We start from the raw sequence: 576,716 nt of genomic DNA on the forward strand, positions 1-576,716 counted from the left end.
AGAGAGTGGGTCTTGCTCTGTCACCCAGGCTGGAGTGCAGTGGCTCGATCTTGGCTCACTGTAGCCTCCGCCTCCCGAGTTCAAGTGATTCTCCTGCCTCACCCTCCCCAGTAGCTGGGATTACGGGCACCCGCCACCATGCCTGGCTTTTTTTTTTTTTTTTTTTTTTTTGTATTTTTAGTAGAGATGGAGTTTCGCTCTATATTGGCCAGGCTGGTCTCAAACTCCTTATCCCAAGTGATCCGCCTGCCTCAGCCTCCCAAAGTGCTGGGATTACAGGCGTTAGCCACTGCACCCAGCCATGGCGTTTGTCTTCTGTTCCCACTTGATCACCCATGCACATCTCTCTTCTGTCCACCACCTTCCTTTGAGCGAGCTTCCTCAGAGCTGATGCTCTATGCAGGCCTGCCTTGAGAACCCAGAACCCTGGGTCATGCTAAGTTCAGATTTTCCTCTATAGCATGAGCTTCCATTACTCCAGGGGTGAGAACACAATTAGTTAAGCAGTTGGATTTGCATTTGCAGACTGCTTTTGGTTATTGCTAGATTGCACTTTCAAAAGAAAAAGACGTGTAGTCAGAGCAACAGAGCCACTCTATTTAGGCTTTGTACTCCAGCTTTTTTAAATTTAATCATATCACAGGAGGTAAAGTGATTAGGATTTGCAGGAAGCCTCGTCCAGCCACACAGCTGGGGGGACAGGAAAAGAATGACCACCACTTCTTCCCTGGATTTGTTCAGTATGGCCCGGTGTTTTTACTCAAAATTAGATTCTGCTTATGTTTTTAAGAGCTCAGAACCCAACTAAATGCTTGGTCAACTAATGGGAAACTAATGTGGGAAAGTGCAGCTCCGGAAACTAATGTGGAATGGAGTGAAAATGTGTGATGGTCACCTCATCTAAGGCTTGGAGGGTGAGAAGAATGTGTAATAATATAGTCAGCCTGGGTCTGGCACAAGGGGATACCTCTTCCTCTGACTTTAGGGTGTGAGTTCAATGAGGTTAAAGAAAACCTCAGAGGGTGACCTTGAAAATAAAGAGTGGAAAGGAGTGCAGCTGTGCCATTCCAATCCTAATAAATGTATGACGTCCTCACATTGGACCGGACGCTGTTAAAGGTGAGGGAGATAAAAGTCCCTGCTCTCTTAGAACTTAACAATCTGTAGAGGGTGGGGGAAGACAATAAACTACAAATAAATGTCTAATGTGCCAGGTGCTTTTATAAGTGCTCTGAAGAAACTTTATGGGGATAAAGAGAAGCAGGAGAGGTTTTTTTTCATGTTTCCCCGTGGTATTAGACTAGCCGAGTGTATGTATGAAAGTGTATGGTTTTAAAATTATGTTTGTTTTAGTTGGTTAGCTGATTCGTTGGTTTTAATTTTTGTTCCGTTTTGACTAGGTCACATTTCTCTTTCCATCGTCTGGGAGACACAGAGCCATACACAGTAACGGGACATAATGTCCAGAGCTAGAAATTGAGCAGAAATCTGACTGCTAGGACCTGAGCAGTCCAGAAAGGGACAGTTGGCATGGGCAGAGAGAGACTGGAGGCTGGGGAAGCTGCATAGATGGCAGAGGTGGCAGCAGTAGGCAGCGTTAGACTGGAACAGGAACCGTTTGCTCAAGGTTCTGTACTAGACTGTTTGCTGAGTTTGGGTAGTTCTGACTTCCGTAAGGACTGAGCTGTGAGGTGAGGGCAGCAATAGAAGATTGGCTCACCACTTGGCTTCCCAAATGAAGTCCCAGCTTGTAGGATCCCTGCTGTCTCCTGAAACTTTGCTGTAGGATATTGTTTTAATTCTTTGACCAGTGATGGACAGGCTGGCATGAGTCCTCGGAGACATACTTGCATTCAGTGATTGGGCAAAGAAGTAACACTGGATACAGGACATTTTGCTAGTTCACGTGTCATTGCTCAAGTTACAAACTGTGATGGTTAAAACTGAGTGTCAGCTTGACTGGATTGAAAGATGCAAAGTATTGATCCTGGGTGTGCCTGTGAGGGTGTTGCCAAAGGAGATTAACATTTGAGTCAGTGGGCTGGGGAAGACAGACCCACCCTTAGTCTGGGTGGGCACCATCTAACCAGCTGCCAGCACAGCTAGAATATAAAGCAGGCAGAAAAACGTGAAAAGACTGGACTGGCCTAGCCTCCCAGCCTATGTCTTTCTCCTGTGCTGGATGCTTCCTGCCCTTAAACATCAGACTCCAAGTTCTTCAGTTTTGGGACTCAGACTGGCTCTGCTTGCAGACGGCCTATTGTGGGACTTTGTGATAATGTGAGTTAATAAACTCATATGTGTGTGTGTGTGTGTGTGTGTGTGTATATCCACATATATATGTGTATATATATATATCCTGTTAGTTCTGTCCCCTCTAGAGAACCCTGACTAATACACAAACTATAGAGAGTTCTTTTTTTTTTTTTTTTTTTGAGACAGGGTCTCACTTTGTTGCCCAGGCTGTAAAGCAATGATACAATCATGGCTCACTACAACCTTGACCTCCAGGGCTCAAGTGCTACTTTATTTATTTATTTATTTATTTTGAGTTGGAGTCTCCCTCTGTCACCCAGGCTGGAGTGCAGTAGTGCGATCTTGACTCACTGCAACCTCCACCTCCCGGGTTCAAGCAATTCTCCTGCCTCAGCCACCCGAGTAACTGGGATTACAGCACCCGCCACCATGCCCGGCTAATTTTTGTATTTTTAGTAGAGATGGGGTTTCACCATATTGGCCAGGCTGGTCTCTTTGGCCAGGCTGGTCTCAAACTCCTGACCTTGTAATCCACTGGCCTCGACCTCCAAACATGCTGGGATTACAGGCGTGAGCCACTGCGCCCAGCTCAAGTGCTACTTTTAAAGCTAAAAGCCCCACATAACATGCTAGCACACTCTGACACACTCTCATATCCTTGCTTTATGGAAGGCAACTCTAATGACAGTGCTTACTAAATACAAGTACAGGACATTTGCTGTGACTGCCATGATTTAGAGCCAGACACTGCAAATTACATCCTCCATCTCTCGTGAGTCCTGTTCTTCCTTCCCAGGACTTTGATCAGAAAACGCACCCACTGCTGAGTACTGAGTGCTGAAGAGATGGCCTTGGCCCTGGCATTAGGCATCCTTGGCTTGAAACTCACTTCTGCTGCTTGTCACCTGTGTGAACTTGAGCAGGTACTTTCATCTTGATCCTCAGTACCAATGTCTGTCTTTGTCTGATCAGGCTGCTATAACAGAATAGCATAGGCTGGGTGGCTTATTAATGACCAATGTTTGTTTTTCACAGTTCTGGAGGCTGAAAAGTCCAACATCAAGGCGCCAGCAGATTCAGCATCTGGTGAGTGCCCCCTAGTTCATGGATAGCCGTCTTCTCGCTGTGTCCTCACATGGTGGAAGGGTGAGCAAGCGCTGTGGGATCTCTTTTATGAGGCGTAATTCCAATCATGAGAGCTCTGTCCTCATGACCTGATCACCTACCAAAGGCCTCACTTCCAAATACCATTACATTAGGGGTTAGGATTTCAACATCTGAATTTGAGGAGGACACAAACATTCAGTCAATAGCATAGCAATATTGCCCTGGCTTTGTTTTGAAGATTCTGTGAAACTCACTTTAACTGGAGTAGCAGAAAGTTCTAACAGATCTTAATAGTTATTATAACGATGTACTGGGCTTCTGCTGGTGGTGGCCAATATCTTCTTGCAGCTCTCAGTTCTATAACAAATCTCCCAAGATGTTGTTTTCCAATGACTACAGAGTATTGATCACACCCAGTATCTGTATTTGCTCACTCCTGTGGCATTCCTTTCTTTCTTTCTTTTTTTTTTTCGTAGACAGAGTCTCGCTCTGTCGCCCAGGCTGGAGTGCAGTGGCCAGATCTCAGTTCACTACAATCTCCGCCTCCTGGGTTCACGCCATTCTCCTGCCTCAGCCTCCCGAGCAGCTGGGACTACAGGTGCCTGCCACCTCGCCCGGCTAGTTTTTTGTATTTTTAGTAGAGACGAGGTTTCACCGTGTTAGCCAGGATGGTCTCGATCTCCTGACCTCGTGATCCACCCGTCTCGGCTCCCAAAGTGCTGGGATTACAGGCTTGAGCCACCGCGCCCAGCCTGTGGCATTCCTTTCTTCTTTTTCTTTTCAGTCATTCATTTTATTCCTCAATATTCTCTTTCTTTTACCCTTTTACCCCACTGTATTTCATTTCAGTCCCTTGGTGTATTTCATCTCTTCTTTTACATGTCTAGAGAATGTTCCTAACTCTAGTTTCTCAGGATTTTTCCACGCACATCAGTAACTTTTCTGCTTTTTAAAATCATTAAAGCTTTGATGAAGTAAGAAAACGTCAAAATGCAAAATATCCTTTTAAGTAAACAAGTGCATAAAGCTCACAATTTCAGTAAATGTTTCAAAACAGGTAACAAGTTTAATGTTATACTCTTTAGAAATTCTGGCTTAATTTAAAAAATATTAAGTAAATGACTGTTTAGAAACACAGATGGTTCTTATAAATAGTTATGATCTACCTGCTACCTCCCGTGTCCATATTGCACAGTAAGAGGGTAGTTTTCAGGGGGCAATTGTGTGTTCATTGACTGGAGGGATGCACACAAGAGCCCTGGCCTGGTGCTTGGCACTCAAGGAGTTTAGGAAACAGGGGTTCCTCTCATGGCTAGTGTGGTCTATTTGCTGCTTATTATTATTATTATACTTTAAGTTCTGGGATACATGTGCAGAATGTGCAGGTTTGTTACATAGGTATACACGTGCCGTGGTGGTTTGCTGCATCCATCATCCCGTCATCTACATTAGGTATTTGTCCTAATGCTATCCCTCCCCTAGCCCCCCAGCCTCTGACAGGCCCTGGTGTGTGATGTTCCCCTCCCTGTGTCCATGTGTTTTCATTGTTCAACTCCCACTTATGTGTGAAAACATGCGGTGTTTGGTTTTCTCTTCCTGTGCTAGTTTGCTGAGAATGATGGTTTCCAGCTTCATCCATGTCCCTGCAAAGGACATGAACTCATCCGTTTTTATGGTGTATTAGCTGCTTCTTATTTCATGCCTAAGCTATCTACTGAGAGCCTACAATGTGCAAAGTGCTATAGTAGATAAGCTCAAAGTCATGAAAAACGCATTTTGTGCTCCTAGAACTTAAAATCTCATGAGAAAAAGAAAACCTTCCTCTTAACACCCTAAGAGAGCCCTGGGCCAGGTGTGGTAGCTCATGCCCATTATCCCGACACTTTTGAGTATTGCTTGAGTCCCGGAGTTCAACACCAGCCCGAACAACACAGTAAGACCCAGTCTCTACAAAAAATAAAAATTAGCTAGGCGTGGTGGCCAATGTGCCTCTAGTCCCAGCCACTTGGGAGGCTGAGTTGGGAGGTAGGAGGATTTCTTGAGCTCAGGAAACTGAGGCTGCAGTGAGCCAAGATCAGGCCAGTGCACTCCAGTCTGGGCAACAGAGTAAGATATTGTCTCAAAAACAAAAAAACAAAACAAAAACAAAAAAAACCAGACAGCCCTGGCTGGCTATTCACTCTTACTTAGTGTCCTCTGCTCCTTCCTGAAAACAAAACTCTCCTATTGTGGCGACGAGAACCACTGGGAGAAAAGAGAAACACCTGTGTTTTAGAGAACCTGTGGTTACAGAAATAAAGAAGGAGAAAAAGCAGTGAAGAGCAGAACAATTTAGGGAAATCAGTCAAACCACACTGCTCTTGCCTCAAACTCCAGCACACCAACCCCAGCGCCAGCCTTGCAATCAGCCACAGCCTCCAAGCCTTCACTGAAACTTGGCAATTACAGACTAAGTTAGCATGTTCTTTTGAAAATATAATTGTATTGGGGAGAAAGGGGGGATTAAGGACCTATTGATCTCTTGCATAAAACTGGCCGGATAGTCAATTGATTGACTAGACAGAAATGGAGGGGAAGTGAGTATTTTTGTACTGTGGTTACTAACTCTGTAAGGAATTGGATATCTGTGATCTAGCAGCCCAAATCACTTAAGGTAGGGATACAAGTTATTTCCTCAGTGGACATAGTTATCAGGACTGGCTGCATAATTTGTGGGCCACAGCGTAATGAAAATGCAGGGCCCCTTGTCAAAAAAGTATTGAGAATTTCAAAACAGCAGAAGAGAATTAAACCAAGCATGGGGCCTTTTATTCTTGAGGCCCTGTGAACTGTATAGGCCCATGACCCTGGCCCTGACAATTGTTTTTTTCACAGATAGTTGTCGCTTACCGTTGGAATAATCAGGAAACTTCAAAAGAAGGTGTGATCTGAGCTTTCTTGAAAGACAGGTAAATTTTCCATTTTTCAAGGAGGAAGGATGGCATGAATCAAGACACAACAAGGAAGCAGTTCAGGCTGTATTTCCCTGACATCGATTAGACCATGTTTACTGGCGCAGAAGTTGTCATGTGGGGATAAGTCTAGAAGGATGGGTAGAGGACAGATTATGACATTGGAAGGCCATGGGAAACCATTACAAGTTATCTTAATAATGTTTTTGGAAGATTTAGCAGTGGCATGTGGGATGCTTTGGGGCAAGCCCACTCTAGAGTAAGACCAGTTAAAAGGCTCTTACGTAGTTAAAGGCATTCATTTTTCCAGTGGTTATAGTCATACTATTCTGAAATGTTTCCTCCCTTCCCTTCTCCAAGAACTTGGAACTGTTAAATAACATTTACTGGAAGCCATTGGTTTGGACGGGGCTCCTGCACTAGGCCTGAGAGACCAAACCAAAATGGAATGACTCATGCTGAAGTCTGAGTGCCACCAAGCCAAAACTACGTTGTTTATCTGACCTTCCAAAAAATCAGGAGAGAGAGAGATAATAGCAAATTCCCAAACAAGCCAGCTTTAGCTGGCACAGTAAGGAAGTTCCTTCTACTCTAATCTTTACAAGGAAAGTAACTTTGAAAGGACCAGTGTGTGTTTTGTTCTCTGATACTGCTTTCCACACCCCTTTTCTGTCTAGAAAGCCAAAGTCCTCTGCTCTAAAGCATATTCTATAGCGTACCATGAAGTGTTGCCTGATTCTAGAATTGCAAATAAAAACCAGTTAGGATCTTGAAACTAAATTTGTTGTAATTGCATCTTTTGACAGTATCTGGCAACCACAAAGGACCCAAAGCACACTGCCGACAACTCTTGAGACCCTCTGAGGAGTGAGGAGAGGTGCTGCTGACCCCTTTGAGGTCTCCTGTCTTCCTCATGGAACCCTGAGGGTTGTAAATTCCTCTCCTCTTGGGGATAACTCTGCACTGAGCCGCGGTCCCCACACCCTCTACCTCCTGATCTTTTTGGCTTTCAAACCCAAGGCTAGTGTGTGCTGTGAGAACACATGACCCTGGGCTTGCTACCAAGGATTAGTTTATGCTGTGAGTGCTAGGGAAGAGAATATGACCTTTTGGGGTTTGCAGTGGCTGACAAGTCACTGGCAAGAGTGGATGTCATGACAGAAACAGGATGGGGTCCTGTAGGGAGGCCTCGGGTGTCTCACTGGGTCTGACAGAAATTGGCAGTAAATGGCGATTCTGCCATTTACTGTATGAATTTTGACTTTCAGAAATTCTTTGTAGGAATTTTGTGCTCTATCCTTTTCCTTTTTTTTTTTTTCTTGCACACAGATCACTGTGATCACTAACAGTAGCTATGTTACTATGTTGACAGTTAAGTCATTGTGGGATTGTTTTTGTGTATGGTGATAGAAGTTTATCTTCAATTTCTTAAACATGGCTAATCAGTCAATTAATCATCATTAACTGACAAAACCACTATATCCTCTCTGATCTGCAATGCCAACTGCATCATACTACATGTTTCTGGCTTCCAGATTCCATTCTATTGCTGTATTTCCTATCTCTGTTAATGCCACTTTGTCTTAATTACTCTATTTTTATAATATCTTATAGTATCTTGTCTATTACAACAAATAATCCCCAACTTTCTGTGGCTTAACTCAAAATTTCCCCCACTTCCAAAGATATTGGTTGGTTGGGAGGCTGGGGAGAGTCCTGCTCTGCACAGTCATTCAGGCACCCAGCCTTTTCCATTTAGTGGCTGTACCATCCCCAAAGTCTTCAGGGGCCTTCACTGGATCATCACATCAGCATCTGGCTGGAGGAGGGAAACCATTTACACCCACTTTACACTGGCCAGGTCCAAGCACTTCACGTCATCTAAGTTTCAAGCAAGGCTGGAAGTGCAGTCTAGTTGTACGTCCAGAGGAAGAAGGAAATGGGTTTGGTAAATACACCGTCTGCCGTAATCTCACACAAGGACACAAAATTAAACATGTAACTAAATTAATCTCACAAAATTTTCTCCCAGTCTTACTACTGTTTCTGTATTTCCTAGCTCTGTCATTAATTGGACATATATTTGTTGAGAGCCCACTAGACTTTTGTGGTATGCAGCCTCTAAGACAGCCCCCAATGATACCCATTTCCCCCATTCATTCCCTGTAAAATCCCTTCCCCTGGAAAGTGAGCTGAACTTATTGAAATATTTTTAATGAATGGAATAGGGTTGAAGGGATGGGTGTCACTTCCTAGATCAGGTTATAAAAAGACTGTGGTTTCCATCTTGGTTGCTCTATGATTCCCTGTCTTTCTCTTTCTGATCACCAGCTACCATGTCGTGAGGATATCTGGGCAGCCATTGGAGAGAATTCCATGGCCAAGGAACTGAGGTCAGCCTGCAAAAATCTGACTAAGTTTGGATCTTACTGTGATTTCCAATTTACTGTGACTGCCAACAGTCACATGATGGAGCTTGCATATAAATTCTCCAGCCCTAGTTGAGCCTTGAGATAAGCCCTGGGTGACATCTAACTGCAATCTCAAGAGTGACTTTCAGAGGTACCCAACTAAGTCATGCCCCAAATAAATGTCTGTTGTTTTAAGCTGCTGAATAGTGAGGTAATTTGTTTTGTGGCCCTAGATCATCAATATAACTTTGTATTAATTACTGGGGACAAAAGACTTAACAAGGCACATTTTGCTTAAGGAATGACCATGTTCTCCCCTGAAGCATGAAATCTTAGGATCACCTTTGACTCTGACTTTTTAAAAAATGAGTTCCCTGTGGAGTCCCAAAGTCTGTAGTCCAATGACCTCCATTCTCTCTAACTTCCACATTTGAAGGTAGCCCACACTTATTCCCTATCTTATCTTTGTACATTTTCTTTTACCTTCCTAATCATCTTACACTGCATTTATAGCAACTAGCCTCTACTCCAATAATGCCTTTTTATTTTTTAAGCAACTATAGTATATTGAATAATTTGTACAGCAATACACTATCATATCTTCTGGATGGCAGAGTGGGGTGATCCCTAATTGTGGCTCTAGCATAGACTGCACTAATGACCTTAAGTCTGAAGACCTCTTAAGGAGCCCAGGAGAACCATCTCTGGAGGTGACACAAATGCAAACTGATTTTCATCAAGCCACTCTTTAGGCTCAAGCATTTTGTCTCCTCATGACTCCAAGAAAACTGTACTTTTCTTTTTTTGTGAGTTGGTGTTAGTTGCATCTTTACTCACTTTAAGGAAGGTAAGTCTTTTGTTTCATAAATAAGGAGTGAGGAAACACAGGCATCAATAAAAGGTGATTCAAGAAAAAAAATAGTATCAAACTATAGTTTTTGTTTTTTTTGGTTTTTTTTTTTCGTTGACAGGGTCCTGCTGGAGTGCAGTGATGCTATCATAGTTAACTGTAGCCTGCAATTCCTGGGCTCGAGTGATTCTCCCACCTTAGCTTCCTGAGTAGTTGGGACTACAGGTGCGTACCACCACACCTAGATAATTTTTTTAATTTTTTATTTAGAAATGGAAGCTCACTATGTTGCCTAGGCTGGTCTTTAACTCCTGGACTCAAGTGATGCTCCAGTCTTGGCCTCCCAAAGTGTTGGGATTCCAGGCATGAGCCACTGCGCCCAGCCAAACCATAGTTTTAAATGAGCTTTGCCGGAGAGAGATCACATCAATTACTATTCAGCAGGAATTTACAAAATTCCTTCTGTACGTCAGACAGAAAAAAAACCAAAAACCAACATCAAGGGTTCCGTTCCTGAAGATTTCATAAGTCAGTAGAGAAAGGAACAATAAGCAAATGGTTACGATGCAATAACCGAAGAGTTAAGGGAATGGTTGTCAGTTAGATTGATTAGAATGACTTCACTTGCAAGTAGCCTGCGCAGATTTTATAGTTAATTGATTCCACAGCTCAACAGTATCACGAAAGACCTTGGAATTTTTTCCCAACAGCTTTATTAGGGAGTAATTTATATATAATACAATTCAGTGATTTTAAGTGTTTAATTCATCGAGTTTTGAAATATATACAGACAAATTACCACCCCCACAGGGAAATATAAAACCTCCAAGCAAGTTTCCTCATATCCACTTGTAATCAATTTTCTATCTCCAACCCTTGTCCCACACAGCCCACTTTCTGTCATTATATTTTTGTCTTTTATAATATAATGCTATATAAGTTAAACCATACTGTATGTAGTATTTTGTGGCAGGCTTCTTTTACTTAGCATGATATTTTAAAAAATTCATTCACACAGTTGTGTATATCAGCTGTCATTCTTATTTTATTGCCAAGTAGTATTTTGTTCAATGGATATGCCACAATTTATTTATTTATTTATTTACTCCTTGATAGACATTTGGGCTGTTTCCAGTTAAGGGCTGTAGTGAATAATGCTACTATAAACATTGCATACCAGTGTTTTGTAGACATGTGTTTTTATTTCTCGTGAGTATGGACCTATAAATGAAATTGAGTGATCATATGATAAGAGGATGTTCAACTATATAGTAAGATGACATAGTGTTCCAAAATGACTATACCATTTTCCATTCCAATTCCCAATAGAAACGTGTGAGAGTTCTAGTTGCTCCACATCTTCACCAGCACATGGTACTGTCAAGTCTTTTTAGTTTTTGTCATTCTACTGTGCATGCAGTTACATCTCATTGTTTTCATTTGCATTTCCCTGGTAACTAACGATGTTGAGCATCATATAATATAGCATCTTTTGTGAAGTATGTGTTCAAGTCTTTTGCCCATTTTAAAATTGGGTTGTCTTGTTATTTAGAAGCAAAATTCTTAATCTGTTTTAGATATGTTCTTTATCAGATACTTGTTTTATAAATCTTTTCCCCAAGTTCCTTTTCATATATTTCTTGCCTTTTTATTTTTAATGGTATCTTTCAAAAACCAAAATAAGTCCAACTTATCATTTTTTTCTTTTATAGTTTATGCTCTAAGAAATCTTTGCCTACCATGAGATCATGAAGATTTTCTCATTTGTTTTATGGCTTTAGCTCTTACATTTAGATCCATGAACCATTTTGAGCTAATTTCTGTGTATGATGTGAGCTAAAGGTTGGGGTTTGTTTTTTTGAATATACAAACATCCAGTTGTTAAGACACCATTTGTTGAAAGGACTGTCTTTTCCCCCATTGAAATGCCTGGACAACTTTGTTAAGCATCAATATGAGGTCTGTTTCAGGGCTCTCTATCCTGTTCTGTCAGTCTGTACGTCTAATCTTCTGCCAACACAATATTATTATCTTGAACATTTTTGGTTAATGTTAAGTGACCTGATAGAGTCAAAGGCCTAAGCTTTTCTTTTTAATAGGAAGATTTTTTATTACCAATTCAATTTCTTTGGTTGATAGAGATTTATTTGCATCCTTTTTTTTTTTTTTACTTTGATTCAGTTTTGGTAATATGTGTCTTTCAAGGAATTTTTCATTTCATCTAAATTACCAAATTAATTAGCATTATGCTGTTAATAATATTCCCCTATTATCGTTTTAATGTCTATAAAATCATTAGCAATGTCCTTTCTTTTATTCCAATTACTGTTGACATATGTATTCTCTGATGTTTTCTGGGCATTAGGTGCTGCTGGTGGCTGCACCCTGCAGGAGCTGTGCTCTGGAGAAGATGAGAGACCTGTAGAAGCCTCGTTGCTGGGCACACTGCCCACACATGAGGAGCTCACTTCTGAGGAAGCCATGCACATCATGAGCATACCAGAAGAGAAGGAAAAACTCCTCGCTCTTCCAGTTGCCCTCTACTGATGTAGCTTAATATCAAGCTATATGGCAAAAAAAAACATGTTTAAAGGGCTCAGATCCATTTTCACAGAGCTGGCAAAAAGGGTGAATTTGGAGTTGAAAGGCAAAAACATCATAAATAGACATACAGTGGTTTGTTAGGCAACAAAAGCTAACTGATGGAGATGTATATTAGACTTTTGAGTTTATCTTCTAAGTCTTTTAACCTGTTTACATTTTTCTCATCTCTTTATCTTTCTATGTTGTACTCCGGGATATTTCTTAAAGATCCAAGTCTTTCCTTAGTAAGTCCAATCTGTTGTTAACCTAGCAATTGAATTTTAAATTTCAAAAAATATATATTTTTATTTCTAGAGGAGCTATATGGGTCTTGTTACATAGTCCTATTTTTAAATGATGATATCTTTTAAAAATATAATTTTAAAGACTTACTTTACCAGCCATTTCCAGTTCTACTGTAATATCAAGTTCTTGCTAATCTTTCTGTTTATTGTGTCTGTGGTGAATTGTTTCTTCCTGTGGTTTATAGTTTTTGTTTCTGAGCTCATTTCTTTAGGATTTTTTTTTTTTCCTGAGAAAGTCACTTGTATTTTCAACTAAGAAAATACCTTTGGGAAGTATTTTATATTTTATTCTGCCAGGTAACCAGAGATTTCACCAGTGTGAGACTAATTTTCGTATTAAAATTTTAGCTTGTAAATTTTCACACAATGAAGGCACTGTAAATTTTGACTCCACACCTCTGCATAATGCAGGTTTGGAACTTCAGTATTTCACTGGGAATCTTTTTCCTTTTAGGACCCTGGCTAGGGTACACTTTATTGTTGTTTTCTTGGGAAAATATAGAGGTTTTTAATCCTCTTTCATTGAAAGGATAGCTTCTCCAGAGTCTTAGTTTATTTGTGGGTCTTACTTCCAGCTCTTTACCTCATGTGGGCCCAGGATGACACATCCTGCCTTTACTTGAGTATTAAAATCCCTCCCCTAGCCTTTGGGGCCTAAATGCAAATCCAATTCCTGACCTCATCCCAATATCTGAGACCTCAAGTTATAAATTTACTTCTCATTCTGACATTAAGTTCCTGCTTTATTTCTGGTACTTGAGCTTTTGAGCTCAGCTATGCATTTTAAATAATTTGCTATATTTTATGTAGTGTTTCTATGTGGTTGTGGGGAGATGTGATAAAGAGAGAGTAGGGTCTACATTAGCTAAATATGCCATGTTTCTGGAACCTGAGTTTTAGATCTTTCATCATTTTAGGATTTACAACTGAATATTTTAAGTGACAGAGAAACATGACCAAATTTATTTTATAATAATTCTGGTAGATCTAATAACGTATTGTAGAAGAAAGTGACTCATGACTTGGGGATCAGTTAGGATGCAAATGCAACAGCCACATTTTTTAAACGTTGAGGAAGTGAAGGGTCTCCCTTCTCCCTACCCCACTCAAATAGAGTCCTTGTCCTATCACTGTGCAGTAAAGAGTGTGAACTGTCATGGTCAAGGGAGGCTTAAGGAGGAGATGACGGCTGCTCCTATCTTTGAAGATGGAAGGAAATTACTTAGATGGTGTGAAGAGGAAAGAGCCTTCCTTTAGGTTGGAAAGGCACAGGGTGAAGCCAAGAAAAGGCAATGGTAGGAATGCAGGTAACTCATTAAAGGACTACTGGGGAGGAAGGCAGCTGGGCCAGAGTGGAGGGGCCAAGCAGGGCCAGTGGAAGGCATTTGGAATAATCAGTTGGAACCATCTTAGGAAGGGTGTTTAATTTTCCTACAGGTATTCTCACTGTTGGTGATTAGTAATCACATTTTTGCAAGAACTGTACTGGGCTTTTCCAGGGCTGAAGTCAAAATATATATTTATATATTGTTTAGATTGACATAGAAAGGAAGTTGGGTCCAAAAATGTAGTTGTCCCAGTTTTCAGATCATCCAAATGTTGTGTTGCCATGACAACTGCATTTAAATTTCAGAAACAAAGTAAATATTTGGCAGGTGATTTAAATCATCTGCTTCTGACTACATCAAAACAAACAAACGGTTGGTTTGCATGCTACCAGCTGCCAGTTTTTACTTGATTTTAAGATTATTTGGTAGAGGGTAGGATACAGATGGATGTTTGATTTGCTTTATATTTTTTTAAATAAGATTCATTTTAGAGTTGTAGACCATGTGAGTATTTAGAGGAAAACATTAGGATGCTTCCTTTATTTTTTCTACTAAATGTTGCAAAGCCAAAATTATATCCATGGAATAATGTTTCACAAATGTGCTTCTCCCCACAATGATCAAATATTTTGGAGGGTTTGAGTAACTGTCACATCTGTTGAAGATGGGCAACTCAGTAACCTACGGCACATGCAGAAATGGAGGAACAGAAATAAGGAGATGATGGCTTTACCAACCAGAGCAGAACAAGAAGCCAAGGAAAAGAAATGCCTTCTATTTTTTCTTTTTAAAATGATGAGAATTTATAGAGTAGCTCAATTTTAGGCTAACACTGTTTCGGCTGTTTATCCTTTCTTGTTAAGAGTCTGATGAAAGAGATAACCATAATTTTTATTAATTTTTGTGTATGGAATTCCAATAAAATATTCAAATAATAACTTTCAACTCACAGATTACAGTGGGTTGAGTGCCTGTTACTGCGACAGGCACTTGCTTCATACCCAGCCTGTGGCCAGGATAAATTGATGCATGTGTGAAGCTACAATAGATAGCCCTGATCTTACACATCTGGGTATGCTCAGCACCTGACCTAGTGCCTGACAGAGGATGGGCACTCAACAAAACTTTGTTGAATGGTTGAATATACATGTAAATGAATACGGAAGAAGGTAGGATAGACTAACATAAACTTATGTTTAGATAATAGAGTGTACAACAGGGGCTGTAGACAGGCAAATTGAGTGAAAATATTATCCAGAAAAACATTTTGAGCAAAATGGAGTGAATCTGTTTTATTTCACCTCCTGAGGTGGGAAAGGTCTATTTATTTAAACTTCTATAGTTTCCAACTTTTTATTTGTGTCCTGTGTTCTGTCCTCATTTGTGGTGGAACGTGATGGACCTGGCAGCTCCACTGATCACAGCACATTCAACAGTTGGGTCCAGAGTCCCCTACGTCTGGAAGTTGGAGCAGACCCTCTCACACTCTAGGAGCCCACATGGAGGCAAGGTGAGGGGCGGCAGTATGTGGGTGGTTTATTAGAAAGTGAAGCCTGGAGGCATGTGAAGGATGGTCAGCGATAGTAAAGAAGGACTGGGAAGAAAGAGCAACCAGGAGGTTCAGGTAAGAGTGCAGTTGAGAGATGATGAGAACCTGGGTCAGGATGGCGGCCCCAGGGATGGAGGGGAGAGACACGGGAGATGGCGGGATTGGTGACTGCTGGGACACCAGTGAGCCAGAAGGAGGGTCAGGATGAAGGCCAGCTCCTGGCTTGGGTGATGAGTGGCTTGGGATGCAGTCACCCAATCTAGCCAAGGCTAGAAGTGGAAAGTACTGGGTGTGTGTACGGGGGGAGCTACCACTTCATCCAGTCACAAAACCATGCTTACACGACTCAAGCCTCCAAATCTCACCGAGGCCTTTCTGCTGAACTTACAAGTCCTTCGTAAAGATAACAAAAATATTTTTTGGTTATCTGTAACTGTAATTGTGCCAAATGTTTATCTTTTTAAAAAGCTGTGCAGCACCTGTCTCCCTCCCTGCTTCTGGGACACCCCCCGCATGAGTGGTACTGATGGAACCCTGAGCACTGCTCCTCTCTACAGCAGTAAAGGTGGGTTCCTCCCTCCCTCCACTCTCCAGCTCATATCCTGGATTCAACCATCTGGATGCTGGGATGGTTATGTTATATGTCAACTTGGCTAGGCCATGGTACTTAGATGTTTGGTTAAGTGCTAGTCTAGAAATTACTGTGAAGGTATTTTTTTAGATGAGATTAACATTTAAATTGGTAAACTTTAGGCAGAGCAGATTACCCTCCATAGTGTGGGTGGGCCTCATCCTATCAGCTGAAAACCTCCAGGGAAAGACTGATGTTCCCTTAGAATTCCCTAAGAGGGAATTCTGCCAATAGACAACTTTTAGACTCCAACAGCATCTCCTCTTCCCTGGGTCTCCATCCTGTTGGCCTACTTCCTCTCTCTCTTTCTACTACTGATTGCCTGTGTTTATAGGGAAAACCCTAATACAGATATACTCACCAAGTCCTTAAAACCAGCCAGAGGAATACATAGGAGGAGAGAGGACGCATTCCCAGTAGTTTCAGCAGAGTAAAGGGCCAGCACTGAATACTTTCGTGAGAACACTTTGGGTGGGAGTACTAAGAATCAATTTGCCCCCTTCTTAAGTAAAACCAGGACATAATTATAAACCATAAACAAGCTGCTGTCATTACTGTCATCCCAGGCAAGTTCCTTAGGCCTCTCCTTGATTTAGTAAACTCGCAACAGCCTTCTAATGAATTCTTTCATTTTTAAAAAAACTTAAAATAGTCAGAGTTTGGCTGGGCGTGGTGGTTCATGCCTGTAATACCAGCACTTTGGGAGGCCAAGGGGTAGATCACTTGATGTCGGGAGTTTAAGACCAGCCTGGCCAACGTGGTGAAACCCAATCTCTACTAAAAATACAAAAATTAGCTGGGCATTTTTTTGGTTATCTGTAAATGTAATTGTGCCAAATGTTTATCTTTTTAAAAAAGCTGTGCAGCACCTGGCTCCCTCCCTGCTTCACCTCCTGCATGGGTGATATTGATGAACCCCGAGCACTGCTCCTCCCTACAGCAGTAAAGGTGGGCTCCTCCCTCCCTCCACACTCCAGCTCACAGCCTGGATTCAACCAGGTGGTGTGCACCTGTAGTCACAGCTACTCTGAGTAGCTGAGGCAGGACAATCGCTTGAACTAGGAGGCAGAGGTTGCAGTGAGCCAAGATCATGCCACTGCACTCCAGCCTGGGTGACACAGTGAGGCTCTGTCTCAAAAAAAAAAAAAAAAGTCAGAGTTAGTTTCTATTGCTTGCAGTAATGAGCCCTGTACAGTAATACATGTTCATTGTTGACAAATTGCAAACCCCAGAAAAGGACAAAGAAACAGAAGAAATTCACATGCAAGCAGATGCAACCAATTTAAACGCTTTTCCTTACAGACTCTTCAATACATGTTTTAAATAATTGCATCCATATGTGTATGGTATTTTCTCCTACTTGTCATTAACCCCTGATAATCCGGTTGATACTCTGGACAATTGGTCCTGTTTCAGTCGCCTTGATTACACTTCCTGCTCGTTACACGTCTTTGTTATTTTCTTGGTTTGCATCTCTTGTCGTGTGGGATTTATGGTATCTTTTATTTGCTTTCATCTCCTATAGTAATTTTGATGTAGACATTCTGTTTTAAGACTATGTGAGGTTACCTTTTTTTTTTTTTTTTCCCTGAGACGGAGTCTCGCTCTCTCACCCAGGCTGGAGTGCAGAGGCGAGATCTCAGCTCACTGCAAGCTCTGCCTCCCGGGTTTATGCCGTTCTCCTGCCTCAGCCTCCTGAGTAGCTGGGACTACAGGCGCCCGCCACCTCGCCCAGCTAGTTTTTTTTTTTTGTATTTTTTAGTAGAGACGGGGTTTCACCGTGTTAGCCAAGATGGTCTCCATCTCCTGACCTCGTGATCCGCCCATCTCAGCCTCCCAAAGTACTGGGATTACAGGCATGAGCCACCGTGAGCTACATGTTTAAATCAATTTCTCTCATTATTAAAGTTAAGAACAAATTTTGCCCTTAGGTACAGAACCCCCTTCCTTTCACATGCTCTCTTTTTTAGTTTATTTCTAAAATATGTGAAGTATTTGCTCATACAGATCTTTTTCAAGAGTTTTATTTCTGTATCAGTTTTGAAACCATATTGGAAAGAATTATGTGTATGTTCAATTGGCTTCAATACTTAACAGCATGACATTCCTATTTGAGTGATGTTTTCAAGAAGGTATAGGATGGCATATTTTTTGAGCCCTTGCCTATTTAAGACCATCCTTGCTACATTCACACACAAAAGACAAGTTGGTCGGCTCAGAGAAGGGTTGTCAAGCTATCAGTGGGGACTTCTAATTGAGGTGTGTCAGAAACTACCTTCTCTCTAGCCGTCCATTACTGTGCTGGTCCAGGGACCAGGGAGGTATAGTTCACAAGGGTAATTTTCAACTCAACCTCATCCACCCCAAAGCAGTGGAAATTCTCCCATATTCTGGAACGTGGCTTTCTCCCCTCTCTAATGTCCAGGGGTGTGGCAAGTTCATCGAGTTTTGTGTACACTCAAAGGTATTCTAGTGGAAAGTTCTGGTAGAGGGGCCCACCAAGCAAGATCTGGAGTCTGCTGCCATATTGACCCCTAAATGCTGGCACTATTTTGTCAGCTCTTCTTATTTTCTTAGCCCTATTTTCAGTAGGTATTTTAGATCCTCTTCATCTGTATTAGTCAAACTACTTTGGTTGCAGGTAACTGAAAGTACCTTGAATTAGCACAAACACAAAAAGGAACCATCCTATAATAATACAGGAAAGTTTCTTGGAACCCAAGGTTAAAAATGTTATTACTGGGTCTTCATGGGGAAGTGAAAAGTTCTTAGGACTCTGTTTCTTACTTCTGTTTCTCCCTGCAGTGCTTTGTAAAGATTAACAGAAATAGCTGACATCTACTGAGTACTTAGTCTATGCCATAAGAGCCCTCAGAGAAGGGGATTTTAAAGCATCACCACCATTCTATACAGGAGGAAAGTCAGACACAGAGAAATCAAGTTGCCCCATAGTCATCTCATTAGGAAGCTGCTGGCATAAAATTTGGACCCCAGCAGCCTGGTTCCAGAGGTGACACCCTGAAGCTCTTCCATACACAGGTGGGTCCAGATTGGACACCTCTCAGAGTTGCCCCTCTACAGCCTCCAGAATCCGTTTGAACACCTTCAATAGCAACTGCGGAGGGCAGAGGGGAAGATGAGGATCCCACTGTTGGCAGCCTTAACTAAGGAAATCATTCCCTATCTTAGTCTAGGAACCCTCAGACATCTGAACGAACATCTTGAATGAACATCCGCCTCTCTGAGAATATTCCCATTGGCCAAGTTTCTGTCCCCTGGGGCCACCCTGAGCCCATCCAAACCTCAGTGTGCTCAATTGCCTTTGAGGTATTTGAGGACCGAATGTTATGGATGCTTTGGGCTTGGCCATCTCAATTCCTTGAACTCTTCCCCAAGGGATTTTTTTTTTTTTTTTTTTTTTTTTGAGACGGAGTCTCGCTCCGTCGCCCAGGCTGGAGTGCAGTGGCCGGATCTCAGCTCACTGCAAGCTCCGCCTCCCGGGTTTACGCCATTCTCCCGCCTCAGCCTCCCGAGTAGCTGGGACTACAGGCGCCCGCCACCTCGCCCGGCTAGTTTTTTGTATTTTTAGTAGAGACGGGGTTTCACCATGTTAGCCAGGATGGTCTCGATCTCCTGACCTCGTGATCCGCCCGTCTCGGCCTCCCAAAGTGCTGGGATTACAGGCTTGAGCCACCGCGCCCGGCCCCAAGGGATTTTTTTAAAAAGTGCCCCATCATGTTGCTTCCCCTCTTCACAACATGCCTCAGATAGTGCAAGCCACCTTTGATATGACAAGCAGTTGTTTCTGTCAGAGCACACGTTCTCATCTTATCAGACATAACAGCCATCTTCTTTTCACAATGGATATTTTGTGGGTGGGTTGTTTGTTTAAGTTTTTTGAGACAGGATCTCACTCTGTTTCCCAGGCTGGAGTACAGTGGAGAGATCACGGCTCACTGCAGCCTTTACCTCCCTGGCCAGGGGATCCTCCCACTTCAGCCCCCTGAGTAGCTGGGACTACAGGCACACGCCACCATGCCTAGCTAATTTTTGTATTTGTTTTAGAGACAGGATTTCACCATGTTGCCCAGGCTGGTCTCAAACTCCTGGGCTCAAGAGAGCCTCCTGCCTCAGCCTCCCAAAGTGCTGGGATTACAGGCACAAACTACCATGCCTGGCCCACAGTGGATATTTTGTAATGTCCCCTCTGTGTATAGAAATAAAAGCTACCCACACACATAATTTTAAAACACACATAATGTCCCAATTACAACATTAAGGAGGGATAAAAGAGAATTATGAAAAAATATGTAATCTATAAATGCTCAGGCACAGCTACTTTGGAAAACATATGAAACAATGTTTGCACCTGCTTATAATGTTTGGTTTCACAAGAAGTGAAGAAGATCGGAAGCCCATCTGTAGAAACAGTATAGAAAATGAAAGAGTAAAGGGAGGAGTATACAGTAGGGTAAATAACAGGCCAAAATTATGTCTATATGATACAAGAAAGAGAAGGTAACCTTACCTGAAGTCATAATATATGCCCAAAGAAAGGTAGACTGTCAGAAATGGGCAAGTGTGAGATCCTCACAGGTGAACTCAGAGCTTACCTCCAAGTGTAGTGTCAAAATAGTTTTCTACCTTTTGACATGGGACAGTGTTGTGACTGAGAATGGCCAAGATCATAGCTCCTGGGTGGAGCTCCTTAATTTACACTACAGAAAGCTTTGGAGACGTCGGCTTCCATGGTCAATGGGGCAGACAGAATGGACTGGAAAGAGACAGAGTGAAATAAGGGCTGGGAGGCTGTGGTAGACCTCTGGAGACAGCATCTGAGTAAGACTGAGAAGCTGTAGGCAACTAAGGAATGAGTCATCACAGTATGCAATTTCGCAATGTATTCCTTACCATTAGGTAACAAAAGTAATAAACATTTGATAGCTATCATTAAATAGTTTATTTATTTTGAGACAGGGTCTCATTCTGCCATCCAGGCTGGAGTGCAGTGATGCAGTCACAGCTCCCTGCATTCTTGACCTCCTGGGCTCAATCAATCCTCTCTCCTCAGCCTCCCAAGTAGCTGGGACTACAGGCACATGCCACCATGCTCAGCTGATTATTTTATTTTATCTTATTTGTTTTTTTTGCAGAGACAGTTTTGCCATGTTGCCCAGATTGGCCTCAAACTCCTGGGCTCAAGCAATCCACCTGCCTCAGCCTCCCAGTGTTGGGATTACAGGTGTAAGCCACTGCACCCAGCCTAGAAAACATTTTAAAATAATTCTTTTGAAGTATGTCATGTGTCTCTGCTAATTTCATAATTTTTTGGTTGTCAGTTAAGATGAGACTCAAAGCAGCTCTGTTACATGGTTGCTTATGAAAGTTGCAAAGGCAGAGTGATAGAGGTATGTGTCTGGCTACTCAAATACCATGGACAACATTGTTACAGGTGATCTTATTTTTCCCAAATAGTGAGCAGCTTCTTAGTAGAGTTTTAAACAAGATGAAGTACAAACTGCTCTCAATTTACACGATAGTTGCATTCCTGGAAAATTCAGCAAATGTGAGAACTGTGAAAAAGTATTCTGTATTTCTATGTAAAATGGGGTTCTTAGCTGGAGATATTTAGGAAAAGTTTCCCCCCCATGAATGCCTGTGGGATGCTTGAAAACCATGGAGACTTGGGACAATTCTTTCTCATGGACTGTCCACATTATAGCAGTGATATGGTTCGACTATGTCCCCACCCAAATCTCAACTTGAATTGTATCTCCCAGAATTCCCCAGTGTTATGGGAGGGACCCAGGGGGAGGTAATTGAATCACAGGGGCTAGGTCTTTCCTGTACTATTCTTGTGATAGTGAATACGTCTCATAAGATCTGCTGGGTTTATCAGGGGTTTCTGCTTTTGCTTCTTCCTCATTTTCTCTTGCCACCACCATGTAAGAAGTATCTTTCACCTCCTGCCATGATTCTGAGACCTCCCCAGACATGTGGAACTATAAGTCCAAATAAACCTCTTTTTCTTCCCAGTCTCAGGTATGTCTTTATCAGCAGTGTGAAAATGGACTAATACAAGCAGTCTAGCATCTCTTCCAGCATCTCTAGCCCCCACCTACTAAATTCCAGTAGTGCCCTCCTTCTCCAGTAATAGTGACTGACAATAGAAAAGTGTCCCCACAAAGTTGCAAATAACCCTCAAGACTGATCTTGCCCCAAGGAGACCCACTGGGTGAGAGTAATTGATTTAATCCTCTTTGCTAGGATTCAGGTAACATATCTCTCCACACACACATGCAATTCGAGTTTAGAGAATTACATGGTTTGGCTCTGTGTCCCCACCCAAATTTCATCTCAAATTGTAATCCCCACGTGTCAGGGGAGGGACCCGGTGGGAGGTGATTGGATCATTGGGGGTCATTTCCCACATACTGTTCTCATGATAGTAGTGTTGTCAAGAGAGCTGATGGTTTTAAAGTGTGCCACTTCCTCGTTCTTGCACACACTCCCTCCTGCTGTCTTGTGAAGAAGGCGCCTGCTTCCCCTTCACCTTCCACCTTGACTATAAGTTTCCTGAGGCCTCCTAGCCATGGTTCCTGTTAAGCCTGTGGAACTGAGAGTCAATTAAATGTCTTTTGTTCATAATTACCCAGTCTCAGGTATTATCCTTTATAGCAGCGTGAGAACTGACTAATACAGAGTACAAACTAGTTCTGAATGTACTTCCCGAGCAACCATTTTATTGTCTATTTTTCATATACAATTTTCCTAGCTTTAAAAACATTATTGTAAAATACATACGACATACATTTGTCATTTTAAGTGTACAATTTAGTGGCATTAAGTGCACTCATGTTGTTGTGCAACCATCACTACCATCCATCCCTGGCTTTTTAATATTTGAAATGCATTCAAGCTTAGAGAAAGGTTGTAGAAATAAGCCACTTAAGAGTAAATTGCTGCTATGATATCCTATCACCCCTAAATACTTTGGTGTGAAATTACCTAAGAACAAAGACATTCTCCTAAATAACCACAGGACAGCCATGGCAATCAGGAAATTGACATTAGTGAAGTACAATCAGCTAGTCATCAGACCGTGTTCAAATGTCACCAATTATCCCAATAATGTCCTTTATTAAAAAAGATCCAGCCTAGGATTTAGCATTACATTTCTTCTCATTTCTCTTTGGTCTTCATCAATCTACAATAGTTCCTCAGTTTATCCTTGCCTTTCAGGACCTTGACACTTTCAAAGATTACAAACCAGTTATTTTCTAGAATGTTCCTCAGTTTGGATTTGACTGGTGTGTCCTCATGATTAGATTTAGGTTATGCTTTTTTGCAGGAATATCACAGAAATCATGGTGAGTTCGTCTCATTGTGCCCTCACAGGTGGTATAAAACTTCCATTTATTTCATTACAGATGACATTAACTTTGATCACTTGATTAGAGTGTTGTCTTCTGGGTTTTCTCCCCTTTTTTCTTCTTTTTTTTTTAATTTTTATTTATTTTTTTTGAGACGGAGTCTCGCTCTGTGGCCTGGGCTGGAGTGCAGTGGCGCGATCTGGGTTCACTGCAAGCTCCACCTCCCAGGTTCACACCATTCTCCTGCCTCAGTCTCCCGAGTAGCTGGGACTACAGGCACCTGCCACCGCGTCCAGCTAATTTTTTTGTATTTTTAGTAGAGACGAGGTTTCCCCGCGTTAGCCGGGATGGTCTCAATCACCTGACCTTGTGATCCACCCGCCTCGGCCTCCCAAAGTGCTGGGATTACAGGCCTGAGCCACTGCGCCCGGCCTCCTTTTTTCTTTTGATGCTAGTAAGACTCTGGTAAGGAGGTACTTTGAAACCATGAAAATATTCCATCCCTCATTAAATGTTCACCCACTAGTTTTATTATCCACTGGTGTTTGCTGGTTGCGTTAATAATTACTAGGTTGGCAAATAACAATTTTCTAATTCCATCATCCCTTGTACATTTATTAGTTAGCATTTCACTGTAAGGAAAAGCTTTCCTTTCCCCACACTTATTTATTGTGGCATCTCATTGCATCAGTATAAACTTCTGGATTCCTATTTTATTTAGTCAGCTATCATCCCTTACTATAGTTACTTACTTTGATGCCAAATTGTCCTGGATTTGTCCAGTGTGAGGCCCATCAAACTGGTTTCTATGAGCTTTTAACATGTTTCTGTCCTTCATTGAGACATTCTCTATTTTCTGGCACAAAAAGATATTCTAGGTCCATCTTGTATTTTCCCTGTCCCAACCCTGGAATCAGTCATTTCCCCAAGAATCTTGGAATCCTTTTAGTAAAGAGTGATATTTAGAAACCAAGGTCTAGACTCTAGGTGTGCACATTGTTAGTGGGTATCACTGCTCTCAGGAAGAGTTAGAGATATCTATCTATTATTTAAATAAAAATAGAGCTATAGACGTATCTATCTACACACATACACAAAACCACATATGTATCAGACATTTACATTTATTTTCATTTTTTATCTCTATATGTCAAAGCATATACTTTATATTATTACTATTGTGTATATTAAAAACTGAATTCATACCAATACTTCCAATTCCAAATCTAACACCACACGGTTAATTCTAGTTTTTTTCTTTCCAGTGCTCTACACTATGCTCCCAGACATGGATGGCAGGGGGGCAGGAAGGAAGGATGCTTCCTAACAATTTAAACTCAATTTTTGTGTTATTTTAAATTATTTAACTTCAATTAGAAATTACTTGTGTGTTTTACATTTACAGAGCACTTGCTGTGTGCCAGGTACTGTGGGCCTTTACATGCATCATCTCTTTTAATTCTTGCAACCATTCTCTAAGCTACATATTATTATCCCTTTATCCATTTTATAAAGGAGGCAACTGAGGCTTACAGAGATTACACAGTAGGAGCACAGCTAGGACACTCCAATAATCATCTTTGATAGTAATTTTAAAAATTTAAAAGTATTTATAATATATGATACCTTCTAGATATGTATTATGTGTATATCAGCAAACAGATTTTTATCTCTGTCCTTTGAGTTTATATTTTATTCTGGCGAGCAACAAAAGAGCTGAGCTCGGCCGGGCGCGGTGGCTCAAGCCTGTAATCCCAGCACTTTGGGAGGCCGAGACGGGCGGATCACGAGGTCAGGAGATCGAGACCATCCTGGCTAACATGGTGAAACCCCTTCTCTACTAAAAAATACAAAAAAAACTAGCCGGGTGAGGTGGCGGGCGCCTGTAGTCCCAGCTACTCGGGAGGCTGAGGCAGGAGAATGGCGTAAACCCAGGAGGCGGAGCTTGCAGTGAGCTGAGATCTGGCCACTGCACTCCAGCCTGGGCGACAGAGCGAGACTCCGTCTCAAAAAAAAAAAAAAAAAAAAAGAGCTGAGCTTACTATGTATTTACTCACCTACTCACCTTTATGGAGTGCAGCCATTTAATTAAATCCCTGAATTATCAGTACCCAGAATAGTGCCTGTGTGTAATAGGTACTCAACAAATAGTTTTTGCATAGATGGATGATCAATACATCTACGCAGCATGTAATGACAATGAGGTAAACAGGGTGCCCAGCAAAACATGGTTCTCTTTTCCTTCATTGACATATAGGAGGCCACACTTCTTTGCCTCCTTGCAGTTAGGTGGGATCCTGTGACCAGTTCTGGCCAAAGGAAAGTGAGCAAAAGTGACTATCTAGAAGCCCCAGTCTCTCTTGTCCTGCTGTGGCAAGTTCCAGATGGCACAGCCACTAGATGGGTTCTCTGGCAGCCTGGCTCCCCACCCAATCTATCTCCCTATCTTCCCCCGTTGCCTTGCTGACCAACAGTAGAGTTTTTGTGAAAGATGACTTTAAAGCTACTGAGATTTTCAAGGTTAACTTGTACTTCGTAACCTGGCCTATCCTGACTCATACCTCTCTTCTCTGGTTTTACAGATCGAATTTAAACTTTAAAAAGCTATACTCCTTACTAATAGTCCAAACACCATTCCACTGGCAGTTTAAGCAAATGCCATGTGTGAGATTTATCGAAGAAACAGCATTGCAAGCATATTTATATTGAAGGAAGCACTGAAGAAGACAGGAACAATAATTAAGAAAAAGAAAAAAAAGAGTACTGGGTTCAAGGCATACTGACAGAGCTCCTTCCCCTGTAATTTCATGTGGATCCTTCCTGGGAGTGACTTCAGATTCTGACTTCCTTTATTCCTAAAATGCCAATTTGTCAAGTCACACTTCCTCTTTAAATAAATACTGATTTCGTTCATAGTTTTAAATTTTAAATTTTTTACCCACAGGAAGATGAGAAGTATAACTTTTGTCCAGTAACTGACTAGCTTTGCACTTCTACGTCAAAGGTATTTTTAGTGTTATACCACCCCAGACGCTGTTCCAACATTAAAATGGTACTTAGGTTAAATTGGGAAGACTGTTCCCTTTGCCCAAATGTGCTTTTGGCATTATTCCTATGAAAATTTATAACAATTTTATGTGTAAAAGCAGAGGAAATAATACAATGAATTACTATAAAATTATCACTTTAATTTTACAATTGTTAATATTTCATCATGTTTCATCTATGTTCCCCTTTGCTGAAGTATTTTAAAACTAGTCCCAGACATCATGACACTTAACCTTTAAGTACATCACTGTACATCTCAAAAACATAAGGATATTTTCTTATATAATCATAATACTATCATCATACCTAACAAAATTAACAACATAATTCTTTTACAATATCTGATACCCTATCCACATTCAAATTTTCTAAAATATCCCTAAGAAGTGTTTTAATTTTTTATTTTTGAGATGCAGTCTCTCTTTGTCACCCAGGCTAGAGTGCAGTGGTGCAATTTTGGCTCACTGCAACCTCTGCCTCCCGGGTTCAAGCCATTCTCCTGCCTAAGCTTCTCCAGTAGCTGGGACTACAGGCACACTACACCATGCCTAGCTAATTTTTGTATTTTTAGTGGAGATGGGGTTTCACCATGTTGAGCAGGTTGGTCTCGAACTCCTGACGTCAGGGGATCCACCCGCCTTGGTCTCCCAAAGTGCTGGGATTACAGGCGTGATGTGTTTTTATATTTCATTTTTATATTTGGTTTGATGGGATCTAAACTAGGTCTACATACTGCATATGATTGTTCAGTTTCTAGTCTCTGATCAATTTACTTTATTTTAAAATTCATCTGGATCTATTTCCTTGCACTTTTCTACTTTTTTTGTTTGTTTGTTTTTCAATTCTGCTCTTCCAAATCTTTTCCTTTTTTGGTGGAGGAAGTTTGAGCAAGACAATATTCTCACCTTGCATCTGGGGAAATCTAGTCTCTTTTTTTTAAGCATCTCATATTCCTGGTCTTTTTATAAAGGACAATGTAAATGTAAGCTAAATACTAATTTTTAAAAGTAAGTAATTTAAAACATCTAGCTGATAGGATACTCAAGAATGAGTAGAGTTTTATGTTTTATGTATTTCATATTTGCTAAGCTAATCTGGGTCAGAAAACAAAGCCCTCTTTTATTATAAGTCTTTAGATGTAACGGCCTATCAGAGATAAGACTTCTCTAATTCTTCAAGAAAATTTCCTAGTCAAAATAAATAAATAAAAGATAAAGATGTTGTGTGTTTGTTTTTAGCAGTCTCTATAGACAAGACAATATAGTAGTTTTAAAAAATACTATTAATATCAAGTGATTTAGGGAATAAGAAGACTTGGTTCTAGTCTTGCCTTTACTGTGAACTAATGACTTGAATAAGTTCTGTAAGTTGTCTGAGCCTAGCTTCCGTATTAATCTGTTTTCATGCTGCTAATAAAGACATACCTGAGACTGGGTAATTTACAAAGAAAAAGAGGTTTAATGGACTCACAGTTCCACGTGGCTGGGGAGGCCTCACAATCATGGCAGAAGGCAAAGAAGGAGCAAAGTCATGTCTTACATGGTGGCAGGCAAGAGAGCATGTGCAGGGAAACTGCCCTTTATAAAACCATCAGATCTTGTGAGACTTATTCACTATCATGAGAACAGCATGGGAGAAATCCACCCCCATGACTCAATTACCTCCTACCGGGTCCCTCCCATGACACATGGGGATTATGGGAGCTACAATTCAAGATGAAATTTGGGTGGGGACCCAGCCAAACCATATCACCTTCTTCATGTGAAAACTGGGCCTAGTTGACCAACAAGATGTACTTTTAATATTCTATAATTTCATAAAGCCAAATGCCTGCAAAACAAGAAAACCATTTTTGTCCCCCAACAAATATACCAGGTCTTAGGTTTTCACATGAGGCTGTTTTCAAAGCAGACCCCTTGGAGCCATGTGGTCATATCCCTGATGGGGCCACCCCTCAAAGTATTTTTGTAAATACTTTCAAATCAGGTTATAAGCCACACAAGAAAATAAGTACTACTGCTTGATGGTCCTTCTCCTCTTTTATCTAATAGGTATTTGTTGCAGACTTGCTAGGTGCATGAAGAATTGTGCAAGGTGCTGGGGTTGCTGAGGCAGGATGGGTGCAAACATGAGCAAGACCAAGCCCTGCTTGCTAAGGAACTTAGCTTTTTGTAAAAGACCAGCATTCTCTAGCATCCTATTAGCTAGATATTTTGAATGACTTGCTTTAGAAAATTAGTATTTAGCTTATATATATATTGTCTTTTTTTTTTTTTTTTAAAAAGACCAGGAATATCAGTTGCTTAAAAGAAGATACTAGTTGGAGGGAACAAAAAAGATCTGGTTGGAGGGAGGAGGTTGGTACATACACAAAACAATGAAAGGGAATGAATAAAAATTTGGGGGGGATGGGGAATATCTTTGGCATAGCATGAATGTCTCCAAAGCCAAGGTCCTTGGGTTTCAGAAATGGAGCTCCTCAGCTATGAAGACATTAACTTCTATTTTGAAGCCAATAAAATGCCTCCTACTTGGTATTTATCGAAAATAATTCTAAGGCTGGGTGCATTGGCTCACACCTGTAATCCAAGCACTTTGGGAGGCCAAGGTGGGTGGATCACGGGAGGTCAGGAGTTTGAGACCAGCCTGGCCAACATGGTGAAACCCTGTCTCTACTCAAAAAACAAAAATTAGCCAGGCGTGCTGGCACATACCTGTAATCCCAGCTACTAGAGAGGCTGAAGCAGGAGAATTGCTTGAACCCGGGAGGCGGAAGTTACAGTGAGCTGAGATTGCGCCATTGCATTCCAGTCTGAGCAACAGTGCGAGACTGTCTCAAAACAAAAACAAAAACAAAAAACAACAAAAAATGCTGTGATTCTGGTATCATCAGGCTGGCACGAGGTGGATATATGAATAATAGCTGGAAGTTGCAAAGTTCTGAGCATCCACTGGGTAAGGTTGAAGCCAAAACAAACACACTACACACTAAATACTTTAAATAATTAACACTCAGTCTTTTAAAACATTGAGCATTGAAGGGTTCATAATAATATGAAGGACCAGGGGTTGGGAGAGAGTTGGGAGGTCAGTTGGGGAGAATGTTGGACAAAGGATACAAAATTCCAGCCAGACAGGAGGATTACATTTAAGAGATGTATTGTACAAAATGGTGACTTTAGTTAATGAAAATGTATTGTACTCCCAAAAATTGCTAAGACAGCGGATTTTGTGTTTTCGCCCAAAAATGGGAAGTATGTGAAGTAATGCACATGTTAGTTTCATTTAGCTAGTCTACATTGTATATATGTATTAAAACAACATCGTGTGCATGATAAATATATATATTTTTGTCAAAAAATGAAAAAAACAGGCCAGGCATAGTGGCTTACGCCTGTAATCCCAGCACTTTGGGAGGCCAAGGTGGGCGGATCTCGAGGTCAAGAGATGGAGATCATCCTGGCCAACATGGTGAAACCCATCTCTACTAAAAATACAAAAATTAGCTGGGTGTGGCGGCGTGCGCCATAGTGACAGCTACTAGGAGGCGGAGGCAGGAGAATCGCTTGAACCTGGGAGGCAGAGATTGCAGTGAGCTGAGATCGTGCCATTGCACTCCAGCATGGTGACGGAGCGAGACTCTGTCTCAAAAAGAAGGAAGGGCCGGGCGCGGTGGCTGAAGCCTGTAATCCCAGCACTTTGGGAGGCCGAGACGGGCGGATCACAAGGTCAGGAGATCGAGACCATCCTGGCTAACCTGGTGAAACCCCGTCTCTACTAAAAAATACAAAAATCTAGCCGGGCGTGGTGGCGGGCACCTGTAGTCCCAGCTACTCGGGAGGCTGAGGCAGGAGAATGGCGTAAACCCGGGAGGCGGAGCTTGCAGTGAGCTGAGATCCGGCCACTGCACTCTAGCCTGGGTGACAGAGCGAGACTCCGTCTCAAAAAAAAAAAAAGGAAGGAAGGAAGGGAGGGAAGGAAGGAAGGAATAAGAAAAAGAAATTAATAAGTAAAATAACTGAATTCGAAAGCACTGGATCCCACAGAACTCCAAAACAAAGAGACAAGCAATAATATGAAGGAGTTTTGCTGTTCTTGTGTTTCCAGATCACCTCAATTAAATGTTCCAGGGTTCAAGTGTTTTCAATAGGGTTAGCTTTCTGCTGGATTATTTTTTTCTAAACCTCTTGTTAAATGATTCCTTCACAATCATACCATAGGTATCCCTCATGTTGACTGGAAATTTTAATATAATTAGTAACTTGTTGATGAGGTAATGAATCCCAGCTGAGAAAGGGGTAAGAGACAAACAATCATTACCCCCGTGCAATGCAAGAACTTGTCCTGCTGGAAATATCAAATGTTGCCCTGATGTGGGCTAATTACCAATTGTTCTGGACTGACTTAACAGCCTGCCACATTTTTGTTGTAACACCTGCAGTTTGTGCCAAGGAGAAGGTGTCACATTGCCAAGTGCTAGAGAAATATTTGTTGAGGAGGATGGGCACAGCTTTTCAAAACTACTCATAAGAAAAATCATGATTCTCATTTATTTATTCAAGATATATTTATTGAAAACCTACCAAGGACTACGCATTGTCCTAGGTGCTATGGTTTATGGTGATTTCGGGCATTTTCAGCCAATTCAAACAGGAGGCTGATTGCATAGTTGCAGAGGGGCCTAGTTGGCTTAAAGAAAGAGACAGTTTATTCTTTGCTATTAGGAAAAATAACTTCCACTGTATGTACTAAGACTACAAAACTGTCTTCTGAATAGAACAGACAATAGCAATAGAAGACTATTATCAGTAATTTAGAGTCACTGAATTAATTTAACCTGCACATGCAGTTTGGGAGGCGAAAAATTATACATGATGTCAAAGTATTCAATGGCATAAGCTAGAACTGCAAGAATCTGACAGATGCTCACTCAAAAACTTTCCGATAGTCTGTTTATAAACAAAACTGAAACAGCAAAAACAATCTTACTAAAAAACCCACAATCACAGCCCTAAAATGCATCAGAGTGACTGCAACGAAATTTGTTCTCATCCTGTGGGTTCCCAAACCGCTCCAACAATGATGATCGAAACAGGAACCAGACCACAGGATTTTAATGGATTCAGCTGTTCCAGCCTTTGAAGCACTTACTTCTGAAAGCTGCTGCTGCTACTTCTGTTTCCTGCTACTTAGGGAGAGAACAGAGAACCAGAAAGACAAATGAGTTTCCTCCCAGAACCCTACACCCCACTTCTGGAGGACAAACACAAGAACAGAATGAGAGGGAGGGCAAGGCTGTCTGGGATGCAAGGACAACTGGCTGAGGTGGGCTGTGGTTGCAGAGATAAGGCCCGGTCATAGAGTCAAAGCTGAGCCTCACCAGCAGTGCCAGGTCTCCTCTCTTATCCCAGAGCTTCCCAGGTGAATGCTCCCAAGGGCCGAGTCCACCCCCTACCTTATCTATTACTGCCCTGGTTTAGGTTGAGAATACAGAAAACAGGGCTGGTGGTCGGGGGGAGTGGGGTTGTGTGCCAATCTCTCAATCCTTTGTAAATGGAGGCAGAAAATAAGGACTGTCGGACATGATTCCTGTACCCCAGATCTTCCCTGTCAATCTCCTATACCCCAGACCCTCCCTATCAATCTCACAACAAACAGGCCACAAATGAACATAATAGGAAATCACCTGTGCTGCCCTATCTTCTCTTCTTTGTGGTGCTCTTCCTATTTCAAAGTCCCTCCATCAGCTACCTTTCTTTACTCTTGTTATTAAATTAAAGGTTTTGATTTTAATATGCTAGGTATTGGAAAACAAAGCTGTGTTAGAGACTGCAGGTTTTACCTTGATACCTGTCTTTTTCTTACAGGAAATGTAATCCCCCAGGGAAAACTCAGACCAAGACTGCATCTCCCAGCCCCGATTGCACTCCCTGTGGCCATGTGACTAGGTTCTGGCCAATGGGAAGTAAGCGGCAGGGGCGTGGGAAGTGCAGCGTCTCTAAAGGGAGTAGATGCACCCTTCCTCCCTGCTTTCTTCCTTCCTGGCGATGATGTGGAAAATTGGCCTGATGGCTGGAACGCGAATACCAGCGTGCACCCAGAAGTGGAAACCGTGTGTCGAAGTTGGTGAAGCAACGAGACAGAAGGAACCTGGGTCCCTGCGGATGGTGGAGCAGCTCTGGTCACTCAGACGTAACTGATGAGAGGGCCAAATAAACGTTTCTCTTTTTCAAGCTTTTGTTATTTTGGGTTTCTGTCATTCAGACTTAATCCTAACTGATGTAAAAGCTGCCACTCGCTTTCAGGTAAAATAATAACTGAGACTGAAAGCTTATTCTGTGATTATTGAGGACTTTGAGGTTTCTTAACTCATTTAATACAACAACTCTATGAAGAAGTACTATTATTTATCCCTATTTTATGGATGAGGAAACTGAAGCACAGTGATGTTACGTAACTTGTTTAAGGTCACACAGCTGATAAATGGCAGTCAGAACTTGAATTCAGGCAGTGTAACTCAAAGTGCGTACAGTCTTCTACAATACAGTTGGCAGTCTACAGCAGGATGGCTAAATCCAGCCTGCTGCTGCTTTTTGTAGATAAGGTTTTATTGGAACACAGCACACTCATTCATGGACTGTCTATGGCTGCTTTCACCCTATAATGGCAGAGTTGGGGTGTTTTAATAGAGACCCTATGGCTCCTGAATCTATAATATTGACTAGCCATCCCTTTACAGAAGAAGTTTGCTGACCCCTGTTCCACAATGTACTGCTTCTAAATGTGTTGTGGCAATATATAAATTTATATAAAAGGTGAACTAGGGGTGATTACTTTGGAAAATAGTTGACAAATCTTAAGTAAAAACACATTTTTTGAGAGCCTCTTTTGTACCAGGTGCATCATTAGGCCCTTTTCATAATTATTTTGTTTATTCTTTACAGTTGTCCCATAAAGTAAATGTTCTCATCCTCATTTTGAGGATGAGGAAATTGAGACTCAGAGATTTAAGTAAATTGCCCACAATGATACAGCTATTAAGTGCCCAAGTGAGAATTTGAACCCAGGATTTCTGATTCCAATCCTATAGCCTCCATCCACTATACCATGCCACCTTATTTAAAGCATTTAACATACAACTTAATTTACAGAAAAATGGGCTTTTCTAGGAAAACAAAGCACATTTGTATGTTGTGAACCTTTCAACAAAACTTTATGTAGCAATATTTAGTGAAGGATTATTTAAATCTGTATTATAAGGGATGACTCCATCATCCTATAATGTTTAGTGGGTTTTGGTCTAACATTCCCCTACCTAGAAGGGCTGGGAAAACCAGTTCTAGAAGAGCTTTTTAGAATTTTGATTTTTCTGAGTTGTAAAAGAAATTAACCGTCCTCAGAACGGTGCTTCAAGAATAAGAGCTTTTGAATGAGAATAATGAAATATGAGAATCTTTCTAGACAAGCCAATGCAGACATAGTTCACGGTTGATGCCTTAGCTCAATGATTTATGATCCTGTAACTGGACAATGACTTTCATCTTCTAAGGTTCATAAACCTCTAAAAGAACCTCCAGACTTTAGTATCTATATTTAAATAGTTTTTCAGACCCTCGAAAGCTTATTGACGACATCTTGGTGTCCCTAGACCCCCAAATTAAGAGCTTCTGATTTATCTCTAGTATAGTCTCTCTATTGTTACTAACAGTATAACTTGGGACAAGTTACTTAACCTTGCTAATCATCAATTGCTTCATCTGTATAGTAGGAATAATAATATTCATAGATTGTTGTAAAGACTGAGATAGCCACACAAGGTGCTGAGTATGTGCTTGTTAGATAATAAGCATTCAATAATATTACTTCTGATTATTCTAGTTGGTTTATGTTTCCTAACTTTGTAATGTTACAAGGGAAGGCTCAATTCCAGTTGATGAAGATTCATTGAACACTGCTTATATCCAGCACTGTGCTGGGATTTGCAGGAGATATTAAAGTCTCATGAAAACATGGGTCATTCAATTATGCTACAGAATTTATAGCTTAAGAATATGTAAGGAGTTGATAAGTTATAAAAATGATAATTAGCCTTCTATTCGTGAAATCTAATTTATTTTTGAATTCAAATATTTGTATGAATTTAATTTATATCATATATTTATAATATTCTAGAAGATCTCCCATATTCTCAGAATTCATAATGATGATATTAATGACTAATGTTGATGTAACCTATACCGTCTTGTGTAGGAAATTATGACATAATGATGCCCTGAGCTTTTCGGAGCTGCTGCTGCTTGGGAGTGTGTATTGGTCAGAGTTCTCCAGGAGACAGAAAAAATACATATGTACTATATATATGTATGTGTATACACACAAATACACACACACACACACACAAACCCACATACACAGGGGTGGGGAGAGAGAAAGAGAGAGAGAGAGAAAGAGAGAGAGATTGAATTATTATCAGGAATTGGCTTGTGTGATTACAGAGGCTAAGTCTCAAGATCCTCAGGCTGAGTTGGCAAGCTGGAGTCCCAGGAGAGCTGATGGTGTGACTCCAGTTTGAGTCCAAAGGCCAGAGAACCAGGAGTCAATGGTGTAGTTGCAGTTTGAAGACTGGTAGACTTGAGACCCAGGAAAAGCCTGTGGTTTCAGTTTGAATCTGAAGGCAGGAAAAAAATTGATGTTCCATTTCCAAGGCAGTCAGGCCAAAGGAATTCTCTCTTACTCAGGGGAGGGTCAGCCTTTTTTTTTCTAGTAAGACCTTCAACTGAATGAGGCCAAACGCATCAGGGTGGGCAATCTGCTTTCCTAGTGTACTGGTTCAGATGTTATTCTCACCCAAAAACACCATCACAGACACACCCAGAATAATATTTGACCAAACATCTGGGCACCCTATGGCCCAAATTGATACACAGAGGGGGGATACACATGATGTTTCATGGGAAGCATCAGAATGTTTATGGTTTTATGGAATGGGGATCATTTATTAGACTAAAGCAAGTGGAGATAGTTCTAACACCTCTCTGTTATAGGATGCAGAGCTCAGGTTAGAGACACAGAGAGCTGTAAACTCAGCAGGCACAGTCTCATATCAATGTTTTGTAGTTTTCAGGGTCAAAGTCTTTGTACATCTTTTGTTAAATTTATCCCAAAGTATTTTATGTTTTTTTATTGTGATTTAAATGAAATTTAAAAATTTATTGTCCTATAGTTTGCTGCTAGTATATAAAAATGCAATTGATTGTTACATATTGACCTTGTATCCTGAGACTTTGCTGAAATCTTTAATGAGTTCTAATAATTTTTGTTGTGTTGATTGTTTAGGATTTTCTATATAAACAAACTGTTATCTACAAATAGGAATCATTCTACTTACCTTTTCCCAATCTGTTTGTCTTTTATTTCCTTTTCTTGCCTTATTACACTTGACTTAACCATTTTACTGCACCTTGGGTTAGTCAGATGCTCCAAGAAGTAGATGCAAAGACAGAATTAAACATGAAAGGATTGGCCAGGCATGGTGGCTCATGCCTATAATCCTAGCATTTTGAAAGGCTGAGGTGGGAGGATCATTTGAGGCCAAGAGTTCAAGACCAGACTGGGCAACATAGCAAAGCCCGGTCTCTATCAAACAATTTTTTAAAAAATGTAGCCAGGTGTAGTGGCATGTGCCTGTAATCCCAGCTACTCAGGAGGCTGAGGGAGGAGGATCACCTGAGCCCAGGAGATCAAGGCTGCAGTGAGCTATGATTGTGCCACTGCACTCCAGCCTGGCTGACAGACCGGGACGCTGTCTGTCTCCTAAAAAAACAAGGATTTTATTGGGGAAATCCCTGTGGGATACAAAATGCAGAGGGAGCCCCACAAGCTGGAAGAGCCATCAGACATTGACGTGAGAAAGTAGAGGAGAAAGGGAAGGACAAGTAACTGGAATCACTCTAGACTGCTATGTTGCATGAGGAATATCTGCAAGGAATATCACTGAGCCAGAGTCCTGTGACTCCAATCAACTTCAGAGTTCAGTGGCTGGGGCCCTTGGTCAATTACATTCTCTTTAGTAGCAGGTGTACAAAGTGTATTCTCATGACCACCACAGATCTCCAGTACAATGTTTAACAGAAACAGTGAGAATGGCCATCTCTACATTTTTCCTGATCTTATGGGGCAAGTGTTCAGTATATCACCATTAAGTATGATGTAGGCTATAGGTTTTCAATAGATCTTTTTATCAGACCACAGGATTTTAATGGATCAGCTGTTCAGCCTTTGAAGCACTTAGTGGCGTGAGGCACCACGTCTGGCCTATGCTTTTCTTTTCTATTTCCTAAGAGTTGGGTATGATGGGTATCATTTCTTCCTTAAATGTTTAATATGTTCCTTAAATGTTCACTATGGTATATTTCTTTCTTAAGTGTTTAATTTGCCAGAGAAACTACGTAGGAAAAGTTTTTGAGTGTGAATTTGATTTCTTTGGTAGATATAGAGATATTCAGATTTTAAAAATTTCATCTGTATTAGTTTTTGTAAGTTGTATTTTTCAAGGAATCAATTAATTTCATTTAAATTGTTAAATTTATTGACATAAAGCTGTTGATAATGTTTCCAGCTGGGCATGGTGGCTCATACATGTAATCCCAGCACTTTGGGAGGCCGAGGCAGGAGGATCACCTGAGGTCAGGAGTTTGAGACCAGCCTGGCCAACATGGTGAAACCCCATCTCTACTAAAAATACAAAAATTAGCTGGGTGTGGTGGTACATACCTGTAATCCCAGCTACTCGGGAGGCTGAGGCAGGAGAATCGCTTGAACTTGGGAGGCAAAGGTTGCAGTGAGCCAAGATTGTGTCACTGCACACCAGCCTGGGTGACCGAGTGAGAATCCATCTAAAAAAAAAAAAAAATTCCTTTTGATAGCTGTAAAGTCTGAAGTGATATCCCATACTCTCATTTATGATATTGAGAAATTATTTTTTCCCTTTTATTTTATTTGACCAGTCTTGTTAGGGTTTATTAATTTGATTAACCTTTTCAAAGAATCAAATTTGTCTTTAAATATTTCTCTGTTTTTATTTTCTGTTTCATTGAATTCTGACTTATTTCTTTTCTTCTGTTTGCTTTGGGTTTATATTACTCATTTTTTAAAAAAAAGATGAATACTTGGATAGTTGACATTAAGCCTTTCTAATGTAAACATTTAAAGTTATAATTTTTTTCTCTACTCATTTATGGTCTATAAATTTTGATATGTCATATTTTTATTATTGTTCGGTTTGAAGTACTTTCTAATTTATCTTGTGATTTCTTATTTTAAAAGGAGTTATTGGCTGGGCACGGTGGCTCACAACTGTAATTCCAGCACTCTGGGAGGCCGAGGCGGGTGGATCCTGAGGTCAGGAGTTCAACACCTGCCTGGCCAAGATGGTGAAACCCCTTCTCTACTAAAAATATAAAAATTAGCCAGGCGTGGTGGCAGGCACCTGTAATCCTAGCTACTCAGGAGGCTGAGGCAGGAGAATTGCTCGAACCCAGGAGGCAGAGGTTGCAGTGAGCCAAGATTGAGCCACTGTACTCCAGCCTGGGCGACAGAGTGAGACTCTGTCTCAAAAAAAGAAAAAAAAAAAAGGAGGTATTTAGAAAAATGTTTAATTTTAAATACTTGATGCTTTTTTAGATATCTTATTGGTTTCTAATTTAATTCACTTGTGGACAGAGAACATACTTTAAAATTTTAGTCTTCCAAAATTTACTGAGATGTGTATGATATGCTCTACTGTGGTTAATGTTTTATGTGCACTTGCTAAGAATGATTATTCTGCATTTGTTAGATGTGGTGTCTTATAAATACCTATTAAGTCAAGATGGTTGATAGTGTCATTCATATCTTCCATTTTCTTGATAATAATGTTTCTTGTTCTAGTTGTTCTGTCAGTTCCTAAGAGGAGGGTGTTAAAATCTCCAGTATGATTGGGGAGCTTCTTCTTCTTCTTCCTTTATCTCTCATTTTTTGCTGCAGGTAGTTTGAAGTACTGTATATTATTATTTCTTCCTGATGTATTGGACCTTTTGGAATTATAAAATCTTTCTCTTTCTTTTTTTTTTTTTTTTTTGAGATGGAATCTCGCTCTGTTGCCCAGGCTGGAGTGCAGTGGACAGATCTCAGCTCACTGCAAGCTCCGCCTCCTGGGTTTATGCCATTCTCCTGCCTCAGCCTCCCGAGTAGCTGGGACTACAGGCGCCCGCCACCTCGCCCAGCTAGTTTTTTTGTATTTTTTAGTAGAGACGGGGTTTCACCGTGTTAGCCAGGATGGTCTCGATCTCCTGACCTCGTGATCCGCCCATCTCGGCCTCCCAAAGTGCTGGGATTACAGGCTTGAGCCACCGCGCCCGGCCCTCTTTCTCTTTAGTAATACTCCTTAGCTTGCTATCTATTTTCTCCAAAAGTAATATAGCCACACCAGTTTTCTTATGCTTATCATTTCCATAATAACATTTTTCATCTTTTTGCTTTTATCCTTTTTGTGTGTCTATGTTTAAAATGCTTTTCTTGAAGACAGCATATAATTAGATCTTGCTTGTCTGATATGGTTTAAGTCTACTGGCTTCATATTTATTTCTTATTTTCTCATCTATTTTTATTTTCCCTATTTTCCCTTCCCTACCTTTTTTTGTTTGTTTATTTGAGATGGAGTCTCGCTCTGTTGCCAGGCTTGAGTGCAGTGGCGCGATCTCGGCTCACTGCAACCTCCGCCTCTGGGGTTGAGGCAGTTCTCTGCCTCAGCCTCCCAAGTAGCTGGGATTGCAGGCATATGCCACCATGCCCAGTTAATGTTTGTCTTTTTAGTAGAGACAGGGTTTCACCATCTTGGCCAGGTTGATCTTGAACTCCTGAGCTCGTGATCCACTCGCCTTGGCCTCCCAAAGTGCTGGGATTACAGGCGTAAGCCACCGCACCCAGCCCCTACTTTCTTCTATATAAAATCTTCTTAACATTTATAAAAATAACAACGTTTAGTATTTTTGCCTCTTTGCATTTTTTAGTAGTTACTGTAGTGATTACAATACACAACTTTATCACAATCCTTTTAGAGGTAATATACTTCATAAGAACAGCTTGATATACTTCATAAGAACCTTATAGCAGTAGAGTTCCATATGCTTCTATGGGGGAGGATAAAACCTTTATCTTCTCCCTCCCCTCCTAGGTTCCCTCTCTGGGGCTCTGCAAATTAAATTGACAAGAGACATTAACAAGAGAAAAACGGTTTATTAACAGGTCAGTGTGCGTACACACAGGAGAACTCAGTCATGAGTAATTCAAAAGAGCGGTCAGAACTTGGCCATATTTCTCACCTTAACAAAGAACGATAAAATTTTAGAAAAGTGACAAGACAAAGAAAAGGAGTTTCAGTTTTTCTGGGTGTCAAACTGTGAGAAGGTAGAAATATGGGGGAAACTAACAGTAGATAGGGCTTTTTAGTAAGGTCTACATGCGGACCCATCTTGGTGCTGACTCTGCCTTCATGGCCACAAAACTCCCCTGGGAGAGGGGATTTATTGCAGTCCTATTTTTCAGAATATTCTGTTCGTAGTCAGATAAGGAAAGCTCCAAGGAGGCTTCTTTCTGCATCTGTTGATTCTCATTTGCCTTTAGCTCAAAATATCTTTACACCAAAGTGGCATAGTTTGGGGTGGCATACTCTGATGCCCTACACTGCACATGTGCACATATGGACACACACACACACACACTTTGTGATACTGTTGTTGTACATATTACATCTACCTCAAGCCAGTAAGGCTGATGTTTTCTGCCTATAGGGGGATGATGGTAAGGGAAGTTCTCTCAAGAAAAATAAAAAATAAAAGAAGCTGTAAACTCCCAAATCCCATCTTTCAAGAGTAAACTCCACTCCAGTTTCTACCTGCTTCTACTCACTCTCTAGGTTTTTAAAATATTTTTCAAAAAATTGCCCTTATTATGTCAGGCTTTAGTCTTACTAAGCTACTTAGTTATTACCAGAACTTAATCTCCACAATCATCCTTTTCCAGAGAATTTTGTAAGAACCAAGGCCTTCCATTGAAGTCAGTTTGTAAACATTCACTACCTTGGGAAAATACATAAGCGTAGACTGAGACCTCATCTTAAGTGCATAATGCTGGAAGCAAGCACTCTAGCAGAGTACATGCCCCAACAGAGCAAATGTCCTAACAGAGCAGGTGGTCACGTCACCCAGAAGCAGATCCAGCTGGGTGACGGAGGAGGTGCAGGCACCAGACAGCAGAGCCTGCTCTGTGTCTGCAATGGTTTCTTGAATGGGAGCTTGCAGGGATAGGTTGAACATGTGAAATTGCTGCTGTTGATCATTTTTTTTTTTTGGACCTTGAAAAACATGAATGGTATAAGTTCAACCAAATATTCTGCTACTGAGTGTGAGGTTCAATCCTTCTCAAACATTTTCTCATCTTCACAAAGTCCTAGAGTTAAAGAAACATTCTCTATATTGTTACATAAAGGCACATGGGATGGACACTACCTGACTATTAGAGTCACAACTGTAGAAGGCAGGACTAGGGGAGCAGTCCTATTCAAAGACTTCTGCCTTAATGAGGAGTGTTACATAATTTGGGTGCAGAATTGCATGTCATGCATTAACACCAAGAACAAGTTTGTGCTTCCTTGAAGGTACATATTATGTTTCTTCTAAATGTCATGGTCCTGAAAGGTTGCTACACAACATCGTGGACCCCTAGGTTTGCCAGATTTTGCAAAAAATTGAAAGAAAGAGGAGGGAAGGAAGGAAAGAAAGAGAGCAAGAGAGAGAGAAAAAGAAAGAAGAAAGAAAGGAAGGAAGGAAGGAAGGAAGGAAGGGAGGCAGGCGGCCCAGCGAGCCAGAAGAGGGTGGAGAAGAGAGCCAGGCGGGACCTTGGGGTCCTGTCACCAGAGGTCTGCAGGCTTGCTGGCCTCAGAGCCCAAATAAACATCATAGCCCAAATAAAACTCAGAGAAGAGGAATAAAGAAGATTCTCTGAAACTCATGAAAACCACACATTCTGAACAGCCCCATTGTTAGTAAACGAAATAGTCTAGAACAAATATTTGCACAAAGGAAACTACTGAAGACAGACTTTATTTTGCCCAAAGGAGAGAATAGCTTACTCACCCTTTGTTTTTCCTCCAAGCAAAGTATATTTTTCTTGTTAGTGCCTGGAAAAAGAGGGTGATAAGACAAGGAAACTCATTCCATTCTATAATAATAACAGTGGATATTAATCAAATATCTGTTACATCAGGTACTTCACATATTGGATTGAATTTAGTCTTCATGGGAAGTCTGTGTGTACTGACTGCACCCATTTTACCCATAGGAAAGATTAAACTCAGAGCACAAGAGACTGACAGAGACCTTCACACTGCTATCAAGTGGTGGAGGTGAGATTCCAACCCAGGCCCCATGACTCGAACACCTACCATTGTCTGCGTAGACTCTTCCCCACCACCCAGGAAAAAACCAGAACACCCAAATCTAATGACATTATTTGTCTTTTAAAATGACGTTTACATTAACTTTTTGTCTTTTTCATTAATTCTAAAGCAATTGCAGGGAAGGGCCGTGCTTCAAGACAGCCACCAACAGCGTCTTGCCAAGGCTTTTAGGTCCGCAGTAATACTTCCAAACACATTATCCTGGTGGCTTTCCCAATGATACCTCGAGGAGGCTCAGGCAGGCATCATTATCATCCTTTGGGAGAAGAGAAAACTGAGTCACAGAAAGACTAAGGGATTTGCCTAAGGCCATGCAGTACCAGAAATGGGACCAGAATACATCTGCTGGCTCTTTCCATTGTCCTTGCTGAAAGCTTGAGGAATTACAGCAATCATCTCCAGTGTGCAATCTGAGTAATACACATTTTTTTTCTCACACATATTTTCCACCCCCTGTCCCATGACTGGCAGCTGGAAACAGGACTGTCCTGCTATTTCACTTCCAGGACTCCCTTATTCTAGCAACTCCTAGATAGGGATTGTGACAGGGAAGCCTTCACCACATGGTTCTGACCTACCTGTCTAGCTCATCGGCTGCCCTCCCAGCAGGAGGCTGTCATTCAGGCCAGACAGGTGATGTCGATCCTCTACAACATACTCATAGCACTCACATCACATTTTCACTCCCTGTTGCCACCTAGGAGCCTGTGCAGTGCAGTGGACTAGGTTTTAAGCTAGAATGCTTTTGCATCAGCTGGACCTGGGTAAAAATTCTTACCACCATCCAACTGTGTGACTTCGAAAAAGTCATGTTACAGCTTCAGAATCAATTTTCTAATAGATTGTAGACAATGGGGGATTAGAGATCATATATTCAAAGCATCCAGCACAGTGTCAAATACAGAGTAGATGACCAAGAAGTGGTTCTTATGATGACAACACATCCTTATCCTCATATCTATCTAACTCCTAACCATTATTCAAGGTTTACTACTCCCTTGCCTCACTCAAGGTAACTCTCTCTTCCCTGGATTTAACATGAATTTCACCTGTGTGGCATCTAGTTCTTGCTCTCGTACAGTCTTTTCATGAATATAAGAAATATTCATTAGGAAGTGCTATGGGTTGAATTTTGTCTTCCCAAAAGATATTTGGAAATAGGGTATGTGCAGATGTAATCAAATTAGGATGAAGTCATACTAAATTGGAGTAGGTCCTAACCCAGTAACTGGTGTCCTTATACCGAAAGGCAGCAATTTGGACACAAATAGATTCACAGTGATGAGGGAGGTAGAGATTGAAGTAATGCAGCTTAAGGACCAGGACGGCTCAGGATTGCTGGCAACCACCTACAGCTGGGATGAGGCAAGAAGGGACCCTCCCCTAACACCTCCTGAGAGAGCGTGGCCATGCTGACACCTTGGTTTTGAGGTTTTGAGTTTCTAGCTCTAAAACTGGGAAACAATACATTTCTATTGTTTTAAGCCTCTGGTTTGTTGTTATTTGTTATGGCAGTAACAGGAAACTAATGCAGGAAAATATCTGATCTAACTCCCAACTGGATAACAGGCTCATTGACAGTGGTGAGGACTGGCCTCTTTACCTGTGATCCGTGCTCAGCATAGCTCTGAACCTTGGGGAAGCCTGTGAATAAACCTGACTGCTGACAGCAGCTGCATACGGAGCACCACTCAGCTGTTCCTACCACCCTGGAGGCTGCCCTGACAGCTAATCACACTGCAGGTGCAGCAGCAGTGCCTCTAAAGTCCTTTGGGCTCAACCTGCTGGCAACAGCACCAGGAGGAGAAATTCACTGGATAGTTAGCCATTCCCCATTTGAACAGCAAAGTATTTCCTAAAATGGGGAGAGAAAGCATGATGATAGGTACTGCAACTTGACCCTTCAGAAATTGATAATTTCATCAGACAAGGACGCCACTGTATAGTTATTCCAGTGTTAAAGACGGGCATCACCAAAACAACAGAAAACACAGTTAAAAGAGCAATATGTCTTCTGTTAATGATGGGATGACTGTTTAAAAGAGGCCTCATTTTATATACATTCATTCATTCATTAATCATTCACTTCAATATTTGTTGAGAATTTACTAGGTGCACAGCACTGCTTTTGCCTCCTTTAGCAGGTCATTATGTAACAGAACTTGAAGGAAATTCATGGGCGTGGCAATTTGAATTTTCAAGTGGGGAGGGACACTAATATTTGTGCGTTGCTTGCACTGAGACACTTTATAGGAATTTTAATATCTGATTTTGGTTAATGCCCTTGATCATCCCACAATGTAATTGTTTTAATTTCCTTTCTGCAGATAAAGAATGGATGCCTCAGAGAAGTGAAGGATTTGTCTCAGGCACATAGCCTGTAAATATCATACCTGAGATTCTAATCTGGCTCCATTGCATCCCAATGTCTTTGCTTTTGCAGCAACTCTACCATTCTTCATCCACCAGAGACCAGACCTCCCACAGCAACTCAAACCCATGGGAGCCAAGCCACATCCTAAGAGGCCCATGGGACTTTTGGCCACCCCACCCCACCAGGAACCATTACCAGGCTCTTTGCTTTCTACTTTCTTTCCATCTCTCAGCCTCCTTCTGTCCTCATTTGCTTCTCTTGAAGTGGGTGGATGTTGTTTCTTTCTGGTACCTGCTTCTAGTAGCAACATTCTCTTTCTTCAAGATGTGATGGGAGCACTTACTCCCTACTGGAAACTTAAGGACCTGTGGGCTGCACCCCTGAGTGCCCACCTTCCGAGCCTGGAGTAATCACGTGAGCCAGGCCAGGCCGATCAGAGTCTTCCCCCAGGACTTTTTTCATCCACAATGGGAGACAGAACACGTCATTTCTCTGTGGCTGTTGTCCTGGGGTGAGACAAGTGGGAGTTCTTGTGACCATGGCCTCCCCTCATTCTGCCCATGGATAAACACCAGGCTGGATGGCGGAATGAGAATTGAGAGGCCCAATGATGCCATCTGAGCCCCTAGCTCCTGTCACCCCTGTGCTTCCCAGTTACTAGCAGTTAAATTCCCTTTTTGTTTGTACTAATATGGGTTGGCTTCTATTATTCAAAATCAAGGGTTCCAGTTCACACATCCAGCTATATTCCATGGGCCGACTTTTCAACTTCCCTCTTGCCAAAACTTAAATTCCAGTTTCCCATTTTCCTTCTGTTCATCCGTTTAGAAGAACCTTAACTCTGGCTAAATTTACCTTCGCAGTCTGTACACCTGGGTGCTGAGTTCATCTGGGGCAGACAATGTCACTACCAAACCGTGGTCCCCAACCTTCCTCATTTCATCCTCTCTTCCATTCCCAGTAGCAGCTACTTAGGACTGTCTCCACACTCCTCAAACATGACTCTCCATCTTTCTCCTCCTTTTCAGCAAATGATCTCGTCTCCTACTCAGTATAGAAAATAGAAGGCATGGGAGGACAAGTCTTCCCCATCTCTCCCCACCCTGCCCTTTTATAATTGTGCTGGTGGCAAATTTGTGAAAACGGAAGGTGGCTACTGTTGGAATCCATTGTTCTAAGAAGGAGTGCAGAATTTCTCTTAGAGAGAGACTGCTCTTTACTTTCAGAAAACGTCTTGACTTTTCAAGTGTAAAAGGCAACTGGGGAAGAAATGGAGGTAACTGCTGCAGCACTGTAAAGTCAGCCAATGGTAGGAAAATGAGGGGTTGTTGGCCACTGGAGTGGAGGTACCAAGGGGAAATGGGCCAAGCCTCCTGGCATACGACTGACCTGGAGGAGAAAGATCCGGTTTCTTTCTCTGAAAGAAAACTGGATTGGGTCCTGATTTTTAAAAAACTTTCAAGTCTCCCAGCAAGAGCCAGCCTGCTGCTAATGTTTTTTTGTTTTGTTTGTTTGTTTGTTTGTTTTGTGAGACAGAGTCTCACGCTGTCACCCAGGCTGGAGTGTGGTGGTGCGATATCGGCTCACTGTAACCTCCGCCTCCCGGGTTCAAGCAATTCTCCTGTTTCAGCTTCCCAAGTGGCTGGGACTATAGGTGTGTGCCACCACACTCAGCTAATTTTGTATTTTTAGTGGAGATGGGGTTTCACTATATGTTGGCCAGGCTGGTCTTGAACTCTTGACCTCAAGTGATCCACCCATCTCGGCCTCCCAAAGTGCTGGGATTACCACTGCACCTGGCCCCCACTGAAGTCTCTGAAAGGTGTTTGTGTTGATCAGCAACACAGTCGGCCCTGGGAAACTGAACTGTCTTTCCACAGCCATAGGAAAGAGCCAGTGAGAACTTCCCTGAAACTGGGATAGTGCGAGACAGGGGTGCTGTGCCTCATCACTGCACTGTGACCCGTGGCCTTGGGTTCACGGGACTAGGGGGAAATAAAAGACAGGCTTCACACCTGCTTTGGACGGGACAGTAGAAAGAAGTGTGTTCCCTCCCTCCCTCTCCCCAGGCCATCAGGGAGGGAAGAGCGCATTTCAGAAGATGAGATTTGTCCTGCGTCTCAAGGGAGATGAGCAGCGAAGAGAGCAGAGAGCACAGCAGATATGAAGGCCTCAGAGATGGGGGGTTGCAGCATGGACCAACGCAAGAGGAAATGCGATCCGGCACTCCTCCCAGCTTTCTCCAAGTATGCCAGAGGAAGGAGACTCCGGCAGGTGTGCAGAGACTGCTCTGTTGCAGACGGGGCCATTCGTAAGGCAGACAAATGGGTTGATGATGGCAGGGCCTTCCTCGCCCATCTGAGGCAGATCGCCCCATCTGAGCTCTGCCCCTCATCCTCCGCTTTGCCTTGGAAGCCCCCCTCCTTATCTTCAACCTCCTCCTCTCTACGGCTCCCTCCCACCAGCATGGAGCCCATTCATGCTCACATCTGTCCCACTTACAAAGATGCTTTCTCTCCTGGGTATCCCCTCCAGCTGTAGCCTCTCATTTCTAGCCCAACTTCCACCTTCCCTCCTGCATCCCTCCTAACATGCCTCCACCTCCTCCACTCCCCTGGAAAGGCTCTTTCCCAATCTCTTCCTCGCTGCCAAGCCCAGTGCAGCTTGACTGGCCTCTCCCTCGGGTCCTCTCGCTTTGGGCTGCGTCTGCCTCTTTCTCTCTGACACTATCCTTTCGCAGTCCCCTGGGCAGGCTCCTCTGCTCTTGTGCACGTTCATCTCAAGTCGGCTCTCCTCTGTTCTCAGTCCAGATGCTTTCCTTAGGGGACCTCAGGAGCCTTGCAGACTGCCAGTTCTCCAAACTCCAGAAAGGGTGTCCACTATCAAATTGTTCACTCGGCAGCTTCTCCAATTAATCGTGCCACAAGCACTTCACCTGTAACACATGCACGGGTGACCTCATCGCCTCTCTTGGAGCCTGCTCTCCACTCCTGCTCAAAAACAACACCTTGGCTCCCCAGACTTTGGCATCCTTCACCTCTTAATGTCTTCCCTCCTCCAATCCAACTCAGCACCTTATCCTGCCATCAAGTGCATGTCCTGGAAATCTAGACGCTGCCCAGACTGTCCCATCCCAGTTGCCTCGTCCGTAATCTCGAGGATTGATCATCTCTTCCCTGGATGGCAGCCAAAACTCCCTAAAGGATGTCCTTGCAATGCATTTTGCCCCTTTCAGTTTTGCTTTTCACATGTTAAGTCTTCTGATATGCAAATATCTCCTTGTATTGCTCCTGCCCTTTAATCCATTCCATGGTTTCTCACTGCCCTCAGGAAAACTTACTCTGAACCTCTGACTTGTGCACAAGGGCCCTACTTGTTCTGGCTCCTGCCGAGGTCGCCCGACTCACCTGCTACCTATCTCCACTCCCACTGCAGGCTTCTTCCACCTGCCTCTGGACATGCGACCTCTGCCCCTCGGCTGCCCAGTGCAGCACCTGTCCACTTGTCCATAGTGTAGCTGGGGCCTGTCACCCTGGCTGCAGTCAAGGAGGGACTCAATCAGTATTTGAGGTGAATGAATATTCTTTCCTGATGAATTTGTGTTGTTTTCCTCTTGCCTTTTACTTAATATATAAAAAAAGAAATACTATTAAGGAAAGCATGACATGAGAAAGGATTGTAGGTGTTTCCTCTTAGGAGAGAAACGTGAAACAATGGAGGCTGAATGTGTTTAGAGGATAAATATACTCACCAGTATCTCAGCTGGAATTACCTTATTGACGACATCATCACTTTCTCTCAGATGTGGATGTCAAGTTTGTAACGCCAAGCACTGTTCGGAGAAGTTCCCGTCATCTGTCTTCTCGTCTCTCCCCCTGTTCTCCCTGGATGGCCTTACCCGAGTCCAGCTCCATGATCCAGTCCTTATTCCTCCATGATCTCCATTTCCAGCCAAGATTATTTCCTAAGCTCCAGGCTCTAGTGGCTTAGAGCTTTCCACCCAAAGATTTCCCATATTGAGGCTCCTTACTTGGGCTCAATGTGCTTTAACCTAGTTTTCTGTCTTAACTTCACACTTCTGTGTTTTCCTATCTCAGTGAAGGTCCCTGGACTAGTTCCATGGGCTGTCATAACAAACGACCACAAAGTAGGTGACTTTAAAACAACAAAAATGTATTTTCCACCAGTTCTGAAGGCTAGAAGTCCAAAACCAAGGTGGTGTTATGGCCACGCTCTCCCTGAAGGCTCTGGGGAAGGATCCGTCCTCACCTCATCTGTTTCAGGTGCTGCCGGTGGGCTGTGCTGGTCCTTAGCCTGTGGATACATCACTCCAGTCTCTGCCTCCCTTGTCACATGGCCTTTATCCCTGTGTTTGGGCCCACATTTTCTTTTCTTCTAAGGATGCCAATCATTGGACCTAGGGCCCACTTAGGGCCTATTCCAGCAAGACTTCATCTTAATTTGATGATATCTGCAAAGGCCGGCCCTATTTTCAAATAAGGTCACAGGTACTGGGCATTAGGACTTGAACATATCTTTTGGGGGACACAGTCCTACCTGCTGGGAGTCTCACTGACTCCTTCACCCCAGAAATCCTTGACCCTTTCCTGTTCTCTCCTTCACACTCCACATCTAGGCTGTTTATCCTATTTTAAATAGCTCTCATGTTTTCTCTGTCCTCCACTCCACTGTCTTACTTCCAGCCCTAACCAAGCTAGATGACTATGACAGCACCCCCACTCTTCCTTTTTGCCCTTTTGAGTGCCCCCAGCCCATCCTTCAGCCAGCATCCTGGTTCTTAAAATTTGCCTGCTGGGCCAGGCGCAGTGCCTCATGCCAGTAATCCCAGAACTTTGGGAGGCTAAAGCAGGCAGATCACTTGAGATCAGGAGTTCAAGATCAGCCTGGCCAACATGGTGAAACCCCTCTCTACTAAAAATACAAAAATTAGCTGGGCATGGTGGTGGGTGCCTGTAGTATCAGCTACTCCAGTGGCTGAGGCAGGAGAATGGCTTGAGCCTGGGAGGCGGAGTTTGCAGTGAGCCAAGATGATGCCACTGCACTCCAGTCTGGGTGACAGAGTGAGACTCTGTCTTTAAAAAAAAAAAAAAAAAATTGCCTACCAGTCATCCCACTCTGGATATGTCCCTGGCAGCTCCTCCTGTGTGCACCGTGGGTGACACTGTCTCACTGACTCATTCTCCCCTATCCTTTCCACCTCAATTCCTCTTCTCTTCTGAGAGTCAAAACCAGTTCCTACCATCTCTGAACATTTAATTGCCTGTTAGCAGCTATACCATTTTTAAAAATACAAGTTATTGAATGACTACAACATATATATTATAAATATAAAGTAGATATTACATCCATTTGTGTATGGGGAAACTGAGGTTCCCGTGGCTTAAGCAATATGCTGAAGAGGGAGCTGAGGTTTGAACCTAAAACTCTATGGCTTCAAAGCTCTTCCTATGAACTGTATGACTATGCTTCAGAAGATGTAGCCTTGTAAATATCTGGAAGGGCTTGCCACGTTTCCTGTTCTTCTTATAAATTTTGGTATTTTATAGAAACTGTCTGCTGTAAATGAATATAAAACACCTAAAGAAATTTATGATGATGATCCATACCTCAGTTATTCTTAGTCATTTATTTTCTCATTTCATAGTAAACTAATAGCTATTTGGTTCAGAGCCTACAGGCCTATCATATTTTGCATAGCAATCCTGGTGAATTTATAGACAGTTCCCTGAATAATGAGCTTATCATGTTACATCTTAAGTTTTGGTAAAACCTTCTCTCTTTTTTTCTCCTTGAAATAAATGTAAGCATATGTATATTCACACATTTTCTTTTAAGTCTTTACAATAATATTTTTATTTTCAGTGCAAATTTTGTTTAGCATGAGACTCAGGCATCCTATGAAATTCTTAGCCAAATAAAATAATAAACCTTTTTTTTTTCTTTTTTTTTTGAGATGGAGTCTTGCTCTGTCGCCCAGGCTGGAGTGCAGTGGTGCAATCTTGGCTCACTGCAAGCTCCGCCTCCCAGGTTCATGCCATTCTCCTGCCTCAGCCTCCCAAGTAGCTGGGACCCACCACCACACCCGGCTAAATTTTTGTAATTTCTTTTTAGTAGAGACGGGGTTTCACTGTGTTAGCCAGGGTGGTCTCGATCTCCTGACCTTGTGATCTACCCACCTCGGCCTCCCAAAGTGCTGGGATTACAGGCATGAGCCACCATGTCTGGCCAATAAATCATTTTTAAAAAGTATTTTCTGGCAAATAGCCTACCCATTTGGTGTTGGCTTGAACTTTTGGAATTTCTTTAGTTTGACTTATTAAAGTAAATGAAACTTGGGTGAAGGAAATTCCTGTTTTACTCAGGCAGCTGACTCAAAGTTCATGTTATTGAAATGCCCTCAGTCTCCTGTCTCCATGGCTGGTGAGCCGGAAGTCCTTCCATACGTGCACTGCTCTGATGGACTTTATCAACAAGCCATCCCTGACACACTCACAGACACCAGCGGCCCTGAGCTGGGCACTGCGAGCCTCCCTCACACTCTGTCCTGCCTGACGGGATCTATGAACAATCGGGAGGCCTTGGATGGAGTCCACGTACCATTAGCTGTGCGAAATTCTGCATAGATCTGTGGAAAACATTCAGCCCTGGGCAGGATCAGCTATATAATTTGCAGACCTGGTGCAAAATGAGACTGCACGGCCTCTTGTTCAAATATTACTAAGCATTTCAAGATGGTGAGAACATTTACTTAAGCACTGAGCCCAACCACAGGCTGGCTCAGCTCACCTGCCCATGAAGCCAGCCATGCCCTGGGGGCTGCTGCTCTGCTTTCAGACCCCTGGTACTCTCCTTCTTCAACCTATTATCTGGGCCCTCATTTTCACCTGCATGTGTCATCCATCTCCAAGCACTGCTGGGCCTGTGGCCTAGATCCCTCCCCACAACACACCCAGTGCTTCCCCTTCTGCTGCCTCTCACCCCCGCCACCAAAAATCCTCCGCACGGGCCTCCAGATCTGGCCCTTTCTGTCCCTTCCTTCCTTCCCTGACATCCTCAGCTCCAGTCAGGCCTTCTCCGGCCTCGGTGTGTCTCCTGTGGCTTTCTCTCACGCTGCCCTCGGGAGGGATGCTCCCAGTCCCTGAACCTCCTCACAGGCGGCCCCCTCTGCCTGAATCACCCTTCCTCTCTGTCTTCCCCTGGCTAACACTTACTCAGCCTTCAGGTCTTGGCTTCAGCACAACGTCCCCTGTCCTCCAGGAGCTTTCCCTTCCTCCGCAGATCAGGAGACATCCCCTGGCTGCCCATGCCCCAGGGCGCTCTTCCTGCTGGTACAGCTAAGTGTATTTCCTGTCCACGAAGACAGGGGTGCCTACGCTTGCAGAGTAGAACTCTGCAAACATTTGTTGATTGTTAGTGGGATCGATGCCAGGCTCTCCGGTGAATTCGGTGTCACACACAGAGAGAACTGCTGTCACTTGGCAATGAGGGAAATGCAGTGCCTGATGTTGCTGCTGCTGTTGCTTCATTGGAGGCCTGAGGAGCATCCTTGGAGCTGGTGGCTCTGCTGAAAGACAGTGTGGCTCATCTGAGCAAGTACTGCTCACCAAAGTGTCCACTACTTGTGTTGCTATTAAGCGTGTTTTTATTTATTTATTTATTTTGAAATGGAGTCTTGCTCTGTCGCCCAGGCTGGAGTGCAGGGGCACAGTCTCAGCTCACTGCAACCTCTGCCTCCCGGGTTCAAGTGATTCTCCTGCTCCAGCCTCCCGAGTAGCTGGGATTACAGGCTCCTGACACCACACCAGGCTAATTTTTGTATTTTTGGTAGAGACGGGGTTTCACCATGTTGGCCAGGCTGGTCTCAAACTCTTGACCTCAGGTGATCCGCCCGCTTCAGCCTCCCAAAGTGCTAGGGTTACAGACGTGAGCCACCGCGCCTGGCCAAGTGTGTTCTCAAAATGTGGCTTCTGAGATATGTGCATTTCAAAATGTTCTCTGTTTTTCTGGTTTGTGACAATGTGCGTATGGTACTTTGATAGTCATGAGGAACAACCCGTCCCCAGGAAATTTTACATTAGAAAAAAGTACCAGGCAAGAGCAATTTGCTGTTAGGGTTCATTTTAATTGCAAATGTATTTCCTCTGGCTGGAAAGGGGAAACATCTTTCCTGACCTGCTCTACACCCCACAAAAGAAAGGGTATGAAGAGGAAGTGAAGTACGGTGTCATGTAAAAGTAAGAAGACAAAACAGCCATGGCGCTAAACCGAGGCTGCTGCTGAGCCCCAGGGTGGCGTTGACTGCTGCTGAAGTCCTGAGCTGGGAGGAGTGAGGGACCTGGCCTTCAACTCCAAGGCCATAGCCCTAAGAAACAATGACTTCCAACCCCACTTAATTATCTCTCCTCAGTCACTTTTTTCCCTTCTGTTATATTTGTCTTCTGCCATGTAAGTAAAGGAAGGAAAAGCAAAATTTAAGAAAAGTCTATGGAGTAGGTTAGGCGGGGGTTAGTGTGGATAGTGAGACCGAAGGGTCAGAGGAACATGAGACAGGTCAGACTGGGGTGGCCAACTGTGTCAGTTCACCTGCGACTGAGGAAGTACCTGGGCCTGAGACTCTTGTTTTAAAACCGGGATGGTCCTGGACAAACCAGGAAGAGTAGATCCCTCTACTCCCTAATGGCCTGGGAGGCAGCAGATATGACCCAGCCGTCCCCCCAGGAACCCCCACTGTGAGGTCACATGCCCTGCACCTCCTCATGGCACCCCCTGAGGGCCTCACAGGATTACCCTTTTCCAGGGCAGTTTTGGGAATCAATTCTGGCCTGACCTTGGGAATCCAAGCCGTATTTTCATCTTTAGCATGCCACTTTTTAAACAATTTTCCAGAATGAAACTCCTTTAACTTTTGTTTTAAAACGATTTGTGATGAAAGAGAAAACAGGATCCTTGTATGAACTGAGATTGTGGCACATTTGAACAGTCAAAATCTTGCCTTTAACTTGCACTGAATGCAAATTTCAGTTCCTAAAAAACCCAAATAAGGTAATAAATGTTCAGGGAAGGAGGTTTGATTTATCTCTTTTCCCAAAATGATGACCTTGTAGGAAAATTGCTGATTGAGGAAAAACACATGGAGGGTTCACACTAACGCAGGGACAGACTTCATGGCTGCTAGAGGGTCGCCATGAAAATAATTAGTATCACGCCCCACTTTCCACATACCACTCCCAGTCTTTCTAATGATTCCATGAAGTAGGTGCCCTCATCATCCTCGTTCTACAGACGAGAAACTTGGAGCAGTTAAGTGGCCTGAGGACAGGCATCCACACCTCACTGTCACCAGCATTGACAGCATTTCCACCATGGCTTTGCTTCATCTCTTCTTATTCAAAGAGAGAGAGAAAAAAGTCTATTTCTACTTCTGTATAGCCCTTGTGCTAGCTCAACCGCTCAGAGCCAGGGAGTTAAAAGTGCCAGCATGCGAAATACCTCCAGCTGAGTACGAAAGATGAGACAGTCAGAGGCAGTTTCATATTGAAGGCAGATCCATAGATGATAAAGATCTTTCACATTCATTAGGAGGAGGAGGAGAAGCAGCACTAGTAACAATTGAAGGAGTAATTACTAATAGTAACAATAAAAGCACCTTTCATTTAGTACTTGTCACACACTGGGTGCACTTGGGTAAATGAATTTAGGTAAATTATATAGTTAGGTAAATTATATATTTCTAATTTTCAAAACAACCCAATGAGGAAACTGAGACCCTGAACGTGGCTTTATCCCAAGGCTGACCCCAATGTTCAAGCGTTTTGCATTTTATCATATTCACATTTTCAAACGAGTTTCTCTCATTTTACAGTTGAGGCAACACAGATTTATTGGGGGTACAGTTTTCAGCGATTATACATCCTTAGAACCAACAGGGCCAGATTCCACACCCACCTGTCCAGAAGTCCCTCATACGGAACTCAGAGTCAGTGCCTGGGAGAAGCCACAAGGCTTGTCCAATCAGCTGGCATCCCAAGGCCCATAGAAGGATGGGATTCCAAGATACTAGTTAGGAATCTTTTGATTCTATGGGATACAATCACCCAGAGTTGAGCACACAAGGAAAATGTAATGCCTGAGAAGTATCCAGCAGAAGCAGGACCAGGCCTCCCGCAGAGCTTGTGGAAGGGCAAGACTGAAGTCTGAGAAGCCTTCAGGGCTCTGTCTCTTGCTGCTGTAGGACAACTTCTACGCGCGTCAGTGCAAGGTGGGGAGCACGGAACATGGTCTGGGGAGCACCAAGCTACACATTGTGAGTCCAGCAACGGGAAAAATTTCTTTGTTCCATTTCATATTCCAGGAGAAGCACCAGTGAGTGGCTAAACCTGGGTAAGGTCGCCATCCTGGTCCACACTATTATAGACAGGAGGCAGGTGACCAATGACAAGTTCATCCCCTTGGAATGGGGGACTGGAGTTACCAGAGAGCTGGGAATCATTGTGAGTGGACGGAGGACTCAGTAGGTGTCCACTGTGTGTCCAGGTGTCTGAATTCAAGACAAATTAAAATGAAACATCATACTCACACCCAGACAAAGTTAAGCAGGGACAAGTTAGTGACAAGATAGTTCACCAACTATTTATTAAAATCTTCTGGAAAATATGTGTGTGCTGTAAATATTGTCTTGATGATGACAATGAGCTGTTTTTAATATATATATATATTTTTTGAAATGGCGTCTTGCTCTGTTGTCCAGACTGGAGTGCAATGGAGTGATCTCAGCTCACTGCAACCTCTGCCTCCCGGGTTCAAGAGATTCTCTTGCCTCAGCCTCCCGAATAGCTGGGACTACAGGTGCCCGCCACCATACCCAGCTAATTTTTATATTTTTAATAGAGACAGGGTTTCACCATGTTGGCCAGGATGATCTCAATCTCTTGACCTCATGATCCGCCCACCTCGGCCTCCCAAAGTACTGGGATTACAGGCGTGAGCCACCGCGCCTGGCCAGAAGATTTTTTAAAAGGATAATTTAGTGGGGAAACGTGCTCCCAGACAACAATGCTCATGGAACCAAGACCTTTTAGGAGACTTTTGCTGCAAAGGAGTCTGCACGGATAGGCTTTCCTGACTCATACCCTACTTGTTTCCAAAGCTTCCCTGTGAATAAATATTAAGCAAGAGGGTCAGGATGGAACATTAGCAGATGTGAACATTTTGGCTCTTGAGGGTAACAGTGCTGAATCTACGCCAGGTCTTTTCTCTCTGGAAAATTACTAAACTACACTCAAATGATAAAACAAATACATTTCGAAATGAACACCCGAAGTCCCCACAGCTGTAGCTGTGTGCCTCCATGCACTTCTGCAATGTGGTGGGACTGGGAATATCCATGCACAAATACTTGCCCATAAAGATCTCCCATCTAACTCTTCATGGGGGAGATGAGATCAGAGTGGAAGGGCTAGGTGCCCCTGAGGGTAACGCCCACTGTAGAATCAAGAGGAGTCTCTTTCTAACCCTAATAGGCTTGTTAACTCTTGGCTTTCTTCCTGTTCCTTTTTGGATAGTCTATTAGATTGGCACAATTGGCCAGGCGCGGTGGCTCAAGCCTGTAATCCCAGCACTTTGGGAGGCCGAGACGGGCGGATCACGAGGTCAGGAGATCGAGACCATCCTGGCTAACACGGTGAAACCCTGTCTCTACTAAAAAAAATACAAAAACTAGCCGGGCGAGGTGGCGGGCACCTGTAGTCCCAGCTACTCGGGAGGCTGAGGCAGGAGAATGGCGTGAACCCGGGAGGCGGAGCTTGCAGTGAGCTGAGATCCGGCCACTGCACTCCAGTCCGGGCGACAGAGCGAGACTCCACCTCAAAAAAAAAAAAAAATAGATTGGCACAAAAGTAATTGCAATCTTTGCCGTTAAAAGTAATGGTAAAAACCGCAATTACTTTTGCACCAAAATAATACATCATAGGTTTACACTCAGCCTTTGTTACTATTTAAGGTTGAATTATTTCCATGCAAACCCTCAGAGCACAGGTATCCATAATTATACTTTGCAAGAGATGTTACGTGCTACCAGCAAATTTTCCAGCTCAGTGTTGCAAGGCAGTAGCTGTACGTCTTCTGACATGTGGTTATTCATTCCATACAGTACTGAGAAAGAGCCTTAGTCACATTTGGCCTCCCTGAGGAACTGTCAGGCCACATCACTGCAGCCACATTCCTGCACAGAGCTTGCCTTAGCCTCGCTCCTCCAGGCGAGTTCCATGCCCCACGCCGGTCTCGTGATGGCCCCGCAAATGTTGAGAAGTGATTCATCGTCAGCTCCAGGGGAAAAACAGACTGTGTAGGAAGGTTCCATACCACAAAAACATCCGGATTTTTTTTCTTTCTGCCTTCTACTGGGCAATTCAGACCTTGTTAGCATACATTTGAGGTGGAAGTGTGACGTAATTAAACTGATTTACGAAAGTCACATACAGAAACCAGAGTCATTTTTTAAAGCCCCAGTGTGGTTAAAGTTAACTTCCTCTGTACATTTATAGCAAAGGCTTTTGAACATGGTTGAGGGCAGAGAGCCAGCTTTGGGTAGATTGGAGAAGGTCTATTTGCTGGTTACTGCTTCTTCAATTTGTATTTCCCCCTCAGTTTTACCAAGGAAAAGGCCTTAGTGGACTCAATTCAATGTGAAGCTTGTGTTATTCTCTATCTGTGGCCACTTCGATGTGAACACCAAAGACCATGAGCCGGGAAATGACTTGGAAATATACTAGACAGAGCACAGCCATGGGAAATACCACAGAAGACTATTTTAGCTCCAGAATCACACCATTAAGACTAGCTTAACTTAGTACAGCATCTGGATCAGAAATAGTCCTAAACATGCATACACAAAGCAATTACACATTTGCATGATATGGACACAGAGCTTTAAAAAGCAACCTGGATATAGTGTGTCAGCTTTCAGAAAGGGACCAAGATGAGATGAATGAACCTTGACACCTGCTTTGCTCTCTTCCACTGCCGTAGAAATCCTCTCTGCAGAGAGCCTGGCATACTTCATAGATAAAGCATTTGGAGAAGCAGCAAGGCTAGATGGTTTGTGTAACACACTGTAAACGTCATGAGGCTGATTCTAGACTTGCCAGTCATCAACTGGGAGCACTTGGCCATGTTTTCTAACTCACAAAGTTTTCCAGGATAACATTGCACACTACTTCCCCTTGGTGTTTTGAGGTATTGCCAATGGGACAGACAGGCGAGCACATGAGAAACGTAAGCTGCTAGTTGGCACAGGTGGGTTGGGCTGCTGGAATCAGGCAGGTGTATGGAGCGGGGTGACTCACGGAGGAGGAGGGGTTCCACCTGGGAGGGAGGCTCCCCGGTCTCTCTCCACATAGGGAACATGAGTCACCAGATTCCTGGCTCCCTGCCTGACCAGCTTCCTGGTCAACCACGGAACTCCAGGGCCACCTGAGGTTGGGCCTGCTCCAGCTGTTCCCTTCGGAGCCTCGCCCTGCTTGCTTTGCACTTGTTAGAAGAGGGAGCAGGTACTCCCCGCAGGGACCTGTCTCTGCCTTCAGCTGTCTAAATTCCATGGAGAAGGCCTGGAGATCCATGGGGAAAACTCCTTTCATCCTGGGATGGTCTGGCCTGGAACCCCAGGGCAGCTTCCTCAACCCTGCCACCCTCCCATTCTCCCTGCCTCGTACCCAAGGAGCCCCAGCCCCTACTCCACATCACAGAGGGCAGAGGTGGAGCCCACCTGGAACAGTAGCCACCTATACCCTCATATCCAGGCCTACATCAGCACCCTCTGGGCATAACTTCCCTCACTTTCTAGGTAATGAAGAAAAAGCTTGTGTTTTACTTTGAGGTGTATAATCTGTGTAGCTTGGAAGACGAGACTAAGCAACCCCCAAATATGCGTAAGGATTGTTGAGCTGAAGGCAATTAAGAAGCAGATGCAGGAGAACTCTCTGCCCTCCCTCTATTTGCCTAAAGCGGGGCACAAAGACAAAAGGTGCCCTGTCCCCCTTCCACCAGGGAGAGTAAAGGTTAACCACAGAAGACAACTTCAAACCCTGTCGGTCTGGACATGGTACTGGAGGAACCTACATGGGCAAGCCTCACCGAGCGCCTTCCTCTGCCAGTTATTTGCTTCTCCCCAAATTGCTGCCCCCTAGAGACTTGAAATCCTTTTCTGTTTTTATTTTTTAAATATTTTAAAAAATACTTCCCCCCACCCCCACCGCATCCTCCCTAGCCACAGCAGGCTCCGGGACAGTATTCAGAGTCCTTTTCCTTTTCCTTTTCCTTTTCCTTTTCCTTGTCACTTCTCTAAAAATTAGCTGTTCTTTGTTGAAGATACTACCTAAGCTGGAATTCAAAGACATCTCTTTGGAAGTTACTCACTTCCTGGGTATCTTCCATGTACATATTAAACACACAATACTCAATTTCTGTTTGTTTTTCTCCTGTTAACCTGTCTTTTGTTACAGGGGGACATTCCAACTAAGAATTTATGAAAGCTGAAGAAAAAATTATTCCCCCCCGCCCCACACAGCAATGAACCAGAAAGAGGCCACAGGGCCATCTGCTTTGGAAGCTGTCGTGGGATTCATAGGCTTTCTACCTCCTTCCTTCGTAGAAGAAACTGCACTCTTCAAAACTGCAACAAACCCAATGAAAAGAGAAGAGGCTTCTGGCTTCAATCAAATCTGCCAGTTGGCGGTTGATGGTGGGGGCACTGCCCCCAGAGCGGCTTCTAGACCTCCTCTGCCCCTTCCAGCCCCTCATGGGGCGCCCTAAGCTTGTGAGAGGCACAGCCCTACCTGGGACCTCTCCCATCTTCTGGCCATGCTCCCCGCAGTGCTCCCCACTCCAGTGAGCTCCAGCCTGGCTCCCTTCCTTGCTGCGACATTTACCCAGTTTCTCAAGTTCCAGTTTTCATTCTGATGCCCTCGAACTTTTCTCAGCACACTGTATCTGCAGTGAAAATGGAAATTCCAGACCTAAATCTATATTGAACCTCCCCACATATGCTGACCCTGGGCTCTCCTTCCCCCTTCCTCGATCTTGAGGAACTGAAGCTGTCCTAAGAGCTCACGTGTGTGTCATTCCTTCCTGCACCTGCTTCCGCTGGCCCTTAGCAGTAACCTGGGAACAGCCCGTCATGTACTGTTAGCCCCATTCTACCAGTGGAGAAACTGAGGCTCAGAATAGCTCAGCGGGATGTGCCTTCTAAGGTCACACAGTTCACGTGCACCGGAACTTGCTTCTAGGCCGCCTTACCATATCCTGTGCTTTTTCAAAAGCCCCCTTTTAATGCTTACAGCCCCTTTCTGCTGTGCAGGGTACAATGCTAGAATAGCAGGAAAGTGGTGACTCATAACCAACTTCTGACTTATTTCACCACACACACAAAACAAGGCTCTCTACCAATTTTTCCAAAGCGCAAATTGTGTCTTTAAGAATGCTCTTGAACTCCAAGTGTAACTGGCAGACAGCACACCATAGACCGCTTGATACATGTTGTTGTCGGAATGGAAAAATAAGACATGCCTCCAATTCCCCCCAAAATAAGTGTTTCTGTGAAACTAACATCACAAAAAGGAACTAAAGAAGCATGTGTCAGCTGTTCTAATACAATCAACGGATTACCTAGAACACAGGCAAAAATGCACATCTGGGGTGTAACCAGTGGTGTGGGGGTGGGTCTGCCATTGTTTACAATTGCCACACATGGTGATAATAGAAAGCAAACCACTGTAGTGTTTTTCTTCCTATTTTTAAATTCTCTGCAGACAATGCACCCCGACTCCCACAGCTCTCTCTTTCCCCTTGGTACACCACCAAGTGTAACTAGTGATTCATACGAGGGTGATTCACGTTATCCATCAGATTTTTTCAAAATTATTTTTATTAGTCTTCTTGTTGTTGTAAAACAAATCTCATTTCCCCCGGCTGGGTTGCCAGACACTGCCTTCCCCAGGCTGCTCCCCTGCTGCCTGCCTGCTTGCATCAGCCAGGCCTGGGGCAATGAGAAGGACCTGCAAAGGTGTTGAAGACCCCTCCCCATGAGGGAGTAGGATGGGAGTCAGCCTGTGCAGCTCCCTGTCCCCTACCCAGGCCAGTGTAGGTGAATAGGCCACCAGTTGGCGTCTGCCCTGATCCTAGATTTCTTCTGGGCCTCAAATCCAGCCCTGAAAGTCAGGCCAGGCAACCAGAAGCTACTTCCTCCCAGTCCCCACATCCTCTGTACCCTCACTGGCTGGTCCTGCACCTGGGCAGAGAGCTATCTGAAGCTGTGACACTGGCATCTCCTGAGGCTAAGAACTGTCCTTGCCTAAACACCTGGCTGTCACCCCGGCTCTGCTATGCCAGCCTCACCAGATTGAGACAGAGGCCACTCCGGTTCAGACTTGAGTTCCTTACTTTGTGATTTGAACCTTTGGACACTCTCTCGGGGAGAAATGTGGATGGTGACACCCTCTGGCCTGGTGCTGGTAAATGTGCACAACAGGCTCTCTGGAACAAGAGCCCTGAAATGTACATTTGCCAATTTCTGTGGTGTTAATACTGCCCCCATGGGCAATTTCCAGCTGTCAGTAAGATGTCACTGAATGTGGAGGTGGAAAGAGATGTAGAGCAGAACAGGGTTATATAATGCTTCCTCCACTCAGACACATAGATCTAAATAACCTTGATGGCTTGGGCGAGGTGGCTTATGCCTGTAATCCCAGCATTTTGGGAGGCCCAGGAAGGCAGATCATGAGGTCAGGAGATCGAGACCATCCTGACCAACATAGTGAAACCCTATCTCTACTAAAAAAAAATACAAAAAATTAGCCAGCGTGGTCCTGTGCTGTGGTGTGCGCCTGCAGTCCCAGCTACTCAGGAGGCTGAAGCAGGAGAATTGCTTGAACCTGGGATGTGGAGGTTGCAGTGAGCCAAGTTCATGCCACTGTACTCCAGCGTGGCAACAGAGCAAGACTCTGTCAAAAAAAAAAAAACAAAAACATTGATGGCATAGGTAATAGTAAAGTGTAAATCACTAGGAAGTGATGAGCTTTAAGTGTTTATTAATTTTGTTTTTAGTATAATCTATTCAATTTGTAAGTTTATATCATTTAATTTTTATTTATTTTTCTCATTTATTTATTTATTTATCTTGAGACAGGGTCTCCTTCTGTTGCCCAGGCTAGAGTGTGGTGGCAGGATCATGGCTCGCTTCAGCCTCAACCACCTGAGTTCAAACAAAGCTCACACCTCAGCCTCTTGAGTAGCTGGGACTACAGGTGCCCACCACCACGCCCAGCTAATTTTTGTATTTTTACTAGAGACAGGGTTTCACCATATTGGCCATGCTGACCTCAAACTCTTGACCTCAAGTGATCCACCAGCCTCGGCCTCCCAAAGTGTTGGGATTACAGGTGTAAACCACTGGGCCTGACCCATTTAATTTTTAATAACGGCTGTGTTTAACAACCAGCTTGCAAATTCCCTGAAAATTTAACCATGAGTGCTCCTGGGCCCATGAGGGCCAGTTCTAGCACGTCACAGCCTGGTTTGGCTCTCAGGCCCCATCTTTGCATGGCTTCAACTAGACGTCATGGTCCCCTGCCCGCAGCCTTCATGACTCATTCCTATCAGTCAGGGCCATGTGACTTCTGACGTCCTGGTTGCTAAATTCGACAGGTAAATTTCAGTCCTTATTCTACTTGGACTCCCAGAGGCTCCTCTCTTTTGAAACTCTCAACACCATCATTGTTCCTTGCCATGATTTCAAACCTTCTCTGAGGGTGCAGGTTCCTCTGCCAGCCCTTCAGTCATTGGTGTTTTTCAGGACCTGGCCATGAGGTCTTCTTCCACTGTCCTCACTGGGAATGCGAATGTCCCTGCTTCCCAGATCCCTGCCTTCAGTTCAGGTCTCCCTGTTGAACTCAGGTCTCATCTGTGCAACTTCCTGCTGCACAGCTTCCTGTGACCATCTCTCAGGCATCTCCTACTCAACAGGTTACATTGTCCCCACCTGTCCTGCTCACACAGGCATCTATGCTAGCGTTCACCCCATAAATACTTCTCAGACACCCATTACTTGCTAGTCACTACACCATGTGTTGGCAATACAGCTGTGACTCCGCCACAGTCCCACCCCTCATGGGGCTTATCCAGGGGACATGGTGTCACCATGTGCCCAATGACCCCAGCCAGAGCCTTCAGTCATCCTTACCCCAAACCTGTCCCACTTAACATTGTTTAGTCAGTAGATCTGATCTGTTCTTCTTCCTGCCTGACTCCAGAAGCCTCCCCTTCCTCTGCCCCCACCGGGACTGTCTTTTCCCCAGGCCCTTGTCATTTCACTCTGGGATCATCGGGAAGCTCCTCACTGCTCTCCTATCCCCAGACTTGCCGCACTCTAATACATTCTCCATGCTGGTAGAGTAATGATATGTCTGAAATCACATTTATGATATTGCCATTCCCTTGTGTAATATTCTCCCAAACACCCTCCTAGCGTTCCATATAACATCTATGCTCCCTGGCATGGTAGAAAAGGCCTTTTAGGTGACCTAGCCCCATCTGCTTCTTTTTTCTTTCTTTTCTTTTTCCTTCCTCCCTTCCTTCCCTCCTTCCTTCCTCTCTCTCTTTCTTCTTTCTTCCTCTCTTTTCTTTTCTTTCTTTCTTTCTTTCTTTCTTTCTTTCTTTCTTTCTTTCTGTCTCTCTCTCTCTCTCTCTCTCCTTCCTTCCCTCCCTCCTTCCTTCCTTTCTTCCTTCCTTCCTTCTTTCTTTTCTTTTCTTTTTTGACAGGGTCTTGCTCTGAAGACCCTGGAGGCTGGAGTGCAGCAGTGAGATCATAAATCACTGTAACTTTGAACTCCTGGGCTCAAGTGATCCTCCTGCCTCAGCCTCCTGAGTAACTGGGACTACAGGCATGCACCACCACAGCCGACTAATGAGCCAGCACCACCTCAGTCCTGCTATGCTGCCCAAGCTGCTTGAACTCCTGGCCTCCCCATCTGCTTCTTAGTCTTCTTGTTACCATTCCTCCTGAGACCTACGCTCCAGCTGTGGGGATGTTTCTCAGGCCAACCCCCTTTGCTGGTGCCATCCCCTTTGCCTGGAATCCCTCCACCCGATAGCAGCCCTAGCCCCCATTCCTTTATTTGATTGCCTGCTCCTTCTAATCATCCTTCAGAGCTTGGTTCAACTGCAAGCTTCCCAATATGGCTGTGCAAGGAGGCATTGCAAAGAGGTGGAGTGTGTCCCATGCACATCTGTGGTCATTGTAGATTATGACAATTTTCTGGTACATAGTGACAAAATGAATGATGCCACTGAGGTCATCAGCAGGGCGACTCCTGTCACCTCCTCCTGGAAATGTTCACTGGCCCTGCCAGTTTGCGTTGGGTGACTCTGCTCTGTCATGGCCATGTCATACCAAACTGTGATTGTTTATTAGTGTCCATGCTTCTTTGGGGCATGAGCCTTTGAAGGAGAGGACCGTGTCCTTCCCTTCTGTGTATCCAGCATGAGAACCGATGGGCAGTCAGTGAAGGTTTGTTGAGTGAATGAGCACGTCCATGGTAACAGAGTGCCGTGGAAAAGGCCCCAGTATCCTGAGTTAGAATCCTGGTGCTGCCCCTCCCATGCAGGGTGACTTAGACACGGCACTCCACAAGTAGCCACCTCATACAAAGAGTAGGGGGCCCAGTGAGAAAGTGGCTGCCAAGCACTGAGGGAATGCATGGTGACTCTTCCAACAACTGAATATTTTCCAGTGCTGAAGCTGCTTCTGTGTTATGCTTCCTAGTCCACGTTTCTGGACTCCCTCCCTCAGTTTGTTTATTATTATTTTAATCCTCCTGAGTTTTACTAGAGAGGCAGCATCATCTTGGTAAATATCTTAACTGCCAGCTCCTGGTGCGGGGAGGGGGTGGAAGTTGTAGTGGAATTCAGTGCAGTGATGTGTGAGATAATGGAACACACACACATTACAGCTAAAGTCCAAGGATTCTCCGAGCATCCTCTCCGCACCAGGGCTTGCGATCTGGCCCTCGGCCACAGGTTGGCACAGCCTGCTTTGTTTCTGAGATGCCCCGCTTCCTCTCGCTCCTGCCCTCTGCTGGCCGGAATCAGATCCTTCCCTGCGTATTTGACTCTCTTGCCCCCGGGGATCTGCCTGCCTCTCGGGGGGGCCTGTTTTTCAGTGCGTATTCACTTGCTTTCTGGAGTGTCTATTCCCTGCATGCTGCATTAGAAGCTATGGGGTACACAAGTGATGCTGGTCCTCAAAGTCAACCTTCAAGGAGGAAGAAATTTGGATAATCTTGGAGAAGCAGAAGCCGGGACCTCAATCCAGAACTCTGTGCCTGGAGCGATGAAGGAGTTATTGTCCCCAGACATGGCACACTAGATTGCAAATTTATAAAGATGGGGAATTGTACTTATGTAGAGCTTTGCAATTTACAGAGCACTGAGACATACATTTTCCAATTTAATCCTTTTTTTTTTTTTGAAACAGAGTCTCACTCTGTTGCCCAGACTAGAGTGCAGATGCATAATCTCAGCTCACTCCAACCTCTTCCTCCTGGGTTCAAACAATCCTCCTGCCTCAGTTCTGCAAGTACCTGGGTCTACAGGCACTTGCCACCACGCCCAGCCAATTTTTGTATTTTTTTGTAGTGAAAGGGTTTCACCATGTTGCCCAGGCTGGTTTTGAACTCCTGACCTCAAGTGATCCGCCCACCTCAGCCTCCCAAAGTGTAGGGATTACAGGTGTGAGCCACCATGCTTGGCTAGTTTAACCCTTTCAAGCAGACCAGTGAGGATGGTAGTAATGAAATAAAATAGAAATTGTGTTGGAAGACTGACATTTACTGTCATCAGATGTCATTACTGGCCAACATCTCGTTAGTCAGCTGATGTTATGTCTCACCTCAAAGGACACACCTGGAAAGGAGTCTGGTTTCAAAGGAAAACCATGTGGTCTGGGCCATCACACTATCTTTCCGTAGCACCTGAGCTTTCTGTCCCTGCCTCTCCAGCAATGTCTGAGAAGATCAAAGTCTGAGGAGACAGATGTGGTTCCTGGAGAGGCATCCAATGGGTAGTTCTCCACTTCTGCCTTGCAACCCTGATCCCAGAAATTCTGAAAGGGCATTTTTAGGATTAAAAGCATTTAGCTTCATTTCCTCCTTTGTAGGAATGGAAAAATCAAAATCATTCTGAAGTCGTGGTTTCTTTTAAGATGCAAAACAACTCCTTTCAAGCCATTGCTTTTAAATCTTTCACATTCAAGCTTAAATCAGTGAGTGACATTGTCACAGTATAATCTGAGTGAGTTAAATCGAATAGTGGGAAAGTGGCCTTTTCTTTCTTTAATCTTTGAGGAAATAAGGCAAATTCTAAAATTACACCCAACAGTCTATCAGCAGTCTTTGTTGTTCCACATGTTCAAAGAGAAATGTCTACAAACTCTCAGCTGGTGTTTTTCTAACCCGGACGCATTCTCTTCCCTACCAGGAAGAGAGGAGTGACTAATACTCAGGCATATGATGCCGAGAGAGGCCACTAGGAAAGAGACAGCTGAGAGGGAGAATTTCTCCCTGTGTCAGAGGTGTGTGAACTAGAGCAACTCCATCTTGAATAGGAGCTGGGTAAAATGTACTGGCCTGCATTTCCAGACTGTTAAGGCATTCTAAGTCACAAGATGAGATAACAGGTCAGCACAAGATACAAGTCATAAAGACCTTGCTGATAAAACAGCTTGCAGTAAAGAAGGCGGCCCTATCTCACCAAAATCAAGATGGCCACGAGAGTGACCTCTGGTCGTCCTCACTGCTACACTCCCACCTGCACCATGACAGTTTACAATTGCCATGGCAACATCAGGAAGTTACCCTACATGGTCTAAAAAGGGGAGACATGAAATTCACCCCTTGTTTAGCATATCATCAAGAAATAACCATAAAAATGGGCAATCAGCAGCCCTCGGGGCTGCTCTATGGATTAGCCATTCTTTTATTCCTTTACTTTTTTAATACACTTGCTTTCACTTTATTCTATGGACTCACCCTGAATTCTTTCTTGCACAAGATCCAGGAACCCTCTCTTGGGGTCTGGATCAGGACCCCTTTGCTGTAACACCTGCACTCTTATTCCGATCACAGTCTTGGATGCTTTGAGGTTGCGATAACTGCACAGGTAAGAGGGAGAGCCCTCACTCAGAAATTTTGCTCCCAAAACTCAGAGGCACAGAGCAGACTTAGGATGTGCTCATGTCCATCCTCACAACATGCATGTGTGCTCATTTCATACAATGTGTGATGCACATGAGACCACTTTCAAGAAAGCACTTTTATGTCTCAAAACAGAAAGCAGCCAATAAATGCAGACACTGCTTGTCGAGGACCCAACAGCCACCTGACTTCTTCCTTCCAATAGAATCTTGCTCTTGTCCAGGTTTCTACCCTATCTGTGCTTCCCATTTTCTGTCCTAGAAGTGAAACCGCCTTTGCAAAATTATGACTGAGACAGTGAAAGAGATCTAACTTCACTGACTCCGCCTTGCTTCTCACCTCCAAGCTATCTGTGTTCATTCCTGGGCGTAAGCTGAACTGACTTTGGGAGAAACTTAGCTTATAGTTTAAACAAAGACACTGATAGCTCTTTGCCAAAGCAGACCTCCTTCTTGCCTGGGGAATAGATTGCCTTTGTAGGACTAACATTAGCCACAAGATTAGAAATTATGATTTAGGACTCATGCAGCTGGAGGCTACAAGATTCTGACCCTCCCTAAACTGCTCCTAGAAATCAGTGCTTGAGATATTTCGCAGATCCTGCACTTGATGAATCAGTTGGCACCACTCAGATCAATAATCTAGGTCATCTGATCTTGTGGCTCTCAGTTAGGAGCTGACTCAGCACAAGAAGATACATTCGCCTCCTCGTGATTTCATCTCTGACCAATCAGCTCTCTTGGCTCACTGGCTTCCGCCACCCACCAAGTTATTCTTAAAAACTCTGCTCCTCCAATGATTGGGGAGACTGATTTGAGTAATAATAAAACTCCCGTCTCCCACACAGCCGGCTCTGCGTTCATTACTCTTTCTCTATTGTACTTCCCCTGTCTTGACAAATCGGCTCTGTCTAGGCAGCGGGCAAGGTGAACCCCTTGGGCAGTTACAGAAGCAGAATCTTGATGACCCCGGGCAATTATGGTGATCCCAGTGACTGGCTTCGGAGGGAGTATGTGACCTGTTCTGGCCAATGAGACATTGGGGGAAAACTGGAGGCTTCTGGAAAGATTTTTTCACTTCCTTTGAAAATAGAGGGAAAAGAAAGACACAGATCCTTGTTCTCCTCTGGAATTAACCATGGCTGTTTTTAATCTCAGGATGTGGCAATCATCTTGTGATGATGAAAGGAACCAGCCCGAGGCAGAATAAGTCTATTGAGTCTGGTAGACTGAAGAAATGTAAACAACTTGGATCCCTGAAGAAATGGAAGCACCTTTTTGAGTTACTGAATTAGCCCTGAAACTGCTCTACCTGTGAACTTCTTTTTATTTTATTTATTTTTATTTTTTATTTTTTGAGACGGAGTCTCGCTCTGTCTCCCGGGCTGGAGTGCAATGGCCGGATCTCAGCTCACTGCAAGCTCTGCCTCCTGGGTTTACGCCATTCTCCTGCCTCAGCCTCCAGAGTAGCTGGGACTACAGGCGCCCGCCACCTCGCCCGGCTAGTTTTTTGTATTCTTTAGTAGAGACGGGATTTCACCATGTTAGCCAGGATGGTCTCGATCTCCTGACCTTGTGATTCGTCCGTCTCGGCCTCCCAAAGTGCTGGGATTACAGGCTTGAGCCACCGCGCCCGGCCTGAACTTCTTTTTATATGAGACTAAATCCCATTGGTTAGACCATAATTAGTTAAATCTGAAAGATGCTAAACAAGAATCCATAATTATCTATAATCTCTATTCAAAGCTGCTGTACCCCCTCTTTTTTTTTGCCACTAAAAACTATGGCAAGAACACTTAACATAAGATCTATCCTGTTTTTTGTTTTTTTTTTTTTTTGAGACAAAGTCTTGCTCTGTCACCCAGACTAGAGTGCAATGGTGCAATCTCAGCTCACTGCAACCTCTGCCTCCTGGGTTCGAGCGATTCTCCTGCCTCAACCTCTGGAGCAGCTGGGATTACAGGCATGTGCCACCATGCCCAGCTAATTTTTGCATTTTCAGTAGAGACAAGGTTTCACCATGTTGGCCAGGCTGGTCTCGAACTCCTGACCTCAAGTGATCCACCCGCCTCAGCCTCCCAAAGTGCTGCGATTACAGGCGTGAGCCACTGCGCCCAGCCCTGTTAATTTTTTAAGTGCACAGTAGAGTGTTAACTACAGGCACTGTGTTGTACAGCAGACCTCTAGAACTTATTCATCTAGTATAACTGAAACTATATTTGTTGAATAACAATTTCCCATTTCCCCTCCCTCCCTCCAGACCCTGGCAGCCACTGTTTTGCTCTTTGTTTCTATGAATTTGACTATTTTAGATACCTCCTTTAAGTAGGATCATGCAGCATTTGTCTATGTCTGGCTTATTTCACTTGGCATCACGTTTCCAAGGCTCATCCATGTTGTCTCACATTGCAGGATTTCCTTCTTTTCTAAGGCAGAATAGTATTCCACTTATGTACACACCACATTTTCTTTACCCATTCATTTGTTGTACATTTAGGTTGTTTCCACATCTTGGCTATTGGGAATGGTGCTGCAATGAACATGGGAATGCCAATATTTGAGATTCAGGTTTTAATTTTTTTGGATAAAGACCAAATTGCCAGATTATATAGTAGTTGTAGTTTTAATTTTTTGCAAACCTCCTGATATGGTTTGGCTCTGTGTCCCCACCCAAATCTCATCTTGAATTGTACTCCCATCATTCCCATGTGTTGTGGGAGGGACCCAGTGGGAGATAATTTGAATAATGGGGGTGGCGTTCCCCATACTGTTCTCATGGTAGTGAATACGTCTCGTAAGATCTGATGGGTTTATCAGGGGTTTCTACTTTAGCATCTTCCTCATTTTCCCTTGCCACCGCCATGTAAGAAGTGCCTTTCATCTCCCACCGTGATTCTGAGCCTTCCCCCAGCCATGTGGAACTGTAAGTCCAATGAAACCTCTTTTGCTTCCCAGCCTCGGGTATGTCTTTATCAGCAGTGTGAAAATGGACTAATACACCTCCATACCGTGTTCCATAGTGACTGCACCATTTTGTATTCCTGCCAACAGCATACAAAGCTTCCAATTTCTTCACATCCTCTCCAACACTTATTATCTTTTTAAAAAAAAATAGTCATTCTAACAGGTGTGAAGTGCTATCTCATTGTGGTTTTGATTTGCATTTCCCTGATGATTAGTGGCATTGAACATCTTTCCTTATGCCTGTTGGCCATTTGCATGTCTTCCTAGGAGAAATGTCTATTCAAGTCCTTTGCCTATTTTTAAATTGCATTATTAAGGCTTTCTTTTTTCTATTGAGTTGTAGAAGTCTCTTATATGTTTTGGATATTAATCCTTTATCAGATATATGGTTTGCAAACATTTTCTCCTATTCAACAAGTTGTCTCTTCACTCTGTTGATTATTTTCTTTGCTGTGCAGAAGCTTTCTAGTCGGATGTTTTCTCACTTGTCTATGTTTGTGTTTGTTGCCATATCCATGAAATCATTGCCAAGATCATCTCATAAAGCTTTTCCTCTCTCTTTCTTCTAGGAGTTTTACAGTTTTGGGTTTTACATTTAAGTTTTTAATCCATTTGAGTTGATTTTTGTGTATGGTGTAAGATAAGGATACAATTTGCATGTAGATATCCAGTTTTACAAAACACCATTTGTTGTAGAGACTATTCTTTCTCCATTGTGGATTCTTGGCACCCTCATTGAATATCAGTTGACTGCATATGGATGGGTTTATTTCTGGTCTTTTGGTCAACATGTCTGTGTTTATGCCAATACCATACTGTTTTAATTATCAGAACTTTGTAATACATGTTGAAATTAGGAAGTGCGATGTCTCCAGCTAACACAGCTGGAGTTCTTTTTCAAGATTGATTGGGGTATTCAGGGTCTTTTATATTTCCACATGTATTTTAAATTTTTTTCTATTTTTGTAGAAAATGCATTGGAATTTTGATAGGGATTACATTAAATTTATAGATCATTGTGGGTAGTTACGGACATTTTGAAAATGGTAACCCTTTCAATCCATGGACATGGGTTGTCTTTCCATTTATGTGTGCCTACTATAATTTCTTTCATCAATGTTTTGTAGTGTTCAGTGTACAAGTCTTCCACCTTCTTAGTTAAGCTTATTCCTAAGTATTTTATTCTTTTTGATGTTATAGTAAGGGGAATTTTTTTCCCCTAATTTCCTTTTTTGGATATCAGTTCTTCTACCCTTCATCTTAGTAGGAGTTAGTGCCTTGGTATGGTGGCTCATGTCTGTAATCCCAGTACTTTGGGAAGCTGAGGCAGGTGGATCACCTGAGGTCAGGAGTTTGAGACCAGCCTGGCCAACATGGTGAAACCCCATCTTTACTAAAAATACAAAAATTAGCTAGGCCTGGTGGCTGTAGTCCCAGCTACTCTGGAGGCGGAGGCGGGAGAATCGCTTGAACCCAGGTGGCAGAGGTTGCAGTAGCCAAGATCATGCCACTGCACTTCAGCCTGGGTGACAGAGAAAGACTCTGTTTCAAAAAAAAAAAAAAAAAGCACAATTGCCACTACTGACTGTAATACAGTAATTACTCCCATTACTTCAGCATATACTCTATGTGAGGTCAGTGCCAAGCCCTTTACATGTAATATATTACTTAATTATCAAAATGATTCCATGAGGTAGGTTTCCTCATCCCATTTTATAGATAAGGAAACTGAGGCCCACAAAAGGTAAATAATTTTCCCAAGGTCTCAGACTAGTAAGTTTCAAACCTAAGAGCCAAACCAGACCCTGACTGCACCCCATCACCCATCTCCCTGAACTCTCTCCCCGTCTAACCGTGGGAACAGCAGGTATGCATGGGATAGAGACCTCTCTATCTGATGGTTTCACCGAATCAATATGCAAGCTCCCTCGGGGTTGTGAAATCTAATTTAGAACCCAAAGGTAATGGACTGTATAAAATTCACTGCTTGACATGAATTCTCTTGTGAGTTTTATTTAACCTCTTTGTACTTTAGATGCTTTGTGAGGTTGTGACAGAGATTTTCCGCTACCTACTTCCTCAGGATGTAAGAAGATAATTGAGATAATGTCTCTGAAAGCATTTTTCAATATTGAGAGGAAAGATACTGTGGAGAGCCATGCTATTGTTACTGTGATTTTAGTAACTCTTTTCAATTCTTAGGATATTGATATTATAATGAAATGTATTAATTTATTGAAAATATTCCACACAGCTCCTTAAACTCTCAGGAGAAAAGACTCTTTGAAAATGAAAATGAGAAATCAGATAAATTATCAGCTCTAGATAAAATATATATAATATATATTTTTTTTTGATACAGAGTCTCGCTCTGTTGCCCAGGCTGGAGTGCAGTGGTGTGATCTCAGCTCACTGCAACCTCCACCTCCCAAGTTCAAGTGATTCTCTTGCCTCAACCCCTTGAGTAGCTGGGACTACAAGTGCGTGCCACCACGCCTTGCTAATTTTTTTTTTTTTTTTTTGAGACAGAGTCTCGCTCTGTCGCTCAGGCTGGAGTGCAGTGGCACGATCTCCACTCACTGCAAGCTCCGCCGCCTCCTGAGTTCATGCCATTCTCCTGCATCAGGCAGGAGAAGCTGGGACTACAGGCGCCCGCCACCATGCCTGGCTAATTTTTTTGTATTTTTAGTAGAGACGGGGTTTCACCGTGCTCGCCAGGATGGTCTTGATCTCCTGACCTCGCGATCCGCCTGCATTCGCCTCCCAAAGTGCTGGGATTACAGGTGTGAGCCACCACGCCCAGCCTGGGTAAAATATTCTTTAGTACTTAGAAAGTTATCTTGGACAGAAGATAAATTTGTTTTAAGTAAGGGGAAGTTCTCTTATTTTACATTGGCATTTGTAAAACAAGTAAAGTATAGACCCCTTTTAAAGGAAATATTTCTCATAGCTATCCAATGTTGACCTAAATTCTTTTTTATTATATTACTTAAATATGATCAAAACTAAAACAAGATACGGAGTCCTTATATGGGTAGATCTAATACAATGATAAAACCAAGAAAAATCTACAAATTTGATAAAAACACAATGAAAAAACGAATGAAATTCAGATTAATAACATGAATTTAATATGATGGATGATGATGTTTTGTATTTAATAGAAGAGCAAAATTCTTATATGGTTCTATGTTTAAGAGTTCTGATTCAATTCTCAGACTGCTTAGGTTCGAATCTCAACTCTGTCTCTAAATGGGCAAGTTATTTAACCTCTCTTAGACTCAGTTTCCTAATTGGAAAATGAGATAATAATACAACTCATCTCAAAAAGCCCTAGTAAAGATTAACATTGGTAACATCTATCAGTTACTTAGCACAGTGCTTAGTACATAATAGGGACTCAAAAAACATTTGGCATTATTAATAATATTGTTTTATTTATTTAAAACTAATAAAAATAATTCATATTTTCCATAAGTATACTTTATATGGGATTAGTAATTTTGTTGCTTTGTTTCTTAGTTCATGATGATTAAACGTTACATTTAACCAAATTCTGTTATGAGCAATTCTTTTTTTTTTTTTTTTTAAGGCAGAGTCTTGCTCTTGTCACCCAGGCTGGAGTGCAATGGCACAATCTCAGCTCACTGCAACCTCCGCTTCCCAGGTTCAAGCGATTCTCCTGCCTCAGCCTCCAGAGTAGCTGGGATTACAGGCGCCCGCCACCACGCCCAGCTAATGTTTTGTATTTTTTAGTAGAGACGGGGTTTCACTATGTTGGCCAGGCTGGTCTCGAACTCCTGACTTCAGGTGATCCACACGCCTCAGACTCCCAAAGTGCTGGGATTATAGGCATGAGCCACCACGCCTGGCCTATGTTATGAGCAATTCTTGATAGCAAGTGTTGATGAGGTATCACTTAGTAACAGCACAAGGCGGCCTTATCATTTGAAGATAAGCTTATGTTGAGTCAGTATTGCACTGTGCCTTAAATGAGTAGTTAACACAATGATTGCCAGAATTAATAGGAGAATAACTTTTCACAACATCTTTACTCCTGTACTTATGGCAAGCTGATATGAATGAAGATGGAACAGAAAACTCGACTGCTCACAAGGTTTCACGATCACTGAATTCTCCTCTGTGCTTGCAATATCTCAGTTCTTCAAAGTGCTTTTAAAAAAATGTGAACTATTCCTGCAAGAGACGATTTGGTTAAGCATGGCTAAGAGAGTAGACTGTTTTCATTCAGTGAAAATGTCTTGTGTGTTTGTGTGTGTATGTACACAGCCACATGCTTTGTCCAGGTTCCTCTGGCCCCTTCTGTTCTGTTCTGGTTTGTGTGGGGGCATTATTTTCCTCTATATGGGTTTTTATTCTTTGTCTTTGAGCAGGAGTCCCCAGTCTCAGGGCCACAGACCGGTACCAGTCCATGGCCTGTTAGGAACCAGACTGCACAGCAGGAGGTGAGTGGCAGGCAAGCGAGCATTACCGCCTGACCTCTGCCTTCTGTCAGATCAGTGGCCCCATTAGATTCTCATGGGAGCATGAACCCTATTGGGAACTGCGCATGTGAAGGATCTAGGTTGTGGGCTCCTTATGAGAATCTAATGCCTGATGATCTGAGGTGGAACAGTTTCATACCGTCTGACCCCACAACCTACCGTGTGGAAAAACAGCCTTCCATAAAACTGGTCACTGGTGCCAAAAACGTTGGGGACCACTGTCTTAGAGAATATACTTGTGGCCGGGCGCGGTGGCTCAAGCCTGTAATCCCAGCACTTTGGGAGGCCGAGAGGGGCAGATCACGAGGTCAGGAGATCGAGACCATCCTGGCTAACCTGGTGAAACCCCGTCTCTACTAAAAAATACAAAAAACTAGCCGGGCGAGGTGGTGAGCTGAGATCCGGCCACTGTACTCCAGCCTGGGCGACAGAGCGAGACTCTGTCTCAAAAAAAAAAAAAGTAAATACCTAAAATGTACACAATATTTAAGGCCGGGCACGGTGGCTCAAGCCTGTAATCCCAGCACTTTGGGAGGCCGAGACGGGCGGATCATGAGGTCAGGAGATCGAGACCATCCTGGTTAACACGGTGAAACCCCGTCTCTATTAAAAAATACAAAAACTAGCCAGGCGAGGTGGCGGGCACCTGTAGTCCCAGCTACTCGGGAGGCTGAGGCAGGAGAATGGCGTGAACCCGGGAGGCAGAGCTTGCAGTGAGCTGAGATCCGGCCACTGCACTCCAGCCCGGGTGACAGAGCGAGACTGCATCTCAAAAAAAAAAAAAAAAAAAACATTAGAGAATATACTTGCTCAGGCTTCAAGCTTCAAATCACAGCTTTCCTAATTTTTTGTTGTTTTGAGAAAAAGTCTTTCCTGATTTTAATTGTAAGAATCTGGCTCCCTCCAAAAAGCTCTGCAGAAATGTCTGCCACTCATTCTGTAGCCCCTGCAAAGACTCCTTCCTCTCTTTCTGGCCAGCCTCCCGCTCCATCTGTGTCTTGCCCCAGGATAAGGATGGGAGGGTGTCCGGTTGCTCTCCATTTGGCTGGAAGAGTAACTTCCTGAAAACAGAGTACTCCATTGGGCAGAAATATGGCAGCTTGATACTTAATATTTAATGACAGAAAGAAGTCTTCTGCCTGGCGATGGAAGCACAGGATCATTACCTGTTAATCCCTTTATGCCCAGTATCCTGTAGAGTACAGACTGCCCAACTTAACTGTTTTATACATTTACTTTTTAATTTTTTTTTTAAGGGGAAACAAAGTTGTGTCATAAATACATGCAAGCTCAATCTTTGAATACCTCAACTTTTAGGAAAAATGCTCTTCACATATTGCAAGGCTTCACAAAAGAATTATGCAGAAATGGATAACTAATTGTAAATTTTAAGTAACTTCCCGTTCCTTTTCTATTCCCATTGGTCCACTTGACTAGTCCTAACAACAACAAAAAAGTCACTTTCAGGACATTTGATTCCTGGAGTTCTATCTGCAGGATGCCATTGATTAATTCCAACATTCTAAAAGTTTTTTACTGATTCCTGTTTTGGATTCTACATTTGTCTTTTTGTGTTAATGTGTATATGAGAACCAAAATTCCAGGGATAGCGGATTTTAATGAAGAATAAGAGAGCATTTGTGTAATGTGTTTACACAACAGGATTGAAAATTTTTCTCTAAATGTATTTCTTTCCACGCTTTCACATACACAAATGGAGAAGAGAAGAAGGGCAATTTTGGATCCAGGTAGTACTTCCAGGAGCTCTTTGGGTGCAGCAGTTCGCAGTTTGAGAAGCCAGGATGGGCAATTGACCACGGACACACTGTGCCTGCGTTTTTCACCTGCTTTTCCCTTTTATAGGTAAATCTTTCATATTCTTGTCCTTGGGCTCATTAAAAGAAGAAAAACATGAAGTCTTTCAGTGGTTTGCTCTTTCTTGGCCCAGGAAAGTGAAATTGAAGGCGAAAAATCACCCTGGACAGAACTGAAATGCCAAACTTTCCAAGTCAACTTTTCCTGGGTTAAAATCAAACAGGGCCATGAAGGATCAAGTCTTCTTTTTTTGGCTCCACAAATTATAGAGGGAGCAACAACAATGTCATTTAATACACGGGAAAGGGTTCTGTGCCTGCAGGGGAGTTTATTAGGTTTGGATTTGAGAGAAGAGAATGAAGTAAAATACAAAAACCCAGGCCTGGACTTCCAGTGTAGCTATGAGTGACTTCTTTCCCCACTAGTGCCATAGCCTTTATCAACACGTGGCTGTGACAATGACCATTGCTGCTACTAACTGGGCACCTCTTGAATACCAGGTTCTTGATATGTAGAATTTCTACGTCTCACCTAGCAAAAAAAGGTGATTTTATTCCTCTTTTGTAGATGAGTGTGACAGAGGCTCAGGGAGGTTCGTAGCTTATCCAAATCACATAGCCAGTAAATAGGAAAATTGGGCTTTGAACTTAAATCTGCCTGACTCCAAAACGTACTCTTTTCCTATCCACCCTTCTTCCTTTGCTTATTGCAGAGTCCCCATCCTCCTTAAAGTTAGAAAGAAAGACTAAGTCCAGAGGTAACTGGGAAAATGCCATCATCATCCCTGTTGATTCTAGTGAAGGCTGAAATGCTGGGGGGACCGTCGCAAGCCTTTCCAATTCCAAGGGTGGGGAGATGCATCTTCCATGGGGTGAGAGGGCTGGGTGAGGAATCAGGGTGTCAGAAAGAGTGGTTCCAGGGGGAAGTTGATTGCATTTCAGTGAATACTGGGAGCAGGAGAAAATGAATGTGCTTTCTTCTCATGGCTTTCTTCACTCATCTGCATGTGATCGCTGGAATTAAATTGTCTTACACATTTTATTATACAGTCCATGAGTCATATCTTAAAATTATATTGAAGATTATACCTGGAGATTGCATGATATATTTAAGAAGCAAGAAGAGCCTCTTAAACTGCGGCTCATTTGCAGTGAGATCATGGGGCATGATGGTGCATTCACAGAGGCGCATAGGCTGAAAGTCAGAAGATGGGTGGTCTTGTCCCTGCTCTACAACTCAGCTACTCAGCCACTAAGCTGCTTAGGGCCAGCCGGGAACACTCATGATCATATAAAAAGAATAGCTGCTGTCTTCAATATCAAGCATTTACCATATTATAGGCATTAGATTAGTTGTTTTACATACAATGCCATCATTTAATTTTCATGACCACTTTTCCAACTCACTCTTGAAAGGACAAGATTTATGTATTTTTTTTTTTTTTGTAAGACAGAGTCTCTCTCTATCACCCAGGCTGGAGTGTAGTGGTGCCATCTCAGCTCACTGCAACCTCTATCTCCCGGGTTCAAACGATTCTCCTGCCTCAGCCTCCCGAATAGCTGGGACTATAGGCATGCGCCACCACACCTGGCAATTTTTTTTTATTTTTAGTAGTGATGGGGTTTCACCATGTTGGCCAGGCAACTTGAACTCCCGACTGCAAGTGATCCACCAGCCTCGACTTCCCAAAGTGCTGGGATTATAGGTGAGAGCCACCATGCCTGGCCTTATTTATGATTAAAATAGATAATGCTAAGAAACCCTTTGGAATGGTAGTGCAAGGACCTCTGAAAATCTTGTCTCCATAAAAGCAACAAGAATACTGTAAAAAAATGGTCAAAACCAACTTTTTCAAAACTCTGGAAATTAACCAAAGGCTTACAATAATACCAGGAGCATTTATTCAAGTAAAATTGTTAAATCTTGGTAAGGACAATGAGCCTTGTGGAGTTTTCTGTTTATCTGTTACTGCTTTGATTACACACTGGGTCTTTGATGTCTCCACTCTTAAGCCTAGCTTTTTTTTTTTTTTTTTTTTTGCATAGGCCTCAGGCCTTTGAAATCAACTCCAATGGACCTCTTACCTCTAAAATGATATTATCTCACAACGTCTTTGTTGGCAGGGATGTCTGGCCTATTAGATGGTACTGTCACCATGCCTTGGACTTGTCCACAGGCTCACAGAAATGACTGAGATTTAAAACAGAGAACTAAACCTGAAAATACAAATAAAGCTTCAAAGTCAACATTAATGAGGATTTAACTAAATATCTGAAAAATATAACATCATAGTTCCACTCATTCAGTCACTAAATTTAGGGCTTTTGGAACTTCATTACATTAGCAAATTATCTGTGGATTAATTTTTTTTCACTTTGAAAAAATTCCTGAGTATCTAGATGATCTCCAAGCAATGACTGTTAATCTTAAATTAAATGAGTTACCAACAAAAAATTTTCAAAGTATGATTATAAAATTTTACTTAAGGTGGGCCATGGATATGTTCTTGGCTTTGATATAATGTAGGCCCCAGAAGTCAGAGTTGTAGGACTCAGGGAGAGCTTACAATGGCCTTGGCTGTGAGGAACAATTACATAGGTAATAATCACATTACAAATTACATTACACATGTGTAATGTAATGTGTACATTACATATGTAATAATCACATTATAAATGTGATTATTGCATTGTGGAAAAATCCATTAACTACTCTGAAGAATCTACAGAAGAAATGCCATCGCCTCAAAAGACCATCAGCCAGGAACCCCTGAGCCACACTACACCTGTGGTTCCCAAATCCACCCGATCATCCAAGTCGCTGGGAAGAGTGTCAGAGTGGTACCCAGGAATCGGTGTCTTAACCAGCACTCCAAGTGATTCTGACAACAGGCCAGGTTTGGGGACCACTGGACTTGACCCAAAGGTCTTCCCATCCCATCTCATCTCATTTCATTTCATTTTGCTCTTGGTTTGCCCTTTTGGACAAGAACAGCTGATCACTCTCATCTTGACCATGAGTCCTCATGACCCTGACTGCTGCCAAGTCTTTCTTATCCAAGCAGGAGAAGCCCAAAGGCGTTCAGAACACAATCAAACACAGCTGCTTCTGCCTTTTCCTTCCCAAACCTCTCCCAACCCATAATAGCTTCCTTCCCAAACACTCTTCCCCTGTCCTCTCCTCTGTCCATCACCCTTACATGCCTTCTCACTCTCAGATGCTGGCTGGGGGGGTTTCTTCTCTTCCCTGCTCTTTTGTTCCAAGTCACACTGTGTGCAAAATGTTTTGTATTCTGGTTTTGCAGTAACAGGCAGCAGCAGAGATTTCAGAGTTAGCAGTGCTATTACTGCTGGAGGCCAAGAGGCTGGAGAGAGGAAATAAATAGTGTTATATCCTCCTGAGGCCACCAGCAGAGCCAGTTGTTGTGGTGAGGGGAGGAAGGGAGGGAAGTGAGAGATTCACCTTTGCTTTTCTGGGCACTTTACCTTCCCTTGGGCAGGAAGTCCATTGAGCCAACAGAATGATGGGGCCAGGTGGGACCTGACTCTACACTAATCCGGGCCGGAGGCTGCAAGGAAGTTCTCTGCCGGAAATGTGATGCTTTAGTAATTTTAGCAAGAGTCTTATTTTGGCTGCAGAGGTTGAGGAGGCTGCTTTTCTTCCTTGGTGAGGGGAGGCCTCCCCCCGTGAGGTTCATGTGCCTGGCGGATTTGTGCACAGAGAATGCTGATGGAATTCAGCTTTTACCAGTGAGCCATTGGGTACCTCAAGCACTGCAGACTTAATCATTTTTAATGGAACAGGCTAATTATAGAGAGATAATTAAAATGAAGATGAATTTTCTTGTTGCATGAGATATCCGCCATGCTCAGGTTTTGCCTGAGAGCAGCAGCAGTGGTTTACTGCAGCGTGGCTCAGTGTGCGGCCAGTGATCATTTACATCAGAGTCACCTGGGGCCCGTTGTTAAAAATGCAGATTCCTGGACCCAGATGCAGGTAAGCAGAATGTCTGGGGTGGGAGGCCCAGGCATCTGCATGTTTAACTAGATTCACAGGTGATTCTTTTTTTTTTTTTTGAGACAGAGTCTCGCTGTGTTACCCAGCCTGGAGTGCAGTGGCACAATCTTGGCTCATTGCAACTCCACCTCCTGGGTTCCAGTGATTCTTGTGTTTCAGCCTCCCAAGTAGCTGGGATTACAGGTGTGCACCACCACACCTGGCTAATTTTTGTATTTTTTAGTAGAGACGGGGTTTCACCATGTTGGCCAGGTTGATCTCGAACTCCTGGCCTCAAGTGATCCCCCTGCCTCAGCCTCCCAAAGTGCTAGGATTACAGGCATGAGCCACAGCACCCAGCCAAGACTCTCAGGTGATTCTTAGAACACCAATGTTTAAGAATCATTGAGTGAGAAAAGATGTGCCTGAGGTCATATGGCATTATCAGAACCAACCTCTGGCCCTCTTGACCTGTCTAGCATTCTTTCCTTCTGACTTATAGGATGACTAATTCAGTCTAAATCAGCTGCCCTCAGATTCTTGAGAACTTAAAATTGAGCAGAAATTCCCAAGGCCAACCTGGCTCTCAGAGACCAACCTGCAGAACTCAAGATTGAGTGAAATATTTAGGCCAGTTGAGTTTTGCAAAACGAGTGGTAGGGAAAAACAGATCTAGCTTATAATTTAAAACTAGGGTTCAAAAGCCCTAGTGGGAGATGTAGTATTGTCCTAGCATTTAAATTCTCATGAAATGGGCTTGGTCTATGATCTCTTGGTCAGACTTCTGCCTTCCAGGTGATCCTTTGAGGTTGTATAATTCAGCTGGTCCTGGTTCCTGGTCCCTGTTACTGAGCTGGGAAGTCGAACTGAAGGGCAGACAAGCTCAAGATCATGCCTTGGGAAGCATGGTGCTTTAGGGGTGCCTTTTTATTCCTTTCATTGTATTATAGACTGTTTCCAAGTTTATGGTTAGAAATGGTAAAGTGGGTCTGGTGTTTTGAGGTAGAATCCAGCCTGAGGCAAGATATGAACTGTTCTTGAGGTAGAAATGTTTACAGTCAGTTGTTTCATCTAGCTTGCAACTTAAAACACAAATCCTTCAGTTGCTTTCACTTAATGAACATATTTGCCAATGACAGAGGGTTGTACAGGATCCCTCTTTCACATTTCTATTGTCTGCTACACTCATCAGAGTATATTTTGGGGTATGAGGTTTTGGGTTTTTTTTTCCCCATTTTGTAACTGCCTTATTGAAAAGTAAGTGCCCTTCCATTCCAGGCCTCCTCACATTGTACTTGTTTCCTGCCAAATCTGGGGGATCATTTGTATTTTAACTTTGTAATCTATGGCTCTGTACTGCTGAAAGGCTCTCAATTCTATGGGGTCTCCTTAGTACGTATGTGACTGTTCATGTTGCAATATCACACAGATGGGATGGCCTGACTTTTGCTCTTAATAAATAATCTGAATGAGTAAGAAAAAAAAGATCATTGAGTGAGAACCTATTTTGTGCTGGAGATTTCATCTGACTAGGAAAAAAATCTTCACAGCAATTTATAAAGTAGATGTTATTCCCTCCATTTTGAAACTGAAGCCTAGAGAAGTTGAATGACATTACTAAGGTCACATAGCTAGTCGACGGCAAAGCTAGGATTCCAGGCCCATCTAATTGGAAGGCCTGCACTCTTTCCATGTTACTTCCACAGATGCTTCCTGTCTGCCAGGTCACTGCCAGCCCTGAGCCGGTCGGGAAAGGCTCCTGGTATAGGCCCTAACTGTGGGAAACCAATGGCAGTTGTGAGCTCTTTTCTCCAACAATTATGGATTCATTCTCCTCTTGACTGTGGAGGGCTCACAGCTCCCCAGAGTCCATGCTCCCGACTCTACAGAGCTCTCCAGCCAATGCTGGACACCTATCTTTTTGGAAACTGATGATCAGAAGCAAAGTGTGGCAGATGCTGTTGGGGACTCAGTCATTTGCTCCCTCTGCATTGGGGTGCTGTGTGCTTCAGGGAGGGGCTGGGCCCTCACTATCCCCAAGTATATCAATCCTGATTTACTCAATTATTCTGGGATTCTAGTCCACCCGCCAATGAGGCAGCAGTGGGTAACTGAGCCACTTCATGTCAATGAGATGTGAAAGTCTATTGGGAGGTTTCTGAGAGGCATTCCTTACTTGTCAAGAGTGGTCCAAGTTGTTCTACTGCAAGACCTGGGCTGATGTATCACACAGCTCTAGGGGAAACCAGTATATTGGATTCTATGGGAACAGAGACCCTTGGAGTTGGGCAATGTGGCCTTGCACAAAAGGGGGTTTGACCTGCACATACTGAAACATGTACCACTTGGAATTTCCAGTCTCACATTTACTTGTGAACATTGGTTAAATAAAGATTATTATTATTATTATACTTTAAGTTCTGGGATACACATGCAGAATGTGCAAATTTATTACATAGGTATACATGTGCCATGGTGGTTTGCTGCACCCATCAACCCGTAACCTACATTAGGTATTTCTCCTAATGCTATCCCTCCCCTAAGCTCCCACCGCCCAGCAGGGCCCTGGTGTGTGATATTCCCCTCCCTGTGTCCACGTGTTCTCATTGTTCAGCTCCCACTTATAAGTGAGAACACGTGGTGTTTGGTTTTCTGTTCTTGTGTTAGTTTGCTGAGAATGATGGTTTCCAGCTTCATCCATGTACCTGCAAAGGACATGAACTCATCCTTTTTTATGGCTGCATGGTATTCTATGGTGTATATGTGCCATGTTTTCTTTATCCAGTCTATCACTGATGGGCATTTGGGTTGGTTTCAAGTCTTTGCTATTGTGAATAGTGCTGCAATAAACATACATGTGCATGTCTCTTTATAGTAGCATGATTTATAATCCTTTGGGTATATACCCAGTAATGGGATTGCTGGGTCAAATGGTATTTCCAGTTCTAGATCCTTGAGGAATTGCCACACTGTATTCCACAATGGTTGAACTAATTTACACTCCCACCAACAGTGTAAAAGTGTTTCTATTTCTCCACATCCTCTCCAGCATTTTTTGTTTCCTGACTTTTTAATGACTGCCATTCTAACTGGCGTGAGATGGTATCTCATTGTGGTTTTGATTTGCATTTCTCTAATGACCACTGATGATGAACTTTTTTCATATGTTTGTTGGCCACAAAATGTCTTCTTTTGAGAAGTGTCTGTTCAGATCATTTGCCCACTTTTTGATGGGGTTTTTGTTTTTTTTCCTTGTAAATTTGTTTAAATTCCTTGTAGATTCTGGATATTAGCCCTTTGTTAGATACATAGATTGCAAAAATTTTCTCCATTCTGTAGGTTGCCTGTTCATTGTGATGATAGTTTCTTTTGCTGTGTAGAAGCTCTTTAGTTTAGTTAGATCCCATTTGTCAATTTTGGCTTTTGTTGCCATTGCTTTTGGTGTTTCAGTCATGAAGTCCTTGCCCATGCCTGTCCTGAATGGTATTACCTAGGTTTTCTTCTAGGGTTTTTATGGTTTTAGGTCTTACATTTAAGTCTTTAATCCATCTTGAATTAATTTTTGTGTAAGGTGTAAGGAAGGGGTCCAGTTTCAGTTTTCTGCATATGGCTAGCCAGTTTTCCCAACACCATTTATTAAATAGGAAATCCTTTCCCCATTGCTTGTTTTTGCCAGGTTTTTCAAAGATCAGATGGTTATAGATGTGTGACATTATTTCTAAGGCCTCTGTTATGTTCCATTGGTCTATAGATCTGTTTTGGTACAAGTACCATGCTGTTTTGGTTACTGTAGCCTTGTAGTATAGTTTGAAGTCAGGTAGTATGATGCCTCTAGCTTTGTTCTTTTTGCTTACGATTATCTTGGCCATATGGGCTAATTGCCCCAATTAAAAGACACAGACTGGCAAATGGGATAAAGAGTCAAGAACCATCAGTGTGCTGTATTCAGGAGACCCATCTCATGTGCGAAGACACACATAGGCTCAAAATAAAGGGATGGAGGAATATTTACCAAGCAACTGGAAAGCAAAAAAAAAAAAAAGAAAAAAGAGTGGGGGCTGTTGCCAGGCGCGGTGGCTCACGCCTGTAATCCCAGCACTTTGGGAGGCCAAGGCGGGCGGATCACGAGGTCAGGAGATCGAGACCATTCTGGCTAACACGGTGAAACCCCGTCTCTACTAAAAAATACAAAAAACTAGCCGGGCGAGGTGGCGAGCGCCTGTAATCCCAGCTACTCGGGAGCCTGAGGCAGGAGAATGGCGTGAACCCGGAAGGCGGAGCTTGCAGTGAGCTGAGATCTGGCCACTGCACTCCAGCCTGGGCAACAGAGCGAGACTCCGTCTCAAAAAAAAAAAAAAAGAGTGGGGGTTGCAATCCTAGTCTCTGATAAAACAGACTTTAAACCAGCAAAGATTAAAAAAAAAAAAAAAGACAAAGAAGGGCATTACACAGGTAAAGTGATCAATACAACAAGAAGAGATAACTATCCTAAATATATATGCACTGAATACAGGAGCACCCAGATTCATAAAGCAAGTTCTTAGAGACCTAAGAAGAGACTTAGACTTCCACACAATAATAGTGGGAGACTTTAACACCCCACTGTCAATATTAGACAGATCAATGAGACAGAAAATTAACAAGGATATTCAGAACTTGAACTCAGCTCTGGACCAAGTGGACCTAATAGACATCTACAGAACTCTCCACCCCAAATCATCAGAATATACATTCTTCTCAGCACCACATCACACTTATTCTAAAATTGACCACATAATTGTAAGTAAAACACTCCTCAGCAAATGCAAAAGAAGAGAAGTAATAACAGTCTCTCAAACCACAGTGCAATCAAATTAGAACTCAGGATTAAGAAACTCACTCAAAACCATACAACTACATGGAAACTGAACAACCTACTCCTGAATGACTACTGGGTAAATAAAGAAATTAGGGCAGAAATAAATAAGTTATTTGAAACCAGTGAGAACAAAGACACAACGTATCAGAATCTCTGGGACACAGCTAAAGCAGTGTTTAGGGGGAATTTTATAGCACTAAATGCCCACAGGAAAAAGCAGGAAAGATCTAAACTTTAGACAGTGACACCCTAATGTCACAACTAAAAGAACTAGAGAAGCAAGAGCAAACAAATTCAAAAGCTAGCAGAAGACAAGAAATAACTAAGGTAAGAACAGAATTGAAGGAGATAGAGACACAAAAAACCCTTCAAAAAAATCAATGAACTCAGGAGCTGGTTTTTTGAAACGATTAACAAAATACATAGACTACTAGCCAGACTAATAAAGAAGAAAAGAGAAGAATCAAATAGACACAATAAAAAATGATAAAGGGGATATCACCACTGATCCCACAGAAATACAAACTACCATCAGAGAGTACTATAAACACCTCTACACAAATAAACTAGAAAATCTAGAAGAAATGGATAAATTCCTGGACACATATACTCTTCCAAGACTAATCCAGGAAGAAGTCGAATCCCTGAATAGACCAATATCAAGTTCTGAAATTGAGGCAGTAATTAATAGCCTACCAACCAAAAAAAAACTGAGGACCAGACGGATTCACAGCCACATTATACCAGAGGTACAAAGAGGAGCTGGTATCATTCCTTCTGAAACTATTCCAAACAATAGAAAAAGAGGGACTCCTCCCTAACTCATTTTATGAGGTCATAAACCTGGCAGAGACACAGCAAAAAAAGAGAATTTCAGGCCAATATCCCTGATGAACATTGATGAGAAAATCCCCAATAAAATACTGGCAAACCGAACCCAGCAGCATATCAAAAAGCTTATCCACCACCATCAAGTTGGCTTCATCCCTGGGATGCAAGGCTGGTTCAACATATGCAAATCAATAAACATAATCATCACATAAACAGAACCAATGACAAAAACCACATGATTATCTCAATAGATGCAGAAAAGGCCTTTGATAAAATTCAACACCCCTTCATGCTAAAAACTCTCAATAAACTAGGTATTGATGGAACGTGTCTCAAAACAATAAGAGCTATTTATGACAAACCCATAGCCAATATCATACTGAATGGGCAAAAACTGGAAGCATTCCCTCTGAAAACCGGCACAGAACAAGGATGCCCTCTCTCACCACTCCTATTTAACATAGTATTGGAACTTCTGGACAGGCCAATCAGGCAAGAGAAAGAAATAAAGGGTACTAATATAAGAAGAGAGGAAGTCAGATTGTCCCTGTTTGCAGATGACATGATTGTATATTTAGAAAACCCCATCGTCTCAACCCAAAATCTCCTTAAGCTGATAAGCAACTTCAGCAAAGTCTAATGATACAAAATCAATGTGCAAAAATCACAGGCATTCCTATACACCAATAACAGACAAACAGAGAACCAAATCATGAGTGAACTACCATTCACAATTGCTTCAAAGAGAATAAAATACCTAGGAATACCATTTAAAAGGGATGTGAAGGACCTCTTCAAGGAGAACTACACACTACTGTTCAAGGAAATAAAAGGGGACACAAACAAATGGAAAAACATTCCATGCTCATGGATAGGAAGAATCAATATCGTGAAAATGACCTTACTGCCCAAAGTAATTTATAGATTCAATGCTATCTCAATCGAGCTACCATTGACTTTCTTCACAGAATTAGAAAAAACTACTTTGAATTTCATATGGAACTAAATAAAGATTTTTAAAGAAAAAACTGTCTAGGCACAGTAGGCGTTCTGGTTGTATTCTTCCCTACCTAACAAAATCCAAATACAAGAGTCTCCGGAAATTAGAGTTTACGCTGAAGCTCTCAGAAGATAAACATCTTCGGTCTGGAATCATTAAGAGGCTCAGGTAAGATTTTTTTTTTTTTTTTTGAGACATAGTCTCGCTTTGCCCAGGTTAGAGTGCAGTGGCTATATCTTAGCTTACTGCAACCTTCCCCTCCCAGGTTCAAGTGATTCTTGTGCCTCAACCTCCCGAATAGCTGGGATTACAGGCGCATGCCACCACACCTGGCTAATTTTTGTATTTTCAGTAGAGACATGGTTTCACTGTGTTGCCCAGGCTGGTCTTGAACTCCTGACTGCAAGTGATCTGCCCTCCTCAGCCTCCCAAAGTGCTGGGATTACAGGTGTGAACCACCATGCCAGGCCCTCAGGTGGGATTTTGGTGGCCTTGATGGAGCAGTTACAGGCTGAGGGGACCTGAAGGCAGTGGCCCAGGCCCTGGGCTGATAGTAGCCCCTCTGCGGGAGCTGATCTCAGCTTCTGCCTCAGACTTGCAAAGGTCTGGGCTTTTATTTTATTTTTATTTTTTAGTAGAGATGGGGTTTCACCACTTTGGCCATGGCTGGCCTTGAACTCCTGACCTCAAGTGATCCACCCACTTCAGCCTCTCAAAGTGCTGGGATTACAGGCATGAGCCACCATGCCCAGCCAGGTCTGGGCTTTTAATTTTCAACTTCCACAAGATGTTCATTTTGAAGAGCCAGCTTCCTGCCTGGTCCAGCCCTGTTCGTTTGTCAGAATGGAGACAACCCTAGAATCAATCTCTGTCCCTCTTGGTTCCACTTGAATGAAGTCCTTCTTTTTTTTTTTTTTGAGACAGAGTCTTGCTCTGTCACCTGGGCTGGAATGAAGAGGTGCGATCTCTGCTCATTGCAACTTGCACCTTCTGGGTTCCAGCAATTCTTGTGTCTCAGCCTTCCCAGTAGCTGGGATTAGGGGTGTGCACCACCATGCCTTGCTCACTTTTTGTGCTTTTAGTAGAGACAGGGTTTTGTCATATTTCCCAGGCTGGTCTCGAACTCCTGAGCTCAGGTGATCTCCCTGCCTCGGCCTCCCAAAGTACTAGGATTACAGGCGTGAGCCACCCCGCCCAGCCAGGAGGCCCTTCTTGACCTTGTGACAGAAGGAAAACCCTCAGCCTCCAGCAGTCCTCAGCCAAACTGTTGGTAGCGTCTTAGCCTGAATCCAGTTGGTAAATTCGTCTTAAAGGTGCTGGCTGTTTTCTTTGAACATAAAACTGTATGGGAGAAAATATAATTTCTTTTCTTTCCCTCATGGTTCTTTGTTGAAACACCCCCCTGAAAACAAAAGACAGATTAAAAAGGGAAAAACCAGCAGAAGTTTACTGACATGTGCTGTACCCGTCGCACTGGGGAGGCCTTTGTTCAAGAGCATTTCTCTTTAAGGCAGTGGCCTTGGGACCTTGTTCAAATAGTATTTTAACAAAGAGTCATAAATCCTGTAACAGTAAGACAAAGAAGAGAGCATCTTCAGGCTTCCAAAAAAAGGAATATGCAGGAGGATACATTTATGGAAAGAGTAAAGTCTGCTCCTAGGTCCTCGGGGGCTGCTGTCTCCCAGCTGAGAAGCAAGCGCTGTGAAGACCCTTGCCTTTAGGTGGAAAAGGCAGGGAGGAGGATAAGGATAACTTTGTCTTCATAAATTGCTGTCCTGCCATCTAATCCCCGGGATTTTAGGGAGGGATATTTTGGTTTCCTTCACTAGAATACAGCAAACAATTTAAAATAGCTTTGGAAAATATGCCTTTCCTCTCCAATTAGTGCAATCATATACACTCAATGCAGAGAATGAGGAAATCATGAAAAAGCGCGCACGCGCACACACACACGCACACACACACGCGCACACACACACACAGATAAATCCTAAGCTGAGTGTAACCCCAACACTTGGAGGTGACCCCTACCGACATTGATTTATGTATTTGTTCTTCCGTCTTCATTTACGTATTTCCATTTATGTATTTCCATCATTCATTTATGTATTTATTTTTCATCTCCCCAGTTCAATATTATTATCTTAAAATATTATATTATCTTAAAATATTATCTTTTACATTACAATGATCATCACCATTTCTATTGTTAGTCATCACCATTTTTACTTTTGTTCTTTCCAAGGGTGACGATTGTCATGTTGTTATATAACACTGAAGAGAGTTTCTCTACTCACAAAGGCTGTCCCATCTCAGGACGATGACCAGAGGGTTGTCCTTAAGTCATAAATGCACACCACTGGTCTTGGGCTGTGTCTGTATCACCTGGGGTCCCTTCAGAGATGAATCTTCTGAAATACTGCAAGCCCCCTTTGGAGGCAGGGACCATCTCAAGCTTGCTGCGGAGATCTGCGGAGGGCGACCCCTCTCTTTCTGAGCTTATGGAAAGATTTGGAAGTGTCCCTTACCATGGTTCTAGCTGCCGTGTAGAGGCTTGCAAGCTGAAGCTAGGGCCTCCTAGGACAAACCTGTCCAACACGAAGTTTTCTAAGCCAACTTGGAGGCCTTTCTAGCTGGAATAGCAGTGAAAGGCTTCACTTTCCACCAGGCAAATTTTTCTTTCTTTTTTTTTGAGACGGAGTCTTGCTCTGTTGTCCAGGCTGGAGTGCAGTGGCGCCATCTCAGCTCACTGCAAGCTCTACCTCCCGGGTTCATGCCATTCTCCTGCCTCAGCCTCCTGAGTAGCTGGGACTACAGGCACCTGCCACCATGCCTGGCTACTTTTTTTTTTGTATTTTTAGTAGAGACGGAGTTTCACCATGTTCACCAGATAGTCTCAATCTCCTGACCTCATAATCTGCCCGCCTCAGGCTCCCAAAGTGCTGGGATTACAGGCATGAGCCACCATGTCTGGCCCCACCAGGCAAATTTTTCTAAGCCAGTGTTGGAGCCTGGGCTCTGCCATTGCTCAAAACAATGTACTTGAAGAGTATCCTAGGACAGTTGGAGCCTTGGGAAACGTTAGAAGTCCCCTCAGGAGGCCACAGAAAGCTGGAGCTGTACCTGCCATTTTCGGCAACATAAATGAACCTAGAGGGTGTCAGGCCAAATAAAATAAGCCAGGCACAGAAAGACAAATACTGTATGATCTCACTTAAATGTAGAATCTGAAAAAGTCAAACAGCAGCAGAGAGTAGAATTGTGGTTACCAAGGGCTGGGGCAAGGGTGGCAGAAATGGAGAGATGTTGGGCTAAGGGTAAAAACAAGATGGGCATGGTGGTTCATGCATGTAAGCCCCGCTATTTGGAAGGCTGAGACAGGAAAATCACTTGAGTCCAAGAGTTCAAGGCCAGCCTGGACAGCATAGTGAGACCTCCTCTCTAAAAACAAACAAACAAAACAAAACAAAACACCCACAAAGGGTAGGAAGGTTCAGTTAAACAGGATGAATAAGTTCTGGAGATCTTAGGTACAGCAATATGACTATAGTTAACAATACACTACTGTATACTTGAAATTTGCTAAGAGAGTTGATCTAAAGTGTTATTACCACACACACAAAATGGTAACTGTGTGAAGTAAGGGATGTGTTAATTAACTTGACTGTAGCCATCATTTCACAATGTAAATGTATAGAGTCATCACACTCTGTACCTGAAATATATACTATGTCCATTTGTCAAGTATACCTTAATAAAGATGAGGAAATAAATTAGGGGTCAAAAAAAGAAACAAGAACCTCTTCAGATAGGGATTTGTCCACAACCTGCTGGGACTGAGCAGGTGACCCAGGCCTAAGCCAGCTGGGATGTAGTAGTAAATGCAGCCTGGGGTAGAATGTTAGAAGGTGTGGAGTGCTGCGAGAATGGCTCTGTGACATCCTGCATTTTGGTGGGAGGAACTAGGGACTTACAGCCAATGACCATGTAGTGTTTGCAATCTGACCTCAAGGCTGGAACTACTAAGGGGCCTCCCTCACGGCCTCTAGGCTTTCCCACACCAATTCCTTCCTACCTGGCAGCCAAGGTGGTCTTTCAACTATCAATAGGCCTTTTGTGCCTCAAACCCCTCAACAGGGCCCTTCCCTGCCCTCTTGCCAAAGGAGGGAGTTCAAACTGTTGACCTTGGGACTTGGCCTTTGGTGATTGGGCTCCTGCTTCCCTGACTAGCATTCTCAGCAGTCCCATGATTTTCCCCAACACTGTGCACTCCATGAGGACAGAGATCATTCCGATTAGACTGCCATCCATCAGACTGAGATCTCCAATAGGAAACCTAGCTGGGCTTTAAGCTGGAAGTGCCCAGTTTAATGCAGGACACAGTAAGAGGGTCGTTGAGAAGGGAATGATGTCCTTTACAGACTTTGATAATAGATCGGCAGATTATTCTTACACATAGAAGAGGGATTAAATATATTTAGTAGTCGAAGGAATCTGAACTGACAGGGGATCATCCCAAAGTTTCACTACTTGATCTGAGCAATTCCAGATGAACTCCAGGAGGTCAGACGAAGACTTCACAAGTGGTAACTCATTCAGAGAGCAAGCATCTTCTTAATTAACATGGAAACCAATCCAATCTCATGTAAGAACCAACAAAAAGAAACATGTTCTTCAACACAATGAGCAGGAGGTCATGGAGCCATGAGCAGACATAGACTATGGTTTCCACCTGTTGCATCTTAGGAAAAGAAACCAAATATTTCCTTCCTGCCTGCCTTCCTTTCTTTCTTCCCTCTTGCCTTCCTTTTTTCCTTCCTTCTTGCCTCCTGTCCCTCCTGTTTATTAGAGGCTGGGCCTGGTGGTTCACATCTGTAATCCCAGCACTTTGGGAGTGAGGCAGGTGGATCACGAGGTCAGGAGTTTGAGAGCAGCCTGGCCAACACGGTGAAACTCCGTCTCTCCTAAAAATACACAAATTAGCTGGGTGTGGTGGCAGGCGCCTATAATCCCAGCTATTCGGGAGGCTGAGGCAGAAGAATTGCTTGAACCTGGGAGGTGGAGGTTGAAGTGAGCCGAGATCACACCACTGCACTTCAGTCTGGGCAACAGAGCAAGACTCATTCTCAGAAATAATAATAATAATAATAATAATAGAGTAACATTTGTTTATTAGAGAAAAAGTTTGAAAATGTAGGTAAGGCCAGGTGCATTGGCTAATGCCTGTAATCCCAGCACTTTGGGAGGCCGAGGCCAGCAGATCACATGAGGCTGGGAGTTCAAGACCAGCCTGGCCAACATGACAAAACCTATCTCTACTAAAAATACAAAAATTAGCCAGGTGTGGTGGCAGACACCTGTAATCCCACCTGTTCGGGAGGCTGAGGCAGGAGAATTGCTTGAACCTGGAGAGGTTGCAGTGAGCTGAGACTGTACCACTGCACTCCAGCCCAGGTGACAGAGCAAGACTCTGTCTCAAAAAAAAAAAAAAAAAAAAAGAACGAAGGGACATAAGTCAAATTTTTAATAGTGGCTACCTCTAGGTAGAGGGCTAATGGATGGTTTTCATTTTCATTTCACTTACCTACTTTTTTTTTTTGAGACAGAGTCTTGCTCTATCACCCAGGCTGGAGTGCACTGGCGTGATATCAGTTCACTGCAACCTCTGCCTCCTGGGTTCAAGCAATTCTCCTGCCTCAGCCTCCCAGAGTGGCTGGGACTACAGGTGCATACCACCACACCCGGCTAATTTTTGTATTTTTAGTAGAGACAGGATTTCGCCATGTTGGCCAGGCTGGTCTTCGAACTCCTGACCTCAGGTGATCCACCCACCTCGGCCTCCCAAAGTGTTGGGATTATAGGTGTGAGCCACCGTGCCTGGCTCCTTCATTATTTTTTTTTTTAAAAGTTATACTAAGATATAATTCACACTGCATAGAGTTCACTCATTTAAAATGTATAATCCAATTGCTTTTAGTACAGTAACAGAGTTATGCATTTACCATCACAATACATTTTAGAATAGTTTCATTACTCCAGAAACAAACCCTGCATGCACCCCTTAGCTCTCAGCCCCAACTCCCCGCCCCCACACCCATTCTAGCCCTGAGCAACAACTCATCTACTGTCTATCTCTACAGATTTACCTGTTCTAGGTATTTCATGTCAGTGGTCCATACTTTACGTCTCTGGCTACTTTCACTTAGCTAAACGTGTGTGAGGCTTATCCACATTATAGCATAGGTCAGTAGGAGCAAGGGGAGTTAAGTTCCTCATGTTACGTTTATTGAAAGAATCTATTACATTTTCTTCTCATCCTTTTATGGTTTAATTTTTAACGCTTTGTTTTGGCTGGTCTTGAACTCCTGAACTCAGGTGATCCACCCACTTTGACCTCCCGAAGTGCTGGGATTACAGACATGAACCACCTCACATGGCCCTGGATTTTATTTTGATATAAGCAAGAAGTGACTTAGGAATGCAACTTTGTTTTATTCTAACTCACCATCCATTTTTTCCCTCACCTTTTATTCTGCACTTTCAGAAATTCTATCGTTTTTATATTCTACTTTCCGTTATATATGTCAGCGCGCTCTCTGCTGCCTACTCAAGAGAGTCCCCAACTTAAAACTATAAAGGCAAAGCAGGGAAGGATTCTGCAGTGCCTTCTAGGACGGGGGTGCAGGGTTGCTGGGACTTGGACCCACATCCTAGTTCCGCATGGTGGGGGCAGTGGGAGGCGCAGCTACCCTCAACTGTGAATGCAGATTGCTCAAGGCTCAGTAAAAATTGGGAGTAACTAAAAGTTTTAACTTTAGGTTTCTAATAAAACATTTTAAAGAAACTACCTTTGAAGGAGGTACGAAGGCAAGCTGGCAAGAAGAAATAGCGTCAGTAGCCTTCATCTGCAACAGGGAAAATACTCAAGGGCAAAGTTTAAAATGCATTCCTAGGTTCACTGATGAATAGGCAGAAAGGTCTTTCTTTTTTTCAATTTTTAATTTTTTTTTGAGATGGAGTCTTGCTATCTCACCCAGGCTGGAGTGCAGTGGTGTGATCTCGGCTCACTGCAACCTCTGCCTCCTGGGTTCAAGTGATTCTCCTGCCTCAGCCTCCTGAGTAGCTGGGATTACAGGCACATGCCACCATGCCCGGCTAACTTTTTGTATTTTTAGTAGACATGGGGTTTCGCCATGTTGGCCAGGCTGATCTTGAACTCCTGACCTCAAGTGATCCACCCACCTTGGCCTATCAAAGTACAGAGATTACAGGCATGATGAGCTACTGTGCCCTGCCTAGAAAGGTATTTAAAGGCTGCTTAAAGCCCAGTGTCAACTGCGCTTCCCTAGGACACCAATGGACCTGGGGGAGATAACAGAGGTCCCTTTTAGAAGGAACTGTCTCACCTGCTGTAAATAGCAATATGACACTCAAAGCAAACCTCAGCCAATCCCTCTGCAGCTCTGCCACTGGAGCAAGGAATCATAGGGACAATCTAACCTTGAGGGGGAAAAAGATAACATTGCTTCTGGGCTGTACCATGATGTCACATTTGTTGTAGAGAACAGATAACATCATGAATTTATACACTGGAGTGCAAAAGCCCATTATCCCAAGGGGAGATGCGAAGGCAAAGATCGAAGTCGATTTCTGACACATGTTTAAGGCAACTGAACCAGGTCCTCTTGACAGACTCCCTTCTGAATGCTTACCACCCATTGTTGATGTCACTAGTTTGAGAATTAATCATACTTAATTGACATGCCAACTGAAGTTGACCCTGTCCTTTGGGTTTTGAGTGAAATTGACTCAAACCTCCATCCCAGGTGTCCTTGGAGACCTAGAGTTCCTTTCAAGCTCTTTGCGGGATTCACAGGGTGAAGGGCACATGTATTACATTTTTCCAGGTCACCCCCAGCTCTGAAATCCTGATTCTGCAAAATCAATTCAGCTAATGGAACATCTCTTCATCCCCGCTTGCACCTCGCTGCCCTAACTGGCCGTGACTTTGATAATTTCATTTTTCGACATGCCATCGACCAAGGCTGCACAAATAGCTGAATTTTACCAACACTTTGAGGCCATGGAGAGATTTACACCACTGTGTCTGAATCTCAGTCTAAAGTTAAATATGAATCAAATCTAAAATTGAATATTAGACACCCCTGCTTTTCTCATTAAGAGTTTCTATTTCACTGCCTATATCTCTCCCCGCTTCTGGGCCAGCTTGTGGCAGGTCAGTTCTCCCTGACAATCACACAAACAGGCCTGCGTAGCACCCCAGCTACACAGACAAATTTCCACAGCACCGCCTCAACATTCAGCTAATAATTAAACCCAGGGAAATTGATGCCCAGACATCAAAGCCAGAAATGAAACATACATCCTACACAGGCTTCTCCCAAACCTGGAGCAAGCCAAGATAATGGAGACAGCCTTACATTCCTCGTGCCAGGACCCATCTCGGGTCAACAAAATCTGAGACGAGTCAAGGTAACTGAGGCAGCTGTTTGAAGAGATTTATGGGAGAGTTTAAGGCAGCTCTCTGGACCAAACTGCAAATGAGATAAGATAGGAATAATCACTCTGGTACTACAGTCCTCATTACATAGAATTTAGGGGACAGGCCTTAAGGTACTGGAGCCCTCACAGCTTGATCAGACTTAGAAAGCATTTTTTGGCCTCTGACCTTCTAGATGAAACAAAATTAGTTACGTAGACTTAGGTGAATGCGATACCGCACATAGGCACATGACCCCAATCTATATAAGCACTAAGAAAACTGCAACACTTTGAGTTGATCTAGTGGGATTATCTCTGACCTTCTCCCTGTACCCCGTTACTACAAGAAAATTCCCTTCTTCTCTAGTTTGTCTGCTTCTCGTTATTGGGCCACGAGAAAATACAGCCGGACCCGGCTCAATTCCAGGAACAATCTGGCCTCCTATCTCCCTTCCCTCGACCTTTTCCCCTTGATTAATTCACTTCCCTCCACCATACCCAGATTTCTCCTAACCTCTTATGCAGACCATTTTGGCTCTCTTTTTTCACTGCTGCCTTCCAGACAAACTGTTGAAGCCTCACCTCCCAGCTACAGTGACCTGTCAAGGTATTTTCAAAACGAAAGTCCATCCTCTTCCTGAGTGAAACGCCAGTGTTAGCTGATGGAACACATCAGATCCATGTGCAATTTCTAATTATGGCAACCAGGAGTTTTATTAAACTCTTGCGTTGTTTTTAAATATTTTAGTTCAACAGTGAGATAGGGCCAGGAGTAGCACCTGTTCCCATAAGCCAGACTAGAAAACTTCATGATTCATTTTGTTGGGCACTGGGTAGAGCACTCAGAAAGGTTTTACCTCAGTAATGAGGAGTCATGAGTCCTAGATTAATCATGGCTCAGTCCCACCTAAGAAATGTTCAAAGCAAGCAAGCAAAAATCAGACTGTTTCCAAGTTACTTAACTTGTCCAAGAATATTTATAGGAATATAAAATATCCAGTATTCAACAAGGCAAAACTCCCTATTGTCTGGCATCTAATAAAAATTACCAGGCATTCAAAGAAGCATAAAAATTCGATCTGTAATAAGGAGAAAACTTAATCAATCAAAACCAAGTCAGAACTAGTACAGATGTTAGAATGAGCAGACAAGGATATTGAAATAACCACAATACCTGTATTGTGTATGTTCAAATAGTTAAGGAGAGATATGGAAGATATAGAAAGGACCCAAAATAAACTTTCAGAGATGAAAGCTACACTGACTGAGATGAAAAATACATTGGATGGGACTAATGATCATAGCGGAGATTTCAGAGGAAAGATTCGTAAACTTCAAGACAATAGTGGAGAAGACCCAAAAGAAAACACACAGAGAAGGAAGAATTTAAAAAATGGACTATCACTGAGTGGTAGTGAGACGGGACAGTTCCTTTGACCTTGACCCCCTTTCGTGGGTTGGAACTGGAGTGGCTTGTTTCCCTCAGCCTGCTCCTGGCCACTCCTCGTGAGAGGGAGTGTGTGAGCAAGTGAGCATGGGGAGCAGAGGGAATGAACATTGGAACCAGCTGGTCACTCCTCTCTGGTGGGAGCAGGCTATGTGCAGGCCTGTGGCATCATCCAAGCCCTTGTCCTCTCAGCACCCAGGTTCTTGTTTGGCGTCCAGGAAGAATCAGGTCACTCAAACGGATTGAAGAGTAGTGTATGTGGAGGATTTTCTTGGGTGATGGATGTGGCTTTCAGCAGAATGGGGAGTTGGAAAGGGGATGGTATGGGAAGAAGGTCGCAGGAAGAAGGCGACCTTTCCCTGAAGCCACACTGTCTGAAGTTATCTGCGTCTATCCGTAATCTCCGACACTCACTTGCTGCCTTTCTGCTTGCCACTCAGCCATTTGTATCCCCGACGCTCAGTGGCTTGCATCCCTGACTGCTTGCATCAGCCACTTGTGTTGCTCTTCCAGCTGAAGTCTTTTTACGGGCACAGAATAGGGGTGTGGCAGGCCAAAAAGCAACACTTGGATGGAAAAACAGGGTCAGCTGTTTTCACTTAGGGCCACAGTTCCAAGCTTGAGAGTGGGGTTTAGCCAGGAGCCCAGATGTTCTGTATCAGTGGGAAACTTTAATCAGCTTAATCCATAATTAAGGTCCCTGAAGTGGAGGAGAGAGAGGAAGGACAGAATAAATATTTGAAAAAATAAGATTTGAAAAAGTAAGAGTTGAAAAATGTGCAACTTTGTTGAAAACTACCAACCCACAGATTGAATTAACTCCACACAGGGAAACCTCAAGCACAAGAAACATGAAGAAAACCATGAGACACATCACAACCAACTGTTCAGAACCCATGATAGAAAAGAAATCCTAAAAGCAACCAGAGAAAAAAGACACATCATGTACAGAGAAACAAAGATGAGACTCATGGCAGATTTCTTGTCAGAAACAAGGCAAGGGAGAAGTTAGTGGAGCAACATCTAAAGTATCGGAGAAAAAAGTCAACCAGGAATCTTATGATATCGACTGAAAACATCTTTCAGAAATGAATGCTAAACTTTGTTGAAGATATAAAAGATGAAAGAATTTATTACCAGCATACCTGAATTACCATGTCTCTCCATGTCCTCAGCGTTATTGGTTTCAGGACCCCTGAGGATACTAAAATCTTTGGATACTCACGCCCCTTACATAAAATGATATTGTCAACCTAAAATAATCAAAAGGGTCAGAATCTAGTTTAAAGAAAGTGTATTCAAGCTGCAAGTTTCAAGATGGCTGCCCAGGAAGCACAGATTCCAAAGAATGAAAGGCAATGTTCCAAAATGTAGAAGTTTGGAATCATTTATATAGACAAATTTGGGGCGGGGGGCACTTAGCAGAATGTCAACATCCTTCTATATAAGGCTTAATGCATAGTCACAAATGATCTGATTAGTCAAGATGGTTTTTAACTTTCAGGGAAGGTATATTTAACATCCCATATGGAAGATGTGTAATGGGGTCTTTTGCACCACCTGGTCTAAGTTAGGTACCAGACAGTAAAGGAGGCAGTTAATCTACAAAAAAGGTCAGTGGTTGGAAGAGGGGAGGTCTGGCCTCTGATCTCCCCTAGTCATTTATAGAACGAGAACAAGGAGGAAGAGAGTTGATCTACAATCTAAGAAGCTGAAGATATAGCTACATGCTGTGGGACTCAGGTCTCCCTGGGTCTGGTACATTTTGCATATCTTGCATAGCTCAAACTGTTCCGAGCTATTTTGCTTCACTTACTCCTAAACAACAGCCTCAGGAGCATCTGGGGTTGTGAACACACTGAAGTGCTGGGTGGCTGTTCAGAGAGGGCATGGAAGCTCCAGGCCCCCTCCCTTTCCCTATGTGTCCTTCGCATTTATTTGTTCCTGAGTTAGATCCTTTATAATAAACTGATAATAGTAAGTAAAGTACTTTCCTGAGTGCTGTGAGCTGTTCCAGCAAATTATTGAACCTGCAGAGGGGATGTGGGAACCTCTCCCCACTTCATAGCCAGTTGGTGAGATGTACTGGTGGTTTGGAGTTGAGCCTGGTGCGCTCAATCCAGTTGGTCTTACGGGGCCAAGCCCCGAAACAGTGGGGTCTGTGCTTACTCCAGAAGTTATCAGCAGAATGGAATTGAATTGCAGGACACCCAGTTGGTGTCTGAGAGATTGGGAACTGGTTTACAAGGAAAAAACCCACATATTTGGTCTCAGAAGTGTTGTGAGTCAAAATAGTTCAAAGGGAGGGACTGCTCAGCCTGGGCCCTTGTCCCTGATGCGGTCTGAGGCTTCCCAAGACTAAAACGTGCTTGCGATTAGATTGTATTGGGAGCTAAATCTCTTTCTCCCTTGATCTTGAGTCCTTGGGCTCAACTTTAGAAGGATATCCAGAGGTTTTTGTATAAAATATTCATCCAAACCCGAACAAGACAAGCCTGCCACGCTTCAGCCGTTTCTGTGAGGTTGGTTTTCTTGGAGCCTGAAGAAAATCTCCAAGGGCTGAGCCTGAATGATAGATTTGGCATCGGAGGGAAAAACCCAGAGCTTGAGACATTTAAATGACAAGAAACTGAGTTTGCTGTGGAACAGACCTGAAGTTATTAGTTCACGATGACAGTTCAGCTCTCTCAGGCTCAGGCATTTTTAAAAAAGTGATTCTGCATTACTCTGTTAAGAGAATGTTATTTCCTAAGATTAAGGAAACTCTGACTATTAAAAAAAGATTTTTTTAAATCACTTGTGCCCTGTCTACTTTTAAAAGAGTTTAGAGGTGGCTTAAAATACTAAAGTGTGTAGAAAGTAGGACAGCTAAAATAGAGGTTAGAAGGAGTGCAGAGGGGCCGAGGGTGAGATGGATAAATTTAATGCTCATTCTAGAAGTTGCTAATTCAAGACATAAGGGTGGTTGGACAGATTGTGCAGTTCACGTTGCTTGATTAAAGAAAACTGGCGAAAGAGATGGATATTTTCAGGTGCTGAATTTTATGAGGATTTGTCAGTGTGTGTGTGTGTGTGTCCTCATAGGAGGGGCTTGAAAAATGTCTCTGTAGTAATTTTGTAAAAGATATAAAAACTTTTTTTTTTTTTTTTTTGAGACAAGAGTCTCGCTCTGTCACCCAGGCTGGAGTGCAGTGGCACAATCTCGGCTCACTGCAAACTGCGCCTCCCAGGTTCAAGCAATTCTCCTGCCTCAGCCTCCGGAGCAGCTGAGATTACAGGTGCCTGCCACCACACCCGGCTAATTTTTGTATTTTTAGTAGAGACGGAATTTCACCATATTGGTCAGGCTGGTCTCGAACTCCTGGCCTCAGGTGATCCACCCGCCTCGGTCTCCCAAAGTGCTGGGATTACAGGCATGAGCTACTGTGCCTGGCCCTAGATATAAAAACTTTTTAAAAGACAGGATAAAAACACTGAGTGAGGATCACTTGCAGGATACCTTGTCTTTTGCTTTCCCCGAGCTCTGATTCATCCGCCTCCTGCTATCCTTAAGGCGAGGAGAGACAAAGAGAAGGGCTTTGCTAAAAATGCTGTAGGCTGGAGCAAAATGGCTGCAGAGGCACAGACAGTCATCGTTGGAGTCAAGAGAACATGGAGAGAAAAGTGAATATGCAACGAAAATAATTCTAGAGGGTGTAGCATCCTATGGCCACTGGAATAGAGGCTTGAGATCATCTGTCACCACAGGCTCAGGCAAGACTTAAGGGTTTTCCTCACTTCCCGTGTCTAGAGTACTTATACCAATATTACAAAAGAAATGGTGGTTAGAGGGCTTATTATCAGATAAGGATAACAAAAAAGTGCTTTTTACCCTACCGACCAAAAAGAGAAGGTAATTACTGGAGAAGCAGATTTGACCTTTGGATAACAGAGAATAGAAGAAAAAATCACCCCGTTTTCAGCTTAGGGTTTAGGAAGAAAACATGAAAACACTTCACCTCTATAGCCTGGAGCATCTAAATCAGACTCGAGGGTTTTACCGAATTCCGCTGGTGCCCAGTTCTCCTTGCAGGGGAACCTTGGAAATCTGGGGCCCAGCAGGAACGGGCTTCATGGGAAAGTGCTATGGATTCAGCCCCTGGACCCAAAGGAGCACGTAGGAGAGCTGGTTTCCCCTCGACGACCCAGAAAGGCTCCCCTTTTGAGCCCAGACACTTTGAACTTGGAAGATGGGTCTTGGAGGATTTCTGTTGCATTCCTGGGACTCCATCAATGGTATGGTTTGAATATCTCCATGTGGCCAGGCACCGTGGAACGTGCTAGCACCACAAAGAACAACAGACACATCCCTGGTCGCTTGCATCGCACTGAAGAGCAGGACGGGCGGGAAGGATGGGAAGAACCTCGGTCCATGAAGTTCTCTAGCAAAGCAGCCTGACTCCGAAGAAGGGCAGGCATCCCTGAGGAGGTGCACCGACCGGGAGGAGTGGACGGGAGGTCGGAGGAGAGAGCCGCGGCGGGGAAGAGCCTTCCCTGCGGAATGTGCGCACAGGCCGGGCCACACAAAGGCAGCGAGAGAAATGCAGTGCCACTGTAGCGTTGTAAGCAGGGCAGGTGACAATCAGATCTGGGTTTTGAGATCACTCCGGCCGCAGTGTGGAGGAGCAATTAGATAAGGGCCTGAATCCAGTTATTTTATTCCTTTGAATAACTCTGATTTTATTTCTTCCAGTTTAAAGTGATTCACTTGGAGAATGCTGATGGCACCTATCAGTTAAGATTAGCATGACACTGCATTCCGGTGTGCTTGGGACAATCCTGGTTTATGTCTGTGGTCCTGCTATAATTTTTTTTTTTTTTTGAGAAGGGGTCTCCCTCTGTCACCCAGGCTGCAGTGCAGTGGCACAATCTCGGCTCACTGCAGCCTCCGCCTCCCAGGTTCAAGCAATTCTCCCACCTAAGCCTCCCGAGTAGCTGGAATTACAGGGGTGTGCCACCATGCCTGGCTAACTGTTGCATTTTTAGTAGAGACGGGGTTTCACCATGTTGGCCAAGCTGGTTTCAAACTCCTGACCTCAAGTAATCCACTGGCCTCGGCCTCCTAAAGTGCTGGGACTATAGGCCTGAGCCACTGTGCCTGCTATAATTATTAATAATGCCTCTTTCACTCAAAGGCGTCTGGGTTTGGGCAAGGAATTATGTGATCACCGTAGTTAGAATGCTTTTGTTTTTGTAGAAACAAGGTCTTGCTATGTCAGCCAGGCTGGTCTTGAACTCCTGGCCTCAGCTGTCCTCACGCCTCAGTGTACTGTTAACCCCAAACAGACTGGCTTGGCAGTAAGGTGGTCTCTGGCTCGCCTTCCTAAATAGGCCACAGGCAGGGCAGCTTCACAGTCAGCTGGGTAATGGGCTGTGTGGTGTCTTCACAACCCTGGATTCTCCTTATTTCTCTGCTCTGCCTCTCAGAGGGTCAGCATCCCCCTTGGGCTGCCTTCTCTCATGGTGACAATGTTGTCCCACAGTCCCAGAGCTTGTATCCACACTTCAGAGCGAGAGAGACTCCTCTAGCAAATCTTCACTTGTGTCTCATAAGCCCAGCTGGGTCCCAGGCCATTGCTGAACCAATGTTGTGATTGTCTGAATGCCATACTCAACGCCTAAACCCATCACTGTGAGGTACAATCGCTCCCTTCTCTGTTTTAGATTAACCAGGGCCTTCCTGAGGGAGGGGCCTGCCTCTACCAAAGCCATGGGCTGCATGACGCAGGAAAGGCTACTTGAACGAAAATCTGAAACCCCTTAGGAAAGGGAAAGGGGAGGATGGATTCTAGTTGCAATCAACAAAGTATACAGCAGCAGACATGAGGATATTAGGACTCTTCTATTTGCGACTCTTAGGGATGTAGTGTTTTGGAAGGGGGCAGCTCTTTATTTTTAAAGGAGAACAATATCTTTCATTATTCACATAGTATTTCATATAGCAAATCTTTGTGACCAGACATGCTAATGAATATTCAAGAACATCCAAGAATGAGGAGGCTCAAGTCTTGACTCTTTTTTTTTCCTTTGAGACAGAGTCTGGCTCTGTTGTCCAGGCTGGAGTGTAGTGGCTCAATCTTGGCTCACTGCAACCTCCACCTGACAGGTTCAAGTGATTCTCCTACCTCAGCCTCCCAAGTAGCTGGGGTTACGGACATGTGCCACCACGCCTAGCTAATTTTGTATTTTTTGGTAGAGACGGGGTTTCAGCATGTTCACCAGGCTGGTCTTGAACCCCTGACCTCGTGATTCACCCACCTCAGCCTCCCAAAGTGCTGGGATTACAGGCATGAGCCTCCATGCCCAGCCATCTTGACTATTTTATATTCATTTTGGAAGCTCAAATTCACCTTCACACTGTCCTTCCTTTGAGCATCACTGAGCTCCAGTGTGTGTGTGTCTCTCCTCTAATCACGACTCTGCTGTTACAGCACTGTCTTCAGTGAATTCTTTTCTAAGCACATTTCGCATCTAACTGAGTTATCGTCACTCAGTGCCAGGAAAGACTGAGACTGAAGCAGGAAAAGACACGCCTGAGTCAGATTTGTCTGCCAGAGTTTAAATGGGTTTGCTTCTGTCTTTAAATCCTTGGCTTAATTCCAAGATAATGTGTAAGTGCTTTAGGACTTACTGTTATTTTGTATTTTCTGGCTTTTGGCTCTTCTCCATTAACATAATGGCTAACCCTGTAATTGTTATGAAAGAATGAGACCATTTTACCCTGAGCTTGCAAAAGGGTAGAGACAATGTCTATTTTCTTGCTTCTGGAGCCACTCTGGAAAAACCTTATTTTATTATCATTCCAGGGGTGCCCACTTGACATGGCAGAGGATGGGTCCATGGTGAAGCCACTGCGCTCTCACCTAGAAGTGAGCACAATGGTTGGCTGGGGACATTCTGGGAGGATCGGGAGCTTCTCTGCCATTGTCCTGGGAGCAAGAGGCAATCTGTGGTGGGATGCACCCTGGGGGCAGGACCCGGGCATGGGGTCAGAGTGGGCCGGGCCAGAGCACACTGCCTCATCAGGGTGTTGTGGGTGGGGAGGCCCCTGAGCAACTTCCACAGAAAGGGCCTGCTACCCAGCAGGCAACAATGGCCAAGGGAAGACCCCAGTGGCTCTGCTTGAATAAAGACTTTGATCTCCTCTGCCTCCCTTCTTCCCTTCACAGCACATTGGGAGAAAAGGGAGGAGGAAGAAGGAGTTGGGCAGAGACCCTCACCCCTCCACAAACCAAGGCTCTGAGGCTGGGACCTGCTACTCCTTCTGCTAGGAGGTGAGGATGTGCAATGGAAGTGGATTAAAATGGAGTGGACAAGACTTTGAAAAAAACCCCTGTGTCATCCAAGAGATGGAATCGGAATAGAATCACTAAGGGACTAGATGTTTATGAGAAAATAAAGCAATTTCATGTTTGTTTCACTTGTTCCATAAAGTAGTTGGCCACACATGTCTAAGAAGAATTATACCAAACCAATCTAGCTTTTATTTTTTAATTCAAGACTTCTAAATCCACCACATGAATTACACCAAACCAATCTAGCTTTAATTTTTTAATTCAAGACTTCTGCACTCACCATAGATGGGTAATTTCTCTATGCTGATAAAGCCTGTTATATCTTTCTTGCCAGGTGTCTTTTTAGAATACATAGAGAAAGAGGGATATAGGATCTGAGCTCAAAGAGGATCCCAAAGGATGTGGGAAAAATGAAACGCTCATACAGTGTTGGTGAGAATGGAAGTTAGTACGACCTCTGTGGAAAATAGTCTGGAGATTTCTCAAAGAAGGAAAAATAGGACTACCCTTGGATCCAGCAATCCCACTACTGGTTGTTATATACCCAAAGGAAAATAAATCATTATATAAAAAAGACACCTGCACTGTCAGCTGTAGCACTACTCACAACAGCAAAGTCCTGGAATCAACCCAAGCGCCCATCACCAGACGATTGGATTAAAAAGTGGTGCATACATACATCATGGAATACGACTCAGCCATAAAAAAGAATGCTGTCTTTTTCAGCAACATGGATAGAACTGGAGGCCATTATCCTTAGTGAAATGGCCTAGAAACAGAAGATCCAAAACTCCACATTCTTACTTATATGTGCGTACCCCCAGACATACAGAGGAAAATAATAGACACTGGAGACTCCAAATGGTGGGCAGGTGGGAGGGGTGAGGGACCACCTCTTGGGTTCATTGTACACTATTTGGGTTATGAACACACTAAAAGCCCCGATTTCACCACTGTACAATATATTCATGTAAAACAACTGCATTTGTATCCCTAAATCCATAAAAATAAAACATTTAATAAAACTAAAAAAGATTTTGAAAAAAAATAAGAGGTTCATGCCAAACCTGCATGGCATTTCTATAGCTATACCGTGAAGGCCCATCCTTAAACACGCCCTGCTCAGCCTCAGTTCCTTGCACGTGACCTACTTTTTCAAGAAAACATTTATGGAGCACTTCCTGTGCGTAAGACCTTGATGTTAGGAGCTGCAGAGGCGAGACTGTCCCTTACAACCTGGCTTCCTTCTGGATGCTTCCTACCTAGCAAGCACCAGGCAGTAAATAAAATAACATAAGGATGGAGCCATGGCTCTGAGCAGGGGGTGGGCGCTGTGGTGTGGGAAAAGGGGGTGTTTCTCCTTCCCCAGGCAGGAAGAGAGGTAGAGCAGGCATATACTCTGACCCTAGCAGGGCAGGCCGGCAGAGCACAAGCTTCTTTTGCTAAAGGAGCAGGAATAATAAAGAGTAACTTCACGAGGCTGTGTGGGGTGGCTCACACTTGTAATAGCAGTGCTTTGGGAGTCTGAGGCCCAAGAGTTCTAAACCAGGCTGGGGAATATAGCCAGACCCTCATCTCTACAAAAAATAAAAAAATTAGCTGGTGTGGTGGTGCATGCTTGTAGTCCTAGCTACTTGGGGGACTGAGGTGGGAGGATTGTTGAGCCAGGGAGTTTCAGGCTTCAGTGAGCTATGATCGCACCACTGCACTCCAGCCTCGGTGACAGGGCAAGACCCTGTCTCAAAACAAACAAAGCCCAAAAAACCAAGTAACTTAGCTAACTCCTGTTTAAACCTCTTGGACAAACGCTGGCTAGAGCCTTCTGTTGACCATGGATCAGGTGTCACAGCCATTGCTGTCTGGTCAGTAAAATGCGGCCCAGCAAGTGCGGAGATGACAGAGACGGGCATGGGATTGTTGAGCAGGGCTTCACAAAGGACAAAGGTACTGGACACTGAATTTGCTTTGTGTTGATATTATTTCCCCTTTTCCCAAAAAGAGGCATGGGAAGCATGGCACGAATCACTTATGGGCAAGGTGAGACAAATTCTAAAATGGTCCACTGCATGCCAACAATTTCCATTGAAAGCCGCTCCTGCTAAATGCTGAAAAGCCATAAATCATCCAGCCTAATGGATTTTGTCCCATCTATTCAATATCTTCCAGGGCATTGAATTTAGAATGTAATGCATTAAGAAAAAAAAACTCCCTAGAAAATCATATAAGCTTGAACATTTTCGAAGTAAAATCCCTCGTGCTAAAAGCATCCCTACATCCTTGTGACAAGACCTTCACCACTTCTGTCTTGCTGGTCTCCCCATCGCAGACAACGGCTCGCCTCCCAGTGCTGCAGGAAGAACATGGCTGCCTCAACATGAGCCCAGCCCTGCCACTCTAGGTATGGGACCTGGGCAAGCAACATCAGTCTTGCAGCCACAGTTTTCTTGTCCATCCAGTGGACCTAGGGCTATTGTGACTATAAATGAAAAAAGGTTTCATAGAACTGAAGACAGCCCTGACCTTACAGTAGTTGCTTAAAACATGGCAGCCAGCATGATGGTGGTTTAAACGTTCGGGTCCCCTGCTCTCTTTTCCCACGTTTCCTAGTGTCTGGGTTGGAGGCAGCCTTAGCCACCTTCTTACCTTGCCTTCCCTCCTTCCTATCTGTGTTCAGGACAAAATGCATGAGGAATGTCTCTGCTTCATTAAGCAGCAAAACACACAATGATCCTTGTTATTACAGCTGCTATTTCTGGTGGGCGAGGGTCCACCCAGCTCTGGCTCCAGTTAAGCTTCTGACTGGGGAGAGGACCCAGCAGCCTGGCATCCTTTTTTGGGGAAATGGCTGACTAGTTCTTTGACTGGGTGGGGCTATTTTCCAGGCTGCATGAGAAGAGCCTCACCCCTGCTGCTCTGAGGCCAGGCTTCTCCCTGCAGAGCCTGGGTCAGGTCAGCTGGGATTCCAGGGCCGACCAATTTGGTCATGAGGGTTGCTCTAACTCACTGTTCGGGAAACTCAGCCCTGGAAAACAAAACTGTGTTGCGAGATTTCTTCATTCCTTGGTTTGCACACCATCAAATCACTCATGAGTTTAATGTAATTTGAGCTTTTCTCTCAGATGACACCCAATGCAAATACACAGAGGAGCCAAAATGCCTACTTTTTAGGCTTTGTCTTGATTTTTTTTTCTTTTTATAGGCCATGTATCCCAAATCCTTATAAAAGAGAATAACAAAAACACATACAGATAAAACTGATATCCTTTTTCTTTCTTTTTTTTCTTTTCTTCACTTTTTTTTTTTTTTTTTTTTGAGGCAGAGTCTCACTCTGCCACCCCGGCTAGAGTGCAATGGTGTGATCATTACAGTCTCAATTACAGCAGCGATATATCACTATAGCCTCGATCTCCTGGGCTCAAGCAATCCTCCCATCTCAGCCTCCCAAGGAGCTGCGACTACAGGTATGTGCCACACCTGGCTCATTCTTTTGATTTTTGGTAGAGATGAGGTCTCACTGTTTCCCAGGCTGATCTTGAACTCCTGAGCTCATGTAATCCACCCACCTTGGCCTCCCAAAGTGCTGGGATTACAGGCATGCATCACTGTGCCCAGCCAAAACTGACATTCTTTTTTTTTTTTTTTTTTTTTTTTTTTTTTTTGAGACGGAGTCTTGCTCTGTCGCCCAGGCTGGAGTACAGTGGCCGGATCTCAGCTCACTGCAAGCTCCGCCTCCCGGGTTTACGCCATTCTCCTGCCTCAGCCTCCCGAGTAGCTGGGACTACAGGCGCCCGCCACCTCGCCCGGCTAGTTTTTTGTACTTTTTAGTAGAGACGGGGTTTCACCGTGTTAGCCAGGATGGTCTCGATCTCCTGACCTCGTGATCCGCCCGTCTCGGCCTCCCAAAGTGCTGGGATTACAGGCTTGAGCCACCGCGCCCGGCCAAAACTGACATTCTTTTTGCCATTAGTATCCAATTAGAAAGAAAGCTTAATTCAGAAAAATGTTCTTGACTGTGTCCCTGAGCATGAGGAAGGCATAGGGAGGGGGAATGTTTATTCACCGCCGTAGTTAGTTCTTTCAGCCTGGGCAGTGGCGTGGTTCTGTGAGACTCTGTGTCCTTCCAGCAGATAGGTACCTGCTGCTGCTGCTTTTTTTTTTTTCAGAGACGGAGTCTCGTTCTGTTGCCCAGGCCGGAGTGCAGTGGCACGATCTTGGCTCACTGCAACCTCTGCCTCCCAGGTTCTAGCAATTCTCCTGCCTCAGCCTCCTGAATGGGTGGAACTATAGGTGCATGCTGCCACGCCCGGCTAATATTTTGTGTTTTGGTAGAGATGGGGTTTCACCGTGTTGCCCAGGCTGGTATTAAGCTCCTGAAACCAGGAAATCCACCTGTCTCAGCTTCCCAAAGTGCTAGGATTACAGGTGTGAGCCACTGTGCCTGGCCAGTACCTGCTTCTTGGCTTTGGGATATATATGGTATATACTGAAGGCCTCCCTTGACCACTTCGCCTTGGGATATCTAGTGTGTGGCATCCGTGCCGTTTCTCTCCTCTGCACATGGCAGACATTGTGAATGACACACAGGGCTTTTTCCGGTGTGGCCTCAGAATGCCTCTTGGCCCAATACTCCAGAAAATTACCAACATCCATCCGTGTAGACAGAAGGAATAAATTCCAGTGGTCATCCCAGGGCTCAGGCTATCATGTGAGCCTGGATTTATGAGATGTTGGCAGCTACCTTGGGGCAGAGAATGAAGAGGACCTGTTCTCTCCTGAAACTCAAACCATTAACTGCTTCTCATATACTGGTTGACCTGGAAAACAGTTTTAGAAAGAGCAGTTGGTGAAACTGTTTATTGAAGTCATGCATTCCCAATTAGTTAGGCCATTGTCATTCCAAAGATAATACAAGTCAATGAGATATTGCATTTCTGAGAAAGGAAAATTCACTCAGGCAGGAAGCAGACATCTGTGGTCATTTGGGATGCTGGCTGCTTAGGGCTCCCTCTGGGGACACCTCTGTCTTCTGGCACCTTTGCCAGATCATAGATGAGCTGGTGGAGCTCCTGGCAGATAGAACATCTCTTCCAGGGCTGAGATTCCATAAGCAATAGGGGTAAATGGCTGGGCTAGAGAATGAGAGACAGGGAGAGACCAGGGACACAGTGGATTCCCCTGCCCCTCCTGGCAGAGCAGATATCCTGTGTGCCATTACAGCTATGGGTGATGGCCCTTGTCCATGAGCCGCTCCCCTCAGCCTGCCAGGCCACTCCCCAGCTCTGACAATGCATTCACCGCTGTGGGTGCAAAGAACCTGGACTGACATCCTTTTCTGAGGCACAGGCCGGGCTCGTACAAGGGTCTTTTCTGGCCACACATGCTTCTGCTCAGCCATCAGGTGAAATCAATTCGCTTTAGATGTAAGATTTCCATGATGACACTGTGGACACCATCAGCCGCCTGCCCACCTTCTGTCTGCTTCCTCCTTCCTAACAGAACCCTATCTCAGGGAGGACTCGGATAAGCCTCGCGATCCTGTGGACCAGAGACTGGCTCATCCATCCAGGCCAAGCGTCAGGGCGCCCCCGTCCAGGCAGCTGCCCTGTAATGGGAATATTCGGGGCGAGAGAGTTTTGACCAGGGATTCCCCACCATGCCTCATCCTTGCTTCACTTTTCCCCCTCCAGGGATGAGTAAGAAGCGGCCACCAGTTAGCCTGTTTCTGGCTTCCATGTTGTGGGCGGCTCCCTGTCCTAGCTGACAACTCAGGCTCAAGGTCTCAGGGGTGCCATTAGAGCCTTGTCAATCTGGAGGAGTTACAGGGACACTTGTGAAGTCCAGCAGAGGTTAGGAAGGAATGCATACGAGAAATGCTCTTTCTCGTAGTCCCTTCCTCCCCCAGTGACTTTAATCATATCTGCTTGCTCTCCAGTGAAGGGACAAACAGAGGGACATCAGGGTGCAGAAAAGTCCCCTCTTCCTGAGGCAGATATGCTGACTGCAAAAGGAAAAACACTGCCTGGCCAACATGCCTGCCTTGCTGGCCTATTCTGTGGCTGTGACCAGGAATTTCAAGGAGGGGATTCTGTGTCGGGGAGGACCCTGTCATCACGTGCTGGGAGATGACAGCTCATAAGAGCCACATTCCCAGGTGTGCTCAGCCCTCTTCCTCTGCAGCCTGCAATTCTGCAGCATTCCAAGGACTGGGCTCTAGTTCTCTTCACACCTGAAGCCATCTCCAGGAGAGCTATAAGTGACATCACAATGGCAGAGATAATGATAACTACTACTTATTAAAAGCTATATATTAATATTAACCATGTGCTCTGCATGGATCATCTACTCCTTCTGCGATACTGCAGAAAACGTGGTATTGTGCTCAATTTACAGACAAGGAAAACTGAAGCCTATAGATACCCAGACACTCACCCAGGTACGCAGAGCAGGAAGGAGAGCTCAATAGCTTCTGGGCCTTTTGGCTAAGATCAAGTGTAGTATCTGCTATCAGTTTAACATTTGATACTGAAGCAGTGTTATCTCACACTGAGGAAATCAAGGATGCGGACACACAAGAAGCGAGTTTAAGAGTGGAGATTTAATAGGTGAGAGAAAGAGAAAAGTGTTCTCTCCCGCAGCAAGAGAGGCTCCCGAGTGGGTCTTCCGGTTTTGTGGTGAAATGCATAGGGTTTTACAGACCAGCCTGAGGAGATGGTGTCTGATTTACATAGGTCCCAAAGATTGGTTGGAGCAGGCAGGCCATTGACACAGCACAAAGCTGGCTGCCCCATCCTAATATTTTTTTATGCAGATGGGTTCTCTATCTGGTTGGTGCCATGTGGCCCGTTCCTTTACTGCACACATGGTTGACAAAGAAGGGAACACGGAGCCTCCATGTTGCACATGCCTGATCTCCAGGTAGCCTTTTCCTATTGGCACAACTGCCGATATTCACCCGTGTGAGCTTCTAGCTTGCTTTTCTATGTCTGCAGCTTGATTTTTCGGGCTGCTCTTTGTTAGAAAAGAAATGATTTGGGGACTGCTTTTTATTAAAAGGGAAACTTTACCAAGGACTCTCTTACCCTCATTAACTGCCGAAATAATTTCTTCTTAGCTCCTGTATCAATATATCCTGTACTAGAGGACAATCTATCAAATGAGTTTTTGGAGGAGGGAGATGGGATCGGAGTGTGCTGAGACTACTTCACACATTGACATACGCTGCAGTACCTCGAGGATTGGAGCATGCCCTTGGGATAAGTTAAACAAAAAGTAGAACTTAGATCCCATCAGAGGCTGGTGTATCCGTACGGGGTACCCCTTTCACTGGGCAGCAGTGCCTTCCATACACCAGTGCCCATCCTGCCGCCAGTCCCCCTCCAAGTCCTGCTCTTCCCTGGGGTCCGGCCTGGGCAGTGAGAGAGTGAAGCTGGCATTGATTAGTCTGTTGGCTCCCGGTCTGCTCTCAGATCAAGGGGGTGGGGACAATGTTTTAGGCAACACACGAAACCCTCATTCCCCCATGGGAACCAAAGGTCTCAATGTCATTTTAGAGCTGACGACACAGAAGCCCAGGGATGGAAATGGCCAGTTTTGAGCCTCTCAGGGCAGCGGTGGGACCTTCTGCTCTTAACCTGGGGCCAGTGCTGTCTCTCAGACCAGTCTAGCCAGATCAGGGCCTGCTTTTCAGGGGATGCGGCCTTTGTCCGCCACCCTGCAGGTCCTGGAGGATGAATGTGGCTCTAAGTTAACTGAATGTTGACAACAAAAGGTCTTGCAAAACGGGCAGATGTTCCATTTGTAGCAATGCCTTGGGGATCCTAAGGAGATGGCCCCCACAGATGCTGTTGGGCTTTATGTAAGCACGTGGCTAAGTGAGAGAAGCTTTGAGCTCTGACCCAGTGTTTAAATCAAGGGCCAGTGGTACAACCGATAGTCTAGCACACGCCTAATGTTTTCTGAATCCTTTTTAGGGTCACTTACATTATAGAGCTGCCTCATCTACGCCTCTGCCACAACAACCCTGGGAGGGGCATCTTGACATGGAAAAAGTGAGGCTCAGGAAGACTGCGTGACTTACCCAAGGTTACATGGCCTGTAGGCAACTGAACCAGTCCTTGAATTCAGAGCTGCCTGAATCAAGCTCCCACATTTTCAACATGTGACCACACTCCTCCATGCTGAGGACGTTTCTGCTTGCAAACTGGTGTTTTTCTGGAAGAACAAAGGCCATACCAGACAAATCTGCCTTATAATGAAAGGCAGAATACCACCTTATTCCATATGGGTAAGCCTGGGGACCAGGTGCCTGGACCTGTGAGGTGAGTGTGACTCCAGGGAGGTGAGGAACATAGCCAGGCTGCCTCACCTACCTCCCCTAGGCAGCAGCCCCCGAGTGGATCCACACAAACTGCAAGGACTTTTGGAATGGACTGAATTGTTCCCCCACAAAATTCACAGGTTGAAGCCCTACCCACCAGTGTGACTGCATTAGGAAACAGGGTCTGTAAGGAGGTAATGAAGGTCAAATGAGGCCAGGCTGGGAGTAGTGGCTCATGCCTGTAATTCCAGCACTTTGGGAGGCCGAGGCGGGTGAATCACTTGAGGTCATGAGTTTGAGACCAGCCTGGCCAACATTGCAAAACCCCGTCTCTACTAAAAATACAAAAATTAGCTGGGCATGGTGGTATGTGCCTGTAGTCTCAGCTACTTGGGAGGCTGAGGCAGGAGAATCACTTGAACCCAGGAGGTGGAGGTTGCAGTGAACCAAGATCGCGTCACTGCACTCCAGCCTGGGTGACAGAGTGAAACTCCATTTCACACACAGACACACACACACGCACAAATGTTTAAAAGAGGTTCTAAGGATGAGGCCTTAATTCACTGAACTGGTGTTCTTAGAAGTAGGGAAAGAGACAGCAGAGCTCACTCTCTCTCTGCAGGTGCACAGAGAAAAGTCTGCATGAGGACACAGCAAGAAGGCGGCCATGTACACACTAGGAATGTTACAGGAAAGGGGTCCCAATCCAGACCCAAAGAGAGGGTTCCTGAATCTTGCACAAGAAAGGTCTATGGATCAGGGCAAGTCCATAGAGTAAAGTGAAAGCAAGTTTATTAGGAAAGTGAAGGAATAAAGAATGGCTATGCCATGGGCAGAGCAGCCCTGAGGGCTGCTGGTTGCCCATTTGTATGGTTATTTCTTCAAGATGTGCTAAACAACAGGTGGATTATTCATGCCACCCCTTTTGAGACCATGTAGGGTAACTTCCTGATGTTGCCATGGCATTTGTAAACTGTCAGGGTGCCTGTGGGAGTGTAGCAGTGAGGACGACCAGAGGTCACTCTTGTGGCCATCTTGGTTTTGGTGGGATTTAGCTGGCTTCTTCACTGCAACCTGTTTTATCAGCAAGGTCTTTATAATCTGTATCTTGTGCCAACTTCCTGTCACATCCTGTGACTCAGAATGCCTTCACTGTCTGGGAATGCAGCCCAGTAGGTCTCTGCCTCATTTTGCCCAGCTCCTACTCAAGATGGAGTTGCTCTGGTTCACACACCTATGACAAAACTGCAAGGACTTTTGGAATGGACTGAATTGTGTCCCCCGCCAAATTCATAGGTTGAAGCCCTACCCCGCAGTGTGACAGTATTTGAAAATAGGTGCTATAAAAAGGTAATTAAGGTTAAGCGAGGCCCTAAAAATGAGGCCTTAATCCACTGAACGGGTGTCCTTAGAAGAGAAAGAGGTCGGGAGCGATGACTCATGCCTGTAATCCCAGCAACTTTGGGAGACTGAGGTGGGCAGATCGTGAGATCAGGAGATGGAGACTATCCTGGGTAACATGGTGAAACCCTGTCTCTACTAAAACTACAAAAATTAGCCGGGCATGGTGGTGCGTGCCTGTAGTCCCAGCTACTCAGGAGGCTGAGGCAGGAGAATTGCTTGAATCCGGGAGGCAGAGGTTGCAGTGAACCGAGATTGCGCCACTGCACTCCAGCCCAGTGACAGAGTAAGACTCTGTCTCAAAAAAAAAAAAAAAAAAAAAAGGGAAAGAGACACTGGAGCGCTCTCTCTTTCTCTCTCTCTCTCTATCTCTCTCTCTGCAGATGCACAGAGAAAAGGTTGCATGAGGACACAGCAAGAAGGCAGCTGGGTACACACCAGGAAGAGAGGCCTCACCTGAAACCAACCTGAGGGCACCTACAGGGCTTATAGACCTGTAAAAAGATCAATGTCTGTTTAAGACACCCAGTTTGTGGTATTTTGTTATGCTGTCTGAGCATATTAATAGTTTTTTTTTTTTTTTCAGAGATCCTCAAAGCTCACATTCCAACATAACACAGGAGTGAAAGCACAGGCTTTGAAGTCAGGAAGGACCAAGATCTCAACCTGGCTTCCCATTCAGCAGGACCTTGGCTTCATCTCTAGGATCCTGTTTCATAAGATTGATACGAAAATTAATTGAAGCAATGCATAGGAAATGCTTGTCATGGTATGTGGAACATGTAAGGATATTACTATTATCCTTATTGTAATTGCCTTTGCAAAAAATTATGTAAGTGAGAAAATTATGGCTTTGGGGGAGATCTGATCTGGCCAATCCCCCTTTTGCCTTTAGCCTTCAACTGCCCTTAATTATTCCTGGGCTTAGGCTAAGCTAACTTTGGGAAACATTTAGTTTATAGTTTAAATGATAATAGCCTTTCCACCAAATTCAACCACTTTTGTAAAGCTAATGAGAGACCACCAGGCTAGGAGGATAGAGGAACCTGAATTTGGCTAAGGTGGATACATAGACAATTGCCAGCCATTATTCTGGAGGTCACAAGATATGCAGCTTCCCCAATTATTCCTGCAGATAACATCACTACTGTAGAAGGTTAAGATTGGCCTTTTGAGATGTCTTTTCAGGTTTTCTGCAGGTCTCACACTGATAATGGCTCCACCTGGATCCCCCAAGGGCTCCTGTGGTCCTACCTAGAAGTGACTCAGCTCAGGAGGACCATTTCCCACACCCCTCTGATGGCACCCCCAACCAATTGGCAGCAAGCACCCATTGCCTAGGCACCCTCACCCCTTTCTGCAAACTACCTTTGAAAAACCCTGGCCCCTGAATTCTTGGGGAGACTGATTTGAGTAATAACAAGAGTCCAGTCTCCCGTTCAGCTGGCTCTGTGTGAATTAAACCCTTTCTCCATTGCAATTCCCCTGCCTTAATAAATAGGCTGTATCTGGGCTGCAGGCAAGAAGAGTCCATTGGGTAGTTACATTATGAGGTTATCTTTACTCTGATGGAGCTGGCAGATGGTACTTGGGTTCAACTGCTCTGAGTTTTTCTAGCTGTGGTCCATTGTTCCAAAGCACACATCCTGACTCTAGGGTGTCACTGGGGTCTGGTACAGGTAGTTAGGCATGAGCAGGGCCGGAGAGGGCTCTCCCCTACCCACCAGGAATGTCAGGTGATGGTCTCAGGTGATGGTGTGACAATGATCACACTGCCCTTCTAGAAGTGATTATTCGGCACCCTGGGCCAGGGAGAGACAAGCTCCTGAAGATCCACAGCTGTTAACGTTTAAGTGTTAATTTAATGCAGGTGCCAGGGAGAAGCAAAAACGGCTTCCAATAAAGTCTAAGTTATTGGACTAGTGAGCTCAGGCATGCGCGTTAAGCCACAAAATGGTGGAGTATGACTTTTCGGGGGGCCTCCATGGGAAAAGGGAGCGTGCTGCATACAACTTCCTAAACCCACTGTGTGTGCCCACATCCCAGGCGTCAGGCCCCCTCTCTGCATGTGGGCATCCCACCCTAAGGGAAGAATTATGGGAAAGGGCTGCAAGATGCCAGAAGTGGGCCAGGCTATAAAGTCCTAGGATCAAGTTTAAATGCCGCACTTGTTCTTCAAGTTGCCAGCTTGAGACGCTTCCAAGTAAGTGTACTTTCCTTTCTTTCCTGCTCTCTCTTGCTCTGAAACTTGCCTCGGTCTCTTTTTCTGCCTTGTGCCTCTCAGTCGATTCTTTCTTCTGAGGAGGCAAGAACTGAGGTTGGTGCAGACCTGTATGGATTCACTGCCAGTAACTCGGACACCTTCCACCAGTAACAGGGGGAGTCCGCAGGGATTGGTGGCCCATTTTTAGCATATAACAAGTTTGTGAAGTGTCAGCCATCAGCCTGCAACGATGCTACACAGGCTAACCAACACATCATGTTCCTTTGCTTTTGGCTAGAATTAAACAGAGTCACCATAGAAACACGGCTTATCTCTAATGACCAGAAGCTGAGTTCAATGGATATTCATGTCCTTGATTTATAAGAAAATTGGAGCATAAAATACCTATTATCTTATCATAGATCCTACAGGTCCCATGAGGAGAAAAGAAAGAAAAGCAGTCCTATGTAAACCAAAAATAAAACTCAAAGCTCCTCCCTCCCCACTTCAAGTTGTCCCACCCAGATCGAACCAATGTCAGTCTTACATGTATTGATTGATGTATTGTGTCTCTCCTATAAAAGCAAGCTGTACCCTGACCCCCTTGGGCACATGTTGTCAGGCTCTCCTGAGGCTGTGTTACGGGCATGTCCTTAACCTTTGGCAAAATCAGCTTTCTCAATTGACTGAGACCCGTCTCAGATATTTTGGGTTCACACCAAGTGGGTGAAAAGGTCAGGCACCCTGGCTGAAATTACTGCAGTAGTTTTGGGTATTTTTCTCCCAGAAATTTTATAGCAATAATGCACTATAGTGTTCAAGACCTGCTTGCTTTTTAATTATCTATGGCTTAAGCATGTACTATTCTTCTGCTACTCTGTTCTGATTTGCCTGAAACCAAGGCATGTAGAGAAGCTGTGAAGGCATTCCACACCTGCCATCGTGTGTCTGTGCATCGGCTCCACACCTGGTGAGTACGTGGTCCTCACACTGCTGGGTGGCAGCGCAGGAGGTGTCTTTAGTGACATGTTGTTGTGTTACCTTTTATGTGCAGGGCATAATTGATGAACCGGATTTGTCACATTCAATAGCCCCAGGAAAAGCTTTGTCCTGGATGCCTGCAGGGCTCCATGTCACAGGGAGGAGAGGAGCCACTTCTACCCTCTCTCTGATACTTCGGCATCCAGGGTCTCACTGACCCTGGGGCCAATTCCTGAGGATAGTAAACAACTCACCCAGGATGTGCCTTTCTTATTCAAAGGAACTCATCCAGCACCCACACCCCCAACCACCTCTTTCATTGGTCCTCACACTCCAGGCCACCATTCACCTGCCCTTATCATCTCAGAGCTGGGTGCCAGACTGCTAGGAACAGCCCCTATGCCCACAGCATGCTGAAATTATTCACTGTCCAGCCCTCAGCCTGCTGCCGCTGCCTGGCCCACACCTTCCTACAGAAGGCACAATAAAGGTTCTTCTTCACACCTCACCCACCCACCCCCATGCATTGTGACCAACCTGGTACATCCCTGTGTGGCCCTGCCTGGTGTGCCCTGTCTCCTGTGTAAACCAAAAATAAAATTAAAAGCCCCACAACCGACTAAATGGATCTCTTCCCTCAGCCAAGGAAATTCCAAAGTCAACCTGAAAAACGAGTTCAGGTCATGAAGCAGAGGTCAGATATCCCCTCCTCCCGTTGAAATTCAGGCACAGCTGACCAGCATTAACATTAAAATGAGATCTTAAGACTGATAGAACAGACTCTAGCCATAAGATACCAAATTCTAACATCACGCTAGTATAGCATCACATGACAGATGGCAGGCCCTGAAAGAAATCAAAGTATTTTATCCCAAAATATATTTCTTTGACATATTTTTATTTTTATTTCTTTATTGATTTTTATAGAGACAATGTCTCGCTATGTTGCCCAGGCTGGTTTCAAACTCCTGGGCTCAAGCAATCCTGCCTCAGCCTCCTAAAGTGCTGGGATTACAGGTGTGAGCCACTGCACCCAGCCTCTTTGACATATTTTGAAACGGCCCTGCAAAGCTACCTCTCGTAGGGAAAATCTACATTCTCCAGAGAATCCCCTTCCCTTTCTAGGTCTTTTCTTGATCCAGGAGAGATTAAGAATCTGGTATCTTTTTAGGTTTGATAAGAGATATTTGCCATCTATTCTCTCTGAAGCCTGCTACCCAGAGGCTTCAACTACATAATAAGTGTCAGGCCTCTGGGCCCAAGCCAAGCCATCGCATCCCCTGTGACTTGCACGTATAGGCCCAGATGGCCTGAAGTAACTGAAGAATCACAAAAGTGCAAATGCCCTGCCTCGCCTAACCGATGACATTCCACCACAAAAGAAGTGAAAATGGCCGGTCCTTGCCTTAAGTGATATTATCTTGTGAAATTCCTTTTCCTGGTTCATCCTGGCTCAAAAAGCTCCCCCACTGAGCACCTTGTAACCCCCACTCCTGCCCGCCAGAGAACAATCCCCCTTTGACTGTAATTTTCCTTTACCTACCCAAATCCTATAAAACGGCCCCACCCTTATCTCCCTTTGCTGACTCTCTTTTCGGACTCAGCCGCCTGCACCCAGGTGAAATAAACAGCCATGTTGCTCACACAAAGCCTATTTGATGGTCTCTTAACATGGACGCGCATGACATTTTGGTGCCGTGACTCGGATCAGGGGACCTCCCTTGGGAGATCAATCCCCTGTCCTCCTGCTCTTTGCTCCATGAGAAAGATCCACCTATGACCTTGGGTCCTCAGACCCAACAGCCCAAGGAACATCTCACCCATTTTAAATTGGGTAAGTGACCCCCTTTTTACTCTCTTCTCTTTCTCACTATTTCTTAATCTCTTTCTCCTTTCAATCTTGGCACCACCCTTCAATCTCTCTCTTCTCTTAATTTCAATTCCTTTCATTTTCTGGTAGAGACAAAGGAGACAGGTTTTATCCGTGGAACCCAAAATGCTGGCGCTGGTCACGGACTGGGGAAGGCAGCCTTCCCCTGGTGTTTAATCATTGCAGGGACGCCTCTCTGATTACTCACCCATGTTTCAGGGGTGTCTGACCATGCTGCGGGAACGCCTGCCTTGGTCCTTCACCCTAAGCAGCAAGTCCCGCTTTTCTGGGGGGAGGGGCAAGCACCCCAACCCCTACCTTCCCTGTTGTAAAGGTAAACTGAGGCTGGAGCCAAACTGGGAACGAAGACACAAGGCAAATGGCAGTGAGAATAGCCTTTATTAGGACTCTCGGGCGAGGTTCCTCGGTCCAAAGGTGCGGGCCGATGAAGTCGCGCTGAGGGAGGAGGGTATGGGCTTTTTATAGCCCGAGAGGTAGGGAAGCTGGTTGTGCAAACAGGGCCTGGGGGGTCTTGAAACTACTAGGACAGGAGTTGAGTAAGGGTCATGAGGAAGGGGTCTTTGGAAACTGTTAACCGAAACTGCTGTTTACGAACTTGTGGAATGCAGGTGAGCTGCAGGTCATGGGGGAGTGTGGTTGCCCAGCCAGAACTCTGACACATGTAAGTCTGCGGGTGTGTACAAGGGTGAAGGGAGTCTTTAACAAAAGGCCTGCTACATGGGGTAATGCCGCCATGTTGGGTCTAGATTCCTGCCTAACACCTGTCTCTACCCCTTCTCTGCTTTTCTGGGGGAGGGGCAAGTACCCCAACCTCTTATTTTTGGTGCCCCCTCTTATTTTTGCGCCCCCTCTTATTTTTGTGCCCTGATCTCTTATTTTTGAGCCCCAATCCCTTAGTTCCACGCCCCGATCCCTTTCACGCTTTTCTGGAGGGCAAGGACCCCCGAACTCCTTCTCTCTGTATCTCTACTCTCTGTTTTATCTGGGCTTGCCTCCTTCACTATGAGCAACCTTCCACCCTCCATTCTTCCTTCTTCTCCCTTAGCCTGTGTTCTCAAGAACTTAAAACCTCTTCAACTCACACCTGACCTAAAACCTAAATGCCTTATCTTCTTCTGCAACACCACTTGGCCCCAATACAAACTTGACAATGGCTCTAAATAGCCAGAAAATGGCACTTTAGATTTTTCCATCCTACAAGATCTAAATAATTGTCGTAAAATGGGCAAACGGTCTGAGGTGCCTGACATCCAGGCATTCTTTTACACATTGGTCCCTCCCTAGTCTCTGTTCCCAATGCAACTCGTCCCAAATCTTCCTTCTTTCCCTTCTGCCTGTCCCCTTAGCCCCAACCCCAAGCGTCGCTGAGTCTTTCTAATCTTTCTTTCTACAGACCAATCTGACCTCTCCTCTCCTCGCCAGGCTGAGCTAGGTCCCAATTTTTCCTCAGCCTCTGCTCCCCAACCCTGTAATCCTTTTATCACCTCCCCTCCTCACACCTGGTGGCTTACAGTTTCTGGCTTACAGTTTCCTTCCACGGCTAGCCCTCCCCCACCTGCCCAGAAATTTCCTCTTAAAAAAGTGGCTACAGCTAAAGGCATAGTCAAGGTTAATGTTCCTTTTTCTTTATCTGACCTCTTCCAAATCATAGTGTTTAGGCTCTTTTTCATCAAATATAAAAAACCCAGCCCAGTTCATGGCCCGTTTAGCAGCAATCCTGAGACACTTTTCAGCCCTAGACCCTGAAAGGTCAGAAGGCTGTCTTATTCTTAATATGCATTTTATTTTATTACTCAATCTGCTCCTGACATTAAACAAAACTCCAAAAATTAAATTCTGGCCCTCAAACCCCACAACAGGACTTAATGAACCTCGCCTTCAAGGTGTACAATAATAGAGTAGAGGCAGCCAAGTAGCAACTTATTTCTGAGTTGCAATTCCTTGCCTCCACTGTGAGACAAACCCCAGCCACATCTCCAGCATACAACTCCAAACACATGAACCGCAGCTGCCAGGGGTTCCTCCAGAACCTCCTCCCCAAGGAGCTTGCTACAAGTGCTGGAAATCTGGCCACTGGGCCAAGGAATGCCCATAGCCCGGGATTCCTCCTAAGCCGTGTCCCATCTGTGCAGGACCCCACTGGAAATCGGACTGTTCACCTCGCCCAGCAGCCACTCCCAGAGCCCCTGGAGCTCTGGCCCAAGGCTCTCTGACTGTCTCCTTCCCAGATCTTCTCGGCTTAGTGGCTGAAGACTGACGCTGCCCCATTGCCTCGGAAGCCTCCTGGACCATCACAGATGCGTTGGGTAACTCTTACAGTGGAGGGTAAGTCCGTCCCCTTCTTAATCAATATAGAGGCTACTCACTCCACATTACCTTCTTTTCAAGGGCCTGCTTCCCTTGCCTCCATAACTGTTGTGGGTGTTGACGGCCAGGCTTCCAAACCTCTTAAAACTCCCCAATTCTGGTGCCAATTTGGACAACATTCTTTTATGCATTCCTTTTTAGTTATCCTCACCTGCCCAGTTCCCTTATTAGGCCAATACATTTTAGCTAAATTATCTGCTTCCCTGACTATTCCTAGGCTACAGCCACACCTCATTGCTGCCTTTTCCCCCAGTTCAAAGCCTCCTTTGCGTCTTCCCCTTGTATCCCCCCACCTTAACCCATAAGCATAGGATACCTCTCCTTGGCGACTGATCATGCACCCTTTACCATCTCATTAAACCCAATCACGCTTTAAATCCCACAGCACGCTTTAAAAGGATTAAAGCCTGTTATCACTCGCCTGCTACAGCATCGCCTTTTAAAGCTTGTAAACTCCCCTTACAATTCCTCCATTTTACCTGTCCTAAAACCAGACAAGCCTTACAGGTTAATTCAAGATCTATACCTTATCAACCAAATTGTCTTGCCTATCCACCCCGTGGTGCCAAACCCATATACTCTCCTATCCTCAATACCTCCCTCCACAACCCAGTATCCTGTTCTGGATCTCAAACATACTTTCTTTACTATTCCTTTACACCCGTCATCCCAGCCTCTCTTCGCTTTCACTTGGACTGACTCTGACACCCATCAGGCTCAGCAAATTACCTGGGCTGTACTGCTGCAAGGCCTCACAGACAGCCCCCATTACTTCAGTCAAGCCCAAATTTCTTCCTCATCTATTACCTATCTCGGCATAATTCTCATAAATACACACTTACTCTCCCTGCTGATCGTGTCCGGCTAATCTCCCAAACCCCAATCCCTTCTACAAAACAACAACTCCTTTCCTTCCTAGACATGGTTAGTGTGGTCAGAATTCTTACACAAGAGCTGGGACTGCGTCCTATAGCCTTTCTGTACAAACAACTTGACCTTACTGTTTTAGCCTAGCCCTCATGTCTGCGTGCAGTGGCTGCCACTACTTTAATACTGTTAGAGGCCCTAAAAATCACAAACCATGCTCAACTCTCTACAATTCTTATAACTTCCAAAATCTATTTTCTTCCCCCAACCATCGCTCAGGACAATGCTTATGCTGATAAGTTAGCTAAAAAAGCAGCCAGTGTTCCAAATTCTATCCCTCACGGCAGTTTTCCTCCTTCACATCGGCCACTTCCAACTATCAATTTCTTCCCACACAAGGCAAATGGTTAAAATATCTCATTCCAGTCTCACAGGCCCATTCTATTCTGTCGTCATTTCATAGCCTCTTCCATGTAGGTTACAAGCCGCTAGCCCGTCTCTTAGAACCTCTCATTTCCTTTCAATCATGGAAATCTGTCCTCAAGGAGATCACTTCTCAGTGTGCCATCTGCTAGTCTACTGCCCCTCAGGGATTGTGCAGGCCCCCTCCCTTACTTACACATCAAGCTCAGGGATTTGCCCCTGCCCAGGACTGGCAAATGAACTTCACTCACATGTCAGAAAACTAAAATACCTCTTAGTCTAGGTAGATACTTTCACTGGATAAGTAGAGGCCTTTCCCACGGGGTCTGAGAAGGCCACCGCGGTCATTTCTTCCCTTCTGTCAGACATAATTCCTCGGTTTGGCCTTCCTACCTCTATACAGCCTTTAATAGTCAAATCACCCAAGCAGTTTCTCAGGCTGTTGGTATTCAGTGAAACCTTCATATCCTTTACCTTCCTCAATCTTCAGGAAAGGTAGAATGGACTAATGGTCTTTTAAAAACACACTTCACCAAGCTCAGTCACCAACTTAAAAAGGACTAAACAATACTTCTGCCACTTTCCCTTCTCAGAATTCAGGCCTGTCCTCGGAATGCTACAAGTTCCAGCCCATTTGAGCGCCTGTGTGGACACTCCTTTTTATTAAGTCCCAGTCTCATTCCAGACACCAGACCAACTTAGACTGTAGCCCAAAAAACTTTCATCCCTAGTGTCTTCTGTCTAGTCATACTCCTATTCACCGTTCTCAACTACTCATAAATGCCCTGCTCATGTTTACACTGCCGGTTTACATTGTTTCTCCAAGCCATCACAGCTGATATCTCCTAGTGCTATCCTAAACCACTCTAAATTCCCTCTTAAAGTAAATAAATAATCTTTGCTAGCAAGGCTATGCTGAGCCTCCTTAAGCACTCTAATCAGATGTCCTAGGTCCTCCCAATTCTTAGTCCTTTAATACCTGTTTTCTCTCCTTTTCTTATTCAGACCTTGTGTCTTCCGTTTAGTTTTTCAATTCATACAAAACCACATCCAGGCCATCACCAATCATTCTATACGACAAATGTTTCTTCTAACGACCCCACAATATTACCCCTTACCACAAAATCTTCCTTCAGCTGAATCTCTCCCACTCTAGGTTCCCACGCCGCCCCTAATCCCGCTTGAAGCAGCCCTGAGAAACATCGCCCATTCTCTCTCCATACCACCCCCCAAAAAATTTTCACCGCCCCAACACTTCACACCATTTTGTTTTATTTTTCTTATTAATATAGGAAGGCAGGAATGTCAGGCCTCTGAGCCCAAGCCAAGCCATCGCATCCCCTGTGACTTGCCCAGATGGCCTGAAGTAACTGAAGAATCACAAAAGAAGTGCAAATACCCTACCTCGTCTTAACGGATGACATTCCACCACAGAAGAGGTGAAAATGGCCGGTCCTTGCCTTAAGTGATATTATCTTGTGAAATTCCTTTTCCTGGCTCATCCTGGCTCAAAAAGCTCCCCCACTGAGCACCTTGTAACCCCCACTCCTGCCCACCAGAGAACAACCCCCTTTTGACTGTAATTTTCTTTACCTACCCAAATCCTATAAAACGGCCCCACCCTTATCTCCCTTTGCTGACTCTCTTTTCGGACTCAGCCGCCTGCACCCAGGTGAAATAAACAGCCATGTTGTTCACACAAAGCCTGTTTGGTGGTCTCTTCACACGGACGCACGTGACAGTAAGAACCTTGGTCTCTACAACCTCTCATTTTAACCCAGAGACTCCCTTCTATTGATTCCAATTCTTTAGAAAATAACTTAACTCTTTCTGAAACCACCTTTGCAAAATTATAACTGAGGAAATTATGACAGTGAAAGAAATCAGACCTAACCGACTCCATCTTGCTTCTAACTTTTAAGCTGTTTTTGTTTATTGCTGAGCATAGACCAAACTAACTTTGGGAAGGAATTCAGTTCATGGTTTGACTCTGAAACAAAATTGATAGCAGCCCTTTCCTGAAAAGACCCCCTTCTTTCCTGGGGACCGGTCTGCCTTTGCAGGACTAACAAATTAGCTACAAGATAGAAATTATAGTTTAGGGGTCATGCAGCCTCTGGCTCCAAGAGTCTTAATCTCCCCAAATCGCTCTTGGGGATAACATCACTATTGTAAAACCTAAGATCAGTGCTTGAGATATTTTGCAGCCCCTGCACTCACTCAGTGGATCAGCTGACACCACCCAGACCAGTAATGTGGCTCAACCAGTTCTGCCATCCCACCTAGGAACAGAAAATGGCAAGAAAAACTCACTTCAATTTATGATTCCATCTCCAACCTGACCAATCAGCACCCCCCCTTCCCAAGCCTCTACCTGCCAAATTATCTTTAAAAACTCTGATCACCAAATGCTCAGAGAGACTGATTTGAGTAATAATAAAACTCTAGTCTCCTGCAAGCTGGCTCTGCATGAATTACTCTTTCTCTATTGCAATTCCGCTGTCGTAATAAATTGGCTCTGTCTAGGCAGCAGGCAAGACGAACCTATTGGGAGGTTACATTTCAACCAACTGTCAATCAGAAAATCTTGGAATCCACCTGGAAGTCCTCCCCACCCCACACTGTGACTGCTAGAAGTTGTCCCGCCTTCCTGGACCAAACTACCAATCTACACCTTACACATATTGATTGATGCCTGGGTTTAACTTCTGTCCCCCTAAAATGCATGAAACCAAGCTGTAACCCAACCACCTTGGGCACATGTTCTCAGGACCTCTTGAGACTGTGCCTTGGGCCTTGGTCACTCATATTTGGCTCAGAATAACTCTCTTTAAATATTTTACAGAGTTCAACTCTTTTCATTGACACCTGCTTCCAGGGAACTGTGAGTAAACACTTCTTCATCCATGACAGTCATTTTTATATCTGCATGTCTTACCATACCTGATTTTTAAAAAATCCTTAGGACCCTTAAACCTCCAGGAGCTCCAAAGTTCAGTTCAGACACGCCAGTCCTTGGCCAGTCTATGCAGGGTCCACGTAGCCTCTGCTTGCCGATTTCAGATGGCAACAACAGTTCTGAAAGGAGCAGAAACTCCTGGGAGAGTGTGCTGTTCACAGTCCAGATGAAAGGTGCTCTGGAGCTGTGCTAAGACCCTTTCCTTCATGTCCCCAGGCTTGTAGACAAGCGCACATTCGAGAGGGCTCAACAGAAGCCATAAGTGGGGATGGAGGCAAGTTTTAAGGCCTCCCTGCTTCCATCTAGACTCAGATGAGGGCTTGTGAAAAAACAACAATGTACTTTGTATTCCTTCATTTCCTTTCATATGTTTATTCATCCATTCTTTCAATATATGTTGAGTATCATGTACCAGGCACTTCATCAGGAACTGGAGGTCCACAGATTAATAGGAGACCATCTCTGCTCTTGCAGAACCACAGGTTAGTTAGTGGAGGCAGCCATGACAAAAGCAAAGAAAAAGCAAACTGTCTCTGAATATAGGCTCTAATAAAGGAATGTTCCAGGGAACCGGTGGAAGAAAGGATTTCCAAGAGTGAGAGGGAGTGACTAGGGAGGATGTCAAAGGGTATGAAGGTTTCAGCTGGGTCTTGAGGAATGAGTAGGAGTTTGTCAGGCACATCAGGAGGAGGTGTTCAAGGGTGTGTGGATGGGGCCAAGTATTTGGAGTGCCAGAGAGGGCATAAGGCTGGAGAAGTAGGATTTATATGTTGTCTCAGTTTCTATTGCTATGTAACAAGTCATCTCAAAAGTTACTGGCATAAAATAACTATGATTTATTATATCTCAAATTTCTGTAAACTGGCTGGGCTCGCAGGGGAGGTTCTTCTGCTCTGTGGGGTGTTGGCTAGAGCCACCGCTCCACAGGTGTTGACAGCATTCATCTGGGACCTCAGTTGGGAACTGGAACACCTCATGTGGCCCCACTCATGTGTCTGGTGCCTCAGCCGGGGTGGCTGGATTGGCTGCTGGAGCCTTGTTCCATCAGCCTCTCAGGAGGCGGCTCAGGGCTCCAAGAGAACTAAAGCAGAGTTGCTGAGCCCCTTAAGCTCGAGGTCGGAGCTGGCCCAGCATCCCTTCTGCTGTACTGTTGTTCCTGGACAGAACGAGGTCTGGCTGCTTATTCTCACAGTCTAATAATGAGATGTAGACAGACTGGGAAAGAAAGGAGTTTATATTTGTGTAGCCAGTTACAGGGAGAAGGTTGGAGTAACTCACCAGACCAACTCAAAGTTACAAGTTTTTCCCTAATGCTTATATTTATTTTAAGTTCCATGCTACGTGTGGAATTGCACCTACAAATAGGAGTGTTTCATTCAATCTATATCTAATCTTTATTTTTATTTTTATTTTTAGATGGAGTCTCGCTCCATCACCTAGGTTGGAGTGCATTGGCACGATCTTGGCTCACTGCAGCCTCTGCCTCCTGGGCTCAAGCCAATTCTCCTACCTCAGCCTCCTGAGTAGCTGAGATTACAGGCACCAGCCACCACGCCTGGCTAATTTTTGTATTTTTAGTAGAGACGGGGTTTCTCCATGTTGGTCAGGCTGGTCTTGAACTCCTGATCTCAGGTGATCCACCCAAATCGGTCTCCCAAAGTGCTGGAATTACAGATGAAAGCCACTGCACCCAGCCTAGATCTAATCTTTAATTAGGTTCTAGGGTCTGGAAAGCTTTCTCTAGAGTCTTGGAAACTTTCTTAATCTTCAGTGGGTCCTGGTACGAGGTGCATATATAAAAATGCTATTATTATTTGATCAGACTTTAGGATTTGAGAAAACCCAGGTGGGTCTTCATTTTGTTTTCACATTCCAACCTTCATACTCAGGCACCAGTTTCTCCAGTTCTTTAATGTTTAACTCAAGCATTCAAAGGATTAGTGGAAACTGAGTGTTCTGGTTGCTAATGGAAACCTGGCCTGCCACACCGTGCTGGTCAAAGCAAGTCACAGGCCAGCTCGGATTCAAAGACAGCTGAAGATTCAAGCTTTGAATCCAGCTTGGATTCAAAGAGGCACGCTTGTGTTGTGTTGAGTGGCTGAGGTGGTGTTGCTCTGTCACTGCAGCCGAGGGAAGCTCATGCCGGTGCTTGTGGGCTGACTGAAGTGGGAGTGGGCACGGGAAGGGGGCACAGGCCACAGAGCTTTGCGGAGGCAGAAGGAGCATGGGGGCCAGGGGAGGTGCACAGGATGGCCATGCCAGACCCAGGGTTTGGCAACTGCTCTGAAAGCCCCTGTTCTTTGCCTCGGCCTTTGCCAGCCCTTGTTAGATGGCCAAATGGTGGTATTGCCTGACTTGTCTACTCAGAGCTAGCATTACACCAAGGCCTCTGTGCACAGGGGAAGTGCAGTGGACCATTGCTCTGTCCAGTCCACCCTGACTTTCTACTGGCAACCTGCCTGTCCCGCTCTTGCTCCATGAGGTTTGACAGGGCTGACTCCTCACTCTGCAGCAGGTGGGGGGTGCTTAGGTCTGGAGCAGCAGATCTCCTGGTATCCTCTGAGCTCCAGGGATTGGTTCCGGGCTGGGCAGGTGACCCAAGCAGGTCTCGTGAGATTGGGTTATAGGACTTGGCACACGGAGGGAGGAACCCTCCTGTTCTCTTTCACTGGGGTCACTTGCCTGGGAGGACAAAAACTTGGAACTGTCGGTGCCTATTTTGTCATTCTGAAGGCTGAGACCATCTGAATGGGAAGCCAACCAGGAGGAGCACAGTGCTGAGAGGTGGAAAGAGAAAGATGGAAAGAGCGAGTCCTTCTGACATAGATGGGGCCCTGGACCAGGCTGGATCTGATTATAGATTATCCTTGTGAAGCAGTGAACCCTCTTATTTTGCTTAAGCTACTTTGAGTTGGGTTTCTTTCTGCCACTTGCACCCAAGCAAGTGCTAACTGAAGTCTTGGCGAATATATTTACTTCCTTTCTGTGCCAATTCACTGGAGAGAGGAATTGCAAATTCTGGGGAATATGGGGCTCAGTACTGCACTGTTGGCTCCTTCCCCATTTTTCCATGTCTATAGTTGTCTTCTGCACACCCTTGGGGTGGGATTAGCCCAGTGGAATATATTGGAATCATGGTAAAACCTTTCCAAGGTCCAGTTTCTTCACTCCAACTTTTCAGTTACCCTCCACAACCACTGTATCATCTTTTAAAGTTGGCAGTTGAAGACCACAGAATAAAATGTTCCTTAACACTTGTTCGCTGCTAGTGAATATGAATACAGGGCTCCCGAGAGCAGAAACTACCACAGCACATGATGGGAAGAACACAGCAGCATAGGGTAAGAAGAGTGCTTTACCTGGGACTCAAGGAAAAGCCAGTCGTTTATAAGAGAGATTGCATTTTGGTAACTGTAAAGGTTCTAGAAAAGCTGTCCTAAGGAGATGCATAGGGCAGGAAGGCCTTTCTTTCCTTGCTCAATCTTGAGGCAGATCACACACGAAGGGCATCAAGCCATCAAGCCTTGGGTATATTTACTTCTTCCCGGTTAAGCAGTAGAACGTTTCCTGTATTTTTCAAACACATTTTCTCTTAAGATCCCCTGAAGTCCTTCCGAACCAGTGGAGTGTGTGCAGCCCTAAATAGGGCTTTTACTCAGCAAAGGAAACTAAGCCACTGACACTGGGTCTAAAATAGCCCCAGCCAGGATATCCTGAACTGATTTTCCTGACTGCCAGCTCACACTTGCAATGGACTTTACCATGACATCTTAACAGCCCTATCTGCAGACAGGAACAGGCACTAATAAAGTGGGCCTAATCTATGGGAAAGAGAGCCTGCCAGTGCTGCCGGAGGCCAGGATGGGTGCCAGCCCATCCTATGGGACAATCACGCTTGTTATGACTTTTCATGGGTGAGGCACATGGGAATGTCCTTAGCTGGTTTCACAATTCATCCTTGGTGTATATATATTTGCTTTAATCATTAATGTCATATCATTACTTTCTTGACAATGTGGCCAGTGTTTCTTGTTTTTAAATTAAAATATTTTTAGAGCAGTTTTAGGTTCACAACAAAATGGAGTGGAAATCACAGAGAGTTCCCATACATCCCCTGCTGGGACTCACACAGCCTCCCCCACCATCCACGTCCTGCACCAAGTGGCATATTTGTTACATTGATGACCCTACGTGGACATATCATTATCGCCCAAAGTCCACAGTTTACATCAGGATTCACTCTTGGTGTTATACAAATGTATGACATGTGTACACCACTGCAGTGTCATACAGAGTAGTTTCACTGTCTTAGAATTCCTCTGTGCCTGTCTATTCACCCCTCTGTCCCTATAACCCCTGGCAACCACTGATCTTTTTATTGTCACCATAATTTTGCCTTTTCCAGAATGTTATGTAGTTGGACTCATACAGTAGGTAACCTTTTCAGAAGGGCTCCTTTCACTCAGTAATATGCATTTAAGTTTCCTCCATGTCTTTTCATGGCTTGAAAGCTCATTTCTTTTTAGCACTGAATAATCTCATCATCTAGTTGTATCACAGTTTATTTATCCACTCACCTACAGAAGGACATCTTGGTTGCTCCTAAGTTTTGCCAATTATGAACAAAGCTGCTATAAATATCTGTGCGCAGGTTTTTGTGTGGACAGAAGTTTTCAGTTCATTTGGGTAAATATCAAAGAGCACGACTGCTGGATCACATGTTAAGAATATGTTTCGTCTTGTAGGAAACTGACAAACTGTCTTCTGAAGTGGCAGTACCATTTTGCATTTCCCACCAGCAGTGAATGAGAGTTCCTATTGGTCCACACTCTCACCAGCATTTGTGGTGTTGGTGTTTTGGATTTTAGCTTTTCTAATAGGTGTGTACTGACCAGTGTTTCTTCATAATTATATTTTGGCCATTATTTCAAGTATTGACTTTGGATGTTGCGGTTCTATCATCTTGAATAAATGAAAAGTGTAACAAAACCAACTCATACATTCATCATTCACTTACTGATTAAAAAAATACTTTGAGTGGCTATTATGTGCCAGGAATGGGAGATTCTCAGAAAAAAATTCTCTCTACCCTCGAAAAGCTCAGAGGCTACTGGAGGAGGAGGATAGGAGAACGGGTTGACACTGAGAGTGCGCAGGAGGAGAGCGCTGTATTTCCATGAAGCAGAGCCTCAGGAGGGGACTTCACCCCACAAAGAAGGGGAGGCTGGACTGGGAGGCAGTAGGGAGATGGCCCACCAGCCTCTCGGGAGGTTGGAGGCTGGAATCATCGAAGGTCTGGGAGACATGAATGGGGCAGGGGTAGGGAGGGGATACACAGTTCCAGGCAGACGGGGTGGATATGTGAAGGCACGGGGGGAAAAGTTGCGTTTCAGGGTCATTGGAGTCTAGGGTTTGAGGATGAGGGATCAGGGATTCAAACAGGGAAGAGACATGACCGGGTTTGCTTTTCAGGAGGACCCCTGGCCAGTGGGGAGGGCAGACGGGATGGAGTGACAAGGAAAGGAGGGAACTGGTAGGGTAGCAGGTATGGGATGGAGTGTAAGGAAAGGAGGGAACTGGTAGGGTGGCAGGTACAGGACAGAGTGACAAGGGAACTGGTAGGGTGGCAGGTATGGGATGGAGTATAAGGAAGGGAGGGAACTGGTAGGGTGGCACGTATGGGATGGAGTGACAGAAGGGAGGGAACTGGTAGGGTGGCAGGTACGGGATGCAGTGTAAGGAAGGGAGGGAACTGGTAGGGTGGCACGTATGGGATGGAGTGTAAGGAAGGGAGGAAACTGGTAGGGTGGCAGGTATGGGATGGAGTGACAGAAGGGAGGGAACTGGTAGGGTGGCAGGTATGGGATGGAGTGACAGAAGGGAGGGAACTGGTAGGGTGGCAGGTACGGGATGGAGTGTAATGAAGGGAGGGAACTGGTAGGGTGGCAGGTGAGGGTCTGCAGCTGGGGAGGCTCATTCACTCCTTTGCATTCTGCAGATGTTTGTGGAGCACAGATTCCTGCTCAGAGAGAGCTTCTGGTCTAGCCATGGATTATCCCAAATATCTTTTAGGGAAAACTTCAACCTTGTCTGTTTACTCCTCATAGCTGGGACCACAGCTGCTGCCATGTTCATTTTAAAAGGCAGATTTAGGCCAGGCGTGGTGGCTGTTGCCTGTAATCTCAGCACTTTGGGAGGCTGAGGCAGACAGATTGCATGAGCTCAGGAGTTTGAGGCCAGCCTGGGCAACATGGTGAAACCCTGTCTCTACAAAAATACAAAGATTAGCCAGGTGTGGTGTTGTGTGCCTGTGGTCCCAGTTCCTTGGGAGGCTGAGGCGGGAGGATCACTTGAGCCTAGGAGGTCAAGGCTGCAGTGAGCTGAGATTGCGCCACTGCACTCCAGCCTGGGCGACAGAGCAAGACCCTGTCGGAAATAAAATAAAAGGCTGATTTAAGGTTATTTATTCCCCTCTTCTTGAGTGCCAGTGGACAATGAGTCATAAAAGGGCCTTAACCAGGTAGCAGAAGTGGAGAAGGGTGTGGAGGTGGAAGGGGACCCGAGGGCTGGGCTACCCCACGGTGCTGTCACCATTCTTGAATCCTGGACAGACGGCAACTGTCTGTCGCAGCTCCGACTCCATGGTAACTGCAGTCTGCTCAGCACCTGGTGAATCATCTGCTCGGTATTTCCTCTTGTTGGGCGGCGGTGATGATGGCCAGCTCCTCCTGCTTTAAAATGAAGATGGAAGACAGCCATTTCTTTTCATTCTCCCCCTGGCTGCTGCTGCATTTTTTTTTTTTTTTTTTTTTTTTTTGTGGAGCTCCAACTAGCTAGCAGCACTTACACACCATTAGGCCCAAGCAATTATGATGATTGTGCTAAAAAAAAAAAAAATCCATAAACTAGACAAAAGTAAGATCCTTCTCACAAACGCAGGATATTGGTATTTCTTGAACTGGGCTGAGCTCAGTAAGGAAATGACAACCTGATGGACTCTCTCAAGTTGGAGCCAAGGCTGGCCCGACAACAGCAGCAAACACAGCTTCTGAATGACAGCAGGGAACAGCCGGCTCGCCGCAATGTAGAGTTTCCTCTAAATTAAGATCTTCATCCATTCTGTAAACATTGAGCATCTACCCTGCACCAGGTAGTGCTCGAGGCACTGGGAAACATCCCCACTGATTCAAGGCAAAGTCCTTGTTTTCAAATGGAAGTTAGATATTCTATTAGGGAAGACAGAATATAAACAACTTCAACACTGTATATAATATCCGCAAGCAAAAACTGCCATGAAGAGTCAAAAACCAAAGCAAGGGACTGGATGGTGCTCAGGAGAGACTAACATGGGCAGAGGGCGTGAGCACGTGGCACTGGGAAGGAGGCTCCAGGCCCCTGGAGCAAGTGGGGGGTGCATGTGAGGCACAGAGGCTGGAGATGTGGTCAGCAGCCACTTTTGCCCTGGGATGGCCCTACAGACTACTGAGGTAGACACTCCACATGGCCAGGGACCAAGCTCCTCTTTAAGTATCAACGTCACAGTCACACACGTGGGTGAGAAAAAGCTTGCTTTTGATAACTACTTGATTTCCAGCTCTGAGCCCCCATGCTCCATGCTGTGCGGAAAGCATCGGGGCAGGCACTTCTGAGTAACCTCGTCTAAGCCGTTTCCTTCGTCTAGTTAGAGCTTCCCTCTTGCCCTGGGCTGTGTGTGTGCTTCTCTCTGGGAAGACGCCTTGGTCCTTGATCACCTTCAGCTCGGTGGCCTCTGTGGAGAAGGGACCCCCACGGCCCCCGGGTGCTGCTCACACAGTAGACATCACGGATCTGTGCGTTGGCTCGGAAGATTTTGTGCCTATGGCAGCGAAGTGCTGTCCTCTTACAAAAATCAGTCTACTAGGACATTTCCCCAAGAGAAGGAACGAGCAATGGTGAGGACCCTTTCCCTGATTTGTACTCGAGTGCGCCTCTGGGTGCGGCTCAGGGCACAGGACACTTCCGGCTGCTCTTCTCTGCCTGTCTGGAACTTTGGACTCAGCAGCTGGGATCTGGTAACAGGGCTCCCTCTGTTTCTCAGCTGTTACCTGGCCTGCCTTGATTTCCACTAGCTGCTCTCATGCCAGCTGGGAGACGAGCTGTCGTTAGACTCGACCCAAGAGGCACAGTCCCATCTCTCCGCTCTCGGATTCCTCCAGAACCCTTGGAGGGGCAGGCTTCCCTCTCTGGTTGCCGTCTGCCATTGGAAAATCTCCTTCCCTCAGTCCAGACAGAATTCTCATCTCTTCTCCAGGTGGTGGAAGGAAACTGGCTGCTGATATCCTTCCAGGTCTTTCTTTATACCCAGACTCAAGGGGCTTTTCTCTTCCTGTTAGTGTCTCTGCTCTGGCTTCACAAAAGCCTGCTAGCAGCTCCAGGTAAGAATTAGCTTCTATTTTCTGGGCTGTGCCAGGATCCCCAAGAGGGGCCCCAGACTCAGTGAGTAGAGGGTGGTGGCACAGTCAAGAATTGAGGGAGTATCTGGTGCGAATCCTCTAAGGATGACCATCTGTGACTGTGCTGTCAAACCTTCCAGGCAGAAGTGGTGCACAGTGTGTACATTGTCAGTGTAAATCCTGCATTTCCAGCACTCGCCGACCGGCCAACTGCTGCCTGAGTACCAACTGGCCACTGTTGGGTTATCTGCTGATTTGGGGCTTTAAAATTTGAAGGCTGTTTGGCTCCTTGAGGAGTCAGGAGTCTGGGACTGGGTCAGGTTCACCTGTGGATTCTCTGGCCAACACGTGGCCCACTGTGTTACTCAGTACCCATTTAGAGAGAGAGAGGTGGAGTCTTCCTCCTGCTTGGTTTCCCCATGGTGAGGTCTGGCTAGGCCAACAGTTACACAACCTCAGTGCAGAGCCCCAACATGGTGGTGGAGGTAAGTGGCCTTGGCATCCATCCCCCTTGTCTTCCTCCACTTCCCAGGGAGTCCATTACTCTATCTGCCATCTCTTTCCCTGTCCACGGAGACAGACCAACCTGACATTCTTTATAGTGGTGGTTCTCAAAGTATGTTCCCAAGCCTGAGACATCGATTTCAGCTGGGGAAATGCACATTCTCAAGCCTCATCCCAGACCTATGAATCAGAAATTCTGTGGGTGGGCCCAGCAACCTGTGTTCTCTCCAGTCTCCAGGTGATTCTCGTGCCCCAACATCTGAGACCTGCTGCTTTAAAGGATGTCGGAGGCATCGCCTCTGCTCTGCTGCCAACAGGCGTGGGCACAGGGGAGGTGGGAGAAGCAGAGAGTGATGGAGATCGGGGTCCATGGAAGCTACCTCCTTGTCATGTGGGGAGTTCTGAAATGCCCCCTGCAGTCCTGCCTCACTGCCCATTCATAGCCTACAGGGTGTCCTTGGTTTCTTGTTGTTGGCATGTGACCTTCACGACAGTAGTTTTCAGATCCTGAAGAACCTGAGTTGGAAACAATTCCTTATGCAAGGGGAGCCACATAGGTGTCCGCACAGATCTCCTGGGTGTGCAGAGCCACAGGGCTCCGAGGCTTCCTCCACTGAGTGTGGCTTAGCCCTTAGTTCACAACCAAGCAATCCACCATGTCTTCAAACAATGAGAAGACAAGGGTGGTTCTCAAGAAGTGGCGTTGAGGGAATGGATGTGTGGCCCCCACACCCAGCAGGCTACAGGACCACCCCCTCCCCTGCTCCAAGCTCAGGGTTTTGCCCAAACCCAAGCACCTCTACTTCTTGCTCTTAGTTGACATCTGGAATTGCTGAAGCCTGCAACACCTCTTGAAATTTTTCAGCAACAGTTCCTTCCTTCCCTCCTTCCCTCCCTCCCTCCCTTCCTCCCTCCCTTCCTTCCTTCCCTTTTTGAGACAGAGTCTCCCTGTCACCCAGGCTGGAGTGTAGTGGCATGATCTCTGCTCACTGCAACCTCTGCCTCTTGGGTTCAAGTGATTCTCCTGCCTCAGCCTCACGAGTAGCTGGGACTACAGGCACATGCCACCACGCCCAGCTATTTTTTTTGTATTTTTAGTAGAGACGAGGTTTCACCATGTTGGCCAGGATGGTCTGGATCTCTTAACCTTGTGATCCGCCTGTCTCGGCCTCTCAAAGACAACAATGTATTTCTTAGCTAAGAATTTTATCATTTTCCCTAGAAAATTAGGAGGAAAAAAAATCCCAAACAACTCTCCTTATTACTCTTAATTTTAAATATATCTGAGTATGTTAAATTTGCCAGTATTCAGAGCAAACCAAACTATAAGCCATGTTTTCTTCTCTTTTTTTTTTTTAAGCCGACAAATTGGTCTAGGTCTAGAATGGCACTTAAGGGAATTAGCTTGATGTTTACAGTGATTTATCCTGCCAGCTGTTCTTCATTTTCCTACTAAGACCTACTTGCCCTCTGCTTCTTGCTCTTTGCTGGTTAATACCATTTTACAAAAAGGCTGCTAAAGTTGTAATGCCTGGCGACCCCCACAGTCCTCAGATAACATGCTGCCCTATGAGCAAGGCCCTCAGGGTCTGCACCACGGCATTTTAGGGGCTCTGGCTTTTGGGTGGGAGAGATCATAGATTTGGGGAATCATTAGGGGACCCTCAGAACACAGTTTGGGAGCAGCTGCCTGCACCAGGGTGCAAAGTTCAGGAGTCCCCAAGGCCACCCTCAATCCTGACACCCAGCGTAAGGCTGGGGCTCCTCACAGCCGCCCTCAGTTCAATAATTGGCTAGTAGGACTCACAGAACTCCGAAAAGCCTATGTGCAGTTCTATTACGGTGAAAGGATCCAGATCAAAGTCAACCAAAGCAAGAGGCACACAGGGTGGAGTCTGAGATGCCAGTGCAGAGCCTCTGGCTGTCCTCTCTCAGAGGGGCTGTGTGGACAGGGCCCACCTCTGCCTGCAATGATGAGGCAACAGGCATGGAATAGTGCCGACCAGGGAAGCTCACCCAAGCCTCAGGTCTGGAGTTTTCACTGGGGTGGGTCATGGGGACACGTTGGCTATCTCCACTGCTGGCCTGAGCCTGCAGTCCCTCTGGAGACCAAACTGATCCTTGGGGCCATAGCCCACATGGCCAGCACAGACTGCCTGGCCGGTCCAACCCCCCAGATAAGCAGAGGGACTCTTACCACGCAGACAGTTGCAAGGGCTTGAAGATGACCTCCCAGTAGTAGACAACAGAAGCCAGGCCTCTCTAAGGATATGGTTAATCCTCCACTGCACACGAGGCTACTCAAAGCACGTGCTGCTCAGCACCATGCAACTATTTGATCCTGGTCCCCGATGAGATAATACAGAGATGGCATGTGTGTTTAGACACAGCTACAGCAACTGGACAGAGCATGTCTAATGCATCTAATCATGAAACAGTAGGGCTTTTCGTTATCTACTGAAAATTTTTTTCCAGTAATTTAAAAATTATATTTTATAGAAGTACTCACGTGCAGTGAATAGGAATTTTTTAAAACAGTAAATACTCTTCTTTATCACTCATGGTTTGAGAAGGGTTGACCTCCACTCTGTGCCAGCTCTGTCCCGGCCACCTCTGTAACCTTGGATATGACCTCTCAGCTCTCTGGTTTCCAGGGTTCTCTTTTGTAAGTTGGGGCAGGAATGGGTGAACTGAACAGTTTTTTCAGATTTTCTTTTTGACCAGGATGGGAAAATATATCTATGTCATGACCCAGGACCTGTTTCTCCTTGTTCCAGGCAAAGCAGTTTGGCATTTCCTATTCTCATCCTTCTGTTCTCACCCCTTCCATCTAGAAAGAAGACAGTGGCTTGTGCCCACTACTCTGGTTTTGTGACCCATGGAGGGCATGGATCTGAAGTGGGAGACCCAGTTAGGTGGTCTTTAAAGTGATTTCCTGCCACTGGAGGAACTTGAACAAGATTCCTGTGTGTGCATCCAGAGCCAGGGCCGGCTGGGCTGAGCTCTACAGATCATGAGCGTGTGCAGAAGTCATTATGCTCTTTCTTGAATAAGGAGGGGGTTTTCTCCTTTTATTTCTTAGAATAATAAATGTCGAAAACCCGAGATATTCACGTGAGGGCGCTACTGCTTATCCTCTCCATCGTGGTGTCAGGGGTGGCCGGGGCCTGTGTCAGGAGCAACTCTCCACGTGGGATTCTCAGGGGGTGCCTGCGCCCTGTGGAGAAGATTGCTCAGTCTGGGATGACTTGAGGGCATGGTCCTGGCTTTGCAGCTCCCCTGCCTCTGCTCCAGGGCACCCTCATCCTCACTTGCTGCTGCAAACCACCTCAGCATCCAGTCTAGAGGCAAATCATGTCTGGTGTCTTCTTGTGGGTTATCTGGGCACTCATTGGCTTTTACATAAAACACTGAGCATTGAATGTAGTTCAGCTTGTTACCATGGGTTACAAAAATGGAAGTAGATTCTGTTTAAAGAAAAGAAAAAGCTCTTCTGCTCCCCTCTTAGAAAAAGCACCACCCCCTAAACACTTCCAAGCGACTTGTCTCCTTCCTGGCAGGTGACGGGTACTGAGGAAGGGGCCTGCTGAAGACCTGTCAGAGCAGATGCTGCTCAGGATGAACTGACAAGGAGGTGTTTGGTGGGAGTGAATGCCAGTCCTTTCTTTCTGATAATGCAGACTTTCTAATAATGCAGAAATTAATAATGCAGAGTTCAGCCACATCAGCTGGAAGCTTACGTGTCAGTTCCTGAGAACATACAGAACCCCATTGGTCAGGAGGAAGTTCCCATCGCAGGGGAGCTGACATGTCTAAAGGTGACTGGCTCCCTTTCATGAGGTTCCTAGTTGACATCCTGTATGTTACAGAAGGGAGAGGTGCCTTGAGAAGAGGGGGTTACAGGCAATGAGATCCACAACAGCATCGCAGGTGAACTGGAGGTAGGTTCTGTGCTTCATAAAAGGGCCCTTCACATTTACACGTTCAGTCACCACCCATCGTGTTCTGGGATTGTGTTTTATTGCATAAAGTCAATGTTCACTTAGATCTTAAGAGGACAGCTGGCCGGGCGCGGTGGCTCAAGCCTGTAATCCCAGCACTTTGGGAGGCCGAGACGGGCAGATCACGAGGTCAGGAGATCGAGACCATCCTGGCTAACATGGTGAAACCCCGTCTCTACTAAAAAAAAAAATACAAAAAGCTAGCCGGGCGAGGTGGCGGGCGTCTGTAGTCCCAGCTACTCGGGAGGCTGAGGCAGGAGAATGGCGTGAACCCGGGAGGCGGAGCGTGCAGTGAGCTGAGATCCGGCCACTGCACTCCAGCCCGGGCGACAGAGCGAGACTCCGTCTCAAAAAAAAAAAAAAAAAAAAAAAAAAAGAGGACAGCTGCAGAAGGCAAGGCACCAGGAGTCCCGTTAGGTAGCAGAGCATCAGCTGACAGGGCCTCACCGTGGCCTCAGCACTGCTGGATAACACTGCAGTTGTTATGCAGGCACATGGCGAACCCTATTTGGCATTTCCATGAGAAGATGGGTTGGAAACAACCCTTGGTGGCCTCTGAAGCCATCTGTTCTCATTATCTCCAGAAAGTGTGTTTTCTAGCACAGCTGCCACACTGACCCAACTAATTAAATTTCAATCCCAGCTACTTAGGAGGCTGAGGCAGGAGAATCGCTGGAACCCGGGAGGTGGAGGTTGCAGTGAGCCGAGACTGTGCCTTTGCACTTTAGCCTGGATGATGAAAGGGAAACTCCATCTCAAAAAAAACAAAAAAACAAAAATTTATCAATCCTCAGAGTAGACGTCAACTAGAAGATACAGATGCTGCAGGCCAGGTGCAGTGGCTCACGCCAGTAATCCCAGCTCTTTCTGAGGCCAAGGCTGGAGGATCACCTGAGATCAGGAGTTCAAGACCAGCCTGGCCAACATGGTGAAACTCTGTCTCTACTAAAAGTACAAAAATTAGCTGGCGTGGTGGCGTGCGTCTGTAGTCCCAACTACCTGGGAGGCTGAGGCAGGGGAATCGCTTGAACCCGGGAGGTAGAGGTCGCGGTGAGCTGAGATTGCACCATTGCACTCCAGCCTGGGCAACAGAGCGAGACTTTGCCAGAAAGAAAAAACAAACAAACAAACAAACAAAACAAAAAAACCTTTGCTTGTCATCATCTCCCTGGTACCTTTCCAGTGGGTTGATGAGTTCAAGGAAAGCTTTCTAAAAGGCTTCACAAAATAATAATTTTTTAAAACATGTGTCAGCTAGGCACATTTCAAAGCACACCGCATGTTTTGATCCAGGATATTAACAACAAAAATTTGTCAGTCCCCACTGAGTCATCCATGTTTACTCAAGTTGGATTTAGCTGCTGAGTTATCTAGAATTTCTGGCGGAAAATCACCTGAGCTGAAATTCTGATAGGCTTTCAAGAAAAAGGAAATGCTCATTCTTTAAGAGATCCTTAAATACATTGTAAGGGAGATTTGAAAGATTTTGAAATCTCTGGAATTAGAAAATTTAAGGATTTCTTTCCATTTTCTTGTTTGTTTGTAGAGGTTTTAAGGAAATCAGATGAGCTCCATGTTTCTTAAGATGGATTTAATCTATCTGGTAGTGAGGTAGAAATAGCAGCGGCTGGGGAGTCCACTCTCCAGAGGGCTCTGGGGCTGGCGGGTCTTAGACCCAGGCTCAGGGCTCAGAACTCAAAGAAGTTTAGGGGTTCAGGAATGCTTAGGGTTGCTTAGGTCCTAGGACTATGAATATTATTCAGGTAAACTATTTTGTGAGCTGGTGTAGCGTCTAAAAGCCATTGATGATTTTTGTTTCCATGGGAAAGTATATTCCAAGTTCCAAGCCAATTTATGGAATGTAATCTGTTGGTAGAGAGTATACATCATCTATTTTGCCATAGAAAATGTGGCTTGAACATTTCACATGTGTTATGAAACATATATGTATTAGAGCTTTTAGTACAAAGAGCAATGCCCATTACTCAGAACAAGTACTATGTCACATGTCCAACAAGGGTTTGTTAATGGAACTGGCTAAGAGGTTTTTATTTTAAAATTATTTTTAAAGCATGCAATCCCCAAATAATCCAAGTTATCCTACTATTGATTACACACACACACACACACACACACATTTATTTATTGTTATTTTTTATTTTTGGGATGGAGTTTCGCTTTTGTCTCCCGGGCTGGAGTGCAGTGGCATGATCTTGGCTCACTGCAACCTCCGCCTCCCAGGTTCAAGTGATTCTTTGGCCTCCGCCTCCCAAGTAGCTGGGACTACAGATGCATGCCACCACGCCCAACTAATTTTGGAATTTTTAGTAGAGGCAGAGTTTCACCATGTTGGCCAGGCTGGTCTCAAACTCCTGACCTTAGGTGATCCGCCCACCTTGGCCTCCCAAAGTGTTGGAATTACAGGCGTGAGCCACTGCACTCTGCCAGATGATATATATTTTTGAAAGTTCCATTACTCTGTTTTTCTATTAGAAGTACATGAATCTTAATTGACTTAAGACCCCAATTTTATCCCAAATTATCCACAAGAAAGGATGGGGAGCATCAGATGGCTTGCAAAGGTGAGTGAGGAGGTCTCATTAGCACCATGTAGCACTGACTCCTGGCTCAGCTGAACTCCACACAGGGACTCACATTACAGCAGGAGCCTTTCCTCACAGTTGGACATAGTGGGGAGTAAAAGGGAGGGGGGCTTTTCTCTGAGGCCCTTGGGTGTCAGCATGAGGTCCCTGGAGGAGTTTGGGTCCTCAGTGCCTTAGAGGCCGTCTCTGTTACCCTTGTCACCTCTACTTCCCCCTTCCCGAGCAGTGATGGTCCCTGGTGGTGCAGGACCCTGCCTGGCACTGTGCCACAGCAAAAACCCTCGAGCCATCATGGTGCTCTCAGGCATTACTGGGAGACAGGACATTCACATGAAGACAGAAACTACAGTAGGTGGTCTAGAAAAAGGATGAAATGTGTGAGGGAAATGTTCTGGGTTAGTGGTGATGTTTGCACAACCTTGCCGTTATACTAAAAACACAGAATTGTACATTTTTAAAGGGCTAATCTCATGGTATGTAAATTATATCTCAATTTTAAGGAAATATGTGAAGGAGCAAGTATTTGAGGAATTCAGAGGAAAGGGGGCCCTCAGCTCCTATGAAATGTGTTGGTCATGGGAAGGTAGGAAGGCCTTAGACAAGCGGAGAGAGGCAGAGAGGGGCAGAGGGAGACGTGGAGGGTGGGAAGCGCCTGGCAGGTTCTGCCAGGGAGGGAGGAGGCCGAATTGCCAGAGAGGGAGAGACAGGGAGAAGGGAAAAGAAGAATGGAAACCATCTGGGACCAGATTATGGAGGCTTTAGATGCTGGTCTGAGGGGCAAATGGGGAAGAAAAAGCTGTGGATGGTCTGACACCTGGGATCTGACACGGGCCTGGCAATGGCTGGGAAGACACATGCCTGGGTTGTATGGGATGGGCAGGAACAGGAACATTCAGCAGGAGGAGAGCTCTTTGCAGCCATCATAACATTTTGGGTTAGATGGTGAAGGTGGCGATAAAGTGAAGAAGAAGCACAGATTTTGTGGATCCTGCAGAGGAAGAGTGACAGGGCTTGAGGCCCGACTGGATCTGCAGAGTAAGGAAGTCAAAGGCCTCTCCAGAGTTGTAAGCTTGGAGCTCTCCTGGGGAAGCTTCAACTGAAATAAAGGCCAGTTTGGGGAGAAAGATGTTGAATCCAATCTCAAGCATTTGGGTTTGGGGCAGTGGTGATGGGATATGTAAGTGGGAACATGGAGCCGAGCATACACCATGGTGTACCCAGAAGCAGTCGCATTTGTGGCCAAGGAAACTAAGGCCCACGGGCTCTGTGACCTGCCTGAGGTTACAGAACCAGCTGCAGGCAAGCGGGAACCAGATTCCTGGCTAAACCTCCTTCTGCCTAGCAAGCAGCTGGTTCAGCTGTGGGGCTAGTCCTTGGGAGGGTGATGGGCACTGGAGAGTTGAGTCCATAGAAGAGGCAGGAGTAGAAGGCAATGGAGTGGTGAAGTCTCTGCAGGGGAATAGAGGAGAGAGCAAAGGCCAAAGGGCAGGGAAACGAGTCTTGCCATGTGTCCTCATTTGTGGGATGTGAGAAGGAAGCAGATTGCAAGCAGATGTCAGCTGGAATAAAGACAGCAGTGTCACCGAGGCCAAAGGGAGACAGCATTGCATAGAAGCATTAGAGACGCCCAACTGCATGCTTGTCTGCCTCCTGCAATACAGACAGCCGCACGGATCCAGGGGCACGGGGTGCTCAACCATGTCAGATGCTTCAGGAATGTTAAAAGAGAATGCAGCCAGGCCACAGGATTTGCCGCTGAAGATCATGGAGAGCGCATTTCAGAAGCATGCTGTGAAGGGAAGCTGACAGAGAGTGGGAAGTGAAGAAATGGAAGATGGGAGGACAGACCACTCTTGAGATATTTGGCAATGAGAAGAATGAGTGCTTAAAGATGAACAGAGAGACAAGGAAGGTGATTTTTTTTTTTTTTTCAAAGTAGCAGTATGGTATGGTGGCCTACAGAAACAACTGGTGGGAAGAAATTGAAGATGCAAGAGATCATAAAAGAACTGGGTCCTGGGTCATGGAGGAGAGAAGGGGCTGGGTCCTGGGACCTGGGTCCTGGAGGAAAGGATGGCCTAAGTGCTGGTTCCCAGGGTCATGGAGGAGAGAAGGGGCTGGGTCCTGGGTCTTGGAGGAGAGAAGGGGCTGGATCCCGGGGTCATGGAGGAGAGTAGGAGCTGGTTCCCAGGGTCATGGAGGAGAGAAGGGGCCAGGTCCTGGGTCATGCAGGAGATGGGGTCAAGCCTACTTTAGCAGGTAGGAATGCTCTGTAAAGGGAGAGAACAGTAGATGGATGAGGCAGAACTTTTTAGTGGAGAGGAGAAGGATGACAGAGCTCTAGCTGGAGGGTCTCACTCTTGCACTAATGGAGGAGATGGAGTTTTCTATTGTGATTATCTAGTGGATGCTCATTTCCCCCTTCTTCCTGACCAACAGAACTCCAATATTATTTGGAGCAGGAATGTGCCCAGCTAAAACACCATGCTTCGCATCTTTCTTTTTGGCCAGCTGTGGTTATGTGACTTAATTTTGATCATGGAAAAATCATAGATTGGGGTTTCTGGGAATCTCTTTAAAGGAAGCAGTCATAAATGTCTGTACCCGTTTTGCTCCTCCCCTTTTCTCCTTCTTTCAGCATACAATGCCACACAGACCTCCAGAATAGGTGGAGGGGATCAGGAGGAATAGAAATTCATTTGAAAGTCTCTCTCTTTTGGACAAGAATATGCTAGACTCATATGTATAGCGCATACGTACTTAATAGAAAAACCTAAGGATATGGCTTTGATGGTTGGTGCTGTAGCAGCTGTATTGTGACAGTGAAGTGACCCTGAGGATGAAAGCCAGTGCTAAGAATGGCAGAACAGAGAGAAGGAAGCCAGGACATTGATGACACTACAGAACCACCACAATGTCCCTGGATTGCCTTACCTCTGCACTTGTTTTGCATAACAGAAAAGACACTTCTTTTCCTAAGCTGCTGTTATTTGGGGATTTTGTTATGAGTAGTCAAACATAGTTCTTTTTTTTTTCTGAGATGGAGTCTTGCTCTGCCACCCAGGCTGAAGTGCAGTGGCCGGATCTCAGCTCACTGCAAGCTCCGCCTCCCGGGTTTACCCCATTCTCCTGCCTCAGCCTCCCGAGTAGCTGGGACTACAGGCGCCCGCCACCTCGCCCGGCTAGTTTTTTGTATTCTTTTAGTAGAGACGAGGTTTCACCGTGTTAGCCAGGATGGTCTCGATCTCCTGACCTCGTGATCCGCCCATCTCGGCCTCCCAAAGTGCTGGGATTACAGGCTTGAGCCACCGCGCCCGGCCCATAGTTCTTATCTGGTGAGGCTGGGGTGAGTGTGTGTGTGTGTGCGCGTGCGCACGTGTTGGGGTGAGTGTGTGTGTGCGTGTGTGTGCGCACGTGTGTATGTGTTAAAAGGTGGCATATAGAACATGTTGGATTAGGGACTCTAAATTTCTGCATTGCTCTAAAGTAGAACTGAAACAGTTGAGAACCATAGCTGAGAAAACCAATCTGGATATCTATGATCAGAAAACCCTCATTCTTTTTTTTTTTTTTTTTTTTTTTTGAGACGGAGTCTCGCTCTGTCGCCCAAGCTGGAGTGTAGTGGCCGGATCTCAGCTCACTGCAAGCTCCGCCTCCCGGGTTCACGCCATTCTCCTGCCTCAGCCTCCCGAGTAGCTGGGACTACAGGCGCCCGCCACCTCGCCCGGCTAGTTTTTTGTACTTTTTTTAGTAGAGACGGGGTTTCACTGTGTTAGCCAGGATGGTCTCCATCTCCTGACCTTGTGATCCACCCGCCTCGGCCTCCCAAAGTGCTGGGATTACAGGCTTGAGCCACCGCGCCTGGCCAACCCTCATTCTTATACAGATGGGTGTCCACACCGTGCATATTCACCAAGTGCAAGTCGATTCCCCCCTTCCCTACATCTTGTTGACCAAGACAATATCTACCTTATAAAGATTGAAATTTACATTTTATGCCATTAGCAGTTTTTATTGAAGGAGGAAAATGATTTTTTAATTCATCTCAGGTTTAAGATAAATTCTGCAAACATTGATTAAAACATGAAAGGCACTTAAATAAGCATACATATCTCTGAAAACATGAAATGTTATGTACATGTGTTCATCATTGTTTGGATTTAGAGCTTTGAATTCACTAAGAGTTTAAAATGCTTTTTTTTTTTTTTCTCATGCCAAAACATTTGACTGTGAAATATCAACCCAGAATGCTCTGGGAAAAAGTTAGCAAGGCTTCAACCGTTTTTGTTTTTTTTAATTGCAGGCTTAAACCATCTCTATTCATATAGAACCCAGAAAACATGTCTCCTTGGATATGCCATGTGGCCTCTCGGTTTCACCAGGCATCTTGAAACATTGAGGGCAAGTAAGAGAGTTGTTCATTCATATCTTCATCACCAATATTAGGTTTCTGTTAAAAATTCAACACTTGCTGGGTAGAAAAGTCTCTGCAATAGCACAACATGCTTGTCTGCTTTTCAGTCCATTCTGTGTGTAATTCCTGGGGTTTATGAGATCAAAAAATAACTCCAGTTGTGGCCATTTATCTAGTTTTGTGGCAGCTGCAAATTCGGTTGCTCCAGAAACCACCTGATCTTCAATCTCCCAACTGCTTTTAATGGCTGGATTAATGGACTAACCACTTACATGTGAAAATCCATCTTGGCTCTATTATCAGGACTGTGGACAATGGGCAGATGGACAGAGGATTTACTGATTTACAAATTATTACCATCTTTGACATTTATTTGAAAAAAAAAGACGCTTCAGATCGTTTAATATTTCAATGATAACTTAGTTTTATGAGAGAGAGATGTTTTAAGGGAACAAATGAGAGGCAGTGTTTTTTTTTTTTTTTAATGAGGTACCTTGGAAAACAGCATACAACGCCACATGCAGACCTCCAGAATAGCTGGAGGGGACCAGGAGGAATACGAATTCATTTGAAAGTCTCTTTTGGACAAGAATATGCTAGACTCCCACAGCTCATATGTACTTGATAGAAAATGTAAACATCGATTTGATTTCGGCTCAGCTTCAAAACAGTAGTAAGGCATTAATTAGAAAAGATTATTTAATATTTGTTCTCCTTTATTCTTTTCTTACCTGGTCAAGAACTAAATGAACTCAATGTACTCTTGTGGATGAATGAAGGGCAACTCCCTCTGGGAAGATTCCTTATATTAACGCAAAGCCCTGATCCCTTCCGGTGAACTCAAAACCCTAAGCCGAGGCTGAGAAGCAGTCGGTTCCTGGCATGAAGAGGATGGTTGTAGGCTGAGGTCTGAAGGGAGAAGTCAGGTTAAAGAGAAGCACTTGCTGCAGGGTAGTGGGGTGGGCAGAGACCTGCCCGCCAGGCTGTGCCCTTCAAAGTCTCTGACCAGTTCTGGTTCCAGCATTTTCTGGGCAATGCCATCACAAGCCCCTGTGTCAAGGACACCTACTGCCATTTTTGGCAAGTTTATTTTTCTTGCTGTTGAGTCAGACAAGAAGGCCCAGGCCCAGGATGTCAAGAGCTTAGGGGCTTTCAAAGCCACAGAGGGCCTGGCCCATCAGGTCTCTGCAGGAACATGGCTCATAAAATGCATTTGCTCCTCACTTGCAGCCCCGGCTGGCAATCCTAGACAGAACAGGCAAAGGCCGCAGTAAGCTGTGGGGTGGCATGGAACTCTGAAAAGACTCCTCCCTTGTGCCATTCTGGGCCAGAACAGAGATTTCGCATTTTGCTGGCTTAGGGTGGGGACATGGCATTGTCCTCACAGGCTGAAATCATCACATTTGAAAGCTGGAACAAGCATCTTTTGAATGGGCATAACGCAATTGCTGGGCCAATTTCTGCAGAACAGAGTGACAGGTCACTGTGCCCTCCCAGGTGCAGGCTGCCTGCCGCCTTCCTGCAGCATCCCCCTGCTTCCTGGGGACCAGGGCACTCACGCTCAGTTCAGCCTTCAAGTGCTGGGAAACCTGTAGTCCCCCTGGGGCACTCCTGGGAGAATGAAGGCAGATGAATTTTTAAACAGCAGAATGAGTGTGTGTTTGTGTGTGTTTGATAATGGTCCAAGCTTTAATAGCATGGTAAAATATTTACCTTACCTTTTATGGCTAGCATGTAATCAATCGCTAACACACTGAAAGAAGTTAGAAACACCAATGTCTACTCAGCCACAGCTAGAAGGAACCATTCAACATTTACAAACATAAGTGTATACATATTTATGTACATGTCACATATAGGTTCATGGGAAATGCAGAGCCATCACCTCGCCAGGTGAGCCGCCCCTCCGACCATCCCTCCTGCCCAACAGAAGTGGGCGCCCCTGGGGGCATCATCGCTCAGTCCTCTGACACTGGGTTTCTTTTTCAAGCCACAGGGGACAGGGCTGTGGGCTTCTCTCTGGTTTTGGTTTTTAAGACATTAATTATCTAGCAAATTGGCCCATTCAAGTAAATCTCCCTCTTGACCCTGAATAGCCTTGATTCATTTCACCAAAATTCCCAATCCCCTATTGGATAAATGATGCCAAGTGTGTACCAGGGACAGGGTTGGAGGTAGGGAAATTGATAATAAATATTAAGTAAATATCCATTATGTGAAGGCAAGTGAGCTGTGATCCTGGCTTCTGGGATTTTTTCATAATTAGGTGGGAAGAAGGGCTGGTCACAGGAGAGCGGCAACCACTGAGTTAGGAAATGTTAGAAGCGGGAGGCCTCTGAAGACCATGATTTTCTTTCCAGTGGAAGGAGTTGGGAATGGACTGGGCCACACATGGGACCAGAGTGAGGGCTGAGCTGGATTCACGGTCACCCACGGAACACCCTTCTCATCAGGGCCAACTCCTTCCTGGGGCCTCTGGGGAGCAGGTGGAAGGAGGCAAGGAGCAGAGACGGTTTGGGAAGTTGTGGAAGCTCCTTTGTGGGGTTGTCACTTTAACCTCACCGGTAGTGTGGGCAAGGAGAATCCCTGTGAGTTGGTGCCTGTGCGCGTGTGTGGTTGTGTAAGGATGGCACTGCCCCACTAATTACAAATTGCAGGTGGGTACAAGTAGTTAGGTGGTTCAGAAAATCAAAAATGGTTACACAGAATGGACCTATTCCATTTTCTATACGTGCATGCAGTGTGAAAATAAAGATGGCTCGAAGATATCACAGTGCAAGAACTCTGCAGGCCTTTTCAGCATGAATTATTTTGTGCCCTGTGAATTGCCTTCATTCCAAATAAAACTTGTGTGCTTTTCTTTTTCCTGTCTTCTTTTCTTTTATATAAAATGGCAACTCTTTCTCAGGAGAAACAGCCTTTTTCCATAAATGCAAATCATTTGGGGTTACTTGTATCAATGGTCAATGTGCCTTGTCTTTCACATGGTTATAAGGAGCAGGGCCATGGCTTTGAACTTGAGTAGCTTTAGCTGTTAGATTTATGGTCTGGAAAGAAGTCAGGAGAGGAGTTGCTGTGTCCCCTGCGGCTGCCTCCATAGTGACACACTTCCTAAGTCCAGAGCCAGTTCCCTTCTAGGCAATCAGTGAAAGTGAACAAAGTGGTCATTTTCTTAATTTCATTCTGATTAGTGTCCAGGGAAGGATGATGACCTATATGATCTCAGCCCAAACCATAAGCCGATTTCTCCTCCTCATTTTCTGATACCTTTACTAGGACCTCAAGTTACACTTCTGGGATTGAGTGACACATTAACACGGAAGGAAGCCTAGAAGACGCCTGACAGAACCCCTTCTCCCTGAGCGTCCCCTCCCCTCTCCCTACTTCCAATCAACTGTTGCGTGGCAAACTGCAAATGTAGAGCAAATTCCACTAAGATGGTGTCAAAAAGAGATAATTAAAGAAAAAAAATGATGGAAAGCTCGCCTCTTAACTAAGAAATCATTGTATAAATATCTCCCAGTTCAAAGATTTGACTTTTGGTTGTTTGGGGACCATTCCTCGCTAGGGATATTTCAAGAAAAAACTCTCCCCATCTGGATGATTTTGTTTTCATTTATGCTATTAAGGATAACCATAAGCAGATCCAAAATAACAGAGGACGTCATTTTATTGGCTGTCCACAGGAAGTTTCATCACACATGGAGGTGAAGACTGTGGGGGGCGCGGCACACAATACCTCAACACGAGACCTCATCGAGTGGCCAAACAGAAAGTGAAATGACCCCCGACACGACGGAACCCCAGCCGCCCTCTGCAGCCCTGGTGCCACCTTTCCATAGACGCCGCAGCCCAGTAAGCTGAGTGAGGACACTGTCCATTAGTCTCGGTTCGTTGCACTGTCTTCCAACAAAACAGCACTTAAAAATTCACAAAATTAAAAAAAGAAAAAGAAAGCAGCACTTCTTTGGAAACAGCAACACCACTGTAACACAGACGGCAGCGTGGCATGCAGATCCACACCTGGTCGGTTTTTTCCCTTTAGGATTTTTTTTTCTTTTTTTTTAATTAACAAGTGGAATGGCACGTCTGTTTCAAATATTAGTAGCATAACACGTAAGTGCAGTTGCAATCTGGCCACAAGCGTCAGAAGCCTTCCGTGTGTCTGTCACAAGGGCGGGCAGACACTTCCATTCTACCCCTGGAGGGTCCCCGTCCCCAGGCCCACCAAAAGAAAGCAGCGACTTCTCTATTTCCATTGGTGTCAAAGCACTCAGGTTGGGGAAGAAAATTCAAATGAAACCAAGCTCTCAGCATCCGGGGCCGGCCGCCCTGTGCTGTTCTAAGTGGTCTCTGTCCCCCGGACCTGGGGCTGTCATCTCCACCGTGGCATTGGCTGGGAGAGTCGCTGTGGAGCACACCCCTCCGCTCACTCCTGCTGCCCATGGAGGAGCCTCTGGTGCCTCCCAGCCCGGGGCCACACGGGTCACACGGAGCTGAGCTTCACCAGGCCGCGCACAGAGTCCTCGTGCAGGGAGTCCTGGCTGGCCAGGCCCAGCACGTGCATGGTGCGGCTGTGCGCCAGGGGGCTGCCCGCCGCCAGCAGCCTAGGGGGCGAGGGTGCCTCATCGGGCGTCAGGAACTGGTGGCCCATGTGCTCATCTTTCCGGGGCATCACGTCCGCGAGCGTGGCCTCGGCCAGGTTGGGCATGGAGGCAGGCGGCGTGGGCGGACCCAGTGTGAGGCTGGCACAGGGCGTGCCCAGGCCGGGCTTCCCGGGTAGGTGCAGCTCGTCGCTGGTGAGGCTGGGCTCGCTCTGCAGCAGGGGGGTGGCCGCGGCCTGCAAAACGAATTTGGTGCTCTGAATGCACTGGTCTTGGTCGCACTGGAGAGCGGGAGGCGCCAGCAAAGAGAAGGTGGAGAGGAGGGGGCAGAGGTGGGGAGGGACGGGGACAGGGCATGGGCGGGGAGGGCGGGGTGCGAGAAGAGAGAAACCGTTAGTGACACCTCAGTCAGCCAGGCAGGGAGCGCGTAGAATGGCCCAGGCGCATTGGGAGAGACACCCAGCGCCTGGTGCTGCAATCGCCTCTGCTCAAATGAAGTTACCACGGGTGTCCAGTCATAACATGCAGCACTGGTCATGAAGCCAGTGGCCTTGGTTCCCAATTTAAAGAACACAATTAAAAAATCTCTTGGGCAGAGTCACAGGCCACCTACAGCAGTGGGTGGCTGTTTCTTGTATGCTGAAAACCCCTTTTTTAAACCACATTGTTTTAAAAATACAGGGGTTGTACACCCATGTTCATAGCAATGTTATTGATAGTAAGTCAAAAGTCGAAAGCAACTGGAGTGTCCACTGATGGACGACAGCAGGGACAAAGTGTGGTGTAGACACACAATGTTAGTGATTCAACCTTAAAAAGGAAGTGCATTCGGACACATCCATGAGATGAGTGGACGCTGAGGACAGCATGCTAAGTGAAACAAGCCAGTCACAAAAAGACAAATAACTGTGTGATTCCACTGATACGAGGTCCCTGGAGCATCATGTTCTTAGAGAGAAGGAAGAATGGTGGCTGGGGGGGCGGGAGGAGGAGGGAGCTGGTGTTTAAGGCATGCAGAGTTTCAGCCAGGGAAGATGAAGAAGCCCTGGAGATGGGTGGTAGTGGTGGCTGCAGAACAACATCAATGGATTTAATACCACTGAACTTATACTTACAAATGGTTAAAATGGCAAATATTATGCCATGTCTATTTTACCACCAAAAACAGAGAGAAAAGTACATGGGTGACAGAAGCCTTTGAGGGTCTGATCAGACTGTTTGGTAAAAGCCTAGAATTCTCCACTGCTAAATTTCCAACAGCTTCAAGAGCCATTCCCTAAGCCTCTGTGGTCTGAGAATGCCCACACTTGAGAAGACGTTTCCTATTCTTCCACGCATTCTTAAGTCACATGACATCTGCCTTGTGTCCTGTTTCCCTTCACTCACTGGGCCAAGAAGATAGTGTAAGCACATGTTCAGCCTATGCAATGGGCACCCCTGGTAGCTCTGCAGACCCTCTCCTTGAACTATAGGCAAGTTTCAGAACAGCTAGAAGAGACTTAACAGGACTTGGACATCTTCAACTTGAGCCTGTGCAGTACCTTCTCAGTGAGATTCAGGAGCAGTGTTTTGATGGGAAGGAGGAGGAACAGGCATGGATGGATATTAGGGGAGCAAATTGGGACTCTGTGCTCAAGCTATAAACTGGCTGCTCCGCTCCACTTCTGCAGAGTTCTTACAATGAACTTGCTTCCTCTCTTCACAAATGAAGACCCTGGGGCGCGGATGGGTTGGGCAGTGCGATCAAGACCTTACAGATGAAAGTAAGGGATGGATCCAGGATTTGAAGCTGGGGTAGACCTCTTTCCACTATTAGGCATTTGACACCGCAGATGCTTAATAAATGTTATTTGGTCTTTCATCGCCTCCTCTTTATCAGAAGGCTAGAGTTACCTAAGAACTACTCACCGATGGCTTTGTGATTTAGGTGTGCCAACCTCTTCCTGATAAGAGACATGCCCAGAACTGCCATTGCTCATACCCCTGCAGCCGGAGCGGTGCAGGGCCAACATGCACAATACAGCCTCGACCAGAGGGAGGAAGCTCAGCCGAAGCCGATCCCAAGGTGCTTATTTCATGCAGTGCACGCTTCCTTCCCAGCCTCATGGGTCTCTTTCTAAAATCACAAGTAGTAGGCAGGCCACCCCTGAGCCACCCTCCAGCCTAGAAGAGAAGGTTGAGGGGCTGCAATCTTCAAGAAATCTGCAGGTTTTAGATGCTCAAAGACTAGGTCCTAGGCAAGAGTAAAGCTCATAGTGGAGTTATGAAGAGGGCAAGCAAGTCTCACGGAAGATCCTTGCTTTTCTGTGGCTTCAACCCGGGCAGTGGAATTGCAAAACACTGAGAAGCTGGGTAAGGCCTGAGAAAGAAAGGTGCCAAAGTGGGGTCAGGGGGAGCGGAGGGGAGTGGGGTTATTCAGAGGAAAGGAAAGGCTACTACTTGGAAGGGGGGCCGGGTGTGGTGGCTCACGCCTATCATCCCAGCACTTTGGGAGGCTAAGGCAGGCAGGATCACCTGAGCTCAGGAGTTCGAGACCAGCCTGGGCAACATGGCAAAACCTCATCTCTACAAAAAAATACAAAAATTAGCTGGGCATGGTGGCACACAAATGTAGTCCCAGCTGCTCAGGAGGCTGAAGCAGGAGAATCACTTGAGCCCAGGAGGCAGAGGTTCCAGTGAGCTGAGATCGTGCCACTGTACTCCAGCCTGGGCGACAGAGCAAGACCCTACCTCTAAATAAATAAATAAATAAAAAGTACTTGGAAGGGGCTGACTGTGAAGTGTTAACAATCCTTTAATGCACTCATTTTTCTACTCATCACCAAAATCATTTGTGCCACAGTGGTGCTTCTCCAAGCTGTCAGGTGGGCAACAGAGTAGCCTTCTCTGTTCTTGCAGGGAATTCCAGCTCAGGGTGCAGGTCCCTTCTGGTGGGGGCTACTGAGCAGGAGGCTGTCAGGCTGCAGACAGCTGTGGCCTGTGTAGGCTGCACGTACTCTCCCATGCTGTCAGCTCTGCTCTGAACATGGGCTCGGTCTTGACAGGGCAGAGGTGGAGGCAGACTAGCCTCACTGATTAAACATTCATCTTCTAGAAACTATACCAGGGTTTGGATAGACTGAGCTTTGCAAAGAATGTTTTATGAACATCACCGTTTCGTATTCCTCCTGACAGAGGCAGCTGAGCCGCAGCGGCACTCCTATTTCCTGTAACTCTGCACAGCCTCCAGCAGGCCGGGCCTGGGAATGAGCCCAGGGCTGAGCTGCAGCTTCAGAGAGCTCAGCTGGCGAGCCAGCGCCCTTGCTGGACCAAGGCATCTTGTTTTCAAGCTTCCTCTCTGGAGCCCTCACTCATCCTAATGCTTTCTGTCCACACAATACCCACTGGCTCTCAGGAACAAGGAAATTGCAAATTAGATTTGCTTGTCTCTGTTGACCTGAAGAAAGTCTTTTCCACTGAAGACTAATTGGCAAATTCTGTTTTAGGGATCAGCCCAAGTACTTCTGACTGACTCTCACAGACTCACAGAAAATATGTTTGAGGGTGGAGCTAGAGGCGATGGTCAAGGTCACACAGTAGGAGCCTGAGGGCAGACGAGGGCTCCTCTCCTCCCAACCCTGTCTCTTTCACCTTCCCTCTGGGAAGAGGTGGGCTCTCCTCATCCCTGTGTTTACTTCACTGGCAGAGGTGGGCTCTCCTCCACTTTCTCTGTCTTTTTCCCCCTCTCTTGTCCATTCTTCTACTTTGCATGACCCCATCAGCTACTGGCCCTTTTCCTCTCCTCTGATCACCTCTCTGCCACCTAAGCCTGCAAAGAGCTCCTGCACACCCGTGAGAACCTTCTCGGAGAAGGTGGCTGCCAGCAGTGGTTGGTTAAGCTCCTGAGAGCTTGTGTTCCCTGTTGGGGTTGATGCAGAGTTGGGTGCACTTTGGAGACTTCCATTTGCAAACATCCTTTGCTAACTTAAAACACAGATAACAGCCCTAGAGGTGGCTTTACTGGGAACCTAATGATGCTTCAGGCTCCTTTACGTACACAGCCTCTTTCCAAGGCCTCGTTCTCTGCATACTTAAGAAAAAGCATATCTCATGGAGATTTGCTTTTTCTTAAAGGAAGTCTCCCATGGCATGGTTCAGACTGCTCCCATCCTGGCCCACTCCAGCACATACCTTTTGGCACTTTGCCATGCTCTACCTACGACTCGTTAAGAACTGTAGCAAACACTGTGTGGGCCTCACTGGCCAGGACCTTGTTGGAAACGCTCTTGAGTTTGTCAAGGGCTTAAGGACTTGAAGAAGGTGTGAAATAATATTTGTGAAAGAAAAAGTTTAGCCTAAGCCATTTGATTTTTTTGTGTTTTGTTTTTGTGAGATGGAGCCTCACTCTGTCACCCAGGCTGGAGTGCAGTGGCATGATCTTGGCTCACTGCAGCCTCTGCCTCCCAGGTTCAAGCAATTCTCCTACCTCAGCCTTCCGAGAAGCTGGGATTACAGGCATGTACCACCACACCTGGCTAATTTTTGTATTTTTTTTTTTTTAGTGGAGATAGGGTTTTACCACGTTGGCCAGGCTGGTCTTGAACTCCTGACCTCAAGTGTGATCCGCAGACCTCCTGAAGTGCTGAGATTACAGGTGTGAGCCACCGTGCCCAGCCTGTAAGCCATTTAATTTAACAAATCTATATAGAAGTCACTCAGAAATGTTTTCCAAATGACTCTTTGGAACCCTGACTTACCTAATGATAAGAACCTCTTCTACACAGATTTGCTTAAACATCTTAAAAGATGACTGTCTCTCTAAGTCTAGCTATGGGTGTTTCCCCTGATAGAGGGAAGGCTTTCATATCAACAATAAGCCTACTCTCCGCGCCCTCCCCAGCTTTCCTGCTGAGTTGATAGCAGGGGGCAGGGACACTGGCACCAGGCACCTAAGTGTCTAAGTCCTGTGTGTAGTTCACAGCTTTGAAGACACTTTGCCACATTCAAACTGATTTCCATTTAGAAGGCAAATCTCAGGTGGGGCACACCGGGACCAGGCTCTGTTCTGCAGGTGTCACCCATCTAAATCTCCTGTTGGCTCAGAAGAGGGCACTGGTGTGGACAGAGCAGAATTTTGTCAGATTCCAACCAAGGGTAGTGCAATGACTCTACTGACTGGAATTTACAATTCTCATTAAATGCTCTCAAAACGTCGCCTGTTTTGAACATATGCTTCTTAGAAAAAACTTAGGTATCAAATGATTCAGGGATACCTGATTGTTTTAAAAGAGCTTTTCCTAATTTTCCACTCTGCCAGAATTCCAAGGACGATGGCTATGATTCCCATTTGAGAAAGTCATGGAGGAAAATGGCCAATATTTTCAGGGTTACTGTGGAGATGACTATGACAAATATTCTTACACTTCTCTCTCTCTCTCTTTTTTTTTTTTTTGTAACTTTTGCTTCTAATTCTTATTTGCCCATTTCTTGTTGACTTTTCTACTTAACTTTCTTGCTCTCTGGCTTCACCAACTCTCTTCCCTCTATCCTTTTTCCCCATTGATTTATCTCCCACTTCTGCTTCTTCCATCTTCTCTTTTTCTTCTTTATCTCTTCCTTTCTACCTCTCTCTTTTACTTTGAACCTTTTTCCCTCCACCACCCAGGCTTCCCGGCTTTTCATCTGAGGACTCTTTTATCTTCTGCCAGTAGAGGGAGACATCACCGCTCGCTTTTTTCTCTTATAATTTGGTGGCTGTGCACATATCCCGGCTAACACCGAGAAGCCGTTGGGTATGCTTGAATTGATCTAACCAGTTATAAAACCCTAAGGAAAAACGGTCGACCACTTGGATATCTGACAGTGACAGTCCATCTACTCTGAACAGCAAATTGAGATACTCATGTTTTTATTCCAAAACAACCTTTCAAAAGTTCATATTTATCAAATATTAGGTTGAATCATATGACATGACCAATTTTTAAGGTCAAAAATTGGTCGGATGCTGGATACTAACAGAATAGAAGCTTGAATTTTTTGTAAGAGTGTCTATGAAAAGACCTTTCTGCTGGCAGCATAAAAATCCCACTGTCTAGAGTGCTGGAGCTTTTGCTGTCATTGCAGTAAGTCACTGTGACAACTGATTTACTGCCCAAATGAAGCATCAGCATTTAACTTGCAAAGCAGTTTATGGTTTCAGATGTCTGGATGTCACGCACATTAGCACTTAATGTTACAATTTAAAAACGCCATAGAGATCATTTACTTTTTGTTTCTGCAGATTCTCATATAAAATTGCTCATGTTGGAATACATTTTATTTTACCCTAGCTGACTTCTTGTCTGAAAATCCGAGTGTAGAGATGCTACTAAAAGCAAAACTAGGAGCTTTCTAGATGGCCTGTGTACAAATTAAGAGTGAGTGAAATTATGTATTTCTTTTGCTCCAATTCTGTCAAAAGCATTAGAGTTAGGCATCATTTGTTTCTGCTTGGCTGTGAAGCTCTGTTCTGGGGTCTTATGAATGCTTATTGACAGTTATAGAAACACCACAGTCTTCTAGAGTCCACCTAAAATGCAGGTGCAGGTTGGCAGGAGAGCTTTTTTGTATTCTTTTATTTAACATTATCATTGACGTTGCCTAAGTTATTTTTTTGCCTTCTACATTTGATTTTTCAGGTTACATGGAGCGTTCTTCTGCGATACTAGTTTAACAAATGATGCAACTGCTGGTTTCATCTTGTTTTGATACTGGATTGGGGGATTTAAAATGTTAGGTTAAGTTAATATGGTAAATGATTTTCTAAAAACAAAATTGTTGCAATTATGCACCACGTTACTATCTTTGCATTTAGCATGTGATCCCAAAGGACCTTTGTAGCAACAAGTGCCAGATATAAGCATGAACGATGACATCAATGCTATACAGAAGTTAAATTATTTGACAATCAAACGAGGTATGCACACTAAAAAGTGGATCATAACTGGATGTCATGAGTATGTCATGCATATACATTGTCCTAGATAGAACTTCGATGTTAGCTAATAATAAAAGCCAATAATGAGGGAAGCAGGAATAATCAAAATGTGGTCCTCAGCTGGCTCTGGGTTATTTGCACATCCTTCTAGTATGGCTCCTTGGAATTTCACAGGGGTTCAGAGGGCAAGAGATACTTGGGGTCACATGCATCATCTTACTGTTTTAGATGCCACATTGTTGCTTCTCTAACATTTTCTTCCTTGAGAATTTATAGTAGAGGGAAAATCTCACAGGCACCGAATAACCACCCCATCTCCACTCGGGAGAGAGGGTACGCTAACACTAAATCTTCCCATTTTTGACATGATAAATAAGACCTCAGTAGGTACTTTGATGTCAGCTTTCTATCAATATTTATCTAATATTTTTGACCTGCAATATCAGGGTGTTTATCTAGATGTAAAATTATAAAGCCTTTATCTCTAATTGCTAAAATACTGCGTATTTCCTTAGGAGCACATTTTCTATCATTCAAGAAATACCTTTCTTATCCAGATACTGGTCCTAAAATAAAATGGCAGGCAAAAATTTGACCAAAGATACCCAGGGCCTCTTTCCCTCCAGCCTTTCTCTCTTCTGCAAATGAACATGCTGAATCTGATGCTAAATCTGTCTCCAAAGGCTCCTCCTTCAAAGTAAGCACTGGAAATGGCTTTAGGTCAGAGTAGTCCTACCACATGGCTAATCCAGTGTTTATTGTCGGTAGAGTGGGTAGCAAACAGCCCATGTCTGGAACATATGGCAACATGAGTGGTAACATGTCCTCTAATTATAGAAACAAAGCTTCTACTCCCAGGAATGCTGGAGAACTGATACTGGACCAGCTTTCAGCCTGTATATAAGGGAGTATATGAAACTGGCCAAAGTACAGGAGGCAAATGGTTTCCAGCAGCGCACAATGGGCAGCGCAAGATTGTAATCCCTGAGGGGAGGGAGACTCACAAGGTAAGCCTCACAACCAACCAGTACTTTTCTTTGGGAAAGTTCCCCAACCATTGCACAGAGCTGGAGTCTGAGCAGACCACAGTTGTTCAGCTATAGAGAAAACAGAGGTCGGAGTGTAAGAAAAACAAAGTGACTGGATCTGCAAGGCAGGAAACTGGAGAAGAGGATGCCATTCAGAGAGGGAGGACTAGAAGTCCTAGTGGGGGTTCCAAGGGCTGTAGCCAAAGGCTGTGCTGTGTATGTGCAGGGTGAGAATTCCCTGCCCCAAGGCTTGTAAGACAGCAGCTGCAATGGGGTTGAAAGAGAAACAGAGATACTCGAGGTTGAAACAAGTAGTGCATTAGGGACACTGATGTCATGAACACCTTCAACACATTGTTAACATCCCTGGGAGCCCAAAGACATCAGAAGGCTGTGCCTTAGGAGTAAGAATCATGCCCTAAAGTAAGACCCCAGGCCCATCCTAACAAAGCTTGAAACCAAACAATCTTCAGAGAAGACAGAATTTGGAGGTTGAGTTCCAACAAATTAAAGAAGTCTGGAAAACACTTTGGACTTTCCACAGATCTGTACTAACACAATATAATACAAGCCTACACATGTTCAAGGTGTCTAGCTGGTAACTGAACTGCTTACTGTAACAGAAACAACACTCTTCGGTGTAAGGTAACAACATCAAGAGTTTCTATACCTTATATCTAAAATGTCCTGTAGTCAACAAAATATTAATAGACATACAAAGAAATGGGAAAATATGATAGAACCAAATCACAATTTTATAACTAAAAAGTATAATAAACAAAATGAAAAATTATCTGGATGAGGTTAGCAGTAGACTGGATATGGCAGAAGAATCGGTGAACATGAAGAGAGATCCGAAGAAATTATCCAGTCTGAAGAGCTGAGAGACGTGCTGAAGGAAAAACACAGAGCCTCAGGGACCTATCCTCTGGGTCAAGGTCAAATGGTCTAACACATGTATCACTGGAGTTCCATGAGGAAGGAGAATAGATTAAGGCAGAGAAAAAAAAAAAAAAAAGTGAAGACGTAAGGGCCTAAAGCATCCCAGCTGGATGACAACAATAACTTCCAGGCCCAAGGAAACTGAATGAACTCCAAGCAGTGTAACAGCAGAGATCACCTGTGGGCCAGGTCAGTAATTCACTTGGATACTGATATGTTTCCGCATGGACAAGCCTTTTGCCTGATTTCGACTAGACTGGTCTGAAGTGCTACAAATGGTTTTGACTTCAGGGATCAAGTAGAAAGAAAAAAGTGTGAGTTTAACGTATCATTGATTAACACTGTCATTTGTAACAGAGAGGAAACTGCTGATGCTGGATAGATGTGCTGATCAGGTTGCAGGTTAGATTATGAAGAGGTTGCACATTCAGTTCCACAGCCTGGTTTTGTGACTGACCGCAACTGATTAACCATCCTTCTGCAGAGAAAGCCTGTGGGGTGTGGCTTCCTCAGCCGTGGGAGGAGACTTCAGGCCACTGCACTCCATAAGAAGACCTACCAGTGAGACTTCTGGTGTCGGGGTTAGGAAGAGTATTTTCCATGGAGTCAGACTGCCAAGCGTGAGATCACAGTGTGGCCACTGGTTATCTCTGTCACACACTTAACATCCCTGAGTCTCAGTCTCCTCAATGGGGCGATCAGAGTACCCCCATCAGATGGTTTTGTGAGGACTAGACGAGATAATGATTATGTAAAGCACTGAGCCCAGTGTCCGGCACACAGGAGATGATCTCTTTCTCTCTCCGTTCTCTTTCTCTTTCTTGTTTAACCAACATTTGCTGAAACCAACTATCATAGGGACTATTCTAGACTCCGGGTAGATGTGCTAAACAAACAGCAATGAAGCATTCAATTATTATTATTAAAGCCTGAGGCATTTTAATAGAAGGTAAAATATTCATTGACAATTGAAATTCATAAATCCCTGAAGTTTGGCTGAAGCTCCCCTTCATGTAAAAATGACTAATGCTTGATAACTTCCTAAGTGCAGGCTTTCACAGGGGAGCGTGGGTAAGGGTAATGGGTTGTGGGGACTGAAAGAGTGTGGCTGAAAATCACTTTATGCACAGTCAGCCCCTGTAGATGTTTCTTTATTGACGTGCATAACATAGGGTTAAGAGCATGGGCTCCGGGGTCAAATTAGGATGTTTTTGTTAGAAAATTGTACTTAAGCTCTCCTTCCTCTGGTTTTGTTAATCTATAAAATGGAGATAATATTGGTAGCAGGCTCAGAGGGGTGCTGTGAGGGTTAGCAGAAGTTATGTACGTGGAAGGCTTGGAACGGCACGTGGTATGTCCATGTGGTATAGTCTGGGAATTGCTGAGCCCCGCGTCAGTGTGAAGGTGGATGAACTGCAAAGAGGAGAGTCGGGAAAGAGCATCAGGTCTCATGTTCCACTTAGCGCCAGCCCTGCTAGTGCGTTTCCACAGTCCTGTGAGCATGGTCCCTATACCACAGAAGCCCATAAAGAACAACCAAAGCAACAGAAAGGCCTGTTCGCCAGCACCCGAATGGCCGGTAAATGTACAGTCCAGTGGAACATTATCTGCTGATGATATTGGCCTGTTGATTAGACACAATGGGTTCAAAGCCCTGACGACAAAGAAGAGTCTGCTGGAGGGGACCTCCACTGGACAGGACCCTGAAGGTCGATGTTCAGCCCTTGCCACCAATGCTGAAGTCCTCTGTCCAGCACTGCGAGGAGATGCTCCCTGTCCCAAGTCTGACATCTCTGGGTGAGGACTCCGGGTCCTGGGCCATTCCCTCTTGGATTGAGTAGAGTCTGAAACCCAGACTCATTCTCTGGTCCTAGTTGTGACCTGTGGGGCCACACAGAACACATCTCATCCTTTCCTGCAGATGTTTTCATGGCACTTGGGGCACTCCAACAGGGGGCAGAAGCCTTGAGACCAAAAGGACTTCTTCCAGAAGCAGCCTGGGTTTCTCACAGCAAGGGGAGGGCACAGGACTCCAAGCTAATTAGACTTTTAAATTTATCCATCTATGAGCAACTTACTTTGTAATTGGTAATGATTTCCATGTAATCATATGTGTGCTTGGGGATTCTGATGAAGTAAGAAAAACCCAACGTACAAATCATTTCTAAACTGTCATAAAAGTTTCATGAGTGCTAAGTTTAACAATTAATGAAGTTAACATATTCATGTGTCTCAAAGACATTAAGCATTTATCAATTTTGATTTTGCAGTTTTCTTTTCATGTTTTAGAGCTTGTAATTTTTTTCCCAGGTCTTACACTTTTTTATAGTTCCTGGAAAAGTACATGGGCACTTGCCTACAGTGTCTGACGGCTTGAATGACCATGACATGTGTCTCTTGGTTCACAGATTAATTTCATCCCACTATGGCCATAACTTTGTGGAACCATGACATGTCACTACATCAAAGATAACTCCTTCCCTCTAGCTCCTAGTTCCCTATTCAGGGTGGAGGTCTTTGGAGATGTGGCAAAATTGGAGGATGGAAGGAATGAGGAAAAGAAGTTGGAACAAATTAATATTTGTTAAGAACCTCCTGAGAGTAAGCTCCTGCAAGGAGAATTTGCACATACTTTCAACTGAACGTTTAAAAACCACCTCCAGGCCAGGCATGGGGGCTCATGCCTGTAATCCCAGCACTTTGGGAGGCCAAGTACAAGCGGATTACTTGAGGTCAGGAGTTCAAGACCATGCTGACCAACATGGTGAAACCCTGTCTCTACTAAAAATACAAAAATTAGCCAGGCATGGTGGCATGCACCTTTAATCCCAGCTACATGGGGGGCTGAGGCAGGAGAATCGCTTGAACCCAGGAGGTCAAGAGTGCAGTGAGCAGAGGTCATGCTACTGCACTCCAGCCTGGGTGACAGAGTGAGAATCTGCCTCAAAAAAAAAAATAAAATAAAATAAAATAAATAAAGGGGTAAGTTAGAAAATGTATGTCTCAGTGCTCTGTAAATTGCAAAGCTCTATATAAATACAGTTCTCCATCTTTATTAATTTGCAATCTGGTATGCCATGTCTGGGGACAATAACTCCTTCATTACTCCACGTACAGAGTTCTGATTTGGGGTCCTGCTTATGCTTTTCCAGGATTATCAAAAATTAGCCAGGCATGGTGGCGGATGCCTGCAGCCCAGCTACCTGGGAGGCTGAGGCAGGAGAACTGCTTGAGCCCAGGAGGTGGATGTGTCAGTGAGCCAAGACTGCACCACTGCACTGCAGCCTGGGCGACACAGCGAGACTCCGTCTCAAAAAAACAAAACAAAAAAAGCACCTCCAGTTTATTAGGTCATAAACTGTTGACGGCAAGAGGAAATAGAATCTCAGTCAATCCTCACCACAGGCCAGGGAGGTGAACATCAGTATCACTTTCTTCATTTTACGGTTTAGGGATTTAAGGCTCTTGGGATTAAGTGACTTGCCCAAGATCACCCAGCCCCAAAGTGTCAGGGCTGGCAAAGGTCAGAGCCAGCCCAGGTACTCTGACCCCACAGCTGTTCTCTGCCAATCCCCACTGCACAGGCTATTTGCAAAGCTTTTCCTTCCATTATCTTTCAGGATTATCTTATTCTGTTGTTCTTACTTGTGTCCAATTAGACCAAGAAGAAACTTCACTTGAATTGGTGGGGACACAGCTAGCAGAGGTGGGCACAGAGAAAGGAAAATTTAATGAGTGCTGATTTCAAAAAATAATCTTCCAGCATGTAAGATGAAATTGGACTAGTATCTCAGATAACAAACATGAGTAAGTCTTACAGGTTTTTTGAAATGCCAGAGTGACTGATATTTCTAGGCTAGCTGACAAAAGGGATTCACATCTCCACTGTTTCCAAGTGACTTTCTACCAACCAGACCATTTCTCCATCGACACAGGAAGCAAACCTTCCCTGAGCGTTCCGTCCAGCTACCTGCTGGGCTGCTCCCCACCACCCCCAGGTATCCATGGCACCCACATTCCACATGCCTAAGTCCACTTCCCTGCAACTTGCACCCCCTCTTGAAACACCAAGAGGCTTCGCCCCACACATGCCTGTGCTTTGTTTGCTTGAAACATCCCTCCTGCCTTTGGGTGGCGAATTCTCAGATGTTGTCCCCTCCAGGAAACTTTGCCTGAAACCTAAGTGCTCTTTGTTGAAGCTCCCCCGCCCCTCCCCCAACAGTCTGTCACATTCTAGCACATTCTGTTCAAATCCTCCAAATACCCATTTCTCTGAATAGACCATGTGTTACTTGAATGAAACTGACCTAAGGTTTTTCAAGATAAAAGAAACTTACTTGTGCCAAAGCAAATAATGGCTCAAAATTATTCCATTTAACTGAAACGTTTGGAGAGAACAAGAGAATCTGAAGGCTATGTCGATGGTTCTCAATACTGGCTGCCAATTAAAGTCTTCTCCAGGTCCATAGCACTACCAAGGCCTGGCTGCCCACTCTGGGATTCTGACTTAAGTGGATGCAGAGATCAGTACTGTGATTCTAATGAGGGTCTGGGGCTGAGGAGCAACAGAGTGTAATAAATTATCCCTCAGCTCCTAGACATAGGGCCAGGTTTGAAGAGGGTCACCTGCTTCCAACTTGAGGGCTTTTCAAATGGAAATATGACTTGTAATAGAAAGCACCTGGGCCAGGCACTGTGACTCACGCCTCTAATCCCAGCACTTTGGGAGGCCAAGGTGGGTTGATCTCCTGACGTCAGGAGTTCGAGACCAGCCTGGCCAACATGGTGAAACGCCTTCTCTACTAAAAGTACAAAAATTAGCCTGGCATGGTGGCACACGCCTGTAATCTCAGCTACTTGGGAGGCTGAGACAGGAGAATCACTTGAATTCGGGAGGTGGAGGTTGCAGTGAGCCAAGATTGTGCCACTGCACTCCAGCCTAGGTGACGAGAGTGAGACTCCATCTCAAAAAAAAAAAAAAAAAAAAGAAAGAAAAAGAAAAAAAGAAGCACATAGGCCTTGCATTCCCAGCTGTGTGACTGTGAGCAAGTTACTCAACATATCCAAGTCTCAGTTTCATCCTTTGTAAAACCAGGCTATCTTGCAGGTTGCTATGGGGATTAAGTTAGGCAACTCTTGCAATGATAGTATCATATTACCAACGCTCCGTCCATTCTAGAGTGTTAAACCTTAGCAGAGACCCACCTGGCCACAGTATGCTTCTAGAGCAAATAAACTTTGTGCCGTTCTTAGAATGGCTTGAAATTCAGCTTGCGATTCTGACTAATTCAACACTAAAAGATTTGTGTATTTGTTTTCCCATCTGTCTAATTGGGGATTGGAACGCAAGAACTCTTTTATTGATTTTGAGATCTAACTATATCCAAAATAGGAAATAAGTAAAAAGGAAGATGACAGATTGCTTGGCAAGTTGCCAGACCACTTGCTCTTAGCGATGGTGCTGCAGGCTTTCCAAGCACAGAGGGTGGGTGCCCTGGGTGTCTATCACGGCATCAGAGACCAGAAAACCACAGGGCCTCAGGACCCTTTCGCCCAGGCACTGCTGGTCATGATGTGCTGGCTCAGTCTGTGATGGTCTTTGTTGCTTGGGATATCTGTTACCGGCAGCCGAAGCAAATCAAAGGAGAGGAATGTTACAGTTGCCCCAGAGAATTTGTATTGTTGTCTTGAAATATTTCAGATCATTTGTCCATGTTTTGACAATTCCTGGAAATTAACTGGTCTGTGTATTTCTCATGGCCTTAATATGACTCAAAGCGGGAGAAAGCAAAGCAACAGTGCGGGGCCCGGAGCCCACGCTGGAACTCGCTCTGCTAGAGGTTCCCAGCTCTCTCGGCTGGCGTGTGCATTTCACAGAATGTTTAAACAAAATACCAATTTCTTCCCTTCAGGGCTTACTCCAAGTGCCTATTGACTTTCACTGAAGTCTTTGACTGCTTCTAATTTGTTTCCAATTTGTTTAATGGATAAATTCCTAGAAAGACACAAACTACTGAAACTGACCCAAGGGAAAAGTAAAAAATCTGAATAGACTTGTAATAAGTAGAGTGAATTAGTAATCAAAAAATACCCACGGAGAAAGTTCAAGACCAAATGGCTTTCCTGGCAAATTGTTCCAAATCTTTAAAGGTGAATTAACACCAGTTCTTCACAAACTTTTCAAGAGACAGAAGAGTAAGAAGCACTTCTCAACTCCTTCCGTGAAGCCAGTATTACCTCCTAATACCAACACCAGACAAAGACTTCACAAGAAAAGAAAACTATAGATAACTCTCTTATGAATACAGATGGAAAAATCCTTAACAAAATACTAGCAAACTGAATTTAGCAACATATAAAATGGATTATACACCATGGCCAAGTGGGACGTATCCCATAAACTCAAGAAATAGGAGACAAATAAGAAAAACAACACACACTCCTACTCTCAGGGAAGTTCTGGTATGATGGTCAGACCGCACATAGCCCCACAGCACACCCCCAGTCCTGTGTCAAGTGCGGGCTTAGTCAGTTTGGGGGCTGTTGGTCAGGGTGGGTGGGAGGAGAGGAGGAGCTGAGAGTCATGGTGTTTACCTCCTTCTGGGGGTTGGAGAGCTCTTTCCTGCGTGTGTCGACTGAGATGTTGTCTCTGCCCTCCTAATCTTCTAGTGGAGTTGCAAGGATCAGAGACTCACAAAAGGCTCACAGCTAAATGGGGGCTTTAGGTACAAATTAATCCCAGCTCCTATTTTGCAGATGAGGAAAACTGAGGACTAGTGAGGCAAGAGTGACCTGCCAATCATCAGGGAGCTAACTGGCAGGAGCCAGAATGGGAGCTCTCATTCCCTGGTTCCCATCCTGGGCTCTTTCCCTCATGCCAGTCATCTCTATTGTTTTCCGGTTGCTGCAAGAGGGTCCAGATGAGCTCACTCATCCTGCCACTCATGGATCTCAGGGAGATAATAATAGTAACAGCTGACACTTAAATAGTACTTCTCTTCTACTAGGCAAGGTTTTAAGTGCTTTACATGTCTTAACTTAATCCTCAGAAACCCTACAAGGTAAGAATATCAATGTTCTTATTTATAGATGAAACATGGAGGCAGACAGGTTAAGCAACCCATCAAGGTTATGCTTCTAGTAAGTGGCAGCAGTCTGGTCTCTGCAAAATGAATCCCCATCTCCGATTTTCCTCTTCCAGATGGGGTGAAAAGGCATCTTGAAGCCTGCTAGCTGACTCGAAAGCATTTACCATGTGGAAGAGATGTCTCTGTACAGCTTTTATCACTGGCTGGAACATCCTGCTTAAGGGACTTGACTCTAAAATTCTGTGCTATTACCAAATCCAGAGTAGCACTCACATGTGTATGACTCCCAGGATGTTGAGATTTCTTACAGTTTTGTCTCCGTTAGGGAGACGGTAGACCATGGTACTCACTGATGGAGGGCTTCTTTACCATGGAGTCCATGGGCTTTAAGACCTTGATCCTGAAATTTCTTGCACATGTCATGTGCCTGAGCCTAGACTCACGGGACATGGATTCATTAGGGCTGTGACACTGGAGTGTTTTTGTACTATACAGCTCCCAGGTGCACATGAGTCCTGTTCATTTCTTTACACCCAACAGTGCTTTCAAGCCTTCCCCTGGAAGCTCTCTGGAAAGATTTGTGCATGCCTGAGTAAAGGAATGAATGGTCACATGCAGTGGCTTACACCTGTAATCCCAACACTTTGGGAGGCTGAGGCAGGTGGATTGCTTGAGGTCAGGAGTTCGAGACCAGTCTGGGCAACATGGCAAAACTGTCGCTACAAAAAATGCAAAAATTAGCCAGGCATGATGGCGCACGCCTGTGGTCCCAGCTACTCAGGAAGCTGAAGTGGGAGGATCACCTTGAGACCAGGAGGTGAAGGTTGCAGTAAGCTAAGATCTCACCACCGTACTTCAGCCTGGGTGACAGAGCGAGAACCTGCCTTAAAAAAAAAAAACAAAAATGATGCTCTCTTCCCTTTGTGTGTATGGATGGCAAGAAGATGCTGCAGATGTGAAGTCACCTGCACTCAGGTGTGCATGGCAGAGAATGCACTGTCAGCCTGGGCAGGTGACCAGGGCTGCACACAGGTCCTCACTCAATCCCGCCATGATTCTGTATGCCTTCAGCCTGAGACCAGCAGTGAAGAGGCTCTGCTTCCGGGTCCAGAGCTCCTCCTGATGTGCCTGGTGCTCAGTGGCATGGTGACATCACATGCAGCTCTTTCCTGGGGTGTTCAGGCTGTCTCATCCTCAGTCACAGCGGAGAATAGGAGGGCAAGGAGCCTTGGGTTTTTTTTTTTTTTTTTGGTATCTTCAAACTTCCTGACACAGTACTCAAGCCCACAGATGAACAGATGCCTTAATAAGTAGCCTTACAGGCTGGGCGCGGTGACTCACGCCTGTAATCCTAGCACTTTGGGAGGCAGAGGCTGGTGGATCACTTGAGGCCAGGAGCTTGAGACCAGCTTGGTCAATATGTTGAAACCCCGTCTCTACTAAAAAATACAAAAATTAGCTGGGTGTGGTGGCGGGTGCCTGTAATCCCAGCTACTCGGGAAACCGAGGCAGGAGAATCACTTGAACCTGGGAGATGGAGGTTACAGTGAGTGGAGATCACGCCACTGCAGTCCAGCCTGGGCGACAGAGTGAGACACTATTTCAAAAAAAAAAAAAAAAAAAAAAAACAGTAGCCTTACACTGAATTGAGTGATAAGGGGTGACCAACAGGCAGCTGCTGCATGGTAACAGGCTGCTTAACCTTTGCAGCATCCTCTTCCAACAACCCTTACAACATCACAGTCCAGTGCCTTCAGCGGTACTAGTTAGTTGGAAGGTGACTCCTACAGGAATAGGCAAATGAACACTAGCATTTCTGTCATGTCATGATATGTGTGCTTGACCAGAGTCTTGTTGTGGGTGTAGAATGAATGGACTCCAGAGGGGACTCTGATTTGCCATATGGAGTAAAATGACCTCCCCATTTCCATGGTTAAAGCTACCTTCTCTATCACAGAGGCACAGGGTAGGTGCTCAATAACGGTTTGCTGGATTGATGAATTATGTCCCACCTAGTCTTGACCTGAAGTGGCTTCCTGGTGAGACCACCTGTAAACAGCCTTTGTTAATTTTCTTAATCTCAACAAAGCATAGAACTTGCTGAGATCAGTACCCTGCAGAACTTGGTGAGCCCAGTATTACAGGGATCACAGGGTAAGAGGAACGTAAGTTCACTGGTTTTGACAAGGACAGTTACCATCAGTGGTCAATTCTACTGAAGGTTCTTAATGCTTCCTTCATATATCTGCTCACATGCCACCCCCGACTGCTGACCCCTTTGAAGGTGGATGAGCTATACCCCACAAACCTTGTATCTCTAGCTCCTAGTCTAGTCCTCAACACACAGAGGGAACCCAGGTAGAGTGGCTGATTGAATGAGAGGTTATTGTGTGTAGACACATGCACACATCAGAGAAATGATCAACGTATGCTGTGGCCAGAATTCTGGTGAGCTCTGTCCTTAAGGGCCCTTCTTGTGCACCTGCGAATCATGAAGAAAGCCTCTGAGCACAGATCTCCTGGTCTTTAATGCCTGTGCACTTGCGGACATGCAGTATCAGAAGTTAACATGGGCACTGGAGTCACCAGGCTAGTTTTGAACCCACAAATTAGTGTCTGTGTGCTCTTGGGTAGACGGATGACCAATCTCTCCTACTTAAAAAAGGTGGGGACAAGCGTCCCCTTTTCCCACTGTGGCTTTAGGGTTAAATGAGGTGCTGACCACCACGCGCCCTGAACACAGGTGGTCTCCGTGAATGTAATCCCCTTTCCTGCGAGCCTGTCTCTTCCTCCCTCTGTTCTCAGCTTCCTTTTCTGAAGAACATGGGGGAGTGACCCTCAAAGGGTCCCTTGAGTGCATGAGTTATGACCAAACAAGCTGTTTCCCCAATCCCTTACAGAGTGGAGGGCAAGGACCCTGAAATAAACGTACTTGCTTAGAAAGAAAACATGCCAGGCACAGTGGCTCATACCTGTCATCCCAGCACTTTGGGAGGCTGAGACAGGTGGATCACCTGAGGTCAGGAGTTTGAGACCAGCCTGGCCAACATGGCAAAGCCCTGTCTCTACTAAAAGTACAACAATTAGCCTGCATGTAGTCCCAGCTACTTGGAAGGCTGAGGCAGGAGAATTGCTTGAATCTGGGAGGCAGAGGTTGCAGTGAGCTGACACCATGCCACTGCACTCCAGCCTGGGTGACAGAGCGAGACTCTGTTTCAAAAAAACAAAAAAACAAAAACAAAAACAAAAACAAAAAAACAAAAAAGCAAAAGAAAAGAAAGAGGGAGAGAAAACGCTTTATTAGCAAAGCAGAGCAAAGCAATACAAATAAGACACCACCAACACCAACACACAAACCCCAGCCACCTCTGCTGAGGACTGAGCCTTGTTCATGCAGCTGTGGAAGCTGGCAGCCTCAGGACTCTCTTGAGGCTGCTATCTTCCACCTTGCAGTTCTTTGCTCCCAGAAGCAAGGTGTTCTGGGCTGCTGCCCACATCCAGTCTACCTGAAAATCAGGTCTCTGATCTGTCATGGACGCTCTGGAGTGGGTGATTCAACTACAGAAACAGCACACAGCGCAGGACCACCACAAGACAAAGTCCTCTGCAGGAACATGGAACTTCTAACGTTAGGGAGATTTGTTCCAAATAAAAAGAGGCCATTGCCTTCCAGACACCTAGGGAATCTTAAGACACTGATGGTCAGGACCAGGCCAGGCTGGAATTTCTGGTGTCCATGAATGACTCCTGCCCCCTCCCCCAGATCTCCACCTGCCCGTTGGAAACCTGCACACTGGGAACCTGCACACAGGAAGCAAAGCATGTCTACCCGTCGAAGAAAGCGTGAAACGTGCACGTGCCCTGGAGAGGCACTGGTCAGTTTTGCAGTGAGTGAACATACACCTGGTCTGATCATTTGCACTACTTAGCACAGGGCTGATCCCAGACTTTGGGTGGACGCAGGGGAACTGGCAGCACCAGCCACTGCACGCTTGAGGAAGTGGAAGAGGGGTCAGTACAGATGGGGACCAAGGGACGGAAAGGGAAATGGAAGACCACGAACCCAGCCCTGCCTGGGACGTGTGTCTCATCCCTCAAACAACAGCCTGATCCTGTATAAGGGGGGCTTCCATCCACATGCCTCAAGCTGTTTTGGCAGAGGGATCGTGTGTGTGGACTTCCCCTGCACAACTGTGAACAAGCACACCAAACTGAGTGGCCACACGCTTCCCTGGCTACTGCCTTTGTTTAATGTCTTGCCTGCTATCTGAGCACAGTAGTCAGGGTGTGGGTGGCCGTGGGCTGCCCCAGCTCCTGGGGAGGTTTGCTAGGAAGGCTGCTCGGTGACTTGTTAGTGAGCACACAAGCAAAAGGAAAGCCCTCACAGGGGCGGTGGCCCCCGCTCCTACCATGTCGCTCTGTGACTGCGTGGCCCCGTACATGGTGATACCGCTGGAGGGTGCTGCTGGCTGCGGCGTGTCGGGCTGGATGTACCCTCTTCTGTCAATTAGGCTGCGAGACAGAACACAGGAGGAAGAGAGTGAATAAAAAGCCAGAGACGCAGCAGCGCTATTTCAGGGCTCCCTCTTCCCATGATAGGCCCACCTCAGGCACCTTAGACTACGCCTCTCCTCACTTCATTGTACAAATTGGTGACCAAATTCTGTCCCTTCTCCCTTTAAACATGACTGTGGCATGGCCTGTCTCCTGGTCAGGCTAAGGGCGTGTCGCCTGCTCAGATGCCAGCATCTCCCTCTTGTCCACTAACTGTGGCAGCCTCTAAGCTGGTCTCACCCCACCTGTCACCATCTGTCCCCAGTGCTCCTCTCCAGCCTCAACGGCACGTCTTCTTACTACATTCACTCAGCAAATGTGTTTCAAGTACCTGCTAGTGCCAGTGTAGCACGTGGGAAATGATGGCCTACCACATGGGAACAGAGCCACAGTCCCGCCCGGCATGCACTCTGCTTTGCTATCTCTGTGTTTTTGTTTGGACTCTTCCCCTGTCTCTCCCAAAGTCTCTCTTCCTTCCCTTCTGCTCTCCATTCTTCAAGGCAAGGTTCAAAAGACCCTACTCTTGCCCCTAGCCCATTTCCCCCTCTCTCCCCTTCTCCGATTCTCTCAGCCCCACACATCACTTTCCACCTGCAATCAAGCTCCCAAGGGCAGAGTCTTCATCTTGTGGACCCCCACGGCAGCTGGCCCTGTGCCTGGCACGCAGAGATAGGGATTAGAGCCCCTCGTCCACATCTGTCACAGAGTGTGGAGGGCAAGGACCGGCAGGCCGTGTCAATATCTGTATCTCTGAGACTGACACCCAGAGATGGGTGCTGCGCAGAATTCTTGTGGATGAAATGATAAAAATAGGTCCCTTGTCCCACAGACAAGTTTCTGAGTAATGCTTCTAAAGACATCTGTTTCTGTACTCTATGGTGCTCGGCTCATTAGGAGGTGGGGTAAAGTTGCCTTTTTTTCTCCCCAGTGAAGGCTCAGCATTGACTTTGAGTCTAAGGGCAGAAGTGCTCTTACAGCAACAGGAGGTTCAGCTAATAAGTGAGTATCCCTGGGGCAGCCCCTACAGTGTGGGACCAGCCACACTCACAATGCAGACTCTTCCTCAGGTGCTCAGCATTTTGCCAAATACAAAAATGTATCTAGAGGCCACGACCATCCCTGCCTCTGAGGACTGACTATCTGGGCTGCTTTTCTCAGAAGCAGGGCCTCCTATGTGTCAGTCCAGCTTTTGGAACACAGGAGTTAACCTCCTGACTACTGCCTTTAGGTCTTTAAGTGGCAGAACAATAAGCCACAAAGACCACCTGTGACGGGATCCTCAAATGGGACTCTCTCTGCCTCAGTTCCAGCTGAACACTCCATAGGTTTAGAAAAAACAACAGGCAACAAGAATCTCCACCTTTCAAAGAGAAGTGCCGGACCTCCTCTGCAGGACATCAAAGGGGGTTCTCAACCAGCGCTGCAACCCTCCCTTCAAAGGTACAAGGGGTCAGAGCGGGAAAGAGCAGAGAAGTCTGTTTTGGAGAAAGGCGCTCTGCCCTCTAGTGTGGGTGACAGCCAGGGATGGGACTGGGACCTGAGGGTTAGGTGAAGGTCCAGGTGTGGGTCTCATGGGAGACAGCCAGTGCCAAGCTGTCTTGAGGGACTGGGCACAGTGGCTCACACCTGTGATCCCAGCACTTTCGGAGGCCAAGGTGGGCAGATCACCAGAGGTCAGAAGTTTGAGACAGGCCTGGCCAACATGGTGAAACCCCGTTTCTACTAAAAATACAAAAAAATTAGCCAGGCGTGGTGGCGCATGCCTGTAATCCCAGCTACTTGGGAGGCTGAGGCAGGAGAATTGCTTGAACCTGGGAGGTAGAAGTTGCAGTGAGCCAAGATCATGCCATTGCACTCCAGCCTGGGTGACAGAGTGAGATTCTGTTGCAAACAACCACCACCACCAGGTCTTGAGTAAATGTCACGGGTTGAACTGTGCAGAAAGATATGAAGTCCTAACCTGGTACCTGCGAGTGTGACCTTACTTAGAGGTAGGGTCTTTGCAAATGTAACCAAGTTAAGATGAGGTCACACTCGATTGGAGTGGGCCTTTGTCCAATGTGACTGGTGTCCTTATAAGAAGAAAAAGAGGAGAGGAAGAGAACGCTGGGTGAGGGTACAGAGACACACAGGGAGAACGCCACGGGCTGACAGAGGCTACCCCGCAGTGAAGCATGTGCCAGCCAAGGAACGCGGAGGGCTGATGGCCCCACCAGGTGCCCAGAAGAGGCAAGGAAGGGTTCTCCCCAGCCTCGGGACGGGCGCAACCCTGCCGGCACCTTGATTTCAGGCTTCGAGCCTCCGACTGTAACAGAACAACTTTCTGTTGTTTTAACCCTCCCATTTCATGGCAGTTGTTGGACTGCAGTGCCCTAGGAAACTACGATAGGACTCAGCCCAAGAGATCCACAGAGGGGGCCCCACAGAGAGGCCTGTGCAGGGCTCATGGCCGTGGGCCCAGGGTTGCAGTGGCAGGTATGAGTGACTCTCAGGAGAAAAGGCCCTGCCTCCATCAGGGAACTGCGATGGGGGGTCCTCAGAGGAAACTCTTAGTCAAGGCACTCTCAGAACCCACCAGTTTAGAGCATTGGCAGGGGAACAACAGCACTGACCCCCTGCCCAAATCCCCTCCTCACTGTTGGACAGGAAGCTGGTGGGGAGACAGGACTAGCTGGGGGCGGGGTGCGGGGCAGAGCTCAAGGAGAACAGGGAATCCCACAGTCCTCCCAACCAGGTTTGGGTGAAGGGATGAGAAGTGTTAACTGTCAATGAACTTGGCAGTTCTGATGCACTGAAATGATACTATTTTGGAGGGAAAGTGCCCTGACGCTCTCTCTCTCTCTCTTTTTTTTTAAAAATGACAAGAGAAATTAAGGGGCTTGCAGGGGATTTTATCCAGGAGCGGAAAAAGAACTAGGTCATCAAAAAAGTCTGAAGGGACAGCAGGGAGAAAAAAAATGAAGCGTTCTCGGCCATCATCCCATCACATCCAGTCTGTTTAATGTAGCAGCAGGGCTTCCAGGGCTGCGATGCTCTGCACACAGCAGGCTCTGCCCGTCCTTCTTCTCACCTGGCCTCGCCCCTTGTCTTGTCCCACCTCTCGGCCTGGCTCCCCTCGCCCCTCACTCCTGACACTAACCCCCTCAGCATTTCCTTGGATGAGCCAGGGACCCTCACCCTCGGGTCGCTGCACAGGCTGCCCCCTTTGTCTTTTGAAACCCTGCCCCTCCCCACCACTTCCTCCTCCGAGCTCCTTCTCACCCTTAGGAGAGATCACAGCTTAGACCTACTCCTGGGCGGCCCATGCACCTCACCATGCGGTCCCTGCTGCCCAGGAGCCGGCCCCTCTCCCGTGCACCCCCAGCATCTGACACGGAGCCGGCTCCACCGCGCATGCGCCGTCAGTGGTGGCCACGTGACCCACGGGACCGGCCCAAGTCTGGTGTGACACTGACCATTCCTTGGGCTTTTCTGTGTTCCCAATTTTCCATTCCTCCTGCCAGGCTTATATGAGGACCCCTTCCCCCAAACCTGGCCATACCCAGCCAGCTGCCATCCCCGCCTCTGGTGACACTGCAGGAACCGAATGTGGGTCTCTGCACTCTTGGTATGCAGGCTCCCAAAAGGGAACACAAGGACTCGCTCTGCCTCGTTTGCATGGCATGGCACCGTTTAAGAACCCATAAAGGGCAAGTCAAGCACAGGGGTCTGGGCACGTGGATCTGAGGCAGGGCACACTCTCAGCGGGTGGGCCTGACTGGGATGCCCCGGAGGGCCCCGGACCACTTAGGGGCCCAGGGGCTGGGACGAGGTAGCACAGGGTGAGGGGAAGGCAAGAGAGGATGACAGGGAGAGGCAAAGGTAGGCATCACCCCCTCACATCTGCCTAGGAGCCTGTGTCCCTGCCCAAGCACCAGAATGACCCAGGGAAAGCTTTACAGCCCCACTTTAACAAAGCAAATATCTCATTTGCCTTGCTCTACCTTCGCCCAGTAAAGCCTCCCCCGGAGCCCCTGCAGTGCGGCCCCAAATCCCTGGAGCCTCTTCAGTGGGGCTCCACACTGCTTCAAGTCTGGAGCTGCCAGATTCATGAATCACCGTCTGTTCAAATACACTCTTCAATATTTTAATGTCCTTCTGTTTACCTTTTAACAAATGATTCAAACACTTCTGAGGGTAGGACCATTCTCAAGATATGCCCCACCCAAAGGAACATGGATTTTGGAAAGAATACAGCCCAAATTCAGCCAAAAAAGCACATTTAACCCAGTTGTGGAAATAATTTTGGTTGTGACAGTTTGTGGTCTCTAAACAACATAAAGCCGTGCCATATGCAGATGAAGGACTTGGGAACAAGAAGGGAGATTTGGGCAGAACTGAGGCCTCAGCATCCTCTCTTAAACCCACACATACACTGCAGGCGGGGGAGAGGGCAGCTCTCCCTGGCTGTTACCCTCGATTTTCTGGCCTGCCCTGCTAGCCACAAACATGCCAGTTGGAAGCACCACGGAGGCTGTGACAAATCAAGCCATTGCCTGAGAGACTTTCTGCCTAAAGAGCTCCTAGAAGGATCCCTGGGTGAGTCAGGAGGTTTCTTCAAGAGGAGCTGGCACCTGCTCAGGTATGTCTGACCCCTGTGGACCGAGCAGCCTCCCAAACCCAGGATCCTCACTTGCCCTTTCTAAGCCTCTGAGGAGGTCAGGGGACCCTTGAGGACGCCTCGTTCAGGTGGACAGTGGCATGCTGGGCTCCCCACTTTCTAGGCTAAAGCTAGAAAATGATCAAGTTCTAGTTTTGCAGTAGCACCACGATGACTCAAAGTAATAATAACTCAACGCCAGTGCACAGATGGCCTTGGAATATGTGCTTGGATTTTTTTTCTTGAATTCTTTTTACCTCTCTAATGAGGATTCATTGAGGCTGATAATCAAATGAAGTTTGCATTTCACAAGCGCATATCGGTAAGGTCTGGGTGCCCAGTGGGTCTGCCCTAGACACAGTCATGGTGGCTTTTGTCATTTCTCCATTTTACACATTTAGAGACCAAAAGGCAGGAAGCAGTAATAACTTGGAAACTCATTCTAGAGACCAAGTAGATTTGCTCAATACCTATTTGTTGATCATGGTTCGATTTATCAGTTGAAAATATTCTCCATAGGCGTAACTCACAAAGAATCTGTATTTTAAACTCGCACACTCTGACTTGGAGGCAGCATGCCTCAGTGGGCACACACTGGCTCTGACATTGGGCGGCCTGGGTGTGCATCCTGACTAGCCAGCATTTACTGGCTGTGTGATCTTGGGCACATTATTTAAATTCTGTGCCTCGCTTTTCTCATCCATAGAATGGGATATAATGGTGCCTACCTATAGGTACAGAGTGAGCTTGTAAAAGGCTGATGCAGGTAAAGAACTTAGAGCAGGGCTTAACACAGATTCAATAAAGGTTAGCTACTGCCATGGTTCGTGTCATTGTCATTAATACCATAACCACAGTCTCAACGACTGCGGCACATGTGGCTCTCTCCCTATGAACATTTCTATTCTGTGCAAATCAACTTTCAACACTGGTTTCCGCAGGCTTTCTGGCTGCTTCCTTCCTGCATGTGTCTTGTCTCCTTGATGATGCTAACCACGGCTCCCTGCGCACACCTTCAGTCATTAGCAGGTCCTCAGTCATTAGCAGGGCCACAGGTATCTGTCTCTCTATTTTGGGCTTCAGGAAATTTTCCCCAAATCAGACACAGATTCAGCTGAAGATCGAAAAAGGTGTGAAGTGTGACACCACACACACAGCCAGATCTCGATTTCATGAAGGCCACGTCCACGCTGCACAAAGCGGTCACCTGGTGGCGGCAACCCATTCCGCCAGGGCGGGGGGCCTGTGCTAACGGCTGAGGCATTTGGTTTTCCAAGGTCTGTATAAGAACACGAAGCGTCCTGAGTCTTACCTTGGTGAGATGGGCCCACACAGGGCAACACAGCAATTGGTAAAGATATTTCCGTAGCTGTAGGGATTGTAATTTTCTTTACCTCTTTTATTTGACCAGGATCCTTTAATCTGAAAGAAAAGGAAAGTCAGTAACAAGCAATATCCTTCACACCAACGCACGGTTGAGGTAAGCTGGACCATGAGAAGCCCATAAAGAATGCAAATCATCTTTAATCCAAAGAAATGGAGATATTTTTCTTAAAGAAAATGGGCATTTACTCCAGACTTGGAAATGTCCTAAAACAGCAGGTTAGATTAGGGAAAGAATAATATTCTCAGGGACAATCATCTTTTATTTGTGCCACATGGTACTAAAAGGCCATCTCATATAAGCCAGCAGAGATTTTTTCATACTCACATTTAGTGCCCTAAATGATAATTAAATGAATGGCAGGTGAAATGGTTCCCCTAATTGCTAATTTACAGACTGAAATAATTCAGCCTCTTCATGTGACCAAAATAGTCTGTTTTGCATATTCTAATATTTGTAGCTACCAAGTACAAATAACTGTATTAATATTCTCTTATCTCATGTGTCTTATCACAACCTATTTTCTCAAGCTTTTGTTTAAGGTAACTAGACCTATCCTGAGACATTTAATTCACGTGTGGATAGAGACTTGTCAAAATCTAAGTGTAAAGAGCAAAGTGGACCACGCTGCTCTGGAAAAATTCTCTAACATTTTGTTTCCTCTTTTTTTTTTTTTTTTGAGACGGAGTGTTGCTCTGTCACCCAGGCTGGAGTGCAGTGGCACGATCTCAGCTCACTGCAACCTCTGCCTCCTGGGTTCAAGCGATTCTCCTGTCTCAGCCTCCTGAGTAGCTGGGATTACAGGCGCCTACCACCATGCCCGGGTAATTTTTTTTGTATTTTTAGTGGAGACGAGGTTTCACTGTGTTAGCCAGGATGGTCTCGATCTCCTGACCTTGTGATCCGCCCGCCTTGGCCTCCCAAAGTGCTGGGATTACAGGCATGAGCCACCGTGCCCGGCCTCGTTTCCTGTTTTCATACTTCCTCTTCATCTGTATTAAGTACAGCCAGACAATCCTGGATAAAAAGTTAAATTTTGGGTCAGGGCAATTTCCTCCCACAGAGAAATTAAATATGAAAGGCAGACTCAAACATTCACTCCAAGATGTTGGCCCGCCATGGTTTCTACCAGGGGAAGTGTGATAAGAAGCTTACGAAACCATTTCAAAGGAATAGAAAGAATACTCTCTTCAGGGCCAGAAATGGGTGTCACTTGGCCAACCTTAGTATCTAATGGATGTGGTCGGAAAAACTGAGAACATAGAGATTCCCAGTAGAGAAACATGCAGAATGGCATGTGAAGTTTCCACGGCACCGTCTCTGTTCCCAAGGGCTCACATCTGGAACGGGATGTATGGGAGAAGCTGGGCCCAACCTCTTCTTTCCGTCTTCTCCTCCATTGCCCAAAACCCAAGAACACACCCATGTCTCGTGTAGTCAGGAACTTACATCCTCATTTGTCGTCTGGTTGGAGCTGATCAAGTAGGTGTGGAATCCTGAGAGGCCAACGATGGACCAGACAGAGAAGAAGCACACCACAGCTTCCAGGACAGTGACACGAGTCAAGGAGGCAAGTGGAAGTGAGGGGCTGTGCAAGAGGTGGACGTGATGGAGGCTTGGAACCCAAATCCCCCCAGGCACAGGCCACTCTCTAGCTGCTGGCCTCTCTCTTGCCCGGCCTTGCCTTGCTTCTTGCTCTTCCGGGATTTTCGTCTAACCAAATGGAAGCCTCCGTCAGGGCAGGGGGTGTCACATGCCCCAGCATGGAGCAGCCTCTGTGGCTCCGTGATGACTGGAGGGCTCCCTGGGCGTCACCTACCCAATTCCTTCCTCTGACTTCTACTTGACCTTCACCTTTTTCTGTGCCTCACTGTGGAGCCAGTGACTGTGGCATCCTGATCAGGAAGCACACTGGTTTGAGTTGGCTGTAGCTCAGGCTCTGGGTGAAAGGATGACATATTGACTCGCACATCAATCGCAGACTCTAATTTTGGCTTCTGAATGCTGAGGACTGCAGTGCCAACAGGCGTCTCCCCTGAGGAGAATAGCTTCTGGGGCCCAGAAAGCCCTCTGCTTTAGTGGACGGCCTCTTCTCTGCTTACAGAGAAGGGGAAGAAGGAGAAAATAAGACCCTGAACCGGCAGTGGCATTTCTCGGAGTGACATCAGGGTGAGGAGTATTTTTACTTGGGGGAGTTTTCCCAGCCTTTCAGCCAACCCCTGACCTATATGGCCATCCTCAGCTGCTTGATAGGCAGCTGGGAACCATGAGTTCTCGCAGGACATTGAGAGAGAGGAAGTCAAGAGTTCCGCAAGATGTGTCTAACACAAAGGGAAAAAAGCTTGGTGCTCTTCAGCAGATCAGATCCATCACCCCAGAGTGTGGCAATGTGAAAAGGCCAGAGACTTTTTCTGTCCCACAAATGCTTATAAAATTCTATTTACAGGATACAGATATTTTTCAGGGCAAAAAATCCATTCATCCTGGGTTTGGGAGTTTACACATACATCTGGCATCCCCTATCGATATATTACAGGCTGGAGAAAGAAACGCTCCTGCTCACCTAATGTTTCCGAGGATGAATGCCATATAGACCATGCCGGAACCTATCAGTGATGATCTTCTCCAGGCTGGAGAGAATTCATCTTTAGACCAGAAGTTTGAGCACATTACCCAGTGCAGTGCCGTGGTCTGCTGTGCCATGGTTAACCAATGTCACCATCTGGGCACAAAGGGCTGCAGGCAAAACAGGAGGGAATGGGCTTCTGCCTGTTGACTGACTTTCAACATCACACTAAACCACTGGGTCTGCTCTAGAAGGAGATGGTAGCAGGGAGTGGTAGGGGACCAGAGAGACACAGGGAAGCAGACCCCTATCCACAGCTGCCGCCAGCCTGGGCAACCCCTGCTGGGCAAATGGCAATGGTGGAGGCTCTGTATGCACGTGGGGTCACATGGATGGTGTCCCAGGCAGCAAAGATGGTCTCATTCTCAACTGCCTTCCCACAGAATGGGGCTAAAGAGGCCCCTCTCCCTACCCACATCCCCCCTGCCAGGAGGGGACAGACTTGGGAGGCAACTCCCCTGGGATTCAGGTCATGCACTGGTTGGAAAGAAGAGGTGAAGTGGAGTCCAGGGAACACGATGAGGGAGCCAGTGGGAAGACTGAGTCCGGAAAGCTGGGTTGTGTGAGAGGGAGATGACATTAGACACTAGCAATGGGTTTGAACTGGCTACAAGGAAAAGACAGGAGACAGAAAGAGGAGGGGACACATGGAACGGAAACAAGAAATAGCCAAGGTAGAAAAGAATCAAGAACAGAACCAGATTTATTTACTGAATAATACATGAAGAGCCAAACTGCAATCCCAGAAATACTTATGTGTCACCCAGAGTTTACGATCCAGGTAGAATGATGGCAAAGTCAAAGTGAATGTAACATTCCTATGTATGAATCATATGAAACCTGGCATGTACGAGCAGTGAGGATCCCAGACTGAAAGTGGCTGCAGCTCCTTTGGCAATGCCAACTATGCTCATTACCCTCATTGGGAGGCATCATAGCCAGCGGACATAGAATTCTAAAGGTTTATAGTAACAATAAAAAAAATGCAGCTTTTCTATTTTTTTTTTTTTTCTTTTTTTGAGATGAAGTTTCGCTTTTGTTGCCCAGGCTGGAGTGCAGTGGCACAATCTCAGCTCACTGCAACCTCTACCTCTCAGGTTCAAGTGATTCTGCTGCCTCAGCCTCCTGAGTAGCTGGGATTACAGGTGCCCACCACCACGCCTGGCTAATTTTTGTATTTTTAGTACAGACGGGGTTTCACCATGTTGGCCAGGCTGGTCTTGGACTTCCGACCTCAGGTGATCCTCCCACCCCTGCCTCTCAAAGTGCTGGAATTACAGGTGTGAGCCACCGAGCCCGGCTAGCTTTTCTATTAATATCTCATGTGCTTTCGACACAGTTTGTAAATTATGGAATGCAGTTCCACTGTCAGCTTGCAGCTGTGTCAAAATGACATGAATCCAAAGTAGGATGCGAGATGCAAGATGCAGCCTGCTGGCACTACCCACACCCTGGGACCCAGCTGACTCAGGAGGTCTCGAGGAACCATCAGCATCATCATTCCTAACAATGGCTGGCATCACTGGGATGTGTCAGGTCCTGTTCCGCTTAAACCTCAGAGTGACCCAGGGAGAAGTGTGACTCCCCCTTAACAGACAGGGAAACCAAGGCAGAAAGCAATGAAGTAATTTGCTTGAGAAATAGCAGAGCTAGGACTTGAATGCTGGAAGTCTGCTCTGCTGGGATGACAGAAGAGTCTTGGGCTGGTCCCTTTCCTAATTCTTGCCAAGAGACGGGTGGCCCTAGACCTACCCCAACCTCCTGCTTCTCCGGGATTTGTAAACCTGTGGCAGCTTACATGGTTTGTTCCCTTTCACATACACTCTCAGACTCCGACACAAATACACAGACACACATTCCTTACTGGCCCACTGGCTATATGCTGAAAACATCTATGCCATGTAAGATCAAGAAATAGAAATTTCTTTTAAAGGTATCAAAACCCATTTACTGTCTTTTTTTAGAAAGAGAAAGAAGAGGAAACAACCCAACTCTACTGGAAGCCGATTTCATAAGCAGCTGGGACTTCGTTTACTGCATCGAGGATGGGTTTCAAATCATAGCAGCTACCGCTGCGCCTCTGTCTCCCCCACAACCCCTGCTAAGAGAGTTTGTCTCCGTTGTGGCCAGAAAGATGGCTTTCAATTCCCCACAGCCCTAGCCTAAGAGGTTGCACACTGCAGTACTCACTAAATGTTTATGGAATTGAAAAACTCTGACAAGCACTGCTCTGCAGAGACCCTTATCTCAAGTTCCTGCCTAAACCCAGAAGTGCAGGCTCTATGTCCTTCTATGTACCCAGCCCTGCACTAGGGGACAGGACAGGGCAGGGAAGGACCAGCTTCCAAATACTGCATCAGTATTTGGAGGATCACAAAAGGTGAGAGATCATGGGACCACATATGTTACACATCCAGAATTCCCCGGATTCCAGAATGGCCAAGGAGATGATGTCCTTGCTCTCGTTCAAATACGATGTGGGCGTGTGCATTCTTGTATTTTAAAATTTTTTGAGTTGTAATTTCCAACATGATAAATAACTCTCTCTCTCTCCAAAATATGCACAAACAAAAGCTCTTTGGGGGTCCTTAATACTTTTTCAATGTGTAAAGGAGTCTTGACACCAAAAAGTTTGAGACCTGCTGGAATAGAACAGTAAAACAGTAAGTGGTGTTGGGACACTTCATTAAACATTTAGAAAAAATAAAGCTAGAACTTCAACTTGCACCACATCCACAAAATTATCTGATAGATAAATTACTGCACCAAATATAAGAAACACAATATAAAGGTATTCGAGGAAAATTAAGGAAACATTCATGTAACTTTGGGGCGAGGATATAAGACACAAACCAAGGAGCCATGTAGTATGAGATTGACAGATTGTGTTCATTAATAAACACATTTGTGTAAAAAAGTAAAGTTAAAAGGTAAATGTTGGATTTGGAGATTGGCAAAGGATATCTAAGAGATGATGATGATGATGATGATAATGATGATGATTATTGAGAAACATAAAGAAACCCTACATGTTCATAGAAAAAGAACAAATAACCCAGTTGATACATGGACATGTACTGGCATACATTGTGATAAGAAAAGAAAAAGGCCTTTGAACATAAAAAGAGGTACAATCTATTATCCAGAAAACAGAAATTAGAACAATGTAATTATTTTTCTTTTCATCAAATTGGCCAAAATGACAAGACTGTTCACAGCCAGTGCCATAAACATGTGGGGACACAGGAGCTCAGACTGGTCCAGTCTCTTAAGAGGAGCATTTGGCATCCCTATCGACATTTAACTGTGCTTCCCTTCAACTCAGAGATGGCACATCCAGTGTCAATCCTAGAGACACAGTAACGTGTGCACAGAGATACACAGAAGAAAATGCACTACTTCATTTCTTGAACAGTAAAAATAATTAAGAAATCTAATCCGGCCGGGCGCAGTGGCTCAAGCCTGTAATCCCAGCACTTTGGGAGGCCGAGATGGGTGGATCACAAGGTCAGGAGACCGAGACCATCCTGGCTAACACGGTGAAACCCCGTCTCTATTAAAAAAATACAAAAAAACTAGCCAGGCGATGTGGCGGGCGCCTGTAGTCCCAGTTACTTGGGAGGCTGAGGCAGGAGAATGGTGTAAACCTGGGAGGCGGAGCTTGCAGTGAGTCGAGATCGCGCCACTGTACTCCAGCCTGGGTGACAGAGCGAGACTCTGTCTCAAAAAAAAAAAAAAAAAAAAAAAAAAGAAATCTAATCCATCAACAGAAGATTAAACTATAGTTCATCTACACTGTGGAATTCTATGAAATAGTTTAAAAAATGAGGTAAATCCATGTATCATCATGGAAACATCTCCAGGAAATATTTTAAAAAATCAAATTGTGGAACCGTGCAAAAAGAAGGGCTCTTTTTAGGTGCAAGTCCTCCCACCCCCATATCAGCATATGTGTATGATGCACACGGATGTATTCAAACTCAAAGACCATCTGGAAGGACACATCAAAGCTGGCAAGGGTTCCTACAGCAGAACGGAGGAAGGGTCAAGAGAAACACTTTCTTTTCATTCTTGTATTTCTGGACCACTGGGGATTTTTTTTTTTTTTTTGAGATGGAGTCTTGCTCTGTTACCCACGCTGGAGTGCAGTGGCCCAATCTCAGGTCACTGCAAGCTCTGCCTCCCGGGTTCATGCCATTCTCCTGCCTCAGCCTCCTGAGTAGCTGGGACTACAGGCGCCCACCACCACACCCGGCTAATTTTTTGTAGTTTTAGTAAAGATGTGGTTTCACCATGTTAGCCAGGATGGTCTTGATCTCTTGACCTCGTGATCTGCCCGCCTCGGCCTCCCAAAGTGCTGGGATTACAGGCATGAGCCACCACGCCCGGCCTCCACTGGGGATTTTTTACAATGAGAATATATTCTTGTAGGACTTGGGTGATTTGAAAAAACAAACAACCTCCTTCCCACCTTATGATCTTATGAGACACAATCTGATGCTTTTTCCTCCTGACCCTCCCTCAGTTGGGCTGGTTAGGGGCAGCAGGAAGCATCTCAGTCTCCTGGCGGGAGGGAGGGGTGGTAGTTGGGAGAACTGGGCTCCAGCTCCAGACACCCCCAAGCAAGTCATTAACTTCTCAACACAGCTGCAGCTGGAAGCAGCCTAAGGACACCTGTCCTACCTACTTTCTGGGTTCCCTCTGAGGATCAGCAGGTATCAGGATGGACAAGTTAGAAAAGACCTGTGCTGCCTTAGTGATTTTCCCACTGTGGTGTCCTTTCTGTGGGCCAACCTGGATCCTCCTACCAAATCTCATTAAAACAGACGATAAGTATTAGGCCACTGTGCTTTTCAGATGGGTCAATGTCCAGTGAATGCAACTTGGGGATGAAAATGCTTTCTGTCACAGCCTCTGCAGACGGAGAATCAATCAACATTTGATTTACCAACCACAGAAAACCCTCCACATTTTGAGAGAGCTGAACAATAAGTCATGATTAAAAATGGTTGTAATCCCTTTAATTGGATGTTAATGCTATGTTACATTGAAATGATTGTTGACGGGCAGGGCTTCCCCTGGGCTCCCCAGCACGTGTTTCTGAGGGCTCTGGCCTCCACAAATCGGAGAAGCCAAGGCGGGATCACCATGTGGCTTCCTCGACAGGCACCTGGCGGGTAACATTTCCTATGAGGCTGTGACATTCTCATGGACAAGCAGCTGATTTTTCCCTCCTTCCATATTTCATGCAAGTAACTAAAGAGAGGACCTTCAGGTTACTCTAGGCCAATGGGGAGACTCATGTGTGTTATCTTTTAGGTTCTTTTTGTAAACATATCTTAGAACTCACCACTGCTCCCCAAACTGGCACTAGCTGTATCCCTCTTCCAGTGCAACCCTTTCCCCCAGGCATTCTTGCCAGAATGCTCCTACTCCTCTGCCCTCACCCCTCCCCAGGCACGGATCCCACTGCCCTGCTTCTCCCTACTGAGCTGTCCCTCTGCCACCGATTTCACCCACGGGGGCCTTTCCTCTGCAAACATCTGTTCTACTCTGTTGTGTCCCCTGATGCAAGATAAATGTTCTTGCCAGGCGCAGTGGCTCATGCCTGTAATCCCAGCATTTTGGGAAGCCGAGGTGGGTGGATCACTTGAGGTCAGGAGTTTGAGACCAGCCTGGCCAACATGGTGAAACCCCGTCTCTACTAAAAATATAAAAAATTAGCCGGGCTTGGTAGCGAGTGCCTGTAATCCCAGTTACAGGAGGGGTTGGGAGGCAGAGGCAGGAGAATAGCTTGCGTCTGGGAGGTGGAGGTTGCAGTGAGCCGAGATCTTGCCACTGCACTCCAGCCTGGGCAAAAGAGTGAGACTCCATCTCAACAACAACAACAAAAAAGAAAAAAAGTTATTTAAAACAAGCATCACAACCCAGCTCTGATGATGTCATTCACCTGCCAGCATGCAGGGGATGAAGGGACCCCATCCCCTTAGTCTTCAACACTGTCACACCTGCCCCCATGCCATAGGAGTTCAGCTATCACAGCCCCTCTTAGTTTTCCGTCACACGCTTGGGTGTGTAAGTGCACCTGTGTGCTCACACGATGTAGGGCAGACCACATGTTGATGGGCAGCTCTGCCTCCTTTTGATGCCCAGCCCCAGTGGGCACACTGCCCAATGTGGAGTGAGTGGGCACACCACCAGGATGCCAGGTGTGGCCCTGCAGATGGGCTGCCCCTTCCTGATAGCCCCTGGCACCATCCTCTGGGCCTTGCTCAGGCTGTGGGAGCTGCCTGAGACCTCTCCTTCCATGTCCCCCACTAGAACCCACCCATCTCCCACAGCCCTGCTCGGAGGCCCCTGCCACCACCTCTCCTGATGTCCCTGCAGGATGCCCCACCTCAAGCACAGGCTGTCTTTTTCATGGCCCCCAAGCCTTATTCTGCATAAGGAATCCTAGCGAGAACCCAGATCTGGGCAGCAGCAGATGCCGGCAGAAGAGGGCAAGCCAGTGCACTTGTGTGCTTGCTCCATCTCCGCGGCCTCATGCTTCCAGGGCCCAATTCTCGACCTTGTGACCTGGCAGGTTTTGCCCATGGTGGCTGTTGAGTAGAATGATTTTTACAGGAAATAGTTGCTGAGTGGATCTCCTTTGTTTGAACATGCCTGGCTGTGTGGACAGAGGGACCAGTCCCTTTTTTTTTTTTTTTTTTGAGAAGTTTCTCCATTTGTCTGTGTCCCTAGGGAAGGCTCTTGTACCATGGTACGGGGCAGCTACCCCACTGCCACAGGCCCTGAGAGGCCCCTCCCCACTGCCTCTGCTTCTCTGATACAAAGAGGGGTAGGAAATGGAGTTTGGTACAGGCAACGGGAGGTGGAAAGGAAGGAGGAAGAGGAGGGAGGGAAGGAGAACCGACTATGGACTCTGAGCCAGAAGTGCACCCTCCAAAGCTGCATCCCAACAGCGGACACCCTGCCCTATCCCTCAACCCTGGGAGGGCTGATGGTGCAGACTGGGAAGGGGCCTGCTAAGCACCTGAAAATGAGTCAGGCATTCTTTCACAGCCATCGAGGGCCTCCTCTACTCCCCTGCCTCCATCTCCCTCTCCTCCTGGGCTGCCCACACTCTGGCACTAGGTACCACCCAGTCCGGGCTTACTTACAGTAGAAGCTACTCGATTCCTTTCTCCTAAAGTTCTGCTGGGTTTTATGTGGGCCTGATGAAGAGCCTTCAGTGTATCAATGTTTCCATCATTGACACTGATGTTTCTGCCAGGGTGTCTTGGATGGTTGTCTATTAGCCATTTTTGTTTCTAATCTCTTTCAGTTCCTCAATGACATTGTTTTTAGTTGGATATTTTGCAGAGTAAATCTGCTGTGAGAAACCTTTGCCTGTGCCCTTATTTCTCATCAAAATATTTTTATTGCACGGTCAGGAGATTAGATATGAGGTCATTGAAAATGTGAAAATACAAGTTATTGTCTTGCCCGAGAAAACGCTGCAGAGGTCACTTGCAAAGGTTCCGCTAGACTCCAGTGCTGTGCTCAGGCAAGTCAACTGGGAAACTTCCTTCAGTTTTAAAAACTTGGGACTTTACAGACTCTTGCTCTGGATTGAGTACAGGTCTGGAGAGGATGAATTGTGGGCAGTTCTGCTATCAATCAAAGGACAGCTTTTATGAGCGTGCCCCAGATCAAACTCATCCATCATAAACCAGCCATCCCAACAGACACTCTCAAATTCTCAGGATCTCGGCAGTGGAAGGGGTTGGGAGGTCTTGAGTTTAACATTTCTCTAATGCTAGAATCCCCCACCACACTGACAAGCAGGACCCATCTTCCTTTCTAGCGCTCCCAGTCACTGTGATCTGAGGCTTCTGCAGGCTAGACTCCTGAGTGGCCCCTGAGGTTGGCACACTCTTCCTCAGGAGCTGCAGGGCTATACGACGTAAGCTCCCGCCGGCATCCCCATGCCACCTCCAAAGCCGCAGGCGTCCAGAGGAAAGGCAGGCACCAAAAATACCAACAGGTGTGCTGATGGGATCCAGCCCTACTCAGCACCTGGTTCTCTAATAAGCAGAACTAATGTTTTTTCAGAAACACATGGCAAGCCAGCAGCACCCAATGCATGCTTGTTCTTCCGGAACACCAACTTAGGAAAAAATCGTCTGTGTAATACTTCTTAATAAACCCACTGAAGGAGGAACTCTTCTCCAAAGCACATATTTCAAACAGAAAGCACCCTGTCGGAACACAGGACTTTTAGACAACCACAGTGTTGATGAGGGGAGGGGCGTCAGTGGCACACAGAAGAAATGTCTCTGTGCTTTGCACGTTAAAAGCACCCAGCACCTTGCTTTGCAGTGTGGGCGTGTGTCTGATGTTCCTGAAATTCATTCCTGCTTCCAGAAAGGATTAAGGAGACCCAGGTTGGGGTGCTGCCTGCACTGCTCACTTCTCCCGCGCTAGGAACAGCTTTGTGGTTCTTCCCGGACCTTGCTTTTAGCCCCCGCTTTTCTCCTGGAGGAATGGGTTTTGTCAGGGTCTTTTTGTTGGCTGCCCTGGGATAGTTTGGGTTTAGAATTAAGTCTCCTTTTTCTAGGCAGGAGCCCAGCAGGACCTCGGGTCCATAACGGAGGTGCCACAAGACCAAGCAGGGAGCGAATCAGCAGGAGGGAAGTGAGGATGGGCAGCCTCCCTGCGAGCGGTGTGGGCCAGCAAGGGCCTTCAGGGCATCCTGCAAGCATTTCCAACCTGGACTCTGGGGAGGACATGTCTGTCCACATCTGAACTTATTGACAGACATACAGATAAAGATGCATGCACACACACACTTACATATCCTTATATAATCCTAGATATGTGTGTGTGTCTATAACTATATACACATGTATATATGAGGGCTTAAAAATACATACACATACATATCTAAGAATAGACAGCGCTGTGTGTGTGTGTGTGTGTGTGTATTTAAAACCATCAAGTGACCTGTGTGATGAGGGATGTGTTGCTTTCGGGCTCTACGCCCTGGCTGACAGTTTGGAAGGCCTTGGCTGGAGGTGCAGGTGCGGAACGCGTCCAGGTGCTTAAGGACCTGCGTGCAATCAGCAGGCTGTGGCTGCCCAGCCCCTGAGTGTGGAGGAGGTGCCGGGAACTCCTGCAAGGGAGCGTCTGGCTGTGGGAGGAAAGAGTCAGCACCCAGATGAGGAAACACTATTTGGAAAGGCAGCAGCTGAGACTTTTATGTGTTTTCAAAAACTGGGCCAATAGGGAAAACTCTTTACCTCCATTTAAGAATGACTTTTAGGGGAAAATAAAGTTTGCTCTGGCCTGAATAAGTAAGAGCATCACTCTCCCTCCCTTCCCTTCCCGCACTCCTTCCCGCTGTGGGCTCCTGGCATGGCCAGCACGCTACTGCCACGCTTGCTTCCTAACAGCAGCACCAGTCTGTGCCCCTACAGGGGATGCCGTGTTCCTGGTTCTGCAGACTGTCAGCCCCGCCACACCATGCAGTGTGCAGATGTGCGCTCTCAAAGAAGATTCTAGCAGAGTCTCTTTGAAATCCCTCTGGCCACACCTGGAAGCCGCGCTTTGAAGCAGGGTCTTCCCTGTATTTCCCGAATAACTGACTTTGTCAGCATACCATTGTCAAGTACATAGTGGTTGACTACTGTGGGTCAAAAAATTGAGACACAAAAGAGTTAAGAAATGACTCTGGACCTCATAATTAATTGCCATGGAGCAGGTATTAAAGATTTGACCCCAGTCCAGGACTGTCTACTTGGTCTCTAATGAGAGCCCTTCTGGGATCTTGACAGGGTAAGATGCATGACTTGGGAGGTCTGTCAGGAGCTCTGATAAAGACCAGGCAGTGGCCAGGCACAGTGGCTCATGCCTGTAATCCCAACACTTTGGGAGGCTGAGGCAGGCAGATCACGAGGTCAGGAGTTCAAGACCAGCCTGACCAACATGGTGAAACCCCATCTCTACTTAAAATACAAAAATTAGCCGGGCGTGGTGGTGGGTGCCTGTAGTCCCAGCTACTCAGGAGGCTGAGGCAGGAGAATCGCTTGAACCCAGGAGGCAGAGGTTGCAGTGAGCCGAGATTATGCCACTGCACTCCAGCCCGGGCGACAGAGTGAGACTCCGTTTCGGGCGGGGGAGGGGGGGAAGAAAAAAGGACCAGGCAGCAACAAGGCCACTCCACACACAGCCCCTCCACTCTCCACCTGAAGGTGGTGGCCAGGGAACACGCATGGAGCAGAAGGTCACCAGCGGGCCGGACACAAGGCAGCTGGAATGACCAGGCTTTGAGGTCGGCCTTTCTCAGCAGCGAGGAAGTGCTTCCCCCTCCCAGCCGAGAGGCACTCCCGTCACGGATGTTTGTGTCTGAAACATGCACCAGGCCTCCTGCACATGCACAGGGTCTCAGGGAGGCACCGGTGCCAGGACAGAATTGCGGGGAGTTGGCTGAAGCTGCCACATATGTGAGGCTTCAGAAAAACTTCCAGCTGACAGCCGGGGCCCCGGTGCCAGTTCTGAGGCACATTTAGAAAACTTAATGTGACCAGCATGCTTTCATGACACAAATGGTTCCTTGTAAGACTCAGGCAAGCCTTTTCTTTAGGAAGGGAGAGGCAACTTGGCTATGAACTTTGTGGAAGCAATGTTCCCTGAAAACAGAAGGGCACAGAGAGGTAACAGTGGGGGGATGTTGCCCCTGGTAGAGTTGGGGAGAGGAATGGAGGAGGACATTTCTTGCTGAACCTGATCCTAATAGCACAGGTTTTGAAGATTTCATTCATTCCCTGGGTCACCTTTCCTTTCAGTCAACTTCTTCCCAAATCATTAACAGAAGACAGGACCTATCTGTTCAATTTATTCTCCAAGTCTCCTTTGTACACCTTCCTTATGTCCCAGGCCCCATCCACAATACTGATCTGAGTTTAAAAAGTATTAGTTGACAATAGAATGTGGACCTGTAACCATCATCCTATGCTGCCCACAAACACAGAGGTACTGGAAAAAGAGATACTGTCTATTAAGGAAATATATATATATATATATTTATAGGACCACATTTGTTTTTAGATCTATTGAAATATCTCCCCTGCTCAAACACACATACCAGTTCTCAGTGACATGGCAGGTTGGCTTTCAGAAGAACATGATGCATACATAAGTCATATTAAAGTTCTTCGTTCTTTAAGAATTCTTTACCTCCCTGGGCGTGGTGGTTGACGCCTATAATCCCGGCACTTGGGGAGGCCCAGGCGGGCAGATCACTTGAAGTCAGCAGTTTGAAACCAGCCTGGCCAACATGGTGAAACCCCGTCTCTACTAAAAATAGAAAAATTAGCCAGGCATGGTGGCACATACCTTGGGAGGTCGAGGTTGTAGTGAGCGAGATCGTGTCACTGCACTCCAGCCTGAGTGGGTGATGGGGTGAGACTTGGTCTCAAACAAAACAAAACAAAACAAAACAAACAAAAATGAGGAATTCCCTACCTAAAGACAAAAATTACTCTGAAGAGTAATGAGAAGTTCAAGTCCAGTCTACCTGATGATATGAGGAAGAAAGAGAACTGAGTCCCTGACGAGCCAGGTCAGGGGGTCCCATCTGTATAAAGCCTGGGGCCCCTGGAAGGGATGGGACCTCATTCAAGCACTTAATGGGCACACACTTTTCTTTCAAGATTCAAAATACTATGGTGCATCCCCATATTTATGCTTGGGAGGATGGGAAACCATCCTCATTAATCCAAATGACTCGAGACTGACCATCTTCAATCTATTCAGGGTTATAAAAGGGTGTTCTGTTCCTGGAAATAATATAGTGATCCGAATGGCAAACTGTAACCCCCAACAGAATCAATACAGAAGGGTCTGAAGACTCTCACTTGGAGACCGCATAGCAGGACGCAACCCACACGTGGGCATCCCCACATGTTCTGTGTGGACCACCTGCCAATCAAAATGAGATCAGTTGCAGCTCCCAGCCCTACTTCTCCCCAAACCAACCTGACTGAACACAAATCCATCCTGATTTCTGGGGGTGGGTAAGAATTCATACTTGGCTTCCAAGCCCTCGAATTAAACAGGCTGAGTCACTCAGGGATGGAAGTATTCAGAAGCTAGTGCTCCTGCCAGTGAATCTGGGGGAGTTCTTTGGAATAAGATACATGAGAAGCAAGGCCAGGGCAGAAGATGAGGAGGTGTGCGCATAGAAGGTCAGCCAGATACTCAACACATTAGCATCGTGAAAACAGAACCATCACAAAGGATATCTTGCAGGACTGTCCTTAAGGGCATTTAGGAATCCTGTTTGCTGTGAACCTGTGGGAATGAAACCAACATTTAGTATTTAGACATAAACAGCCTTCATGCTGAATGCACTCTCATCTACATAAAAATAATAGATGGCTAAAGAGCAATGAAATAATTCTATTTTGTAAGTGCTACGACACCCAGTTTACTGATCAGAGATTGAGACGCCACTGAAGTTTTTCACCAAGAAAAGGGAGGATTCATAATTAGGCCCAACATCTGCAGGGTATTTTTTCAATAAAAGCAGATGGATGTCTGCACACTTTCCCATAAATTACAGTTCTGATGACTCCTTTGTTTTCCTCATTTTAATAGGAAAACAGAATACTGCATGCTATCTTTTCTCTTCTGTTTTCCCCAAATTTGTTAACTTTTGACCCTGGAAGTTCTGGAAACTAGGCTACATATAAAAGATTTCTTTTTCTACACCCAGAGTAAACAAAGCCATAAAGCTGAAATTTATTAGACTTCTTTTGGGTTTTAGACATTTTAATATGAGTTGTCTTAGGCAAGAAATTCTTTAGGGGCTTGAATAAAGAAGCATCTGACAGAAAGCAATTTTTATTTTATGCATTGACATCATACTTTTAAAAATATAAAAAGAGGTAGTTTTAACAATCCCATCTTGGGGTAGCAGTGCCAGGTCCCTCTGTGCTGTGGGAAGCCAACGAGCCTCTGGGGACACCATCCGGCCCTCGTGCAGCAAGGAAATGACACAACAGACGAGCTATGGTGTCCCTGTGGCATCTGACCGCGGGCGCAGCTGCACTGTGGGACTTAGCGGTAGGGGGTGAGTAGCCACCGCGTCCCCATGTGCCCCACTATGGGCAACCACCTGGGAGGGTGAAGAGTGGCTTGTTCTTCCCAAGGTCCCTTTCCCTCTGTGCCCACAGCCCATGTGTCTGAGTAGTGGGACACAGGGGGTGGGAGAGGCTGTGGAGAGGAGCTGCGTGGAGCGCTAATCAGGAGAGACGGTGCTTAAGGCTTCCTCCTCCATCTCTGCCAGCCCCGAAGGGCACAGATGCAAGTGCCCGTGCGGCCACGTGGAGGAAACGCAGCCCTGAGGCAGAGGAGGGACCAAAAGAAATGATTTCTCTTTCTCTACTGCACCCTAATTATGTGGCTTGCCTAAACCCTCCTTCCTCTCCAAGGAAATCCAGACTTGGCCTTCCCAGGAATCTTGGAGGCCACAGAAATCTCACCCGCCACTCCCTGTCCAGTCCTTTCTCTAAGAGCCCAGGATCCCACAGAGAGACTCAGATGACAGTTCTCCTCTCTGCCTGTGCCAATGTTTTCTGAGGCTTAGGGGGTAACAGGAGCCATGTAAACCCTGTGCCCTTCCCAAAGCATCACATGCCAAGCCAGATAGGGTGGTGGGGTCGTATCGTGGGGGTCACTGAGGACGGGGTGTCGAACAAGGGAAAAGGAAAAGTTTTATTTTCTTTTGCCCAGAATATTCCAATAACTTACAGGCAGGTAAACTCTTAATACTTTTGTGTAGAAGAAGAGATGCAGTTTTGCAATATTTAAGCATAGACAATAGTAAAATCCAGTTTGGTGGAGCCAGGATGAGTAAAACCTTAGAGAAGCTGAAAGTGAAATACACATCACAACCTGAGTGCGGTGGCACGTGCAGATTTCACCGTGAGAGTGTGTGTGAGCATGTGTGTGTGCAACAGCATGAGTGTGAGTGAGCACAACAGCGTGTGAGTGCAAGAGTGTGTGAGCATACTGGCGAGTATGAGTGTGGGTATGGCTAGAGTGTGAGTGTGGGTGTAAAAGGGGGTGTGTGTGAGTGTGGGTGTGTAAGGGTATGTGGGTGAGTGTGGGTGTGTAAGGGTGTGTGTGAGTGTGTGGGTAAGGGCATGTGTGTGAGTGTGGGTGTGTAAGGGTATGGGTGTGGGTATGTAAGGGTGCGTGTGAATGTGGGTGTGTAAGGGTGTGTGTGAGTGGCTGTAAGGGTATGAGTGTGTGTGTGAATGTGGATGTGTAAGGGTGTAAGAGTATGCGTGTGTGAGCTTATTGGTGAGTATATATGAGTGTGAATGTGGCTAGTGTGTGTGGGGCTAAGGGTGTGTGAGTGTGGGTGGGTGTGTAAGGGTATGTGTGTGTAAGGGTATGTGTGAGTGTGGGTGTGGGTAAGGTTATGTGTGTGAATGGGTGTGTAAGAGTGTGTATGTGTATATATATGGGTGAGTATATATGTGTGAGTGTGGCTAGTGTGAGTGCGGGTGTGTAAGGGTGTGAGTACGTGTGAGGCCATAAGCATGCATGTGTGTGTTCCCTGAGTTTATGTATATGACTAAGCACGTGACATCCACATGCTAGGTCCTTGATATCCACAATGTAGGGAGAAGGCCATGAATACAATCCCATAATATACACAAAAGCATCTTGAGGTTGTTAAAGGTGATATAAAAATACAATGTCTAGGCCTGGTGGGGTGGCTCACGCCTGTAATCGCAGCACTTTGGGAGGCCGAAGCAGGCAGATCACCGGAAGTCAGGAGTTCGAGACCAGCCTGGCCAAGATGGTGAAACCCCCTCTCTACTAAAAATACAAAAATTAGCCAGGCACTGTGGCCCACGCCTGTAATCCCAGCTACTTGAGGCAGGAGAGCTGTTTGAACCTGGGAGGCGGGGGGCTGCAGTGAGCCAAGATCCCGCCACTGCACTCCACCTGGGGCAACAGAGCGACACTTTATCTCAGAAATAAAAATAAAAATGTCTAAACACCGCCTTTCAGTGTCACATGTGTGCTGGAGGATCGGTTCGTATTTCTTCCCTAGTTGTGTCAAACAACTGCTTCTTTGAAAATAACATATAAAGCCCTAGGCGTTCTCTCTGCTTCTTTTGTCTATTAATGCACAGATAGGACCCTAGCCACATTTTTGCCATTTTGAGGACTGCGAAAATAGAGCCAGAGGATGCCCCTGTCTGCATCCTGCCCAGCTGGTGTGGAAAAGGCGGGAGTCCATTCTCCTCTTGTGAGTCCACCAAGTTATGGCTCTCAAGCACATATTACACATTTGTGTCACATTTGGATGAAAGATATACCCAGAAAGAATGGGAACTAGGATTGAAAGTACCTATGAAAATTTGGGACGGTCCATTTAACGGCCCAATTTGACTAATATTCAAAAAGAATGAATGCAAAACATTTCCTCCCACCCACTTCCCCACCCCCATAGGAACCCACCAGAAGAGAAATGGAGGAAGATGTGCTCCTAACATGAGCCTGAGCCCAGCCCATGCCATTTGTGGTTTGAGCACTTCGGCCTGAAGCCTTTGTGCAGATACTTACGGAAACATTCCAGAAAGAAGCTACGGACTTGCTAATGAGGGGTTACGCTTCAGGAATGCAGACAAGAGGCAAGGGTAGTGCTTAATGTTGTGGTTCGTACTGTAATGGAAGTTCAAAGGCCTAAATTTATAACTCAATGCAAATTCACTTCCTTCTCATCACTTTCTATTGTAGGAAAGTGAATGACCAAGAGACAAAGGAAATTCAAAGTTACAACCCTCAGAATAGGAAATGAAAAAATGCCACTTGCTTAGGCAAATCGATATTAAAATCACTGATTTCCAAATCTAATTTTTAATCAAAGTTGCTTCCTTTATATGTCAGGGGTAGTTAGCTCATGTTCTAGCAGATACTTAAACATCTTGTCAAATGTATGTTTTTAACATATATAGATTTGTGTGCAAGAAAACCTAGTCTTTCTTCCCAGACATCTTTCCTAGGGAGGGTGACTGGTGACTGTTCCTGCATAAGGCGATATCACATGAAGGAAGAAAACCCTGCTCTTCAATGGTCATCACTGCAGCACATTGTCCCTTGTGCAAAATGTGGGGACCCGTTAGCAGGAGAAAAAGTGAGGTCACTGAGGTTGGAATAGGGACGTGCGTATCGAGGAGGAGGTATTGTTGGTGAAAGCGCAGCCTGGCCCAGGTGTGAACCCTGGAAAATGCTGTGAAAGATGGGGTGGGGAGTGGGGGATGACGGGGGACAGAGGAGGGATGGAGGAGGGTGAGAAACAAAAGCGAGGCAGGCTAGAAGTGAGGAGGGGAGGAAAGGGAGAAAGAAAGGGAAAGAGAGAGCCCGAAATGATCAAAATATTAAATCAAAATCAAATCGGAAAACCAAAGTCAGGCAAATGGTTACATACGTAATCTGATTTCGCCAGCATACTTACGAAGAATGACGTGGGTGATAACGAATGCAAATATAAAGACTGTCAGAAAAGACAGAGATAAAATAAACATATAAAAAAATCTGTAGTTTCTTTTCCCCACACAGTTGCCTACCCAGGGACAGTGGTGATCAAACCGTTCTGAAATGAGAGGCAGAAAAAAAAAAAAAGTGGAAATCAATTAATAAAATGTCTTTTTACTTGCAGGAGCCCCGCCCCTCCCACCCAATACTCTGATAATATAAGACAATGATATTATTCTGCATATTTCCAAATTAACTACTCAAAGAAATGCTTCACATCAAGACAGTTCAAGGACATCATCATTCTTTCAACAGTACGCAGCTGTTTTGAAAAAAAACAAAGCGTATGCATTCTCCTTAAATGGCAACTTAAAGAAATAGGAGGGCAAATCTCATTTCTTTTGGAAAGTAAAGATTTATCTCTTTGGTAAAAGAAACCTTTTCGATTCACTAAACAACCTTCCCTTAAGAGGGAACCAACGTCGCCTGATGGTAAGTTCTGGGCTGGGGTTGGATGTCAATCAAGTGACCTTCTTTGCATAGTAAATGGCCATAGAGAGAGGCCACAAGGGGCCTGGGACAGGACAGAGGGACAATCCTTTGTCCTCAGTTACAACTGTTCAGCAGATATCAATCACATTTATTAATACATTTAGCCTCAAAACATTCCTATGAAGAAAATGATGGTGTTACCCTATTTTACAGATGGGCAAACTGAGGCTTAGAGAGATGGGAGACTGCCTGCACCAGGCCATTCAGCTCAGAAGCAGAGGAACTAGAACTTGAGGTCAGGCCTTTGAGAGCTGCTCCCATTTTCTTATCATACGGGCTGCCTCTGGCACTTTGTAAATGAGAGAGGGTCCAATATGGACATCATTACTTGATTACCCATGGTACCCTAAGTGCAGATGCAAGGCCTCTCACCTGGACATCTGCACACAAAGTCTGTAATGCATTTAAGATTTGTTCTTCCCCTTGCAAGTAATGGCAAAGAGCTTCTCTTGACTCCTCAGCTGATCTTCTATTGAGAACACCATCCTAACACACCCGCTCATACAAGACTGCCTGTGGCAGCTGGGGAGGACACCACTGGGCATATGACTTAGCTTTCTCCTCTGGCTCTTTTCTAAGCTGAACTTGTATCCAGTTTTCATATTTCATCTATCTCTATGTGCTTGAAAACATACCGGGAGTGCTATATGAGGTGTGACCACATAACTAAAACATTATAAAGTTAGGCAAGGTAGTTAGTTTCATGACTTTCTGGTCATGTATCATAAATCGGTCATCTTGTGTTTTTGGTCAAATGCAAACTTGTTTCTTGAAAAGGGCATGAGGACACCTGAATGACAGTGGTGGCAGAGGAACTGCAAGAGAATCATTGCTGTCTGCAAGTGGCAGTAACAAGAAACAGCCAATCTGAGCAGAGGACTTGAGGAGAGATTTCAGAGCTCTCTGACCTGGTGATAAGCTGATGACCTATAAGATGCTGACACTTGGCCGGACGCGGTGGCTCAAGCCTGTAATCCCAGCACTTTGGGAGGCCGAGACGGGCGGATCATGAGGTCAGGAGATTGAGACCATCCTGGCTAACATGGTGAAACCTCGTCTCTACTAAAAAAATACAAAAAACTAGCCGGGCGAGGTGGCGGGCGCCTGTAGTCCCAGCTACTCTGGAGGCTGAGGCAGGAGAATGGCGTGAACCCAGGAGGCGGAGCTTGCAGTGAGCTGAGATCCGGCCACTGCACTCCAGTCTGGGCGACAGAGCAAGACTCTGTCTCAAAAAAAAAAAAAAAAAAAGATGCTGACATTCAGTGAAAACAATTTGTATGAGCCTACCCATGTGAGTTACATGTTAACATGTGTTGCTGGCCCCCCATGGCTGGGAAAGCAAACCCTGCACAAAAACAACCTCCTTGGGGCTGGGGAGGGCTACGCAGGTATATCAGGGGTATCACAGAGAATTCCCGGGGCCAGGGAAATACTCTGTGTGATACTGGAATGACAGAAACATACAATCATATGTTTGCCCAAAGCCACAGAATGTACCACACCTACAGCGAACCCTAAACTGTGGACGTTGGATGATAATGATGTATCAATGCACGTTCATCAATCCTGACATATTAATCCACTATGATGGGAGATGTTGATAATGGGGGAGGCTGTGCATGTGGAGGGGAGGGGTGGATGGGAACTCTCTGGACCTGCCTCTCCATTTTGCTGTGAACCTAAAACAGCTCTAAAAAAAAAATTAAGTATTTAAATATTAACAACAAACCAACCTCGTTTCCCCAAGTTACTGATCTACACAGTCTGTATAATGAGAGGTCTATCTATGTGACAACGTGCACACAGAGAAAAGAATCTGAATCAGCCAGAATTTCCTAAGACCTGGAGGCTGTCATTTGGAGAAACCACTATTCTTCTCAATGTATGACTAAAGAAAATGGGCATGAGAGTGAAAGCTGGGGGCATAAAAGCACATGCTGGGTTGGAATCTCCTACTCACTCTAGGAAAGCTGATCTCTCAGTCCCGCATGTGGTGGGTTTGAGCCTCTTAACTGAAGTGAAAATTGTCTACCAGCAAAGAAGGACGTAGGGCCTGGGAGGCATCGTTAACACCAGGGACCAGCATGAAGGTCTTGTAGCACACTACAGACCATTTCTACCATAGGAGTCCGCCGTATTTTTAGCTTAGAAAGTTTAATAACAGCTAAGCTGTGACACTGTGCTTTCCCGATGGAGGCAGAGTAACTACCGAAGTGAAAGCGACAGATGACGCCGACGAGACAGTTGCTCGTGGAGTCTGGGAGCGTCTTGGGAAACCAGTGTCGTCTTAGAGATGGGTGTGAACTCCTGCCTCTCCAGTAGCCCTGAGCTAAAAGCAGTTCCTGTCTAGAAACTTGTATTGAAAACTTTTTCTGGCAAACTTTTTCTGGGATTTTAGTGGCAGGAATCCCACTAAAAATCTAGGCTCACTGAGAAATTATCCTACTGAATATTTTTCATGTCCTCTGTTGTGTTTGTTGAGTTTATGGTGGTAATGAGTCTGAGAGGCTCAGTGGGTGCCTCCAAGGAGTCAGGAAGCGTCAGAGTCCTCGGGCCGGTGGTCTCACCCGCCTAACCCCCACCCCACACTCTTGCACCTCGAGCCTGAGTGCTCTCCCCACCTCCCTGTCTGTGCTTTCCTCTCTGCCCAACATCTGATGATCAGTTGTACCCAGGGTCTCTTTTCCATGGACTGTCTTTTTCTCTCACTGGCAATCCCTTTTCATCCCAAGGTCCACACGCCACTCTACACTGATGACTCCAGAATGGCGGCCTCTCACCTTCAGCAACAGACTCCTGCTGAACGGCCTGACTGGCCCTTAAACTTGACTTGTCCCAGAGAGGACATCCTGTCCTCCCTCCCCAAACACGTGCCTCTTCAGACTATCTGACCAGTTGCTCAGCTCAGAACCCCAGGCATCGTTCCTGACCCTGCTCTTTCTCTCACCCCGACATCCAACCCATGGGCAAGTCCAATCAGCTGGACCCTGGCTTCATCTGAAAGAATCTGCTATGGTCTAAATGTGTCCCCCGAAGTTCGTGTGTTGGAAACTTAGTCCCCAGTGCAACAGTGTTGAGACGTGGGGCATTGAAGAGGGGATGAGGTCATGAGGGCTCTGCTCTTATGAATGGCTTAGGATTAACGCTGTTACTATGGGAGCAGGCTCCTGATAAAGGAATGACCCCCCTCCGCCTCTCACACTCACTTGCCCTCCCGCCTTCTGCCATGGGAGGACGCAGCAAGAAGACTCTTCCCAGATGCAGGCCCCGTGGCTGTGGACTTCCCAGCCTCCAGATCTGTAAAAGACTAAATCTCTTTTCTTTATAAATTACCCAGTCTGTAGTACTCTGTTATAGCAGCACAAAATGGACTAAGACATCCTTACATTTGTTTTACACTTGTGCTTGTCTGCAAACCCTACTCTAAGCCTAACACATATTTGTCAAGTAACTGAATACACTCTCATCCTATCAAAAGGAAATCTGCAGGAGTAAGTGCATTGCCCAAGGTCACACAATTCATGTATCGCAAAGCTGGGATGGGGGCCCGGCTCTCTTTGTCTCCCAACTTGAGCTCCTGTTCATTAAATGCTACACTGCCTTTACTGAGTATTTTCCATGTACCCAGTACTGTATCAGGTGCTTGGAATACTAAGAAGAAACAGCCACAACATAGGACACCATGACTTCAAAGAGTTCCTTGTGTTTTTTGGTGAGGACACAATTTTCAGATGCAAAAATACTCCTCAGATCCAAGGAATGAACTCCTAATTTAGCTTCCATGTCAGTCAGCTGGATTGCCATTGTTGGCAGCAGACAGCATTCTTCCTTTTCGGGTCAAGGATGAGAACAGGCCATGGAAAAGCAGTGAGACCTCACATGGTGGCCCACCCTGTCCTGGTGGAAGAGCCACCCTCCTGCCTCCAGCTCTGAATGCGCTCAGAGGAGCGGAAGCTAAAGAGCTGTCAGAGTTGTACCTTCCAGTGGGGAGGCTAGTGTCATTCAGTATCCAGGATAGAAAGTTGGCAAGAATTAGGCACAAGCTGAGCTGGGGAGAGAGCAAGGGACTGCAACCAACACATGACATAGCTCCCCGGGGCCCAAGTGAGCACATCTGAGAAGCTCCACACAGCCAAACTTAGAGTATTATTTCTATACCTTCTGTGTGGAAAAACTGAATGGCTGTCCTGTGTGCCAGAGGTGGCAGGGTTAGGGGCGCATGTGATGGGAAGTTCTTTAACAAACACTTTGAAGTTGCTGCCACATTCCTTGATTCTAAAGTTTGGGTCCTGCCAGAAGGCAGTGGTCTCTATACCACAGTATCTCTGGAGAATTCATTTTAAAAGATGTATGAGGTCTGGGCACAGTGGCTCATGCCTGCAATCCCAGCACTTTGGGAGGCTGAGGCAGGCAGATCACGAGGTCAGGAGATTGAGACTATCCTGGCCAACATGGTGAAACCCCGTCTCTACTAAAAATACAAAAATTAGCTGGGTGTGGTGGTGTGTGCATATAGTCCAAACTACTCAGGAGGCTGAGGCAGGAGAATTACTTGAACCTGGGAGGTGGAAGCTGCAAGCTGCAGTGAGTTGAGATAGTGCCACTGCACTCTAGCCTGGGCAACACAGTGAGACTCTGTCTCAAAAAAAAAAAAAAAAGATGTATTAGTCTGTTCTCATGCTGCTATAAGGGCATACCTGAGACTGGGTAATTTATAAAGGAAAGAGGTTTAATTGATTCACAGTTCCGCAGGGCTGGGGAGGCCTCAGGAAACTTATAATCATGGTGGAAGGGGACGCAAACACGTCCTTCTTCACAAGGCAGCAGGAGAGAGAAGAATGATAGGTGAGTGAAGGGGGAAGTCCCTTGTAAAACCATCAGATCTCAAGAGAACTCACTCACTATCATGAGAATAGCATGGGGGAAACTGCCCCCATGATTCAATCACCTCTCACTGGGTCCTCCCACCACACGTGGGGATTATGGGAACTACAATTAAGGATGAGATTTGGGTTGGGACACAAGGCACAACCATATCAAAAGATAAGGAGCTACTCCCTAAGAGCCAGCTGGTGAATGGAATACTGAGGGTGGGGGATGGCTGGAAAACCTGGAAGGTTCTAGAAAATAACAAGACTGAGTTAGCTAGCCTGAGGATCCTGGCCATGCCTCTGGTGGCACCGAGCTGCCTGCAGTGACCTGTGGACCTGCTCTCCTCTTTCATCCACCTGGTTCCCAGAGGGGAGGAATCATTTCTAGTCACCCTCAGAGCCCTGGCACCTATGTGCCTGGCATGCAGTAGATACCCAGTAACTATGGATTAAGTAAAGGCAGAAATGTTTTCAATATTGTTTAGTAGGTCTCTGAGCGATCACTGCTCCAGGTTGCCAGGTGAAGACATTGACAAATGTGAGCAAAACATGAGATTCTGGACATGCCAAGCATAAGACAAAACAGGGGTCCAGGACTTCTGAATACATTCTGAGAAGGTTGAGGGCTGGGAGATACTGACTAGGTGCTAAGAACTGACAACAGTTGGCCTGAATCAGCTCATGCAGAAAGAGTGGGAGGAGAGAGATGGTGGGAGGCAGGGGTGGTTTTACTCAAGCTCCATGGTGTACCAGTGAGAGCCTCAGAGGTTACAGTGGAATGCAAGTCATCTGCCCTCAGATCCTAAGTGGATAAAGAAGGTTCCACTAAAGTGACCAGTGGGAACATAGTTCAGGTAAAAGAGCTATGGTCCTATTTTGTGAACCTAAAACTCTAAATAATGATGAAAACAATTTTATTTATTTATTTATTTATTTATATTTTGAGATGGAGGCTTGTTCTGTTGCCCAGGCTGGAGTGCAATGGCACAATCTCGACTCCTTGCAGCCTCTGCCTCCTGGGTTCAAGCAGTATCTCCCGCCTCAGCCTCCCGATTAGCTGGGACTACAGGCATGCCCACCACCACATCTGGTTTTTTGTTTTGTTTTGTTTTGTTTTTGATATTTTTAGTGGAGACAGGATTTTGCCATGTTGGCCAGGCTGGTCTCGAACTCCTGACCTCAGGTGATCCACCTGCCTCAGCCTCCCAAAGTGCTAGGATTACAGGTGTGAGCCACCACACTCAGCCTAAAACAATATTATTAATGATTAAGGAAAGCTACCAGTTACTGAGTATCTGCTGGAAGCACCATTTCATTTAACTTGACAGCAGTCCTGGGGGTAGGTACTATACTCCATATCTGACAGTGGAGGAAATCAGTGAGAACGGTCAGGACACTGGCCCCATCCTGAGCTTAGTCAGCTGCACCTTTCCTCAGATTAGAGGAAGATTTAATTTCTGAAAGAGATCAAATATGAAAAAGGGGCCTTAAAAATATGGAGAAGCGGAGAATTATTACACTAGGACAGGGACCAAAAAATCCGCTGAAATATTGAGGGGAAAGTATTTGCAAAAGTTGTATTTGAAGGCTGCTGGAGATGGGAATGAAATGTTTGGCAAGAAATGTTAAGAATTTGAACTCTCCCAGAAGTTGGGTTCTAACACAGGCCCTCAAGAGTGGATCCAGAGTTCAATAAAAATTATGTCCTGCGGCCAGGCATGGGCAATGGAGAGGGGACCCAGAGCCAGGATTCTGCATTCTCCATGCAGTGGTCACAGGCTCTTGGCAGACGGTGGCTCAGCTTGGTCAGGATGTGGGGAATAAGAATCTCAGCCTTGTTCCCCAAGAGCGTCTTGAGAATCTGGTGGAAAATAGATGGAAATGTGCAACTGAAGTTTAAATTTCTAATTTAAATGTTAATCACATTTAAATTAAGTCACATGTTTTTAAAGGTCTGAAGTAGAAAATTACTTTTCTTTAAATGTAGGGCTTTTTTACTTCCAAAATTAGAAAAATTTTGCCTTATGAGGTACATTCTATTTGTTGTTTAGAAAGACAAATGTTGAGATCCAGTGGAACATACTGTATCCGGCCTCTATGGTCACCACATAATTCATAAAATTATGCAATAGGAATATATTTAAATATTAAACTAGTTGAAGGATTAGAGGACCAAGCTCTTCCTTAGACTCTAAATGATTCATTCAGCTCTAGGTCTTTTGGTAAGATCTAAGTTACAATAGCTTTGCTACTGTGTCCGATGACTCAGGAGAGTTCTGAAAAGCAACCTCACCTGCCTTGCTCCACCTACCCCTGTTTTTATATAATCTTTCTACCTGACCTTGCTTTGTGTTGGGCATTGTGCTAAGAATTTTACATGGACTGTGTCATTTAATTCTCATGAAACCGGATGAACTCAATGTTATTATTCCCATTTTACAGGTAAGAAAACTGCAGATGGAGGAGTCAGTATTGGAACCCACGTGTTATTTGCACCCTGAGCCACCACCTGTGACTGCCTCCCCCTTCAATTCTCTGCTGGTTGCTGTGCCAGAGTGCCCCGAGGACCCAAAGCATCCCTGCTGGAGCAGACACTCAAGCTGATCGGGTGATGGGTACCCAAGGCTCAGCATGGCAGCAGGAATGGGGACACAATGGGACCTGCCACACCAGGCCTGGCCTTTGTGTCCAGGGTCCCTTGGGACTCTGCAGCACAGGAAAAGAACCCGCCCATGTGTAGAGAGATCCACCCTCAATCAAGTCAAGGTGGCCTCATCCTCAGCAAAGTGAATGTTGGAAGAAGCAGAAACTTCTTATAGAGACGTGGATTTGATAAAGCTGCTTGGCAAACATTATTGCTCAGATTGTGGAGATTGGGGGGTGCTAGGGTTTGAATATTTGCCCCCTGTGAAACTCACATTGAAACGTAATCCACATTGTAACTGTATTAAGAGGATAAGAGGCTGGGTGCGGTGGCTCAAGTCTGTAATCCCATTACTTTGGGAGGCCGAGACGGGCGGATCACGAGGTCAGGAGATCGAGACCATCCTGGCTAACATGGTGAAACCCCGTCTCTACTGAAAAAATACAAAAAACTAGCCGGGCGAGGTGGCGGGCGCCTGTAGTCCTAGCTACTTGGGAGGCTGAGGGAGGAGAATGGCGTGAACCCGGGAGGTGGAGCTTGCAGTGAGCCGAGATCTTGCCACTGCACTCCAGCCTGGGCGACAGAGCGAGACTCCGTGTCAAAAAAAAAAAAAAAAAAAAAAAAAAGAGGATAAGAAATCTGACAATGGTATCTGAGAGGTAATTAGGGGCAGCTGAGGTCATCAGGGTGTGGCCTTCGTGACTTCCTAAGAGGAGGAAGGGAGACCTGAGCCAGCATGCCCAGCCCCCACGCCATATGTGATGCCTTGGGCCACCTTGAGACTCTGCAGTGTCCCCGTCAGCAAGAAGGCCCTCATCAGATGCATTCCCTCAGTCTTGGACTTTCCAGCCGCCAGAACCCTAAGAAATAAATCCCTTTTCTTTGTATATTACATAGCCTCAGGTATTCAATTATAGCAACAGAAAATGGACTACGAGGGTTCTCTTGGGTAAAGCAATGTATCGGGTATGGTTTCTTCCCCCACCCTCTCTTCTCAGCTCCTTTTGTAAAAATAAGTCCTATCTGCTTAATTGTATGAAGAAACACAATCAAGAAATCATATTAACTAATTCTGTGTCCTTGAAGTATTATTATAGCACTTCAGCACAGGGACTAAATTTCTTCACAGGTAAAATGTTCAATTTGATAAGCTCTACGATGCCTTTGAGCTGGAAAATTTAATGCACAAAGACTCTGTTTTATTGGTATCTACATGAATTCTTCTGGTTTTGAGTCCTTGCCAGTGTCTTATAAATTAAGATTCTACATCATTTAGCTCCATTTGTTAAAAAAAACAAAAAAAAAAACCCTAAAACTAAAACATTTCAGTGTAAAACCAATTAGTAAAATGCAGCACTGCTGTGACCTTTATGCTACAATGTAAAAATCTTGGACAGCAAAGTGGCTGACTCTAAGGTGTTCCTCCCCTCCCTGCCCAGGTCTCACTGGCTCCTGCCTTGGTCTTGCCACCACCTGGCAGGTGGCTAAGTCTCTGTGGGCATGAAATGACGGAGCTTGACTAGTAGACAACAGAGTTCCCTTCAGCTACCCAAATAGGCAATTTTACACCTTTCTATTTCCTCATCTTTTTCGGGTTTGTTTAAATTCTGTTTTTGTTTTTGTTTTTGAGGTGGAGTCTCACTCTGCCGTCCAGGCTGGAGTACAGTGGTGCAATCTTGGCTCATTGCAACCTCTGACTCCTGGGTTCAAGCGATTCTCTTGCCTCAGTCTCCCGAGTAGCTGGAATTACAGGAATGCAATACCATGCCCAGCCATATATATATATATATTTTTTTTTTTTTAATTTTTAGTAGAGGCGGGGTTTCACCATATTGGCCAGGCTGGTCTTGAACTCCTGACCTCAAGTGATCCACCTCCCTTGGCCTCCCCATAAATCCTGTTTTTTAACACTGCTTTCCAATGTTGGGTGAATTTTGTGATTCGAGGAGGACAAATGTGCATTGCAGAGGCCGACATTCTGAAGCAAGTGACACCCTGAGTAACTTCCGCTGGGTAGAAACAAAGATGATTATGAAGCCATTGAGAAGAGAAAGAAAGGCCTTGAGAGAGTGAAGAAGAAGGTGAAGAAAGATGGTTTCATTTCTAATGTAAATAATTCTCAAAAGGAGATGTAAACAAGTGAGTAGAAATGAGGATAATTTAAAAAGTGAATTGGCCAATTAGGATCCGAAAGGAAATCCCACAATTTTCCAAATTTAGTGTGTGGAGGGTTGCCATTTGAAATGAGAAATTTTAACTAGGTGGGAAAGATTGAGTTCCTGCACCCAGCACTCTCCTATTTGCTAAGAATTGGAATAAGAGCCCACTGGAGGGGTCTCTGGGCTTCCTAGAATTTGGAGCTGAATCAGGGCTCTATATCACCATGGTAAAATCAGTCATGTGGCCAGGTGCGGGGGCTCATGCCTGCAATCCCAGCACTTTGGGAGGCCGAGGTGGGTGGATCATTTGAGGTCCGGAGTTTGAGACCAGCCTGGCCAACGTCGTGAAACCCCATCTCTACTAAAAATACAAAAATTAGCTGGGCATGGTGGCAGACACCTGTAATTCCAGCTACTAAGGAGGCCAAGGCACAAAAATCACTTGAACCCGGGACGCGGAGGTTGCAGTGAGCCAAGATAGCGCCACTGCACTCCAGCCTGGGTGACAGTGAGATTTGGTCTCAAAAAAAAAAAAGAAATCAGTCATGTAAATTCAAATTTGTATAGCCTCAAAAATGGTCTTTGTGTGTTGGTGGTCTTCGGTCATTCTCCACCTGTCGTTTGTGAAACTCTGAGATAAGCTCCACGTGAGCAGTGCTTAGTCCTTGGTAAGTCCACGTCACTCCTGCCCCACCCAAACCCCTCAGCATTGACCTTATGCCATCTTTGGGTTTGCAGGGCCAGAAACTATGCCTAGGAGTTCTTCCTAATTCTCCATGGAATAAAATAATTATCTTACAAAATTGAAAATCAAACTTGTGCTATCATCCAACACCCCTCAGAAACTTCTCAATGCCTCTCTAGAAATTAAGGGCCTTGAAATCAATAGTGCCGCCTTAGATCGGAATGGCTGATGCATTTGGAAGGTTTTCTGTTTTTCAATATTCATTCACATTCTTTATTTCATTCACTCGATCTCCACCCTGTGACAGAGGACAGGCGAGGAAAGCAGCTTGGAGTGAAATGGAATTGCCAGTGTCTAGAACCAGCTTCTGATGTTTGCCCACCACCCTACCCTTTCCACTTCCCCCACCCTTGTGACTCTTATGTTCTTTCATATCCAGTTATTAAGATTTTTTGAACCCTCAGTCAATTTATCCTCAAAATAAAGATTTCAGAATAGAGTCGTCTCATGGGCATATTACGCACAGAAAGCTAGCAATTCTCAGGCTCTTCAAAACCTTCTGACTACATGTATATACACGGTGAGAAAGTTGTATATAACCATCAGCATGCTTCTCCAAAGTAAATATGTTTCTGAGATCTTGTAGCAAAGAGTTCATATCGTCTGGGCACAGAGAGCTGTGTCTATGAGCAGGACCCAATGGCTTCATGGATTGATGCCAGTTCCCTTAAGAAGTCAACTATGGTGAGTCCAAGTAGAATCCATGTTTTTAAATATTCAAAAAGAATGAGGACCCTCTGCAAAACTTCAGAGACATTTCATTTTTCTGAGTTGAAACTGGAGATGCAATCTCATCACTATTGTTGTTAAGATATAAGGCCATATATATCTGTATTTCTTTCCTCAGGGAACCCTCAAGGAAAGAAATGTAGATATGTACCACTATACTCTGTACTTTTCAAGGGCTTTTTCACATAATATCTCATCTGGTAATAAAAAGATATACATACTGTGGTGTCTCGTGACTGTCACTAATGCCTGTTATATGAAGTAAGAAGAACAGATGTTCCCCCCGTATATGCTCAGATTCAACTGGAGGGTTCTTTCCGTGAGGCTGCCATTCATGCTTGTAATATTCACGATGATGCTTGGCTTTCCGCCTCCAGGTGGGTGATGGTCAGAAGACCTCCAGGGCATTCCTGCTCTGATGGTCCATAATCTGAGATCTGGGGGCCCAGGGAACCCCAGGGTCCAGTACTCCCCATCAGGGGTCCTTGTGGCTCAGTCTGGTTCTCTTGGGACATGTCCTGACCATCCCAATTTGGCTAACACGGAACAGAAGCAAAGCCACTCCAGGTGTGCAGAACGGGCGTTTGACACCCAGACATCATCTGTAGAGCCTCCCAGCATTCTCGTGGCACTCCGTCCCTGCACCCAGATGTCTGACCCCCCTAAGTGTCTGTTCCTCCTGCCTCATGTGTGGTTGAGATTTTAGGGTATACATCTGAGATTCCATCATCCCCCTGTCCCTTCAGTTTGAGGTTTGGTCTACGGCACACGCTCAGGTCAGGGAGGGCGCACCTGGGAGTGGAGCAGCCTCGCAGCCCTTCCTGCTGGGCACAGGGCCGCTCATCCTCTAGGGTGCCTGTGGGTACTGTAGTGCCTGGCTCCAGCCTTGGGCCTGGCATCTCCCTAGGGTGAGCTGACCCCTTGGACACTTGTGGACCTAATTGTCCCATAGGCCCTCCCCTTCCGCAGGTCCCGAGCTCTGGTCATTAAGCTCCCTGCAATCTTTCCTCCTCACAAGCCGCCTCTTCTTTGCTAGTGGTGTCCCCCAGGGGGAACCCATTCATTTCATGCCCTCTGCCGCCTCAACCCTCACATCTGGGCGGTCAGCAAGAGGTGGTCATGGTCTCTCTGATCTCTCCTGTCCTGATCCCCCGTGTCTGAAGACCACTGCACTGTGCCGGCTCTTGTCTTGTCCCCTCTTGCAGAAGCCACTATCACATCTTCCTGGACACCCCTCTTATGTGTCCCCCACACTGTTGCCAACGGGGCCTTCCAGTGCAAATGGCATCTCAGAGCCTTTTGCCTGAAGTCTCCAGGTGGTTCCTAATGCTGCTGGCGCCCCACTCTCCCTCAGTGGCTGCACCCTGAATGCATCTGCAGAGCCGAGTGCTCTGAGGTCTGGGTTTCCAAGCTGAGCTCCTTGGGTGCTGGGCAAGCCTCTCGCCCCCTCTCACCTCTTCTTCCTTCCTCTTGAACTACAGCAGTTAGACCTATGTCTGTTTTATATATTGAGTTTCCTCATTATTTTTCATTTTCTAAAATGGATCACTGCTTACAACAACCAAAATAAATAAATAAATTAAATAAATAAATAAATAAATGCAGTCAGCTAGTAAATGTGGCAAATGCTGACTGTAATTATTGTGAGCAGCTCTGAGTGACGTTCCCAGGCTGTGATGCTGCTCCCTTACGAAACACCAACATGATGGGCACGGTTGGCAGGATGTAGGACTCTATGGCAGAGGACTTGAACTTGTGTCCTGGCCTTTTGCCTACTTAGTGATATGATGTGCACAGTTTCTGGGCCTTAGCAAGTCGGATATGCTACAAAAGGTTATTTCCAACTCAAATACTACAATTCCATAGCTAAATAAAACTTTTCAAGAATTGAAGTCAATTGCGTCTACACATTTCACTGAATGAGGAAGTGCTGGCCAACCCAGCAGCAGGAACGCTACAAACAAAGTATTTACGAGAACAGGGATGCTTACAGACCCAGGCTAGGCCCAGAACAGATTGGTGGCTCGAATGGCACTCAGAAATGATGAAATATGACATCAATACCCCTGCCAGCAGACTTGGGTCCGCACAGACGCCTGGAGCTCTAAATATAGTGTGCTGTTTTTGTTTCTTGTTGTTCACATAAAGCTGCAAGCACTTCACTGAGTCACTGCAGTCCAGTCAGCGGGTCCTTAATTACTTTTCTCAACAAAGGCACTCAGAAGAACAGGCAAAAGTTCTACCAGTTAGGACTGGCTATGGAATGTAGGGGGCCCACGGCAAAATGGAAAATTGGGACAGTTGCTTAAAAGTCATTAAGAATTGGCCAGGCACAGTGGCTCACGCCTGTAATCCCAGCACTTTGGGAGGTGCAGGCGGGTGGATCACCTGAGGTCAGGAGTTCGAGACAAGGTTGGCCAACATGATGAAATCCCATCTACTAAAAATACAAAAATTAGCCGGGCATGGTGGCGGGCACCTGTAATCCCAGCTACTCAGGAGGCTAAGGCATGAGAATTGCTTGAACCCGGGAGGCAGAGTTTGCAGTGAGCCAAGATTGCACCCTTGCACACCAGCCTGGGTGACAGAGACTCTGTCTCAAAAAAAAAAAAAAAAAGTCATGAAGAATTTCAAGCTGGAGACAGCAGAACATCAAGTCCATCTGGGGCCCTGTGAGAGGAAGCAGGTTGCTCACCAGTGACCCCGGCCCTGCTAACTGCCGTAGTGTTAGTGTTATGGTCTGGGAATGTGATTTTCCCATTTGTGGCGGATCATTGTCTAGCAATTCCATGGGGTTTTCTGAAGGATTTCTAGAGGGTTTTTCTAAGAACATCACACAGTCAGGAGGTTGTGATTTCCTCGGAATTAAGGCCTAGTCAACAGCCCCTTTTCTATGGAGAGCCTTGAGGCTTTCTTCCCCTTGAACTACAGCAGTTAGACCTATATCTGTTTTATATATTGAGTTTCCTCATTACTTTTCATTTTCTAAAATGGATCACTACTTACAACAACCAAAAAAAAAAAAAAAAAAGAACCAGTCAGCTAGTAAATGTGGTAAACTTGACTGTAATTGTTGTGAGCAACCATGAGTTTGCCGGGCTAATTTTTGTATTTTTAGTAGATGGGATTTCACCATGTTGGCCAAGCTCGTCTCAAACTCCTGACCTCAGGTGATTTGCCCGCCTCCGCCTTCCAAAGTGCTGGGATTACAGGCATGAGCCACTGTGCCCGGCCAATTCTTAATGATTTTTAAGCAACTGTCCCAATTTTTCATTTTGCCGTGGGCCCCCTACATTCCGTTGTTCCTGGAGGTGGGGCTGCCCCCTTATGAAACACCACACAGTGGGGCACTGTGGGCGGGATGTAGGACTCTACGGCAGAGGACTTGAACTGGGTCCTGGCCCTTTGCACTCCCCCCGCCCCGCACCAAGAGCTGTGGTGCCTTCACCCAGGTGCACCAGCCAGCAGGGGCTTTCCAAGAGCTGCCATTTTCTAGCCCGGGAGAGGCTGACTGGGCGAAGGTGTGATGGGAACAAGTTTACCAAGGAAGGAGGATATGATATCAGGGGTCCATGAGAGGAAGAGTCAGCAAAAGCTAAAACTGTCAGCCCTTTCAATACTATTTTCCAAGAACATCAGAAACTGTTTGTAACCTCTAAGGCAACCATTCTTAGCCTTTTTTTTTCATTCCCTACTGCTTTAAAACTCTGATGACAGCTATGGATCCCTTCACTCTCATGCACTCAAACAACATTTTAGGTACAATTTCCTGAAGCCTGTTCTTAGGCCCCAAGTTAAGAATGGTTGACCTGTCAGGTTAGTTCACAGAAATTGAAATAACTTATTTCAGACGATGAGACGGATGTGCTGCCTACTGCTCCAACAAGGCTGCTTGAAATGCTTTATTTCACCCAGTAATTTAAAACTGAGCTGTTCTAAGAAGGCAGACCAACAGGTGCCTATCGTGTGGCATGCGAAATGTGCCATCCCCAGAGTCCCAGAAGTATACAACCTAAAATCCCAGCCACAGGCAGGCTGGCACCCTGGGCTAACTTCAGCATAAGTCAGTGCAATCCTGGGCCTATTCAGAAGGAGCTACTCTAATTATGCTTTATTCCAGGGTTTCTCAAACTAAAGGGTTGTGATCAAATAGTGAGTCATGAAATTGATTTAGTTGGTCATGACCAGCACTAAAAACAAACAATAAAATAGAAAGTATCAAGGCATCTTCTGTGGCAAAGGCAAGCGCTGTTTCATGCCTTTTATGTGCACATCTGTGTGCATTAGATCCCAGTAGAAAATGCATTTCCTACTGCGAGCTGCTGTAAAACACAAAAAGTTTGAAAGCTACTCTTTTATTCGGGTTTGTAGGAGGCACACGTGAGGCCCTCAGATATATCTGTTGAGTAGGTAAATACATGAGTAAGTTGCATCAGTCACAGACCTAAAGACACCATGAGTCATTTTCAGTGACGGCATTTCCACCCTCCCAGAACTGTGCAAGGATTACTAGCTCTTGATCAGACTTAATTTTTTTAAATGATCACTTCTCTTGGAGTCTGACATTTTAAAATTTGTGCTTCTGGTAGGTTTCAGGGTGAGGGATATGGGTTTCATTTAGTTTAGATTGGATGCCAGAGGCTTTTTTTGTTCCCACAGTTGAGAACATTAACCTCGTCAAAGGGCCAAAAAAGCAATGTATGTTTTTTCTTTTTTTTTTCCCCTAAGAAAGAAGACTACGATGGACACATGAAGTTAGATACAGCAAGAGGAGCATCCAATTCTCTTTTTCTTCTTCCCTCCCGTCTCTCCTTCACTAAATACTATTGAGCAGCTGCATGCCAGTCAAGGCGTTGGCTGGTGGGAATACAGTGAGGGAAACTGACACAGGCCTGGCCTCTTGAAGCTTACCCACCTGTGGGCAGAGACACTGGCCACCTGAGTCCATACGTCCCCAGTGTATACCATGACAACCCTGGTCAGAGCTGTGAAGGAAGCATACGGAGAGCTATGGGAAGTGTGTGCAGTGGCAGGTTCCCCTGAGGAGCCCACGCCTGAATCCCTCCCTGAAAGATGAGCAGGAATTAACAGAGAGGAACCAGAGGAGGCCCGGGGGCTGGTGCCCAGATGGCACGCAGGACTGCGGTGCAAGCCGAGTTGGAGAGGTGGGTCTTGTACACCAGGTTAAGGATTTTGGCCTCCTTCCCACAGTAATGAGATTCTGTTTGGAAATGGTCACTCTGATGTCAGTGTAGAGGCTGGATTAGACAAGGAGCAGGAGTGGATGGTGGGGGTCCTTCAAGAGACCTTTGCAGAGTTAAGGTGAGAGATGGTGGTGGCTTGCAGCTGGCTGAGGCGGTGCATAGAAGGAAAGTGGAGTTAAGGTGAGAGATGGTGGCGGCTTGCAGCTGGCCGAGGCGGTGCACAGACGGAAAGGGATGAAGTGGATGAAGTTGGGATCCACCTAGTAAGCAAACTGTACAGAGCCTGGTGATGGATTAGGTGAGCAGGGTGTGGCAGAGAAAGGCGTCGGGAGGACCCTCATGTCTGTGCAGCCTGTGAGTGGGGCTGGCTTTAGAAAGGTGGGGGTTGCTGGGGAAGGATGATTTGGGGTGCTTTTATCTCCCCAAGCAGACATGTCCAGTGGGCAGCTGCATATGCAAGTCTGGAGCTCCAAGGAGAGGTCTGAGCTAGAGACATAAGCCTGGCAGAAAGACAGACTCCGGAAAGCAAAAGGAGGAAGACACTGAGATGAACACACACTCCTCAGAGCCACAAAACCAAGAACCACACACACACAAAAGGGACGGAGCCGGTCAAAAAGATGCACAGGCAGGGAAAGTCAGGTGAGCCCAGACAGACTTTGATGAAGCAATCGCTTGTGGCTTTTCTGGGTATGAAAGAAATATATTTTGAAAGCTGAGTTGCAGTTTGACAATTCCAGGCAGAAATGAGGTGAGCACTTGTCCAGAGGCCACCCTCCCCTGCTGGCTCAGCTCCAACCTGCAGGCACACATCTACCTATGCCTTGGAAGAAGGTCTCTTTGCCCTGGGCACTGACACCATAGTTGAGTATCACTGACAAAGCCAGGACAGGATGAAAATGTGCCCGGGAGGCCCCAGAAATTCTGTTGTTGAGGCTTTCCTACTGGCCAGGGATGCTCTCTCCAAAAAAAAATGTATTAGACATGTAGCCTCATTCTTTTGTCATAAACTGTTTTTAAATAAATAAATGCACAGAATAAAAAAGACATCATACATTTAAAAATTTACATTAGATGCATTATTTTACATGATCAGAGTCCTCTATCAAATCATTTTTTTAAAGTGCACATATTCGCCAGGCACAGGGGCTCATGCCTGTAATCCCAGCACTTTGGGAGGCCAAGGTGGGCAGATCACCTGAGGTCAGGAGCTTGAGACCAGCCTGGTCAACATGGTGAAACCCCATCTCTACTAAAAATACGAAAATTAGCTGTATGTGGTGGCGTGCACCTGTAGCCCGAGCTACTCGGGGAGGCTGAGGCAGGAGGATTGCTTGAACCTGGGAGGTGGGGGTTGCAGTGAGCTGAGATTGCATCACTGCACTCCAGCAGACAGAGCAAGACCCCGTTTAAAAAAAAAAAAATGCACTTATTCATGGCTCCCAGTCTTACATGAGCATATCTGACAGAAGTCTCTAGAAAGTCCCACAGGGCCAACCAGGCAGTGATTCTGCTTCCTGTGGCAGTTCTATTTCTCATTCTACACTTATAAATTGGCATTCTGATTATGAATTGGCTGCCCAAGCAGCTTGATACCAGGCAGAGAAGTGGCCATGGCTGGTTTTGCCTGGTGAGAGAATGCTGGCCCCTGTGATAACATTGGTCCTGCAGTCATCTGTTGAAAATGAACAAATCTGTATTCTGGCTTTCTGCATTCAGGGTGAGAGCTCGGACAACGTGGGTCTGTCCACGAGCTCCAGTCCTCTAAGTCTGGGGTCTGAGACCAAGGCCGCTCTGTGGTCCGACGCTGCCTCTTCTCCTTAAAATGTGTAGCCCCTCCCTCCATCCTGACTTCCAGGGGCTGCTGAGACACTCAGGAGTGACTGACAGGTACCCGAAATGTGGAGCCTGTTGAGATAAAAGGAGACTCAGCAGAACTTCTCGGCAGAAGGGTAGTTTCTACTCCAGGTGTAGATTCTTGACTCAGGTCATGGGTGGGATCTGCCCAGTTCAGCTATCTGTGAATACCCGTATTTAAGGCGGTTGGGGCACTGCTTGGGCCTCTATGATGCCAACAAAGGACTCCCTTGGGACTGCCTGCAGCCCCCTCTGTGATGAACTTCAATGATTCAACCCACAAAGTTATAGGCAAAACTTCCAAAAAGCATGTTCCGATATTACTTCCCAGTTCTTTGTCTCCAAGGAGTTGTTGCTACTTTAAGGCAGGCCTAGGTGAGCAGACCCTGATCCAGACTGGCTCTGCCTCTGGGTCGCGCTGCTTGTTCCCCTTGACACTTTGGGCTCTTCTTCCGACTCCATCGGCTTCAGCCCCTGCACAGAGCCCCTTCAAGCATTCCATTGCTGTCCACTGGCTCTCCTGAAGGGCTTGCTTCCTCCTTGGGGCACCATCTCCAAGCTCAGTGCCCGGCCACCTCCTCTGGTCCCTATTCTGTGGCCCCGCAAGACAGAGAAAGACACTCACTGCTCAGAGCAGAATGGAAGGTGGACTCCCCATTTGTGGCACATGATGGCACTTCTTATTTAAGATCCTCAAACAACCTACCTCACTCAACACAAAACTCTTTCTGCTCTTTATGACGTTGTTTGGTAAATTGTAGATCACCGGGGAAAAGAGAGGGATGATGATGGGGAGACATTCTGGATAAATGGAGCATTCTGAGTGCCCTGGCAAGCATCCTCAGTTGCTCCTGGAGTGGTCATCACCCTACACAAAGGAGCTTCTCCTTCAGGGCCAGCCACGGACTTCTCTGCCCAGTGCAAGCTGCCCTTGGTTCCTTCTAAGGCCTGTCCTGTCCAGTGCTGTTGCTGCTACATTTATTTCCCATCTCTCGCTTTCCCTCCAGGTGTGCACCTTTTGACACAGGCAGTGCTCAGCTCTGGCTCTTTGGAGCTGATCCCACTGTTTAGAGGTCCTCATGTTTATTTTAGGCTGCCACAGATCAAGTTCTAGACCAAGAGCCCGTGGGGTCCAGGTATTTACACTGAATTATATACTTTATAGACTCAGGTTACCGAGGCGAGATCCACTTAAAATATGTGAACTCGACTTTTCCTTATAAGTATTACTTGGTAGCATGGAGGAAAGAACCGTGCTCTCAAGAACCAGAGGGGTCAAACACTCTCCTTTGCCCCAACTCCAGGAATTGAATGAAGTATCAAGTCCTGTCGGTTCTTCAGCTGAAATTTTTCCGGAATCATCCACATCTTTCTGTCTCCTCAGCCACTGCTCTGGCCTGGACTCTAGTGCCCTGTCCCGCTCTGTGGGGCCAGCCCTCCCTCCCGTCTCCTTGGCTCCGTCGTGCCACTATCCAGTTTGTTCTCTGCCGGAGAGACAGAGGATACTTTTTGAAGCATGCATTTGATAAGGCCACTTTTGTCTCTTATCCTCAGATAAGATCAAAACTCCTTTGCGTGGCTTATAAGGTGCCTGCTTACCCCCTGGCCTACTGCAGCCCTCTCTGCCACACTGACTCACTCTGACCTGAGTCTCCACGTCAGCCACACCTCTGGTCCCTCGGGCAGGCCCGCCTTCTCCTGCCGGGCTCAGCACAGGTGTCCTCCCACTTGCACAGCAGTGTCTTCCTGCTAGCTCTCCTCTCTCTGCCTGGCTAACCAGAGCTCAGCCCAGATGCAACGCTGCTTCCTCCAGGTTGGGCATCTCTCCTGTATGCTCCCATGTGAGCTGGACTTTCCTATTCTGTCACTCACCTCCCTGTACCACCGGTGCCTCCTAAACCACCTGTGCTCCTCGGTGGGTATCTCTGAACTCTTTGCAGGCAGGGCCGTGTTGACCACATTTACCACTGTCTCCCAGAGCTAGCCGAGCACGGAGACCATATACAGTCAACCGTCAGTGGATATATCTTAAGTAGGGTGAACGAATGACGTGCTTCCCGCTCTGGGTACAGCTCTGAGGACGCCCCTCTGAGCACACACAGCATGATGGTAAATCCATGCACGCACAGCGTGACTTCCTGTCCTCCAGCGAAGTGTCAGCATGAGCAAAGGTGAAAAAAAATGTGTGTTTTCAATTCGTTGGTGGAAAACAAATCCATAAATCAGTAGTAATAAGCAGTGGATTTTCAGGCACAAACCAGGTAGACACTGGTAGCTTTTATCATATGATAAATGGCAATCGCATTGTTAGGAATTTAACTTGTGAGAGCCAAGAAGACATTCTGCAATACGATCTTGTTTTTGTCAACTTTCAATGGAAACAGATATGATACAAGTCCTCAGAAAGCCCATGCGGAGCTTGGAAAGAATCGCTGCTTCAAATTTAAGACAATGCTATCAATATTCTATTCTCTCTTGTGAGCAGGTTTTAATCTCTTTAACTACACTGAGGATTCTTTTCTTCCCAGTATTTCTTGGTGGTATAAATGGACTGAGGCAAACATGAACAACGAGAGGGAACGAAGTCTCTCCAACGTTTAAACAGCCATGAAGACGGGTTCTGTTTACCCAGACCAAAGGGCAGGGGGCACCAGCACAGACCTCACCCTGCCACTGCCCTTTCTCTTGCTTCTTTGCAGTGAAAGGGTTAAACACCCTTTGCTTCCAGAAAACCCCAGGCCAGGCAGGCCACGCTGTGGGTGGTCCTTCCTCCCCACCCTCAGGAAACTCCTCGCTGCACACCTGTGTTTGAGTTGAGAGAGAAAGAGGAAGAAAGAGAGGAAGCAGAATGAGCCCACGGTAGTTTGTTGGTTGGTTGGTTTGTTTTTAAGAAAGAGCCTTACAAACGTGGCATTCTTGAGAGAAATGGTACTGTATACTATTTGAAAAAAATCTACATAAGCCCTTTGGTCAGGAAGAGAGATAATGTGACTTGTCATCTTAGGGAGTCTGTTTTCTAACAATTTACGAGCCTCAACAAGAGCGCACCAGGGATTCTGAGCCTTCTTGTGTGTGTCATGAAGCCCTCAGCATTCCGCTGAGGCCCGTGAACCCCTTTCCAGAATGTTTCTAAATACATAAATATGTGAGATGACAAAAGAAAGCAATAAAAAAGACAACGTTTCTAACATAATTTTGACATAGTGATACAGAAAAATACATGCTTACTTATGAATATGCTAACTAGTAAGATCTATGGTTTATCAACTGCCACAATTTGGAAGTAGTAGCAAGTATAAATGTTATTCCGGGCTGTCTGCAATAACCGTGACACCGTATAAAATAGCTGCAGTTTCTAGTGGTGACAAACACTCCTAGTGTGATGTGTTTCCCATGTTCATTAAAGGAAATATTCAAGTTCATTTAGACATTAGTGGAAATAAAGATGTAATTGTTTTCCTCTCCAAGTTCGTGGACCCCTGAGTTCCATTCATGTCACCCAGGTCAGGAATCCCCGCTCTAAACAACCCCTAAAAGCAAAGCTCTTGACCCCCGGTCAGGCTGTGCCCTGGGAGGTGACGGGGTCCCAGGGGTAAGCTGCACTTCTACACCAGGGTCATGAGCCTGCTCTGACTGCCCTCACAGCAACTGATCCCCACGCCGGCTTCTTGGGGAACTCATTCTCTTGAGGCCATGGGACAGATCACTGGATGTTTCCTCATGTGTGGGCTCACTGCTTCCATCCAAGTTGCTGCATTCCATCATATTTCTGGCATCTTCTAATCCAAGCATGCAGCTCACCTCATTAAACTCCTCAGATTTTTCTTTTTCTTTTCTCTTTTTTCTTTTTTTTCTGAGATGGAGTTTTGCTCTTGTCCCCCAGGCTGGAATGCAGTGGTGTGATCTCTGTTCACGGTAACCTCCGCCTCCCGGGATCAAGCAATTCTCCTGTCTCAGTCTCCTGAGTAGCTGGGATAACAGGCAGCCACCACCATGCCCAGCTACTTTTTGTATTTTTAGTAGACACAGGGTTTTACCATGTTGGTCATGGTTAGTCTCGAACTCCTGACCTCAGGTGATCCACCCACCTTGGCCTCCCAAAGTGCTAGGATTACAGCCATGAGCCACTGCTCCCAACCTCTCCTCAGATCTTAAAGAGCTCACAGGAACCGTGAAGGGGAAAATGCCCAGTCCAAAGCACAGCCAGCCTGTGTTAACCTGAAAACTAAAATGTGCAGGTAGTGTAATTTCAGGAGAGCAATGAGATCTTCATACACACCTAAGAGAGAATTTTTAAATATGTAAAGTACTCAGCACATATATCTTGTCTTTGTTAACTTCATGATAATCCTGGGGGAAGAACTAGCAAGTTGAGCTTATTTATGACTTTGCCTGGGCTCAGCCAGGTTATAACAGATGGTTACCTTCTCTACTCCTCCTGGAGTCTTCAAAAGCCTTTACAGGCTGGTGACCACATGTGATTCATCCTCCTCTCCTCTCCTGCACGCCTCCCGCCCCCAACCCACTTTGCCCACGCAGAGTCTCATTCACAGTTGACACCAATTGTTGGACACACTACAACGTTTCTGCTGGGCTGGGGGAGAAGTCATAGCCTTCCTCACACGTTAAAATCTGACTTGTCCACCTGCTGCTTGTCCGCTTTCAGGCCCACTGAGTGGCTGTCTGCTCTAAGTCCATGAACCATAATGAACCTTCACAGAGGGCCTGGGAGGCTGCCTTCCAGTTCTCACCTTGCCGTCTGATCGGGGTTAAGTCTCTGCCCTCTCTGAACCTGAGTTCCACAGCAAATGGGGGTGATACTTTCCAGCCCATTGCTTGGTAACACAAAGAAGATTACCTCCAAATGTAAGAATCCATACATAAATAAAGGATGGTATTATGAAAACGGAAGAGCTATCTTAGTACAAATAGTTTCTATGTATTCATTTCACTTATTTAATTAAAAAAGATAATCATTACATTTCCAAAGGCACATTACTAGATTATTAATACACTTTCTTCTTGCTTCTCCCAAGATATAATGTTTCCATTTCAATTAGTCTTTTATTTAAAATACTTTTCAACCTTTTTTAAAACAAAATAAAACTTAACCTGTTCCAGCAAACCTAATTATTTCATAGCTCTTTTTTAAAAAATGTACACACACATATTAAGCTTTCAAAACTAAGGCACATGGGTTATTATTCACTATCGAAGTTTCTAGGCTTTAACAGCTCAGTTCTGCCCAACTCCTAGAAATAGTGGGTGGAATTTGGTGAAACATTTATTGCCAACACCCAACAGAGAGCAGCTGGATCAGCTGACACAGCCACAAATATCTTGGAAGAAGAAACTTCAGGGCTAGTAAGGTATGTTTCATCTTCTGCTTCCCTAACTCCCATATCCATTGCTGGAAGCCAATTTCAATTCTAGGCAACTCAAGTCAACAAGAGATTACTGGGCACCCAGTAAGGCACTGTGTTGGGCCGGGTGCAGTGGCTCACGCCTATAATCCCAGCATTTTGGGAGGCCGAGGTGAGTGGATCACCTGAGGTCAGGAGTTCGAGACCAGCCTGACCAATATGGTGAAACCCCGTCTCTACTAAAATTACAAAAATTAGCTAGGTGTGGCGGCACATGCCTGTAGTAACAGCTACTTGGAAGGCTGAGGCAGGAGAATCGCTTGAACCTGGGAGGCGGAGGTTGTAGTGAGCCAAGATCGTGCCACTGCACTCCAGCCAGGGTGACAGAGCAAGACTCTGTCTCAAAAAAAAAAAAAAAAAAGATATAACAAATACACAACTGCTTCTTAGAAAATAACTAGTGTTGGGTCTTCAAGTCTCCCCTCATGTGAGAGGCTGTATTGTTCTAGTAAACACAGTCATCCCTCTGTATCCAAAGGGGATTACTTCCAGGCTTCCAGGACCTCCCTTGGATATCAAAACCCACAGATGCTCAAATCCCTGCTAACAAATGGAGTAATGTTTGCATATAGCCTACGCACATCCTCCAGTATACTTTAGGTCAACTCTAGATGATTATTATTATTATTTTAAGACAGGATTTCACTCTATCACCTAGGCTGGAAAGCTGAGGCATGATCAAGGCTCACTGTAGCCTCAACTTCCCTGGTCCAGGTGAGCCTCCTGACTCAGCCTCCTGGGTAGCTGGGCTTACAGGCGCCCGCCACCACATCTAGCTAATTTTTGTAATTTTTGTAGAAATGGAGTTTTGCCATGTTGCCCAGGCTGGTCTTGAACTCCTGGGCTCAAGCCATCTGCCCCCCTCAGCCTCCCCTGTACCTGTTCGGTATAGACATAATTTTTTTCTTAGTATATTTGATTCAAGGTTGTTTGAATCCATGGATGTGGATCCCGTGAATACAGACAGCTAACCGTATTCACTTCTCTCCCTCTTGAGGTGGTGTGCCCTTCCCTGTCCCACTGACATGCTCTGTGCCTTCCTTGGGTGATGGAGTCCTTGCCACAGGCAGAGGTTGTAAGGGATACTGCATGTCTCAGTTCTTGGTTATGGTGGCCGGTACCACAGGTAGCTGCCCTCCCTTCAGCCTGGGTCCTGGAAAAACATTTGAGGAGACCTGAACCTGGACCAATGCCCAGGGCCGAGCCTTGCCCAGTCCCCAGAGCTGCCCCAGATGTCCCACAGGCACATGAGAAAAAGAAATGCTGCTTGTTAAGGGCTACAGAGGTTTTTGAGGGTGCTTGTAATATGGCATCATCAGACAACAGCTACCTACCACCTGTCATCAACTCACTTCATACTCGGATGCTAGATCAGTCCTCCTAGGGCTGAATTCCAGCCCCCTCAATCTCCTGCTCAAGCATCATGCTCCAGTGGCTGAGTCAAAGCCCTCTTTCCTGGACGGGCATCCAAGGGCCTCTCAGTGTGGCTGCCAGCTAATTTCTTCAACCTTTTCTCTCATTTCTCCCCTTTATGGGAATTGGTCTAAAATGACCATCCTGAGTGCTACAACCTTGTCAAATACTTCTTTATGATGTTAGTTAACTTTTCATGGCTACATGGAAGACTCCTTAAGGGCAGGGAACCTATGCGACGTTTCCTTGTCCTCTACTTGCACATAGCAGCCAGTCCCTAAATACTTCTGGATTCATTGTAAACGCTTGCTTCACAAAGTGTTCCACAGAGACAGCGGGATTCCTCACCTGACTCTCCATGTCCAGCCCTGGGCCCTGGCACTGCTATGAAGCACTGTGGACGTCCCACCCTGCGGTGAGTCGTGGCAACATCCACTTCAGACACCCAGGGGGATGATGGCCCCACGGTCTGGGTTATGCAGGAACTTTCCAGAGAGCTCAGTGACTAGCAGAGGGTTCAGACATGACTGGTGGCTTGGACCCAAAAGCATGGATTAGATTGTTTCATCGATTTTTAAATTTGGTTACAGGACCTGTTGCTCCTGTTGCTTAAACTACAAGGAAAGGACTAAACTCCAGACACTTAGACAAAACTGACAGGCTAGCATGAAGGTGCAGGAGCCCTCAGCAGCAGCAGAACCCAGCCCGGGTACAGAGCACTCCAGAAAGCTCAGAGGAAGCATCCTCATGGCAGGTGAAGAGTAAGCAGCTCCTCGCATGCTCAGGAGCCCAGCCTTCCTGATACTTTCAGAAACCCCTGCCAGGCTGGATGTCCTGCCTCCCCTGAACATCCCTGAGCTTCTATCCTACTGTTCAGTGCCCTGGGTATGTCCACACACTGGCCAGTAACTCCTACTTAGCCTTGGCAACTCAGCATAGGGACCAACTGGGGAATCTGGGCTCTCCCAGAACCTGCACACGGCTCCCGGTGGCACTGAATGCATTCTATTTTTTTTTTTTAATGGAGTCTTGCTCTGTCGCCCAGGCTGGAGTGCAGTGGCACCATCTCGGCTCACTGCAACCTCTGCCTCCCAGGTTGAAGCGATTCTCCTGCCTCAGCCTTCCTAGTAGCTGGGATTACAGGTGCATGCCACCACACCCAGCTAATTTTTGGATTTTTAGTAGAGATGGGGTTATACCATGTTGGCCGGGCTGGTCTCGAACTGCTGACCTCAAGTGACTGGCCCACCTTGGCCTCCCAAAGTGCTGAGATTACAGGCATGAGCCACTGTGACCAGCCTGAATGCATTCTATTTTTTTTTTTTTTTTTTTTTTGAGACAGAGTCTCATTCTGTCCCCAGGCTGGAGTGCAGTGGCATGATCTCAGCTCACTGTAACCTCTGCCTCTCAGGTTCAAGTGATTCTCCTGCCACGGCCTCCCTAGTAGCTGGGATTATAGGGGCGCACCATCATGCCCAGCTAGTTTTTGTGTTTTTAGTAGAGATGGGGTTTCACCATGTTGGCCAGGATGGTCTCAATCTCTTGACCTCGTGATCCACCCAGCTCGGCCTCCCAAAGTGCTGGGATTATAGGCGTGAGCCACCACGCCCAGCCCTGAATGCTTTCTTTATCTCTGCCTTCCCCAGCCAGAACGTAAGATGCCGCCTACCAAGAATGGTGCATTTTAATGGTCACTTTGCAGATTTGGAAAATACAGAAAATAACAGAAATGGACAATGAAGAAGTCGCTTACGCAAACGCACATACACACACAAGAGCATGTGCGTGGGCCCTGAAGTCACTTTCTGGAACTCATCTTTGGACTTCACAGGACTTCATAATATCAAATAGTACATGTTTCCTTGCATCTTTGTTGTTTATATGTTCTTCTAATTACATTTCACAGCTATTTTATCTTGCCCCCTGACTTATAATTAATTAAATTTAAATAAATTTGTGGAGAGTACATGTCTTGATTTTTATTACAATTCCTAACTGATACATAGTATGCTATTTTAATGTATTTATTAGGTAACTGATAAACCTACTAAACATACAAAACTAGTTCTAATGTTTGTTGGTACTGTTATTATTGTTCTTGTCAGGTAGAAAATATGGTGATTTTGTTTCCTCTTTTTTGATAGTTATATATTTGTGTTTATTTTCCTACATTACCACATTAGAAAAGACATTGTAAAATATTAGTAATGATACTAGACATCCTAATTTTTTCCTAATTTTAATGTAAATCATGCCAGTGTTTTGCTATAAAGAAAATGTTAGCTTTTTTCCTTTTTAACACAATGTTAAATAAATATTCTTCTGTATTAGTTTTTAATCATATAGTAATAGTTTTACATAGCAAATTAGCACTAATGACGGGCCTTCAAACAACACAAACTCATTATCTCATGATTTTTGTGGGTCAGGAGTCCAGCGCACCGCAGCCGGGGGAGCCTCTCCATCTGCAGTCAGGGCCTCTCCCCAGCTCCATGCTGGAGGCAGGATTCACTGCCTTCCAAGGGCACCCAGGCCTCCTGTGCGGCATCTCTCCAGCTCTGCTCTTGAGGGCTATTGGAATTACATTGGGCCCCTTGGATAATCCAGGATAAACTCTCTTAAGTCAGCTGATTAGTCACCTTTTAGGACATCTACAGAGTCCCTTTTGCCAAGCAAGGTGACATAACCATTGGAGCAACTCAGGGGGTGTGAGGGGAAGGGGCAGTCATGGGGGCCAGAATTCTGCCTACCACACCTCTCAATCTTTTTTTTTTTTTTTTTTTTTTTTGAGACGGAGTCTTGCTCTGTCGCCCGGGCTGGAGTGCAGTGGCCGGATCTCAGCTCACTGCAAGCTCCGCCTCCGGGTTCACGCCATTCTCCTGCCTCAGCCTCCCGAGTAGCTGGGACTACAGGCGCCCGCCACCTCGCCCGGCTAGTTTTTTGTATTTTTAGTAGAGACGGGGTTTCACTGTGTTAGCCAGGATGGTCTCGATCTCCTGACCTCGTGATCCACCCGTCTCGGCCTCCCAAAGTGCTGGGATTACAGGCTTGAGCCACCGCGCCCGGCCTCAATCTTGATACACTGAGTTCTACAGTTAGAAATGAATGTCTCAGCCAGGAGCGGAGGCTCATGCCTGTAATCCCAACACTTTGGGAGGTCAAGGTGGGCCAATCACTTGAGGTCAGGAGTTCAAGACCATCCTGGCCAACATAATGAAACCTTGTCTCTACTAAAAATACAAAAATTAGCCAGGCATGGTGGTGTGCACCTGTAATCCCAGCTACACAGGAGGCTGAGGCAGGAGAATCACTTGAACCCGGGAGGCGGAGGTTACAGTGAGCCGACATTGCACTACTGCACTCTAGCCTGGGCGACAGAGCAAGACTCTGTCACACACAAAAAACGAAACAAATGCCACATTTTATCAAATCCCTTTTAAGTATCTATTATCATGATCATACATACCTTTTATCTTTTGACCTACTGATATACTAATAGTTTTATTACATTAAAAAATAATCACATTCCTGGAATACACCCTTCCATGTCGTGACTAATTCTTTATTATACTGCTAGATTAAGTTTGCTATGTCTTCATGTTGGCTTGTAATGTTTATACATAAGGGTGGGGGTTTTATTTTTGCATGTTATTTTTGTCAGGTTTTGGTGTTAGGGTTATACTATTTTGGTGAAATGAACTGAAAAACCATTCAACCTTTCCGAAGCTCTCAGACACTACTCAGAACATAGGAAGTACGCTGTCTGGGCCCAGCACCTTTCTCACACGATTCTTCATCAAACTTTTCAGTTTTTCATTCTTAGTAATCAATTTCAGTTTTCTACTCATTCCCTGACCCATTTCCTATACAATCATGTTTCACTGAAATTTTTCAAATCAATTGGCATAGAGTTACACAACATGCAAAATATTTCCCAATAATTATAGAAAACAATCTCACCTATCTTTGTGTCATTTGAATCTGCTACTTCCACTTTGTTATTTTCTTTGTCTTACCAGACATTAATCCCTTGGTTGGTTGTTTTCTAAAGAATTAGATTCAGCGTCCTATTGGTTGTTGTTTTCTAAGTCATTGTTTTCTTATGGTTTCCCTTATTTTGCTGCTCTTTTCTGCCTTCTGGAGATGGATGCTTTGTTCATTTATTTGCTTCTAAGTTCAGTTTTGTTTTGTGTACTAGACTTTTTGAAGTATTTTATTTCATTGGCCATCCACCATCAAAGTAAACTTCCTGTTTGGGGAGAATCCCAAAATAGGTGGGAGGCAGGGCCCCACCCTCCCAACCTCACTGTAGATGCTGAGTGTGGGGCAGTTGCCGCCCTCACCTGGCTGTCTGCTTGGGTGTGGCAACAAAACAGGCCAGGGCTCCCGCCCAGGTGTCTGAATCCGAAGCTGTGGTCTTTGAAGACAGTCAGAGTTTCAAGTTGAGAGCTGCAGCAGAGGGAGCTCAGTCGTGGTGCCACAAACGTCCTACCTGTGGCACTTGCCTCCGGCAACATCCTTCTGCAGATGCAACAGGCTGTGCGGGGCTACCCAGCCTCCTCCACTGTTCCTGGTTTCTGAGCCTCATTCTCCAGCCTACTTGTTGATTCTACCGGCAACCTGACAGTCTTCCGGTTAATTCCTCTTCTGCTTAGGTTAACTATTTCTCATGTTTAAAATGTAGAATTCTGAATGGCATGGTTTTCTTTTGCATTGTTCTTACTGCCATTTTCTAAATATTTTACAACTGCAGTTTTGAAGTTTCTGTCACCCAAGATTTATTAAAAGCTTCTTTAAAAAGCTGCTTTAGAAAGATTTATAAAAGTGTTTTAAAGTTTTTTTTAAAAAAAGCATTACAATTAGGTATGTTTGTGCATTTCTATCTTTGTGATTCATTTCTAGTTTTATCGTTTCATCAGATGACATTTTCAGTGTGATATCTGCCTTTAGAAAGTTGGAAAGTGTTTTGGGCTTAATATGATTAATTTTTGTAAATGTTCCATGAATGGTTGAACATGGTAACTACACTTTGTAAAAATGAAGTTCAACATATATTTATTATACTTATACACTGGTATACTCTACTTAGAGTTTGTTGACCTGAGACACGTATGCTATTGTTTCTCACTAGCATTATGTGTATAACAAACTACCTTTGCATTTTCTAACAACTTTTACTTTATATACTTTGATGCAATGTTATTTGGTGCATACATGTTGGTGACTTAATTCTACTCTTAATCAATATAAAATTACACTTTAACCTGTGTAATATGATAAATACAATACTGTCTGCCTTGAGTTCTCCTTGGTCTGCTCTTAATAATGATCCCTGGGGACTGGTTCATATTTTCACATACCTAGTTATTGTCACAGTGCCTAACACATAGATGCTTATTCAATGTTGGTGAAATGAAGAGATACTGAAAACCAGGAGAATCAGTAAAGTCCTGTCTGTTTTGGTTCCAACAAGGATACAAATCTCAGCTCCCTCTGTTCCCCTCCAATGACCTGCTTTCCTATGGGAAATTAATAGCCCCCTCATCATACCCAAATAGTTACAAAGACATTGCCATGTGCTAATCCACACCAGAAGGCAGCTACAGGACCAAATCTCTGCCATGTCCAACCTCTTAATGCACAACTGTGAAGCAGTGGCTGGGTTCTTGAGGGCAGCACACAGCAGAGTGTATGCAACACACAAGGTATCTGCAGTCTGAGCTCAGAAACCCACACACAGAGGAAGCAGTGAGAGCAAGAAGGGGGGAGACACTGTGGGACAGAAGGCAGAGTGTGCAGTAAGATGAAGTCAAGGATGATGCCCAGGAGAGGAAGAGCACAGCCAGAAAGAGATGGGGGAATGAGAAAGGGAGCTTGTAAGGAGTTAAGAGTGTGGGAAAGTCCTGCCAGAAATAAAAGCGACTGGACACTGAGTCCCTGCAGAGGGCGCCTGGAGGTTCTTTGTGGCACCCACACCAAAAATGACAGGACAGAAGATAAGGGACCAGGCCACGTCCTGGATGTGGGAGGAGGCTAGTGCTGCTTGGTGCCCCCCGGGGGCTGGCAAGGCCTGAGGGCTCCATGTACTACTTCCTTTGTCTTCACAGTCCCTCCAGATGTGGCATCGCAGGTGCAGAGACAGTCCCTGTGCCCAGACAGGACAGCAGGGCTGGGACCCAGGCTGCAGCTGCCTCCAGAGGCTACCTCTGAGTCTCTAGACTAAGCTGCCTGGGTCTGGTCAGAGTAAGGTAGACTCTTGTATAACTGGTTTGCAAATACTGGCAGTGTTTCATCTTACTGTCTAGCAAACTTTGTTATTAGTTTCTCCACAGAGTGTGATTAAATCTAGTACACGTAAATCCCTTTTTATTACAGGTCTAGGCTGTACTAAAAATACCCATTCCAGCGAAAGCTGCTGGCCATTCTGACACTGGACTAGGGCCCACCAGAGGACAGACATCCCTCCTAGGGCCTTCCCCATCAGAAAAACGAGGGTAGCATGCACCCGGGGCTTTAGGACATACGTAGTGAGCCTGAGAGGGTCTCACAGGCCCATGTTTTGCCTCTTCAGCTCCTTCAGTTTCTCTTGCTTTAATGATTTGAGGGATATGAGGATCTGAGAGAGAAGAGGTGGCTCCCTGGCCCCAGCTGTTGGTTGTTTAAAAATATCCCACAACCTCAAAGCCCACCTGAATAAATAAACAACCCGAAATGCCGTGTTCCACATGTGCAGAAGCAACACAATGGCAAGACTCAGAGAGAACCAGAGAGACAGACAAGGATTCAGAGGAAGAGACGGATGGAAACAGGCAACAGGGACAACGTCCGAAAGAGACAGAAAATATATTCACATTGACCACAGCAGATCATCTAAATCCTTCCAGATACAGAGAAACAAGGTGATTCCTACTGCTTTCTGAAGATGCTTGTTTTAATCAATTACTTGGGAGCACTGACGGCGGCATTCCCGTCACTGATGAGAACATCAGTGGCCAGCCATGCGCTTACTGGCCCCTCAGTGTGCCGCAGGTCTGCTGGGTGCTGTGGTACGCACTATCTCAGTGAACCTTCGAAAGAAACCTACAGGGTAGCACTAGGATCACATCCATTTTACAGATGTGGTAACAGCTGGGAACATTCAGATAACTTGCCAGGTTCCAGTATTACTCAATGAGTGGACCAGGATTCAGCCCTGGCCTCTGTGTTCTCCGAGCCAGGTCCCCAACCACTGGGGTCTGCCAACCAACTTTATATTTGACCAGAGAAAGCTCCTTCCTCAGTCTTCAACTGAAAAGGCCCCTATGACTTTCAAACTTATTTAGCAAAGAAAATTGCTCTTCTGAATGGCCTGGGAAGCTGCATTTTTCTTCTCTCCTCTCCCATGCCAAATGACATTTATTTATTGTGCTTGGGAAGGACCAGCTCAAACCCACTCATTACAAAGTAAGGGAAGCCACAAGTTCCCACCTCAGCTTTCAGTATACCACTGTGCTATTTCCCCTTGCTGCAAAAAGAATTCTTTCAGTAAAAACTTTCCATCTAAAAATAAGATCATGGCTAACTCTGCAATTACACTTCTCAGTGGGAGACATTTGCCTTCAACTCTATTTTCCTGAATGCAGAAGGTCCAATCCGCTGTCCTGCTCATCAGTCAACCAAAGGCCCAAGTGTCCCATAATTAACCGGAAAACCGAAGCTATGCAGGTTTCAGTCACTGGGTGGTGTTTTGAGGAGCCCTGTGGCCAGCTTTACTTTAGATCACTCATATGCTACTTCTTCACCTGTTCCCCACGGAGCTGGCCCTGAGCACCACTCAGAGGCTGCAGCTTTTGATGTGCTCCTGGGCTCCAGTCTTCCTCCTCTAGACCCTGCTCCAAACTTCCCCACTTCCTCTCCTTTCCCTTTCTCCTTCCAGTTCTGGGTGTCCCATATACAGACCACCACTATGTTTGGTTGCGGATGCTGGGTGGCCACCATGACTTTGATTTACCAGAAAGGTGGAGGCCTGGCTCCTGGCCTATTATAGGCTGGTGGTTTCTAGGTTCATGGCTGGTAGAGTACACAGGAGAGGATCCTACTGGAAACACTCACATGCAGAAGTACACTGTCACCAGGCAAAGGCATAGTTGTGATAAGGGGCTTTTACATTTCATTCATCAGGGTTCTTTAAGGGACACAAACACCTGTGGGCAATGGGAGTGAACAAATGTGATTATATGAACTTTCAGAACATGTCTGATAATCCAAAAGGAATTTTAAAACAGTAAGTCACAGGAGATTGAGAAGAAAGTTTTGACTGTGATTAAACATCTAGCCTAGGCTGAGAGCGGCGGCTCACATCTGTATTCCCAGGACTTCGGGAGGCCGAGGCAGGTGGATCACTTGAGGCCAGGAGTTCAAGACCAGCCTGGCCAACATGGTGAAACCTTGTCTCAAAGAAAAATACAAAAAGATTAGCTGGGCATGGTGGCATGTGCCTGTAGTCCAGCTACTCAGGAGGCTGAGGCAGGAGAATTGTTTGAACCTGGGAGGTGGAGGTTGCAATGAGCCGAGATCACGCCACTGTACTCCAGCCTGGATGACAGAGCAAGACTCCATCTCAAAAAAAAAAAAAAAAAATCTAGCCTAGAGACAAGAAACAGGATAAATGAGTGGAAATACTGGGGGTGTTTAGAAATGAGTAAAAAGTTTTTATAAACGATAAAGAGAAGGAAGTGCCCACTAAGACCTTTAGTTTTGTAGATAACAACACCCTACCTATCAAAATACAAACTAGAATAAGGCATTAGACCTCCAGGAGAAGGTTTGCAGAATGACAGAAGAGTTTATGTGCACAAGTGTAAGACACACACTGTCCCATCATGTCATAGGCCTGGAGGTCAAAATTACAACCCAAGAAAGGGTGCTGAGAACTCCTACAGGTAGATGGTTTTCCCAAAGACATTTAAGATGCTGTGCTCCTTCAGCTTAAATTGTCCCCAAGGTAAGTATGGAATGGACACTGGGGCTGGTGTCACCAGGAAGGGTATTGGTGCTCAAACAAAGGTTGTCATGTGTCCTCGTAGAAACCCTGGTATGCCCCCACATGGAGAACTAGGCGTAGTTTTGGTCATTGCATCTACAGAAAGTCAAGACATTGTCCAGAAAAAGCCAATCAAAACTATCAAGGGAGGAGGAGTAACAAGAGCACGAGCAGCTAACAATTACAGAATGTTTGCTACACGCCAGACACTTTCCACCTGTTCATTCATTTATTCTCTCCACCATCCCATGCGGCAGGCAGTTATCAACCCCACTACCGAGAAGAGGAAACTGAGGCACACAGTGTTTCAGCGCCTTGCCTGTCACACAGCTGGTATTTGAACCCAGGCTGTGCAGTGCCATATTCCATGCTCTTAACTATCAGCTACTTCCTACATGGGAGAAACAGAACACATTCTACACTGTTCTGTTGGGGAGGCAAGGCTGAAAGTAATTTATCTACGTTAAGAAAACCAAGACGAGGCCTGACAGCGAAAACATGAGCTTTGTGCCAAACTGCAGATTATTAAAGTTAGGGTAAAGTTAATTTAAGACAAATAAATGGATGACTGCTTTGTACAGCAGGACGTACATTATAAAATCTTATTTTTCTCAAGAAGAATTGAGACTACAAATTCTAAGACTCCCGAAGAGTGTTGGCAATCAATACTGTGCTACTAAGGGAAGTTAGGTTTGTTCTGAGGCACACTCCTATCCTTTCAGTTATAAGGTAACAGGGTTTCCACTGCTTATTCTCCCAGGAATACCCCTGGTCACTTCCGCTAGAGGCAGGCTACGAGTCTTTCCCACTGTGGCAAAGCTTTTGTCCTCTACTTGCTTCCCTTCCTGTCACTTGGGTGTTCTGCCATCTCCTTGCCAACCTCATCTCTAGGCAGCTCCAGCTACAGAGAGAAGAGGGTCAGTGGGTGTGGGGAGCAGCTCTCAGTCTGCAGTGACAAGAGGTGCTTGCCAAATAATCCCAGAGGCTGGGCCCGGGTCACTTGTAGAAGGCCAGTGCTGGGCCGGTGGTAGGGCCCAGCCTTACAGCTGCAGACCTCTGAGCTCTCAGTCCCCTCTGCCTATTTCCCTAGCCTGTCCTGGCGGAAGTTGGGAGGCAGAGAGGGGAGGCCTTGGTGCTCTCCGGGAAGAATACAGATCTTAACTCCAGCCCCGGTAGGAGAAGGCTCCCGGACCCTGCCTCTTTTCCTGTCCCCGGAAGGACTGGGGATTGAACGCCCCCAGCCCTTCTGAGGAGTCGGGACAAACGACTGCACAAGGGTGCCTCCCGTAGGTGTGTGGCCAGCCCTGCGGCAATCGAGGAACCTGGGGACGACATGACTTTATTTCAAGTGCCTGCTGACCTGGCAGCCTTGGGAGACAGGGGACCCCATTCTGGTGCCTGTGCTGGGGTAGGCGCAGCCAAGGGCGGTGCAGGGTGTAAAGAGAATAAAAAAGAGATTTAGTGACTCTAGGCCCGATAAACTCAATCAGTGGCAAGATGCAAATGCGCTGAAATATTAACCATTACTGAGTGTTCCGTGGCGCGGGGCTGGAGAGGCGCAGAGCCCACCCGGAGGACCTGGGCTCCTGCCAGACTCCGCCCAGGCACTACTTACCTACGCAGTTATCACAAAGGCTGCAATGGGAGGCGCGAGGGGGCCGGAAAATCTTGCAGGTGAAACAGTATTTAAGTTTCACGGTCTGGCCATTGATGATGACTTCTTTGGTTCTGGGAGGCGGGCGGTACCCCCCTGAACTGGTGCCGTTTGCAATATCTGTGGAGAAAATAAGAGAAAGAGCATACACCTTCAGAGCCTCCCTCGGCCTTGGCAGGACCTGTCTGCCTGGAGTGTGAGCTCCAGGGCAGCAGGCACAGTGGCTGGCAGGGCCCCGGTGCCCACACTTTACTCAGGTCAGGGCTCTGGGACTTGTTCTCCACTGGGGCCCAAGCCTCCTTCATTGCACACGTGCAGGGGCCACATGACTGAGCTCTGGCCAATGGAGCACAGCACACATGGCCCCGCCCAGCCAGGCTCGCCCCATGGAGCCCCACCCCTTTTTTTCTTCCCCCTCCCCTCCCTGCAGGCGGCAGGAGAGGCCCCGGGCCACCTTGGGAGCCACAGCTGGGGAGTAGCCTGACTGCACAGAGGAGGGCCACCCTGACCTCTTCCCGCCTGCACAGGTCTATGAGCACCAAACGCCTGCCTTAAACCTGGGAAGGCTAGGGTGTTACTTGTTACTGCTGCTAGCCTTGCCCTCATTAACACACCACTTTAATTCCCTCTCCTGGAATGCTGGACTCCAAATCCAGCTCCAGGGTCCCTTCACTTTTCCCATTGGCTTCCTCAAAAATGCCAAGTATAGAATGGGAGGGGGAGAATGCAGATTGTGAAAAATACATTAAAAAAATCATTAAATGTGTATTTTGAAAATCATTTCTACATTTTATCATCTCAATAGCACCTTTAATTTTTAGAACCAGTTCTAAAAATGTCAATGAAAATGCAAACATGTAGGATTTTTAAATTTCAATTTTATCTTATAGTCTCTGATTTCACATTAAGATCACATGGGAGCTTCTAAAACTCCCCTAAGGTATGAACCCTGTCCCAGATTCATTAAATCAGAATGACCCGGGTTGTTCTCATGTGGGCAAGGTTTGAGAACCCCTCTCTCTGGGAAGATAAAACTTCCAGTTTTATTTCACCTAGACTCCTCACAGCCCTATTAGCCTTGCCAAGAAAAAGTTAGGGCAGCTGGCTGTGCAGTCAAGAACAGGAGCACAGGGTGGATGGAGAAGAGCAAGAACTTCCATGAGGGCCTCAGCTGAGACTCTCTGGCTGACAGATGTAAGCCAGACCTAAGGGACTGGATCAGTCCTGGAGAGCGTCAGAGCTGGTAACGTTAAAGATAAGTGTTCATTTTAACTCTCACCCTCTTAAAGCACATACTATCAGAGATGGTTGCAAGATACTTTTGGCTAATTTCCAAAGTGGCGGGAATCAGTCCCGTCACCCACTCAGGCCCCTCACACCACACTAACTCATCCTGGGCAATAATCATTGAGCAGAACTGCTGAGATCCTGGTCCTGCCCTCAGAGATTCTTTCATTGGTGTGGGGCATTATATTAGTCTGTTCTCATGCTGCTATTAAAGACATACCTGAGACTGGATAATTTATAAAGGAAAGAGGTTTAGTTGACTCACAGTTCCGTAGGGTTGGGGAGGTATCAGGAAATGTATAATCACAACAGGAAGGGTAGCAAACAGGTCCTTCACATGGCAGCAGGGAGGACAGGTGCCAAGCAAAGGGGGAAAAGCCTCTTATGAAAGAATCAGATCTCGTGAGATCACTATCACAAGAACAGCTTGGGGGTAACTGCCTCCATGATTCAATTACCTCCCACTGGTTCCCTCCCATGACATGTAGAGATGATGGGAACCACAACTCAAGATGAGATTTGGGTGGAGACACAGCCAAACCACATCATTCTGCCCTGGCTCATCCTAAATCTCATGTCCTCACATTTTAAAACACAACCATGCCTTTCCAACAGTCCCCCAAAGTCTTAGCTCATTCTGGCATTAACCCAAAAGTCCAAGTCCAAGTGCAAAGACAAGGCAAGTTTCTTCTGTCTATAAGCCTATAAAATCAAAAGCAAGTTAGCTATTTCCTAACTACAGTGGGGGTACAGGCACTGGGTAAATTACACCTGTTCCAAATCGGAGAAATTGGCCAAAACAAATGGGCTACAGGCCCCATGCAAGTCTGAAATCTAATAGGTCAGTCATTAAACCTTAAAGTTCCAAAATAATCTCATTTGACTCCATGTCTCACATCCAGATCACACTGATGCAAGAGGTAGGCTCCCACAGCCTTGGGCAGCTCTGCCCTATGACTTTGCAGGGTACAGCCCCCCTCCCAGCTGCTTTCATGGTTGATATTGAATGTCTTCAGCTTTTCCGGGCATAAGGTGCAAGCTGTCAGTGGATCTACCATTCTGGGGTCTGAAGATGGGTGGCCCTCTTCTCACAGCTCCACTAGGCAGTGCCCCAGTTGGGACTCTGTGTGGGGGCTCTTACCCCACATTTCCCTTCTGCACTGCCCTCACAGAGGTTCTCCATGAGGGCTCCACCCCTGCAGAAAACTTCTGCCTAGACATCTAGGCATTTCCACACATCCTCTGAAATCTAGATGGAGATTCCCACACCTCAGTTATTGTCTTCTGTGCACCCACTGGACCAACACCACATGGAAGCTGCCAAGGCTTGAGGCTTGCACCCTCTGAAGCTATGGCCTGAGCTGAACCTTGGCCTCTTTTAGCCATGGCTGGAGTGGCTGGGTTAGAGTCCATAGGCTGTACACAGCAGGGGGGGCCCTGGACCTGACCCAGGAAACCATTTTTTCCTCCTAGACCTCTGGGCCTGTGATGGGAGGGGCTGCTGTGAAGGTCTCTGACATGCCCTGGAGACATTTTCCCCATTGTCTTGGTGATTAACATTCAGCAACTTGTTTCTTGTGCAAATTTCTGCTGTCAGCTTGAATTTCTCCCCAGAAAATGGGTTTTTCTTTTCTACTGCATGATTAGGCATTTTCTGATTTTCCAAACTGCATTTACTGCATTTTCCAAACTTTTATGCTCTGTCATCTCTCAAATGCTTTGCTGCTTAGAAATTTCTTCCACCAGTACCCTAAATCCTCTCTCTCAAGTTCAAATTTCCACAAATCTCTAGGGTGGGACAAAATACCACCAGCCTCTTTGCTATATCATAACAAGAGTCACCTTTATTCTTGTTTCCAAGAAGTTTCTCATCTCCATCTGAGACCACCTCAGCCTGGACTCATTGCCCACATCACTGTCAGCATTTTGGTCAAAGCCATTCAACAAGTCACCAGGAAGTTCCAAACTTTCCCACATCTTCCTATCTTCTTCTGAGTCCTCCAAACTGTTCCAAACTCTCCCTGTTACCCACTTCCAAAGTCGCTTCCACATTTTCAGGTATCTTTATAGCAGTGCCCCACTACCCAATACCAATTTACTGTATTAGTCCACTCTCATGCTACTATAAGGACATATCCGAGACTGGGTAATTTATAAAGGAAAGAGGTTTAATTGACTCACAGTGCTGAAGGACTGGTGAGGCCTCAAGAAACTCATAATCATGGCAGAAGGGGAAGCAAACACATCCTTCTTCACATGGTGGCAGGAAGGAGAAGTGCCAAACAAAGATCTCATGAGAACTCACTCACTATCATGAGAATAGCATGGAGGTAACTGCCCCCATGAGTCAATTACCTCCCACTGGGTCCCTCCCATGACACATGGGGATTATGAGAATCACAATTCAAGATGAGATTTGGATGGGGACACAGCCAGACCATATCAGGCACTGAGATGTCTAAAAACTCCTCCGAGATGTTGATATGGTTTGGTTTTGTGTCCCTGCCCAGATCTCATGTTGAATTGTAATCCCCAATGTCAGAGGAGGGGTCTGGTGGGAGGTTATTGGATCATGCAGGTGGGTTTTCCCCCTTGCTGTTCTCCTGATAGTGAGTTCTCATGAGATTTGGTTGTTTAAAAGTGTGTAGCACCTCCCCTTGCACCCTCTTCCTCCTGCTCTGGCCATTTAAGACCTTCCTCTTTTCCTTCCTTCCTCTTTTCCTTCCTCCATGATTGTAAGTTTCCTGAGACCTCCTCAGCCATGCTTCCTGTGCAGCCTGTGGAACCATGAGCCAATAAAACCTCTTTTCTTTATAAATTATCCAGCCTCAGGTAGTTCTTTATAGCAGAGTGAAAATGGAGTAATACAGATGGGAATCTGCAGTCAAAGATGAGAAGCCCTGCTCCAAGAGTGATCCACCAGCATCCATATCATCTGACAGCCTAGCAGAGAAGCAGATTCTTGGCTTGTCCCAACTATGGAATGGGAATCTGCCTTTCACTGAGATTCCCCAGTGATTGAAACTTTCAGGTTTGAGAACCCCACTATGGGGTGCCAGTAAATACTCCCCAGTCCACACATTCCTATGTGCCTCTTTATTATGTACTCAAATATACTCACTTGCATGATAAAGAGCTAAACTTAGAGAACAAGCTTAGTCAGGTGAGGGGCCACATCACAGAACACACCCATACCCAAGCATTTTCACACAGAGTATTTGGTGATTTAGAACAGCTCAGGGTATCTGGAGAGCTGTGCCATTCTGCCCCCAAGCAGGGCTGCTCTCACTCACTGACAGTACCCACAACTAAACATGTCATGATTTAAGGGCTCCAAAAGGTATGCCCCTCCCTGCAGTCTTCTTTAAAAATATATAAATATTTTTAATTTTTAGAAATAGTCTCACTCTGTCACCCTGGCTGGAGTGCAGTGGTGCTATCAGAGCTCACTTGACCTCCCAGGCTCAGGTGGTCCTCCCACCTCAGCCTCCCAAGCTGCTGGGACTACAGATATTCACCACCATGCCTGGCTAATTTTTAAATTTTTAAAATTATTTATTTATTTGAGAGACGGAGTCTTGCTCTGTCACCCAGGCTGGAGTACAGTGGTGTGATCTTGGCTCACTGCAATCTCTGCCTCCCAGGTTCAAGCCATTCTCCTACCTCAGCTTCCCAAGTAGCTGGGACTACAGGTGTGCACCACCACACCCAGCTAATTTTTGTATTTTTTTTAGTAGAGATGGTGTTTCACTATACGTTGGCCAGGCTGGTCTCAAACTCCTGACCTCAGGTGATCCACCTGCCTTGGCCTCCCAAAGTGCTGGGATTACTGGCATGAGTCACTGTGCCCAGCCTAATTTTTAAATTTTTTTGTAGAGACAAGGTCTTACTATGTTGCCCAGGCTGGTCTTGAGCAACCGGCCTGAAGCAAGTGATCTTCCCACCTTGGCCTCCCAAAGTGGTTACAGGCATGAGCCACTGTGCCCAGCCTTGGTCTTCTTTAAATGGCTGTCAGAGGTCTGGAAATCTGCCATAGCCCTTTAGCCTAAGGCTTTGGTGTTTGTGAAAGTACAATCCCAGAGTTAAGGAGAGTGCTTTGAACTGCTACTGGCCATGAATTATTCATGGAAAATTAAAGTTCCAGGTTGGAGGGAGAGCAGGCAGTGTGGAGGGCAGGGCGCGGCTACGGCAGGAGGATGAAGCAGGTCTTCTACTTCTCTCTTCCTGAGGCCCAAACCTTCTGCTTAGAATAACTGAACAGCTGTGGAGCCAGTCCAAGGACTCTGGGTGGCCTTGCCCTGCCAAGCAGGACACCCTCTTTTGGCAGATGCCCCATCTGCCTGGCACCCCAGGTGGCTGCCCCATCAAATGGCACTAACGTCACAGGCATCTGGAGAGGCGCTGAGCTCCAAAAGCAGGGGCCTTAAGAAGAGGGAGGCCTTGCAACTGATTCTGTAATAAGGAGAGAACAAAGAGATGGCACGGCTGTGTGCTTCCCCTGAGCACTGGATAGAAATCACTGGTTTTGAACCCATCAAAGATAAGGTCAGGTCTCTATGCCAGCTGGGTGCCACTGAGGCCTAGATTAATAATAATCCTTATGTCAGCTGTGGAATCTATTGCCTCTATATAGTCCTGCAAACATGGGTAGAAAAACTAGACCTGATATCTTTTTAAAAAATATGAATTCAATCAAACATTTGTGTTCATTTCATCAGAAAAGTTTAGAAACTGAATCGTGAAGGTGATTATTTTAAAATGCAGGAATGACAAACTTTTCAACACTACAATTATTTAAATAGCCTAGTTCTGAGTAGCAATGACTTGAAAAAGCGAGTATTTGCTGGCACTCCTGCAGATAAACTCTATTGATCTTTAGTTCCAAAGTGCATTTTTTAAGATTGAACCTCTGTTACAAAGAGGTGAAATGCTGAAAGCTAGAATTCAAAAGATAGTAAACTGAAGCTTAAGAATTAAACCCAAACCCAAAACTCTGACTAAATATTTGGAGAGCTCTTTATGTAAAAGAAATTGAAGGATCAGAAGACCTGGATTCGGGGCCCAGGTTTGCCACGAAAAAAGTCAACCAATATTTATGAAGGATTTACTATAAGCCAGTGCTGCACCAGGGGCTGCGGAGGGCCGCTGGGGTCCTGGGAGGGCTCTGCTGGGTTGTCTGGTGAGCACAGCAAGTCTCGAGCCTGTCTTGCCACCCATTCTGATCTGATCTGTTCTCCTGGCCCTTAGAGTCAGCTTTCTAAATGCAAGTCCCACCAAGAAACTCAGTCCCTCTCATGCAGCACACAATCCGTGAACCTTCTCTCTCCTTGCACGATCTTCCATGGAGCCTATGCTCAAAAGACAGTGGCCTCCTTGGGTTTCCCTGAGCGGGCAATGCTGTTTTCTACTTCCAGGCATTTGCATGTGATATTCTCTCTGCTCAGGATTCCCTCTCCTGCTGTCTGTGCAGATAATCCTATCCTTTCAGGGCCAGTTCCAGCTTCTCTTGTGAAAACACTTTGCAAGCAGAGTTACTTGTTTCCTCCTTTGGGCTCTCACTGCGCCTGCCTTGTTTATTTATCCAACCACTAGATCTGTATTGTGCTTCTACTGTGGGCCAGCTCTGGGCTCTGAGCTGGGGACACAGCAGGAACTCAGACTTCTCTGCTGGTGGTGTTTAGAGGCTGGAGGGAAGACCCAGTACCGATGATGTCAGGAGGATTTGTTTCCAGATCTTCCTGCTGCTCCAGGGCAGTGACCATGGCCTATCCACTTTCAAGTCCCTATCGTCCAGCAGAGGGTCTAGCACATAGGCGATGCCCAAGACGGAGGACTGCCATGCTCCTGCACCTCCACCCCGCCTGGGAATCACAGCCGCAGGCCCTCAAGTGCTGCAATGCTGCCCACCAGGCAGGCCACTCTTGTGCTTTCAGCCCCTCCCTTGCAGAGGACACCTTTCCAAGGTGCTCTGTGGATCTGACTCTTTCAAAACTTGTCCACAAGCTGCTGCTGATCCAGAGCAAACCTTGCATGGCCAGGTGGCACCCCCAAAAACGGCCGGCTGAGGAGGCCAGCTGTGTACCTCAGGGAGCCCCGCTGTTCTTTCTTCCACACAATGCATCCAACAGCTGCCTAGGCCCATGGCTTTCAGGCACGCTTGCATCCAGGGCAGATAGGAACAAGGGGGCTGGAAACCCAGGGCTTCACATACCAATCTTAGCACAAAGGAACTTTTTCTTCGGTGTTCTAGGCTGAGGCCAGTGGCCAGTCATGAAGTCTTTCTCTCAACTCTGGAGATCACAAACACCTGTGGCCTGTGTCATGTGGCACAAAGAGAGAAGCAGAGGGAGGGTTCCTGCTCTACTCAATTTTTCTGGTTTTGGGGTTTCTTTTGTATTTTTGGTTTCCTTTGGTTGTTGGCAACAATTGTGCCTCTGCCTCTTTGGGCTGCTCTTTGTGGTTTAAATACAGCAATAGAGAAAGGAATAATAGGCATTTGCAATAGCTAGTGGGTCAAACACTAGAATTTTGGGGGGAAAACCTCTAGCAGTTAGGCAAGTATATATGAGTCAGTATTTTTTAAAATTAATTAATTTATTTTTTGAGACAGAGTTTTGCTCTTATCACCTAGGCTGGAGTGCAATGGCACAATCTTGGCTCACTGCAACCTCTGCTTCCTGAGTTCAAGCAATTCTCCTACCTCAGCCTCCCGAGTAGCTGGGACTACAAGCTCCTGCCACCACACCCAGCTAATTTTTTTGTATTTTTAGTAGAGATGGGGTTTTGCCATGTTGGCCAGGCTGGTCTCTAACTCCTGAGCTTAGGTGATCCGCCGCCCTTGGCCTCCCAAAATGCTGGGATTACAGCCATGAGCCACCGCGCCCGTCCCAAGTCAGTATTTTTCTTTCTTTTTTTTTTTTTTTGGTTTTTTTGAGACGGAGTCTCGCTCTGTCGCCCAGGCTGGAGTGCAGTGGCCGGATCTCAGCTCACTGCAAGCTCCGCCTCCCGGGTTCACGCCATTCTCCTGCCTCAGCCTCCCGAGGAGCTGGGACTACAGGCGCCCGCCACCTCGCCCGGCTAATTTTTTGTATTTTTTAGTAGAGACGGGGTTTCACCGTGTTAGCCAGGATGGTCTTGATCTCCTGACCTCGTGATCCGCCCGTCTCGGCCTCCCAAAGTGCTGGGATTACAGGCTTGAGCCACCGCGCCCGGCCTACAAGTCAGTATTTTTCAAGGAAATTTTTATACACAAGCATTTTGAAAGAGTATGTAAAAGTTTGAAATGGTCTCCTCCTTCATACGGTCCCCCAACCAATTGGTGGACGTTGTTGGCATGGAGACAGAAATAATAACAGTACCTACATCTAGTGTTACCCTTGCAATCAGCCTGTGGGCAAAAGTTAGGGGAGCTGCGGATGAAGAAATTGGGGCTGTGCAGTGTGTGGGCTCAGGGATGGGAAGCTGCCTGTTGATTAAGTTGTTTCACACAGAATTCCTGGGCTCACCGGAGGCCTTCTATCAGCTGTTTAACTTCTGCCTGTGACTTCAAGTAAGTCATCTTTTCTTCCTGAAGGAATAACAGAGCACTTCCATCCTGATAGATCCATTTGTCTCCCATCAGATTTATTCCTGCCCCAAATTCAGGGATCAAATGTCTATTTGTTACCATATACAGTCACTGGACTCTGCTTTCTTACAATGCAAAAGGAAAAATCCCAAATTATAAAAGATGTAGATTAAAGTTCTTTCCTGCCGTTGCAGCTGCAGTGGTACTGCCCTAACTGCCCTCGGGCTGGGGAAGGGACGAAGGGCCTAGTCACTGTGCTGGCACCTCCAGCACACCACAGCCACCATACAGAGAGGAGATCAGTCTCTCTTCCCTGTGATCCCCTCCCGCCGCACTCCTCAAGAAGTAGAGTCCCCAACTCAGGCCAGCAGTGCAGCCTCCCTACCCCTTGGCTGAACACTCCCAGTGTTCACTCCCATCCAGACCAGCAGCTTAGCAGTTCTCTGAGGTGCAGCTCCTAGAGGCAACCGAGAGTTCCTCGGCCATTGCCACTGCCACCGCAAGGATGCTGCCTTGCTGCCCTTGGAGTGGGAAAGGAGCAAAGACCCTGAGTGCTTCAACCATACTGCCAGCAAGCTGCAGTTGCCCTAAGGAGAAGAGGCCAGGCTGTCTCCCCTGGGACCCACCCACCCACCCTGCTCATCACCAGAAAGGGTCCCCTCCACTTAGGTCCACAGCACAGCTGCCCCAGCCCAGGCCAATCGCAATGATTGATCGTGGCTCTGCATCTCTTGCTGGGTGAAGCCCCACGACAGAAGTGAAAGGCCTTCTGCTACAACCACTGCTAAGGGCCCTTCCTCTGCTTCCAATATAGGGACAGAATATAAAGCCTGAGCTTACCCCAGAGCTGCAGTGGGCAGCCCGGGAGTGCCAAGCTGAGATCTGCAGCCAGCACCTAAGTGGGAGAGGAGCCTACACCTCAGAACACTGAGAGGGCATACAGCTGCAAATATGTGGAAATGCCGAGGAGCCGCGTGGCTGAGGAAGAGCCTACCTGCTGGCCATTACGCTTAAGTGCCATCGACTGTATCAAAGCCCAAAACTTCAACACCAAAAAAAAAAAAAAAAACACCAAAAACCGAAAAACAACAACAACAACAAAAACAACACTTTGCTAATATACTCCCCATGTGAAACCAAGGACAATAATTAACTATAAATAAAGACCTTGTACAAAGCCTTGGTCCTCTGGAAACACCCAGAAAAGTCTACTGACTGTACTCAACTTATACCACAGTTAAAGGACCACTAGCCCACACAGATGAGAAAGAGCCAGCCCAAGAACTCTGGCAACTCAAATAGCCAGAGTGTCTTCTTTCCAAACAATTGCACTAGTTTCCCAGCAAGAGTTCTTAACCAGGCTGAAATGACTGAAAGGCAGAAGTAGAATTCAGAGTATGGATAGCAACAAAGATTATTGAGATCTAGGAGAAAGTTGAAATCCAATCCAAGGGATCTAGGAATTGCAATAAAATGATACAGAAGCTGACAGACGAAAGAGTCATAAAAAAGGACCAAACTGATCTGAGAAAGATGAAAAACATACTATAAGAATTTCATAATGAAATCACAAGTATTAACAGCAGAACATACCAAGCTGAGGAAGGAATCTCACAGCTTTAAGACTGGCTCTGAAATAACTCAGTCAGACAAAAATAAAGAAAAAAGAATGAATAAAACCTTTGAGAAATATGGACTTACGTAAAGAGACCAAATCAACGACTCTTTGGTGTCCCTGAAAGAGACAGGGAAAAAGCAAGCAACTTGGAAAACTATTTCAGGATATCATACATGTAAACTTCCCCAACCTTGCTAGAGAGGCTGACATTAAAATTCAGGAAATGAAGAGAACTCCTGCAAAATAATACACAAGAAGAATATCCACAAGACACATAATCATCAGATTCTCCAAGATGAAAATGAGAGAAACAATGTTAAAAAATGTAGAGAGACGAGGCAGTTCACCTACAAAGGGAACCCTATCAGGTTAACAGCACATCTTTCAGCAGAAACCCTAAAAGTCAGAAGAGATTGGGCTATGTTCAGCATTCTTAAAGAAAAGAATTTCCAAACAAGAATTTCATATCCAGCCAAACTAAGCTTCATAAATGAGGGAGAAATAAGATCCTTTTCAAAGCAAATGTTGAGGAATTCCTTGCCACCAGACCTACATTAAAAGAGATCCTGAAAAGAGCATAAATATGGAAAGGAAGGACTATTACCAGCCACTACAAAAACACACTTAAGTACACAGACCAGTGACTCTATAAAGCAACCACACAAACAAGCCTGCATAATAACCAGCTAACAATGTGATGACAAGATCAAATCTGCACATATCAACACTAACTTTGAATGTAAATGGGAAATGCCCCAATTAAAAGGCACAGGGTGGGCTGGGCATGGTGGCTCACACCTGTAATCCCAGCACTTTGGGAGGCCCAGGTGGGCAGATCACTTGAGGCCAGGAGCTTGAGACCAGCCTGGCCAACATGGAGAAAGCCCAAATCTACTAAAAATACAAAAAATGAGCTGGGCATGGTGGTGTGTGCCTGTAGTTCCAGATACTTAGGAGGCTGAGGTGGGTGAATTGCTTGAACCTGGGAGCCAGAGGTTGCACCAAACTGAGATTGTGCCACTGCATTCCAGCCTGGGTGACAGCGCAAGACCTTGTTTAAAAAAAAAAAAAAAAAGATGGCACAGAGTGGCAACCTGGATAAAGAAGCAAGACCCAATGACCCAATGGTATGCTGTCTTCAAGGGACCCATCTCAAAAGCAGTGACACCCATAGGCTCAAAATGAAGGGATGGAGAAAAATCTACCAAGCAAATGGAAAACAGAATAAAAGCAGGGTTACTATCCTAATTTCAGACAAAACAGACCTTAAACCAACAGAGATAAAAAAAAAAAAATACAAAGAAGGGCATTACATAATGGCAAAGCATTCAATTCAACAAGAAGATCTAACTATCCTAAATATATATGCACCTAACACAGGAGTACCTAGATTTATAAAGCAAGCTGTTAAAGACCTACAAAGAGACTTAGACTCCCACACAATAATAGTGACAGACCTCAACACCCCACTGACAGTATTAGATCATTGAGGCATAAATTTTTTTTTTTTTTTTGAGACAGAGTCTTGCTCTGTCGCCCAGGCTGGAGTGCAGCGGCCGGATCTCAGCTCACTGCAAGCTCCGCCTCCAGGGTTCAGGCCATTCTCCTGCTTCAGCCTCCCGAGTAGCTGGGACTACAGGCGCTCGCCACCTCGCCCAGCTAGTTTTTTTGTATTTTTTAGTAGAGACGGGGTTTCACTGTGTTAGCCAGGATGGTCTCAATCTCCTGACCTCATGATCCGCCCGTCTCGGCCTCCAAAGTGCTGGGATTACAGGCTTGAGCCACCGCGCCCGGCCGAGGCATAAAATTAACAAAGATATTCAGGACCTGAATTCAATACTGGACCAAATGGACCTAACACAAACATCTATAGAACTCTCTACCCAAAACAAGAGAATATACATTCTTCTGATTGCCACATAGCACATACTCTTAAATTGACCACACGATCAGACATAAAACAATCCTCAGTAAATTAAAAAAAAAAAAAATCATACCAACTATACTTTCAAGCCATAGCACAAGAAAAATAAAAATCAATACTTTAAAAAATTGCTGAAAATCATACAATGACATAGAAAATTAAACAGCCTGTTCCTGAATAACTTTAGGGTAAATAATGAAATCAAGGCAGAAATCAAGAAGTTCTTTGAAACTAATGAGAACAAAGATGCAACATACCAGAATCTCTGGGACACAGCTAAGGTAGTGTTAAGATGGAAGTTTATAGCACTAAATGGCCACATGAAAAAGTAAGAAGGATCTCAAATTAACAACCTAACATCATAACTAGAGGAATTAGAGAAGCAAAGGAAAACCAATCCCAAAGCTACTAGAAGACAGAAATAACCAAAATCAGTGCTGAACTGAAGGGAATTAAGAAACAAACAAAAAAACCTACAAAACATCAATAGATCCAGGAGTTGGTTCTTTGAAAAAATTAATAAGATAGACTGCTAGCTAGACTAATAAAAAAAGGAGAGAAATCCAAATTAACACAATTAGAAATGGCAAAGGGGGCATTACCACTTACCCCCACAGAAATACAAAAAACTCCCCAAAAACCCAGAGAGTACTATGAACACCTCTATGCAGGCAAACTAGAAAATCTAGAAGAAATTGATAAATTCCTGGACACATACAACCTCCCAAGACTGAACCAAGAAGAAACTGAATCCCTGAACAGATTAGTAATGAGCTCCAAAATTGAAGCAGTAATAAAAATCTTACTAACCAAAAAAAGCCCAGGACCAGATGGATTCACAGCTGAATTCTACCAGATGTATTATAAAGAGCTGGTACCATTCCTACTGAAACTGTTCAAAAAAATTGAGGAGGAGGTACTCTTCCTCAACTCATTCTGAGGCCAGCATCATCCTGATACCAAAACCTGACAGAGATGCAACAAAAAAAGAAAACCCCAGGCCAATATCCCAAATGAACATAGAAGCAAAAATCCTCAAGAAAATACTAATAAACTAAATCTAGCAGCACATCAAAAAGTTAATCCACCAAGATCAAGTAGACTTTATCCCTGGGATGCAAGGTTGGTTCAACATACACAGATCAGTAAATGTGATTAATCACATAAACAGAACTAAAAAATTTCCTTAAAAACACAAAATTATCTCAATAGATGCAGAAAAGGCTGTCAATAAAATTCAACATTTCTTCATGTTAAAAACCCTCAATAAACTAGGCATTGAAGGAACATACTTCAAAATAACAAGAGCCATCTATGACAAACCCACAGCTGACATCATACTGAATGGGCAAAAGTTGGAAGCATTCACCTTGAAAGCTGGCACAAGATAAGGATGTCCTCTCTTACCACTCCTATTCAACATAGTACTGGAAGTCCTGTCCAGAGCAGTCAGGGGGAAGAAATAAAAGGCATTCAAATAAGAACAGAGAAGGAAGTCAAACTCTCCCTGTTGGCAGATGACATTATTCCATATCTGGAAAACCCCAGAGTCTCTGCCCAAAAGCTCCTTGATCTGATAAACAACTTCAGTAAAGTTTCAGGATATAAAATTAATGTATGAAACTCACTAGCATTCCTGTACACCAACAACATCCAAACAAAGAGCCAAATCAGGAACACAATCCCGTTCACAGTTGCCAAAAAAATAATAAAAAACCTAGGCATACAGGTAACCAGGAAGTGAAAGATTTCTACAATAAGAGTTACAAAACACTGCCAGAAATCAGAGATGACACATACAAATGGAAAAACATTCCATGCTTATGGGCAGAAAGAATCAATATCAGCCAGGCACGGTGGCTCATGCCTATAATCCCAGCACTTTGGGAGGCCAAGGTGGGCGGATCACGAGGTCAGGAGATGGAGACCATCCTGGCTAACATCATGAAACCCCCTCTCTACTGAAAATACAAAAAATTAGCCAAGTGTGGTGGCGGGCGCCTGTAGTCCCAGCTACTTGGGAGGCTGAGGCAGGAGAATGTTGTGAACCTAGGAGGCAGAGCTTGTAGTGAGCCAAGATCACACTATTGCACTCCAGCCTGGGCTACAGAGTGAGACTCTGTCTTAAAAAAAAAAAAAAAAAATCAATATCATTAAAATGGCCATACTGCCAAAAGCAATTTACAGATTCAATGCTATTTCTATCAAAGTACCAATGACATTCTTCACAAAATTCAAAAAGATTATTTTAAAGTTCATATGGAACCAAAAAAGAGCCAGAACAGCTAAGGCAATCCTAAGCAAAAAGAACAAAGCTGGAAGCATCACATTAGCTGACTTCAAACTATATTACAAGGCTATTGTAACCAAAACAGCATGTTTTACTCTGGTATAAAACAGACACATTGTTATTAGTCCATTCTCACACTGCTAGGAAGAAATAACCAAGACTGGGTAATTTATAAAGGAAAGAGGTTTAATTGACTCACAGTTCCACATGACTGGAGAAGCCTCAGGAAATTTACAATCATAGTGGAAGGCAAAGAGAAGCAGGCACTTTCTTCATAAGGGCGGCAGGACAGAGTGAGTGCAAGCAGGGGAAATGCCAGATGCTTATAAAACCATCAGATCTCGTGAGACTCACTCACTATCACAAGAACAGCATAGGGGAAACCACCCTCATGATTCAATCACCTCCACCTGGTCCTGCCCTTGACCCGTGGGGATTATGGTGATTGCAATTCACGATGAGATTTGGGTGAGGACACAAAACCTAACTATATCACACATAGACCAATGGAGCAGAATAGAGATCCCAGAAATAATGGTACACACCTACAACCATCTGATCATTGACAAACCTGACAAAAACAATGGGGGAAAGGATTCCCTATTCAATAAATAGTGCTAGGCTAACTGGCTAGTCACAGACAGAAGATTGAAACTGGGCCCCTTCCTTACACCACGTATAAAATCCATTTAAGATGGATTAAAGACTTAAATGTAAAATCTAAAACTATAAAAACTCTGGGAGATAGCTTAGGAAATGCCATTCTGGACATAGGACCTGGCAAAGATTTATGATGAAGATACCAATAGCAGTTGCAACAAAAACAAAAATTGACAAATGAGACCTAATTAAACTAAGAGTTGTTGCACTGCAAAGAAACTATCAACAGACTAAATAGACAATCTACAGAATTGGAGAGAATATTTGCAGACTAAGCATCTGACAAAGGTCTAACATCCATAATCTGTAAGGAGCTTAAATGAATTTACAAGAAAAAACCCCATTAAAAAGTGGGCAAAGGACATGAACAGACATTTTTAAAAGAAGATATACATGTGGTTAACAAATATATGAAAAAAAGTTCAACATCATTAATCATTAGAGAAATGCAAATGAAAACTACAACGAGATACCATCTCACACCAGCAGAATGGTTATCATTTAAAAGTAAAAAAATAACAGATGTGGGCTGGCTGCCGTGGCTCACGCCTGTAATCCCAGCACTTTGGGAGCCCAAGGCAGGCAGATCACCTGAGGTTCAGGAGTTCGAGACCACCCTGGCCAACGTGGTAAAACCCCATCTTTACTAAAAATACAAAAATTAGCCAGGTGTGGTACCAGGTGCCTGTAATCCCAGCTACTTGGGAGACTGAAGCATGAGAATCACTTGAACCTGGGAGGCGGAGGTGGCAGTGAGCCAAGATCATGCCATTGAGCTCCAGCCTAGGTGACAAGAGTGAAACTCCATCTCAAAAACCAACCAAACAAACAAAAAACAGATACTGGAGAGGGTGCAAAGAAAAGGGAATGAAGGGACTGCTTATACACTGTTGGTGAGAGTGGAGTGTAAATTAGTTCAGCCATTGTGGAAAGCAGTGTGGCGATTCCTCAAAGAACTTAAAATAGAATTACCATTCAGCCCAGCAATCCCATTTTTGGGTATATACCCAAAGAAATATAAATCATTCTACCATAAGGACACACACACATGTATGTTCACTGCAGCACCATTCACAATAACAAAGGCATGGAATTAACCTTAATGTTCATCAGTGGTAGACTGGATAAAGGAAATGTGGTACATATACACCATGGAATACTATGCGGCCAAAAAAGAATGAGATCATGTTCTCTGTAGCAACATGGATGGAGCTGGAGGTCATTACCCTAACCAGTCTAATGCGGGAACAGAAGGTCAAGTACTACATGTTTTCACTTACAAGTGGGAGCTAAATGATGAGAACACATGAACACAAAGACACATAGACATCACGCACTGGGGCCTACTTGAGGGTAGAGGGGGGAGTGGGGAGAGGATCAGAAAAAATACCTGTGGGGTACTAGGCTTAGAACCTGGGTGATGAAATAATCTGTATACTAAACCTCCATGACACACAGTTTACAATAAGAAACCTGCACATGTACCTCTGAACCCAAAATAAAAGCTAAAAATAAAATTCTTTCCTTATCGAAGGATTCAGAACAGTGGCATTGCCTGGTGGATTTCAGTTTCATAAACCATTAGCCAGCTGATAGAACGCCTGCCAGAGTGGTAGGAAGCTCTACTAAGAGGAGTCAGTTGGAATGAAAATGAAGCAACTCTCTGCATTAGGATGTAAGTCACAGGGCAAATGTGCTTTGCTTTAGACTCAAGTCTCTGTCACTATTCTATTGCATTTGCTGGAGTACAGCTGTTGGATGCTACCAACACACAGCTGGTGGATCTAACAAATCTTAAATGTTCATAACGCTCATTTTACTTGTGCTCTGTAACATTTAGGACATAAACTACCCAACCTTGGAATAGCTAAGCTGTCATGAAAGAAGATGGTTATTTTAAGAGCCATTGAATATAATCTCTGGGCTTACAGTCTGAAACTTCCAAGCCCACAGGAAAATATTAACAATGATCAGATGTTAGACAAGTCAACTCCTTTTATTTTAACTGTTTGGGAAAAAAGTAGAGTAAATTCTGGTCTGTCTATATACACTGGTTTGGTTTCCACTGGAGAATTAAAATGTGAATATTTTCTTAGTAATATATTGGATGGCAGCAACTTTTTCTTTATGAATTCTTATATACAGATATGTACAGGAAGACTCATGAAGAGGCGGGGCCCCCAGTCCTCCTCTTCCAGTTAAAATCCTTAGTATGTCCGTTTGTCTTACACATTTTTCTTCAAGGATGGAAATGGATGCCTGAGGAGGGGCTCATTTGGGCAGCTTCAAACCCAAGCCACATGCCGGCAAAGCCTGGAGCATCTCCTCTGCTTAGTTCCCTAGCCATCACAGGAGGAGCAAAGAAGGCCTGCCAAGTCAGAAGCAAGAGAGCGAGGAACATGGAAAGGTGGGGGAGGCCAGGGCCAGGGCAGGCCCCAGGCAGCCAAGTAGTGAGTCCTGCAAGGAATGAAAGAAACATGGCGTTCCAGGCCCAGTTTGCATTTTCCTAATCATTCACTCAACACCTATGAGTGTTGAGAGTTCTCTAGTGGGCAAAAGGGAGCTGGTGCTTGCCTTCAAGGAATTTACAGTCTGGTGGAGGGCATATATTAATTAAATAATCACACAACGAAATGCATTGTTGCACACTGTGTATGTTTTAGTTAGAGAGCAGGAGAGTCCACCTGGGGCAGGAACTCTTCCCAGAAGCAGCAGCGTCTGAGCCAGGATGTGGAGGCTGATAGAGTAGGGTTTCCCTAGACAGTGTGTGTGGGGCTGTGCACGCACGCTGGGAGCAGGGAGCCAGGCACTTCGGGCACAGGGGGCAGCTTGTGTCCTGGTTCCAGGACAGGAGGGAGATGTCATATTGAGGACATGGAGGGAGACCAGTGTGACCAGAGCATAGTGTGAGTGGGAGATCTGAGAGAGGAGGAAGGCAGGAGCTAGGTCACACAGAGCCTTGTAGCCACATCTGGGACGCTGGCCTTCATTCTGAGTGCAAAAGGAAGCTGTGACTGTTAATTTTATGTGTCAACTTGGCTCAGCCATGTACCAGTTGTTCGGTCAACCACCAGTCTAAATGTTGCCATGAAGATATTTTTTAGATGAGATTAACATTTAAATCAGCAGACTTTGAGTAAAGCAGCTTACTCTCCCTAATAAAGGTGGGCCTCCTCCAGTCAGGTGCTGATCTTCAGAGCAAATACTGAGCGCCCCCAAGGTAGAAGCAATTCTCAGGACTGCACGGTAGAAACCCCGCCTGCTTCCAGCCTGCTGCCCTGCAGGATTCAGGCTCAAGATGGCAACACCAACTCACCTGACTTTCCAGCCTACTGGCCTGCCCTGTAGATTCCAGACTTGCCAACCCCACAATCAGAAGAAGCCAATTCCTAAAATAAACCTGTCTCTTCTCTGCCCCCCATACATATATTCTGTTTCTCCAGATATTTCTCTAGAGAGCAGTGAATAATACAGAGGCCAAGAAGGGTTCTGTATTGTGTGGTAAAGTGATCAGGTAGGCAATTAAGTCATATCACATCAACTGCAGTATCAAATACAAATCGGCTAGGGAAGAAAGAATGGATCTATGCCCACTTAGGAGGAATTTGGAATACAAGTTGGAGACGATGTTAGCTTGAAATAGGGTGGTGGCCCTGGTGATGGAGAGAAGGAGATACAGTCCAGAAGCTTTAAAAAATGGGAAAACCCGGCCGGGCGCGGTGGCTCAAGCCTGTAATCCCAGCACTTTGGGAGGCCGAGACGGGCGGATCACGAGGTCAGGAGATCGAGACCATCCTGGCTAACACGGTGAAACCCCGTCTCTACTAAAAAATACAAAAAACTAGCCGGGCGAGGTGGCGGGCGCCTGTAGTCCCAGCTACTCAGGAGGCTGAGGCAGGAGAATGGCGTGAACCCGGGAGGCGGAGCTTGCAGTGAGCTGAGATCGGCCACTGCACTCCAGCCTGGGCGACAGAGTGAGACTCCGTCTCAAAAAAAAAAAAAAAAAAAAAAAAGGGAAAACCCATGATGAAGAGACGTAGCCTGGCAGCAGGTGACCAGGGTGAGTCTCGGACTCTGGCTCGGGCAGGGAGCCTGGGGCAGTCCAGTGGGGTTTCTGTGGTACTGCATTGAGGGGAGTGGGAGGAGGTCATGGGTGTGGTATTGAGCATTAGCAAATACCATCTATGAGGGACACATGCAGAACTGGACCTCAGAGGAAGGACCTAGGCTGGAGATAAGTATTCAGCAATGACACGGGCGCTCCAATGTTTATTTAATTTATTTATCTGAGATGGAATCTCACGCTGTCACCCAGACTGGGGTGCAGTGGCGTGATCTCAGCTGACTGAAACCTCCACCTCCCAGGTTCAAGCGATTCTCCTGGCTCAGTCTCTAGAGTAGCTAGGAATACAGATTCCTCATTCCTAAAGATTCTTATCTGCAGGAGGGGCTAAGAATGCATATTTTTATAACAGCTCCCTGTGTACATCTGAGAGAGACAGGTTTGGGCCATGGCAAACACCATGCAAGCAACAGCTGAACCCCAAGGCTGCGTTTCAGTACCATTAGCTGGGGAATCGAAGCAGTTGGCTAAAAACACAAACAAAAGAGAAAGATGCAAGCCATTTACAAAGATGCTCACGTCACCCAAAGAGCTGATATTATCTAGTTAATTACAGAGGAAGGTCGGCCCAGTAAAACAGCCAGGCCAGGTGTTTAAACTGTTTTTGTTGTTATTTATAGCAGTGTGAGTTCAAAGTAACTTTTACAAAGAACCTCAGTATACAAAACAGATGAGAGTAAAGCAGCTCTGGTTATGGGGACGCCCAACATGCCTGTCCCTTGTCTGGGCTCCAGGAGGCACAGTTTGAAAAATATCATGACAAACAATAGCTGTGGTCTAGAGTGCATGTCGATTCTAGGTGAGAAAGACCCTAGTAAAGTACATGTCATTCAAGGAGCGCTCTTGTGCACACAGGCTTGCTCTCATTAAGTTGAGATGGCTATTTGCGTGAACTTTAACGTGACTATGGAGTGGCAAACATCAACGTTCAAAAATGATTCCATGAATAGAAACACAAATATTCCTACAAATTGGTTTGAAAATATAAGTTCCAGAAAATGGAAACATAGAATGACCTCAGTAAATAGTATGATTTTTTGATCTGGTGGAGAAAGCAGGCTTCAGCTTCTCCATTTTTAAACTATGACAATCTCAGTTCCTGCAGTTCAGGGACATTGTAATTCATGCAAAGACCTTGAACTGTCAGATGCTATGATGTTCACAGCTATCAAAAGCTCTTTTTTCAGGGGCTGCCCAGACTCCGTAGGGATACACACACACACATACACACACACACACACACACACACACACACATATAAAATATATGATGCACGTGAAAGTCTGATGATATATATATATGGCATTAATTAGTATAATTAAAAACAGAATAAAAAGAAAGTGTTTAGTAGCTGTGACCTTTTTAGTTTAACTGAGTTAATCCAATACATGCTCATAACAAAATGAAAATTAATGACTACCTTATTTTTTGTCATACTATTTTTTTCCACATGGATGCCAAAGTCTTGCCCTTGAATGGAAAAGAAAGTGGCTTTGTCCTTGCAAAATTTTAATTTCCCTCAAATTGTGTCAAAGTTCTCTGAGTATATACACAAAACCGCTGTGTTGCATAAGTGAAGATCAGTTCTTCCACTGAAAGCCAAAGCTAGAAATACTTGTGCGTGTTTCCACTCTATGGGACATAATTTCTGCATTGTCAGAAATTGGTAAATATTGTACAGTGACAGAGATCAATTTGGGTTGCCAGTGTTTGCATTATTGTAAGACAAGTAGACGAGAACAAAGGTAAAAAGTGGACACTGGATACCATGCTATGGCAGGGCCAGGCTTCATCATTATCACCAGGAAAATCAGACAGGCTTTTATTGAAGTTTAAGTGGCATTAATATTGAGGGCATTAGCAAAGACCTGAATGCAAGGGCCAGTTTATCGCTCATTCTACACAGGACTGGTGCAAGGTTTTATCTTTAGCATTGAAGAAAAGAGAATTAGGGTTACCAGTACAGAAGCAGGGGATGCTATTTATAAGTACACTATACTTTCAAGAAAAAATATGTCCATCTATTATGGTCCTAAGCTCTTTTCTTTTTTGCCTCTATTCAACACAGATTGGATAAAATGAATAAAAATCTTCACTGAGGTTGACAAATATAAATCAATATATATACAAGCTTTAAAAGTATTTTTACATGTTTAATGACACAAATACTTGGAAACTATAAAGAAGACAATGTCCCATTTAAAACAGAAAAATAGAATCACAAAACTCTAGAAATAAAGCTAACAAAAAATGGTAGGTAGCTTCCGTGTGAAGGAAAAAACAATACAACATAGAGATTTGAAGGAGGTTTTGAAAACCATGGAGAGGCACTCTGCTTCCTGCGGTGGAAGATTCAGTATTTTAAATATGTCAATTCTTCCCAAATTACTTTACACATCTATTACAATGCTAATAGAAATCTCAACATGATTTAGAAAAATTTTGATAAATTTGACAAAATGATCCTAAACTTCATCTGGAAGAATAAACGTGAGAATATTTGCAAAAGCAGAATAACCGAAATCAAATAGAAGATCCCCAATAGACAAATTCTCTAAGATTTAGTATCTGATAAATACAGCCTTTGAAATCAGTGGAGAAACCATGGATTATTATTAATTATTATTTTGTTTATTTATTACAAATAAACCAAATTAGGATAGACAGCTAATCATTTGAGGGGAAACCTTGAAGGTAAAACCATACCTTCAAATACACACCAAAGACTAAAATGTAAAAAATTATAATATGTAAGAACTAGAAAACTTTTTTTTATAACTAGAAAACTTTTAAAACTAGAAAAGTTTATACATAAACTTTTCTGATTGGGAGGAGAGGGGTAGGGAAAGGTTTTTGGACATACAGGTTTTTAAATTTTTATATGGTCATACTATCAACCTTTTATATATATACATTGGCTTGTCATATATGTTTGGCAACATAAAGAAAAGATTGATACTCTGACCACATAAAAAATTAAAAACCTGTATGTCAAAAAAACTTCATAAAAATGCAAATGATAAAGTAAAAAAAATTTGTAACATATATAACAAAGGGTAGTATCTTTAAAGAGCTCTTATAAATAAATAGAAAAAAAGTCAAACATTCCAGTAATAAAATGGGCAAAAAGATGAACAGGCAACTCACACAAAGAAATAACAGCTATCAGTAAATAAATTTTTAAAAGTTTGCGATTTGCACCCAATCCCCAGTTTCAAACAAATGAGGTCAGAAGTTAATTTTACATGACAATACTTGGTATTGTTGGGAGCAGTGAGGATAAGCATGCTCATATGCTTTTGGTGAAGATATAAATTTATACAATCTTAGGGGGAACAAGTTAGTTGTGTATCTCAAAACATTAAAAATGTATGTATCTTTTGGCCCAGTAACAGCATTTTTAGGCATTTGACCTAAGGAAATTTTCATGAATACTGATTGCAACATTGTTTTTAATTAATATTAAAAACTGGAATCAACTTTGACGTCTACAAGATGGAATTTATTAAACAAATTATGATGTGATCATACAGTGGACTACTACACACCTATTAAAAATGCAATACCTGTTAAGAAAGGTTCATAGTATATTAAGAGGAAAAAAAAAATCTGCCTTCAAAATAGTGATGTACAATGTGATGCCATTGGGTAAAAATATTTTATGCAGAGAAATCAAACTGGAAGGATATACCAAAATGTTAATTATTAATATCTCTGGAAGAATTAATTAAGTGCCTTTAATATATTAAAATCTATTTTCAATTTTCTTCTTTATTCTTTTTAAGTATTCTCTAATGGACATATGTATTACTTTGTATTTAGAAAAAAATCCCTTTTAAAACAGTTTGGAAATAGGCATAAAACATTTGCAAAAGAAATTGGTTCCCTACAATTCATAAATTTAGATGTCAATGAAGTATTTCTGCTGCTTTGAAAAAAAATGCAAGTTCATAGTTTTCATAATGATTTTTGAAAGACGTCCCTTCTATTTCCCCTAAAGGCTGGTTATAAGTGAGTAAAATGTTTTTCAGATTCTCACTTCACACTGAAGCTCTATGACAGGGAAGTATTTCACTCATTGGGGGCACTTGCAGCTCTTGAAATTTTAAGTCAGCTCCTGGCCCTCTGGCAGCCCTACACCATACAGTGCTGTATGGTGCTGAATCCAAATATTAGCTCACTTAACACAGACGGCTTCAGTGTCACCACATCAAAACCAATCTGGTTCAACATTTTTTTTTTTTTTTGAGATGGAGTCTCATTCTGTCACCCAGGCTGGAGTGCAATGGTGTGATCTTGGCTCACTGCAACCTCCCAGGTTCAACCGATTCTCTTGCCTCAGCCTCCTGAGTAGCTGGGACTACAGGCACGCACCACCACATCCGGCTAATTTTTGTATTTTTAGTAGAGACGGGGTTTCGCCATGTTGGCCAGGCTGGTCTCAAACTCCTGACCTCAGGGCGATCCACCTGCCTCAACCTCCCAAAGTGCTGGGATTACAGGCATGAGCCACTGCGCCCAGGGGTTCAACTTTTATGTAACAAAGTTGTGACCTGTTTTTCAGTTGTCATGGACCTCCAGGTTGAAGGTCACATAACCTGAGCATGCCCAGATGGACCAAGCCTGCAACCACAGGTGGAACCTAAGTGCTTAGAATGAGGAATGGGGACAAAATTGAGAAGTGGACACTGCCTGGCATCCAGGATCCAATCAGATTGAGCTCTAGGGCCAGCCCATGTCAGTCAGATGGTGCTCCCGGCATCATTGCATTACAAGATCCAATTAGATCACGCCTCATTATCCTGTATTTTTACATCTGCCCCAGCCCCAGCTTGACGAGACACAGTTTTGGGAACCATCCCTGGTGCTCTCCTTACTTGTCACAGGTAATAAAACCCCCTTGTTAGGGCAGGCATGCTGGCTCACGTGTGTAATCCCAGCACTTTGGGAGGCCAAGGCAGGTGGATCACTCCGAGGTTAGGAGTTCAAGACCAGCCTAGCCAACATGGTAAAACTCCATCTCTACTAAAAATACAAAAATTAGCTGGGCATGGAGGCATGTGCTTGTAATCCCAGATACTTTGGAGGCTGAGGCAGGAGAATGGCTTGAACCCGGGAGGCAGAGGTTGCAGTGAGCTGAAATCGCACCACTGCACTCCAGCCTGAGTGACAGAGCGAGACTCTGACTCAAAAAAAAAATAAATAAAAAATAAATAAAAATAAAAAAAATCCCCTTGCTAAATTCTCCTTGGTTGTGGTCATTGGGTTGATGTCCCCTCAAGCAACCAAACACACACAATATGGGTAGGAAAATTCTAATGACCCAGATGGGACTGGGACTTGGGTTCTGACCCCAAACTCCTCGAAGGCTCCCTATGGGCAGAGAAGTGGACAGTGGTAGCTTGCCTGGGCTAACTCACATTGCCTGAGAGGCGTTGGGTGTGATTTCCAGGGATCTCCCGCTTGGTGTCCAGCCTGCCGGAGTGTCACTTGGACCTACCCTGGAAGAGCACAAGTGGCCGTCCAGACCTTTTGTCCAGCACTCCTTCAGGGTTGTAAGTGCACTTCACCCTGTGGACTAAAAGTAATTCTCTGGATCTAGCAATGGGATCTCTGGACTAAGCACAGTCCACCTCCGGTTTCGGTTCTGTCCTTTTCCTTGGCCATTTTGTGCTCTGGGGGAATGAAAAACATCCCATCCTAGCAAACAGCAGTTTCTGTTTCCGGCCACTTCGTGCTCTGGTGGACTGAGAGACACCCCCAGCCTGGCAAATGGCAGTCTGGATCTGGCTAGTCAACAGTGGAACTGGCTTCAGGAATTCGGGTTTTTTTAGAGAGACAGATTTGAGCTTTTCCTTCTTTCTCCTTGCCAGTTGACTCGCAACAGAACTTTTCTTCTCTCAAAAGCCAATGCCATGGTGTTGGCCTCTATGTGCATCAGGCAGTCAGCCCAATGATTGCTTGGTAACATCAGCATAACATTTATCTCTAAGAAAAGTGCCTTTTTTTATGCTACTGGGAATTGCATTCTTTCATCTGCCAAAATATTATCCAGCTTGTACACCCAGAGAAAGCCAGGGGCAGCGGAAAGGGCATTTTCCTGGGAATCAAGAAACCGAGTTATGTTGTCCCTGCTCTGCCACCACAAGTGACTTAACTTCCCTGGGTTACTTAGGTGTATATAACAGGGGGCTGGAGAGAGAGGTTCCTATATGTTTTGGGGTCTAGGGTTCTGGACAGGGGTTTCTCTGGACCCCAACATTTTTTTTTTTTTTTTTTTTTTTGAGATGAAGTCTTGCTCCCACCCGTGCAGTGGTGCAATCTCAGCTCACTGCAACCTTTGCCTCCTGGGTTCAAACCAGTCTCCTGCCTCAGCCCCCGTAGTAGCTGATATTATAGGCACCTGCCACCACACCCAACTAATTTTTGTATTTTTAGTAGAGACAGGGTTTCTCCCTGTTGGCCAGGCTGGTCTCAAACTCCTCACCTCAGGTGATCCACCCGCTTCGGCCTTCCAAAGTGCTGGAATTATAGGCGCGAGCCACCGCACCTGGCCTGTACCCAACCTTTTAACTCCACTGACCCTTACTTTGCTTTGGGCTCTTCAATATGCATGTGACTGAATCTGAACAACACTGAGTCTCTTGCCTGTGTTCCCCATAAACTAATTTCTTGTATTTTTGCCTTATTCCCACAAACAGATTGTAAGTGTGCTGAAGGCACACAATAGGCAAGCACTTAATCAATGCTTGTTTAACTCAAATCCAGTCCACCATTAATTACACCAAAATCTCAAAACCTCTCTACTTAGAGTGATTAAAATGAAGTTATTCAAATATTCTTTTTTCTTGAGACAGGGTCTCACTCTGTTGCCAGGATGGAGTGCAGTGGTGCAATCTTGGCTCACTGCAACCTTGACCTCCCAGGCTCAGGTGATCCTCCCACCTCGGTCTCTCAAGTAACTGGGACCACAGGTGCATGCCACCACACCTGGCTAATGTTTTTGTATTTTTAGTAGAGGTGGGTTTCACCATGCTGCCCAGGCTGGTCTTGAATTCCTGAGCTCAAGCGATCCACCCACCTCAGCCTCCCAAAGTGCTAGAATTGCAGGCGTGAGCAACCATGCCCGGCCCAAATATTCTTACTTTGGAAAATACTCTTACATCAAAAGCAGCTTGCAGGAGCTCACCCACAGATCTCTATCATTTTACCCCTCCTGCTCCACATTGACCTTGGAGGACCCAGAGCAGCCGTCAGAGGCCAAAACCTATGAGTTCTCAAAGGGAAATCAGGCAAAAATGAGTTTCATCTAAGTTTGATCATAAGATTGGCAGTATTGATTTTGTCCTCTTTTACTGGTGCTGAGTGGTACTTTAATAAAGGACTGTAAGTGCTGTGAAATCAAAATGTAAGGGCTGACAGATTTAAGAAATTATTTCTTAGCAAGCATCTCGTGATCAATAGCAGTTTGGTCTAGATTTTGACATACACAAAACTTATTTCATTTATCTTTGCATTATTTTCAATGTTTACTACCTTGCAGAGATGTCTGACAACTCACTAGACATCTGATGTATTGGGTTGAAAGAGGAGAAAACTGAGTTTCTGGTTCTAGAGATTAGTCTGTAATGATCACCATTTTCTACATATTTTAAAAAATGTATTCATAATATAAAAGACCATTCCCAAATGCCTATAATTCTTTCTAGCCAAACAGACATACTGATGCCTCTGAATATATTTTCTTCACCGCTCACCCCCCATCCACTTCTGGAAAAGAAAGAGACCTGCTCAGGTTCCTGGTATGGTTGGCAGAGGGCAGAGGGAATTGGGATCTGAATCTTTGTCTTCTGCCTGATTATCCAACCAAAGCCTCCGCCCTGCCCCAACTATGAGTGAGCAGACACCAGCTGTGACCACCATGCAAAACAGTTCCAACTGAAGAATGTGAGGTTTGATTTTTTTAAAAAATCTGGTCAGCAAAAAGGAGTTTCTCAATTCTTTTGTCAATTTCACTAAGAAGAAATAGGACTCTGAGACATTCTTTGAATTTCCAGCCCAGTTTCCTCTCTGCAAGGGCCCTGACATCCTCAGAGTGAAGCCTGGCAGGCTTTTGCTTTCTGTCTGGCCCTTGGGATTGGTCTGCAGACAGGTTCCCCTGAGGGAGCCACTCAGAATGGCTAGATTTGGGGATGACTGAATTCAGCCTGAAGCCTATAAGCCAACCAGAGCATACTGTTTCACTTCCATGCAGCTTCTAGAAAAGTCCCAGAACCGCAATGCAACTGCAATGCAACCTCACTCACCACAGTCCCACAGCCTGAACTAACCAACCTAGAAGTCTGGCCTTAGAGTTCCTTGTGTGTTTGAGGTCTGTTCATCTACAGTCCGTGGCCCGTGCCTCTGGTCCTAGTTCACACTTAGTCCTATTCAGTGGCCACCCGCATGCCCCTGCTGGCCGGGGACACATTCCCATCTTTTTTGCATCCTATGTAAAGAAGTGACCAGCTTTGTTCTGGACACACACAGTGTGGATGCAGGGAGCTGCCAGGGCTGGCAAGTGCTTGCCATGGGGTCTCTCTAATAAGCACCTTCCGAGAACCAGGTATTGGAGGCATAAGAGCACACACTCCCACTTTCAACAGAGAAATTCTGCTCCAGGAGTGGGGAAGAAACAAAACAGCCTCCCCCAAGTCAGAGCCGGGCAAGGCAGGAAACAGCCACTCCCGGGTGATCTCACATTACCCAGACCTGCTCCGGCTCCTCTTCTGGCTTGGCGCTGGGGAAGAGGCACGTTCACACCCAGGTAGGCCAAGCCCAGGCAGGGGCCTTTCCAGGAAGCATTTCTAAGTAGTGGCCGGGCTGTGTCCTGGGAGGACAGGCCTGGCAAGTACTTCCTCCATCCAGGCCCTTGGGTCAGCTTGGCTGCCTTCCCCTCCAGCCTCCAGGCTTGTAGTGGGAGCAAGGACTCTGCCTTAGTCACCACCTCCAGGAGTCCAGCTCAGCTCCGGGTGCCTGGGAGATGCCACAGGCCCTTGTGGAGCTAGCTTCTGACCACACGAAGACCATGAACCCTACGTCCACATGGCCCAGCGTCCATGACGCCTTGCTCCCTTTCACCTTCTGGGCAGCCTCTTGCCAGGAATGCACAGCTCTTGCAGGGCAGTGGTGGGGTTGGGGAGTTGTAGGTTCTTCCCTGACTTGGGCACAGGGGGTGCTTGGGGGGCAGTGGGAGGCGGGAAGGGACCGTTGTCCTGAATGGCTTCCTAGCTGACATAACCTCCAATCTCTGAAGAGGCTGCCCCCTCCACAGCACTACACCTCACACACATAACATGCCCCCCATATATGTAAGGACATTTGAAGTCAGTGAATCTCAAGCATTACTCTGCTAGATGCAGATTCCCAAGCCCTGTCTCCCACAGACTCTGGGTGGTGAGCTCAGGACTGGACCTGGAACCTGCTTGCGAATGAGATGCTCAGGTGGCACATTGGGGGTCTGTTGACCTCAGCGAGAGGCCGCAGCTTAGGGAACCCTCCCTTCCTGTACCTGGAGAAGTGGTGCAGTCTTCATAGATCATCTTAGGAGGCCCCACCCCAAATCTGCCTGGAGAACCGCATGGAGAGCCCAGCAGCAGCCCCGGCCCCACTAACAGGAAACGAGGGGCCAGCCAGGGAGAGTGGAACAAGGGGGAGCCCCCTCGCCCCCCTCGCAGAGCTTCTGGCCCAGGAGTCCCAGCGTCCACCCTGGGAGCTTCTGCAGCACCTTCTCTGAGACTGCGCCAGCTGTTCTCATGGCTAAACCCCAGTCAGGCAGCCCTGGTCCCTGCTTCTGCCCGTGATCACTGCCCAGGGCTGTGGGTGTCGTGGTCGCGGATGGACTGACTCGTAGGCCCTTCCCCTTTCTTGTCATGGTTGCCAACCAGGCTATTGCAGATCCCCACAGCCTCTACACCCCCAGGCTACAGCCGCTCTGTCTGACTACCCCACACATGTTTTCTGGATACCTTCAAGCTGCACTTTCTGCCCCTTCCCTGTGAAAAGCTGTGTGAGTCGAGGAACTGAAATCATTTTGTTTACATGTTATAAACACCCAGGTTTCTCACTGAACCCAAAAAACCTCAGATACTAAGAGAAAAAAGTAGCTAACCCTCTGAGAACATCTATGTATTCTGCATTTAACTTTTAAATTCAGGGCCTGGCACAGTGGCTCACACCTGTAATCCCAGCAATTTGGGAGGCCAGCATGGTGAAAACCCCACCTCTACAAAAAATAGCTGGGTGTGGTGGTGCACACCTGTAATCCCAGCTACTTGGGAGGCTGAGGCAGAATCACTTGAAACCAGGAGGTGGAGGTTAAAGTGAGCCATGATCACGCCACTGCACTCCAGGCTGGGTGACGAGAGCGAAACTCCACCTCAAATAAATAAATAAATTCGACTCAACAATTCAAGAGGTCGGGGTGAGAGCACCTGCTCTGTGCCAGGTGTGCGTGTATAGTTTCTGTTTCCTAATTATAAACTGAGGGTGGCTGCTTCGTCACGTTTGTCCCCCATGTTTATCTGAGCGCTGGGAGAGCAGGTCTCACATGCACACCTGCCGGACACTCTACCTGCTGAGTCAGAATTTCCAGGGGAAGGTGCTCACTTGTATATGTATACATTTTATTGAAAATAATACACATGGTAAGAAAAAAAAAAAGCAAGGAGGTAAACATTTCCAACCTCCACGGGATTCTATTCTGCACTAGGATGGCAGCCTTCACCCTAGACCACACCCTGGCACATGCCAGCTGCTCAGGTGTTGATGAAAACTCAGCACGGCCTCTGAGCTTTGTCCCTGGCCCTGACCCCAGCAAGGCATGCTTCTCCCACACACGGGATAGACTGTTTCCAATGAAGCAGAGTGAATGCCGTTCTCAGGGTAGTTGTAAGAAGCCACACTTAGCAATGCTCTCTGAGGCGACTTCCAATAAAGGACCACCCTTGCACAGGGCAGCTAACACCCCCACACTCTGAGGACCTGGGCTCCCCCAAATGGCCTTCTGCAATCTGCATTTAAATGCTGACTATTTTTTGGTTTTAGTTTCTTACAGGGTTCCATTCCAAACAACTCATTACAGTCTTGTTCAATTTCTTATTTCTCATGTTCTAGTGGGTTCGTGATTAGACACGCCATGCCTCATAATGTCGTGCTTCGATAGCAATTTGCTGTTTTCACAGCTTCTTCAGGTTAATGCATCCGTTCCTCATAATGCTTCTGTGAGTCAGGCAAGGCCATGTGATCCCATCATCCAGATGAAAAAACAAAGCCCTTGGAAAGAATTCGTGATTTGCCAAGGCCAAGGCAATAAGTAAGAGGAACTGCTTCATAAATGTTTGTTGAATGCATATCTATTAATGCCAGAGTTTATGTAATGACATTTACTGATTTTTTTTTCTAATTATAAAGGTAACACATGCTCATCATAGGGAATATCAGAAACATACAGAGAAAAAAATTAAAATTACTTCCAGTCCAATCACAAAAAAAACTTGTTTATATTTCCTTCCAGTCTAGGTTTCTATATATATTAAGATCCCAATGTACATACAATTTTATATTTTGCATATTTTCATTGAAAGTGTATAAGGATAACTTTTATAAGCCATTAGATATTTTTGAAATCTATCTATCATCTATCTATCTATCTATCTATCTATCTATCTATCTATCTATCTATTTTTTTTTTTTTTTTGAGATGGAGTCTCACTCTGTCGCCCAGGCTAGAGGGCAGTGGCACGATCTCGGCTCACTACAACCTCCGCCTCCTGGGTTCATGCCATTCTCCTGCCTCAGCCTCCCGAGTAGCTGGGACTACAGGTGCCCGCCACCATGCCCGGCTAACTTTTTGTATTTTTAGTAGAGACATGGTTTCACTGTGTTAGCCAGGATGGTCTCAATCTCCTGACCTCATGTTCCACTCTCCTCAGCCTTCCAAAGTGCTGGGATTAGAGGCAGGAGCCACCGCACACGGCTGAAATCAATATTTTAAGACGTTCTAAGAAACAGTCATCATAGAGGTATAGTGTAATTCATGGATCCATTTCCCTCCTGGTATGCATAGAAATTGCTTCTATTTCCTTTACCCTATTATAAATAACTCTATCATGAACATCTTCATATTTATTTTCAAGTAAGCTTTCTATTTTGCTCCCTGCAGCCCTTCAATGGGGGCCTATTTCAACTTCTTTCACATTGAATTTCTTCCATCATTTTATTACTTTGGTTCTTCATGTTTATTTCTAAAACTTGATACAATGTAGAAAGACAGCTCCTAATTCTCTCTCTGCAAATCCAGATATTTCAGAGCTTTCCTTCCAGACTCTTTTCTGGACAAAACATGTATAACTGGTCCACTTCCAAAATAGTATTCATGACAACCTGGAGCTTGAAGTGGGGAAAAACAAAACAGTGAAAACAATGAATGGAATATATCTTTAACTGAGAATGAAAGAAGTGCCAGGAAACATGATCACGCTGTTATTCCAGGAAGATGCCCTTCAAGATGGCGGGGTGGCTGGGCTCTCCTTGGGAGATGTGAGGGCAGTTCCAGCTTGAGCGGATTCTTTCCACTCATGCAGGCACAGGATGGTGGCCAGCTCAGCTCTAAAGCCAACGGCTCTAAAGTCATGCCCACGGAAAGAGGCAAGTGACTGCTTCTGGAGTGAATTTTTGCTGCACTTGTTGGGGAGCAAAGCTGTCCTGGAGAAGAGCGTGTCAGCCAGGAAGCGGGGTCAACCGCTGCCACATCAGCTGCCCAAGCGACAGCTACAGTACACCTGCTTCAGAAGCCTGTGGGGGCAGCAGGTGCCGGGCTGAAGCCCACTTGTCCCAGAGAGATGGCCAACCACCACATCCTCATGAATCACCTTTGCAATCTGCTTCTGTAATCACCATCAGTCTCTCTGTAGCCATAATTGCCAAAGTGTGCAAATAGTTATTAAAGTATTGATTTAAAAAAACCAACAACCATTTATCATCATGGAAGAGTGGTTATTAACTGCTTTTATCTCGGCAGAGCTTCATGGGAAGCCTGAAAAAAGCTCATTGTTTGTGTGTTTTGAGCTGTAAGAGTTGGGAAAGTGTGCTTAGACTCAGAAGTGCTCACTTTCGTTTGTATTGGAGAACTGGGGGGAAATCTGCCCTCTGAGGCTGGGGGCTGAGCAGCCATGCCTGCAGGTCCTGCTTCCAGATGCTTCTCCTCTAGCAAGCTCCTACAGCAGGGAAGAGGAATCTCTGATCTACGTTACTTGAACTTTGTTTTATTGTTTGTTTGCTTGCTTTTTTTTTTTTTTAACCACCAAAGTTCACTTGGTGATTTTTGCAAAATGCCATCTCAATCATTTTTGTTTTAGTAATGACTCCCTACAACCACCCTGTGTGCTGTCAAGTGGAAAAACAGAATCATAAGGGCTTGAAATGAGGATCCCAAACAGAAGACATAAAACCAAAAACACAATTCTGAGTCTTTCATTGCTTTCGCCTGAATCCAATCTTTCTTTATTGATGGGCCATTGCTCTTCTTATATTAGAAATTCCTCCTTTCCACAAAATTGGATTCCATGTTTGCACCAGAGTCATTAGTTTTGTTTTCCTCTAGACTTGGTAACAGCTGAGTGTCAGCCCTCTCGGTTGGCTACTCTTGTCACTGAACAGCCTACCTGTGGGTGCTCTGGGTGATCCTTGGCTCTTGAACAGTTTCCCTGTGTAACGCAGACTAGCTAGCTCAGAAATGAACCATCAGAATACCAGGCATCTGTCCAAAGGGGACCAGGGGGACACGAAGGTCACCCAGCTCAGAGTAATTATCAACCTTTTCTGGGAATGGCAGCATCTCGGGGAGTTTAGAGCTATGCTGTCCAAGGTGCTGGCCACTGTCTTCATGGGGCTCTTGGGCACACACAATGTGGCTAGATTTCAGAGATTTCATACAAAAAAAAAGAGAATGTAATGTATCTCAATACTTTAAATATTTTTAAATATTGGTTACTTTTCAAATGATCATACTTCCAATAACTGGGTGAAATAAAACATACTATTAAAGCGAACTTCACCTACTTCTTTTTACTATTATAAAGTGGCTGCTGGAAAACATACCATGTGTGGCTTGCATGTGTGGCTCACATTATAGACTACTGGACAGTGCTGGCTTAGTCAATCAAAATCATTCATTGGAAATCAGGGGAAATCCACTATTTATCCCAATAAGGGTGACAAAAGTGAAGGCAGTCCCCAGTACTCTGCCCAGATTGCACAGCATGGGCCTCACATGGGGGAGCAGCCACCATTCCTTTGTTAGTCTATTTGCTTAGGAGCACTGAGCTGAGAGCCATCTATTGCTCACACTCCTCATAGTGGTACAGAAATGAAACAACGAAGTCTGCAGATAGAGATGAACCCAGCTGACAAGAGGTGGACCACAAACCCCTTCCTTGTCTTGAGGCTGAATTTATTCTTAGAGCTAAATTTGCAAATAAGGACAACCAAAGTCTTGTCCCTAAAATAACATTTTGTTTTCCTCTCATTCTTCCATCTAATGCATGCTGGACACATCTAACCAATCACTCACCTCTGCCAAATGTGAAAATCAACTGTGCACTTTCTGTCCATGTCTATAAAATCCATATATATTATAGGATGAGCCACTGGAGACTAAAATCCTAACATGGCAAAAGTCAAGTTTCTTTTCCCTTCTATCAGAACAGGTATCCCTACCGATCCTGAAGCCCAGCAGAGCCCTCCCAGAGCCACCAGCCTGGCACAGGTCCCCTGCCCACCTGTGGTGCTGGCCCCGCCGCCTCTGTTTAGTTTGGCTGCAGTTTCCCGCTCTGCCCTGACCTAGTCACCACTAGTAAATCCTCCTCTGCTGCTACAGTGTGCGAGACGCTGTGCTAGGCCCACAGGTGCAATGTTTCATTTTGCTCTTCCAGCAGCCCGGCAGTTCAGGTGGTGCTATTTTGTCCTTGGTTCAGAGAAGGTGACTCTGCAGCTGGAGGACTGAGCAGTCTGCCCAGGACACAGCCCGTAGTGGCATGGTCTGGTCCAGGCTCTCGGCCTTTCCCCCGCAAAGAAAGAGGACTGAGTCCTCCCTCAGTGTCTCTTGGAGGGATCCCTCTGTGCTCCAGTTCTCTGATGCAGGCCCAGCCTCATCTCCAACCCGAGCCCCTCAGTGCCCGCAACTCTTCCTCCTCGTCAGCCCCAACTCTCACTGGCTTCTCCACCAGAGTCAGCATTCTTCAGCTCACCTGGGACACGCTCGGGCCTTTCCCTCAGCTGGTGGCAGCCATCTCTTCCCCTTTCACTCTGCCTGTCACTCTGCTCTAGCCTTTGCTTCAACACCAGCCTCGTGTCCCCTGTTCCAGCGCCAGGGCCTCGGCACTGAGCTGTCTCCCTGGACTCCATCTCTGGCTTTCTGGCTCAGTCTCACTCCGTACGTGGTCCTGACTGTGCTGTCAGTTAGGGTAGGCATTTTTATTCCTTTCAAACCTTGTTTGACTGCCTGGATTCCAGACCCGTTCCACCTGCTGGTGACGAGAGCTCCATCCCCTGGCACTGCCTTAACCCCTATCAAACAGCACAGTGGCCAGACAGGCCTTTGAGCTGTGCTCTGTTGATTACTAGTTAAGAGGCTTTGGGAGTTACTCATCCTTTGCGTGCCTCAGTTTCTCCAGCTGTAAAATAGGAATCACAGTAGCCTCTGGCTCAGAGGGCTGCCGAGAGGACTGATGGGCATGTGGAACACACGCACATGGGACCTGGGGACAGTGGGCGCTGCGGGGCACTGGCCATCCCCCTTCCCACCCTCCATCCCCAACTCCTGTCCTCTCTGCTGGCTCTGCTTTCTTGCCTGCTGGCACCTGCCTCGTGCAGCATGACCCGCCACAACACGAACCAAATCCACTAATTACTCCGCGCACACCACGATTGGTAGCCAAAGACATCCAGGTGGGGTCCCCATATTTTCCTGTTCAGTTGCTAGTTTGTGAAATAACACCTCCCTTCTCCTGATCTCTGCCACCCCACATCCCAGTACCGCCTCCTCCGGCCATTCATGGCCTGCGTGTCTTGTGAATCCAGTGTGCATCTCTCTCCTCCAGAGGCCTCCTGTGACTAATCCCTCCTGATCCTCTCCTAGGCGCACCGTCCCTTCAGCCCTCACAAATTCAGTTCACATTACAGCAGTGGTTCTCAACTGGGGGTGATTTTGTGCCCGAGGGGACATTTGGCAATATCGGGAGATAATTCTTTTTGTCACAATTCTAGTGGGTAGAAGGCAGGGATGCTGCTAAATACCTGCAATACACAGGGTTGCGGGTGGGGGGCCCACAACAAGGAATTATCTGGCAACAGGGCAGGAGCTGTAAACCCTGCATTACAATCATCTGTCCTTGCTGATGCTCCTCTGTTAAATTAGAAAAAAAAAAAAAAAAAGAAGAAGCTGTCAGGGGTTGCAGTTGTGCGTGCTAGCCCTCCGGCTGGAATTCTTTTGATTCTTCTATAGCACCTAAGATAATAAGATGGATTAACTGATAATGATTAATTTTCTAAGTAAACAGCTATCCAGGAACATTTTTCATTACATGTCTGGGATATCTTATGATTAAAAATAGCCACATAAAGGTTTGAAAAGTCTGTGTTCCTTGAGAGAAAAATAGGGAATTCTCTTTGTAGTCACCAACCAAAAGTTTGTTCAGCTACAGGACAGATGTCCTGCTGCAAGCAGGGTCTAGGGGGTCAGGCAGACTCATCAACCATGATTACGCAGACAAACCATTCATGACCAGCTCTGTGTCTGTGTTCCTTTCTAGGAACATGAACTTTTTGTTGGCATTCACAAAATTAATATTATATATGATACCAAAACCTCATCATCTGCATCTAAGAGAAACAGGCCTTTTCTTTTCTAGGATGGAAGTGGCACTGAGCAAGGTGCTTCCAAATGATGTAAAATCCACGTTGAGTCCTTAAGAGACAGCTGGAAAAGAGAGGGGCCTTGGAAGAGAACCCCAGGCAACCATCACCCGGTCTGTCAAAGGTCTCTTCTAAAAACATGAGAACTGAATAGAGGAAAGAGAAGACCATAGCTCCCACTCCCACCTTGGGTGGCAGGATTGACGTACAGGGGTGCAGGCACCCCTAACTCAGAAGGGGACTTATATAGGGCATAGGGGACTCAGCCTGTAACTGACCCTGCCCAAGGAGTCAACAGCTGAGACAACGCTGATGAGAGTCATAGGCATTCCTGTGTGATTCTTGATAGATCTCTCCCTGCAGAGTGTCACCACCATCACGGTGGTGATCACAGAGGAACAGCCACATCTCAAATGCCCATGTTTTTTACTCACTGACTCAAAAAGCTAATTCTTTCAAATGATCGAAAATAAAACAAATCAGATGGATACATCTGAGAGATTTCAGTTAAGTATGTAAAATTCTTTGTCCTCTAAATCTGTGCAGTCCAGTGTGGGAGCCCCTAGTCCTGTGTGCCTATTCTACAGAGCTCTGGAAGTGTGGCTAGTCTGAACTGAAATGTACTGTAAGTGTGACAAAAGAATGTAAAATATTCCATTAGTACTTTTTCTTTTTTACACCAAATACACATCAAAATAATATTTGGGATATTCTGGCTTAAGTAAAATATACGATTAAAATTAATTTACTTTTTAAAATGTACTTTTTTTACTTTTTAAATGTCACTGCTGGAACACGTGCAGTCTCGCCTACGGCCTGCCTTACATTCTTAGTGGAGCTGCCACTCATCGTCACACCAAGAGTGTTATATTTAGGTTTGGTCAAGGCAGCAGAAGATTTTAGCCCACTTCTATTCTGTGAATTTCTATGGAATGTAAAGAACCACTCCCCCATTCACTCAAGGACACTTGGACTTTGAGTTTCCATCCTTAAAGGAAAATGAAGAGACTTTTTAAAAGTGTACACTCCAAATTGTGATGGTATGTAACATGGCATTCATCCACTTGGGCTTGTGTTTTCTCCTAGAAAGTGTTATCTATAGTTTCTGAATAAGTGGTGTTCACTTCTGTCCATGGATGTCACTCAAGTTTTTTCTCCAAAAGCCTTGGAAGGTAAATTTGGACAGATGAAAATTGTGGGGAATTTCTTCCTTACCAAACATGGTGGCAGGAAGAGCCCTCATGGGACAACTCCACTGTCCTCCCGGTGGCACCCCCATCTGCCTTCCCAGTCCTCTCTCTAAGTACCCACTAGCCTCTGAGTGCTGCCAATGTCAGACTTCCAACTACACGGTAGCCATCAGTCAACTCAAGTTTGCAAGCAATGATTCTTAATCTCAGAACTTATCTACTAGAAACAAAAAATAAACAGTTAATGTATCTCCCATCCTTACATGTAAGTTTTCCAGGGCACAGAGGGAAGGGAGATACAGCTCCCCCAGAGCAGGCTGTATCTCCCCCCAGCCCTCCCCCACCACCCCCAGCAAACGAGTTTAAAGTAAAGAAGTGAGAAAGGTCACTGGGAAGGCAAAGGGTGAGTTGGTTTGATCATGACAGGGGTTCAGAGGGTGATTATTATGGCAGAGTCTCAGTAATATCACAGACCTGCATGTGGGCTCCAAAGAGGACACCTCAACAAAGTCCTATGTTCACAGTGTGGTGGACCCCAAAGAGGACACCTCAACAAAGTCCTGGGGGTGGAGCAAGATGGCCGAATAGGAACAGCTCCAGTCTCCAGCTCCTAGCGTGAGCGACACAGAAGACAGGTGATTTCTGCATTTTCAACTGAGGTACTGGGTTCATCTCACTAGGGAGTGCCGGACAATCGGTGCTGGTCAGCTGCTGCAGCCCGACTAGCGAGAGCTGAAGCAGGGTGAGGCAAACGGGCACACCAGGAGATTATATCCTACACCTGGCCGGGAGGGTCCCACGCCCACGGAGCTTCCCTCATTGCTAGCACAGCAGTCTGCGATCTAACTGCAAGGCAGCAGCAAGGCTGGGGGAGGGGCGCCCGCCATTGCTGAGGCTTAAGTAGGTAAACAAAGCCACTGGGAAGCTCAAACTAGGTGGAGCTCACAGCAGCTCAAGGAGACCTGCCTGTCTCTGTAGACTCCACCTCTGGGGAGAGGGCACAGCTAAACAACAACAACAACAACAAAAAGCAGCAGAAACCTCTGCAGATGCAAATGACTCTGTCTGACAGCTTTGAAGAGAGCAGTGGATCTCCCAACACTGAGGTTGAGATCTGAGAACGGACAGACTGCCTGCTCAAGTGGGTCCCTGAACCCTGAGTAGCCTAACTGGGAGACATCCCCCAGTAGGGGCAGTCTGACACCCCACACCTCACATGGTGGAGTACACCCCTGAGAGGAAGCTTCCAAAGTAAGAATCAGACAGGTACACTCGCTGTTCAGCAATATTCTATCTTCTGCAGCCTCTGCTGCTGATACCCAGGCAAACAGGGTCTGGAGTGGACCTCAAGCAATCTCTAACAGACCTACAGCTGAGGGTCCTGACTGTTAGAAGGAAAACTAACAAACAGCAAGGACACCCACACCAAAACCCCATCAGTACGTCACCATCATCAAAGAACAGAGGCAGATAAAACCACAAAGAAGGGGAAAAAGTAGGGCAGAAAAGCTGGAAATTCAAAAAATAAGAGCGCATCTCCCCCTCCAAAGGAATGCAGCTCATCGCCAGCAACGGATCAAAGCTGGATGGAGAAAGACTTTGACGAGATGAGAGAAGAAGGCTTCAGTCCATCAAACTTCTCAGAGCTAAAGGAGGAATTACGTACCCAGCGCAAAGAAACTAAAAGTCTTGAAAAAAGAGTGGAAGAATTGATAACTAGAATAATTAATGCAGAGAAGGCCATAAACGAACTGACAGAGATGAAAACCATGACACGAGAAATACGTGACAAATGCACAAGCTTCAGTAACCAACTCGATCAACTAGAAGAAAGAGTATCAGCGATTGAGGATCAAATGAATGAAATGAAGCGAGAAGAGAAACCAAAAGAAAAAAGAAGAAAAAGAAATGAACAAAGCCTGTAAGAAGTATGGGATTATGTAAAAAGACCAAATCTACGTCTGATTGGGATGCCTGAAAGTGAGGGGGAAAATGGAACCAAGTTGGAAAACACTCTTCAGGATATTATCCAGGAGAACTTCCCCAACCTAGTAGGGCAGGCCAACATTCAAATTCAGGAAATACAGAGAACACCACAAAGATACTCCTCCAGAAGAGCAACTCCAAGACACATAATTGCCAGATTCACCAAAGTTGAAATGAAGGAAAAAATCTTAAGGGCAGCCAGAGAGAAAGGTCGGGTTACCCACAAAGGGAAGCCCATCAGACTAACAGCAGATCTCTTGGCAGAAACTCTAAAAGCCAGAAGAGAGTGGGGGCCAATATTCAACATTCTTAAAGAAAAGAATTTTAAACCCAGAATTTCATATCCAGCCAAACTAAGTTTCATAAGTGAAGGAGAAATAAAATCCTTTACAGATAAGGAAATGCTTAGAGATTTTGTCACCACCAGGCCTGCCTTACAAGAGACCCTGAAAGAAGCACTAAACATGGAAAGGAACAAGCAGTACCAGCCATTGCAAAAACATGCCAAAATGTAAAGACCATCGAGGCTAGGAAGAAACTGCATCAACTAACGAGCAAAATAACCAGTTAATATCATAATGGCAGGATCAAGTTCACACATAACAATATTAACCTTAAATGTAAATGGACTAAATGCTCCAATTAAAAGACACAGACTGGCAAACTGGATAAAGAGTCAAGACCCATCAGTTTGCTGTATTTAGGAGACCCATCTCACATGCAGAGACATACACAGGCTCAAAATAAAGGGATGGAGGAAGATCTACCAAGCAAATGGAGAACAAAAAAAAGCAGGGGTTACAATACTAGTCTCTGATAAAACAGACTTTAAACCATCAAAGATCAAAAGAGACAAAGAAGCACATAATGGTAAAGGGATCAATTCAACAGGAAGAGCTAACTATCCTAAATATATATGCACCCAATACAGGAGCACCCAGATTCATAAAGCAAGTCCTTAGAGACTTACAAAGAGACTCAGACTCACATACAATAATAATGGGAGACTTCAACACCCCACTGTCAATATTAGACAGATCGAGACAGAAAGTTAACAAAGATATCCAGGAATTGAACTCATCTCTGCAGCAAGCAGACCTAATAGACATCTACAGAACTCTCCACCCCAAATCAACAGAATATACATTCTTCTCAGCACCACATCACACTTATTCCAAAATTGACCACATAATTGGAAGTAAAGCACTCCTCAGCAAATGTACAAGAACAGAAATTATAACAAACTGTCTCTCAGACCACAGTGCAATCAAACTAGAACTCAGGACTAAGAAACTCAATCAAAACCGCTCAACTACATGGAAACTGAATAACCTGCTCCTGAATGACTACTGGGTACATAACAAAATGAAGACAGAAATAAAGATGTTCTTTGAAACCAATGAACACAAAGATACAACATACCAGAATCTCTGGGACACATTTAAAGCAGTGTATAGAGGGAAATTTATAGCACTAAATGCCCACAAGAGAAAGCTGGAAAGATCTAAAATTGACACTCTAACATCACAATTAAAAGAACTAGAGAAGCAAGAGCAAACACATTCAAAAGCTAGCAGAAGGCAAGAAATAACTAAGATCAGAGCAGAACTGAAGGAGATAGAGACACAAAAAACCTCCAAAAAATCAATGAATCCAGGAGTTGGTTTTTTGAAAAGATCAACAAAATTGATAGACCGCTAGCAAGACTAATAAAGAAGAAAAGAGAGAAGAATCAGATAGACGCAATAAAAAATGATAAAGGGGATATCACCACCAACCTCACAGAAATACAAACTACCATCAGAGAATACTATAAACACCTCTATGCAAATCAACTAGAAAATCTAGAAGAAATGGATAATTTCCTGGACACTTACACTCTCCCAAGACTAAACCAGGAAGAAGCTGAACCCCTGAATAGACCATTAGTAGGCTCTGAAATTGAGGCAATAATTAATAGCCTACCAACCAAAAAAAGTCCAGAACCAGATGGATTCACAGCTGAATTCTACCAGAGGTACAAGGAGGAGCTGGTACCATTCCTTCTGAAACTATTCCAATCAATAGAAAAAGAGGGAATCCTCCCTAACTCATTTTATGAGGCCAACATCATCTTGATACCAAAGCCTGCCAGAGACACAACAAAAAAAGAGAATTTAAGACCAATATCCCTGGTGAACATCGATGCAAAAATCCTCAATAAAATACTGGCAAACCGGATCCAGCAGCACATCAAAAAGCTTATCCACCATGATCAAGTGGGCTTCATCCCTGGGATGCAAGTCTGGTTCAACATATGCAAATCAATAAACGTAATCCAGCATATAAACAGAACCAAAGACAAAAACCACATGATTATCTCAATAGATGCAGAAAAGGCCTTTGACAAAATTCAACAGCCCTTCATGCTAAAAACGCTCAATAAATTCGGTAATGATGGAACGTATCTCAAAATAATAAGAGCTATTTATGACAAACCCACAGCCAATATCATACTGAATGGGCAAAAACTGGAAAAATTCCCTTTGAAAACTGGCACAAGACAGGGATGCCCTCTCTCACCACTCCTATTCAACACAGTGTTGGAAGTTCTGGCTAGGGCAATCAGGCAAGAGAAAGAAATCAAGGGTATTCAGTTAGGACAAGAAGAAGTCAAATTGTCCCTGTTTGCAGATGACATGATTGTATATTTAGAAAACCCCATTGTCTCAGCCCAAAATCTCCTTAAGCTGATAAGAAACTTCAGCAAAGTCTCAGGATACAAAATTAATGTGCAAATATCACAAGCATTCTTATACACCAGTAACAGACAAACAGAGAGCCAAATCAGGAATGAACTTCCATTCACAATTGCTTCAAAGAGAATAAAATATCTAGGAATCCAACTTACAAGGGATGTAAAGGACCTCTTCAAGGAGAACTACAAACCACTGCTCAGTGAAATAAAAGAGGACACAAACAAATGGAAGAACATACCATGCTCATGGATAGGAAGAATCAATATCATGAAAATGGCCATACTGCCCAAGGTAATTTATAGATTCAATGCCATCCCCATCAAGCTACCAATGACTTTCTTCACAGAATTGAAAAAAACTGCTTTAAAGTTCATATGGAACCAAAAAAGAGCCCGCATTGCCAAGACAATCCTAAGTCAAAAGAACAAAGCTGGAGGCATCACGCTACCTGACGTCAAACTATACTACAAGGCTACAGTAACCAAAACAGCATGGTACTGGTACCAAAACAGAGATATAGACCAATGGAATAGAACAGAGTCCTCAGAAATAATACCACACATCTACAGTCATCTGATCTTTGACAAACCTGAGAAAAACAAGAAATAGGGAAAGGATTCCCTATTTAATAAATGGTGCTGGGAAAATTGGCTAGCCATAAGTAGAAAGCTGAAACTGGATCCTTTCCTTATTCCTTATAAGAAAATTAATTCAAGATGGATTAGAGACTTAAATGTTAGACCTAATACCATAAAAGCCCTAGAAGAAAACCTAGGTAATACCATTCAGGACATAGGCATGGGGAAGGACTTCATGTCTAAAACACCAAAAGCAATGGCAACAAAAGCCAAAATTGACAAATGGGATCTAATTGAACTAAAGAGCTTTTGCACAGGAAAAGAAACTACCATCAGAGTGAACAGGCAACCTACAGAATGGGAGAAAATTTTTGCAATCTACTCATTTGACAAAGGGCTAATATCCAGAACCTACAAAGAACTCAAACAAACTTACAAGAAAAAAACAAACAACCCCATCAAAAAGTGGGCAAAGGATATGAACAGACATTTCTCAAAAGAAGACATGCATACAGCCAACAGACACATGAAAAAAATGCTCATCATCACTGGCCATCAGAGAAATGCAAATCAAAACCACAATGAGATACCATCTCACACCAGTTAGAATGGCAATCATTAAAAAGTCAGGAAACAACAGGTGCTGGAGAGGATGTGGAGAAATAGGAACACTTTTACACTGTTGGTGGGATTGTAAATTAGTTCAACCATTATGGAAAACAGTATGGCGATTCCTCAAGGATCTAGAACTAGAAGTACCATATGACCCAGCCATCCCATTACTGGGTATATACCCAAAGGATTATAAATCATGCTGCTATAAAGACACATGCACATGTATGTTATTGTGGCACTATTCACAATAGCAAAGACTTGGAATCAACCCAAATGTCCATCAGTGACAGACTGGATTAAGAAAATGTGGCACATATACACCATGGAATACTATGCAGCCATAAAAAAGGATGAGTTTGTGTCCTTTGTAGGGACATGGATGAAGCTGGAAACCATCATTCTCAGCAAACTATCGCAAGAACAGAAAACCAAACATCACATGTTCTCACTCATAGGTGGGAACTGAACAATGAGATCACTTGGACTCGGGAAGGGGAACATCACACACCGGGGCCTATCATGGGGAGGGGGAAGGAGGGAGGGATTGCATTGGGAGTTATACCTGATGTAAATGAGGAGTTGATGGGTGCTGACGAGTTGATGGGTGCAGCACACCAACATGGCACAAGTATATATATGTAACAAACCTGCAAGTTATGCACAGTACCCTAGAACTTAAAGTATAATAATAAAAATAAATAAATAAATAAACAAAAAAACAACGTCCTATGTTCACAGTGTGATGGACCCCAAAGAGGACACCTCAACAAAGTCCTATGTTCACAGTGTGGTGGACCCCAAAGAGAATACCTCAAGAAAGTCCTGTGTTCACAGTGTGGTGGACCCCAAAGAGGACACCTCAACAAAGTCCTATGTTCACGGTGTGGTGGACCCCAAAGAGGACACCTCAACAAAGTCCTATGTTCACGGTGTGGTGGACCCCAAAGAGGACACCTCAGCAAAGTCCTATGTTCACGGTGTGGTGGATCCCAAAGAGGACACCTCAACAAAGTCCTATGTTCACGGTGTGGTGGATCCCAAAGAGGACACCTCAACAAAGTCCTATGTTCACAATGTGTTGGACCCTAAAGAGGACACCTCAACAAAGTCCTGTGTTCACAGTGTGTGAACACGTGGATGACATGAAGGCATCCGTGATAAGGAAGATCCCATTCTTGCCAAACTCTAGTCAGGCATCTCTGAGTGCTCTTCCCAGCGAGGCTCTGATTTGGGGGCTTCCATGTCTGTTTCTGCAATGCCCAATTTTAGCAAAAGTCCTGCTGAGTCAGGTTAGCCAGAGCCCTCACCCTCCCTATCTGATCCCCTTTGCTACTTGATGGGGTTCCTCATCCCCACTGTCCCCCAGGGAATCTCTGACCACCCTGGCCTGCCTTCGGCTGGAATCCAGTTCGGTTGGTTTAGCCAGAAGCCCCCTCACCCCTGAGGCTTCCTTTTGGTAGTCTTCTATCCACTGCCCCCAACTCTGCTCCTTGGCTGTAAATTCCCACTGTTTCTTGCTGTATTTGGAGTGGAGCCCAACACCTCTTCCCTATTGCAAACCCCACTGCACTGGTCCCTATGACCCTGCATGGTCTCCCTGAATAAAGTCTGCCTTCATGTTTTAACAAACGTCCTGAATAATTTTAACAATGAGGTGTGAGGGGTATTCAGGGACACTCTGAGTGTGTGGTTTGGCAGATGACTCTAGGTTAGATCGGATCCCTAGTCACAACTCCAGCCACCAAAAACTTGCAGATGTCTATTATGAGGCAGGGTGTGGAAGGTTCCTGGGGCCACGAGGAAACAAGCTGTCCCTGAGAGGCTCTGCAGGGAAGGCCTGGCTTCTGAGGCCGCAGCCCCTGCTCTCTAAGTCCCCTCTCAGGCTCAGTGTGGCTAGGACTCTTTTCCATGCCGCTGCACCTGCTCAGCTTTCCCTGGTTGGTCTCCTCCCAACCAGGTCCCGCCACACCTCCTTGCCTTGGTCCATTTCCTCCGTCCTCATTGAGCCCTTTGTTTCCTTTTGTTCCTGAGCTGCCTTTCATGCTACTTCCACCCTTGGAATAAAAATGCCTCCCACTTCCCAAGCACAAAGAGGCTGCCCACTCCCTGATTAACGTCCTCCAGGGGGATTTTTCTCCTGAAAAGCCCATCTGGCCTCCCCTCCTCCTCATGCCCAGCACATCCACTGCAGAGGGCTGTTCCAGAGATTATTCTGCCCAACGTGCCGGCCGCCCTGCCGATTCTGGATGAGGGGTTTCATCTCTGGCTTCCTTCTAAAACCCAACTGACTGACCCACTCCCTCACTCAAAAGAGCTACCGTTCCATCATCTTGCTTTATCCTCCCAAATATGCCAGTTAAAGTACTAATGATAGTAATATTCCAGTGAGTCATTGAAATATCTTATTTTGCAGTACCTATAGTTTGCGTGTTGAACTTACATGGGTGTACACGGAGTTTTGCATTTTAAAATTAACAGAAGACATCATTTCTTCTGTTTAAGCAGTGGAACTGTCTAAATAATCTCCTAAAGTGTTTAGGTTCCCAGATTTTCATAACCAAGCAAAGGAGAAAGAGGCGTTTATTTCTAGAATCACAGGATGATAATGCTGGAATGGCTCTTTGCACTCAGTGGGCCTATTTTACAGACACTGAATTTAAGGCCCCAAGAAGTCAACACACTTCTCAAAGTCACAGAGTAAGTTCATATGGTTATTTTAAATGCGTAATGATAAGGAATGATGCCATTTATCTAACAGGCACTGCGGGGAGGGAGGTGATTAAACAGAATACTCAAAGTAGAGGAACTTGTAGCTAGCCAAACTCCTGAAAATACGGCAGTCCTGGGAGCTGCAGTGGAGAGGACGCAGAGGCTATGCTGTAGAGGAAGGTCACAGGCAGGATGTGGAAAGGCCCCAGGGCTGTGCTTCTCATGTTCAGGTGACTCACCTGTGGTCTTGTTGAAATGCAGATTCTGATTTACCAGATGAGTCAGGGCCCAAGAGTCTGCATTTCTAATAAGCTCCCCGGTGACGCTGACGTTGCTCTTCCATGGACCTCCGTTTGAGTAGCAAGGATTTAGAGATTCCGTTTCAGAAGCCAGAAAATCAAAGGAGAGCTATATAGTACCTGGACTTGGAACCAGACTCCCCGCCAGGGTCCCAGGCCTGTCACTGATTGGCTCTGTTGTCAGTGGGTGGGGTTGCACCTGTCTCTGAGTCTCAGTTTACTCATCTGTAAACCAAGGGAGTTGTCCAGGATGACATCCATGACTGCTGAGGTCCCTTTAAGCTGGAATGTCCCATGACTCAGAGTCCTGCAGTGGCCAGCACCCCAGGAGGAAGGGAGGGGCCACAGAAAGCTGTTGTGAGAGACGGACGGACCCACATGTCATCAACTTTCTTGATGCCCTTGGCTGGGTAGGGGTGGGCCTGGAATTTTCATTAACATGCTCCAGACCACTCGCTCCTTGCTTTGACTGTATTCTTGAACCATGCGCGTGGTCTCAAGTTTTCTATCCTTTTCATGCCGCTTGGTCCTTTACTCCTCCGCTCTACCGCAGCCTCTGTGTTCCTTGCCCTCAGGGTGACCTTCTCCTCGCACTGGTTATGCCATCATCCTTCCCCTTCCATGGCCCCGTATATAAGAAATGATTATAATCACAGTACATTCTGTTTTTTAGCAGAGCATATCAACATTGCTGTATGCCATCATCACACTGGCTTAACACAAACTCTAAAGAAAGTGACATTGGTGTAGCAAGAGAAAGAGAGACTTCCCCTTAGCTGAAAAGAAGTGGTATCCTGGCTTTAGGGAGGAGTTCATCAGTTCTACAGAGGTGATTTCACATCTTTACACAGGGACTCAAACTACACAAAGAGGGCCATTCAGGATGGGAAACGCTGCGGTCGCTAGAATCCCTATGTGACACTGTGGTCTCTCTAGAGTGTCTGTGTGAGGCTGTGGTCTCTCTAGAGTGTCTATGTGACACTGTGGTCTCTCTAGAGTGTCTGTGTGATACTGTGGTCTCTCTAGAGTGTCTGTGTGATGCTGTGGTCTCTCTAGAATGCCTGTACACTGTGGTCTCTCTAGCATGTCTGTGTGATGCTGTGGTCTCTCTAGAGTGTCTGTGTGATACTGTGGTATTTCTAGAGTGTCTGTGTGATGCTGTGGTATTTCTAGAGTGTCTGTGTGATGCTATGGTCTCTCTAGAGTGTCTGTGTGATACTGTGGTGTCTCTAGAGTTTCTATGTGATGCTGAGGTCTCTCTAGAGTGTCTGTGTGATGCTGTGGTCTCTCTAGAATGCCTGTACACTGTGGTCTCTCTAGCATGTCTGTGTGATACTGTGGTCTCTCTAGCATGTCTGTGTGATACTGTGGTCTCTCTAGAATGTCTGTGTGATACTGTGGTATTTCTAGAGTGTCTGTGTGATACTGTGGTCTCTCTAGAGTGTCTGTGTGATACTGTGGTGTCTCTAGAGTTTCTATGTGATGCTGTGGTCTCTCTAGAATGCCTATGATAACTCAGGAATTCACATTTCTAAGCTCAGCGCAGGCTGAGCACAAAAGTGTGATCTCATCAAGTTAAATAACCCCCTTCTCTCAATTTCTCTTCCTGTAAGGAGTAAAATGCCACTTTCCACCCACAAAGCTCTCTAGAGGACCAAGAAGACAATTCTGTGAAGGACGTCCACCAGCAGAGAGGAGACACAAGACAGCTTTCTAGAGCTGTCGTCCTAAGTCCCCACGCCAATCAGTGTATAGTAATGTCGCCAACTTCAAAATCAAGGAAATATGTTTGCATCAGAGAATGGCTTCAATGCCAACACATGGTACATTCCCAGAAGTTTGGATTTACATAGAAAAAATAAATAACACAGGCTTCCTTGAATGTCCTGGATGAAAACCACACATCCTTCCAAATCCTGTGGAAAAACATCTCTGGCCCCCTCCTTCCCTTAGAAACAGACCCTTCAAAATCTTGTGGTATTTCCCCAAATACCATAATTTTGAGTTGTGACATCTGGTTTCCAGCTCTCCCAGGCTGGAGTTTCTTGTTAAAGGGACATTGAAATCTCGACATCCCAAGCTGCCACTCTGGCCTTGTGCAGGAGCCTCGCTGCCCCACTTCCTGGCATCTGTGCACTCTAGATGGTTCTAACACTCCCCCCAGACAAGGAAGCTACATTTTTTTCTAGGATGTCCTTTTTTAGAAGACTTTGTCTCTTCCAGAAGGTATGTCAGACATGATGGGACTCCCCCACTCTCCATTGCTACAAACATCACAGAACATCTAGACACCAATGACAGTCCCACTAGAAAAAGGCCCCTGAATCTTCAAGAAGCTCTAAGAGGGGAGTTAGATTGTCTAGAAATTCCCTGAAGTTCTTCCTGCTCCACCCACTTGAGCCCAGGATTTGAGAACCAGGTCTTCGAGCCACAGCATGCTAGGCACAGCTTTCTGTTTCAAAGCTCGAGGTTGCGCTGGGGAGAGAGGATGTGGTCCATGGGAAGGGGAAGTGCCACTGCTGCAGAGAGCCAAGCATGGCTTGCTCAGGGCCTGGCTCCCCAGGCAGCAGGAAGTGGGCAAGACCGTGCAGCAGGTCAGAGCACAGGGTGTGATATCAGATGAGTGGGCGTTGGACTCCCAGCTCTGGCCAAGTGACCTCTGGCAAACCCCTTTCCTCCCTAGCACTGGCATCCTCACCGGTGTAACAAAATACAGATGGTGGGCAAATGCCACGGCGTGGCCACATCCCACACGGGGAGAGATGCTTCATCAACAACAGCCATGAATACTGTCCAGCCTGTTCATCAGGGCCCAGCAGACTCATCACACAGACACACAGGAAAAGCACGGGGAATATTTCATTTCATGGGCACAGGTAAGTGCTTAAGCTGGTGGTGGAGGAGAAAGTCCAAAGGCTACTGAGGCGGCATCACAGTGACCGTCAAGAACAGGCCAGATGCCAGGTGCAGTGGCTCACGACTGTAATCCCAGCGCTTTGGGAGGCCAAGGCGGGAAGATCACCTGAGGTCAGGAGTCGAGACCAGCCTGACCAACAGGGAGAAAACCCATCTTTACTAAAAATACAAAATTAGCTGGGAATGGTGGCGCATGCCTGTAATCCCAGCTACTCGGGAGGCTGAGGCAGGAGAATTGCTTGAGCCTGGGAAGCACAGGTTGTGCTGAGCCGAGATCACACCATTGCACTCCAGCCTGGGCAACAGGAACAAAACTCCATCTAAAAACAAACAAACAAACAAAAAACAACAACAACAAAAAACAAGAACAGGGCGGAAAGCAGTAGGGAGGGAGGATGGGAGAAGCAGCAAGGACGCACACACTGGCCGGTGCAATCCACTCTGCACGGAGCTCTGCGGCCTAGTCAGAGTGCATGAGAGGCTAAAAGGGCCACTGCAAAAAACAAAACAAAACAAAACAAAAAAAACTACAGAAAGTGTGAATTGTGGTGATATTGGAGGTGAGTACAAAGATACAAATATGAATTGGGGGAAATGGTCAGAAAATCTTACCTTCTGAAAAGAAAACTGGCAAAAAGCAATCAAATTAGCCACCTGTAATGCCAGCTATTTTGACCCTGCCAATGTTTTGGGGGTGGGGAGGGGTGTATATTCAACACTATGGACAACTAGTATACAGTACACAAAGCGACTGCACAGTGTATGAAGATTCAATCACAAATGAATCACAGCCAGTAGATTACTCATTAGGCAAAAATCAATGAAACCAAATCAATGAAACCATCAAACTTTAAAGCAATTTTATGGTGAATATTGACAACAGAAAATGAAATTAACATTGCCTAAAAAAAAAAAAAAAAAACCCAAACAAAAAACCCCCAAAACTGCATATGGTAAAAAATCAAATCACAAAAAAATTTGTCTTAGTAGAAATAATAGTTCTAGTAAAAAATTCATAATGGCAGCTTCATAATACTGATAAGTGAAAAATCTTAGTTATAAACTTTATGCAGAGAAGAAATTACTCCAATAAAAAGAATTTTAGTGAAATAACAATGTAAATGAAAACAATTGGAAATAATTTGTGCAATACAGAAAATTGTGGTCTTATATTGACTTAGTCTTTTCCTCAGAAAGCATTTTCTCCAACAAAAATCCGTTAGTGTCGTTAAAATTCCAATTAAAATGTTTCTACTCTTAAACACAGAATTAAGATATCTTTGATGGGGGAAAAGCCCAGCAAGTCAGATCATTGGGTCAAAACTTCCTGTGGTTGTGGAAGTCTTCCCAGGAGATGCTCTGTTTAGGATGGGCTGGGACTGTGTCCCTGACAAATCCAGGCTTTCCCAGGGTCAGGAAGTTACTGTGCTGTGCTTTCTAGAAATCTCCTCGAGAGACTCTTTCAAGGATTCATTTAGGAAATAACAAAAGATAAGCTTTACTAATAGTAAGGTGATTGGTTCTACGTACTATAAGAAAATTTATTGGATGATGAGAATTTGACCAAAGATGGGGAGAAGGAGGGGGAGGGAGTGGAGGAGGAAGGAGAGAAGGAACACACACATGCACACGCGTGCACACACACGCACACACACACGGGTGCATCCACTGCCTAGGGAAGTGGCATTCCACCACGTCAGCAACACGTACAGAGTGGAGGTAATCAGTCTTCAGATTCCGTCACAATGCAAGTGAATTTTTAAAAGCCCACCAGCTTCCTTTGATCTGGTTCCACCTTTACCAAGCAAAATCCATCATGTATATGGTATCTGGGTTACTGTGGCTTGGAGGAGGAGCTTCCTAAATCACTAGCCTTGCTTTGGGAGCCAAAGCTACTCACTCACTCTCCACATTGACTTCCTTAGTCTCAGCATCGGGTCAGGACTGTGGAGGGGGTGGGAAGAGATGAAACCTGTGGAATGTGAAATACTTCCCCCTATTTTGATTACTGGAAAGGTCTATCCCTAATAGAAATTAAATGCTTTGATCCTGTGATTTCTAGTACAGGATTTGTCATTTTTTTCTAACCTCAAATCAGTTGCTTAGTGTCAGATCATCCTTGGGTGAACTGTAAAAACTGAGTTTTGGAAACCGAAGTTTCCAAGCAAGCCTCCAGTGACCCCTGCTTCCCTGGCCCCCTGCTGCTATTCTTTGATGTCTTTTTAGCAGCAACCTAAGTCATCGGGAACATTCTTTCAGAAGAAAGAAGTGTAACGCATTTCAAGAGCCTTGAAACAGACTCTGAAGCCCAGAGCCCTCCTCCTCCCCACCTACTCCTCTCAGAAGTTTGAAGACAGGGGAAAGCTGTTTAAATCCTTGGCAAATCTTCAATAAATTACTCAGATGGCTGATTCCAAGGGGCCATTATGGGCTTCTATAAGGAAGAGATCTACAATGGATAATTAGAATGAATAACCCTAACAATAAAAAGTTTCCAAATCTAATTGTTCATTTTTCTTTCTTTAGCCAGATAGCACAACGTAAATGTGTTAAGATTTCACTGAAACAACCTTATCTTCCAAAGCCAAGTAGTATACCGGAGGACTCCTTATGAAGAGTTAGATCGGTGATGGAAAAGAGCCCAGCTTACAGGTGCCTGCACTCCTTCCTCAGCCTGGAGGAGGCACAGCTAAGCTGGCAGGCAGCAGACCCAAAGACATTGTACCAGCTCTGCCATTTATTCCTGTCACACTTCAGGTAGCTTTTTATGAGAACCTACATTCGTAGAAGGTGGAGAGAAAACTGAAAAGAGACGAATTAGACAAAACAACAAACAATCCTTTACTACACATCTACAACGTGCCAGGCACTTTTCCTATAATCATTCATCCTGACAAGAACCTCAAAAGATCCATGCCATTACTCCTGCTTCACAGAGAAGAACACAGAGGGATAGGGTTTAGAAAACTGCACCGCTCGCCTAAGTCACACAACTAGAGAAAGGGTGAGCCAGGATTCAAACCCATGTCTGAGGACCTCCAAAGCCCTCTTCTTCCTCTTCTCCTTCTGCTTCTTCTACCCCATCTTTTTCCTCTCTCCCTTCCCACCCTCCTCCTCCTTTTTAACTTTTTTATTTTTTGAGTCTCGCTCTGTCGCCCAAGCTGGAGTTCAGTGGCGCAATCTCGGCTCACTGCAAGCACCGCCTCCCGGGTTCATGCCATTCTCCTGCCTCAGCCTCCCTAGTAGCTGGGACAACAAGCGCCTGCCACCATACCCGCCTATTCTTTTGTGTGTGTTTTTAGTAGAGACGGGGTTTCACCGTATAAGCCAGGATGGACTTGATCTCCTGACCTCGTGATCCGCCCACCTTGGCCTCCCAAAGTGCTGGGATTACAGGCGTGAGCCACAGTGCCCGGCCTCCTCCTCCTTTTTTTTCACATCTTTATAGAGGTATAATTTATGTACCACAGCAGTTACCATAGAAAGTGTGCAATTCAGTGACTTGTAGTGAATTTATTGCATTGTGCAACCATCATCATGACCTAATTTTAGACCATGTTCATAATCCCAACAAGCTCCTTCCTGTCATGTGCAGTCAACCTGCACTCCCACCCTCCCAGCCCCAGGAAATCACTAATCTCCTTTCTGTCTGTAAAGATTTGTCCTTTCTTGGACATTTTATACAAGTGAAATCACACAGTACATAGTCTTTTGTATCTGGCTTCTTTCCCTTAGCAAATGTCTTGAAGGTTCATCCATGTTGTAGCCTGTATCAATACTTTTCCCTTTTATTGCTTCATGGAATCCCATTGTATGGATATAACACATATTGATCATCGATATATATGATATATATATTGTCATATATATATCGTTTTATATATATATATATATATATATAACACATTTGATGGACATATGGGTTGTTAGGTTTCATGCAGCTGTGAATAGTCATATACAAGCCTTTGTGCGGACTATCTAGGAGTGGAATTGCTGGGTCATATAGGAATGGTGTTTAGCTTTTGGAGAATTTTGAGAAACTGCTTTCCAAAGTGGATGTACCATTTTACATTCCCACCAGTAATGTATAAGGGTTCCAGTTTCTCCACATCATCACCAGCATTTGTCCTTGTCAGTCTTTTTGATTAGTGCCATCTTAGAGGGTATGAAGTAGTATCTCACTGTTTTTGTTTTTGTTTTTGAGACAGAGTGTTGCTCTGTTGCCTAGGCTGGAGTGCAGTGGTGCGATCTCGGCTCACTGCAACCCTCTGCCTCCTGGGTTCAAGCGATTCTCCTGCGTCAGCCTCCCCAGTAGCTGGGACTACAGGCTTGCACCACCACACCTGGCCAATTTTTTTTTTTATTTTTAGTAGAGATGGGGTTTCACCATGTTGGCCAGGCTGGTCTCAAACTCCTGACCTCAAGTGATCCTCCCACCTCGACCTCCCAAAGTGCTAGGATTACAGGTGTGAGCCACCGTGCCCTGCCTCATCCACTTTGTAAGAAAGGCAGAAAGCCTGTTCCTAATCATGCTGATTTTGCAGATGCACTTCCACTAACCTGGAGATGGGGATCACGGCAGGAAATTGCATCACCCCCAGTATGGGAGTTGGGCTCTTGCACTGCGAAGAGGATTTTCAAGTTACCTGCTCATGTGTTGTGGGCATAAACCACACAGTTTTGAAGGAAACTAGGTTTGACTTCCCTCTCTCTCCCCAGTGGTGGAAGGAGCTGGAAAGAACAAGGTGAAGCCTGTTCTGAAACCTGGAAAGCTGAAAACCTGGAAACCTGGGTTCAAGGCTCCAGCTCTGCCACTTTCACCCATTTAAGCCCCTGTTGGGGACTTTGTTTCCTTATTTGTAAAATGGGTGTAATAATAAAGCTTTCCTTACAGGGTGGCTTAGATATGGAAAAAATGCAGTGATAGCCATGGATGGGCCTGACAAACGATTAAAGTGCTATAAAATGTGAGCCTTAAAATTAGGCACTAGCAGGCCCTGTCTTGGAATCCCATGATGCAGGGACTAAGAAAGAGACTGTCTGCCCATTGCTTCTCCCTCCCCTCTCCTTCCTACCTCAGGACACAAGAGAACTGCAGTCTAGCAAACAACACCACACACTCCACACACTCCCATTTTACTGCTCCCTTCCCAGGCAGTAGAGATGAAGGATGAAGGCAGATGTCGAGAGAAGGACAAAGCTGTGCTTTAGCTCTTGGGGAATGGTAGGACCAGAATAGGCACTTTTTTAGCAAGATCCACAGCTCTATCTTCTTTTTTTTTTTTTTTTTTTTTGAGACGGAGTCTCGCTCTGTTGCCCAGGCTGGAGTGCAGTGGCGCAATCTCGGCTCACTGCAAGCTCTGCCTCCCGGGTTTACGCCATTCTCCTGCCTCAGCCTCCCGAGTAGCTGGGACTACAGGCGCCCGCCATCTCGCCCGGCTAGTTTTTTGTATTTTTTAGTAGAGACGGGGTTTCACCGTGTAGGCCAGGATGGTCTCGATCTCCTGACCTCGTGATCCACCCGTCTCGGCCTCCCAAAGTGCTGGGATTACAGGCTTGAGCCACCGCGCCCGGCCAGCTCTATCTTCTTACACTGTAGACAGGGAGCTCCCTCCAGCTTTAGTGGAGGCTGCAAAGGAAAGTCCATAGAATAGGAGGAATCCTGGAAGAGAAATATCTCTGCCAAGTGATTTTTTAGGTCTAAACATTATGTTCACACCGAATCATCACAGCTCCTCTGCTGGGCCTGTGAAATTTACCAAAGCACCACAGCAAAGCTACACATTCACAATCACAAACTTTTAAGAGCAAGAAAAAGTTCTCTTTTTAATTAAAAAAAAATGTAAAAGTTTGTTGTGTGAGGGATTAGGGTCTGTTTTAGTATCTTCAAAATGGGTTGTAATAAACTTTAGTATAGGTTTTAATATCTAAGGAAAAATGAAGCTATTCATCTCAACACATATCACAGATACATGTTTATTATACTTAAATAAAGGAAATTCTCAATCCTAGGCTGGATAAACAAGAAAGTCATCTAAGATGTAACTGTCCTAGACTGACATCATGGAGACTGGTCATGCTCCAAGGATTGCAAAAGGGAGTAAGTGCAGCAAGCTACAACTGTAGACCTTTCGGGGTGGAGGCTGCTTCGTAGAGTGGAATCAAACACTTGGGTTTCAAAGAAACATCAGAAGCACAGCTCACAGGCGATGCTTTGCTCGCTTGGGCCAGCAGTCCTGCCTCCAGGATACCCGTCCCTCCAGCCCCCTCTTCTTCAGTTCATCCTGCCCACCCAGCGAGCTAAGGAACGCTGATTTCTGGCCTCCTTCCTTCCCAGTGCTCAGCCCCTCCTGCACAGCCCTTGGCCTGCCTTCCCCACTGTGGCTGGGCCCAGGCGGGAAGTGACCAGAGGCCATGGGCAGACTTCCAGTGTTACCTATTTGCCTTTCCAGATCGGCGGCTTCATCAGGCGTGGCTCGTGGGAGGACTCCGGGGTCGCTGAAGCTGGTGCGGAGCAGGGTCCCCATCACAAAGAAGAACAGGATGCCAGCGACTGCAGGGATGGCAGGAGTGATTTTCACTGCCAGGTATGGACAGCTGCCAACAGGTTGGACAGGCCAGGGAGAAGGGGAAAAGAAAGGAAATACAATGTTAGGACTCAACAGTAAGCAGTCTTTATCTTCTAAGAAGCCAAAAGCTTATTTGGAGGAGGGAAATTGATTTCCATTAAAAATTCATCAATGTGAAAGATTTACATTTGGGGAGATCTGCGGTTCTCTTTTACAGACAATTGAACCCCCACTCCCCAGCACGACAGCCCAAGCCCTCTGCTCTTAGAGGAAGATGCTGGAAGAAGAATGAAAATAGTCCTGCTGGTATAATCAGTCTAAGACGCATAGAGCTTGTATAAATAGACACGTGTCCTCTGTGCTGTAAACATGGTTCAGGAGTCTATGAGATCCCCCCACTCTCCCCTGGGATTACATAATAGAAGAAGACATCAATTTAGAATGATCTTCATGCGAGCTGGCCTTTCCCACTTGGGTCAAACGACTCAGGGACTTTCAGCCAGCTCCAGATGCTGAGGACTGTACACACACTTTCAAAGGGCAAGACACCAATTTTCCATGTTTTGGAGATAATCTATTCCAAAGGGAATGAGCTATGGAAATGGACTGCAGGCAAGTTTCTGAAGACGATGTAAGGGATTTCAGCAGCTGGAATAGAATCATCTCGTGCTTTTCCAGAGGGCATCTGAGCTACCAACGAACAAACGTGGCCCAACTCTTAACTCAACCTCTTCACTGCTGTCAGTCTGACACGCTGACCTGAAGCAGGGGTTGTGATGAGTCAGGGAGAGGTGCCACTGGGACAAACTCAGCTCTACATGAGGCCAGCCTAGGAACCAGCGTCTGACATTTGGTCTCAGATCCAGGTATTCTGGAGCCGGAGCAGTTCTTACCATGGCCCTCTGATGCACTCAGATGCTTGGACCTAAGTGAAGGATGGGATCTGCAGTGACCACAGTCACTCCATTGTTGCCACATTAAATAATATCATGGGCATTGGGGAACAGGATGCAGAATCATGGAATTAGAACATCTAGTGTGGAAAGCAATGCTAGATTGCCCACCTCATCAGAAGCTCCTCTTCCATGTTCTCAAGACAGAGATGGGGAGCTGGAGACGAAAGGATTGGGAAGCTCAGCTCTGCCCAAGACTGGGAAGCAGACAGGGCTCTTGGTCTTGGAAGCCCTGGGAACCAGCACCCCACTACTGTGCAGGTCTCTGATGGATGGCAAAGGGATGCAGGCAGGAGTCTGGGACTTAAGAGCCACAAGCCGTAATCCCCTTTGCTGAGACAAGTGATAGATAGAACATTAGCGCACCAGCCTTCAAGAGGCCCGCAGACCTAGACACAGCTTCCTGGAACGATAGCTGATGTTGATAATGTGGACAGTGGTTGTGCAAGTTTCCTAGCATGAGGAGATGTACAGTGAAGTATTTAGGAATAAAGTGCCACGATGAATGCAGCTTACTCCCAAATAGCTCAAAAAAATATTGTCTAGACAGAGTAAATGGGATCAAGTATTAGCAAGAGGTGAATCTGGGTAAAGGGTAAATGGATGTTCTTTGTACTACTCTTCATCTTGCTACTTTTCTATAAGTTTGAAATTATTTCCAAATACAATTTTAAAAAAAGAAACACAGTCTATATCGAAGGCATGAAAATACCCTGGTATGAAATTATATATATATATATACACACACACATATATATATGCTATATAAACCCTGAATACATATAATTTTAGTCTAAAATAATCTACTTTAGGGGGAAGATTTTTGTTACAAAGTGGTTAGGGAAAAGAGCAAATATGTAGAAGAGAATTTTCCAAAAACACTTGAATTCACAATTCAACATAATTTGAACAATGACAGTGAATAAAAACAAGCCCACGTTTTTCCCCTTTTTCAAGACTAATGAATTTGAAGAAGAAGATGTTGGCACAGCAAAGCCAGCTTCAGCGAGGGCACAGCTGGACAAGGTGAACCAGACAGACCTGGTTAGGAGAGAGTGTTCCACTTCAGGTGTTGATAGCTGTGACTTAATGCTATGGAGCTTCTCCAAGGATGGCTACTTGTGAACGGCCAGAACCCTCCCGTGAGGGTGACTGAGTAGATCTTAGGCTCTGGTGTGCTTATTTTTTCCTTTTTGGGTCTGAAAGACAGTTTGGTGGACTGCGAAGTCTACCTGCTCAAAGCTGCAAAGTCTGCCTCTTGCTCTTAGAGCAAGTTCTAGCATGCCTTGCCCTCCACCGTTCCCTGTCCTAAGTGCACTATCTGCAGGGTTGGGATCTTCCACAGCTACCCCACTTCCCCAAGCTGATGCCTCTGCGGCCTCTCATCACCTCCAACCCCCAAACAGGATGTCCCCTGCCACATTCTCACGGCAGAGACAATACACTGTAGATTGGTATCTGCACTTCAGCACACACTGATTTATTCAGAGCCATCCCAGGAAAGGAGGAAAAGGCAAAGTCCAGTTGACGTGGGGAGGCCTACTGCCTGCCAGGGTTCTCTCACTGCGTAGCGGGCTGTTGCACTTGGACAAATCAGGGCACAGATCTGAAATACATCTGTTTGTGTTTCCCTGGGAACCTGCTCCTGCTCCTGTTCCCGCAGGAAATTTCAGGTGGGTCTAGTGATTTCTCTGATCATAATATGAAGGTAATAGGAAGTCCTTGTCGCTTTAAGTAGCAAACAGTGTCATTTAAGTAAATGAAAGGGTAATAATCCCAGTGAATAATGGTAACTTCTACCTTGATATGAAGTTAAGCCCCCTCCACTACCCCAGCTCGCCAGCTGCAGTTTCTGGCCTCTCCATGGTAGAGAAGAAAGCAGGTGGAGTAGGAAGGGAGGCAGGAAGGAGCCTACAGGAAGAGTTCTGTTACAAGGCGACTGCGTGCTCTGGGTCTATGAGACGGTTAAACCAGCTCTGCCTAGACTTGCATTGGTGAGTGCTTTGGACTCCCCCGGGGGGAACCGAGGTGCATGGCCCACCTGCGCTTGTCTTCCTCTTTCCCTCTTCTTAAAGAGAAACGGCCAGCCTTCCTCTCACTCAGGGCCTTTCTTCCACTCTGTTTTGCCTTCCAGTCCCTCCTCTCAAAAGCCCTCTCTGTCTTCTCCCTCTGGGGGACAGCTGGAACAGTGATCTCTGTTTGTTTACTTACTTATTTATTCATTATCTTTTTTGAGACAAGGTCTCACTCTGCTGCCCAGGCTGGAGTGCAGTGGTATGATCACGGCTCACTGCAGCTTTGAACTCCTGGAGCTCAAGAGATTCTCCCAGCTCAGCCTCCTGAGTGGCTGAGACTATAGGCCCTCACCACCATGCCTGGCTAATTTTTTGTGTGTTTTGTAGAGACAGGGTCTCACTTTGTTGCCCAGGCTGGTCTCAAATTCCTGGGCTCAAGTGATCCTCCTGCCTCAGCCTCCCAAATTGTTGGGATTACAGTAATGAGCCACTGTGCCCAGCCTAGAACAGTGACATCATCCCTGCCTACCACGATCCTCTCCTTCAATCTGTTCCAACCACCACTGCCAGCTCCAATCACACGTGTCTCTGCTCAAAAGTCTTCCATGCTTCTGCCGTCCCTGCCAATGAAGCACGAGCTCCTTATCTGGTGTCCAAGTGTCCCCTGCTCTCCCTCTCTCTCACTGCCCCTTCCTGAATCCCAGCAATGGCCACACCTAACATTTGGGCATCTCAGGCAGGCATGGGCTTTCACCCACCGCCGGCGCTGCCTGTCCAGTCCATGTGTCTGGAACACCTGCACCTCCCATTCAGCATGTTGATGCTCCCCAACCTTCCACTTCCAGCTCAATACTGCTTCCTGAAAAGCCTTGGTAGAGTTTCTGGGCTCACCCCTAAGCAAAAGGGATCGCTTCTTTCTCTGGACCCCCACTGTGTTTTCCTTTGCTCCCCTTCCTCAGGTTATGTGGATATTTGCAGGCATGCGGCTATCTGCAGACATGCTCCACACACATCACTAGATTAAAAGTCCTGGAAGGTGAGACTGGCCCCTGTTCCTCTTCATGTCCTTTGTAGCACCTAGCAGGATGCCTCGCATGGTGGAAAATGCAACCAAGTTTGATAAATATTTGTTGAGTAGCTGAATGAACAGAATCCATTTAGTGAATTTTACTAAAATTTACCTGAAAGAGGAGGAGAGTCAAGTCACCCATACCCTCAGCAACCACAGACCTGGTCTAGAACTTCTCTACTCTTGTTGGCTTGCTAGGTCCCATAACTTCCTTCAGACAGATGCTAAGGCCCGGTTCCTCCCACGAGGCTCCCTCGGCTGAGAGGAGACGATATTCCTCAGCTTACTGAGCCAAGTGTGCCTCACAGTAACCTTCTGTGGGCATTTGCTGGAACCTCTAAGACCCTCCATGTGCTAAAGTTCTAGCAGATGAAGCACCATATGTTGGTACGACTCTGTACAATGCTAGGTGCTTTGTGACAGTCCTGTTCCACCAGCCTGTGTGTGTGACAGAGGACAGGGCTGAATTTGTCCTAGAAATCCTCAACAACTCACTTTTTATAAAAGCAGCAGAATTCCCAACCCTAAACAAACAATGAGGTCAGGGCTACTGAGACACCTTCAAACTGCCGCTCAGAAAAAGCAGAGAGCATCTATAGTCCTTGTGGTAAAGACAAGGCAATAAGCAGACCCTGCCCATGACTGTGAATGTTTACCTCCTGAAGGAGGTGAGACTAATGGGACATCTCAGTCGACCCACAGACTGGCACAGCTTCACGGCTGAAGGAAGTGCTGTGCACAGTATGGCAAATCCTTAGCCTGAGCTCAGATGACTTGAAAATGGCTCCTTCATATTTCTGAGCAACTGTGGATGGGAACTCCAATGCTGAGTGCCATCTGTGTTGAGGAAGACTCCATCCCTGAGGGCTTGGATTTGATACAAGATGATGAGGCAGCTGCCAAAGATATAAACACCAAATGGAATCCTATTTCTGTCTCAAGAATTGTGACCTACATACAACTCAGGGCAGTGTAGAAAACAGGCTACAGGCATCTTAGTCTTCATAAAGATGAACTGGAAAGTGACAGGGGGAAAAAACAAGAATTTGAAAGCATACATCTTCATAACATAAAAGAAATTAGCCAATTTAGCACCAGATGCTAAAATGATGAGAAGCCTTTACAGAGCTCTCCCTCCAATCATATACATCAGCGAGAGCTGTTTGATTTTGGATATGATGATAAACACTTATGCACAAACTGTCAACGTATCGTACATTCGAGGTACAGAAATTCATTCCAGGTAATAATTAGAAATCATAGCACTGCCAAAAGATGACATGGAATTTTTTTCAGTTCAAATAGCAATCTTTTTGAATCTTTAGTAAAAATTGTTTTTGTGCTTTGATGTTTATACATGAAAAGTGGAACTGTTTTCTGGGCACCACATTATCTGAGACCACACAATCAGTGTATTTGGTCATTAAAAAGACAGATGGAAGGATAGATGATAGATAGATAGATAGAGATAGATAGATAGATAGATAGATAGATAGATAGATAGATATAAAATCATTTTAGCATCAAACAGACACTGACATCCCAGAATCAATACTGTCATTAATTCTATATTCATGTTTAGAGACTGGCTTGCAGGTTAGAATCTGACACAAAGCTGATTCCTTGAACAAAAACCCTAAGACTAGACTAATTTCTTAAACATTTGGATAGGAAATATGGATTTCATTGTTGGGTAATTAGGTCTCTCTGTTTTCCAGAAGACATTCTTTGGGAGAAGATTAACTTAAAAACTAAACAAACAAAACAACAACATTAACAAGATATAGCAGAGACATTAAAACCAAGTGCCCTTTGGAACAAGAAGTAGAGAATCTTTTCCTCTATCAAAACAATTCAAGTCCTCTTTTAATGTTTTGTCTATAAATGGATACACATAAAAAAAGTTTGTTAATAGTAGCTCATGACTCCTGACTGCAGCAAATGGCCTACATTTGATATTTTTGATCTGTCCTGTACGTATGAAAGCATAAACATGAGAATAACTGTTTTTTAGACATAACCATGAGGCATGCATTTATTATTACACAGGAAGAGGAAGTGGCCTCGCTGCATTATTGCCACACTCCAATTCAGGGAATTTCTGCTTTGCAGAAATCATCAAGTAATCTAGCATTTTAAGTTTCAGATTCTTGACTACAAAGCATTTCAATAAAAAGTAGCTAAGGCAAACAATCATAAACGAAATAACCTGAGCCAATGACTCACACGTCTGAAATAATCAGAGTAGCATTGTGAGAAATGGAAGTTTTAAGGGTTGCAATAGAAATGACCCCTTTTCCTTTTCATATGAGTCACTGCAAAACAAATGTACTTTTCACTTACAGGCAGGAACATAAGCACCATTCATTTTGTGATTTGTTCCTTAATCACATACTTAGAAATAAATCTACCACCACAAGGCAAAGATGAGCACATTACTTGGAGACAAATAGAGGAAAAAGTAGATTCAGAAAGCATATCCACTCACAACTCTAGAATAGGAAAAACCAAAGAGATGATTTCATAAAACTCTCAAGAGTAACATTCCCCTACAAGATCACCATGGCAGGACCCTGTGCCTGGAAAGCCCTTAGTGACTCATCGTGTTAATTACCCCAGACGCACAGAGCCAGGAGTCTATGCATGCCTGTACCAAGAGAGGGAATTTAAATCAATGAGCCCAGGGACTAATGTGGAAAATAGGAGCAAAGCAAGCTGGAAGGAAAAGCTCAAACCCAGAGAGCATAGAGGTGACAGTAGAACTCCACATACCCATTTGTAGACTACAAATGTGACGTTCAGTTTCATCAAAGCTCAATGGCTTGTTTTTCCATCCATCTCTCTGTCTACCTTTGTTGTGTGAGAACTGTAGCTTTCCGGCTTGCTAAGGGAGGAGGAAGGTGAAGGTCACTCTACCAAAGCGAGGAACATCACTTATGAAATCCGGTTTTTCCCTGCAGGCCTTCTGGCTAGATGCAGAGTTAAACAGGGACGTCTCCAAACACAGCACAGTCTTGCCTTGAACTTGCAGAGTTCATGAGCGAGGAGAGGGGCTCCAGGCGGCAAGCACTTCCGTGAACAGAGAGCTGAGGAGGGGAGAAGAGGAAAGTGCTCTCTTCTGCCCGTGTGGCCCAAACACCCTTCAAGTGTGCAAGACAGAGTTAGTGTCCTTATTCTTAACTCAGGGCCTCCCAGACCACCCAGAGAGATCTACTTAAGATACAAGACCTGGGAATCTGTAGCTTTGAAATACAGGCTTCAAATCATAGCGTGTAAACAGCCCAATTTACCCAACTACTACTGAGAATGTACAAGAGCTTACTAGTGAATATTGTGGTGCATCAACATTTTTGCCAAGTGATCCTGAGTTGCATGTAAAATTCCTGGAAGAGGCTGGGAGTGCCTATAATCCCAACACTTTGGGAGGCTGAGGTGGGCAGTGCTTGAGTTCAGGAGTTTGAGACCAGCCTGGGCAACATGGCAAAACTCTGTCTCTACAAAAAAGAAAAAAAAATACAAAAACTAGCTGAGTGGGTAGCGTGTGACTGTAGTCTCAACTACTTGGGAGGCTGAGGTGGGAGGTTCGCTTGACCCTGGGAGACTGAGGCTGCAGTGAGCCAAGATCATGCCACTGCACTCCAGCCTGGGCAACAGAGCCAGACCCTGTCTCGAAAAAATGAAATGAAATGAAATGAAATGAAATAGAATTTCAGGAAGCCAGAGGCTTCTGGGTAGCGTGTGAGTCACCGGAGGGAAAGTCAACACTGTTTTGCCCCAGAAGTTGCTCTTTGACGTCCTGACATTACTTAGGCATGGCAACCATATGCCCCAGATTTCCCATTAGAGTCCTGGCTCAGGTGGATGTCTTCTCATTTTCAGACCATGTGTGGCCACTGAGCTAACTGGCCCAAGAACTCCATTTTGCTTTCTGTGCATCCTGGAACCAACCGTAAGTCATCGTCAGGGCAAGCCAGGGCTCTTCTGAGAAGTTCTTCCTAGAGCTGCTGGTGTGTGTGCTGGGAAGACCAAGCATCCAGGGTAGTGATTTGGGATTTGTCCTGGCACTAAACAGCATTCTAGGGTTTAGCTGCCTCTGACCCTGGCTTATATTTGAAGGGTGTCCATTCTGCCTCCGATCTGGAAACTCTGTATGGGAAAGTCATAGCAGGACTTTACTTCTATTCATAATTCTTGTTTCATCCAATCTAAGGTACCCCACATTTTAAGATGTATCATTAAGGGGAAATGTGCCAAATCAGATGATATTCTCTAACTGCAAGGGATCTTTATTTCATACTTATTGAAAGAGCTGTTATAGACTTAATTAGACACCAATTTAAAAATCATATATCACTATTGTGCATTAAAAAAAAAAACCTGAGTGAACTAAATTGGCCACAGTATTCCTAAAACATCTCCACATTTAGAGCCTGAGGCAGAGGTGTCTGTGTGGGAGGCTTTCCACGTTGCAGCCTCCTGAGCCCATCAAAGCATGGCCCTGCTCTTCTGCTTCTCCCTAGCCTGCACTCTGTGCCCAATGCACCAGCTCAAGCCAGAGCGCGTCCCTCCTGTGCTCAGAACTAAAGCCAGGTACTTGCCGAGGCTACAAAGCCATCTGGCTCCTGTGACCTCTTGGACATCATCTTCCTCCCTCCTGCTGACCTCTGCAGCTCTGGAACAAGCCAGGCCTGCCTCTTCTCTGGGAGAGGCACATTTGCCTGTGCCTTCCCCCTGCCTGGAATCCCCTCCCTATGGGGAGCCACAGAGCTCCTCCTAGCCTTTACTCAAATGTCACCGTCTCTGTAGAGCCTTCCCTGATTGTGCTGCACACAATCTCCAAACTGCAGCTCCCCTATGACCAGCCACCCCCTCTCCACCAACCCCAACGTCCTTCCAGCTTTTACTTTTCCCATAGCACTTATCCCCACTTTGCGCACTATTTTTTTTTTTTCTGAGAGGGAGTCTCGCTCTGTCGCCCAGGCTGGAGTGCAGTGGCCAGATCTCGGCTCACTGCAAACTCCGTCTCCCGCCTCCCGGGTTTACACCATTCTCCTGCCTCAGCCTCCCGAGTAGCTGGGACTACAGGCGCCCGCCACCTTGCCCGGCTAGTTTTTTGTATTTTTTTAGTAGAGACGGGGTTTCACCGTGTTAGCCAGGATGGTTTCGATCTCCGGACCTCGTGATCCGCCCGTCTGGGCCTCCCAAAGTGCTGGGATTACAGGCTTGAGCCACCGCACCCAGCCTTGGTGCACTATTAATGTATGTACTTCCTTGCTTACTGTCTGACCCCACTAGAAAAAAGCTCAGTGCAATGAGGAAGTGTATCTGCTTGGTTCACAGATGTAACCTCCAGTGCCTAGAATTCAGTCTAGCACATAGTTGACCTTCAATAACTATTTGTTAAATGAAATGAAGAGATATCTAAAAAAACACAGGATACAAAGTACAGTGGAGATGATCCCATTTGTGTTTCAAACACATTTATATTGGTAACTGGAAGAATGTGCCCCATCATCTCATTATCCCTGGGTGATTTTGTGCATATGTGCTTTTTGGTGGTTTCCAAATTTTCTTAATTAAAGCACGGCTTATTTTTGTAGTAGAAAAATATGTTATTAAAAATAAATGTATAAGTACTTGCTTATACAAGTAAAAAAGAACTAAAAAAGAAGAGAATTGCTGAAATATTAAAATCTGCCTGTACTTTTAAAAACTCAACTATCAATAAAGAAGATGCTTGACAATAATGTATATTCTCTGTTGGACTGAAACCTCAGCTGGCTGAAGCTCTTGATTTTTGCAAGTTGCCTTATAGTACCTTAATTAGTTTAATTGTTTTGGGGTGTGGAGGATCATACATTTAAGAATGCAAAACCCAGGTTATCTCTTATCTCAGCTCTGGTCTGTACCCAATTTCTGGGAGGAATGTGACTAAAGAAAGTTCTTTTGTCATCCTTGCAGATTTCTGTCTTAAACTGGGTATTTAAAGTATAGCACAAGGCCACACATATGGGACCCAACTCCCCTCAGTTCCAGCAAGCCCCCTGGAGATCCGGAATCTCAGATGACTGGTACATTCTCTTTTTCTTTCTTTGGGTTGCGGGTGGTCTAGGGATGGCAAAATGAGAAGGAGGTGTTCAGGAATGAGAAAGAATCAAATACTACACAAATTAAATCTCCTCAACACCGGCAATGTTGGTGGAATTGAACCCAAATGTTGGATAGCTCATCAATGAGCACTGTTTAGCAATGAATTGCCCAACAGAGACATTTCCCACAAAATCTGAATTAGTTTAATCATTACATGTTCAAGAAAACCTTGTTGGAAGGAAAATGCGCTGCCTTGTTGCAGATTGCACACTGAGCACCAGTGAGCTTCTCCTCCCATCCCAAGGCCCTGGGACCATCAGGCTCCCTGCTGGGAGGTGGCCCAGAGGTGTGGCTGCTGGTGCCACCGGCAGATGCCTGCTGTGCCTGTGCCTGCTCCTCCTCCCCCAGCGGCCCCTTTCCCAGTGCTTCCATGGCCAGCGGCCCCACACTTGGGATTCAATTGCTCACCCAGAGTGGGCAGGCAGTGAGCACAGCTTTACCCAGGACTGGGGCCTCTGCCAGGGAGCTGGCACCCCCACGCCTATCCTGCAGAACGAGGCCAGGCCCTCTGGGACAGTCACACTGCACAAAGTCCAGATGTTACTGCTACGGAAAAGTGTCTTCTGCGTTACAGAGATGCAGTAACTCAGGACCTTTGGGGCAAAGGAACATGTGAGTCTTGGGAAGTTTTTCCAGAGCTGGAGAACAAGTCTACGAGTACTGTGGATGCAAGAGATGACTGAGTCTCCTTCACGCCTTCATTCAGGCACTCCACACACTGTCACTGAATACACAACACCTGCCAGCACACCGCACCATGTGCTAGGAAAGCAGGAAGATCAAGACAAGACCCTCGCTTCCTGGCAGCTCACATTCCAGTGAGGGGTGCTGGGGGGGGGCAAATTAGCACACCACAAACAAAAGAGCAAGTGTGGAAACACAGATACTGAGGAACGGTGGAGGGGGCCAGCTCAGTGGGCCGGAAGGGCGGATGTTGGTGAAGGCTTTCTGGAGGGGCTGTCAGAGGCAGGAGTGAGACCCACAGAGAGGAAGGGCGTTGGCAAGGACAGGGAGCCCCAGACCCTCCCTGACCCTAATAATTCCAGGCCTCCTTCGGTCGGTGCACCGAGTGACTAGTGGAAGCACAGTGTAGCCCTCCCTAGACAGGACTCTGGAACGGCACATCCGGGGCGGGGGGCAGGGGCGCTGTAGGCTGTTTAGTTACTGTGGCATCCCCAATGCCTCATACACTGCTACACGATAGGCACTCGACAAATATTTGCTGAATTGAATGTCGTGGAATCATCAGAGCAGACCCAGGACATCCAGGTCCACGTTTGGTAGCGAACTGCAAAGCGATGGGTGCAAAGGTCGTCATGCAGGTGAAGCAGTGGAAGACCCTGAGAAGGAAGTGAGCAGACCCCCACTTCCGTGTGCTCCAGCCTCTGCTGATAGCACTCCTCTGAGCTAAAGGTCCCACTCCTGGGGGAGAAAAAGGGCCACCTTTTTCCTTTTGCGAAGGAGGAAGCATTACTAAGTAAATTTTGCTTTACAATGTTTCCCTAAGAGTGAAGAGGAATTGAAGATTTTTTTAAACATATCCGTCATCATAAACCTCAAAGAATTAGATAATATAGGATCAATACAAGTTAGAAATATCCAGTCGTTCAGACAGAGACACATGTGAGTGCAGAAGGCTAAGCTATTTCACCCATAAACTCACTAAACAATGTTGTTTCCAATTGCAGAGACATCATAATTTGAAAAATAGTACATAATAATTATGCAAAATGGAAATAAGGTGCTTTTGAGTAGAAAAGAAAAAAGGCTACAAAGGTATTTAAGGAGAAGATGGTTCTATTTCCAAAAAGGGGAGAAATAAAACAAGGTAAACGGCTTAAAGCCCATGAACCGTGTGACACCAAGTTGGAGACTATCAGGCGAAGACGCTTCAAAAGTGCATTATTTGGTAGAAAAATGAACAAAATGAAATTCACTGGAAGTCTTTGGATACTGGGTTGCTGTTGGGGGGCTGCCAATTCATTTTTCCCTTTTTTTTTTTCCCCCTTCTCTAAAGGCACAGCACTTAGCGTTCATTCACAGATGATTCCTTTTTCTCACCTAAAACAATGCCCGTGGTATCGACTATTATCCCTGGCAAAGTGCCTTTGCATTAAAACATGATGACAGCATTTCTTGGCCCTGATGTTGGGGAGAGCTCCTACCATGTAATTATCCAGCTCAATTAGAAGACAAGGTCAGAACAAACAGATCCAGAGGGAAGATCCATGCCTGCTAGACACATGGATGTGGTCCCACATCATTTTTTCTTCTTTTTTCTTTTTAGCTAGCCTGTTACTGTTTTAGACACATGGTTTTCAAAGTAACAGGCAGCTAGACAGTAAGACTGCAGGGAGCAAATGAAAATTCACATTTTTTTGATTGAGTACTTATATTGCAGGCAGTTTCACATATAGCATTTCATATAACGTCTACAAAAATGTACACAGCTAATTGTCTATGATGTTGGTATTACTGAGACCATTTCACAGATAAGGAAACTAAGGTTCATTAATTTGACTGATAAGACTTATAAGAGGTTCACTAATTTGACTGAGCCTGATTTAGCTAATAAATTTCAGAACCAGAAGTCAATCAGATGTGGCCATCTTCAAAGGCCATGGGCCCGAGGCATGGTCTCTCAATTGTACCACAATGAGGACTACACTTCTGTTTTTGCACTCTGCACACTTTCTTAGTGGAATACGATAACAGCTGTACCTGCTTTCACCTTTTTATAAGGATCTCAATGATCCTTATTAAATGTAATTAAGAACACAGCGAAACCTAAAGCTATTTAGCGTGAAGGTGCCTTGTCCAGTCTTGGCAGAAGACAAGCTCGGAGTCTTGGGTGACAAAGTCTCTCATTGATGGATTGCCAGCAGTCGGGTAGTAACACCTTAGTGACTGAAGGTCAAGAACATTTCTCTTGGGCTCTGCTTTCCAATTCCAGTTGAAGAATATCAAGCTCTGTGGTTTCTACATAACATAGAAACCACAGATTCCCAGGAGCCCTGTCAATCAAGCTTAACAGTAAATGGTGATGACTGCTCCTGTTATTACAAAATACATGCATGCTAAACAAAGACCGTACTGGTTAGTTTTGCTTAAATACTGGAGGATTCTGACCAGTACAATGCTAAAACATAAACTTTCATTTATGAAAAAAGATAAACTTTCTAGAATTCCCAGGTTATACCCAAGAAGTACTTGCTCCCTGTGAAGAGAGGGTGGGGTTGCAGAGACTCCAGAGATCTCCACTTCCGCAGTGTCAGTGTGGAACTGTACCTAATTGCTCCAGTATCCACTCCTAACCAGCATGTCAAAGAACCTCCGAAGAGTACAGGCGGTAGGTGCTGAGTAAAACTGGAAGTCTGAGTGTGTCTCCTAGACACTAGGAAGTACAAGGATATACTTTCAATGAAACTCTTTGAACTCATTGGGAGAAAGCTGAAAAATACCATGTGCTGTTGAGGAATTAATGCCCACTCCCACCCCCAGTCGTCATCTAATTGTACTTTTTTAATTAATTAATGCCAACTCCCACCCCAGTCTTCATCTAACTGTGCTTTTTAAATTAATGCCAACTCCTACCCCAGTTTTCATCTAATTGTGCTTTTTTAATTAATTAATTAATGCCCACTCCCACCCCCAGTCATCTAATTGTGCTTTTTTAATTAATGAATGAATGCCCACCCCAGTCATCTAATTGTGTTTTAATTAATTAACGAATGCCCACTCCCACCCCGTCTTTATCTAATTGTGCTTTTTTAATTAATTAACGCCCACTCCCACCCCCAGTCTTCATCTAATTGTGCTTTTTTAATGAATGCCCACTCCCACCCCCAGTCTTCATCTAATTGTGCTTTTTAATTTTTTTGTTTTATTTATGTATTTATTTTTTGAAACAAAGCCTTGCTCTGTCGCCCAGGCTGGAGTGCAGTGGCGTGATCTCGGCTCACTGCAAGCTCCGCCTCCCGGGTTCTCGCCATTCTCCAGCCTCAGCCTCCCGAGTAGCTGGGACTACAGGCACCCGCCACCATGCCCGGCTAATTTCTTTGTATTTTTAGTAGAAATGGGGTTTCACCATGTTAGCCAGGATGGTCTTGATCTCCTGACCTTGTGATCCACCCACCTTGGCTTCCCAAAGTGCTGGGATTACAGGCGTGAGCCACTGCGCCCGCCCTATTGTGCTTTTCTAATTAATTAATTAATGCCCACTCCCATCCCCAGTCTTCATCTAATTGTGCTTTTTAAATTAATTAATTAATGCCCACTCCCACCCCCAGTCTTCATCTAATTGTGCTTTTCCAAGTATATTCATCTGTGGCCAAACTTTCATATCATTTCTTTACTTAAGTTTTCTTTTAAGTCACACACTTCTGAGATAAAAAAAAAAAAACTTTTCAGCTCATTTTGAAATAGAAGAGAAGGATTCCTGAGGACTTCCCCATGGCAAACATGATAATTAATTGATTACTAAAAAGAGAAGGGCAAAAGTCAAAATAGTGAACATTAGATCTAGGAAAAATCTAGGTGGGGAAAAATGGTGGAAACAACCTTAAGGAATATGGTGGAGAAACATCTGGAAAAAGCATATTTAATTAGAGAACACCAAGAGGGACTGCAACAATGGAAATCATGCCTGGTTGGCCTGATGGAAGGCTTGGGAAGTGTGACTGCCATGAAAGCTACATTCAGACAAGTGCCACCTTTCTTGAATTTTGCCAAGCAGATGGCAAAGTTGGAGAATCAACAAGGAAACTGTAGAGTGATATAATGGAGAGAGAGAAGGATCAGAAAGCCCCTCCTATAGTTACATCCCTATCCCTCTTAGACTTGCGCCATACATTGTCCAGTTGGCTTCAACATTCAGAATAACTGGAGCCCTAAAGAACTGTCAAGTTCTGAGAACAGTCTTTCCATTTCCAGAAACAACTTCCTGAGAGACCATTACATGGCTGCCAAAAAAACACTGCTTCATCTTTTAAGCACTTGTGAAACTTGAGGTCAAAAAGCAGAGGTCCACCAAGCAAGGCCCCAGAAAAACAGCTTGAAAATGCTCTAGCTGAGCCTCTGTGCTCAGTGGCAAAACCTCGTGACTGTAGTGCTTACTCTGGGCAGTTCTGGAAGGTTTTTTTCTACCAGAAGTTTCCATCAGTTGAGGTTTTGACTCTTACTCTCCCCTGGGTGGAGAGTCTGAGGCTGCATGGTGCAAGATGAAAGGACTTCAATATTGTCTGACTATAAGAGCAAGCTCTGCAAAGTACGTTTTTGAAGAGGAGATTTTTGAATGGGACATCTGGGTGGGAAAATAGGAAAACAGGTCAGTTGAGCAAAGAAATATCAACGATTCCTGTTCTCCACAGGAGCTGAGAATGCAGCCTCTCCTTCAGAGTAGAAACAGGAGCTGGGGAGCTCCTGGAGTCAACGGGAGGTGCCCCAAGTCTGGTAGGAGATAGGGGCACTGATGCAGCCATGGCCCCCTGGCTAACGTAACCTGCTTTCAGGCACCCAGTTGCAGGGTGGCTCAGCTGAGGGTCACCAGCTTGCCACGACAGGAGAGGATGTTGGCCTTACTTACAGCCATGGTTTCACATTGTGTGGGAGGATCCATAGATTCTCAAAGGGGTTCTGGACCCCAACAGTATTATGAACCATTACTCTTAGGAGGGAAGGTATGTACCCAGCTACCTATTCAGAAGCACACTCTGGGGCCAGCCGCTAGAGATGCTGCCCCAAGTCCTTCAATGCTCCCAGTCACCATCTACTGCCCTGGCCCCTCTCCCCACATCCCTAGAATGCCTCTCTATGAGCCAGCAAATAAAAATTGACATCTACCCAGGTCCCTGGTCCAGTGGTTGGTGAATAATCTGACTGTCCACACTGCCCTTCAGCTTCTCAACTGAGCCCTGGCGCATGCCTATCAGTCCATTCAGAGAAGACGGGTTCCCACAGTCGCTGAAGTAGGCAGGAGCACAGAGGCCACCCTGAGACTAGCACAGACATAGGGCCAGGTAGGGAAGCCCCTTCCTCACCCACGAGCTTGAGGGTGGGCAAGACTCCCAAATGCTGAAGACACTCTTGTGTGAAAGAGAAAAACAACCCAAGTCAAGACAGGAGAGAAGAAGGTTCTAGAAGAGATGGAGGAAAGGCACTATCCTATCCCCAGCTTTGTCTGGAGTCTACAGAATTTACCTTGTCAAGACCAAGTAGACCAACGTTTAAGACAAGAACCTGACTCACTTCCATACCAGGATAATCTGGGAGATGGGGACAGAGGCCACCAGAAAGGGTCGTGGTGTTGTGGGAAGGCCTCAGGCACTGGGAGCGGATGCTGGGCACTAGGGCACTTACTCTGTAAGCCTGGGAAAGTCCCTTATTCTGAGTCTTCATTTCATCATGTGTTAAATTGGAATAATGTCAATTATAGGTCACGATAATCTTATTGTAGTGTTGGTTTGAGAACTGATGAGTTAGCATCAGGGAGACCCTTAGCAAAGCCTCTAGGTAGGCATGAGATAGTCCATACATAGTATTTCCTTCCTGGTAGGAGAGCCAGTCTTGCACTCACCTGGATTTCTGGTAGCCCTCACACTTCCCTGCTGTTTCTTGTTTTGGTTTAGTCCAGTGGCTTTCCCTGCAGTTTAAAGTGAAAGCTTATGAGCATTCTGTGTTTGGTTCAGAGTTCAGTGGAGTAGGAAGAAGTTTGGCTTCAAAGCTCAGAGAAGAATTCAGGCAGAAGAGTGATCAGTCTGTCCTGGAAGAGAGGGCAGGGTAGGCAATTCCTGAAAAGTCCATGAAAGAAAGAAGTCTGGTGGGGAAGGCGGAAGCAGCTGGATGCCAGTAGTTGGCCCTGTGGTTTAACGGTAGGAAGCCCCATCCCCTCACAGGCACCCAGCAGCAGTGAGACTGGAGGCAGCAATGTTTCCAGGTCTTTTGATGCCCAAAATCATTTTATATGAGGCCCTACAGGGAAAAGTCACTCCACAGCACAGCAGGGAACCTGCTAGATGGTTCCAGTGATCCCTTCTCCTGGTTTTCACACTCGCCTTGCCTGGGGGCTGGGAGTAATGACTTGCTTCTAAAAAGTGGTCAGTGTGGTGGGGTGTCATTTCCAAGATTAGGTTACAAAAAACACTCCAACTTCTGTCTTGCTCCCCACCTCTGCAGCACTCATTGGCCCTCTCAGAGGGAAGCCAGCTGCCATGCTGTAAACAGCCCAGTGGATGCTGGGTGTGGTGGCTCACACCTGCAATCCCAGCAGCTTGGGAGGCCGAGGGAGTGGGATCACTGGAGCCCAGGGGTTTGAGACCAGCCTAGGCAACATGGCAAGACCCTGTTTCTACAAAAAAATAAAAATAAAACTTAAAAATTAGCTGGCCATGGTGGTGCACACCTGTAGTCCCAGCTACTCAAGGGGCTGAGGCAGGAGGATCTCTTGAAACTGGGAGTTCAAGGTTGCAGTGAGCTATGATCATGCCACTGCACTCCAGTCTGGGTGACAGGGTGAGACTCTGTCTCAAAAATAAACAAAAAACAACAACAAAAAAAATCCCAGCCCTGTGGAAAGGCTCACGTGGCAAGGCTCACGAGAGTGGCTTCTGGCCAACAGCCCCGGAGTGAGCTGAGAGGCGAATCCTCCCTGGGCCCAGTCTTGAGATGATGGCACCCCCAGGCGTATCTTGATTGTAGCCCTGTGGGAGACCCTGAGCCAGAGGACACAGCTAAGCCACATCCAAGAAACTGTGAGATAATCAGTGCTTGCTGTTTAAAGCCACTGAGTTCTGGGGTCATTTGTTACACAGCAATAACTCACTAACACACAGGTGGTTCTGTCAGGCACAAACTAAACACAACTTCAGATGTCTAATGAAATGGAATAGTTTTCTGAGAGTAAACAGAACAGAATCACAGGGAAGGGAATAATCCTGAATATTCTTTCTACCTGCAGTTTCCTCTGACTGGCCAAGTAGTACACAGGGATCCTTCTAGATGTAAGAAAACCTTTTAAATTATTAATTAGGGCTCTGTCACTGATTATCTGAAGCTTGGGTCACCACACCATGGTCTAAATGACTGCATTCAAGGTGATGTGAAAGTTTTATGGAAACAATGACCAAGAAAAATCTGTACTCTTAATATGTAAACAAAGATATGTAAGGAGCTAATATGGAAAGAGAAAACGTGTATATGTACAACCACATGCCACGGAGAGACTTAAAATTAAGCAGGTGAGCTGAATAACTACTACCTACTAAAAAGTTGCAAATAGGCCGGGCATGGTGGCTCATGCCTATAATCCCAGCACTTTGGGAGGCCGAGGCGGGCAGATCACTTGAGGTCAGGAGTTCAAGACCAGCCTGTCCAACATGGTAAAACCCCATCTCTACTAAAAATACAAAAATTAGCCGAGTGTGGTGGCACATGCTTGTAGTCCCAGGTACCCTACTCAAGAGACTGAGGCAGGAGAATTGCTTGAACCTGGAAGGTGGAGGTTGCAGTGAGCCAAGCTCACGCCATTGCACTCTAGCCTGGGCAATAAAGTGAGACTCCATCTCAAAAAAAAAAAAAATTGCCAATCAATAGAAGTGAAGTCTGTTTATTTGCAATAAAGTGAACACAAATAAACCATTCTAGCATTTCCTAAAGATCCCCTTAAATCTCTTCCGGCTGCATTTCTGTAACCCTATGTTAGATACCACCAACCATCTAATTTTTGTCCTATTTTGTCCTAAGAAAATATTTTCATATTTTTTACAAAATAGTAAGAGAGAAACGTTTACCAGTGAGTCTTTGTTGTTGGAGAAAGGGTCCTGTGCTGTCACCCAGGCTGGAGTACAGTGGTGCGATCACGGCCCACTGCAGCCCCCACCTCTTGTGTTCAAGCAATCCTCCCACCTCAACCTCCTGAGTACTGGGACCACAGCCAAGCACAACTGTCCCTAGCTAATCCCTTCCCCTTCCCTCCTTCCCTCCTTCCCTCCTTCCTTCCTTCCTTCCTTCCTTTAGATGCGAGGTCTCTCTGTGTTGCCCAGACTGGTCTCAAACTCCTCACTCCAGTGATCCTCCCACTTCAGCCACCCAAAGTGTTAGAATTACAGATATGAGCCACTATGCCCAGCTAGTCTTTGTTTTACAATGAATTTAAAGGATATTCTTTCTCCAATCAGGCTATGCCAACTTTTATGCCCCTGTGATCTGATATTCTTTTGAGTGGCATAAAGAAAGAAGAAATTCGCAAGTCTGTGTGGTGGAGTTTACAAAGCAGCTGATGAGACACCTCTGATATCCCTCCTTCCAGCCTCCCATTAGAACCCTCAAGAGGATACACAAAAAGGAAAACAAAAAGTCAATAGCAATGAAGGCTGAAGAGAAGAGCGCTTTCATTAATATACTGGTGACGGAGATGAACTGAGAAAGACATTTTTGGATCACACATCACGTATTCAATACATCATAAAACAGAGCAAAGCAGATGGCTCCTGAAGGGCAGGAAATTACCTTAACAGAAGAAAAAATTTAAGTGCCCATTAACTTCACTAATAATCAAAGAAAGGAAATTAAGAATAGCATTTGTAGATTCACATTGACTAATGCCCCGAGGTCTACAGAGAAAGAGAGAGATCCCATTCGCCCTCTTGCTAGTGGAGTCTGGAGATCAACACAGCCACCCTAGATGGCTGTCTGGAAATAAGTGCTCAGAGGCAAAGTTTAGGGGAAAGAAAGAAAGAAAGGAAGGATAGTAGGAAGATGGGAGGGAGCAACAGAAGAAGGAAGGAAGGAAGGGAGGGAGGGAGGAAGGAAGGGAGGGGAAAGAAGGGAGGAATGGAAAGAGATGGAGGAAAGAAGGGAGGGAGGGAGGAAGAAAGGGGCGGAGGGAGGAGAGAAAGGAAATGAAAGGGAAGAAAAGAAAGAAAGAAACTTCTTACAGTGAGTAGGTTTTGAAATAATAAAAATTCCCTTCTTATATTATAAATATCATAAAAATGTATAAAAATGGTTCTTGTAGTTTTGGGGACCAACCAATACCACTAAAAGTTTGCTGTGTTTTCTTTTTCCTGAGCCTGTATATCCTATGTGAGTTATTTCTCTAAGATTATAAAAGTGGGAAATAGGGGGAAAAGCAACAGGGACCACAGGCAAGATTACATTTCCCCCACACTTCATCAAAAAGCTGGTGTGAAAACCAGCGATGCACTGTCAAATCCAGGACTGTTTGTGAACCTAGATGTACCAGTTTCTCATTAGCATTTACTTTTAATTTGGGATTATGCATTAAGTCTAAACTCTTAATTATCTGATGGTAGAATTTCTCAGTTTTAGTTGTGAAAGCCATTTTTATCTAAGTTTGGCTTTTGACATAATATTTGTATCTAGAAGGGAGGAATGAATACACTGCACGAAACAGGTCCAGGAACCTGACACAAAGGCTGCATTGAATTTTTGTGGCAATCTTATGAGTAGGTATTGAGATCATTGATGGACGTCATTCAGCAATTTGTCTGAGGTCTTCTCAGTCCTAAGTGAGAAGGGCAAATTCACCACCGCTCATGCTCATGTTGGGTGTCTGTGTAACCATCTTTGCACTTTTCAAAAAAAAAAAAAAAATGCAACTTGTTATATACTTAGCAATTTTTCAGTTTATTTGGATGAGAGACCGTCTCAAATGTTTCTCCTTTATTTGATGGCCTTAGAGTTTCCAAGCGAGCATTCCTAAACTGTTCATAGGGAAGCCTGATCCAGTCAATCTAGAAGTCAGAGCTGCTCCTTGGTTCTTAGTAGGAGACAGATGTGGCTAGAAGTCATGGCCCAACCAGAGATTTCACAATGAGCACCCTCCTGCCCTGTTACTGCTGAATTTCCCCTTTCCAGGATACCATGTCATAGCCTCTTCTCACACCAAAGAAGCTGCTATGGTCCTAATGTTTGTGGTCCTCCCTCAAAATTCATTCTAACTGCCAATGCGATGGCATTAGGAAGCAGAATCTTCAGGAGGTGATTATGTCATGAATGGGGTTCGGGCCCTTGCAAAAGAGGCCCCAAAGAGCTGCCTGGCCTCTTCCACCATGTGAGGGCACAGCTAGAAGATGCCATCTTTGAACCGGAAAGTGTGTCCACACCAGACACCAAATCTGCTGGCTCCTTGATCTTGGACCTCCCAGAACAAGCAAGCATCTGTTGTATGTAAGCTACCCACGGCCTGGTATTTTGCTGTAGTAGCCTGAACAGACGAAGACAGAAGCCTCCTGCTCTAAAGCTAAGGTGCAGTGTAGAAACCACACAAGTCCCTCACTCAAGGCTGCTTCCAGAATTTTTTGAGCCCGTGTTGTGTGATAGGCACTGTGCTGGAAGACCCAAACTCCAAACGCAGCTGTAATGCCTGACTCCAAACGAAAAAACAACAAAGAAAAGATCGAACCAGTGTGGACTCCTGACTCTGTCTCCAGGGTCCCCGCTTCTCCATCTGTAAATGAGGAAGTGGGGCTGACTGTCCCCCAGGCCGGCTTTCAATAAACATCTGCACATCCACTGGCCTGCCCTCCCCCAATCCCTTGCACTTTGATAAACACACAGGGCACATTTTATGTGGATTTGAATTTATATGCATTTGGAATCATATGATATAAAAGTGTTTTTAAAAGCTTCATTTTATGTGCAAAATTTCAAATCCCTCAAAATTAAAAAAATGGTCTAGAACTATATAATTTCTAAGTGTGCAGAAAGTGAACTGTTCCCTCTGCTACACTGTGGCCCCACTCCCTTCTATTTACTAGTAACCTGGGCCACCTTCCCAGGTAAAAGGAACAACCGCCATTCTTTATCAGCATTCTATGCCGAACACTTTTGTTTTATGTCTCAGAACACATGTGACTTCGGTGACTACTGGGTTGTTATCTAAATACTTACTGCTATTTTAACTTAAAATCTTCTAAAAGACATTCTATAGAAATGGTATTTATGCATTCGTTAAGAAGCAGATGCTAGAGCTAGTGCTGGAAAGCATATTAGAAATTTAAAAATTCTAGAAAGCCAGTTAGACACTATTAAACACTACTACTGGGTACATGTTACTATGTATTTTTTATAACTTGGCTCAAAACATGCAAAAATATTGTTCAGTGGTTGTAGATGTATGCCTTTGAAAACTCTATCTCCCTTTCTATAAACTATGTCTTTGGAAACACCAGTCTCAAATTATGTGAATTTTAAATAATATGAGATAGTCAGGAAATCATCTCTGGCATAAACTGTGACTACCAGGTAACCTGTATTTAAACATGATCCATTGAAACTCAGAAGACAGGACAGCTGGAGAAGAAAGATCCAGAAGCAGGAAGACCCAAAAGCACATTGTGGCCAGGACCAGAGGGGGAATGACAGCTAAGTTTTCCTGGAGGCTCCTCCCCTGCAGTCAGGTTGGAGAAGAGACCATCCCAAGAGCCATGGCCCCAGATCAGGACAGGGCTGGGATGGAACACAGTGACACCTCTGGAGTGGCTACGCACCTCAATGACAGACTCCACACTTTAGATCTGGGAGGCACCCTGGGATAATCCCTCAGCCTGCAATGCTCTTCTCTTTCCTTCGACTCAGTCGAAGGGCCACCTACTCCAAGAAGTCTGTCCTGAGTGACATTCCCAGGCTCGCGAATGCCAGCTCATTGCCAGCAGGGCATTCTGGGCATTCACTTCACTTCACCCTGCACTGCAACTGCTGAGGTTCCCAGTTCTCTCTCATTAGGACCCTTTGACTTCCTTGGGGTAGGGATGGGTCGGTTAGCATTTTATCCTCAGGACCTAACAAAGCCGCCGGCTCCTATCAGACGCTCAAGAGATGTTTGTGTAATGGAAAAAACAAACAAACAAACAAAAACAATGAATCTTTTCATTTTGCAGAGGAGGAGCTGAGAGGGGAAGTCACTTTTGCTCTAGACCACACAGCTCTTGAGGGGCAGAGCTAAGACCCCAGCTCCAAGGCTCTGCCCGCTGGTGATCCAGAATGCTGACATTCCAAAACTTCACTGGATCCATCTAAGTTGCTCCCAGAATCCATGGAAAGGCAGTTAATGTTTCTATGAACAACCAAGATGGCACCTTTTAGTAAAGTATCTCATTTAGGCCCTTCTCCCATGAGCTCATCTCTCTGGGCAAGTAAATACAAGCTGCTCACCAGTTACCGAGCATCCTGAGCTAAGGCCTCCAGTGAAGAAAGCCTCTCTTTTTTTTTCCAGGCAATGCCCCACTTCTATCAGTATGTGTTTAAAACAGACATTATTCCTGGCAACTGCTTCATAACAAAAAATAAAAATAAATAAATAAATATCAAGCTTCACTTATCTCTCTGCTTCCAGTTTGAAGTAGAGACACTATCATAGTTTTAATACCAGGATTTGGAAAATATGTAAAAAACAAAACTTAAGTTTAGTTGCTGCTTTGCAGTTGGATTCTTCATACATCAGGAAAAACCTGAACAACTCCCTCCATCTATGTTTCTGAGATCACTAAAGTTCCTGTTGGTCAGCTGAGCCAGTGAGCCATGAGTCAGCCCTCATAATGCTGTGTTGACAACAGGGAAAATGGCAGAGGCCTAAGGATACAGGACAGGGCGACTGTCAGCTGCCTCTCCTGCCCCAATCCTCACCACGAACAGCTCCCCTCTCTTGGCCGGCCGCCATATGGCTTGTAGCGTTTGTGTGCCCCTACACGGAGAGGATCTCAAGCCATGTGTGACTGTGAAGACTACATCCCTCACAAGAACACGCTGGAGAAATAACCATCAAAGCCAGTCCACGGTGGCGGGGAAGCCACAGATGCAAGCGCTCTCTGGCTTAAATCCAAGGTTCCAGGAAGGAAACGTTGACATGGATTCTAAATGATGAACGCAGGCTCATGTGGAACAACTGGAAAAAGTGGGCACCGTTTCACAACCAGGATGAGTTGGGAGGGAGGGTGGGAAAGGCGGGGACAGGTGAGGTGAGCCCTGTCAGCTGGTGCACCAGGGCAGTTGGGTGTCACCTACAGACAGAGGCCAGCACACTAACAACTGGGATGGTGATGCACTCCCCTGTCTTCTATACATTTTAACTTGTTCCTCATATTAGCTTGTCAGGCCTTTATTCCACCACACACTGAGTCTGGCAACCACACATCACCTCAGATTGTAAAGAGCCCCCCTCCCACCCTCACCCCACCCCTTCCCTATTGCCCTGTGCTCAATGACCACACATAATCCTTGTGAGACCTCAGTCCATGCCTGTGAGCTACTGCCCAACTGGTCCACCTGCTGGCATCCTTAATGTGCCTAATGGCAGATCCATCAGTGTGGCCTGAGGAAGATCTAGCAGGAGCCACTTCCTTCATAGTGAATGATTCTTGAGAGTTGAAGCACAAAAAAAAGAACGAAAAGCAACCGCAGGTGGGTGGTCTTTGTTCTATTAGGCCTTCCACGGAGGGATGGGAACTTTGAACTTCCAGAAAATAAATAAAGCTGCAAGCTTTAGCCTGCTGGGTGCTAAGACGCTAACAGGGTGGCCAGCCCCCCACCCTCCTCCAGCCTGTGTGTCCACGTCCATGCATGGGGGCTGGGGACATGCATCCTAGGATGACTTTTACAACTGACCCTTTCTCAGTTCCCAGCTCAAGCTGTGGTTCACACGTGAGGCTTTGATGCAGATCACAGGCAATGCCTAGGGCAACAGCAACACTTTTAAAAACCCTCCTCTGTAGGTGACTTCACTATCTAGTTGAAAGATACAAAAGGAAAAACAAATGCCAGCACTGTCTCTGAAATGCAGGCAGCAGAGATAGTAGGCGGCTGTGAGGACAAGCAGGGCAGGGACTGCTCGCCAACACTTTACTCAGGACTGAACCTGGCTGCCAGCTTAGTTCAGGATCAGGAGTCGCCAGTTTGGGATGTATCTGACAAAAGTTTTCAAGATACTCAGTATGGCTTAAGAGATACTTTAAGGCCAGGTGCGGTGGCTCAAGTCTGTAATCCCAGCACTTTGGGAGGAGGCCGAGGTGAATGGATCACTTGAGGTCAGGAGTTCGAGACCAGTCTGGCCAACATGGTGAAACCCCGTCTCTACTAAAAATACAAAAATTAGCCAGGTGTGATAGCAGGCATCTGTAATCCCAGCTAGTCGGGAGGCTGAGGCAGGAGAATCGCTTGAACCCGGCAGGCGGAGGTTGTAGTGCGCTGAGACTGTGCCACTGCACTCCAGCCTGGCTGACAGAGTGAAACTCTGTCTCAACAAAAAAAAAAAGAGAGAGAGAGATGCTATAGAGCAGAAGTCTTTTAGTGGGGGTACTGTGTCCCCATCACACCCATCCCTGGAAAGCAGACACTCCCACTAGGAAAATAGTCCCCTGCTTTTGGAGAACTGTTGGTCCTCACAAATTCCTGAGGAGGGGGGTCAGTGAAGGATAAGTATTCAACACAACAAAGATTCCAAGGAGAGGAATGAGGCCCTCCTTGGTCTGAACTTCCCTTCTGTGGCACTGCAAGTGCTCGGAGATGTCTGCTTCCTGGGTACAACCACAGTATAAAAACAGCCCCTTTATGTTCCACTCAGAACTCAGCACTGGGGACTTCCACCCTCCCTCTCGCTATGTTGCTAGAGCTTTCTGAAATGAAAACAATAAAGAAACCTGTGCCCTTCCAAGGCACCACCATGTTTTGGTGTCTGTGTGATACAGATGAGACAGATACCATGGGAACAGGTTTCATCTGGAAGATGACAGTTGCACCTGGCGTGGTTTTTGACACTTATTAACTTAATGCATTGCAGTATGTCTGGTGACTGACACCCTGCAGAAAGGCCCACAGAGGGATGCCATTTCCGAGCCCTTCAAGTCTCTTGCTTTATTGCAGCGCAGATTTGACCTTCTTTCTCCTTGGATTTGTGCTTCCTTGCACAATTACTGTAGCATCTTGGGATATTGCAATGGTGAAACAGAAATAATCAACTCTAATTTTTGTTTTCCATTTCAACCCAATATTTCAGGCTCCAGTACCTCATGAAGACATTCATTCAACGAATAATTCATTCAACTACGTGCAGGAGACACTCCCATGGATTTATACTCTGACAGGGAAAGACTCGCCAGGTCCACAAATGACATCACAGCAGACAGACAGAGCATGGGCCAGGCACTCTCTGTTCATGGGAATGACAATAAGCTACTCCCAGAATTCTGAGATAAAATTATCTTTTTTTTTTTTTTGAGACGGAGTCTCGCTCTGTCACCCAAACTAGAGTGCAGTGGCCGGATCTCAGCTCACTGCAAGCTCCGCCTTACGGGTTTACGCCATTCTCCTGCCTCAGCCTCCCGAGTAGCTGGGACTACAGGCGCCCGCCACCTCGTCCAGCTAGTTTTTTGTATTTTTTAGTAGAGACGGGGTTTCACCGGGTTAGCCAAGATAGTGTCGATCTCCTGACCTTGTGATCCGCCCGTCTCGGCCTCCCAAAGTGTTGGGATTACAGGCTTGAGCCACTGCGCCCGGCCGAGATAAAATTATCTTAAGAGAGTAAACTTAGATAAATTAAAAACATGGTTGATTTATCACAATGTTATACACAGATGTTCACAGCGTAACTATTATAAAAGCCTCAAACTGAAACAACTGAAGTATCAACATTAGAATGTAGTAATAAGTTATATATTAATATCATGGAGGATAATACAGCAATGAAATAAACGTACTATTTGCTGCACGAAACAACATAGACATAGCTTGCAAATATTATGTTGAACAAAAATAATACACTGCGAGTTTTACTATCGAGTTTATAAACAGGCAAAATGAAACCTAGGATGCTAGAGGGCAGGGTAGCGGTTATTCTGGAGGGAGCAGAGGCTGAAAGGGGGGCACACAGGGGACTTGGGTCCTGGTAATGTTTTATTTCTCGCTCTGCCTGCTGGCTATGTTAGTCTGATAACTTTGTAAAAATGTATCGAGCTGTACCTTCACAATTTGTACATTTTCCTGAATGAATACTACACATCTATACACATGTTTACTTAAAAAACATCTAGATGAAGTTAGTTGGTGTTAGGAGACAGCTGTGGGGGGTGAGTGCAAGAGACGGTGTGAGAACGTGTCGCTAAAGAAATGAAGGCTGGGCCCAGTTCCTTGTGTGTGATTTGGCATCAGCTCAGAAAAGAAGGCCTAAGATGTGACTAGAATCACGTGAGCTGGAATGCAATCAGTTACACTGTGCTCTGCTCGAAAGACCATGGAAAAGATTCGGAGAGGGAGAATTTTGCAGCATTTATTCCTCACTGTCCAGCAGAGATGCTGCAACAGGAAGACAGGAACCTTCTGGTCACCAGCGATACGCTCAACTGTGGGATGACTCATTAGGCCTCGCCATGGCTGGCATGAGGTGTCATTCAGGGTCATCTCTCTCTCCATCAGTGCTCAGTCCCCACTCACCAAGCAACCTTCCAGCCACAAATTCAACTTCTCCAGCCCAGGACATGCTGGAGAACTGGAAAGGAATATTCTTGGCCTTTACAAAATGTTCTCACTAAATACACTAGCATCCTTTTGATACCTCAGGCACCTGTAAGGCCCCGACGCAAATACTTCTGAAAGTGCTGCGACAACACTGAGTCTCTGGACCTGCCAAGTCGAGAACCAGACGTTATACTTTGGAGACTCCACCAAAGCAGAGCTCCCCTGAGACCCAGGCCCCAAGCACCCCCATGCTCCTGGAATGGATTCTTTGTTGGCTTGGTTTTTGTGCCTACACCATCGGTGGCTTGGACGTCACCCACTCCCCATTGCCCAGCGGGGAAGAGAGGCTGGGTCAGCCTTCCAAGGTCAAGGCCAGTGAAGCTTTCCAGCAGTCAAGAGGCTGCAGGGCTCAAACAACAACTGGAATAAGGGGTCTGTCTCTTGCCTCAGGGGCCTGTTCCAGTTGTATGACATTTGCCATGAAACTCAATATTCATTGCCTAGTAATAAACATAGAAACCGAAGTACTAGATTGGGGATTCCAGGGACTTCTTCCAATCCAACTTCTTGGCGAGATCAGAGTATTTAATCACTGCAATCTAATAGGCGGATATTTTCGTTTTATTGGCTTCTAGAGCAGAACCTTCCATCCCAGCCCTGGCAGCCACCTGGGGACATCCAAGTTTTGCTCTTTGCACAGCCGACTGTGTGTGAGCACAGATGAAAGTAACCTTGGGCATAGAAAGAAAGAAAATTCAATGTTCCTGAAGAGTAGATGGATCCCGAGAGGGGAGTGATGGTACAGTGTGGGCTGCATGGCCATGAGCTGGCTTGTTGGTTGTTTACACGTAACTCTGCCTTGTCCCCCCAAAAACTGAGAGCACTGGAACCCATTTACACCCACTTGCCTTCAGTATGTTATATCCCAACTGTTTTTCTTTAAATCTCTGAACCTACATTTTTCACGCTTGCTAATGAAACTCAACTCATTTTGTTTCTAGAGACAGAGCCAAATCTGGTGAAGCAAACTCATTCAGGAAGACTGGCAGGAGGGACTAGCAAGCCTCCGAGAGAAAGGATGTGGATGGCATGTCACAGTGGGAAGAGCTGGGGACCAGGGTCTGAAGGCCACTGACAAGGGGACCCTGGGCAATTCACTCTTTGCTGAGCCAACGTTTGCTCATCCATAAAATGAGGGGCTGGAAACGGCTGATTTCTAAGTTCCCTTCAGGTTCCATGATGGCTGGGTAAAGAGCCTCGTCTTCAGAGCCAGGAAGGCCTAGCTTCTGATCTCTGACTCCATCACTAGCTGTGTGACTCAGGCAAACTTACCTAACCTCTCTGAACCTTTTTATTATAAAATAAAAGCAGTGACAATCATATCCTCATCAACACATATTATAATAACAGAATATAATATATAAATAGAACAATCATATAATGATAATGCAGACTGGATGAAGTAAATGTACATATGGTATTTAGTGATGTGCCTGGCGTAGTGTAAATCATAAATACTGAACAGTAAAAACAGCCATGAGTCTGTGTTTTCCGAGGCTTATGTCAATGTTGACAGAGTCCCAGATGGAGCTTGGGGTGCAATCAGGTAAAAAGTAACAAAGTACTAACAGCTTAGGGAATGGTGTGAAACCTTCAGAAATGAATGTTCAGAATGAAATTGACTTACTATCAGCTCCGACCCTGGGCCCTGCCTGTCCTGACAGGTGTGGACGCCACCACCACACTCACAGCTGTGAAACGTCTTTCCTACAGCCATATCAGTGGCAACTCTTGAGAGTTTAGTGTGCTTTTATGAAAGCTAATGACACTAAGAGGAGGAGAATGGTGCTGAAGAGTCAATTTTGTTTTCATTTTACACAGAACAGTAAGCCATTAAGAGCAATCTGCTCAACAGCGAGACGTCACGAACAAGCTGAGCCATCTCCCCTGGTGTCCTCAGCTAAAGAATCTCCTTAGAAATAACAGCATTTGCCAGACGTTTATGCAGAAGTGGATATAGTATTTAACAAAGTCTCGTATTGTTTATTCTGGAACACTGATATGAGAGTGATACACATGCCTTCTTCAGTATTCCCAAATACTGGCGATTTTGTTTCATGTCTGGCTTCTTTTGAACTGTTGTCACTGATAATGAAATACTAATTGTATATAAAGGCAGAAACATGCTTTTCCTGAGGTTAGGAAACATATGCAGCTGGCATCTATAAAATAAATAATTTCTCAAATAATGATAGGAACATTTTCAGAGTCTATGATGTAGTCTAACCCTACATTCTGATGAGTGTACAGATTAGAAAATATAGATACTGGAAGACAGATATATTTTTATCAGTTTTGACAAGTTCACTCATTTCTCTCTCTCTCTCTTTTTTTTTTTTCTTTTTGTGGAGAACTGGGTCTTGCTATTTTGCCCAGGCAGGTCTTGAACTCCTGGGCTCAAGTTATCCTCCCACCTCTCCACCTCTGCCCTCCTTAGTGCTGGGACTGCAGGTATGAGCCACTGCACCTGGCCTCGCCCATTGCTAAACAAGCAATTTATTGTTGCTCTTCCTCCCAACAAAGTGTGCGTGTGTGTGTGCATGCACGAACTGTGAGCCATGGACTATGCTTAACACAGCATAGAACGTGGCTCTGTATTTGAAGGATGGATCACTCCAATCCTAAGGGGGAAAATGGCCAAATTAAGAGCAGAGCTGGTGAGGAGGACTACCAGAGGGCTATGTGGCCATCATCTAAGGAAGGGGCTTCTCAGGAGGGCAAGTAAGCCCTCCAGAGGGCCCCCCAGCAGCATCCAGGGCCAGCCAGGGCCACAGACCCTGAGACAGGATGACTGGGTTCAAATCCTGGCACCACACTTACTTGCCATGTGACTTTAGCAAGTTACTAACCTAACCTCACCCTGCTTGAGTTTCCTCCACTCTAACACGAGGATAACAACTGGACCTACCGCAGGAGGGAACTGCAAGAATTAAATAATACACATAAAGCATTTACGACAGTGCCGTCACTATCCTTCTCCGGGTAGGTTCTTCTGACCTTCTTAATCATTCCACTTCATCGCTCTCCCATTTCGAGCATGTTGTTCATGCTCCAGTTCTAAGAAATCAAGACCACTGAGCGGCACAGCCAACACCTTCTCTCCCAACCATCGTGAGTGTGATCATTAGCATGAGTAAAAGCATATTTATGGCATTGTGCTAAGTGCTACACTAACACACACACAGCGGTCCTCTAGAAATTCCCAGCTTATGATGGACGATAATGATAAATCCGGAAACAGAGCACATGCATTAGGAAAATGCGGAAATTAAATATGCTGAGCATTTTCAATATATGCAAGTAAATGTACTATTATATAAAAATGTGGGCAGGGCGTGGTGGCTCACGCCTGTAATCCCAGCAATTTGGGAGGCTGAGGCGGGCAGATCACCTGAGGTCGGGAGTTCGAGACCAGCCTGACCAACATTGGGAAATCCCGTCTCTACTAAAAATAAAAAAATTAGCCGGGCGTGGTGGCACATGCCTGTAATCCCAGCTACTTGGGAGGCTGAGGCAGGAGAATCGCTTGAACCCAGGAGGTGAAGGTTGCACTGAGCTGAGATCGCACCAATTGCACTGCAGCCTGGGCAACAAAGCAAGACTCTGTCTCAAAAAAAAAAAAAAAGTTTCCTCATGCACTCTCACCACCACTTACCCTACTCCATGCTCCACTCTGAACAGAATGATTGCCTATAGTTTACAGATAATGGAACCAGGAAGCAAATAAACCAAAAGAGAAATTCCTGGTGCGGGCGATTTCTCTCCTGCTTCCCTCCCCACAGTTGTGTCTCAGCTTCGCAATAAGCAGCCCTGCCAGCCATGAGGAAATGGCGGGTAAGCAACTCCATCCTCTTTGCCCCCACGGCAGGGCCCTGGAACTCACACACAAAAGAGCCTTAGAAGCCCAGTCGGAGAAGACGCCTACTAAGGAAGAGGAAGAGGCTCTGGCTCTGAGGCAGAGGCTGTGATTGGCTAGGGTGGAGTTGGAGACAGTTGCTTTCCATGATTTTATTTCTAAGCCACAAAGGTAAATTATGATAAAACAAACATATACATTTTTTTAATGCCGAAAAAAGCAAATGGCAAAAACATGGGCAGCAAGCAGCCCCAGTATGGTTATTGAAACCGCTGAAGCGAGGGAGGTGTCTGAGCAAGGCAGAGACCATTGGAAACTCGGGGACGGTGGCCATCCCTGGGCGCCTGCCTGGTGGAAAGCTGCGCAATGAACAGGCCCCATGCTGGGAAGGGGCGTGCCGTGGACCTGGGGCCCCTCCCACCTCGCTCATCTGCACTTCCTCTCTGCCCACCAGAGCTCTGCGTTTGCTTCTCCTTATGCAGACTGCAAATGAGGAAGCAGGTGGAGAAAGAAAAATAAGCAGAGGCGACTGAGAAAGAGAGGTCAGAAGGTAGGGGGAGACCCTGGAAGAGCAGCAGCGAAGAAGTTGAGAAAAGAAAGTTCCAGAAGAGGGCAGTGCCCCACCTATGCAGTGCTGAGGGGCTTGGTAAGACATGGCCTAGTGGGTGGGGTGGGCAAGTTCACCCACGACCACACCAGGACGGCCTCATGGAGCAGTGAGCATGGAAGGCTGCCTTCAGAGGGGCCTGTGTGGCAGGGGTCAGTGAGAGGATGAATGAGCATCTGGAGCATTATTTTCAGGGATTTAGTTGTGAGAAGTGAAAACGGGGTGGAAGTAGTGGCAGGTGAGCAGCTGAAGTAGGGAATTTTTTTTTCTTCTTTGAGACAGAGTCTCACGCTGTCGCCTAGGCTGGAGTGCACTGGCATGATCTGGGCTCACTGCAACCTCCAGCCTCCGGGTTCAAGTGATTATCCTGCCTCAGCTTCCTGAGTAGCTGCGATTACAGGCCCACTCATCATGCCCCGCTAATTTTTGTGGGTTTTTTTTTAGTAGAGATAGGGTTTCACCATGTTTGCCAGGCTGGTCTCAAACTCCTGACTTCAGGTGATCCACCCGCCTTAGCCTCCTAAAGTGCTGGGATTACAGGCGTGAGCCACTGTGCCCGTCCATGAAGTAGGGAATTTAACAGAGGAGAGGGAAGTGGGAGCAGAGTGGAGGCTGCAGGAAGAGACATGGCAATGAGGCTCTATCCTCAGATTCTCCACCTGTCAATTCGAAGTCATGCTACATGCCAAGTAACTAGCATGCCTTCCTTTTCAATCTTTGTACCCAGTTTGCAAACATTATATTTTTTTAAAGATTAGGAACCAATCCTATGAATAAAAAGGAAAGCACTTTATATCCAGAAAGCTTGAAGGGCTTCAATAGGCAGTTTTGCACTTTTCACATTCAACTCTCCTATCTCTCACAGTTTAATTAATTTCAAAATATGAATACACCTGTTGTCAGTGTTTGAGATGGCATTTGGCTTGCAGGGCATCTTGGCGAGTAACAGAGAGGGAGCATCTGGAGACAGGCTGCCCGGTGTGAATCCAGCTCTGCCGCCTACTAACTGACCTTGGAAAGTCACTTCACTTCTCTGGGCCTCAGTTTTCATATTTTTAAAATGGAGACAATAAAGTTGTTCCCATTAAAAAAGTTAAGTTCACTATGAGTGTACATATTTGTTAAGTTGTATCTCACAAAGTGGTTATGACTCAGTATGTGTATACACATGTGGCGGGCAGGATTCTGAAGAGGTCTCCCTGGGGCTCCTCATCTGCATGCTGCTGTGGAAGGGGCTCTGCAGATGCTCCTAAGATCACTATTCAATGGATGGTAAGATGGGGACATCATCCTAGATCATCCAGGTAGGCCCAGGGTACTCACATCAGTCCTCAGAGGCAGAAGACAAAAGGGCATGGAGGGGTATTGGAAGAAGTGTGTTGGAGAGATAAGGCAGGAGGAGAGAGGCAGAGATTCTAAGATGGGGAAGACTCTCCCCACTGCTGCTGGAGTGAAGGGATCCACAAGCCAAGGAATGCAGGGGGCCTCTGGAAGTTGAGGTTAACCCCTGGCCGGCAGCCGGGAAGAAATGGGAACTTGTGTCCTCCAACCACATGGAACTGAAATTTTCTTAAAACCTCAATAAGCCTGGAAGTGGGCTCTCCCCTAGGGCCTCCAGAAAGGAAGGCAGCTCTGCTGATATCTTGACCTTAGCTTTGTGACGCCCTAAGCCCAGGGCCATCTGAGCCTTGCTGTTTGCAGACTTCTGATGCACAGAAACAGCGAGTCAATAAATGTGTGTTGTTTTAAGCTATTCATGTGGTGGTGACTTGTTACAATAGCAATAGAAAATGAATGCCACAAAAGTGCACCCGTGTGTGGATTTGCGTCAAGAGCCTGCAGGGCTTTGTACGCTGAGGAATGGAAGCCTTGGAAGAGTAGGAAGCTCAGGGCAAATGGATCGGATTTTATCCGTATCCATGTCCTTTGCAATTTACCCCCAAAATAGGACGGAGACAAGAAATTGAAAGCCAAGCTCCATGTTCTGTGACATTAGGAGGCATGTAGAACTGCCCTAAGCAATAACATATGAAAATGGAAGGCACACAAAGACCTTTGGTTCTCAGAATCAGCACACTAGTGCTCTGAGGGGCTCTGCACTGCACAGCAGCCACAGCCTACCTATGACCGCTGAACTCTCAGAAGTAGGGAAGATCTCCAAGGCCTTCCTGACTCTGCAAAAAAGAATTAGGGGCAGAACCACAGCACTTACTGGTGGGCAAACCATAGGATAGGATTGCACTGACAGCTGATGCCAATGCATAGATACACCATAAGCTTAGACATTGAGCCCTGGGCCAGTTGTAAGGCAGAGTCGCTGACCTTAGGCCTCCTGTGTGGAGATCAAGTGAGGCTGAAGGGGTCTAAGTTCTGCTGATCCCACAGATTTTTGATAAGTAGATTCATTAGCATCTGTAATTTAGGCCTGTGGGATTTTCCACAGACAAAAAGCTAGCAATGAGCTCACAATCAAAGATCAACAAGCACCAAGGACGCAAAGCTAAGATTTATGAGACTCAGAAGAAACCAGAAACAAGAGATCAGGTCCTCCTGTTATAATTGTCTAATACAGAAATTAGAATAGCCATGCATAAAGAGAATAAAATTATGAAAGATACCACCACAAAGATGAGGAAGCAGCTGCAAGTGAAAACAGATGCAGGAATGATAAATTCCTTAATGAATCGAGGAAGGTCAAAATGAAGTGCATGGAGTGCGGGGTTAAGGAAAGAGGGTAAGGCTAACAGGCACATCAGTTCCCCCAGAAAGACCTAGAAAGCTTAGGGACTGAAAACAGGTCGTGTGCATGAAAGTCTGTTCAAGGAGTCTAAATCTAGATTTTCCTGGGCAGAAGATGGAAAGTATACACTGAAAAAAATTAAAACTGACAGGCCTTACACCCAGGGATACCAGAACAGGGCAGAGATGGAATACCAACCTGAAGATAGGGTAAAAAATATGTGCACTGGACAAAGACCCCCGACCCCTTCTCTCACCCAGTTTAAGAATAACAATGGCCAAGCTTGAGCTTTAATGCAGGAGATTAGAGGACCTTTATTTTGAAAAACATAAGGGCCCTAGAAAAAAAGACTTCGTGATCACTGGGGGTCTCCAATACAAAACTGACTAGCTACCCAATCACACTGCAGTCTGGTAGCCCAGTGGTCAAAAGGCTCTACTCAGTCCAACAGAGCCTGCAGTCAGCTTAATAATAATTCACCCTTAAAGCCTTCAATATGAGGAACACAAAAACAAAGACATGAGAAACTCAAAAAAAAAAAAAGAGAGAGAGAGAGAGATGGAGAGAAATGATGCAGAGAACAGAGGCAGTACTGCTTAACGGTAGGGCATGGTATCTAAAGCCAGACTGGTTTGACACCTGGCCTTATCATGTTCTACCTGTGGGAGCCCGGGCAAGTCACTTAACTTCTCTGGGTCTCAGTTTTCCTATATGTAAAGTAAGAATGGTCAGTGGTACTGCTTCAAAGAGTTGCTACAAGGATCAAATGAGTTAATACATGTAAAATACTTAGAACAGTGCCTGCTCCTTTAGTATATAAATGCTAGCTGTTATTTTTCAAAGAAACTATAATTTATATCATCAGACAAAGTAAGAACAGGACACTAAAAAAGAACAGAGAACAAGAAGGAGTTTTTGGTAATGAAAAATATTACAAATGAATTTTTAAATTCATTGAAACATTAGAAGATAAAGTTAAATAAATTTTCCAGAAAGTGCAACAAAAAGATCAAGAGATGGACAATACAAAAGCTAAGAAAATTAAAGGATCAATATAAGACATCAGCTGGGTGTGGTGCTCACAACTTTTATCCCAACACTTTGGAAGGCTGAGGTAGGAGGATGTGATCACTTGAGCCCAGGAGTTGAAGACCAGCCTGGGCAACATAGTGAGACCTTGTCGCTACAAAAAATATAAAATAAAAAATTACTCAAGCATGGTGGCACATGCCTGTAGTCCCAACTACGCAGAAGGCTGAGGTGGGAGGATTGCTTGAGCCCAGAGGTTGAGGCAGCAACGAGCCATGATTGCACCACTGCACTCCAACCTGGGCAACAGAGTAAGACTCTGTCTCAAGAAAAAAATACAAGACATCAATATCCAAATAAAAGAGTTACAGATACAAAAGAAGTTCCAGATAGAACAGACAAACGATAATAATGGGGAGGAAATTATTGAAGGATATTTCCTAGAAATGAAAAACCCAGGTTTCCACATCAACAGGACTCACCACCACCCTGGTATTGATGCCCAACACGATGACTGATCATCATTTGAAAAAACAAAACCTCCAAAACACCAGCTATAAAGAACAACATCTAAAAGCTTTGAGAGAGGCAAAGGAATGGTGGGGCAAGGTCAGGTTCAAATATTTAGTATATGGCACTGGACTTCTGAATAGAAAATGTGGAAGCTAGAAGACAATGGAATCATTGCTTCAAAATTCTGATTGAGCATGATTTTCCATTCATATTTGTATACCCAACTCGACAATCAATCAAGTGTAAGATTGAAATAAACATATTTTCAGATATTTAAAATCTCAAAAAGATATCACTTCCTTAAGATGTCACAGAGTGTTTTCCACCAAAAACAGGAAGGAAAATGATGAAGCTGAAGATCTGGGATGCAGGAACAGAAAGGATGTTCCTTGTCAAGGAGGATGCCCATCCAGAAGAGGGGCAAGGAAAACCCTCAGGATGATCATGACAGGAGACTCTGGAGTGACAGCAGTGTCCCAGGTCAGCCCAACTCAAGGGGAAAGAGGCTCAGATAGAGCTAAAATAGCAACAATGGTGTAATTGGATGGACATATTTTTACAGAGCTGTTGGAAGATATGGAAAAGTCCAAATACAAAAACAAGTCAGGAGGCTGGGCACAGTGGCTTACACCCGAAATTCCAGCACTTTGGGAAGCCGAGGTGGGCGGATCACTTGAGGTCAGGAGTTGGAGACCAGTGTAGCCAACATGGCAAAACCCCTTCTCAACTAAAAATACAAAAATTAGCCGGGTGTGGTGGTGTGCCTGTAATCCCAGCTACTCAGGAGGCTGAGACATGAGAATCACTTGAACCTGGAAGGCTGAGGTTGCAGTGAGCCAAGATCACACCACTACACTCCAGCCTGGGCAACAGAGTGAGACTCTGTCTAAAAAAAAAAAGAAGCGGGAAATATAAAATGTTTTATAAGCAAATATTCATAGTACAACCTGGCACAGGTGTGAACAATATTTACATGTGCAAAGTAATTTAAAAATCTGGATATGGATTTAATAAAAATTTATGATGCAGCTATTCTGAAGGGATTAGGGAGAAAGAGGAAGGGAGAGCATAAGAGAATAAAAAATACATAGATAATGTCTAACATGAATGAACCAAGAGAGAAATACACACATATTACTTAGAATACCAAAAACAGTTGAAACTGAGAGTCAGGGCAGGGTCACAGGAGATGGCTGGTTTTGGTTATAAATCTTTTAGCACAATTTGGCCTTTTAAACTATATGTTACTTTGATAAAAAAAAAATTAAAAAAAGACTCTACTGTCCTAGGTGCCACTTATCAATGGCCACATTCACTCTGAGTTGAAGTGATGTTTAGGATGTTTAGGATGTTTTATGCAAGCACAGTTGTATCCACTAGCTAATATCCTGAGGGGTTGTTTTTCTTTAGATATAGACAATAGCTCACATTAACATTCCGCCAGGGACCAATATGAAATATATCTATCGTCAGCATGTGAAGGCTCACTAAAGTTAATGGGCTTTTTCACACATCACCTAAGCTGTATACCTAATATACAACAGCAGAAGCAAATTAATAAATGAACTCTGGAAGATTCTAGCTTCTCATTGCTAAGTTTACCATAATTTGCATAGTTCAGGGAGAGGACCCAGAATATACCTAAGGCAACAGGAAAATAACATTCGAAGGGGATTAGGTAAGTCCACATCATCTCACGCACAAATAACAGTGTGAGCAAGAAGGCAGCTAATATTAGCCTCATGCTGACCCAGGAGAGGGCTCCCTCCAACATCCAGCTCTTTGCAAATGGATTCCCAGAGTCAGAATATTGCATCTGAAAGAGACCTCAAAAATAGTCCAGTTTAACCCTTTCATTTCCCTAATGAAGAAACTGAGATAGGTTGACAAAAATAACAATTGTGTAATGTAGTCACTGCTGTCTGGACAGAGACTTCAACCCTGGACTCAGTCTGGGTTTTAGGTTGTGAATGACACATGGATGTTTCTAAAAAGGGATAATGAGATGGTGCTGAGTCACACAAATGACACCAGAAATAGAACTTACTATTTAACCATGAAGATTCCATTCCAGACTAAGTGTGGGAAAAGCCTTTAACCACCAAGCTACAGTGTTTTCCCACCGATGATCTGTGCCTAGAGAAGACTTTAATGAAAGGTGCAAATTACCAAGCACAGGTGCTATCTACACTAGAGCTCATCTGCTGTATTTCTGAGTCAAACAGGCCCTGATCTCATTGACTGAGCTTCATTTGTTCAGTGTTTCAGCACCTGGGTGCACTCAGTTACATCTAACCAAGGAATTTTCTTGCCCTTCCAAATCATTCACTGAAAATGTGCTACTGGCAAATATCAACTCTGATCACTACAGAAACGAAATGCTTACACTTCTACACACAAATGAAGACTCAATTTAATTCTTCATTTAAACAATTTTTTTTTTAACTTCTGATCCCTGCCTCCCTATCCATGAACAAACATTTCCCCAAGTCACAATGACATCAGGGCTTTAATAGCTCACGGTACAGCCTTTAATCAAAGACTTTGGCCTAAATAGATTATAGCCTCTGGTTCCCCCAACCACATGATGATTTGTTCCCTCATAAATTATTAATTCATTCAGCAGGCATGGTTTCCTCTTACTCTGCCACTCTACTGCACTCAGTCATATTTTCTTAAGAACTCAGTGAGCCTATACTTTAAAGATTATTATGTAGTATTTTATACGAATAGATAGAAAGTTATGAAACCCTCAAGTGAAACAACACTTCCAATCCTACCACCCAACTAAAGACTAGATCCCATTACCAATATCACTGGAGATAACTTTGTGCTCTTCCTGGATCTTACCTTCCAGACTACTCCCTCCCTAGGAAATGGTCCTTGCTTTTAAACATAGTTTTACCATCCATGGATGTCTCTGAACAATTTATTGCTTGAATATGCTTGCTTTTGAGTTTTATCAACATGGCATTGGCTGGGTGTGGTGGCTCACGACTATAATCCCAACACTTTGGGAGGCTGAGGTGGATGGATCACTTGAGATCAGGAGTTCGAGTCCAGCCTGGCCAACATGGTTAAACCCTGTCTCTACTAAAAATACAAAATCAGCCAGGGGCGGGGGTGCACACCTGTAATCCCAGTTGCTCCAGAGGCTGGGGCAGCAGAATCACTTGAACCCAGGAGGTGAAGGTTGCAATGAGCTGAGACTGTGCCACTGCACTCCAGCCTGGGCAACGGAGTGAGACTCAGTCTCAAAAAAAAAAAAAAAAATCACCACCACCACAACAAACAACAACAACAAAAAAAACCAAACAAACATGGTATTTTACTGCATGATGTAGTCTTTAGCAAATTTTTTTGTTGACAATAAGTTTCTAAGATACGCCCATGTAGGCCGGGCGCAGTGGCTCACGCCTGTAACCCCGGTACTTTGGGAGGCCGAGGCAGGTGGATCACCTGAGGTCAGGAGTTCAAGACCAGCCTGGCCAACATGGTGAAACCCCATTTCTACTAAAAATACAAAAATCAGCTGGGTGTGGTGGCGGGTGCCTATAATCCCAGCTACTTGGGAGGCTGAGGCAGGAGAATTGTTTGAACCCAGGAGCCGGAGGCTGCAGTGAGCTGAGATTGAACCATTGCACTCCAGCCTGGGTGACAAGAGTGAGACTCTGTCTCAAAAAAAAAAAAATGAAATAAAATAAATAAATGCCCGTGTTGCTGCATGTAGCTGCAGTTTCTCTGCTTTCCACTGCTGGATAATACTCCACTGTATGAATCTCCCATGGTGCATTTATTTGTTCTCTTGTTCTTGAACATTTATATTGTTTCCAGTTTTTTGCTATTGTGAACAGTATCATCATGAACAATCTCAAACATAGCTCCTCAAGAAATTGCAAAGTTTTTTCTAGTATATATACTTACAAATGGAATTGTTGAGTCAGAGGGTAGATGTGCATTCTGCTTTATAAGATAAAACCAGCTTTTTATCCAAAGTGGTGGCACCAAATTATACTCCCACAAGCCGTATATGAGTGATCCTGTTTCCTCATACACATCATTGCCAACGCTTGGTAATGTCAGACTTCTTAATTTTTGCCAACTTAGTGGGAGTAAAAAGCATGTCACTGTGATCCTAATTTACATTTTCCCGATTACTAATGAGGCTGAGCATGTTTTCATGTTTTTAGATTGCCTACCACCTGGCTCCTAATAATTTTAGGCAATTCATTTCATCATACTGTGTATCACACTATTCATTAACCCAAAATTCATTAGGAGGACGAAAATCAAGACACATCAGGAGACAGTAGGTGACTCTGAATGATTACTTGTCTTTGTGTAATGGGCACTGTGGCTGACGCTGCAATCACTCAACTCCACCCCCATTAAACAGCAGCCTGTGGCTTGGAGATTGGAACTCAACTCAAAAGGAGAGCATGTGTAGTCTAAGGGAATCCCACATCTCTTGAAAGTTCAAGACTGGAGATGTAAACCAAATCTGTCTAAAGACAAAAAAAGAGAGGATTAGTAGAAGCATCTTGAAAAATCCTTCCTTCCTCTCACAAGCAGCAATGGGAAGCCAGGATGTGTCTGACACTGGATGTGAAAGAGGAAGCACACGGACCCACCTGCTTCTGGCAGCCATCCTGGGCCCATGAGGAGAAGCAATCAGAGAGGAAAGTGGCCCGTGTGGAGGGCTAAGCAGACAGATGAGAACCACTGGAGTCCCCAATCACACTGCTCAACTGTCACACAGACCAACATGGAGCCTGCTATCTCTGGGTATTGCCAATTTAGGCAAATCAGTATGTTGCTTTGCTGCTTCAGGCAATTTGAACCTGGCTTTCTGTTACTTCAACCAAGAGCATCCTGATACAAGTTGTGTGGTTTAAAAACAAAAATGGCCAGGCACAGTGGCTCATGCCTGTAATTCCAGTACTTTGGGAGGCCAAGGCAAGTTGATCACTTGAGGACAGGAACTCGAGACCAGCCTGGGCAATATAGTGAAACCCCATCTCTATTAAAAATACAAAAATTGGCCGGGCACGGTGGCTCAAGCCTGTAATCCCAGCACTTTGGGAGGCCGAGACGGGTGGATCACGAGGTCAGGAATCGAGACCATCCTGGCTAACACGGTGAAACCCCGTCTCTACTAAAAAATACAAAAAACTAGCCGGGCGAGGTGGCGGGCGCCTGTAGTCCCAGCTACTCGGGAGGCTGAGGCAGGAGAATGGCATAAACCCAGGAGGCGGAGCTTGCAGTGAGCTGAGATCCGGCCACTGCACTCCAGCCTGGGCGGCAGAGCGAGACTCCATCTCAAAAAAAAAAAAAAAAAACAAAAATTAGCTGGGCATGGTGATGGGCACCTGTAATCCAAGCTACTCGGCAGGCTGAGCCAGGAGAATCGCTTGAACCTGGGAGGCAGAGGTTGCAGTGAGCCAAGATCACACCACTGCACTCCAGCCTGGGCAACAGAGCAAGACCCTGTCTCAAAAACAAACAAACAAAACAAAACACAACAAAAACAAACACAACAAAAGCTATGAGCCATGAGTAGCATTACTAGCATGTGTGGGCAGCTGGGCAACAGCAACAGGTGGATGTGTATAGATGAGCCTGAGATTCCTCATCATCTCCAGGCAGGAGTAGGTGAGTAGTGTGATGTGGGGATCAGGTAGCAGGGACGAGACTCAGAAATTTGGGGTTGCTGAGCATGGACTTTCTTTCCAAGGCAGGCTTTGAAAACCCTTGAACAGGATCATTCAGAATAGATGCTACTAATTAAATTCCACTCAATGTGGAGAAATCTCCTGACTACTGCTGCCACAGCCACTGCCTGACTGCTCTGTCATCCACTCTCTCTCAACATGTATGGGGACACTTTTGGCTTGCATCCGGTCATGGTGTCCTTGCTTACATGCAATGGTATTCTTGCTGTTTCTATTATGATGTTCTTTGTTTTCCCTTCTAGGCTGTGCATATCTTAAAGGAAGGTGTTATACTGTCCTGTACTTTGCAGCCTCCTTTCCACCAGATGTGACCACTGGTCCTGCTGGTTACTCCTGTGGGCCCTGAGAAAGACATCTACTGTCTCTGAGATTCAATTGCCTTCTCAATCGCAGCAAGAAGAACACTTCAAGACTGTTGGGTAGATTATGAGAATACATCGTAAGTGCTTTATAAATGTCTGTGGTGTTAATGCCATTGGGGGAGTGCATGAAGACCTACCTCCATGGTGGCCATGTGTGGTCAAAGGCTGAGTCTTCGCCTTAGAATCCTTCCAGACTAAAACACAGTCCTGTGTCCTGAAGAAGCTGAAATAGTTTTCCTCTTTAGGAAAAGTGAAGCATCATTAAATTATATTCTTAACAATAGAGAATCTGAGCAATAACGATGTAGCTGGAGAACAACAATCTTACCAAATCAGATTCAACATAAAACTAACCATTGATTCTCTGTTACAAACTACCAGCTCCATGAACCAGTAAAATGCAAAATTCATGGCCATTGCATGAGAAAATCAGCAACAGGAGTGCTAGTCTTGTCAGTACATTCCAAAATAAAACAATATTAACTTTAGAAATGCAAGAGCTCTCTGAACATAAATTCACTTTTTAATAACTTTGCATGTTCATGGATACAAAACAAGAGCTGACATTGTTTTAATATCAAAGCTTAAATTTCAGTGCTATGAAATATATCTAATCACAAGCTGTAAATGCAATCTTAAAGAATAAGAAAGATACAGCTAATTTAGAGTAGAACAGATTCCTGGAATAATTGTTCTTGGAAAAAGACCAAGAAATAGTTGACACTTCCCCCAAATCACATTATTTTAATTCTGTACATTGTTTTTTTTACAAAAGTACCCTAAACAATTGCATAGTTGTCTTAGACAAATTTAGAAACCATATAAAGTATGTCAAATTATTTTTTACAGGGGAAAAATGTGATAAACAGACTTGGAGGGAGGAAGGAAGGAAAAAATAATGACAGAACAAAAGGAAACCAGAAATCCAAAATGAGTCCAGCCAACAGGGTATTGTTTCTAAAAGAAAATTATCTAAAATCTGAACTACCAGAAATGAGAAGAGAAAAATCTGAATTTTCATTATTTGTCTCTTTTTCACCATTAACTGTGCTGATTCTGTCTAGGATTACCATCCAGCAGAAGAAACTGTAAACAAATCCAATCTTTCCAATATGCTAAATAATGAACTTCATAACGTGCCCACGACGATGGGTCTTGTCTTCCTGGAAATTGCAATCTACTTAATTTTTCCAACTAAGGAACATTGGCTGTGGTTTTGAAAGGTTACTGAGAAAGGGGTTTTAAAAGGTGATACAAAGCAAGCAAAATCTTGATGCTATTATTCACGGAAAATGAATGACGTTTAAAATGTTTTAAACTTTTAAGTGATGGAAGCCATTTAAAGGCTTTGTCCATCCTTCACTTTCATAAAAGGGCCATGGATTCCACCACGATGGACCATGTTTGCTCTTGGGCAATGGGTGGGGGTTCATGGTTGTGGTCCACAGCATCTCTACCTGGAGAATAAAAGCAAAGTTGTTTCCCTGATAATCACACCCCACATTCATCCATTGGCAAATCGTGTCACTGTCAAAATGCTCCTAATTCCAGTTACTTCCCATCTCTTCCATCATGAACCCTGGTCCAAGTCCACCTGCATCTTTCAAATGAAATCTTGTGATGGCTTCTGTAATTTCTCATTTCCTCTCCTGCCCCCTTACATCCCACTCTCTACACAGCAGCTAGAGTAATCTTTTAAAAATGACTTCCAGTTAGAACAAAACCTAATGTCCCCACCATGGTCTATAAGGCCCTACCTGATCTGGCCCCTAGCTCTCTCCCTGGCATCCTCTTCCTCCCACTCACCCTGTTGTTCTCCACTGCACTCCAGTGACATTGATCTTCTTCCCATGCCTCAAACATGCAAAGTTCATCCCCACCTCAAGGCCTTTGCACTAGCTGTTCCCTCTCCCTGGAATGCTCTTCCCTCAGATAGGCAAATCTCAATCCCTTCTTTCAGATTTCTCCTCAGTGTTACCACTTCAAAGATGCCTTCCCTGACTAACTCAGCTAAAACAGCCTCATCTCCCCAAGTCATGGTCTACTGCCTCACCCTTCTTAATTTTCTTCTATCAGTCATAATAATCTGATATTATGTTATACATATATTTGTAGACTTCCTCATTGTCAGGCATCCCTACCAGAACATAATTCCCTTGAAGGCAGGGATTTTGTCTCATTCATGGCTAAATTATTTAGCACCTAGAATATTCCTCAGTCCTCAGCAAATATTCACTGAATGAATGAATGAATCAATCAATAAATCGATTTTTCTCCTGTGAGCTGAAGACCTAAGAGTTATACAATTCAAACACATCCCTACTTCTTCAAGTGAAATATTTTAGATCATTATGAAAAGCAGGTGGTTGTCTATATGTGTAGGGTGATCCAAGTAGCAAAAACTCGCTCATCCTGTGACATGGAGCACCATCGTCATGTTGCCGTCATCCCAGGAGCATCCCTTGTAAAGAAGTCCACAGGGAATGGCAGGAACGAAACCCTTTTGGTGAGGCAGGTTCTGGACTGATGGTCTTAAACCAAATGCTATTTGCTATGGAGTGAATGAGTTCCCCAAAATTCATATATATGTTGAAACCCTAACTTCCAATGGGATGATATCAGGGTGGGGGGCTTTGAGAGGTGACACACGTTAAATGAGATCATGAGTGTGGGGCCCCATGATGGAATTAGTGTCCTTAGAAGAAGAGAAAGGGCCTGGGGCTGGCTCCCTCAGCCACACGAGGACACAAGGAGAAAGCACCACCAGCAAACCAGGAAGCCACCCTCACAAGATACCTCATCTGTTGGACTCTTGATCTTGGACTTTCCAGCCTCCAGAACTTCAAGAAGTCTGTTGTTTAAGCCACCCAATCTAGGGTATTTTGCCAGCCTAAACAGACTAAAACACAGCTCCATAGCAAAGGATGAAACAGTAGTGCCTACACACCAAAAGTGTTGTCTGATCCCCAGTGGAAGTTTAGCTACAAGAGTTTTATGAACTACAGGGGGCAAATGGGATTAAAACTGGGCAGGTTATCAGCATTTTCTACTTTTTTTCTCTTCAAGTTTCAGAACTGAATACATCATCTAACCACAAACAAAATTAGTGTCAAACACAGTTCCACTTCACCACAGCTATTAAGAACCCATATGAATCAAATTAATATTAAGCACAGGAGGTCAAAATCTGCTCAGCTGTCCCTGCATAACAGCCACTGAACTCAATGCAACGGAAATACAGATAACAACCATAGGCGGCTTTAACCTATGAATAAAGTCCCAAGTTTAGCTTGACAGATGTTTTTGCACTATTCTCTGGATATACTACCACCTTTATCTGAGTTTGCTGTTTTCTATTTTAACTTTTGTATATGAAAAGAAATAAAGTAGGACAAGAGAGAGTATGAATAAGGTGCTAACATCTGTTTCAAAAATATGCTTTCTCCCTGCTCAATGGGACAGATGTTTACTAAGATACTGAAGAGATCATGTTTATTTCAAATACCTTCCACAAATAATAATCTGTGCAATGGTAATATCTGTAACAGTACCTACTGTTCTGCACCAAATCCCTTGAATCACTGACTTGGACTTGCCTCCAAATACCAGCTGAAAGATACACAGTAACTCACCATATCAGCCAAACTCATCAATCTGATCAATATTCTCTTTCCCCAATTTACACTTTCCCACCTCTGCTCATCATATTCATTCTTCCTGGACACTCTCCTCAGCCACAAATGTCAAAATTATATCCACTGTAAGGGCTGTGCTCTACCTTCCACTCTCCAAGTCTACATCTGCCTCTCACTTCTCTGATTTTTTTTTTTTGTGAGATGTAGTCTCACTCTGTTGCCCAGGCTGGTGTCAAACTCCTGGCCTCAAGAAATCTGCCCACCGAAGCCTCCCAAAGTGCTGGAATTACAGGCATGAGCCACTGCACCCAGCCCCTCTGGCTCTTTATTGCTAACATGTCCTCCATTCATAGTGCATCATTTTAGTTTTCAAAGCATTTTCATGTAACAAGTTCAGGAGGCAAGACAAATATTATTCCAGGTTCCAGATGAAGAAAAGCAGGGTTTTTCCATGTTAAGGGATTATGGAAAGCCCCTGTGCCTCCTGATGCCCTTACTGGCTTCATCAAACAATACTGAGATATTGGCGTTATCTCTTTGATTAGGTTATAGGCTATGAGAAGAGAGAAAGTCTGTTTCCTGGTGCTAGCCTCATGGTAATTACTTGAAAATGTTTGTTGATCAGGATGGTAGAAATTGGACTCTGGTTCTGACTCACTATCTTTAGTAGTATGATTGGGCAAGTCACTGAGATACAGGCTCCTCATCTGGTGAAAATGAGGGTGTTGGCTTGAAAGCCAGAACTAATTCACTGATCCTATAATTTATGAACAATATGCTCAGATGCTGCTTCTCCTTGGCAGATATCTTCTGGTGGATTTCATCGTGAGCTCTGCACAGATCTCAGACTGTCACATCCCCAAATTCATCCTGTAAATGGGACGGAGGTGCTGGGCTGCCATGGGCCTATCAGAGCCTAATCCTCATAACTCCTTCCTTGTGGGGTTCACACTGGGGTATACACATTACATGCAAAATTCCACATAATCCTTACCATGTCCCACATGAGGTAACGTTATAACAACTATTACTTTGTCTATATCATGGCCCTTCGGGAATACTCACAGAAGAGTAAAAACTTTTCATCCTAATCCATGAATGCCATATTCCACCATGTTTCCAAAACTATACCTTTCAAACTATCATAACTATGGAATTTCCAGAAAGCCCCTCAAAGCTCCACCTTTTCCAATCCCTGAAGTTAATCATGTTGGTAATGGAACCCACAATTTTTCTTAAAATGGAAATTCTTTCCCATTTCCCTCATTACAGTCACCATAGTCACTGTCCAAAGTGAGGAATAATTCTCAAAATCAAAGAGCTTTGCTGTTCCAAATCATCAAGTTTTTTATTTCACCTTTCATTTCCTCCCTTATCCAATGCTACTCCAAGCAGACCCCTGGACCGTCGTCTTGCAGCTCCTTCCCTTTCCCTAATGCACCCACTCATGCTGGCTGGGATCTTGGCTTTGTTACACCACCCTACCTCTACTCACACACAGTGTTTCATGTGACTGTGTTTACAGGAAAAGCAGAGAGGAAGAGGAGAACAAGAGGAACTGGTGGAGGAAATGCCTTATGGCTGCTGAGACCTGTGTCAAAGGAAGTCCTTGGGCGATTCATGCAGGTCGGCGTGTGTATTGAATTCCTAGGGCCGCCATAACCAGTGCCTCAAACTGGGTGACTGAAAACAACCGAAATATAGGGTCTGACAGTTCTGGAGGCTGGAAGTCCAAATTTAAGGTGGTGGCAGGTCCATGTTCTATCTTAAACTGTAGGGGAGGGTCCTTCCTTGCCAGCAATTCCTGGCATTGTTGGCTTGTGGGTGCATCACCCCAGGCACATGCTCATCTTTTCCCTATGGGTCTTCACATCATCTTCCCTTTGTGCATGTCCATCTATGTCCAAATGTCCTCTTTTGATAAGGGCACTAGTCATATCTGATTAGGGTCTACCCATATAAATACATTTTAATTTAATTACCTCTGTAAAGAACCAATGTCCAAATAAGGTCACATTCTGAGGTCCTGGGGGGTTAGGACTCCAACATATCTTTTTGGGGAACAGAATTCAACCTAAAATAGCATGGCAGGGTGACTTCTTCTCCAATGTGGGAGAGGACCAGCCCTCAACGGAACACTTCCACCCCATACCCAGCAGGCCACATGAGGCCTATGCACAGAAACCCTAAAGACAGTCCTAGTGAACTGGTGGGACTATTGTGCTTCACTCGACCTCCCATCTCAGAACCACCCTGGGGAGATACAGCCGGCAGTCACAGAGGTTGCTGGCTACTGGTTTGTGACTCTGGGCTCCAAGAAAGAATATGACAAGAGGAGGAATCTGCTTTATCAGGAGAACAGGCATTCCTGGCCACAAAACATGTGGAAGTGGGTACAAAGTATGTAAAGAAATGTGCTTTATGACCAAAAGTACATTTAAATATAATCATCAACCCAAGGCCAGCTGCAGTGGCTCACACCTATAATCCCAGCACTTTGGGAGGCCAAGGCAGCCAGATCACTTGAGCCTAGGAATTTGAGACCAGCCTGGCCAACATGTTGAAATCCCATCTCTACCAAAAATACAAAAAGTACCCAGGTGTGGTGGCGCATGCCTGTAGTCCCAGGTACGCAGTCATGGGGTTAGGTGGGAGGATCACTTGAAGCCGGGAGGCGGAGGTTGCAGTAAGCTAAGATTACACCACTGCACTCCAGCCTGGGTGACGGAGCAAGACCCTATCTCAAAAAAAAAAAAAAAAAAAAATCAGCCCAAACTTCTCAACATTTGCCAAAACTGCTTGGCACCACCATCCTCCTGCTCTGCCTTTATGAATGCTGCTCTTTCCTGCCATCTTCTGATGAAATGTCATGTACCCTCCCATGCCCATCCAATGACCTCCTTCCCTCACGCCTCTCTGGGCTTGCTTTCCTGCTTCTGAGGTCTCTGATGCTGTGCAAAGTCTGTCCTTAGAGGCAGCAGCCACTGGCTGGCTGGGATTATAGGCATCTATGACACATGACAGGCCTTTCTGGCTTCAAGGAACTCTAGGGCAGAAATGGGCCCAGTTAACATTTTTATTGCTCATCATGCTCACCCAGTGCACGTACAGCAGAAATATTTGTTAAATGAATGAAACAGGAAATGCAGAAGGCTTGTATTCTACTCCCATTTTAGACTGCTTTAAAAAAAATCTCATAGTTACATAGGACAACAAAATTATAGCTTATTTAAATTCTTCAAAAAAATAGAATTTTGCATCTCATCAGTGCTTGGTGAGGAATCTACAGATGGAAGCTTTGAGGGGAAGGAGTTTGCAAAAAAAAAAACCCAAAAAACTATAAATCTCCTTGGGGTATACTTTTTCTGCATCCATTTTGAAATGAAAAAAAAAAATCCCAAAAAGGCACCATGGGAGGCTCTAGCCCCATGTAGTGGCATAACACAGCTGTCAAGAAAAGCTGAGATACCAAATCTAAGCTACATGATTTTTAGGGGGCCATGGGAGAGGAAAACGCAGTCTTCGGGGGCCGAGACAAGAAGAGACTTTCAGGGTATCAATGAGCATTTCATTATTTGCCTGTTGGTTTGACTGTCCCTGGCACTTTTTAAATGTAGACTATGAATTCAGGATATGAAACGGATTTGGAATTATGCATTCAGGAAATGAAATGGATTTGAGACCCTAGAGCCCATAAAATGCAATTTACCATTGTCTCCCTTTGTATTTATTAGATTTTTAAAAACTTATTTCCTTGTAAACTTCCTTAATGAAACAAAGTGAACTGCACTGGAACAAAGGATTTTACAAGAATGGGTGCTCTCAAAGTGGCCATGATCTACAAGTAAAGAAAGTCAGTCATGTTCCGCTTTGTAAAAATCTGCTCACAGTCCTCGGCGTCTTTCACAGTTTGGAAAGAGCTTCCGGAGCCCTGCAGTCCAGGCCACATGTTGTTTCCTGGCTGCCCTTTCTAAACCTCAGATAAACCATCTTTCAAGTGGAAATCAGAACAAATGACCTGTCTACCCCTCCAGACCAGAGATCATTACTATCCCGCCATTCGGATGTCTAGGCAGAAGGCATGCAGAGCCCGCAGGGAGGGTGGTGGCAGAGAAGAGTGTCAGAGGGTACAGGGGAAGGTCGGAGGAGGGAGAGGCATCCAGGGACGGCTGGTCTCCCGTCTTTGTGTCAAACGGTTCCCAGGGAGGGTCCAGCACTTCACAGTCAACTGCATGTTAGTGACATCCCAGGGGCTCTGACCTCAGCATTTCAGAATGTAGGGACCTTAAAGGGATCTCAGAGGTGATCAAGTCCAACCCGTTCATTTTAGAGTTGAAGCAATGAAGGCTTAAGCTGAGGAAGCAAAATGGCTAAGGTTGATCAAAAGTCAGAGCCAAGCCAGGCCCTGCAGGGCTCCTGCAGGAAAGACCACTCTTCTTTACAAACAAGGACACCCCAAGCCACATAAAGCCCCATTCTTTGCTTCCAGCTCTTGTCGGGCATTAAAGGTTTGATATCCAGGCGTGGCCTTGAGCTGAGCTGACAATTAGAGCTGAGGCCAAGCTTGCACAAGAGGTGCCATGGGAGCAGCAGAGAGACGCAGTGACCCTGGGCAAGAACCAGTCCTCCAACGCTCCACAGCCAAGGGTGGGGACTGTGTCACCTGTGTGTGCTGGTCTACTTCCTAGACAGGACGGCGGACCTGGGTGCACGTACTTGAAGCAGGCACTTCCCAGGAAAGGCTTCTGCACCCCAAAATGCCTGAGACCCCCAGGACAGCATCACTGCTTTGGAAGTTCCAGGGCTGTGCCCACACAGCACCCATCCTGATGGTGTCCATCCCACTATCATGGATGTGGCTCATGGTTTTCTGGGTCACCTCTCACAGCTGCGGGCCTGTGGGTTGGGAGGGCTCCCCTATTGTTGAATCGTTTCCCAGGAAATTCATCTGACTGGCATGCTCTGGCTTCAGGGGCTTTGCAAACTCTGCTGCCAGGAGAAGCTATCACTGAAGCTCCTAGAGGAAGACTCCCTCTGTGTGTCTGGCCTCTGCAGAGCCCTAACCAACAGGGCTGACTTCTTTCCTCTCTCTGCCTGGAGCCCAGGCCTGTGCCAACCCTCAAACTGTCCCGCTCGCCCTTGCAGTGGCTGGTGTTTATCTGCCTGCAGACACGCCTTCACCACAAGGTCACGGGTCCCCACCTTGCCTTCAGCCTCCCCCTGAATTCTCTGCACTGTGGGACTATGACCCAGCCCTGCCCCGAGGCTGTGTTCCGACCTGCTTGCCACCTTCACCTTCACTGACACCTTCACCTTCACCATCACCATCACCGTCACCTTTACTGTCACCTTCACCTTCACCATCACCTTCAACTTCACCTTCACCTTCACCTTCGCTGTCACCTTCAACTTCGCCTTCACCATCACCTTCATCATCACCTTCAACTTCACCTTCACCATCACTGTCACCGCCACCTTCACCATCACCTTCAACTTCACCTTCACCATCACCATCACCTTCACCGTCACTTTCACCTTTACTGTCACTGTCACCTTCACCTTTGCCTCACCATCACCTTCACCTTCACTGTCACCTTCACCTTCACTATCACCATCACTTTCACTGACACCTTCACCCTCACCATCACCTTTACCTTTACTGTCACCTTCACCATCACCTTTACTGTCACCTTCACCTTCACCATCACCTTCACCTTTACCATCACCTTCACCTTCACCTTTACTGTCACCTTTACCTTCACTATCACCTTCACCGTCACCTTCACCATCACCTTCACTGTCACCATTACCGTCACCGTTACCTTCACCTTCGCCATCACCTTCACCATCACCATCACTGTCACTGTCACCGTCACCTTCACCTTCACCATCATCTTCACCATCACCTTCACCTTCGCCATCACCTTCACCATCACCTTCACTGTCACCTTCACCTTCAGTATCACCTTCACCTTCACCTTCACTGTCACCTTCGCCTTTGGCAGGACCCTTCATTCCTAACAAGTGTCCATTCCCCCAAAGGGGCTGCTGACCTGCCCTCCTGGTGGGGAGGAGAAAGAGAGAGGAAAGACAGAGTCTTTGCCAGGGCTGGATGGCTTCTCTAACAGGGCACAGAGGAGAGAGCAGAGGGAACAGGGGTTCCATGAATATGCCGAAACCCAGCTCTAATTGAGGCTTCAACCTTCACTGAGCACAGAATGTGAACCGCAGGTTTCCTGAAAGGAGGAGCAAACAAGTCACACAAGCAACAAGCCATCACCGCGGAAATCCCGCTGCTGCTGTCGCCCCAGATGTCATCAGAGAATGGGGTGGGCAGGGATGAAAGCTCCTGGGGCTAAGAGTGGGGTCAAAAGCCACTCGCCACCTCAGCACCTTGGGCATGTTTCCCAAGCCCCCTCTCTAAGCCCCCTTCATTCATTCACTCAAAGCATCTGTTGCGGCCTTATTGCATGCGAAGCACAAGGGACATGACGGCTGGTAATGACAGTGCAGCAGCAGCAGCAACAGCGGGCCCCTCACTCGCGGAGCCCCCATTGGAGAGACTTGGTCACCTGCTCACACTACCTGTCCTATCCATACCCAGACACTGAGATAAGTGCCCTGAGGGAAAGGCACGCTTCTTTCAGAATATGTGACCAGACCCGACTCAGGGCACAGGGGCTGGTGCGTTCTCTAAGAAGTCATGTTTTCACAGGGCGAGGTGCCCGATCCAACCATCCGTGATCCTGAAGTAACCATCCTTTCATCCTTGACGCCTCTCTTCCTGTGCCCACATCCAATCCATCAGCTGTTCCCCAGACCACATCTCCTGTCCTGCCACTTCTGTACCTACAATGACACAGCCTGGTCCCAGCGCCACCATCTGTGCCTGGACCATTGCAGTAGCACCTCAGTCTCCTTGCTTCTGCCTTTCAAGTGCCAGGGCAAACTTTTCAAACCTAAAAGGTGACTCCCCTGCCTAAAGCCCTCCGGTGGCTTCCCACCCCATCCTGACCTCCAGGACCCTCCCCTGCTATAATATCTTATCTCCTTGTATCCTCCCCTCCCTGCCTTCCCTTCCCACAGCCTTCCTTGCTGCTCCAAGAACAAGCCAGGCCTGTGCTCCCAGGATGTGCCTTGCCTGGAATGTCTTATGCAAAGCACCCCTCCTCCCTTCTGGGTCCCCATTCACGCCTGTCTCCTCTAACATCACCCAGCTCCTGGCCACTCCCAAGCACCTCACCTGCTGGTCTTCCCTTCCCAACTCTCAGCGCCTATTTGTCCCATAGTAAAGTGATTTATTCATGCCCTAGACTGTAAACCGCATGAGGCCAAGGGTTTTGCTTAGTTCACTGCAATAGTCCCAGTAGGTAGAACACAGCCTTCCACACAAGGCACTCACCAAATGGATTGAATGGACAAGAAACAGTGCTTCCTCTTCTTTGTCTAATGTCTGACCCAAAACAGAGGAGGAATCTGCCTCCAAGTCAGAATCATTCCCCAATTCCAGAACTGGCTGTGCTGCTGATCAGGGAGGCTCCTCCTTCCCGCTTTTCCGCTTTCCTGCTTTCCCGGTGATGGCTGAAGGGAAAGGGCAGAGAGCAGGCTGGGCAGGCGGTGAAATGCCCTGAGGTCTTTGGAGTAAAGAAGGGCAAGGTGGCTGGAACTTAGCGAGTTGAGATGGTGCAGGACAAGGCTGGGGAGGAGGTCACTGGGGTTCTTGGCAGGAAGGTGACTCCAGAGTGCACAGGGAGACGACAGTGGCCGGGGGTGGATGTTGAGGGTCAAGGCTCAGGTAGCAGAGGAGCCAAGGGAGAGGCCTGGGTTTCCTCCCTGGTGAGAGGGGACAGTGACAGTACCTGCCTGGAGGGCTGCTGGATGGAGCACCTGAGGTGCCGTAGCCAACACCAGCGACTGGTGCTGTGATGAAGGGGAGGCAATGTTCTGGCGGGGAGCCCCCACTTCCCTAGCCGGCCTGTGGTAGGAACCAGGAAGTGGCGCGGTTACTGAACAGGTGAGCTCTGCACGCTTCTGAAAATGGCAAATCTGCACAAGAGGTAATTCGACAATCAAAATAATTAATCCTTAGGATTACGCTTGCATCACTGGCCACTCACAGACTGTCATTACCATCACTCTCAGCCTTCCCAGGTTCATTCCAGTGCTTTCACCTGCCAGTTTATGGAGTCAGAGCTGTTAATCAGGTGACAGCCAGAGCCACTGTCAATAAGGCGTCCTGTTAGTGAGACTCAAGCCAGAGCCAGATGACGGCCCCAGGCCTGAGGACTTCCAGCCAAAGCAGCTGATCTGAGCCTTTGCTTCTGAGTTTAACAAATTAAATTTTAATGTCGAAATTCACATTCAGCCCATTCACAAAAGCTGATAAAGAAAGAAGAGGAAACCGATATAATCTCACTATAAAAGTATTCATCAAGTCCTACAGTTTCTCCATGGACAAAGTCTCAAATTCATCTCCTTGCTTTTCGTGTCCAGGAACACTAACCTAGCCCAATCAATCACTCCGTAAATATTTATGGCATGCCCACTGTATGCAAAGCAGTGTGCTGTGAGGACCACAGAATCAATGTAGTTCCTGCCTTTGGCTCTAAACGAACACAGGAAAAGCTCAGAACGTGGCCTCATCCATCCTCAGCAAAAGACAAAGCCTCACAGAAGGAAAGGGAAAGGGAAAGCATAGGTGTTGAGCACGTCTGTGTACCCAGACCAGCTGAACATACCTCTCCCCGTTGAATAAGAATGTCCACCCTGCAGGGCAGCCACATACCCTAAATGAGACCCACAGAATGAGGGGACAAATAGGGGCAAGAAGGGTGCTGTCTGATGCAGTCAGAAGTGTTGGTATTGAGGATGAGGTGCAGTGCGGGAAATGGCACCTTGCCCATGCCAGCCAGTGACAGGCATCTCAGGCCCCAGGGCACACTTGGGTCACCCTGCCCTCCTCCCCCTTCCCTCCCTAATACCTCTCCTCTGCTCCCCCACACCCTGCTTTGTTTCTCTTATATGTAAAATAGGGATACTTATCTTGCAACATTATTTGAATAGTTGAATTTAAGGTAACTATTGCAAAGCTCCCTCCAAAGTGCCTGGTATTGATAGGCATTCAACAACTGGCAGACTAATGACTGCACCATTAGTCTTATCATTACCGCCCTGAGAGCTGCTGGCCCTCCCTCCGTGGCTTCATTCATTCCCTTTCCTGCCCTCCCCGCTTCTTCACCCACTGGCCTTATGCTCCTTGTCTTCTCTACAAGGCAATAATGACACTTCCTTCAAAGTCCAAGTCAAGACTCAACTTCTCCAAGAGACCTTCCTTGGCTTCATCCTTGTGCCAGAAATTCTCCTGTGTATCCGTGCTTGCAGCATCTCATACACAATTCACGTTACATTATGCTTAATTATAGGTTGTCTTAAGAATTTTCTAGATAATTACAAGTGATAATTAGTTGATGGTTTCATGTAGATATACCTTGCCTCCCTAATTAGAGTAAAAGCTTTTCAAGGCCAAGGATCACATCTGCGCTTCTTCATTGCCTGCTGACCCAGTGCCTTGAGGAGCGTGTGCGTCCGTATGTAGAATACATGCTGGCTTAATTACTTTTCAAATATTAAGCAGATAAAATTACCCAAGTGATTCTCCTAGTTCAGATTCAAGCATCTAAAACAGAATTGGAAAACTGTGGATGAGCAACGCTTATATCTGTTTAGAGACACCAACAAGAATTGGTGAGACCCTTATAATTTTTCATGCATTCCTTTCCTCTGCCCATAAAAGACCTGTTCTCCCCACCCCCCACTAACTTCCCCATTCCAGTAAATGGCATGAGTGGTCACCGTGTTTCTCTATCTAGAAACTGAGGGGGGTCACCCTTGATCTCTCCCTTTCTCCCACTCCACCATCCCATCCCACCAACATCAGAAGATTCTACCTCCCAGGTCTGTCCACATCCTTCATTTCCCCATGACTGTACTCTCTCCCCAGTTATGGCAGCAGTCCCTAACTGGTCCCTTCTGCCACTCTTCCCAGCTAATCCTTTCCTCTCTCAGCAGCCAGAGAGAGCTTCTAACGCCACACACCCAATCCTCCCCACTCCCATAGCAGTGAGCCATGATCATGCCACTGCACTCCAGCCTGGATGACAGAGTGAGACCCTGTCTCAAACAAACACAAACCCTGCAGTAGCTTCCCAGCATCCTGGGAGGAAAACCCAGGTTCCTTCCCTCCTCACCGCTGTAAGAGGCCAGGCATTGCGGTTCTTATCTAAGACACCTGCAGACCTGCCACACAGTGTGCCTGGTGGAGAGCGGCTCGGTCACATCTTGGGTTCTAATCATATCTAATTCAGCTCCTCCCTATGAATAACCACCACCCTCCACTTCAGAAGCCAGACGGCACCAACACCAAGTGCCTCAACAAAGAGCATGCTAAAATTTAGAACTTCTAAGAAATGAGAACAACATTTTTTAACCATTCAATAAAAACAACTGAAAGAATAAAAAGGTGTTTAAAAAACTTGGCCATTTTTCTTGCAAATTTCAAAACCAGCACTTCTTGTCGGGATTTTCCCTGGTACAGCATAAATGCTACTACAACTTTTACGAAGGAAGCGGTTGCGCATGAGTTTGTTCTATGTATTGGGTTCTCATTACAATTTAAGCCTCCAGTAATGTTTTCATTTTCTAAAAATTTCAACTCTAAATATTCCTATGTGAGAAAAGTGGGAATAAAACTCAAATGAGCAAGCTGAGATTCCCTGTGAGTTTTCAGGAATAGTTGTTAATCGGATGAGGCAGGTTGCTTACACCCTCGATTTGCAAACATCTTTATTCCAGACACAGATCTGCCGATGGAGGCCCATTTACTGGTACAAAACACCATAAAGCTGCTACAGTAAACAAACAGCATAGCATCAGGTTATCTTGTAAATCCATTAAAAACAGAGTAACAACTCTTCCTCGTGCTCATGAAACACACATACTCAATTAATTTATGGAAATTAAATGGGTGGCATGATTGCTGCAGACACACCAGCCACACTAAGGCGCGTCCACACCGCCGCTCAGAATGCAAACTCCTGGGAAGGGGCGGGAGTGTCCCTGTGTCTGGCAGATAAGCCCATTCATGCAAATGTCTATGCTCTTCTTAGAGACACATCTGTGAGGTCCAATCAGCCCTACGGACAGCAGTGCTCTAATCTGCCTAAAGACAGACAAATACTAAACTGGCAGTGAGTACTGATATGACATTTTATGACCCAGCGACCCTTGAGGGAAAGAGCGCTAAGGAAAATGTAATTCTCTTCTGCAAAGCCAGGTACACTTTGCAATGAAAGAAGCCTTGTAGCTATTTGAGATTTAAAAATTAAGCTCTAAAATACCCCTAAAAAGGGTATGCTATTCAGACATCTTGAGTTTCAGATTAAATTTTCTGACTGTCCTTACAGGATGATGGTGCCTGTTAAACAAACACATCCTCTACTAGAAGCAACACAAATTGAGGGTTTGGACCACAGGGCGAGTGACTTTCAGATGCAAGGACTCCCAAAGCGAATGCCCTGAAATCCTCGATTGAGTTCAAGACGGGGAGAAACCCGGCTCTGTGGGCTCCCTACCAGGAGATTCCCAGACCTGAAGTCTGATCACAGTGGAATAGAGAAGATCAGCCAACATTTTCTCCAAACCAAACTTCCTTTCATACCCGCCTCCCACTACAATTAAGAAGCAAGTTGGTGCCAAATGCCAGACAAGGTCTGGCTGGAGAGAAGTGGGTGCTGCCTCTGGGAAGGGAGGCCTCCCAGGACGTGGGTGGGGGTGCGTGGTGGGGATGGGATGCCTTCTCTCTGGGAGGGATGGTGTGGATTCTCAGGTCCTACCTGGGCTGCAGGTGAGTAGAAACCACTCCTGAGAAAGAGTCCACAGCCACCAGGCAGCAGAGGGCATGATCTCCAGCACATGGCTCCCAGTCTAGGGTATCTTGGAGCTGGGAAGGGGTGGAGGCCTCCTGTGAGAGCCTCTGAGACCTGGAAGGGGCTGGAGAAAGAGCAGCTCCAGGGGACCTGCCTGGGTAGGAGAGGGCACAGCAGATAAACAACACCTTGGCTGCCGGTCATGAGGCTGCCGGTCTGGGTCCTGACATCTCCCTTTAGCTCTTGCCTCTGCCTAATAACAATAATACTAAAAATAACAATGACAACCATGAGATTTAGAAAAGCTCTGATACCAACCATGCACCAAGCCTTGTGCTGCTGGAAGGGAGTATGCATAGCGGTTAAGTGCTCTGACCTGGGGCTTCATCCCAGTTCTGCCATGCACCGACTGTATGGCCTTAGGCCAGTCAGCGTCTGTACATGAAGGATATTAATCATTTCTACTTAAGAGGGTTGTTACGAGAATTAAATGGCATAATGCTCACCAAGAGCATGTAGTGAAGGTTCAGTAACTACTACAAGTTGATATCACATTTTTTCTTTATTTTGGATTTTCTTTAGTCCTTACAGGTTTGCAAAGCAATAGTGGAGAGAAGACCAGGTCAGTGAGAGTCCAAATGCCACCCAGGCCCTCTCCAGGACCGTGCTGGAACTGAGTCACCCAGCAGAATGGACACGCTGACCTGCACCTGGTCTCATTTTCCCTTCAACCTCTCTACCCAACTGCATCTCCCTCCTGCCTGAAATCCTTCTGGGGTCAGCCCCATGTCGTCCAGGATGATACCCACACTTCCGGCAAGGCGGCCAGGGCCGGGGTCCAAGGGGTTCTTCTACATCCCCTAGCCTTAGGGACAGGGGTGGAGAGAGAGAGAGGAAGAGCTTGAGGTTTGGTGTCACAAAGACCCAAGTTCAAAGTTTGCTCTTTTAGTTATTACTTGTGTGTCCAGGAGTTGCTGAATCTTTCTATGCTTCAGCATCTTCACTTGCAAAAATGCTGCTAACACCTACCAATGCTGTAGCTAGGCTCAGGCCTGCAGGCAACAGCAGCCACTGCCATAAGCGCCTCCCCAGCCCACCTCCTGCATCCTCTTGCGTCTCCTCACCTCATATGAGGCCCAGTTCTCAGCTCGCCACACTTCCTTCTGTTTTCTTCCCTTTACATATCCTGTTCCCTGAGCCTCGCCCATCCTTGCCACGCCTGCCCTGCCTTCCTTCTCTGCCTGGTTAAATCATATTTCTCTTTGACACTTCCCTTCCAGCACAACCTCCTCTGGGAAGGGCTTCCCTTGGGCTCCCTGTGAGTCCCCACAGCAGGGGCAGGCTTCTTCTGCCACCCTGTTCAGAGGTCTGCTCTGTTTCTATCTCCCCCTATCTCAGCATCTCCTATCTCTGGACCCCAAGCCCTAGTACTTGGTAGGTGCTCAACATGTGCTCACGGAATTGAGAATAGAAATATCTATATAAATGATTCAAGATCTAACTTGGACAATTAAAAACATACACACAGAAGTGAGAATCCGAATTTTAGCATTTCATAGCTAGAAAGAATATTCATATTTGTCTTATCCATTGCTTCATTTTATGAGAAGATGTGTCAACTGGAAATTTGCCGACTGCCCAAGATAATACAGGTAGGAGATGCTGTGCTTGGCAAGTTTAATGGAACTAAAATACTGAAGCCATGGCTGAGTGTCTACCACCTGGCCAAGTTCAGAGGTATCGGCATAGTGATGTGATTGGATATACCAGCAGGCCGACTCTCTTACATATGGGAGAGGCTTGTTTCTCTTAGCAGTCACCAAGAACAACCTAGAGGCACCCTACAGAGGCCCAGGGCCACTCACTGAACTAACAGCATGGAATGATAAACACCACGAAATAGAATTAACACAGTCACCTCATTGCCTAAGTGCGAAATGGAAAAAAAACAAGGAGGATACCAGCTTTAGAAACATTCTTTCTTTTGGGCGGGGACCAAGTCTCACTCTGTCACCCAGGATGGAGTGCAGTGGCCCAATCTCGGCTCACTGCAACCTCCACCTCCTGGGTTCAAGCAATCCTCCAGCTTCAGCCTCCCAGGTAGCTGGGATTACAGGTGCATGCTACCACACCCAGCTAATTTTTTTGTATTTTTAGTGGAGATTGGGTTTCACCATGTTGGCCAGGCTGGTGTCGAACTCCTGACCTCAAGTGATCCACCCGCCTTGGCCTCCCAAAGTGCTGGGATTACAGACGTGAGCCACTGCACCCGGCCTTAGAAACATTCTTTATAGACTTTTTTTCCCTCCAAAAAAAAAAAAAATTCAGAAATAGGGGAGATGCAAGGGTAGGTTTTAAATTATGTAATTTTTAAAAAGATTTAGCCTTTTAAGAGTCAGTCACTGGGGCTCTGCCCATCTCTGCCAGAAATGCAAAATTAATGTGGAAAAAGTGGGACAGGGAGAAAAGCCATAAAGCCAGAAGAAAAATGAAAACAAAAATCTAACCACATAAACACATGGGAAAATCTAAAGAAATCACATTTGGGCTAAGACTCAGAAAGGAAATTTTTACATACAAGGAAAGATGTGAGCAGGATGAGAGAAATCACATTCCAAACCTTCTTGCTCCTATACTTCCTCGTGGAGACCTTTCCACCAACAAAACTGCCTCCCTGGGGTGGATCCCGGGTGTGTGCAGAGGAGGAAGCCTCCTGCGTGCACGAAGCTCAGTCCCTGCTGCAGTACAGGGTACCACGGGCACCCCCAGGCCCAAACCTCCCAATGCTGTTGTACAAGTTCATGAGTGATCAGGCTCAAGGCCTCAGGTTCATGTCTCGATCCAAGAGTCTATAATTCCAACATCTACCTAATTTTATTTTATTTATTTTTATTAGTTTTTTGAGACAGAGTCTTGCTCTGTTGCCCAGGCTGGAGTGCAGTGGTGTGATCTCGTCTCATGTCAACCTTCGCCTCCCGGGTTCTAGCACTTCTCCTGCCTCAGCCTCCCGAAGAGCTGGGACTACAAGTATGCGCCATCACATCCAGCTACTTTTTGTATTTTTAGTAGAGATGGGGTTTCACCATGTTGGCCAGGCTGGTCGCTATTATTTTTAAGTAAACCAAATCTTCCCACTTCTATCAGCTTCACTATCCGGAATTGTCATTCAGTAGGCAGTTTTCAAAGGGAGGGCTTCTGGTGGTGGTTTTGTTCAATTGTGTTTGCATCCCAGATCCCTTGGGTACCTTCCTATTTTTATTTTTAAGAAAAACTTACTGTTTATTACCTTACTGTAAATCACAAAAATCACCTATGGTAATTGCAGTGTAAATGCTGAAAAAGTTTTTGATTGCCTGAAAGGATTATTTCTTTATAAAATACTAGAGGAAAAACTGTTTTTTCCCCTAGAAAATTTTCTAATAAAAATGAAGAATTTTTTTTTCTTTTAACTTTCATTTAAGGTTCAGGGGTACGTATGCAGATGTGTTATATAACTACATTTGTTTATATATATACATATATGTAGCCTCATGTCATAAGAGTTTGGTATACAGATTATTTCGTCACCCAAGTACTAAGCCTAGTACCTAATAGGCATTTTTTTCTGATCCTCTCCCTCCTCCCACCCCTCCAACCCTCAAGAAGACCCCAGTGTCTGTTGTTCCCCTCTTTGTATCTATATGTTCTCATTGTTTAGCTCCCACCATAAGTAAAACCATGAGGTATTTGGTTTTCTGTTCCTGTGATAGTTTGCTTAGGATAACGGCCTCCACCTCCATCCATGTTGATGAAAAGGACATATCATTCTTTTTTGTGGCTGCATAGTATTCCATGGTGTTCATGTACCACAGTTTATTTATCCAGTCTACCCCTAATGGGCATGTAGGTTGACTCCATGTCTATTTTTAACTACACAGAAAGATTTGAGATTACAAATAGAAATAAAGAGAGCACTAAGTTATGCATCTTAAAGATCCCCAAAACAGAGAAGTCTGGCTTCCTCATGCAGCAAGCATGTGCACAACTACACATGTGCACACGTACAACATGGAAGGTCCATGGATGCAAAGGGGCTTTACCCACCATCAAACCTCCTGAGCCACTTCTATGTAATTTTGGCAGCAACAATAAAAATTGCCCTTCTAGCAGAGGGACTCTAGGAATGAGCTGGTAATAATCATGAAATGGTTTAAAGAGCTGTACTATGTCTCAGCAAGGCCCATCATCATCATTTTTCTTGTGAGCCTACCTTCACTTTGCCATTTTACCACTGTGATTTTATGTAAAAGAAAGCACATCACCAGTTCAGGGGGAAAAACATATTTCATCTCGGTTGAAAGGTCTTTCTCCTATGAAGATGAGCCTTATGGACAAATAGCGCACTGCCCGAGGCTCCTAGTCAGACACTGTGCATCAAAGCTGCTGTTTTGTAAGGCAGAACAATCTTTTGCAAAAAACAAGACCAGCATGAAATGCATACTGAGTGTCAGCAGGGAGAAAAACCAATATTTCTAAAGAACGAGTTGATTAAAGAAGGGCTGAGATAGCAGGGTTTACTTTGCTTCTGTGCAGCAACACACTGTATTTGATATACCCTGCAAGAGAATCACATCAAAATGCTGCCCAGAGAGAGAAATATGCTTAAAAATGTAATCAGCATTCTTATAGCTACCAGGTCTAGGTCTTTCACTGGCATGCGATCACATCTTGCCTGGATTCACTCTGAAATTATTTTGAGGGCCAGGCCTGGTGGCTCACGCCTGTAATCCCAGCACTTTGGGAGGCCAAAGTGGGCAGATCATGAGGTCAGGAGTTCAAGACCAGCCTGTCCAAAATGGTGAAACCCCCATCTCTACCAAAAATACAAAAATTAGCGAGGCTTGGTGGAGCGTGCCTATAATCCCAGCTACTCAGGAGGCTGACGCAGGAGAATCGCTTGAACTCGGGAGGCAGAGGTTGCTGTGAGCTGAGTTGGTGCCATTGCACTCCAGCCTGGGTGACAGAGCAAGACTCCATCTCAAAAAAAATCATTTTGACATTCTAAAACAATTAGGTGTCATCCAATTCAGACTTGAGAAGAAAGCGAAATGTTCACACTAAGAGCAACAATTCAGGCCAATTAAGCTGGGGCCTGGACAGGCTGTGAAGAGATTGTTGATCAGCTTGAAATTAAGACAGATTATTTAAGGGAGAAATAGCAAATGAAATATAGATGTTGGAGCCAGGCATGGTGGCTCTTGCCTGTAATCCCAGCACTTTGGGAGGCCAAGGTGGGCGGATCACCTGAGGTCAGGAGTTCGAGACCACCCTGGCCACCATGGTGAAACCCTGGTCTCTACTAAAAAAAAAAATTAGCCAAGGATGATGTGGCACATGCCTGTAATCCCAGCTACTTGGAAGGCTAAGGCAGGAGAACCACTTGAACCTGGGAGGCAGAGGTTTCAGTGAGCCGAGATCCAATCCAGAGCATGCCACTACACTCCAGCCTGGGCAACAGAGCAAGAGTCCATCTCAAAACAACAAAAACAACAACAACAACAAAACAAATATAGACGTTAGGTGTCCTCACTTTACTCCAGGCATTCAAACCAAACATCTCCAACTGGCTACTATCAGAGGCCAAGTTTATATTTTGAAACAATTTCCCAGAAAACTGCAACTCTCAGAACGTGAAGAAAATCATGCACTTTTTTGCAAGCTTTCTTTCCATGAAGTAGTATCAGTGGGAATGTTTCATGGAAAGAACTGATCAAGTTATGAAAAAAAAGCTTGCCTTGCTTAAACAACTCATTGCGATGCACTCTCTGAGCTCAAGTCTTCTCTGCCCCACCCTCTGAACTTGGCCCCACTCTTGAGCCAGGAAAGCTCTCTTCAGGACCCAGCCATGCACCTCTAGTTGCTTATAATCTAATAAGAGAAATAAGATAGATGGATAATAGGTAGGTAGGTAGGTAGGCAGGTAGACAGATAGATAGATAGAAAGAAACAATTCTAAGCATTGGTGCTATTGAGCTTTAGGAATGGTGCAAAAACTAGGGACTAAAGTAATATCAAGAATGAATCCCCATCACTCATTCCCAACTGGGGTAAGCACTGAGGACTTCCTGGAAGAGGTGACACTTATGTTAGGTATAATTACTACAGGTAAGTTTCTACAGGTGGAGGTGGTAGGGTTTTGACAGGAAGGGGAAAAGGCAAGTAATGGAGGAAGTGATTCTAGGTGCAGGAACAATTTGAACTAAGGTGGGAAGGGTCTAGGGTTGCACAAAGCGGTCATGAGAACAGCTTGTCTGAATCAGGGGGTCGGTGGGAGTGCAGGAGAACAGGCCAGGAAGGCGGGTGAGGCCTCCTCTTGACCAGCGCCTCACTGTACTAGTCGCATCACATGCGGGAAAGATTCACTCATAACAGCTCAACCTCTCTCTAATTAACTGCCCATTTTCTGTTTTGACTTTCAAAAAAGGAAAAATAAGATAAAAACACCACCGTAGCAGACATAAGTTACTCATCTACAGAAAGTTTGGCCTCAATCTCCAGAGATTATTTAGATAAAATACAATAAAAATATCAATGATCTCTCCATGTTTTACATGGAAATAATAAGTGGGAGTGAGGAAACATCACACAAGTAAGCACATATACAATTTCAGAGCTAGAGATAATGTGATAGATGATTTGGGTTAGCTCCAGGCTAAAATAGAAAACAATGGTTTCGGTTGAACAGCACAGTTTCAGGGTTTTTCAACAATCTGTTTCCACTTACTTAGACAACTTGGTGATTTTCCAGCTCTTGTAACAAAACAACTGATATCCATGAACAATGCAAAACACATGTTTAAAAAACTGTCAAAATTTTATTTTCAAGATTGGAGAATAAGGAAAATATAATATTTATACCCCTTTTGTTGAAATATGAAAATCTATTTTATCCCACAAAAGCTGAGGATGCCTGTTCAAACATTCTCTGAGTACCTGACCCGGAATCAGGAGCATCAAGAAGTACTAGTTATACTCTTAGAAGAACCAAGGTCCGGCCGGGCGCGGTGACTACTAGTTATACTCTTAGAAAAACCAAGGTCCGGCCGGGCGCGGTGACTCACGCCTGTAATCCCAGCACTTTGGGAGGCCGAGGTGGGCCAATCATGAAGTCAGGAGATCGAGACCATCTTGGCTAACACGGTGAAACCCCATCTCTACTAAAAATACAAAAAAATTAGCCGGGCGTGGTGGGAGGCGCCTGTAGTCCCAGCTACTTGGGAGGCTGAGGCAGGAGAATGGCCTGAACCCGGGAGGCGGAGCTTGCAGTGAGTAAGATTGCGCCACTGCACTCCAGCCTGGGCGACAGAGTCAGACTCCATCTCAAAAAAAAAAAAAAAAAAAGAGAAAAAGAGGAACCAAGGTCCATCACAGCAATACAATTGTACCCTCAGATTGGGCTTTTTTTTTTTTTTTTTTTTTTTTTTTTGAGACGGAGTCTCGCTCTGTCGCCCAGGCTGGAGTGCAGTGGCCGGATCTCAGCTCACTGCAAGCTCCGCCTCCCGGGTTTACGCCATTCTCCTGCCTCAGCCTCCCGAGTAGCTGGGACTACAAGCGCCCGCCACCTCGCCCGGCTAGTTTTTTATATTTTTTAGTAGAGACGGGGTTTCACCGGGTTAGCCAGGATGGTCTCGATCTCCTGACCTTGTGATCCGCCCATCTCGGCCTCCCAAAGTGCTGGGATTACAGGCTTGAGCCACCGCGCCCGGCCTGGGCTTTTCTTAAAACCATGATCATCTGATCCAATCCAGAGAATGCTACGGGTAGCAGAGTGGGAGCCATCTACCGGGTGCAGGTCATAAGAGAGTTCACCAGCTGGAAGGAATTTAAATCCATCAAAAGCCTGGCCCAGCCAGGCACAGTGACTCACGCCTGTAATCCTAGCACTTTGGGAGGCCGAGGCGGGTGGATGACTTGAGGTCAGGAATTCAAGACCAGCCTGGCTAACATGGTGAAACCCTATCTCTACTAAATATACAAAAATTAGCTGGGCGTGGTGGCGAATGCCTGTGGTCCCAGCTACTCAGAAGGCTGAGGCAGGAGAATTGCTTGAACTCAGGAGGCAGAGGTTGCAGTGAGCCAAGGTCACACCACAGCACTCCAGCCTGGGTGACAGAGTAAGCCTCTGAAGAAAAAAAAAAAAAAAAAAAAACTTGACCCAAAGTCTATTTGTTATCCAGCATTTCCAAGGACAGATGAATGGAAGAAATGTCAGTGATGAAATGCTCCCCTTCCCCAGGGACCTCTCCCAGTGTCCTCCCTTGGTTCACCACTGAGCCCAACATGTCCACCACCTGTCAAACAGTTCACTTGCTCTTAACAGCAACCTGTGACATAGGCAGGCCACTGTTGTCCAGTTGGCCCTCCCAATGTGCCTGCAAACCAAGCTCCCCTACTCCCCGAGGATCCTGGCAGCTTCCCCTTTTTCCTCTTTGTGTGAGCACAGTCTAACCCAGCAAGGGCTGTCTACTTTCACTCATGGAGGTGGGAAGGCTTGTCTGATCAGATTCACGTTGAAACCACAGAAATGGCTCAATCATCAAACCACCACTGGCCTTCCAGCTCTCTCTGGGCCAGGAGGGGACTGGGGAAGTGTTCACTTGGGCAGGCCCAGTGCACAGCTTTGTTTTTGCACAACTCTACTTCATACATATCTGGGATCGAGTGAATTCTTTCCCTTGGCATATATGTCCTGATAACAACTTGATCAGGCTTAAAGATAAACACCTCTACTTCTGTTTACACCTTTGAGAAGTAGAGCCAACCTCCTGTGAGCTCAGAAGCTTTTGGCAAAAGCCATGGCTAACGAGGTATTTAAACTGAGGGCTGTTCCTGTGAAAAAGCCTGGGCACTTCAGAAAGGGCAGGGGCACATGGCAAACGCCAACAGGAGGGCATTTCCAGGGCCTGAGAGTGGTATCGGGGGCTGCCTGAGAAGAAGGACCTTCCACTCCCCTGCTGGAAATCGATTGTGAGAAATTAATATCCCAAAGGTGGTGATAGCCAACTGAAAACATGAACACAGTAAAAAAACTTAAGACACATAAAATAAAAGCAAACTGTTACACTGTACTTAGGATGTGCCAATCACAGTTCTAAGACATTTATATATCTGTGTTCATTTAATCCTCAAAACACTCCTATGAGGTAAGTACTATATCCCCATTTCCCATAACTGGGGGCACAGAGTGGGTATGTAACTTGCCCCAGGTCACACAGTTGGTTAGTGGCTGAGGCGGGACCTGAATCCAGGAAGGTGGACTCCAGAGTCCATGCTCTTAATCACAATGCCATGCCAGCTTTCTGACAGGTGGGTGATAGTGGGGATTATAGGGAGGAGAGATCTCCAGCCCAACACAGTTGACTGACATTATGTCTCCCCACAGACCTTTCCCTGGTGTCACTGGGTTGGTATGGGAACCAACCCAGGTCATGGATCTGGTGCACCTGCCAGAGGCTTCATGTAATTCATAGTTTAACATACACACTTCCCTTCACTGTTTCACTTCATATGGTCAAACATCTTAAATGAAATGGTATGGAAACAATCTTCCATTTAATTTTTTTCTATAACCATTATTAAATTATTAAATATAATGGACACTGGCTGGACATTTACTAAGTCCCAGGCACTATTCTAAGTGTTAGGGATATAAAGATGAACTTTCTAGAGGCTGATATTTGGAGCCAGTAACACAGAAACAACAGGAAAATAGCAGAGTTTAGACAACAATATGAACTAATAGTTTCCTTCATTCCTTCTTGGAACCTCTCTAGAAATTGTAAAGGTGCCGTTTTTTGACCCTTTTGTGTGTGGACAGGGCTAGTAAAAGCCAATCCAGTCATTCACTCCATGGAAAGTCAGCAAAATGATTAGAAGTAAAGAAAATAGAATGTGAAAATGGAAGTCTTAAATCTGAACCTGGAATTGCCTTTTTAAAAAATAAATTATAAAATTACCACTGTGGTTAACTTTGGGAAAAGGTAAGAGTGTAAGATTGTGAGATTGTTCTAAGAGAAACACAACAGTGTTGGTAAAATTCTAGTTCTGAGACTTGGAGGATTTGTGACTGCTCATTTTAGTACTATGCTTCATAACTTACAAAGATTGTATCAAATAATACATAATAAAAACTCTATCATTGTCCAATTTTTTAAAATCATGATTGCTTCAAAATAGAGGGTACTGAAGACTTAATGTATTAAAAATTCCTGAACACATGTTTAATGCAAAGTTTGCCAATGATGTGGTCTTAAATTAGAAACTTCTTATTAATCCAGGATGTGGCGCTGAACCTAATTACCTAGTAGCTTTGTTTTAAAGACAAACTAATTTAAATAGACAGATATATCAACTGAATGGCAAAGGGTATTTAATTAAAGTCTACTAGAATAAAAACTCACAGCACCAAAATATAACATAAAATTGTTAGCTATTTTACTTACCTATGTCAAAAGAAAGTTAACATCATTCATACAACAGTATGACAAAACTCAAATATACTAGTGGAAAAGTGGGAAAAACCTTTCTTACATTCCTGTTCCAGTAACATAAATAACTGACAAAGATCCTAGAGGCAAAAGACTGTTACAACTTTCTAAACATAAATAAATATTACAGTTGTATGGTGCAGAGCTATGCTATGGTTCCATATACCACAGGTCTGGAACAGAGAAAAATTTCAAATAATTATTTGAAATTTTATCTTTATTGTAATCCATCTTTGCCAATGTCTGCTTAATAAGGACTGTTTAGCCAAATGAGTTTTTTTTATAAGGGTGAGTTTAAAAGAAAAAAGAATGTATCAAAAAATAAAATAAATTTTGCCAATATAGGCCAAGAAAAACAAAACAGATGGTTTTAGGACGTGTCTACGTTTATGGAATATATTCAAAAATCAGAAGTGTTAGTTTTTTGGTGAAGTCTTGAGAGTTATCTATATTTAAGATCATGCTGTCTGCACAAACAACAACTTATTTTCCTATTTGTGTTTTGTTTTGTTTTGCTTTTTGTTTTGAGACAGACTCTCACTCTGTCACTCAGCCTGGAGCGCAATGGCACAGTCTCGGCTCACTGAAAGCTCTGCCTCCTGGGTTCAAGCAATTATCCTGCCTTAGCCTCCCAAGTAACTGGGATTACAGGTGCATGCCACCACACCTGGCTAATTTTTGTATTTTTAGTAGAGACGGGGTTTCACCATGTTGGTCAGACTGGCCTTGAACTCCTGACCTCAGGTGATCCGCCCCCACTTAGCCTACCAAAGTGCTGGGATTAAGGCGTGAGTCACCATGCCCAGCCTTATTTTCCTATTTGGATGCCTGTTATTTCTCTCTCTCACCTAGTTACTTTGGCTAGGACTCCCAGTACTATGTTGAATAGAAGTGGCTAAGAGTGGGCATCTTTGTCTTGTTCCTGATGTTAGAGGAAAAGCTTTCAACCTTTCTCCATTGAGTATGAGGTTAGTGTGGGTTTGTTATATATGACCTTTACTGTGTTGAGGTACATTCTTTCTACACCTAATTTGTTGAGAGTTTTTATCATGAAAGGATGTTGAGGTTTGTCAAATACCTCTCTGTATCTATTGCGATCATGATTTTTGTCTTTATTCTGTTTATTCTGTTAATGTGGCGTATTATATTTACTGACTTACATATGTTGAACCATCCTTGGATCCCAGGGATAAATCCCACTTGATCATGTGAATGATCCTTTTGATGTGTTGTTCAATTCAGTTTGCTAATATTTTGTTGAGAATGTTTGCGTCTATGTTCATCAAGAATATTGGCCTGAAATTTTCTTTTCTTGTAGGAGCTTTTTCTGGCTTTGCTATCAGGACACGCTGGCCTCATAAAATGAGTTTGAAAGTATTCCTTTCTCTTCAGTTGTTTGGGAGAGTTTTAGAAGGATTAGTATTAGGTTGTCTTTAAATATTAGGTAGAATTCAGCAGTGAAGCTATCAAGTTCTGGGCTTTTCTTTGATGGGAGACTTTTTATTACTGATTCTATCTTTTTACTCATTATTGGTTTGTTCAGGTTTTCTAAGTCTTCATGATTGTCTTGATATGTTGTTTGTGTCTAGGAATTGACCCATTTCTTCTAGGTTATCCAATTGCTCCTGGTAGTCCCTTATGATCCTTTGTATTTCTAATGGTATGAGATGTAAGACTCCTCTTTTATTTCTGATTTGAGTCTTTTCTCATTTTTAGTCTATTAAAGGTTTGTTAATTTTATCTTTTCAAAAAACCAACTCAGTTTCATTTATCTTTTCTATTGTTTACTAGTCATTATTTCATATTGCTGTGATCTCTATTATTTCTTTCCTTTTATTAACTTCAGGCTTAGTTTGTTCTTTTTTTCTAGTTCCTTGAGGTGTAATGTTAGGTTGTTTATTTGGGATCTTTCCTCTTTTTTGATGCAGGTATTTGTTGCTACAAAAGTCCCTCTTAGGACTTGCTTCACTGCATCCCATAAGTTTTGATATAGTGTGCTTCCATTTTCATTTGTCTCAAAATATTTTTAAAATTTCCCTTTTAATTTCTTTTTGACCCACTTATCAAAGAAGAAATTGGTGGTCTAAGGGCATGTTGTTTAATTTTTACATCTTTGTGAATTTTTCTGCAATTCCTCCACCAAAAATCTGTTAAAACTAATAAACAAATTCAGTAATGTTGCGGCATACAAAATCAACAGTGTTATTTCTATATACTAACAATCAGTGTTGTTTCTGTACACTAGCAGTGAATCACCTGAAAAATAAATCAAGAAACTATCTCATTCACAAGAGTTACCAAAAGATACTGAAATACTTAGGAATAAATTTAACCAAGGAGGTGAAAAGTCTGTATGCTGAAAACTGTAAAACACTGATGAAAGACATTGAAGACATGAATAAATGTAAAAATATTCCATGTTCATGGATTGAAAGAATTAATATTGTTAAAATGTCCATACTACCTAATATGATCTACAGATTCAATGCAATCCCTATCAAAATTACAATGACATTTTTCACAGAAAAAAAAAAAAATCCTAAGATCCATATGGAACCACAAAAGATCCCAAATAGCCAAAGTAATATCGAGCAAAAAAAGATGGAGGCATCACATTACCTGCTTTCAAAATCTACTAGAAAACAATAGTAATCAAAACAGTATGGTACTGGCATAAAAACAGACATATTGGCCAATGGAACAGAGAACCCAGAAATAAACACACACATTTTCAATTAATTTTCAACCAGTTTCCTAAAACACACAAAGGAAAAAGGATAGTCTCTTCAATAAATTATGCTAGGAAAACTGGATATCTACATACACGTGAATGAAATTAGACTCTCATCTATGCCATATACAAAAATCAACTTAGAATGGATTAAAAGTTAAATGTAAGATCTGAAGAAGAAAACAAGGGTAAAAGCTCCATGACAATGATCTGGAAAATAATTTTTTGGATATGACCCCAAAAGCACCAGAGACAAAAACAAAATAGACAGATGGGGTTACATCAAACTGAAAAGCTCTGCACAGCAAAAGAAACAATCAATAGAGTGAAGAGACAACCTACAGAATGGGAGAATATATTGGCAAGCCACAAACCTAATAAGGGATTAATATTCCCCAATTAAAAACTGGGAATAGACATTTCTCAAATGAAGACATATGAACGGCCAGCAGGTATATGAAGGAATGTTGCATATCTCTAATCATCAAGGAAACGCAAATTAAAACCAAAATGAGATATCACCTCACACCTGTTAGAATAACTATTATCAATAAGACAAAAGATAAGTGTTGGCAAGGATGCGAAGAAATGGGAATCCTTGCATGCTGTTGGTAAGAATGTAAATTAGTACAACTATTATACAAAACAGTATGAAGATTCCTCAAAAAACTAAAAATGGAACCACCATATGATCCAGCAATGTATCTTCTGGGTATATACTCAAAGGAAAGGAACTCTGTATGTCAAAGAGACATGTGCACTCCCATGTTCATTGAAGTATTATCGCAATAGCCAAGATATAAAACAACCCAAGTGTCTATTAACAAACGAATGAATAAGGAAAATGTGGGGCCGAGCACAGTGGACCACACCTGTAATCACAGGACTCTGGGAGGCTGAGGCAGGTGGATCACTTGAGGTGAGGTGTTTGAGACCAGCTGACCAACATGGTGAAACCTCGTCTCTACTAAAATTACACAAAAATTAGCCGGGCCTGGTGGTGGGTGCCTATAGTTCCAGCTACTCAGGAGGCTGAAGCAGGAGAATCGCTTGAACCCGGGAGGCGGAGGCTGCAGTGAGTCTAGATTGGCGTGCCATTGCACTCCAGCCTGGGCGACAGAGCGAGACTCTGTCTCAAAAAAAAAAAAAAAAGAAAGAAAGAAAAGAAAAGAAAAGAAAGAAAGAAAGAAAGAAAAGAAAATGTGGTATAGGTTGAATTTCCCTTATCCAAAATGCTTGGGACCATTAGCACCTCAAACTTTTTTTTTTTTTTTAAGATTTGGGGATATTTGCATATAGATAATGAGGCATCTTAGAGATGGAACCCAAGTCTCAACATGAAATTCATTTATGTTTCATATACACCTTACACATGTAGCCCGAAGGTAATTTTACACAATATTTTAAACAATTTTGTGCATGAAAGTTTTGACTGTGTTTTGACCGTGACCTGTCACATGAGGTTACGTGTGAAATTTTCCACTTTTGGTGTCATGCTGGCACTCAAAATGTTTTGGATCTGGGAGCATTTCGGATTTTGGGTTTTTGGATTAGGAATGCTCAACCAGTAAGTATCATGTAAGTATTCCAAAATCTGAAAAAACTCCCAAATCGGAAATACTTCTAGCCCCGAGCATTTTGGATAAGAGATAGTCAATCTCTCATCTCTTTGGATAAGAGATATTCAGCCTTAGAAAAAGTAGAAAATCCTGTTATTTGCAACAACACAGGTGAATCTGGAGGACATTATGTTAAGTGAAATAAACCAGGCACAGAAAGACAAATACTGCATAATCTCACTTATATGTGGGATCTTAAAAAGTGAAACTCATCGAAGAAGAGAGGAGAATGGTGGTTACCAAGGATTGTCAGGGAGGGAGTCTGGAGAAATGCTGGTCAAAGGACACAAAATTCCAGTTAGACATGAGGAACAGATTCAACAGATCTATTGTGCATCATGACAACTGGAGTTAATAACAATATACTGTATTTTTAAAAATTGCTAAAAGAATAGACTGTAAGTGTTCTCACTCCCACAAAATGGTAAGTATGTGAGCTAACACATACATTAGTCTAATTTCATCATTCCACAGTGCATACATATATCAGATATCATGTTGTATACCATACATATACACAATTTTGTTCATTAAAAAAGTGACTACTCCTCTTAAAATGAATCACAGATTTTTGAAAGCACCAGTTATCTTGTTATCTTTGCTTTTCAAAGCAAAATATTAATTTTATTCAGGAAGCAACAGAATATGGCATAGTCCATCACAGCACTGGCACACAGCACCTCCCATCAACACTATCAGGGATACAGTTGGCACTCGTTTTGTCTGAACCTGGCTCAATAAATGCTGGAAAATTTCCTAAGTTCCTAAGAGCAAAGCTGCCCTTTGTAACCACATGTAACGACCACAGAAGTGCCTCTCCCATTAGGCCCTTCATTTCTCTGTAGTAAGTTTGTGGAGTCACCACTTCTATCTAGAGCATGTGGTGCTCTTGTAGTACCATCTTGTAGCAAAGGGGCAAGAATAAGGAAAGGAGAAAATCATTTCTAGGTTGATTTTCAGGAGAGTCACATAGTAAGTGTGGATTCTGGCTTAACAGGAGTGCATAATTGTGTTTTCTCAGCCCACTCCCAGAAGCAAGCCTCCACTCCACTCCACTCCACACATTATTTGCTAGGTCAGGCAGCATAGTCTGAAGTTGCAAACAGAATCCCAGCACTTGGTCCTCGGAGACACGTGCACCTGCTGGATAAACATTTATTTCCCTGTAGAGGGACCATTCCAGTCCACCACATGGAGATAAACGTCTATCCAGTGAGTGCACGGCTCTAAATGTCCAGGCAGAAGTGGGTTGGTTTCAAGGTCCCAGGTCTCCTCCTGGGCTGATGGGAAACCCATTTCTGTCCTGTAGCTGGATCCCGCAGCCACCGTCAGCCCGTAATAGCCACCACGACTGAGAGGGGCCCACGGAGACTGCTCAGGCTGCAGGACATCCTGACGGGAAACAGGCCTGAGCACGCCGACCCTTCCTCAGCTCACCCCAGAGTCTCCCTTGGTTGGTGGCAGAGCAAGCAGGATGGGGAGAGGGGAGTGCCAAGACTGCACTTCCTAGCGCAGGTGGACACCCGCCCTGCCTTTATGCGGGTGCACACTACTGGCCACGTGCATGCTAATCAGAAATTAATGGTGAAAACGCCCAAGTTTCACCTGGTGCCAGGCACTGTCCTGAGCAATTTAAAGCATTTCATTTGATACTTACGAGGAACTCCGCGGGAAGGGGCCCCGAGGGAGGGAGCATTGGAACCCCCACTTCACAGAGGAGGGAATGAAGACCAGCTCCCTGGATCTGGCCAGAAAACATTGGCCACACTGCCTCTGAGGGGCACTTCAAAGACTGACATGATCTTACTTTTGTTTCATTCCCTCTTGTCCGGCTTCCAAGACCGTCTTCTCTCCCTGGATGCTTTATAACCAGTCCGCTCAGCAAAGTAGGTTTGGTTTTCTCACAAAGGCAGCCATTTTCCCAGCTATTGGACCCTCTAACTCTTTAATTTGAGCTAGCTCCCTCCTGTGACAACGTCTTCCTTCTCATAGAAGGCAGCATTAACCGACGCGAAACCGCTTGGCACAGATGCTGGAACTGCCCTGTGAAGACCCGTTGTGCAGTGCAAATTTCCTTTCCTCGGGGGTTCTGGATGGGTAGGGGGCAGCAGGTGTGTCTGGTGTCGGCAGGCGGGGGAGTCTAGCCCACACAGAAATCACCGGGAAAACGTGAGCGCTGCAGGCCTGCCCACAGTAGTCAAAGCTGAGTCCCTCACGAGTCCTGTTAGTTCGTTCACTTGACAGACACATCTTTGAGCCCCACCTGCCAGGCGCAAAGCGCACGCTGCGGGGAGAGCATCAAAGTGCAGATTCCTGGACCCCGTGCCAGTTTCATCAAATCAAAGTCCTGGGGGTGGAAATACGAGTATCTGAGCTTTAAATTAGGTCCTGGGAGAATCTGAAGACCATAGACCTCTGTGTCAGGGGCTGGAAGAGACCTGAAAATGACAGGAATGAAAAGCCATGTTTCTCATACTCCTGGTCCTCAGGTCCCTGGGAGAGATTGACCTGGTATCCCACCACTAATTACTAAAGACGACTGACCAGTTGCTCCACCAGCTCTCCAGGCTAGGTCTGAAGGGCCCTCTACTCCTTTCCCAGCTTCACCAGGCCTGCTCACATGTGGAAACCACCATAACACGTGTGTATATAGACTTTACTGGCCAAAGACCATCTTCTATTAGCTCTGCTTTCTAAAACACTTAAACCTGTCTCTTACCCAGTTTCTTCCACTGGGTTCATGAGCTGGAGACAATCTATGTAGTATTAGCCTACCATGATATTAATGTAAATTTTCTTAATAGTTTCTGAGAGTACCAATAAATGCATTGAGGATATTTTTCTATCTGTAAAATAATAGTGTTTAAAACTATATAAATAACATGGCAGAACATTCATAATTTAACAACTCTGATACAACTGCCATTTTTCATATTTTCATTTCCAGTCTTTTGTCACCTGCATTTATTTTAACATACTTGTGATCAATGGATACCTTTAGCGTTTGACACTTTTTCTATCCATATACTATCATGGGCATTTTGCATGTTGATACATAACCTTCCTTATTATTTTTATGGCTGCATAACATTTCACGAAGTCATCATGTCAGTTTACTTAATCTCAGGAGCAGTGGCTCACACCTATAATCCCAGCATTTTGGGAGGCTAGGGTGAGGAGATCACCTGAGGTCACGAGTTTGAGATCAATTTCCTTAATTATTCTCCTGTTGTTGGACATTTAATTTTGGTTCCTTCCGGCCTTTCAAATACATAAGTAGTAGCATTTAAAAAATTATTTCCTTCTCTTAGAATAGAATTCCAAATCTTGGCTTATCTAAGGAAAATAGGATCAAAAGAAGGTGAAACCCTGGACTTTTTTTGGCTATGAGAGAACATAATTTTTCACTGGAGGGCACCTGATAGGTTATCATTTACTGGACTCTGCTGTGCCAGGCTCTTGGAATGCTCACAACAACACACTTCCAAGTAAGTGCGAGTCTCCATTTTGTAGCGGTAACGTAGCGATGCAGGCATGGCCAGTGAGTGGGGGGTCTGGGTCCTTCTGGCCTGAATCCCACCCTGTGGTAATCCACAGTAAGAGAGAGGGAAGAAGTGACAGAGGGCAGGGAGGGACACTTCAAGAGACTTGTGATGGACATGAGAGCATTTGCCAAATCTTTCCAGCTCTGCCCCACTTCCAGGCACCTGGTGGACTTTGCTTCTGGTCCCCATGATTGGGTAGTGCCACACTGAGGCGGTAATGGGAGTCACTTCCAGATCAGATCACCTAATTGCAGGTGCAATCTCCTCCAGGACTCTCTCCCTCTGACACCATGACCTCAACATTTGACATGATCGTTGCTCCATCAGCCTGGGGCCCAGAGTGAGGAGCTGCAGGGCAGAATCCCAGGTGACCTGCAACAGCCACAGAGATTGAGCAAGAAATAAACTTCTGTTGTCAGGAGTCACTAAGATTTTGGAGTTGTTTGTAACCACAGCATAATCTGGCCCATCCTGCCTGACGTCTTTCAACTTCAAAAATGATTATTGCATAAGCTTCCCCTACATATAGGCAGCTTCCTTCATAAGGTGATTTGAGGAGTCCCTAGGGCACACCTGCCCCAAAACTCTGCCTGAAATACCTACTGGGAAGGACATTCATTTGGGCGAAGGACTATGGAGGGTAACACAGTGTACAACCCTAGTCATTCACGCCTTTACAGATACAGGCTCATCAACTCCATATAAGAGAAGGCAACAATTTGGTGGGCTGTGTTTGGGGACAGGATGAAGAAATGTTTAGGGCCCTGAGTTCTTGCCAGAGTGAGAACAGTCCCTTGGAGTTCAGAGTACCGTGTTGGACATGTGGGCAGCTGCCTGCTATCCCAGCTGCAGTAGGCTAGACTCTGTTGCCAGATTCACCTAGCCAACAATTTTGCCTTTGGCCATCTTGTCCCAGAGAGATGAGAATCTGTCATTCACATTAAGAACTCTTCCCTCCCAGAAATACCATCTCCTGGGAAGATGTCCCTAGGGGAACAGAGACCTGGGTTTTATAGCCTTTGTCCAGGGCTCAGATGCAAGCTCTGCCATTCACCAGTTAAATGACCTTAAATCCTGTGCCACGTCTGAGCCTCACATTTTTCACCCATTAAATGGGAATCAAAATATCTACTTTGTAGGATGCTGGACTAATTAAGAGTAAGAATGTGCTTAGCACACAGTAGGTCCTCAATAAATTATTTCTACTGCTTTTGTTACAAAGCAAGTGTCTTCCTAGGCTTATCCTCTCCATAAAACAGGAAATCAGCATTATTCCTCCAATGAAAGCAAGATGACTTTACAAAAGAGCAGGGCCTCCTTCTATCTGCTTTATCATAAACTTGGACAATCATTCTGAAAACATACTTTGTCTTTTGGGGTCACAGTGTTAAATGTCACATGTTTGCAATCCTTGAGAAGAACCTTTTTCCTAACTGGGCAGGCACTGTACCTTCAGCAGGACCCAGCAATTAAGGGGAAGGCTTGTGCTGTGTAAGCATGTCCCCTACACTGGAAGCCCTTTAACAACAGAAGGATGTAAAATATCACAAGGAATGGGCTTTTGAGAATGTGCAGTGCTGTCACCACCCCTGCTACCTCCGTGTTCATAGCCAGGTTCACTTTAGCGCACGCTGGACATTGATGATTTCCTAGATGAATTAGGTCAGAAGGGCTGATGGAAGCCAAACGTTGCCTGAGGCTCCCTCCAGCGAAGCCTCCTGCCTGCTCTGTCTTCCCCTCTCCAGCCCTTCACTCAGGTTCTTTCCCTGGTACTGCCCTTGGCTCTAACTCAGGAGTTGTTAGGTTATAGTTTTCTTCTTGTAGTAGTGATTTTCTAAACTTTTTGGAATGTTGACAACCTATCCTTGTTTTTCTGATGTGATGCTTTTTCTCTTATGCCTAAAGTGCTATATAGCACACACAATTATTTAATAGGATTTAAAATATTCCAGAAAGTATTCATAATAACCCCAAAGTGGAACCAACTCAAATATCCATCGACTGATATATGTATAAACATGACATGGTCTATTCATACAACGGAATATTATATCACCATAATGAATCACACCTGTAATCCCAGCACTTTGGGAGGCCGGGGCAGGCGGATCACCTGAGATCAGCCTGGCCAACATGGTGAAACGCCGTCTCTACTAAAAACACAAAAATTAGCCGGGCGTGGTGGCAGGTGCCTGTAATCCCAGCTACTCACAAGGCTGAGGCAGAAGAATCGCTTGAACCCAGGAGACGGAGGTTGCAGTGAGCCAAGATCCCGTCACTGCACTCTAGCCTGGGTGACAGAGTGAGGCTCCATCTCAAAAAAAAAAAAAAAAGTTAGGAATGAAGAACTCACAGATACTACAACACAGATGAACCCTGAACGCACTATGCTAAATGAGAGAAGCCAGGTACAAAAGGCCACATAATACGTGACTCCATTTATCTGAAATGTCCAGAATAGACAAATCTATATAGAGACAAAATAGATTAGTGGTTGCCTAGGCCAGGCAGGGGCAGGGGGTAGGACACAGGGAGTGACTGTTGGTGGGTATGGGTTCCTTTTTAGGGCAATGAAAAGCTTATAAAACTAGAGAAGAGTGAGAGCAGTACAACTCCACGTATACTAAAAGCCACTGAATTGTGTACCTTAAAAGGGCAAATCTTGGCATGTGAATTATATCTCAATAAAGGTGCTGTAAAAAAATCTTTCAGCGTGAGAATTTTATGACCTCCCTCAAAATAAATTTAAAAACTCGGGTGGTGTTTCCAAATTAGAGATGGGAAATGCCTTATCGGATTTGCAAACTCAAACAGGAGAAGTAGGCTGGGTGGAAAGGTATGGACGGGGCAGGAGCCTTCAGTCACCTGGAGAATGAGCCTCGCCAAGTGAGGGCAGCTGCTGTGCAGTTCCCAAGGCCTCTCAGGCCCAGTATTGCCAGGTTTTATTTTTTTGATGTTGTTTTACTTTATTTTTTTCCAGAAAAAAAAATTTTTTTTTGTTTTTTGTTTTTTGAGACGGAGTCTCACTCTGTCGCCCAGACTGTAGTGCAGCAGTGCGGTCTCAGCTCACTGCAACTTTCATCTCCTGGGTTCAAGTGATTCTCCTGCCTCAGCCTCCCAAGTAGCTGGGATTACAGGTGCCTGTCACCACTCCCAGCTAATTTTTGTATTTTTAGTAGAGACGGTGTTTCACCATGTTGGCCAGGCTGGTCTTGATCTCCTGGCCTCAGGTGATCTGCCCACCTTGGCCACCCAAAGCGCTGGGATCACAGGCATGAGCCACCACACCTGACCAAAAAAACAAAAGTATTTAATTTTAGTTGAAAATTTCTTATTTTTTTTTTTGCAACTAATTCAATTTTTTAAATAACACATATTTCATTTCTGCATTTAATGCGGAGTCAACAAATATTCCTGAGTGCCTCTTGTGCGCCAAGCACAGTCCTAAGCCCTGGGAATCCAGCAAAGGCCAGGGCCTCAGGTATGGGCTGTGATCCTGTCAATGGGAGGGTGCTACTGTGCAGCAGATGGCCCTGTGCAGTGCGCACTGAGCTGTCCTTGGAGCGCGGCACCTGGGGCCCTGCATTGCCATGGGAACCAGCATTGCTGGCAGCAGCACTTACCCAGGGAGAGGTAAGTCAGCATCCCAGCAAGCCACAGGGGCCCTCTCCAGTCCTCCCTAGAGAAGCATGAGTGTGCTCAGAGAGGTGGCTGAGGATCAGGCCAAGGTAGAAGAAATTCTTAGGCTGTGGGACCCATCTGTGAGATGCTTATCTTCCCATCTTTTTTTTTTTTTTTTTTTTCTTTTTTTGTCTTTGAGACAGAATCTCACTCTGTCACCCAGGCTGGAGTGCAGTGGCACCATCTCAGCTCACTGCAATCTCCACCTCCCAGATTCAAGTGATTTTCGTGTCTCCGCCTCCCGCGTAGCTGGGATTACAGGCACCCACCACCATGCTCGGCTAATTTTTGTATTTTTAGTAGGGACGGGGTTTCATCATGTTGGCCAGGCTGGTCCTGAACTCCTGGACTCAGGTATCCACCTGCCTCAGCCTCCCAAAGTGCTGAGATTACAGGTGTAAGCTACCATGCCCAGCCCCCACCTCTCTCTAAATGCCCAAGTTTAGACTTCTGGAGAGTGACTAAGGCACAGAGGCCAACCTGTCCTCAGGGATAGAATCTCCTGGTACATGACATTTTAACGAGAGCCTCATGGCACCACACAGAAGACTGACCTTGAAGATTTCCTTTTTTTTTTTTTTTTTTTTTTTAGCATCTCTTGCTAAATAAAACGGTGTTAACTATTCAGATGCCATGGTTCAATCCAGACTCCCTAGGAAAGAAGGCTCTAAGCCATCCATTTTATTTCATTTCCCGTTTTTTGTGGTTCCTGGGGAGAATGCATTGTTTTGGGGGTGGCCATTGTTTTAATGGGCTTGGGCATTTTTACCACACTCAGTAGGGACTTTCTGTCCCCCAAGAGATCTGATCTCAAGGAGATAATTCTCAGAAAAGCTCTCACAAATAACAGTGAGTCAGAACCACAAAATCAAAATGTTTTTAGCTTCAAAGTAGGCACCTAAATGTACTCTACTTGGTTTATGACAAGTTAAGAATAATCCGAAACTAACACAATCTAAAATTTAATGGCATAACAGGAGAACTGAACATGTTTGTGCTTTTCTAAAAAGAAAATTAAACCTTTTTCGTTCATTGGTCCAACCCAATAAACAACCATTAAAATGTAAAAAAAAAAAAAAAAAAAAGCACACTGCTCTTTAGAATGTCATAGGGTAGGTTAGATATCTGCAAATTCTTTGCTGTTCCTGCTCATTGAGAGGTAAAATCTAATTGCCCTCCCCTTAAAGCTGGGCCAGTCTTAGTGACTTACTTGACCAGAACTTGAATGTGGCAGAAGCACAAGCCTGGGTCTTTCAAGGCTGGCTCAGCTTTGGTCTTGGTTTCTTGGAACGCTGGCCCTAGAGGCTGGTTACCCAAGACCACCCTGCTGCGAGGAAGCCACAGCTAGCACGCCCTGAGCTGCTCTGGTCACAGCTATGTACGAGAGAGATTTGTGAGTGAGGCAGCCATGGGCGGACGGCCCTGGCAGCCAGGATCAGACAGAAGTTGCAGGAAACGGCCTAACCAGACAACACCCAGCTGAACCAAGTCAACCCATGGAACCAGGAGATAGTAGAACAACATTTGCTTTGGGCCACTGAGTTTTGGGGTGGCTTACAGACAACAATAGATCATTAGAATAGGCAGGAAAAGAGAATGTGATTATTTTTCATAGATCTTCATTTACAGCAAGAGGGAAAAACAGTTAATCTGGACCAATGGTAGCTTCCCATACATTCACCCTAAAATCTACTTCATAAGATACAGGTGTAATTTGAAGAGCACAAGTAATCACTAAATAAGTCAATAGTATTTACTGAATACCTACTAGGTACACAGCTAACAAATAAAATATCTAATCAGGAATAATCTAATTTAACAATTCCTGGTCTGAATGAATGAGGAAACTACAAACTATAACTCTTTTTAGTCAGAGAAAAGGTAAATAAATGAATTATTTCAAAGTCCTAAGATGAAAGTAACTATTCAGCATATATATTTAAGAACAAGGTTATCAAAGTATGTGTATTAAAATATACACACAAACAGAATATTTCAGGTTGTAGTCTTCTCAAGAGCAGGAAGCAATTCCATCGAACCTCTAGAAGTTTCAGAACTCTAAGGTTAGAGAAGGATTTTCAACATATACGTGTACTTGTCACGATTAAATATTTAAACATGGATGGAACTTCTATTGTAGCTTGTGTTTTCATCTTTTCTTACTACAATTTTTAGAAGTTTCATCATTAGTGTCATTCATTTATTGATTTTTTGAGACAGAGCCTTGCTCTGTCACCCAGACTGGAGTACAATGATGCAATCTCAGCTCACTGCAACCTCCACCTCCTGGACTCAAGTGATTCTCATGCCTCAACCTCCTGAGTAGCTGGGACTACAGGCATGCGCCACAATGCCCGGCTCATTTTTGTATTTTTTGTAGAGATGGGGTTTCACCACATTGGCCAGGCTGGTCTCGAACTCCTGACCTCAGGTCATCCACCTGCCTCAGCCACCCAAAGTGCTGGGATTACAGGTGTGAGCCACTGTGCCGGCCGGTGTTAACTTTTAGATCTGACTAATGAAAGGTAAAGCGGGAGAGATTGGGAAGAAGTGCCAGCACCATCTGCTTAGCTTGAGAATTATTATACATCTAAGAGTATATTATCCACAGTAGCCATCTTAACCTGACAAGACCTTCTTCAGGTGGGCATACTGGATGGAGCCACTGTCCTGCCTTCCTTTCTGATGATTCTTCCTGTAGGCTGAGTCACTGTCAGCCCCTGTGGCGAAGAGCTGGGGGTGATGGAGAGCACAGTACTGCTATGGACACACAAATGTATAGGGGCAGGGCTATCCATTTTGGGGTGCTTTTAAGACCTCTGGAGGTCTTAAAATAATAATAATAGCTCATCAGAATAGGCAGGAAAAGAGAATGTGATATTTTTCATAAATCTTCATTTATAGCAAGAGGGGAAAAAATAATGAATCTAGACTATTCAATTGTTTCTATTGAAAAACCAATTTCAATTGTTCTATGCCATGTTCCAAATGCCGAAGAGACAACAGAAACAACAGGCTGTGACATTTCTATTTTCTTATGTTCTCAGGTCTTCATCTTCCAAACTAAGCATTTCCCATGGAAAGATCTCATTTCCAGCTGCCCCACGTGCATGTCTGAATAGCCAACAACTCGTGTAATAAACTCTCTATAGAACATGCACCTACGTACTTGAACTCGGCTGACCTAAGAATCTCTCTGGAAAAGAGACTGACTCCGAGCTACAATCATTTTTATGAACTTTCAGGACATTTTATCGGTAATGAAACAGCAGCATTTTCTTCTTGGTAATTCTGTGAGGGTCACAGTTCAACAACTAACCAGCATTAACCACATCTGTACTGTTCGACACAACATCCAGACCCCTTAATGGGGAACTTCAGCTGAGTCTGCAGAGACAGCCATGAGAAAAGGCAGTGAAGGGCAGGAAGAGGCCCCTGCCAGGCCCTCCAGGGCTGGGGGGCACTGGGCTGGGCACTTCAAACAGAGAACCTTAGAATCTTTTCCCACTTTGTGGGGAGCAGATTTAAGGAGCAGACAGCTAAGGGAAGATTTATAAACACAATAATTTTTGTTTCTAAGAGTTGTAATGCAAAGCAGGGATAGGCATGCTCCTCCAAAGAGGTTCTCAAAGAGATCTTTAGAAGCCAGAGAATACCACATTTCTTTGCCTAACCCAAAAGTCCTGGGAATCTTCATTTGTCAGCAGAAGCTCTGAAAACAAGGCACTGCACTACTTTTTTTTGCCTAATGTGGTGGAAGACAGCCCCATGACAACAAAGAGAAAGAAAAATCGTTTCTCTTGTAAGTCAGAACATAATACAGGCTCATGGCTCGCGGTAACTTCGCTGTCGAAATCCTTGAAGGATCCACAAGGCACTCATCACTCCAGTTAGTGATCGTCTTGTGGGAACGTACAGTGAATCTCACTAGAAAATATACTGGAAAAGAATAGAAAGGGTGAACAGGCAGGTCCATCAACTCTGAAACCCCAGAGCTAAGGAGACCACTTGGAACTGAAGGAGGTAGATTTAGGATAAGTAAGAAAAAGAGCTAACTTTACATGGTGGTGGAAAATTCATGACATCACAAAGGACACTGAAGAGGCTGAAACTATAAATAAGCTCAGAAACGATGTAAAGTCACAGATCTATAGTGAGTCGTATCAAGGGAAATGAGGTTGTCTGACACCCCCTGCAGAGTCCCCCTTGGTGCCACCGTCACATGATAGACCAGGATCTGACCCAACAGAGGTTTAAAAAATTTTTTTACAAAGCATGAAAATCATCCTAAATTTGTGGCAGACTTCTAGTGTATGAGGATCTCAAGACCCAGAACCGCTCTGCCTCTGGTAGAGACAGGGCGCTCCAAGGCGTAGTTTCCATGACTAATACATCCCTAACTCTGCAAGCCGTGACTGTGGCAGTGCGCCCAGCGGATAGATGGGAAATGCTGGAACTGGCGTCCCCCACAGGGTGGAGAGGGTGTCACCACATTGCCACCTGCCCGCCCACTGCTGCCCAGCTCTGTTCTCCAACAGGCATCCTCCAATTTTATTTCCTATCCAGAAGAATATGTCTGTCTATCAGGGTGGGGTGGAGGCTGCTAACTTCAAGACCCTAACCCAAGACATAGCTGCTGTGATAGAGAGAACCAGGAACTCAGGGGCAGGACTAGGGAGCCTGCATTTCACTAATCCAAATGCCTTTGCCCCTGGGAATGACATGAGTGATGGGGCTGGGCTGTAACGAACTGTACACGGACAACGTGTTCAGGAAAGCAAAGTTCCAAAACCCACAGCAATCTGCCCTGCTTCCTTTGTCTTGCTCCAGCTGTATCCTGATGTCCCTTCTAAAGCTATTTTTAGTAACAATCATTATTCAACCAAGAGGAACAGAAATTGACATCAAATGCATTCACAGAGGGGCAGGAGACTGCCCACAGATGGCCTTTCAAAGGCCTCTTTCCCCACGCCGACCCCTTCTCACCTTGTATCAGTGGTGGTTAGAAGCCTGGAACTCCCGGCCCAGTTTAGTCAAACTCAATGAGGTATTGCTTATCGTGGTGACCACCTGGGAATTTCCCAGGCCCCTGGAGGACATATGTTTTTCAGATTCTAAAAACAAAAGTCCACAGCAATGACATCAGAGTCTCCGCTATAAATTGCATGTGCATTTTAACCAGCCCTTACTTTGCTTCTTGCTATGCCAATTGCTGTGGCTGCCAGTCAGGAAAAGGAAGCCTTCTCGAGCACATGCGTGTTTTATGCATTGTCTCATACAGGAAAAAATAGATAAAGGGATGATCTGGGTGCCTCCAGTTGCCAACTCGTGCTAGCAGGGAGAAACACAACTGGGCCTAGGACCATGTAAGAAGGCCCGCAGCAGCCTGCACCCCTGCATCTCCCGGGAAACCCTCCTCACCGGCCGTCTCTAACCCATCCCCGGCCATAAGCAAATGGGGGATGTTTCCACATGGCCCCAGCGTTAATCACATTATTTCTGCCTCCATATAACTTAAGGGTATAACTAAGAACTGCATCTCCATCTCTTGATTAAAATGACACATTCCAGACTTCTGGGAAGTTTTTCTACAGAAGAATTCCTGCATGGCATGGGAAATTGGATTTGTGGTCATCTAAATGATTCCTTTCCTACGAGGAGAGTCTATTGTTTTATTTCTCAGGCAGCGAGCTTCTTCAGAACTCCTTGTCATAGGAATTCAAGAGTTGCTATGTGGGTATCAACAGCGCTCTTTGGAGAAGCAGACACAGAAAGATACACACAACATAGGAATGACTTTTTTTTTTTTTTTAAGAGATAGATTGAGAGAGAGAGAGAGAGGGTCTGGCTCTGTTGCCCAGGTTGGAGTGCAGTGGTGTGATCATAGCTCACTGCAACCTCAACTTCATGGGCGCAAGCAATCCTCCCACCTCAGCCTCCCAAGCAGCTGGGAATAGAGGTACACACCATCATGCTTGGCTAATTTTTTAAATTTTGATTTGTTTTGTTTTTTGTTTTTTTGTTTTTTGAGATGGAGTCTCACTCTGTTGCCCAGGCTGGAGTGCAGTGGCGTGATCTTGGCTCACTGCAACCTCTGCCTCCTGGGTTCAAGCCATTCTACTGTCTCACCCTCCCAAGTAGCTAGACCTGGGTAATTTTTTTTTTTTTTTTTTTTTTTTTGGTATTTTTAGTAGAGATGGGGTTTCACTATGTTGGCCAGGCTGGTCTCGAACTCCTGACCTCAAGTGATCCTCCCACCTTAGCCTCCCAAAGTGCTGGGATTACAGGCATTAGCCACTGTGCCCGGCCTAATTTTTAAATTTTTAGCAGAGACGCAGCTTTTGCTATGTGGCCCAGGCTGATCTCAAACTACTGGCCTCAAGTGATCCTCCTGCCTTGGCATCCTACATTGCTGGGATTATAGGGGTGAGCCACCATGCCTGGCCAGATGACTTTTTAAAGGACATCACAGTTTGATGTTGACTGATCAACCCAGAGGAATGAAGTGGACACCTTGGTCATTAGCTGTCCCCCCATCTACCCCTGCACCCCACTTAGGGGCACACAGGCCACCCCACCACCTGCCAGGCTCGCTGAGCTTACCTATTCTAGAGGCTCCCACCCTGAGGTTCTCTCTAGCTGCCTCTGCTCCAAGTTCCCTGGAAACCCCAACTCTTCCCATATCAGTTTACAGGCAGCATTCACCAGCGAGGGCTGCCCACACATGTGCAAAGCTTGCTCACACTCCACTGTCACACAATACAAGGTGTCTTGTTCTTCTGTGACTCATACTGTCCCTCCAACAAAGTCTCCAAACTTCCAGTCACCACCACAGAAACAAGACATTTGCCTCCCTCCTCACCCTATGGAAAATGTTAACAGCTGGTGAAGAAGGGCATCTCTTATTTTGTTTCTAAGTCTTGCTGCCACCATCAAATGGTGACTTGGAGCTCTGGCATCTAGGCAGAAGAACAGCAGGAGCCACACCTTCTACATTATGATGAAATCAACAATTTGTTTTCCATAATGTCCTTTCATCAACACTGTTGGAGAAATACCTTTATTCTGCATTTCTCTACGATATAATACAGGTCAGCACAACTCTGGTAAACAGTTAAGAACAGTGGTTCCTGGCCATTGCATAGATGCATGTATAGAAACTATCTCGAGACCAGCCTGACCAACATGGAGAAACTCTGTCTCTACTAAAAACACAAAATTAGCCGGGCATGGTGGTGCATGCCTGTAATCTACTCGGGAGGCTGAGGCAGGAGAATCGTTTGAACCTGGGAGATGGAGGTTGCGGTGAGCTGAGATAATGCCACTGCACTCCAGCCTGGGCAACAAGAGTGAAACTCCGTCTTAAAAAAAAAAAAAAAATTCCACCCACATTTGCTAGTAGCTGTATTTTACATCTTTTGGTTATTGAGGAAATACATAGTTATATTGTAAATTCAGTGATGCTTTTAATTGAGTTGATGTTTGATTAGTCACAACAGGATCTATATGCACTTGGAGAAGGCACTAGCACTCACATCTACACAAGACGCACCATTCATTGTTTACAGACCATGCTGGGTCCTTGATCCCTTGCAGGAACCCCACAACCCGCACCTGCCCCAGGCCAAGCCCCACATACTGAGAACTCCTGTGGTCTATCCTCTTTTGTGATTTCTTTAAAACCAAAATTTTAACTAGATAATCCCAAAAGAATTTTTTGAATTGACATTTTCAAGAGGGAAAAAAGCAAAATCATTTATTATTAATTTTTTCCTTTCATGCTACTCTTATATTCCTGTTATTATGTCAAGCAATGTAACAGATACCAACAAAAGAGATTTTCTACCATTTCATGTTGTCCACCCATCCACGAACATTAAATAAAAACAGATACTAACGAATTGCAACACTCTCTGCTCTTGGGGACTATTAGAGTCTAATTAAAGCCCACAAGATCAATGCTACACCGAATGAAAAAAATCACCATGGGAACTATGAAGAGGAAAAAGATGTTTGCTAGCAATCACATAAAATTACCCCGAATAATCCTCCCTTCTTCTACCTATCCCACTTCTGCAAAAATACTCCTCCAGGCATACACATAAATAAATGTCAATAACCAGATTCTACACACACCAACTGCAGAAAGAGGAGGGATATCTGCCTGAGAGTATGGGATGGAAAGTGGGGGGCAGGTCGTCTGCTATTTGTTTATCTTTCCTGCAAAGCCAGTCTAAGCAGATACACTCACGAGCCTTTTATGAGTTGGTTATCTTGGCATTCGTTTTAATTTGTCCAAATTTGCTTCTCCTTGGCCCTGGGGCAGACACAACCCAGCCCCCCAGCCGTAAAATCTCAGCATGGCAGTTGAGGCTCGGTGGTCAGGGGACAGTCTCTCAACGCTGCATTTGGTTGAGGGGGCAAGTGGTAGGGGCCAGGTAGCGGCCAGTGGATGAGACCCACTCAGAAACAGTAAAACCAGGAACACAAAATCTATTCAGGATCTACATGTCAGACCCCAAAGAGATCCCCAATGCCAAGGGCAATTTAGTCCCAGGCATAATTTTTGACATGAATATCACTGACAACAGTTCACGTAAAATCACATTTCCATCATTTCAGGATTATGAAAAAAGCAGTGGTATAATACTTAAATGATTGATAAACAGTCCAGTGAATACTGTAACATCTTTACTTAATTTTCATGTATTCTTACTTGCTGACAAAGGCAGCAAGTAAGAACAGTACCAGCTTTACTGTCCGTTTTAAAACATGATAGGATAGTTCTCCAGAATTCTTAGAGCAAATTTCCAGTTTCATATTCCAGTTCCAGAAAATGGCATTCCCAAATGATCACAAAACAGATATTACAACACCAGCTAGCATTCCCACTCCTGGGCTCCATTTCTATTTGTTGTGGCCAAACAAATTAAGTTCCCAGAGCCCAGGCTGGAAGCCCTGATAAACACCTCAACCACAGAACCTCCATCTGTGGCCCACTCGGGTGCCAACAAAGTGCCCATCACAACTCAGTCTTTTTTTTTTTTTTTTAAGGAGTTTCACTCTTGTCACCCAGGCTGGAATGCAATGGTGCAATCTTGGCTCACTGCAACCTCCACCTCCCAAGTTCAAGTGATTCTCCTGCCTCAGCTCACCTGGGTAATTAACTTTTTTTTTTTTTGTATTTTTAGTAGAGATGGAGTTTCCCCATGTTGGCCAGGCTGCTCTCGAACTCCTGACATCAGGTGATCCACCCACCTTGGCCTTCCGAAGGGCCGGGATTACAGGCGTGAGCCACCGTGCCGGCCTACAACTCAGTCTTTGTACCAGCACATGTAATGCGATTACTAATGACAATGTTACTTCTCAGTAATTTCAAAAAGAGGTGGACAGAAACAGAATGGTTCACTGAATTCTCCAAATAACTGTAAAACTCTTCTTAAATCTCCTCCTCCCTTGGTAAATTTCCAAACTTTTTTTTTTTTTGAGACGGAGTCTGGCTCTGTCACCCAGGCTGGAGTGCAGTGACTGGATCTCAGCTCACTGCAAGCTCCGCCTCCCGGGTTTACGCCAGTCTCCTGCCTCAGCCTCCCGAGGAGCTGGGACTACAGGCGCTCACCACCTTGCCCGGCTAGTTTTTTTGTATTTTTTAGTAGAGACGGGGTTTCACCGTGTTAGCCAGGATGGTCTTGATCTCCTGACCTCATGATCCGCCCGTCTCGGCCTCCCAAAGTGTTGGGATTACAGGCTTGAGCCACCGCACCCAGCCACTTTTTTTTTTTTTTTTTTTTTAATGTAAAACCCTGATTGAACGATCAGGCTGATAAGGCTCACTTCCTCTCTCTGACCACACCTGCTCTCTGAAGCAGCTCGCGCTGCCAGGGAGGGAGATGGTGGTGCTTTGTCTTACTCAATTCTTGACAGTTTTAAGGGTGCTCTCAAATAAATAATGCCATGTCAGGTCCCTAACATTGCTGGGTGCCGTCTTAGGTAGCTATCGCCCTTCCCACTTTGCAAAAAAATCCCTGGCTCCATGGCGGAGACGACATACCCGCACTTACGACTAGGGAGAGCCTGGACTCAAGGCCGGGCCTTGATTCTCTACCCATTGCTTCGGCAGCCTCAGGATGAACGAGGAGAGGGCCGAGTGGATCACGAGCTGCCTAAGCAGCACCTGTCTTCAGGCCAATCGACTGAAAATGCTAAAATCGAAGGGGCTAACAGGACACATCACTGGAACTGTCTTTGATTTTGCTTGAACCCAAACCCAGTACCTCTGTCAGAATCTAGGGCCACGCGCCGTGGCAGCCTCCTCGGGGAGGCAGAGGTCAGGAAGAGCTTCCCTCCCGCGGCAGGCCTCCTCCCGGAGTAGAAGGAAAGGATGTGTTTTCATAACGGAGGCCGCAATCTGCAAACATAAATGAACTCTGATGAAACCTAAACCCTCGCCAAAAAAGCAAAACTCCCATTTCCTCTGTTCTTTCTCTGAGGCCTAAGGATAATTCTCTTCTTTCCCCCACAAATCAGATTAAAGGGGTGTGACCCGGTCCACTGCTACTATCAAAGGATGCCATTGACACGGGAGATAGCTGCAGGCAGAGCGCAGCTCAGACACACAATGGGCCAACGTGTTACTTTCTCTAATTTCCTTTCTAAAACTAACTGCTTTATCTGAGAGAAAATGTTGTGTTCCACAGTCGTTTTACCTCTAACAAGAGCCGCTTGTATTCCCAGCTGACTGTAAGAAAGATCACATTCTGTTCCTAATGAAGAAAATTACAATGTTCCCGAAATGGCCCAGGGCCTGCTGGAGGAGCGAGGGGCGTGCCAGGTGGGAAGCTGCAAGGCTGTCACCAGCCCCGCAGCAGGACCCCCAGCTCACTGTAACTCCAGGATCCGGAAAACAACACAAACGCAAGCACAAAGGCCGGCGGCATCAGGGCCTCCGGACTCAAGAAAGACCTGGAGAAAACTCACTGTCTGCCAAAAACCTGGAGGGATTTCCCATGTGGTTCACCTGCTTCATTCGGGGTAGGAAGGGCAGTGAGGAAAGGCGCTCAACAGGAACCCCCATGCTAGCACCACCCTTCCAGGCCAGAATGCTTTCCTCCCCTGCTTTTGTCTTTTCTCAGTTCCTGAGTGCTTTGCCTGTAAGGCATGGTGACTGATCACTCTACCTTGTGGAGGCATCTCTAGAGCACTTCTGCTGCCTCGGAGACCGCACGTCTTCAGGAAGACCGAGTCTGCCTGCAGCAGGTGACCATCAGAAACCCTGGGTCCTCCAGCCCATGCAGACTGGAAAATGCTTCAAGAACTTCGGGAGGCAGTGACACTGCAGTGACTGCCCGGCTCAGTTCACTTCTAAAAGCTTTTTGCTGCCTTTCAAAGTGGCCTGGCTGCGCCTCCCAGGAAACATCAGGCCACAGATGTGCAGCTAGAATGGATGGGCCCGTCAGTTTGCAATAAATGAGAGTGTGAAAATGGTGACACCGAAACTGAGGCCTGTTTTCAGCCCAGAGTAACCAACAGCATTGTTCACAGGACTGTCAGAGGCACCCACAAAAGGATGCTTTCTGGTCCAACTGAAATCAGTATTGCGCTTCTGCTGGGGCTTATGAATATTTAACCCATGTCATCATCAAACACAGCATTAGCAAAAGAAAATAACAGCTTGGCCTGTAGCTTGTACTAAATACGTCCATTAACACGGCAGAAACTATCAAAATTTTCAGATGCTTTTTTGTGTGCTAAAAGAAAAATCAGAGCATTTATATCTATTTGCTCTTTAAATTGTGTTAGTTCATGTTTAAAGATGCATTAAGGCCAGGTCCCATGGCTCATGCTTGTAATCCCAGCACTTGGGGAGGCTGAGGCGGCGGGAGAATCACTTCAGCCAAGGAGTTCAAGGCTGCAGTGAGCTAGGATCACACCACCACTGAACTCTAGCCTGGAAAACAGGGTGAGACTCATGATTTAAAAAAAGAAGATGCATTAGAAGCATTTTAAAATCAGTAATGTTATGTCACATTTTTCTTCTTTCTCTTACAGATAGACACATTTCATAGCAAGGAACCTTCTGAAATTAAAGAGTGTGGTATGTTAACATAAAGCAGAGAGATAACAGGGAATTATTCCTTGATGTTAGAAGAAAAGTGCCTTTCAAAGTAGTAAATATTGAGAACACACCAAGGAAAAGATGTTGGCAGTGTTTAAAGAAGGACTGATGCATGTCTTTTGACCTTATTTCTTTGTCCCTTCATGTTTTGGATGGTTGAAGTGCTGATACAATGGCTGGAGCTACAGCAGCCATTTTGGACTATGAGATAACCATGGGGATGTAGGCCAGCTACAGCTAACAATGAAAAGGAGTCTGTGGCCTTGAGGACTTTGTGAGGCAGCACTGCCATGCCAGTCCTCACCTGAAAGAAAAAAACATCCATTTTGTCTATGAAAATAATATTTTTCCTATTGGTCACAGCCAAATCTCAACGTAAGTTATACACCCCACACCTAAAGGCTTCAAGATAAGCATTAGGAAAGTTTTGAACAACAGCTGCCAATTAATCAGCAGGCTTATTTTCAGAAGCAGAATAAAAAAGAAGGTATTGGCCACCAGAAGTAAAGCAGACACAAATATTACATGTGGAGTCATCCATGGTCAAACACACACACACACACATACACACACAAACAATGGCCTTAGAATGAATGAAATCTAATAGAAGTTCAGGTGGACCAGCTAGTGACCCATCTGGTCTTCAAAGGAAAGATGCTGCACCTGTAGACCCAGCACTGTGTCTGGGATACAGTAGATGCTCAAGAAATATCTACTGAATGAATGACACTGAAGTCCAGGATGTTCAATAAACATCCACTGTATGAATGAAGCTGAAGTCAAGGACAGTCAGTGAATCTAAGCCAGGGGTCTAATTAGTAGAGGGTCTTTTATAATACAGAAGAAAATAATAAAACATGAAACTCAAGTTTGAGTGAAAATGGACCTTAGAATTAAAACCCTTTGATGGTTCAAGTGAAAGGCAGCTGCAGAGTGGTCTGAGAGAACAGAAAAAGTTAACAGCTCATGGGAATTTAAAACCTTATTCTGCAGTATCCGAGAAGGGTGAGTTTAGGATTGTCAAGGTTTTTGGGGTATTGATACCCTATCATTCAAATTTGATAAAGCATCAAAGTAAAGATCAATACAGAGATGGAATGTCTTCTGTATCTAAAGAACACAGATGAGAAGTAGAGATCCCTTTGGAATATCTGTCTGATGAAACTGCCTCTAAGAACCTGGAAACACCCAGGTTAATAACACCCACGGTTATCCTAAATAAACCCAGCTCACAACAGGACCTTTGCAGGACAGGCGATCTCTGCCATGTGAGAAAGGGAACACAACAGATAGAGGGGAAGGGTGGGGAAAAGAAGAGAATTGTGCTTATTACTCTTCTCTGGAGGCTCAATTGCATTTTCTTTATTAAGAAGAATTATTTCCCTTTGGGAGGCCAAGGCGGGCAGATCATTTGAGATTAGGAGTTTGAGACCCGCCTGACCAACATGGCGAAACCCTGTCTCTACTAAAAATACAAAAAATTAGCCAGGTGTGGTGGTGCATGCCTGTAGTCCCAGCTACTCAGGAGACTGAGGCACGAGAATCGCTTGAACCCAGGAGGCGGAGGTTGCAGCGAACTGAGATGGAGCCACTGCACTCTAGCCTGGGTGACAGAGCAAGACTCTGTCTCAAAAAAAAAAAAAAAAGAATTCCCATGTATTAGTGATCTTTATGAGATTTGCCAAACACCTTTCCTTTTAATTTGGGTTATAAAATCTAAGTTCAAATTTCCTTGGCAGTGTACAAAATTAAGATATCATAAGCTCTACCAAAACTAAAGCTGAAATTATAGAGTTGCACAGAACACAACTGTTTTTAAACATAAGGCTATGAATCTTAAAAAAAAAAAAATAGAATTTTGTTAGGCAATAACCACACCAGAACATATGCAACACACACATAACTTCAAAACAAAAATCCCTGCCTCACAGACATCACTGCTTAGAGATAGAAGAGTTTCAGCAAAGGCGGGATATTTCAGGTTGTAGCTGGGTAAACCAGTGTTTCCCAAAGGATGATTCATACAGTAGGTGATTTAAGTGGTACATGGACAAACTGAAGTCTTTTCAAGTGAGTCTAGTTATAAAAAAAAAAAAAATACTAGGTACATTAGGAAATTAGAAGTGCAGGTGGAAAGTAGTTTGGAAATACCAGTTAAACTTAGGTCAGAGCCTATAAATCTGTCCGGTCCAAGGCCAAGTTTGATTGGAAGGAGGGACTAGTGGGGCACCATCACTTCGGCCTCAGAACTCACTGACCAGGTTATCAATACTGTGCTAAAATGGTCCAACGCCACAGGGCCAACCCATCTTTCCGGATTGTTCATAAGAGCTCACTGGACTCCAAGACTGTCAGCATCCCCTTTGGGCCCCACAGCCCCAGGGACCTCCCCATTCCTAGGGACCCCAAGCAGTGGCTCATGCCTATAATCCCAGCACTTTGGGAGGCTGAGGTGGGTGGATCACTTGAACCCAGAAGTTCAAGACCAGCCTGGCCAACATGGAGAAACCCCATCTCTACTAAAAATACAAAAATTAGCCAGGTGTGGTGGTGGGCACCTGTAATCCCAGCTACTCAGGAGGCTGAGGCACAAGAATAGCTTGAACCCAGGAGGCGGAGATTGCAGTGAGCTGATATCGTGCCACTGCACTCCAGCCTGGGTGACAGAGCAAGACTCTGTCTCAAAAATAATTGATTATTTCATTAATTCACACATTTATTTATTAGTAGATGGTTATTGAAAACATAAATGTTAACTCAATGTTTATCAAATAAAGGTCCTACTACGTGCCAAGCACGGTGTTAGGACCTGGGGATACACTGCTCTTTTGGAATGCATAGGCCAGATCTTAGGATGACTCTGCTTTGCACGTTAATGACCAGGTATAGATTTCACCTTTCTCTGTCCCAGACAACAATACGTGACACAAAAAATAGACAAAGTTATTATTCTTCCATTTGCCACTTCCCCAAATACCTCAAAAATTGCTATTATTTCTGATATTGATTTGTGCTAAATTTATCAAAGGAAGATGCACTGAGGATTAGCATCTGTAAGCTCTGAAGAAGGTCAAGATCACAGCAAAGGTTAATTGGTTTCTTTGGAAATCGTAAGCGTGGCACATGCATCCCAGCCCATCCGTCTCAACATCCTACCTTGACAAGCGGTAAGATCTCATCCATAAAGAACACAATCAGCCTCCACAGACACACACAAACACAAGACCAGATTTTTGACATCAAAATTTGTCCCACCATTGACGATAATTATTAAAAACACTAAAATGTTTCATACAAAGACATCTATGATACAGTAAGAAGTTAAAATCAAGGTAAAATATTATTGAAAGGCCAACTATGGATTTATGCCTTGAGGAAATATGGCTGAAGAATCTCATACATAACGTTTATGGGAAGCACAGGCTGCTTTCAGTTTATTTCTCTTTGTACCCTTGCCTTAGCCAGTGAATATTTACAATCCAAGGACAGGGGTTGAAATCCAGTTGTCAAAATGCATCAATAGGCTTGCAGGAAATATGTGACTTTTTCAGAAACTGGTTTGGTTTTTATTTATTTTTTGAAGTAATGGTTGATCCATTTACAGGCTGGTTAGTTCCAGACCCTTCAATTTGCAAAGAAAACATTCCAAACAAAAATGAAGAGAGAGAATATTGAATGTTCAGGAATTTCTTTTTTTTTTTTTAGACAGAGTCTCATGCTCTATCTCCCAGGGTGCAGTGGCGCAGTCTCGGCTCACTGCAACCTCTACCTCCCCTCCCGGATTCACACCATTCTCCTGCCTCAGCCTCCCAAATGTTCAGGAATTTCTAAAGTTCATGAAACAATTTAGCCAATTGTTTCTCTACTAATGCTTAGCTCAGCATATTTCATGGATTCAGAACTATTCCTCTTTAAACACATTTGTTTGTTAATGTTTATAACTATTTACCCAAGATGTTACCATGTGTCTCAGAAGCACAAGATAAGGCTCATAATCTGTTATGGAAAAAAATCTGCATACTAGTCTGGCTTGAGAAATACCATAAATGTACCCCTTTCCTTCATCTCCCCTCATCCATCCCAAGCAGAAGTCCTCTGATTAGACAGGTGGCAGATACAAAGTCTGTGCCTAAATAATCATCATATTTATTAATCTCTTGTGATATAGCAGACACTGCTAAATGCGTCAGGTATAAAACCTCCTTTAGTCCTCAGAACGACCCTATGAGATGCACACTATTATTATCCCCAGTTTAAAGGGGAGAATACGACGGACCAGGGAAATTAAACCTGCTCAAGTTCACATGGTTAGAAAGGGGGAGAGCTGCAATTCAAACCATAAATCTGTCTGACCTCAAACCCATCAAGGTACTGGGGAAAAAGTTCAAAGCAGCAGTTTGCCTGAGGTTACTAACTCCTCGTGAATTTCCCATCAATAACAAGTCAGAAGGAATTCTGGCAGCCTTTGATTCCACTTGGAGAGTAAAGCCTGGTTCACTGTGCCCCAAAGACTAAAGCAATAAACATAAAAACAATTAAAAGTAAGCTCAAGTAAGTGACAGAAGGTAAATACGACAGACTGCATATTGTATGATTCCATTTATATGAAATTCTGGAAAAGGTAAAACTACAGTGACTGCAGATGAGTGGTTACCAGGAGCTGGAGAAGGGGAAAGGGTTGACTTCAAAGGGGAACAGGAGATGATGTCAGGAGGACAGAAGTCTTATTATAACTGTGATGATGTTTTCTCCCATTTAACATAGTTGCCAAACTCATCCAACTGTTCACTTACAGTGGGTGAATTTTATTTTATGTAAATTATACCTCAATAAATCTGATTTTTTAAAAGTGGACTTAAAAGGAAGTGGAATAATATTAATATAATATACCGTGTATAGTATTCTGTTTCCCTCCTCTTTTTACCTGACCTTCAGGTCAACCTATGTTTGGTAGGAAACTCATGGATATATTTGATAAACAAAAATCTTTTTGTGGGTTGAGGTTTCCTACCGGCCATCTCATTTCTTTACCAACCTAACTCCACCCCCCAGGCAATTTATCTTCCACCGAAGTTCTAACCATCAACTGAAATGTTTGCGATTATTTATGACAAGAGTATGGTCCTGGGTGCCTGAGGTGGGCAAGCTACATGTGAAAAGGTCTGCACTCGAAGTCAGAAGACCTTCACTCTCGGCCTGGCCTTTCTGCTTCACAGCTGTGTGACCTTGGGCAAGTCACTAGGCTTCTCTGAGCCTAAATTTTCTCTTTTATAAAATGGGGATGATAATGTCTCCCTTTAAGAGTTTATGACAACCAAATGGACTAACAAAACTGAAAGCACTGGCCAGGCACCATGGCTCACGCCTATAATCCCAGCACTTTGGAAGGCCGAGGCAGGCAGATCACTTGAGGTCAGGAGTTCGAGACTGGCGTGGCCAACATGGTGAAACTCATCTTTACTGAAAATACAAAAATTAGCTGGGCATGGTGGTGCACACCTGTGATCCCAGCTACTCGGGAGGCTGAGGCAGGAGAATCACTTGAACCTGGGAGGTAGAGGTTGCCGTGAGCCAAGATCACGCCACTGCACTCCAGCCTGGGCAACAGAGCAAGATTCTGTTTCAAAAAAAACAATGAAAGCACCTTCATTTTCATTATTTTAATATGTTCAGAAGTTCTCATTTAAAAAAGTAGGAAGATAGTCTCTGCAAGAACCTTACAGTCTATGCTGTTGTAGCGTCAGTAATTGAAGCCATACAAGCTAAAGTTGTATTAAATTTCTGATTCATTCTCTCATTGTGCCAAGCACACACTAGGTTCTGAATAAAGATCACATGTATTGTTCACTATGTCTACTACATACCCAGCACACTTAATAATTGATTTCTGGGAAATTATTGATGGACGATGATAACAGAGGGGAAGGGTAGGGTTAGTATATGGAAGTAAAAGATAATACATTGTAGACTGAAAAAATATTAATTGTTGAGATGAACTTAATATTGATCAAAATGATTTTACATAATTATCTGTGAAGCTGCTGAATTCAACCTAGACATTTATAGCTATCCGCCACATCTATCCACCACCCCCGCAACAGAAACACACTCTAGACAGGAAAAATATTCATCTGGGAGAGGGATAAGGTTAATGGTAGAACAAAGTTTTTCTCTGAAATTACCCCAAAAACATCCTTTCAGTTACTTGAAGTCAGACCTTAAGCACTACAGTTACAATAAAATAAAATAAAAACACGTGGTGGCTCACGCTTGTAATCCCAACATTTGGGAGGCTGGGATGGGAGGATCACTTGAGGCCAGGAGTTCAAAAGTAACCAGGGCAACATAGTGAGACTCTGTCTCTACATAAACAAACAAACAAACAAAGTAGCCAGGTGAGGTGGTGTGGGCCTGTAGTCCTAATTACTCAGAAGGCTAACACAGGTAGATCGCTTGAGCCCAGGAGTTTAAGGCTGCAGTGAGTTATGATCACACCACTGCACTCCAGCCTGGGCAACAGAGTGAGACCTCACCTCTTAAAAAAATAACAATAGTTTTTAAACACCACTGACAAAAGCTTATAGTTTCATTAAGATGAAAAGCCCCTGACATTTGTGGCATTTAGGATAAAAGTACCAAAGAGGCCCACTCGTCACCCACCTAAACATGTAAAGGTTACAAATTAAGGTAAAAAACTGAAACCAAATGGCTTCTATCCTCCTTCCTTCACAAATGCACTTTGTGACAACCTGGGAGGCCGACTTCCAATTCAGGAGCCCTGGACTCCTGGGCCTTCCTCACCCTGCCTACAGCCCTGCCCTCCTTGGCTTCTTTTCCACCCCTGCCTCAGTTCCCTGTCACTTGCAGGGGACAGCCCAGCCTGCATATCCAAGCGCCAATTGCCCATCCTCCTTCCATACAGTCCCCGACCCTCCCTCAGTCCCGGGGGTGCCCACCCCAAGCAGCGCAGGTAGCACTGGGGAGGCCAAACCCAAGAAATAGCCTGTGCAGCCTCTATAAGGAGCTCAGGGTCATCTGGGCAAGGAGTTTCCGCCCCTGAGTGCTCAGAGCATGGCCCATAGGAAGGGGGAGGGGCACCCAGTTGACCCTCAGACGCCTCACCCCACAGGGAGACACAGCAACTGAAGGGCCTGGGCAAGGCCCTCCAAGCCCAGAACAGGGAACTCCCTGGCTCACACTGGAGACTCAGTGCACAAATAAAAACTTGGGCAGATAAAACAGTATTATATTCAGACAATGTCTATCTATAAATGTGCATATCTTTTTTTTTTTTTTTTTTGAGACGGAGTCTCACTGTATCATCCAGGCTGGAGAATAATGGCGCGATCGCAGCTTACTGCAACCTCCACCTCCTGGGTTCAAGCGATTCTCTTGCCTTAGCCTCCCAAGTAGCTGGGATTACAGGCATGTGCCACCACACCTGGCTAATTTTTGTACTTTTAGTAGAGACTGGGTTTCATCAAGTTGGCCAGGCTGGTCTCGAACTCCTGACCTCAGGTGATCTGCTGGCCTCGGCCTCCCAAAGTGCTGGGATTACAGAGTGAGCCGCCGCACCCAGCCTATAAATGTGCATATCCATGTGTGTATATACTGTATATACATGCATACATCAGCATATAACTGATCTAGCAAGTCACTCATTGTGTAATACAGCCAATATGTCAAGGAGTTTGTAAAGAAAGAGATTAAGCTGGGCACAGTGGCTCATGCCTCTAATCCGAACACTTTGGGAGGCTGAGGCTGGTGGATCTCCTAAAGTCAGGAGTTTGAGACCAGCCTGGCCAACATGGTAAAACCCTGTCTCTACTAAAAACACAAAAATTAGCCAGGCATGGTGGCACGCGCCTATGCACCTGTAATCCCAGCTACTCAGGAGGATGAGGCAGGAGAATCACTTGAACCTGGGAGGCGGAGGTTGCAGTGAGCCAAGATCACACCACTGCACTCCAGCCTGTGCAACTCACCAAGACTCCATCTAAAAAAAAAAAAGAAAAGGAGAGATATATATCAACTGGAGGGTCAGGGAAAACAATTGGGATGAGGAAATTGAGCTAAGTTTTGGGGAATGGATTGGATGTGGTTATGTGGGGAAGGCTCGAGGGGACAAATGGCAAGTGCAAAGAGCTGAGTGTGCCTCGGTGGAGCAATGGATAATGGATTTGTGTCTGGAGATAATCTCCAGATGACAGAATAGCTACAGCTAAGGAGCAAACAGATGCCAATTGTCCCTAACATAATAAATATCACCAAAGACAGGTGTGGTTGCAAGAAGTATAAGGGAAGCATGGCCACCTTTAATTATTTTCAGAATATGGTTATAAACAAAAAAGTATGATCAAATTAAAATAAAGGGTAATCACCAAAAGTTTTCTGCAATGGCCCTCATGCATCCCACACCACCAACTGACTCACCCCTCTGGGTCAGCACCACGTAGAGAGTCTGATCTGCGGAAAAGGTTCTGGCCCCAGAGATGACTTTGCCCTGGATAATTTGCTGGGAGGATATTAAGTTGATGCCTTGGTTTCATAACTACTAAACACTAGGCATTGGATAGCATTTAGGTTTATATCCTAATTTCTCTCTCTCTCTCTCTCTCTCTCTCTCTCTCTCTCTCTCTCTCTCTGGCTTTTTCCAAACCCGAACCATCTTGCCTCAGTTATTTTTTTTCTGCATCTAAATATAGTACTTTAAAAAACCATTAAAGGGATAAGAAACATGGAAAGGAGATGTTTCACTTTCAGACCAGACTCTATTTTAACAGATTTCCCAGATAATTTCTGCAGGACATTAAGCTTAAAAGAACTCTCTGCTCACCATCCCAAGGGGGGAAAGGGGGCTCGCCACTCACCGTGACGGACCATTGGTCCAAACAGAGGCCTCTCTAACCCAAGCCTGAAAAGCATCCCGTTGCTTTAAAAATAGAAACTGTTTTGGACCGGCAACTGCATGACATGGAGATGTAACAGGAAGGAGACGGAGGCAAGACAAATGAACCAAGTTTTCATCTATTTCTGGCGCATCTTGGCTTTGTTTATTTTTAATAAACTGTGATGGCTCTTGTCTAATCAAAACTGCTATAAGAAGCTGGCAGAAGACAGAGGTGAAACTAACTCTTTGAATCTTTCCATCTCTTTCGGAAACATTCATTTATCTCCAATAATTCAGAGCCATTATTTTCAATGGTTTTTTATATATATAAAATGATGATGATAGATAGATATGGTGTATGTGTGTGTGTGTGTGTGTGCGCGCGTGCGTGTATGTAATATCTGGCAGAGCTAAGACCCCTGCCAGAGTCACCAGGCATTTACCTTGTGGTCCCTTCCCCAGCCCAGACTCTGTCTACCTATCTGACTCTGTCAGAATCACTGCCCTTGACTCTGGCCTCCTCAGGCTGGGATCCCTGTTATGTTTTGAGCCCAGCTTCTGGCCACATGCCCACTTCTGGGCTTTGCCTTGGTCAGTACATTGATCCTCCTGCCTGACCCTTCCATGACCAGTGACCCCACTCGTACCCACTTTGGTCTCTAGACCATGGAAGGCCCCTCCACCTGGCCCTCAGTGGGGAATGTGAATGCTGTTTCTACCAAAGGCTGCCCACAGAATGTCTTCTGCAACTGAGGTAGGAAGAGTGTCACTGACTTTCCTGGATGTAGGGGCAAAGTATATCTTTTTTTTTTCTTTTTTTGACGGAGTCTCTCTCAGTTGCCCAGGCTGGGGTGCAATGGTGCAATCTTGGCTCACTGCAACTTCCACCTCCTGGGTTCAAGTGATTCTCCTGCCTCAGCTTCCTGAGTAGATGAGATTACAGGTGTGCACCACCATGCCCGGCTCATTTTTGTATTTTTAGTAGAGACAGGGTTTCACCATGTTCATCAGGCTAGTCTCAAACTCCTGACCTCAGGTGATCCACCTGCCTCGCCCTCCCAAAGTACTTGGATTACAGGTGTGAGCCCCAGTGCCCAGCCTGGTATATCCTCTTACTGAGTGTTCTCTCGGAGACTCTCCCCAGTCTCAGAGCTCCCTGCCTCAATGTGTATTCTGTGGTGGCCACTACCAAACAGCCCATCTGATCACAAAAGGCAGAGACTGCAATGTGTACACTGGGATTCTGTCATTAACTATCATACGCTAACTGTAGGCTTCATCGCAGATGTAGAGACCATCTAATAATATTGCAGAAGCCTGTAATAATAATTTGGAGTCAGTTTAATTTATATTAAGATGGTTAGCTCTGTCACGATTACTGTTTGACTCTGGACAAGTTCCTTAACCTCCTGCTCATGAGATCATTGTGAGGAATAAACAAAATATTTCATAAAGACTTAGCGCAATGCTGAGCACACATAGGACATTTATCAAATGTTCTCTGACTCTGAAAAATAATAAGATAATAATATCATATTCATTTACTAGTGCTTATAATATGCGAGGCTCTGTTCTGAGTGCATCATCTGGGTTAAGGCATTTAATCTGAAGCAGAACCCTAGAAGGCAGACATCTCCACTCTACAGAGGAGGAAAACTGAGTTCCAGAAAGGTAAGGCACTACCCAGAGTCATGCAGCTAGTAAGAGGCAGAGCTAGGATTCAAACATGAGTCAATCAATCGGGTCAGAGTATATTAGATCAGTAAGAGCCATGAACATCCATGTGCAGCTAGTTCATCTTAGCTTTGGGTGGGAAAATACCCGTGACCATTCATTTTAAAGCTGGACATGTGCTAATCCTCACTACATATATCAGTTTGGCCACCAGTGATGGCAGCCACTGTGAGTCATTCAAAGAACAGGTCTAGTGGTTTCCTGACTGATGTTTTTGGTTTTATAAAAGTCCACCATGTGGTTTCTTCATAGCTCATGGTGCTCTCCCTTAAAAGAATGCTGAGGTTGAGGTCAAGGGACAGTTGCAGAGCAAAAGGGATGGGGTTCAGGACAGGATCACCCTGGGTGCTGCCACAATGCTCCCCTTCACCCAGGCAGTGGTACCCTGTATTACTCCATTCTCACATTGCTATAAAGAAATACCCGACACTGGGTAATCTACAAAGGAAAGAGGTTTAATTGACTCATGGTTCAGCATGGCTGGGGAGACCTCAGGAAACTTACAATCACGGTGGAAGGGGAAGCAGCACCTTCTTCACAAGGCAGCAGGAGAGAGAAGTGCAAAGCAAAGGAGGAAAAGCCCCTTATCAAACCATCAGATCTCCTGAGAACTCACTCACTATCATGAGAACAACATGGGGGAAACCGCCCCCATGATCCAATCACCCCCCACGAGGTCCCTCCCCCAACATATGGGGATTACAATTCAGATTACAATTCAATCTGAGGTTTGGGTAGGGACAGAGTCTAACCATATCAGACCCTAACCCAAGAGGCCTGGGGACAGGCAGTTACTTGATTGGCTTCAAACTAGAAACAGAGGAAATGACTACCTCAGTCTGCCCAGTGATGTTCCAGGCCAAACTCTGAAAAAGCCTTCCTTGAAAAGGGTCTTAGAATTGTTGCTATTAAAAAAATAAAATCCACCAGGGGTGCTGCAAGTGGCAGAGGCTGCCTCTAACAGCGTACCTGCTGAGTAACAGCCAGAAAGAGAAGAGTAAATTGTTCTTCAGGAGGCATCTGCTGGGCAGATTTCAGACTTGGGCCCCCTTCGGCAGGGGCAAAACAGCATGTGACCTTGTACCCTCCAAGGTACGCTTTCTACATCAGGAGAAAATCGCCCAGGCAAAACACTGATGGACTGCAAACAACTTTTTCTTCTCTTTAGTTAATAGAAGTGATGTTTACGTTGCCACCAACAAGCAGGCACACTGGGAGAGCCGGGCTTAGAAACCCCTGAGGAGTTTTGAAAGCCAGGAGGAAAATGGCTCTTGCATTCCATGACTGATTTACTCACCTTTCTCTTCCCAAAGCAATTCTGTAGTAACAGCCATAGTTCCTACTTCAGTAATGAATGTAGCATGTGGAAGTTGTTTTGTCTTGGTTTGGGGTTTTTTGAGACAGAGTCTCGCTCTGTCATCCAGGCTGAAGTGCAATGGCATGATCTCGGCTTCGGCTCACTGCAGACTTGACCTCCTGGGCTCGAATGATTCTCCCACCTCAGCCTCTTAAGTAGCTGGGACTACAGGTGTGCACCACCATATTCAGATAATTTTTGTATTTTTTTGGTTTCGCCATGTTGCCTGGGCTGGTCTCAAACTCCTGGGCTCCAGGGATCCTCCCCACTTGGCCTCCAAAAATGCTTTGGGATTACAGGCGTGAGCCACCATGCCCAGGTGAAGTTTTCAAAACCTTTATGAATGTAATGTATTTCTTCAACAGAGCACTGTTTCTATTATTCTGAGGGCTGGTTAACAAGCATCACTATATCCATTCTACAGTTAATAAATCTGAGGCACTAAGAGGATAAAAGATTGGTATCATGAGTCAACTGTAATGCTAACGCTAAAATATTATTTCCATGAAACAGAAATCTTTTCTGTATGGAAATCTCACACACACACACACACACACACACACACACGCGGACTAAGGAATATTGATTTTTTTCTTTTATTTTTTGATTCAGAGTCTCACTCTGTTGCCCAGGCTGGAGTGCTGTGGCACAATCTCGGCTCACTGCAACCTCTGCCTCTTGGGTTCAAGTGAGTCTCCCACCTCAGCCACCTGAGTAGCTGGAATTACAGGTGCACCACCATGCCTGGCTAATTTTTGTATTTTTGTAGAGATGGGGTTTCACTATGTTGGCCAAGCTGGTCTCAGACTCCTGATCTCAGGTGATCCGCCCACCTTAGCCTCCCAAAGTGCTGGGATTACAGGTGTGAGCCACCGTGCCTTGCCAGATTTTTTCTTTTCTTTTATCCATTTCTTTTTTGTTCAAGAGGCTGTGTCTAGATTTGCACATGTGCTTGTCAGAAAGAAATTAACATAGGAAATTTCCTTTCCTCACTCCCACACAACACATCTGCCAATCTAACACTTGCAAAAGCAGTAAGCAATGAGGAGGCTACAGAAACAGAGAACAAACAACCAGATTCACAGAAATTTGGAAATAAGAACAAGTGTTTGGTGTCTTCCTGGGAACAACTTCTAGCTGAAGAGTTCTCTTCTCAAATAATCAGAAACCTGCTGGGACAGAATGGAGGATTTGCAAAGCCTGCAAAGATTTGAGCCACGAGCGATCCTTCTAGACAAAATGCTATCTTTTATTTTCTATCTCTGCCCTGACTTCCACCTCCTAAAAGGTGTGGTTCCCTTTTCTCAACTCTCACTAGTGGCTCACTTACAGACACAAAACTATCACAGCCACAAAAAGAAAAAAGGAAATCTTGGAAACTTAGGTGTCCTCTGGGTTTACACTGAAAATGCCCCCATAAGTTACATTCCTTTTTGTTTTTTCCCCTTTTTATGAAGATAAAATTCATATATGGTAACATTAACCATTTAAATATGCAACTGAGTGGCATTTACTATAACCACAGTGTTGTATCAGCTCAACTCTCCCTAATTCCAAAACAGTTCCACCATCTCAAAAGAAAACCTGTACACATGAAGCACTCACTCCCCCTAAAATATGTGATAGCTTCTGTCTTCTTTCACTTAGCACGCTGTTTTTAAGGTTAATCCATGTTGTACCATGTATTAGTACTTCATTCCTTTTTGATAGCTGAGTAATATTTCATTTTATGAACATCCCACAATTTGCTTATCCATTAACTCAGTGATGAACATGTGAGCTGTTTCCACATTTTTGCCATTGTAAAGAATGCTGCTGTGAACATGTGCATGTATGTATTTTTCAGTACTTGTTTTCAGTTCTTTTGGGTATATGCCTAGGAATGGAATTGCTAGGTCATATATTAATCCTAAGCTTAATTTTTTGAGGACCCTCCAAAGTGTTTTCCACAGTGGCTGCAATATTTTACATTCCCACCAGCAATGTACAAGGTCTCTAGTTTCTCTATGTCCTCATAAACACTTGCATGTTCCTTTTATTTTTTAGTTATCACAATTCCAGTGGGTGTGAAGGGGTATCTCATTGTGGTTTTCATTTGCATTTCCCTAGTGACTAATTGCTCTGAGTATTTTGTCATGTGTCTTTTGGCTTGCTGGTTCTTCTTACAGAAAGTCTATTTGAGCCTTTTGCCCATTTTTAAATTGGGCTGTGTGTCTTTTCGTTATTCAGTTGTAAGTGTTGTTATTATTATTATTTAAGTTCCAGGGTACCTGTGCAGGATGTGCAGGTTTGTTACACAGGAAAAGGTGTGCCATGATGATTTGCTGCACAGATCAACCTATCACCTAGGTATTAAGCCCAGCATGCATTAGCTATTTTTTCCTGATGCTCTCCCTCCTCCCACACCACAACAAAAGGCCCCACGGTGCGTTGTTCCCCTCTCTGTATCTATGTGTTCACATTGTTCAGCTCCCACTTGTGAGAACATGTGGTGTTTGGTTTTCTGTTCATGCATTAGTTTGCTGAGGATAACGGCTTCCAGCTCCATCTACGTCCCTGCAAAGGACATGAGCTTGTCCATTTTTACAGCTGCGTAGTATTCCATAGTGTATACGTACCACATTTCCTTTATCTAGTCTATCACTGATGGGCATTTGGGTTGATTCCATGTCAGTGCTATTGTGAATAGTGCTGCAATGAATATATGTGTGCATGAATCTTTGTAATAGGATGATTAATATTCCTTTGGGTATACACCCAGTAATGAGATTGCCAGGTCAAATGGTATTTCTGGCTCTAGGTCTTTGTGGAATCACCACACTGTCTTCCACAATGCTTGAACTAATTTATGTTCTCACAAACAGTGTAAAAACGTTCCTATTTCTCCACAGCCTCACCAGCATCTGTTGTGTCTTGATTTTTTAATAATGGTCATTCTGACTGGAGTGAGATGGTATCTCCTTGTGGCTTTGATTTGCATTTCTCTAATCATCAGTGATGTTGAGCTTTTTTTCATATGTTTCTTGGCCACATAAATGTCTTCTTTTGAGAAGCGTCTGTTCATGTCCTTTGCCCACATTCTAATAGGGGTTTTTCTTGTAAATTTGTTTAAGTTCCTTGTAGATTGAGGATATTAGACCTTTGTCAGTTGGCTAGACTGCAAAAACTTTCTCCCATTCTAGCACTCTGCAACGGTAGTTGCCATTTTCTTAAAGACCCTAAGATGTTTTGAAAATGAAGAATGGAAATATTTAGCAGGAAATAAGAAGATGTAAACGGATATGTTAGACAGGGAACATGACAGAGTTTCTCTGGATGAGGAACTGCACCAAACCCAAGTGACAGGGTACTTTTTAAAAAGTTGCTCAATGACTCTCACATCAACTGCCATAAAAACTCTTTGTTGGCAATATGATTCTCTAAGCAGTGGAGTGGCTAACTCAGCACGAATGCTCAATTCTAGATGAATTCAGTTCTTGGCACTCACTACCACCCAGACAATACCCTGAATTTATCACTTATAAAATATATTTGTCCACAGCTTTCTCTGCAATCCTCCACAGCCAAATACATCCATAAATTCCACAGCTCTGGCTCCAACTGCTATTGGAAATAGTACTCTAACATCCTGACACCAACACTAATATTTTGGCTGCTTTTAATATGACATCCAGAATTTTGGATTTCAAAAACAATGCCTGAGATAAGCAGGAAATATCTTGTGGTACAGTGGAAGGAAAAATACTTTTTATTCCCTGAGAGAGTCTTACAAAGACACAAGCGTCTTTTACTAACAATGTTAAAATGTAAAGTTTAATATCGTTGTTACTATGGTGATCCTCACATTTGCAAATTTATAGGGGGTTTCAGCATTGTGCTGTACTTTGAGATAATTGTGAGGATAATTTGTTAACTTCAGCTGATGAAAACTAGAGATGTCTACACATGGTGTTTGTTTTCAAGAGTCTCGCTGATTTTCCATACTTCCAACTCAAAGTCCAGATTTTAATCTTATAATCTTTAAAATTATCTTAATATGACTATCTTAGAGATTTCCTTCCTCTCCCTACAAAATAAAATTAATCACTCCATTTGAAAAACAATCCTATTTCTAGAATCTACAAGAACTTTCCATAAAGCATTCTTATCTTAAATGTTTGCATTCTTCTTGCCAGGAAAGCCCAAATTTGTGACACCTTAGCAACCCGTTCAAGAAGTATATTTTTTTCTGGGTAAATTACACTCTTTTCTACTTTCTCCTTTTTTTTTTTTTTTTTTTTTGAAGATTTAGAAATTATTCACAATAGGATTAATTAAAACTACACGATATAATAAATGCTACTGAATGTACAGTTAAAAATGATTAAAATGGTAAGTTTTATGTTACGTATATTTTACCTTAATAAAAAAAAAACACGACAGTTCAGTACACCTAACTTTTAATTAGCTTAATCCTTATTTAGAAAACCAAGTGAATTATAAAATAAAAAGAAAGTAAACCTGGATTTTTTGTTTTTACTCTACCATCTCACGTAAATACTAAGGTCATACATTTAACCAACTTGTACTTTTCCTTCTTCTGTAAAAATGTGACCTATATAATCATCTAATTTCATATGGGGAAGAATGAATCACAGCTCACATAGGGCTATTTTTTTTCTGTTTTAAATATACAAATGTATTACCCGGAGCAATCAACTAACAGTTGCAGAGAAGAGTTAGTAGCCTTTAGTCATACCTATTTGAATCTATTTTACCCTGACATGAAAGGTCATTTTATGAGTAAGAAATGCAGAGACTGAGCCTGTGACAGAAGGATTCTTAAACTGGGGTCTTCCAGGGACCCACGAGCCCAGTGAATTGATCCAAGTGCTCTACATAGGCATATGCAGGTATTCTTCTGGGAAGAGCATTCATTGCTTCCTTCTAAAAGGATTAAGAACTCCAGTCTCACTACAGAGACAAACCTGTTCAAGGCTGGAGACAGAACAGGGCGACAGCCTGCCCGGGACACTCAGGAGCACAGCTCAGGGCCGCCATTCATCTTCACGACACTACTATAAAGAGAATCTAGGTGTCCTCTAGAGGGAAAGTGGCCTCCTTATGGAAGGAAGCATCCGTTAATCTAATCTGGCATTCATGCATGGCCCCTGCAGGTGCCCTCTGAAAATGAAGGCACAGTACAGCACAAAGCTTCATGAGATCTGAGAACCAGGAGGCCCAGCAAAGGCCCCCAGTTCTCCTACGGATGCAGAGCCCATGTTCTGGCCCACGTGTGGGCCAGCCAATCCTGGGAAAGGCCAGTGCTGCACTGGGTAGACCTGCAGTCACAGGGTAGGGCTATGGAAGCAGGCCCAGCTGTTGTCACCGTGTCACACGCATAATCACAGCCCTCTCCCCTTTTCAGCAGCTGCTAAGTCTCAGGACCCCCCTTGCCCCGTGGATGAAGGCCTCCTCCACAATCCCAATCCCCACTGCCTTCCACCCCAGGCGCCTCAGACCACCCCTGTACTCCCTGTAAACAGCTCTGTGTAGATGATCTCCCTGATGACTGCCCTACCTCAACCTCCCTCCAGCATCTGGGCCTCCTTCCACATCTGGAAATTCCACTGGCACTGTGCAGCCAACATGACCCAAACTGAACTCATCATCTTCCTGAAGCAAACGTGCCTGGCTTCCCTCTTCCCCTTGAATAGCACCAATATGCCTCTAGGGGCTCAGATTCAAGCCTTCGTCCCTCTCCTTTAGTTCACTGCCAAGTCCTGCAGACCTCTCTGAGGGCTCTGATGCCTGTGCCCATCATCACATTATTCCTGCAACCACCTCCATCCCCGGCCCGCAGTTCAAGTCCTCACGACGTCTCACCTGGGTGACTCTCATGCTTATTAACTCACTGTTGCATCTCCTTCAGGGTCACTGCCTGTGCTCCAATCCATCCTACTGCTGCCAGATTCACTGACCTAAAAGCCCAGCCCCAATTGTATCACTTCCCTACAGGAAAGTCACACTCTCCCATTGTCTGGTGAATTCTGGATAACGACAATAGCCAGTTATTCCCAAGCACATGCTTCGCGGTGTGTGGACTCAGTGGCGAGCATTTTTTCTTATGTTATTTAATCTTCCAAACAACCTCGTATCTCCATTTGTACCTTCAACATCTCCATTTCACAAATAAGGAAAAAAAGGAGGATCGGAAACATTAAGGTATCCAAGGTTCCAAAACTGACACCTGGCAGGACTCTGGGACTGGCCTCTCTATGGTCTCTGTAGCCTGGCCTCCAAAACCACCCACAGTGTGACCTCCACCTACTTGCCTTCCCTCATCAGCTACTTAGTGTCCTCTCCTTGCCCAAGTCACCAGTCAAAATAAACTACAACCTGCCCTAATTCTTCACACTCATGCTGCTACGTCTCTGCCTGAAATATCCTCCACGTCCCTACCCACCCCAACCCTCCATCCAAACAGCATACAGCGAGCACTTGCCTGCTATGTGCCAGGCTTTCTGCCATGCTTCCAGGCCTTTGGGATACAGTGAAGAAAGAGATAAGGAGGCCTGGCACGATGGGTCATACTTGTAATTCCAGCACTTTGGGAGGCCAAGGTGGGAAGATCGCTTGAGCCCAAGAGTTCAAGACCAGCCTGGCCAACATGGCGTAACAGTGTCTCCACAAAAAACACAAAAATTAGCCAGGCATGGGGGCACACACTTGTAGACTCAGCTACTTGGGAAACTGAGGTGGGAGGATCACTTGAGCCCAGGAGGCAGAGGTTGCAGTAAGCCATGACTGCACCACTGCACTCCAGCCTGGGCAACAGAGGCAGATCCTATCTCAAAAAAAAGAGAGAGAGAGATGAGGGAGGAAGGAGGGTGCCCGCCCTACTGAGCTTATAAGCTAATGCCATAAACTGCCATTAATTAAGAGGCACACATCTGCATATATATGTCCTAGCCTTTCCTCAAGGTTCATCCCAATGTCATCGACATCACGAAGACTTTCTGCAGTCCTTCCTTCCCTCCTCTCTCCCACCCTCCCTCCACGTGTGCAAGCACTTCTGCGGGGTTTCTATACTTACCTCATCTGCCTGGATTAGAGGGCAACCTGCCCCAGGGCAGGAAACAGAGTGTTAAATCCTAGTCCTGCTTCTTCCTGGTGACTTCACAGTGTCCCCATCTGTAAAGCTCTTAAGATTGGTATGAGTACTAAGGGGGATAAGATATGCAAAGAAGCCCCGAGGAACTGCTGTGGCGATTCCTTCCAGGGTGAAAACAATCTTCTGTGAGCATAGCCACGGAGATCTGTGTTCAGCGATGGTCTGAATAATCTGCATTATGTCTTTGTGTAAAGGTGAAAACAAATAAGCCTCCCTAGGAGAAACCCAGAAAGCGCGTTCTCTAAAAGCTTTGCTGGCAGTCCAGGAAGGGAAGCCCTGAGCAGGTCCCCTCTCTCAAGGCCACAGCCAACCCAGACGGGACTATTACAAAACATGTCACGCCAGGATTCTCTCCGTCGTGGAGCGGGTCCAGTTTCATTAAGCAAACAGCTCCACAGACAGTCTAACTGACAGGAGGGGACTGGCGCAGCCTTGTTAAAAGTCTGGCTCCTTCCTGTTGTGCCAAACTCCCTGGGTGCTCTTCTTCAGGTAGCCCAATCACACCGACAAACATTTGATAAACTGAATAAAACTGGGGCAAAAGATCCATTTTGAAAGTACTCACAGGATATTAAAAGAAAGCCCTATTGCAGCACTTACTGTGGCTTAAATGATTCATGGAATTGTGCTTTCATGACCCAAATAAAATGTTTAAGGGCACAGAGGAACTAGTGGGAAGTGACCAACAAGCCGAAATGGCCTCATCAGATGAAGTCCTCAGGGGGACTTAGGCAATGGGACAAAGGAGAACGCAGGGCCACTCCAGCTCAGTTCGGGATCAGAGGAAACATCCGCCTGTCTGGTGTGAACAGGCCCAGCTCCTAAGGGTGTTCTCGGCTGGCTGGCAGGACCCCAACAGGGGGAATCAGGTAAGCCTCAACTTTGCACTGGCCCAGGTTTAGTCTATTCAGAACATCAGAATAGCTCAGAGACCCTGAACTCAACATATAATAGAATTTTATATATATATATATAAAATTATAAGCTAGTTTCTCTCTTAAAAAAGTCATCAGCAATTCATATGTTAGGTCTAATACTAATACTGTTTTTCTTCTCTATTTTCTTTTTGTTGTTGGCAGTTATGTAATCTTGGAACTGGATTTTTAAAAACCTTTTAGCATGTATCTTAGGAGGGTCAAAAAACACATACTGAGCCATTGCCTCTGGCATCACATGGGCTGACAACTATTTATGATGTGTACACTTAGCTAAGTCACATACAGGTACAATTACCAGGAAAAAAGTATGTGTGTGGAGGGTGGCTCTCTTGTTCCTGGTCATTGCTATTTCCTTTACCCAGAAGTCCAGTGCTCCCTCTGGAAAGATGGGAGCCAGCCAACTGGAAGACATCAAAAGAGTCACCATTTTCACAGCCCCTGCCATGTCACAGTTTGATAAAGTCTCTACTTGAAAAGGACACTCGTCAAGGCCAATAAAGGCCACCAGCTGTGCTCTGGATCATGAATGGGGGTATCTGTGTGCATGTGTGAGCACACATACTCCATCCTGATGCTATTACCAAAACCTGCCCTTCAGAGTACCACAGTCACACAATCTGAGAATTTTTAGAGCTAAAGAGACCCTGAGGTCACCCGGTCAATTCCTCCCATTGTAACCAGGACAAAACAGTCCCGCGGAGGTTAAGTGGTTTGCCCAGGATTCTGCAGGTAGACAGCTGTTCCTGAACATCATATCCCAGGCTGACCTCTCAGGTTTTATCTTGATCACTATTTTGTAATCTTTTTCTTTCTTCATTTAGTGAACACCTATGAGTTTCTGCCTTTAGGCAAACGAAAAGCATTATGCAAGAGGGGGCTACAATTTTTTTTATTTAAACTACCATTCTTTCGATATTAGAAAAGATATACAACGATATTTGGTACTTAGCTTGCAAACACGTGTCCACATAATCAGAATCAAAGCAATTAATTATAAGAGCCAACTTAATTCAATTATAAATTCTTATTACCTAAGTAAGTCTCAAGGAATAGAGTGATCGTGCCAGCACTGTGCTCAGTTTCATGCCCAAATGCAAACTTGCCATCTGCTAAGGCACATGACAAGGTTTTCAAAGAAAAGTGACCACACAGGCCATGTAACACATTCATGAGACACAGGCACACCACTCTTGGGCGGTGAGATGCAGGAGCCCCAAGGCGACGGCAGCAGAGCCACCCCACCCCGGGGATTTCAGCGCAGAAGGAACCCTGTTTCTTTGCTTCCCACTTGATCCACGGGGACAGTGCTCCTTTTGGAACAACCATCTGGATCCAAAAACATAAAAATGGGCCCCAAAATTGCACCTGCTGAAATGTCAACAGTATCTGGCAACTTCCAGAAGCATGGAAAGCTGTTTTCCTGCCCCATTTTTTTGGTATTACCTTAGTGTCACTATAGGTTGAAACAGGTGGCTCGTGTCGGTGGTTTACGGGGGCATGAAAGTCATTTTGCCATTCATCAAATCATGGGGAAATAGCTCTAATTAGATTTCTAGTACAAAACAGGTCTGCCTTTAAGCAGTCTCAACACCATTTATTCTCTCACGCAGGAAGTCAAATTTTAAATTAAATTACAATGGAAATTATCCAAGAAACCACCTCCTATTGGAAGGCTACTAGGCAACAAAAATAAATTGCTCAGGCCGACAGTGACGGCAGGCAAGCCTCAGTTGACTTATGACCTCTTCCACAGCTTCACACCACTGGCACAACTGCTCACCTCTCCAAAGCAGCCCTGGGCAACCCCACCTGCTAGTAAGCTCCCTGAAGTAAGGGCTCTGTCCCACTCTCCCCCACGGTCTCTGATTCCACTGCTATTTTATTAACAAAGGAATGAGTAATCTGATTATTCATTCAACCCAGCTGTTGAGCACCCACTCTGTCAAGCCCTGGAGATAGAAAGATGAGCAAGACAAGGTTCTTTTCTCTTTTTGCTGGAAATGTTTTCCATTTATTTAAAAACTCAAATATGCACAGCTATGAAGCCTCCAATGGCACCTCACACAAATTTCACCACAAACATAAAGAAACTGGAGGTGAATTCGGCACTCTTCACCTCAGGAGCCCTCTCTCCTTCAGTAGATTGTGACTGGCTGAGCATTTCTAAAGGCCCGAGAGGAAAACATGAAAGCAACATTTCCCTTAAGAGCCAAAGGGACAGCGCATGATGGCTCATGTCTGTAATCCCAGCACTTTGGGAAGCTGAGGCAGGTGGATCGTTTGAGCCCAGAAGTTCAAGACCAGCCTGGGCAACATGGCAAAACCCCATCTCTACAAAAAACAAGAAACTTAGCCAGGTATGGTGGTACACACCTGTGGTCCCAGCTATTTACAGGCTGAGGTGGGAGGATCGCCTGAGCACAGGTGGTTGAGGTTGCAGTGAGCCACGATCACACCACTGCACTCCAGCCTGAGTGACAGAGTGAGACTCTGTCTCAAAAAAAAAAAAAAAAAATTAAATTAAATTAAAATTTAAAAAAATAAAAATAAAAAGCCAAAGCAAAAATGCCAGGTAACTTCTTTGATTTGTTGTGACTTGTTTGGTTCAGACCAAATTTCCTAAGGAGGTGAGGTAGCCCTGGATCGCCTCAGCAGTTAAGAGATTTCAATATACCCACACTAGCAATAACCTAGACCCTTGCCCCATAACTACCTCCAAATACACTAAGGTCCCCCATCCTCAGTCACCAAAACAGAATTCTTGTCCACAGAGCTGCTCCTTCACTCTTTCCCAACACGGTGTGTTCCCTTGCATTGGATATGGGACATGGGCACTATGATCCTGACCCAGTACACAGCCCAACAAAGAAAGATTCTTATCCAGGGCTAGGAGCCTGGCACTGACCTCCCCACTCTGTGTGGCTGCTACAGGGAAGAACTTTAGCGCTTGAATCTGGCCCTGACACAGACCAGCTGAGTGATCTATTTGGATGAATTACAAGCCTCCCTGAGCCTTGATCATCCCTAACTAGGGACGGTACTGGCACCCACGTCAACTGAGTGTTCTGAAGATTAAATTCAAACAATTGCACAGAGCCTGATGTAGGTGCTAGCTTACAACCACCTACATTCACGTTCCTCTCGCCTTGTGTCCCGTATACATTCTGGCATGATGGATTAGGTGAGCCAGATGAAGACAGCTGCTATTTACAGACAAGTCCGACAAACAGATCAGCAACACAACAGCTCTGAGAAAGTCCCAGAATGTATCGTAACCTGGCTTTACAAGTAACCCAGCCAAAACAGGTGTCAGGCTCCTCCTTCTCCAGAGATGACTATCCTATCTAGCTCTGTGGAAATGGATTTATCACACGCACACCTGTCCAGCCCTACTGTAAGCCACACAAATACAAATGGCTTGGCAGGGCCACCAGTGATTGAAAATCTTCAAACCACATGGAGTGGGCAGAATAGTGGCCCCACAGAGATGGCTATATGCTAATCGCCAGAACCTGTGAATACGTTAAGTGACAGGCAAAGGGGAATTCACATTGCAGATGGAAGCAAGACTGTTCATCAGCTAACATTATAATAGGGAGATTACCCTCCATTATCCTGGTGAGCCCAATAAAATCACACGGGTCCTTAAAAGTTGGAAGAGAGGACCAGAGAGATGGCAGTGTGAGAAGGACCTGCCCTGACATTGCTGGCTTTCAAAACAGAGGAAGGTGGCCACAAGCCAGAGAAAGGTGGGGGTGGCCTCTGGAGGCTGAAAAAGGCAAGAAAACAGGTTCTCCCGGGGGCCTCCAGGAAGAATGCAGCCCTGCCGGTATCTTTGCTTTAGACAAAAGAGATTTATTTTGGACTTCTGACCTCCAAAACTGTAATATAATAAATGCGTGCTTTTTTATGTTATTTATTTATTTATTTATTTATTTACTTATTTATTTTTAGACAGAATCTTGCTTTGTCGCCAGGATGGAGTACAGCGGCTCTGTCTCAGCTCACTGCAACCTCCACCTCTCAGGTTCAAGCAATTCTCCTGCCTCAGCCTCCCAAGTAGCTGGGACTACAGGTGCATGCCACCACACCCAGCTAATTGTTGTATTTTTAACTAGAGACAGGGTTTCACCATGTTGGCCAGGATGGTCTTGATCTCTTGACCTCATGATCCACCTGCCTCGGCCTCCCAAAGCGATAAATGTGTGCTATTTTAAGCCATTAAATTTGCGGAAATTTGTTACAGCAGCAATAGGAAACACATCGTGTTATCCAATCAAGATCTCTTGAGCAGAGATTCCATAAACCCTGGCACTGCTTAGGGACAGAAATTTTCTTAGCCATTTTCCTTCCGTCCTGAAGATTCTCCATCGTCCTGAACTCTGGCTTGCTGGTTTGGAGCTGGTTACCTCCATCACCTCTTGCCATCATATGGGAGACTTCCTCAACTCCCTTTCCAGATCACTTAGGAGGAGGTTTTGAAAAGGAAGGAGAAGACAGATGGCTGCTAAGATCCTGGAATGATATTGAGAGATGAAATATGATTCCCAGGCCTGCTTTATCCAGCCCTTCAAGTCCATAAAATCAGATCTCCCTCCTTCCTTCTTTATTTCCTTCCTCCTTGCTCTCTTTCCTTCCTTCCCCTCCTTCCTTCCCCTCCTTCCCTCCCTTCCTGTCTTCCTTCCTTCCTTCCTTCCTTCCTTCCTTCCTTCTAAAAACAACTAGTGAGCCTCTAATATATGCTACATACAGCTAGAGGCAAGGGCATACAAAAATGAGTCAATCATCCTCAATACCCACCCAAGGAACTCATCAGTTAAAGACTTACCATCCATCTAGGGCAGTGATGTGCAAACTTTTTGGACCATTAACCACAGCAATAAATTCATTTTTATATCACAGTCTATTAAACTGAAACAAAAGTTTCACAAAACAATACCAATGCTTACCAGAGGAGACGTACTCTATTTTCCATTCTACTCTATTTCTATTCTATTCTCCATTCTGACCAGCAACCTAGTAAGTTGATTTCATGACCTAGTAATGGATTACACCTCTCAGTGGGAAAAATGCTGACCTAAAAGTCTAGACACCCATGCCGAGATGATGACTGCACAGATCCACGGAGCCTGTCCCCCAGAAATGTTTTCAAAGAATTAGTGGATCCTAGGCCATTCCCTTCCCCCATGCCCCCACCATCCATGCAGGGTGAGCTGACTCAGACGTGCAGATTCCAGTCATTTCAATGATAAAATCACTCATCGCAAACTCACACTCACAAGTTCATCACCCCTTGAAGGGAAGGAATCAAAGGTGCTGGATGTGGAAAACCGTGACTCACTGTTCCTGTCAACCAGGTACATGGCTATAAATGTCAGTCGAGTGAAATCATAGCAGAGGGCTCACAGTAACGAAGAAAGCACCAAGGAGCCAGTGCTGGGAGCTGAGACCTCTGAATGCTCAGAACAAACCAAAGAGATTAAACTTTATGTAAGGAGCAACAACCACAACAGCTAATGACTAACAATGCGCTGTAATTGACTTGATCAAACTTCCATCTTAGACTGGGAAGGGTGCTAGTGAGCACATAAGCAATCTGGCCTGAGACCCCAGCCACCTGTGCTTGGGGGGTGAGGCGGGACTCACTAAGCAGGAATGTGCCTCTCTGCGGGACTCACTAAGCAGGAATGTGCCTCTCTCGGGTGCCCCTCCACAAGGCACAACAGGCCACCAGCTTCAGAGCACACCGCTATAAAAAGCAGCAGAAAAAGTCACAGTACCCTTTTATGTAAGAGGACCTTCTTTGCACAGAGTTTTTTTTTTTTAATGGGAATTTTTACTCTCAATTACTTGTCATTCCACCTAATGACATATATTAAAGCTTATCTTTTCACAGGCTAATTTTAGACGAATACAAGTTCCCAGATCACTGGTTTAGAAAAACATGACCCTGCTTGGCAAATCCAGTCCACTTTCCCAAGAGGAGTTCTACGGCAGGGGAGCTGGCAAGGCCAGGGGCACCGGAGGGTGGTAGTGGGCAGGGTCTCCGTGGTGTGTGTGCAGCCCTTTCTCTTCCTACTGTGTTGCTGCGACCCATACAAACACCAAAATGACTGTGCCAGGGCTTGGGTCGTGTCAGCACACTGCCTTTGTGGCACTCGCCTCTTCTTCTCAACAGCTTTGCTGGCAGAAAATATTGAGGTTGAATAAGGTGCTGAAGACAGCACATATCGACAGCAGAACAGTTCTCCAGGAACCCGATATTCCTCTAATCACAATCTCTATTCCTCCTTCACATGGATATGTGAACACAGCACATACTAAGGGCAGAACAGCCCTCCAGGAGCCCAATATTCCTCCAATCACAACACAAGTTTCACTGTGATTTATTAGATTCATCCTTTATGATGTTACTGAGAAAAGATGAAGACTAGGCCGGGCGCAGTGGCTCAAGCCTGTAATCCCAGCACTTTGGGAGGCCGAGATGGGCAGATCACGAGGTCAGGAGATCGAGACCATCCTGGCTAACACGGTGAAACCCCGTCTCTACTAAAAAATACAAAAAAATTAGCCGGGCGAGGTGGCGGGAGCTGTAGTCCCAGCTACTCGGGAGGCTGAGGCAGGAGAATGGCGTGAACCCGGGAGGCGGAGCTTGCAGTGAGCTGAGATCTGGCCACAGCACTCCAGCCTGGGCGGCAGAGCGAGACTCCGTCTCAAAAAAAAAGAAAAGATGAAGACTAGAGCCTCACCATTCCATTGTCCGTGGGGGCCACAATGTCATGCAAAGGATCTTGATGAAAACCTGTTTCCACATTCCAGTGGAAGGTGGTCAATCTCACAGCGTGTTTCTGACTCCCACTACTCCAGGAGGAACAGCCCTAGCGCATCTGCCATTTCTGAAAAGAAAATCCAAGCCACCTCCCATGCCGATATCTCAACACTCATGCCCCTCATGCCTGTGGGCCCCTCTGTTCTCCTCTCATCCCTCTGCCAGCCTGGACCCAGTGATTTATCACATCAGTTTCCCTTTTGCCATTGCCCTTGACTTTCCAGCCTCCTGGTCCTGCATTTTCTCTGTTAAATTCCAGCCCTGAGTGAACCCAGCCAACCATCCTCACCCCCACACCAACCCATGCCGATGGGCCCTGCTGGAGAAAGTAGAGTGGGGAGCAGATTCCTCAAAACATAAATGCCCTCCAGTCCTCGGGGCCCTGGATCTTATGCATCTCTGTAGACACCTTCCCCTCCTATTTCACTGAGTGACATTTCCAAACGCTGAGACCCCGACCCTCACATCTCTGCCCACTTGCCGTATTATGTTTAAAATCAACCATCACACTGGCCTCTGACAACACAGATAAACCAAGGGCATGAGGCGAGCCCTCCTACAGCTGCCGCTCCACTGCCCTTCCTCCTTCCTCCTGTGCTCCCAGGCCCCATGCCCCTCCAGGTCTACGGCTGAGCCCTGTCCCTCCACCCTGCACACCCTCCTCCTTTCCTCTCTTCTCCCTGAGGCCCTCACTCCCCTGCCACCCCGGCTCGCACCATACTCTCCTCCTTTTCGTCTAGACCGACTCCTCACCTACCTTCTCCTCCAGACACTATCTTAAGTTCTCCTTCCCTTACAGCTGCCTTTTATAGAAAGGCCGTCTGCAATGGATGCGCCCACTTCCTGGTCCCTCAGCCCCAGCTGTCAATCTTCAGCCCACTACAGTGAAGTCTCTGTTTCCACGGAAAATACTTTTGTGGAGGTGAACGGCCTCCCAATGACCAAAGGTGAGACGGCTTCCTGGCTTGTCTCCTGAGCTCTGTAGGACCTCACGCTGGCTCCCCTCCCACGGCCTGACTCCCTCCTAGTGCAGTTTCCAGCTTGCCATCCTTTCTGTTCCCTCCCACACACCTGACCGTTGTTTTCCTCCAGCATCCCCTTCTGATTGGCTCTTCCACCTTCTCCCAGGATTCTCCTCATCCAAACCCACAGCCAGGGCTTCCCCAGTGTCGAGCGCCAGGCCACCCTCTCTTCTGGGCACCAGACCCACTCATCCTGCGAGCTGGTGCACTTCTCCCCTTGAGTGCCCCGTGGGCCCCTGAAACTCAACGAGTCAGCTCCATGAAGTGGGGGCCAAACTGCTCTGTGGGTCACCCTGGATCCTGAGACCCTAATGCAGCATGTGGCATGCCATCAGTGTTCCATACATGACTGCTGATATGTTCCAAACCAAATTCATTGATTTTTCCCTTAAAACTGCCTCTCTTCTTGGAATCCCCATCTCAGTGAATGACACCATCCAATCATCCAAGTCGAGTCCTTAGGTCATCCTAGCTGTCCCTTCCCCACCTCCCCACCCAGCATCCATTCGGTGTCAAGCTGTGCAGCTCTCACCTCCATAACGTCCCTTGTGTCAGATCCCTTCTGCTCAACCCACAACCAGCACCTTGTGCCAGGCTCTCACAGCTGAACATGAGCAGCATGACTGCCTCCTTTGGACCTCCCACCCCTGGTCTGGCAGCCTCAGATTCACTGCCCCAGGATCCTCACACTCTGGCCCCATCTGCCTCTCTAGGTAGAATGCAGGGGACTAGATGGGGGGCCAGTCTGGTTGGGGGATCAGGAGACTTCCATGAGGAAGTGCTTATTGAGATGAACTCTGCAAGATAGTAGGAGGTGGTTGGGCAAAGACCTGTGGGGTGGCGGAGGGCACAGCAGCAAGCATTGCAGGCAGAGGAAACAGGTGTCCAAGGGTTCTAAGGTTGGCAGGGGCACAGCATGTTCTAGAAGCTACAAGACAGCTGGTGTGGCTGGAACCCAGGCAGCAAAATGCAGCATCTGGCCAGATGAGGCTGCTAGGGAAACAGGGACCGGATGGCCCAGGGCTTGGGGATGCAGGTGAGAATTTTAGTTGCTTCTTCCGAACACCAAGAAGCAGAAGAGTGACATGATTAAGTCTGCCTTTTGAAAAGATCCCGCTTCAAAAATGCTTAGTTAACGAAGTCATGATGGATAATTTCCTAACATGATAAAATGCAGATATCTCAACCAAAATTCAGCATCTAGAAAGGGAACACTAGTCACATTTCACTACTCACAAGCAAGACACAATGTCCACTATCATTGTTCTTTGAGGAGCTGGCCAACATAATTGGGTGAGAAAGAAATTAAGAGATTTAACAATGAGAAAAAAGAGGTACAGCTCTCACTATTTGCATACGATATGCCTATATAGCTAAAAACCCCAAAAGAATCCATTAAGAAACTACTCAAACCATAAGAGAATTCAGTAGGGTGGTAGAAGCAAATTAGTATGTAGAAATCAGTAACTTGCTTGTATATGAACAATAAACAGTTATAAGAGGTATTAGAAGGAAAAACCTCCATTTATAATAGAAGCAAGACAGTGAAATTAACAATAAATGAAACAAGAGTTGTAAAGGAGCCTTTCGAAGAGAATTTAAATTAACCTGAGGGACGCAGAAGGCTTGATATCTATTCCTGGACAGAAAGATTCCACAATAAGACAATGTCAATGCTTCCTAAATTAATCTATAAACATACTGCAACCCCAATAAAAATAACAATGGGAGTACTAAACATCAGAACACTCTGATTTTGGCGTGTACATGAGAAGCTCCCTCTGGCTGCAGTGTGGCTGGCTATGGACTGAAGAGTGAGAGTGGGCGGGCTGGTGGACAACCTAGGACACCTGGCAGGGATCCTGCTGAAGAAGCTGGGCCCAGCTGAGTCTGGGCCTGGGGTGGGGTTGGGGACGCAGTGAAGGGCATATTTGAGAGACGTTTCTGTGGAGAAATTCCCAGGCCGTGGTGATTGATTGGATAGGGGAAGTGAGAAACAGAAGTCAAACCAGGACTCCTGGTTTGTTCATTTAATCATTAATCGAATCTCCTGCAAACTTATCCCCATGTTACTAAAATCGCTGCTCAAGGCAGGGTTTCTGGGGCCCCAGACAGATTTCACAAGGCCCTCCAGAAAGGCTTGTTAACCAGTTGTTTGTTCACAGGCAAGTGAAGTACCACGTTTGCTCTCTGACTCTGCTAATTAGGTGTTCCACTTAGAGCTTTGGAGAACAGGACGGCTTCAAGCTCAGAAAGCCTCAGAAAGACACTTGTTCTTTCCCTGTCTGTGCTGTCATCCCCCCTTTTGATTCAAAATTTCACCACCAAAAAATAGGGCAGCGATTGTGTTTGAGTTTGACCTCGTCAGATTCAACGTTTACCTGAGCTGTGACCTGACATCTCCGTACTGCCTTCACTCTTCTTTAATAAATAAATAAGTCCTGAAGGCAAAACAAAATTTCTCACCATCACTGGCAGGCCATTTTATCGAATCAAAAACTTATCCCCATGATACTAAAATCGCTGCTCAGGGCAGGGTTTCTGGGCCCCCAGACGGATTTCACAAGGGATATTCACAGCAATATCCCTTTAAGGGTTGCCTTTTTTCCCCCCTGTTCAGAATTCTTTTCAACACATTTTTCAGACAGAACAAAGTGAGTTTAAATATATCACACAGTGGCTGCCTCTCAAACATCTACAGAAATCATTTCAGTGAATGTGTTGTTTGATATGAAAAAGAAGTGCATTTGATTTGGGTGCGAACAGACTGTTACGCGAAGCATACATCTGTTAAAACTCAGGTGAAATAAGCCGAAGCTTTGGATGGGACAAGTTGAGGCCCAGCTTACCTCAAGTGCCTGCCAGGCTGGGCTTTCTCTGGGAGCTACGCAAGCGCTGAGGGATGCCTGAGCCAGTGTGCTGTGAAACCTCACATTGCACATGAATCGCCTGGGGGGTTAGAGTCTGCAGGTCTGGGGCGGAGCCTGAGATTCTGCTTTTCCAATAAACTCCTACGTGATGCCATCCTCCAAATCTACAGATGGCACCTGGAGTGGCGAGAGTTTAAATCGGCTCAGCAAGTTGGAAGCCACGTTTCCCAAGGATTAGCCTGTAGGTTGGGATGCATTCTCCTTGCTTACAAAACAGAGATTTTGCCACCATCTTATGTCAAAGAACTTCAGATCTAACAAGTGGATGTTTTCAAGTCTCTTCTGACTATAATATCTGGAGGTCAGAATACCCAATCTCAATGTTATATATGCTGAAAATTCGTACCTGGAAAATCCCACAACACTTACTAAACCCTCACCAATTTGGATTAAATAAAAGGGGAACTTTATTTATGGAATTTTAAAAATATAATTCGGCTTATTACTTTCAGTTTCATAGGCTAAGCAAGCTTGAAGTGTTAGAAAAAGTAATAATTTATCTACTTCCCTATGGATAATGTTATTGTACTTCACTTGCACTAAGAAAAAAAAGTCTAGGTCTTCCCAGCACCCCACCCCACCATATGAATAATCACAAATTCCAAATGAAAGGAAAAGGATTTTCAAGAGTCCTCCTACATTTAAAATTAAAAGGCCCCTAAAACTTACAATATCTGTGTCACTTCCTTCAGCTGTGACCATCCTGCCGGTGAGGCTTCATTCATCCCATTTTTGAGGTGGGAAAATTAAGGCCTAAAGTCACATGAAAAGTCAGTAGAACTCAAAGTCAGTGACACTTTGGGGAACTTATTAAGCTAAGGAATATCAACAACAATAACCTTTACCCGCTCAAGTGCCAGCTGCCTTGAGGGAAGGTTTGTGTCTCCTGACAAGCATACGATCTCAGTCTAGTTTGTTTGGCCTTGGAAAACATTGTCCTTATCGACTGAAAAGTAGAATGCATGAGAAAGAGTAAATGAACTGCTTTTTGAAAAGTGGGGAAGTTAGTGAAGCACACACATTTCAGCTGCTTTTCCTGTAGCCACACAGATCTGTGCTCCTTGACACGAAAGGCCATCGGGACAGATTGTGGGACGAGCCACTCTGTTTTGCAAAGAGGTATATCAAATACAGAATAAAAAGGTACAAAATTTAAAAACATAAAAAGCACAGAAGGGGGGTCCATGCAAATGCCTTGGACATACTATTACTGTACGATCTCCTCCTCCTTCTGGTTATCACAGAGGGCTTACCCTGCCCATCCTGATCATGGGGAGTTGAAAACTTAAAACATGGGGCATCTTTAAAAATCATTAAATGAAAATAGAGTGTAGAGTCTGCCCACATAGTAAGGGCCCATGAGAAGCTTTCAGTTACCTTGGGTTCTATGAAAACCTGCAACCTTCCGCTGATGATCTTCCCACCGTCCTATTAGAGCTGATTGCTTCCCCGGGTAACGCTCCACTAGAGGCTGCTGAGTTTAGCTTCACAATAGCAGGTGGGTTCCTTCTATTCCTTTAAATGTGGGATGTGTGGGATGGAAGCACAGAATCCAGAAATGGAGATGGAATTTTTTTAAACCTGGAGCATTCATTGAACATGTATGGGAAACATCTGGCAGAGGAAAAAAATACAGTTTGCATTGTTTCTCTGACAGCAACCCTTGCGCCAATGTCCACATCTATCTTAACACAGAGAGTTTTCTGACATCCCCCCCTCAAACCACCTTTCTGTGCTACTGTAACCCTTGATTAATAAAGCTAACCTAAGACTATCCAGAGAAGAGCCTCCAGATGCCTGGAAATGCTCTGGATGGGGCTGGGCAAAGTTACAGTCCAGCTGATTGGAAAGGGCTCTAAACTGAGACCCAGGCACGTGGGTTCAAGTTTCCCCACGCTCATCAGTTTCTTACCTGCTAAGTGGAGCTAAATCGCCTGCCCCTCAGAATCGTTATAAGGCTCCTGAAGCCTAGAACGAGTTCAATACATGCTGAGTGAATGAATGAATCTTCAGATGAAATAATTACGTGAAACACACAATCCAGGCCGGGCGCGGTGACTCAAGCCTGCAATCCCAGCACTTTGGGAGGCCAAGGAGGGTGGATCACCTGAGCTCAGGAGTTCCAGACCAGCCTGACCAACATGGTGAAACCCCATTTCTACTAAAAATATAAAAATTAGCCGGGCGTCATTGTGGATGACTGTAATCCCTGCTACTCAGGGGGCTGAGGCAGGAAAATCGCTTGAACCCAGGAGGCGGAGGTTGCTGTGAGCTGAGATTGCGCCACTGCACTCCAGCCTGGGCAAAAGAGCAAGACTCTGTCTCAAAAAAAAAAAAAAAAGAAAAGAAACACACAATCCAAATGTTAGTTCTTATTATGCTTTTAGTGTTTTCCCATTAAAGTTCTCAAAGCAGAGTTCACTGAGCAGGCAGTTTGCTTCTATCTTGACTTATAGAAAACTTTTAGACTCCAAATTCTTGGTATAAAGTCTACTTGATTTTCATTCTGGGCTCTGAGGTCATAACAGCACCCATCTTTATTGACAGCACCCTTTTTTAATAACACTGAGGATTTGCTACAAAAGGAAATAAAGTGAAATGTCTTACTAAAAAAGAGATTACGTTAGTTCAGATGTGTTCTGCTGCAAAGCATCAGAAAACCTGACTCAAGCTAGCTTAACCCAGATGAGGTGGGGTCATCTGAGACCTCAGGGCCTCCGCTAAGCTGAAGATCAGGACAGCTGATCCTGAGGCCTGCTGCACAGGGCTCTGTCACCAAGGTAGAGGAAGGGAGTGTTTGGTGGGTAGGCAACCAACAAGGCCACTGCAGACACCTAATAGCACATCTGTGCACTCAAGCAGTGGCTCCCATCCGTCCTTGATGTTGTCTCCCTTTCTGAGTCATTCGCTCCTACCAGGCTGAAATGTGACCAAGTTCTGACCTATGCTTGTAGAGAACAACCTACTTCTATAGAGTGAAAGAAGGGAAGTCATTACTGAGATGTGCTCAAAGCTGACCAAGGCCACTCAGTCACGCTGGTAATGGCCCACCACTTCAATGACTGTATCTTCTCTCCTCTTATTAGTGCCCCAATTCTGCCCACCACTTCAATGACTATACCTTCTCTCCTCTCATTAGTGCCTCGATTCTGCTTTCCCACTGTGAGGGTTTTCATGCCATGCTAGAGACCTTAAAATAAGCTGGGGAGATGGCAAATAAGCACAAGAGAAGATGCTCCATGTCTCATGTCATTAAGAAATTGCAAATTAAAACAACAGTAAGATACTACTACACATTTACTAGCATGGCTAAAATCCACAACACTGACAACACCAAATGCTGACAAGGATGTGGAGCAGCAGGAACTCTCATACACTGCCCGTGGGAATGAAAAATGGTGTAGCCACTTTAGAACACAATTCAGTGGTTTCCTACACAGCTAACCACAGTCTTACCATGTATCTAGCAATCACGTCCCCTGAAAACTTACGTCCACACACAAACCTACCCATGAATGCTTATGGAAACTTCATTCAAAATTGCCAAAAATTGGAAGCAGCCAAGATGTCCTTCGATAGGTATAGAAAAACAAATGGTGGTATATCCATACAATGGAATAGTATTCAGCAATACAAAGAAATGAGCTATCAAACCACAAAAAGATACAAAGGAGCCTTGGATGCACATAGGTAAGTGAAAGAAGCCAACCGAAAGGCAGCATCCTGCATGATCCCAATTCTATGACAGTTTGGAAGAGACAAAACTATAGAGACAATAAAAAGACTAGTGGTTGCCAGACTTCGGGTGGAGGATGGGGAGGAGGCATGGGGAATTTACAAGGCTATTTTGTACGATACAGTATCATACAGGGAATTTAGAAGGCTATTTTGTTTGATATGGTATCATACAAAATAGCCTTGTATGATATGAAAAAACTATTTTTGTATGATACTGTAATGGTGGGTACAGTTCATTAGGCATGACATAAATCCATAGAATGTACAACACAAAGAGTAAACCCTAAACTGTAGACTTCAGTTAATAATCATGAATCAATATAGGTTGATCAACTGTAACAAATGTACCACACTATGATCACAGCCAAAGACTGGAGGGATAACCCCAGGAAGAAGACACCAGGAAATCAAAGCTCCTCCTTTCTGCCAACATGGGGATCCCACAGTCCCTGCAGCAGAGAAATGGTTGAATTCCCCAGTCCTATTCCAAGCCTGCTGCTCCACAAATAGTCCTAAACCTGTGAGTACATTTGAAATGTATCACAAGGACTACACTATATATGACATCCTAGCATCTTATAGTGCAATCGTCCAGTATAATTCTTCAGCAGTCCAATATAATAACTGAACTGCTAAAGGTTCCCTGAGCGCTTCTACCCAGCTTAGTAACTCTGTCTTTAAATAGCCTTATCTTGGACATATGTGTGGGGCTCTGACTAACAAGGAAACATACACCTGGTGGATGATTTGGAGATGGGTTTATTTGAAGAAGTTTGGCACTACATTCACTCACTAAGATGTTTAACTGTGTACTTGCTGAGAGATGGGGAATGGGATGAGGAGGGTAGAGCACAGCTATCTGTATTTCATTGTGTAGTAAAACGGCACACTCGAAGTCTTGAAGCAATTTAATCATTTAAAGGCCTTTGTGTTCCCAAAATATGAACAAGGCTTATCCACCCATGTTTCCAGGCCTACGTTTTATTAAACCTATCATTATTCCCCACTGCTTTGGACATCCTTCCTAGATAAAGGGCACAGGCCTCTGATAAAGAACAGTCAAATAAAACATGTCCTGTTCCATACATCCTCTAGAAAGCAAAGTGCAACACACTCAGCTTTATAGCCCACATCTCAAACTGCCTCACCCTCCTTCATGCCTGTAGGAGTATAAATTGGTTCCATATCTGCATAAGTCAATTTGGGACTATTCTGCAAAACTTTGAATGTAGCTTTAAAATCGTTGACCCAGCAATTCCGTTTGCAGGACTTCATCATTTTAGCAAGTATAAAAACGGACCTCTAACACACACTCCACCCCGACCTCTGATGGGTTTGAAAATGGGTCATAAGACACGCGTGGGACAGGGCCTCCTCACTCCTGAGAAAGAACCAGGCGAAGCCATGGCCTCACCTTTTCCTGGATGTTGTCAGGTCTGGATGTTGTCAGGTCTGGATGTGTCCCCTGGAGTCAGTGCAGCCATCCTGGGACCATGCAGAGTAACTGCAGAGGAGGAAAGTGCCTGGGCTCCGAGATATTGCTGAGCAGATGGACCAGCACGTCCCGCAGCCTGCCTGACCCTGGGCTTCTTCGTCTTTTTTTTTTTTTTGAGACGGAGTCTTGCTCTGTCACCCAGGCTGGAATGCAGTGGCATGATCTCAGCTCACTGCAAGCTCCGTCTCCTGGGTTCGGGTCATTCTCCTGCCTCAACCTCCGGAGTACCTGGGACTACAGGCGCCCACATCACACCCGGCTAATTTTTTGTAGTTTTAGTAAAGACGGAGTTTCACCGCGTTAGCCAGGATGGTCTCGATCTCCTGACCTCGTGATCCGCCCACCTCAGTCTCCCAAAGTGCTGAGATTACAGGTGTGAGCCATCATGCCCGGCCTTCTTCGTATTTATGGAGATAATAGATTTATGTATCATATCAGCCAATGTAAGTCATCATTTTCTACAACTTGCAGCTGAAAGCCATCTGATACAATCCTACAAACAAAGGCACACATATCTGCCAAACTCTACGTCCAAGAATGTTTACTGCAGCCTAGTTAATAACAGCTAAAAACTGGAAACCCAAAAGTCCATCCTGGCTGAGTAAATTAGGGTCCATCCATACTACAGAATGCTAAGCAGCTCTTAAAAGGGGAGGGGGCTCTATATGTGCTGATATGAAAGAATGCCCATGATATGTGATTAGTTGACAAAAAACAGTATAGAACAGTATATGTAGTAGGATCTCACTTGTATAAAATATACACATATGCTTTTATCCACATCTTGGGTAGGGATGACAGCATCTAACTAGGCAAAGCAGATGCATAATGACATCACATCCCTGTTTCTGGAACTAAGGAGCATACAGAATTGGTTAAGAGTGAACCGCAACAGGATTAATGAGCACCTATACACCCACATATATACAATTCTGGAAGGATGCCATAAAATTGCCAACAAGGAGCCGGGCGTGGTGGCTCATGCCTGTAATCCCAGCACTTTGGGAAGCTGAGGTAGGTGGATCACGAGGTCAGGAGTTCGAGACCAGCCTGGCCAACATAGTGAAACCCTGTCTCTATGAAAAACACGCACACACACATAAAAAAACACTAGCCGGGCATGGTGGTAGGTGCCTGTAATCCCAGCTACTTGGGAGCTCAGGCAGGAGAACTGCTTGAACTCAGGAGGTGGAGCTTGCAGTGAGCCGAGATCATGCCATTGCACTCCAGCCTGGGCAACAGTTCAAGACTCTGTCTCAAAATAAATTAATTAATTAATTAATTAAAATTACTAACAATGGCTACAAGTCAGGAGTGGCAAATGGGAGGTGAATTAGTTTTCATTCAACAGTGTCTGTACTGCTCAAATTTTTTACTAAAGCAGGTACTATGTTTATCTTTTTTTTTTTTTTAATGAGACAGGGTCTCACTCTGTCACCCAGGCTAGAGTGCAGTGGCACAGTCATGGCTCACTACATCCTATATCTTCTGGGCTCAAGCAAGCCTCCCACCTCAGCCTCCAGAGCAGCTGGGACCACAGGTATGTGCCACCACACCGGCTAATTTTTTTTTTTTTTTTTTTTGATAGAAGGTCTCACTGTGTTGCCCAGGCTGGCCTCAAACTCCTGAACTCAAGCAATCCTCTTGACTTGGCTTCCTAATGTGCTGGGATTACAGGCATAAGACACCACATCCAGCCTATAATTTCTTGAATCAAGATGAAAAATACTTTCAAAATGTTCAAAGGATTCAATTACAACACATCACAGAAATTCAAATGGTAAATATACATAGAAAAATCACTGCCTAGAAATCCATTCAAATCACCTACAACCTTTCTAGCTACTTATAGTGATATGAATTAGGGGACTATACATTAACATTAATATAGCCTAAGTAAAACAAAATTTTAAAAATATAATCCACATGCACACAAGTGCACTCCAAAGCCAAATAACTTTTTCCAGTGATCCACATGGCTGTTACTTGCCAGGGATGAGAGTTGCCTATGACGCTTGGAGAATAACTCTGGGAAGATCCAGGTTCTACTTGGCCTCCCAGGTTTACTTTTAAAGCCCAGTTTGCACATGGGGCACTTCATCAGATTTGCTGAGTGAATATGTTGTCTTTGGTATCTCTTCAAGTTAGAAAATTATACCTCCCTTGGAGTTATTTTTGCCACCAACTTTTTTTTCTTTTCTCTTTTTTTTTTTTTTTTTGAGATGAAGTCTTGCTCTGTCACCCAGGCTGGAGTGCAGTGGCACCATCTCGGAGGCAATCTCTGCCTCCCGGGTTCAAGCAGTTCTCCTGCCTCAGCCACCCAAGTAGCTGGGATTACAGGCACGTCCTACCATGCAGGCTAATTTTTGTATTTTTAGTAGAGATGGGGTTTTACCATGTTGGCCAGGCTGATCTCAAACTCCTGACCTCATGTGATCCGCCCACCTTGGCCTCCCCAAGTGCTAGGATTACAGGGGTGAGTCACCGTACCTGGCCTTGCCACCAACTTTTAATCCACCCTTCTAAAGTATTCAGGATAGAAAAAAAATGGACACATCTTATTTCTGACAAGTTCTTTGCTGATAAGCTTTGCTCTCATGGAGCACATCCCACCTGTTCTATAAAAGCCCTGATATTACCCAATTTCCATTCTTTCCTCAATAAGCATTTGGAGAGCTCTGTTCATTCTTGAAACAGCACTCCCTGTCCTTCCTGCCTCTACCAATTCATCTGACAGTGGTGATTTTTTAAAAATACCTTCCTATCCCTTGCAAAGCCCTTTGATAAACTGGCAATAAAGACAGTATCAGTAGCTTGTTATGACAATATTAGTTACAATATTGTTTAATAGCTTTTTAGAGCCTAGCACAGCCCAGAACATAAAAGGAACTTTAAAGAAAAAAAGAAATAGTAATTCAATGGTTTATTCATGATGTACTGATTGAAAAGCTGGACGAGTCAAACATTTTATCAGTATAGTTCTCTTGACAGTAAGTGGGGCCAGCCCAGCACCCACTTTCTCTGCCAACATCCCCTCATTGTCCTCTGTAGGAAGTGTGGCCATTAAGTCCTTGAACCCTCATAAGAGCAACTTTAGAATTGTAACTATAGAGACAAAAAATGGTATGACAGTTACGAAGACCCAAGCAAATGTTCTCAAAATGTCTCGAAAGCCTGCACTTGGGACAGGCAAGGAGAATGAAAAGAATTCAGAATTTAATCAGGCAGTGTAGAAATTGTTTAAAAAAAAAAAAAAAAAAGCTGCAAACCTGAACTAGATGGTGCAGAATTGAAATGGAAAGAAGACGTGAAGGAATTTCATAAGGCTGTCAGGAAAAACATAAACCACCAACATATGATATGGACACTGAATATCCTCTGACATTGCAAAGACCCTAAACTAGGTTCCCTGTGCCCAGGGATGGCCTGGACAAATGACCCTGCACGTGTGCATCCCATAGGTCTCTTGGCCTGGATGAAAGTCTCTGGAGGCAGCTGCAGCCCATAGAGATGGTCAACATCTCATAGTCATATACTGTCCTGGAAACTCCAGACTACAGCACCAGCGCTTCCTCAGGATCCCCTTCCTCCAAGCACAGCACGAGTCAATGCAGAATGCTCATTTGGGGTTTTTTTTGTTTTGTTTTTGTTTTTGTTTTTTTGAGACGGAGTCTTGCTCTGTCGCCCAGGCTGGAGTGCAGTGGCGCGATCTTGGCTCACTGCAAGCTCCGCCTCCTGGCTTCACGCCATTCTCCTGCCTCAGCCTCCCGAGTAGCTGGGACTACAGGCGCCCGCCACCACGCCCGCATTTTGGCCTTATTTTAAAGGTGGAAGTGGAAGGGTGGCACCATGGTTTTCATAATCAAGGGTGCCAGCTAGCCTACTTTTCTAGAAACTGAGATCACTGGGGATAGGGGGAAGCTCAGAGGCCATCAGCATCTTTCAGAGATGAAGAAAGCAAAGCCCAGGGAGGCAAAGAGAGTTGGCCGTGGGTATACCAGAGGCAATGGCAGAGCCAGAGCAAGAACCCAGTGCTCTCTCACCTGGGCAGGGTAGTGCACGCCTGTAATCAAAGGAAGCCAAGGTGGGCGGGTCACCTGAGGTCAGGAGTTCAAGACCAGCCTGGCCAACACGATAAAACCATGTCTCTACTAAAAATACACAAATTTGTTGGGCATGGTACGCCTGTAATCCCAGCTACTCTGGAGGCTGAGGCACAAGAATCCCTTGAACCCAGGAGGCGGAGGTTGCAGTGAGCTGAGATTGCGCCACTGCACTCCAGCCTGAGCAACAAAGCAAGACTCCATCTCAAAAAAAAAAAAAAGAAAAGAAAAAAGAGCCCAGAACCCTGTGCTCTCTCTACAAATCTTCTATGGGTGAGGACGACCCAGTGGTTAATGTTGCTTTAGACTGTATTCTTAGGGAAACAAGCCAAATGCTAAATGCTCCATGCAGAGGGGCTGCCATCCTATCTCATCAAATAACTTCAGACCTTCCCCCTCACTTTGGAAAGAAGGGCAAGAGGCATGTGTCAAAGTTCTGTGATGTTAGCATGCCCAGGTCTCCAGTTATTGGAAAGCAATGGGCTGACCAAGGGAGTTGGAAATTTCTATCCCAGGGGTGACTTTTCCTCATGCAATCAAGCCAGCACCTGGCTCAGTTTCCATCAGGACGGTCCTGCCAGAGGCAGATGAAGGCAGCGAACTGGCAGAGAATTTATTCATAATAGAAGCCTCTAGCCAGTGTGAGGGAGAGTCAGCCTCAGCCCCAAGTTCACTTAAACTCCAACATCGACCCCACCTGCAGGCTCTGCTCCCCCAGAACCCGGCTGGTGGAGGCAAGTGATGGGGTGGAAACAGACGTTTGTTGCTCCACATTTCTGCTCTCTCGTCTGGCCAGTTATTTCAAATCGCTGACCACGTTGCTTTTTTCCTCCTTCTTTTTCTTGCCTCCCCATTCCTTGGTAAACTCCCAGCATCTGGTGTTCAGAGAAAGATACAGCTGGGCCAGGCACAGTGACTCATGCCTGTAATCCCAGCACTTTGAGAGGCCAAGGTGGGCGGACCACCTGAGGTCAGCCTGGCCAACATGGTGAAACCCCATCTCTAATAAAAATGCAAAAATTAGCCGGATATGATGGCGTGCCACCTGTAGTCCCAGTACTTGGGAGACTGAGGCAGGAGAATTGCTTGAATCCAGAAGGCAGAGGTTGCAGTGAGCCAAGATCGTGCCATTGCACTCCAGACTGGGCTACAAGAGCAAAACTCTACCTCAAAAAAAAAAAAAAAAAAAAGAGAGCGAGAGAGAAAGATACAGCTATAGGGTCTAATGTGCATCCATCATCACCCATGTTAAATGCTTCCAGAAACACTATTTATTGAAAGACGTCCCCACAAAGCACAGGATAATTTCCTCACAACAGTGGAGTCTGGAGTACTAAATATGAAACATCATCATCCCCCAGGCTAAAAACCAAGGTGAAGAGACTGTGCCAGAGAGGACAAATGAAGAACAGCAGAGGACATGAAGGCCAGCCTCTGACCACCATCAGTTACAGCTGGACTTCCTCTCTCTAAGTCTTTTTCCTCGGGCAACATGAAGAAGCGTCCCCCTCCCCAAGGCCAAGGACTCCACCCAGGCTCAGGATCCCGCCCCTCCCGCCTTCTCAGGAACACTGCATTGCCAAATACGCAAACTTATTTAAATCCCTACCATTAAAAGAAAGAAGAAAAGAAAGAAAGGTCTCCCAGCCCCATACCGTCTTCCAGCCACTGACCCAGCTCTATTCTCCCCTTCATGGCCAAACTTGCAAAGTTTGCTGCCACCCACTGATTCCCCAGCCCACTCCAATCTGGTGTCCCCACCACTATTTCGCCAAAACGGCTCTTGTGAAGGTGACCAATGACCTGTGTGTCACCGAATCTGGCAGTCATTTCAGCAGCGGCCTTCACTTCACTGCCTCCTCTGAAGCACTCTCTTCCCTTGCTGTCTTCCCTTGCTGTGCTCCCTCCGCTCTGCACAGCCTCCTCCTCCTCCTCTGCCCAACCTCAACAGGTCCCAAGTGGCCGCTCCTTCATGTTAGACATTTCCTTAGACGCTGCCACTACCTATAATAGATCTCTGTCTCTCTCTTTCTCTCTCTCTCTCTCTCTCTCTCTCTCTCTCCCCCCCCCCCCCCGCCCCCGACCCCCTGCTGCCTCTATCCATTCAACGCTGCAAACCAGGACCTGGGAGTCATTCTTGACGACCCCTTCAGCCCTTCCCATAAGCAGTCTAAGGACAGTCAGCTATGCCCTCTCCAAGATGGGCATCTACTTTTCTCCATCACGTTTGTCATTCCTGGTCCACAGTCCACCTGGATTTCCTCAACAGCCTCCCTTCCAATAATGCTCTCCCCCCACCACCCCGCCTTCTCCAATCGGCTCCTCACATGTAGCCAGAGTCATCATGTCGAAGCCCTTTTGTGACAGTGTTTTATCCCCTCATCCCATGGCTTCCTATTGCTCATCTCAAAGGCCTGCCTGGTCTACCTCCCAGTTTCTCAAAAGTGCCAGGAGGGAAGCTCTTCTTGGGAAGTGATCCCTCCTCCCTAACTTTACCTCGTTCACTCCTCCTCATTCTTCAGACCTCAGCTCCCTGAGGAAGCCTTCCCTGCCCTGTCACCCCCTGTTGGGTCAGACAGCTCCACACCACTCTCCTACCTCTGTACACTTTGCTTTCCTAGAGTTCATGGTAGCTCGAATTCTACATTTTCCATGTGATTTTTCAGCTTAATATCTTTGCCCATCCCCACTACAAGGGTAGCCTGGAGATACACGTCCCAGGCTCCTATTCCAGGAAGGAAAATGGACGGAGAGCCCCGGATCCCTAAAAATATCCTTGCACATTTAATCCCTTTGCCTCCACTTCCCTGAGGACCTAGAGCAACACAGCCCTCAAACTCCCACAAATACAAGGACCTTGTCTGTTGCCAGTTCATCTCCAAGACGGGCCTAGTGCCGTAATTCTGAAAGCATATTTGTGGAATGAATGAATGAATCACTGAATCTATCATCTTTGAAGGGACCTGCAATACAAACATCCAGAATCTCTTGTTGATTTCGTGCCCTTTACTTAGTGCCATGTGCATCTGCATAAAACACTGAGTAAATGCTCAAGGCCGTCACTGAGTTAGGGCAAGTTCCCAAGTAATAGGCAGCAAGTCACAGCAGAGCCCAGTCACTTTGTTACACTGCAGTGTGACATAAGGAAGGCACTGGGTGATGCACTGAGACAGACAGTGATGCATTAACTTCTATGTGCAGTAAATAAGCACAGAAAGAGGCTGGGTGCAGTGGCTCATGCCACTACCAGTACTTTGGGAGGCCAAGATGGGTGGCTCAACTGAGGTCAGGAGTTCAAGACCAGCCTGGCCAACATGGCGAAACCCCCTCTCTACTAAAAATATAAAAAAAGTTACCCAGGTGTGGTGGCACACAACTGTAGTCCCAGCTACTCAGGAGCTTGAGGCAAGAGAATCACTTGAACCCAGGAGGCAGAGGTTGTGGTGAGCCGAAATTGCACCATTGCACTCCAGTCTGGGCAACAGAGTAAGACTCTGTCTCAAGATCAAAAAAAAAAAAAAAAAAGCATAGAGAGAAATGTGCTGGGTGACCTGCGACCTGCGCAGTGTCCTCCCGGTCTTTCCAGGGTGGAGGGAATATAGTGGCATTCAACAGACACCTTGTAACTCATCACAGATGTCCATGAGAAGCCACATGGATGGAACCTGAGTCCAGGCACACATTTTCCAGAGAAAGAAAAGAAGTTGCTGTGGGTAGAGAGGAGTTTTCAGGCTCCATGGAGACAGGCTTTAGACGGAAAAAAAGACATTTTAGAAAATGCAGTGTAGAAAGCTCCCACACATCCAGCCCACTAAGTCTCTGAATGTGAGGAATTTTTGGCTGCCTTCTGACTTTAAAAAAAAAAAAAGAAAGAAAGAAAGAAAAGCTTTAAAACAGAGATACCTTTAAAAGAAAAAAAAATCTTTCTGAAAGAATATTATCTGCTATTTCAGGTAATTTTAAAACTATGAAATAAGAAATTCCCCTTCCTGAGGCCAACTAAGGCAGTGACGTCTTGCCAGTGAGTGTTGGTAACATGGAATCAGAGAAGCTGTATCCACCCGTAAGATGCCAGGCGAGGAGACGAGAACAGCTGTTCATCAGCTCTCTCTCCATATGTAAATCTTCAGTGGCGTATCCTGAGCAAAACCTCTGTGTTTTAGAGCTGTCCCCAGTTGTCTGCTGTGGTGAAGATTCAGCTTTGAGCTGAGAGGCAGAGAGAAGCAGGAGAACCATGGGCCCACCCCTCGACCCCCTGCAGGGCCTCACACCACCGCTTCTGCTAACACGGAGTGCATGTCTACTCTATGCCAGGCACTGTTCTTGGCACTTTAGATGCTTCTATGGAAAGGGATTACACTTCCCACTTCCTCCCTCATTCACTGTCTCCCTCACTTCCAAGACTATTCCTGAAGTCTCCCTTCAATCTGCCGTTCAGTACTGTGAGCCGACCTCCTTTCACTTTGGCGCTGATGCCAAACAGCTAACCCCACGGGCTCTCTAAAACATATGTCCTTGAAAGCTGTTGTATCTGTAACTTATGGGCCAAAAAAATACAGATCCCACAGTCTTTCTTCTTTCCCATGGACCTGATTTCCCAACACTTTATCCTCACTGGTGCTCTCATGCAAACTTATTTCTAGAACTTCATATCCACAATTTGACAAATGGTTTTGCTCTGATTCTGACGTGGGCATGGACCTACATGGTCTCTCTGCTGTCCAAGCTAATTATGGTGCGCTTGTGCTTATTACTCCTCACTCTCCAATTCTCCAAAGTACTTGAGTTATACCACCATTTCCACCTGAATTGTGAAGGTAATTACCACTCCAAGCTAAGACAATTCCCACTGCAAACTGCATTCTATTGGTCGGGCACGGTGGCTCACACCTGTAATCTCAGCACTTTGGGACGCCAAGGTGGGTGGACTATTTGAGGTCAGGAGTTCAAGACCAGCCTGGCCAAGATGGTGAAACCCCATCCCTACTAAAAATACAAAAATTAGCCAGGCACAGTGGCGGATGCCTGTAGTCCCAGCTAGTTGGGAGGCTGAGGCAGGAGAATCACTTGAACCTAGGAGGTAGAGGTTGTAGTGAGCCAAGATCCCACCACTGCACTCCAGCCTGGGAGACACAGTGACAGTCTTTTTGAAAAGAAACAAGCAAGCAAACAACAACAACAACAACAAAACTCCATTCTATTACTAGCTATTAATAAAATATCCAACAAACTGGCCAGGCACAGTGGCTCACGTCTGTAATCCCAGCACTTTGGTAGGCCGAGGAGAGTGGATCACTTGAGGTCAGGAGTTCGAGACCAGCCTGGCCAACATGGCAAAACCCCATCTCTACTAAAAATACAAAAATTAGCTGGCCATGGTGGTGGGTGCCTGTAATCCCAGCTACTTGGGAGGCTGAGGCAGGAGAATTGCTTGAACCCAGGAGGTGGAGGTTGCTGTGAGCCAAGATGGTGCCAATGCACTCCAGCCTGGGTGACAGAGTGAGACTCCATCTCAAAAAGAAAAACTAAAATAAAAATATAGGTATATAGGAAGGAAAGCCCTTTTTACCATTTTAAAATAATTACAGACTCACAAGGAGCGCCAAAAATAGTGCAGAGTACTCAACCTTTTACCTTCTCTCTTTGTTTTCTTATTTTCCTTAACCTTAACCTTTTCTTCACATCTCTTATCTTCTATATAAGAAAGTACCAGTACCCAACTTCCCCAGGAGGGACCTCTCACATAACTGGAGGTTGGCTGGCATGGGGCAATGAGCTAGTCTACACACTCTACTCTAATGGCCAGAGTTTTTGCATGCATTTGTTTATTTGATATATCCTTATGTACAATTATATGACATTTTCTCACACAGATTTATCGAGATGCATTCTTGTCCCATCCACACAAGGGAGCTCTCCTTGGTGCCCTTATAGCCCCCATCCCCAACTCCCTCCTCCCTGGCAACCACTTGTCTGTTCTCCATCTCTGTATGATGTCGTTGTGAGAATGTTATATAAATGGCACCATAGAGTAACCCTTTGAGATTGGCTTTTTCTCATTCGTTGAAAGCTTTTAATAAATAACATGTTCTGAGTTTCATCACTACTCCTACCACCTCACCCTAAGCCCTAGGATTCTGATTCAGTCGGTCTAAGGTGGGGTCCAGAAAATGGCATATTCAAAAGCTGCCCAAGGAATCCTTACCCACTGCAGCTTCTGAGCCACTGGCCTGGACCATCTCTCCTCCAGCTAACGGATGTCTGTGGTGTTAAAGATGGAATCAAGACCAGGCGCAGTGGCTCATGCCTGCAATCCCAGCACTTTGGGAGGCTGAAGCGGGCAGATCACAGGGTCAGGAGATCGAGACCATTCTGGCCAACATGGTGAAACCCTGTCTCTACTAAAAATACAAAAATTAGCTGGGTAGTGGTGTATGCCTGTAATCCCAGCTACTTGGGAGGCTGAGGCAGGAGAATCGCTTGAACCCAGGAGGCAGAAGTTGCAGTGAACCAAGATCATGCCACTGCACTCCAGCCTGGTGACAGAGTGAGACTCCACCTCAAAAAAAAAAAAAGAGATGAAATCAAATGTCTTGCTAAGGCAGGTAAGCTTACCTCTACCACCTCCTTCATCTGCCACAACCTTGGAGCTTCCAAGGAAACTGGATTAGCCTAAAGTAACTACTTCCTCATTAAACTGCACTAGCTTTTATCTTATAGCCTATTATTTCTAAGGTGCCAGATAATTGAGTTGGTAATGAGTTGTCCTCGTTGTTTTCAAAATTATTTCTGGCTGAAAGATCTGCAAGTCTTTATACATAAATTCTTACTTTTTCATTCAGAATCTTTTTTTTAATACAAAATGCACTGCAACAAATCCAGTCAATTTTATGTCTCCCCTGGACCCAAATAGCACTACCATGACATAGCACATTCCAGCCCTATTTATTTTTTCCACTTTCTGAGGAAGATGAATACAAAATAAGTACATTGCACATTTTGACTGCACCTTGGCTGACCAGAGAGAATCCATGAAAAAAAAAAAAAAAAAAATGCCACTAGGTACAGCAGGCTCCCGAACATAGTCAGAAGCCACAAGGAAAGGACAGTCTGGGAAGTACTGAGAAGCCAGCCTGTGAGCGCCTCTCCATGATCAACAGGTCCTGGAATGCCTCTTAGAACAGCTGCCAGCACGGGCAGATCACTTGAGGTCAGGAGTTCAAGACCAGCCTGGGCAACATGGTGATATCCCGTCTCTACTAAAAACACAAAAATTAGCCAGGTGTGATGGTGGCATGTGCCTGTAGACCCAGCTACTCGGGAGACTGAGGCACAAGAATCGCTTGAACCCAGGAGGCAGAGGTTGCAGTGAGCCAAGATGATGCCACTGCACTCCAGTCTGGGTGACAGAATGAGACTTTGTCTCAAAAAATAAAAACACAGCTGCCAGTGAGGCCAAAGACTAACCTCTCCTCATGCCATTGGAGGAGATGGGAAACCACACAGAGTCACTTTCATGGGATGATGATGAAAGTGAAGAAGAGGAAGGAGGAACTGACAGGGCTGGATGCAATTCATGCATTCTCCCTTTCATCCAGTCAATGTGACCTCCCCACTGGAACATCTGTTCCACGAAGGCAGAGGCCTGGCATAGTGTGTTCTGTTCCCTACTTTACTCAAGAGCTTGACTTACAGTTGGCGTTCAGTAAATATCTATCGAGTAACATATTCACCCAGCACTTAGGGGAGCAGTCATGCCCTTGTCCAGCCCCTCAGCAGAAAAGAGGTCACCTAAGAGAACACTACCTATATTGTTCTACTGAGAAGAGCCCGAGGGAAGGCATGCTAACTGCAGGAGCCACAAACATAGGTAACCCACTGCTCCCTCTGCTTCTGGAAAGCAGGATCCAACCAGAAGACCTGATGGGAGGTCACATAAATGCCACAGAGGGCTCACCTGATGTCCCATCCAGCCCAGCCTCAGATGTCCACAGCCCTCGTGTGGATTCAACACACCACTTCTCCCTGCGACATGGAAGCAGAAAGAGCTAGTTATTCCTGAATATCAACTGGCCTCTTCTCCCTCGGCCACAGAAGATGTTGACAGGCACATGAAATACAGGACAGACTCATTTCCCCAGTGTCCTTGCAGCTCGTTAGGGCACAGTGACTGGGATTGAGCAAATGGGATGCAAGCGGGAATGCCACACAGTAGCTCTTAAGGAGCATCTGGGGGTTCCTCTTGCCCCGCCTTCTTTTCTTTTCCATCCTGGTATCTGGAACTCAGACGCAATCGCCAGAGATTCAGCTGCCATGTGAGGCCACAAGAACAAGGATCACATCCTAGGGAATAAGGAAATTATAAGCAGGGAGGAAGACAGTGTAGTAATTCTTCAAAGATCTAGAAGTAGAAATTTGACCCAGCAAACCCATTACTGGGTATATACCGAAAGGAATATGAAGCATTTTTTATTAAGATACATGCACATGTATGTTCAATGCAGCACTATTCACAATAGCAGAGACACGGAATCAACCTAGATGCCCATCAATCATAGAATGGATAAAGAAAATGTGGTACATATATGCCAGGGAATACTATACAGCCACAAAAAGGAATGAGATCATGTCCTCTGCAGGCACATGGATGGAGCTGGAAGCTGTTATCTTCAGCGAATTAATGCAGGAACAGAGAACCAAACACCACATGTTCTCACTTAGAAGTGGGAGCTGAACGATGAAAACACATGGACACAGGGAGGGGAAGAACATACACTGGGGCCTGTCGGAGGGCGGGGAGGGAGAGCATCAGGAAGAATAGCTAATGAATGCTGACCTTAATACCTAGGTGATGGGTTGACAGGTTCAGCAAACCACCATGGCACACATTTACCTATGTAACAAGCCTGCACATCCTGCACATGTACCCCGGAACTTATAAATTAAAGAAAAAAAAAGCAGAAAGGAGCTCTGAAGATCTTGTGGACAAAGCCACCAGGCCAGCCTGTACTGCCCACCTCTGACATTTTATGTGAGAGAAAAACAAGCTTTTCTCTTGATTAAGCCTCTGTTATTTGGGTGGTTTCTATTATTTACAGCAAAGTCTAATCCTAGCTAAAACTGATGTATAAAACAGACATATAGCCCACCTATCACAACTAGCCCACAAAATGACTTCTTAAAGATTCATCATCATTAATATAGCTAACTCCTTCTTGAGTCTGCTTCTATATTTGGCCTTTATCATTTCTTGAGGACAAAGAGTTTCTTATTTCCTAGCAACACAGCAGCACTTACAAGAGCATAGAGGACTCGCATTTTAAAAACCTGTTTCCTGCTTATTTTACTTCTGAGAAGTTCATGGTAAGTTTACTTATCCAGGCGACCCATACAAGCAAGACTTATTTAGTTCTAAGTTCACATGCCATCCTAATCAACCTGGAACAAATATGGAATATGAGGACAGGCAAACAAGTGTCTGTCCCATCAGACTATGATGAAATGAACATATAAGCACTGAGTTCTGCCCTTTGAAGATGAAGGCACACCAATTTAACTGTAATCACATGGCCAAAGCACCAACAGGAATTTTCAAAGGAGAACACCTTTTTTAAATTCTCTTTTACTTTAGAGCTGAGACAACTGCTGTGTCTTCTCAGATGAAAAGTGCCTTGGTTTGGGCAGTTTACAAAAATGATTTGGGGAGTTTTATTTGCTAATGGGAAGACTACTAAGAGTTAGTTTTCCTTCTAGGGGACTGCTGGGAAGTTTTCTTGCATCCAGTAAATCTTGGCTTAACAGGAAAGCAAACTTTAAGAAGGGTATAGAACAGCCGGGACTTTCATCCCCAATGAATCCCAGGAGGCAGAGGGTTTCCTACCCAGAGACACCTCTGTGCTGCTGCCGATACACAGTGGCCATGTAGGAAAGAGGACGGCAGGGTCCCACTCACTGCCTTCCCAGGGGCGGGGCTACAGGGTGGCCTGGTGTGGAAACCCACCGGGGACATGAGGAGCTCTGCAGCCCAGTAGCCTGAGTCCATATCTCCATTCTGCTGCTTACTAGGTTGGTGGCTATGGACCCACCCTCTTTGAGCTACGAAACCACCTACATGATAGGGTCATTTGTTGTAAGGACTAGTGAGATGTATAAAATTCCTAGCCCATAATGTGTGCCCATTACATTTATGGAAATTCTATTATACATCCAGGACACTTCTAATCCAAGGTTGAGAACGGCAATGCTAAAATAAAAAGACAGTGCATGTCTTAATGCCTTGTAGCTGGAGTCTGACAAGCAAGACTCTATCCCCCTTCTCACTGCCTCTCTGACCCGCAAAGAGAGGCTCTTCTGCATGTCAGGCAATTAGCTCGGTGGGGACTCAGCATTGCTGAAGAAATGGAGAAAAGAGGACTGGAGAAAAAGGAAGCAAGGCTGCATGTTCAGTTGCGCAGTTTGTACACTGAACAAGGGCTTTACAATTAGCGGCACCATTTACACTGTAAACCTCATGGAATTAGATCTTTATTTTGAAATTTTTCCAGCAGAGGGAAATGTCTTATTTTAACAAAAATATGTATATAATGATAATTTTCTGACAGCAGAAATAAACCATTTTGAAGGAGTGCTTTCTAACAATTACCTAAAGGTGCCACATAAGTTAGCGACGGGGCAGTTAGAACCCTGCTGGGGAACCCCTGGCTTAACCAGATATTTCTTCTGAAGCTGGGAATACTCCATTAGCTCAGCAGGCCAAATTCCATCCAGCTCTCTGAGCTAATATTTTTCTGTAATCATACTCAACCAAAGGCACGATTCAATGTCCTAATCTGTCAACATCATAACCTCAACCTGAGAATTATGATCCCACTTACAGCAATACCTGAGGAGCCATCCCATGTTCAAGAATAGCCAGATAGATACAAGGATCCCTTCAACTTTCAAATCCTTTCAACCTTCTTTCTCTCTCCTGTGCACCTCTCAGCACCCGGTCCTCCATGATCCCAAGTTCTGAACCACCCCGCTCCCACTCCAACTGCAGCTTCCTGTTCAGGGCCTCAGGCCTGGTGGGAAAGTGATGAGCGAATCCATGCTCTGGGGCTAATATGATACAAACTTCACACATTACCTCTCCCACTGGGAATTAATATTTTTAAAAGCATGCCCTCAAAAGGACAAGGTTTAACTCAAACAAATGATGGTCAAGGGTGGCATTATCCTATTCAGAAGGGGCAACAGAGAGGGAAAAATTGGGGAGGTGAGGGATGGGGAATAACCATCCAGAATTCCCCATTTATAGCCCATCCATGATTTAATCTTCATGTTAGCACACCCGCTCCATCACACTAAGTCATTACAAATTCATGACAAAATGTCTTTGCTTGCATAGCACTTTATTTTTAAGGCCAGTCATTACATCAAAGTACTAACTAGAGCCTCACTTATAAAGTGACAAGCACAGTTAGGCAATTATAATAAAGAATCACTTATAATTGAGTAAATCATTGTTCAAAATACAGTTGCTTATGCAAAAATGCACCATGATTATTATTAACAGTACAACATATTTTCCACATCATCATTATTAATATCAACCCTTGGAGAGGTTTTCTGACCAAAATTTCCAGACTTTAGGAGGAAAGAATATTTTTTTAAAAAAGTTTTGAGCTCGGCCGGGTGCAGTGGCTCATGCCTGTAATCCCAGCACTTTGGGAGGCTGAGGCGGGTGGATCACGAGGTCAGGAGATCGAGACCATCCTGGCCAACACAGTGAAACCCCCGTCTCTACTAAAAATACAAAAAAATAGCTAGGCATGGTGGCGGGTGCCTGCAGTCCCAGCTACTCGGGAGGCTGAGGCAGGAGAACGGCATGAACCTGGAAGGTAGAGCTTGCAGTGAGTCGAGATAGGAGATAGTGCCACTGCACTCCAGCCTGGGCAAAACAGCGAGACTCTGTCTCAAAAAAAAAAAGAGCTCACCTGGGGGAGGGGAGGTTTGGTGCTTGATCTTTTGGCGGTGCAAAAAAGTTCCCAGAGAGGTTGCTCTCCTTGTTTCACATTTCTGGATTTAGACCCTAACATAAAATATTCCTGAACTACTTAGAATGTATATTTTTTAATAAGCAGCAAAAACAAATAAAACAGGAGCTTCAGCCCTGTTTCTCTTTACCCACTAAGGTTGAAATCCACCACTTCTGAAGGCATCCCTGTCAATGTTCTGAATGGGACCTGGGAGGGCTGCTTTTTTCACCATGACGTCTAATTTACTTGTATATCCTTTTTCCTGCATTGTCAGTAGAGCAGAAGGAATCCAGTCATTAACTCTTAACTCCGAATAAGAAAATATGCCAATGGTTAAACAGCATATGAGAAAGAAGAGCTGAAATATCAACAAGCAAACTCAAAAGTTTTGTAATACTGTTTTCAACATTTTTCTCTAAATCTAAAACATTACAAAAAAAATTTATTTAAAAACAAGTTATCTAACCAAAGACAAGGACCCAGCTTCCATTTAGTGTCTATGAACCAAGCACAGTGCCACCTGCCCCAGGGACTTTCTGTCCTTGACTCATTGCTAGGAAACTGTCAACAGCTATTTTTATCCCCTCAAATGGGCACTTTAGAGAGAAAGGAGAGACCCTCTCCCTAAAGCAACTCCCAAGTATCCACTAAGGCTTCTGTCACCACTGGGGAGTCTTATCAAAGCAAAGGATATTGAATAAAGGCCCTAGGAATTAGTTGAGGTGGACATAAATTATTTTTTTAGAAAAGAGTCATTTTCCAGCTGGAAACGGTGGCTCACACCTGTAAATCCCAGCACTCTGAGAGGCCGAGGTGGGCGGATCACCCGAAGTCAGGGGTTTGAGACCAGTCTGGTCAACATGGTAAAACCCCATCTCTACGAAAAATACAAAAATTAGCCGGGCATGGTGGCTTACAATTGTAGTCCCAGCTGCTCGGGAGGCTGAGGCAGGAGAACCACTTGAACCAGGAAGTGGAGGCTGCAGTGAGCCGAGATTGCACCACTGCACTCCGGCCAGGTGACAGAGCGAGACTCTCTCAAAAATAAACAAATAGACAGAAAGTCACTTTCCATGTTCAACATATTCTATTTTTGTACAATAGACTCTAAAGATACATGACACCGAGTTTTCTCATCTGTAAAATGGAACTAATAAGAGTACCTACTATGGGGGAAGTGTGTGGGTTAAGTAAGCTACCAGCCCTTACCAAGCAGCTGGCTTGTGCAGGCAGGCCCCGCTGGGAAAGGTCCTCCCGTTTGTGTGCCAGCCATGCTCAGCACCTGCCAAGGCACATGCTGGTCTTGGTTTAGCAGGAGCCCAGCAGGGGAGGTCCGACCTCCTGCAGGAGGGTCCATGAGGCCTGCCACTTCCGGACTGCTTTTCATGCTTCCCAACACTGGTGGATGAGAGTGTCTATGTTATGGTGTCACATTAGCTAATGAGATCATACTTGCTAAACTAAGCTAAGCTAATGAGCTCTGCTCAGCTAATCAGCTCTACAGAAATCAGCTTTCTTTTTTAGTGAATAGGCGGCCCCTAAAGTTAATTTGCAGGTTGGTTGGTTGAAACTGGGAATGTGTTTTCCCAAAGAAACAACGTGACAAATGAAGACAGAGTTCTCAGGCCGGCCCTAAACCCTTTTTTAATGCTTAAGGCAGAGAACAAAAGGGCAGAGAATAATCGTACTGGAGTTTAGGGGCTGTGGGTCCATGGTAGGGTACAGGAAGAAAGCAACTGGCAGCCTTCCCCTTTCCCAGGTGCATAGGTTGAGTAAGGGTAAAACATTGAAGAAAATAATAAAGAAAATAAACATCAGTGACTATTTTCTTCAATGTTTTACCCTTATTCAACCTATATAGAGTTCCAACCCAACTAAATGACCACAAATTTCACAAAATACATGCTTTCATTCATAACCTAGCAGGTTATTTGGTAGGTTATTGTTCCAGCCTTGTGGAGCATGACAATAGTATTTGTTGAAAGGGACAAAACAAAGAAATTCTGTTTTAAACCCCTTTCCCATCCAAGAGCGCTTGTTAGAAATTCAATTTACATTTTCTTTGATGTGCTAACATCTTTAATGAGAGCAGGTGCTCTAAAATAAAGCAAAATCCATGAACTCTGGTGAAAATTAGCATAATTTTTTCCTGTACAATGCAGCAAGTCCAGTTTAGAAGGCAACAGAAAGTATATCGCCAGGCTGGGCATGGTGTCTCATGCCTGTAATCCCAGCACTTTGGGAGGCCGATGCGGGTGGATCACCTGAGGTCAGCAGTTCGAGACCAGCCTGGCCAGAATGGGGAAACACCATCTCTACTAAAAATTTAAAAAATTTAAAAATTAGCCAGGTGTGATGGTGTACACCTGTAATCTCAGCTACTCAGGAGGCTGAGGCAGAAGAATTGCCTGAACCCAGGAGGCGGAGGTTGGAATGAGCCGAGATAATCCCACTGCACTGGAGCCTGGGCAACAGAATGAGACTTTGTCTAGAAAAAAAAAGAAGGAGGTACATCACCAGTCTGAGAACATTAATATCTTCAAATGAGGCTAAAGTGATGGCCTGCCCATCACTTTTTCCCAAGAAAGAAATTAAAGCGTAAAACAAGAAATTGTCCAAAAAATCTCACATTAAAGAGATATTTTGTTGACATGATGATGGGGACCATCATACCCCACTTCATCTTCACCCCATTAAGAAGGGAGGATGAAGTGGAGGAAGCCCCAGACTAGCAATCAGCAGGTGCGCATCTCACTACTGCAGCTGTGACCTCAGCAGGTGCGCATCTCACTACTGCAGGGTGACCTCAGCAGGTGCGCATCTCACTACTGCAGCTGAGACCTCAGCAGGTGCACATCTCACTACTGCAGCTGAGACCTCAGCAGGTGCGCATCTCACTACTGCAGCTGAGACCTCAGCAGGTGCACATCTCACTACTGCAGGGTGACCTCAGCAGGTGCGCACCTCGCTGTGACCTCAGCAGGTGCGCATCTTGCTGTGACCTCAGCAGGTGCGTATCTTGCTGTGACCTCAGCAGGTATGCATCTCACTACTGCAGGGTGACCTCAGCAGGTGCGCATCTCACTATTGCAGGGTGACCTCAGCAGGTGTGCATCTCACTATTGCAGGGTGACCTCAGCAGGTGCGCATCTCACTATTGCAGGGTGACCTCAGCAGGTGTGCATCTTGCTGTGACCTCAGCAGGTGTGCATTTCTCATTGCAGTTGTGGCCTTGAGTAAGTCATACAGCCTTGTGGGCCTCAGTTTCTTCTTCTATAAAATGAGGGCATTTTTAACCAGTTCTACCCTTGTATGATTAGAAATAAAGAAAAATGGTGCCTGTATATATACCCAGTAACATTCTAGATACAGTGTACCAAGAGATGGATGATAGTTAACAAGAAAAAAGTATTATTTTGAAAAGTGCCTATTTTGATATATTTTTATGCTTCTAAAAAAAATCTGTTTTTAGAGTCCATTATTTGAAACAATAATGTTTCTATTTATCTTTGAACTCTACATCTCAACATTGAGTTACTGATAAGTTACGTCAATGCTTCTTGTGGCAAGGCTTTAGCATCTGATAAATAAATAATGAAGGTGGCTAATGCAAACACTCCATACATGGAAACCTTGAAATGGATGCACCTAGGTTTAACGGCAAGTTTTGGCTGTCTCCTCCACTCAAGGGCATATTGTTTTTAATGCAGTGCTAGAAAGATTGATTTAGTGCCTACTGTGAGCCACACACTAGTACCAGAGGCACAGGAGACAAAGATCAATAAGACAGGGTTCTGGGCTCTGTGAGTGCACAGGCCAGGGGATGAGAAAGGCGCGCACAGCTGAAGAGAGAACCCGGCATTCGCCGGTAAGAGGCAGAGCCAAAGGAAGAAAGCGGGACCTGGGGGAACGCTGCAGGGTTACTGCCAGGGGCATCAGGAAGACATCCGCTGTTTGCATTTCATAGATTCGTGGCTGGAATGGGGCAGGAGTTCTGAGCAAAAGGCACAGCAGGGTGAACACAAGAGTACGAGGCATCCTGGCATCCATGGGCAGCAGCGAGGGACTCAGGGAATTGGGGTACGGAGCAGTGTTTTCCAAGTTGCAGGTTGTGTGTCATGAAATCAAGTTGGTGGGTCAAGAAGCATCATTTAAGTGAAATATTCTAGAACAAACAATAGAGTAGAATAGAATAGAGTTCACTACACACGGTCAGAATAAGTACTGTTTCATGAAATTTTCCTTTCTCTGTGTGTGTGTGTCCTGGATCTCCATATTGTGTTGCTGGATATAGAGGGTGTAGGTCACCCTTTAAAAGTTTGAAGGTCACTGTTTGGGGGTATAGGGTGCAGCGGGGGCTATCCAGTCATCAACCCCACTGCTGCCTTCCCAGGAACAGAGCACAGTGCTGGGAGCAGCTCTCAAGATGAAGGTGACGGCAGCCTTTCTCACACAGGGAGAGGACCATTCAAGGGGGTCACCAAAAAAGGCCTGCAGAGCCGTGGCTGGTGGTGTGGCTCTATCCCTCTATCCTCTATCACTGTCTGCGAGTGGGACCTCCACTGAGCTGCCCAAGGGCAGACCACACCATGGTCTAGGGAGGCAGCAAGGAAGGGGCAAGAAAAAAATGAAAAAAAGTTCAGCTTCAACGAATTTATTCAGAATTTTGCAACTGGGAAAAGTTAAATGTTATGGTTCACAGTGTATTTCAGTATACAAATTATACGTGGTGATGGAGAAGGAGGTTACCATATACTTCTCAGTGTTGATGGCTTTTGAAAGGTTTTAATCCAGTCCTGATGGTGACAACACAAATGGTTCTGCGTAAAACTCTCCTTGCCCCAAATGTCATCCTCCCTGCCCCCTTTCAAAGTAATCTGACCAGTCTTGCCACAGGCCCACCTGGGACCTGCACCTGCAGAAAGTGCCGCGTGGGGCGTCAGGATCAGGGCCACTCCGCCAGCCTGGTCTGTGGAAAGGGGCCATGGAGAATGGTGAGATCACGCCCGGTCTCCCGACAGTTGCAATGTGCAAAGGAATGCGTGCCTGGGAGAGCCCTTGCCGGGGTCAGGCCTGGCCCGGCAGAGAAGCCGCTCCAGTGGTGGGAAGTTCACCAAGATGAGGGATCCTGGTTCCAGAGCTTTCTTCTTCACGAACTCATCAACTTTCTAGTTCTGTATTCTTCATATAAGTGACAATAACAACAACTGTTTTTGTACCTTTGAAACCAGACTATTATGAGGGAAAAGGCACAAATTATGAGAAGAGACCCAAGCCCGTTTGAAGACAGGGCATATATACACAACTACAGATGACAGATGAGGCAAACACTTTTATTTCTTATCCCATGGCATGTGCTTATTCGAACACTTACACAATACCAACTTTGGCCCTGGCAACAGACAACGGCACCCGGATCTACCCAGCACTGCGGTGTCTTACAGGTATCGTATCTCTAACGCACACTACTTATGCACGCAATCATACTCAGTAAATATATCTTGACTCAAGAGACCAAGAAATGCTAACAAAAGAAGAGTGAAAAATTTATGAAGATATGGGAAAAACAGTTGGAAAAAATAAGTGGCCTGAAAGAAATGGAAATGAGACTCTGTTCTGAAGGGGTGCTTTTATCCACCCCACTAACTGCTGCTAATCAGGAAAGCAAGGTCTGACAAGCTGTCTGGAAAACAGTCATGCAGGTCCCCTCCGGAAAATTGCAGAGCTTCGTAAACGTCTTAATTATTTTGATCCATGTATACAACCAGACATTTCAAGTAAACCCATTTTTCTTTGGAGACTGAGTTAACCTAACTGTGGATGCTGAGGAAATGAGCAAGCTAAATCCCCACTTAAACGTTTACTGTCAGACACATAGAGCTTTTTCTCTTCTTTTGTACCGGTCAGTGGAGATGCAATGAGCCATCGTTTCAGAGGAGTCATTATAACAACAGAATTCCTTTCTCTAAGCAAAAAATGGAGAATAAGTAAGAATGGCAAAATGTATTACAAAATAAGAAACATTTTAATTTGATACAATCAATGGTGTTCCTATAAAACATCTTTACAGTCTTCCTGGCCCAGAAGAAGGAGTACTTATTCAAGCTGTTTCTGGAGCAACAGTAATTATTCCCATTATTCTGTCTTGGTGGGGGCAGCGGGACACTCATGTACTTTAAAATCTTCTTTGGAGGAGACAGGACTATCCCACACTGAGAAGGAAATTGAGTTAGATGTCAGATTCAGCCTGGCCTCCAGCCTCCGCTTCCCTTTCTTCCCCCCAGATGAAGGATGGCTCAGCAGGCCCTCAATTTAGCCCCAGAGGGGATGGAGCAGCAACTGCCCCACCTGGCATTAGAGACTCTTCCCCCTGCCGGCAGGCTGCCCCTCCATTCTGACATGACGCCAGTGGAAGTAACCACATCTCTGCCCTGACCCTGCCAGGTTCCCTCTAGGACTGCAGCCTGGCCTGGCGCTTTTGGGTCCACCCAGCCTGCTGGGCAAAAGCTTCTAGCGGTCCGTCAGACTTGGGACAGGGACCCTGCTCCCTAGGGACACACGTCCCTGTTTCCACACTCTACCGAATCCAGTCACTGCCCACTCTGTCTCCTCTGCCCCAGTCTCTGCCTACCTGGGGCCATCTGGGTAGCTGGGGGGCTGGGGTGCTGGGGCGCTGGGGAGCTGGGGGACTGGGAAGCTGGGAAGCTGGGAAGCTGGGGAGCTAACCCCATGCTGCCTGCCAGGCTGGACTCCCTCTCTCTCCCCTGGCAGTTGGGTTTGTCTCCCCAAAGCCTGTGTCTTTGCGCTGGGTGGCAGACCCATCTGCAAAAGGCAAGTGTCATTAACCATAATAGACACTGTGGTCAGCCAGACAAATAATCCCCTCCTACCTCCTACTGTCTCGGGACTGGCCCCCTCAGAGGGCTGCAGAAAAGTCTTCAGAAGTTCAAGTCCAGCTTCATACAGGGAACAATAAGAATCTGGGTGTGGAAGGGAGAATAACGTTCCCCCAAAAACATCCATATCCTAATCCCCAGAACCTGTGAACACATTACCTTACAGTGCCAAAGGGACTCTGCAGCTGTGATACATTAAGGGCCTTGAGCTGAACTTCCCGGGTCATCCAGGTGGGCCCAGGGCAATCCCATGGGTTCTTAAAAGCAGAAAGCCCTTCCTGGCTGCAGACAGAGGGGCGTGTGATGATGGAAGGAAGACACAGAGCCTCGCTGGCTTTGAGGATGGAGGGAGGGGGCTGCAAGATAGCTCCAGAAGCTGAAAAAGGCAAGGAAAGAGAATTTCCCCTACAGCTGCCAGAAGGAACACAGCCCTGCTGACACCCTGATTGTAGCCCAGGGAGAGCAGGATTAGACTAGACTTCTGATATACAGACTGTAAGATAATCAATCTGTGTTGTTTCAAGCCACTCAGTTTGTAACAATTCATTACAGCAGCAGAAGAAAACTAATTCTGGGGGAAGAGAGAATGGGAAGTAAGGAGAATGACTCTCCATATATTTCCAAACTTAAGTCTCCCCCTTTACGCTTGACTGGGGCTCCCATTCAGGGAAGCCTGAGATCTTTCTTGACAATGCCAACTACGGTCCACAAACCCACACAACCTTCCAAAATCAACAATTTCACATAAGATTCAAGAATAATCTTTATCTCAGGTTCAAGGGGATGACACTGTCCTGGTAGATCATTCCTTGTCTCACCATCCAAAGCCAAGAGGCAGAGAACTTAGATAGAAATAAGTGGAACTCTACTTCATTGCCACTTCAACTTCTAAATTAAAAAATAGAATGTTAGTAGTTTCCTAGCTCAATAAAGGCATACAGCTTAAAAGCAATACTTCCTACCTTTATTTTTTTGAGCCAAACAAGAAATATAGTTTCTATATAAAACACTGTTAATCCTAAGTAGTAATTTTATGATGGGAAGAGCGGGCTTCTCCAACATCCAGTATCTAGCTACCCTTAAGCAGACAAGAGCATACCTCTTGGAATATCTATACAAAATATGCTTATAGCTAATGGAATTAAGAACACAAACACAAACTCGGTGTGTTTCCTAAATAGGGCCATCATCACCACTTGACTGTGTATGTTAGGGCCATGCTGAAATTTAATTTGAATGGGTTTCAATCTTAAAGAGAGGCAGGAAAATCTGTACCAAGATTGTAAGTGTGAGATAATTTAAGTAAAGAATTCTTCTTCCTGCTCAAAAAGACACATAGACCATATATAGCTGCAGAATTTAACTTGACTTTGGATTTTATGTTCAAAAATGCCCTTATCTGCCATCAAGAATGTGAGTATAGGAAACTCATGGCATTAAAAGACCCCAAAATAGGAGCATTCAAGATGATAAATTGCTTTGATTATATAAATCTGAGGCTTGCTGGAAAGATCAGCTTGCTAGGAGTCATTACTTGCCTAGCTATCCCCTTGTGGGACAGCAAGGCTCTGCAGACCACAAGGCCACCATAGGCTATTTCTGGAAAGGCCTTGGTGTGTCAACAGCATGGCAGGCAGGTGAAACAGGCCCCTGGCCTTCTCACCAACCCAGAGAGGGGTGAACATCCTGGTACATGACAGTGTCAAAAAGATGTCCCTAAGAGAACTGTGTTTCTACGTCTAGAGGGAGACAGGGAGGTCTACTCTAATGGTATGTTAGCTCCAGCTGTAAAGGGGCAAGGAGGTAAAGGCAAAAACAGACCTACATCAACAGGACTGCTATACACTAAGATCTTAGGGAACAGAGACTCTCATCTATTGCTCTTAATAAATATGAGAAAAATAGAAAGTCCTCAAGTACTGATTTTATACAGTTTTGCACAGATTTAGTTTCCCAATAGGTGTATGATTCTTTCACTATAAATGTAACAGACACAGTATAGTAAGAAACTTGGGATTTTTTTTTTTTTTTTTTTTTTTTTTTTTACAGAGTCTCGCTTTTTCACCAGGCTGGAGTGCAGTGGCGTAATCTCGGCTCACTGAAACCTCCACCTCCTGGGTTCAAGTGATTCCCCTGCCTCAGCCTCCCAAGTATCTGGGACTACAGGCACGTGCCACCATGTCCAGCTAATTTTTTGTATTTTAGTAGAGACGGGGTTTCACCATGTTGGCCAGGATGGTCTCAATCTTCTGACCTCGTGATCTGCCGGCCTCAGCCTCCCAAAGTGCTGGGATTACAGGCATGAGCTACCACACCCAGTGGAACTGGGATTTTTAAGGCCAGAGTGAAGGAATAATAGAGACACAGAGGCTAGGTGTGGTGGCTCACACCTGTAATCCCAGCACTTTGGGAGGCCGAGGTGGGAGGATCACTTGAGCTCAGGAATTCGAGACCAGCCTGGGCAACATAGTGAGACCCCATCTCTATAAAAAAAAAAAAAATTAGCTAGGTGTGGTGGTATGTGCCTGTAGTTCCAGCTACTCCAGAGGCTGAGGTGGGAGGATTGCTTGAGCCCAGCATGTCACGGCCGTGGTAATCTATGATCATGTTACTACATTCTAGCCTTGGTAACAGAGCAAGACCTTATCTCAAAAAAATAAACAAATAAAAATAAAAATAGAGACAGGGAGTGATGAAGAAAGCTGGCAACACCATCCAGGCATGGGGTAGTGAGGGCCTAAACTGTCAGTACTCACTACTTTCCCACCAGGGCACATGAGATGAAGGGTGGCTTCTGCCAAGCAAGTGCTGGGACTGGGCAAAATCATGGGTGCATGAATTGGCTGCAACCCCTGTCTCTCCTGCTCAAAGAAGCACTCTGGAATGGAAGGGAGTGGGAAGAGCTGACCCTGGATTTACCATTTTTAAAAACATTTTCAAACTTCAGCACTGTAACTTTAGTGTTGTTAGTCATACATGAATCACTGCATGCCCCAAACCAGTCCCAACATTTCATTTGAGACGTTGTAGTAGTTCAGTTTTCTAGTTACTGTGGCTGTATATTGAAGTGTCCCAAGATATAGTGGGTTAAAGCCAACGATGATGTTACTTTGTTCATCACTATACAATTTAGGCAGAGCTCAGTAGGAACTCTTCATATCTGCTCCATTTGGCTTTCACTGGGATGACTCAAAAAAGTGGGAGTGGGGTGGGGTCATGGAGGTGGGGGATTCAAATTATGTGAAGGTTCATTTACTCAGCTGGGGTTCCACTGTCACCTCCGTTGCTATGTGGTCTAAACCCCTCTACACGGCCTCTGTATTACAGGGGTGTCCAGGGAGCTAGACTTCTTGTATGGCAGCTCAGGGCTCCAAAGGTGCATGTCCCAAGTGAGAGAGAGAGAGAGGGGGGCAGGTGGAAACCTTGCCATGTTTTCTAACCTCGCCTTGGAAATCACATAGCATCATTTCTGCCACATTCTGTCCTTCATATGTGGGCTGGCCCATATTCCAGAGGAGAGGAATCAGACTCCACCTATTTATGGGAAAAGTGTCAAAGAATCTGTGAAATGATTGTGAACCAGAACCTCAAGTATAGACACAGAGAGGAAGAATGCAGTTTAAGAGACACGGAAGGAAAGGAGGCGCAGAGCCTGATGGCTACCGGTAGGCGGGAAGGGTGGAAGTGAGAATGTTCCCAGGCCATAGTTCTGCAACCCAGAAAATGTTCTTTCCTGAGAGCGGTGGGGCCCTGAGACTCTCTATTGAGAAGAAACTGCAGGCCATTCAGCTTTCAATGACTTGCTTTCTGGAAATCAGAGGACACCTCGGCAGAGATCTCTACAGGCAAGAGGAAATGCCAGGTCGGGGGCAGGTGCTTTAAGCAGGGGACAGAGACACAGAGATGAAGGTCACATTTGAAAAGGCCAGAGCAACCACCAGGACCGTGCAAACTTGCTTAGGGAAGTAAGACAGGCCGGAGAAAGAGGAACAAAGTTAATTAAAAGCAAGCAAGAAAGAAGAGATACATGATGCAGGGGAAAAGGAAATAACTAAAGGTAAGTGGGAGAGGAACATCCTAGAAGTTAAAGAAAAAGTTTCAAAGAAAGAAAAAGTAGTCACAGTATCTTATACCACGAGAGATGGTACACTTACGAGAGATCTTATGAGAGAAAGGGAAAAGTGAAAACTGAGAAAAATACCAGATTATGTCAAGGAAGTAGTCAGGAACACACATTTTAGAGGCTCATTTTATTTCTATGATCAGTACAAGAAGGACAATCATTTATCAGCAAGTAGAAGTAACATCTCAAATAGACTCTGGTATTTAGTGTTAAAAATAAGCTGTTGCCTTGTATTCATGAGCCATGCCTGAAAACCACCAAAAGATAGCAGACTTATAGAGCTCAAATTCCTTCCCAAGTGGGTTAGATCGCCCTTCCTCCACTGATAAGATTATCTCAGGGCAAGTTACAGGCAGGGCCCTTGGCTACACCCTCCTCTATCAGCTGCCTTGCTGTGCCCCGCCTCATTCCCATGGCTCTCAACAGCATGGAAGTCAGCAGTTTTTAAAATCTAGTTTGAAGATGTACAGAAATGATTATACTGCTGTTCTTAAATGGTGCACTAAAGTGTGCTTAAGTTGTTCTAAAACAGGCTGGATGCGGTGGCTCATGTCTGTAATTCCAGCACTTTAAGAGGCCGAGGCAGGCGAATCACCTGAGGTCGGGAGTTCAAAACCAGCCTGACAAACATGGAGAAATCCTGTCTCTACTAAAAATACAAAATTAGCTGGGTGTGATGGTGCATGCCTATCATCCCAGCTACTCGAGAGACTGAGGCAGGAGAATTGCTTGAACTTGGGAGGCAGAGGTTGCAGTGAGCTGAGATGGTGCCATTCCCTCCAGCCTGGACAACAACAGCCTGGGTAACTCCATCTCAAAAAAAATTGTTTTAATTGTTATAAAATAAGAAAGTGCCGTTGCAGTTGAAAGCAAGTCTACGTCCAAAGTCTCTAGAGGGGGACAGGGAGGTTTACCCTAAAGGTATGTTAGCTCCAGCTATGAAGGGAAAAGGAGGTAAAGGCAAAAACAGACCTAAATTAAAGATCATCTAACTTCTACAGATAGGAGGATTGGAGTCAAGGGGGATCAACACACACACACACACACACACACACAAATCTTTCTCTTCATTCTGGGTCCAGTCGTGGCAGAGGAAACAATTTTTTTCTCTCAGGTAAGCACCAAAGACTAGAAAGTCTACAAGAGCAGAGGCCTGGCTGGTTCAATCAGAAACTCTTGCTGTCAAGGCTTCCAAAGAAAGCTGGCTACATGAGAAGTCCCCACACACATGGGGGACTGTACACACATTAGGTATGAGATCAGAGAAGAGCTTCAAAGCACAAAATATTATAAGGGATAAAGAAAAGAAAAAAAATTAGCTTTCTTTTAAAATCAAGAAAAACTGGCATCAAATTAAGCTAGGAGATGAAGATCTGTGATAAAGTACCTCACTCATCATAAGGATATACATTTCTATAAACCATGCTCTTAATTGTATATAACTTCAATGATCAGTTGATAGCTAGGACTTATCATTGTAATAAATATTTTAATATCACATAAAAGCCAATGAATCCCATGCTAAATTCTCTCTCACTTATCCAGGCCTAAGCATTTGGGTCTAGATGTCATAGTCATTGGCAGGGCACATTTAAGAGGATCAAAATCTGTAAAACGGAGTCTTGCAGATTCTGCATTACATACAAAATGACAGCAAAGGCCAAGAATCAGTAAGAAGTCAAAGAAAGAAAGATTAAAAAGCATATGAGGAATAAACTGGGCATATTTACACAAATCAAATCCTACAGCAGTAAAAATGAATTATATATATATGCAACAACATAAATGAATCTGAGAAATACAGTATTAAGTTTTTAACAATCACAAGTTGAAAGTTGTGAGAGCAATCACTCCCACTCTAACAATGAGAACAAGCCACATTAGCTACAAAAGCATAGTCTGAAAAAAAATCTGTCAGGGAGCTTAGAATGCAAAGAAGCCTAAATGTGTCAAGTCCTTCCCAAGAGAAAAAAGGCCAACAGCTGCTTCCTTCCCCAGCAAAGCAGCAGGAAGAACAGGAATCCACCATAAACAGGAGTGAGGAGAAATCAGCTAAATTTTTAACCCACATTAATGGCCATCTGTGGACTGCCATATGAATTATAATTCCAAGGAGGCCTAGCCACCAGTCACTCTTTCTTTACCAAATGATCTTTACCAAAAACACAACAAAACTACACCAAAGGCTGGGGGTAGGTCAGGAGACTAGAGAGACATCTTCTCTGAAGCCTACAGGACCTAGCTTCAAGGTATGGTATCAAAGGGTCAGAATGTAAAATCTGAGAAAGTCACTCTGAGGCACTCCAGGCCTTCACTCAGACCACTGCAGTAGCCCTCCAAAAGCTGCGGCACAGCAGCTGTGCAGAGATTTCTTGAGGTACAGAAACTTGGTGCAAGACTGAACACAAAGACAACTCCCCAGTGACCCAAAAAGCCAGCAGTCAGGCTGAAAAACAGAAATCTCCCACAGTTTGGTAAGCTGCTCCTAGGCTGTAAAGCATTTAAAAACCTCCAGAGTTTTTCCAGGGCTCAGATCTCAAGCCCTGCTAAGGGGGAAGTCCTGATTCTGCCCTCAAAACATTTGAAGCCAGTGATAAAATGAATCTAACTGAAACTTCCCCAAGTCCCAAACCTGTTTCCGTTACAAACTAGATTCACTCACGCACACTAGTGTCCTGAAAAAAGTAATTTAACTTACTATAGACTTTGTAATTCTCTTACATACAATGTCTCGCATGCAATAAAAAAATTACAAGCTTGAAGGAAGAAAGAAAATATAACCCATAATCAAGAGAAGAAACAGTTCAAAGAAACAGATTCAGAAGTGATGTAGATGTTGGAATTATTAAAGGATGATTAATAAACATGTTAAAGGATCTAGCAGAAAATATTAACACAACCATGAACAGATGGAGGATTTCAGCAGAATAATGGAGACTCCTTAAAAACTATTTTTTAAGTGTAGAAGTGCTCAAAATAAAAAAAAATAAGGTATCAAAATTGACAACATAGAAATATTAAACTTGAAGACAACCTGACAGGAATTATCCAAACTAAAACACAAAGAGGAAAAGAAAATAATTGACAAAAACATGGAATAAAGTATCTAAAAAGTATGGGACTATATAAAATGATATCATATATAATTAAAGAAGTACTAAAGAAATATTTGAAAAAAGAATGAAAAAATTTCCCAAACTGATGAAAGATATCAATCCACAGATCCAAGAAGTTCAGCAAACCCCAATGGGATAAATGTACAGAAAACCATACATAGGCATGTTATCATATTCCAATCACTGAAAAAAAAGATAAAGAGAAATCAGCTGGAGAAATATCACACATGACATATGGGGAGAAATGCTTAAAAAAAATAACAAGTTCTCATCAGAAACAAGAGATCAGAAGACAATGGGCTAATATCATCAAAGGTCTGATAGGAAAAAGACTATCAACCTAGAATTCTATATCTAGTAAAAATATGCTCTTAAAATTAAGGCAAAAATAAACTTTTTCAGAAAAAGCAAAAACCAAGATAATTTGTCACCAGCAGACTTGCATATAAGAAATGCTGAAAGTACTTTAAGCCAAAGGAAAGTGATATAATTAGAAGAAATGAAGAGTACCAGAAATGGTAAATACATGAGGATAAATATAAAAGTCCATTTAAAATTATCTCTATTTAATATATGTACATATGTATATATGTGTTATATCTTATACATGTGTATATGTGTTTTAAAATATATTTATTTTACATAAATTTATTTTTCTTTTAAATACTACTGATTGTTTAAAAATAACAAAATTTACTGGCTTTATAGCATATATGGATATAAAATATATGACAATGGGTACAAAGGGTGGAATGAGTAAGAGGAATTATAATGTTTTCTATTTCTTGCATTATTTGTGAATAATAATACTATTATTTGGAGATAGACTGTAATAGGTTAAAAATGCACATTGTAATCTCTTAAACAACTAATAAAAATAACACAAAGAAACGTAGCCTAAAATTTTGCTAAAGATAAAACGAAATACTAAAAATATGCAATTCATCTAAAAGAAGTCAAAAGGTGGAAAAGAGAAACAAAATACACATTAGTTAAATAGAAAACAAATACCATGATGATAAACCCAACAATATTGGGACAAATGGCAAAATCTCAATGTGGACTGTTGTATCCACGTTAGATTTCCTAAAACTGATACCATTACTGTATTTATGTGGGAACATCCTTTTTCTTAAAAATTACATGCAGAAGTATTTGGATGTAAAGGAACATAATATCTGCAACTTACTCTTCAATGGTCTGAGGGGGAAACTGTTAATAGCAAGATTGAGGGAGAGAGGGAAAAAGAAATAGTTGCAGAAATATGTCAACAATTGATGAATCTGAATGGAGAGTATACAGAGTTCTTTAGTCTTGCAACCTTTCTGGAAGTTTGAAATCAGTTCAAAATAAAAGTTATGCCATCTGCAGAATTACATGGATTCATGAACAGACTGCCTTAAATCCTATGCTGTGATGCTATCTTATGTTAAATCCATATAAAATCAATGTCCGCATTTTTTAAAAGAATACATATGGCATGATACCATATTTGTAAAGAAAAATAAACCAAACCAAATAACCTATTGTTTGGGAACACACACACTCAAAGTCCCTGAGAGAAGACAAAGCAAGGTGCTGATAATTACCAAGCTCAGACTGTGACGACCTCAGGGAGGGGCAAGAAGATGGGACTGGGCCAAGACAGAGGACTGAGTAGACTCAAAGCATTGGTGTTGATGAGCTTCTTGGGTTGGGTGGTAGTTTCATGGCTGCTCTTTACAGTATTTTACTTCAAAACTTGCAAGTGTTACATATCATCTTCTGTATTAATCTCACATTACATTTTTTAAAAGATGGAAATTGGGTAGGTAGAAGATCATCCAGTTTATAAAAATAAGTTTGAAATGGAACCAACCTTCATATTTAGTGATGAACTGAACAAAAGCATTAGGTTAGTCCCCAACTCTTATCAGAATCAACTAACATTTTATTAGATCCAAATTCCTGGATATAACTAATTAAGTATCTATTGATCACCACTGTTTTTCACTTTCCTAACAACCTCAGCTATAAAATAACAAATGCACTTCCTTGCAACTTTTAATTTAAATTTTCTTGCTAAGACATAATAACTCTGCCATGAATAAATTATGTGCAACACCGTACTGAAAAAGAAAAAAAAATCCAGGATACGCAGATATGGCCCATTAAATAATTAACCATCATTATCTTATTATAGGAACCTAGAGGAGTCCTTCCTGCACAATTTAGTATCACTTCCCACTAGCTAAAAGGGAACACAATAAAACATATGTAGTCAATAGTATCCTTAAGAGTTTTATTAGATAAATTCAATTGTCCAAAGTGAAGAGCCTATAAAATGAGAAATTATTCTAGGTGCTTGTGGTTGTTAGGTAACATTCAAATATATCCCAGAGTGCTTTATTTGCTTAAAGCATTTAGTTCAAAAATAAATACTAGAAAGAAGTCTTGGTTAGCCAAGAGAACATCCCAGTGTTATCACTAGTTTTCTAAATAACTAAGAAAAGCTTTTCCTTCTGCTTTAATTAACACACTTGAATTCAGAAGAATTACATCAAATAAAGTTTCTGAGGCAAATGTGTTCTACAAGACATTATTAATTATAAACTTTATTAATGTACAGAGCTTTACAAAACGCAAAAACTAAAGCACAAGAAAGGTATTTTCCGAAGTGTTTCAATATTACCATTACTTCATTAAACAGCAGATATTTTACTGGGAGCTTGCTATTATAGACCAGGTACTATTCTAAGCCCTGGGGATACAGCAGTGAACACGGTCAGTCCCTACCCTCAAGAAACTGACATGTGTTGATCACGTACACAAATGAATGGGTTAGTGCTTTCATGTCAATGGATCATAAGGTTTTGAAGTCACCTAAAGTTCTTGTGAAACCACAGTGGATTATAAATGTCCTTGGCTCCATGTACTATGTTCCTAGGAACTGTCCTGTGGTAAGGTCCTGAGGGTCATGTATTGTCTGTATCAACCCCATGGCGTTCTATGATGCACAGCATGGCCAGCACTTGGAAAAAACAGATGAGAGACCCTATGCAGATGTTTTCTGAGATGGTGGAGAGGTTGATGCAGTTCTGCATGGTCAGGGTGTGGTAAGAAAATATGAGATCATTATATGTTATAAAGGCAGCACCCTCTACTAGAAAATAAAAGTTATCCGTCTATAACAGAGACGTTCTTGGAAATGACACATTTATTTTCAGGGGAGAGCCCCAAGTTCCATCTTCAAAGCAAACATGATCCCAGTTCTACTGACTCCCCAATTATTCATCATTTGTTTCAGAGGAATTAGCTAAATGTAAAAAGAAGAAGGGAAGGAAGGAGGGAGGAACAGAGAGAAAGGTTTTTTAAACAAAACATCAATGGACTTCTAGTGATGAGAAATTTGAGAATGTCCCCACATTCTCAAGTGTCTGAGCCCCAGGAACACGTCCAAACTTGTCTGTGGTGACAGTGTAGAATGGTGAGATCCAGTCAAGCCCCAGATCTAAGCAGACCTTCCTCACCTCATATGATGCTGCTGAAAACACAAACCTCACTCAGCCTCCTAGTTTGTTTCCTTCATTCTACCCCAGTAAGCAAGACTATGACAGTTTAATATTTCAGGACCAAAGACTTTTTATTTTAAAAATTACAACTATAAACAAAAGCAGGCTGTATGTGTGCATATGTCAGGGAGAAGAAGAAATTGTTAATGTTCACTGATCTTTTCAAATTCTACTTCTGGGAATGTGAGAATGACGACATTGCATAGACAGCCTTGATGAGACTCTTAATAGCTGCAAAGAGGGTGAGCTGTCTGGATAGCACTGCAGTCGACTCCCCACCTCCCCTAAACACAGCTATGAAATGCTGTCACTTTTCATCAGTACTCCACACGGTGCATAAATACGCCAACAGACAAGCAGTCCCTCCTTGCTTGAGAAAGAGTACAGTATTGTATCTGGTTGCTTCTAGTAGCTTTCTGTACTGTCTTCACTGTTCTGGGATGGTGGCTTCAAATACAAAAATGAAATCCAGTCTGGATAAGGACAGATCCCCAGACATCCCTGAAGGACTCCCATTCTGAATGGGTAACAGCAAAGCCACAGCTTCACAGAGGCTCCTTGGACTCATACAAAGGAGCTTATTTTATTTTTATATTTTTAAATTTTTATTTAAAAACTTAGAGATGGGGTCTCACTATGTTGCCCAGGCTGGTCTCGAACTCTGGGGCTCAAGTAATCCTCCTGCCTCAGCCTCCCAATGTGCTAGGATTAAAGGCATGAACCACTGTGCCCAGCCAGGTCTTTACTTTTAATAGCAGACTGCATAGTTCTGAGTTTTTCACAGTCACAGTTGCTTATTAACCTACATGTTCCCTTCCTCAAAATGCTCTCCAAAAAGGGTGACCAGAGTCCTTGCGGGGGCTACTTCTAAGGTTTACTCTAATAATATGAACCATTTATTGAGTCCTTGCTATGTACCAAACACTGGTACACAGCATACCATATACTGTACTGTATATACTATACTGTATACTATGCAGAGTATACGTTTTCCATTTAATCTTCCCATCATTTAAAGGGAGATTATTATTAATCTCAGTTTACAGACTGGGAAACTAAGGCTTTAAAAAAATCAATCATTTGCCCAGGGTTATACTGCTAGTAATAAGCTTAGGGTCTGTCCTTCCAAAATCCATGCCTTTAACCAGTACTCTAGACGTGAACGAGGAGCAGCACAATTAGTCAGAAAGAGCACTGGCTTTGCAGCCAGAAGCCTTCCCACTAATTAGCTGTGCGACCCTAGGTGACTAACCTCACCAAGCCTCTGTCACTTCATCTTAGATGTGGGAATAATCATTTCTACCTTGCCTTTCTCCAGGGGTTGAAGACTGTATCAACACCTGTTGCTGAGTTCTAGTAAGTTCATTTCTCTTGGACAAACTTTCTTGTCCATCTGTTCAAGGTCAGGAATGAGAGCTGGGATGAGAGAAGAATTGCAGACAAGGGAGGGCTAAAACTAAATGACTAAGTTATTCGTTCTTCTTGTCACACATTTTATTTGCTTTTGTGTAACTGGCGAAACACAATTCTAATGTTTGACAATGAATTTTACTAACATTAGACGCTATCTAGACATGATAGCCAGGTGCGGTGGCTCATGCCTATACTCAGCACTTTGGGAGGCCAAGGCAGGAGGATCACTTGAGCCCAGGAGTTTGAGACCAGCCTGTGCAACATAGTGAGACCCCTATGTCTCTACAAAAAATACAAAACTTGGCTGGGCATGGTGGTACACGCTTACAGTTCCAGTTACTAAGAAGACTGAGAAGAGAGAATCGTTTGAGCCTGGAAGGCCGAGGCTACAGTGAGCCATGATTGTGCCACTGCACTCCAGCCTGGACAACACAGTGAGACTCTGTCTCCAATAAATAGCTATCTGGACATGATGATCAGGTGCAGTGGCTCACACCTATAATCCCAGAACTTTGGGAGGCCAAGGCAGGAGGATCACTTGAGGCCAGAAGTTCAAGACCAGCCTGGGGAACATAGGCAGACTCCATCTCTATAAAAAATTAAAAATAATTTTTTTTTTTTTTTTTGAGACAGAGTCTCGCTCTGTCACCCAGGCTGGAGTGCAGTGGCCGGATCTCAACTCACTGCAAGCTCCGCCTCCCGGATTTAAGCCATTCTCCTGCCTCAGCCTCCCGAGTAGCTGGGGCTACAGGCGCCTGCCACCTCGCCTGGCTAGTTTTTTGTATTTTTTAGTAGAGACGAGGTTTCACCGTGTTAGCCAGGAGGGTCTCGATCTCCTGACCTCGTGATCTGCCCGTCTCGGCCTCCCAAAGTGCTGGGATTACAGGCTTGAGCCACCGTGCCTGGCCAAAAATAAATTTTAAAAAAGCTATCTAGACATGAAATTAAACAATCAAAATAGGGGACCACATAGTACATGTTCAATAAATAACTAGAGGAAGGCAGGAGAAGGGCAGGCCAGGGGTAGGCAGTACTGGCATTTCTTCTGGATCTCGCTTAGGGATTGGCCTGTTGGTATTTTCTTTCTCTGCATGGGGTTAACTTGTTCTTTGGTCTTTGGCAAATTAATTTGGTCAAACTGGTTATTTAACTTATGAATAAAGAACTTGAAAACAATGCAGTGACAAATATTCTCAGCTAAACCATAATATTCTATAGCTTGAACAGCCTCTGATTTTTCTGAACAGAGGCATCATACAAGGACGGGCCTCTTGCTTTCTTGAAATGTCAAATTGCCTAGTTGAAGCAACACCCATGGAGACCAAACACACACACATATACACACATACACTCCCACAGAGCTGATATAAAAAAAGATGCTGCAAACAGTAGCTAATAAAATCCCAGCACACACATTTATTCCTACAGTCATCAGTTAACACAATACTGACGCAGAGAAAGATCCCTAACAACCTGCTAGTGAGGACTTTTGGGAACTCTTGAAAAAATACACGCAGAGATCAAGAAACGAAAATGAATTTATGATGGTTTGGTTAGAAGCTATGTTTGAATGAAGAAAATAAAAGATGTTAAGTAATAACTGGGGGAATCCCTAACCATACAGTGGGGATTTGGGTATATACAGAATATGAAATATTCATCATTCTCCATGGAGCACACTTGTGGCTGAAGCTCTGCAACAGAACCACAAAATTAACCCATTTTCTCCACAGTTAAAATCGCTAAAAAGAGCAAAAGTGCCGATTTGGATCTGTTCAAGATTAAAAAAAAAAAAAAATTAGGAACACAGTGAATACTCTGCAACTAGAGGAGCACCTGTAACTAAATCCGCCATTAAAGAGATGGCATTTCTGTTAAACCACATGGCATCATGGCTCCAGTGCTGGTGTTTATCCTAACACAGAACATAAACTCATGGGGAACCTCTGTGCCCCTTCTTCCAGTTTCCAGGGTCTGTAAGGACAAGAGGCTGCTCTCAATGGGGGCCCATGGGAGCAACAGCAGCATAAGTAGAGTGTGTCTCCCTGCCACTCTGAATGACTGTTCACACCCTTCCCCTCCCGTCCACAGGTCCCCCACTGACTCTACTTACTAGTGTCAAACAGATACAGAACCTAAACATCAAGGGGGGACCCGGGGAAGTGCACACACCATCGGAAATGGGGGAGAGGAGTTGTGTGTGAGAAGGACTGGGGAAGGGGAATTTGCTTAAATCTGACATCCTTCTCATTGCCTGGTCTAACTCAGTCCTGTTAAAACTGCTCATCAGAGCAGTGTCCAGATACAAAACGTTTCTCCTGAGAGTCAGAGGACTTTGAGTGACAAGTATTACATTGTCAAGAGATCATTCATTTCCAATTGAGACAGCATTTGGAGGAGCAAAAGCCCAGCACAAAATTAGAGCCTATTAATCCTACTCAGAAACAAAAGCAAATAAATTCAAAAGGTTTTAATTAAGCCTACCCAACAGGAGGAGGCGGAGACTGAAGGAGTATCATGCCCAATAATAACCAGGATTTGGGAAGCCCAAAGAAGAACTCCCTATAAATATATTGCTTTTTTTAAATTCTGGGGGGAAAAAAGTAACTCCACCTTTCATTGAACATAGGATACCAGAAATTACATAAGGAGTTGCATTCCAAATGTTGCATGCAAAGACAGCAATTGAAATTGATTGGAATGTGGTTTAACTGCTTTATCTAATCACTGTTAATAAATAAGACCTTTCATTAGCTGGCAGGAGGACAGTTGCTACTGGTCAATTTGATTTTCCTGAAAACGGTGAAGACTTGCATGCACTTTTTTTTCTCCCAGATATAATCCCTAAAGTCCAGACTCTTTCTGGAATCAGAAGTTGTCACGTAGTGTCATCCTCTTCCTTAACAGACCTAAGGTCTCCTTTCACGTGTTCCCAAATTGTTTGTTTTGGACACTTTTTATTGCAACCTTTTTGAAAGTGAAAAGTTTAGAAACCTCATGGCAAATAAGAAATTGTTAATCCAGAGTGAGCATGTAGGAGGCTGGAGAATGAAAGGATCTATCCAGGGCACACTAGGTAGCCGATACTTTGAAACCTGAAATAACCAAGATTCCTCAATTATTCGTCGAAGTTACATGGGAGATGTAGTCAACTGAGCTTAAGAAGATGCCCTATATGTTGTCAGCAAGAGGGGAAAAGTCAGTTCTAGGTATCCCTGACTTAGGAATCTATCGCACCCCACCTTCCCACGGCAGGCTACATCTGGGTTGATTTACTGGGTTCCCAAACTCGATTGAGAGCGCCCCAGGGATAAAGGACCGGCGGCCCCACCTGCTGGGTCCCATCCGTCACCTGGAGCAGGAAGGCCTGGCCCCCCTTCCAAGCGGACCCCTTCCCTCCCTGCTCCCAGAAGCCCGGCCCAGAACGGCATTCTCTCTGGGGACCCAAAAGCAATCAGACATTTAAAAGCAAAAAGAGGGAGTCCGGGCTGGCATTATATAACAATTTACAGTAGATAAGGCTTCTAGAAACCGAAAGCAGCCCGAGGAGGGGCGGGGGACAGGGAACGCGAGGGCAGCGCGGCGTCGGGGGAGCGGCCGCAGCCACTTACTCGAAGGCGAAGAAGAGTCCGCTAGTGACCAGGATGAGGACGAGCGTCAGGTAGAAGACGCCCGTCTGCCGGGCCATCATGATCCTCCCGTTGCAGAAGAACTTGTTTCTTCCCGGGAACACCTCCCATTTCCTCCGGGCCGCGATTTTCTTCTTCTTGTGGGGCGACTCCATGGGGGAGGAGCTGTGGGTGCTGATCTGGCTGTACTCGCAGTCTTTCATGGGCCCGCCGCCGCCGGGAGGCATCCACGAGGGCAGCCGGCTGGGGGCGCACACCCCCAGGAGCCCCCCGGCCGCGCGGGCCCCGCCGAGCCACGACCGCCGCCGGCCGCCCGGCCGCCCCCCGAGCCGCGGCGCCGCGGCCCCTACACGGGCTCCCGGCTCGGCGACAACTTTGCCGAGGACACCCAGGTTAACCCTCCGGGGAGCCCAACTGTCATAGCAGAAGCCCCGCTCCGTGGGGGGACGGCGCTGGTCCGCAGCCCGCGGCAGCGCTCCTCCGTCGCTTCCAGCCCGCGTCCCGGGGCGCGGGACTCAGCCCAGCCGGCCCCCGGGTCGCCGAGCGCCCGCCCCCTCGCGTGGCTGCCCGCTCGGCCCCGCAGCCCCCAGCTCCCCGGCTGCGCCTCGGCTCCGGCCCGCCGACCCCCGAGCGCTGCGCCCCGAGGGTACACGAGGCGACAGCCCCAGCGCCGGCTTCCTCGGGAGCCACTTCTGCGCCGCGGCCAGGTTGGGTCCACTCCTTCCTCCGGCGGCGGATCCTCCCAGGAGAGAGCGCTAGCGACTGGGCGGCCGCGCGCGGCACCGGCAACCCCTCCCAGGGGTGGGGACAACCACGCACGTTTTTCTGTCAGGAGCCTCTCGCACCGCGACCCGGTGTCGCTGCGCCTGGCAGCCTAGTCGAGTCCACGGCCCCCGCGCGGGGATGCCCGGGCCGAGGGCGGCGGCGGCTCGCGGGCCGCGCGGCGAGGACTCCCTTGCTCCCTCCTACCCGGAGGAAGCGGCCCCGGCGAGAGGAGGGCCGCGGGGACACAGCACAGACACTTGTTTGCAAGGCTCAGCCCCGGCGCGCGCGCGGCGCTCCGAGTGGGTCCGCCTCCTCCGGGCCGGGTGGGCGGTGGCCCCGCGCCTCACCCGCGGCTCCTCCTCCTGCTCCTCCTCCTCCTCGCCCGCGAAGCCAGGGCACCGACGCAGCGGGATTCCAGCCCCAGTCCCCTCGGGCGGGCGCCCTGGGCTGTGGAAGGCGCGGGGGGCTCCCCGTGGCATCGCCCGAGTAGGGATGGGGTTGGACGCCCGCGGCCCCGCCGCGCCGTGTGCTCCTGGCCGACTTCAGTCAGTCTCGCGGCTTCTCCCGGGTTTATCCCCCGCAGCAGCTGCCGCCTCGGGACACGCTCATTCCCACGGCCACCGGCAAGCCAGTCCGGGCGACTCCCCGGGAGCTGAGGAGCCGCGGCGCGGAGGTGACCCTCCCCGGCCTGCGCCCCCCTTCTTCCTCCTCCCCAGCTGGGCGCGTGGTCGCGTCGCCGAGGGACTCTGCTGATGCCCGAGGAATGGGGTGGGGTGCCGGGTGCCAGGACAGGGAGAGGCGGCCCGAGGCCGGCCTGACTCTGGGACCGGGCTGCGGGCGAGGGTCTCGGGGCCCGGCTCGGCCGGCTTCCGGGCCGAGAAGGGCAGACGAAGCGGTGGGGGTCCCCTCCGGCCCCGACCTCCCTCCCGGAGTAGAAGCCCCTTGGAGGCCAGGTTCTGGGTTGCTGCCGCCCAGCCTTTTCGGTCTCCACTTCTCCCCACGGACGTTCACAACTGCTCGCTTTATTTCTCCATTTCCCCGTAGAGCCCCCTCGGCAGCGGAGGGATCGCGTGCTTCTCCTCTCGCGCCCGCGCCACCCTCCTTCCCACCCGACAGCCCAGGAGCAGCTGCGGGCGCGGCCCTGGGACTGCCGAAGCATGGGACGCCTGCTCGCTCACGCCCTCACGGGCTTTGCTGCGGGTCCGAGCCCCCGCAGAGGTGGGCATAGCCCGGGGCCGAGGAAAGCGAAGGCAGCTGGGCGGGGACGCTCGATTTTCCGAGCCCCACTTTTCTTTCACAGCCCACTGGGATGTGTAGTTCTTCCGCCCGCCGGCCGGCGCCGAGGGAAAGCACGACGCGGGGCCTTAGAAACTACAAGTCCCTGCATCCCCCGCGACAAGGGCAGAAGAGGCGTGGTGCCAGGCTTTCTGGGGCTGGGTGATGGGAGAGGGGAACCAACAAAGGGTGTTGTGGGGAATGGTGCCTTCTCTGTACTGGGCAGTTTGCACGTTACACATGTTCTTTGTCTAATCTTCACCGGAACCCGGCGAGGCATTATTGTATCCAGCTTAGGGAAAGCTTAACTACTGGCCAAACATCACAAAGCTCCCAAGTAGTAGAGATGGCATCGAACTCAGAGCCCTAAGTATGTCCCTTACAAAGCGTGCCTCAGTGAGCAGTGTCGAAGGGGGATGAGATTGGCTTATCCAAGAGGGCCAGTTAGGAGGAGCTTCCCGTAGTAAGGAAAAAGTGATGGGAATAGCAATTAGAGTATGACATGAAATTACAAGGAGTTTTGAATAAAAATGAAATTTACAGGGGTCCATTCCAAAGCCGGTTAGAGTCTAAGGAGAATGGATCTTAAGCACACGGTAATAATTGGGTTTTAATTATTTTAGATATTGTATGAGAGACAAGCATATTACAGGGACAATTAAGTGCTTTGTGGCTGGACTATTTTTTAAAAACCAACTGGAAAGCTTTAGACTTTTCAAGTGAAAGCTCTCATATGCTTTCCTGTCCTTTAGCTAATGAGATCAACGGGGTATTATTTCTGTTTATTGCAAGCACCTTTTCTGTGGGTGTCCAATTAATATAATAGATCCATTGATTTTATGGCATTAAAAAAGACTCCCACTCTTATTCTCAATGAAACCGAATTTTTCAGGCATTATGGTTATGCTTTTAAAAAGTTCTTCCTTGTCTGTTACAAATATGTATTAAAGTATCTGCCAGTGAAATAATATAAAGATTGAAATGTGCTTTAAAACACACCAGCCCATCCACTCCCCTCCCACCCACCCAGCCCTAGACATAGAGATGTAAATGAAACAATTGGAAACTATTGAAAATAGTTGACCTCGGGTGAGGTATACTTATTTATTGCTGCAAATTGCCACAAACTTAGTGGCCTTAAAACAAGACAGATTTTTCTCACAGTTTTTGTGGATCAGGTGTCCAGGTACACTCAGTCCTCCAGTTAGGGTCTCACACCTGCCATCCAGGGGCTGGCCAGGCTGCGTTCACCTTTACTGGAGAAGAACTGGCTTCCACTCTGACTCCAGGCACAGGCAGAATTCCTTTCCTTGCAGCAATAGGACCGAGGGCCCTGGCTTCTTGCTGGCTGGAGACTGGAGACTGTCCTCAGCTCCAAGAGGGAACCTGCAATTCCTAGAGGTTACCTGGACTTCATTGTCACTTGGGCTTTCCGAGCACAGTCACTTATTTCATCAGGCCCCCAAGAAGAGTCCCCAGAGTAAGTCATCAGCAAGACAGAATTTTATATAACATAAAGCAATCCCACAGGGGCAACTTCAAATGTGAACATTCTGTTGGCCAGAAAGCATGTTTTGCACACACTCAAAGGGAGAGGAGTACACAGGGCATGAACACTAAGGTGAGGGAGCACCCTGGAGTGCATCCACCACAGTGTACAAGAGGATCCATTATGCTATTCTTACCTACCACATCTACTCGTGGTTATGTTTGACATTTTCCATAATAAAAAGAAATGAATTAATTCTAAAATGTTACCTAAATTTTCCACAGCAAATAAGATATTGCTGATATGATTTCTAAATAAGCTGATACAATTGTCTGTAGTTGTCTTCCTGGGGATTACCTATGTCTTCCCACTCCATGTGTACTAAGACCTCTGCAGTTAACTCACTTATATGGGTTACTCTCACCTAAGCCCATTCACTAGAACCCGGTGTGTGATAGCTGCAGAATTCACCTCACCAACTACAGTTGATCTTGAACAATATGGGTTTGAACAGCGTGGGTGCCCTTAGACACGGATTTTTTTCAACTAAATGCAGATGGAAAATACAGTATCCTTGGGATGAGAAATGCGAGTATTCAGAGGGCAAAGGCCAACTCTTCCTATATGCAGGTTCTGTGAAGCCTGTTTAGGGGCCTGAGTATGTGCAGATTCAGGTGTACGCAGATGATTCTGGAACCAATCTCCTGAGGATACTGAGAGACGAGCGTAAAACCTACTGTATAAGGTATGGTAGAGTTTCTTCATTTATTTTATAGTTATCTATTTCAGGGCCTAGATTGTGCTAAGTAGAGTTTTAGCAGCAGCGATGTAAAAAGATCCAAAATAGAAGCTTATATTTGGGGATTGGAGAGGTGGAGAGAATAAACAAATAAATGACTAATAAGACAATTTCAGAGAGTAATTACAAGAACAAAAAAACAAAGCAGGGTTATGGGATGGAGAGACTGGGGTCGGGCAAAGAATTGAATGATGAGAAGCAGCAAGTACCAAGTCCTCAAGGCAGAACAACCTGGAAAATTCTAGAGGTAAAAAGAAAAACCAGTCTAGCTGGAGTGGAGCGAGGGCCAGGGAGAGAGGGAAAAAGGAACAGGATCAAGGAAGCATCTGAAATTGATTCTGTGTGCACCAGCATCAATTCTGTATGCTTCACTCTGTGCCCACCATCGGTGTAAGTGTTGAGGGGTCTGAAAGAAGAATCACCATCTTTGCCATCCAAGAATGTATAGATTCCAAACTCTAATGCTAGAGGGATGTCAGCATATCTAGAATTAGAGATCAAAACATTTATTTGGCATACAAGGACACTGAAAAGTCAAAAGACCTGCTAAAAATTCCTTGAGCATGCCTCGCCAATAAGAAATAATCCGAAAATGAGTCTTGAATTGAATTGAAAGAGTGCATGATCGACTTTTGCTAAATCGAGTTTAACCTAATGCTGTCTCTTTACATATTTTAAGTTTGGGCTAAAGGTTTCTCTGTACACTGTGAACTGTAGCCTAAATGGAAGTGTAAACAGAGTGTGATCTACTCAGGTGTCAATTACTGGGTTTTGGCCACTCAAATGTGGCCAACTCTTCAAACCATGTTCAAATAAGACAAACGCCGAGCTGCAACCATCTGGCTGTTTCCTTATCTCATTTCCGCTTTCTGTACGTCACTTTCTTTTTTCTGTCCATAAATTCTCTTCCACCACGCGGCTGCACTGGAGTCTCTGAAGCTACCCTGGTTCAGGAGGCTGCCCAATTCATGAATCATTCCTTGCTCAATTAAACTATTTTAAATTGCATTCAGCTGAAGTTTTTCTTTAGCACTTTAACACTTTAGAAAATTGATAATGAATGTTTAGTGCCTGTCATATGCAGGGCAGTGTGATAAAGAAGGTAAATGTGGCAGAGAAACTACAGTCAAGGTTGGGAAACAAGATGGAGGCACATGAGAAATTCAGCGAGACAAGAAAACCATATTATAAAAATAATGATCTTTTCTCCAGAGTATTTTTGTATTAGTCAATCTCCTGGTCCTTTATACATTTAGCCCTTTAAATCCAGAGGACAACCTGATGAGGCAGGATTATTATCTTTATTTCACAGAGGAGGAAACTGAAGATCAGAGAAGTTAGGTGATTTGCCCAGGGTTTTGCAGCAAGTAAGTAATGGAGTCAAGATTTTAGGCCAGGTATGAATGTCTGACTCAAGCTTTCCTATATCCCCCACTCAATGGAAAGAGCACGCGGTCTGATGAACCAACAACTGGGTGGAATAGAGAAAATAATCTTGATTCCAGAGCAAAGAGAAATCTCAGGCCCAGGCTGTAGCAAAGTTTGGACAGGAAGAATATAAAAGGGTTAGTCTCTCAGGGAAATGGGGATGGGTATAGAAAAGTAAATTATTGGGAAAGTACATGATGTTTCTAGCTGGAGTAGAACTGACAAGGATCCAAGCACAATTAGTTTATTTGGGAGGGGATTGCAGAAAACACAGCAGAAGAGAGAGGAAGTGAGAAACCAGTAAAGCATGTGCTATCGAGCAAGCTACCACGGTGGGCCACTGAAACTCAGACCCTTTAGGGCGGCGGTCCCCAACTTTTTTGGCACCAAGGACCAGTTTTCTGGAAGACAATTTTTCCACGAACCAGAGGGTGAGGGGATGGGGGCATGGTTTTGGGATGAGTCAAGTGCATTACATTGATTGTGAACTTTATTTCTATTATTATTATTACATTATAATATATAAAGAAATAATTATACAACTCACTATAAGGTAGAATCAGTGGGAGCCCTGAGCTGTTTTCCTGCAATTAGACGGCCCCATGTAGGAGTGATAGGAGGCAGTGACAGATCATGAGGCATTAGATTCTCACAACGAGTGTGCAACCTAAGTCCCTCACATGCTCAGTTCACAATAGGGTTCACACTCCTATGAGAATCTAAAGCTGATCTGATAGGAGATGGAGCTCAGGCAGTAATGTGAGCGAAGGGGAGGACTGTGAATACAGATGAAGCTTCGCTCACTTGTCCACTGCTCACCTCCTGCTGCGCAGCCCAGTTCCTAACAGGCGGTGGACCAGTGCTGGTCCATGGCTCTGGGGCTTGGGGATCCCTGCTCTAGGGGACTCTGGGAGGTCCAAGGTGTGCACTCTGCCAGAGTTATCCCAACTGAGGGGTAAAAAAGCTGAAGTTTATTCACCAATTCCCCATCTGTTATTAGTCGAGACCTCCTTCTGGGAGCATTACTCTACTTTCTTTATATTTTCATCACCTTCCTCAGTTGTCACTGCCATTAGCACTTACAGCAACAAGCTGGCCCTCCCCAGTCTGTTAGTATCTTTGATTCTAGTGGGTCTCTCCCTGTCCTCGTCGAGTCAGTGGATTCACTGACAATAGGGGTTATGTTATTCACAAAGCTAGAGCGTTGTTCTTTACATCTCAGCAGCTCAAAGCGTTCCACAAACCCATCTCATTAGTTCTCAGCATACTTTCAAGAAGCCAAGAGGAAGTATAGCCTTATCCACTGTGAAAAGGGAAGACATTCAGATTCCAGGACAGGACATGATTTGTATACCTTTCAGGGCCAAAAATGAATGTGAAGTTCACTTAGTCAAGGTACATACAGTTCAAAAGGTCACAGTCCTAGGAGAACTCCAAAATCTCCAGAAGGGATGTCATCAGAGAGTTCTAGGATGGCTGGAAGTAACTGCTGAAGCTTCCATACCAAACAAGATTCTTCAGAAAATCAGACACAATTTCTTCCAACCCAGAGAGTCAGCTCACACTTGAGCATGTGCTCAGCACAGCTGGGAACATCTTGTGTTGAAACATGTAAGGTCCTTAAAATATAATAATAAACTCAGCACTATAAGAAAATATTAGTTTAAAGAAGAAAAACTTTAATTCAAGACTTTTTTTTTTTTTGAGATGGAGTTTTGCTCTTGTTGACCAGGCTGGAGTGCAATGGCTGGGATTACAGGCGTATGCCACCATGCCCGGCTAATTTTATATTTTTAGTAGAGAGGGGATTTCTCCATGTTAGTCATGCTGGTCTTGAACTCCCGACCTCAGGTGATCTGCCCTCCTCGGCCTCCCAAAGTGCTGGGATTATAGGCATGAGCCACTGTGCCTTGCCTCAAAACTTTCTCTTTTTTTTTTCTTTTCTCTTTTTTTTTTTTTTTTTTTTGAGATGGAGTTGCCCGGGCTGGAGTGCAGTGGCACAATCTTAGCTCACTGCAAGCTCTGCCTCCCAGGTTCACACCATTCTCCTGCCTCAGCCTCCTGAGTAGCTGGGACTACAGGTGCCCACCACCTCGCCCGGCTAATTTTTTTTTTTTTTTTTTGTATTTTTAGTAGAGACGGGGTTTCACCGTGTTAGCCAGGATGGTCTCGACCTCCTGACCTCATGATCCGCCTGCCTCGGCCTCCCAAAGTGCTGGGATTATGGGCGTGAGCCACTGCGCCCGGCCTCAAAATTGTTCCCTGAGTGACTTTGTCTTGCCTTTTTAACACAAAAATATTACTTTTTAGTATGTTTATAAAAATAATACCTGTGCATTGAAAAAAATTATACTACACAAAAATATGAAGAATGTACAAGTTCAAATTTCCATCACCTTGGAATAACAATCATTAATGATTTATTGACCATCTTTGTATAATTCATTTTATGCATACATACACACTTACACATATATCCATATCATGTAACAAAAATGGAATCATATCATACTTGCTACTTTCATCCTGTGTGCTTTTTAAAAAACAAAGTTGTAGTTTTTTTCTCTTAATTTCCCATCCCCACCCTTCCCCCAGGTAACCAATGTTAATAACATGTTGTATAGCCTTCTCCAGGCTCATATAATTACAGGCAAACCTATACACACACATACACACAGCCCATATTACAGTTTCTTCAATTGTCTATTAATAATGTCCTGTATGGTTAATTTTTCCCAATTCAGGATCCAGTCCATCACACTTAGTTGTTAAATCTTTTATATCTCCTTTCACATGGGACAGTCCTACCTCCTTTCTTTGAGCGTCTTGATCTTGACATTTTGGAAGAGTGGAAGCCTTTATTTTGTAGAATGTCTCTCGATTGGGTTTGTCTGATGTTTCTTCACAATTAAATTCAGGAAAAGGCATACACCAGGTTTCAGCTGTCCAACACAGGCATGGTGGCCTCCCTGAGGCCAAGACACTACCTTGGGGCTGCATTGCTAAACTACAAGATACCTGCTCCAGCCTGGCCAGCTCTTCTGGGCCTCAGCTCCTCACACAATGATGAGAGCACTTTTGAAGAATCATGCCCGTGCTGTTTCCAGCTGCTGGTGCTGCTGAAGTCTAGAGAGTGTGCCTCCAGCCCAGGCCGAAATTGACCCAGAATACAGACATTTTTTAACTGAGAAGCAAAATAGGATGCACTCCATTTTAAAGAAGCAGAAATTATGAAGAGATACAACGTCACCAAAGCAATTTTGTTTATTACTTGTAAAATGTACCACAGAACAGTAAACATGATGGCAGAAGGAGAAGCTTCCTTGAGCAATGAGAAACAATTTTACTATCCTAGATCAAGCCCAGCAGGGAAAACACTGTAGGGTGAGCCTCTGAGTTCTGCAGGTCTAGCTCCAAAGGCCAGAGCCCAGCACTGATTTTCCTAACACCTACATCTGGACACTCAGCAGTTATTTACTCTTCAAAGGACATGAGTAAAACAAAGAAATCCTCCTCTCTACTAGCAATGTTACTTAATCAGAAAGAATCCAAATTGGGTTTCAAAAGTTTCTAGTCTTTGTAAAGAATGGATTTTGAGAAATGTCTATTGCAATTTCTAAACTAAAGCTAGTTAAAAACCTATTCGTTTCACGTTTACTTATTTTCCAAATACATGGAAACCAGATCCAAGCACAAACTTTTCTGGGCATCTTTTGTGTGTGTGTGTGTGTGTGTGTGTGTGTGTGTGTGTTTAAGAGAGATGGTCTCACTCTGTTGTTCATGCTGGAGTGCAGTGGCATTATCATAACTCACCGTAACCTCTAACTCCAGGGCTTGAGCGATCTCCAACCTCAGCCTCCCGAGTAGCTGGGACTACAGGTGCACACCACCACATCCAGCTAATTACTATTATTTTTTGTAGAGATAGGGGTCTCACTATGTTGACTAGGCTGTTCTCAAACTCCTGGCGTCAAGTGATTCTTTCATCTTGGCATCTTTGTTGGCATTTCTGTGGAATAAAAACCTCATTGGAATGAATAACTGAAACCACCTACCTCAAAGGTTGTTTGTGAGATTAAAAAAATACATATATATGAAAGTGCCTTGGAAATAGTCAATTCATATGCAGGTATTAAATGGATTATGATTTTCCTTTTTCTCACTTAGCAATTTTCACTATTTAATACTGTTTTCTTCCTAAAAGTAATTGAGATGTTTATGGGAGTGTCTACTTACTCACAAGGATTTCTTTAGGAGGTCAATAGCCTGATTGCTACATTCAGGGGAAAAAAATGTGTGTGTCTTTGTTCTCCTACGAACATCTGGATAACTTTACATTAAGAAAATCTGAAGATTATTTCAATTTGTGTGTAAAAATATTAAGATTATTCCTGATTATAGATAATTCAATAAGATAAAGAGTACAAATACATTTTCTAAAACTTCTCATTTTTATAACTTTCTGTTGTTCCTGTAATATTTCACCTTAAGAGATATTTTAATTTATTCTAATACAGACTCATTTCTGGGTTTAAAATTATTTTGAAACATAAATAACATAATAACTTATACTTTATCTTACATCTTTTCTGGGATGAAACAGATATACTTTTTTTCCTAATAAGCTAGGATTTTTCTCCACCTTTTTATTTAGCTCCTTTGGATGCCTTGGGGACAGAAATCAGGTTATGCATTTTTGATAGGAGGACCAATGCAGTAATGCTGTGTCTTTCTCAGTACCATATCAAAAGGCACACGATGCTGGTTGTCCCAATATTAATGATGCTCGTTTTGATCATTAGGGTAAGGTGGCTCCACCAGGTTTTTCCAATATAAAGTTTCGTTTTTCCGTTGTAATTAACAATTACAAAGACAGTGACTGGGTGCAGTGGCTCATGCCTGTAATCCCAGCATTTTAGAAGGCTGAGGTGGGCGGCTCACTTGATCTCAGGAGTTTGAGACCAGCCTGGGCAACAAGGCAAAACCTTGTATCTACAAAAAAATAGAAAAATTAGGCAGGCGTAGTGGCGCGTGCCTGTAGTCCCAGCTACTCAGGAGGCTTAGCGGGGAAGATGCTTGAGCCCAGCAGGCAGAGGTTGCAGTGAGCTGTGATCACACCACTGCACTCCAGCCTGGGTGACAGAGCAAGACACCATCTCAGAATAATAATAATATTTACAAAGACAGAAATTGTGTAAATATCTTGTTCTTCATCAAACTTTCACCCTATAATTTCTAATTTTTTCCCTTCCTTCCTTCTTCCTTCCCTTCGTTTCCCCCTTCCTCCCTCTCCCTCTCCCTCCCTCTTTTCTTCTCTCCTTCTCTCTTTCTTGGCATTTTACGGTAAGGAAGCACTTTCCCTTCTCCCCATTTATGTACCATCCATGCAATACAAACTGGTGTATTTATATCAGCATGGCCTTCCAGATACTTATTTTATTCAATGGGTTATAATCTATTCTTATTGATAGTTATTTTGATATTCAAATTATTCTAGAGTTGGCTAGAATGAGCCCCTTAAGCTAACCCCTATCTAATTCCTTTTTCTTTTTTTTTTTTTTGAGATGGAGTCTCACTCTGTCACCCAGGCTGGAGTGCAGTGGGGAGATCTCAGCTCACTGCAACCTCTACCTCCCAGGTTCAAGTGATTCTTGTGCCTCAGCCTCCTGAGTAGCTGGGACTACAGGCACCTACCACCATGACTGGATAATTTTTGTATTTTTAGTAGAGACAGGGCCAGATTGGTCTCAAACTCCTGACCTCAGGTGATCCGCCCACCTCGGCCTCCCAAAGCGCTGGGATTACAGGTGTGAGCCACTGCGCCCGGCTGCCCCTATTGAATTTGACATTCATTGAATGGTTGCCGCCCTTCTATCTGATTCAGTCACATATTCCAGCCTCACCATGTACTTTGTCTTTCCAGTCCTGTAATCTGTCATTTCTCCAAGGGGCCCTAAGTTCCTTTTAGTGGAAAATACGTATGTGTTTGTTCATCTCTGTTTCTATCTTTAAAAAAACGTAGAAACACATATGTGTAGACATTTACTTTCTTCAATGTTAAAACACTGTGTGTTCAAGCTGATAACCTGTAATTCTAATTTAAAACTGCACCTATATTCCATGCTTCCCAATTTTCACATCTGTAGCTTCTTCCTCCCATGATCCTCAATACATTTACTCATATCTTCAAGCCTAGAACACAAAAAGGTTTCAGAATTGCTAGTCCATGCCACCACAACAAAAAAGCAGACCAGCAAATAGCATTAAATACTTATTTTCCAGTTCTTCCTTTTTTTTATGTTGAACAATGAAAAAAGTAAAGTAGTAGACATCTGTTGCGGTTTCTGTTGTTATGGTTTCTTTCTAATTTCATCTTGAGGTCTCTCGAGAGTGATGCAGGGCAGGCAAGCCCCAAAGTGGAGCATGGCCAGCTGGGTTCTTGCCTTTGCCCGGGAAAGAATTTAAGGACCAGCCAGAGGTAGAAGGAAACAGCTTTATTGAAGCAGCAGTGTTGCAGCTCTGCAATGGCTCCTGCAGTGCCGCCCCAAAGGCAGAGAGCAACAGCTCTGGGCAGGTCTGCAATCATATTTATACCCACTTTTAATTACACACAGATTAACGGGTGGTCTATGCAGACATTTCTAGGGAAGGAGCAGCAACTTTTGGGTCATTACGTCATTGCCATAAAAAGGGGCGGTAGCACCCAGTTGTTGCCAAGACAATGGTAAAGTGACATGGCACACTGGCAGGTATGTCTGATTGAAAGCTGATTTTGCTCCCTCTTTTATGTATTTATTTATTTATGAGATAGAGTCTCGCTCTGTCACCCCAGGCTGGAGTGCAGTGGCACGATCTTGGCTCACTGCAACCTCCGCCTCCCGGGTTTAAGCAATTCTCCTGCCTCAGCCTCCGGAGTAGCTGGGATTACAGGCGCCGGCCACCATGCCTGGCTAATTTTTGTACTTTTATTAGAGACAGGGTTTTCCCATGTTGGCCAGGCTGGTCTCGAACTTCTGACCTCAGGTGATCCACCTGCCTCAGCCTCCCAAAGTGCTGGGATTACAGGCATGAGACAATGCACCTGGCTGTCTCCTGCTTTTAGCTAGTCCTCAGTCTGGTTTGGTGTCTGAGCCCCACCTCTACAACCAAGTCCCGCCTCAAGAGTGCCCATAGGGCAAGATAATCCCTCTCTAGGAGACCTCTAACTGAGGGAAAAGTTAGGTTCCTGTGTATGAGTCAGGTGAGATATGATGAGGACATAAAACCACAATGCATGAAACCAAAGAAACGTATTACTCACAGGTCCTAGAGCGGTTAACGGTGCCTGCAGGAGGCCGATGGGGAGTCTGGAGGCTTCAAGTTCACATAGTGGGCGGGTCGGGGGTCGGGAGAGACTTCTGAGACTACGTCTTCATTAAGGTCCGTGGGCACTATCTCCTAGGTGTGTGGACTGGATAGTTTAAGGAAAATACAGATTGGAGAACTTGCTTACATGACTCTGGAATTGATGATTTGGTTTTACAATGGTGGCGGCTGTGGGGTATATGGGGTTCTGAGTTAGTGGGATGAAAAGCAAGTGGGCTATAGCAAAAACAACCAGGCATGGCGGGGAAATTTTAACTAGGGCAAAGGTGATGGGCTATGACTTGGTTGTAAATTAAGTTGGGCCTAAAAATGGATGCCAAGGCAGCAACTATATTAAAGAAATTTGGCCGGGCGCGGTGGCTCAAGCCTGTAATCCCAGCACTTTGGGAGGCCGAGACGGGTGGATCACGAGGTCAGGAGATCGAGACCATCCTGGCTAACATGGTGAAACCCCGTCTCTACTAAAAAAATACAAAAAATTAGCCGGGCGATGTGGTGGGCGCCTGTAGTCCCAGCTACTCGGGAGGCTGAGGCGAGAGAATGGCATAAACCGGGAGGCGGAGCTTGCAGTGAGCTGAGATCCGGCCACTGCACTCCAGCCTGGGCGACAGAGCGAGACTCCGTCTCAAAAAAAAAAAAAAAAAAAAAAAAAGAAATTTATGACGACATCCTTGCATATTCCCAGTCTTAGGGTGAAAACATCAGATATTTTATCATTAACTATAATGTTACCTTTCAGATCTCTCTAGATGCCCTTTATCAGGTTGAGAAAATTTTCTTCTATTTCTGGTTTGCTGAGAGTTTTTATATGTTGGGGTGTTGAATTTTGTCATAAGTTCTCCCTGCAGTTATTGACATACTTTTCTCCTTTATTTTACTAATATGATAGATTACATTGCTTAATAATTGGATGCTAAAAAAAACCTTTAGGGCCAGACGTGGTGGCTCACACCTGTAATCTCAGCACTTCAGGAGGTTGAGGCTGGTGGATCACTTGAAGTCAGGTGTTCGAGACCAGCCTGGCCAACATGGCGAAACCCCGTCTCAACTAAAAATACAAAAATTAGCCAAGCGTGGTGGTGCGTGCCTGTAATCCCAGCTACTCAGGAGGCTAAGACAGGAGAATTGCTTGAACCCAGGAGGCAGAGGTTGCAGTGAGCAGAGATCATGCCACTGCACTCCAGCCTGGTGACAGAGAGAGACTCTCTCAAAAAAAAAAATAAATAAACCTTTACATTTCTGAGAAAATCCTCACTTGATCAACATATATTGTCCTTTTCATATATTGCTGGATTTGAATTACTAACAGTGTATGAAAAAGAATTACATTTACGTTCATGAAGGTAACTGGTTAATGATATCTTTTTTCTTTTTATTGTCATGTCTTTGTCAGGTAGGTATTGGCTTCAGGATTCTTCTGCCTCATGACACGGGATGGAAATTGTTCCCTCATCTATGTTTTTGAAATGATTTTTGTAAAATTAATATTTCTTTCTTAAGTGGTTGGTAACGTTCACCAGTCAATTCATTTGCTTCTGGAATTCTGTTTGAGAAGAGGTTGATGATAGAAAATTCAATTTATTTAAAAGATACAGAGTTATTCTTGTTTTCTCTTTCATCTTGGGTCTGTTTTGGTAAGCTATGTTTTTCAAGGAATTTTTCTATTTAGTTTAAGTTGTTCATAGTCTGTTATTATCTACTTAATGTCTGAATGATCAATTTTTCTCAATCACTCCTGCTGGGGTTTATCCATTTCATTAATTTTTTTTTTCAGAAAAACAACTTTTTGCTTTGTTAGTGTAAGCTGTTATTTGTTTTCTATTTTATGTATACCCGCTTTTATCTTTTTTTTTTTTTTTTTGAGATGGAGTCTTGCTCATGGCCCAGGCTGGAGTGCAGTGTGGCGTGATCTCCGCTCACTGCAAGCTCCGCCTCCCAAGTTCACGCCATTCTCCTGTCTCGGCATCCCGAGTAGCTGGGACTACAGGCACCCACCACCTCGCCCGGCTAATTTTTTGTATTTTTAGCAGAGACAGGGTTTCACCGTGTTAGCCAGGATGGTCTCGATCTCCTGACCTCTTGATCTGCCTGCCTCAGCCTCCCAAAGTGCTGGGATTATAGGCGAGCCACCACGCCCGGCCTATACCCGCTTTTATCTTTATAAATACTTCCCGTCTATTTTCTTTGGGTTTAATTTGCTCATCTTATTCTAGATTCTTAAGATAAAAACTTAGATTAATTTTAAACTTTTTTTTCTTTTCTAATACAAGTATTTAAAACTATAAATTTTCCTCTAAGGACCACCTTACCTGCATCCCACACATTTTCATATGTTGTATCTTTATTATCAGAGTTTAAAGTATTTTCTAATTTTCTTCTTAGATTTCTTCTTGTGATTTTTGCTTTTATCCATGGTTTATTTAGAATAACTAGTTGTTTAGATTCACGAAGTTAGTGAGGCCTAGTGGCAAGCCATGGAGAGTGCTCTCCCCGCCGCCAGCTTCCTGTACTGGGTTGGCACGGGCACTGTGGCCTACCTAGCCCTGCACATCTGCTACTCACTCTTCACGGCCCTCTGGGTCTGGGGAGTGGGGAACAAGGTAGAGGTCGGCCCAGGGCTGGGAGAATGGGCAGTTGTCACAGGTAGTACTGATGGAATTGGAAGATCGTACACAGAAGAGTTAGCAAAGTGTGGAGTTAGCAAAGTATGGTTGTCCTTATCAGCAGATTCAGGATAAACTTGACCAGGTTTCCAGGAAAATCAAAGAAAAATTCAAAGTGGAGACAAGAACCATTGCTGTTGACTTTGCATCAGAAGATATTTATGATAAAATTTAAACAGGCTTGGCTGGTCTTGAAATTGGCGTCTTAGTGAACAATGTGGGAATGTCATATGAGTATCCCAAATTTTTGGACATTCCTGACTTGGACAATATGATCAAGAAAATGATAAATACTAATATTATTTCTGTTTGTAAGATGACACGATTGGTACCCCTGGCATGATGGAAAGATCTAAAGGGGCAATTCTGAACCTCTCAGCTGGCAGAGGCATGTTCCCCGTCCCACTATTGACCATCTGTTCTGCAACCAAGACTTGTGTTGATTTCTTCTCTCAGTTCCTCCATGGGGAGTATAGGAGCAAGGGCATCTTTGTGCAGAGTGTCCTGCCATACTTCGTAGCTACAAAACTGGCTAAAATCTGAAAGCCAACTTTGAATAAACCCTCTTTGGAGACATTTTGAATCTGCAATTAAAACAGTAGGCCTGCAATCCCAAACCAATGGATACCTGATCCATGCTTTTATGGGCTTGATAATCTCAATCCTGCCTTCTTGGATTTATTTTAAAATAACCATGGCTATGAACAAGTCTACACAGGCTCGCTATCTGAAGAAAACCAAGAAGAACTAAGCATTGATAACTGCATTATAAATTGGCCAGATGCTCCAGCCTATGCAAGCTTACTGCAAGGCACCTTACTGGTCTTGAAAATCTGAAGTCATTTCAAATAATTATTAACATGACTAAATGTTATCTTAATTAAGAGGAAAACAGAAGTTGCTTTTAGGGGTTTCTGACATATATTCTGGATACTACCAGAGGTAATTTTGAAGTTTAATATAAATGTTCATTTCAAATGAATATAGAACTAATATTGTCAAGAACAGCTAATAGGAAGGAATACTATTATAGCAAATCACAGAATGAAAGACCCAAACATAAAACTCGGCAGTTTTATCTGCTCCAAAATGCCGTTGATCATTATTCCTGTATTTTCTCTGAAACTGATTGTAAAAAGTTATGTCCAGCTACTCTTTTGCTTTTGACACTTTGAAGAAATGGAGATTAGTTGATTTGATTTGTTTATAAGCAGACACACTGTAGTTTACAAAGGTATCTTTAAGGTTTTATAAAATTATGTTCCAATTTGTACATTTATATGGAATCATTCTTTATCAAGGGTAGCTAATGACATAAAATAATTGTGAAATACGGAGTTATTTCTGACACATGAAATTCACTAAACTGTGCTTTTTTGTGATGTATATTTCTTCTCAGTTTAAATGTATATAAATATCAGTGCTATACGGTATGATTTATAAAGATAAATGGGTCAAAGTGTATATTGAGACTAGCAGCCATCTATGATACCACTGAAACCCTAACCCAGAAAAGTGGCCTGCTTGGACACCCAGCCTTCTTTGTTTCTGCATTGAACCAATATTGCTCACACATGTGACACAGACTAGTCCTATAAAAGTAATGACATCATAGAAATAGCATTATAACTTTTAAATTGATACTCTATAGGTAGATACTAATATAATTAGTTTTAATAAAACATGCTGTAACCATGGTATACAACAAAAATACATTGGTGATTGAAATTAAGGCCATATTTATACTGACTTAATATGACTGACTTTTATCCTGCTTCATAACTTGTATAGGGAACTCACCAAGAAAGAATTCAATACTGTGAAATATGCAACAAGAAGATTGGCCTTTACCAAATTTGTGGTTCCTAAGTTCTGAGTTTTAAGCATCAGTAGATTTGTATTAAAAAAAAAAAAATTGGGGCCTCAGTTTCTGGCTTTTAATTTTGCCAGTTAAGGACATAAAGCAAAAACAAACAAAACAAATAACCATCTGCTTTCTGCATCATTATGTAAAAGAAAACATATTTTAGCCCCTAAAATTAGGAATAATATAATCTAAGAATAAAGGTTGTCATTTAAATGGGATAAATATAGCTTTATGAAAAAAAGAGTAAGTTGTTTAATTTCTACATATAGCTATTCATTTCTAACTTAATTATTTTGTGTGATCAGAGAATCTGTAAGATTTTAATCCTTTTGTTTATTATTTAGTTTAGTTTGTTTGTTTATTTATTTATTTATTTTTGAGATGGGGTCTCACTCTATTACCCGGACTGAAGTGCAGTGACATGATCACAGTTCACTGCAGTCTTGAATCCCTGGGCTCAACAGATCCTCCTGCCTCCACCTTCAGAGTAGCTGGGACTACAGGCACGCACCACCATGCTTGGCTATTTTTTTTTTTTTTTTTTTTTTTTGTAGACATAAGGTCTCATTATGTTACCCAAGCTGGTCTCAAATGCCTGGGCTCAAGTGATCCTCCTGCCCTAGCCTCCCAAGCGCTGGGATTACAGACATAGAGCCACTGCCTGGCTCTATGTTTAGTAAGTTTTACTCTTACTAAAACGTGTTTCTCTTCCTTGTGTTGAAGTCTCTTTTATCTGGTATTAAGTGAGCCATCTCAGATTTCTTATATGTACTGTTTACATAGTATATCTTTTTCCATTATTGGATTTCATTCCCTCTGATACTTTACACAGAGTAACCCTTTTAAACAGCATGTAGTTAGGTCTTGATTTTTAATAAATCTAGTCTGACCATCTGTTTTTAATGAGTGTGCTTAGTACCTTTACATTTGATGTAATTATTGATATGATTAGATTTAGGCCTACCATTTTATTTGTCCTCTGTTAAATAAAATGCCAAGAGTTATAAAGAATTAAAATATAAGATCAGACTGTACAACTATATAACTGATCTTATATTTTGATTCTTTATAACTCCTTTCCTGCCTTCTTTTAGTTTAATCAAAAATTTTTATCACATTCCATTTTAATTTCTCTACTGGCTTTTTAGCTATACTTCTTTGCCTTATTTTTAAGTGACTATTCTGGAAATAACCACTAAAATAACCACTAAAAATATGCATATTTATCATAATCACCTTGATCTTGGACTTCTAGCCTCCAGAACTATAAGAAATAAATGTCAGCTATTGAAGCCACCCAGTATTTGGTGTTTTGTTACAGTAGCCTGAACTGACTAAGACAATTCTTGTTCTGCACAACTTTCAGTAGTGAGCAATGGTAATGAAGAAACCACAGCAGGAACAACACCAAATGCTGATGAGGAGGTGAAACAACAGAACTCTCATCCAGTGCCTCCATCTAGGCAATTAGTGCGGTGCAGAAGAAGACATGTCCAAGAGCTTTCATTAAAGCAGTGTTTTTAATAGTAAAAATAATTAAAATTAAAAACAACCTATATGCCAATTAGTAAGAGACTAGATAAAGAAATTGTGGACTATTCATAAAATAGAATATTATATGAGAGTGAAATGAAATAATTAGAACTGTAAGAATAAACAGATTTCAGAAAAAAAAAGATGTTGAATGGGAAAGAGAAATTTGCTGACGTTTACATATATTATGATATCTTTTATATGAATTACAACAGGATATATTGTTTATAGTTAAATACATGTATTCTAAAATTCAGAAAAAATCAAAAGGGATGCTGAACACAAAATTCAGGATTTTTTTATATCTGCAAGGGAAGAAAGGAGGAAAGAAGAAAAAAGAATGAGTTTAAATTGAATGTATAATATTTTACTTCTTGTGTTATATGTGGGTACAGGGGAGAGTATTATATTTTATTATATTATTATCTAAAATGGTTTTTTTTATTCCTATAGTATTTCCAAATAATTTATTTTTAGAGACAGGGTCTCACTCTGTCCCTGAGGCTGGAATATAGTGGCATGATCATAGGTCACTGCAGCCTCAAACTCCTAGGCTCAAGTGATTCTCCCACTTCCGCCTCCTGAGTTGATGGGACTTCAGGTATGTACCACCACACATGGCTAATTTTGTTATTTTTTGTAGAGACAGAGGTCTTGCTATGTTGCCCAGGCTGATCTCCAGGTCCTGGCCTCAAGCTATCCTTCCACGTCAACCTCCCAAATTGCTGGAATTACAGGCTGAAGCCACTGTGCCTGGCCAGTATTTCCTAATTTTTTGATGAATAAGATTACTTTTTAATTTCAAAAGTAATAAGATTGCTTTTTTTGTTTTTTTTTTAAGATGGAGTCTCTGTCTTTTAAGACAGAGCTCCAACCAGCTTTATCACCCAGGTTGGATTGCAGTGGCTCGATCTTGGCTCACTGTAACCTCCACCTCCCAGATTCAAGCAATTCTCCTGCCTCAACCTCCTGAGTAGCTTGGATTACAGGTGTGCACCACCACGCCTGGCTAATTTTTGTATTTTTAGTACAGACGGGGTTTCACCATGTTGGCCAGGCTGGCCTCAAACTCCTGACCTCAAGTGATTATTGAATTTTTAGAAATCAGGTTACCAAACTTAGAATGATCTGGTTTTTATGAAATGCAACTATATGCATAAATATAGATCGATAGAAATGTTTATGTCTAGAATTTTGTGTGACATTTTTTACTGTTTTCATTAAACTTGTCTGCATTGGCCCATTATTGTAATAAGCATGTGAGTGGACTGATTCTAGTGGGAATAAATATGTAGAGCAAAGAAAAAATGTAGCACAGGACAGAACCTTGGGGAATGCTGACATTTGAGGGACAGAAGGTGGGAGGAGGTGACAGTGACAAAGATGGATTAGTCAGAGAGGAGAAAAATCCAGAGTATAATTCCCAAGAAGCCAATAAAGGACAGGGTTTTAAAAGGAAGGGCATTGAACAGTTTAAACACTCCAGAGAGGAGATCGGCTGCATGGAGGTCTGGCAGGAGAGTGATGTGTTTGGAGACTGTGAGGGCGTGCTTCCTCCAAGAGAGTGGTCAGGTAGTAGGGAGGCCAGTGTGCAAGTGTTTTCAGAAAGAATGGGGCATGAGGAAGGAGGGCAGGAAAGCCACAAATAGTGAATAGAATTAAAGACCTTCGGGCACTGAAGCAGATTGTCATCTTCATACTAGGAATAGCCAGAATACAAACTCGAGGATGTTGAGATGACAGTTACCCTAGGAAACGCTATGAGAGAGTGGTACCCTGGCAATGGGTACCAAGCTACTCCATTGCACTGTACTGAAGATGTGTTGGGACTCATTCTAGTGTAGTGCGTCAAGTCGCCTGTAGTCTTTGCTTAGCGGGAAAGACGTTTGTGTAAACCCACGGCCTTGGTGGTGAAATCACTTAGCAGCTTCTACATAACAACAAAGATGACAGCAGCAACCAGCACAATTTGATGTTAGAAAGTTTCCGTAATGTGACAAGAAAGCATTTATAAATTCATTTGGCTACTAGGGAAAATGCTCTCTCATCTAGTTTCTCTATCACTTAGCCAGGTTCCATTAGGATGAGGACACAGTAAAAACTAAATACTGCAGACAAAGATTGAAAGGGAGAGGGAGGGCATGTGTTTAGAAAGTGTGCTTAGAAAGTAGACAAGTGTGTTTAGAAGGAGCACTGCTTGTTCTTCCTTCATCTTAGCCAGGGAGCCCTGGGATGGCACAGCATCAGTGTGTGTGTGTGTGTGTGTGTGTGTGTGTGTGTGTGATGGAGTCTTGCTCTGTCGCCTAGGCTGGAGTGCAGTGGCACAACCTTAGCTCACTGTAACCTCTGCCTCCCAGGTTCAAGCAATTTCCTGCCTCAGCCTCTCAAGTAGCTGGGATTATAGGCACGCACCACCATGCCCAGCTAATTTTTGCTTTTTTTTGTTTCTAGTGGAGATGGCATGTCTTGAACTCCTGGCCTCAAGTGATCCACCCACCTTGGCCTCCCAAAGTGCTGGGATCACAGGCATGAGTCACCACGCCTGGCCAGCATCAATATTGATGTATATAGATGTGTATAGATCAATAGATAGAAGTATATATGTTATGTGTGTGTGTATGTATATATAAAAATTTACCCATGCACAGTATTTATTTGAGTATCATGTGCTAAGCAGCATACTTCACAGTTTACTTGAGTTCTTTAATCTTTACATAATCCCAATTAGGTAGGTACTATCATTATCCTCTTTTATAAATGAACAAAAATTTTTAGAAGTTATGTGATTTCCTTGAGATCACACAGCTACTTGTTTTAAAGTAATCTCCTGGGTATTACGGAGGGCAAAAACTGTAGATATAATAACTCCCATTGAGGAGCTTTCATGCTGGAAATACAAATTAGGCCCACATGGAGTTAACACTGCCTAAGAGCAGCGTGTAAATGCTGAGTTAGAGGGGCCAGGCATTCACTCCTGGCTGGGGCAACCAGAAGATTTCTAAAAGGAGGGAGTTTTAAAATTTCACTTTGAAGGTTGGGAATTCCTTTTACCATAAGATCAGAACAATGTCTATTTATTTATTTCCTTTCTTTTTTTTTTTTTTTTTTCTTGAGACTGAGTCTCGCTCTGGTACCCAGGCTAGAGTGTGGTGGCACAATGACTGCTCACTGCCTCCTCTACCTTCAGGGCTCAGATGATCCTCTCACCTCAGCCTCCTAAGTAGCTGGGACCACAGGTGCACACCACCATGCCCAGCTAATTTTTAAATTATTTGTAGAGACAGGGTCTCCCTGTGTTGCCCAGGCTGGTCTTGAACTCCTGGGCTTAAGCTGTCCTCCCACCTTGGCCTCCCAAAGTGTTAAGATTACAGGCATGAGCCGCCACACCAGGCCCAACATCTATTTTGTCTACCTTTCTTTATGTTACCTCAGCTCTTTTCAAGCTGTCCCTAAATACGAATACATCGCTAGGTACATAAGTAGAATCACCATCTTTTTATTCCTGGCATCTTTTATTTCCTTCAGGATATGGAAGTTTCTTAGCAATAGTAGACAGAGCAGAGGACATCCCCAGGTTTCAAAGCAGGCTTCAATCGCTTGACAACTCTGGCATGGAGAACCTGGCTATAGGGACTTCATTAAAGGACAATAGCCACTCTCCCTTGGACAGTTGTTTCTGAATGCCATGTGGACCAACTTCTAGCAGAGGGATCAAAGGCATGGTCTTAGGCAATCCGAACTTACCTTGGAGGCATTTCTGAACACAGCTCTGTCCCGTGATGGAGATGTTATTTGAAGTTAACTTTAATTGTCATGTATTAAATAAAATTCTAAAACTCTTTGTCTCTTTAAGGTTGAGAACTGAGGGATTGAGGGTTCAACTTCAGATCTGTGAGTGGGCAGTCCAGGCCCTGATTTGTCTGAGCATCCGTGGGAAGCCCCCTTGGACCTGGCTTTCTCCAGCACTCTCCACACCCACAGCTGGCCCTGCTTCCTCTAACTCTCCCTGCAGTGGGCTGAGTTGCTCCACCAGAAGCAGAAAGTAACTCTTAAAATAAATTCGTTTTTAAAATATTTAAAACACTTTTCACATTGCTCATAAGTAAATGTCTGCATGTCCATAACCTGAATGATTCCATCATCAGAAGGGAGGAGACATGTTTTGATAGATTCATTAAGCAAGGGGAAATTTCTGGATACCAGTAGTAAACAAGTCAAATATATTGGGAAAAATTTGAGTCATTTATTCTTATCAAAGCCAAATTATTTTTAAAAGCTCATGGTACGTCGGGTGTGGTGGCTCACGCCTGTAATCCCAGCACTTTGGGAGGCTGAGATGGGCAGATCCACTGACGTCAGGTGTTTGAGATCCACCTGGCCAACATGGCTAAACCCCATCTCTACTAAAAATACAAATATTATCCAGGCATGGTGGCGTGTGCCTGTAGTCCCAATGCTTGGGAGGCTGAGGCAGGAGAACCGCTTGAACCCAGGAGGTGGAGGTTGCAGTGAGCCGAGATCGAGCCACTGCACTCCAGCCTGGGCAACAGAGCAAGACTCCATCTCAAAAAAAAAAAAAAAAACTACAAACAAACAAACAAAAAACTCATAGTAGCTGGTTGATAACTAAGTGTACTGAAAGAATTCTCAACAACTGAAGAAAAGCTCTCAATAGACAAAAAACAGAAGCATCTGATTGCAGTGCCAGAATTTTCCATTTTTGTCCTGTAGAAAAGGTTAAAGACATTTTGACATTTCTTTCAAGCATATGGAGGACACGAAGAACTATCTCTTCTCCATTTCTCCAGAATAGGAGGAATGCAAAAAAGAGATGCTGTCAAACCAAAATAGCTGAATCTTTCAACATTTCCTGTTATTCAATATTATTTTAAAATCTGGATACCTAAGTGCCATTCCTTCCCTGTTCAAAAATAATGCTATTTTTATTGTTGTTTCCTATGGAAACCATTTCCCTAGGCATGTCAACAGCCATATCTTAAGAGGGCATTATTTATTTTAGCCGGTTTTCCTCATTGAGCTTTGGATGATACAAACCCATATTTTATCCTAGTGGATTCTTCAAGGCTAACCCCTGCCCATTCTTGGAGCACCATCTACTGCTGCCATAGCCACACTCTTGGCCTCTAAGCAGCCAAGGAAAATCATTCTGTTCCCCAGAGATCAGTTTGAGGAACTTCAGGTCCTCAAGGACTGATGGAAAATTACAGAATCTGTGACCAAATTGTTAGGAGTCTTCAAATCTGCTTAAGGGCAAATGTCAAATAAAGCAATGAGGCGGGGAAGACACAAGCGCCTTCCGTACTTGCACAGGAGAGAAAGAATATTCCCTTCGCATAATGCAGACTTCTGACAACATATTATTTTTCCCTAGAAATTAAGAAATGGGAAACTTCTACTTCCACCTATGAAAGGATAGCTTGTATTGGACTAACTCTCCCACAAAAAAAGACCATGAGGGCCAGGCATGGTGGCTCACCCCTGTAACCCCAGCCCTTCGGGCGGCCGAGGTGGGAGGATTGCTTGAGCTTAGGAATTGAAGACCAGTCTGGGCAACATGGTGAAACCCCATCCCTACTAAAAACACAAAAATTAACTGGGCATCAAAAGTGTGCATCTGTAGTCCCAGCTACTCAGGAGGCTGAACAATGGGAGGATGGCCTGAGCCCAGGAGGTAGAGGTTGCAGTGAGCCAAGATCATGCTACCGCACTCTACCCTGGGCAACAAAGTGAGATCCTCCCTCAAAAAAATTAAAAAAACAAAACAAAACAAAACAAAAAAAACCATAAGGGCAGGATAAAGCAGTCCCCCTAAGAAAAACAGCTCTAAACAACAGAGAGTAACAAAGCCACCAAGATTTAAAGGGCCAAGATACTAGAGAGAAATAAAATGCATTGAGGTGAGCCATTACTATTTGGTATAGATAATTTTCTGCAGCATAGAGGCCAAATAAATTAATAATATCTTGTATTGCAAGAGTCCTACTGGGCTGGGGAGAAAAGTAGAATTCATGACTATCAAACTTAAAGAATTTGAAGAACCAGCATTCTAGAGAAGTAAGCCCTACATTCTCCATGTAATGTTTCCTCAAGGAATTGCCCTATTTCTAAACTAAACAAGCACAGTCCAAGAGGAAAGAAACCAAGAAACCACCCAACAAACAGCTTGTTAACCAGAGAGATTTTAGTGGTCTCATGGTCCTGGGAAGACAAAACTCAGAGTTCAGGACCTTCCGAAAAAGAGAATTCCTGGTAAGCACTTCAGGCCTTTAACTGAGAACCCCTAAAGGCCGCATCTGAAGAGTAAGGGCAAATAAGAGAAAAAATAACCCTTACAAAACCCGAAACTCAGCTCAATTTCTGATTTGATCAAGGTGATCTGCTGCCCAGATAAAATTGAATGCTCTCTGTAGGAAGGAAATCATCATTTAGACCTTCTATAATTTTTATATGTAATGTCCAGCATTTAATCCATAATTACCAGGCACACCAGCAAATATGACCAAAGACCAAAATTTAACAGAGAGAGAGAAAAAAAAAGCCAAGACAATGGAAAGGGAAACACATTTGATCCACATATTAAGTTTATTAGACTCAGACTTTAAATTAACTTATGGAAATAGTCATAAAATAGATTAAAATGTGAAGGATTTTATTGAGAACTGGTATCTATTTTAAAAATTAAATGGGAATTCTATAGCTGAACAATAACTGGATTGATAACTCTAAAACTGAACTTGATGATAACTAAAAGCAGAAGAGAAAATTAGCAAACTGGAAGATAGTTCAGTTAAAAAAAAATCCAAATTGAAGCTCAGAGAGAAAGAGCTCAAAAACATAGAAAAGAGGTACATGAAATATGATGGAAAGTTCTAATATATGTGCAATTAAAATTCCTAGAGAGGGGAGAGAATCAGGCAGAAACTATTTCCCAAAACTGACAAAAGACATCAATCCACAAATTCAAGAAGCTGTATTTCTCCTTCTTGCATTTTGTATTTGTGCATCTGAGCTGTATTTATATTCAAAAAGCTCTAACCAAGGTAAATACAAAAGTAAATCATACATAGACATGTTATTGTAAGACTGCTGAAAACTAAAGTTAAAGGAAATAAAATCTTAAGGGTCAAAGAGAAAAAATATTATTCTCAAAGGCGCAACAATAAGACAATTCTGAGGTTAACATTGTATTTCTATATGTTAGAAAGAAATAGAAAATGAAATTTAAAAGACCATACCATTTATAATAAAAGCAAATATCATCAAATAGACAGGAATAAATTGAACTGAAGACGGGTAAAGTCTCCATACTGAACACTTCAAAATATCCTGAAAATACTTGAAAAGATCTAAATAAATGAAAAAATATACCATGTTCATCAATTAGAAGACCCAGTATTTTAAGGGCTAATTCTACTCAAATCCATCAGTAGATTCAATGCAGTCCCAATAAAAAAACAATGGCTGTAGTTCACTGACAAATTGGAAATTGGCAGATTGATTTTTAAATTATATGGCAATGCAAAGGGCCAAGAAGAGTTAAAACAATCTTGATGAACAAAAGAAGTTGGAAGATTTATATTACCAAATATCAAGCTTTATTGTAAAATGAAGTTAAATATTATGGCATCAGTGAAATGAAAATAAAATAGATCACCAGAATATAACACAAAGTTCAGGAAAAGGATGGTCTTTTCAATAAATGATAGTGGGTCTACAAGTCTGCCTGTAGGTTTTTGAAGATACTGTGGATTTCGTTCCAGACCACTGCAATAAAGTGAACATCACAATAAAGTAAGTCACACAAATATATTTGTTTCCCTGTGCATATAAAAATTATGTTTACACATATAAAAATTACGTTTACACTATATGGTAGTAAACTAGGTATATAATAGTATTATTTAAAATAACAATGTACATACCTTAACTAAAAAATACTTTATTGCTCTAAATCACTAATGATCACCTCAGCTTTCATTGAGTTGTAATCTTTTTGCTGGTGGAGGGTATTGTCTTGGTGTTGGTGGTTGCTGACTGGTCAGGGTGGTGATTGCTGAAGGTTGGGGTAGCTTTGGTAATTTCTTAAAACAAGACAACAGTGAAGTTTTTTGCATCAATTGATTTTTTTCTTTCACAGAAGATTTCTCTGTGGCATGTGATACTGTTTGATGGCTTTTTACTCACAATAGATCTTCCAAAATTGGAGTCAGTCTTCTCAAACCTGTTGCTGCTTTATCAACTAAGTTTATGGACTATTCTAAATCCTTTGTGGTCATTTCAACAATGTTCACAACATCTTCACCAGAACCAGATTCCACCTCAAGGAACCACTTTCTTTGTTTATCTATGAGAAACAACTCATATGTGTAAGTTTTATAATGAGATTTCAGCAATACAGTCACATCTTCAGGCTCCACTTATAATTCTCTTTCTCTTATTATTTCCACCACACTTGCAGTTCCTTCCTCCACTGAAGTACTGAAGTCTTGAACCTCTCAAAGTCATCCATGAGGGTTGGAATCAACTTCTTCTAAACCGTTGTTAATGTTGACATTTTAACCATCTCCTACAAATCATGAATGTTGTTCATGGCATCTAGAATGGTGACTCCTTTCCAGGAGTTTTTCCTTTCCATAATTCAAAAATACTTTATTGCTATAAATCACTAATGATCATCTCAGCTTTTGTTGAGTTCTTTTGGCTCTTTGTCCAGATCTGCCAGAGATCACTATCTATGGCAGGTATAGCCTTACTACTATATGGCAGGTATAGCCTTACTACTAAATGTATTTCTTAAATATTCAGACTTGAAAGTCAAAATTACTTCTTGATCTATAGACTGCAGCGTGGATGTTGTGTTAGCAGTCATGAAAACAACATGAATCTCCTTGTGCATCTCCATCAGAGTTCTTGGGTGACCAGGTGCATTGTCAATAAGCAGTAACAGTTTGAAAAGCATCTTTTCTCTTAGCAGTAGGTCTCAACTGTGGACTTAAAATATTCAGTAAACCATGGCTAAAAACATATGTGCTGTCATTCAGGCTTTGTTTTTACATTTGTAGAGCAAAGAGTAGAGTAGATGCAGCATAGTTCTTAAATGCCCTGGGATTCTTGGAATAGTAAACGAACATTGACTTCAATTTAAAGTCACCAGGTGCATTAGCCCCTAACAAGAGAGTCAGCCTGTTCTGTGAAGCTTTGAAGCCAGGCATTGACTCTTCTGTAGTCATGAAAGTCCTAAACAGCATCTTCTTCCAATGGAAGGCTGTTTTGTCAACATTGTAAATTGTTGTTTTTTGTAGTTACCTTCATCCATTATTTTACCTAGATCTTCTGGATAACTTGCTGCAGCAAGTTAGTACTTGCTGCTTTACCTTGCATTTTTATGTTACGGAGATGGCTTCTTCCCTTAATCTCCATGAGCCAATCTCTGCTAGCTTCAAACTTTTCTTCTGCAGCTTCCTCATCTTTCTCAGCCTTCATAGAATTGAAGAGAGTTAGGGCCTTGCTCTGGATTAAGCTTTGGCTTAAGGGAATGTTGTGGCTGGTTTGATCTTTGATCCAGATTTTCTCCATGGTAACAATAAGCCTGTTTCACTTTCTCATCTTTCATGTGTTCACTAGACTAACACTTTTCCTTCAAGAACTTTTCCTTTGCACTCACAATTTGGCTAATTGGCATAAAAGGCCTAGCTTTCACCCTACCTTGGTTTTTGACATGCCTTCCTCACTGAGCTTAACGATTTCTAGCTTTTGATTTAAAGTGAGAGACTCTTCTTTTCACTTGAACACTTAGAGGCCATTGTAGGGTTATTAGTTGGCCTAATTTTAATATTGTGTGTCTCAGGGAATAGGGAAGCCTGAGGAGAGGGAGAGATATAGGGGAATGGCCGATCAGTGAAGCAGTCTGAACACACACAACATTTATTAAGTTCCCCATCTTATATGGGTGTGATTCTTGGTACCCCCAAACAATTACAACAGTAACATCAAAGATCTCCAATCACAGATCATCATAATAGTTATAATAATAATGAAAAATTTTGAAATATTGTGAAAATTACCTAAATGTGACACAGAGACTTGAAGTGAGTACGTATTGTTGAAAAAATGCCACTGATACAGTGTTCCTTGACACAGAGTTGCCACAAAACTTCAATTTATAAAAAATGCAACATCTGGCTGAGCATAGTGGCTCATGCCTGTAATACCAGCACTTTGAAAGGCTGAGGTGGACAGGTTGCTTGAGCCCACTTTGGAAGATTGTTTGGCAAAATCTGCTCTACACAGACTCTGTCACCCAGCAATTCTACCCTGAGGTATATACCCAACAGAAGTGCATCAAAAGACATGTACAAGAAGAATATTCACTGTAGTGCTATTCATAACAGCCACAAACTGAAAATAACCAAATATTCATCAATAGTAGAATACATCAATAAATTGTGTAAAAGTCATGCAATGGAATACTTATAGCAATAAAAATGAACAAAGTATTGGTAGTTGTACAACATGGATGAATCTCACAAATCCTGTGTTGAGTAAGAAAACCAGACACAGACACACACACACCACACACACACACACATATTTTAAAAACAGACATAAAAATAACACCTACTGCAATATTTCTTTTTTATAAAGTTTAAAAACAAGGAAAAATCTACAGTGACAGCACTAAGAATTCTGGTTACCTTTGGAAGGGTTTGGACTGGGAAGAAGGCATGAGGGAGAACTCTGGGTGCTGTAGCTTGATCTAGGTGGGGGTGACTCAATTGTTTTTACTCTGTAAAGATTCACCGAACTAAGGAACTAAGACGTGTGCTTTTTTTTTTTTTTTTTTTTTTTGAGGTGGAGTTTCCCTCTTGTTGCCCAGGCTGGAGTGCAATGGTGTGATCTCGGCTCACTACAACCTCTGTCTCCTGAATTCAAGCGATTCTCCTGCCTCAGCCACCCAAGTAGCTGGGATTACAGGAGTGCACCAACACGCCCAGCTAATTTTGTATTTTTAGTAGAGATGGGATTTCACCATGTTGGTCAGGCTGGTCTTGAACTCCTGACCTCAAGTGATCCACCTGCCTCGGCTTCCCAAAGTGTTAGGATTATAGGTGTGAGCCACCATGCCATATATCTTTCTTGTATATATGTTACATTTTCATTTTAAGAGTATAAAATAAGAAATGATTCCCAGTTTGAGTCTCTGCAAGCTCTTCTTCAAGGAGCTTGTCTCTACACATACACTTTTATTACTAGGTGTATGGTGATGGCCTTTAAATCTCTCTCCCTAACCCCTATCACTTTCGGTCCTTCCACAGACATCTGTATTTACATGACCTATCAACATGGTGAAGGCGGAGTCTAAGACAGATATGCTTGGGTTAGGGGAGCCTCTCATTTCCTAGTAACTTCTCTGGCACCTCTCATTGCCTTATGTTCTCTACATTGAACTATCAAGTCTTGCAAGCCTTCCTTTCAAGCAGGTTCCTTTCTCCTTTCCATTACATCAATCAAGGTTCAGAGGCAGCAGACAGAAACCATTCCAATGATCTGAAGCACGGAGAGAAGTACATAGATAATTCAGGGCTTCCAAAATCACTGGGAGGCTGGAGGATCTTTGCCTGGCTGACTGCCAGGAATGACCCCCATGCACGACCACCAAACTGGATCTCCAGGGAAATTCTCCAATCAGGCAGGTGGGGTTCCAGAGGCTTCCACTGGAAGTGTTAAAACACACCCCATCCCAGGCCAGGCATGGCGGCCCACGCCTATAATCCCAATACTTTGGGAGGCTGAGGTGGGCGGAGCACTTGAGGCCAGGAGTTTGAGACCAGCCTGGTCAACATGGCAAAACCCCATGTCTACTAAAAATACAAAACAATTAGCTGGGTATAGTGTAATCCCAGCTACTCAGGGGGCTGAGGCATGAGAATAACTTGGGCCTGGGAGGCGGAGGTTGCAGTGTGCCAAGATCACACCACTGCACTCCAGCCTGGGCGACAGAGGGAAACTCTGTCTCAGCAACAACAAAAGCAAACCCCATCTTGCTGCAATCCAGATATCAGCGATCCGCCCATACACCCATGAAGGCCCTCAAAATGCACACCACTAGTGACTGGACACTTGGGAATAAACCCAGTCTCTCTACCACCTGTCTGGCCAGCAGCAACAACCAAGGTGGATAAGGGTGACCCGCCCCCTCCGCATGTCACTTTCCATATCCAAATCTCAGGAAAGCACATCTAATTGATAGAACTGAATTCACACACAGAACACTGGCTGCACAGGAGTCCAGAGAAGCAGCCTTTAGTTTTCTGCCTCTGCAGGAGAGAAAGGCCTCTAGAAAGAGAGTAGAATGGTGGCTGAGGATCAGTTCACCATATCCATGCATGCTCCTTTCATCTACCACAAGCCAATCTCTCACACCTGGACCAGCAACTGAGTCATCCAGTGATAAGTAGGAAATTTCTGCTCAGTCTCTGCTGGGTACCTGGGATTGGGTTAGGTGGTGGGACCACAAAGAAAGAGAGTTCCTGCCCTCAAGGAATTCTTGGTCTAGAAACAGAGAGAAGCCAAATAACCAATGATCACAAGATGCCTTAGGGGAAGGACTGGGATAGAGAGTAAGGAGAGGCAGTTTTGTCTTAACCTGGGGGAACAAGGAGGCTTTACCAGAAGAGACCCAAACATATTTTCAAGTCTTCAATAATATCATTTCCTTTGTCTCAAATATCTCCCCATTCTACCTTTTACAAAGTCTGGGAAAGAACTCGTGAATCTTAGTAAATAAAGGTCAATTTAAGTTAGAGAAAATGGTCTTACTAATAGATTTTTTTGTACTCTCAATTGCATTTTAAACAAATTAACAATTGGAAATCCTTAGATTGCCTTTGAAAATTAATAGGGGTGTGTGTTTGTGTGTGTGTGTGTGTGTTCCATATCAATTAACATAAGGTGGTGATTCTAAAGGACATGAGTGTTTGGAATGTCTGTTCATATGCCTATTAATTATTTCACTCCTATTTTGCTTATACATTGGTCTAGAATAAATTATACTATCCATTGAGGAAAGCATATTTTACTCTGCTCCTGTCCCATTTAATTGGAATCCACATAATTTAGGTTTTTACCTTTGCTAAATGTAACTGGAATCACTGAATAGGGAGCATTGAAGAGTTGGGTATCTGGGATCCTTGTCTTGCTTCATCATTATCTAGCTCTGAGATAGCAGATATATCCCTGATATGGTGTGGCTGTGTTCCCACCCAAATCTCACCTTAAATTGTAACTCCCCTAGTTTCCATGTGTCTTGGGAGGAACCCAGTGGGAGGTAATTGAATCATGGGGGCAGGTCTTTCCTGTGCTGTTCTCGTGATAGTGAATGAATCTCACTAGATCTGACGGTTTTAAAAATGGGAATTTCCCTGCATAAACTCTCTCTCTCTTTGCCTGCTGCCATCCATGTAAGATATGACTTGCTCCTCTTTACCTTCTGCCATGATTGTGAGGCCTCTCTAGCCATGTGGAACTGTAAGTCCATTAAACCCCCTTTTTCTTCCCAGTCTCAGGTATGTCTTTAACAGCAGCATGAAAATGGACTAATACAATCCCCTATCTGACTAGGCAAGTCAACAGATTCTTACTGGGTGTCCATCTTATCAATGTGATTTCTTGTCTTCTGTCTTGTGATGGGTCTTTATTTGGACATGCCATCTGCAGTTTATGTATCCCGTGTGTATGTGCTGAAGACTCCAGTGAGTGGCTGAGACATAGCCAGGGGTCTAAGATATGGCTGATGTATCATTCTTATAGTACTGACTCTTCCCTTAGGGGGCTGTGTAATTCCTTGGCTCAAAATGTGCCATTCCATTACTAATTGCTGCCGGCTGGATAAATGCTCCTTCTTTTATGTCTTATCAGGCTCCAGATCTATGCATTATTGAAAACCGAGTAATGCTCCTTGTCTTTAAAATAAGACTTACAGTGCCTTGAGACCAGCTTTCCTATAAAATTGATGCAGAGGTAACTGGCAATGGTGTCATCTGTACAGTATTGGACAAAGGGTAATAGCTAATATGACTCCAGGACCTAGTTATGAGTAGGCAAAAGTGCAAAGGGGGCAGGTCTGGGGGAGGGGTGCAGTGTGGCACCTCAGGTTCTGGCAGGCGCAGTGTGGTTCCATTTGTTGCTGATCCCTTTTGCTGAAGACATCTCTTTTTAGGAAATGTGTGTGGCTTTTTCACAGGGCACCTGTGCGAAGAGGCAAAGCCAGATCTCCTTTTGACCCTGTAAGCAGTCTGAGTCCCTGACCCTCCTAAAGAGGCAGCAGCACATCTCACCACTTGTCCTGAAGCCTTCACAGGCAGCCTTCCCGCTCCCCAATCTCATAAAGCACGCTTGGGGAAAGGCTGAAGGAAACTGGAAAGGAGGAGGGTATGCCACATTTTAAAACCTAAGTTTTCCTTGAGCCACTAAAGTCAAATGACAACTCTTAGTCTACTTATACATCTAGCAAAACAAGAATAATTAATTTCACTTTCTTTTATCAATGACTGATCACATCAAGTTGAACAGACTAAACTTCCTTAATAATTCCCATTTACATGTGGTTAATTAAATTCCCTCAAATATGTGAAACTGCAGTTATAAATTTAATATATTCCATTTTCCTTTGGACTGCTTCAAATGCCTATCCTAAAGAGCAAAGCCATTCCAAATCCTTAACAATGGTAATAAATTAATACATTAAGCCTGTAAATATAGTGACTCTTAAGCTCACTTAAACATTCGTTTATAAAAGTAATTTAAAAAAAATTTTTTTTTTCAGATGGAGTCTCACTCTGTGGCTCAGGCTGGAGTGCAATGGTACGATCTCAGCTCACTGCAATCTCTGCCTTCTGGGTTCAAGCGATTCTCCTACCTCAGCCTCCTGAGTATCTGGGATTACAGGTGTGCACCACCATGCCTGGCTAATTTTTGTATTTTTAGTAGAGACAAGGTCTCACCATGTTGTCCAAACTGGTCTCGAACTCCTGACCTCAGATGATCACCTCCCCTCGGCCTCCCAAACTGCTGGGATTACAGTCATGAGTCACAGCACCTGGTCTAATCAAAATTTAAACTCAATCTAAAATCATGTCTGAAATCAAAATGTATAATTACTTAATTATGCATTTTAAGTGGACTCACAAGCAGGGCTGTCTTTGTTCTAATGCACCCAATTCTCTTATTACAAACACTTAACATCTAAGTACACTCAGATTGTCTCAGCGATTTCTTGGACTTTACACAAAGGTATAAATCGTATAGTATGGTTTACTTCAGCATCTCCATGTCTAATTCTAAACTTTTATAGGGCTAGAACTATGGTTTAACCAATGGAAAGAACAATTTCATTATCCCCAAAAAACCTGGATTGTCTTCTCAAGGTGTTCAAATCACTTATTGGCCAGGCAGCCAAGTCCTACATGAGACTCCAGCTCTGAGCCTGCACTTGTCCCAGGCAATCCTACCTGCAACCAAAACTGACCAGTGTCAGGCACATCCCAATTGAGTTTTGACAAAAATGCCAGGAGCACACAATGGGGAAAGGACAGTCTGTTCAATAAATGGTGTTGGGAAAACTGGTTACCCATGTGCAGAAGAATGAAATTAGATCCTCATCTCACATCATATACAAAAACAAACTCAACATGGTTTAAAGGCTTAAATGTAACAAGTGAAACTGTAAAACTGCTGGAAGAAAACCTACGAGAAAATCTCTATGACACTGGTCTGAGCAACGATTTTTTGGATATGACCCCAAAAACACAAGCAACAATAAACAAATAGGATTATATCAGACTAAAAAGCTGGGGCTGGCGGGAGGAGAGATTGGAGAGATGTTGGTCAAAGGATAGAAAATTCCAGGTAGACAGGAGGAATGTTCAAAGATCTATTGTACATCATGGTAACTATAGTTAATAATAATATATTTTACACTTGAAAATTGCTAAGAGAGACTTTAAGTGTTCTTACTACAAAAAATGCTAAGCGTGTGAGGCAATGCACATGTTAAGTAGCTTGATTTAATCATGCCACAACATATACACATGTCAAAATATCATGTTGTATACCATATGTATATACAAATTTAATTTGTCAGTTTAAAAAGAATTCTAAACAGTCTTGTGCTGAGGAAGTATGTTGACTCCAAGAAGCCCAAAGTGGTGGGGCAGTGAGAGGCACGTGCCTAGGATGTGGACAGGTACTTCACTCAGCTGAACTCAGCTTCTCTGTTCTCTGTTTCCAAGACCTGCCCATGAACTGATCTCACTTGTTTCTGGTTAAGGCACCTGGAATTAACTATAGCATGTCTGTTCTCTCCCAGCATTTGTATCGCTTCCTTAGTTCTGTCAGTTTCCAGAGCATTTTACTTCCTGTACTTACCTTCGCCAGGCTCAGAACACAATACTGCAGGAGACTTGGCATTTGGACAGGAACGTGTAAGTTGTTCACCCGGTTTTTGTTTTGCTTTGTCTTTGTTTGACACAGAGTCTCACTCTGTCACATAGGCTGGAATGTAGTGGCATAATCATAGCTCACTGTAGCCTTAACCTCTTGGGCTTAAGCGATCCTCTGGCCTCTGCCTCCTGAGTAGCTGGGACCACAGGCACTCACCATCATGCCCAGCTAATTGTATTTTTTGTAAAAATGGGTTTTCACCATGTTGTCTAGACTGATCTCAAACTCTTGGGCTCAAGTGATCCTTCTGCCTCAGCCCCCCAAATTGCTAGGATTACAGGCACGAGCTACTGCGCCCGGTCTTTGGTTTTTATTTTTGAAATGATATCATGGGTTCAGGTTTTCTTTATGTAAAGAAAAAAATTCAGATCAATGGTAAAAACTACTACTGCTGCTAGTACCACTAGTATTATTACTACTGCTACCACCACTACTACTACTGCTGCTGCTAACAATGGACCAGTGAGCTTTTCTGGTAGTCTGACAATATAGGAAAATAAGTCCTTACCTTGCAGAAGGTGGTGTTAATCTTAAAGCTCATGAAACCTGGGTTCAAGTGACAGCATTATCTAATCTTTCAAACTTCTTTCAACATTACTGCCTGATGTGGAACATGGAAACCAGCTCCTCAACCAAGGTTTCAGTTAAACTTCTCTATTCTGTCACTACTGTTTTGTTTGTTGGTTTTGTTTGATTGTTTGTTTGTTTGTTTTGAGATCGAGTCTTGCTTGGTCATGCAGGCTGGAGTGTGGAGTGCAGTGGCACAATCTCAGCTCACTGCAACTTCCATCTCCTGGGTTCAAGCAATTCTTCTGCCTCAGCCTCCCAAGTAGCTGGGACTACAGGCGTGCACCAACACCCCCAGCTAATTTTTGTATTTTTAGTAGAGACGGGGTTTCACCATATTGGCCAGGCTGGTCTTGAACTCCTGACCTCGTGATCCACCCGCCTCGGCCTCCCAAAGTGCTGGGATTACAGGCGTGAGCCAACACGCCCAACTTCTGTCACTGCTATTTTGACTTTGAATTCTTTTCATCTTCCTATATAGCCAGGCCACGGCTCTCACAGACATTTAAATGACGACTGCGTGTGGCAGCTGATGCCTGTAATCCCAGCACTTTGGGAGGCTGAGACGGGAGGATTGCTTCAGCCCCAGGAGTTTGAGACCAGCCTGGGCAACATAGCAAGATCTCATCTCTACAAAAAATAAAAATCAATTTAATAGAAACCAAAAAATATTTAAATGGCATCAGATAGGTTCTGCACACGTCAGTCGTGGCACTGTGGCTCTATGACCACACTGATGACACCAGCCCACTGTGCAGTGTCACTTTCCACACCCTGCCCTGCTGGGCTGCTCACATTAGTGATCCAGATTGGAAATGGCAACTAGTTTCAACCGGTTGCCATGCTCAGATACACCTCTACACTACTTATTTTAAAAAACATTTAAGTATATTTCTGTTTGCTGAAGGTGATTTTTGCACAACCGCAAAGTCATCAAGTGAAAACAATGTAAGTTACAACATTGATTCTATATGGTGGGGTCATGTGTTCACTTCACAAACATTATTGAGCACCTGCTGTATGCCAGGTTATGTGGATACAGTGATGAACAAGATTGGCCACGTTCCTACTGTCTTCCTGGTGAGAGAAGCTCGACAACAGGCAAGCAATCCGCCTGACCCCCAAACTGCCCAACCTCCAAACCGCCTGTTCCTCAAACCACCTGTCCCCCAAACCGCCTGTCCCAGCCCTCTTGTGACTAAGGACAGCAACTGCCCCCTCCACTCTGGGCATTTGAATGGAGGGCCCCAGTTTGTGGCAGCACCTATCACCAGTGACAACAGCCTGCCCTCAAGAGACAGAAAGCTTCCACCCTGGCTAGTTATGTGACTTTGGAGGATGGATGAACAATTCCTTGGACAACAGATTTTTCCTATGTCAAATGGGGTCACAGTTTCTACCCTGCAGATGTGGGGATGAAATGACTCTGGGAAGATAAAGCACTTGGCACAGTGCCTGGCATCAAGCATGTACTTGATACATGATGGCAAGTACTGCTTTCAACATATGCATGTTTCATTTTAGGTATCTATCTTAGTTTGGGCTGCCATAACAAAATGCCATCGGTGAGGTGGCTTCAACAACAGAAATTTATTGCTCATTGTTCTGGAGGCTGGAAGTCTGAGATCAGGGTGCCAGCACTGTTGATTTCTGGTGAGGGCTCGCTTCCTGGCTTGCAGACAGCCACCTTCTTGCTGTGCCTTCACATGGAGAGAAAGAGAGCATGCTCTCCGGTGTTTCTTCTTATAAGGACACTAATCACATTGTGGGGGCCTCACTCTCATGATTTCATGTAAAACTAATTACCTCCCACAGGTCTCACCTCCAAATATCACCACATTTGGAATTAAGGGTTTCAATATAAGAATTTTGAAGGGACACAAACATTCATTAATCCCTAACAATATGTTTCTTTTGGATTCCACTGAACCTGATGTTTTTCATTACCTTTTGAAAATTATAAGGTCCTGAAACCACACAGCTGAACCTTGAGGAAGCACAGCTAAGCACTGCCAAAATTTTACTTGAAGCGTTATCTCTTTTCAAGGACAAAACATTCCTTCAGGGAGTGAGCTGGTCATTCTCCACCTGTGCCCTCAGATCCGTTCTTCACCCTCTCGGCCTTTCTCCACCCCAAAGAACTCCTGTGGGGTCCTTTTCAGCTGCTTTCTGCTAAGATTGGGTCAATGGGAGGCACCAGAGGACATCCTGGGGCAGGAAGCTGGGCATTTTTTTCTCTGTTCCCTTCACACTTTTGGTGCCTGGTTCTGGGAGTGGTGACATCCCTCCAGGAGTTCCTGGCTCTGCCAGATCATCCATGCTCCCACCCCATCTCCCTTGAGGCCCAGAGTTTGTAACAGCTTCCCAGTATTGTTAGTCTCTGAATGCCTCAGCCTCTCATCAGCTCCCTGCCCACATCCCTAGTGATAGTCCCTTGGTTGAAGAACCTTCCACTGAACAGGCCGGGTGCAGTGACTCACGCCTGTCATCCCAGCACTCTGGAAGGCCGAGATGGGCAGATCACTTGAGGTCAGGAGTTCTAGACCAGCCTGGCCAGCATAGTGAAACCCCAGCTCTACTAAAAAATACAAAAATTAGCCGGGCGTGATGGTGCGTGCCTGTAATCCCAGCTACTTGGAAGGCTGAGACATGAGAATCGCTTGAAACCAGGAGGCAGAGGTTGCAGTGAGCTGAGATCGCATCATTGCACTCCAGTCTGGGCGACAGAGAGAGACTCCGTCTAGGAAACAAACAAATAAACAAAGAAAGAAACTTCCGCTGAACCAGCTGAGGGGTTTTCTATTTCCTGATAGGCCCCTGGCAACAGATGTAGTGATAATAAACTTCAATATTTTCCCATGCATCCTACTTTGCTATCAGTCATGCTCTTAGTTTAACAAAATATTTTCCTTCATGAAAAAAGAAATTCTGGAGAAGTTCCAGCTGGCACATGTGGCTTTTGCAAGGTCATGATGGTAATTGCCATAAGGGAAATAATCATTTTTAGGATTTAGTATTTCAGTGAAATTGAGAAATACAGCAAAGGAAATGTAATTCTTGCTCATGGCTTGATGGATTCAGAAATGTGAAAAATGGTAAGTTAGAAGTCGTTAGCACAGGAGTTGGCAGAATCAAGCTACCAAAGGATCATATTGTTCTTGGTCATTTGCCTTCTCATTACTCTTAAGGCAAAGACTAATTACCTGCCTATGGGAATCCAACACTTATCTCTCAGCCAATATTTAGGGGTTATCATGAGGCATACTCTCATCCCTCCCTCCCCACAAAAATCTTGGAAATAAGAGAAATAAGATACTCCTGAGAGTTAAGTTTTAAATCACTTGGACGGAATAACAAAGAAATACAAAGTTACCTTAAAAACAGAAGTACCCTCAGCCTGAGCAACATACCAAAAACCCATCTCTACAAAAAAACACAAAAATTAGCCAGGTGTGGTGGCTCATGCCTGTAGTGCCAGCTACTTGGGAGGCTGAGGTGGGAGGATTGCTTGAGCCTGGGAGGGGGAGGTTGCAGTGAGCCCAAGTTGCATCACTGTACTCTAACCTGGGCGACAGAGGGAGACCCTGTCTCAAAACAAAAACCCAAAGCAAAGCAAAACCCAGAAGTATCCTGAAAGCTGTAGGACTTGTCTTTGGCTGGACTGAGTATATCAAACTATCTGAAGCAAAATGCACTCATCAGAAAAGGCCACCAAAGCTCATCATCAAAGCAGATGTCAACAGTGCTCAATGAATTTCCTTGCAGAAAAACAAGCTTGAATTGCTTGGAATGTTTCAATATCCTTACCATGAAACAAACACCTCAGCTTATCTCAGCCTGATGCCATTAAATAATCAATTCTAATTCCCCATGTTTCAATTCCGTATTTACCAAGAAATATTTTTATAGTAATAATTTTCTTATTTCAAAAGTAATACATGTTTATAACAGAAATAATCAGAAAATATGGGCCAAGCCCAGGGATAACATTAATGCCTTGATATATTTTCTTCCATGCCATTTTTCATGCACATAAATATACGAATACACACATTAACAAAAATAGAAATGTTTCATCCTTACTGGGGGGTTTTTCAATTTGCTATTCACTTAGTAATGAATAATGAACAACTTTGTATATCAATAAATATACCTCTATGACAGCAGGTTCATAAATACATATTATTTTTGTATGGGGTCAATCCTATAATTTATTTAACAAAGCTCTCATGCACATTTCTTTCATTTCCATCCTTCTGCAATTATTAACAGCATTGTTGGAGACATCCTTGTAGCAAATCTTTGCAACTCCTTAACCATTTCCCTGCATAGATTCTCAAAGGGCATGGACATTCCAAAACTTCTGATACATTTTGCCAGACTGCTTTCCAGAAAATAATGTGGTAATTGTTCCAATGTTTGCCAGTTTTATAGGTGATGAATCATTAGGCTATTGTTTTAATTTGTCGTGAGGTTGAAATGTTTTCATGAATTTATTAGACACTTGAATTTCTTATTTTTAAAATCTTCCTACTCCATAATCTATGCCTCCTTTTTAAACAATGGAATATCTATAGCTTTCTTGCTTATTTACAGAGGTCTTTATATGAATAAGAATATGAACTTTTGTGATCCATCGTACAAATATTTTTATTATTTGCCTTTTGCTGCAATACGGTGTTTTGCCTTAAGCTCAGAATCAGTTAGGAATGAATTTAACTTCAGGAAATAGAAAACCCAGCTCCACTGTCTTAAAGGGGACTTATTATCTCATGTAACAAGCATCTCATAGAGAGGCAGCTATTGGACCTGATTCAGACAGTTGACAACATGATGGCTCACATCCCTGTCCTCTCATGGCCCTCCCGTTTGTCACCTTATCATCATTAAATGACCACCAGGTCTGTGTTCCAGGCAGAAGGAAGAAGAGTGGAGGAAGGGACAAGACCAGCCGACCCTTGCTTATGTCTCATTGGCCAAAACCGATTTCATGGCCACTCCCAACAGTTAGGAAGAGGCTGGCAAGGGCGAAGAAGGCATAGGATTAGGTGAGCAAACTTACTCTGTCTGCTGTAGAGCAGTGTTAAGACTTTATGTAGTCAAACTGACCTACATTTATTTCTTGGTTTCATGCCTTAAAAGTTCTTCCCAACTTATTTATTAACCTGTTTCAGTAGATATTTATCTATATTTTTTCTATTACTTTTATTGTTTTGTTTTGTCCCCAAATCATTTTTGAACTTTCTCCTCTGATTTGAAATACTCCACTTGTTCACTAAGTTATGAGATGCATTTAAGTGCGTTTTGGCCCTTAGTATTCTGTTCTGCAGATCTAGATTCCTAGTCTGGGCTATAGCTAGTACTTTAATTAATGCAAAGTACCATGCACTTTAACTTTGTGGGGCAAGTCCCTCTCATCATAGTGCTTTCTCAACAAAATGTTGACCTTTCTTGGATGTTTATTATTCAGATGAATTTTGAATCATTCTGGTAAGGTTTAAAAATGATCTTATTTGAGGCAGGGCATGGTGGCTTATGCCTGTAATCTCACCACTTTGGGAAGCCTAGGCAGGTGGATCACCTGAGGTCAGGAGTTCAAGACCAGCCTGGACAATATGGTGAAATCCTGTCTCTACTAAAAGATACAAAAATTAGCCAGGTGTGGTGGCCCGCACCTGTAGTCCCAGCTACTCGGGAGGCTGAGGCAGGAGAATCGCTCGAATCCGGGAGGTGGAGGTTGTAGTGAGCCTAGATGGTGCCATTGCACTTCAGCCTGGCTGGCAAATGTGAAACTTCATCTCAAACAAAACAAAACAACAACAATAATAACAAAAGAAGACCTTATATGGATTTCAACAGGAATTGCATTACATTTATAACATAAAGGAGAATAATTAACAATCTGTGTGACTAAGACTTCTAGGCTGGGTGCGGTGGCTCACGCCTGTAATCCCAACACTTTGGGAGGCCAAGGTGGGCGGATCATGAGGTCAGGAGTTCGAGACCTGCCTGACCAACACGGTGAAACCGTCTCGACTAAAAATACAAAAAAATTAGCCAGGCATGGTGGCAGGCACCTGTAATCCCAGCTACTCAGGAAGCTGAGGCAGGAGAATCGCTTGAACCTGGGAAGTAGAGGTTGCAGTGAGCTGAGATCGCACCACTGCACTCCAGCCTGGGCAACAGAGTGAGACTCCGTCTCAAAAAAGAAAAAAAAGACTTCTAGGCCAGAAGCATGATGGAGTCAAGTCTTCTTGTTTGTGTCAGTAAAGTGTTGTGATCATCACATAGTGGATTTCTTCCCCTCTGTTTTGTATTTTAATGGGGTATAGCTAATGTATAGAAAAGTTAAAACTTTTATTAAGATTTCTTTTACAGCTGGAAACTTCACTGAATCCTCAATCATTCTAAAGGTTTTTCCTTACTTATTATTTGTCTAATTAATCTGCCAGAACCTCAAAGAAGGGTGTCCCCTGCAACTTTCTGATTGTTATCTGGCTTCCCATTATGGTTCTTTTGCCATACTTTTCATTACACTATATTAAGTTGGCATTCACTTATGAGCCTAATTAATGTAATTTTTCCCCTGAGAGATAAATCTACTCTTGCTCTGCTGACAAAAGAAAGTTTCAGAGACACCAGAGCTGAGCTGGCCCATGTTGTGTGGCATAAGCCATCTTGCAAGTTCTAACCTGTCCCTCAGTGGAGAAATGTCTTCTACATCGCTTTGTACATATTAATACAAAAAATGTATTTATGAACCTGCTGTTGCAGAGGTATATTTGTTGACATACAAAGATGTTCATTTTTTGCTCAGAAAGTACCTAATTCCATTTTGGGGACGTTTCAAATTTTTAAATTTTAAATGTGTAGAGACATGGTCTAACCAATATAACTTCTCTCTCTCCTGAGAGAGGTACCAGCCTCCCAATTCTTCTCTCTCCAACCTAAATATACCTCCTTCAATGATTTCTTCTTAGATAAGCTGGCTAAGGCTTCTCACCTTCCTTGTCACTCCCTTCACCTGCGTGCTCTTGGAGGACGCTTCCTCCACGGTGGCCCCAGAACAGATGGGAATGAGCGGGAGAGACTTCTAGGCAGGCGCACAATGACCTCAGCTGTTTCAGCATTATCGCCAACTAAATTGTCCGTGTCTTTGTCTCGGGAAGTGCTGCAGGTCAAATCTCTCCTATCCTGTACTTGTGTATTTTCTGAAAATTGGATTTATCCCTGTTAAAGTTCATTTTATGTGTGATTGACTTTTGTTCTTGTCTAGCTAAGTAATCTTGAGACATTTCTCTTATTCATCAAATAAGCAAACCTTCTTGTTTTGTGCCTTACAAAAAATTTAATAGCCTGCCTTCTAGCTCTAGCTCTAAGTTGCCTATAAATACATTGAAATGGCCAGGGCTGAGGAGAGACCTGTGGTGTGATCTCAGGTGTCTCCTTCCAGGTGATATGTAAATCACTCTTCTTCAGGCATAGGTGGTCAACCAGCTTCAAATGTAACCAATCTTATTGATAAGGTGATGAAAGGAAGGACCTTGTCAAAGATCGGCTGAAAGAATATTGTCCAGAGTTCCATGTGACCCATCTGTGATGTGGTCAGTTATGGGTGCAGCCACTACAATAGAGCAGCATACACCGGAAAAAACCAGGGCCTAGAATTAGATCTGACTCCTGGAGTGGAACACACAGTGGGCTGGGGTGAGACTGGGGTTTCAGAACAAACCGTTATATTAGTAATATTAGGAAGTATAGCCAGCCACTCAGCTCATGGCACCCTATGGGCTTTTGCTTCTAGAGGGTGTGAGTGGCACATGTGGTTATGGGAACGGCATGTACTGCACAGGCCGCTGTGTGTGCAGGTGTGCATTGAGGTTAATGCATTACATAAAACTATTTTACATGAGAGAGGTGTGTTTCTCCAATTCTAGCAAAGACACCATACAGGCTTTCATGATATCCCCATGAAAGACAGTGTGGGAGCCAGAGAAAGCAAGCCTGGATAGTACCTTGAAGGATGGTTGTGAGGGCATTAGGAGAGGGAAGAGCAGATAGAGTTCCAGGAGAGAGGAATTCATCAGGACATCGTGTGTTGCAGATTGGGTGGACCAACGATAAATGTGGTTCCCACTAGGCAGAGCTGCTGGCCTATACATTGGCTGTCTTTGGGTCTGGTGGTGACTGTGGTTCAACTCGTTTTGGTCAGGTAAGTGGGCCATGTGAGATGAAACACAGCCACTACTGCAAATGGAACCATGCCTGGCCATTTTTCTGAGGATATGACTAGCATTCAACACATCATCAAATTTCTCCAGTACATGCTACTACCACAACCACAGCACAATGGGTACCTGGTTACTGTAAGAGAAACTGTGTGTAAGGCAGAACGCACTCTAAAATCAGGAGTCACAATAGACCCGCTGCTGAATCTGTAATTAGGAGAACTTGAGAGAAATCCTTCTTGGATACAAGATGATCAGCTACATGACCCAAGGTCACTCTCATTTCCATAGTCATGCAACTCTGCAAAAGACAACCAAATAAGGATAAATATATAGCAGGGCTTGAAATAGTAAATCTAATTCTACTGTGTGCCAGTCTATTTTGGTCTCTCAACTATACTAATTCAGAATATGCTTTGCGGACTGCGTTTTTCTTCCTAATTGATTGGAATGAAGTAGATTATTCATGAACATTTTGGCTTTTCCCCCTAGCAAATAGCTCTCTTTCTTCTCTCTCACAATGTGAAGAAAAGCTCTGAATTTGACATGGGAAAGTGAGATATTATGTTTGGCTTAAGTAGAAGGAAAGCTTCAACCTCATCATGAAATTTGGTCTTTGCTATTTTGACCACTCTTCTGGTTCAGACAAATTTTCTGAGTGGAGACATCACTAACTTTTAGATCTTACCATGAGCAGCAAGAGAGAGGGGGCATTGCTCTCTCTGTCCTCAATAGGAAACAGTCTCATTTCTCTAAACTTAACTAGAAGCACAGAGTTTGGGAACTAGGAAGAATCCTAGTGACCAAGTAGGTCAGTATTTTCTGAATCTATATTCTAAGATGTATGAGCCACAAGATGTTCCTAAACAAAGAGTTGTTGGTCAAATAAGTTACAGAATCAATGCTTACTGTGCCCTCCTCTTGAAGACTCTGAGAGGCTCTGAAGCAAACAATTCTGTGAGATTTTGTTTTCCAAACTTATTTGATCACAGAATCTGTTTTTTTGGTTTTTGGTTCAGGTAATACCTAACAGCTTCTGGAACTGGCACGCCGTGAAATATACTTGGATAAAGTGCGGATCTATTCAATCCCTCCCTCACTTTACAGAGGAAGGAAATGAAGCCCATATTAAGAAACATGGTTGGGAGGCCAAGGCGTGGATCGCCTGAGGTCAGGAGTTTATGACCAGTCTGGCCAACATGGTGAAACCCCACCTTTACTAAAAATACAAAAATTACCCTGGTGTGGTGGTACGCACCTGTAATCCCAGCTTCTCTGGAGGCTGAGACAGGAGACTCACTTGAACCCGGGAGGTGGAGGTTGCAGTGAGCCAAGATCATGTCAATGCACTCCAGTCTGGGCAACAAAGACCAAAACTCCATCTCAAAAAAAGGAAAAAGAAACATGGAGACAATCCTTCCTCGTCACTGACAGGGCTGGAAACTAGACCCTGGCTTCCAGACAACTGACAAGTCCAGACTCTTTCTATCACCTTGAAAGAGGCATTGTTAACAGCAGCTCTGATATATCCCCTAGCACATGTTCATTGTCTGGAATTTGAGGTAGCATTTATTTATAGTGTACTCAGCAATGAATCCATCAAATGCTTTGACTGTTTTAAAAGGGCATTGGGCCCTGAACAGTTGACCTAAATAAAACACTATCATCTAAATGATATGTAATTTACTAGATAGTAAATATTTTATCAGGCTGTATAATAACATTCTAAGAGGTTATTACTTTTATAAGCAAGATTAAATCAAAGGGGTCAAATCCCAATAAAGTGTTACTAAAATATAAGTATACTACCCAACGGGAAGTAACTGTAGACAATTCTCTTGCAATGCAGAGAGGAAGAGTTGGTGAAGACAAAAATTATAAAAATGTGTCCAAGGGTCGTGTATATATTTTTCCAGAATAATGTAAATTCAAGTAACTTGAGCATGCTTGCACCTCTCAGAAGCAATATTTGTCTGCCCCATTCTCTGAATCCTAAAGACACTTTGAATCTACACACATTTTCTCACTTCTTTAACCATACCATGGTTTCTAAGACTGCAGCCTTGGCTACTTTGGAAGCCTGTGATTTTTTTTTTTTTTTTTTTTCTGACTTACTACACTTGAGATATGAGATACACTCCCAGCAGCTGGGATATTTTAAATTGGTTTCTAGCATCTAAATACAAGCTTTCCAAAGCCAATATTGGCCCATGTGGTACTTTTGTGTGTGTGAACCAGAAAGGTGCACCTTCCCCAGGGCTGCTGGATTCCAGCACCAGAGCACAAGGTTTTGGTGAACAAAATGCGGGCTGGATTCCCGACTCAACCTGTTCCATACCCCCCAAGATGGAGGCCCTCATGCAGATGAACAAGTTGTACCACTAAAGGCAAGATCCCTGTTTCTTTCCCTCCCTTTCCTTGAGCCTCCCACCCCTGTAAGGTTGAACTCCCATTCCTACCTGCAGACCCAGCCATCATGCTGACCTCAATCAGCATGTACTTCTGGACCTGAGCCTCTCAGTTTGCCTTGCTGACTCAACATCAGAGTATGTCTGACTCTATCACAGTGATCCAGGTCTGATAACCGGGCTCCTGACAAACGGTCTCATTTCCTTGCTATTTTAGCTGGTTTTGTGTCTTGCACAATTACCAGTTACTATCTCTAGGTCTTCAGTTCTGCCTAGGGGCTGTGACTCTGCTACCCATGGACAAATTTCTTGGTGACACCAGTCTTCCTGCCTGAAGTTCTGAACTCCCTCCCTGCCCTGGATTCCAGGATGCCCTGTTACCTACTTTAAAATCCTTCCACTTCATCTCACAACTAGGTCACCTGGACTGAAAAACTCTCTTGCCATGACCCCCTGGCATGTGCTTTGTCCCCCAGGGACAGCTGCATCTTGCTTTTGAGTTTTTTCTCTAGGCCTCAGTTGCTGAACCTACTTCTAGGAACTAGTCCCTTCCCCACAGGCCCCCTCTGAATTCCAAGACAGGACAGTCTGGGTTTGGTATATATGCAGACCAACCTCTTAAGCCCTCTATATCAACATTTACAGTAACAGTTGATATTCAGAGAAGTGACTTAAAGCACTGCATAGTTTTTAAGAAAGAAGTAAACCTTATTTTACTTATTAAGGCAGAAAATAGAAGACCAAGAAAGAATATCAACTGCAAAGGTTCAAACAAAAAGATGTTTTGATGAAATTCTGAGAAAATTAAGGGCTATGGAATTATAAGCTCCAATGAGCCAAGGACTGTGCCTCTTTACTTCACTAGAGTGAAACTGCACTTAAGACCATAAGAAGTGCTCAGTAAATACTTGCTGTGTCAATAAAAAATAAAGTCAATCTAAACACAATATTTGGTCAGAAAAGGTCTTACTACTTTATGTGGTCACTCTCATCATACATGTGATAGTACTTGTGTTTAAATCATTTTATAATTTATAGTCTTTAATATATCAAAATAGGATAGATTATTAACAATAAATACAATAAACATAAGATGCCTTTAATGACACAAGTGGTTATCGCAGATTTTAATAGTAAATGTGAGTGTAACATATGTCCTTGTATATGAAATACTGGCAAAATGATAATGCATAGATGGAAATATATTTGGCTTTTAGGAATGCTAAGAGTCTTTTCTATAACTGGGACATACACAGGACTAAAAATAACAATGCTTTACATTGCCAGAATACTCGACAGTTTACAAAATGCTTGAACATCCGTGATCTTATTTGATCCTCACAAGAAGATAGAGAAACATAGCTAAAGGAAATTATATGCATCACTCTTTTATAATATCTAATGGCTTATGAAATATAACAGCTCTCGAAAAGATCTCTAGTCTTTCATTAACAGTAACAATTCAACTGATAGCACAGAAAGAGATAGGAAAGATATACTCCACAGTAAGAAAAATTGAATGGAGGAATATATAATGGCAACTCTCATTTACTGTGGTAAAGACAGACGTATTATTCAGCCTGAGGCAGTTACAGAATATGATTCTAAAAGATAAGTAATGAGAAACTGGAAATGAGTAATGAGACTCAAGCTAGTTTCAGCTCACTCAAGAGGAGTTATTACCATACTTACCATTTCCACTGCACAGTATTGATCGTACTAATGCCATTTTGAAGGAGCTGTAGCTCTGGGGATTCAGAGCAGATATTGGGAAGAATTCAAGAGGCCTGAGAGCAGCAAACTCAAGGTGCAGATACCACCGGGGCTCTCAGGCCAGCCCAGAGCTTCTCCTTATGATATAATGCATCTTGCTCTTATTCCCTCGCTTTCCAAGAATGTTATCACTGGGTATCCTGCTGGAGAGTTTGATGAGTTACCCTGGAAACCTACATACCATTTCTTTTTTTTTTTGAGACGGAGTCTCGCTCTGTCGCCCAGGCTGGAGTGCAGTGGCCGGATCTCAGCTCACTGCAAGCTCCGCCTCCCGGGTTCACGCCATTCTCCTGCCTCAGCCTCCCGAGTAGCTGGGACTACAGGCGCCCGCCACCTCGCCCGGCTAGTTTTTGGTATTTTTTTAGTAGAGACGGGGTTTCACTGTGTTAGCCAGGATGGTCTCGATCTCCTGACCTCGTGATCTGCCCGTCTCGGCCTCCCAAAGTGCTGGGATTACAGGCTTGAGCCACCGCGCCCGGCCAAACCATTTCTATTTAAACGAAAATTCATCCTTTAAACAAGGTGATACATATTTAAACTATTTTGTTTTCCTTCCATTTTTCCCTTCTCACAAAAGTAATACATGTCCCTTATTAAAAATTTTGCAAACATTATAGAAATATGTAAAAATGTGGCTTTGGTCAGCATTTTACTTACTAAGGCAGAAAGTAGAAGAGATACAGATAGAACACTCACCTCCTCCCTCTGTCAAAGTAGCCTCTGTTAATAATTCAGTGTAAAGTCCAGATCTTTTCTTCTGTGCACACACTTAATTTGGCAATAACTTTTAAAGATCTCTGCTATATATATGAATATAGAATATATAATATATGTATTATATATTTATATATAAAAAATATGTTATATATATACACACACATACACACACACACAAATATATATATAATTTTTTTGAGACAGTCTTGCTCGGTCACCCAGGCTGGAGTACAATGGCATGATCTTGGCTCATTGCACCCTCCGTCTCCTGGTTTCAAAAGATTCTGATGCCTCAGCCTCCTGAGTAGCTGGGATTACAGGTGCCTGCCACCACGGCCAGCTAATTTTTGTATTTTTAGTAGAGATGGGGTTTCACCATGTTGGTGAGGCTGGTCTCAAACTCCTGCCCTCAGGTGATCTGCCTGCCTCAGCCTCCCAAAGTACAGGCATGAGCCACTGCATGTGGCCTATATTTTTGACAACTATCTTATATCAAGTAGCAGTAACAATGATGTGACCCTTATCAGATTTTCAAAATAATTCAGCCTCATACATTAAACATGGAGAGATTGAAGCTCTGAAGAAATGTTTTAAAAAGTGATGGGGAAAAAAGTTCATCAGAATTCAAAACCAGCTAGAGCTAGGGCTATCCAAATTCCGGGAACTGTAGAGCTAACAGGTTTCTAGCTGTCAACATCTGAAATAGGATCTACAGGAGCCAAAACGTTTGAAATAAGAATGTGGTCAAATGTGTCCCTGGCATGAACTTTCAGCTGACTAAAACAAACACTGAAATAGCAACAGCATCCGTCTCAGATAAACCTGCTTTCCCAGTAGCCTCCTCAGCTTGCAAGAGATTTCCATTACCTTTTTCTAGAGGGGTACCGTGCTTCCATTGAAATATCAGTCCTGCTGGTGCTGCATGAAGCAACAAAGCTCTGTGACTTTCTAATCTCTGGTTTCCACACTTGGAAATGCTGCCCTGCTATTTCAGAACTCAAGTCCCCATTCTGCAAAGAAACTGTGCTTGGACATGTATACATATGTAACAAACGTGCACATTGTGCACATGTACCCTAGAACTTAAAGTATAATAATAATAAAAAAAGAAAAAGAAACTGTGCTTGGAATGTCTACAACTCATTTGTTTGGAGCTTGTGTCATATCTTCCTATAGTAACAAGTCTGGGTGGGATTCTGGAATTCTTAGAGCAGTGCAGTTAATCAAATTGTACCCAAAGTACCCAACTGAGTGTCCTGTAGAGATATGAGACCTTGGGAAACCATGTCTTTTAAAAATGTTTTCTTTCAGCATTCCAACTTGGGATGCCTGGAATTTGGTCTTATCCCCGGGCCAGGGACTTCCCGTCCTAGTGCGTGGCAGGTTTCCGAGGCTCTGGAAACACCATCTCCCAGGATCTGGCACACAGCAAGTCACAGGGCAGGTGCCCGGCTAGTGAGAAATGGGGCCACAGTACTCTCCACAAACAGGCCTTGACCAAGGAACTCACAGCTCCTCCTCTCCTTCATGTGTACCCCACAAAGATCCTCAAAATGCAAATTGCTCATCTAAGGCTGAAGTGTAAACCATTGGTTTGTGTCAATTGCCTTTTCAGCCCTGTGTATATTGGGAAAACAAGTTTTCAAGTAGAAAAAAGCAAGAGTGTCTTTTACTTTGGGGATTTGGAAAGAAGGTAGAGGTTTGTGAGCTGCAACATCCAGAACAAAGCAGACACCAGTTTCCTAGGATGTGCAGTTACTTTCAATGGAGGCAGGCTCTGGAATGCAGGACTCTGTAACTTCCCTAGATTTCAAGATCTGTTATCTCCCTTCTGTTCCTTACAGTAAGTAGTGATATAAATCTTAAATTATTATTATTATCATCACCTTGAGACAGAGTCTGCTCTGTCACCCAGGCTGGAGTGCAGCAGCGTGATCTTGGCTCACTGCAACCTCTGCCTCCTGGGTTCAAGGTACTCTCCTGCCTCAGCCTCCCGAGTAGCTGAAATTACAGGTGCCGCCATCGCACTCAGCTAATTGTATTTTTAGTAGAGACAGGGTTTTGCCATATTGGCCAGGCTGATCTGAAACTCCTGACCTTAAGTGATCTGCACTTAACTTCCCAAAGTGCTAGGATTACAGGTTTGAGCCACTATACCCAGCTTAATCCTTAAAATAAAATAAAATAAAATAAAAGTTTCTGCTCTTTTCTAAGGGGACAGCAAAGAAGAGAGTGGAGGAGTCTGCACTTTTTCTCCCTAAGCAGTCTTGGGAAAACAGATTTCCAAGCGTTAAAGTGTATGGTGTGGGTTTTAAGAGGTGTAATCCATAAGGGGAAGGCACAGAGAAGACGTTCTCAAAGTGGAACCAGTGGCAACAGCATCACCTGGAAACTTAGACATACACATTATCAGCCCCAACTGAGTCACAGACTCTGGGAATGGGGCCCAGAAAGCTGAGTGCAATAAGCCTTCCAGGTTATTCCAATATTCTCGTTCACACTTGAGGACCACTGGCAGTGGATAAGGAAGGACCTGCTTTTAAGCCCTGTCTCTGTCACTTAACAGCTGTGTGAGCTTGAGCAAGTTAGTCTTTCTGAGTTTATGGAGAGAAATAAATGAGATAATGTACTTGAAGCACTTAGTGCAATGTCAGATATATAGAAAGCACTCAATACACGTTAGCAGCTATAGTCACTGTTATGTATGAGGGGAAGGAAAAAGGATAGGTCCTTCAACAAATTAGCACAGCATTTACCAGCTTAAAAGCCCTTTCAGATACTGACATTGTGTTTCCAGGAAATCCAAAGGTCACATACATTCTGTGTGATCTCATCCACACAAAAATTTGAACAGAGCAGTAGTTTTTTATCCTCAGAACCCCCACGGAGCTTTTACATTCTGTCCTGCCACCCTCAGGCCTTCAGAGTAGTAATCCATGGCAGACCTCGGTAATCCATCATGTTAAAAAATCCCCATAGGCAATGCAGCAAAATAGCTACTGGAATCACAGGTGGTAATAGTTAAAGGTAACATGTATTGAATATTTATGTGTGCCAGGCACTGTGCTAACTTCTTTATAGATGTTGCTTCATTTAATTCTCACAGCAATCCTGAGTTAGGTACTATCAATTTTTTTTTTTTTTTTTGGAGGCGGGGGATGGAGGGCAGAGTTTTGCTCTGTCGCCCAGGCTGGAGTGCAATGGCTCGATCTCAGCTCACTGCAAACTCTCCCTCCTGGGTTCAAGCGATTCTCCTGCCTTAGCCTTCCAAGTAGCTGGGATTACAGGCCCACACCATTAGGCCCCGCTAATTTTTGCATTTTTAGTAGAAACGGGGTTTCCCCATGTTGGCCAGGCTGATCTCGAACTTCTGACCTCAGGTGATCCACTTGCCTCAGCCTCCCAAAGTGCTAGGATTACAGGCGTGAACCACCGTGCCTGGCCTACTATCAGTTTTTAAATTTTACAGGTGAGGAAACTGAGGTATAGAGGGGCTAAGTTACCCCCAGTTCACAAACCTGAGAAGCGGTTTAGGACCGGAGCCCAGGTTTGAGTTATTAACTGCATTTCACTGATGCAAAAATAGATGCATTCATTTGCTCATCCATCCAACATGCATTTGTTGTTGGTAACCAGGTAATACCTGAAAGCTGGGGGATATAAACTGAACATTAAGTCCCATCTCCATCCTCAGGAAGCTCATGCCCTCCAGTGCTGGGGGGCAGGACAAATGGCAGAGAGACCGCCTTATTTTACAAGATGTCATTGTTCTCTGAGAGGCTGAAAAGATTTTCTATCACCACTAGCCTCCTCCTGTCCATGGCCATTTACAGAATGGGCAAACCAGCCTTCCAGCAGAAAACCAAACCTGCTAGCTGTCAACGTTCCCGGCAGCTCTGCAAGGCCTTCGAGCGGGCCTCGCTCTCCTCTCGGGGGTGGTACCTTCATTCGGTCATCCAGTAAGTGTTCCACTTCCCGAGGGAGGCCAAGCACTCACACCGCGGCGAGGGGACCCGTCACCGCAGAGCCAGGTGGCTGGCTCTCCTCCAGAGAGAAAGCCTGTCACTTACACCTTTCCTCACCACTGTTAGGAAGTTACCTAGAAAAGTACAGACAGAAGACCAAGGCCTGCGTTTTAGAATCGTGGAGTGTTAGCGTTGGCCAAATCGTTGGACACAATGTAAGCTTGATCAGGAAAATGAGCTCCAAGGTCTCACAGCAGGCGGGGCCTGGAATCCTGGCGCAATCTGCGACCCTCACTGCCTCCTACAGTCGGGGCTGAGCGTTCTTTCAAACAGCCAAAGTAATCACTTAAGTCCAGCAATGATCTCCTTGGAGAAATAAAGTGATCCTCCCTAGGAGACGGCCTTGGAGGGCATCGCCCTCGGCGCTGGGCACAGCACGTCTTCCCTGCCTGGGCGCGGGAGGAGGGTTTGGGGACAGCGGCCGCACTCCGGACCCTTCTTCAGATTGCACAGGAGGAGGCGGCAGCGGAACCTTTCTCCTCTGCCTCGCTCTCGCTTCCACCCGTGCCCAGTTGGGGACGGACGCACTAGAGGCGACCTAAGCATGGAGACAGCGGGCGCTGGAACTGGGCAGCCGGCCTCTGGGCTGGAGGCTCCGGGGTCCACGGATGACCGGCTTTTCCTGGTTAAAGGTAAGGTGTGCTGTGGTGAGGTGCGGGCGTCGGGGCTAGCCAACCCCGGACCCTGGCTTGCGCTGGGGCGGGTATTCACATACACATCCCGCTTTGGGAGCCCTTAGCTTGGGGTTGCCCCTGAGTTTAGCCCGCGGAGTCTGGCGGCCCCAGGGCGGGTAGGTAGCTTGTTGGGTGGAGTCTCCCCTTGGGCGGGGCGGGGGGCAGATCCCGCCAACTATTCTCCTGGGCGTGCCGTATTTCCCCATCACCTCTGCAGCTGTTCTCGAGCCTTGCCTTTTCTGATTGCCATCGTCTCTATATCCCCATGAGAAACTTCACGCCGTGGTCCCAGGGGAGAGGGGGAAGGGAAGCTGAGCCTATTCTCTGCGCTCGGGAATAATAACTCGGAATGACTCAAGGAACCAGAGGTCGTGAGGTCACGCGAGTTTCTCAGCCACTGGCATTTACTGTTAGCAAGAGCTGCTTAGCCATGGTTTCTTGAATTTCAAAAGTGATTTTGATTGTAACTCGAATAGTATCTTAAACTTACTTTTGTACGTCTTTTTAACCTCTTTTTATTTAATTTTTGAAATATCCCCCCTCTTCCCTGAAACTCTTGGCAGGTGGAATTTTCCTTGGTACTGTTGCTGCAGCGGGAATGCTAGCTGGATTTATTACAACATTATCATTGGCTAAAAAGAAAAGCCCTGAATGGTTCAATAAGGTTGGTGACACTGAAATCCATTCATAGCATCGTTATTGTTATTGTTTACAATATACAGCAGCTTTTGCATAGAAAAAATAAAATATTGATGGCTTTCCACATTGCTTTAAGATGTGAATTTATATACGCTCATGGATTCTAGAAATGTACAAATTAACCAACGGTCTTTATTTTCATTTAGAAAGATGTGCTTATGTGCTCTCTTAAATTTTAGCAGAACAAGACTTTGAAAGCTTGTCTGGTACATTTCCTATTCACAACATGACTTTAAATCTAAATTTGGGCCAGGTGCTGTGGCTCACGCCAGTAATCCCAGCACTTTGGGAAGCCCAGAGGGGTGGATCACCTGAGGTCAGGAGTTTGAGACCAGCCTGGCCAACATGGCAAAAACCCATCTCTACTAAAAATACAAAAATTAGCTGGGTAGCCTGGCGTGGTGGTGCACTCCTGTAGTCCCAGCTACTCGGGGGGCTGAGGCAGGAGAATCACTTGAACCCAGGAGGCTGAGGTTGTAGTGAGCCCAGATCGCACCACTGCACTTCAGCCTGGGTGACAGAGCAAGACTCTGTCTCAAAAATAAATAAATATTCACACAAATAACTGTGTAATTACAATTTGATGTGTGCTATGGAGGAAAAGTGTTATGTAAAACATCATAAAAAGTTTCCTTTCCAACTTACATTTATGTTTAATAATCATACTTAAGCCTTATTGATACCATAATGGCAAGAGACCACATTTAAAGTGTGCTTGGATCCCCTCTGAATACTTACATGGAGCTTCCTAAATCACTGCTATGGACCTTGTGGGTCATTTTCTCTCTATGTTATAGAATGTTTTCAGAGCAGAAATATATTTTGTGGTAGAAACCAAAGTAGTGCCTTAACAGTAGAGTTTTGGTTGATTTCTAAATCTAAGTTATGTTAATCCTTGGCTCACTGATCATTTTAATAATCTAATGAAAACTAGGGATTCTCTGGGGCTGGGGGGAGCACGTACACATATTCACAACTTTCCATCCTATTTTATTGTTCAGAGATTTGATCATCACAAATGCCCTTCAGGGTCTAACAGTATTTCAAACTGTGGTCCACAGAACCCTGCTGATCCTTGATCCTTGGGTCCATGAAGTCAGAACTATTTTCATAATGATAGTAAGATGCTTGTACTAATGGTACAGAGGCAGTGGAGAGTAAAACTACTGATACCTTGATCTAACTAAGGCAGTAGCACCAAACTGTGCTGAAAGTCGTTGTGTTCTTCATTACAAAGTACCTGTGTTTTTTAAAGCCAGCATTACTTAAGAATGCCCTTGTTGAAGAAATAAAATAATTTTATTAAATCATGACCCTCGAATAAACCTCTTTTTAATATTCTATGTAAAGAAATGAGAAATACAAGGCCAGGCGCAGTGGCTCACACCTGTGATCCCAGCACTTTGAGAGGCCGAGGCGGGCATATCACAATGTCAGGAGATCAAGACCATCCTGGCTAACATGGTGAAACCCCATCTCTACCAAAAATACAAAAAAGTAGCCGGGTGTGGTGCTGGGCGCCTGTAGTCCCAGCTACTCTGGAGGCTGAGGCAGGAGAATGGCGTGAACCCGGGAGGTGGAGCTTGCAGTGAGATCGTGCCACTGCACTCCAGCCTGGGCGACAGAGCGAGACTCTTATCTCAAAAAAAAAAAAAAAGAAAAAAGAAAAAAAAAAAAAAGCAAGAAATGGGAAATACATAAAGCATTTCTATTTTATACTGAAGTAGGATTTTTTTCTCTAGAAAAGCAATTGAATTGCAAGCTGAACTAGCCACTTTTTTCCTATAGAATATCATTTTTCCTTGAAAGAACAACTGACAAACTATGCTTATTCAGAAGTGGGTATTTGGCAGACATCTTAATAATGAATAAAATGAGCTTGTCTTTTCAAGCAAACAGTTGTCAGTATTTATTGCCACTGATAAAACTCAAGCTTTCGAGTGAAAAGTTAGATTTTAGAAAACTTTTATCTGTCATCATGAGCTTAACACTTGCTCAATATTTAATGGTTTTTCCAATGAGATTTTATGGTGATATTAATGATGTGTTTTTTAAAATATTATTTTAATAAATGGTGTCAACAATTGAAAATCTGTATAACTTGAAAGATCTATATAACCAGTATCTTCTGAATGAGCATGATACCTGGTCTTAAAGTCCATTCAAAGTGCAAAATAGACTAATGGATTTTAATAAGAAATTACAAAAAAAATTTATTGTTATGACTCCAGGTTCCATGTTGCAACTAATCCTTCATAAGTTATTTGTTTTGGTGTATTATCAGAGAAGGAAAAGCTATTACAATATTCTTCCCTTTTCCAAAGATGTGACCATATATCTGTGTGAGGCCAGATTTTATTTGTTTATTTTCACCAAAGATAATATCTTGCAACAGACTGAATACAAAAGCAGATGTGAAAATTCATCTATCTTTTATTAAGCTAGACATTTAAAGGAGTAACAGGCCGGGTGCAGTGGCTTACGCCTGTAGTCCCAGCACTTTGGGCAGATCACTCTAGGCCAGGAGTTTGAGACCTGCCTGGGCAACATGGTGAAACCCTGTCTCTACTAAAAATACAAAAATTAGCTGCGCATGGTGGCATGCACCTGTAATCCCAGCTACTTGGGAGGCTGAGGCACGAGAATTGCTTGAACCCAGGAGGTGGAGGTTGCAGTGAGCTGAGATCATGCCACTACACTGCAGCCTGGGTGACAGAGTGAGACTCTGTCTCAAATAATAAAAAATAAATAAATAAAAGAGTAACAAAAATGTAAAACATTGTCTCACTTTGCACAGTTTTGTTTTGGAAAAGTAATTTTTCCTAAAAACTAGGCTTATATTAATCTAGAACGATTTGCTATTTTTAAATGACTAATACAAATTAAGAATTTCTTAATTTTAATTTCTGATATATTAAATATTGATAAATACAACCCACCTAATTGAAAGTCTTTAGGGCCCAAGTGTAAAGGGATCCTGAGACCGGGAAGTTTGAGAACCCCTGTTTTAGATGGTTCTGTCTTCCTCTGGGAAAACGCTGGAATTAGAGTATGACCACTTACGCAGACTCTGTTTCAGAGGTAAAATGGTTTGTAGAAGAACTCAGAGATTTTGGAGCACACAGTTAATGCGTGTAGACTGAGCAAGCACCAGTCTAAGAATGTCACTTAGTATACTTCACAGTTGCCACCTGGAGGTCTTTTCTAACATGAATGATATCTAACATTTGAGTGCTTAGCATGTGGTGGCTGCTCTTCTGTGAGCTTTACTCACTGAACTCCCCTCACAGCCCTAGGCAGCACTGTTACGTGTGGTCCCCATTAAAGAGCAGGAAACTGAGGCACAGATGAATTAAGCAACTTGCCCAACCTGGTACTCTTCCCGTCTTTGGATACTTCTAGGGAAGAAATGTTACAATTTTTAGTAATATTGCTATTTAAATAGACTTCTGTCCATTAGCCTGGGATTCTAGATATTAAAACAGATTCAAATTGTAACCCCAGAGGACTTTAAAATGATAAACTTGTCAGTTGGGGACTGCCTACACCGCTTTTATTTTGGGATGATAGCTATCCTTTTAATGTCCTGTTTTCATCGTCTTAGCTGTGTCTCATGCAAAACGACTGGGAGTTGAAAAGCAATAATAGATGCTGAATGGACTTTCATTTTTCTTTGTAATTTCTTGAATAAACAGAAAGAGGAAGGTGCAAGATAAAAGTGGCCAAATAATCTGCTCTTGAGCTTCTTTGGTCGATCTATTAAAATAGATCAACATTTTTGTTAACTAGTATATCTTGCATTTGTACATCGGTCTCATAATTGGTAGACTAAATGAGGTGCCATAAGAGAAACTAACGTGTATTATATGTCTTTTTGGTTAAAATAACTGAAGAAAATACATAATCACATGCAAAGTCTATTTATCTGAAATATCTGGTGTCCCTGCTTATCTTAACATTATGGCAGGAAAAAAATTCATAAAATAACTGAGTTATTTTAATACCCACTTATGTAATGAGTAGATAAAAAGGACAAGTCATTCATCTTCTGATACAGTTACAACTTCTGGAAAGTTATAAAAATCGATATTTTAAAAAATGTATTGCACAATATGGAAACACAGCCAAGGCCGGGCGCAGTGGCTCACGCCTGTAATCCCAGCACTTTGGGAGGGCGAGGCGGGCGGATCACAAGGTCAGGAGATCGAGACCATCCTGGCTAACACGATGAAACCCTATCTCTATTAAAAATACAAAAAATTAGCCGGCAAGGTGCCGGGCGCCTGTAGTCCCAGCTACTCAGGAGGCTGAGGCAGGAGAATGGCGTGAACCCGGGGGGCGGAGCCTGCAGTGAGCCGAGATCGCGCAATTGTACTCCAGTCTGGGCAGCAAGAGTGAAACTCCATCTCAAAAAAAAAAAAGAAGAAAAAATTCATGTGATTTACATAAAATTCATCCCAAGATTAGACTGAAGAAAAGCTAAAACTGCGAACCGTATTTGTAAGTATGTCGCCGACCTTCTGACAAATTGAACACTTTGCTCATGGTAGTGCCACACATGTGAATAATAGGTTAATTTTATCACCTGCTTTTTCAAGGGTTCTGGTAAGTGGTAGACGATAAGGGGCACCCGTATCTTCAGGCACAAGAGGTATTATAAATACAGAGTTCTCATTTAGAAAATAATTTTTCTGTTTCATCTTGGGGATTCTGTATACCCTAATTGCAATATGATTTGTTAATTTCAACTTCCATATACAAATGCCTTAATTTTAATTTAAGAAAAATAATGTGTTAGTGAGGAATAGTGTAGCCATATCTACATATGTACACATGTATGGCTCGCACATGTGGCTATATCTAAAGATCCTTTAACACAGTGTTATTTTTTGGCGAGTCAGTGTTTTCCTATAGCAAGTCAGCCAGTGTCCATTTTGAAAATTTTGAACCATGGTGTCTGAATGTCATGTGACATTCTTCCCCAGAGAATAAAGCTTGTGATTAGATTGTTTTAAAGTGAATAATGAAACTTAATAAAATAATTTAGAAAAAATCTTAATAATGACATCAACGTCTAACAATCAAGTTTCCACTAAGATTCATTTTTGGATACAGGCAACTAGTAATAACTCATTTCAGGCTGAGATGGGAGGATTGCTTTAGGCCAGGAGTTGGTACAAGGAAAAAAAAAAATTAGCCAGATGTGATGGCGCACACCTGTAGTCCTAGCAACTCGAGAGGCTGAGGTAGGGGGTGGGATTGGGTGGGGGAATTGCTGGAGCCAGGGAGTTTGAGGCTACAGTAAGCTGTGATCATGCTGCTGCAGTCTAGCCTGGGTGACAGAGTGAGACTCAAATAAGAAATAGATTGAACAATATAAAGGAAGTTATTGTAAAAAAGGAAAAGGACTCTAGTAAAGGGAAATGTATTTCCAGATGGAAGACAGGATGTTCAAAATTTGCTATCTCTTATCAGATTAGGTTTAATGTCATTCTGTGAAAATGCCAATGAATGGGGGATAGAGAAATCTTGACAAAATGGTCTAGGATTTTTCTAGAAGAATTAACAGGCCTGGTGCCTTACATACTCAAATATTTGTGAGTCAGAGAAGGCATGCAATTAAGTAGCAAAGCTAGAATTAGAACTTGGGTTAACCTAGCTTCCTAATATCATGTTGCTTGCACAGAGAGAAATTTGCAAACACCCCCAGAGTGTTTATTCTTTCTGCACTGATTGTTTTTACTTCAACTTTTCTGTCTCATTTCAGGGAAGTATGGCCACGGCTGCATTACCGGAAAGCGGGTCTTCCCTTGCCTTGCGAGCTCTGGGCTGGGGCTCACTGTATGCATGGTGTGGGGTTGGTGTGATTAGCTTCGCAGTCTGGAAAGCTTTAGGAGTTCACAGTGTAAGTAACTACAGTCTTGTCACTGGTATCTAGATGTTTATTCTGCTGTGTTCTAAATTTTCCTGGTTTTCAAACTTATTTGCATGTAGTTTGGTCACTGTCTAGGGAAATGATGACAGAGTACATGACTAAATTCTTACTAATAACTAGACAGCTTCTTATTACTAACAAATAAAATTTTTGAAGGTGGTAAAACTTCAAATAAATTAAGTGATGACTGATTTATAGCTAATGTTCTATGTGAATCGACACCAGGGCAGGCGCGGTGGGCCACGCCCACAACCCCAGCACCTTGGGAGCCTGCGGCAGGCAAATCACTTAACTCCAAAGTCCAAGACCAGCCTGGGCAATGTGATGAAATCCTGTCTCTACAAAAAAATCAGCTGGGTGTGGTGGCATGCACCTATAGTCCCAGCTACTCGGAAGGCTGAGGCAGGAGGATCACCTGAGCCTCACAGGCTGAGGCTGCAGTGAGCCAAGATCACTGCACTTCAGCCTTGGCAATAGAGTGAGACCCTGTCTCAAAAACAGAATAGAATAAATAAATAAATTGACATTAGCTGTTTGTTCAATAAAATTATTAATTTGGAACAACTTTCTATGCTATTTGACATCATATATATAATCTTTGTAAAAGAGTTAAAGCATTTTAAAAATAATTATTTAAATTATTAATGTGTTATTTACATATTTTTGGAAAAAATCCTAAAAGCTTGTGTGTGTGTGTGTGTGTCTATGTTTGTATATATATATAAAATTTATACCTCAAGCTACAGAGCATTACATTAAGAATGACTGCATTCTTTTTTTTTTTTTTTTTAAACAACTGGTCGAAAGTTCTGTGGACCGGACCCTTCATGACCGGTGAGAATTGGCAGTAGTTTGAGATAGGTGGCAGTGGTAAAGTTGATGAAAACAGATTCTTGATATATTTTGAAGGTCAAGTCAGCAAAGATTTGTTGTTGATTGGATGTGGGGTATGAGAAAGAGTGAAGTTGGATGTCATCAAGACTTTTGGCCTGAGCAACTGAAGGATGGGTGGGGAGCAGTGTGAGAAGAGGAGGCATTGGGAGATAATGTCAGGAGCTCGATCTGTGACTTGTGAGGTTGACACATCTGTTTGATAGCGAGATGGAGAGCAAGTAAGCAGTTAGATATAGAAGTTGAGAGTTAGGGGAGAAGTACAAGGTGAAGATTTGAATTTGAGGCTCATCAGTATATGGGTAGCATATAAAGCCATGAGACTAGATTAACTCACCAAGGCAGTAAAGGTTGAAAGAGAAGAGAAGAGGTCTGAGGAAGGAACTCTTGGGGACTTCTAAGGTTAAGAGGTTGAGGAATGAGGGGAAAGTACCCTGCTGAAGAGGGAAATCTCCTTGGCCTGGTGACTTAGACACCAGGTGAAGAAAACATTTCAAGGAGAAGCGACTGACTGTTGTATGCTGGTGAGAAGTTACGTAAGATGAGGACTGATAATTCACCGGGTTTGGCAGTGTGACAACCATTGGTGAAATGGTGGAGTAAAGTCTGAGTGATTCAAAAGGGAATGGAGGAGAATCAGAGGCAATGTGTCTAGGTGAGTCTTGAGTTTTGCCACAAAGTGAAGGAAGGAAATGGAGTCATAGCTGGAAAAAAGAATGGGATCAAGAGATAGTTTTTTACTTGTTGTATTTTACGTTGGGAGAATTAACAGCATGTATATGCTGATGAGAATGATTCAGCAGGGAGGAAGAAACTGGGGCAAGTTGGCAGGGTTGCAGGAATAACCTCATAGGCATTATTGAGCTTTTCCTATTTAGTTTAATCTTAAACAAACATAAACATTGCTGTGCTTTTCACTCAGAATACACTGATAGACAGATGATGGTGCTTTTCTCCTAGTCTAACCTTTGTTTTTAAATTTTATTTTTATTTTTGACTTTTTGGAGACAGGGTCCTCCTCTGTCGCCCAGGATGGAGTGCAATGGTGCGATCTCAGCTCACTGCAGCCTCCTGGGCTCAAGCAACCCTCCCACCTCAGCCTCCTGAGTAGCTGGGACCACAGGTGCATATGCCACTATGCCTGGGTACTTTTTTTTTATTTTTTGTAGAGATGAGGTCTCACTATGTTGCCCAGGTTTGTTGCGAACTCCTAGACTTAAGTGATCTTCCGCCTCAGCCTCCTGAGTAGCTGGGACCGCAGGTGCATATGCCACTATGCCTGGCTACTTTTGAAAATTTTTTGTAAAGATGAGGTCTCACTATGTTGCCCAGGCTGGTTGCGAACTCCCTGGACTCAAGTGATCTTCCGCCTCAGCCTCCCGAAGTGCTGGGATTAAAGGTGTGAGCCACTGCACCTGGCCCTCACCTTGATTTTCGAGTTGACTTTGCTGGCTAGTCATTGTTTGTAATACTAAATTAGAGATTGCTTGAAAAGACAAAATCTGTGACTGAAGATTTTTCATGGTTTTTGCTCTTAACCTCAATTTTGCTTTTGACCAATATAAAACCGCTTTTTCCATTTTAGGCATTGTAGAGACATTTTAGACGTAGCAGATTATTTAATCTTCATAATAACTATCCAGCAGATATTAATATCCCCCATTTTATAAATGAGGAAATTGGGGCTCAAAGAGGTTAAATCACTTGCCCAAGGTCACATAGCTTGTAACTGGCAGTGTCAAGATTTAAACTCAGGTCTGAATCTTCAGATTATTAAGTAGTACTTAGTAATAAAGTTATTAAGCTTCTAGTTTCTATAAAAATGACAGTCTGCTAGCACTTTACATGAACTGTGTGGAACTGATATGTGGTGTTTGCAGTGCTGAGTAATGTGGGTCACAAACTTAGTAAAATGTTAAGGTATTTGAAAATATGAATAGTCTCACTTAGAACAGTCAATCCCAGTTTTCATAAACCAATAAAATTAGGTTATCTGAATTATACACTTGATAATTCAATGTTTATGGGCTAGAATAATCCAACTGTGCTAGAGTAATCCAATTTTTTATTCATAATTATTATGGAATTTCATTTCACATAGAACACATACATTAAATATAAACATACATTTGTATTTCACACAGTGGTATATCATTTAATCAGAGGTTCCAAAGAAGGAGAGGTATTGGAAGCTATGTTGTTACCAAACAAAGCAGATACGTTTGCCCAGCATTGAAGATGGGTAGAATGTGAACGTCTTTGTTTTTTGGCATTAATACAAGGATTGCTGCCTAAATAGGATATTTTGGGGAGAAAAATATTTTCTGGTTGGTACTACTGAATATAAGAATATGTGGAATCCTTTTATATTGCATCTTTATGTCATCCAGTGATAAGCAGGAAATATCTACTCAGTCTCTGCTGCGTACCTGGGATGAGGTTAGGTGCTGAGACCACAAAGAAAGACAAGAGTTCCTGACATCTTTATGTGTAACTAAAAAGAGAGACTGCATATACACTCTGTCTACATATAGATCATTAGGCATATCAGTTTGATCTCCATGTCTGAGAAGGCCCACAGAAAAATGAACCCACTGATACCTTTTCAAGGACACATCTTTTAAAGGCAGTAGTGTTTGCTAATTTGCTGGTTTGTTCATTCTAAAGTCATTTGTGGGCTTCCCCTGAGCCATACACTGTGCTAAGACAGGGCTACCCTGTAAAGTGGTAAGCATTTCCTGTTGACTTTCTAAGCAAATTCTTATGGTATGACCCTGCTCTGAGGCTTGCAGACAGCAATGTGGTATATTCAGCTCAGCATTTAGAGAGTTTTGATGATAATTATGAGGTTACCCTGAGTCCAGTAAGAACTTCTCTCACTGTGTATGTACTGTCTCATCTTTGTATGACTAAGAAAACAGTCTCAGTCAGAAAATGTTGAACAGAGATGGTCCAAGTCTTTGCACTCAATAAATAATTGAGATGATCATTCTAGATAAATGCACGTAAATCAAAATCAACTCCAGTGTTAAATAATTGTAAGTAGCTAGCTTGAATTGTATTAAATCTCTGATAGAAACCCAGTTCCAATACAAAAGAGTGCCATCTAATGGCTAACCTAGAGCATCTTGATGAAAGTCCTTGTAGTTCCTATTTTAATTCACAGCTACATCTGCTGGCCTAATAGGGAACATGTTTAAAATGCTTAAAGTGAAACTTCAGTTTCTTAGAAGTATTTTGGTTTTATTGTTTGTTTATTCATAATCTGCAATTTCATTTCACATAGAACACATACAATAACATTAAATATAAACACATGTGTATTTTACACAGTGGTGTATCATTTAATCAGAGGTTCTAAAGAAGGAGAGGTAGGAGAAGATGTCGTGTTAGACCAAGGCAGGTAAGTTTGCCCAGCATTGACAATGGGGAGAAATCAGTGCCAGTTCAATATCTACCCTGCTCCCCTGCCCAGCCTGGCCAGCAAGCACAGCTTGACTATCAGTTTGTGTTCATCAATTAATTTCAAATATGCTATTTTATTATTTGATTATAATTAAGATAGCACTAATTTTATCACAATAACTTAATTGTGGAAAAAAAGATGAACGTTTCCTTTGGGTTTGTAGTCTCCTAAATCAGCTGTGTACGTGATCATGAGAATGCACGCTGGGGCACTACGATGAGGCCGAGTGAGTGCATGCTGGGGTACTATGATTCGTTTGTTTTATCAGGACAGATAGTTTAAGTTTGGAGAATAGTTGAGGCAAATGCTCTAAGGAACTCTTGTACTAAGTGGTAATTCCCAAACTATCAAAGAAGAAAAAGAAACCTTGCTGTTTACGTATAGTTATTTACATGTAACTCAAGAGCAGTGACTTTTAAACTTTTTTACCTTTTATTATTTATAGTAGGTGTTGATACTTGAAGGATTCTGAAGAGGTTTCTGTTATTTATAGGTAGATTACCTTGACTTTTTTCCTCCCCTTAGAAGGAGAAACATGAAATATCTAAATAATTCCTAGTTGGTATGATTAGAACTTTTATCAAGGGAGTATGCTGTATGTCTGTGGACCTGTGCTTATGTTTGTAGGGAGGTGGTTATCTCAAAGGACTGGCAGAATTACCATTGCTAACCTTTACTGGGGCTTCTAGAGAATGCATTCATGATGCCTAGTATAGTAGGAATTTACAGATAATTTATAGTTCTTGTCCTCACAGGAGCTGAAACCTCAATTGTAATAAAAACTATCAGCAAAAATGTTCTTAGTTATTGTGAAATACTTTTAATTGTCCAGTTATTTAACTTTTAAAATTAATGTATAAATGAAGGGAGTTTTTGATTTGTTTTTTACCCCTTTACCATGGGATAAGAAGTATTTGTTAGCTGGGCGGTGGCTCATGCCTGCAGTCTCAGCACTTTGGGAGGCTGAGGCAGGAGGATTGCTTGAGTCTAGGAGTTTGAGACCAGCCTAGGCAACATAGCGAGACCCTGTTTTTACCAAAAAAGTTTAAAAAATTAGCCAGGCATGGTGGCACGTGCCCGTAGACCCAGCTACTCAGGAGGCTGAGGTGTGGGAGGAGCACTTGAACCTGGCTGGGAGGTTGAGAGTGTAGCAAGCCAAGATCACACCACTGCACTCCAGTCTGGGTGACAGAGACCCTGTTTAAAAACAAAGAAACAAACAAAAAACAGTATTTATCTTTATATATATTGAGGACCTTTTTATTCAAAAAAGAAAAAAAAGACAGCCTTGGGTATTTTTTGTAAAAATATGTACTCATTAAAAAAAAAAAAAAAAATCAATGTGGAAAAGTACAAAAAAAAAAGCAAAAATCACCAGAAATTCTACTAAGTTGTAATCATAATTACAGTAGAAACATCATTTTGGACAATCTTACGTAGGCATATTCATAGAATTGTATAGAAATGCTGTTTTACTGCCTGCTACTCTGGAATCTTTTTTCACTAAACAGTCACAGGAACATCTTTGCACAGCAGAGTATATAAATCTCCATCACTTTTAATCACTGTATGGAACGCTATTGTGTATTATAATCTATTTAATCAGTCTCCTGCCAATGGCATTTAGATAGTAATTTTTCACTATTAAATACCATAGGGAATCAGTAGGCATACATCTTGTTGCACAAGATGTTATTGTTTGTTGAGTCAAAGTGCATTTTTTAAATGTTTTTGATATTTGTTGCCAACCAGCCCTCCAGAAAAGTTTATACAAAATGCATAAAAGTTTCCTGGCATCCTTGCCCTGCTTGCCTTGCCTCTATTACTCTGAAACTTTGCCAATCTGATTGATAGAAAATAATCCAGTCCCACCCCCAACTGTCTTTCTTCCTATATTTCTCCTGAGTCCTTGCTGCTAGAAAGGCTTTTATGGAAGTGACTTGTGATTGGAGTCTTGCACAGCTTTCCAGGGCCCCGTCTTGCCTCCTCGTCTGCTGATAGATGTTGCTGCTTTTTCAAGAGCCCAGACCTCCTTTTCTTTAAAAAACAAAAAGTAAAACATGTAAATAAAACAGATATATTTTAAATATGTCTCTATAAATGGACATTATACTTTCCTATTATAAGAGAGAATCTTTAAGGGAAGTAAAATTGTATCTTTCCTCTAGGACAGTATTGGATGTATTCTAATAAAATGTATTTTCTCCAATTCTTTTTTGTAGCTGCTCCTACGTATAATTTTGTTTTGTTTTGTTTTGTTTGTTTGAGACGGAGTCTCGCTCTGTCGCCCAGGCTGGAGTGCAGTGGCGTGATCTTGGCTTACCGTAAGCTCCACCTCCCGGGTTCACACCATTCTCCTGCCTCAGCCTCCTGAGTAGCTGGGACTACAGGCGCCCACCACCACTCCTGTGGCTAATCTTTTTGTATTTTTTTAGTAGAGACGGGGTTTCACCATGTTAGTCAGGATGGTCTCGATCTCCTGACCTCGTGATCCGCCCACCTCGGCCTCCAATGTGCTGGGATTACAGGCGTGAGCCACCCCGCCCGGCCGCTCCTAGGTATAATTTTTATGATAATATTTAGGCTTACTTCTGAGTAACCTTGTGACCAACTGGAGGGCCTTAGCTAATAATTATAATCAATTTCTTTTGGCTCCTTGCTAATTTGTTTCACTGGTAGTCTGGTGTTTCTCTTACAAGTATATTTATTCCTGCTTTATTTTTACCTGTTCATCTCGAAGCAGCGTTGTAGAGTGACTGCTAGAACCCCATATGTAAATAGTAAAACTGTGAAAAGGCTTAGAAATATTTAACTCTGACGATCTCTAAGGAGGGAAATAGACTTTAAGTGCTGTGTACTTTCATTGGCTTGGATCAAAGATTAAAAGCAAACCTGAGTCTCTTGGCCAATTGTTTAATGGCAGCCACTTCTGAGGGATCTGCAGGGGAAGTCTGAGAAGCGGCTGAAACATTTCCCTCTGACTCCTTGCTTAATCTAATTTCAGTGTTTCCAGAGATCTCTACCAGCTTCTGCCCCCAGGAAGCAAGCCTCAATTTCTTATTCTGATTACCATACGTCAGCGTATTCGGCCTCGTTTCCACTTCTTCTTAGTGCTCACTAGAACTCCCAGAACAGTCATCACGATCCTGCAGAGGTAGTTCCACCTGTCACACTCTTGGGCCTTCAAACAGCTTGAGGACTGAGGAATATTTTCCCGGAATCATTTTTAAATGAATTGGAAGTAGCACTGCACATCAGTGAGTAAGTTCAAGTCAGAGGTGACAAGAACATCTCTATAACCCTTTTCCCCATTCTATTGCAGCTCTAATAGGCTTAACATCGTAGTGGAGAGAGGCACTTGATGTATATGTGGACAAGCAGTTTAGTGACAGAGAACCCAAGTCACAGGGACTTGCTCTGTTTAAGGTGGGAGATAATGACTAATGTACTTTTTTAAAAAGCCAAGCAGGTGAATCAGCTGTTTTGGCATATTTCCAAAATACCTCTTTCAAAACCCACCAGTTTCCTTGTATAAGTAAAATAGGGCCCCAAGCATTTTATCAAGTGGGAACGTGTGACAAGGACTAGGACAAATCAGCTCTGCCATAAAAGCTTTTTGTTCTCAGACTTGACACAGATCAGACTTCATCACCTCAATAATGTTCCCAGCCATATCCCACAGGAGGAAGGTAGCCTTGATTTCACTTGGGTTTTCTTTTTCTTTGTCCTTAATTCTTAGACTGAGCTTACAAAATTGGGCACACATGAGCAGATCTCTCTAAATAAAGCATTGTGAACTGGAGATCTGATAGCATTTGCTTCCCCCTTAAGCTCCGTTTTAAAAGCTACTTATGATTGATTAGTCACTTACAAATATCTAAAACTGTGGGATAGTACTACATTAATATACGGTTGATATGTACAGTTTGTAAGTATTGACTTACGAGTATATCAGAAAATGATGTTCTCTGAAATGGATGTTTCTACCTGAAATGCTTCTAACAATTTTAAGAAGAAATCATTTTCTAATGTGCTATATATTTTTCCACTATGTAAATTGTGCTGAACATAACTTTTTCTTAGTGACTCAGATCTATCATTTATTGTTTGCTTCTTATACTGAGAGATTCTAGGCTTTTATAGTCATTCCTTTATTCTTTTTATGAGTTTTCTTGATTCCAGTTTGGCTCTTGTGACTTCCGACTGTCCCATTTACTTGTGAAATACTGCTGCTTTATTTTACACAGTTATGCTTAAGGTTCTTTTTTTTTTTCTTTTACCCCCTCTCATCTCTTCTCCTTTACAGGTTCCAGCCACTCTGATGCCTTCATTTACACCCTGAGCTCTAGGCTCATGGGCCCACTTGACTGGACACAGGTGCTTGGATGACCTGCAGGCATCCCATGTGTCCCTCAGTGAACTGTCATTTGTCCCCAACTACAACCTACTCCTGAGTCATTCTCCCTGTGAATAGCAGCATCACCCACAAAGCTGCGCAGAGAGAAAAGCCAGGTGGCCATTCCTGACCACACTCTTCCTCACCCCTGCACCTAATCAGTCACCAAACCTTGCTTTTCCCCGACCCCCACAGCCACTAGAGTTGATGGCACCTTCTTGCTTCAAGATGATTCGGACAGCTGTCTCTGTTCTCCCTGCCTCTCCGCCTTGCCTCTCTGCAGCACTTTCTCCACCCTTCTGCCAAAGCGCTCTGGCCTTCACTTTCTCTGGACTTACCATGCACATTGCCTTTCTTCCTGTTACCAGGGATAAAAGGTCGATGCTGTTGCCAGAGGCCCACCCCTGCCATTTGGGCATTAGATCCTGCCCCTTATCATCTACAAGGGACCTTGCCCCCATCGTTATCCTCAGCCTTAGCTGATTGTCACGTGTTCCTTCTCTGCTGCGGTGTGTACAGACATGCTCTAGTTTATCCCGCCTCTAGAAGTTCTCTCTAGATATTCCTTAACCTCCTCCAGCTACCAGCCCATTTGTCTGCTCCCCATTACACAAAAAAACTTCCTGAAAGAGTTGTCTGTGGTCACTGCCTCCACTTCCTCCCCTTCCTGCTCTCAGTCCAGCTCCTTGCCCCAGTGCTGCACTGGAACTGCTATTAAGGTTGCCAGTGCCCTCCTTGGTGCCAGATCTTACTTTATCCTCTGTTACTTGCCCTCCCAGCAATGTTTGGCACAATGGAACCCCAACCCCCACCTCCTAAAACACTGTGGCTTCCAAGATACCTTCGACCTCACTGGCCGGTTTGCCTGTTTCTTGTGCCAGCCCCTCCCCTGGCCAGCCTCTCAACATCAGTGTCCAGTAGCTCCTACTTAGACTCTTCTGTCCTCAGCCCCTTGACTCTTTCGTCCAGTCCCTGCCATGTTAAAACAAACAGTACAATCTGATGCCATCCAGAGATATAGCCCCAGTCCTGACCTTCAGATTGGCCTCTCAGCTTCGTATTGTGCGCCCTCACAAGTATGTCACAAAGGCGTGTCACATGACCCATGTCCCATCTAGAGTGTTTGATTTCCTCACTTTGTTCCCAACTTGCTCCTCCCTTGGTTTTCCCCATTTCATAAATGCCACCATCATCCCATCCTTCCACTTCAAACCAAAAACTTCGATGAGAATCCTCTTAGATTCTCTCATTTCCCTTCATTCCCTTCATCTGATGCATGCAAGTCCTGCTTGTCAGCTCTGCTGCTGAACATGGCCTACCTCCTTCATCTCTCCCCATCCATTCCTCTCTTGCCTAGTGTTTTCAGTTGCCTGTCCAGTTTCCTGGCCTCTTCCTTATTCCCTCTAGAATTTTTTTTCTCCACATAGCAGCCAGAGATATTTTTAAAATGTAAGTCAGATCATGCTCCTTCCTTCTTTAAAACCCTTCAGTGGCTTCCTGTTGAAGAAGGTTTACATGATGTAGCCCCACCAACCTCACTGACCTCATCTTGAGCCACCACAATTGCCCACTCATCTGTCCCCACTGCACTCCAGCCCTGCCAGCCTTCTTATTCCTTCAGCACACAGGCCTGTTCCTGCCTAGGGCCGTTATTCTAGCTTTGCCTAGGAAACTCCTTCCCCAGGTCCTTGTATCACTGGCTCTTTGCTGCTGTCCAGGGTTTCAACTCAAACTTAATTCACTTCCTCAGAGCAGCTTCACCAGATGTCTTCATTCCCACCACCAGTTACTCTCTGAAATTATCCTATTTTCTTTTCTTTGTAGCACCTATTGCAAAATGAGATGATATTGACTATTGTCTTATCAGTCTTCACAAAAAGAATGTAAATTCTGAGAGTAGACTTTTATCTTGGTCGTTATGTCCTCGCACCTGTAACAGTGCCTAATGCATTGTAGGTGTTTAGTAAGTATTTATTGAATGCAATCTGATCACATCACTTCTACCATTTCATTTCAGTGGCTCTCTCTCTCTCTCTCTTTTTCTTTTCTTTTCTTTTTTTTTTTTGACAGAGTCTCGCTCTGTCACCCAGGCTGGGGTGCAGTGGCACAATCTTGGCTCACTGAAACCTCTGCCTCCTGGGTTCAACAGTTTTCCTGCCTCAGCCTCCTAAGTAGCTGGACTACAGGCGTGCACCATCACACTCGACTAATTTTGGTATTTTTTGTAGAGATGGGGTTTCACCATGTTGGCCAGGCTGGTCTGGAATGCCTGAATTCAAGTGATCCATCTGCCTCGGCCTCCTGAGGTTTTTGGATCAAAACAGGTGTAAGTCACCACCCCCGGCCTAATGAATTTTAATTTCTTTGCTTTCCATGTTTTATGCCACATTATAAGTTTTCCTTTTTAATGATTAACACAAGTGGCTCTTTTACATTGCATCAAAAATTATGTATAAGATGCTTTCAAAGAACAAAAATGTGATTGGGATTATTAGAAGAGCTTGCCAATTCATTTCATATTTAAATACCATAAACAGGAAGTTGATCCCAACATTGCTCTTTGAATTGACTTTTTGCCTTTATTCTATCCTTTGTGGCCCTCTGTCTTTCCTCCAGTTTTCCCAGTATTGCTGACAAAGTGAAATATTTTCATGTGCTGGGATTTGCAGAGACCCCCACATGAGAATTACTGAGCAATAGAATTAGAGCCCACTTATTTATTTTGAAACTACAATTTGCATTCTATGATTTTTCAAATCACAAAGAAGACTTTCAAAATAATTGTGTTTATATAATGTTCCCCTTGCATGCTGGTGAGTTTATGGCCTATTTCAGATCAGCTTATAATAATTAACACTGCTTTCATTGTATCCCTTTTTCCCCCTTAAACCAAGGGTTTTGTGTGCTGATTATTTTTTAAAGGTTTCCAAAGAACAAAACATTTTAAATAACTTCAAAGGATAAAAATAGTCTTTCTGCTACTGCATATTTGTTCTCATGCATTTCTAACACTGTAATAGGTTTTTGTTTTTGTTTTTTTTTTAGTGTTTTAACTTGGTAAAAGTGGGTATTGGCTTTGAAAGTAGCCACAAAATCTGGTAGCTTATCCAAAGCTTTACTTGAAATATATGCATCAACTTTCTGAAGATGCCCCAGTGGGTGCCACTTTTACTTACCCTCATTTTACTTACCCTCATTTTCAGAACTCTCTCTAAGGTCTGTAGCCCCACCTTTCTGTCACTCTCACCTTTTAGCCCACTCTCCAGCCTTACTCACTGAGCTCTATGGCTACTCACCCTTTTCTACTACATTTACCACATCCCTATTCATGTGCCCAGCTCTGTTCTAGAGGACAGGAATATGCTGGTAAATAAAAGGTGATCCTTCTTGCAGTGGCACATTCATAAGTATTTTACATTTAATTGTGTGTGATAAATCCTATAATGGAGAGAGGTACAAAGTACAGTGATGAAATAGGCTTTTAGAAAGCCAGTTCTGCTTAGGGGACTGGCAAAGATTGGTGAGAGAATGGAATATCAGAACTGGACTCCCAGAGAGGAAAAGGAGGATTTGAGAGCTGGGTGTGAGTCCAGGTGAAAGGAATAGTGACTTAGTGGCAACCGTTCTTGGCCCAGGGACTTGCTGCTTGTTTTCATTTCCTGCTTCCTCCCTCCTAAGTGGTACAACCAAAAGTACTGAGGTGTAATCCTGCCATTAGCTATAATACTGTACTGTGGTTTGAATAGATAATTTGAGTCAGGTTTTCAATTCAGAAGGAATAATGAGCCAGCTAAGATAGGAAGTCACTAGGGAGCTGTCTAGCTATACTTGGCTTTCCACATCTTTGAGTAGACCTAAATCTGCTCTGGAGGTCACATACATCTCTTTGTCTTTGTTAGTGCTTTCCTTTTTTATCTCAAGACTTATTGTAAATAAAAAAGCTGCTTTGTTTGGTGTGTTTTTGTTTTGAACAGTTTTTTCCCCCTCAAGGTTGATTTAGTTGTGGCTAAGGGGAAAAACTGAAGAGGCAGCTATTATAGAGATTGTATTTCTGAAGAGGTTCAAATTCTAGAAAGAAAATGACTATAGAAAGTAGCCATGCGGCAAAGAGTCTTTATGTCCTTGAATTTCATGTTCAAGAACACTTATCTTGGAAAATGACTTGACTGGTGAAAGGAATCATTACAGGTGGATGGGGGGAACAGGCACCAGGTTAAAACATTTCAAGTTATGACTGAGATAAAAGAAATGACAGCTATCAAAAGTTGTTGCTTTTAAAGGATTCCTCTAAAACACTGGCCACCATTAAATAAAGATGACCCTTTTAAAACTGCAGTTTTTAATTTGACAAATATTAACCATAAATCTGACCACCATTGCTAAGAGGATTCATGTACCTAGTGCTCTTACTATTTGGTGTGTCATGGAGTTTGTGGCTCTGTCATCTGAACAGGGTATGTGATCCCTACTGATAGGGAAAACACAGCCAGGAGGTCACCCTGAAACAGGATGTCAGGAACTCAGCTGATGGCACACCTTTCCCAACCTCACCAACTCCTTTGCATATTGTTCCCCTCCTCCTGGACTGCCTTTTTTCTTCTTTTGTTGAGACGGAGTCTCGCTCTGTCGCCCAGGCTGGAGTGCAGTGTCATAAACTCGGCTCACTGCAACGTCCGCCTCCTGGGTTCAAGCAGTTCTCGTGCCTCAGCCTCCTGAGTAGCTGGAACCATAGGCACACACCACCACGCCCGGCTAATTTTTGTATTTTTAGTAGAAATGGGGTTTCACTATGTTGGCCAGGCTGGTCTCGAACTTCTGACCTCAAGTGATCCATGAACCTCAGCCTCCAAATTGCTGGAATTACAGGTATGAGCCACTGCGCCCAGCCCTGGACTGCCTTTCAATGGCACAAATAAAACTAGCTTTTAGGCCAGGAACGTTGGCTTACGCCTGTAATCCCAACACTTTGGGAGGCCGAGATGGGTGGACTTGAGGTCAAGAGTTAGAGACCAGCCTGACCAATATGGTGAAACCCCGTCTCTTCTAAAAACACAAAAATTAGCCAGGTGTGGTGGCAGGTACCTGTAATCCCAGCTACTCGGGAGGCTGAGACAGGAGAATGGCTTGAACCTGGGAGGCAGAGGTTGCAGTGAGCTGAGACCATGCCATTGCACCTGGACAACAGAGCAAGACTCCGTCTCAAAAAAAAAAAAAAAAGGAAAAGGAAAAGAATAGCTTTTCAAGTCCAAATATAAAGTATTCGTTTTGTCAGCATTCAATATTCTAAAACAGAAATCTTTTTTTGCTGATCTTGAGGAGCTACATGTACCAAGGGGTCCCATTCCAGAAGAGCACACTGCTTTTAAATAAAACAAGAGGGAGAGCTTTTGAGGAACCATTACGTGGTCAGAATGCTGTTTATAAGTGAGGAAAAAGTACCATCATTTTTATCGGAGCTTTTGTAATTTACTGGGCTTATTAGAGTATGCATTTCATCAGATGTGAAGTTGACACCTGCTCAGAAATTTTAAGGGAATTTAGTTCTTAAGATTGCCCAGCGAAATGCAGAACAAGTAAGGCATACTGATGCCACATTGTACTAGATCATTTATTTCACTACTTTGGTCAATAATCTGGTTTATGCATTGGTTGAAATTTGCCATTTTAAGGACTTTTAAGAGATATCCTCGTTTTAATTGAGGGCTACATTGCCACCTTTCTACCTGAGAAGTCGTTTTTCTTCGGGAAGCACAATCAAAGGCTTTCCTCTGGCATGAGAAAGGAATAGCATTCTCGCCTGGTGAGCTTTTAGTGATGGAATGACTCCCAGCCGGCCCCTACCCTGCTCAATCTCCTGCTGACTGTCCCAGTGTGGGTCCTGGCCGGGACTGGCACCAAGGCAGTGGCATCCTTTATAAACAAGCCTCCAGCGCCATACACCAGGTAGCAGGAGCCCACTTCTGGGACTCTGGGAGATGGTGCAGGCAGCCACCCGTACGCAAAGCACAGCGCCCTATCCTTCCCGGCAGGGTCATGGTTCAGAAGATGTAACCTGATTTTCATCTGTAGTTAATAGAAGCATTTTTCCTTGGCATTCGTACTAAAAATAGAAAACTAGTAATTTCAGGGATCTGGGTTAACCTCAAGCATGTCTGCTATCGATGAGAATACTCTTTGTTTTTTTTTTGTTTTTTGTTTTTTGTTTTTTTTTTTTGAGACGGAGTCTCGCTCTGTCACCCAGGCTGGAGTGCAGTGGCCAGCTCTCAGCTCACTGCAAGCTCCGCCTCCCAGGTTCACGCCATTCTCCTGCCTCAGCCTCCCGAGTAGCTGGGACTACAGGCGTCGCAACCTCGCCCGGCTAGTTTTTTGTATTTTTAGTAGAGACGGGGTTTCACCGTGTTAGCCAGGATGGTCTCGATCTCCTGACCTCGTGATCCGCCCGTCTCGGCCTCCCAAAGTGCTGGGATTACAGGCTTGAGCCACCGCGCCCGGCAGAGAATACTCTTTGTAAAACTAACTCCAGAAATCACTTGCTAGAGAAGCGGCCCTTCACCGCCTTAGTCTGAGCACCCACGGAAAGCATGTGTTGGAGGCGCTGGCAAGGCCCGCGCAGCCGCAGTAGAGGGCCAGGGAGCAGGTCGTGCGCACCCGCCACAGAGGGCTGAAGGTGCTGCTAACAGCTCTCTTGGCGTTGCAATGTCCTGGTCAGCAGTTTTTTTTCCATTCTCTCCCTCCACTTCTTGAGTGAGCAGCCATGAGTTGGACTGTGCCTGTTGTGTGGGCCAGAGAGTGAGTGAGTTCAGCAGGAGGGAATTTCCTGTGCCTGGGGATGGCCCTGTGACCCCATCAGGCACCGTGCGTGCCGCTCAAGGGTGCCTGGCTCTTCACCCCCTTGAGCAACATGGCGACTGTGAAGAGTGAGCTTACTGAGCACTTCACTTCCAAGGAGCGCGTTCATCGCAGTAAGGTCTCATAGTAGGAACTGGATCGGTGGGCATGGCCTGCGCTATCAGCATCTTATTAAAAGGCTTGAGTGATGAACTTGCCGTTGTGGATCCTGATGAAGGCAAACTGAAGGGTGAGACGGTGGATCTTCAAAATGGCAGCCCTTTCATGAAAATGCCAAGTACTGTTTGTAGCAAAGATTACCTTGTCACAGCAAACTCTAGCCTAGTGATTGTCACAGCAGGAGCACACCAAGAAAAGGGAGAAACGCGCCTTAATTTAGTCCAGTGAAACGTGGCCATCTTCAAGTTAATGATTTCCGGTATTGTCCAGTACAGCCCCCTCTACAAGCTGATTATTGTTTACAATCCAGTGGATGTCTTAACTTATGTAGCCTAGAAGTTGAGTGCATTTCCCAAAAACCGTGTTATTGGAAGCGGCTGTAATCTGGGTACTGCTCGTTTTCGTTTCTTGATTGGACAAAAGCTCGGTATCCACTCTGAAAGCTGCCGCGGATGGATCCTCAGAGAGCATGGAGACTCAAGTGTTCCTGTGTGGAGTGGAGTGAACATAGCTGGTGTCCCTTTGAAGGATCTGTACTCTGATATAGGAACCGATAAAGATCCTGAGCAATGGAAAAATGTCCACAAAGAAGTGATTGCTAGTGCCTATGAGATTATTAAAATGAATACTTCTTGCACCATTGGCCTATCTGTAGCTGATTTAACAAAGTATTTTGAAGAATCTTAGGAGAACACATCCAGTCTCCACCATCATTAAGGGTCTCTATGAAATAGATGAAGAAGTATTCCTCAGTATTCCTTGTATCCTGGGAGAGAATGGTATTACCAACCTTATAAAGATAAAGCTGACCCCTGAAGAGGAGGCCCACCTGAAAGAGTGCAAAAACACTTTGGGAAATTCAGAAGGAGCTGAAGCTTTAAAGTTGTCTAAAACTACCATTCTGAAATTATTGAAGAGATCATAGATACAGGATTATATATCAAAATTTTGAATAAACATAAATTCCTCCCCGTCTCTACTAAAAATACAAAAACTAGCCGGGCGAGGTGGCGGGCGCCTGTAGTCCCAGCTACTCGGGAGGCTGAGGCAGGAGAATGGCGGAAACCCAGGAGGCGGAGCTTGCAGTGAGCTGAGATCTGGCCACTGCACTCCAGTCCGGGCGACAGAGCGAGACTCCGCCTCAAAAAAAAAAAAAAAAAAAAAAAAAAAAAAAAAAAAATTCCTAAAAGATGGAAATAGGAAAGTGGGTAGAGTGACTTTCCTATTTATTTAGTCCTCCAGCTCTTTTATTTAGCATCCAGGTGCTGCATGATACTTACTTACAATTCCTAAAGAAAGTGTTTTTGGTACCCCTGATGTAGCAGCACTTGCCTTGTTATATATGTAGTTGACATTGGTTCCCAAAAAGTAGGATGTAAGTATTTATTGTGTTCTAGAAATTCTGATTATTTTCATTAGATATATGCTATTTCTTCTTGCTGGCTAATACCTATGTTCATTTATATGCTGTAAAAAAAAGTGGTCACTTCCTCTGCAATGTAATAAAGGTATGTACATACAAGTTTTTTTTTTATAATGGATCCATCTTGAGACCGCCTTCATTTCCTCTGAGACAGACTTTCAGCTGGGTCATTAAAAAGGCATGAAGTGTGGCCGGGCGCGGTGGCTCAAGCCTGTAATCCCAGCACTTTGGGAGGCCGAGACGGGCGGATCACGAGGTCAGGAGATCGAGACCATCCTGGCTAACACGGTGAAACCCCGTCTCTACTAAAAAAAAAAAATACAAAAAACTAGCCGGGCGCGGTGGCGGGCACCTGTAGTCCCAGCTACTCCGGAGGCTGAGGCAGGAGAATGGCGGGAACCCGGGAGGCGGAGCTTGCAGTGAGCTGAGATCCAGCCACTGCACTCCAGCCTGGGCGACAGAACGAGACTCCGTCTCAAAAAAAAAAAAAAAAAGGCATGAAGTGGGACTACAGCTGCATATTGGATGTGTGTGTACATGCACACATGTGTGTATGTGTGCACACCAGTAAAGCAGGATCATTCGGTTAAGATATGAAAATAGTGATCTGATGGTAGCTGTTATAAAATGTTTAATGCAATAATGCAGAAAGCTTTTAGAAAGAGGCTTGACACTCAGAGGTGTTATAGTTACTGTTGTTTGTTTGGCAGGGAAAGGAAACTTCCCTAAATTTTGCAGTTACTCAAAGCTGGAGGCATCATGCTACCTGACTTCAAACTATACTACAAAGTTACAGTAACCAAAACAGCATGGTACTGGTACCAAAACAGATATATAGACCAATGGAACAGAACAGAGGCCTCTGAAATAATACCACACATCTACAACCATCTGATCTTTGACAAACCTGACAAAAACAAGAAGTGGGGAGAGGATTCCCTACTTAATAAATGGTGCTGGGTAAACTGGCTAGCCATATGTAGAAAGCTGAAACTGGATCGCTTCCTTACATCTTATACAAAAATTAATTCAAGATGGATTAAAGACTTAAATGTTAGACCTAAAACCATAAAAACCCTAGAAGAAAACCTAGGCAATACCATTCAAGACATAGGCATGGGCAAGGACTTCATGTCTAAAACATTAAAAACAATGACAACAAAAGCCAAAATTGACAAATGGGATCTAATTAAACGAAAGAGCTTCTGCACAGCAAAAGAAACTACCATCAGAGTGAACAGGCAAGCTACAGAATGAGAGAAAATTTTTGCAATCTACTCATCTGACAAAGGGCTAATATCCAGAATCTACAAAGATTCTGGGCGAAGAATATGAACAGACACTTCTCAAAAGAAGACATTTATGCAGCCCACATACACATGAAAAAATGCTCATCATCATTGGCCATGAGAGAAATGCAAATCAAAACCACAATGAGATACCATCTCACACCAGTTAGAATGGTGATCATTAAAAAGTCAGGAAACAACAGGTGCTGGAGAGGATGTGGAGAAATAGGAACACTTTTACCCTGTTGGTGGGACTGTAAACTAGTTCAACCATTGTGGAAGACAGTGTGGCAATTTCTCAAGGATCTAGAACTAGAAATACCATTTGACCCAGCCATCCTATTACTGGGTATATACCCAAAGGATTATAAATCATGCTGCTATAAAGACACATGCACATGTATGTTTATTGCGGCACTATTCACAATAGCAAAGACTTGGAACCAACCCAAATGTCCATCAATGATAGACTGTAATCCCAGCACTCTGGGAGGCCTAGGCGGGCAGATCACGAAGTCAGGAGATCGAGACCATCCTGGCTAACACAGTGAAACCCCATCTCTACTAAAAAATACAAAAAATTAGCTGGGCGTGGTGGCGGGTGCCTGTAGTCCCAGCTAGTCGGGAGGCTGAGGCAGGAGAATGGTGTGAACCCGGGAGGCAGAGCTTGCAGTGAGCCGAGATCGCGCCACTGCACTCCAGTCTAGGCGACAGAGTGAGACTCCATCTCAAGAAAAAAAGAAAATGTGGCACACATACACCATGGAATACTATGCAGCCATAAAAAAGGATGAGATCATGTCATTTGTAGGGGCATGGATGAAGCTGGAAACCATCATTCTCAGCAAACTATTGCAAGGACAAAAAACCAAACACCGCATGTTCTCACACATAGGTGGGAATTGAACAATGAAAACACTTGGACACAGGAAGGGGAACATCACACACTGGGGCCTGTTGTGGGGGGGGGAGGGGGGAAGGATAGTATTAGGAGATATACCTAATGTAAGTGACGAGTTAATGGGTGCAGCACACCAACATGGCACATGTATACATATGTAACAAACCTGCACGTTGTGCACATGTACCCTAGAACTTAAATAAAAATTTAAAAAATGAAATACCAAGTCCGGAAGTGTAGTCTCCTAAGCGTACTGGAGACGGTGCAGGTAAGCAGCAGGGCAACCCCATCTGCGTTCATTCTCCTTGCCTGGGTGTGGAAATCTGCTGACCTTTACTGCCTGTGGCTCTTTGTCAGCATGACCGAGTTCATGTGTTTAGATAGTTCAGAGATTTCTGCTGACTGCAAATCTCATTTTCCTCTGGGAAGTTGGCAGGGGAAATGGAGTGGGAAGTAGGTAGGAAAAGTAAGTCTGTTATGTATTCCCCACACCCAGAACGTCTCTGCTGCTTACATAGGTTTGTCCACTGAACCAAAGACTAGAAGGATATATACCAAATATTAATAAGACTGTTTTTATTCTGGATGGTACAATAAAGGGTGATTTTAGTTTTCTTTCTTGTATTTTTCTATATTTCCCAAGTTTTCTATGTTAAACACATGCCACTGTTGTCATCAGAAATTTTTTTAAGTAAATGTTTTATTGAATTTGATGAGAAAAAAAAATTTTGCAGTTACTAAAAATAAAGCCTGACTGAGTGAAAATCATTTTAGAATCACTCCTGAGAACCTGACCTGTTAGCACATTAAATCAAGAAGCATATTAGAAATTGTTCTTACTGGGCTGGATCTTAGCTTCAGAGTGGCCCTGGCTCTTAGAGGCTCCTGGGTTATTCCTGCTGTTCAGTTTATTTCATGTTTACAGAAAGCTTTTGCTTTTGAATTTGTGCCTTATTGTTAATTACTATCATAAAAATTGGCCATTTTGATGCATATTTCAGGGATTGTATTTCTCAGAAAGTTACATGTTTGCTTTGTATTTCTAAATCAATTGACCTTACTACAGATTCTGGACTTTATGCATGTGATACAGTGAAAGTTGGGGAGAAAGTAAAAATGTTTGTCTGACATTTACCTAAATGATAGTATTAGTAGCTTAGAAAATGGAACGCTGGCCGGGCGCGGTGGCTCAAGCCTGTAATCCCAGCACTTTGGGAGGCCGAGACGGGCGGATCACAAGGTCAGGAGATCGAGACCATCCTGGCTAACACGGTGAAACCCCGTCTCTACTAAAAAGTACAAAAAACTAGCCGGGCGAGGTGGTGGGCGCCTGTAGTCCCAGCTACTCGGGAGGCTGAGGCAGGAGAATGGCGTGAACCCGGGAGGCGGAGCTTGCAGTGAGCTGAGATCCGGCCACTGCACTCCAGCCTGGGCGACAGAGCAAGACTCCGTCTCAAAAAAAAAAAAAAAAAAAGAAAATGGAACGCTGAGATGTAAAAATTCACATTCGCTTTCCTAATGCAGTTGAATACTTAAATAATATGGTATGTTCAAATACGTTTCATCCCAGGATCCATGTGGATAGCGACAAAACTAGTCAAAAGTGAAAATATCAGTATCTGCCCTCTAAACCAGGTCAGTCTTGCTTAGTTGAATTTTATCAAACAAGATGGTGATCCTCCAAAATACTGACCCTTTTCTACCCCAACCAGAACTCCCATACTGCTTTACTGAAAACATCTACAAATGTTGATTTCTCAGGAAGCAGTGTCATGTAATGGACTCACTGATGTGCTGGGCTCCTTGAAAGTGAGAAGAGTGGTGGTTCAGTTCTAGGAGGTTTTAAGAACTTTTGAGAGCTCAACTGTGGAATACCTGCACCCTCTTATCCAGCCTTTGAGTTTTTATTTGTTTTAGCCAAATGTAGTGTACTGTTATAGGTCATCAGAGCATGCCTTAAGTCTATTTTATAATTCTCTTCATCATCTTTGCCAGCTAGGGTAGGCTGGGTTATGCTGCAGTAAAAAATAGTCTCCAAGCCTGTGGCTTAAAATAACAAAGATTTGTTTCTCACCTGTGTAAATCCCCCGTGGGTTTCAGCAGCTCTCTAGGAAAGCTGTCCTTCACATGCTGGCTCAGCACCTCAGATTGCTTTGATCTTTGGCACCACCATAGCAATACAGGTTTCCATTATTGCTATGGAAAAAGAGAGTTGAACTCCTGCAATGAAGTGCTCAGCCTGGGAGTGACACACATTCTTTTGCTCATATTTCATTAGCCAGAACTAGTCACATGGTTACCTAACTTCAGGGAGCGGGGGAAGTATAACTCCCCTGTATGCAAAAATAGATGAGTACTGGCTACGTGTGTAAGTATATTATACCATTCAAAATAAAATGGCCACCACTACAAGAGGCATATGTGCTTTTTACATAATTTTTAGTGAAAGCTGGTAAATGAGTAGAAGTTACAGGGTACTTTGTCTTTCTAGGTCCCAGAATCAGAGAGGTCTGGGCATCAGCCAGGCAGTTGTACTCATAAGCCATGTCTCTGTGGGTGAGTTAACCTCTCTGACATTTGGTTTTTCGTATGTAAAGTGGTGGTAATAATTTCTGCCATATAGAATTGTGAAGATTAAATAATAGCCTAATGCTTTGTCCAGTGCCTGACACGTAAGTGATCCGAAATGGCAGATATTATTCCTGTTCAAGTAACATTTTTACGACCTAACTATACCTTTTAATCTCCTTTTACCAGTATTATATAGTTTTATTCTGTTGTATTTTATGAAGAAGCTGAATTACCAGATTGTTGAAAATTACCATTGACTCTGTAATTATTGCCATTATCCAAAGGTTTTTTCATCAGTAGATCCTATAGAACTGTCATCATTGTTGCCCCTAGCATTGAGGTCAGTAACAGTCCTGCACCAGCAAGCGAAGACATAGCTAAATTTGCCAGACAATAGCAAAAACATTTCAAAACTGAGAGCTTGTAATTCCAACAACTGCCTATTTATTAGAATTGATGCTTAAGGATTTTCTGAAATTAATTAAATTGGGGACATAACCTGAGGCTTTTAAGTAATTTGTCAGCACACTGTGTATTAGACCAAATGTTTTCAAGTGTTTTTCCCCTACCGAGACATGCATGGTAAATGTGCAGAGTGTCCCCTGTGCATATTCAAGCAGTATACAGAGTAAGCACATGGGCTGTGCGGTCGGATCTGCTCTTACCAGCCATGGCACTGAGCACTGAGCTTCTATCACCATATCTTTAAAGGAGGGATGATATTTGTCCCACTTGATTGTTGGGAGGGTTAAGTGAGAAATATGCCTGGCATACAGTAAGGACTTTCTAAGTGACATCAGTGGTTGACCTCACTCCTGGCCTACTGGCTATATGACCCTTCAAGAAGCTATTGAAATGTGAATGAGAATAACATTATTAGAGGCATAATCCTGAATCTGTTTTAATATCTAAAAAGTCCATTGTATCGACAAAACGTCCATATTTGTGACAAAATACTCGTAATACATTTTCCATTTGTCATAACACTCCATTTGAGCACTACTACCTCAGACAGTAGTACTTCCTGTGACTATTACAATGCAGCACTGTTGGACACTAAAGCACTGGGGCTTAGAAATGAGATGGTGGGCCCATGGCACTGGGGAGTACCATTCATGTCTTGGTTTTGGTTTCTTTTGAGATGGAGTCTCACTCCGTGGCCCAGGGTGGAGTGCAGTGGCGTGCTTTTGGCTCACTGCAACCTCTGCTTCCTGGGTTCAAGCAATTCTCCTGCCTCAGCCTCCTGAGTAGCTGGGACTAAAGGCATGCGCCACCATGCCTGGCTAATTTTTATATTTTTAGTAGAGACGGGATTTTACCACGTTGGCCAGGCTGGTCTTGAACTCCTGGCCTCAAGTGATCCATCCATCTAGGCCTCCCAAAGTGTTGGGATTACAGGCGTGAGCCACCACACCCCACTCATGTCTTAGTTTTTTTTGGAAAGCACCCCCTGGAGGTGTGCAGGGCACAGCAGCACTGCTTGGAAGGGTAACCCTATTATCCATAGCATAGGAAAATTTTCCCTGGTCAGAGGAAAGAAGAGAGAACTACAGTTTGGAAAATGCTTGGGAGTAAGACGGAGTTGCTGGATGGGTACTCTAGTTCCCAGCGTACCCCCTCACCAGACTTCTGGGGTACAGGGCAGAGGAACAGTTCTATGGCAGTAGCTGTGATTATCAAGGAATTCAGTACGTTTACTTTATAACCAAATTTGTTTAAATGCACTCAACCCCTAAATCTTTTTTCAAGCACATCTTTAAACAGGGAAATGTTCTGTTGGCCTCATGTGTAGAGAATCTTGGTAAAACCAACACCTTTTCTGAACTGCATATCAGAAATTGATATAGGTGGAAACTATGTGAAGGTTTTCGTCTACTATCCATGTAATATGAACAGTATGAGCTGAAAAGCCTTCTGTAGAGCCCATTCTCTAAAACCACTTGAGGCCCTGTTTATATCTTAAATGTCTGAATTTCCATTTCCACAGCTGTAAACTTAGAGAACAGGGATAGATGGTACCCTTTACCCCTCTCCATTCCTTTCCCTCATCTCAGATCTGTCTATTCCTAGTTAGTTACTTTTCAGATTTGAGTGCTTCTAGTGATTCAGTTGCCATGACCCTGGGCACGAGTAAATAATTTAATATTTGAGAAATTAGAGGAAAGAAAGCAATCAGGCCAAAAGGAGGAAACGAAAACGTAACCCTGCCGAAGGAGAGCAGGACTGCCTCTTGCTCTTCTCCCCTGGCCTCACCTACATTTCCCAGCCTCTCCCTTGTCAGCAGCTGACCACGTTCTGGACCACTGGAAGGCAGACTGGTGAATGATTTGGTTCATGTCTTGGCTATATGACATCCCATTTGAAAACTGTCATCTGGCTTAGTTGTAAAAGATGTTCAACCAGAAGAGTGAAGAGAAAGAACCAGGCAGCACATTGCCAACCCTGGCCAGAGAGATGTCTGTTTTTCAACTACAAAAGTCTATGCAAAGTTCCTCAGTGGGAGCGATATTAATGTTTTGAACAAAGCAATTAATTCTTTATGGAAGAGGGAGTGGGGCAGAGAGACATCCATGAGCTGTGTGTCTTCAAGATTAGGGTCTGGGTCCAGAACACTGAGATGGCTGGCACAGATACAGGCAATATATAATACAGAAGGAAGACCTTCTGTATCTTCCAGTGACAAAATATGTAAACTAAAATGATATATTGCTATAAAGTAATGTACTTAACAGACATTCCATAATATTTATATTCATGTGAGCTGTGTTCTTGCAATACAGCACACATATTTCGATAATACAGCAATGATAATAGCTAATGTATATTGAACATTTTCCATGTGTTACACGCTGTGCTTTATATGTATCATCTCCCTTAATCCTTAATTCTCACAACTCTTTAAGCAGGTAATTACTGTCTCCATTCTACATATGTGGAAACTATGGCTTAATAGAGTAAGCAGCTTTCCCAAGTGGTGGAGCTAGGATTTGAACAGAGTCCATGCTGTTGACAGCAGTGCTACAGTTTGCCGAGGTGCTAGGAGTAAAGGCCTAGGATTTTCAAGGCCCAAACCCCTGAATCTGGAAAAAAGGTAAAGATTCAGCCTCAAATTGAAATAAATAAGCATCGACGTTAAAGAAATATTAGCTGATTCTCAAAATAACCACTCTAAGAAATGACTTGCATGTTGCAGATGAGTCCAGGGTACTTCACAAACCTGATCAAGGCAATCTCTATCCTTAGGAATATATGACTGGCAGATGGCTGATGAGGAAAAATTGGAACGCAGTGCTGTGGTGCTGCTGAAATATCTTTGTAGGAGGACTGTATAGATTAATCAGGATGAATCAGAGAGTGTATTACTAGTACTGTCCAGCGTAAAGATCACCTAACTTCCATAAGTTAGTGTTCCCACCTTATGGAGTTGTAGACCTTAGGTGGACCCAGGTGCTCCAGGTAAACTGTAATACCGTGTGACACTGCATGTTAAGATCTCTTAGGCTGGGCGCAGTGGTGCACGCCTGTGATCTCAGCACTTTGAGAGACCGGAGTCAGAGGATTGCTTGAGTTCAGGAGTTTGAGACCAGCCCAGGCAACACAGCAAGACCCCATCTCTACCCAAAATGTAAACGTTAGCACATGCCTGTAGTCCCAGCTACTTGGGGGTGTTGAGATGGGACGATCACTTGAGCCCATGAGGTTGAGGCTGTAGTGAGCCATAATCATGCCACTGCACTCTAGCCTGGGTGACAGAGTGAGACCCTGCCTCAAAAAAAGAAAAAAAAAAAAATCTCTTGTTCCCTTGCTGTGACTCTTAGATTCCAAATCAACTTCTGCTTGTAAAACTCCTACCTAGATTTAAAACAAACAAACAAACACTGTCTGGCACATAAGAACATTCCAGTTTATCTACCATTCCTTGATTTATTCTTCACTAAACTCCTGCTAAGTTTCTTCTCTCTGTCATTTCTCCCTGTGAAAATTCTAGCTTTGAATGACCTAATCATATTTATTTATTCAGATAGAAATCCCATCCTCGGCCGGGCACGGTGGCTTACGCCTGTAATCCCAGCACTTTGGGAGGCCAAAGTGGGCGGATCACAAGGTCAGGAGATCAAGACCATCCTGGCTAACACGGTGACCCCATCTCTACTAAAAATACAAAAAATTAGCCAGGCATGGTCGTGGGCACCTGTAGTCCCAGCTACTCGGGAGGCTGAGGCAGGAGAATGGCGTGAACCCAGGAGGCGGAGCTTGCAGTGAGCCAAGATCGCGCCACTGCACTCCAGTCTGGGCGACAGAGCGAGACTCCCTCTCAAAATAAAAAAAGAAAAAAAGAAATCCCATCCTCAACGGCATCTTTATATAGGAAAGTCAACAGTACACACTCTTCTTCTGGGAGGGAATAATTATTTTGGAGGGTTGACAGTTTAGGACATGTTGCCTTGCAGATTAAGAGTGGTTTGTTGGGAGGCCGAGACGGGCGGATCACGAGGTCAGGAAATCGAGACCATCCTGGCTAACATGGTGAAACCCCGTCTCTACTAAAAAATACAAAAAACTAGCCGGGCGAGGTGGCGGGCGCCTGTAGTCCCAGCTACTCGGGAGGCTGAGGCAGGAGAATGGCGTGAACCCGGGAGGCGGAGTTTGCAGTGAGCTGAGATCCAGCCACTGCACTCCAGCCTGGGAGACAGAGCAAGACTCCGTCTCAAAAAAAAAAAAAAAAAAAAAGAGTGGTTTGTTTTTAAAGAGATGAGTCCTTGCTGTGTTGCCCAGGCTGGATTCAAACTCCTGGGCTCAAGCAGTCTACCCACCTCAGCCTCCCAAGTAGCTGGGACTACAGGTGTGAGCCACCATGTCCAGCTAAGAGTGAAGTTTTATGTTATTTAATAATAAATTTATACTCAAGAAGTATACTTCATTTTCTTTCAAGATACCTAGAATATATATAGTCCCTATCTTTTATTAATGTTCCTTAGCTCTGTACCTGTGAGCGGTAAAGTACTAGCGAGTCAGTAAAGGTGCCATCTCTAATAGCTATTTTCTCCTTCTTTTAACATTTGATAACTGATTATTTTTCTTCTTTTAGATGAAAGACTTTCGCAGTAAAATGCAATCAATATTTCCAACAATTCCCAAGAACTCCGAATCGGCTGTTGAGTGGGAGGAAACATTGAAATCCAAATGAGATGAGCATGGATGAATTTCAAAATGCTTGTTACAGAAAGGGGTGGCTCCAGAGATACCATGACAGCAAAGGGACTGGGACTAATTTCTCCAGGAACATGGGCAATTGCTGACTGAACCAGTGCACTGGATAGCGTTCGGCCTTCTCATCACAGGAGAGTATGTGTGTGCGTGTTGGGGGAGGGTAAAGTTTTCCCAAAGTTAAGAAGACTATTTAAAAGTAGTAATTACAGGAATAACTTCCTTATGTGGAGGGGATCCCACAGGAAATGATTCTGTTTGTAACAGTTGAAACAAGTTTCATACCTAAAAAAAGTTTATAATAAAAGTATGATAGGAAAATATTTATAAAACAGACCCCCTAATAGCAATAGTACTGCAATGTGTCTAATTAAAGGAGTTTTAAGAGCCTTTCTTGTCAGTATGTGACAGAACTTGGAAGTCTTATTCTGATTAGCCAGACTACAAAATGACAGTCACCTGGTAAGTCTTGTGTGGTGGGAAGTGGGTGTGGCTCTCGTGTCCTCGTGTGGTCTGTGATTTACAGCGAGCGCACACATGCTAGTTTACCTGATGCCCTCTCTTGAAGGCCCTATAAATTCTTATACTTAAAACAAAAAGCCAGTAATGAGTTGTGATCACCCAAAAAGACACAGTTGGGGTAAAATAATGATGATATCAGGGGTAAAAATACGTTCTTGAGAAGTTGGTCTGGATCTCTGAACACTGACAGTTTGTCATTTTGTCTCAGTTGTCAAAGTAAAAAGAGCCCAATTGTCATCTGTCTTCAATTTTTTTTTGAGACGGAGTCTCGCTCTCTCGCCCAGGCTGGAGTGCAGTGGCGCGATCTCGGCTCACTGCAAGCTCCGCCCCCCGGGCTCACGCCATTCTCCTGCCTCAGCCTCCCAAGTAGCTGGGACTACAGGCACCCACCACCACGCCCGGCTAATTTTTTTTTTTTTGTATTTTTAGTAGAGATGGGGTTTCTCTGTGTTAGCCAGGATGGTCTCGATCTCCTGACCTCGTGATCTGCCCGTGTTGGCCTCCCAAAGTGCTGGGATTACAGGCGTGAGCCACCGCGCCCGGCCTGTCTTCAATATTTTTAACCAGAAAGTCACCTAAGTATTGAGTCCCAATATAAAGTATTTGGTACCACCTCCCTAATGAAGCTGTTAGGGTAAATTCTATGTGCACCCCCAACTCCCTCATGTCTTCCACAATCTCCTACAAAAATACAGGTGGAGAATAATGTCTTCATGCAATTATTTTTACTGCAATTGCATTTTAAAATATTTTCAAGAAGAGAAATACTTTAATATGTCAGTATGTCCAGAGAAATAACCTGTAGTTAAATATCAGTTGTGCAATTTCTTCCTACTTGCCTAGGCTGTAATTAGTCAACAATCAGGTTTAATAAAGGACGTTTGAAATTTCTGTTATCACGAAACCTTTTATTCTAAGGGAGATTTTTAAATGAAATGACAAGTACATAATGTAATACTTTTCTCTAGACCATGTTACCCTGTTAAAATTGCTGTTTGTTAATGAAACAGGTGTAATCAGCATCTGGAATTCATATGTAATCTGTTAAAAATCCAAGACTAAAAGGAAAGGATTGTGAAATTGGTCAGTGAATGTGGGTAGCAAAAACTCTTCACCGGCCTTTCCTTTGTAGTTAAATCTCCCCTGAGAAGAGATTTGTAGCCTTTGAATGAAATGAAGGAGAGGAAGGAGCCAAAGGAACAGGTTTTCATCCACACAATTAGTCTGAATCTAGGTCCCCTGAATAGAGTGGGCACCGCCTGATCCTTTTGTGCTTCATAAATGTGGGTTTCCAAGCTCATGCATGAGATGGCCCCCAAACCTTGTTACAGTGGTGCACTTTACCCATCTGATGTGGGGGGAAGAAAGAATGGGCACTACCTAAAACTGTTTACAGCTAGAATCTGAGTTTTATTTTTCGTAGCTAGAGAATGCCTCGTGGTTTCTAAAGACCTCCACTGGGTGGAGAAAGGAGGCTTGCCCGCCTGTCTGGAGTGTTAAAAGGAGAAATCATTGTTAACTGTGATTCTATTTAATGGATTCCTGCCTTGTAACCTCCCTAAGGGTGGGGACCTCTCTCAGGGCCTTGTAAACTGGTGCTAGCACCGCTGCAGGGGCTGCTGCATGTCAGGCAGATGGCAGCTAGGCCCTAGGAAGGAGCCAGGGGCCCTGGTGGGGGCGCTGCTTTCCCACAGGGCTGGCACAGAGGAGGCCTAGATGTATGTTGCTGAAGGAGTGTCCGAATACTAGAATGGCATGCCTCGTGTCTACAAAACCCTTATACGTCACCTCTGCTGTCCTTGACCGATGGCAGGGGGACTCCCATAAGAATGATGATGAATCCCCTGCAGAGGGGAGGCTGGCAGGGACAAATTCCCTAGAAGAGGAAACGAACTTCAGCTCTAATTGCATCTTAAAAGCAAAAGTGAAGTAACGCACAGATGGAAATTTAACAAGAAAACAAGCAGTATGACTCAAGTGGTGTTTTCCACAGTCAGAACTTGAATATCAGTGGATTTCATCATTTGTCTATTCCTTTTGTACCAGAGGCATATTGTTAAATTGGTTAATGGAAAGGAAAAATGTTTAACAGATAATGTTATTCTTTATGAGACGTACCATCTGTGTATTGAGCTCTGAATGTCCCTGGATATGGAAGAGAGGAAATGTGATGGAATTTCACGTTTGCCTTCTTTGCTGTCTTTATCTTGGGTAGAATATGACAAACATAATCACATTTATCTCCTGGAGCATAAAGAGTTTTAATCACCCTATTAACCAGGATGACATTTTTCACAGACTTAAAAAGGAATAGAACAGACATTATCTCCCTATAAGCAATCCATTTCATGGAGGCTGAGCACTAGAAATGCTTTAAAGGATGGATAACGCAGACCATTTCCATTTCCTGTCTAAGCCAACATTAAGGAGGCTTTCAGTAAGGCTGTTGCTTCCACTGGGTGAGTGTTAAGCTTTACACTTAGAGTCTCAGCACCCAAAAGAGCTATTAGAGAAAGCGTGGGTAGGGAGGAGTGGCTTCCGAGACCTCGGGATTCATTCAAGGGAAAACATGTATCCTGGTAAGTTGCTGCTGCCCTATGAAAAGGAATCCATGGGCTGCTATTATATTCAGAGTCAAGAAAGTGTGGTTTCAGGACAACCTGAGAGTGGAAAGTAGGGGACGGGAGCTGCCTCCCAAGACGCCGGCAAGCCCATCACTAGGAGGACCATGGCCCAAGGGCATGGAAGCAGGTGGCTGCTGAGAGGGCTGTCGGCCATCCCCACCACCACCCTCGTGCCAGGTCGTGGGCACAGGCTGGCATTGAAAAGGACACTTCGCCTGCTTAGTCAAAAGGTGGCATTGAATCATTTCGGCTGTCACATGTTTTGTTTAGTTTCATGGGTAGTATGGGACCAAACTTGCAAATTAATCATTGCAACCTAAGGGGAAAATAGAAGAAATTAAGGTGGCGGAGGGAGCCCATGGGGACAAAAGTAATTAAAATCCATTGAATTTAGCTATTTCACTTGGGGCAACATTTAATCTCCAAGATTAAATCTTGGTTTATGGGGAACATTGTATATTTTCATCTCATTTTTATGTATCATCTTTAAGACAAATCGTTAAGTACAAATGAAAATCAGGTAACGTACAAAGGCAGTTCATCAAATAGTTAAATTTCCTATGAAAGTGAGTAAAATACATATTTTTATAATACCATGTTCAAGTGAAGTGTTTTTCCTTTCTGCCAAGAGTCATTAAATGATATAGCAAGTATTTGGGTCTCTCTTGGTGTTATCAGGATTAATTGCCCAAGGCTGCGATTTTGTGAGCATAGAAAACGAAAGCAAGCATCTCTCACAAGCAGTGACATGAATCTGTAATAATGAGTGAGGCTGTTAGCAAATTTTGTCTGATGGCAGATAACTCAGTTTTGGAGAAAATTAGAGTCACAGCTCCCAAGAAGCACATACCATTTCAACTTTCCTACCCAAGTATTAGTGAAGTGATTTAGGACCTTGATTTATGTTTCTTAGATAAGCTGGCTTGAGGCCTTTGCTTCATTACTGTTTGATGAGGCATGATCACTTACTTTAAAAAAAAAAATAGGTGAATGTATTAAATATACTTAAAGACATAACGGTAAAGGTTATTCTTAATGGACTCTCCTAAGAAGCTAAGTCAGGCAAACTGAGAACGCTTGGCGTGTTCATAACACCTATTACCTGCTCATCTGAAAACACTCAAAAAATGGACCTTCATGCTGCCTCTGACAGCCCAGGCTTAGAGTGGCCTTCCAGGTTTGCAGTCTAATAGGTGACCCTCCACAGGACACCTCCAGGCGACGTCTACATTGCCAGGCCCTGGGTGAGTCTCCGGCCCTCCCACATGCATGCCCTGCCTTCAGAGGACAAGTTGGCAAAACTGAGTTTCTAAAAGAAAGCGTGAATTTGGCGGTCTCTACAGAGTTGTGCCAAACTGCAGTTTGCTCCTTTGCTCTGCCAAGCTGGATGATGAGAATGTGTTTATTTTATTGCTGCTAGCTTTCTTCTCCAACTCACCCTGTTGTAGGGGCTGAATCCCCCACCGTGTTTCCTACTCTGGAGCAGAGCCTACGTGACAGACCTCTCCATCCAGAGCCTTTGGGGAGTGTTACCAGGGGGTGGACCGTCCCTGCAGCCGCCATCTCCCTGTGTCCTTCCATCTCCCATCAGGCCATGGCGGCCACAGCTACTCAGATCCTTCCTGCAGTCAGGACAGAGGTTACACAGCTAAGACAACTCTAGTGACTAAATCTCATAAAAACTAAAATAAGACCTCTTGTCAGAAGGTAAGGATTGAGAAGACCTCTGCACTCGGCTTGCTCGTGGGCCAGCTCTGGTTCTCTTTTCAAGGACTCATGACAAATGGTTGTAAAGTATCTATGGAATCAGCACATGACCAAGTGTCTCAACTCCCTGTTTCGCAGAGATGCCTGGATGCGGCATGACATGCAGTGAGTGACAGGGAGGCTTGGCTCCGCAGTGGAGAGTGCCAGCAGGAGGGCCGGGTTCAAGTTTATCTGGAGTGGGAGGTACAACTGCACTTCCACATGCCAGGGTGTGGCTCTGCAGGAACCCAGCCCGCATCCCAGGTTCTGTCTTTCCAAGTGTCTCCCACATACAGAGATCTTCCCTGGGAACTGTGAAAATGTAAGCGCTCGGAGTTGGGGTGGAATCTATATGCTTCAGTGAGCATGGTTAGCTTTCACTTCTCAATATTGTAAATGTTACTGAAGGAGCCGGAGTGAAGGGCCGGGTTAGAAAATGCAGGGTCAGGTGAGACCCTAGAGAAACATCCACAGCGCTGGTGGGAAGAGGGCATTCACCTTGGACTGTTTCTTGGACAGGTTCAGGACTAAGCCCATCATAGCCCTTAGCAGACTCGAGAAAGAAGAAAGGAAGGGAGGGAGGGAGGAGAGAGAGGACAGAAGGGAGGGAAGGCAGGAAGAGAGGAAGGAAGGGAAGGGGAGGGAGGAGCTCCTCCCTGGGAAGAGGACCCAAGCGTCCACTTGGCTGTGTGTGAGACCAGGTCCTCGGAGAGTGGCATTTGCCTTCTCTGTGCTGGCCACATTTGCCTTCACCACCAAAGCTCAAGAAAAGGAAAATTACATCAAAATGAACATGAGGACAAAGTCATTTCAGCAGGGGGTGTGGTTGGGTGTGTACTGGGCTTTTACATTTGGAGGCTGCAAGGTTAGGGGTTTCTAACTACCAGCCCTGTGAACGGATAGTTTAAAAATGAAAAGCCATCTGGTAAGATCCCATTGCACTCACCAGCTCTGACCTACTGAGCAGGAAGAAAGAAATACACAGATCTGCAGGATGATCCGTACAGACAGATAATACTCAGTGGCCCTGCATCCGACCGAGAAGGTGGCGGTCTTGCTGCACAGGACGGGTCAGTGCCCTGCTCAGGTACTGGAGGCACGATGGAGGGCATTGTCCCTAAAAGCGAAAGACCTCAAAAAAAAAAAAAAAAATCCCTGCACTTCTCCCTTCCTTTTAGAAACCTCGCTGTCTTCCTACTTGTAGTATCAGCAACACCACCTAAAAGTCAGGCTTCGTCCTTGTCTCTGGGGGTGGAGCGTTTTATTTTGTAGCCAGAGAACCTAAGTTAAAGTTTTACAGAGAGTGCCTAGGATCAGGCAGGGCACACAGAAATATCTTGGGCCAGGGTCGCCTGGTCACATTTATCAAAGAAACTAGACAGAAACCAACCCACCATCCGCTTCCCAGTGAACCTAATATGCCCTAGAAAGTCCAGCGGTTCCACCTAATCTACCCAATTTGTGCCTTTGATATGAGCTTCAGCATTATATCTTCCTTTTTCACTAGTCGCTAAATCATTTTGAGTGGAGTGTCATCACATGTTAATTACCTAGCCTGACAATCCCCAGGGCAGCTGGTTTTCTTGGGCTGTGTCTGCCAGGAGGCAGCGGGAGTTATTAGAAAAGTTCTGGCTGCCAGGTTAATATCATCCCTTCCAGTATCAATATGTAATGTCCTACTCCGTGCCTGGGCTTTAAGTACCAAAATTAAAAACAGCTCTCTCAAATACATGACAGGCTGAGAATCTTATGACTATTCTGTGTGACTCCAAACTTCTAAATCACTGCTTATAGTAACTGCCCTATGGCCAAAGAGCTATGCCAGCTCAAGGCTTGAGGCTGGGAACTCAGTGCCATGCTGTGGAGTGGTGATATCCAGCATTGGCTAATGACAGGCAGGCCAAAGGGAGGCAGAAGCCTTCTTAAAGACGGCGGCATCCCCAGTAAGGACAAGGAGCTAAGTCGCAGTACTCAGGAAGTATGCAGCTCTGAGTGCTGCCTCAGGAAACCTTTCTTTGGTTTTTAATTTTCAATTTGTTTCTTTTTCTTTCTTTTTTTTTTTTTTTTTTTTTTTTTGAGACAGAGTCTTGCTCTGTTACCCAGGCTGGAGTTCAGTGGCGCGATCTCAGCTCACTGCAACCTCTGTCTCCCAGGTTCAAGCAATTCTCCTGTCTCAGCCTCCGGAGTAGCTAGGACTAGAGGTGCACGTCACCATACCTGGCTAGTTTTTGTATTTTTAGTAGAGATGAGGTTTCACCATATTGGTCAGGCTGGTCTCGAACTCCTGACCTCAGGTGATCCACCTGCCTCTGCCTCCCAAAGTGTTGGGATTACAGACGTGGCTTCCCAGGAAACCTTTCTAAAGTCATCTGGTCGCTTCCTGTCATGCCGCTAAATACAAGTTTCCTCCAATCAGGGAGCAGCATTGCTGGGGTGCTGGCTTCCCCGAGCTGCAGCTTCCTCCTCTCATTTCTCTTTATTTGACCCTTGGTTGCCAGAAAAAGTTATCACACCTCCTTCTGGGCCTCAGCCTTCAGACTCAGCTAGACTTTATCTTCTTGCCTGACAGTTCCTCCTCCTGCTGCACGGAACACCTGGAAAAGCAACATGTGAATTTGATTCCATTCATCAGAAAAGGAGCATTCATGGTCCACTTGCTACAAACTGTGGCGTCTCCCTAGCCTCTTAGCAGGAAGAAGGGCAGGACAGGGGCTCACATCCCTTGGGTTTTTGATGACTTCTCATATTTCTCTGGGTATCCTGCACCCCCACTTCCAGATCTTTCTTCTGATATCCTTCGGGGTCCCCTAGGTGGGTCCTATCCCAGAACCAGCCCCAGCTTTCCCGAGAGGAGAGGATAAGGCAGATGGACAGCCTCCTGGCAGGTTCAGTTGGCCTCAGCCTTTTTTCCTTCCTCTTTCAGAACAAGGACATGTTGACCAGTGACGTGGCAATGTGTGTCCAATTAAATGTTTTTAACCTATTCTGCTGTGCTGACAATCTGCCAGCCACATTTTTCCCTTCAGATAAGTTGCTGATTTTTTCCCAGCAGGCAGCCTGCTCTCTGGAGCCCCGTGCTCTGGGCCCTGGGGAAGGCCTGTGAGTTCTGCCCAATGCCCTTTGCTCAGCTAGGAGCGTCCTTCCTGGACCTGGAGCGGTCACTTCCCAAACCTCGTCCATTTCCCACTAGTTATTAACAGTCTATTCAGCACTGCGCTATGCCAGAAACATTGTCTCTGCAGCTAACACTCCTTTATGACAAACCTGCCGTTATAAACATTTGAAACACCCTTTACAATTACGAGCACCTGTGTAACAGGCAGTGCCCCCTGAAAGGGGGTCCCCAGGGTCACTGGTGGGTGAAGGTGAGATCTGTGTCCCTTCACTGCAGCTCCTCTGCCACCTGGCCCCAGCGCTCAGTCCTCCTCCAGCCTCCCAACCATGATGGTTAATTCTAGGCATCTGCTTGACTGGATGAAGCAGTACCCAGAAACCTGATGATGCATTATTTTGGGATCTGTCTGTGAGGGTGTCTCCAGAGGACACTGGCGTGTGAGTCTGAGTGGAATAAGTGGGGAAGATCTGCTCTCAATGTGAGTGATACCATCCGATCAACTGGGGGCCCACAGAGAGCAAAAACAGAGGAAAGGCGAGTTGGTGTCTCTTCCTCTTGGAGCTGGGGTGCTCTTCTTCTCTTGTCCTTGGACATCAGAACTCCAGGGGCTCCAGCCTTTGGACTCCAAGACTTACACCCATGGCCTCTGGATTCTCAGGCCTTCGGACTTGGACTGAGCCTCACCACCAGCATCCCAGGGTCTGCAGCTTGCAGACAGCCAGTGGTGGGACTTCTCAGCCTCCCACAAATGTGTGAGCCAATTCTCCCAACAAATCCCTTCTCATCTAGCTAGCCAGATAAGTGTAGACAGACAGATACTATTGGTTCTCTCTCTCTCAAGAACCCTAATACATAGCCTTAATCTCCAGCCGGTGCCCCTCCACCCACAGGCACACCACTGACAACCGGGATGGCTTGGGACAAACGACCCTATGAGGGCCTCCTGTCTTCATCTCTGAAACAGGCGCATGCACTCCTGTGGCAGCACATTGTAGGGAGGGTTATATGAGGGTTCATGCAGCACCCCAACTCCTGAAAGGCCCCAAGCTGCATTGCTGGCCCACTGGATTTGATGTTAGTCAGTTAGCAGAATAGCACCCCAAATGCACCTCCCACAGCACACTATTTACACCATCAGGGCAGGTCCTCCCAATGCTTGGGCCTCCAAACCTTGCCCACCCTTTACCTGACACCCAACTTTAGCCTGAATCAGAATCAGCTGGGGAGCTGGTTAAAGCACAGGTTCCTGGCTCAGAGCTTCTGATTTCTTCGGTCTGGGGTGGGGCCGGAGAATCTGCATTTCTCTCAAGTTCCCCGAGGCTGCTGTTGCTGGAGAGCCACTGCCCTGTGGTGTGGTTCTGATGATGGCACTTTCAACATAATGTGTCACAGGAGTGCGTCTTTGCTAATTACTCACTTGCTAGCACAGACAACCTTGTGAGACCTCTGTAGATAGCGGCAGTAACATGGGTCCCGATTCTCACAAATCCAAAATGACTGCATTCACTGGACTGAAAAATGCATCAGTGTGTGTCACCCTCTGTGGCTACCTCCCTCTCCTGTTACCTCTAAACTCCCTCTCCTGCAGCTGCAGGAGCTGTACTTTCACCCGGGCAGCCCTGCCCTGTGAGCACCCAAGGAGTGGGCAGAAGCACAGGTACATGACAACACGAGACCTTGGACCCTTCAGGAGCCATGCGGAAAGACGTGGGAAGCACTTAGGAGGACTCCCCTAGGGTGCGGTCCACAGGTTGTGTTTGATATAATTGGAGAAGCAGACAAGGTCACACTGAGTTAACCCACCAAGACTTTGATGTGGTTGATGACCCCAGAAAGGGAGAGGACAGTGCAGATAAGAGTCAGAGAGAACAACCTGGAAGAGGCCAAAGAGGAAGGGGCTTTGGGAGATGGGCTGAGATGGTATGAGACAGAGTAGGAGCAGGAGAAGCCCAGAGGAGCAGGAGAACAGAGGAGCAGGAGAAGCTGGCGCCAAGAGCAAGATTTGTTGGTGGCACAGTGGGCCTGAGACCATAGTGCAGTTGGTGGTGGGACAGGCAGGACGGAGAGGAGATGAGTCAGAAAGGTAGGTTAAAGGCTGGGTGTGGTGGCTCATGCCTATAATCCTAGAATTTTGGGAGGCCGAGGCGGGTGAATCACCTGAGGTCAGGAGTTTGAGACCAGCCTGGCCAACATGAAGAAACCTCGTCTCTACTAAAAATACAAAAACATTAGCTGGGCAGGGTGGCGCATGCCTGTAGTCCCAGCTACTCAGGAGACTGAGGCAAGAGAATCACTTGAATCTGGGTGGTGGTTGCAGTGAGCCGCGATCACACCACTGCACTCCAGCCTGGGCAACAGAACGAGACTCCATCTTGAAAAAAAAAAAAACAGGTTAAGGCCCATGGTTAAGGCCAGTTCATAAAAGCATAAAAGGCCTTGACTGGCCGACTAAAAGGTTTGCACTTTGCCTATAGCTACAAGAATATAAAGTTAATAAAGTTTTCTGAGCTTGTGACATATAAAACTGGTATTTTCTTTCGATCATTCGTTCATTCATTTAAAGCACAATTATCAAGTGCCTGGCCAGCACTAGGTGGGGACATAGCCACAATTAGACGGTCCCTCCTTTAAGAACTCCCAGTAATCAGCGGGGACAGAGGAAGGCCACTGTGACTGGAGAATGGACAGGAAGAGTAGAGGCCCTGGCAGTCCCTTGGAGGACGGCCAGTAGGAGGTGGCTGGGCCTGAGCCAGGAGGACCAGAGCTGTTGGCTGTGGGTCCCCAGCGGCTGGGGGCAGGAAGGGTATGCACTGTGGACTGTACAGTCCATAGATCCTATTGGCTCTAATTTTACTCTTCTCTCTCTCTCTCTTTTTTTTCTTTTTTTGTTTTGTTTTGTTTTGTTTTGTTTTGTTTTTTGATTTTGAGACGGAGTCCAGCTCTGTTGCCCAGACTGGAGGGCAGTGGTGAAATCTCAGCACACACTGCAACCTCCATTCCCAGGTTCAACCAATTCTCCTGCCTCAGCCTCCGGAGTAGCTGAGATTACAGACCCGCCACCACACTGGCTAATGCTTTTTGTTGTTGTTTATTTGATTTTTTTTTTTTTTTTTGCATTTTTAGTACAGACAGGGTTTCACCATGTTGGTCAGGCTAGTCTCAAACTCCTGACCTCAAATGATCTTCCCGCCTCGGCCTCCCAAATTTCTGGAATTACAGGTATGAGCCACTGTACCCGGCCACTTTTCTGTTTTTAAAAGAAAAGAAATGAGAGTGGATGGCAGAGCTGTACCTGAGCAGGGCCCCACACTGTCTGTCCAGGGGCAGATGTTGGTTTGGATGTTGGGGTGGCTGTGGGTGCAGCACCTGCACTGGGCCTGTTCCTGGTCCAGTGCAGGAGGGTGAGAGCTGGGCCACACGCGCTTCCTGTTCACCGCACTGGAGAAGCTGGGAGGCAGTTCGGGTTCCAGGGAAGGGGCACCAGGTCTCACAGCACCTCCAGGCCTCCACAGTGACCTCTGGCCACTGAGCACAGGGAGCTGCCAGCCTAGGGTCTGATCCTGTACTTGGGGGTCCTGTGGGAGAGAGAATTAGGTAAGACCCACTTAGAGAGGAACAGTCACTGATCCTAATATTGATAATAACGACAGCACCTATGCAGCATTTACTATATATCAGGCACTGTTCTAATACATAGATTAACTCATTTAATCCTCACACTCTCTGCGAGGTGGACCCTGTTATATCCTCATCGTACAGAGGAAGAAACTGAGGCCTCCATTCGCACTATTTATTCATAGTGTATCCTGGAATGCAAATCAGGTGAAATTTTTGCCCAAGGTCACACATCTAATAAATGTCACAGCTCGGATTCAAACTCACATCTAGCCTACAAAGCCCCCACACCCCATTGGCCCAGGCAGCAGACTAGAAGGGAAAGACGACTGTAGCCTGAAATTGAGCATTTGCTAGGTCTGGGGCAAGAGTGAATGCAGGCCCAGGTCCTGGACACCTTCGTAAAAGTTATGCGCAACAGTCATCCACCAAGCTCACAAGCTGGGGAGTGAAATGTGCTCCGTCTCCTTCCCTGACAGACAGCTTCATGGCAGCACGGACAGCCAGGTTCAGATTTGGAATTCTCAGACTCCTCAGAGGCCCACCAGGACACAACGCGGGAGAGCGGCCAGCCCGGGCTGTGCCCTTTCTCTTCCCTCAGCCGTGGCTCCACCCTGCACCACAAGGCTTCGCTTGTTTTGTTGTTGTTGTTTTAGTCTCTGCCTTCATTGATTCTTTTTTTTATCTCTTTCCAATATTTTTTATTGAAATGACAATAAAATAAAAAAAGAACAGTGATCACTTTAACCAAACTTTTACTTTACAAATATAAAAATATAACCAAAACTTCTTTCTTTTATACATGTCCGTAAACGTAGTAGCAGAAAAGTTCTCAAAGCCAAACTATAAATGACGCTTGTATACTATGATGTGAACACAATAACCAAAAGTTTAAATTTCTAAATACATGACCTTTCCCTCAACAGAACAGCATAATCAATATGTTTTCCCAACTTATCTCTATTTTTACGATATGATCTTTTTCATTCTTTCATTTGGACAACTGACAGTTATTAAGGCTTTGTAGGCATCAGGCATTGTGGTAAATCCCAGAGAATCAAAGATAAATCAGATGTAGTCCTTGCCCTCCACAAGACCAAACTCTAAGACGAGAGAAGATACCAGAGGGAAAAAAAAAAGAAAACAGAAAAAAAAACTATAATAAAGAGTAGAAAGTCATGAGAATTTTAGGGGAGGGTTGGATAAAGGGCCAAGAGAGCAGAGAAGAGAGAGAAATTGCTTCTCCCTCCCTCCCTTTATTCTTCCTTTCCTTTCCTTTCCCTCGCTCCCTCTCTCTCTTTCTTTCCTTTCATTCTTTCTTTTTCTTTCTTCTCTTTTCTTGTTTCCTTCCTTCCTTCGTTCCTTCCTTCCTTCGTTCCTTCCTTCCTTCCTTCCTTCCTTCCTTCCCCCACTCACTCTCTGTGGCCTTTCTTTCTTTCTTTCTTTCCTTTCTTTCTTTCTTCTTTCTTTCTTTCTTTCTTTCTGTCTTTCTTTCTTTCTCTCTCTTTTCTGTCTTTCCCCTTCCTTCCTTCCCTCCTTCTCCCTCCTTCCTTCCTTCCATCTGTGTCTTTTTTTTCTTTGTCTCACTCTGTTGTGCAGGTTGGAGTGCAGTGGTGTATTCATATCTCATGGAAGCCTCAAATTCCTGGCCTCAAGCAATCCTTCTGCCTTGGCCTTCCAAAGCACTAGGATTACAGACATGAGCCATTGCACCCAGCCCAATCTGGTCCTTAAATGTCAAGCTCTAAACCCACAGGACCTGAACAAATACAGGTAAGAAGCCCTTTTAGAAGGGAAAAATGGGCCATCAGGGTGGCTCACACCTGCAATCCCAGCACTTTGGGAGGCCGAAGTAGGTGGATCACCTGAGGTTAGGAGTCCAAGACCAGCCTGGCCAACATGGTGAAACCCCATTTCTACAAAACATGCAAAAATCAGCCAGCCGTGGTGGCAGGCACCTGTAATCCCAGCTACTCGGCAGGCTGAGGCAGGAGAATCGCTTGAATCTGGGAGGCAGAGGTTACAGTGAACCAAAATTGTGCCACTGCATTCCAGTGTGGGCAACAAGAGCAAACCTCTGTCTGAAGAAGAAGAGGAAGAGGAAGAAGGAGAAGGAGAAAGAGAAGGAGAAGGAGGAAGAAGGAAGAAGGAAGGAAGGGAGAAGGAGAAGGAGAAGAGAAGAGAAGAGGAGAAGGAGAAGGAGAAGGAGAAGGAGAAGGAGAAGGAGAAGGAGAAGGAGAAGAAGAAGAAGAAGAAGAAGAGAAAAGCGTTAATCTGCTGTAGCCTACCTAGCCTAGAGGAAGACTATGTGTTTTCATAGTGGTGTTGCTTTTTCACAACCTCTCAAGTAGCGTTATAAATATAAATGGCAGAATTCCACAGTGAATCAGAAATAACAATGATTATAGTAACAAGCGTGTGGACAACCCAGCCTGCAGTCCAAATTCCCCTGCCCCTCACTGGCTGCCCTGGCCCTCCTCAGGCCCAGAGGCATGAACACGTGCAGGGCTAGCCACTGGAGAGGATGGACCCAGAGCAAAGGCCAAGCCTCAGGGGTCTCAGGGCTGACTGAGCAGGAAATGACAGGCCCTAGCCTTGTGGATTCTTCACTTCAGGGTGAGGCAGCTGCAGGGGTAGGCACTCTGCAGCGAGGGCTGGGCTGGGCCCCTTGCCTGGGGCCTGGTGCGGCGGGTGTCCCACTCCAAAGCCCAGGCTCACCACACGCAGGAGAGCTGGACCCTGTTCATCACCTAACTCAAAGGCCCTTGTAGGAGTCACCAAATGAACACAGTACTGGAGACCTGCTGATACCCCTTGGAGACTAATACATGGGTTACGATTTTCTTTTCTTTATTCAGATATTGAAGTGCATGCCACCCTTCACATTTCCATCTTTGCTTTGGCCATCAGAAAACTCGGAGCTAAATTTAATCTTGCATCATAATAATCTTACCACCTTCTTGACTCCCTCCTTCTTCGGCATGAGTTTTCAATTTTCTCTTCCCATTTTAGCAATCTTATTGTGCATGTATCTTTTATTGGAAGCTGCCTCCAATCCTTTTTAGAAGCTGACAGGGTATAAATTGTAAATAAAAATAAACACTGCTGAAATCTTCCCATGGTAGCTTTCTTATTTCAGGAGGTATCTGAAATCCTGACTTGACTTTTGTGATAAATTCAACACAAAACATCTCGTGCATCAACTCAGTTTTAAGTTTCTGCTTCTGTAAAAGATCCTGAGTTGCTATAACCCTGAGCTCTGAAATGAAAACTTTTCAATGGCAAATGGTAAATGTTTAGTTTGTAAACATTCACCTCAAGTGGTGGCTGTTTGTGACACCCCGCTTTCATCTTAAGCATTGTTTAAAATTTGGGGATTATGCTTGGCTAGCTGGGACTAGCTGGAGTGGGAGGCTGGGAAATGTGGAGTCACTTCTGGCTGAAGGAAAACAGTTGGAGAATTTATGAGCTCGTATGGAGATTCCAAGTCATTCCTTATTGTCTGCCATGAGTGGGACCAGAGGAGAGAAGGGCATGCCTGCTGGTTGGAGTGCAGGAGAGGGAAATGAAGGCTCCTCTGTTGTGGGTTTAACTCTAAAGAGAGTTCCGGTTCTGACTGAATGGAGACCCCTGAGCTTCCCAAGTTAGAACAAAGGAAGTTTCTTACCTCAGGAGGGGGTAGAAGACACCATGAGAGACAGCCTAGTGCACACCTTTGTTTCAGTCCTTTCTTTGTTGAAATCTAACTCTGTGAGATTAAATACTTGTTATTTAGGGCTATTGGTATGTAGCAGTTGTAAGAGAGAACTCTACATTGTTCAAAAGAAGCAGTAGACACACACACACACACACGCACACACACACACACTCCCCTCTCCGTGCAGCCCCCGCAGCCCCTCTTTCTCACCTCTCCCACAGCCAGCCTCGCCCTGCTCCTAGAGGGCCTGCGAGACCCCCGGGGTCTCTTCCCCACCCCCATCCTCTAGGGACAATTAGGCCTCATTCTTCCAGCACCGATCCTGCTTATTTACCGGGGTCGTGTCCCCTCAGAAGGTCACATCCCCTGGTTCTGCCAGAGCGTGGAAGAAGGGGCCTCCTCCCCAAGCTCACCTCCTCAAAAGAGGCCCAGACTCTCCACATCTTCTGAGCCACACGAGCAAAGTACCTGCCACTTACAGAGGCACTGAGTCCTAACTGCAGGTCATATTTTGAGAGAACAGCACTCTTGGTGAGTCTGGGAAACTAAACTTAAAAAGTGATGGCAAAAGTCATAGTTCCAGAGAGGCTGGCATGGGGCATTATTCCACTGTGGACAGTGACATTCAACCTACTTAGGTAGACAGATGCACCTTTTCATGTGTGGCCATGATGGGGCACTGGGATTTTAAACCTTTATAATCTACTTTCCCCAATTTTCCTCAGTGAACATGGCTCGCTCTTCTAACTAAAGAAAGAGAAGGAGGGGTATTTGTGGGATGGTTGTTTTTTGAGAATAAAATAATCTTTGCCTACAATACATGGGTTGATCTAACACCCCAAGCAGTCCCCAGGCCCCATCCCTCCCTGGGGAGTAGAAGTGCTTGGAATCCTCCTTGCTGGGGCTCGAGGCTGGGCTCTGCCTTCTAGGACCACTCTGGTGAGGTGAGATCATGACCATGACAACTTTCAAGGTTCTCTCTGCCTTGAGAGTGAAGCCCTGTGGACTTTGCACGCCCACCTGGAACAGGCCTGCTGTAGGTGGAACTGTGTACCCCCAAAAGGTATATTAAAGTCCAAACCCCTGGTGTTGAAGGTTTCAGTGTTGAAGCCTTCTTTGAAAATCAGGCCTTTCCATTTTCATCAAGTTAAAATGAAGCTATATATATATATACACACACACACACACACATACATACACACACACACACACTTTATTTTTTATTTTTATTTATTTATTTTGAGAGGAGGACAGAGTCTCACTCTGTCACCCAGGTTAGAGTACAGTGGCATGATCTCAGCTCACTGCAATCTCCACCTCCTGGGTGCCAGCGATTCTCCTGTCTCAACCTCCTGAGTAGCTGGGATTACAGGCACCGCCACCAGCCTAAATTTTTTTATGTTTAGTAGGGACGGGGTTTCATTATGTTGGCCAGGCTGGTCACAAACTCCTGACCTCAGGTGGTCCGCCTGCCTTGGACTCCCAAAGTGCTGGGATTACAGGCGTCTTGGTTTTTGTTTTGTTTTGTTTTTTTAACGGAATCTCACTTGGTCGCTCAGGCTGGAGTGCAGTGGCATGATCTCGGCTCACCGCAACCTCTGCCTCCCGGGTTCAAGCGATTCTCCTGTCTCAGCCTCCTGAGTAGCTGGGATTACAAGCGCCTGCCACCACGCCTGGCTAATTTTTGTATTTTGGGTAGAGATGGGGTTTCACCATGTTGTCCAGGCTGGTCTTGAACTCCTGACCTCAGGTGATTCGCCCTCCTTGGCCTCCCAAAGTGTTGGGAGTGCAGGCGTGAGCCACAGTGCCCGTTCAAAATGAAGCTATATTTGATGAGAGTGGGCTCTACTCCAAGACCACAGTTGTCTTTGTAAAAGGAGAAAAGACAGACACAGGGACACAGGGCCATGTGGCCACAGAGGCAGAGACTGGAGTGACGGGAGACAAGACCCGAACACGGAGGACCCTGCAGCCCCAGAGGCCAAGAGAAAGGCATGGAACAGATTCTCCCCCGAGCCTTCGGGGACCTTGACTGTGGACTTCCCGCCTCCAGAACCCCGTCTGTTGGTTGAAGCCTCCGGGTCTTCGCGGTGCAGAGGAGGGCCAGGCCTCCAGAGCCTCGCCTCCCGCCGCCCGCGCCCGGCCCCGGGTCCTCCCTCGGACGCCGCCTGTCCGTCTGCCGCCGAGTCCCACCGGGCTTCTGCCGGCACTGCCTGTTCACCTGCTGTCCCTCCCACCCCTCCCGGGTGCTGGAGGAGCTGGGTCCGCGTCTAGCTCCTCAGTCCTCCCCGCGCGCTCGGCGCCCTGCACGGCCCACGCTGGACAGATGTCCCCGCCCGCTCCCCGGACACCCCCAAGGCCCCTGTCTTCCAGGCCGAGCCTCCGCTGCCGCGGCTTGCCGGCTCTCGGCGGTCCCCGCGGCGCTCCCGGGGCGCCGCTCGGTCGTGGTGCTCGCTTCGCCCAGCAGAGGGCGGCCGAGGCGCGGGCCTAGGCGGGGCTGTCGCCGTCTATGCCGGGCGGGCGGAGCTAGGCGCTGCCTACCTGACAGCGAGGCCCGGGGGCGCGTCCCCACAGCGGCCTCCCGCCCCGTCCGGGACCAGGGCTGCGGGGTGACCCCTCGCTGGAGGCCTTGGCTGCCTTTTGCTTTTTTGTTTTCTGTCTGGTCCCCTGGAACCGGGGCCACTGGAGGCTCCCGGAAACGCGCAGGCGACATCTCCCCGACTGTCATCAGAAGCCCACGCAGCCCGTCCCGCCCACGCGTCCTGAAGGCGTGGCTGCGGGTCCCGTGGTCCCCTGGTCTCGCGTCCGGCCGCGCCCACCGGGCATCACCCTGGACGCCCCCAGGCGCAGAGGCTGAGCCTCCCCCAGCTGCGGCGTGGGTTCCCGGGCGTGGCCGCCGTTCCCCTCCTGGGGTCCCCCCTGTCCCCCGCGCGTGCTCCCGGGAGAACTCAGTCCTCAGCCTCCGCAGCCGCACCCTCTCGGAGCCCCTCATTTACCCACCTGTATCCCGCTCCCTACCCCGGAACTCTCAGCACCCAGGGGCCGCCCTCTGCATGGCGGGTGCCAAAACCCAAAAACCAGATATCGGCTTTTCCTAGTGCCTTTTTGAGATCTAAGTGGTGTTTCTGGCGGTTTGGGTTTTAAAGTGCCATTTTCTGTTTACTTTCTTTACTTTCTCTAATGACTTTTTTTCTTGTTATAAGTAACTACATGTTCAAGGTCAAAAAATGAGAAAACATAAGCAAAAAAGGCACCTGAAATCCCAGCTTCCATCAATAACCATAGGAACATTTTGGTGTCTGCTGCCATATTTTCCCGTCTGCATGTGGTTGTGTGTACGGTGATATATGTTATTTTTCCAAAAGAGGGATCCCTCCCATCCATCTCTGCAATCTGCTTTTCCACAGAGCAAGGCAATGAGAACGTCTCTCCGTAAACCACAGTGAAGACACACCCCGCAGGGGACAGGAGCTGGGCCTGCTGGGAGGGCTAGTGTGGGCGGGGCATAGCCGGAAACCCAGCCTATCTGAGGCCTGGCCAGGGGAGGGCCCTTCCTGAGAGCCTCCTGGGGGCCCATGGGCCCTGTCACCTACGTCACCTTGGTTGGTGAGGCCTCATCCCTGGCTGCAGCTACCAGGCTTCAGGGTGTCCTTTTTAAAAGAGTACCTCGAAGAAGAAAATCCCATCCTTTCCTCTAGTCCCCGGAGTCCATCTGCAGTTGAGGACGGGCTCGGTGGCTCACGCCTGTAATCTCAGCACTCTGGGAGGCCGAGGCGGGCGGATCACGAGGTCAGGAGATCGAGACCATCCTGATTAACACGGTGAAACCCCGTCTCTACTAAAAATACAAAAAAAATTAGCCGGGCGTGGTGGCAGGCACCTGTAGTCCCAGCTACTCGGGAGGCTGAGGCAGGAGAATGGCGTGAACCCGGGAGGTGGGGTTTGCAGTGAGCCGAGATCGCGCCACTGCCCTCCAGCCTGGGCGACAGAGCAAGACTCCGTCTCAAAAAGAATAAGAATAAAAATAAAGAGTACCTCGAAGAAGAAAAACCCATCCTTTCCTCTAGTCCCCGCAGCGTCCATCTGCAGTTGAAACAACTCTGCCTTTTGTAGAGTGACTCTTTCTTGTGTGGATTTAAATATAAAACAAATCAATATTGACCCCAAGGAGCCCCAATCCTCCCTCAGCCTCCGGACAACTAAGATGCCTCCAGATCAGCAGTTCTTAATGAGAGGCTGGGGGCAAGGGTGGGCGGGGGTGGAGTTTTGCCTCTCTTCCCCAGGGGACCCTGGTATTGCCTAGAGACATTTCCCCACTAAGAGGATGCTACTGGCACCTCGTAGGTAGAGGCCAGGATGCTGCTAAGCATGCTGCAATGCACAGCACAGGCCCCCACGAAAAAAGAATTCACTGCTAAAAATGTCAGTAGTGCCCAGATTGAGAAATCCTGTCCAGATGTTTCTCGACACTCTTCCAGGTCCCAGGAGCCCCGAAACCTTGGTCACCTACGGCACCGTCCAAGGGGTAATGGCCCTGGCTGATCACTCCTAAGCCATGTCCATTAACCCAGGACCCAAAAGGACTGATGACCAAGAAGGGCAAGAGGTTGCAACTGCAGTCTGTGGAAATGAGAGGCCCTGGGCAAGGGGGCATCAGGGGAGGAGATGAATTCAGTAGGTGGGGCTCTGTTTCCTTTTGTTTCATTATGCGTGGATTCAGGCTGTTTCCTAAGGCTCTGGGGGAGAGATGTGCCTCGTTTATGAGTCTTTTATTTCAAGACAATTCAAGATGTCCCAGCATTTCAACCCTCTGACTGCAGAACCCCACATTGCTAGAGCTCAAAGAAACCTTAGACATTTTTGGCTCCAACTTGTTTTCCCGATGGGAGCCAGACCGAGGTTTATGGACAGCTTCAATGCCTCAGTTTCTTTCTCAGTAAAATCACAAATAATGATGTCTCCCTTTTGTCAGGCCCCACCCCCACCTCCATGCCTCAGGCACTGTCACACACATTATCTGTGATACATGGACCCTGGGAAGGAAGTTGCCCCTCCCATTTCCCAGGTGACAGTGCTGGGCACTTAGACTGCGGGGAACTGACCTGCGACCATACAGCGAGGAGGTGGAGGAGGGGAACGCCAGCCCCAGGTTTCTCTTGCCCTAAGACTGGACCAGGGTTCTCAAGTTTGGCTGCCTGTCGGAATCGTCTGGGGAGTTTTAAAAACCCTGATGCCTGTCACACCCCCTAACCCTGTCATGGATGTGATGGAGGTCAGGAAGACTCAACTTCAAGAAATGGTGAGATCTTTGAGTATCTTCTTGGTACCAAGCCCATATTTTTTGAATTGAGAACCATTAGGATTAGCTCCAAATGAGTTTTCTTTCCATCTGAATATTGAGACCTGTGTTTTCTGGCTGCTCTTTCCTCCCTGGGTGTTTGCAAAGTGAAAAATCAGCTAAAAATATACACAGGGGCCACAAAAGGCAGGAAGAGTGAGCCCAAACTTCCTGGCTCTGTGCGGGAGACCAGGGCCAGCCGCTTCCCCAGGCGAAAGGGCACAAGGCACCACATCTCCCAGGGATATCTGCATTTTCAGCAGAGACTCTGGAACATGGAACGGTCTTCAGATGAACAGCATATCAGAAGGCAGCATTTCAGGCACCAAGAGGCCGAGGGAGGTGACTGGGTCTGCAGGGGTCTGTTACGTCACCTGCCCCCTCCTGTACAGTCTCTCCACAGCCCCTCTGTAAGTCTATCTGCTCATCTCTCTCTAAACTGCCTCAAATCTGAGACAAAGCATACAGAACTCTCTAAGCAGGTTGGCTTCTCTTGAATTGAATGTACCGTCTGCATTTTAGTCTCACTTTTGGTTATAAGAGCGCTTTGAGCCTTGCAGAGCAATTGGGCAGCTGGCAAACTCTGACTGTTGGCATTTTGTGTCATTGCGGAGAGGCCAGTAGGCAAGAAGTGAGTGCCAGTAGGCAAGAAGGGCCAGGCTTCTGACTCAGGGTCCCCATTTCCCACCGCTCCGCCGCCCCCCTTAGCTGCTGGCCTCTTTCGTTGGGGCCTTAGTCATGTCTGAAAACAGGTGCAGGCTGTGCCAACATTTTGTGATGCTGCTGACCGGGTCACCAGGGACACTGTGTTCACACACCTCATGGCCCCTCCCGCCTTCAGCAGGGCTCCTCCCTGCCCACCGCTGGGCATTGACATTACTGCTTTCTGCTTCTCAGTTCATCCATGGCTCCACCTCCACATTACAGCTGCTTCTGAATGGTTCCATCTCTGTCCTAGCATCGGAAAGGTTTCTTTGACCTCAAAACTTCCTATTTTCTATACGTCTCCAAAATTTACATCTCTGGGCCAATCATATTATAACATTACTTTTCTCAGCTGGTTAAATGGTTTTAACATGTCTTTAGCTCTCATTTTATTCCATTTTTATTTCTCCACATTCTCCAAGCTCTACTTTGACAGAAACTTTTACATAAAAAAGGTTTGATCCGTTCTGTGTTTGTGTGTGTGTATGTGTGTGTGAATGTGAGTATGTGCCTCACCTCTGTACGGATTCTCAAGTGTAGCCCCAGAGCCATCACCTGGGAACCTGTTAGAAACGCAAATGACTAAGCACAAAGCCAGACCTGCTGAATCAGGAACTCTAGGTGGAGTCCTGGAGTCTATGTTTTAACAAGCCCTCTGGGTGATTCTCTTGCATGATGAAGTTTGAGACTCACTTATCTATTGTTGTTTTATAGGATCTGCTCCTTACCAAGGAAAGAGGGAAGTTGTGCCTCTGTTAAGACAGAAACGTGTAAATAATAGCATTCTTGACACCATTGCAGGAGGTCAGCAAACTTTTTTCCTGCAAATTTCTTTATTCACTATTTAACTTATAAAATGTGTATGTTTGCCTGTGTGTGTGTGTACACTTGATGATGGCTAGTGATGGAGGTGGAAGTGGTGCTGTTGTTAGTGTTGTTGGTAGTAGGAGTAATAATATTATTGTTACTCCTATGGCGGTGGTAGTAATGATGTTGATAGTGATGATGGCAGTGGTTGTGATGGTAGTGGTGGTGATGCTGGTGGTATGGATGGTGTTTGTGGTGGTAATAGTGTTGGTGTTGTGGTGGTGATGGTAGTAGTGATAGTGGTGATGGTGGTGGTGGTGATAGTGATAGTAATAATGTTGGTAATGGTGGTGGTTATGCTGGCAATGGTGGTGGTAGCAATGGTGCTGGTGCTGGTGTTGGTGGTGATGTTGCTGGTGATGGCAATTATGGTAGTGATGGTTTGGGCAGTGACGGTGATCATGGTCATGATGGTGGTGGTGATGGTGGTGGTAGGGATGGTGGTGATGGTGGTGGTAGAAATGGTGGTGTTAGTGGTACTGGTGTTAGTGATGGTATTGTGGTGGTGGTGTTGGTATTGGTGATGATGGTTTAGTGTTGGTGTTGGTGAGGATGGTGGTGGTGGTGGTAATGGTGTTGGTGTCATTGGTGGTATTATGGTGATGGTGGTAGTGGTGGTGGTGATGCTGTTGGTGTATTGGTGGTGTTGATGTTGGTAGTATTGATATTGATGGTGTTGGTGGTAGTGATGGTGTTGGTATTGATGGTGGTAATTATGGTGTGTTGTTGGTGGTGGTGGTAATGGTGCAGAGATGGTGTTGGTGGTAGTAATGGTGTTAGTGTTGGTAGTAGTGTTGGTGGTGCTGGTGACAGTGTTTTAGTGCTGGTGGTGATAGCAGTGATAGCAGTGGTGGGAATGGTGGTGGGGGGATGGTGTTGGTATTATTGGTGGTGATGGTGATTATGATGGCAATGGTGGGGATAGTGGTGATAGTGTTTTTGTTGTTGGTGGTGGTGCTACTGTTGGCAGTTTTGGTGTTGGTGATGATAGTGATGGTGGGGATGGTGGTGATAGTGGTGATGTTGGTGTTGGTGATGGTGTTGGTATTGGTGGTGGTGGTGGTCATGGTGTTGTGATGTTTTTGGTGGTGGTGGTGATGGTGGTGGTAGTGTTCCTATTGATGTTGGCAGTGATGGCATTGTTGGTGATGGTGGTAATGATGGTGATGGTGGTGATAGTGGTGGAGGGGATGTGGTAATATTGGTGCTGGTGATGGTGTTGGTATTGATGGTGCTGGTGGCCATGATGTTGTGATGGTTTGGTGGTTGTGACAGTGGTGACAGTGATGGTGATGGTGGTGATTGTGATGGCGGTACTGGTAGTAGTGTTGGTGTTGATGCTGGCAGTGATGATATTGCTGATGATGATGGTGATGGTTGTAGTGGTGGTGGTGGGGATGGTGGTGATAGTGGTGCTGGTGGTGGTGTTGGTGATGGTGTTGATATTGATGGTGGTGGTGGCCATGTGTTGTGGTGGTTTGGTGATGGTAGTGGTGGTAGTGTTGGTATTGAGGTTGACAGTGGTGGTATTGTTGGTGATGATGGTGAGAATGGTGATGGTAGTGGTGGTGGTGGTGGTGGGGATGGTGGCAATAGTGGCAGTGTTGGTATTGGTGATGGTGGTGGCCATGTTGTTATGGTGGTTGGGTGGTGGTGGTAGTGTTGGTACTGATGTTGGCAGTAGTGGTGGTGTTGGTGATGGTGGGAGTGCTGGTTACATAGCAGCCCCTTAGATCATATTGCCTGACTCCCCCGTGTCTCACCCAAAAGGCCTGCCTGGCTTGTGCCATGGTGTGTGTGATGGTGTGTGTGCACATGGATGTGTGTGAGTCTGTGTCTGGCCACTTCAGCCTTAGTGCCTCTGAAGTTTACAAAACCCCCAAAGTTTTAAAATAAAATTGGGGTTAAACCATTTGGATCCTGTAAATTAGAAAAAATAAATGAACCACTCAGCTGCAGTTATAGGCAATTAATGTGATTCTGGGAGGGCTTCACTGCAAGATAATGGGAAAGCTGATTATAAATGAGCCAGGAGTAATGAGGGAGGTCATGAGTCCCTTAACTCTGAAGGAGAAGCCGGGGCTCCACTCCGGCTGATGCTGGCTGCTTCGAGGTGCACGCAGATCTCTTTCCACACGCGCTTCCAATCCTGGCCACTGGCCCACACCCAGCCGGGAAGGCAGGCCAGGCCAGTGGGGAAGGGCCGAGCTCAGCCTGGTTTACCTCAGCAGGGAGGGGCCTGGGAGCGCTGGAACCTGGACTCTTCTGTGCTGTCCCTGCAGCTTCAGAAGAAAAGGCTTCTGAAAATAAACCCAGAGAAGGGCCAGAAAAATGAGGACAGGAAGGGAGTGCATGTGAGGGGAGGTTCCTATGAGAACAGATGGAAAGCAGGACTTCTGACCTGGAAAGGCCCTGGCAGAGACAGCCTCGGAAGCCGAGAACCAGGGAGATTGGAAAGCACAGGCGTCTGAATCCTGACCGGATTTCTCTTTTCACTCCTGCAATGAGGAATCTCAAAACCAAGCGTGCAGGCTGGCCAGGGACCTCAGGCAGCTTCCTACAGCTTGCCTATTTGCATTTTCATTTTATCCTTCTCTTGATTTTGTTTCTAACCAGTCCCCTGGGTCTTGTAAATATATTTTACATCTTTTGTGTTTTGCTTGCACATATCCTACTGCGAATTCTTTTCTCACAACAATAGCCTGTGAGTGACTAGATGGCTGCCCAAGCCATGGCCCCTCACACTCTCAGCGTCTGCTGCCAGCTGACCAAGTCCACTAGGCAAGTCGGGGTTTGGGTTGAGTGAGAGCGATCTTCAAGCACAGCCTCATTTTCTTCAGAACCTGCAGGATTTGCTGCGTTCTCGCTGGAGACCTGGCCCGTGGTCAAGGGGTCTTGGCCCTGACTCGTCATGACCCTGGCCCAGGCCTTCTGTTGTGGAGTAGATGGAAAGGCCCGCTTTCTGGCCCTATTCTGGTCTCAGAAGAGTCCTCAAACTCTCTGTAGTTTTGAGACAAGAGGAGCTTCATCCTCTTCCTCACACAGTTGGGGTGCAAGGAGCATCGCCCCTCTGCGCCTCACCCCTCAGGACACAGAGATGGCTCCTTAGGGGAGGAACTCGGGTGTGATCCTTATGGGATGTCATTGTCCTCTGGAGAATGAATCCGTCACTCCCAACCTAGGCTTGTTGTGCTGCACCTTGTGAGTGATGTGTGGGACCCACGGGGCCCGTTGGTTTGTAGTGTGCGTGGGAGTGAAGTGGCAGCTCATGTCCACACCTCGCGAAGCAACAGCCTGACTGAGTGGCTCAGAGCACAGTCCCAGGCCAGGCTGCCACTGCCTCCTCGTGCCAGCCTCTCTGCGCACCACTGTCCTCCCTGTCAAGTAGGGATACACCTACCTCACTGGTCTACTTGGAGTATTACAGATAAGAGACTTAACGTGCAGTTCAGGCTGGGTGTGGTGGCTCACACCTGTAATCCCAGCACTTCGGGACGCCAAGGGGGGCAGATCACCTGAGGTCAGGAGTTTGAGACCAGCCTGGCCAACATGGTAAAATCCCATCTCTACTAAAAATGCAAAATTTAGCTGGGCTAGGTGGTTCACACCTATAATCCCAGCTACTTGGGAGGCTGAGGCAGCAGAATCGCTCAAACCCGGAAGGTGGAGGTTGCAGCGAGCTGAGATTGTGCCACTGCACTCCAAACTGGGCAACAGAGCAAGGTTCCATCTCAAAAACATAAAAAAGTGCTCGGTTCAGCACCCAGCGGATGCAAATTATGACAATGATCATGTTTATGGTGATGATTTCCCCTGGGCAACAGTCAGACACCAGCCTAATGGCCTGTTGGAGAAACTGCATCTTTAGTAGCCTTGTTGGGGTTCAAAGCAGGAGCCATCAGGAGCCACAGGGCCTGGTACTGGTACCCGCACCCAAAACTCCCCAACTGGCAGAGGCTGCCCAGCTCCGGAGTGCTGGCTTTGAACATCCAGGGCTCTGTTTCCCAGGCCTGCTGCCCCCTTCCCCACAGGCACCAGGTGAGGCCCCCATAGAGACCTATTCCCAGGGGGCCTCAGATGCAGAAGCCAAGCCCTTGGCCTGGGTGAAGGACACTTTCTGAAGCCTCCTGTTATTTGTTGGTTTCTTCTGTGTCTCATGCTCCCTGCAGCTCACAGCACTGGGGCCTCTTCTGAAGGTGCAGAGTTCCCATTGATCACAACTTCGGAGAGAGCAGCTCATCCCGGGTGTCACGCCCTCTTCCTCCAAATAACCTTCCTCTGTTGGAGGAAATCCCCTGTTACGAGCCTCAACTTCTCGACATGGAAGCCAGGATTCAAAGCCCAGCTCCCCCTGCAGTGAGGATGCAGTCTCCACCGCCAGATGCGACCCAGGGGGGTGTCAGCTGCCAGGGAGCGATGTGCAGGAACAGGTTCTGTGGGTTCTTTTTCCCTGGCGCAGGTGGAAGCAAGTGCCCCTAGTTCTCGTGGTGACAGCAGTTGGGGCTGCAGTGGCCCAAGCTGCAACTCCCAGCTCCATGCAGAAGCCGCATGGGTGTGGGTGACAGTGCGGTGGCCGGGGAGCTGATTTTCAGCACTGATCCTGGAATCTCGGCCTTGACCTGTCTCTGCAGCCCCAGCGGTGGTCCCATGGACCACTGCATACACTGTAATAACTCCCCGTCTACACAAACTCCTCAGGTGTGTTCTGTTGTTCAGAACCAAGACAGCTGGCAGAGAAGCCACGGCTGCATGCAGAGCCTCCCACGTGCTCACCAGCCTTTTCCTACATCACCCCATGCAGTGCTCATGGCACCTTAGTGCAAACGGCCAGCTTGAGAGATTTAAGACACCTCGGGGCACTGACTGGGGCCCAGTGTTAGGCCTCTTGGAGGGAGACTAATTTTTTGTCCTCAAACCTAAAATCCACTCCTGGCCCTCTCTAGAGGAGACCAGAGCACAGGGATGGGCTATGGGGATCACCCCGGATCTCAAAGGTGCTGCCCGGGGCTGGGTCTGAGGGCAGAGGCAGCAGGACCCCAGCATCCTGGAATTGGGGAGTGCGAACCTCACCAGGGCCCACCGGTCTGTGCCCTCGGAGCCCCTGCCAGACACTGGTCAGGGCTGTGTGCAGTCTCTGCAAAGCACCTGCGGCCACTCAGAAGGGACGCTGCTGCCCTAAACTCGTGTGTGTGCGCGTGTAAATGTGTATGTGTGTATGTGTACATGTGTGCGTGTGTGTGTGTATGCGTGTATGTGTATGTTTGTGTGTATATGTGTGTGTGTTTGTGTGTGTGTGTATGTGTATATGTGCATGTGTGCATCTGTGTATATGTATGTGTGTGTTTGCGTATGTGTATGTGTGTATGTGTATGTTTGTGTGTATATGTGTGTGTGTTTGTGTGTGTATGTGTATGTGTGTATGTGTATGTTTGTGTGCATGTGTGTGTGTATGTTTGTGTGTATGTGTATGTTTGTGTGCATGTGTGTGTGTGTGTGTATGTTTGTGTGTATGTGTATGTGTGTGTGTGCATGTGGTGGTAGCTCTTCCAGGCATTGTCCTTTACCTCAGTCCTAATTTTATTAAAGCATTAGAGCCACTCACTGAATATTCAGAATACCCAATTAACCACATATTTTGAGAGGCCAGTGCCAGTACAGCAAAGGGACGGCCGTACTCAGTTTCCTCTCCTTCAGTGACCCCTATCCCAAATCAGAATCACAGAATATTAACTGTTCCTGCCAGCAACACTTTTTGTCCCTTTAAATTACTTCCTCTAAGCCTAAAACAGAATCTAAATTCTGGAATCAGATGGTTGCTTTATGCTCTTCATTCATTCATTCATTCATTCAACAGTTTTCCTGAGTGCATGCTCTGTTTGTGTATGCCAGGTGCTGTCTTAAGCATGGGGACTCCAGTGTACACACACAGGTGGCATGGCTCACATGGAGCTTGGCGTGTAGGGGAAACCAGGCACCACAAATACAGGAGATAGCTTACAGGGAGGGTGAGGGCTGTGAGGAGCTGGGCCATGCAGCACAATGGCAGAGCCTGCTGGGTTTCAGGGCAGTGCCAGGCAGGGGAGTCCTCACTGGGAAGGCAGGTCCACTTCAAGGGCTGGGGAACAGTCCTGAGCACCAAGAAGAAAGGGAGAGCTTTGGGTGTTCAGAGACTGATGGAAAGAGTGTGGGGACAGGACAGAGTCTGTGGGATCAGTGGGATCAACTGCAGAAGGAAATGCGGCCTCCTGTTCAACAGCTGGTCAGAATTTCAAAAGGACAGCAGAGTGATGCCCAGGTCGGGGCCCCCAGGTCATAGCCCCTGCAGATGCCGAGGGTCCCTGAGGCTGGCCCTGTGTGAGAAGAGGGGCCTGAGGGGTAGCTGGGGCCAGATCACAAGGCCTGGGTCCCAGGGAAAGATCTGGACTGGGTTCCTCTCACAGTGGAAAGCCTCAGGAAGGGTCTAAGCAGCAGCGAGCTCTGGCACGGCTTCTGTCTCTGCACGGTCACCGGGAGGCCATTCTGGGCCTAGGGAACAGACAGAGCCTATTGCAGGAGAGTGAGCGGGATAAAGAAGAGGAGAAGAGAACAAAGTGGGAAGAGGTCGGATCAGGCTCTGTTTAGAGAGGGGGCAGACAGATTAGCCGTGAGAGGAGAGAACAGGAAACCCCCAAGTTTGACCTGAGCTTGCAAGTTTAAGATGCCCATTAGATCCCAACAGGGTATGAAACGGGCCACCTTGTCCTACGGAATCAGTGCCTTGTCTAAGCAATGCTTTTTTCCTCTCCTCACAGAAGGCCAATGCCAGCACATGACCGACCACCGTTCTTATTAGGAGACTCCTTGCAGTTAGAGGCCGTGTTGCCAGATGCTAAATCTCCCCCATAAGAAATCTGAAGACAAAATCGCCGCAGCCACTGTCCAAAACCAATATGTACAGAAGAGCCCAGAGCCCCGTTAGAGCAGCAGGTGCCGCAGCCGTAAACAGGCGAGCCGAGCGTGTTGACTTTGGCAATGCTCATGCGTGTCTTGCCATGGAAATGGAGTTTATCGAAACTGAAACCTGGGAATAGATGGCTCAGCACAGACCATGCCCTCCACCAGCATCCACAGTAACATCAGGAAGAACAAGGGGACATGTGTGGTCTGGTCAAATGTCCTGGACACTGTCCACATATTCTCTGACTTAGTCCTCCCAACGGCCCCGTGAAGTGAGAATGATTATCCTATTTTTCAGACGCTGGAAATGGGGCTCATGAATGCTGAGTGATTTGCTCAGGATCACACAGACAATTAAATGGAGTCCAAATTAAAAACCAGTGTGGCAGATCCCGTTAGCTGGCTACCAACTTCCAGGGCCAACCCCCCTTTTTTTGAGACAGTGTCTCACTCTGTCACCCAGGGTGGAGTGCAGTGGCACAATCATGGCTCACTGCAGCCTCACACTTCCAGACTCAAGCAATCCTCCCACCTCAGCCTCCCGAGTAGCTGGGACTACTGGTGCATGCCACCACATCCAGCTAATTCTTTTAATTTTTTTTGTAGAGACAGGGTCTCACTATGTAGCCCAGGCTGCTCTGGAACTCCTGGACTCAAGTGATCCTCCTGCCTCAACCTCCTGAAGTGCTGAGATTACAGGCACCAGCCACAGCACTGGCCACACCTCGTTTTTATTGCAATCAATCTGGCTGGCCCCAGGGGATGGATTGTGATTGGTCTTAGCTGGTCACAAGAATCCTGTTCCCCTTTGGCAGAGGCTGGTATGGGATGAGCATGTAGCCCATTCTGGCCAATGGGATGGAAGAGAAAGCTTTGGGAGGAGGGGCTTCTTGAAAGATTTTCTCCCTGGTAAAAACTGGGGACCAGTTCAAGGACCAATGCCTCTTGAGCCATGTCTCCTTCCTGTCTGTGGACATTTATGGAAGTCGGATGTGTGGCCTGTGGCAGCCTTTTGAGACCCATGAGGTGACATGGAGAAGGCCAACAAGCTGAAGAAGCAAAATGGAAGCTTGGACCATGCCTAGGTCCAAAATGGCATCAGGAGTTGTCAAACCAGCCTGAGGGTCACCTGCCTCCAGACTTCTTGGTGAGAAAGTGATAAATGTCCTTATGGTTGAAGCCACCGTTAGGTATTTGTAAGTTATTTTCAGCTGAACACCTCCTAACATAAACCCCGGGTTGGTCTCACTTCAAAGCCCATGATCTTTGTCCTGTTACACTCTGATGTTTGCATGGGGGTCCAGCTGTCATCCCACGTCCATTGTCAATGCCCAACAATTATAGCAACGATCAGATTTAGAAACTGAAAGGAAAACTGTCAGTTTAAAGAAGGAGAGGTGGTCAATTCAGCAAGATCAGAAATCTGGCTCTGGCCTTAATTGTTCTTGGCATGAATCCTGGGTCACAGAACTTCAAAGCTGGAATGGACCAAAAATATCATCTGATCCAACCCCCTGTTTTGTAGAGGAGAAAATTGAGGCTTTGAGAGGCTAAGTGATTTGCCCAGCGGCCCACCGATGGCATCAGCCTTGGCAGTGGAATGCAGCTCTCCTGGACGGCTCTCTGCCAAGCCAGCCCTTTCTTGCTCAGCACTCAGACTCACTCAACTTTGTTCCACACTCTGACTAGTCAATCGCCTCAAATCAAAAGGAGGTTCTCAATTTAATCATACGCTTGTGACAGGATCACAGGCATTACCTGAGGTTTCTTTCACATACATTTTCTTATTGTATCAAGTTACCACCCTCTTCCAATTATTTTTTATTTTTTAAGATAGGGTCTTGGCCGGGAGCGCTGGCTCATGCCATAATCCCAGCACTTTGGAAGGCCGAGGGGTGGGGGGTGGATCACTTGAGGTCAGGAGTTCGAGACCAGCCTGGCCAACATGGTGAAACCCCATCTCTACTAAAAATACAAAAATTAGCTGAGCGTGGTGGTGGGTGCCTGTAATCCCAGCTACTCAGGAGGCTGAGGCAGGAGAATCACTTGGGCCCAGGAGGCGGAGGTTGCAGTGAGCCAAAATCATGCCATTGCACTCCAGCCTGGGCCACAAGAGCAAGACTGTCTTTAAAAAAAAAAAAAAAAAAAAAGATAGGGCCTTGCTCTGTCACCCAGGCTGGAGTGCAGTGACGACATCGTGGCTCACTGCAGCCTTGATGTCCTGGGTTCAAGCGATCCTCCCACCTCAGCCTCGCTGGGGCCACAGGTGTGCACCACCACACTCAGCTAATTTTTAAAAACAATTTTTGTAGAGATGGGGTCTCCCTATGTTGCCCAGGCTGATCGTGAACTCCTGGGCTCAAGCAATCTTTCCACCTCAGCCTACCATAGTGCTGGGATTATGGCATGAGGCCATGTGCCAGGCCTCCAGTGTTAATCTGGAAATGCAACCAGATTCTATATAAAGAACCCAGACATACAGGGGAGTGGGGGTCAAGTTCTTGGCTTTTCAGATTAAAATCAATTTTTGAATCTCATCACAGATAATTGTCTTGAAAGCAAGCGCTGGGTATTTAGAAGTGGAATGGCTAAGCCCTGAAGGGACCCAGTTGGAAATGTGTGCCAGCAACTTGCATACATGAAGTGGGAAGGGAAGAGGTGAAAAGTCAGATGACCCCACTTAAAGGCTTCATGAAAACTATCAGGCTGGAGGGAGAGGGAACTTCACTGCTGGAGAATCCCGTAGAAGGGGACTGATGTCCAGGGAGGAGGGGAGGGAGGACAATAAGGATAGCAGACAGGCATGTGGGGGTTCCCAACTATTCCTGGGGGGAGCCAGGAACAGTTTGGAACTGTTGGGGGAGTTGAGGGAGGTGGGGGCGGGCAACAACAGATCGGTAAGACAGGTTTTGGGATGTGAGCACAGAAGGCTTGGCTTAGCTCCTGTCTGGAGGTCTGGGAGGCTGTGCAGACAAATCCATTTCGTGTGGACTAGGGGATGGAGTCAAGATGCTTTCCTGGGGACCAGGGTAATGATGAGATGCTACTAAGGGAGCTGAACATTCTCCAGTCTCTCAGAGTCAGAGGGCAGCTGGCACTCCTGGTGCCCTGCGAGGGCATTGCTGTCCGCTGAGGGGAAGCAAGCTGCGCAGAGGACATCACAATGCAGGCAGAGCCACGGGCATCACAGTGACTGTGCAGGCCTGAGTCCCATGGAGCCTTGGCCGCCCCAGACAACGTCAGTGAGGGACAGTTTCTTCCCTTTTCTTTTACTTTCTTTTTTTTTTTTTGTATCCCCCAGGCTGGAGTGCAGTGGTACAACCTTGGCTCACTGCAACCTCTGCCTGTGGGGTTCAAGTGATTCTCCTGCCTCAGCCTCTCAAATAGCTGGAATTACAGGTGCCTGCCACCACACCCAGCTAATTTTTGTATTTTTAGTAGAGACGGGTTTTCACCATGTTGGCCAGGCTGGTCTCAAACTCCTGACCTCAGGGGATCCACCTGCCTCGGCCTCCCAAAGTGCTGGGATTTCAGGTATGAGCCACCGCACCCAGGCTGTGAGGGCCAGCTCTGTCCAGTGGATCTCACAGGCAATAGATACCAGTAATGAACTACAAGAGGAAGACCTTCTATTTCTGCAAATGCAAGTGCAAGAAGGGCAGATGCTTCCCCTAGATAGCACAACCTCATGTGCATCATCCCTTCACTGCGATGCTGCCTAATCACAAGGAACACGTATTTAGCTCCAAGACTGCCAGGCTCAGCGCCCCTAATGCAGGGTCACCCATGAGCCTGCAGTAGCTGTGAGCTGCTTTCTCATACGTCTGGAGTTGCTGGCTACAGTGGCCTCTATCCCATCCAGGTGAGCCAGCTGTGCTCCACCTGCCTCTCGTTCTCCTGGGATCCATGGGCTGGCATGGGCATGTCCTTCTGGCAAGGGCAGAGGGGAAGATCAAGCAAGTCTAATCATGCAAGTGCTTTGCAAGCCTCTAATTGCCTCATACTTGCTGATATCTCATTGGCCAAAACAGGTCCCACGACGGAGGCTGGCGTCACTGTGGGTGGACACACGAGAATTATGTGGCAAAGGGCAGAATAGAGGGAGAGGTGAAGTCAGGCCATGCTTCCAACCTACCATACCAGGTAAGCTACCACCCATCCAACCACCGCACGATGAGATACTAGCAAGAAAACTGGCAGAAAATCCTGATCCTAACTGCTCTTAAGCACAAAAGGGCTGCTAGATCATGAAATTGTCTGAGTTTACCTGCAATTGACTAAGTTGGGTTTTCTAACTATTAGAAAAGAAATTCAGGATAAAAATTTAGCTTAATTGCAGAAAAAATTACAATTTTTGCTTATGTGATTTTGTGACTGTAATTTGTATACACTACATTCTTGAAGCCAAAGGTTCAAAATCACCAGATAGATCAGTAAGTCAGCTTTAAATACTCTAGAAGCCAGCCTTCAGAAGACCTCCAGCCAAACCAGGAAGTGGCATCCAAAGCTGACATGGGCTGACTTCCAAAGAGCAGATAGAGAGGTGAAGAAACAGATGAAAAATTCTGAGTTTGCCTACAAGTGTGGATTCTCGAACAAAGTGTCCTGGA

At 44.9% G+C, this 576,716-nt stretch overlaps 2 protein-coding genes, 3 long non-coding RNA genes and 5 pseudogenes across 13 annotated transcripts; 8 read left to right on the forward strand and 2 right to left on the reverse strand.

Moving 5' to 3' along the window:
• The first annotated feature begins 110,234 nt into the window (after nt 1-110,234).
• On the forward strand, nt 110,235-110,331 carry LOC117098211 (annotated as a pseudogene).
• A 34,673-nt stretch (nt 110,332-145,004) lies between these two features.
• Nucleotides 145,005-456,094, reverse strand: ZDHHC14 (zinc finger DHHC-type palmitoyltransferase 14). 3 transcript variants are annotated; one of them, XM_033234952.1, is made up of 9 exons: nt 455,040-456,092; nt 287,660-287,820; nt 231,732-231,890; nt 195,478-195,615; nt 191,243-191,291; nt 177,782-177,884; nt 176,261-176,370; nt 170,165-170,267; nt 148,784-150,023 (listed from the first exon to the last, which is right to left on the reverse strand). In XM_033234952.1, exons 1-9 carry the CDS (start codon nt 455,282-455,284, stop codon nt 149,625-149,627), a joined length of 1,467 nt encoding a protein of 488 aa, XP_033090843.1. In that variant the 5' UTR covers nt 455,285-456,092; the 3' UTR covers nt 148,784-149,624. The 3 variants fall into 3 exon arrangements, with proteins under 3 accessions (XP_033090846.1, XP_033090843.1, XP_033090845.1); XM_033234954.1 differs by having other exon boundaries at nt 148,786-149,978; nt 455,040-456,094; XM_033234955.1 differs by lacking the exon at nt 195,478-195,615 and having other exon boundaries at nt 145,005-150,023.
• On the forward strand, nt 319,789-336,534 carry LOC117097237. Of its 4 annotated transcripts, none has more exons than XR_004442864.1 (3): nt 319,789-320,007; nt 330,225-330,421; nt 331,409-336,534. It is a non-coding gene; the product is annotated as an uncharacterized LOC117097237 (long non-coding RNA). The 4 variants fall into 4 exon arrangements; XR_004442865.1 differs by having other exon boundaries at nt 332,727-336,534; XR_004442866.1 differs by having other exon boundaries at nt 334,783-336,534.
• LOC117097238 lies at nt 320,014-323,275 on the forward strand. The gene is made up of 2 exons (XR_004442868.1): nt 320,014-320,206; nt 320,898-323,275. It is a non-coding gene; the product is annotated as an uncharacterized LOC117097238 (long non-coding RNA).
• Nucleotides 456,095-456,314: 220 nt separating the features above from the next.
• Nucleotides 456,315-457,868, forward strand: LOC117097380 (annotated as a pseudogene).
• Nucleotides 457,869-470,652: 12,784 nt separating this feature from the next.
• On the forward strand, nt 470,653-471,592 carry LOC117098030 (annotated as a pseudogene).
• Nucleotides 471,593-508,046: 36,454 nt separating this feature from the next.
• Nucleotides 508,047-543,711, forward strand: TMEM242 (transmembrane protein 242). Of its 4 annotated transcripts, none has more exons than XR_004442869.1 (5): nt 508,047-509,112; nt 509,718-509,818; nt 515,621-515,758; nt 522,108-522,207; nt 542,823-543,711. XR_004442869.1 is itself a non-coding variant. In XM_033234957.1 (5 exons), the coding sequence occupies exons 1-5, from the start codon at nt 509,025-509,027 to the stop codon at nt 542,824-542,826; spliced, it is 396 nt and encodes a 131-aa protein (XP_033090848.1). In that variant the 5' UTR covers nt 508,047-509,024; the 3' UTR covers nt 542,827-543,711. The 4 variants fall into 4 exon arrangements, 3 of the variants coding, with proteins under 3 accessions (XP_033090848.1, XP_033090847.1, XP_033090850.1); XM_033234957.1 differs by lacking the exon at nt 522,108-522,207 and adding an exon at nt 537,654-537,718; XM_033234956.1 differs by lacking the exon at nt 522,108-522,207 and having other exon boundaries at nt 542,823-543,707.
• Nucleotides 522,091-525,474, reverse strand: LOC117097241. Its single transcript, XR_004442870.1, has 3 exons — nt 525,383-525,474; nt 523,216-523,344; nt 522,091-522,182 (listed from the first exon to the last, which is right to left on the reverse strand). It is a non-coding gene; the product is annotated as an uncharacterized LOC117097241 (long non-coding RNA).
• LOC117097239 lies at nt 530,961-533,071 on the forward strand (annotated as a pseudogene).
• Nucleotides 543,712-544,725: 1,014 nt separating the features above from the next.
• On the forward strand, nt 544,726-544,817 carry LOC117098197 (annotated as a pseudogene).
• The last annotated feature ends 31,899 nt before the right edge of the window (nt 544,818-576,716 follow it).

The sequence above is a fragment of the Trachypithecus francoisi genome, unplaced genomic scaffold (assembly GCF_009764315.1).
Source record: "Trachypithecus francoisi isolate TF-2019V2 unplaced genomic scaffold, Tfra_2.0 Lachesis_group15, whole genome shotgun sequence".
Classification (NCBI taxonomy): domain Eukaryota; kingdom Metazoa; phylum Chordata; class Mammalia; order Primates; family Cercopithecidae; genus Trachypithecus; species Trachypithecus francoisi.

Coding starts and splice junctions, on each gene's coding strand:
- ZDHHC14 (XM_033234952.1), bottom strand. CDS start 455,284: ATGCCTCCCGGCGGCGGCGGGCCCATGAAAGACTGCGAGTACAGCCAG. Junction 231,891..287,659: donor CGATCTGGAAAGGCAAATAG/GTAACACTGGAA, acceptor TTTTCTCCACAG/ATATTGCAAACGGCACCAGT. Junction 176,371..177,781: donor ACCAGACGACAAATGAGGAT/GTAAGTTCCTGA, acceptor CTTTTCTTTCAG/ATTAAAGGATCCTGGTCAAA.
- TMEM242 (XM_033234956.1), top strand. CDS start 509,025: ATGGAGACAGCGGGCGCTGGAACTGGGCAGCCGGCCTCTGGGCTGGAG. Junction 509,819..515,620: donor GCCCTGAATGGTTCAATAAG/GTTGGTGACACT, acceptor GTCTCATTTCAG/GGAAGTATGGCCACGGCTGC. Junction 515,759..542,822: donor AAGCTTTAGGAGTTCACAGT/GTAAGTAACTAC, acceptor TTCTTCTTTTAG/ATGAAAGACTTTCGCAGTAA.